Source organism: Balaenoptera acutorostrata, chromosome 20, assembly GCF_949987535.1.
Source record: "Balaenoptera acutorostrata chromosome 20, mBalAcu1.1, whole genome shotgun sequence".
NCBI classification, from domain to species: Eukaryota; Metazoa; Chordata; class Mammalia; order Artiodactyla; family Balaenopteridae; genus Balaenoptera; species Balaenoptera acutorostrata.
Genome location: NC_080083.1, coordinates 14,629,245 through 15,133,217, shown reverse-complemented (window position 1 = coordinate 15,133,217; position 503,973 = coordinate 14,629,245). Strand labels below are relative to the sequence as shown.

General features: G+C 47.4%; 6 protein-coding genes, 1 long non-coding RNA gene and 1 other non-coding gene across 14 annotated transcripts; 5 read left to right on the top strand and 3 right to left on the bottom strand.

The window, feature by feature from the left end:
* Window positions 1-7,501: 7,501 nt before the first annotated feature.
* GOSR1 (golgi SNAP receptor complex member 1) lies at window positions 7,502-57,344 on the top strand. 3 transcript variants are annotated; one of them, XM_007183834.2, is made up of 9 exons: window positions 7,502-7,647; window positions 9,987-10,101; window positions 16,033-16,120; window positions 16,489-16,596; window positions 20,510-20,601; window positions 23,898-23,972; window positions 45,014-45,043; window positions 52,417-52,499; window positions 55,360-57,344. In XM_007183834.2, the coding sequence occupies exons 1-9, from the start codon at window positions 7,617-7,619 to the stop codon at window positions 55,482-55,484; spliced, it is 747 nt and encodes a 248-aa protein (XP_007183896.1). In that variant the 5' UTR covers window positions 7,502-7,616; the 3' UTR covers window positions 55,485-57,344. The 3 variants fall into 3 exon arrangements, with proteins under 3 accessions (XP_007183896.1, XP_007183894.1, XP_007183895.1); XM_007183832.2 differs by having other exon boundaries at window positions 9,987-10,107; XM_007183833.2 differs by lacking the exon at window positions 55,360-57,344 and adding an exon at window positions 54,496-55,341 and having other exon boundaries at window positions 9,987-10,107.
* A 27,857-nt stretch (window positions 57,345-85,201) lies between these two features.
* On the bottom strand, window positions 85,202-96,340 carry TRARG1 (trafficking regulator of GLUT4 (SLC2A4) 1). The gene is made up of 3 exons (XM_028166964.1): window positions 95,954-96,340; window positions 86,700-86,832; window positions 85,202-85,302 (listed from the first exon to the last, which is right to left on the bottom strand). The coding sequence occupies exons 1-3, from the start codon at window positions 96,338-96,340 to the stop codon at window positions 85,202-85,204; spliced, it is 621 nt and encodes a 206-aa protein (XP_028022765.1).
* A 2,341-nt stretch (window positions 96,341-98,681) lies between these two features.
* Window positions 98,682-101,877, top strand: LOC130705818 (uncharacterized). 2 transcript variants are annotated; one of them, XR_009006210.1, is made up of 3 exons: window positions 98,682-98,804; window positions 99,513-99,704; window positions 101,415-101,877. It is a non-coding gene; the product is annotated as an uncharacterized LOC130705818 (long non-coding RNA). The 2 variants fall into 2 exon arrangements; XR_009006209.1 differs by having other exon boundaries at window positions 99,513-99,708.
* A 2,179-nt stretch (window positions 101,878-104,056) lies between these two features.
* BHLHA9 (basic helix-loop-helix family member a9) lies at window positions 104,057-104,740 on the bottom strand. Its single transcript, XM_057535281.1, has one exon. It carries the CDS (start codon window positions 104,738-104,740, stop codon window positions 104,057-104,059), a length of 684 nt encoding a protein of 227 aa, XP_057391264.1.
* Window positions 104,741-122,541: 17,801 nt separating this feature from the next.
* Window positions 122,542-122,646, top strand: LOC114238145 (U6 spliceosomal RNA). The gene has a single exon (XR_003623561.1). It is a non-coding gene; the product is annotated as a U6 spliceosomal RNA (small nuclear RNA).
* Window positions 122,647-157,166: 34,520 nt separating this feature from the next.
* On the top strand, window positions 157,167-337,832 carry ABR (ABR activator of RhoGEF and GTPase). Of its 4 annotated transcripts, none has more exons than XM_057535701.1 (23): window positions 157,167-158,368; window positions 241,898-242,082; window positions 264,617-264,715; window positions 271,326-271,511; window positions 277,016-277,123; window positions 279,963-280,023; window positions 284,840-284,892; window positions 285,478-285,618; window positions 287,278-287,399; window positions 289,700-289,865; window positions 293,067-293,189; window positions 293,549-293,624; window positions 294,112-294,216; window positions 295,138-295,212; window positions 297,734-297,831; window positions 298,236-298,367; window positions 328,503-328,562; window positions 328,822-328,931; window positions 329,622-329,761; window positions 330,842-330,976; window positions 332,042-332,147; window positions 334,353-334,500; window positions 335,133-337,832. In XM_057535701.1, exons 1-23 carry the CDS (start codon window positions 157,333-157,335, stop codon window positions 335,220-335,222), a joined length of 3,555 nt encoding a protein of 1,184 aa, XP_057391684.1. In that variant the 5' UTR covers window positions 157,167-157,332; the 3' UTR covers window positions 335,223-337,832. The 4 variants fall into 4 exon arrangements, with proteins under 4 accessions (XP_057391684.1, XP_057391685.1, XP_007183891.1 ...); XM_057535702.1 differs by lacking the exon at window positions 157,167-158,368 and adding an exon at window positions 201,769-202,066; XM_007183829.3 differs by lacking the exons at window positions 157,167-158,368; window positions 241,898-242,082 and adding an exon at window positions 255,191-255,791.
* A 1,902-nt stretch (window positions 337,833-339,734) lies between these two features.
* TIMM22 (translocase of inner mitochondrial membrane 22) lies at window positions 339,735-345,454 on the bottom strand. The gene is made up of 4 exons (XM_007183827.3): window positions 345,067-345,454; window positions 342,463-342,659; window positions 341,762-341,834; window positions 339,735-340,344 (listed from the first exon to the last, which is right to left on the bottom strand). The coding sequence occupies exons 1-4, from the start codon at window positions 345,302-345,304 to the stop codon at window positions 340,268-340,270; spliced, it is 585 nt and encodes a 194-aa protein (XP_007183889.1). The 5' UTR covers window positions 345,305-345,454; the 3' UTR covers window positions 339,735-340,267.
* Window positions 345,455-357,174: 11,720 nt separating this feature from the next.
* Window positions 357,175-498,859, top strand: NXN (nucleoredoxin). The gene is made up of 8 exons (XM_057535627.1): window positions 357,175-357,675; window positions 475,731-475,848; window positions 477,517-477,650; window positions 478,181-478,281; window positions 479,876-479,982; window positions 492,156-492,335; window positions 494,133-494,257; window positions 497,222-498,859. The coding sequence occupies exons 1-8, from the start codon at window positions 357,304-357,306 to the stop codon at window positions 497,402-497,404; spliced, it is 1,320 nt and encodes a 439-aa protein (XP_057391610.1). The 5' UTR covers window positions 357,175-357,303; the 3' UTR covers window positions 497,405-498,859.
* The last annotated feature ends 5,114 nt before the right edge of the window (window positions 498,860-503,973 follow it).

Here is a 503,973-nt window from a genome sequence, read left to right as displayed (position 1 = left end):
TTTCAAGGTTGTTTGTTTAAAATTTGGTTCTTTTTACAGATGAGCTGAGTTAGAGTAATGTGTCCTGGCACTTTTAGGCACAGTGGCAATGAATTTAATATCCCCTTTTCATTTAGCAATAACTTGTTGATACTGCTGCTCTAATAGGAATTGGGAAAACAAAGTTATATAAAAAACATGGGCTCTGCTGACAAGGAATTCATACTCCAGACCAGAAAAATAGAAATGGAAATAAGCTGTACTTCTATAGTGATTGGTTCCTCTGAAAAGAAAGTCTGCTGTAGAGGAAGTACAGCATAGAGATCTGAGCATGGACTTTGGAGTTGAACCAATCTCAGACTGACTCTTGGCTCTTCTCTTGCTTCCTATGTGACTTAGTTTTGTATAAGCTTCTTAACATTCTCTGAGTCTTAGTTTCTCTACTGGTTAAGGAATAATACCTGAAAGGATTATAGCGGGAATTAAGCAAAATAATGTTAGCAAAGGGCCCAACATAATATTTGACTCAGAATTGAATTACCATGGTAACCAGCATCATTTGCTGTTTTCTGATCCCTGTGAAAGAAAGTTATTTTATCAAATATATGAACAAAGATCTGTTTACAGGTGGCCTTTTAAATTTAGAAGAAATCCCTAGACATGAATACTAAAAATAAAAGTTTCCATTATGTGGTTTCATAAATTGTCTATAGCACGGCAGTAAAGTTTTAAATTGTGCCAAATGCTTCATATTTGTTTTTAAATAAAATTAGATTATATTTATGCTTATTCAGTGAAAACAGCCTTACTTAACTGCTGCGAGAAATATGAACCATAATGATGGCTCTTTTTCCCCCAACGTTTGAAATATTTTCCTGAATTTTTGTCTGGAGTTTTCTCATAACTCAATCAAGAAACTTTTGGTTTGTGTTATAAATAGTAACCTACCGATTATGTTCGGTTTTTCAGATTTCTAGAAGCTGATGGTTCTCAGCAAAGTAAACATGAATGCTCAATGCTAATGCACTACTCAGTTATGAATAAATGCTATCATGTAGGTCTTCATCTCTTACTCTCACTTGCAGTTAGAATGCCAACTGATGCCATGCTGTTTACAAACCTCAGATAAATACACCATTACTCCCAATCCAAAAGCAATGAAATCAGCCTATAAAGCCAAATTTTAACTTTAGTATCACAATTTCCACCTACATTAATCAGTAGAATGTTAAAAGCAAGCATGTTATTTGGCATTGTGCCTGGAATCCTATTCCCTATTACTGTGTAAACAAATGTGAACGAGGCAAGCAAGAATTAGAGTAGAAAGTCGTTCAAGTTTAGAGGCCAGCTTGGAAAAAGCTTGAAAGCAGAAGGGTGAGAAGCTTGATTAGATTGAAAAATGTGATAATTGTAAGTAGGAGTATATAGAGATGGATGCCTCAAGTTCAGCTAAGACAGTTTATTGATTCAATTAGAAGCCGTATGAAGAGATTTTGATACAGTCAGAGCTGTAGGTGGAAAATAAAAGTAGTAGGAGGAGAAATTTAAGATACAACATGTAGAAAGAGATTATGGATTAAATAGAAATTGTTTTAACATGGATTATATTCTGTGATGGTCACTGAGGTTGAGCCAAAGTGAAAGAATCACAGGGAAGGTCTAGATTGCTAGATCTGAACCACTACTAATTTCGAGTATTTGCAGTTATGGCAATATTTATAAGTATTATCATCACTTATTTTTATATGATTCCTATTAGAGTTTTTCAAGATCAACCGACTTCTGATTTGGTGTTTGAAAGATGGCAGGTGCCCAGAAAAATTGATCCTAAAGATAGTTAGGGAATGGGATAGATGGGGAATGGGCATATTATGGTAATAGCTGAATTGGATGACTGCTAGATTTTAAAAATAATTTAGAAGATTTAGATTTCCAGAAAAGTTGGGAAGATAATATAGAATTGGCTGCTGGACTTTTATTTGGAGGATGTGGGTGTTGGGAGGGCAGAAGAGAAAGGATTGTACAGTTTGCGATTCAGCAGGACTTGAATGGAACACATTTGAAAAGGAGTGGGCATAGGAGGGAACACGATGTCTAGAACCTAGTCAGGTATGTAGAGCCTGGGTAGTCCAGGTGTCAAGCCACATGGGACTACTTCTAGTTCAATTCAGATCTTCTCTAGTGGAAGGTATCTCCATCCTAGATTTGGAGATCTCACTATTTTTCAAGAGCGATGACCAAACATGGACAAAGGTAACTAAGCATGTAGAGAAATCAGACACCACCAGTAAAAAAAAGCAGAAAAAGTTCACCAGCTTCAGATGATGACATTATCAAACACTGTAAAGCAAATAAACTTACTGTTTTCAAAGAAATAAAAGATAAACCTGAGACTATCACAGGTAAAATAATAGAACTTCTAGAAATGAAAGTACAGAAACTAAAATGGATAGTTGCAATGGCAGTTTGGACACAGAGAAGCAGAAACTAGAAGGCAGATCTATAGATTGTCTCCTCTGCAGCCGAGATAAAATGGTAGAAAATAGGAAGGAGAGGGGTAAAAATATGACTAATGCATGTTTGATAATTTGTTCTAGAGGGAAAGAGGAGAAAGAATGAAGCATAGGAAACTAAGAGACAACGACAGAGAATTTTCCAAAATTGATAAATGGTATCTGTAGATGAAACTCCATCCAAGACAGACAAAGTAAACATCCACACTTAGACACATTGGTGAGACTGCTGAGCATCAAAGACAAAGAGAAAAAAATGTAAAGCAGTCAGAAGGAAAAGAAATTAACTTCAAAGAATTAGCAATTAGACTGAGATTAGAATCACTCCCCACAAAGGAAACCAGTACAGTGAAATTAAACTTTGGAAGTGCCAGGGAAGACATTAACTTCCAACATAGAATTCTCTATTGAACACATCTTTCAAGAATGAAGGTGAGGGCCTTCCCTAGCAGCCCAGTGGTTAGGGCTCCAGGCTTCCACTGCCGGGGGCATGGGTTCGATCCCTGGTCGGGGAATTAAGATCCCACGTGCTGCATGGTGCGGCCAAAAAATTAAAAAAAAAAAAAAGAATGAAGGTAAACGTCCAGGTAGCTAAAAACATTGGTGGCAACCTAAGCTCCCCATCTCCCAATATTTCATTGTAAAATAAGGCAATAAAACAAGAAGGAAAAAGTAAATCTATACAAAAATCTCAGTGTAACTTGAAGCCAGACAATTTCGAAACTTCAAACTAACAATAAAATGAGAAAAATCACCAAATCTCTGCATATACTTTCACATGCCTGCCCCAATCCCACCTCAGAGCAAGGCTTTGTGGAGAGAAGGCAGAGGGAGATGAACTTCAAGAGAGAAGGATGCCAGCAAATGGGCCTAAAGTTAGTGTAAAACTACTGCCAAAAAGACTAAGTGCACCATAAGTCTGAATGCTCTAAAAAATATGTGCAAGCAGATCAGAGCACAAACCGTAGAGAAGGGGCTTCAAAGTGAGCACAGTTTAAAGGGGCTGGTGTAATCTAAGCGGGCAGTCTCCGAAATACAGAAAAAAAGTGAAAAACGAGATGTACCTTTTGACAATTAGGTGATGAGAGAGGAAAGAAAAAGGAAAATTTACAGTCCTGCAAGATAAATGAAAATTGCAAAATTGGAACACTTATGACCCCTCCCTATCACCAAAACAAACCAACAAAAACCCCACTAAAGCATGTGAACTTTACTATATGGACAGAAGAGATCTCAGCCATGAAGCATGGAAATATCAGTAACAGATATGAATATTGATAAGGAAGAAACAAATTTGTCATTATTTGTAGATATGATTGTGCATGTGAAAAATACAAAATAATCTACAGGTAAGTTAGAAATAATAACATAACTTAGCTTTACTTCCAGTTATGGGTGGATGAAAACAGAAAGACCTTCCCATCAAGAATAATTAGAAAAGCTTGGATTTTAAAACAACAACCAAAAAACCTGTTGAAGGATTGGAGAGTTACTAAAGTAACAAGGACTTAGGGGTTAAGATCCTAGCAAAGGGAATTCAGGGATGAAAATAATGAAGTTTTCACCTTACGTTATTGGTTGATTCATAAGTGGTGACTAAGAGTTTAGAGATGCCTAGTAGCAGAGAGGCCAGGCAAGAGGCAGAGAACCATGCAGAAGCTTTAGGCAGTACCACTGTGTGGCAGGAAATATGAATTCAGCACCTATCAAGGCAGTGGGCACCGGTCATCTTTAAGTTAGGACACTTGAATGACTACACATTAGAAGTAAGGGCTAGTCAGAAACAGACCAATTTTTACGTAGAATCCCACTTGGTATTAGTCCCATCCCATACTGGAGTAAGCTGATCTGCCCCTACTTGAACTGCCTGCAAGAAGCAGCAAACTGTGTCTGGAGCAAGATACCATCTAGAGCCTCAAATGATTACTACAAATTTTAATCTATAACATATAGCATCCAGTTAAAAGTTACTTTTATTGTCACAGCTCAAATGATGAAAGATCAAGAAAAAAATAGAAACAGTCCCACGGGAGTTACAGATTTTTCAGTTATCAATCAGAAACTTTAAAACAATGGCAAGGAATAAATTCAAGAAAGTATAAGGCAAGATGAAGAATTTTAGCAGATAACTGAAATCTATTAAAAATTAAACGGAGGCTTTCACTTCTCGACAAAATGGACTAGATGTATTTCTCATCTATTTCTCCCACTAAGCACAGCAAAAAACGTCATGCATTATATATAAAACAAAGAAGACTCAGAAAGGTGGAGAGAAGAAGGCAGACCAGCTAGGAACCTCCAAGGAACCTCCAAGGGACCTCCAGCATCCAAGGAACGACACTGTGGTGAGTTCCCTGGTTTTCTTTATGCCTCATATATCCCATAATAGATGTTGCCTCATATAACCCATAATGGATGCTGGAGAAGCTGGCAACCCAGAAATGCCAAAGGGTGCAGACAAAAAAGCCCAAAGAAAAGACTTCTCTAGCCAAAGGACCAGGAAAGGGGCAACCTACCAGGACAGAATAGTTTTACATAACAATTGTACTACTCCAGCCAATTGCTACAGAAAAAAACCAAGGCCCATCTCTACCCTCTGCCAGCAAAGGCTGAATGGGGAGCCTAGACTCCACTTTCACCTGTTTGTAATGAAGCACTCTTCCCCATTGCCTGGGTGGTATCAAAAAGGGCCACATGGGGAACCAGGACTTTCACTATCACTCAGTGCTAATGAGGACCCCTTCCGTGGTGTCAGTGGGGGGCATACGAGAAGCAGTAACAAGTCGCCCTCCTCACCTGGGGTCAAGGAAGAGCCTGAATTTTCACTCCCACCTGGTAGTAACAAGGCAGTTCCCCACCTTTCCCACCAGCACAGTGTCAGAGGAGTTCTGCTTAAACAGAGGTTCTAAATAAGATCCAGAGTCTTATAATACCTAAAATATCCAGGATACAATTTTTAAAATCACTCAGCATACCAAGACCCCAGAAATTTTCAACTTGAATGAAAAAAGACAAAAGATGCCAACATCAAAATGACACAGACATTGAAATTATCTGACAAGGATATAATAAAAATATTTCAATGAGCAATTACAAATAATCTTAGAACAAATGATAAAGAGTCTCAGCAAAGAAATACAAAGTATCAGCAAATAAATTTAAGATATAATGAGGAACCAAATGGAAATTTTAGATCTGAAAAATACAATAATTAAAAAAAAAAAAAAACCCTCAGTGAATGGGCTCAACAGCAAAATGGAGGGGACAGAGGAAAGACATCCTGTCAGTGAACTTGAAGACAGAATAGTAGAAATTACCCAATCTGAAAAACAGAAAATAGACTGAAAAAAAATGAGTAGTGCCTCGGGGATATGCAGGACTATAATAAAATATTTAGCATTCACATCATCGGAGTCCCAGAAGAAGAAGAAGAAGAGGATGGGGCAGAAAAAGTATTAGAAGAACTTATGGCTGAAAATTTCCCAAATGTGTCAAAAGACATAAACCTAAGGTTCAAAAAGTTGAACACATCTCAAACAGGATAAAACCAAAGAAATCTACACTAAGACACAGCATAATCAATCTTCCGAAAATTAAAGAAAATGAAAAAGTCTTTAAAGCAGAGAGAGAGAAATACCTTAGCTATAGTGGAAAAACGATTCAAATAACAGCCAATTTCTCATCAGAAATTGTGGAAGCAGGAAGGAATTGGCACATTTTTCAAGTGCTGAAAAAAAGAAATTGTCAACTCCAGATTCCTAATATGGCAACAATATTTTTCAGGAACGAAGGGGAAATTCAAGACATCTCAGATGAAGAAACACAAATAGAATTTGTCTCCAGCTGCCCTACTCTTTTAACAAATGGCTAAAGGAAGTTCTTGAAACAGAAAGAAAATGATAAACGAAGGAATCTTGGAACATCAGGAAGGAAGAAAAATGGGAAGAGTAAAAAATGGGTAAACACAGGTTTTCCTTCTCCTTTTAAACTCTGTAAGTTATGTTTGACAGTTGAAGCAAAGATTATAACACATCAGATAATGATGTGGTTCTCAATGAATGTAGAGGAAATATTAAAGACAATTATATATGGTAGTGAGTAAAGGGACAGGTGTGATTTTTTTTTTTTTGGCTGCGTTGGGTCTTCGTTGCTGTGCGTGGGCTTTCTGTAGTTGCGGTGAGCAGGGGCTACTCTTCGTTGCGCTGCGCAGGCTTCTCACTGCGGTGGCTTCTCTTGCTGTGGAGCACGGGCTCTAGAGCGCAGGCTCAGTAGCTGTGGTGCACGGGCTTAGTTGCTCCGCGGCACATGGGACCTTCCCAGGCCAGGGATTGAACCTGTTTCCCCTGCATTGGCAGGCTGATTCTTAACCACTGCGCCACCAGGGAAGCCCCAGGTGTGATTTTAAAACCTTTACAAGAGGTAAGATTCTGCATTTCACAAGAACTGGTAAAATGTGGACACGAGCAAACTGTGATAATTTATGTATCTATAAAGAGTGAGTTTTGACAGCTGATTTTAACAGGTTGAGGGGTCAGGATGAGACACATGGAAGCAGTTAGCACACACGTTTTAGATTTGGCGGCTGGGAAGGAAAGAGGGCTGGGATTCTACCGTAGACAGAGGAAAAGGCGGCCAGTGGAGAAAAGCACATATATCAGAGATGTGGGATAACTGAGCACAGGCGGAGGTAGCATGAAGGGGTTGGTCTTGGGAAGAAAAGAGCCTCTGGCTTGGAGAAGAGAAAGAGGCTGGCTGAAGATACACATTTGAGAGAAGGTGAAGGAAACAGGTAGTTGCGTCTAAGGTTAACTTTCTTCTCAGCCTGGGAGGTCCCTGTTGGAGAGGGGATAAGCCCAGCTGAGGGCGATGATGTAGGTTTAGGGCGCGGAGAGCGGATACCAACACCAGAAAGGGAGATGTTCAGGGAGTGTCAGGTGCTAAACCTGAAGTTGTCAGTCTCGCTGCTCAAAAGGTGTAAAATGATGAATTGACCGCCAGGTGGCGGTGTCTGTGGAAGCTCACGTATCCCATCGACCCTGGCGCCAAGCGGAAGAAGGCATGGAAATGACTCTCTGGCTCGCATCGCCTCTACTCTCCTATCCCGACTGACGTTGGACAACAAAGATGGCGGCAGGAACCAGCAATTACTGGGAAGGTAAGGGGAGACTTCCGTGTGCGTCTCGCCGAGGGGCAGAAGGGCTGAGCGAGGACGGGTCTTGGCGGAGGCAGCAGGGGGAAGAGCCTGGCTTCCGGAGCGGCCAAGTTGACGGGCAGGGCTGGTGTAGTGCGAGCCGCCGGGCCTGGGGGCTGTAGAGACCGTGCGGTCTGGGGAGGGGACTGACCTGAGCGGCAGCGGGACCTGGGGCAGGGGTTGGGCAGAGAGGGCTGAGCCGGGACCAAGAGGAAGAGGGTTTGAGTCGCCGGAGGAGAGCTGGGTTGAGGTGGTAGCGGAACTCAGACGAAGGGGGTTGGGTGTGAACTCTGGGAGGAAGCGAGTGTTGAGCGAGAATATGCCGAGTCCAGGAGACTGGAGGTGTCATAGCCTTAGAGTTGAGGTCGCTGTTGGGGAATTGAGTAGGAAAAGAGAAAGGAGAAACTTGTCAGTCCGGTCCATCGAGGGAAGTTGTGTGAGCGGAGTGTCTCCCTCCTTTTGGGTCCCCTTGGCACCTTCAGGCTGGGACTTCGAGGATTGGGTGTGGAGTCGCGTTTGAAGGCAGAGGAAATAACTTTACCCTCTGCTCTGGAAATCGGTTTTGTTAAAACGAGAAAGTTGAGAGAACCAGTGTGAATTGTAATTATTGCATTTGCTTTTTACCTCGTCTACCAAAAAACCATGTTGTAACTTGACAAGCAAGTTTATTTAATTCCTGAAAATATGGTTTGATAAAATGGGCTCATGTAAAACTCATTCCTGGACCATGATGATAAGCAGAGATCAGAGAAGGCTGACCTTTTTCTTTCAGTTGTCTCTTTGCTTTACTGCAAAATAGAAACTACTCTCCGAATCCCTTTTCCCTTTTAACCTGTTTCCTCTTGCTACCCACCAAAGCCTCTGGAACCCACCACAAATAGCAGTATTGTCACTATCAGCCACTTGGTATAAAATACTTAATTCTAAGGTCATCCATACTTGCTTGTCATACTTTCAAAATGCTTTTACTTGATGTTTTCTACTATAGAAGACAGTTACTAATTACAGAGAAGCATGCTTATAGTTTAAAACATGTATTAAAACGGTTATTTGAAATGTGTGTGCTTGCTAGAAAATATTTTTAAATTATGTAGAAGTGGCTATTGGTATCTTGAACATTAGTCATTAGGCTATACTTTTTTGAAGCGTCATGCTAGAATAATTATAGCAACTTATTATTGACAGCCTACTCTGTGCCAGGTGCCTTAAACACATGATTAGTAATGCATAGGAAAACCCTGAAGGTAGGGGTTTAAAAAACGAAAAGCAGAGATTCATAGGTTAAGTAGATTGTGAATAAATCAGAGCCAGTTCTCAGAACTTCAGAACTTTAGGCTGAGCTGAGATTCTAACTGAGGTTTGGTCTCTGGGAAAATGTGCTCCCCTGTATTACCTGCATGCTGCTTCCTACTTCTGGTTGCTGATAAGTATATTGAAATAATGTTTCATATTCTTATTCCTGAAAGATGAGATCTTTATACTATGCCTTCTGTATTTCAGCCCTTTTATTTTGACCTCTACTTCACCATGAATGAGAGTATTCACATCTAGATACGGGTTTCCTCTCACTCAACCACCTTAGATGCCAAACCATTATACCAATTTCTCTGCATGCTTGTTTGCTTCTGTTCTTTAAAAACTTACACTCTTATTTCTGTTTTACTTATATTTGATCTTGTCGGTAGCACATCGTTTACTGTCAAACTCATCCTCTCCAAATATCTTTCAGTAAGCTTATTGAAAGACAGTTTTTTAAATCTATGTCAGTGATTTTTTTCTTTACAGTCAAGCACTTACTCACTGTACTGTTAAGAATTTCATAAACTTAATAAAGCTTTGGAACATAAAGAGATAGGAAAATCCTTGTCAAAAACAATGATGGTTTCTTTCTTATAAAGTTAGCTGGTAAATTTATATAATGCTTGTCATAAACCATACTCAGTTCCTTTGTGATTTGTATTCTCTTCTGTTTTCCCCTGAATTAAAATTAAAAATTTTAATTATTGCTATAGAAATAATTTCAGGGATGTTAGAACAGCATTTGTTGTCTAGCTGTCTTTGGGATAAAGCTGAAAATTTGCATTTCCCACTGTTTCTCCCCTTTTTGCCTCATCTGAAGTTTAAATAAGTGACAATTTGCTTTCCTGGGTGTTTGGTTTGCTTCTTTTAATACTTTTCTTTAAGGGAGACTCTAGATATATGATCATTTGCATAGTTTGTTTTCTTCAGAAAAGTTTTGTGATTTTTATATCTACTGATGGATTTTTTGTGTCTAATTATTTGCTTTTGTAATTTTGTTAAAGATCTCAGGAAACAGGCTCGACAGCTGGAAAATGAACTTGACCTGAAACTAGTTTCCTTCAGTAAACTATGTACAAGTTACAGTCACAGCAGTGCCCGAGATGGAAGACGCGACAGGTATAGGTACTACCAGATTCTCTCTATTATGCCTTAAACTATATCATGTTTTTAAAGCATTAAAAAAATAAAGTAAAATATATAACTGTAACTTGGTCTGTTGGTGAATTTTTGGTATTTTATTTTTTGTTTTTGCCTTTTTTTTTTAGTTATTTATAAAAGTTCTTCTTAATTCTTGAGGTGAACATTTATTTGGGATCCTTAGGCAAGGACTGTGTTGTTATCAGGAGGAAAATGCTAAGGCTTAAGAGTGAGTTTGCATCAGAAATAAGCCGGTATAAGGAAATGTTGCTTTGCCCACATTGTATTTCTTATATTTTCTGATTGCTAAATGGATCTGAGAGACTACTCAAATGCAAAGTATACCTACTGCTATTCTGGTGTTTTAGAGTTAATCTAATGCAGTGTGTATCCTCACTGTTAATGGTCGAAGCTCTTTTAAATTTTGGTTCTTTTTTGAGAAACTGGTATACTACTATTTTGAACATATTTAAATGTATTCTTATCTTTGAAACTCACTTTAGGCCATCCACTTTGTTTCAAAAAATATTAGGAAATATTTAAGACACTTAGGAAAATATAAAGAATAATATAATGGATCCCCATGTGCCTATCTCCCACTTTAAGAAATAATCATTACCAATTCAGTTGAAGCCCCTGATGGCATCCCATTTTCTCCCTCCGGGTAATCTCCATATATTTTTACTACGTATATATTTGTGTTCCTGAACAATTCAAAATAGTTATTTTGCAACTTGCTTTTTTGTGTAACATTATTTTTGAGATTAAGCTATGGATACATTTAACTCTAGTATATTCATTTGCTGCATATAGTATTACATTGTATGCTTGTATCAGTTTATTCTGTAGATGAATGTTGTTTCTAATTTTTGCTTATTTTAATAATTTTAAACACAAGAGTGTTCATCATGCCTCAGGTACTGTTTTTAAGAGCTTTATATAAAGGCTGCTGGGAACATTTTTACTTATTTTACATACGTTCTTGAGGATTGGTGGTGGCTGGGATATTTTTTCAGCTAGTAATAATAAAAGCAATAAAAACTGAGCTTTGATTTGAAACCAGATCTTTCTGTATCCTGAGCCCATGCTCCAAACCTTTCTATGTACCTTCCAACAAAAGACTTATTTCAGTACTATAGCCAGTGTTGCTTCTTTTTACAAGGTCACATGATTAAAGAATTAAAGATAGCAGGGCCAACATACTGACTTTAGGAGCTAAAAGTAAGCTATTGGCGTGTCACATAGCTTTGATTGCAATGCATTGCTTTCGGCTTGCCTTTATTTAGCAGGTAAAGAGAATGAGGAATGTTCTTTTCTATGAGTAAACTTATTTTATCACTAGAAAGCATTTTTCCTGAATTTAAGTCTCCCATTTGACTATGCCAGTGAGTATACAATTTTAAAACTCCAAACTGTTAAGAGATACGATTACATGATGCTTTTCCTGTGTTCTCTGTGTATCATGATCTTAATTCAGACATACCTTGTTTTATTGCACTTTGCTCTGTGTGCTTCACAGATACTGCATTTTTTTTTTTTTACAAATTCCAAGGTTTCAGCCCTGTGTTTAGAAGTCTGTTGGTGACATCTTTCCAACAGCATTTGCTCACTTCGTGTATCTGTGTCACATTTGGTAATTCTCGCAACATTTCAGACTTTTTCATTATTCGGATATATTTCTTATGGTAATCTGTGATCAGTGATCTTTGATGTTACTTTGTAATTGTTTTGGGGCACCACAAACTACACCCGTATAAGATGGCAAAGTTAATTGATAAACGTGTGTGTTCTGATTCCTCCGTGGACAGGTCCTTCCCCCATCTCTTTCCCTCTCCTCAGGCCTCCCTATTCCCTGAGACACAACAATATTGAAATTAGACCAATTAATAACTACAGTGACCTCTAAGTGTTCAAGTGAAAGGAAGAGTTGCATGTCTCTCACTTTAAATCAAAAGCTGGAAATGATTAAGCTTGGTAAGAAAGGCATATTGAAAGTCGAGATAAGTTGAAAGCTAGGCCTGTTGTGCTAAACAACCGAGTTCTGAATGCAAAGGAAAAGTTCTTGAAAGAAATTAAAAAGTGCTACTCCAGTGAACACACGAATGATAAGAGAGTGAAAAGCCTTATTGCGGGTATGGAGAAAGTTTGAGTGGTCTGAATAAAAGGTCAAACCAGCCACAACATTCCCTTAAGCCAGGGCCTAATCCAGAGCAAGGCCCTAACTCTTCAATTCTGTGAAGGCTGAGAGAGGTGAGGAAGGTGCAGAAGAAAAGTTTGAAACTAGTTGAGGTTGATGCAAGAGATTCACGGAAGGAGGCCACCTCCATAACAAAAAAGAGCAAGGTGAAGCAGCAAGTGCTGATACAGAAGCTGTAGCAAGTAATCCAGGAGATCCAGCTAAGGTAATTAATGAAGGTGGCTACACCAAATAGCACATTTTCAGTGTAGACAGAACAGCCTTCTATTGGAAGAAGATGCCGTGTAGGACTTTCATAGTTAGAAGTTGATGCCTCAAAGCTTCAAAGGACAGGCTGACTCTCTTGTTAGGGGCTAATGCAGCTGGTGACTTTAAGTTGAAGCCAGTGCTCATTTACCATTCCAGAAATCCTATGGCCCTTAAGAATTACGCTAAATCTACTCTGCCTGTGCTCTATAAATGGAAAAACAAAGCCTGGATGTCAGCACATCTGTTTACAACATGGTTTACTGAATATTTTCAGCCCATTGATGAGACCTACTCTCAGGAAAAAAGATTCCTTTCAAAGTATGACTGCAGATTGACAGTGCACCTAAGAGCTCTGATGGAGATGTACAATGAGATTAATGTTATTTTCATGCCTGCTAACACAATGCCCATTCTGTAGCCCATGGATCAAGGAGTAATTTCAACTTCCAAGTCTTATTATTTAAGAAATACATTTCATAACTAGTGGGAAGCAGCCGCACAGCACAGGGAGATCAGCTCGGTGCTTTGTGACCACCTAGAGGGGTGGGATGGGGAGGGTGGGAGGGAGGGAGATGCAAGAGGGAAGAGAAATGGGAACATATTGTATATGTATAACTGATTCACTTTGTTATAAAGCAGAAGCTAACACACTATTGTAAGGCAATTATACTTCAATAAAGATGTTTAAAAAAAAAAAAAGAAATACATTTCTATGGCTTCCGTAGATAGTGATTCTTCTGATGGATCTGGGCAAAATCAGTTGAAAACCTTCTGGAAAGGATTCACCATTCTAGATGCCATTAAGAACATTCATGATTCATGGGACGAGGTCAAAATAACAACATTAACAGGAATTTGGAAGAAGTTGATTCCAAACCTCATGGGTGACTTTGAGAGGTTCAAGACTTAAGTGGAGGAAATAACTACAGATGTGGTGGAAATAGCAAGAGAACTAGAATTAGAAGTGAAGCCTGAAGATGTGACTGAATTGCTGCAGTCTCATGATAAAACTTGCACAGATGAGGAGTTGTTTCCTGTAGATATATAAATTTCTTAAAAGTGAATGGTTTCTTGAGATGGAATCTACTTCCAGTGAAGATGCTATGAAGATTGTTGAAATGACAACAAAGGATTTAGAATATTACATTAACTTAGTTGATAAAGCAGCAGCAGGGTTTGAGAGGATTGACTCCAATTTTGAAAGAAGTTCTACTGTGGGTAAAATGCTATCAAACAGCATTGCCTGCCGCAGAGAAATCGTTCACGAAAGGAAGAGTCCATCAATTCAGCAACTTCAGTGTTATCTTGTTTTTTAAAATTGCCCCAGCTGCCCCAACCTTTAGGACCCTGATCAGTCAGCAGCCATCAACATCAGGGCAGGACCCTCCACCAGCAAAAAGATTACTCACTGAAGGCTCAGATGATGGTTAGCATTTTTTAGCTATAAAGTATTTTTAAATTAAGATATGTACATTGGTTTTTTAGAATAATACTATTGCAGACTTAATAGATTACAGTAAATTGTAAACATAACTTTTATATGCACTGGGAAACCAAAAAATTAGTGTGACTCACTTTATCGAGATACTTGCTTTATTGTGGTGGTCTGGAACTAAACCCACAATATCTCTAAGGTATGCCTGTACTTTTATGACTCCTTTAAAGGGGAAACTATTCAAAAACATTCCCTCAGAAATTCTACAACAAATTGGAAATGAGTTTGTGGAATTACTTCAGCCTCACTGTCCCTTTTAATGAGAAACCTAGAGCCATGAGGACCAAGATCCAATGTGCATTCTAAAGTGTTTTGTTTGTTGCCCAGGTTGAAAGCACATCATAATGAATAAACTCAGTGATGACCAGAAGTTTCTTTCAGGAGTAATTTTTTTACTTTTTGTATTTTGAGAACTTTATGGTCTATGAATCACCATGTACTTATAAAATGAATTAAATTTAACTGAATCTTAGTATTGTGGAGAGTATGTGTTTGACCTTTTCCCTGGACTCATACCTCCCTGAGAATGGTGAATGTAGAGATTGCCTCCTCGTTCATTCAACAAGTATCTAAAGAGCATCTACCGTGTGCCAAGCACTATTCTCAGTGATAGGCATATATCTGTGAGCAAGACATAGGCAGTTTTCCTCCTGATGGAGCTTATGTTATTGGCCCATTGTTCTTTTTCATATTTCTCGTAGGGGAGGATCTGTATTAGTAGTATATAGAGCATTTCACATGGGCATGTTCTAAGAGATAAGCACAGAACCTTGGGTTGGCTCTGACACATGATCAAGAATGAGTTATTTTAAGGCAAATAAATTAAAATTTTTAAAGAAATAAAAATTTGGACCTAGTTAAACATCCTAAAATAAAAATCCTCCTTATTGGCTATTTCACTGCTTGTTACTATTGCTGTAGATGTGTATGTGGAAAAGGGAAAGAGCCAAGGTAAATTTACCATTAAACTGGTTATTTAATCTTTTCATTTACTGCACCCAAGCAACTCTCACAGGGCAAGAAAAAGTGTTCAGTAAGGTTGGAGAGCATAGTCATTTCCTGGTATTTATCTGTGTTCGGTATAACTAAGATCAGTATTGAGCTGCAGCTGCTCATATGATAGTATATACCACTTGGGACCTAATGAAGGTTAATGGTTTTTCAGAAGAGACAAATGAAACTTTCAAGACATGTGGTTTTAGAATTTGAATTTGTCAAACATAGTTTCACTTGTAAAAAGTTAGGATTGACTATTCAGATTTCAGAAGACAGTTAAATACATTTTTGCAAAGCAATACAGAAACAATTACGTAATATAAGTGGAAATGTAAAGGATTGGTATTAAAACTTCCCTGCTGGACGTGGCTAACTGTATTAGACTTAAAGCCAGTTCCTGATTATTTGATAACTATTTATCCAATCTGTGGATTGTTTAAATCTCAATTTTATTTCTTCTTGGAAAGAGTCATAGAAGGAAGAGAGAACTTAAATTAAGGTCTCAGGAACCATAATTGAGGTAAAAATTTTAAAGGTTATTCCTCACAGAGCTAACATAATCTGCAATACATTTTATGGCTCCTCTTAGATGCTGTACTACATAGGTCTGCAGTTTTATTTCACATAATTTGTTCCTTTAGATTCAGCATTTAATTGGACACTGCCATAGCTTAAGTTACTTTCATTTGGGAAACAGTAAACAAGAATTTAGAATTTCTTTGCATTATTAAGATGGGATGTATTAAAGCTTGGGACAGTCTTATATTCAATTATATTTTATACTGAATTTAATATTTAGGATATGTGATCTTTATAGAAAAACTTCTATAAAAATTATAACTTCTTATGAAACAAAAAGAATGTCTCAGGGGTTCCACTTGGCTTCTTTAAGAATAATTACCTTATTATTTTAAGTATATTTTAAAGGATTAGGTTTAAGTAATAGATACTCTTTATTTGAACTTCTCTTTAGCTCTGACACAACACCCCTTTTAAATGGATCAAGCCAAGACAGAATGTTTGAAACTATGGCGATTGAGATTGAACAGCTTTTGGCAAGGGTAAGTACCTTCTGTTAAATGGCTGTTTTGCTAATAACTGTGTACCTGTTAGATATGGTACTAGATTATATTAATGCAGACATATTTATTGAAATCACCCTTTCATTCAAGATGTGTGCCTCCCCAGGCCACTTGAATTTTGATGACAGCCATTCCCAGGTCCTATGGATGTTATTTTAGCCTTTATGGATTATTTTGGGGAAATACTGAATCCTTGCCTGCTGTCTTCTTGTTTTTGTTTTTGTTTTTTGCTGTTAGCCAGAAAGGAATATAGGCATATAATTTACTTTTATCTCTTTACAGTGCTTTCTAAAATATTTTTATTGGTTTTCTTTTTCTTTCTTTCTTTTTTTTATTTTCTGTTTTAGCTTACAGGAGTAAATGATAAAATGGCAGAATATACCAACAGTGCCGGTGTCCCCTCCTTGAATGCGGCATTGATGCATACATTGCAGCGACATAGAGACATATTGCAGGTAGTACATTGGGCTTGAGATTTTTATGTTATTACAGGAAGTTTTAGGGGTTTTTTTACTCTATGAATGAATGTGTTCACGTGTATGTAGGGGAACAAAGGGAAAAATCTTCGAAGAGGATAAATGCCGTGCTATAGAAGTTTGTCCTGTTTTACTTTTTTTTTTTCCTTGATATCATAAAATTCTGAAAATGGTTAGCAGCTCTTGCTTTTGCCTGGTAAAATTGAATAATATTCATCAGTAGGTAAGTATACTTCTACTGTGGGAGATCTTGCTAGCTAGCTGAAACAGTGAAATAGCCAGTGGTCATGCATAAGCAGTCATATGGTGGTTTAGAGTATACTTTCATCAGGCTTTGAAGATAACATGGAAGAGAAGTAATTTGCTATATTTAGTGTATTGTTTGAGAAAAATATTAAAAGTATACCAATAAAATGAAAAAACTTTTAAAGATTTACACGGGAGGTGTTAAAAATATAGTGGTACAAATAGGAAGGCAAATTTTTTTTTTTTTTTTTTTTTGGCTGCGTTGGGTCTTCGTTGCTGCGCGTGGGCTTTCTCTAGTTGCGGCGAACAGGGGCTACTCTTCGTTGCAGTGTGCAGGCTTCTCATTGCAGTGGCTTCTCTTGTTGCGGAGCATGGGCTCTAGGCACACGGGCTTCAGTAGTTGTGGCACGTAGGCTCAGTAGTTGTGGCTCACGGGCTCTAGAGTGCAGCCTCAGTAGCTGTGGCACACGGGCTTAGTTGCTCCGCGGCATGTGGGATTTTCCTGGACCAGGGCTCGAACCTGTGTCCCCTGCATTGGCAGGTGGATTCTTTTTTTTTTTTTTTTTTTTTTTTTTTAAAGCTTTTTTTTTTTTAATTTTTTAATTTTATTTATATTTATTTTTGGCTGTGTTGGGTCTTCGTTTCTGTGCGAGGGCTTTCTCTAGTTGTGGCAAGCGGGGGCCACTCTTCATCGCGGTGCGCGGGCCCTCTCACTGTCGTGGCCTCTCTTGTTGCGGAGCGGCAGGTGGATTCTTAACCACTGCGCCACCAGGGAAGTCCCCAAATTTTTTAATATTGAAAGAATTCAACCATTTCTAATTTTTAAAACTTGTTAAAAATAGGACTAGAAGGATACTTTATTTACCTAATGCAAAAATGTGTACATCAGATTAAAATCTGTCATAATGCTTAATAATAAAGCACTAAAAGCTTTCCCACTGAAAAAAAAAACAAGACAAGGAGGAACTTCCCTGGTGGCTCAGTGGTTAAGGATCCGTGTGCCAATGCAGGGGACATGGGTTCAGTCCCTGGTCCAGGAAGATCCTGCATGCTGTGGAGCAACTAAGCCCGTGTGCCACAACTACTGAGCCTGCATGCCACAACTACTGAAGCCCGTGCACCTAGAGCCCGTGCTCTGCAACAAGAGAAGCCACCTCAATGAGAAGCCTGCACACTGCAACAAAGAGTAGCCCCCGCTCGCGGCATCTGGAGGAAGCCCATGCGCAGCAACAAAGACCCAACACAACCAAAAGTAGATAAATAAATTTATTTTTAAAAAAAAAGCAAGACAAGGATACCCACAGTCCCCACAGATGTTTAACATTGTTTAGAAGTTCTTGGTTGTTCAATTACGCAGTAAAAAGAACAAGATATAAATACTGAAAAGGGAGATAAAATCTGTATTCTGTGGTAATGATAAGATTATATAGCTAATACAAACCAAGAAAACTAAAAAGAAAATTGGAAACATTTAGTAAGTTGATGACTTATAAACATAATATATAAAAGCAAGTAGTTTTCCTACACACAAACAATAATCTGTTAGAAAGTACAATGGAAGAAACTATAAAAAATTTTATGTATAATTTAATAAGAATGTATAGGATTTATATGTATAAAACTCTACTGAGGAACATAAAAGAAGATTTACTCTGCTTTTGGATGGGAAGATTTCTCTCTAAATCAGCCTATATATTGGATGTTATCCCAGTGGAAATAACAGGGGTTTTTGTTTGTTTCATTTTTTTAAAAACAGCAAAATGACACCAAAGTTTATTTGGAATTATAGTCATATAAGAATAACCAAGAAAAAAACCCATGTGAAAATGAAGATAAGTAGTAAAGGATGCCTAATTCTGCCACCTGTTAAAACCTGTTAAGAAGCTAGAATAATTAAAGCAGTTTGATTCTGGATAAAAAGTAGACCAATAGAGTAGAGTTCATATATAGACTCAAATGTGCATGAAAATTTACTTTCTGATAAAGGTGCTATTTTGAATCAATGGAGAAAAGAGGGATTATAAAATAAGTAGAGCTGTAACAATTCGCTAATTATTTGAGGGGAAAAAACCCTCAATTTCTATCTCATTCCTCCTATCCAGAGTAAATTCCAAATGGATCAAAGATTTATATGTAGAAAAAGAAACAATAAAATTTCAGAATAAAGCGTGGGTGAAATTGTACATTTTGGGGTAGTAAAGGACTTTCCTAAGCAAGACCTGATACCAGAAACTATAATAAATGACTAATTTGCTTAATATACAGAGATCATAGAAATGAGAAAAAAGCAACCCAGTAGAAAAATGGGCAAAGGATATGAACTTGTTTACAGAAAATGAGTGGCCAAAATCATAAAAAGATGGTCAGCCACATTCCCAAATGAAAATATACAAATCAAAATGAGATATGGAAAAAAAAATGAGATATGATTTTTCACCTGTCAGGTTAGCAAATATTGAAGCATTTGTAACCCATTGTTGGCAAGGGTGTAGAAAAATGGGCACTCATCCATTTGCTGGGCATGTAAGTTGGTGTAGTCTTTCTAGAAGGCATTTTAACACTATCAAAATTTTCATGTAAGATTCTTTGACCCAGTTATTCTGCTAGGCATTTACCCTTTAAATACATTTAGTTCAATAAAATATATACACAAGAATGTTTATTGAAGCATTTTTTTAACAGCAAAAAAAAAAGGCAACTAAAATGTTTATCAGTAGAGAATTTATTAAAGTACTATAGTCAATTTAAAAATTAAATATTAAATATTAAAAAGAATGTAGATTTCAGTTTGCTGATATGGAAGGATTACTTGATACTTTATGAACTACAAAAAACAAGGTTGCAGCAGAATATAGTATGATTTCTTTAGCATAAATGAAAGAAATAATAAACTTGTATATACAAAAACATATTTCCTGAAAGAAACTGAAAGAAAGTAATCATAATATTAAGAACTGTGGAGCAAGATGGTTTTTACTTCTGTTCTTTTTGGTGCTCTTTCAGTTCATGGTACCCCATGTTCATGTATTATTTTTGTTTTTAAAGGGCTCTCTGGGAGGTGGCATTATGTTTTTTATCTTTTTTATATACTGATCTGAATTTTTTTTTTCTGAATTTTTAAAAGTAGTGAATACTCCTTAAGAACTTAAAAATATGGTAGAAAAAGAAAGGAAAATATTTTAAAATTATTTTATTCTTTACAACTCTCTTACTTCTGTTCTTCCTTTGATTAGTTTAGGAATTAAATTTCTGCAGGAGTTCCAAAAAGGTGAAATTTGAAAATAAGCCCCATTGGGTGCACTGATGGTAGAAGGAGCCTCTTAAGTTTTATCCTAGGCTATTTGAAGTCATGTTATCTGAAAATTATTTTTTCCTTGCAATTGTGCCCCATAAGACAAGGTACTAGGGGATACAAAGGATAGTGATTTAGTGGCACTATTACCCTAGCTCCAAATTGGTTTCATTTGAAAGAAGTTGGTCACTCTTCAGGAAAGTGATTATAATGTTATTTTTACCTCTTGGCAATTTGATTTCTTAAATAGCAGTTTTCTGGGCAGAAATTTGTAATGTAACAATATATAACTGGCTCAATAAGATGAAAATTTATAATTAGCTAGTGTTGATTCTAGATGTTGATTGATTGCAGGATTATACACATGAATTCCATAAAACCAAAGCAAACTTTGTGGCAATACGGGAAAGGGAGAATCTCATGGGATCAGTACGAAAGGATATTGAGTAAGTTACCTTTTATATTTTTTTGTAGGATGTTTATTCAGAATCAGATTTAGAGTATATCCATGATTAACACCAAATTGAGTAGCAGAAACCATGGTTTAGATTTCAAGGTTTCTGATTCCCATTTCACTGTTCTTTAAACATTGCTGCTCCAGTATAGTCCTAATCTACTTTGCTGGTCTTATCTCTGGTTTCCCCTAGTTTTATCATTGGCTCCTGCCAACCTTGACTTTCCTGTCTTAATTCAAAGTCCAGTTTAGATGGTGTCTTCGTGAGTTTTTCTCTGATCTCCTACCACCCACCTTAAGCATTATAACATTACCAATAACTGAAGCTGTCCGTGTTTCCCTTCCTGATTACCGTCTATCCCCCTACCCTCTCCCTTGCCCCAACAATTACATATCAATACTTAGGTAGCTATCAAAGTAGCCTTTACTTCCCTGGAATCTGAAATCTGTTTTTTCCAGATTTTATACAGACTCATAACTTTAGTCAAATTATTTAAAGACTCCCAACATTTTTATGCTGCTCTTAACCCATAATTTTAAAAATGTATTCTTTTCTTCCATTCCTTTACCTCACCTTTAGTAATATATTCTAGCATTTTATACACATTTTCAAAATGTTTTTCGCAGCTGTACATGACTGACAGGGTTAAATCCATTGAGCATCTAATTAAAGCTGCAGACTTTCCACTTTTGGACCATCTGTTGATGCCTATCATTGTCTCACTTGTGATAAGCTTATGGTACAAGGTTTCATAAGTATGATACTTATGTTTCATGAACTATGATATGTACTACCATATCATGAACTGATATATATCATGTGTACTCTGGTAAACATTTTCTTAGAGTTCCTTTATTTTGTTGTAACAGTAAGACAGTTTTGCAGGAGAGATCATTTAATATTCATCCCATGCAAAATTTTTGTCCAAAACTCTAAACCAGGATTATCCAGTCACCAGTTGTGTTTCTACCTCCAGAAATTATCTTGGAAAATTAATTTTTATTGTTTGTCTCTGTTTTATCTATGTTTCTTATATTTAGTCATAGGTACTTTGTACAACATATAGGAGTGAAAAAAATGAAACATTTTTGCCATATTAGGAATTTTGGAATATTTTTAGTTCTCTGGCACATATAAGTCTTGTGTCTAATTTCTGTATAGTCTATTTACATAGGTATTTTAAAGAATGCGTTGAGAATCAGTGTAGCGGAGAGCCTTTAATGTGTAGGCTTTTAACTACCACGCAATTTGTGGGAATTGCTAGACTACGTTCCAATGTAATAACTTGTTTTCTAAAAGATGATCATAAAAGAAACATGTTCATCCATTTACTAAACTATTTCCTGATTACCAACCATGAGTAAGATAATATGTCAGTCACAGTAGAAGGCAGAAATAAAAAGATCAACATGGCCCTCTAGATGCTAGAGGGGAGTAAGGCACGTACTCAAATTAATACAATACATGGCAGAACATGATTAGTGAAATGAGATATAGTAGTAATAACTGACATTTAAGAATTTTTTCTACAATTATACACTGCTATTTCATATATTCTCTCTTTTTTGGCTTCATATAATCTTTTGGTATAGATATAAATTATTAGTCCCATTTTATAAAACTAGGTATTAAGAGTTATCTAAGGTTAACTGGCTAGTCATCAGTCTTTCAAGTCCAGTGTGTTCTTGGTTATATCATGCTGCTTTTCCTGGTGTTTTCTTCCCCACTGCACTTTGCACATCAGCCCTACTCTCAGCCAGTGGTTCACTTTTAGCAGCATGACCCTCTTTTGTCTTCCTGCAGTGTATGTGCAGTTACTTAAATTTTTTATTTTGTTCTTGATACTTTGTAAGTAAAAACTGAAACATGTAAGTGTTGATAGTAATGATACAAAGCGTTTTCTAGTAAATTGTAATGAACTTAAGACCAGGATAGAAATCCTTAAGTATGCCACAACTGGCAGATCTTTAGCTTCCTTTTTGTGTTCCTTAGGCTTCAGTTGATGGACTGCGTGTATCGTTGTGAAGGGAAACATTCCATTTCAATACCTTCCCCACCCCATGTGCTGTGTAGTAATCAATCCAAAGTATTATTCGCGGACTTACCCGGTGGCGCAGTGGTTAAGAATCTGCCTGCCGATTCAGGGGACACGGGTTCGAGCCCTGGTCCGGGAAGATCCCACATGCAGCGGAGCAACCAAGCCCGAGAGCCACAACTACTGAGCCTGCATGCCATAACTACTGAAGCCCATGCATCTAGAGCCCGAGCACTGCAACAAAGAGTAGCCCCCGCTCACTGCAGTTAGAGAAAGCCCGTGCGCAGCAACGAAGACCCAATGCGGCCCAAAATCAAGAAAACAAAAAACAAAAAAAAACCCAACAAAGTATTATTCCCACTTGGGGAAAATAAAGATGTAGGAGATAATAGACAAAGAAAGGAAAAGTAATGGCTTTAAAGGCCTCTGCTTTCCTCATCTTTTACAGTATCCTCCCAAACCTTACTCTTCAAGATGGACAATGCAAAGTTTTCTGAAGACACTCTGTTCTTCCACACCTCATGATGCTGCACACGCTCTGCTTCCTTCCTGGAATAATCTTCCACTTTTTATAACTAAATTATCACTCATTCTACAGGGTACCCTTTAAGGATTTTCTCTCTTTAAGAATGTTTCTGTATTTCTCACAGTCTCTCTAATCTACCTCCTGCCCTATAGAAATGATTACTCTCTTCTTTTGTATGTAACTATTATAATAGTTCCTATTACACTGAATTACAATTATATAATTTATGTACCTCTCTAAACTGTCTATGACCAACTTGTGGCTAGGTAGCATGTTTTACTATTGTAATGTCTGGTACCTCACAAATGTTGAATAAATATTTGCTGAGTTAATGAATAAACGAATGAATGTATATTCTCTTTTCATGTACTTTAGTGAGTTGGAATTTTTGGCAAATGATACAAAATAAACACTTTTAGAAGAGTTATTAATAAATGTATATAAAATCAAAAAAAGGAAAAAGTAAGATTTTTGTTTAAGAATGTTGGATTATTTTGGTGAAAAATAATAAACTTAGGCCTAAGTTAGAGAGCCATTCATATTTATCCATTTATGATAGATGCTATTTTTAGAAGGAAATGAAAAGGATTATACATTTTAATTGTTTATTCAAAACTATGGAGAGGCTCAATTTGTCCACTTTGGATATTACTTGAGTCAATCATTTAATCCTTTTTTATAACATGTACCAAAAATGTTCTTAAGTTTTCTTTATTTTTGTTCTAGGTCATATAAAAGTGGGTCTGGAGTAAACAACAGAAGAACTGAACTATTTTTGAAAGAACATGACCACCTTCGAAAGTAGGTATTATTGAAAAAATGCATACTATATATAGTACCTACTTATTTATTTACATGTATAGCAAACATTTTATGGTGTTAATTATAGTAAGTGCTTTATCAATGCTAATTCATTTAATTCTTCTAATGATCCTATTGGGTAGAAATAGAATTGCACCTGTTCTAACCATAATTAGGAACGATATGATGCTATCAGATATACAAAATATGCATTCATTACTTATTTGTTACCCGTAATATGTCTTTTATTGCCTTAATGTTTGTTTTCTTTAGCAAGTCTATTGCTCTAATACTTTGTCCACTACTGTAGATTACTAGTAATAATAATAGTAATAATATTGATACTGACTTACGTTTGAATGGCCTGATACCACTTATATATGTCAAGAAGCTTTACAAAGGGTAATTGGCCATACATCAAATTCGAAGAAAATATCTTATCTTCCAAGAACTCAGAAGAAAATACCTAAAATCTTGGATGAACGAGATATATATATATATATATGTATATACACACACACACACACACACACATATATATATATATATATATATATATATATACACACACACATATATATAAAAACAAGCCACCATACTCTATCCCTGCTGTATCTATTTTTCTTCTGAAATACACTGGTTTCTTTAATTATTTTCTTTGTATTTTGTTATAGAACTTAAGGATCAGAAAATTACTTCTCTCTCTGAGCTCAGCCTCTAAGCACTTGAGCAGCTAATATCCATGATAGTTAAATGATATGAATTATGTTGATATTTGCTGCTGAATGTCGTAAATTAGTCATGTCCATATGAGCTTAAAGTACTGTTCAATTTGTTTTTCTTTAAAGATTACCACTTTAAATATGAGCTGTTGAAATCAGAACATGGAAAGATCAAGACCTTTTTAGTAGAAGTCTGAGTGCTTCTAGTGTCAGAAAGTTATTTCTTAATATGTTAAATATTATTGATTGGCACAAGGGGGCAGCCTTTCCTAGAGTATGTTTAGTTTATAGTTATTTATAGCTTTGGTAGTTCTTTTTGTATTTGATAGAGACCACCATAAAAAGAATTTTGCGTTATATCCAAAACTATATTAATATATTCCTGGGGTACAGAGTAATTTAAGGAATAAGATACTCAAGTAGCATAAAAATAAATATTAGCTTGCATTAACATTTTTATATTTATCAACCCCAAAAGAAGTTAAACAGAAATGCAATAGTTTAATTACTTTAAGGATGATTTGATGCTGAAAAGAGTATACCAGAGTTATTATATAAATTGATATTCTTTATTTCATTATTTCAGAACACATTATTATAAATTTTATATGAAAAATTTTAGTTTTGCATTCATTTTAGTAATTCAAAGAAAACCCTTCGGAAGTTTAATATTGTCCATTTTACAGGAAAATAAATATAATAGTTCAGGGGCACACAGCTTAAATAATTTGTTTAGGGTTATAAGAACAATAAGAAGATTGGCAATCAAAAGGGTTTTTTTTTTTGTTTTTTGTTTTCTTTAAAGAACTCAACTTCAATTTACTTTTTTTGTTTTTTTTTTAAATTTTATTTATTTATTTATTTATTTATTTTTGGCTGTGTTGGGTCTTCGTTTCTGTGCGAGGGCTTTCTCTAGTTGTGGCAAGCGGGGGCCACTCTTCATCGCGGTGCACGGGCCTCTCACTGTCGCGGCCTCTCTCATTGCGGAGCACAGGCTCCAGACGCGCAGGCTCAGTAGTTGTGGCTCACGGGCCTAGTTGCTCTGCGGCATGTGGGATCTTCCCAGACCAGGGCTCGAACCCGTGTCGCCTGCATTGGCAGGCAGATTCTCAACCACTGCGCCACCAGGGAAGCCAATCAAAAGGTTTTTACCATTTTGTTTCTCAGGTGATTTTATGTATGATATACTTTACATATATTCCTTTCAGCATTCTTGTGAGAAGTTAGTATGTGCTCACTCCATACAGAGAGAAACTGAGGCAGGATGAAGTTGAGTGGAACGTAAGCTGATAAATGAGGGGAATTGTTAACACTAAAGCTTAATCTCAATAACAAGAGTTTATAGTCATTGCTCTCGGTATTAAAACAGAGCTTCCAAATATGTTTTAGAAAAATCAATATTTTGTGTAAATTACAAATACTTGTTAAGTAACAAAATAATAAAAAATTATGGACTAACATATATACAAAGTAATAATGATATGAAAAAGTTTCTCTCTTTTTTTCAGTGTTGTCTCATTTGCTAAGTGCTTTGAGGAAGAATTTTTTTAGAATAACTTTTTAACATAAGAGCTATATGTACTTTTTATAGTACTCATTTTAGAAAGTATGAATAATAATTCAGCAACACAGAAAAGACAAGTTGAAACACTTATCAGTATAGATGCTATACCATTTTTTACTCATAAGTAGATTTTGAGCCTTTTCCCATGTTATTTGACAATTTTTTTTGTTTGTTTTTGAATAGTTCTTTTAACTTTTAATAGTGTACATATCCTATAATACAGATAAACCATAATTCATGTAACCTAATGAGTGTTGGCCTTTTGGATTATTTCTAGTTTTTATTATTGTACATACTGAAGTCTTTGCATGTATCCATAATTATTTCCTTATGATAAATTCCTAGAATTGGCATTGCAGGACTAAAAAATGTATTCATTTTTAAAGCTTTTGATATAGTATTGTCAAAATTCCCTCTAAAGTTTTGCTACTTTAGAGTCCCATTAGTAGCATATTCTACCAGTGCTCTCAGGAACAGTTACTTGATTTTTTTCTAACTCATGCCATGAAGATAGGCAAAAATTCTCAGGCAATAGATTTTTTTTTTAAATAAGAAATATATTTTCATTAGAGAAAACATAGGTTAAACAGCCAAGCAGAAGAAGCATAGGTGGTCCAGTGGTTAAGATGTGAGCTCTCACTGCCATGGGCCCAGGTTTGATCCCTGGTCCGGGAACTAAGATCCCACAAGCCCATGGAGTGGCCAAAAAAATTTAAAAAAAAAAAGAAGAAGAAGAAGTAATAGTTAAGTTAACCTAAAAGTGAAATGGACAGCAAGAGATTATGTATTGCAGCAAGACCATTTGTAATGAAGAGGCCAGATTTGCTGTTAGGGTACTTTTTAGTTTGATCTTTCATGAATAAAGGTGGTTTTTTTAAAACTACTCAGTAACTCAGCTCATTTGATTTTGTGCAGTAGGGTCATACTTTTCATGGCAAAAAGCATATTTACATTTTTATTTGGTTCTTCATAAAATATTTTTTCATGTTAATGTAAATTTCTACAACTTGCTTCAAAAGTCCATATTTTTGCCTTGAAAAAGAGTAAAGCAATTTTTATAAATGAATGGTAAACTTTATTAAAAAAAACTGACTTTGTAATGAATTGTTTTTAAAGCTCTTCTTAATATTCTTTTTGTCTAAAAATAAATGTTGTTGGCTTGTAGCAGTTTATCTTACAGAAGATAGTAATTTCTCTTCCTATTTGGTGGATAAGCTAGCTTTCATTGTTTTTTGTTTTTTGTTTTTTAAGATTTAATTTTATTTATTTTTGGCTGTGTTGGGTCTTCGTTGCTGCGCGTGGGCTTTCTCTAGTTGGCAGCGAGTGGGGGCTACTCTTCATTGCGGTGTGCCGGCTTCTCATTGCAGTGGCTTCTTTTGTTGGAGAGCACGGGCTCTATGTGCTCAGGCTTCAGTAGTTGTGGTGTGCGGGCTCAGTAGTTGTGGCTCGTGGGCTCTAGAGCGCAGGCTTAGTAGTTGTGGCGCACGGGTTTAGTTGCTCCGCGGCATGTGGGATCTTCCCCGACCAGGGATTGAACCCTTGTCCCCTGCATTGGCAGGCGGATTCTTATCCACTGCACCACCAGGGAAGTCCCTAGCTTTTTTTTTAACTTGTCTTTCCCTGATTCTCAGTATGTCAGAAGAGAATGCTGGCTTTGAATGAGTGTCAAGCTTGTAGCTGTTTGTTTTTTGCTGGACTGTGGATGCATTCCTGTGAGCTCTTTGGTTGCTGTTTAGATTAATTTCCTTTATATGTTTGTTCTCTTTCATTGCTCCTTTTTGAAAGGAGTATCTGAGTTAGTTTTGTATTTCAAAGTTCTTTTTTTTTCCCCTCTAAAGAACTTTTGCCTGTATGATCTTTTCTCTCCATATTTATTTTTAAAGGGTGTGGGGCTGATTGTATTATTGCTGTTTTTACAGCTTTTTCTTTAGAAGAGTTTTGTCATTTTGAATAAAACATGTCTTCCACATTTACCTTAATGAAGTTGACAAATTTCAGAGTAGTGGTGAGAAACTTGGATTAGGAGATAAGTGTACACAAATAGAAAGAGCCTAGCCTCTTGCTGGACTTCTTTACTGCCAGCGATCATCACCTCCACGTGAAAATTAGCCACCTTTTACCAAGGCTGCTGCTTCCATCTTCTCATCTGTGATTGTACCACTTCAAAAATCTTCAACTCTAACATTTCACTCTGACCAACACATTTTATTCTTCCAAGCCTATCTGCAGCATCACTAGCTTCTCTTTTATATTTTTCTTCTTACCTTTAACCTCTCCTACCCTCGCTAGCTTGGATCTCATAGTTGATCAACTGAAATATTCCCAACATTTGGCCTTTTCTGTGCTCCTCTCTTTTCCTGTACCCTAGCAAAATGCCAACCCGAGCCACAGTCTACTGTTCTACTCCTCTATCTAAGGGTTAAAGAGAAAGCACCCAATATACAGATTAACTTTGTTTTAGATTCATTATTTCCAACCTCGTCTGAGTATTCAGCATTGCCCAGTACCTTTTGCTTGCTTGACTCAGTTTAGTTGTCTCTCTCATTCTTTTCAAGAAATTTACCAGGACTTCCCTGGCGGTCCAGTGGTTAGGACTCTGCACTTCCAATGCAGGGGGCGCGGGTTCAATCCCTGGTCGGAGAACTAAGATCCCACATGCCACAGCACGGCCAAAAAAAAAAAAAAGAACTTTACCAAAATGTCTCATTCCCCTTCTTGACTTTCTGGTCCCTCCACCTAAAAGAGAGGTCCTTAACTCCTACTTCATTGAAATTTTAAGGTTCTTTCTCCTTAGTACAAACTCACATACAGGAATACCCTTCTTTTCCTGTAGTTTTTAGAGGACGAGTTTTTTTACTGGGAAGGCTGAATACATCCATCTGGTTTTTATCTCTGTCCTTACCTGCTACCTCAGCTATTTTACTCTTCAGTCATCTTCTATACTGGCTCTCTCTAGTTTATAAATACACTTGCTGTCTCTGTGTCAGTACTTATTTCCTCCTTAGCCTATTGACTTCTTCCCTCACAGTCTCCTGAGCATGTTGTCACTGGGGACATCAATGAGCTCCTGAAGGCCAAATCTAATATTGTTTGACTGCTCTGCCTCACTTGATACTCTTAATCTCTTCCCTCCTTGGAAACCTAGGCCACTGTAACACTGAAATTTACTGGTTCTCCACTTGCCTTTCTTACTACTCTGTTCCTTCCTGGCTGCCTTCTGATGTAGCCTCAGAATCCTTTACATAGTGTTCTCCAGGCAGAAATTAATTAGAGCTAATCCACCAGGTGAAACTTATTTGTCATCTCCCCTCTCACGTTAGCACAGTTATTTGTCCTTGACATGCATCATAACAATCCCTCCTCCCCAGAAATGGCAGCTATAAAGAAGACCTAGCAAAGAGAAATTGAAATTTTCATTCAGAAATTTCTAGGAAAAGCAACTGGTGAGATTTTTATACTGCCAAGAATAATAAAATTAATGAGAGAGTTGAAGAAAGAGGAGCAAATTCTGAAATTATATAGACCCAGCTAAGAAGGTAAGCTGAGGAATTTCATCCATACTTAGAGGCTCTGTTTGTTTTCATGGAAGTACTCTGACTTGTGGGAATGGCGTGATTACAACTGGAATTGCAAACTGGTTATATTAAGCACATCACCTTAAAAATTCTTGACATTTTAAACAGACCTTTGGTAGTATTTCAAAGTAGTCAAAATATTTAAAATATTACATAATATGTCAGTTCCTAAACTATCATTTTATTTGGTTGGATCACATCATAAGAACATATAAATAGACATTTTAGTTTTTCCTCTTACTAACTTGCCACTTTTATCTTGACTAAGATGCCTTAATGGATTTATTCCTTAAATTGGTATAATAGATAGGGAATGGGTTTTGAAGCCAAACAGATGAGAGTTTAAATCCTGGTGTGAACTGTATATTTGGGGGCTAGGGCCTTAAACCCTCTGACTCTCTACTGTCTTAAATGGGGAAAATTGAATTCTTACTTTGCACAGTGTTAAAACACTTAAAATTAGAGATAAGGTGTAAAGTTTTTACCTAGTACAGTGCCTGACATGTAGTAGACCAGTTCTCAAATTACATTGAGCCTTTCTTGCCCATAGCAGCATTAGAACAGAAAAGTAGACTAGTAACTAGAATTGTGTACCTAGAGCTAGGTGACAGAGATTCCAGCCCCCTGGGGCCCTTCAATGCCAAAATGGTATGTAGGAATAAATAACTATCAGCTAACCCTGATTATCTATTAAAGCTCAGAGTGTGTTTTTAAATCATTCTCTTCATTTATTGCTCATTGGATTTTCATTAGTATAATAAGTGGTTTATTTATTCCTAAGCTTCATTTTTAGATGGGAGTTTTCAAATTCCAGTTGCATTTCATCTGTTTCTTTGCATTTATCTGAATGCACATATAATTTTTTTGAATCAGTTTTTGTTGTTATTGTTGTTTATTGAGGTAACATTGGTCTATAACATTATATAATGAAGTTTTGTGTGTACAACATTATATTTCTACTTCTGTATATGCTACAGCTTACTTACCACCAAAAATTTAGTTCACATTTGCCACCACACAGTTGATCCCCTTTACGCATTTTACCTTCCCCTTCCCTTCCCCTATGGTAACCTCTACTCTGTTCTCTGTATCTATGTGTTTGGTTTTGTTTGGTTTGTTCATTTATTTTGGTTTTTTGTTGTTGTTTGCGTTTTTTATATTCTACATATGAGTGAAATCATATGGTATTTGTCTTTCTCCATCTGACTTATTTCACTTAGCATAATACCCTCAAAGTCCACCCATGTTGTCACAAATGGCAATATTTCATCTTTTTTATGGCTGAATAGTATTATTCCATTGTACATATATATACCACATCTTCTTTATCCATTGAGATATTACCTCATACCTATTAGAATCGCTATTATAAAAAAGGCAAGAAATAACAAGTGTTGGTAAGGGTATGTAGAAGAGGGAGCCCTCATACACTGTTGGTGGGAATGTAAATTGGTACAGCCACTATGGAAAACAGAATGGAAATTCCTCAAAAAATTAAGAGTAGAACTACTATATGATCCTGCAATTCCATTTCTGGGTATTTATCCAAAGAATATGAAAACACTAATTCAGAAAGATAGATGCACCCCTCTGTTTATTGCAGCATTATTTACAATAGCTCACATATGGAAACAACCTAAGTGCCCATCAATAGATGAATGGTTAAAGAAGATGTGGTATATATATATATTCAATTTTCATTATTTTACCAAGCATTTGTTGAGCATCTGCAATGTGGAAAGCATCGTACTGGGTGTTGGAGATAGAGAAGAGATAAAGCCTAGTGACGTTCTGCCCTGTTTTTAATGAGCTCCACTAGGATGGGAGTGGGGGGGGGCAGAAGAGAAATGTTAACAGGTAATTACAGTGCATCGTAATTAAGTTTAATGTATGGAGACGTTTGTGCATACCACTATAGTATCACATTAAAGGGAATGATTAACTCTAAAGCTTCTGAAAGGGCTTTATAGAAATAAAGCATTTGATTTGAGTCTTGAAGGATGAGTAGGTATTCACTAAAGTAGACACAAGAAAAGGTTTTGGGAAAAGATGAAACTTGAACCTTATGATCATATCTTTTTTAAAAAAAAATCTGTATCATTCCTGATAAATGATCAATGTGGATATATTAGAAATATCATTCATTTATTGCCTGTCTACAAACCCTCTCCCAGATTACAGGCCTTACTCATGCCCCTGAAAGGGCAGCCTCATAGGGAGCAAGAGAAAACAGTGGAGGGATGAACTGAGAGGTCGTAGTGTTTCTAAGATTCATCTATATGTTTTTTATATAAGTAGTCAGTTCCTTTCTATAACTGAGTACTTTCCATTTTATGATGCTATACCACAATTTGTTTATCCATTAACCCATTGATGGATATTTGGGTTGTTTTCAATTTGGGGCTGTTACAAATAAAGCTGCTATGAATATGAATATTAAAGCTCCTAATATTCTTTCTTATAGAATTCCAATTAATAAATGTACAAGGACTGATAGAAATAGAAAATCAGTAGGTAAACAGCACAGTAATAATTGGGAAAGAAAGATTCACTAAATGGATGCTAAAATTTAGTGGGAATTTTGAGGAGAAACAGGGTACCTGCATACTCTCAAAACATCTTCCCCAATGTTAATTAATTACAATGGGAAATATAGTAATTTTACAGTGGAGAAACCTGGCAGACACCACCTTAACTAAGCAATCTAGGTTAACATCAGTAATAAGACATATTGACATGATATACAGCCTGATATGATGCTTCAAGGGCCTGACATCACTGTATGGTATTCTTGCTAAAACTGCATAAGGTCATGACCATAACACTTTAAAATACTAGTCAGTTATTTTTGTAGAATGTCCCTCAACTTGGGTTTGTCTGATATTTCTCATGACAAATTAAGGTTAGGCCATTTTGTCACAGACTGAAGGAGACTTAGGAGACATGACAACTAAATGTAATATAGGATCTTGAATTGCATCATAAAAAGGGACGTTATGCTGACACATATATATGGAATCTAAAAAGAAAAAAAAAGAAAGAAAAAGGTCAGAAGAACCTAGGGGTGAGACGGGAATAAAGATGCAGACCTACTAGAGAATGGACTTGAGGATACGGGGAGGGGGAAGGGTAAGCTGGGATAAAGTGAGAGAGTGGCATGGACATATATACACTACCAAACGTAAAATAGATAGCTAGTGGGAAGCAGCCGCATAGCACAGGGAGATGAGCTCGGTGCTTTGTGACCACCTAGAGGGGTGGGATAGGGAGGGAGACACAAGAGGGAAGAGATATGGGGATATATGTATATGTATAGCTGATTCACTTTGTTATAAAGCAGAAACTAACACACCATTGTAAAGCAATTATACTCCAATAAAGATGTTTAAAAAAAAAGGACGTTAGTAGAAAAATTGGTGAATAAAGTCTGTAGTTTAGTTAATATTATTGTACTAATGTTAAATTCACTGATTTTGATAATTGTACTAGGGTTATGTAAGACATTAACATAGGAAAGCAGAGTGAAGGGTATACGAGAATCCTCTGTACTATTTTTTGCAATTTTTCTGTAAGTCTAAAATTATTTCAAACTAAAAAGCTAAAAAACCCAACCAACAGAAAAACAACTATAAGCAAAATAGGAAGGAAAAGGTTCTTCCTCAACGTGATTAAAGGCATGTACAAAAACTGTTAATATCAAACTTAAGGATGAATGCTTTCTCTCTAAAATATAAAACAAGGCAAGAATGTTTGCACTAACCACATTTTACAGCATTGTATTGGAGGTCGTAGCAAGTGCAATAAGGGAGGAAAGGGATAAAAGGAATACAGATTGGAAAGGAAGAAATAAAACTATTTTTGTCAGATAACAAGATTACATAAATAGAAAATCCCAAAAGATTTATCTAGAAGCTATTAAATTAGTAAGTAAATTTAGCAAGGTCACAGGATGAAAGGTTATATATAATTATAAATTCTATTGCTATACTAGCAAAAACAATTAGAAAATTAAAATTTTAAAATTCCATTTATAACACATCCCCAAATAGGAAATATTTTAAAGTAAACTGAATATAATTTGTGCAAGACCTTTATGCTGAAAACCATAAAATGCTGAGAGAAATTAAAGGAGACCTAAATAAATGGAAAACATACCATGTTTCTGGATTGGAAGATTTGCTACTGTTAAGAGGCAATTCTCCCCAAATTGTTCTATAGATTCAATGTAATCTTATTTAAATTCCCAGCATATTTTTTTTTTACAATCTGACTGTAAAATTTATATGGAAATGCAAAGGACCTGGAAGAGCCCAAAAATTCGGGAAATACAAACAAAGTTAGAGTACTTGCACTATCTCAATTCAAGACTTACTGTAAAGCTAGGGCTTCCCTGGTGGTGCAGTGGTTGAGAATCTGCCTGCCAATGCAGGGGACACGGGTTCGAGCCCTGGTCTGGGAAGATCCCACATGCCACGGAGCAACTGGGCCCGTGAGCCACAATTACTGAGCCTGCGCGTCTGGAGCCTGTGCTCCGCATGCAACAAGAGAGGCCGCGATAGTGAGAGGCCCGTGCACTGCGATGAAGAGTGGTCCCCGCTTGCCACAACTAGAGAAAGCCCTCGCACAGAAACGAAGACCCAACACAGCCATAAACAAATAAATAATTAAATGATTAAATAATTAAAAAAAAAAAAAGACTTACTATAAAGCTATAATAATCAAAACAGTAAGCTACTGGCATAAGATGGACCTATATAGGTTAATGGAACAGAACAGGGTTCAGAAATAAACCAACTAACATATGGTCAATTAATTCCCAACAAAAGGTGCCAACATAATTCAGTGGGGGAAAGGAGAATATTTCCAACAAATGGTGCTGAAACAATAAGTAAGTCCCCTACATACGAACCTTCAAGTTGTGAACTTTCAAAGACGCGAACCTGCGTTCGCATGTCCAATCACGTAAGTTAGTTCACGTGTCTCATGTACATTGTCACGTGCGTGCATCTTCTACAAGTGGTGTGCTTTTGTGTACTTTATGGTACTGTTTATTACCAGTGTAGACTCATAGTCTTATTTTATACTCTGGGTTATAATCCAGCACTATCATTATTTTGTTCTTCAAACTGTTTCACCTTTGGCCATTGGGAGCTCCTGCAGATTAGCTTCTGTCATTTGACATGCCCCATCCTTTTTTTGAGCACTTCCTGTACTATCTGGCACGACAGTGTTTGTGGCTCATCTTGTATTTTCCCTGCCTTGGCTCTAGAACGAACCACTTCTCCAAACAGCCTTGGTTCCTCTTATTGGAGAGTGGTTCAGAAACTAAGATCTGGGTGCTAGATACGCTTATTGCTATTGAAGTGTCATTCCTTCTAGGCTCTCTTTTTTTTTTAAATTAATTTATTTATTTATGGCTGCGTTGGGTCTTGTTGCTGTGCACGGGCTTTCTCTAGTTGCGGCGAGCGGGGGCTACTCTTCATTGAGGTGCGCAGGCTTCTCATTACAGTGACTTCTCTTGTTGCGGAGCACGGGCTCTAGGCACGCAGGCGTCCGTAGTTGTGGCTCGCGAGCTCTAGAGCGCAGGCTCAGTAGTTGCGGCACGTGGGCTTAGTTGTTCCGTGGCATGTGGGATCTTCCCGGACCCGGACTCAAACCCGTGTCCCCTGCATTGGCAGGCGGATTCTTAACCACTGCGCCACCAGGGAAGTCCCTAGGCTCTCTCTTGCTAAAAGTTTTGTTTTGTTTTTTTAATTATTTATTTATTTATTTATTTTTATTTATGGCTGTGTTGGGTCTTCGTTTCTGTGCGAGGGGTTTCTCTAGTTGCGGCAAGTGGGGGCCACTCTTCATTGCAGTGCGCGGGCCTCTCACTATCGCGGCCTCTCTTGTTGCGGAGCGCAGGCTCAGTAATTGTGGCTCACGGGCCTAGTTGCTCCGAGGCATGTGGGATCTTCCCAGACCAGGGCTCGAACCCATGTCCCCTGCATTAGCAGGCAGATTCTCAACCACTGCACCACCAGGGAAGCCCTTGCTAAAAGTTTTTATCTTGAATGGGGTTGAATTTTTTCATATCTTTTAATCTGTTGAACTGATCAGATTTTTTTCCTTTTTTGTAGTATAGTGAATTACATTGATTATTTTCAAACATTAAACCAATCTTGATTCCTAGAATAACCCCCCTTTATTATGATATATTTATTATCCCTTTTATGTATTGCTGGATTTATTTTAAGGATCTTTACATTATGCTTGTGAAGAATATCTTTAGTTTTCTTTTCTTTGAAGTGTTTTTACCTGGTTTTAGTGGAAGGGTAAGACTGGCACCATTAAAATGAGTTCTTTCTGTTTGCTGAAAGAGTTTGTGCAGGCTTGGTGTTGTTTCTTCCTTAAATATTTGATAGAATTTACTATTGAATCCATCTTAGCCTAGAGTTTTCTTTGTGGCAAGATATTTAAATTACAAATTCAGTTTCTTTTGTAGATGTAAGACTATGGCTCTGTTTCATTTATTCCTGGGCCAGAGAGTGATAGGTGATTGTGATTGGCCTGGCCTGTCACACATCCATCCTTGTGGCCAATGGACTGGAAAGTTTGTTATCAGAAGAAAGAGAATGTGGCATATACAGGGCTCCAGGGAAGTTATCAGCCAACTTAGTCACTTCAGTTTGGGTTTACTACACTCTCTTCTGTACTCTAAGCCATAGACGTAGAAATAGTGTAGTTAAGCAAAATCCTTTTTTCTAGTGATAGTTATTGAAGTGAACTTTTACTTTAATATTTCATTCCTCCCTCCATCCTCTACCAATGAATTACGAACTATTTATGGGTCTATAAGGCCCTACATGACCAACATACTACCTGTTTTATCTCTTTCCATCCCTTCATCTGTATCACTCTCTCCCTCTACTTATTAGGTACCAGCCTGACTGGTTTTTATTCATTTCCTTTCCCAGAGATATCAAGGCTTTTCCTTTCTTGCTTCTTTGTTCTTATGTTTTGTTTTATCTGCCTAAAATACTCTTCTCTTAGCTTTTCATATACCTTATTCCTTGACATCTTTATGGTCTAAGCTCACTTGTCACCTCTTCAAAGAGGCCCTTTCTAACTATCTTGTCTGAAATAGACTCTCCCTTATTATTATTTAACAAAGTACTTTTTTTGTTTCCTTCACAGCATTTATGAGAATCTGTAATAATTTGTTATTTTTGTTTATTTTTTTAATTATCTGACTCTTCTTAGGCTTCATGAGGGTAGGGCCTAGTTCGTCTAGTTCTTGGCAGTGTGTTGGGTCCCCAGTTCCTATTATATCATAAACACTTAATATTTACTTGTTTGAATAAATGGATGTAAGTAGAAGATGTATTAATTTTGGTTTCATATACATATGTGTATATACATGTGTGCCCCAATGTAGAAAATCTGTTTCATTCATATACTTATTCCTCAAATATTTATTGAATACATACTATGTACAAGGTATTGGTTCCAGTGCTATGTATATATGAAATCTGATTTTGAGAACTGAAGGGGATATTATTGATGTGATTTTTTTTGCTTTGCAAGATGAATTCTCCATGAAATACCTTTTAAAAATCAAATTTTTATGTGGTATATAATAAAAGTCTGGCAAGCATCTCTCTTATTTACAGATGAGGAAACTAGATTCAGAGAGGACAAGATCTCATAACTATTTAATAGTATAGCTCTTACTAAACCCACATTTCCTAACCTATTTCCATATTTGTCCCACATCACACTGCCTTCTCTGTGATTTACTTCTTTAAATCTTTATTTTTTCTTGTATTAGGGAGCCAGCATGGTGTAATGCTAATGAGAATTGAAAGACCAGTGACTTTTCACTTCTCTGAAAAGCAAGTGACTTGGCCTTTCTTTGTTTTTTCCATCTTTAAAATGGGATAGTAGCGGTTCCCTTATGTTAGATGATTTTGAGGAAGAATGACTTAAGATTTAAGGCATTTTACAAAATTAAAAGCACTCTAAAAATCTAAAGAATTTGTGTCATATAACTTTTCAAATATGGGACTGTTGTACAAAGCAAATTACACTTAAACAGGATCAGTTACATTATTTAGTTGGGAATTTGTTTTGTTTTCAATCCATTAACTGTTTAGCAGATATGATTGAGTTATCTGAGATGGCACACATATTTGTATTATAATTGTGCACTTCAGTATAAATACGTCCATGAATGAGTAAAGAATATTCTCAGGTGGAGACCTACGTTTTATCTGCTGACAACTTTTCTTATGTCTTAGGCTATGTTTAGACTTGATTTTTTTGAATTTTTAAATTCACCAGCCTTGTCATTTGGGTGCTCCAATATTGTGGTTGCAGAAATATTTTAGGTAGGCATTTTTAAAACATGAAAAATCGTTTCACTTTTTGTTTCATGATTTTAGTTAAATTTCCCTGAGGTCACATGGCTAGTAAAAGCTGAGATTTAAACCTGCGTCCTCTGTTTGTGTTGTTTCTGCTATACTGCACTGCCTCTCCAAGATGATTTTTACGGTATCTACTTCACAGAGTTGCTGAGCTAATGCATGTAAAAAGGCTTTGTAAACTGTGAGGCATTTCTGTATAAGGCAGAACGTAATGGGGGTTATAAGAGTAAGAAAAGAAAATACTGAAGGAGGAAACCTTTTGTATGCACTGTCAGTTTACCTTTCTTAAATAAAATTTGAAATACTTTTGATGCCAGAATAGTCTTGATGAAATGCATTTCTAATGTATTAACAGACCATGACCATATTTGAAAAATATGAGATATATGATCACCGTAATTTAGTGACCTTTTGATGGAGTGGTTTTCTCCCAAAAGTTTTTGGTATACATAGTTTATGTATATTATTTAATAAATACCATACAAGTCAATTAAATAATGGTCAGATTATAACATCTGTGAATGGAACAATATAGTAGACTCTTGGCATTCAAGATTAACGTTAGCTTTCTTAACTATTTATGAACCCTAAAGTTCACGATATATGATTTTGTTGAAATACAGACTTCAATGTTATGGAGCTGGTGTTGAGGAAGTCACTTAATGAGTACATCTGACCTTTCTGGGCAACATTTACACTTCAGCCTAACTTCCAACTTCACATTTGCTGCTTATTTTTATTTACTTGGTAGCTACTATGAAATGATTTATATACACACATATACTTTGTTTCTTTGTGAAACATTACTCCAAGGAGAAAACACAATTATAAAGGTAAAGGTAAAGTGATCCTAAGAAAGCAGTGCTCTTACATAAGTTTTTGGAAGAAACTATATGTAGTAGTAGTAGTAGCCATAAACTTGGGAATCTGCAAAGATCTTTGAGATATATCCCTTATATGAGGAGTCATTTGTGTAATGGAGTGTTGAGTTTTTAGCCTGTGAGAACCGGTAGCATTTATTTCATTATGTATCTGTCATTCCACTCATGGGGTATTTTAAAATTACATATCAAAGCTCCATTGTTTCAGGTGGTACAGTTGTCTGCCATATTGAAATAGATGACAAAGCAAATTAACATTACTCTGAGCAGCATTTTTTAAATTTTTATATTCATGTGGTAAATGTCTAGTTTAACAAAGCAGAATGTTCTTGTTAGGAGCTTTTATACAGAACTCTTTTTCACTTGGAGCTATAGTGAAATCAAATTCACCTTCAGTTGGTCTGTGGCTTTGTTAAACAGTAAAACTTGAGCTGGAGGTGCTCTGCAATAGTGAGGAATTTTCTCTGCCCAGATGTGTTTGTATAATATAACATTTATATCCTCCTTGTCCTCTGTGGAAATTTATAAGGATTATTTCAGTGTTAACTCTGATTGATATTTTATTGATCCAACAAGTGTCTCATTTACTTACTTATTCATTCATTTATCAAGCATTTAATGAATGTCTTCTGTGTGCTAGATACTGTACTAGACTCTAGGGAATTTAAGATAAATTAGACTCAGTCTCTACCCTTTGGGAACTCATTCTAGTTAGAGAAATAATAAACATATAATTAGGATATCCTGTGAAATATTATATTTTTAAAAGTATCTCATATACTTTAAAAAATATTATTTTTCTTTAAAGATTTTTTTTGATGTGGACTATTTTTAAAGTCTTTATTGAATTTGTTAAAATACTGCTTCTGTCTTATGTTTTGGTTTTTTGGCCACGAGGCCTGTGGGATCTTAGCTCCCTGACCAGGGATCAAACCCACACCCCCTGCATTGGAAGGTGAAGTCTTAACCACTGGACCGCCAGGGAAGTCCCCAGAATATTATATTTTTTAAAATATATGAGATAACATATGTGAAAAACTTCGTAAGCTTTACAAATTTAAAATATTTTTCCTCCAGTGCATAGTATGATGTCTGATATATCTTAAATGCTTGTTATAATCTTGAAGGAATTGATGAAGAGCAAGGAGCTATGAAAACACATTATAGTATAAAGAAGTATTAGTTCTGCCCGATGTATAGATAGAATGGGAAAGGCTTCCCAAAGGATATGACTTCTGAACTGGACTTTGAAATGAAAGCAATTTATGTTGAAAATCAGGAAAGGGGATGCAGAAAAAGAGAGACTATGAGGCATGAAAGTGCCTTGATCTACATCAGCCATGTATCTGTAGGCTTATACAGTTTACACAATACTTTTGTTTACACTATCGCTTTTGAGCCTTATGACAACTCCATGAGCTGAGTTCATATATTCAAGTGCTTGAGCCTTGACTAATAAAACTCAGGTTGTAGGGTGTAAGAGAAAGCAACTAGCCATTTTATTCTTTATAGTTTCATGAATGTCATGATTGCTGATACTATTGAATTTCTGTGATTATGTTTATGAGAGAATTGTTTTCTGAGTTATAAGTATGTGAGAGAGAAAAACATATACATACAATGAAAAGTATATTTCCATTTTTATTTACATAAGCAGATTAGTTTATATTGATATACAAGTTAATTTTTTAGAGGTTTCAGAAACAAATTAGAAAATGCTTCCTTAATATTTCATATTCTTTATAATTCAGGTAGGTTTTTAGGATTTCAATCCTTATATACCATTTATCTGAAGAACAACAAATGGAAACTGTGATTCCTCACATTTTCTCTTAGGCTTTTTGTTTCTGCTGTAGTTAAACAAGTTTGTTGACATTAAAAAAAATATTTTTTTTGCACAAAAATGTTTATTAAAATACTTTCAGGGGGAAAAAGAGAAACAAAAACTGTCTCCCCATTTAAACTTGACTTCCTATTGTATATTGTTTGTAATCAAGACAGTGTGGTATTGGTGAAAGAACAGACAGATAGATCAGTGAAACAGAATAGAGAGCCCAGAAATAGACACACAAATATAGTCAAATGATCTTTGACAGAAGAGCAAAGGCAAGTCTGTGGAGGAAGGATAGTCTTTTGAACAAGTGGTGTTAGAACAACTGGGCATCCACATGCAAAAAAATGAATATAGACACTGACCTTATATCTTTCCCCAAAATAACTCAAAACAGATCATAGACCTAAATATAAAATACAAAACTTATAGAAGTTTTATAACATAGGAGAAAATCTAGGTAACATTGGGCTTGGCAGTTAGTTTTTAGATACAATGCCAAAAACACCATCCATGAAAGAAAAAGTTGATAAGATCGACTTCATTAAAATGAAAAACCTCTGCTCTTCCAAAGACACTATCAAGAGAATGAAAAGACAGCTACAGACTGGAAAAAAATATTTGCAAAACACATATCTGAGAAAGGACTATTATCCAAAATATACAAAGAACTCTTAAAACTCAACAGTTAAAAAGTGGGCAGAAGGTCTGACAGACACTTCATCTGAGAAGGTATGCAGCTGGCAAAGAACCATATTAAAAGTGCTCAACATCATATGTCATTAGGGAATTGCAAATTAAAACAACTGGATACCACCATGTACCTATTAGAATGGCTAAAATCCAAAACATTGACACCACCAAATGCTAGCAAGGATGTGGAGCAACAGGAATTCTCATTGCTGGTGGGAATATAAAGTGATACAGCCACTTTGGAAGCCAGTTTGGCAGTTTTTCTTAAAAAGCTAAATAGTCTTACCACATGATCTAGCAGTCACAGTCCTAGGTATTTACCTAAACGAATTGAAAATATGTCTAAATAAAAACCTGCACATGAATGTTTATAGCAGCTTTACTCATAATTGGCAGAAGTTGGAAGCAACCAAGATGTCCTTCAATAAGTGAATGGATAAGCAACCTATAGGTACATCCATTCAATGGAATATTATTCAGTGATACAAGAAACAAGCTATCAAGCCCCCAAAAGATATGGAGGAACCTTAAATGTATAAAAGAAGCCAGTCTGGAAAGACTTCATACTGTATAATTCCAACTACATGACATTCAGGAAAGGTCAGAACTGTAGACAGTAGAAAGATCAGCTGTTGTCAGGGGTTCAGGGGGGAAGAGGAGGAAGAATGAATAAGTGGAGAATAGGGGATATTTAGGGCTGTGAAACTATTTTGTATGATACTGTAATGGTGGATATATGACATTATGCATTTGTAAAACCCATAGACCTGTACAGCTGCAAAGAGTAAACCCTAATATAAACTATGAACTTTAGTTAATAATGTATCAATATTGGTTCATCAGTTGTAACCCATGTACCACACTAAAGATGTTAATAATAGGTGGGGGAAAATGGGTATATGCGCTCCCTGTACTTCTTGCTGAATATTTCTGCAAACCTAAAACTGTTCTAAAAAGTCTACTGATGTTTTTAAAATAGAAAATGTGACTTTCTGATTTCACTGTTAATAATTTAGCTTTTATCTTTCTCTTTTTTCTCTCCCTGACTGAACTGGGCAGAGTCTGTCAGGTGCTTAACTTTTTTGTCTCTAGGTAACTTCATGGGATTATAAAACAAAATTTGTCTGCTAAATAAACCATGAAAAAAGCAAGTAGAGATACTCCTTGGTCTACCCAGACAAGAAACAAATATGCCACAATATCAGTGTTAATGGAAGAGTGGTTACAAATGATTTCTACATTCATCTTTGTTTTTCGGTATTTTCCAAATGTTATCTGTAAAATAACACTTTGTTAGCGCTTAAACAGCTTTTTGTATCCTACTGCAGCTTAACTGTATTGTTAACATGTCTTAGAAGATATTATATAGAAATAAGTAAGACACAGGTCTCTCTGGTTAACTGTAAGTGAAAGACTGCATCACCACAGTGCTTGATGTAAATTATCTCATTGGTTGGTGACAACCTCATCAGATTTTTTTGCAGTTTGCAAAGGGATCAGTTTTAAAATTTTATTTGTTATGCACTTGCTTGTTTATTTTCTTACTTGCTTACTTGTTTATTATTTACTTATTCACCTACTCTTTTAAAAGAATATTCTAATTAGTTGTTACCTAAGTGGTTTTCCCAAGTTCTTAGATTTTGTTGGTTAAAACTACTTTAAAATATGTGCTTGAAATTTGTGTCATTTGCTGTTTGTGTATTTAGGGAAATGAGTTATTTTTTAAACAGAGAATTATTATCTAAATGTGGCTTTAGTGATTCCTTGGTACAATAATTGGTGATGAAATTTAGCTCATTGTTTTCAGCTAGTTTAAATTGGTCTGGAAAGAAACAGAAACTTGTTGCTTAATATAGACTCTAGATGACTCTTTGGAATGCCTCTGGGCTGTTATGAAGTGCTTGTTTAAGAAGGATGATTCCACTTGATTATATATTATATACCGCAAAGGAAAGTAATTTTAAATTCAGTTTTTACTGGATTGTGCTGTCTTTATGGAGCCACCTTGTTGCTGGATTGTATCCACACTATCCGGATGCTTTTAATGAATGGAGTTTATTCAGCTAATAGGTGATACAGTCAGCATTCAGAAAGCCACATAGTCTGGCTCTTAATCCCTCCACCGTCTTTGTAATTTTTGAAATTCTTAATCATAGCATTTACATAAGATATTTATGACATTTTTAAAGTTCATCTTTGTTCCCTGATTCATGCAGTAACTTAGATTTCCTGGTCCACTACTTTATAATAAAACCTCAATTTATTAATTTATAGAATGAACTTAGAAATCCTTTTGGAAAGAGGTAGTTGGAAAAAATATGCAAGTATTTGAGTCCCTACTGTGTTCCATGCACTGTACCAAATGGATACAGATGTCTGGGAGTTTGTTTTCCTACTTTCTGCTATAAAGCTGCCCCTTTACCAAATTTAGCTACCTGTAAATTCCTCCCTAAAATGGATTTTTGGTGGGTTTCCTTTTTTCCAGTGTGTGATGCATAAAGGCAAATATTTTACAGATCAAAGGTGCATTGGTGTCTTTATTCAGGTTCCTTTTTTTTTTTTTTAAACAAGTGAGGGGTCATTTATTTATTTTTGGCCGCATTGGGTCATTGTTGCTGTGCACGGGCTTTCTCTAGTTGCAGCAAGCGGGGGCTACTCTTCTTTGCGGTGCGCAGGCTTCTCATTGTGGTGGCTTCTCTTGTTGCGGAGCACGGGCTCTAGGTGCGCGGGCTTCAGTAGTTGTGGCACACGGGCTCAGTAGTTGTGGCGCACGGGCTTAGTTGCTCCGCGGCATGTGAGATCTTCCTGGACCAGGGATCGAACCCATGTCCCCTGCATTGACAGGCGGATTCTTAACCACTGCGCCACAGGGAAGTCCCTATTCAGATTCTTGAATTCTAAAGTGTGGCAAGCTGAGATTTGATTTTGTTTTTCAAAAAAGGAAGAAACTTTAAGATATAAATAATTACTACTTATAGGCATTAGAACTATATTTGCCTATCCTGTCTCAACAAGTTGGTTGTAATTCTTAAGTTTTGAATAGACAATGGTGACAACTTGGAGCTATCTAAACTAAAGAAGAAGTTCTATTTATTTGTGCTGTCATTAAAACTGTTCTGACTTTAATAATCAAGTATCTCTGTGGAAGAAATAGATTTAAGCCAACAAATAAAAGTAAGGTGAAAACTGTATATGTGGATTAATTAATTTCAGAGTCCAGAATTTTCTCCAGACGCTTTCAGAAGTCTGGGTGCTCTTTTTACATAAATGGTTGGAAAAGTAATCTATCTGTAAAATGTAGAAAAATTAAGTGCAAGTTTTAAATGTGCGTTTAATAATTCCAGAATTCGAATTTTCTTTTTATTTGCAGCTCAGATCGTCTAATAGAAGAGACAATAAGGTAGGAAAAATGTTTTGTTTTTGTTTGTTTGCATATAAATGAACAGATAAAGTTAATTCTATAACTAGAGTTAAAGTCAGTTCATCCTCCTTAAAGATGAGAATTTCATTACATGGTAATGTATTTTTACTGTGACTTTCCTTTGTAAGATACATTTGAAGCCTAAAACATTTGTTTCCAGAATTAGTAGAATTGAGCTGTTTTACCTAGGTTAATTTTTCTGATTAATTCATACTCAGTATTTTCAGCCTCTGTCTTTTTATTCTTACTTTTTAATGAAAACAGTCTTGAACATGTGATTTGTTAAATGTCTTATGTATACCATTTTTGTAGACTTGGTTTCTGTTACAGCAGTTATAGAAAATCTGTAGTAATTAGTATTATCTGTAATAACATTAGTTTCTTGCTTAAGGTATGGGAAATATGTTGGTTTGAACTGCTTAATTCTCTAGGATTGGTGAATTTTTAAGTACCTATTTTAAGACAGTAAAAAAGTAAGTTAACTAGGAACGGTCTCCGTTCTTTAAAATTCAGCAATGTCTACAGCACTGTTTTTCAGGAAAGGTAGAACGAAGTACATGGGAAAAACAACAAACATTTGTATTTTTACCATAGGCTTTGGTATTGTGTTCAAGTGTTTTACATGCTGTATGTTATTTAATCTCAATAACTCATGAGATAGGCACTGATCACTAGATACTATCTCCAAAACAAAAAAGAAGTTAAGGTAAGTAATTTGCCCATGGTCACATGACTAACAAATAGTATTGAGGATTCAAATCCTCAAATCTGAGTCTCTAACTGTAGAATAAGAGCTCTATGTAAACCACTACTATATTTACTACCTTATAGAAAGAGGACAAGCTTTGGAGTGTTATTTGGTTTGAAACCTGGCTGTGCTACTTAATTAGATCTCTGTCTTGGATAAGTTTCTTGGAATCTTCATTTTCTTATGTGTTTAAAAACATGGGATTTATGATAATACCTACTCTAGAAGATTGTTTTGAAAATTAAAGATAATATGAGTAAAATGCCTAATACAATGCCTGGCTGATACTAGGTAATTTGAAAATGGCAGCTGTATTATTTATACTTTTTTTTTTAACTTTTTATTTTGATTTCATTTCGGATTTCAGAAAAGTTCCAATGGTACAAAGAATTTCCTTATACCTTTTACCTAGATTCCCAAAATGTTATCATTTTGCCACATTTGCTTTTTTGCAATTTTTTTTCTGAACTACTTGAAAATAAGTTGCAGACATGTTGCCTCTTTACCTCTAAATATTTCAGTGTTCATATCCTAAATATTTATGTTGAAATGGACTCATGGATTCTCATTTTATTAAATGGATCCTATCATTATTTAATAATCTTAATAAATTATCTTTTATAATAATACGCAGTTATCACATCTTGGAATTTTGTTTGAATTGCATGCACTGGGTCTTCCATCTGACCAACGTTTTCACAAAATTGCCTAATTATCAACTGAAATATCTCCCTTGTGACTCCTTTCCTTTCATCAGCACATAAAGTTGGGTCACATTTTGCAAAGGATTCTTTACTTAAGGTTTCCTTATAACCCTTTTTCTTTTTTTTCTTCCTTTTATTTCTTCCTTTATACCTTATCTTCTAGCACCAGGCTGCCTTAAGCTTTTCGATTCCAAGCTGGCCTTTTTAAGGGCAGGTGATATGAGTATAAAAATTTGGAGTACCTCATAGGATAGGAACATTTGAGAACTATCAAGTCACTGATATAATTATTTTGCTAGTTAAAAAGCAAAAAACCATGTGATTAAAAGACCTTTTATTTCACTATTTCACTTTGTTTCAAAATATGATAGGTGTCACAAGTGAAATTTTATTGTGTATAAAACTAGTTATGATTACTTATGGATAATATAAAATTTGTGTCAAATAATTATTTTTACCTATTCTACATGTAAAATTTTACCTTTTCCTTTTAGAGCTGTATTTTTAGAATATGTACACAACTGAATATAAGCTGACACCAGTTTATTGAAAAGAACGAATATTTTTAATATTTGTAAATGTATTCTTAAGCTTTAAATGTATAACTAGTATTGGCTGTTGTTGAAAAAATAAGTGTCTGAGTTTAGTTCACAGAACAGGTGAGAATGTTGAAGTTCCAGTAAACACATCAATAATTTATCATTTTAAAATCATTATACATTATTTGGAGCTTATGTTTTGCCTCTGCATATTTGACCCTTGAAATAACAACAGCCTAGATTCACTCAGCTTGACTCCAGATGATGGAATAAGATGGGAAAGTAAGTCTCGATATACTTTGTGTGGTACTGGAAATCATGCATATTCAACAAGATAATAACATAATGTATGATGATAATATCCATTCTCCAAGGAACACAAAGTGCTTTGCAGAAATTATTTTTTAATTTTCCCTATCTACTTCTGAGTCACAGTGCATAGGAGATGGTGATAGTCCCAGTTTAAGAAAACAGAGGCATATATGATTCAGAGATTGGCCTCAGATATCTCAGCCCAGGTTTGAATTGTAACTTTTTACAAGGCCATAATACCTATTTAAAAATACCTGGTAAAGTAAATCTATTATAAAACAACCACATTTTAAATGTATCATATTCTATCATAGATATACACTTAGCCTGAAAAATTATGTATAAGAACTAATGGTGCAAAGGATGTTGTTAGTTTGACTCTTATTCTTGTGATCTTTTTACTTTGTGGATCTAAAATTCAATGTGTTATAAAGTTGACATTGCCCACCTCTTTCTGCTCTAATCTTGACTGGTTTTGCTCTAGACCTGGTGCATTCACTGTACTGGTCCTGGGCTGTCCTTTCACCATTATCCTAAAATGACTTCCTTTACTGGATCACTTATTTCTAAAAAAAAAAAGTCTTCGACTTTCTTAGTTTATTCCCTCATTACGTTGGACCATGTTCTTTAGTAGCTTCCTCAGAAAGAATAGGAGGTAAAATTTTTGGACTTCACACGTCGAAAAAAGTCTTTATTCTACCTGTATTCTTGATTCATTGTTTAGCTAAGATATAGAATTCTAGGTTGAAAATAATTTTGAAATTTTTGAAAGCATTGTTTCCAGTGCTGCTTTTTAAGTCCAATGCCAATTAAAATTTCTGGTCCTTTGTATTTGATAAGCATTTTTTTTCCTCTGGAAGCTTTTAAGATCATCCCTTTTCCCTTATGTTTTTGTTTGTTTTTAATCTCACCATATGAGCTTGATATGCATCTTTTTTAGTCCATTGAACTAGGCATTTGGTGGGCTCTTACAGTCTGGAAACTTATCTTCAGATCTGAGAAATTTTCTTATGTTTATCGTTGTCTTCCCTCCTTCTTCTTGATCCTTTTTTTTTTTTTAATATACACTTTATATTTGTCAAATATACCTAAATAAAACGGGAAAAAAAAGAATTCACCTAAAACACAGCCACTAGATTGGTTAATAATTATGTATTCCATATTTTTCTCTATGTCTCTCTTCATAGCTGTTTAAAAATAATAAAAAATATGAACATATTCATAGATACAGGCAGACACATGTGTAGTTGGGCATTTAGAAAAAGTGGAATGATATTAACCATAGCAGGTTAGTATGTGCAGTCACCTAACTTGTCCATGACTTCAATCAGTAAGTTGTGAGAGGGCCATATGGGTAAGTGTTAATCCCTGTAAAGGGAAGGGTGGTTGCTTGTAGAACACTGGTTATGGACACTGGAAATGGGGTTCCTATTCTTGACCAAGGATAACCTTGGGCCGTGGAAGTCCATAATGGTCTAGGGAGCTGCCCTACTGTAACCAACTCCCGAATGGTAGAACCACAACATGCATTTTTCCTAGTTCCTTTTTATTTTTGTAAGGCCGCGCCATGCGGCATGTGGGATCTTAGCTCCCTAACAAGGGACCGAACCTGCGCCTCCTGCAGTGGCAGTGTGGAGTCTTAACCACTGGCCCGCCAGGGAAGTGTCCCCCCTTTTTTTTTAACATATTTTTTTATTGAAGTATAGTTGCTATACAATACTATATAAGATATGCATGTACAATATAGTGATTCACAATTTTTAAAGGTTTTACTCCATTTATTAGTTATTATAAGATATTGGCTATATTCCCTGTGTTGGGCAATATATCCTTGTAGCTTATTTTATACCTAATAGTTTGTACCTCTTACTTCCCTGCCTTTTCTTGATCCTTTCTACCTTTTCTCTGTCTTGCTTTTTTTTTTTTTCCTACTTTCTGGAAAGTTTACTCAATTTTTCCTTCTAACGCTTCTGTTACGTTTTTATTTCCATTCTCCTTTTTGTAATTTACACGAGCTCTCTAAAGGGATAGAGCCACACACACACACGTTTATGTTTGTATGTTTCATGGATGTGATATTTTATCTCTCGGAGGGCATTAAATATAATTTGATTTTAGAGTTTCATGAGCCTCCTTTATTGCCTCTGTTTCCTCAGAATCACTCTTCTGTTTGCTGGTTGATTTGTTTGGATCTCTGCCTTTTATGTTAGAGGCTCTCCTCAAATGTCTGGTGAACCTTGGCTCTTTGTTCATATTTAAGGGTGAGGCTCCAAATCTAGTGATTGGATGCTCATTCTGTGTGCGTGGGTGGTAGGATTTGTTGAGTGGGAGCCTTCACCGTGGGTGATCGGGAAGGGGCCTGACTGTTTTATTGGGGGCTTTAAAATCTCAGTATCTGTAGGTCTCTTCTTGGTTGGATTTTCTGCTGAACTGAGGTCAGTCACCTGCCTGCATGGTTTGGAGCAGGTAATTTAGGGGTCTGACAACCCCTTTTACAAATTTCCACAAATTTTCATTCCGTCTTCCGATATACCTGATCCCTTCAATTCTTTAGATTTTCTAGGATCTGGGAAAACCTTTATAAATCATTACTTGACTCATAGTGATACTGAGGTGAATAACAGTAGGGGATTTGGTGCTAGTAATGTTATTAACATTTCTTAATCACTCAGGTGGAGTTCCTCTAATTTTCTTTTTGATTTTCTTTATTAGATGTTTATGTATTATAAAAGTACAGTGTTCTTACTATGACAATTTAAATAATTCTAAAATGTATACAGAAAAAGTTTGTCTCCTGGTGGTGCCCCTCCATTCCTACCCCCTGAAGTAACTTGTATTAACTGACAGTTATGTATCTAATACCTTTCTCACTGTCATACAAACATACACAAAGATGTTTTGAGTGTTCCTTAAAATAAAAAAGGACTAATACTATACACATTCTGTGGCTCACTTAAATCATTCAGTATATCATAAACATCCCTCCAGGTTAATGGAAATAATTCTGACTCATTCTTTTAATAAGCAAATATTATTTTCATAGTACAGGTATACCATAATCTACTAAACCATTCCAATGTTGTTACCAGGTTTTGGGGGGAGGGGGTAGTGGTGGGGAGTATTTTTTCATTTCTTTCACTATTCCAAACAATGCTTATCCTTGTATATATCTCCCTACACACTTTTGTTTCTTCTTTGCCTTCTCAGATCTTGAAATTCCAGTTTTGATTCATTTGTCATTTGCTCCAAGTACTCCCTCTAGCATTTTCCTCCAGTAGCATACCTGGTCTTGGCCTGTCCAAAAATGTGTTCAGTTAGCCCTCTGGTAGGTCAGGCTATTAGAGACCCTAAAGCAGGTACATACAGGTGGCAGTAGATGGCCCGGCAGTTTTCCCTCTTAGGGGCTCATTGTCACACCAGCTTGTAGATGTCAGCTGTCTGCTTATAGGTCTCTCTGGCTGTGTGTAGCAGTCCTTTCGCAGCTGTAGGGACTGAGAGCAGTTCAGTTCATCACTGCAGCCCCTGCACATGCAGACCCTTACCTTCCACTGCCTGGGCTTCTCAGAATGCAGTGAAACCTAGGTCTTTGCCCCACGCTTGAAGAAAAATATAGTCTTCCCTGCCATTTGGTTCTTCCCTTGCTTGAGAGAGTGTAGCCCTCCCTGGCTTTCTTCCCTCGAGATCTCAAGAGAACTTGGGACCTCGGATGGACCCTCCCCGGCATGTCTGCCTTTGTCTTGTATTCTTCCATAGAGGAAATTGGGCCAGAGAGACGGTCAAGAATTTGTGCTCTACCATCTTCCCAGGATATCTTCATTTCTGTTGCTTTTCGGTTTTCTTAATGTTTCACGTATTTTCAGAATTACTGAAGAACTTCCTGTTTCCTACTGCTTTTTATAATGTCAGTATCTAAAACGCTCCCCTGTGTGTTACATATCAAAATGTATACTGACCCTGCCCTCTAGGATACTAATGTCCAAGAAGATAAGACTATTGAAAGTTAATAATCCTGGCAGTGATAGCAAAAAGATATTAACTGAGATTTCTTTAAAAAGCACATCAAAGTAGTTACATGAAAGAAACTGTACTCTACAAAGTGAAAAAGTGACTTCCCTTCTTTGTCATTTGCTTAATGAATCTGTGACCTTTGTCACCTGGCTTGGAAACCAGCTTAATGTTGCATGTGTGTCCTAAAATCTACTTGGTTGGTTCTCAAATAGAGTTTTGGAACATAATTTTTTTAAATAAATTTATTTATTTTATTTATTTATTTTTTGGCTGAGTTGGGTCTTCGTTGCTGCGCGTGGGCTTTCTCTAGTTGCGGTGAGCGGGGGCTACTCTTTGTTGCGGTGCGTGGGCTTCTCATTGCGGTGGCTTCTCTTGTTGCGGATCACGGGCTCTAGGCGTGCGGGCTTCCGTAGTTGCGGCACGCAAGCTCAGTAGTTGTGGCTCGCGGGCTTAGTTGCTCTGCGGCATGTGGGATCTTCCCGGACCAGGGATCGAACCTGTGTCCTCTGCATTGGCAGGCAGATTCTCAACCACTGCACCACCAGGGAAGCCCTGGAACATAATCTTTCCATAAGTTAAGGGCTGGTTATATATAAATATTTTGTGATATATTGCACCTTTGGTTCTATTTTTATAATTGTAATTCCCTACTTCCCTCTCAAGGGTTTTTCCTGATTAAGGATATTTTAGTACCTGGACCCTTTTAAAACCATTTTAAGAAGCTTTTGTAATGTGTGATTTGCCAGTTGTCTTATTTCATATGTTACTTTGAAGAAAAAAAAACAACCCACAGGAAACAGTCCACTGCCTTGTCCAAAAAAATATCAGAAGATAGCATTGGGGATGAAGTGGTCATTCAGAAAAAGGACAATGGGAAGATGACTTGGGAGGTGATTTTTTTTTTTTTCCATGTTCCTGCCCAGTGCTTTTCAAAGGTGATGTGCTCACCTTAGTTTTCTGTTCACTTTTAAGGGTATGATGGATGCATGCAGGATCATCTGAAACATCAGTTTAATGAGCTTCTCTCTTCCTCCCTTGCAGCATTGCTATGGCAACAAAAGAAAATATGACTTCACAGAGAGGAATGTTGAAGTCAATTCAGAGCAAAATGAACACTTTGGCTAGTATCCTTTTTGAAAGCTTGAAATCTGGGGTTTTTTTTGGGGAAAAGAATCTGTGTATGTGCTTCACCACTCTCCCCCTCTTCTGGACAGGTTGCCATCATCAGTAACAGGAGAGGCCATCAGTAATTCTGTATTATGATATGCCCTGCATTCCTGAAAGATCATACTGTTTAATGCCATATCTGAAAGATTGCACACCAGAGGGTTAATACTAGTAGATCTAGAAAAAAATTATGTGAATTTTCAAATTCACAGAATTATTTTATATTTTAAAAGCTCTTGAATCCATGTTAGAACTCCACAGTGTACACAATTTTTACCTAAACGTCATAAATTATGTGCTTTTTCTTCTTTCTTTTTTCAGTTTGGAGAATAAGTCAGTGGCACATGCTTAGAAAGGGAGGGAAGTAGACAGCCATACATGTAAATAAGTTGTCACTGCTGATGGCGTAGTTTCATTTTGCACAAGCTAAACTCTAGGATAGATTTGCTGCTTGTTTATTGTGACCTCTGCCTTTTTAATTCTTCAGTTTCCCAATTTAAAGTAGTATTACTGATACTTCTGAGAAACCCAGCAGGGAAACTGATATGCCTGCTAAGCTAAAACATTTTGTTTACTCTGAGAAGTCAAGCCTTTTAGAGAAAAAAGTTTCCTCCCCCAATTACTAAGGGGGAAAGGACCTTTAACTTTCAAAAGTTGAGTATCTTCTGGTCCTAGATAATTTAAGGTCACTTTTAGTTTGATACCTTATTTGCCTAAGGAAAGGAATATCCTGAAGCCTGTTGGTATTTTCCAGTTTTTGGTGAATTTTGTTCTTGCTTTGTCACCCTAAGTATAAAACCACACCTCCGAAATCATTTATATTTTATATAGGGCTCTACAGTTAACAGAGTACTGTTATATACATTATCTCATTTTATCAGTACCATAAATTAGAATCATTCACAAAATTATGTTTAAAAAAATCAAATAAAATGGGTGTGAGTTAGTCAGGACTCCATAGAGAGATAGTAATAGAAACCTAATTCATACTGACTTAAGGAGGAAAAGGAGGGAATTAATTTGTTCATATATCTGTAAAATTCAGGGGTAGAATTTGGCTTAAGGTATGGCTGGATGCAGGGGCTCAGATTTTATTGTCAAGAATCTGCCTTTCCTCTCTGTTCCCCTACTCCGTCTCTTATTTCTGTTTTCTTGTGTGTTGGCCTCATTCTCAGGCAGATTTCTCCTCGTGCTGATAGAGAGGGCTACAAGAGTCACCTCCTACCAGTTCAAAAATTCTCATGGAAAAAGGGCGTATTTTCTGACAGCTCTGGCACATGTCCCAAGAGGACTGTGGTTGCCCTAGCTTGAGTTACCTCAAGCTATTCCTAACCCAGCCATTTGCCCAAGGGGAGGGAATATTCTCTCTGGCCAGTCGTGAGTGTGTACGTTCACCTGATGGCAGAGGACAAGGTCAGCCCCACCCTGTTACATGAACTGAATTAGATTATTATAGAAGGAAGGCGGTGGTTCCCCTAAAGGTAATAAACTAGATAGAAATATGTCCACTATAGACAGGGTTTCCTAATGTCAAAAGTTTTCTTACTTTCCCTCACGGGATTGTTGACCCTTCTTTTGCCAAGCAAGAAAAGATGAAGCATTTGCTTTAAATGAGATTTGTACCTTACACTGTATAAGTTTTTGCACATTACTTCATGCTTTCTGTTCTGCATTTTAAAAATTGTTTCTGCAAATTGTCCCCTTTTTTTCATTAATTAGTTTGAAAAACACATTAATGCCTACAGTGTGTAAAGTTCTCTTCAGTAGGCACAGGAAAATTCAAGATTAGAATACTGCATACAGTATGTAGAGTATATAAATACACAATACAGTCCCTGCTGAGAGTCATTTATTTACAGGAAAATGCAGTGAGGATTCACCGGGAGTAGGGATCATTCCAGCTCTCTAATAACCTAGGTGATTTTGTTGTTGCTTTTCTTGACCTTGATACAGTACCTCTATTAACAAAGAGGATGCACCTGCAGGTGTGTAGTCAGCAACCAGTGCTAGAAATGCAAAACAATGTAGGATGCAGAAGCATGTGCTTTGATTACAACATACCAACAAGTAAGATATGAAGATACTTTACAATACTAAGTAAAATACAGTTGTGACTGCTATAAAACTCCTAAAATTGAAAATTTCCTATATTTCCTTTTTTATGTTCCCCAAATAGGACAGCCAGAGCAGTTTAACCCACTTTCTTACGGTATCCTGCCTACTGCTGCAAAGTAAATTTAAAATTTTAAATAATTAACCAGTGCTTGACCATAGAGACACTTAGAGTTTGTTCCCACCAGTTACCTGAATCCAAGGGGGCTTACACCGTGGGGAGATCACATACTCCTCAAAACCTTTCCGGCAAAACTTCCCAGTCTCCTGAGAAAAGGGGTTTAAGAAAGAGAGAGAAAGAGAAGAAAAAAAAGGAAAGACAGGAACCTCAGGATAGTGGTGGTGGTAGCTGGCTGCACCTGTACCTCCGTGCCCTGCAGGGTTCCTCTCTCCCGACCACACGGGCTCCCACCCTGATGGTAATCCCTCAGTACATGGTAGCGGTCATCATTGTTTCTTCTCTCGCTGTTAATTTTTTTCTTTTCATGGTTCTTGTGTACTGCAGTGTACTGGGAGACTTGAATTTGCCCTTGAGCAGTAGGGCATTTGTGTTTGCTGCAGCTCCCTCAGTGTGACTTTCTTCCCCTCTATTTCTTCTCATCATTTATCTTTTCTGGACTCCACTGATCTCTGTTTTTGTGATTCCTGTGAGTTTTCACTAAAGAGGCTTCTTCCAAATATGACCTTAATAAAGATTTCCCAAAGATCGTTTTCCTGCTGTGAACAGCCTTATCCAGAGGGTCAACCTTAGGAAGCGGCGAGACTCACTCATCCTGGGTGGTGTTATTGGTGTCTGTACCATCCTATTGCTGCTGTATGCTTTCCATTGATGAGACATCTCCAGGGACTCTTGACAACCACCACTTTCACACCCTGATCCGGAATAAGAAAAAGTAGGAAGGAGAAGTTGACTGGCCTGATAATTAGCCTGACCGGCAGGATTAATTCAAGACTGATAGTGATGGACTCTGTGACATAGTCAGGTTGAGCTGAAGTCACAGGTTTTCTGTGCTATCTTTTCTAACACACATTTCCTTCTGTTTTTAGTTTAAAAAATATAATAAATGTTTTCAGTTGCTTTTGTCTCCTGAAGAGGTAAGTAAACCCATCAGAAACACAGTTTCCGTGCCTCGGTGAAAGTGTTGAAGGCTGATGACAAGCCCAGTCTTACAGCTGGATTCTTCAGAAAACCAGGTTTCTCTATATCCAAAGACTGCTTTCCTTTCAGCCACCAGATGGGGGTTGTGAATAAAAATAGTTTTTGTCCTTTTATTTTACACTCATGATGAGAAATCACAAGTCATTTCTTGATAATCTGTGCTATAAATTTCTACTCTTTGTCCCCATCTCTTTTGGTATTCAAGAAAAATTACATTTTTCAAAGAATCTTTGAGATGCTCACAGACCACCTTCAACACAGTTGAGGTTGTCTGAAATAGAAGACAAGTACTGCAAAAAAGCTTTTTTCTTTATTTTATTTTTTAATCGTGCACACACTGGGGTTAACTGTATTCCTGGAAAAACATCAAGAATGACAGGCTTTTTTTTTGCTCAGTCACTATTTTTTGTTTTTTGTTAATCTCTTCCATTGGGTTAATATTTACTACTGTAAGAAAACGAAATCTCAGTTCTACCATGACAAAAAGCCAATGTCTGTCATTGCAACTGTTCTTCATCATGTCAGGATTAATACCGGCAACTGAGTGAGGGGAATGCTTGGTTTTCAGTGAGATCTCTTTAACAGGCCACATGTAAAAAGACACTGAGTGAGGGGTCATCATCAGATAATTCCATTTGTAAGCGTTCCACATTTATGAGCAAAAGTTTAAGAACCACTGTCTGATGTACCAGGAATTCTGTGTTCTGTGAAAACCTATTCATTCCAAATCTCTTAAGCTTTTTCAAACATCCAGAGAATGGCTTTATTATTGAAGGTGCATACAACAGAATCTCTCTGTATCTGCGCCTGTCTTCTGTTACCACCCTGGACAGTGACAAAATTTTAAACCACCCACCAGAATTCTTTTCAAGTTTAACCATTTCTCAGTTTCTGTAAATCTATTACTTCTCTAACTGAACTACTACAAATAGGCCGAAGACTTCCAACAGCTGTATTCCTCACCAAGAAAGAAGGCTACTCTTCACCTTTGGAATTTACTATGGTATTTATAGTATTGGCTTAAGACCGTGCTGTGGGGAATAAAAGGATATTAGCATGTAGTTCTTAACTACGTCACAGAGTGTTGATGGTGATATTCAGATGAATTTGATTACAGGCTGATGGGTAGACTAACCTCTGGTCTGGTGCAGAAACCGAGAGGTTTTTCATTCTGGTGTCAAAGTTTTATTATGTTCTGGGTATGAAGAGTGTTTGATACATTTTTTTTAACTATGGGGTTTATTTTTCTAAATATGGGTTGATTGATCAATCAGTTGATTGGGGATGCCCTTAAAAGAAAGTTTAAGTTTTCCCAGTGTGGACCTTAAAAGATCAGAGAAATAAGTTCATTTATTAAATTCTCTGTTGGGAGAACAAAACTTCTCTCCCCTGACACTTTATTATCTTTGATTTTTCAAAGGGTCTTGATCGGTGGTTGTGCCTCAGCTAGAATTTATGGGACTTTGGTTGCTGTATAGTCAGCATTTAGAAAATCTGAAGTATCATAAATAAAGTTATTTATTTAATTATACTACCAGTCTTTTTTACTGGTCTGACTGTTTGGTGTGTTCATTAACGGGTGATGGTGTGAGACTAAAACTAGGACCCAAGCTAATCTAGCTTTTGCTGCAGCTGAGCAAACAAACACTTTTGATGGCTGGTAAGCCTTTCCATTAGGGTTGCGCTTAAATGAAGTAATAGAATTATGTTGATTATTTTCTTTATGAAAATAAAGAAACTAGTTCTTCTGAGGAAGTTGAAAAAGCATGGTGTAGATGTTGGTGTCAGGTAGGTCTGACTAACCTCCCAGTGCTGTAGCCCATAGTGAGGTAACCCAGGGCCAAACGTAGAGCGCTAGGGCTGTGCTCCTCCATCCTTTATGGTTCCTTCTTTTGCAGGAGGCCCTAGAGCAAGGATAGAAATGTGCCATTTACAAGTAGAGGCTTATTTTGGATCCCGTGATAGCTGATTTGAACTCTTTCACTTTCATGCCATTTAGCCTTTTTTTTTAAGCATCTTGGTTTTCTTAACTTTTTTGCTGTCCTTACAAACCAGTTACTAGGCTCAGGGGCCAACAGTAAATTGCTTATTAGAGCCAGTCAGAGCCGGGTCCAAGGAATTTTCTATTCCTTGTCCCAAATGTTACCTCTTAGAGGAAGTTATTCTCTCTCAGCCATTGTCTTATATGATGGATCTTTCCTTTTGGGATCTTTTTTTTTTTTTTTTTTTTTTTTTGGGATCTTTTTAATAACCACTCAAAACTTTCCATTTCACTTTAAAAGTATGAAAAACCATGGCAACAAAAAGGGCAGAAAATTCCAAAAGGTATACTTCTGAGAGTTTGTTTTACTGTGCGCTGATAACTTTAGTTTGAAATGCTTAATGAATCTATTACTCAAGTTCAAGCCCAGATATTCAAGTGCTTCAGTTGATATCTCCTGGCTATTTCTATATTCTTCTTACTGTTATTATTAACGATGCTGAAGGAGTCCCTGTAATTTGCAACATTGCTCACCCATATTTTTCTAATGTTAGAAAAATATGGGCTTTTCTTCTCCATTATTCCTTTCTCCTGCTTACCAAAATTCACTTTTATAGAGAATGCCTTTTTCCATACTGCCCAGTACTCAGATCAGACATGGGAGTACAATCCTGAGAGTGGAGATGAGTAATGAGAGGAGTCATCATGAGGGCACTTTTTGCATCTGGAACCAATTAATATTGATTTTAGTTCTTTCCTGTTGGACGCTGAATACATCTGAATAGAAAAATGTACTTATGGAACTTTCTGATGCAATGACTTTTGGCCTCTATGGAATTGAGGCACCTTGGACTTGCATTCCCACCATTAATTTTCTATTTCATTGTTAATGATCTCAACCTGAGAAAAAGGACTTTAAAGAACTGGACTAGCCTTTTTAGTTTTCTAATACCTCATGTTTGATCACTAGCCAGATATGATTTCTTGGAAATTGACTGCATTTTCTAACTTGCAATATTAAGCTATTGAGGATAAATGGCCATGTCTAGTGTTACACTGAATTTTGTGGCAAATGTAAAGAGTAAATGGATTCTACTGGGAATTAAAATGATTGTGTTCTATTCTCCTTTTGGGGTAGGGGTTGTTTAGCCTGGTCTCCAAAAAGATATAGAGCTTTTCATCATGATCTTTATAAACTAATCTTGTTATTCCTTTATAAATCTGCATACCCGTAAGTTTTATAAGGCAAAAGAAAATGAGGAACAAGTCACTCTTGAGGATGTTTATTGGATAAGAAGCTGAGACAGCTGAGCCATGTCCTAAGGGATCTTTCTCATTTTCTTTGTGCCTAGTACAGAGTATCAAAAGTATTGCTTTAGTATCAAAGTATTTGCATCTATTCCTATCCTATTAGCTCTTAGGGAGGGAAATCAATTCCAATCACACTTTACCATGATGGAAGATGTTTCCTCATGAAAAATGCCAATACAGGTTTTAAAAAATCTATTCCAAATGCACTTTCTAATTTTTTGCTTTTAAAATGGCTTCTTGGAACCAGGTTTATTGTATTTGTACTTAATTTTTTGTTCTCATCTAAATGTGCATTTTCTGACTGTATAGAAGCTTTGTTATGTAATTTAATAATAAATTAGAAATATGAATGGTGTGTCTGTTGTTTGTATTGGAATAGTGCCATCAAGGCAGTTTGGGGTAGTATTATGAAATCTTTGGTATTAATAAGTATTTCTCATGGTGTCCTAAAACCCAGGGTGAAACAGTACAGGCACAGAAAAGCTATCACCTATCATTCAAAAACATCATAGGAATATTCCACTAATAATTTAGCCCAAGAAGTGAAGGAGAATCTCTTATCAAAATGAAACTTCAGAAAGTATGATGGAAATGTAAAATTGTAGAATTTAGCAATAAAAACAAGTGCTTGCCCTCCCTAAATAATGACATTTAATTGTATAGATCTGAGGACCCCCACCCCCCAAAAGAGTTTGAAAATCCCTCACTTCCCATTACCTCTCCAAATGTTCTCATTCATGTATTCTGCATCCTTTTAAAAAAATAACAGCATAGGGACTTGCCCTGGTTGTCAAGTAGGTAAGACTCTGCGCTCCCAATGCAGGGGTCCCGGGTTTGATCCCTGGTCGGGGAACTAGATCCCACATGCATGCCACAACTAAGAGTCCGCATGCCGCAATTAAACGTGCTGCAACAAAGATTCCATGTGCCGCAACTAAGACCCGGTGCGACCAAAATAATTAATAATAAATATTTTTTAAAATAACAGTGTAATTGAGATATAATTCAATTCACAAAATTCACCCTTTAAAAGTGTACCAATGGATTTTAGTATGTTAGTTGTGCAACCAGCACCACTGTCTAACTTTAGAACATTTTCGTCATCCCAAAAGGAAACCCTGTCCCCATTGATTCCCCACTGCCCGTTCATCCTTTTTATCTGACCACGCTGTTCTTCCTTTGTGGGCCACCCCCAGCTTTTCCCTCCCATCCACTCACATGGCCCCTAAAGCCACCTCTTCCTTGGGATCTTGACCTTTTTATTTATTTATTTATTTATTTATTTATTTATTTTTGGCTGTGCTGGGTCTTCGGTTCGTGCGAGGGCTTTCTCTAGTTGCGGCAAGTGGGGGCCACTCTTCATCGCGGTGCGGGGACCGCTCTTCATCGCGGTGCGCGGGCCTTTCACTATCGCGGCCCCTCCCGTTGCGGGGCACAGGCTCCAGACGCGCAAGCTCAGCAGCTGTGGCTCACGGGCCCAGCTGCTCCGTGGCATGTGGGATCTTCCCAGACCAGGGCTCGAACCCGTGTCTCCTGCATTAGCAGGCAGATTCTCAACCACTGCGCCACCAGGGAAGCCCTTGACCTTTTTACAGATCAACAAACTAGTGCAGAGGACTAATTTGCTCAAAATCAGAGTGAACAGTTAAATGAGGATTTGAATCTTGAGGGCTCTTTGGTGCCAAACCTTATCCTAGTTCCACAAAATATATTTTAACTCATGCTGCATGATTAGGAAAGAAGCTATAGGAGAACCACCAATTTTGCCTGATTTTAGAGGCAATACATTTAGAATATTTAAAGCCCTGTGGCTTGATTATTTTCAAGGAATGCTAGCTACCAGCCAAGTGCTTAATAAAGAGTTCTCATTTGTAAATCACTATTTCTTTAAGAGAAATAATGCATTGACGTAGGAAATTTTTTTTTTAAATGGGTTTAATTTGGACGAAACTTCCTGCCCATTTCTTCTAGTTTAGAACCTTGGAGGTCTTCCTAGAGATGGCTGAGGCCAAGCCTGACGAAGCATCTCAGCACAGATCCTCAGTCAGTGCCACCCAGACCATGTCGTGGTACATTTCCCTTCAGGTGGCATGGCTTTGACGGGCTGCCAGCTCCTACCTAACCTGGCCTTTCCTTAGGATCCGAGGCTCTGCCCCAACGTGCCTTGTCTGCTACCAGAGACGCCTAGAATTAAAAAAAAAAAAAAAAAAAAACCAAAAACAAAGGCGGCCAGGGAATCTCACTGAAGGTGTTTGCTATCAGGACATTTTCTCTTGTTTCTATAAAGCCAGAGCCATGAGAAAAACAAGTGTATTTCTCCTTCCGAAGATAGAGATTTGCTGGCTGAGTTGGACCAAAGAGGAATGCACTTCAGCCTGATGCCTTCCGCTCCACTCAACTAAGATTTCTCACCTTGGCAGAGCTGATCAGCTTGCAAAGCTCTTTATTTCTAACTCTCCGAAGACACTTAAAAGCTAAGAAGACAGGGAGCTGAAAGTCTGTTGTAACTTTTTGCTTAGAGGAATCCCAGAGATCATTGACAATGTTCTCCTCACCGGTGTAAAATTGGCTTCTAATTTGTTATCCCGATCTGTGGTATTCATTTTCTCTCCTTTGAGATATAAAGCTCTTAGGAAACAGTCACTTTGTCTTAATTAGTACATTTCTTTTAGATACTCTCAAACATTCAATTAGTCTTTTACTGATGAAATTGCTTACAGCTTGAGAGAGAGCAGGCAAATATGGTTGGTAGCTACTTTTAACTCAGTGCCGAAAAAGTATGGTTTAACCATAATTATTTCCCCCAAAGTGACAAGTTATCCCTAAACGAATGTGGCACTTGCTTTTTTTTACAGTTCTCCCTCTCATTAAGAATAACATGCTGAGAATATGGCATTTGGGGGGTTTTCGCCCTGGAATCAGTTCTCAATTAGTTCTCCCTGTGGCAAACTGCACACAGCAGCTGCCCTCTGGGCTGGGTGCACTGTCTCCCATCTAACCCCTCTACCCGCTCTGCACTTAGCTGCCTAGTTTATCTTCCTAAACAACTTCTGATCTCTCATCACTCTGTTCAAGAATATTTGGCACGGCCTTCCCTGGTGGTCCAGTGGTAAAGAATCCACCTTCCAATGCAGGGGACGCAGGTTCGATCCCTGGTTGGGAACTAAGATCCCACATGCAGTGGGGCAACTAAGCCCACACGCCACAACTAGTGAGCCTGCGCACTCTGGAGCCCGTGCGCCCTGGAGCCCGTGCACCACAACCAGAGAGAAGCCCGCGCGCCGCAACGAACAGGCATACACTGCAACAAAAAGATCCTGCATGCCGCCACAAAGATCCCTCATGCTGCAACTACAACGCAACGCAGCCTAATTAATTAATTAATTAAAAGAAAAAAGAGGGGTTTCCCTGGTGGCGCAGTGGTTGAGAATCTGCCTGCTAATGCAGGGGACACGGGTTCGAGCCCTGGTCTGGGAAGATCCCACATGCCACGGAGCAGCTGGGCCCGTGAGCCACAACTACTGAGCCTGCGCGTCTGGAGCCTGTGCCCCGCAACGGGAGGGGCCGCGATAGTGAGAGGCCCGCGCACCGCGATGAAGAGCGGTCCCTGCACCGCGATGAAGAGTGGCCCCCACTTGCCGTAACTAGAGAAAGCCCTCGCACGAACTGAAGACCCAACACAGCCAAAAATAAAGAAATAAATAAATAAAGTAGCTATAAAAAAAAATTTTTTTTTAAAAAAAAAGAAAAAAGAATATTCGGCAGCTTCCTTCTATCTCTGCCAGTGTGTTAAAGCACATTCACACGTGGAATGTACACCCAGCACTTCGCTTCGTACGTACATACCTGCGTGCATACATACATCACACATAAAAAATCCTGTTCACTTAGTGAGGCAGTATTCTCCTTTCACAGATACAGAAACAAGCCCAAGAGATCAGAGTACTCCTGATAGCCATCTGCTGCCCTTTTCCTAACCAGAGTTTCCTCATCTCTCGTGAATGAGCAGAGCCGCCTGGTGCAATGGAAAGAACGAGGCTTGGAGTTTCTGGCTGTATCCTGGCACTGGATCTGATCCTTTTAGGCCAAGGGCAAGTCACTAAACCACTCTTAAGTTCAGTTTTCTTATCTGCAAAATGGACTCTAGTAACTTTATGCAGTTGTAGATATCAAGGATAACAATGGGACAAAATTCCTCAGAATGGAGGCAGAGAGTTTTCCATGAGGCTGCAAGTCCCTGGAGAGCCAGGGCAGTGGTCTCTTCATCTTAATATCATGTTTATGAACCTTATGCAGAAACTGTCACAGGACTAAGTTCAATTAAATCTGACTCAGAGCCCGCGTCCTACTGGGCTTAGCAAAAAAATAATAATAATCCTGCTCATAATTGAATCTCCTTCCCTTTGCCTCTCGGGCTGTGCAAAGCTCCCAAGAGTCTTTCACAGTCCGGAACATTTGGGGCAGGTACTCTAATCCGCACCGGACCCCACTGATACGCTTGCCACCTGAGTGCATGTAGTCGTCCTTGAAGCCACCAGCTGCTCTGCTTCTGTGTCACCCTTGGACACAGGGATCTTTGCCAAGGAGCTCCTGGGCCAGGGGGTTCAGCCTCCCTGGCACGTAGTAGGCATTAAGTGGTTGTTGAATAAATGGAGGAAGGAATTTTTAAAACGCCACAAAGTTTTAATGCTAATTTGCTTGTGTTTGACCAGTTCCCGGAGAGGGTGCTGCTCTGTGTTGTGTCGTGTCCTGCTCTCCGTACAGCCGGGAGGGGTGCCTCTCACAGCACCGTGTGGTTTGCCCACTCCTTCGAATGGTGGAGTATGGGGTCAGAGTTCTTCCAGTGGTCTCAACTTGGAGAGATTGACACACAAAGAAAAAACATTTTTTTCTGTATATATAAATACTTATATATATTTGGGAGATGTATATATAAAGATGTTCATGGCAGCATTGACTGTAAAAGAAAGATGGTAAGTAACCTAAATGTCCATCAGAAGAAGGATGGCTAAATAAATTGTGTAAATCTATACCCTGGAATACTATTCAGCTGTTAAAAAGAAAGGTAACTTGCTATATACTGATATGGAATGATATCCAGGATATGTTAAGGAAATGATAATGCCGCTCCCCCAGGGGGCATTTAGCAATGTCTGGAGACATCTTTGGTTGTCTTAACTGGGCTGGGGTGGAGTGGGGCAGATGCTGCCGGTAGTGGGTAGAGGCCAGAGGTGCTGCTAAAAAAATTTACAGTGCAAAGGACAGCAAAGAATTATCAGGCCCCAAAATGTCAGTGGTGCCAAGGTTGAGAAACCCTGGCTCAAACTGAATTTGTATTAAAGTTGACAGTATCCCCCCAGGCATGAAGATTACTCAAATGGGTTCCGGAACCACCGATTCCTCCTTACTTGACTAACGTGAGCTGCTTCCGGGACAAAGGTGGCACACGTGATCTTCCCTGTCCCCCTAGCCTTTCCTTCCTGCCTCATCTCATCACTTCTTCACCCCCCCCCAACACACACATTTGCACCATCCCAAGTGACTTGATGTCCCAAGGCCTTTGTAAAGTTCCTCTTTTGGAATGAGCTCCTTTCCAAGCCTGCCTGTGCAATGCTTCCTCCTTGTTTCTAAACCCTGTTTATGGGAAGTAACTGCTTAATGGGTATGGTGTTTCCTTTTGGGGTGACAAAATGGGAACTACATAGAGGTGATGTTTGCACAATGATGTGAATGTTCTAAATGCCACTGAACTGTACACTTCAAAATGATTAATTTTATGTTGTGTGAATTTCACCTCGATTTTCCACTTAAATGGTCTTTCCTCTGGGAAGACTTTCTGACCTTCCCCTCCTCTGTGCCTCCTGTTTTCCTCTGTGATCCCACAATCCCTATGGATCAACATAGTAGGTGCTCAGTAATTATTGAGAAAGAGAAGGAGAGAAAGAAAGATAAATGGAAGGATCTGGTTGCCCTGCATCAAAGTACAGTGGCTGTAACACTGGAAATGAATGTCGTCAGATGCTATGGCTTCCCCACTAACTGCCGCCTCACTGCTTTACAGCAGCCCAGCCCTTCAGGTTCCTTTCCCTGGGTTCAATCAGATAAATTAGGCACCTTGGCACGGGGTACCTGATTTCCCACAACTGTTGCAAGACAATCCTGTTGCCAAAGAAAGCTTGGGACCAAAGAGTGATGGCAAATCAGGACTGCGCTATCAGCTCATAGGAGGGTAATTGCCAAGGAAATCCCACTTTGTGGATCTCAGAAAGCTGCGTGGCACTTTCCTTAATCCGTGTGAGGACCATCCCTTCCATTTCAGAACAAGGCAGGACTTGAGCCTGTGAGAGAAGTGGGGCCATTTCATACTGTCTTTCAAAATCGTACATTAAACCTTTGACTAATAAGCAAGTCCACTTCTAAGAATTTATCCTACAGGTGCAAAAGGGTGTATATATAAAGATGTTCATGGCAGCATTGACTGTAAAAGAAACATAGTAAGTAACCTAAATGTCCATCAGAAGAAGGATGGCTAAATAAATTCTGTAAATCTATACCATGGAATACTATTCAGCTGTTAAAAAGAAAAGGTAACTTGCTATGTACTGACATGGAATGATCTCCAGGATATGTTAAGTGGGGAAATGATATGCGTGTGTCACAGACACATACATATGGGTTTTCTTAAAACAGCTTTATTGGGTATAACTGGCATATAATAAGCTCCATATGTTTAAACAATTTGATCACCCTAATCAAGACAATGACCGTATCCATCATCCCCAATAGTTTCCTGTGCCCCTTTGTAAATCCCTTCCTCCAACCCCTTCCCTGGGTGGTTCCCCAAGCAACCACTGCTCTGCTTTCTGTCACTATCAATTAGTTTGCACTTTCTAAAGTTTTATGTAAGTGGCATCATACAATATGTACTCTTTTGGTATGGGTCTGGCGTCTTTCACTTAGCATAATTATTTTGAGATTTATCCATGTTGGTGAGTGTACCAATAGATCATTCTTTTTTTAAGTAACTGTCAAATGGTTTTCCAAAGTGTACCATTTTACAATTCAGTCTGAGAGCTCCAGTTCATCCACGTCCTCACCAACACTTGGTACAAGGCCTTTATGTTTTAGCCGTTCTCATAGGTGTGTAGGGATGTCTCATTGTGGTTTTAACTTGCATTTCCCTAATAACTAATGATGTTGAGCATCTTTCAGGTGTTTATCTGTCACCTGTGTATCTTTTTCGGTGAAATGTCTGTTCAAATTTTTCCCTATTTTTATGGGTTGTTTATTTTATGTGCAGAATTTGAGGGAAGATAGTCAAGAAGATGGTATGAGCAGTTGCCTCTGGGAAATAGAATGAGCAGACTGGAGGGCACAGATGAGAAGGACTCAATGTCTCACCCTCCATATACCACATTTTTTGTTTAAATTATATTTTATTTATTTATTTGTTTGTTTGTTTGGCTGTGTTGGGTCTTCGTTGCTGTGCACAGGCTTTCTCTAGTTGTGGCGAGCAGGGGCTACTCTTCATTGCAGTGCATGGGCTTCTCATTGCAGTGGCTTCTCCTGTTGCAGAGCACGGGCTCTAGGCGTGTGGGCTTCAGTAGTTGTGGCTCAGGCTCAGTAGTTGTGGCTCGCGGGCTCTAGAGCGCAGGCTCAGTAGTTGTGGCGCACGGGCTTAGTTGCTCCGCGGCCTGTGGGATCTTCCTGGACCAGGGATCGAATCTGTGTCCACTGCATTGGCACGTGGATTCTTAACTACTGCGCCACCAGAGAAGTCCCTAAATTATATTTTAAAAAGAGAAGTAGGTTGCTCTGAAAAAGGGCAGTATTGAAAGCATGTTTTTTAATGGATGGATGGAGACTGTTCTATTCAGCCAAGAGCACTTCAGAAACTCCGCACTGGTAGGAAACTAGAGCTCTGAACTATTAATGAGACATTGAGCATTTTACAGTGTTTCGTATTTAATCATTTATGGTGGTGATGTCTGGGCTACGGCTCCTCTAAGACCCCATCTAGCCGACTTGGTATTTATATTTAAGTGAATACTGTTCCAGCTTTTTAATTTCCTCCCTCTTCCCTGCAGAAGGTGACCTATGGAAAGAGAAGCCAAGAGTGGCTTTCCCAGCCTGTCTGTGGTAAATGATTTGGTAAAATTTTCCTTTTCACGGCCTGCTTTCTGCTTCCAGCCCTGCTTCCACCTTGGGACATGACTTAGGCTTGTAGGTGTTGTTTCGCAGACCCTCCTGGGTAAGTAAGTGCCTCATCCAAGTTCACGTCCTTTTAAGAAAGCAGTAGTGAATTGACAAGAAACGCTTTGTTTTCTGAGACCTCTTTGTGACTATTCTGGTCCTGCCCTTTGATCCAACCCACTAATTAGTTCATAAAAATTTCACATAAATTAAATTCTATCTCCTAGTCGGGGCTGCATTCTATCAGATTAACATTTGACTCCAAGGAAATGTGGACATCTGCCTTAAAGAAGTTCTTTATTCCAGGGAAGGATCTATATTGTTGTCATTATTTGAATGTCATTGATTATGCTGTGAAACTCTGTTTCAGCCTAAAACTCTGTGCATCCCTCTGTTGAAAATGGCAAAATTTTATAGATCAATTCACTGGCTCAGCATCTAAGCTTTTTTATTACTTTTTTTCTGACAAAATTGATGTGTGTTTATTATAGAAATAAGGATCAAATAGAAAAATAGAAATAAAAACTACCTATTTCCCCAACATTCTGTGATAATGGCTGTTAACCCTTGGAATGTTTTTCATTTTTTAAATATCTAAACACTTAAACATGCATATATTTTTATTTTTATTTTATTTTTTTTTTTTTTTACAGATTTATTTATAAGGTTTATTTATTTATTTATTTATTTATTTATTTATTTTGGCTGTGTTGGGTCTTCGTTTCTGTGCAAGGGCTTTCTCTAGTTGTGGCAAGCAGGGGCCACTCTTCATCGCAGTGCGCGGGCCTCTCACTATCGCGGCCTCTCTTGTTGCGGAGCACAGGCTCCAGACGTGCAGGCTCAGTAGTTGTGGCTCACGGGCCTAGTTGCTCCGTGGCATGTGGGATCTTCCCAGACCAGGGCTCGAACCCGTGTCCTCTGCATTAGCAGGCAGATTCTCAACCACTGCGCCACCAGGGAAGCCCGCATATATTTTTAAATTGGGATCCTCTGGTACATATTATCTTGTGAACAGGTTTTTTTCATGTAATACAGCATACACAGCCTCCCGTGTCATTAAATTTTCATATGCAGCGTTCTTTGCAATGGCTGCACTGAATTTCATTATGCAGATGCCCAACTTCTGATTGTTTAATTGTATGGCTATAACACTATTTTTTAACTATAAAGTGGTTTCCCGTTTTTATCCCATTATAAATAACTGAGCAACACTTGGTTTTTCTTTTTAAAAATCTTAAAAGCAGGATACATTCTGCCAACTCCCAGACTACTGTTATGTCTGCAGCCTCATCGTTTCTTTCTGGGTGTGTGTGTGTACGTATTTGTTTGCTTTTTTTTTTTTAGTTGGACCCAGTTGAGCTCTCCAGTTTGCCATGAAGAAAGGTCTAGGCTATTTGTTGTCGATATAAGAAGAAGGGAGCCCAAGGAGGACGGTGCCAGAGTGGAGAGAGTAGCACTCACCCACTTAGAGCAGGACCAGGAATGGTTTTATGGAAGCAGGGTTGGTGAGGGAGGGGTACTAAATGACCTCCCCTGAAAGGTTCCTTTTTTTTTTTTAGATTTTTTTTTTTTGATGTGGACCGTTTTTAAAGTCTTTATTGAATTTGTTACAATATTGCTTCTGTTTTATGTTTTGTTCTTTTGGCCTCGAGGCATGTGGGATCTTACCTCCCCAACCAGGGATGGAACCTGCACCCTCTGCATTGGAAGGCAAAGTCTTAACCGCTGGACAGCCAGGGAAATCCCTGAAAGGTTCCTTTTAAAACCCTGTCTCATGGTCCATGCTTTGGAACACTCCACCTCCTATTTGTTGATTCATTACTATGATCATTCTCAATCCTTGCTGCATATTAGAATCACCTGGGAAAGAGCGGTTTAAATATATATATATATTCCAGTTCTACCCCCAAGAAGTTTCAATCCAATTGCACTGGGTGGAGCCCAGACATGGGAATTTTTTATAAGCTCTCTAGGTGATTTCAGCTTGCAGCCAGAGCTGAGAACCTCTGCTTTATGGCTTCTTGTCTTCCAGTGGGGCTGGAATCACTGGCCTGGGTGCTGAATCTCTTCAGGTCACAGGCTGCTCTTGAGGAGTCCCTGCTTCCCATTGGGCTCTGCCAAAGTCATAGCAGCTGTTTGAAAAATGCTGATGCATGGAGGAAATGGTCTCCCAGCTCACTCCAAGTGATTAGGCTGGAAGATCAGCATTTCGCTGCAGCTGCATCCACCTCCCCAGACAGCCAATTAGCCACAGACTCAGCAGACACTGCCTAAACAAGCTCTTTCGGGGCTGAACTTTTTCTTTTTTTTTTTTTTTTTTATAAATTTATTTATTTATTTATTTATTTTTAGCTGTGTTGGGTCTTCGTTTCTGTGCGAGGGCTTTCTCCAGTTGCGGCAAGCGGGGGCCACTCTTCATCGCGGTGCGCGGGCCTCTCACTATCGCGGCCTCTCTTGTTGGGAGCACAGGCTCCAGACGCGCAGGCTCAGTAGTTGTGGCTCACGGGCCTAGTCGCTCCGTGGCATGTGGGATCTTCCCAGACCAGGGCTCGAACCCGTGTCCCCTGCATTGGCAGGCAGATTCTCAACCACTGCGCCACCAGGGAAGCCCCGGGGCTGAACTTTTAATGCCCAAAAGCACATTATGTAGCTAAACAATACTATATTCATATCAGGCAGAAGCATCTTGCTTTGAGTCACAGTACTTGTTTCCTGGAGAAAGAGGGCCTCGCCTTAGACCTGGAACTTGATGGTACCCAGATGGATGGAGAAGAGGGAGGAGCGTGCCTGGGATTCTGGGGATGCAGCCAGCTATGGAGGAGGGAGCATTAATCCAGAGTCAGAGGATACGGGTTTGAATCTCATCTCTACTTTTGCCTAGCCGCATGACCCTGCAGTTAATCCAGCTAATGATCAATTCCTTCTCTATAAAATGGAGATAAAGATGGCTGCCATAATCATGTCAAAATTATGCTCTAAGTATGTTGTCAGGATTATGTGAGGAAATGCTCACAAGTATATCAACAAAGGCAGGGGTTCAGAGCTGACCTGACAGAAGAGAGATTTTTGTGCATGCACTAATGGTCAGAAACCAGGCCTCTTATGCCTCCCGAGTCCCCTCTTTTGCTGATACAGGGAAGGAGAGAACATTCAAGGTGGGGCTGGGAGCCATCTTCAATCTCTGATAAGGACAGCGAAGGGGAAGAAGAAATGTGAGCTGTGTTCTCTGTGGCGCCAGAGGACAGGCAGGTGGAGCCCAGCAACCAGTAGTTTAACAAGCCCTCCAGGTGATTCTGATGCACACAAATGTCTACCACTGCTCTAGAGTATTCCATTGTATGAATATCTACATTCTATTTAGCTGTTCTATTGTAGGTGGATAATTTTTATTTTAAGTTTGGAACTATCACAAATTGTGCTGCTGTGAACATTCTTGAACGTGGGTTTGGGGACACATATGTGCACTTTTCTGTTGTTTCTATATCCCTAGGAGTAGTATTGTTGGATTCTAGGTTGTGCATACACTCAGTTTTACCATACACCGTCAAACAGTGTTCCAAGGTGAATGTGCCAGTTTCCATTCCCAGCAGCAACGTATGAATATTCCAGTTCCTCCACATTCTCACCTTGGTGTTGCCAGTCTGAACTTGCATTCCCTGATGCCTGATGAGGTTGAACATTTTTATATGCTCAGTCACTATTGAGGAGATACCCTTTGTATAGTGTCCGTCAAGTTTCTGCACATGTATTCATTGAATCTTTTTCCAATTAAATTTGCCATTATTGGATAAATATATTGCAAACCTACCCTCCCATTCTGTGGCTTGTCTTTTCACTTTTTTTTTTTTATAAATTTATTTTATTTATTTATTTTTGGCTGCGTTGGGTCTTCATTGCTGCGCACGGGCTTTTCTCTAGTTGCAACGAGTGGGGGCTACTCTTTGTTGTGGTGTGCGGGCTTCTCATTGCGGTGGCTTCTCTTGTTGCGGAGCACGAGCTCTAGGCGCATGGGCTTCAGTACTTGCAGCACACGGTCTCAGCAGTTGCAGCAGGGAGGCCCTAGAGTGCATGGGCTTCAGTAATTGTGGCGTGCCAGCTCAGTAATTGTGGCGCACGGGCTTAGTTGCTCCGTGGCACGTGGGATCTTCCCGGAGCAGGGATCAAACCCATGTCCCCTGCATTGGCAGGCGGATTCTTAACCACTGCGCCACCAGGGAAGTCCCCCCTGATTTATTTTTAATTAGCAAGTGCAATTGATGTATTTCATTTGAAGTGATGAATATATACAGTTGGTATATATTCAACTGTAAGTATATATGAATATATAACAGTTGAACTATTACCATCTCCTGCCTGAACCACAATTTTTTCACAATTATCTAAAATATATTTTACAAACATAGAGCTTTATATTTCAGATGGATAAAGGCAAACTCATACATTAAACCAATCTGACAGCAAGAGAATCTATCTTCCTGTGTTGAACAAGACCAGGGTCACCCAATTTAAATTCCTGTGAGAACTTTGTCTCGGTTAATTAATCAGCTAACCAAACCTCTTTGTCGAATTCAATCTTGTGAAACACATTTTCTTATCAGCAGAGACTAAGGTTTTTGATATAACAGTGTCCAGATGAAAAGGACATCTGGGTCCCTGAGATGGGCTTCAGAGCTTCTTTTTAATTAAAAGCCTCTTTTATATGTAAACCATATTTCTGATTTGATTTTTTTTCTAAAAGATGAAGCTTTTATTATTGTATCTGGAGTTCCAAGTCTAACTCCACTGCTGACCAGCTCTGAAGCCTTGAGCAAGTTCAGTTCTCAGATTTCTGTACAAACAACCCCAAAGAGTTATGAGATTTAGTCCCCACACGGGGCAGACATGGGACTCTGACATCAACATCATTAGACCACCTTCTCTGTGCCTTTCCCTGTCCTGCCTGGGCCTAAGCCTGGGCCCAGAGCCACCAGCCCTCCCTCCCCAATGCCACCCCGACTGGCATGAAGAACATGAAGAGATCAAAATAGCATGAACTGGGTCATCACAACTAACTGAAAGCATACATATCACTCTGAATTCATTCATTCATCTAACATGCAATAAAGCACCTACTATGTGCCCGGCCCTTTCCTGGGCATTAACTGTGTACAAGGCAGACTTAAGACAGACTCTTTCTTGGGCTTCTGTATAACTCAACTTGAATACACTGTGTACACACAACCAAGCAAGCGAAAACCCAACAGCAGACACTTTAAAAAAAGGGGGGGGGGGGCTTCCCTGGTGGTGCAGTGGTTGAGAATCCACCTGCCAATGCAGGGGACAGGGGTTTGAGCCCTGGTCCGGGAAGATCCCGCATGCCGCGGAGCAACTAAGCCCATGCGCCACAACTACTGAGCCTGAGCTCTAGAGCCCGCGAGCCACAACTACTGAGCACGCATGCCGCACCTAGAGCCCATGCTCCGCAACAAGAGAAGCCACCGCAATGAGAACCCCGCGCCCCGCAACAAAGAGTAGCTCCTGCTTGCCGCAACTAGAGAAAGCCCGCGCGCAGCAATGAAGACCCAACACAGCCAAAAATAAAAATAAATAAAATTAATTTATTTAAAAAAAAAAAAAGACATTGGGTATTCCTTGGTGGTCCAGTGGTTAGGACTCGGTGCTTTCACTGCCAAGGGCCTGGGTTCAATCCCTGGTCGGGGAGCTAAGATCCCGCAAGCTGGATGGCGTGGCCAAAAAAAAAGGATAAAATTAAGGTTGTGGTGGGAGAGAAATAGTAAACAAGCAAACAAGTCAATAAAATGAATTCAGGTGATGGTGAAGTGAGATGCTAAAAATAAGGCTGCTTAGTGTGAAAGAGAGGAGCTGACGGACGCAATCAGGAGACATTTTTGTTTTGTTTGTTACACTTTTTGCATTTTCCAAGTTTGCCACAATGAAGTTGTATTAATTTTGTAATCAGAATGAAATTAAGGAAGGAAAAAACCACTCCACACTCTAGGGGAAGTCACCCAGGAGGGAGAGTGTACACACCGGACAGTGGAAAAGTGGGGGGAGGTGGCTGGTGAGAGATTTTCCCTCTGTGTCCCCCACTTTCCACCCTGTCGTCATTATGTTGCGTTTGCAATGCGACCCGCTGCACAGGGAGCAGGAGCGGGTCTCCTCGGTGCCTGTTTACCTCCTGCCTGTTCAACCAGTGCAAGAGTAGCTCCCACGGGCCGTGATCAAAACATGAGTTCGTCGTGCTTGGTTCCTCTGGGAGGGCAGCCTGGCCTGCCTGGAACTGTGGGTCCCCCTCTCTGGGGAATGTCCTGAGGCTCTAGAGTGTCTCTCCCGGCCAAGAGCCAGAGGACGCCTGACCTGGGACCTCCCTCAGCTTCCCAACAGATGGATGGGTTTGGGGAGGCCTGTGAGGTCTGGTTTGAGGGGTAAAAGAGAAAAATCACACAGGCCCATTTTTCCATCCAGGTTTAATCCCACTACAGTAGACTTCCCAGCATCCGAGTTGTCCCTTATATGGACAGAGTGCTACAACTACAGCCCCTCAGAAAGGTGAGCAAAGAGAAAGGAGCTCCGACTTCAGGAGCGGAAGGGGGTACCAGGGGCATCTGTCTCCAGCTGGGGTCATGGGAGGGCAGGGTTCCAGCCAGGAGGCCTGGGGCTGGGGCTGAGAGGAAACTCCAGACAAAAGCCAGACAGAAGCATCCAGTTCTAGGGCAAGGACCAAGGGCAAGTACTGACTCCAAAGCAAAGGTCAGAAGTGAGCCCTGGGGGGGTCCTGGAGGCCACGCTGACGGATGATGGACAGAGCTTTTCTGGAGACCCATCTGGCCAGTCGGTCAGTCCAAGGAGGGGAAGAGCTTCTGGGGGCTTCCAGCCCCTCTGACAGCACCCACTCCATCCTGCCCCCGTGGCGCCCGTTTTGTAGTGCTGAGACTGGCACATGTAAGGAGGTGGGCTTGAGGGAATAGAAGGGGCCTGTTAATTAAAAGTGCTGCAAAGTCCAGCTACAATGCTAAGAGCACTTAGATGAGCCCTTTTATTATAAAGCGACTCGCTGTATATTAAAAACAAATTCCTTTTTAAAAGCCTGGAAGAAATATACTCAGATATTCACATTGATTGCTTCAGCTAATGGATTATGGGGAAGATTTTTTAAATTAAATTATAAATTGTCCAAGTAATACAGATATAAACGCTTGCTGTAAGATTCCATGGATACGAGGTATATGGAATAAAAACTTGATCACTGCCCCAGTGCCGCCCCCCACCCCGTGTGTGACAGCTGATATCCGTGTGGTGTCTATTACTTGTATAGTTTTTATGTTTAAAAAAAAGTTTAAAGAATGCATATTGCATGGGCCGGGGAGCACAGAAAGTTCTCCTGGAGGAGGGTTGTTGACCACATCTGAGGGGCCTGAGAGTCAGGCGAGCATTGCAGCAGCAGACAGAGGCCTCTGGGACACTGGTGCTTGCACCACTGCCCTCCTGCCCACTGCATTCCTGGGACAGTCCCAAGGAGACCAAGTCTCCTCTTACCCAGAAACCTCTTCCCCTGACAGGCAACTGTGCACAAGGAGATCTTTGTTAAAACTTCCTTGAGGATCCTAGAATTCAAACCCGTTAAGAAATGTGTACAGGAAAATTCTCCATCCAGTGAGAAGGCAGGAATGTGGGCTAATCTACTCCCAGCCACCCACTTTCCCAGCTCCTGACCTCTGCCTCCCACTTGGCCCCAGCAGGCAAATTCACGTGGAGAAGGAGGCTTCTGGCTGGTAGCCTGGCGCTGCCAGGAGCCATGAAGAAAGTAAAAGCAGTTTAGAGACCCATCCATCATTCCCGGGGGGGTGGGTCCCCCAACAGTCAGATCTGGTCAGCCTCAGGGCTCCAGGGTCCCAGCCACCAGACCCTGGGAGCTTCCTTGTGTAGTCCCACCTGCCAGCATCTTCCCTCTTCCTGACCCTGTGGTTGCCATGGCGACGAGTCAGCCCCCAGGCATTGCTCTTCTCCCTGGTTCCTGAGAGCAACAGAACCCAGTGAGGCCCGAGTAGCTGCTCCTGGAGCACCTTCAGAATTTCCTCCCCTAGTGCTTAAGCCCTGTTTAAATTATAGGCAGGGGAAAAAAATGGAGAGAGAAAATCTGAATACCTACATGCCCCGCAATGGGAGAAAAGATAGGTAAATACATGAGTGATGGTTTATACCTATTATACAGCCACTAAAAAAGATGTTTACAAAGAGTCTTTAATAACATAGGGAAATGCTTGGCTTAGCAAATCTACAGTAGGTTTGCAAGAAAATGCACCTCAAAGAAAGGGCTTGGTGGTGCATTAAATTTAGGAAATACCATGTCCCCACCCTCTCTCACAGATTCATGTTGCACGTCGATGTGTTAAAGGCTCTGAGGAGTGTCACAGTCAAGCGACTGTATTTAGCTTTATTTAACTCAGTGTTTTCCGGATCTATTTGACGACAGAGCCCTTTTCTGTGGAGACCCCTTCTCGACCACAGGGCCGAGGCATGTTGCCTTCAGCCTCCCTGTCTCCCTGTTGTGTGGTCACTGTGTCTCCAGCATCTGGCGCGCTTCCCACACCTCCCTGGAGGCCCCCAGAGCTCCTGGACATGGGGACTGCATTTCCTGTCTCCTCTCCCTGCCCCTGATTCCCACCCTTGGCCTGGCACTTGGGATTTTGCAGTAAGAGCTTTTGGATTGGACTGAATTACAGTCCATGTTTGCTTCCAGTTTAGATACTGGAAGATGATCTGACTTTTCGTTCATTCTTCTTTAAATGGTGTTTATCGTGGGAAATGAACAATCAGTCAGCCCCAGCACTGTCATTAATCTACCTACAATAAGGGATTAATCACCGATGGGCCAGGAGCCAGGTGCACTAACTGGCCTTCCTAATATTGCCATGTGATAAGCCCAGCACTTTCCCACCTGGACCTTGGCCCATGCCAGCCATTGGCCTGGCTCTGCCTCAATACCCTCCCCACTTCCACACCTGGGCAACTCCTTCGGGACTCGGTGTAAATGTCATTTCATTAGGGAGCGCTTCCCCGATTCCATCATGTGTTAGTTCCCTCCATCACGTACTTTCATAGACACTTTCTACCACCCATCACAGATTGTGATTATGTATTCATTTGTTTAATCTCTCCAGACACTAGGCTATAAAATCCTTGAGGGTAGGCACCCAGTTGGTTTTGTTCAGCATAGTATATCCAACACTCAGCACAGTGTGTGGCACATAGTAGGCCAACAAATATTTGTTCAGCAAATGAACTATAACTTGATATTACTTTACTTAAATTACTTAGCCAATGCCTTGATATTTCACGTCTTAAATTAGCTCACCTTATTTTCCCATCTGTAAAATGGGTAGAAAAAAGGAAGGAAATTGAATTAGGTACAGATAAACCCTGAAATCTTAGGTGGCATAACACGTATAAGTCCAGTCTGTAGCTTGGGATTGGGGAGGGGTCTCTGCTCCACGTAGTCATCCAGGGACCCAGGGTGACAGCATCTCTGCTGTCTTCAATGAGCGGCTTCCAAGGCTGTCCTGGGAGTTGATATCAGCTGGCAGATGGGAGAGCTGGAGGATTCTGGGGGAGGTTTTTAAGGGCCAGGCCTGGAAATGAAACACATCACATCCTTTCACATTCACTTGGCCAAAACCTAGTCCCATGGCCACATCTAACAGCAAGGGAAGCTGGGAAATGTAGCTAGGTGCCCAAGATTCAAAGGAAAATGGGTTTAGTGAAAAGCTAGCCTGTTCTTGCCACAGAAACTAATATATTGAGTGGGTTTAGAGCAGGGTTAGCAAACTACAACCGATGGGCCAATTCCCGAGCTCCCCATGTTTTTGTAAACAAAGGTTTATTGGAGCACAGCCATACTCCTTTGTGTATTGTCTATGGCTCCTTTGTGCTGCAACAGCAGAGTTAAGGAGTTGCAACAGAGACCACGTGGCCTGCAAAGAGCTGACATGACCAACATGGAAACCAGCATTATTATTATCATGCTTACTGTTTGCGGTTCGTTTTTAGTAGCAGTTGCTGAAGAGTATGAAATTGCTTTTTTCTTGCTTTGAAAGAGTATTTGCCATCTACTGTCAAACTTGACACTTTTCCTTATAGCCCAGGGTGGAGAAATCATAAATAGAACATTTGGAGAAATCCTTCTGAATCAGAGATAGGCAAACTTTTTCTGTAAGAGGCCAGATAGTAAATATTTTCGGCACATTGAAGGTTGACTCAGCAGCCATCTGCAGGGACTGAGGGTGACATAATGGGGATGCCTCTAGGCGACACCAAGGACCAGATGGTTGCCACCTGTGTCCTGGACACCCCGGCCTGCTGTCATCCCCAGGGAAAGGGGAAGGAACTCTGAAATGACTGGGCTTATGTCTTCTGCCACTAGGCAGAATGGAGACAAAAGAGAGATTAAACTGAATTATAAAGAAAAAAAGCAAACATTTCTTGCACACCTGAGTTTGGCCTGAGACTGTACACTGACATCACCCTTACTAAATACGTGTTAAGTGGAACTGTCAAACAGAACTCGGCGCGAAAGCCCCAGCATCAGGGGACGGGCCGACTCCAACACGTGCAGTCCCCCCTGCCTCTCCCTGGGGGATTTGAAGCCCCCGACACTGTGGTTTGGAAAAGTTCAGTCAGAGGGAAAATCACTGGAGGGATTCTGAGTCATTCTTTCGATACCGCCCACTACCACCACCCCCTGCCCCGCACGGCCAGCCCCGCTCCCGGGCACCCACGTCCGGGGGTCCCACACCCCTGTGCGCTGAGCGCCCCCCACCCCAAGCATGCTCATCCATCATCCAGCGCTCACCTCCTTCCCAGCTGGGGCCTCAGCCTTCCACCAAGACCTCGGCAGCAAAGAATCCACCTTTTATGACAGGTGGCCTCAACAGCAATAATGACTCGTGTTTACTAAGCAGGTGCTGCGGGTCGGGATGGTGTTAGGCCTTCTCACACAGGACTCATCCTCCTAATCAGAGGGGCTAAAGGGCTCAGGCCGTGTGCCTCGAGTCCCTGGTGACCAGAGCATGGTGGGGATGGACGCTCTGCTCCCAGAGCTGTGGGCAGCTGGGTTCGTTGCCACCCCAAACCTTCGAGGTCTTTCTAAGCTTGCCCTGTTGGCAGGAGGAGAAACTGGAGAATCAGCAGGGGCCTTCCTAGAAGCGCATTAAGCAGAGCGGAGTAAACCCAGAGCTCGAGGAGGGGAGGAGCCCAGACGCCTAACGTTTGCGATCATCAGGCTTCCTGCTCCGATGAATTATTCACGTCCATGGCCAGGCAGCAGATCAATAATGCAGGAGGCAGAAACCCTGGCAGGGCCCAGCTTCTAGCTGACCAGCTCTGTCCCCCGGCTCCAGGGAGGGACCCGCGGCAGCCCTGTCTCAGTGGGGTGGTGTGGGCAGGCCAGTGGGGGAAGGCAGCTGTGCCCGGGCCTCGGAAACCCAGCTGTCCTCAGGGCTCCAGGCTGCGAGTGGGCTACAGACACAGCCAGGAAGGGGAGGCCTTTTACAATTTCCATACCTCCTCTGCCTGCAGTGGGCCCCGTTGGGCCATCAGTACAGGGGAACCATGTGTACCTGGGCCAACCCTGGGAAGAGGAATTTCTGCCAGAGGACAGGGGTGCCAGAGGCATCACAGCTTCTCAAGGTCCCTTCGTCACGCTTCCTCCAGGGCCTAGAGGCTGGGGGATGGAGACCCAAGAGAACCAGGGTGTTAATTTTGACTGCGAGTAGAACTTTCCATCCAAGCAGCTTTAAAACACCTGCTTGCCTCCGCCAGCCCCATGCAGGTTCTAGCCGGCGCATGGGGTGGGGTGAGGGGTGACAGGCTGGGAGAGGGGAGAAGGTCCTGGCTTCCTAGGGATTTGTGCTTTGGGGGCACACTCACCACCCACACACATGACCACACCCACACAGGCCAGCTTCTGCGCGCTGCAGCCTCACAGGCAAATGTAACGGGGCAAAGGGCTGGTGTGCCCACAGCACAGAAAGCCAGACTCTGACAGCGGGAGTTTGCAGCAAAGTAAAGGTTTATTACAGAGCACCCAGCAAGGGAGTGGGAGACAGGCCTCAGATCCACTCCAACTTGGTCTTTGAGTTAGCAGTTTGTTTGTTTCTTTTAAAGGGAATAACAAACTGGCTGGGATTAATCATTGTCTTGTGACATCTCTTAATCATAGTTTCAGGAGTCAGGATGTCTCTGGTTTACGATTCCCAGGAGAGGTGGTCTGTGGCTCGGGGGTCTGTTAGCTCATCTTGCCCTAGAGAAATGACCTGAATTAGCAGGTTAATGACGAGATCTATAACAGCAATTCTAGTATATTGGTGTTGATATCCGCAACAGCAGTCTGAGTCATCTGATTCTGGTTGATTAATGTTCAGTTCGCTCAGGGTTGAGGTCAGAGGGAACAAGAAAGGGAAGAAAGTTTTGGAGAGAGAGAGCAATCATAAACTCGTTAAGGGAACTCCGTTAAAGGGGGACTCAGTTTCACAAACACTCTGGGAAACAGGGTGAAGAATTTTTCTGCTATGAGAGCCCCCCAACTTATTTGGGGTTTCTCTTAATGACCTTCTCTTTGCTTCTCAGTATTGCCTAGATTTTCTCCATTTGTTTCAATAGACCCTTGTTGTAAGAAAGAAAGGAGAATGGGACTTCCCCGGCCGTCCAGTAGTTAGGACTCCGTGCTCTCACTGCCGAGGGCCCGGGTCCAATCCCTGGTCGGGGAACTAAGATCCCACAAGCCGCGCGGAGTGGCCGAAAAAGAAAGGAAAACAATTACTATTTTTAGAGGGGAGATAAAAGACCCGCCCCCGCAGAAGGTACGGCCTAAGGGGAGACTGCCGCAAGTTGGCCCACTTGACTCGGCTTCAGGCGTCTGGCCCAGAGCGTCCCCAACTTCAGTGCGCAAGAACCACTGGGGATCTTGTGAAAGGGCAGAGATTCTGGGTCGGGGTGTGGCCTGAGCTTCTGCATTTCTGACCGCTCCTGGCGACGCCGATTAATGCTGAGTAGTAAGTCTCGAGGGCCCAGCCCCATAGCTCCCAACTTCAAATGACCATTGGGATCACCTGGAAATCTTTAAAAACTCTGGAAGCTTAGGCCACACCCCAGACCACTTAAACCTGATTCACTAGGAGTGGCAGTCAGGCGCCAGCGTGGCCCAAGCTCCCAGGTGATTCCAATGTGCCTCCAGGAAGGATTGACAAGCCGCTCTTGACCCGCACAGCTCACTCCTTTACCTGGAGAGTGAGGCCCAGACAGAGGCCAGGGCTGCTCAAGTTGGCACAGCCAAGGAGTGAAGGTTTGAGGCCTGGGCCAGAGACCTCTCCTGGGCACGCGGGGTGGTCTCCTGTCCTGGGTCAGGGAGAGGCAGGTAGGGCTGGCGATGGAGGGGAGCAGAGTCTCAAGGGCCAGCCTGGGGTGCCCAGCACCTCCCAGATTCTGGGGTGCTCTCCTGGCTGTGCCTTGGGAAATGGTAATTGGCATTCCCCACGTGTATCCAGCCCTCACGTTCACCAGGACGCGCCACTGGGTCTCCTCCAGCCCTGTGGGTGTGCAGAGAGGCTCACCACACCATTCACAGGTGGGGAGTCCAGGTAGAGAGAGGGCGCAGCCATCTGTGATTTGAGGCTTTCTGCATTGTGGAAGCTGCAGCTTCTCCCTTGCTGAATCTCAGACACATGTCCCCCTACGCCCCGTTTTAAAGTTTCTAAAACTGGGTTGTGTCTGAAAAATGATGCCAAAAAAACTTCCAGATCACCAAGCCAGGCAGTAAAGTGGTGTGATTGTTACTGGCAGTGCCCATGTGTCGAGAAGGCGTCCGGATACCTGAGTGTTATTAAATTGGTAGCATCTCACTGGTGGCATTTCATGTTAATTGGGACTCCCCAGGTGGTGCTCAAAATACCTTTGAAAAGGTCACAGGCAGCACCGAAACAAAGAGCCGCAGAGAAATGTGACCATCACATGCCGGGCAGTGCAGGGAAGGGGCGTCAAAATGGCCAACTCCCTTGGAATAGCTCACAGACTTTTTAAGGTGAGGGAGGAGACTCCTGTCACCAAAGCTTCTGGGACTGTCCTGCTTCACGGGTTCCTGACTCTGTGACCTTGGGCAAGTCACTGGGCCTCTCTCAGCTTCGTTTTCTTCTTAGGAAAATAGGATGACACACCTCATGGGGGTGATGTGAGGATTAAATGAGATAATTTGCGCAAAACGTGGAGCCCAGCACATGGCACGTGAGAAGCACTCCCCTGACCCCTAGTCTGGCTGGAAGGAATTTCCCCAAGGAGATGCAGCTAAGAAGTGGCTGGCCCGAACGCCCACCCCCTGGTCTACTCTGCTGGGCTGCCTCTTGAGTCCTGGGACTCTCCCTGTTTTCCTGCCCCACCCCAGTCCTATGCCCTTCCCCCAGCCTCTTGCCCTTGGTGTGGGCAGCTCATTGTGGCCACATGACAATTCCTTCCCTTCCTTCTGGCTGCCCAGCCCAGTGGCTCTGCCCACACCCCCCTCCTAAAGCCCTTGCCACCTTCCACCGTCAAGCAATCAAGCCATCCCTGCCTGCTTCATCCTACAGCCTTGGAAATAGATTCCCTCCTCCCACCCTTCCCCTGCCCCACATACACACAACTAACTCTCACCTTCCTTACATAGGGCTTTGCTCTCCAGGCAGCAAAGCACGGCGGCAAGAAGCCAACTTTGGGGCCAGACCTAGGGATATGGTCAGTTCACCAACATTTCTTCAGTACCTTCTGCATGCCAAGCACGGTGTGACCCAGGCCCAATGTCTGAACCTCTCTGAGCCTCGGTTTACTAATCTGAACCCCGGGATAACACTAGCGGCCCCCTCGGATGGCCGTGTGGATTTACCAAGGTTTGTAAGATGCCCAGCACAGCCTCCTGCCCTCCTCTTCAATGCCTGAGGTCTTTGTTCAGAGGCAGAAGGAACGACCAAGGGAAGACCAGCATCGCTAAGCAGAGAAACTGAGGCTGGGTGAGAACAAATGGCTCGCCCAGAGGAATGCTTCATGGTGCCCATGGAGCCCCTGGATGGCCAGGCTCCCCAGTGCCCCCCAAGTTGTTTGGAACCCTTTGAACCCAGCGGCACAAACAGACCCTCGGTGGGCGTGGACAGTCAGCTTTATTTCTTTCCATGCCGAGAAATACAGAGGAGAGAACTGGTGAGTGGGGGCCGGTGGTGGTCAGGGGGTGGTGCTTGCTGTTCCCTAGGGGGCCCGGGGAGGGGCTGGGTCAGTGCCCCAAGCCAGGGGACCACTGTGTTCATGCAGCCAACACTGGACCCACGAAGGCACTGGGATGGCAGGGCCACTGTCCCTTCATGTTCAACGAGGCCTGGGGGTGTCAGGAGGCCTGTGGGTGGGAGGCAGCAGGGACCCTCCCTCCCAGCCTTACCTTTGAAGGGTTCCCCATCCTCTGGCCCTGGGCTCCTCTCTGCTGGAAGGGCCAGTCTCTTGAGGCCTCTGAGCTACATCCTTAGTATGACTAGAAAACTCTCAAGTCGTTCTCGCCTGCATGGAAGGCTGCTCCTGCCGTGCCTGCTTTTGCGGCGGCCTGCTGCGGCTTCTCTCTTTCTCCGCTCTCCTGGGTTTGGAGTAGGAGCCAGTGTGTGCGTCTGTGGGAGTGAGTGCGTGGCAGGGCCTGTTTTTGTGGGTGTGACTGTAGATGGGGGGGCAGGTCTGGGTGTGCGTGCCGGTCCCAGGGCACACAGAGGCCGCAGTCCCACCTCTGCCATCATTTTCCCACAAGACCACGCCTAAACAGTCTGGTTCACTGCTCTCTTCTCCCTGGGGTGCTGAAGCTGGGGACCCCTGGGGCCTGCCGGAAGACAGCTGACTCATGACCCCTCCTTCCAGGGTGGGGGCCGGTGAATGTCAGATTCATAGACCTCATCATGACTCCCCTGGCCTGACCTGACTTGAAAGTGACACAGATACTCTGGGCTTATCCCCTTCCTCCCCCCGACAAACACGGGCATTTCTATTTTGGCCTCAAAGGTCCCATAAAGCAAATCCAGCTGGTCCCTCCTTTAGGGTCGGGAGAGGTTGGAGTTTATTCCCTGGGTGGGTGACTGACACAGGAATGCCAGCCCTAGAGGGATCTGCCCACGCCCCTGGGCCCTGAACCCTCCCCTCATTCGTACAGGCCCTCCTAGAAGGCTTGGGGCTGCACCCAGGACCCAGAGCCCCTCCCGGCAGACAGCGCCTCTGTGCTGACATGCTCCCTCCTCAGGAGCCTCTGAGGAGGGCGGGAGAGACGGGCAGGGACCCTGAAAGGAGGCATGAGGGTCCTGAGCAGGCACAGAGGACACATTCTTGGCCAACTTGGGGCCCTGAGAACCTGCCCTCCCAACCTCCTGGAACCCTAGCCGCTAGGCAGGGCCTCCCAGGGCGGGAAGGCCTGGAGCATCCTTCTGCAAGAGTTTGGGGGCTGAAGCCAACAGGGGAAGTGGGAGCAAGAAAGACCAGGGAGAAATCTGAGGGGCCCTGCTTAACTCCTTCCAGGTGTCCCATTAGGTCCTGAGACAAAGGCCATGGTGTCCGGGCCCCTGATTCTGGGCATGTGGATGTGTTCCTAAGCCCGGGTCCCCAAAGATGGGACCCTTCAGCCAAGCTCTTCCCTCTATCTTGAAACTCTCTAGACCCCATGAACAACAAACCTTCATAAAAACTGTGGCCCAGGCCCCTGCAGAAGGCACAAAACACCCCTGATGACCTGGGAGCCCATGGGAATTTCCCCCAGGGGTGGTCCCTAAGCCTGCTCCAGGGAAAGCCTTTGCTGTCTGTGGTTGGCCAGGGGCACAGGGTGAGGCACAGAGCATCAGATGCAGCTGGGCTGGGAGCTGGGAGCCCAGGCCCCACCTGAGCCACTCTGCGTGGGGACCCTGAGCCCCTCTGCATGAAACTCCGAGTTTGTGCCCCAGACAGCCAGGGAGGGCCTGTCAGAATGAGAGCTCAGGCCTGGGTTCCTTTTCACCCGCTGTCCTGGAGGCAAGGTCAGGCCCCGGGAGTTCTTGGTTGGTGCCCCAGGCTACAGCCCAGGTAGGGACTAGAGGCGGACTGCATCAGCCTGGCAGATGCTCTGACACCAGGCTTCTCAGCCGAGACGGTCCTGAGGCTGAAACGTTTGGGAAGAGGTCTATGGGTCATGCTGTCCCCGTTTGTGTCTCCACCAACATTCCTCTCGGTGCCTCCACCCTGCGATGGATGTAGGATTGAAGTCTGGCTGTTGCCTCTTTCCAGAGCAGCTGCACATCCTGTGTGTCCGAGGGGTTCCAGGGCATGTGCTGAGCAGAAGCTTGGCCTCCGAGCTCAGGGTGCTGGCTGGGGTCGCAGCAGGCATGTGGCACAAGGCATGCAAAGTCTTTTTTATCCTGCTTCAAGAAAAATACAAAAGATAATAAAGGCCCGCGTCTTTTCTCCTGGTCATCAGACACGCAGGGACTGTGCTACCCCTCTCCCCGCTGTAGTCTTGTTTGTGGGGCTGGTTTCTTCTCCCTCTGGCAGTATATGCTGCTTGGCAGGTCCCAGGAAATCATGGGGATGAGAAACCAGCCAGAACCCTGGGGTTAAAATGCCGGGACGTACCCCTGAGATTAAACCACAGTATTCACTGGTTTCACAGTCAGTTTCATTTCCTTCCTTCCTTTCTTCCTCTTGCTTTCCCATTTGATGTGGGCTGGCAATGGGGTGACTTGGGGGTTTCCCTCCAAGTTTGTGCTTTTGGAGCTGGGGGGCAGGTGGGCACCTGGCAGTCACCATCCTGTCTCCCGAGGTACATGGGGCATGTGGGTGCGGAGCTTTCCAGCGGGCGGGGGCCTGCTTCTGCTAGCACAGCCCCCTAGTTAGTTCTATTTCTTCTGAACTGTAAAGAAAAGAACAGGTATGGCAGAACAGAGCTCAGAACATAGGGTCTTCCGGTCCTTTTGTTGAGGATTTGAGTTTTTGTTTCCTAGTGGAAAATGGTAACAGGGGTGAGTTGAGTTGGTTTGGGGCTCCTGGTGGAAGTGAACTCCTGCCAGGGAGAGGACCGGGGCCTCGGTGACTGGTTCGGAGGTGGGCACGTGGACCCCTGAGGCTAGAACCATCGCTGCTTGAATATTTTAGTGAAAACTAAACAGTCCCCTTTGCCAATTTGAGCTCAGTGGTTGTCACTTGCCATTGAAAGAGTCACGGCTAAGGTAACAAGCAGCAGCAGGACAAAGACTGAGACGTCAGAAGGTGACACTGAGGCTCATACCCTGGGCCAGCGGGGTCCTGCTTCTCAGGCACCTGCACACCTGTCAACTCAGAGATTATGGAACACGTTTCCGCTCAGACAGATGAAGTGGAGGACCTGCATCTTGAACCCAGGCAGACTGATTACAAACCTGAACTCTTCCCTCTCCTACGAGGCCAAGGTTCCCCATGACCCCACGGCTGAATCCCAGGCTTTCTGCCCCAAGTTGAAGACTCTATATTCCAGAACAGTGCCTCCCAAACTATAACGATTGGGCTGGGAATCTTATTAAAATGCAGATTCTGATTCAGTGGGTCTGGGTGGGGCCTGAGATTCTGTATTTCCAACCCTTTGCTGGCATCAGCAGCCACGGCTGCTGTCCGTGGAGCACACATTGAGGGGCGAGGTCTTTAGCGGAGCAGCTTATGTTGATCACCAAAGGGGCAGAGATGCTTGGAGGCTCCCAATGTGAGCGTGTGATGGTAGGGAAATGGACAACACTGACCTGCATAGCCCAGAAATTCTCAAAGCTGCCTGGGCTTTGTGAGCAGCTGAGTGGCACCTTTGAAAAGGGTCGCCCTGCTTGGATAACATCCCTGGGCCACCTTTGGGCGCTCACAAAAGTGTTGCTTCCTGACTTCCAGCACGTGCATGGTTTACTTCCAGTAGGTCCTGGCTGCCTCATCAGGGATGCTGTCTGGCTGGCCCCCAGTTTGCCAAGCGGAGTCACATGCGTCATCTCAGGTGATGCTCGCAAAAGCCTCTGTGCGGGAGGCTTCTTCCGACCACTTTCGACGTGAAAACCCCGAGACTCAACCCAGGCAGACCCTGGTGCAGGACGCAGGACCATCAGAGCTGAGACTAGAGCTCGTGGCCTCTGACTCCCGGGCACGTGCTCTTCCCACGCCCTTTGCTAGTGATCTGTCCTCCAGGCATTAGAAAGTCAGAAAGCCAAGCCCACTCAGCCAGTCCCTGCAGGGGACTGGGTTGCTGTCCTTGAGTGAGAGGAAGAGGCTGTGGCCCACACGTGCTCTCACCCTTCTCCCCACCACCTCCCCTGTCCCAGGGGGCTGGGCCACGGCCTTCCACAGTCCTCACACCGAGTAAGCTGGAGTGCGGCTGGGCCTCACCTGCAAAGTTGACAGTCACGGCCACGATGATGATGACGACCCCCATGATGATGAAGGTGACGCTGAGCATCCCGGCGAGGCGGCCCAGCCTCCGGGCCCCGTCCAGGTCTCCCTGCTGCACGCTACTTCGAGACTGCAGAGAGAAGGTGGCAGAGACCTCGGGAAGGCTGTCCTTGGCAGCCTGGGAGGGGGCCCCTTGCTGAGCCTCCGGAACACACCCGGTCCCCACTGCAGCCCACACTCCCGCAGCCCCCACAGGGGAGAGGCAGGGGGCGCCTTCAGGGGAAGTGGCCTGGACTCAAGTGGCCAGGCCTCTTGTGGAGACCCGTAACTAAGCCTGCCCCTCGCTGGCTGGGGACAGCTGGAAGCACGACCAAGCACTGCAGGGCGTTATCTCAGGACAGTGACGGGCAGGGTGGTATAGTGGGGACCGAGGGCCTGGGAGGGTGGACCAGGCCCAGGCCATGCTGAGCTGGCAGGAGAGATAAGCCAGGCCCCTGCGGACCCCAGCCCACGGCTCATTCCTGTAGCTGCACTAAGGCAGCCCCTGTGGCTTTTTCTATGGCCTGACATACCTGCCTCTTTTCCTCTGTGAGCCCCCTCTTGCCATAAAAGGAAGGAGATCACTGGTCCTCCCTCTCCCTATATCCCCCCCAGGAACCACATACTTGTTCAGCCAAGCCCGCTTCCCAGATCACACCAGAAAGGCGAGACATTTGGGGTTTGAACCAGGAAGGCTGGGGCTGGGGTGGAGCCATGTATGGCTTCACGGGGGCCCTGTCTGATATTTCACTCCTTCTCAGTGAGCTCGGCTTCTCTTGGCCCTATTTAATTGGGTGAAACCAGGTGGGTGAGGATGGGGATGGACAGAGGACATGACAGAGAGGCTCATGAGGGGCCCGGGGAGTATCAATAGGAGGTGTGTCCCAAGCTTCTCCATGGAGGCCCCCTCACCACTGCCCGGGACTGGCCTGGGACCTCCAGATTCCTCCAGCTCTAGAACTTGGACTTGTATTGATAGAACAGGCACAGGCAGGAGTCTACTAGAGGTGTGACTACTTACAAGACCTCAGGCCATTTATTTGGTTATTTTATGTTCTGATTATTGGAGGCTCCTGAGTTCATCATGGAACCATCAAGTACCTTGATGATGATGGTAACGATGATGACAAAGATTTATTGAGCCCTGACTTTGTGCCAGGCAGCTCACTGACGACTATGCCTAAATGATCTCATTCAGCCTCAGAATCATTCTATGAGGTTGGCAGTGTTGCCCACTTTTAAAGAAGCTGAAGTTCACAGAAGCGACACTTCCCCCTCTATTCTCTTCATTGGGGCACCCCCCCTCCCCTGGGTCCTGTCTTCATCTCTCAGAATTCTGATTCCCCACCTCCACCCCGTGGTTCCCTGTGCCAAGCTCCTTCCAGGCCAGGGCCAGCTGCCCGCCCCAGTGTGACCTTACTCACTTTGCCCCAAACCACAGCTTCCTACTTCCCAGATCTGCTCCTTGCCTCGCGCTCCTCCTTCCACGTGCTCAAGCCCCAATTATCGTCAACAGCCTGGAGTCCTCCCACTCAGTCCTAACTCCCCTCCCATCCCACTCTACTAATCAGTTTCCTCTCCTAGTCAATTCCATTGCAGCTCTCCTCTCCAGCTTCGCTGCACTTGCCCTAGTTCCAGGTGCCACTTCTCACTCAAGCCATGACAAGAGCCTCCTGAAGTTCCCCCTGGCTCCAAGCTCTTTTCCTCTCCATTCTACTCCCCACACCACCATTTCACCCTACAGATATTCATGCCAGGCGTGGTGTGAAGACCCTGGGACGCAGCAGTGTGCAAGAGCGCCCCAGTTCTTATGCTCATGGAGCTTACAGCCTTGGGGGGAGGCTGGCCTCCATGGTGACCACACAAATAAAAGCAAAATTGCAAGTGTGGGTAGTGTTCCAAAGGCGAGGTACCTGGTACTATGAGAGTTTATGAAAGGGGAGAGTCAGGGAACACATCCTGAAGGGAGGACATCTGGATTGAGATATGAGAGATGAGTACGAATTAAATAGATTTTTTTTCAAATGGAAGAAGAGTGTTCTGTGCAGAGAGAACAGCATGTGCAAAGGCCCAGAGGGAGTCCCTACGTGGCAAATATGTAGATGTTCAATAAATCGTTATTGACTGAAGGAAGCAGGCGGGAACTTGACAAAAGCCAGTGCAGCCGGGGCTGAGACAGTGAGGAAGAGGAGGCTGCAGAGGTGGGCAGGGCCAGGCCAGGTAGGGCTTTGCCCATACAGGAAGGAGGTCGGCCCTTATCCCAGAACAGTGAGAGCCAGTGAAGATGGAAGGCTGGGGGCAGAGGATGGTATGATTGGATGCAGGTTTCCAAAAGACGCCCCTGACCGTAGTGGGGGATCAGAGGAGAGCCAGGAGCTGAGGCAAAAGCTCAGAGAGATGATGATGGCTGAGGCAATCACTCTTGTCCAGCATCTTCCACGGCCCCCCACTGCCTGCAGAACAGAGTCCAAACTCAGGTTTGCTTTGCATTTCCTGGTTTTACCCTCTGCCATTCTCTTCCACAACCTCTGGGTCTAGCCGATCTGAACTGCTCAGGGTATGAGCACCGACTTCCACTTGCCTTTGCTCGTGCTATTTCTCCCGCCCACATTCCTGCTCCCCCATAACACCCCAAGTCCAAATCCTCTCTATCCTTCAACAGCTGGCTCCAATGCCACCTCCTCTGTGAAGCCCACTGAGATTCCTCCACCCCCACTGGAATGGTCATAATCCCTAGCATTATTTGAACATTTACCTTGTGCCCGGAACTATGCAAGCTCAAGTGTAGACCTCAGCCTCTCTCTGCTGCCCAGGGACATTGGGGCACCAATCACTCCTTGGTCTTTTCACCCTCTCCTTCTTGACTGAATCCTTTTCTCTCCTGTCTTGAAGAAATCTTCTATTTGTCTCAACCCATTGTAGGCTCCCCAGTGCCTACAGGACAAAATCCAGAGTCCATTTTGTGACAGTTGGGGCCCTTCTTGATCTGGCCTTTCTCCATTTCTCCAGTTGCTTCCCTCACCACGCCTGCCTGGTGTTCTATATTCCAGCTCCATCTCCTCATCTGTAAAATGGCCTAATAACAATCCCTGCCTCATAGGAGTGGTAGAGGATAAATTGCTCTAATGGATGGCAAGCTCAGGTCACCAAACTCAGGGCATCAACACCAAGGCAACACTGGGGGGAAGAGGAAGCAACATACAGAAAGACTTCTGGGATTTCCAGGAATTTCAGCTTCAGAAATCCTGGGGTTACCTTGAATCATTATCCAGGACTCATTCTCAGCTGTAAATATAGCATCAGGGGGAGGGGCAGAGGGTTTAAGATGAGTCCTGCCCCCGACTTTCCAGAAAAAGTCTGTGCAGTAATGATTCAGGGCCATGGAGAGAGGCACACAGGTAGTTTCTTGGGTATGAGAGGTGAGGAAGAAAGGCGAGAGGGAGAGAGAATTTTTTTCAGTTCTACTGAGCCCAATCTCGCTTATTTATCCGCAGAGCCATCAATCCATGCATCCTGGTCATGCATGTTCCTTCAAGCCTGAGGGACACCATTGAAGGAGACACAGTGGGAATGGCTGCACGGAACAGGGCAGACCTGATTGCGGCTGCTTTGTTGTGTCAGACACTTTATACACTCTATGCAATGTAAACCTCACAACTGTTCTGTAAATTTTAGTTTTCCAATCTGTAGAAAGGAGGGATAGTAACTGCCTCTAAGAAGAGAGCCCTAATTTTACATGAGAAGTTGTCCACTGCTAGCTGGCACTCATTTCTGAAGTACCCCCCCCACCATTAGTTACCAAATGAAAGATCCATCCCTTGTTTCCAGGGATGGAAGAAAACCCTTCATTTCTTTTTTTTTTTTTTTTTTTTTAATTATTTATTTATTTATTTTTGGCTGTGTTGGGTCTTCGTTTCTGTGTGAGGGCTTTCTCCAGTTGCGGCAAGTGGGGGCCACTCTTCATCGTGGTGCGCGGGCCTCTCACTATCGCGGCCTCTCGTGTTGCGGAGCACAGGCTCCAGACGCACAGGCTCAGTAGCTGTGGCTCACGGGCGCAGTTGCTCCGCGGCATGTGGGATCTTCCCAGACCAGGGCTCGAACCCGTGTTCCCTGCATTGGCAGGCGGATTCTCAACCACTGCGCCACCAGGGAAGCCCCCCTTCATTTCTTTTTATGAGTAAATTACCAGCTGCTCTCCATCCCCATTTGTGACATCATCTTCCTCTTATACCAAATGGCTCAAGTTGAAGGCACACTAATAATAACTGCAGTAGTGGTTGTAATGACTGAATTAATAGATCATTTGTGATTGCAATGGCTGTGGGAATGGTGAGTGAGAAAATGAATTCAGGTTAATAGATCGGTGAGGAAAGACGTTGAAAAAAGTTTGAGTGTGGGGAAAGGATAAGGCGGGGTTGGGGAGAGGATAGGGTGAGGAGGATGCTGATGAGAGCGGCTGGAGGCTGACACCAGCCAGGGGAGGGTGGCAACAGAGCTTCTCCGGAACTAGCTTTCTCCACCCATGAGGCTCAGGCCAAGGCCCAGCAGATCTCAGGAGAACTGACAAGATATGCCAGGGCTGATCAGTTATTAGCCCTTCCACAGAGATCAAGCATCTCCCAGCAGGTCAAGGCAAAAGGATGTGCTTCACAGCACTCTCTCTGCATAGATAAAATTGTTTCTGAAATGCCCTGACTACAGTTTAACCCCCCTGTTGCTGGAGAGAAGGGAGGGATGGTGGAGGATCCTGGGGAAGGAGTCAGGGCAGCTGCAGTGGTGGATGGGAGGGATTGGGAAGACTTAGGGGCTTGAGACCGTAGCTGTTTACCAACTTATTCAGAAGTATGTCAAGAGGCTTCCCTGGTGGTCTAGTGGTTAGGACTCCGTGCTCTCACTGCAAGGGCCAGGTTCGATCGCTGATTGGGGAACTAAGATCCCACAAACCACAAGGTATGGCCAAAAAAAGGAGAAAAAAAGATGTCAATATCTTAAGCCATATGCCTACATGCCAGCTGACCATCAGCCCTGGTCAGGGCTTAGCACTCTTGTTGAGTGAATGGATAAATCATAAATGAATGAAAATGAGCCTGCAACACATCAGTTAAATAATTAAGTTGTTGAAAATGCCTAAGTAAGGAAGCGTTGAAGCCACTCTGGATCTCTGCGTCGTTCCCACATGCTGTAGGAACAACCTACAGAGAAGGGACTGCTCAGAGGCCGCAACCAAAACCACAGACAGGGCTGCCTACCTTTCCCAAGGCTGTAATGAGGGGTGAGACTCCGTTATATCCAAATTGCTAAAAGCCAGAAATGCCTGTTCACTGGGGGTTTGCCCTGTCCTCTGACATTGCACTTTCATTTAGTATTAAGAATAATAGCAACCACTTCCATTTATTAAGCATTTACTATGTTCCAGGCTTTGGCACACACATTATTAGTTCATTTAATCCTCCCAACAGCCCTATGAGGTAGGTGGTTTTATTACACATTTTATAGATGGGGAAACTGGAGCTAAGGAAGGAGGTTGAATGATTTGGACATGGTCATGTGACTTAAAAGGGATAGAGATGGGATGCACACCCAAGTCTATCTGATGCTTCTTTTATCAACAACTGAAGGCCCACTGCCTGGGGCCCAGCATCCCTCATTGACAGGAGATCTTGCTGGATCGGGGAGCGTGGCCATTTCTCATCCTGACCCAGAGGTAAAATGGATGAAGCCAACCTTGCCCTGGCCACCCCAGGAAGCTCACAGGAAGCTGCGGTGCTGAGCAGGCCTGGGCCTGGACACCTGTGATCACAGCTCCTGAGGTAGAGCCCCTGATCCCAGCCCTGGTCCCAGCAGGCCCCTGTCAGAGCCACAGTGGGAAGGACACTGCTGGTCCATTAGTTTTCCACTGATGGAGTGAGTGGGTGGTGGAGAGGAGGCTACTGGGAGGTGGGGGAGAAAAAGAGGGAAGGAAGTAGAATTATTCCCTTCCCGCATAAATGCCTAAAAGGTTTGCCTTTCCTGGGAGGGACACACCATCCTTGTCCCAGAGGTAGATACAGGGTGGGGCCATGAAGAGAACACTGGATTCAGTATCCAGCTGATGTGCCTCTTGCCAGTTGGGTGACCATGGGCAAGGCACTGTTTTACATGCCTCAGTTGCCTCATCTGGTAAATGGGAACAATTTGCTAGACTCTGTCAGCCTCATACTAGGACATGCTCTGCAGACAGTGAGCTCTAGCCAGGCTGTCAGGGATGTGGGTCTCCTTCTCCCCTGGGGTCAAGGGCTTGATCCTTCACTTGGTAACAAGTGGGAAGACTTCAGATGAGGAGCTCTGAAGTCTGTTGCCAGGACCTGGAGACACCAGCATGGAGACTTAACTCTCTTTCCACACTCTCTGTCTCTCCTTCACCCCTGCTGCTGTTTGAGTGGCACCAAGTATTTCAGCTCTAGGTAAATAACTGACCCCTCCCTCCCCAGGGCATGGGAGTGTCCTATGAACTAGAAAAGTGAATATCACAAAAAAGCGACTCACACAAATGTTTTGGATTCCCAGTGTATATAAAAGTTACAATTATACCTTACTGTAGTCTAATAAGTGTGCAATAACACTGTATCTAAAAAAGCAATGTACATACCTTAATTTTTAAATACTTTATTGCTAAAAAATGCTAATCATCATTGCTCAGCAAGTTGTGATCTTTTTGCATTAGTAACATCAAAGATCACTGATCACAGGTCACCATGACAAATATAATAATAATGAAAACGTTTGACATATTTCGAGAATTAACAAAATGTGACCCAGAGACACAAAGTGAGCAAATGCTGTTGGAAAAAAAAAAGGCGCCGATAGACTTGCTCGATGCAGGGTTGCCACAAACCTTCAATTTGCAAAAAATGCAATAGCGGCAAAGCACAATAAAACGGAGTATGTCTGCTTATAAAATGTCCAGAAGAGGCAAAACCATGGAGACAGAAAGAAGATGAGTGATTGCTCAGGTTTGGGAGGGATGGGGAAGAAAAAAGGCACTGGGTTTCTTTTGGAGGTGAGGAAAATGTTCTAAAATTGACTGTGGTTATAGTTGCACTTGTCTGTGAATACACTAAAAATCATTGAATTGTACACTTTAGATGGGTGAACTGTATGATATGTGAATTATATTTCAAAGCTCTAAGTAAAACAACAAACAGGACTTCCCTGGTGGTCCAGTGGTTAAGACTCGTGCTTCCAGTGCAGGGGGCACAAGTTCGATCCCTGGTCAGGGAACTAGGGTCCCATATGTTGTGTGGCGCGGCCAAAAAAAAAAAAAACCCAACAAACTGGTGATGGCTTCCCATCCCCCCCAGGGAGACATGCCTAATTACTACCATCACGTAATAGCACTTACTATGTGCTGGGTGCTTTAGCACTTTGTATGGCTCATCTCATTTCACCCTCACACAACTCTATAATTTAGGTGTTACGCTGACACCCATTTTGCAGATGGGAATACTGAGGAGAAGAGATGTTTGAGTGACTTGCCCGAGGCCACAGAATATCTTGTGGTTTTGTCTAGCGTGGGTGCTTCTTGCAATGTGTTGTAAGGATCTGTTTACAAGTTTCTCCCCACTGGACAGGAGGCTCATGGGAATTGGTGATGGCATCTGGTTTAGCACTGTATTCCCTGCCCCAGGCCCGGTGACCATCAGACCTGACTCAAGAACCTGAGAAGGATGTAGAAATGCACTGGGGGTGGGTTCGGTGGTCTCACAGCCTTGGGCCCGGGTTTCCCTTGACAAAGGCAGCTCCTACCCAGCTCACACCCTGCCACCCCCAGCAGGAGATGGATTCTAGCGAACGTTTTCTCCTGGGTCCTTGTGTGGATTCCCTCCGCAAAGCCTGTCTCTCCTCCTGGGGCTTCTCCCTGTAACCAAGAGGTTAGCCCTGCCCACAGCCACTGGCTGCACCCTTGTGGCCCGGCTCTGCCCCCAGCTGCCTCCAAGCGCAGCAGGCAGCACAGGAAGTTCCTCAAAGGCCTGGCCCAGCCCTGGCTCTTCTGCCCACGCCAGGTCCCTGCCAGCGTCCCCTAAAGCCCTGGCAGGTGGTGCTGGATTTGATGGGGGTTGGGGAAGGCCCCCCTGGCTGGAGACTGGGCCTCGGTGAAGTGGATAGAGACGTATGAGGAAATAAGGGTTTTCTCAGAGGACAGCGGGGCAGCGGGAATGACCACAGCTCCTGGGGGCCCGACGATGGATGACTCAGCAAGGGAGTCACTCCAGAGGGAAGCAGACAGTGTCTCCCCTCTCAGTGTACTGTCCCCTGCTCCTAACCTCATTCTGAAAGTCATTCCCTGCCAGCCCCTCTCTGCGTCTCTCTCTCACAATCTCCTGGACCACAAAAGCACTTGCCAACATCTACCAGCATTTTCTGTGGCTCCTCTGTAAGTAGCTCTATCCAGATGACTTGGATTGGAGATGATCTAAGGTAATTTACTCAAAACCCTAGAGCACGAGTGTGTGGGAAGCAAGGACTAGCCCCCATGCCCCTCCCTGGCCAGGCCAGCCATGCCCTCTGACACACGTGTGTTCCCACCCTTGGCCCAGACCCCCCACCCTGAAGACAGATGCTGAAATCGATGCAAAGGCGAGGCCCAGACGGCCCCAGCGAGAAGTTCCCCCCAGAGGAGCAGCCCTGGGGGAGCCGGGCCCCGGGGCCCTCAGTCCATGGCAGGGAAGCCACCGCCTGCTCTTGGAAACCAGAGCTGCCAGAGGCTGACAGAACACCAGGGGGGGTGCCTGGCTCCTCTCCTGAGAATATGGGGCCCTGGGACCCCATGCCAGCTGCAAGCTCTGCTGATTCACAGCCCCACTCAGGAATGACTCGTTGGGACAATGCCCCCGACCCCTGCAAAGGCAAGACCCCCAACTTAGCTGTATTTCTGTGCGGAATTTAGCTCCAGGTGGCTCTCTGGAATCCCCTTCCCAGCAGGGATGTGTGCAAAGTCAAGCTGTGATGTCCAGGAGCAGAGAGGAAGGAGGACAGCGAACAGAAGCTCTCCAGGCCCCTGGACCCCTCTCCAAGGGGGAGTAATAGACCAGCTGAGAAGGGGAGCCTTCCCCCAAGCCCCCCGCACCCAGCTCTTTTCTCTGCCTCCCAGGCAGGGAGACTGGTGCCCGCAGGGAAGCATGGCTGCTGACCCCAGGCCCAGCCCCTGCCCTGGAACGAAGAGCAGCACTTACCATAATGGAAAAGATGAGGGGGATGAGGTTGAGGGGCCAGATGGGGCAGAAGCAGGAGGTGATGGCAAGGACGAGGTAATCTTTGGGAACTTCTCTGTCCTGGGTATAGGAGGTGGTGGCAATGGAGGATGCCCGCCTCGAGCTGGCCCGGGAGGATGCCTGGGGGAGCGAGGCCTCCCGGTGCCCCTCGGATACCACCTTGAAGGGCAGACTGTGGCAGCCCTGCTCCAGGTCCAGAGCCCCCGGGGGGGACTTGGACAGCTTCAGGGGCTTGTCATCCTGGCCCCCGACCTTGGTGAGGAGTTTCTCCATCTCCAGCAGGTCCAGGGGTGAGACGGTGCCTGGCTCCTGCGCCGGGGAAAACTGAGGCTGCCCGGGGTGGGCCATGCTGGCCTGGGCCTTGGGCTGCTCCAGCTCCAGGCCGGGACGAGGGGCTCCAGAGGGACCTCAGCGCACCATTCCTCAGCCCAGACTCAGGGCCTACAGGTCAGGGGCAGACGTGTCACCCAGGAGAGCAAGGGCCAGCTGGGGGCTGGGAGGGTCAGCTTCTCCGGGCCAGCTGAGTTCAGAGGCTCAGGCCGGCCTACTGCCCCATGGAGCTCCGGGAAGCTGGAGCCTTCAGTTCCATTCAAGTTTGAGGCCAACTTTGCTGATGCCGCTGACAGCACAGATGGGCGGGGAAGCAACAGAAAGCAGCTCCAAGAGCAGAGAGAAGACTGCTCTTCTCCCGAGTGAGGCTTTGGCTAAGTCAGGGAGGGTGTGTGTGTGTGTGTGTACATCACCCAGCCTCCCTCCCTCCCTGCCCTCCTCAGAGATGCTTTTCAATTCCCCTCTCCCCAGAGAACCACCCAGCAGCATTCTGCCTCTGCCCCAGCCCAGCCCAGCTCAGCCCAGCCCAGCCCAGCCCAGGGGGACTTGGGCCAGCCTCTGGCTTCCACTACTGACCCAGGACCTGCTCTTCTGGGCTGGGGGCTCTGGATGGGGAAGAAAGACAGAGTGGGTCAAAATGGGTGTGTCTTCAACTGTCACGGGAGACTGAGCCCTCTGCAGCGCCTCTGCTGGAGCAGGCTCCCGCTTCTCCTATCTGGAAACGCTGGCCCTTGGACCTACTGCATCCCACCTCGACCCTGACCTCCAGCGCCCAGAGGCGTCCAGGCCAGAGCCTGGCTCCTAGCTCCAGGAGGGTCTAGTACTAGTGTGGCCCCTGGATTCTGCCTGGACCCTCTGAATGGGTGTATGAGCAGCTCACCAAGGGGTGGGGCAGAGGGGCTATTAGGGAGCAGTGTTGGCCCCATCTCATGGCCATTAGAGCTTTTCTAACGTGCTTTTAAAAAGCCAGCAAAGATCTTGTTTCAGGAGCTCCTTAGCGCAGATGCTGGCTCTGAAGGGCCTCAGTTCTGGCTGCCTGTCCTCTGTCTCTTTGTTCTCTCATGTCTCCTCCCTCCGTTTCTGCCACCTTCTCTATTCTCTGCATCTCTTTCTATGTCCCCGATCTCTCTCCTTACATTGTTTTATAAGGTGACCTAGAACCACCAAGGTGTGTGTGTGTGTGTGTCTGTGTGTGGTTTGGAGGAGGGCATAGGTCATGGGGGTTGGGAGTGGGAAGTTAGAGGTGAGAAGGGGTCTCAGAGGTTGTGGAGTTCAAATCCTTTGATATCACAGATTAGAAAAGCGAGGCCCAGAGTCATCTCAAACTGTATCCCAATCAGATATCAATCCCTGGTCCAAGTCCAGGGGCTGGTTTGGAGCAAGATGAGCCATTTTAGTGGAAAGAAATATCTTTGGGTTGTGTATCAAGCTGGCTTCAGAAATGCTGCTTCCAACAAGGGCTGTGACAAGGCAAAGGAGGCAGAGTGTGACGGGCAGGGAGTGGAGAGCTGGCCACAAAGGGATGGGAGGAGGGCTCCCCCAGGCCAGGGATGGGGCAGAGGGAGTGAGCTGGGCTCTTGTGCGCAGGAACTTCCAGAAACGTGCTAATGCCATTTTATTTATTTATTTTTTAACATCTTTATTGGAGTATAATTGCTTTACAATGGTGTGTTAGTTTCTGCTGTAGAACAAAGTGAATCAGCTATACATATACATACATCCCCATATCTCCTCCCTCTTGCGTCTCCCTCCCACCCTCCCTATCCCACCCCTCTAGGTGGTCACAAAGCACCGAGCTGATCTCCCTGTGCTATGCGGCTGCTTCCCACTAGTTATCTATTTTACATTTGGTAGTGTATATATGTCCATGCCACTCTCTCACTTCGAGAGAGTGGCTAATGCCATTTAAAATAAGAGACCTCCTGCAGAGGGTGGCAGCTTGGGTGCCTGAGACCCCTAGACTCTAAGTCCGTGTCCAGCTTGGACAGAATTCCATGTTACAACCTGGGAGCTGATTCTTGGGGGGATGGACTCAGGCCCTGTGGACCTACCGCTGCCCAGCCCAATTCCATAGCCTCCAGCCAAATGTGACTACTAATCGCCTGAAATGTGGCTCATCCACACTGAGATGTGCTGTAAGTATAAAACATATACTAGATTTCAAACACTTAGTACGAGAAAAAAGAATGTAAAATATCTCGTTAATACACTGTATATAGATCGCATACTGAAATGATAATATTTTGGATATACTGGGCTACATAAAACATTATTAAAATTAATGTCACCTGTGTCTCTTCTTTTTCTAATATGGCTACTAGAAAATTTAAAACGTGGCTTGCATTATATTTCTATTGGGCAGCACTGGCCTGGAGGACAGAAGGAAGCTGACATAAAGAGATTTTTTGACTTAATAAAAACTCAAAGAGAAGAGAAAAAGCCAAGAAGTCCCCAGGGTGGCCCATGGCAGCGAGGTTACCAGGTATGCTGGGGTTCAGGGACTTGGGAGCCGGGTTTGCGCTGTCTGCTGTGAGATCCTCGGCTTGTGGTGCCATCTAGTGGCCGAGTGGTGGTGAGGGAAAGGACCAGAAGTGGGAGTGGGAACCAGGGGGAGGCGCAGAGGCGAGGACCAGAGCGCCGGGATTGGGCTCCGGGGCTGGTGAGCCCATCCCAGCCAGCTGCTCCTCCTCTGGCCCGGTCCTGCCCGCGCCTGCAGGTGCGGCCTCCCCACTCCCCTCCAGCTGAGGTCTTCAATGGAGGCCCACGGGCCACGTTCATCATGCAAAGTGGGTTTGGCCTGCACAGTGTTGGCTCAACAGTGTTTTTTAAAAATCCATTTCACATAAACATGGGGGTTTCAGACTTTTAACATGAAGATCTGGGAACCCTGGGCCCATTTTCTGCAGAGCAGCAAGCAGCTGGGCCCGCTGCAGCCTTTAGAAGGGAGGGCGCTGAGCTCCTCCTCCGACTCCGCCCTCACGCCGCCCGCGGGCCTCACGTTGCGGCCTGCGCTGTGAGCGCCTGCAGCTACACAGGTGTATTGGCCTTTCTGTTCCTCTGCGGGCTGGCCTCGCTGCTCTCTAGTGTGGATGTTGAGAACTGAAGAAAGTCACTCCCCTCTCTGTGCCCCCTCCCTGATGGGCTGTGAGGTCTTGGAGTGGGCAGGTGTGACCCCAGCTCCCTCGCCCAGGGCCTGACTTGCAGTGATGGCTGGCTGGATGACCCAGAGGAAGATGAAGACGCCAATAAAGTGCCCAGGGTGTGTCCACGCCGGCGCTAAGTCCACCTCTGCCTGTCCCACCCTTGGGACATCCCGGGTGTGAAGGATGCTGAGATGTAAACAGTGGAGTGGAAAGTGGACAGGGAAGCAAACCTCAGAAGGGTAGGTAAGTTCGAGCTTAATCCAAGGGGAAGAGGTAAAAAGCCCCCCTATATCTGTACCCATGGCCTTTTTTTTTCAGCCGTGTGGAGCTTAATTCCCCGACCAGGGATCGAACCCGTTCCCCCTGCAGTGGAAGTGTGGAGTCCTAACCACTGGACCGCCCGGGAATTCGCCCCAAGGCTCTTTTTATCCCCAGCATCGCCCTGGGTGTCAGGAAACCATATGGGGCTGATGAGGCAGGAGTAATTAAGAAAACTTCACTTCTCACTGAGGCCTGCCTGGGCCCAGCTCCACTGCTCCAGGCAGCCTTCTGGTGTCTGCACGCACATACACACATACGTGCAAAGTGTGAGCAAAACTTGATGTGGTCACGCACCCATCAGCAAGCACCCCAGTTTCACATCCAGTGAGGTGGGGTCCCTCCAAAGGAATCCTGCTGTCTGTGCTCAAAACATTTCCCTACTCCTCTTTGGAAGGTGCCCTAAGGAAACAAAACTTTCACCTTTTAAAAACAATTATCAAGAACCTAATGGAGGGACTTCCCAGGCAGTCCAGTGGTTAAGACTTCGCCTTCCCAGAAATAGAGACACAGATGTAGAGAACAAACGTATGGATGCCAAGAGGGGGAAAGTGTGTGTGGTGGTGGTGGGATGAATTGGGAGATTGGGATTGAAATATATACACTAATATGTATAAAATGGATAACTAATAAGAACCTGTTGTATAAAAAAATTAAATTACAAACAAAATAAAGATTAAAAAAAAAATATCTTGCCTTCCAACGCAGGGGGTGAGGGTTTGATCCCTGGACGGGGAGCTAAGATCCCACATGCCTGGCGGCCAAAAAACCAAAACCTAAAACAGAAGCAATATTGTAACAAATTCAATAAACACTTTAAAAATGGTTCACATCAAAAAAAATCTTTACAAAAAAAAAAAAAACCCTAATGGATACTAACCCTGTTACATCCTCCCAAATTCTCTCAAGGTCTGTTCCTGCACCTACCTGTTTGTCCACACTTATAATCAGCGGGCACAGACCAGTTTGTGATCCGCTCCCCGAACTCACCATAACTGGCATCCTGTTACAACACTAGAGAATGCTTTGCCCGTGCCTCTGTGGCTGGGCATCTGTGTTGTTTCAAAATCTTTCATCAATAGGTACAGTGCCGCTGGGACTGCCTTTTTGCAAATTTGTTTTTCCTTTTGGATTACTCCCTTGGGGTATTTTTACTGCGATTTTGCCAAATTGTTCTCTACCAAAAAAGGGAACAGACACACAGTACAAGTAGAAATCTGTAAATGTGCCCTTTTCTCCATATCCCTGACAACACTGGGTCTTACAGTTGTTATTTACTTTGCTGGCATGTCTCATTCATTATGCTGTAAAGCTGCTAAAAGTGCTATAAATTGTTATTATTTTCTGCCCTTTCAAAGTGAACCCTCTCTCTCCTTTGAACACTATTTGAGGGATCTGTTGGGATTAACCTTATAGACACATAATTTCTGTCTTGAGGTATCAGTCGTTCATGTCTTTTGGCCATAACTTTTAGCAGCTCTCTCTTATATGTGTTTTTTCTCTTTCCAGAACTTTCCTTTTTATATTCATTCAGTGCCTCTCGTATTATTTTTCTCTATATTTGGATAAACCTATGTGGTCTTGGTTGATAACTTCCATTTCTGTATCACAGATTTATCTTCTTTCCACAGCAAATCAGTTATCTTGGAGAACGGATATGGTCTTAGGAAGCAGATTAAAAAACTCAAGCAAGAGTTCCAGAAAACCTGGAAGGCACATAATTAAAGGTATTCTGGCCTAGTATCCCCTAAAGAATCAGGGAGAGGAGGGGGTACCTGTTAGGTCAATACATACACATATGCACACACACACATTCACAGATCTACACATCTCTGTAAGCATGCACAAAATGTGCACATGTTAAAAAACCTCAGAATGCCAGGCAAATACTTATCATCCTGTAAATATGCAGATGTGTGCAAACAAATAGCCCTGATGAAACAATGTGTTAATGTGTTGGAGGCTTTAGTTTATAAAACACCTTCCCATGCATTCTCTCCTCATAGCAACCCTGTGAATAGAATTTGTCTTAATAGCTTCCATGCAGTGAGTGCTTTGTGGGCCAGGCACTATGCTAAGTGCCTTAAATGCATTCTCTCCTTTAGTCTGCACAACAGTCTATGATGTAAGTACTTATTTCAGCCCATTGTACGGATGGAAGTACCTAGGCTCAAAGCCCTTAGGCGATTTGCCAAGGTCCTTCAGCTGGTAAGTGAGGTGACAAATCCTCGCATCCTCGGGCTGACCTCACAGTCTGCGGCGCACTCCCGCTTCTACCTGCAGGGGGCGCCCTCGCCCTTCCAGGGCTGAGAGTGCGACCGGGGAAGAACGTCATTTCTTTCCATCCTGGAACTTTGGAAAGCAGGACTTGATGGTCATTTTATTATGTTTCCACAGAATAAAACCCTGAGGCTGAAACAAGGTGGAAGCATTGTCCAGGCTGGTCTGTCATAAAATTATAATATGCAAACAGTACTAAATTGTGGAACACCTTCTAATTGCCAGAAACTGTACCTTAGAACGAATGTTAATGCTCACAGCCACCCTGAGGTGAAATCACCTGTGTCAGAGGTGAGGCACTGGAGGCTTAGAGAGGTTAAGTGGTCACACATGTAGTAAGTGGCAGAACAGAGATTGGATCCCAGGCCAGTCTGGCTCTTTCCTTTCCGCTCTTAGACTGTGACACTGCCTCTCCCTTATAGGGCAGGCTCAGCGGGCAGGCCTGGGGCCGAGTCCCACATTTTGCTCCTAGCTAGGCCCCAAGACCCCTCTGCCCCAGAGTCAAAGCCTTCCCGTGATCTGTGACACGTCTACCTGCCCTGTGAAATTTGGAGCCCCGAGGCCTGTGGACCAGATGCCAAGTGTGCCAGCCAGTGTCTCACTTGCAGAAAGCAAAGACACCTGTAATCAGGACGGTGAGCCTCATCTCAGCTGTTCTGGGGACCCTTCACTCCTCCCTGGGTGACTATAGGCATCTCTCCAGCTTCTGTGGGGTCCCCCATTCTGAGCTGTATAACTCCCCCCACCCCAAGCTGGCAAGAGCCCAGCTCTCCAAGGAGACCAGAAAGCCCTCAGGCCTCCCCTGGCACACCTGGGTCCTCACCCCAGCAGGCAGCACCTGCAACATCAGCCGGGCCAGCCCAAGTGAGACCGGACACGAGCTCAGAGTGCTCGTCTTAGCTGCAGAGCAGCTCTCTCCAGACTTCTCTGGGGGGCTGGCTGTCCCTCCCACTTCCTCAGCAGCCTTGGCCCGAGGCCCACTTTCCTGGATTCCAAGTCTGCCCTTCATCACAGAGGCCCTGGCTGCACTGGCCCACTCTTCCCTGGGAGCTCCATCCGCCCATAGCTTGGGGTACAGGCAGGACTTACCCCCAGTCCTTGGCCCTGGTCTCAGCTTCCGTCCCTGAGACTGGCCCAGACTCCGCTCTCATTGCCACCATCTCTGTGGCTCACTGCAGACAGCAGCTCTGCGGGGGGGCCAGAGAGGAGGCTGACCACATCCTTAGCCTCCCGGTCCCGCTTGCTGTCTCCAGATAATGTCTTCTCCCACAGAGCCCCTCACAGTGCTCCGTCACACCTGGGGTCTCACCAGGAACCAACGTCTCCAAGTACCTACCTGTGGGTCTCACCAGGAACCAACGTCTCCAAGTACCTACCTGTGGGCCTCACTCAGGCTAGGGCCCAACATTCCAGGGTGAGCCTCCAGGCCTCAAGCCCCTCAGGCCTTCTTGCCACCCTGGGCTCCTGGCCCCAATAGAGTCCTGGTAGCAGACAGAGACGATAGCTTCTCCTTTTTATTTAGCTGCTCCTGATGGCCTCTCCCAGATCACAGACTTGGGGCATCAGCACAGGCAGGGGGAGGGGACCCCACACTGTGCCCTCAGACCACACCAGCTGCCACCCACGCTCCCACATACCATCACCCCCCCCGGTCCAAAAGTCCCCATTCTCCTAAAAAACAGCAGGACTTAGAGGCACAGGGATGCAAAAGTCACTTTCCAAGAAGAGTTCATCAAGTCCAAAGGTAAGAACCCCGCAGGATCCTGCTCCTTTCGGAGCTGCCAACCCTGGCTGGGATTGGGGGTGATTAAGGGGTGCAGCCCCAGGCTCCAGAGTTCCTTCCCACTGGCAAAGCGCCTCCTTTCCCCCTCTGGCCTCAGCCCGTTCAGTTTTGCCCAGGATGATTTTATAATCTTCCCTTCTGTAGTCATCGGGTCATTGGCTCCGCCCAGGTCGGCCCTCCTCCAGGGCCGCCGGTGCTCTCGGTGCCGGGTCAGGAGTGCTGGTAGCCCAGCCCGGGGCTCGCTCGTAGGTGGCCCCGCGGCCAAGCAGAGGGAGCCCCGAGACTTCGGCGCCAGCTTCCCGCGGAGGCCTGGGCCACGCCCCGCGCCTCGGCCGCCGCCCTGGCCTGTCCCAGGGGCGTGTGCAGGAAGCACGAGGCGCAGCGCTGCGCGAAGGGCGCGAAGGGCCCGGCGGGCGGCGGCGCAGGCTGCGGCGGGCTGGAGCCCGCGTCCCCCGCGTCCCCAGCGCCCGCGGCCTGGCCGTAGCACTCCAGGTGCCCGCAGGGCCAGCGGGGCGCGGGGCTGGCGCGCAGCACGAGGGAGAGCGCCGTGATGCGGTGGATGGCCCTCCGCAGCGTGGCGATCTTGGAGAGCCTCTTGCCGCCCAGGTCGTGCCGCAGCGCGCGGCGCAGCGCGTTGAAGGCCTCGTTGTAGTCCAGGATGCGCTTGCGCTCCCGCACGTTGGCCGCCATGCGCCGCGCTTTCGACCGCACCGGCCGGCTGCGCTTTCTGCTGCCCACCGCTTCCTCTGCCTCGCCCAGGCCGCGGGGACTGCCGTTCTCTCTCAGCACCCCAAAATCCCTCCCGGCCTCCAGGCAAGAGCTCCCCAAGTCCTGGGCAGAGCCTTCGTCCCCCTTCAGGCCCCTGAGGCCTGGTCCCGGCGCGCCTCGGTGCATGGCCTTCTCCCGGGCCTTGCCGCCCCGGCTCCGGCTCCGGCTCCGGCTCACAAGCCTGACAGTCCACCTTCGGAGCGGTGACTCCTGCAGTCTGGACGCTCCCGGGACAGGCCCTCTCTAGCTGGGCTTTATGGCACCACGTGGCTCTCCGCCCTCCCCATCCATCCATCTCCCTCCTCCTGCTTTATTACCTGCCTCCAGGTAGGTTGGTGAGGGAGGAACCCAGAGGAAGGAAGCAAGGAAGGGAGGACGCATGCAGATTCTTGTAGGAAGGGACCAGATGGGCCGCCGGGCCACGCCCAGGGCAGTACTCCAGCCGCGGGGAGAGCTTGCCCTCCTTCACTCCAGGGCCTCTCTGGGGTGGCTGGGTTCCACATTCTTACTCCCGACCCCAAAAAGGGTGCCACATTTGGCCTCCGGTCAGGACTGCTGATAGGTGCACAGAAGGGCCCCAGTTGTCGTTGAGTGTGTTTAAAGAACCTTGAAAGTTTTGTCAAGTCCTGTGGGCGACCACAGGGCTATCACAGAGGAAAGCATGACTGTTCCAGCGGGACCCATAAGGGAGGGGCAGATCAGATACAGCAGGGCCCTGCAGATAAGATGGACCTGGAACTTCTGGCTTTCTCAGCTACCAGAGTGAGGCTGGCTGGGATTCTGGTTTTGGATTTTGCTTGGGCCTTAACTCATCTCCTACCTCTCTTTAGCTCCCTCTTCTGCAGGCAGAGCTGGGCTGAGTGCTGACTCAGAGGGTGACGGCGATTGTCTGGTGGCCCCCTGCCTCCCCTTGTGGTACCCATCAGGGCATCTTTTGGAGTCCAGGGTCCTTGAGCAGCTCAAGACACACAGCACTGCCATGTTATGAACTCAGTGAACCCACTCACCACCCCCACCCCAGGGATTTTTAATTTTACACAGGGTATCAGAAAAAGAATAATGCTTAGTCCTAGAGAAAGACTCCCCCCGCAATGGAATTTCAGGCATCCACAAGTAAGTTGTATGGTGCACCAAGGTCAATATCATTCCCAGCCACAATCCAAATGCCTCCAAAATGCCAAGACTGTGTTAACAGCTGGGATGGATATGGAGTTCACATCCATCTCGCCAAAGAGCAGACTAACAACCCCATTATTTCAAACTATGAATTGCTCTATGGAGAAAAAGAATAGGGCTGTTCTTTTGTTTTATTTTCTGCCTTGCCTACTAGACTGTAAACACCCTAAGGACATTGTATTTCTAGGGCTCTATTCCCCAAATCTGCAATGTCTGTGAAATTTAAAAGTGAATGAAAGCAGCTACAACTGGATGTTTTCACCTCTCAAGCTGTTTCCCACTGTCCCTACAACACACAGACACACAGTCACACAAAAATGCAGGCCTCAAGCAGGATCCTACCCTGAGCCTGAGCCACACAGATGTCTGAGCTCTCATGGGTGCATCCACAATGTTACTCTCAGTGGGTCTCAGAGTGGGAAGCAGGGAATCAGGTCAAAGCCCAGACACTATGGTTCCTGAGTGTCACGTTCCACAGCCACCTCTGCTCCCACACCCATCCCTTGTTCCTTAGCCCCTCAAGGCCACCCTAGAGAGAGATGAATCGCTTTCCTGCTCGTCGGCCTTGCCCAGCCCCTCAGAAAAGCCTGGCCCTGGGCTCAAAGTCAGGCAGACCAGGAGGCAGCAGGTGGACCTTCCAGTCCCAGAAAAACCAGGGAGAGGTGGTTTGGTGGGTGGGAGCCCTTTCCCTCTCCAAGCACTCCCAGCCGATGGCCTCTTCCAAAACTTCCCCCGTCAAGGGCACAGTTGGACATATATATGAATGCTTCCAGAGAATTCCACCAGACAGGGGATCAGGAGACCTGATTCTGGTTCTGCCACGAACTTGCTATGGGACCCTGTGCCAGTCATGCCCTCCTCTCTGCACCCCAGTTTTCTTTCCTTTGCAAGGAAGACATCCCCTCTACAAAGGAGGGTAGGCAAGACCAGCTATATAATTTGCAGAGCCCAGTGCAAAATGAAAATGGGGGCCCTTTGTTCAAAATTATTAAGAATTTGAAGATGGTGACAGCAGAGCATGAAACCAAGCTTGGGGCTCGCTAAGCCTGGAGTCTGTGCCGCTGCACAGCTCCCGTACCCGTGAAGCTGGCCCTGAGTGTAGGATAGAGTAGTGTAGTGGTCATGAGCATAAGCTTTGGGTCTAAACTCATCTGACATTTGCCACTTTCATAAAGACCTTGGGAAAAGCTCTGAATTTCAGTTCTCTACCTGCAAAATGGGAGTGATACCAGCCTCAGAGGACTCAATGAAAGAAACCTGGTAAAGATTGGGCCTTTAGAAATACTGGATCTGGTTATCGCAAGATAACCTGGACCTGAATGTGCCCATTAACAGATTTCCCTCCCCTGTGGTGTTCCCGGGAGCCCATGACCCACAATCAGGAGGAAATAGATGTGCAAGCCCAGAGCACCTCCCATCTTCATGGAAGGATGGAGATGACCTCTCCAAGGAAGCCCGCCCTTCCCACTGACCCCCAGGGCAGCCTCACAGAGGGGAGAATCTGCCTAGGGCAGTGCAGGAGCTGCCCCTTTCGGGTGATAAACAAGCTTAAACTGCTTCCCGGGCCTTTCCTTCCTTCAGTGAAAACTAACAGTCCACCACAGGCAGGATGCTGCTTAGTAAAAACTAGTAATAATAACAATAGTCATCTTAATAATATTGGTACTGACTTCTATTGACTATTATAGACGAGGCATGGTACTAAGTAATCTAAGTGCTTTTTAACATACATTATCTTAGCCTCACAGCAATCCTATAGGGAAGGCTCTATTATTATAATACCCATTTTACAGACTGGAAACTTGAGACTGAGAGAGTTAACTAATCTGCCCCAAGTCAGAGGGCTGAGCTGTCGCTGAGCCAGGATTTCAAATCAGGTAGCGTGGCTCCTATTTGAAGACCAAGCTCCTAACCCCTCTGTGCTGGGCCTGCATTCTGGGCTCAGTGAGCACTTCTCCACCCCCAATGCCGACAGCCTCCACCGACCACCTGTAGGTAATAGAGGCCTTGCATCTGCCCTTTGAAACAACAGTCACTGAGATAGTCAAATAGTTTCAACCACGTGTGAAAATAAAGAGCTTGGCTGCTGTAGAGAAGACTGGGAAGGGATTGGGGGTGGGGGAAGGAGGGTCCTCCAAATGAAGACAGACAAGCAGGAAAAAAATAGAGAATCTGGGCTGGAAGCTAGGAGCAGTCCGAAGCAGCCCAACTGCCTGCGTCCTGGGACTGAGATTTGCTACCTGGGATTTCCTTGGCTAATTCTAACTCTGTCCCCAGCTGAACTGACGGCTGTTGGACCCCAGGGGGAGCACCAGAGAGCAGAAGTGACAGGCCAGTGCCCACTTGCCAACCTGATCCTCCACTGCAGGTAAGCCAGGGCCCTGTAAGCCAGGAGTAGCCTGAGGGGACTCGGGATCAGCCTGCAGCAACCTGCATGCACGTGTTGGAAAGGCCTTAGGCCTCTGCCTGCTGGAGTTCTGGATTGAGTTCAGTGGCCTGCAGTGGGTCACCAGCCTCGGCTGCTTGCCAACATTTCCTCTGTGAAGCCAGCCCTGAACCCTCCCCTTCTGTGCTTTACCCCACCTTAGCATGTAGCAGATCATATTGTACTTCTTTTCCCATGTATTTATATGTCTTTTTTTAAAAATTGAAGTGTAGTTGATTTACAATGTTGTGTTAGTTTCAGGTGTACAGCACAGTGATTCAGATATATATATATGTATGTACATGTATGAATATATATATATAAGAATATATATATATTCTTTTCAGATTCTTTTCTCTTATAGGTTATTACAAAATATTGAGAATGATTCCCTGTGCTATACAGTAGGTCCTTGTTGGTTATCTGCATATCGTAGTCAATACTTTTATGTTCATGCTGGATCCACATCCAGGTCGCTTCTATATTCCCAGTACCTAGCACAGTGCCTGGTACGTAGGAGATGCAAGGAAATATTTGCTGAATATTGAATAAATGGTGCCATCCCTGATATTAAGATATTCACGAGGACTTCCCTGGTGGCGCAGTGGTTAAGAATCTGCCTGCCAGTGCAGGGGACACGGGTTCGAGCCCTGGTCCGGGAAGATCTCACATGCCACGGAGCAACTAAGCCCGTGAGCCACAACTACTGAGCCTGCACTCTAGAGCCCGCGAGCCACAACTACTGAGCCCATGCGCCACAGCTACTGAAGCCCACCCTCCTAGAGTCTGTGCTCTGCAACGAGAAGCCACCACAATGAGAAGCCCGTGCACCGCAATGAAGAGTAGCCCCTGTTTGCCACTACTAGAGAAAGCCCACGTGCAGCAACGAAGACCCAACGCAGCCAAAAAAAAAAGAAAAAAAGATATTCACGAAACTGGAAACTCCACACTGGTCTGATCAAATAAGCTCTATATTCAAATCTGGTAAACAGTTATTGAACATGTACTAAATACCAGGCCCAGTGCTATAGGCTGTCGCGTGTGTTGACAGCCATGAACACGTATATTAAGTATATAGAAGCTCCATGGGACTTCCCTGGCAGTCCAGTGGTTAGGACTCCGCGCTTCCATTGCAGGGGGCATGGGTTCAATCCCTGGTCGGGGAACTAAGATCCCGCATGCCATGCGGCGTGGCCAAAAAAAAAAAAAGTATATAGCTCCATATTAAAATAGAAGGAAGTACACCTTGCAGCCAAAAAGAAATGCCATAGAATTCCCCACCCCCCCAGTCACCTGGGGGGAATTTGATAATTGCCAAAGCTGTATTCTCCAGTGTGGTTGTAGTGGCAGCCGCAGTACATTATAACTTCTCAGACCCCACCCCAGATCTACTGAATTCAAACTTCTGAGTTAAGAGCAAAGTGGTTCAAATGCTCAGAAATATATATATATTTGTTCTTCCAGAATCTAGCCCAATCTAAATTTTACCTTGCTTAAGAATGACTGTTCAGGATTGTACACATAATGACTTATTTAAGGTTAATTTAAGTCTTATTCAAAGATAATTCTGAGTACACACAATTTTCTTCTTGCACATTAACTTGAGAACATCCCCACCTATACTTGGATGGAGGAAAAAAAACTCACGGCAATAGACAACTCTGGGGCTCAAACGTAACAATATAGTCGTAGAATATCAGCAAGGAAAACAAATGAGATTGAACCACAGATTTCTCTGCTGGCCCCCTACCATGAACTCTCAAATCGATATGAAAAGGAGGTCAGTGAAAGTAAAGAAAATGTCCCAAGGGCACAAGTTTTCCGATGCTGGGAGCGGGCCTGCCCTCCCATCCCTTCCCTAAAACAATTCTGGCTTTTCCTTCCCTTGTGTCCTACTTCTCCAGGCCGGCTCCTCCGCCCTTCCCCGCACACGTCAGGAAATGACCCTCGGCTCCAAGTTAATAATTCTGAGGCCACACTCTCCTGACAAATGGCCGGGGCTCCCAGATAGAAGCGCCCCCGCCCCACTTGGCCCCCTTCCCACGAATCCCTGGAATCCGAGGGGACCCGTGTGATCCCCGGCTGCGACCCCCGGGGCGTGCAGCTCGCGGGGGCCTCGAGCGGGGTTGGGCCGACTTCAAAGGCCGGCGGCGGGGCAGGCATTTCCGCGGCATCTGCCCCGGCGGCCCGTCCCTCCCGCCGCGCGGCTGGAATCCGCCCCCGCGGGGAGCGCCGCTTCTCCCAGCCGGGCCGCCAGGAGGCGGGCGCAGGGAGGAGGGGCCGCGCTCGTGATTTAGGGCCGAGCGATTCCGCTGACGGCCGTGAAGGTGCCTATTACCTCTCGGCGGGGCCTGGATTTCAGAAATTCCTGCTCTTCCCCGGGAAGTTCCGGCGTCGCTCCCCCGAGGGAAGACAGAACTCCCACCTTGGAGAGAAAGCCGGGATCCAGGGACGGGCTTTCCGGAGAAACCGAGTCCAGGGGGTCCTGAGAACCCCGTCATCTCCGGAGAGCTGGCCTCCAGAAAGGCCCGCAGCCTCTCTTCTCTCCCAGACCGGGATCCTCAGCGTTCAACTTAGAGAGAAACTTGGCGTGGGGGAAATTTGGAATCTGGCAGATCTGGGCTCAGTTTCAGGCTCTGTGCCTTCGTTCAACGAAAATGTGATGACCGCTTCCTGTTCTAATTACTGGTGCAGAGTAGTGAATAAAACAGGCAAAAAGCTGGCCTCACGGAAGTCACATTCAAGGGCAGAGAGCAAATAATAAGGAAAATAAGTAATTTATGTAGTAAATAAGTACTATTAGAAGTATATTAGAAAGTGATAAATGGTACAGAAAAGATAAAATCAGAAAAGATAGAAAGTGGAGAATGTGGGGGTGGGAGGGGTCAGGGAAAGCCCACCTGAGAAGGTGACATCTGAGTAAGGACTTGAATGAGACAAGGTATTTTTGTGGCTATCTTGAGGAAGAGCTTTCAGGCAGCAGGAACAGCATGTGCAAAGGCCCTGAGGCAGGAGCGTGTCTAACAGTTCCAGGGGCAACAAGGTGGCCAGTGGGGCTGGGGCAGAGCAAGAGGTGAGCTCCAGCTGGTGACATGGTTGCACAGTCTTCTTCAATATCTTGCACTTTTACTTGGCAAGAGATGGGAAGCCATTAAATATTTATTCCATCCCCTCACTTCATGAGTCTTAAATACAAAAGAAAACCCATTAGCTTTCTCTTTCTCTGACTGTTGGATGAGTATTCCATAAGCCATCATAGTATGATGAGGAAAATACAGTAAATTGGCCAAACCATGATATGAGAGAGCAGGAGATGATGGGAGATGAAGCTGGGGGGTTACTAGGCATCATGCCCAAAAGCTTGGATTTCATCCTGTAGATAACTCGGTACCACAAAAGGATATTAAGTTGAGGAATGACACAGTCATGTTTGGATGGTAGCTAGAGCTCCTTCGAACAGTGTGGAGAAGGGATCTAAGGCAGACTCCAGTTAAGATACGGTAAAGATCCAGGTGAGAGAGGAGGGGCCTGAGTTATGCAGGTGGTTGTGAGAGGTGGGCTGGAGTCCACACCTGTTTGGAAAGTAGAATTGGCACATGGGGGTGGCCAGCTGGAGGTAGCAGATGATGTAAAGCAAAGTGTTACCATCTCCATATCCTCCTTCAAGAATCTGAGGCCTGAGATTTCTGGGCAGCCCCTAGTGATGGGCTCTCTGATATGTAGAGTCCAACTATGGATGTGGGAGGAGGCTCAGGAAGGACAGAGAGTTGATGGCATTCTGGTCACTTCTTCCCAGGGGCTGGGAGACCTGGGGCACGTGGGGCTTGCAGTGAATGTTTTTTTGTTGTCGTTGTTTGCTCTGCAGCATTTTAATAGTCTGTCTGTCTAGGGCAGGGATGCCTCCATGGTAGTGCTCTGGGTGGGAAAGACTCCTGGCAGCTAGGACAGACAGGAGTCTAGGTACTTGACTCCTTGACTTGAATATGGAGCAGGTGTCCCAGAGAAACAGGCTCCTGGGGAGAAATTGCCTGTACTGGGCCAGTAGCCTCCAGTGTCCGGTGGGGGCATCCTCAGGAGGTTACTGGCTGGGCTGTGGTTCCAGCCAGCCAGTTTCCTCTAATTCTAATGAGTTTCCCAAACTTAATCCCATTACATTTTCTACTGATCCTGTGAGCTATCTCAGAGCTGCCCAGCAACTTCCTCTTCCTCTTAAGTGAACCAAGTTGGGTTTTGTTGTTTATGACCAAAATCCTGACAATCTAGAGCAGAGAGTAAGTAACTGCCCTGTTGCTCCTCTCTTACTCCCGAATCAATCCCTGTACCTACCATTTACCAGCTTTGAGACCTGTAGCAGGTAACTTAACCTCTCTGAGCCTCAGTTTCCTCAGCTATAAAATGGATTGGCAACTGCCTCATAGCTGGAAGGCCCTTGGTGCAATGCCTGGCACATAGTTGGCACTTCATAATATTTAGTTATTGTGTTATTTTTATCTTGTTTCTGGCAGACTTACTCAGCATCCCAGGGGTACTTTCTTCCAAGCTTATGTAATATCCCTTTCCCCTGCCCCTACTCCCAGCCCACAAAGTAACATCGCTCAGTCAAGCATCTCCTGACTGCTTGTTCCTTCTTGGTCTAAAGCTAGAATATTTCTTGGACCTTCACCTACACTCACCTCTGCTGTGCCTGTAACAGTGAACAACAGAGTGGATGTTTGGGCTCTGGAATAAGACCATCATTTATTAACTGTATAGCCTTGGGTAAAATGCTTAATTAACCTCTCTGAGCCTCAGTCTCCTTATCTGTAAAGTGGGGATATGCAATAATACTGCTTCATCAGATTAGTTGCAAGGATTAAATAAAACAGATGCTATGCTCTCATAAGAAGTCCTGGCTCTTCTGAGGTGCTCTAACTTTCTCATCCTCCTGCGGCTCTGCTCCCTTCCCCAGGCAGCCTGGCACTGCAGCTGTAAATCATCCAGAAGCCAAGAGCACCCTCCTCCCTCCCACCCCAGTACCAAACTCCTCATCACCTCCACCCACTAATGACCTGGTGATTGGCTTCTCATTAAAGCAATGACAAAGAGGCCTCTGTGCTTTTAGCTGGGGTCTAATCATCCATAGATCTGCCCCAGGGTCAGTCAGGGGTGAAGGAGGAATTCTGGTTCCTGGGGCCTGGCTTGGCGTTGATGGAGGGCTCTGTCTTCCTGTCTCCTGGGAGAGGCAACCACTGCCCTGAACTGGAATTCTCGGGACAGGGTCCTGCTACTGTGGGGAGGAGAAACAGGGCTCCTACTCAGTGCCCAGGAGACTGAGAACCATGTGTGGTCTGCCTTTCTGAGATGCAATTTTCTCATCTGTCAAGTGGGAATAATAAATGATAATACCTACCTGGTGGGGTTGGTGTGAAAATAGACATAAATAAATCAAATGTAAATTTCTAAAACTTTGTCGGTGTCAACAAATGGTAGCCATTACCATTGTTGTTGTGATTGCTTTCATTATTATTGGATTTTTATTTTTATTTTTATTGGAACCCAAGTGCCAATTTTTCCACCTCCATTTGGTGAATAGTTTATTCTGTCTCCAATGATTCGTAATGCCACATCTCTATAATGCCACCTCCAGCCATCTCTGTTTAATGCCTGTCTGATCGGGCAATCCCTTGGCCTCATTGTTCATTTTCATAATTTTCTTGAGTGTTCTTGGCTCTTTACACTTCCATGGGAATTTTAGAACCCCTTTGTTTAATTTAATCATCCATACGATTATTCTTCTGTGATTCTTTCATATCTCTTCTATGTATATTTCTTTCTCAAGGTGGCTTCCCTCATGGTGGCAAAATGGCTACAGGAGTTCTAGGAATCACATACATACTCCATAATGCACAAAAGGGGAAGAGACTTACCCAGGTAGGCCGCTTCTCAAATCCTGACCCATAGAAACTGTGAAGTAATAAATGCTCATTGTTGTTTTGTTTTTTGTTTTGTTTTTTTTTCCATATATTTTAAAAATCCTCATCCTGCTTTACTGCTCTATGGCATTTAACATCTTTTTTTTTTTTTAAAGTGGGATGAATATCAGGAGTCCCACTTTTTTTTTTTAATTAATTAATTCATTTATGGCTGTGTTGGGTCTTCGTTTCTGTGCGAGGGCTTTCTCTAGTTGTGGCAAGCGGAGGCCACTCTTCATCGCGGTGCACGGGCCTCTCACTATCGCGGCCTCTCTTGTTGCGGAGCACAGGCTCCAGACGCGCAGGCTCAGTAATTGTGGCTCACGGGCCCAGCTGCTCCGTGGCATGTGGGATCTTCCCAGACCAGGGCTCGAACCCGTGTCCCCTGCATTAGCAGGCAGATTCTCAACCACTGCGCCACCAGGGAAGCCCCCTCATTGTTGTTTTAAGCCAATATATTTTGAGGTGATTTGTTGCATAGCAATAGATAATGAATACAGCAGTTATACCATTTCCCAGCCTTTCCTGCAGTTGACTGAGTTCTCCTCTTAATATGAGCGGAAGTGATGTCTGCCACTCCCAGGCCTGTCCATGATAACTTCCCATATGCAGCCTCCACACTCCTTCCCCTTCCTCCTGGCTCAAAGACCTAGGGCAACCATGGGAGCCACAAGCTAAAGATGATAGAGCCAAAAGGTAGAAGGAGCTGGGCCCTTCATCACCTGGAGGAGAGCTGCCCAGGAAAACTGCCTGACCGGGAACACCCACAGTGAATGATTACACAAGTGAGAAATAAACTTTTATGTTAAAGCCTTTGAGATTTGGGGATTTATCTCCTACAGCATTTAATATCATCTTTTTTTTTAAGGTTTTTTTTTTTTTTGATGTGGACCATTTTTAAAGTCTTATTGAATTTGTTACAACATTGCTTCTGTTTTATGTTTTGGTTTTTTGGCCAAGAGGCATGTGGGATCTTAGCTCCCCGACCAGGGATCGAACCCGCACCCCCTGCACTGGAAGGCGAAGTCTTAACCACTGGACCACCAGGGAAGTCCCTAATATCATCTTTTTTAAACTTTTTGGTTTTGGCTGCATAGGGTCTTTGTTGCTGTGCGCAGTCTTTCTCTAGTTGTGGTGAGAGGAGGCTACTCTTCATTGCGGTGCGCGGGCTTCTCATTGCGGTGGCTTCTCTTGTAGCGGAGCACGGACTCTAGGCGCACAGGCTTCAGTAGGTGTGGCTCGCGGGCTCTAGAGCACAGGCTCAGTAGTTGTGGCGCATGGGCTTAGGTGCTCTATGGCATGTGGGATCTTCCCGGACTAGGGATCCAACCCATGTCCCCTGCATTGGCAGGTGGATTCTTAACCACTGCACCACCAGGGAAGTCCCCCTAATATCATCTTAATTAATACACTTTTCATATAGCATTTTACAGATCTTTTTTTAATACAATCAATGTTCATTTAAATGTGCTCATATATTTACTAATTTCTTTGCTCTTCATTACTTCCTGCATCTCAGACATTCCATGTGGAATCTTTTTTTTTTCCCTGCCTGAATTATGTCCTTCAGAATTTCCTCCAGTGAAAGCCCACTGGTGATGACTTGCCTTTATTTCTCCTATACAAGTCTTGTCGGTTCTGCTTTTTAAAGTCACTTTGAAACTATGATGTTGTCTTCTTACTTCCATTGCTATGGATGAGATGTCAGCTTCAGAGTTACTGTTGCTCCTTTGACGGTAATTTTTTTTCCAGATTGGTTTTGAAATCTTTTCATTGTTTTTGGTTCCTGATATTTCACTATGACACATTTAAGTATGTGGGTTTAAAAAATATATATCTTCTAGGATTTGTTGGGCTTCTTGAATTTGTGGTTTGATACTTCTTCTCAGATTGGTAAATTTCCTCACACTTTGTCTTTTCAAATATTGCTTCTGTTGCACGTTCTTTTTTCTTTTCTCATGGTTCTTCAGTCACATAGGATAGACTTTCTCACCGTCTCCTTCACATCTATTCTCACTTTTGCTTTAGTCTACAGATACTTTTTAAAGGCATTTCCATAAGCTTCAGTTTAATTTGATCCTCCTAACTCCTTGTGACGTAGGTAGGGCAGAGTGCCTCTTTTGCCAAAAGAATTATTTTGTCAGCAAGGCAAAGGTGTTTGCCCAAGATCACACAGCTGGTGGCAGGGCAGGAAGACAGTGAGGCAAGTGGTAGCAAAGAGGCAGGATAATCTAGTCAAAAAAGTTTAAGCTCCGGGGACAGATAGCCAGGGATATGAGTCCTGGACCCACTACTCAGTAGCCTAGTAACCTTGGACAAGTCACTTAATCGCTTCTTGCTTGGATTTCTCCATCTGCAAAATGGGAACCATAATGACTAACTGGCAAGGCTGTTTGGGGAAGTTCATTAGATAATATATGCAAGATTCCTGGCACCGAATAGGCACTCAATAAATATTTGATCAGTGAACTAATAAAGTGTTTAGCCAGCTTGGCGCGCAGGCTCAATCAATGTTAGCTATTGCTATTATGCTTAAATTTTATTTATATGTAAATGTATTAGTTTAGTACCGTTGTCATTTCAACAAGGCCCTCAGAATTAGGGATCCTCTCTGGTCTCCTGTCCTCCCACTCCTCCCACCCCTGTCACCCCCGCCCCTCCAGGCTCCCCTAGACTTGCCCAGCCACAGGATGCAGCCCGCCCCGCCATAAATCAGGCCCTGCAGACCCTGGGTCTGTAATTAACAAGCCGAAGTGGGCGTGTCTGGGTGACCCCGCCCACCCCGTCCCAGGGGCTTCCTGCTCCCGAAGTCCTCCCCAGAAGGGGGAGGGAGGGCGCAGGAAGGTGGGTGGGGGTCTCTCACACCCCACTAATTTATCGCCCTCTGTGTGAAGGAGATTTACGAGCTACGACCGGGAGCAAGTACTGTGAGGAAGGGGTGGAGGGGAAGGCGAGGAGGGGACCCAGGGGCTAGGCGAGGAGGCAGGTGGTCACCCGCCTAAATCCTGCGCTTAAATCCTGCAGGGTGGCCGTGCATGTCCTGCCACAATTCCGGTTCATGGTCCCCAAGTCCCGGCGCCTCCCTCACCAGGGTCTCCCAGGGCCAGGCTCTGAGCTGGGGGTTCCACGTGCTTACTGATTCTTGACGATATCCTGCAGGTTCTGGTATCTGTCGCCCTGTTTTTCAGATGAGAAAACGAAATCTCAGAGACTTCGTTTGCCCTGACTTCAAAGCTTCAGTTCTGTCTATTGTTCCATCCTCAATTACTTCTTGGGGGTCGATATGAAAATTTTCCTCCAATTTAGCTGTATCATTCCCCCATAAAGGAAAGAGCCACCTGCTTGGGGTGGGTCCGGGAAGTGGGGAGAGGGAGCAGACATTCTCCAGGCACTGCAGAGGCCTAGCTTAGCTTCAGGACAGCCCTTTGCCGTGACCATTTTTATGCCCAGTTCACAGAAATGGAAAGAGTTTGCAGCTTTGCCAAATTTATTGACACAGGATGCTTTTCTCACAGAGCATCTCCCAGGGCAAGCTTTCCAACACACACACCTGTTGAAAAATTGTTAATTGGTTGATTGTTAACTGAAACCAAGTAGGACTAGGGCTACTCTCAATAGGAAGGATCTTCAGATAACCTCCTTTACCTCTCTGAGACTCCATTTATTCCTCTGTAGACGGGGTAATAATAGCCACTGCCTCAGAGGTGATTTGTGAGGATTAAAGGAGACACGCTTGGCACATCACACGACACACAGTAGGTCCTCAATAATGGCGGTCGTGTACTCTGCTTTGCCGGCACTTCCTGGAGGGAGGAGGCAAGTAAAAGACATTAGCTCTGAGACACATAACTAAATTCCTGCTGTTCAAAGGTGTTCCTTTGGGCTAGTTCAAAGAGTTTGTCGTCCTTCAAATATGGCTGGCTCAAAAAAGAACGTTTTACTCTTGGAATCAGAGAGAAAATTGGGAGATCTAGGACCGGGTGTGGAAAAGTTGGGCGGTGTCTTGGCGCCCTCTGCTGGTCAAGTAGTGGAACTCCAAGGAGACGGTCCAGCTAGGCCTCTAGGCCTGCGGCCCAAGGCTCTGCCTTTTGGGGCAACACAAATCTGTGACGTGAGAGGAAATTGCTCTTTTCTGCCCCTGGTCAGCTTCCTCTTGCACTTCTCTCAGGGGCTCTCCAAACTTTTGCCGCTTGCAACCCACAGTTTTTCCACATGCCCTCTCTCAGCAGATAGCCCACCCTCACCTCTTGTGTCGGAAAAACTGAGGCCATCAGGTGGGAACCCTCAACTTCCTGCTGAAGGCCTACAAAAATATCTGTCTGCACCCACCTGCGCCTCCTTTCCTCCTGCCGTCTGAAGCTAATTCCCCTCCTGGGGAATAGATAAAATAGATAACTGATGAGCACTTACTGTATAGCTCAGGGAACTTTACTCAGTGCTCTGTGGTGACCTAAATGGGAAGGAAATCCAAAAAGAGAGGGGCTATATGTATACGTATAGTTGACTCACTTTGCTGTACAGTGGAAACTAACACAACGTTGCAACTATACCCCAATAAAAATTAATTAAAAAGTAAAAAATAAAATAATTCCCCTGCTGAGCTGGGAAGCCCCTCCCCTCCCATCTCTTACAAAACCTACACTTTGTCCCTCGCTCTCCAGTATTTTTTAAAAACTTTTTGAAATAGACTATCTTTTAAAAATAATTCTAGATTTACAGAAAAATTGAGAGGATAGTACAGAGAATTCCCATATGCTCTGCACCCAGTTTTCTTTATTATTAACCTCTTACCTGGTACATTTGTTACAATTAATGAACCCATATTGATACATTATTATTATTAACTAAAGTCCGTAGTTTATTCATATTTCCTTAATTTCCTAATGTTCCTTATCTGTTCCAGGATCCCATCCTGGATACCACATCACACTTATTTGGTGGAATTTCAAATTATTTGGAATTTTTCTGCACTGGAGATTTGTCTCTTCTCTCCTATTCATTCATTCATTTCATTGTGGGCTCATCAATATTTATCTTGTATAATTTAATATAACTTTGGTTTAATACTACTTTATTTTGTTGCTTAAATTTTTCTCTGTCAAATATTTTTAACTTCTTCCTTCTTTGGTGTCAGACACATAGTGATATTATCAAGGCTTGTTCCATGATATTTATCACAGCACTATTTCAAATAGCATATATTGGAAATAACCTAAATGTCTATCAGTTGGGTTAGAATGATTAAATGAGTTTTGGGTATAACCATTTTATGAAATACTAGGTAGCTCCCCCCAACTCCCTGTCACTTTCTTTCAGTGAAATAGATCTTTGTATACACCTGCATGGAAAAATATAGTGATTAAGGCCACAGGCTCTGGAGACAGGCTGAGTTCAAATTTTGGTACTGTGGCCTTGGGCAAGTTACTTAACCTCTCTGAGCATCAGTTTTTTTAATCCATAAAATGGTGATTACAAAAAAAAAATGGTGATTACAAGAGAATCTATTTCATGGGATTGTTGTGAGAATTAAATAATACATGGAAAGTGCCCAGAACTATGCCTGGCACATGGTAAGCTTCAATAAATGTTAATTATTATTGGTATTATTATGGAAAGATCTCCAAGACATTGTGTTGAGTAAAAGGGGCAAGTTGAAGAAAAATACTTAAAGCATATTACCATATGGTATACGTATGCATTACATAATACATAATAATAGGTAACACCATGTGCATACAAAATGTGACACTGGATCAAGTCTATTCCATATGAGGGGAAAAATCTCCCTCTGGCCGGCATCTCCTGCCATGTATGCTCCTAGAGGGAATAGTTTCTATTTATATCTCTTTATCCCAGCAACTGGGAGAACTGTGGGACAGTAATAGTAATAAAAATAGCTAACATTTATTACCCTTGGCTCTTGCCATGAGCCAGACCCTGTGCTAAGCTCATTTTATGGATTCTTTTATTTATTTCTCCCAAAAAGCCTATGCAGTAGTTGCTACTATTACCTCCATTTTACAGATGGGGAAAGTGAGGCTTAGAGAGGTTTAGAGCTAGCTAGCAAGCAGTGGAGCCAGGATTCAAACGCAGGCAGTTAGACCTTCCATAATCCTTCACCTAGATTCCCCAATTTTTAGCATTTTGTCCCATTTGCATTATTATTCATTTGCTCTTTATATATGTATATATTTATGTTTTTTCCTCCTGAACAATTCTAAAGTTACAGACATCCTATCCTGCTCTTTTTACCCCTAAAGACTTCCATGTGTATTTCCTACGAACAAAGACATTGTCTTACATAACCTGAGTACGATTGTCAAAATAATCAATACTATTATCTAATCCACAGTCCGTATTCAAATTTGTCAATTGCCTCATTAATGTCCTTTTGAGCTCTATATTTTTTCCCCCTGGTCCATGCATTGCCTTTAGTTGTCATGTCTTTTTAGCCTCCTTTAACTGGGGGCAGCCTTTCCCTGTCAGAGGCCTCACTCTCAATCCCCATGTCACAGGGGTGAAGCTTAGCAGAGCAGGAATGTCACCTTTGTTTATTCGGGAAGTGCTACAGAAATTTTCAAAGCAATGACTATCTCACTTATGCAAATAAAATTGAGTCCCAGGTCTACAAGAATCAGACTGATGGGTCTTTTCCTAAGAACAGAAAAACTCCCCCATGTGCATGAAGTTGAGGCAAGCAGATATTATCAAAGGTATGCAAACTGCCTGAGAATTAGGGGTCTAGTGGTTGAGGGAAAGGCAAAGAGAAGTCTTGACAGGCTGCTGAAACCTGGCAAGCATTGGGGGCACCTGTGAGAGGTGGGGAGTCAAGCCTTTCCTCATCCTCTCCAAGGCTATGTGGTCTCTGACTCTCTTGCCTGAAGCTGTTCCAACGTGAAGGGGCCAAAGAGCCTTCGAGAGAGGCATGAACAGCATCCACAAAGGAATTGCTGCTCCAAACCACCACCTCCACCCACAGAGGAGCTGGTGGGGGTTTCTGGTTGTTTTCCTGACACCCTTTCCCTCTTCTCCCACCAAAATGATCTTCATTTTCTGTTAGAGGTTCACTGCTCTTTCATTCTCAGCACACTGGGTGGGATCCCGTCAGGAAGTGTCACCCTCTTGGCTGTAGTACAGGGTTCAGGTGTGGGCAGTTGCCAGCCAAAGCCAATAAGAAGCCCAGAGACGTTTGCTGGAGCTTCCAAGAATCTCAAGCCTCCATCGTCCTGTGTGAAAATTGCCTGAGTAGACTCACCTGCTGGATAGGCAAGAGCCTGTCTCCAGCTCTGGGGGATGGTTATTTCCATCTGGCAACCGTGGCGGAGAGCAGGCCTGAGAATGGAGCTAGCACCAAAGAAGGAGAGCCAGGAAGGTTGGTAAGAGAAAACCCAGGTTCCTGGTCACATTATTTGAAGACTAGATCAAGCCAGACTTAAAAATCTACCCGCACTGTTCAGTTACGTGAGCCAAAATAGTCTCTTTATTATTTAAGTAGTGCCTTTAGATGGAATTGTTGTTTGTAATGTAAAGAGTCCTAATGAATACAGATGGTCAGATTCCATTGATTCTATTTAATGGGTATTTCTTGATCATCAGGCTTTTCATGAGGGGCTGGGGAAATGCAAAGATAAACAAGAGGGGGTCCTGTCCTTAAAGAGCCCCTTTTCAGTCTGGAGAAGAGGAAGAGGGAAGAGAAGGACCCCTTGAACTTGAACCCTGCCTCTGAAATGCAAATATCCCTCTGAGGAGTTCACACAGCTCCTATAATCAATTAATAGACTCACCCTAAGCAGCCCAGCTGTGAAAGCCCATCTCTGGACATTGCTGGAGACGCTGCTGGAGAGAATTAACATCTGATAGTTTTGCTCTAAGGATTTGGGATTGAGTAAGTCAATGTGTCCATCAAGGAAATAGCAGCCGATGAAAACCCAAATCCCACATCATTCAATGTGGTTAGCAAGGCTTTACTTTTGATTGTAAAGAACGAGGCTCCAATTTTGCACCTAAAAGCTGCCCAATTTGACCTTGTTAAACAGCAAAGTGAAGAGCATCCTTCCACAACTGATAAAATAAAGGCAGTTAGGTTACAAGACAAACTGTCATTACAGATGAACCCAGCTTGGTCTTTTTTTATTTTTTTGGCTGTGCCATGGGCCATGTGGGATCTTAGTTCCCCGACCAGGGATCGAATGTGCGTCCCCTGCATTGGAAGCGCAGTCTTAACCACTGGACCACCAGGGAAGTCCTCAGGCTTGATGTTTTTAAAAAATCAAAGTTTTCAAGAAAAATTCCAGCTCTGCAAGCCCAGATATTTCTGTATCCTAGAAACATCCTAAAGAATGAAGAGATACGACACAAAACGAATGCTATCAAATGTTCCCTTCAGCAGCACATATGCTAAAATTGGAAAAATACAGAGGAGATGAACAGGGCCCCTGTGCAAGCATGAGACCCAAATTCCTGAAGCATCTCATATTTTTCAGGTGCACTCATCTAAAAGGAGCAGGATAGGGTGTCTGTAACTTTCTAATTGTTCAGGAGGAAAAAAACATAAATATATACATATAAAAAGAGCAAATGAATAATAATGCAAATGGGACACACAAAACAGTGACTATGTGAGGAGATGTATGTTAATTAACTTGACTGTAGTCATTTCACTATGTATATCAAATCACCATGTTGGACCCCTTAAATATATACAATTTTTATTTATTGAAAAAAATTTATAAAGAAAGAAAGAAAAGAGTCATCACCATAAAAACAAACAACCAACCAACCAAACATAATGCTATCAAGATAACCTTCCTCTCACTGGAAGACACAAAATAGTGTAAAGTAGTTGCTGGAATCCCTAAGCATTACAAAGTTTTGCTCCTGTTTCTGGTGAATTCACAGCAGTGAAAAATGAATATTTTGCTGCTTTTTTTTTTTTTTTTTTAATTTTCTTTCTTTAAGGCAGCCTGTTATCTGGGATCAAATAAGAGCCTGAGTAGGAAAATAGCCCAGACCCAGGGAGGTGCCTTGTAGTCAGGCACGCCAGAGAAACAGAACCAATAGGAGATGGTGATATTGTGATTTATAATAAGTATATAGTTGGTGTTCATCCCCATTCCTGGCACAAAGCTCCTAAAACCCTCGGAATTTCCTAAGTGATGAGAGTTATAAACATGTCTACTGTTGTATTACTGAGGTGACTATTAGACTGTATCTTAGGATGGGGGCTGGTTGCCAGGAGAACCGACCATGTGATTAGAGTATTGGAACTTTCAGTCCCCAGTTCCTCTGGGGAGGGGAGAGGGGCTGGAAGTTGAATGCATTGCCAATGGCCAGTGATTTAATCAATCATAACTCTGTAATGAAGCCTCCATCAAACGCCAAATGGTTGGGTTCAGAGAGCCTCCAGGATGGAGAACACATGGAGGTTTGGAGAGAGTGGTACACCATGCCCTTTGCCCATACCTTGCCCCATGCATCTCTTCTTCCTGGCTGTTCCTGAGTTCTAGGTAATAAGCCAATACTATAGTAAGTAAAATGTTTCAGAGTTCTGTGAACAGCTCTAGCAAATTAATTGAACCTTAGGAGGGTCATTGGAACCTCCAATCTATAGTCAGTCAGTCAGAAGCACAGGTGACAACCTAGACTTTAGATCGGCATCTGAAGGGGCGGGGCGGGGGGGGTGCAGCCTTATAGGACTGAGCCCTTAACCTGTGGGAGCTGATGCTACCTCCAAGTAGATAGTATCAGAATTCAGCTAGTGTCAGAGAATTTTTTGGTGTGTGGGAAAAGGCCACATGTCAAAACTGGGTGCAGAATTGGAGCTTCTGGTGCAGAAAACTGTGTTGGGTATGGAGGAAGCTGGGTCAGGTTGACTGGAGACAAAAGGACCAGCAAAGAGACTACTGCACCAGTCCAGGCAAAAGATAATGGATAATGGAGGCCTGAATTAGAGGTGGAGTAGTAGGGTGGATGGGGAAGAGGGAGTAGATTTTTAAATAGACAAGCCTTGGTGCTTGATTGGATGTAAGGAGTGGAAAAAAGTGGAAAGTCTAGAATGACTCCAAGGTTTCTGGCTCAAGCAACTTAAGTTGTAAAGGAATTGCCTGAAACTGGCAACTTTGGAGGAGGAAAGAGTCTTGAGAAGAAAATGAGGAGCTCAGTTTTGGAAACATTGACGTTGGGGCGATTGTGGGACATCCAAGTGGAGATATTCACAACAGGCAGAGGGTTAAAGAAGCACGAAGCCCGAGGGAGAGGTGAGTGTGGAGATATAGACTGGAGAGTCATCAGCACATGCTGGTGGCCGTTAACACCAGGTGAGTGGATGAAATTGCCCAGGGGAAACGTGTAGAGTGAGAACAGCGGTGAGTCATTAAGAACGTTAAAGTAGTGGGTGGTAAAGAGGACCCTCAAAGGAAGCTGAAGATGGAGGTCAGAGAGGTGGAAAGGAAACCACGAGAGAAGATTCATGGAAACCAGTGAGTAGGACATTTCAAGAAGGTAGCCACGGTCGTGAGCTAGAGGCTCTGGAGAAGTCAAGTAAGATGATTAACCGTCGGGTACCGGCTGGATTTTGAGGTTGTTTCAAGATACAAGGAAGGGACTTCATTTACCTTAGGACAGTGGTTCTCAAACCTAAGCGTGCATCAGAATCACCCAGAGGGCTTGTTTAGAACATGCCTGGCCTCCAGAATTTCTGATTCAGTAGGTCTGGGGCAGGGCCTGAAAATGTGCATTTCTAACAAGTTCCCAGGTTGTCCTGATGCTGCCGTCTCAGGACCACACTGTGAGAACTTCTGCCTTCGGCGTTACCATCCTCAGGGAAGTGAGGTAGCAGGGATGCCTTCATGGCAGCCGTACAGTGACCCAGGGACACAGGGAGAACAAGGACACTGGCTCGTTGGAATTCCAGTCATCAAGGAGGTTCCGGTCTAACAGAGGGTTGAGAAGACAGGCCCCCTCTGCACAGAGTGAGGCCAGTTTCCCTCCCGGCAGCCATATCTGAGAGGGCATCACCCTTACGGAGGGCAATTTGGCAACAGCTATCAACATAGCACTTGTATATTCCCTTTGACCCAGCAATCCTACTTTTGTGTAAAATAAGAATATACATGTTTATATATAAATATATGTACATACTTGCATTTGCATAAAGAAATTCTTTTTTTTTTTGCATGAAAAAATTCTTGAAGGATAAATGAGAAATAATAGTGGTTTCAGAGAGCCGGGTGGGGTAGGACTGGAAGGATGGAGAACAGAGGTGGAAGATGAACATTTTACTGAATACTCTTTTATGCTTTTTTTAAAAAACATTTGGACCATGTGACTCTATTATCTTTTTAAAATAGACTTTATTTTTTAGAGCAGTTTTAGATGCACAGCAACACTGAGCAGAAGATACAGAGATTTCCCGTATGCCTCCTGCCCCAACACATGCACAGCCTCCCCATTATCCACATCCCCCGTCACAGTGGTGCATTTGTTACAGTCGATGAACCAACACTGACACATCATTACCACCCAAAGTCCACAGTTTACAATAGGGTTCATCCTTGGCTTTGTATATCCTATGGGTTTGGATAAATGTGTAATGACATGTATCCATCATTATAGTATCATACAGAGTAGCTTCACTGCCCTAAAACCCTCTGTGCTCTGCCTATTCATCCCTCCTTCCCCCTACCCCCTTCCCCTGGCGGTCCAGTGGCTAAGACTCTGTGCTCCCAGTGCAGGGGGCCCGGGGTTCGATCCCTGGTCAGGGAACTAGGTCCCACATGCCACAGCTAAAGATCCCGCATACCGTAACTAAGACCCGGCACAGCCAAATAAATAAATAAATATATATTTTTTTAAATGAGGGAACAAGGGATTAAAAACTCTATTATTATTGGTTTAGGGTTGTTGGGAGGATTAATGGAATCAATCCACATACAGGATTTCTCAAAGTGCTGGGTGAATTGTAAGCACTCAATATGTGGTAGCCTTGAGGATGACAATGTTGATGGTGGTGATGACGATTATGACTGTTATCAGGTCTCTTTGAGGCTGAAGAACAGGTACAGGTAGAATGATGGGGAGAGGGAGATAAAGGACAGATTGTACTCAAGAGAAGGGCCATTAGGGTTTAAGGTTTCAAAACAGGAGTAGCTTCTGGGGATGTAACAGCCCAAGCCAAGGTCCTAAAAGTGGCAGTGTGACATGCATACACCTGGCAGCTCCTTCCTCCCTGCACCTACAGATGGACTGAGTGTCCAAGATCCGTATTCTCCTAGGGTCTCACCCAGTGCCCACTCCTCCTGCCTCGGATCCATGGGGAGTGCTCTGCCACTACCTGATGCCTTTTCATAGGTACCCAGTTCTCTCCCCTCCTAGGACTTCAGAAAGGGGCCAGTGTTTGAGGTCCTCCTGCCTCAGAGAATGAGTGCCCCTGCAGAGCCACTGGATGGCACGTACTGGCAACTGGAGCGAGCTTGGGCTGCGGGGGAGGTTCCAGAACAGGAGACTATTTATAGCCTGGCACAGATGCCCAGATTCCCAGCTAAGGGAGGGGGCGTGGTAGATGGGAAGCAGTCGTGCTTCCATCGTTTATTGTTTTATTAACCACTTAGGATACTGTATGCAGTGAGCATCACCTGGTTTCAGCTCTAGTTTTCCTGTTTGTGATTCCTTTCTGCTTGTTACCTCAAGAACAACATTCTTCCCCAGGGGCCAAAGAGGGGCCAGGGAGAAAATGAAATTGACCAAGTGACAATGAATGAGGGCAGAGAAGGGATAAATATTCATCCTGCTCCATCAGCAGTGGGAGTGGGTCCAAAAAAACACTTAGCCTCACAAATTGCTCCCTTATCCTCCCCGTAGTGAGTTTGCTCCAAATGGTTTGGAAAACTATTGCCGCTAATCAAAGGCGTCAGGCCCTTTGCTGGAAGGGGGCCAGCACGGGCCCAGCAGGAGTCTGAATTGTGCCTGGATTCATTATCTAGTCCAATGTTTTAGTGGTAGGTTTTTGTTTGATTTCAAAGTGAGATGGTTAGGTCATTATTTGTTAAATTATAGCTTTTAATTAGCAGCTCGATTAAAATGAAAAGCCTAAGAGAGGCTCACATGCCTCTAAGTTTTTGTTTGGAATTTATAATTGTTGCTATTTGGAAGAGATTAGTTGGGGGCGTTAAAGTTTGTTTGTTTGTTTGTTTTAGAGAAAATCCTCAAATTATATGCTGTTGGGGAGGGAGTGATGGGGGATGCCAGTAAGCTAGATACAAAGACCTTACAAGAATGCTATCTGTATTATTACCCATGCCCAGTGTTCTTATATTTGCAGAAAAAGAGGGGGGACAGCTGTTTTATAATAATTCATACATTTTTCCCCAGGTTGAGCCCAAGATGGGAATTGAGGCATTAAGTGGTAGTGAATTTGCCAGAAGAGTGGTTAGCCAAGGCCCTGGTTACAGATGGAGTTTTGTTCACCGCTAACCCATTCCTGATTCCCCCAGAAGGTTGGGAAGATGGAGGGCCCTTGATCAGCCTTGGTAGATTTCTTCCCCTTGGCAATTTGGTTTCTGCATTTGGGAGGAACGAGGAACATTCCTTATTCCTTGCTCCAACTTTGCGCCCACCCTCCCACCTGGTTTAGCCCTTGTTCCACTAGTTGCAGAACAATCTTAGATCCAGCAGGGGGCGCGCCACTGCCTGATTTAGAGCTCAGGCCTCCCTCCCTTGCGAAACCACACCCCCACCATCTGCACAGAAAGTGTGCTTTTCTTCCCGTCTCTGTGTTGGTTTTCCTTCTCTGGTAACAGCAAGGATGTAGATTACAATCTCTGCACGTTGGGCCTCAGGCTGGGAGCGGCTGTCAAGGCAAGCGCCTCGGTTTTCTTCATCTTTTCACACCCAAAGAGAGCATCGCCGCCCACCGCATGGGGGATAAGGCAGAGAGAGCCCCCCCCCCCCGGAGTCTGAGCCATTTCCCTCAAGACTCCTTTGCTCTGTGCTCTGCAGGTCCCACCGACAGCAGGTGGGAAGCGTCTCTAGAGCACGGGGTGAGCCCACATCCATCACCCCTCATCCGATCTCCTGTGGTGCTTGGGCATCTTGTACCATTGGGCCACAAATCCCATTAGAGCAAAGATCAGGGTTGTCCTCTGATCTATTACCGACACAGGGCTAACACGAATACATGATACATAATGAATGAATGAATGAATTCATATAAACCTTTCTTTTAATTATTTCATTCTTTCAGGTACTGAGCAAGCGCTCTGTGCCAGACACTGAGGAATCAGAGATTAAAATATAATCCCAGTCTTCAAGGAGATTATAGCCTGGAGACAGAGACAGACAGGAATCTGGGCAGCTAGAATTTCTAGCTTCCCCTAGTTAGTGGTTAACTAACTTCATTTAGCCAGCAAAATCACACCAGTCACATAGTAAGGGTACATACTGGCTGGACACAACAACATCCTTCTGAAATTCAACCACCTCTTACCTTGGCAGTGAACTTGACTCCCACCCTCTTTCCCAGGGTTGTGGGGCAGGGGAGGTTCCAGTTCAGATGCCCTTAGTCTCCTATTACTCTGAAGCTCCAAATTACGCTCTACATCCCATATCTCCTATGGAACCCCAGGCCACCTTGCCGAGGTCACTTTTGACCCAAAGCCCTTTCGCTGTGCGTCAGGGTCTCTGTGAGTGATTTTTCCCTCAGGAGGGGAGATGTGAAAATAGCCCATTAATAAATAACACTTTGTCCTAAAGGACTTTTGGGCTTATGCTGTTATTGAGGTTTTGTTTGTTTTGATTTTGCTTTAGAGTATAGATTTGATGTTCCACCTCCCCATCTTGCTTTCATCTTTATTCTTAATGATCACATTTATTGCACTTATAGGAGTAATCAGAGAGGTAAAACCCTCTGCCTGTGGGGGAGAACAGCACAGATAAGAAGCCCAGAAATAGGAAGTGTTTTCTGATGAGAAAATGTCAAATTTTATAGATTAGCTTTGGGTATTGGAGGGAGGGTTATCATTATGGCCTGAAGCAACTATACGTATCTCTAGAGCTCTGATGGCCAAGAAAGGTGGAATAAATGTTTGAGAAGTGTTTTAATATTTTGATCTCTGAAAAAGGCTAGAGCATGAAATAAGTAAACGAAAAGACTTTAACGCTTTTTGACTCTTGGAGCAAAAAAAAAAAAAAAACCCACAAAAATTTAATCTTTATAATTTCATGGTATTGAAATTTTACTAGAATTAAATTGTTTTAAATCACACAATTGCTCCAGCTCCAGCTGTGTGCACTGGTGTGAATCAAATACTGTCTGTCATTTAGATTACACTTCTCCCCTCCATAGCCCCCCAGCAAGGGTCCCAATGACTACAATTAAAACCACTGCACTACATGGTTTCGCAAGGGAATTCTAACAAACCTTTAAAGAGAAGATAATCCCAGGGCTGTTTAAACATGCTATAGAAAAAGAAGGAAGTTTTCCAAAATCTTTTAGAAATATGAGCACAAGACTGATACCAATCCAGTGAAGACTTCATTAAATATAAAAACATAGGTGCAGGTCATTAATTACTATTAATGCAAAAAGTTCAATTACAATATTAATAAAAAGAATATAGCATATTAAAATTAATATATCATATGGAGTTTGTTCCAGGAGTTCAAGGGTGGTTCAACATATGGACCTCTACTACCAAAACCCAGAACTTCCTCTTCTGGTATTAGTGGACTAGGTAATTTAGAAGAATACTTTCCACAAAGAAAAATCTTTAAGTTAGACAAAGTATAACAAAAATATTTTAATAAGAGTTAATAAGATAGGGATCAATTACCGAATGAGGTCTGGGAGAGGTTGGGAAAGCGGGTTGGTGAGCAGAGCACTTGGGGTCACTTTTTCCAGAAAATGTGCTGAGAGTCTAAGATGTACTTTGTGCAGTCCCATAGGGATGGGGGACAAAAGATGGAATCCACCTAGGGTAGAGACTATGGTTCCATCCCATAGTATTTAATTCAGATAGAATCTAGAAGCAGTGGGGGAATAGATTGATTTCTCAATATGTAGTATTGGAACAACTAGGTAGCCACTTGAAAAACAAAGTTGGATTCAGACTTCACACTGCATATGAGGATAAATTCCAATTGAATCAAAGTTTGAAATGGAAGAAAAATGAAATCATGAAAATAATAGAAGAAAATATGAGAGGATTCTCTTATAACTCCAAAGGGAGCAAGGCCTTTCTCATTATATCACAAAATCCAAAAGCCACTAAAAAGAAATTGATAAATTTGGCTACATAAAAAAATTTTTCAACGCAAAATATAAACAAAGTCAAATGATAAACTGGGAAAAATATGTTCAACTCAAATCACAGGCAAAGAGTTAATTTCCATAATATTTAAAGAGGAAAAGATTACTAGCCCAAGAGAAAAGTGGGTAAAAGATATAAACAGATGGTCCACAAAAAAGAAAAGAGAAATGGCTCTTATTATAAAAAGATGCTCAACCCTAGTCATATGAGAAATGCAAATTAAAACCACATTGAGATATCATTTTTCACCCATTATACTGGTAAAAATCCGAAAATTTGATATCAGACTGCATGGGTCAGAAAACAAGCATTCTCACACATTACCAGTAAGAAGGTAAATTGACACCCCCTATCAAGGGCAATTTGTCAGTATTTATCAAAATTACAAATGTTTGTACCCTCTGATCTAGCAGTCCCAGAATTTTTTCCTGCAGATATCCTTACATATGTGCAAAATGATATTCATAATTATGTAATGGCAAAAGAATGGAAACAGCTAAATGTTCAACAATAAAGGATTGGTTAAATAAATTATGGTCCCTCCATATGTTGGAATATTATACAGCTGTAAAAAGAGAGTAAGGAAACTCCATGGGGCTTCCCTGGTGGCGAAGTGGTTGAGAGTCTGCCTGCCAATGCAGGGGACACGGGTTCGAGCCCTGGTCTGGGAAGATCCCACATGCCGCGGAGCGACTGGGCCCGTGTGCCACAACTACTGAGCCTGCGCGTCTGGAGCCTGTGCTCCACAGCGAGAGAGGCCACGATAGTGAGAGGCCCGTGCACCGCGATGAAGAATGGCCCCCGCTTGCCGCAACTAGAGAAAGCTGTTGCACAGAAACGAAGACCCAACACAGCCAAAAATATAAATTAATTAATTAATTAATTAATTAAAAAAAAAAAGAGGGTAAGGAAACTCCTTATGTATTTTATGGAAAGTTCAGCAAGATACATTCTAACAAAAAAAGGCAAAGTCCGGAGCAGACTCTTTTTTTACCATTTGGGTAAAAAAAGAAAGAGAGAAAAATAACGTATACCCATAGTAGTTGGTATACACATAATTTTTCTAGAAGGATAAACAAAAAACTAAAATCAAGAGTCACCTACTGAGGGACATGGGCACTGAGTGGATGGGAAAAGGGTAGGAGGGAGACTTTTTACTCCCTGTGTTTTGTTTTATTTGATGTTTGAACAATGTGGATGCCTTATTTATTTACACCTCTGAGGTGTAACCTTCAGTGTCATGGCCAACCTCCTAACCCACTATTAAAGTAGCAGATGGACTCTATTTCCCAGCAACCAGAAGAGATTGCCCTGAGATGAACTCTCTTCTGGCCAAAGGCACTAATTTCTAATCACCAGCTGGGCTTGGAATGCAGCTGACGTGGTTTATGAGATAGAATGGAGCTAACAGGCCCCTACGTCGATTTTACCTCTAACTTTGACTTAAGAAACAATTTTTTAATCATGGTAAAATATACATAATATAGAATTAACCATTTTTTTTTTTTTAAGGATTTTCTTATTTATTTATTTATTTATTTATTTATTTTTGGCTGTGTTGGGTCTTCGGTTCGTGCGAGGGCTTTCTCCAGTTGCGGCAAGCGGGGGCCACTCTTCATCGCGGTGCGGGGACCGCTCTTCATCGCGGTGCGCGGGCCTTTCTCTATCGCGGCCCCTCCCGTCGCGGGGCACAGGCTCCAGACGCGCAGGCTCAGCAATTGTGGCTCACGGGCCCAGCTGCTCCGTGGCATGTGGGATCTTCCCAGACCAGGGCTCGAACCCGTGTCCCCTGCATTAGCAGGCAGATTCTCAACCACTGCGCCACCAGGGAAGCCCCTAGAATTAACCATTTTAACCATTTTTTATTGAAGACTAGTTGATTTACAATGTGTTAATTACTGCTGTACAGCAAAGTGATTCAGTTATACATATATATACATTCTTTTTTTAAATATTCTTTTCCATTATGGTTTATCATAGGATATTGAATATAATTCTCTGTGCTATACAGTAGGACCTTGTTGTTTATCCATTCTATATATAAAAGCTTACATCTGCTAACCCCAGCCTCCCACACCAGCCCTCCCTTAACCCTTCCCCCTTGGCAACCACCAGACTGTTCTCTATGTCTGTGAGTCTGTTCCTGTTTCATAGATAGGTTCATTTGTGTCATATTTTCTTTTATTAAAATTTTTTTTTAATTTATTTATTGTTGGCTGCATTGGGTCTCCATTGCTGCACATGGGCTTTCTCTAGTTGTGGCGAGTGGGGGCTACTCTTCGTTGTGGTGCACGGGCTCCTCTTGTTGCAGAGCACAGGCTCTAGGCGTGTGGGCTTCAGTAGTTGTGGCACACGGGCACAGTAGTTGTGGCACACGGGCTTAATTGCTCCATGGCATGTGGGATCTTCCCAGACCAGGGATTGAACCCATGTCCCCTGTATTGGCAGGCAGATTCTTAACCACTGCACCACCAGGGATGTCCCCTGTGTCATATTTTAGATTCCACATATAAGTGATATCATATGGTATTTGTCTTTCTCTTTCTGACTTACTTCACTTAGTATAATAATCTCTAGTTGCAACCATGTTGCTGCAAATGGCATTATTTCATTCTTTTTTATGGCTGAGTAGTATTCCATTTTATGTAGGTACCACACCTTCTTTATCCATTCATCTGTTAATGGACATTTAGGTTGTTTCCACGTCTTGGCTATTGTGAATAGTGCTGCTATGAACATAGGGGTGCATGTATCTTTTTGAATTATAGTTTTGTCTGCATTTTAACCATTTTTAAGTGTACAATTCAGTGGCATTAAATACATTCACAATGTTGTGCAGCCATCTCCACCATCCATCTCCAGAAAATTTTCATCATCCCAGATAGAAAGTCTGTACCCATTAAACAACAATTCCCCATCCGTCCTTCTCCCCAGCCCTTGGTAACTGCTGTTCTACTTTTTGTCTCTATGAATTTGCCTACTCTAGATACCTCATATAAGTGGACTCATACAATATTTGTCCTTTTGTGCCTGGCTTATTTCATTTAGCATAATATATTTTTTATAAATTTAGTTAGTCATTTATTTTAATTTTTGGCTGCATTGGGTCTTCGCTGCTGCACGTGGGTTTTCTCTAGTTGCGGAGAGTGGGGGCTACTCTTTGTTGCGGTACACGGGCTTCTCATTGTGGTGGCTTGTCTTGTTGCAGAGCATGGGCTGTAGGTGTGTGGGCTTCAGTAGTTGTGGTTCGCGGGCTTCAGTAGTTGTGGCTCGCGGGCTCTAGAGCGCAGGCTCAGTAGTTGTGGTGCATGGGCTTAGTTGCTCCACGGCACATGGGATCTTCCCGGACCAGGGCTTGAACCCGTGTCCCCTGAATTGGCAGGTGGATTCTTAACAACTGCGCCACCAGGGAAGCCCCATTCAGCATAATATTTTGAAGGTTCATCCATGTTGTAGCATGCACCAGAATTTCATTCTTTTTTTATGACTAATATTCCATTGTATAGATATATCACATTTTAGTTCTTCATTCATCAGTTGATGGATATTTGGTTTCTTTCCACTTTGCGGCTATTGTGGATAATGCTGCTATGAACGTTGGTGTCCAAGTATCTGTTTGAGTCCTTGCTTTCAGTTCTTTGGGGAACATATACCTGGGAGTGAAATTGCCCTTATTTTGGCTTTTAACCAAATGAGCTAACCAGAGCAACACTCCTCAAAGATTGTGAAGACTCTTGACTGCAAGGAAAATCAGGAAGAAAGTTAAAATACAAACAATTAAACAACGTAAAACAGCCAAGCACCGTCTACACATAAATGCATCACAACCAAAATGAACGCGAGGCAACTGAATGCCACGGGCTTTGATGTCGTCGACTTTTTCCCCACAAATGATCCACAGCTGTGTTGGTATCTCAGGTTTGTCTTCATCCCAGGGCTGGAAGGATTTCAAAGGATGCCTGGCACTCCCCCTATAGGAAGCACAGATGGGTCTGCAGCTTCTACCTACTCACAGGTAAATTGGAACCTGAGCTGTGCCTCATGGGATTTTTGGCACTCAGCAAAGCCGCGCAAAGCCGCCCCGTGGTGGCACTAATGTATCGTTTGCTGATGAGAACTCTGAAAAAGGCTGCTGGCAAGCTTAATAATTTGCTGATGGCGTTCTGACCTCCTCTGAGAGGGCTTCTGGGCAGGGGCATCCTAAATGGCATTAAACCTGAGCCAAGGTATCACCAAATTTGTGAAATAAGCACGCTGCCCTTCTCACTTCTCTGGCATCAGTTTTTACTCATCCTGAACAGTGGGTGAGTGGCTATTGGCAAGGCTGTTTCCTCTGTGTAAAACTTCTCAAAACCCTCCTACAGTGGGTCACTTCTGAAGTCCCACAGTTGGCCACAGAGAAGCGCCTGTTAGGTACGTAGCCGCCCCACATTCACCCTGTATGCAGTTCACACTGTGGCTTGCTGCCAGGCAGATGGCAGAAGAGGCTCACCCTTAACTCCAAGAAGATAAGGGAGGGATCATGTATGCAAAAGCAGCTTCCTCTGCCTTGAGGAGGTGAAAGAATGACACAATGAACTCTTGGAATCGGGAGAGCTCTTTTTTGAGGACCCTTAGTTCAACACAGAGCAGATATTTTTGTTTGCCAACCCCTCTTCTGTCCACACCACCCTAATTTCTCATAGGGGAATTAACCCTTCCCTGGTTCGCAGCCATGTGGTACTTTTTGTTTTTTTGGTTTTTTATAGCCGTGCCACATGGCTTGTGGGAGATCCCTGAGCAGGAATCAAACCCATGCCCCCTGCAGTGGAAGCACGGAGTCCTAATCACTGGACCACCAGGGAATTCCCTCAGCCACGTGGTTTAGATATAACTAACCCCGCCCCACAGTTCCAGGGATGGATCCTGATTAGCTTAAGACAGAGTGTCCCAGCCCTTGGATGCAGTGATTAGTTTAAAATGAGTAGTTAACCCAAGCCAGTAAGATGCAAGGAAATGTTTGCTGGTGTTTCTGGGAAGGAGAAGCCCCCTTTTGGGGCAGAAGTATGCAAATAAGGAAGGATGTAGCCTCAGGAGTGCCTGGCAGCCATTTTGCCACCATGAGGGAGAGCATGCCTGAGATTAAAACTGAGGACGTTGAGAAACCAACAGAGAGAAATTGGGCACACTGTTTGAACCTATATCAAGCCCCACCTGAAGTTAACCCCGTCTCTGAACCGTTCAGTTATGTGAGCCAATAAATGACCTTTATTTTTTTTAAGCCAATTTGAATTGGAGTTTCTATTATTTGCAGCATAAAGTTGTCCAGCTAATTCAAGCCTTCATAATCAATGCTACAAGAAATATAGATCTTCCAGTGAGAGAAAATTGTTAGCTGTTTCCGTGATGTGTTACTGGAAGTTCAGCAGAGGATAAGGGCAGGAGGATGGAAAGCATGTGAAGAGGAAGTTTGGTGTCTGGCCCAAGGAAGTGAGAGTCCCTACTGAAGACTACTTATTCAGGAGGGGAGTTGCTATGCCCCAGGTGACGGCATGAGAACCATTCTTGTATAAATTGAAGAAAGAAGACAAGTTTGTCTTGGTCTGATCTCCCCCTACTATTCTCATTTCCTCTATAAAATGAGGATGTTGGATTTGGTGAGCTCCAGCATTCTTAAAGAGCACAGGCTTCTGAACCTCACATACCTGAGATTGGATCCTAACATCAGCTGAGCAACCTCAGTCAAGTTACTTAACCTCTCTGAGCCTCAGTTTCCTCAGCTACAAAACATGGATATTGATTATACCTTCCACACAGTGATTTTTGTGACGACCAAATGAAATACCACGTATGAAGGTGCTAGCACAGTGCCTGGCATGTGGTAAATATCCTATAAATATCAGCTCTCCCTCTCCCATCCCACTGCCATCTCTGTAAGTATAGAACAAAGGGTGGGCAACCTCTTGCTGATGGGGCCAAGTCTGGCTCCTGCTTTTGTAAATAAAGCTTTATTGGAACACAACTGTGCTCATTCATTTACACATTGTCTATGGCTGCTTTCTAGCTCTAAGCAGAGCGTTGAGTAGCCAGGACAGAGCCTGTATGGCCCACAACACCTAAAATATTTACTGTCTGGCTCTTTACAGAATAAGCTTCCTGATGTAGAACATAAGGCCTGATCTAGTTTAAGGAACCTGAGTCATTTTGCCAGCAAGGAGGGGAAATATTGGGAAGGTATAAAGAAACTTCTTGATGCCTCTTGAATCTTTCATGCTGACTCTGGCAGCCAGTCTCAAAGGAGAAGAACCCACGGCAGGAAAAAATCCCAGGGAAATAGTCAAACATGGTTCAGGATTCAAACCTTCCCCAGCACTTGAGGAAAGGGGCTGAAAGGAAGGTTGTTTCTCTAGATATCACACACACACACACACACACACACACACACACACACACACACACGCACGCACACAGCTACAAGGACGTGACCAGACTTTTTTTTTTTAAGTACTTACACAAAAATAGTAAATGTTGCAATAGGTCTTGGATGCTGTTCTGGTGAGAAGAAACAACTTCCTTTGGGGCAGTATTTTCTGTGGGTGTGGCATCTGGAAGAGATTATCTATGTCAGGGTCACGAACATTGGTTGATCACGGGATGCTTGGGTGGCCCCAGCACTGACTGTTTGGAGCTGAGCTTAATGCCCCGAACAGGTTACCTGACCCACCGTCCAGAGCAATGTATGGTTTCCTCTGTACCTGTAACTGTATGAGAAAATGGCCCGCCCCACAGATCTATCTGTTGCTCTTCTAGGTGGTAAGACCCACGTAATTCACCATGACTTTCCCTGCAGATTGAGTGCAATTTACACCCCTCTGAGCTGCACAGCCATCTCCATAGAAGATACCATCACTGGTAACTCAGCTTCTTCCTTAAACAGATAACATGAGGCACACATGCCACTGAACAATGTGTTGTGTTTTTTTCCCTTTTTAAATTGAAATATAGCTGACATACAACATTATGTTAGTTTCAGGTGGTGGTGTTTTTCTTAGCAAGACACACCTTTCTGGGTGAGGCCAGGGGCGCCCTGGCCCCGCTTGAGTAACAAAATACCTCAAGGCACTTTTTTTTCTTTGTTTTGGGTGGTTTTTGTTTGTTTGTTTGCTTTTAGCCTTTGCTCTGTGAGAGAAGCCCACCTCTGTGTATCCCTGTGTACTGGGGGCTGGAGACCATTCCCCGACCCCATCACCCCCACCTCCTGGAGAAGTAGTTCTGATTAACTTGCTCTGTCTTTCTTCCTCCCTCTCTCTCTTAGAAACACATAAACTGTGTGCTTACCTCATGGCAAGTCTCACCCTCTTGTGATGATCACACAGCCTGCATTGCCCTGACCCCAGCCCCTCCAGGATCTGGACGGGGCTGCTTTAATGCTTCAGCTGCCCTTTGGCGCTTCCTGTGCTCAGGAGCAGGTTAGCTGCTTAGGTGTTAGTTCTGCCAGTGACACCAGAGAGAGGCTTGCTGGTGTGGACTGCAGCCACCCAGCACCAGTCCTGAGCCAGGAACTCTGAAGGGAGAAAATGTTTCTAAACTAGGAACTCTCAGTGCATGGAGATGGAAGGGGTTCCAAACCTTGCCTTCAAACCTGGAAGGGACTTCAAATCATTTCCTCCAACTTCCCCATTTTATGGATGGGGAACCTGAGGGCTTGAGGGGTGATGTGGTTTCCCCAAGACACCCAGCTGGCTCTTGGCAGCACTGCAAATCAAGTCCCAGGTCCTCTTTTCCACATCAAATGGTAAAGCACATTATTGCTGTTGTGCAGCTGCATCCAGCACCAAGTGAAGGCAGGCATTTGGTCTGGCTTTTCTCAGAACGTGGTCTTTCTCATGAAAGATAGGTGGGCACGGGGCAATGACTGACGTCTCTCCTCCCGTTTTCATCACAAAATGTCAAAGCCTGTAGGGTAGTGATTCCCGGAGTGTGGTGCTCATACCACAGGTGGGTTGTACATGAGATGATTTCAGGTGGTACCCACTTAATAAATGTTAAGAGTAATGTATTTATGTTAATGTGCACTAGGGAAGTATATAAGTGGACACCAAATCTATTCATGTTTATTATGCTTGTGTATGACTACTTAGGAGGGGGGCGGTGCTCATTAACTAAAAATATATTCAGTCAGTAATAGCATGGGTGATTTGTTAATTGGGAAAAGACATACTAAGCAGATGACTGAAGTTCAGGAAATGCGGTGTGGAGAATACCAACAATTTGGGGGAAGAGACTTAAACCACTGACTTGCCAGTGATGAAGAAACACCCCCTCAGCCTCATTAATCACCAGAGAAATGCAGAATGAAAGTAGAATGAGATACAATTTTTCACCTTTCAGTTTGGTCAGGATTATATAGTTTGTTCTCACTTCAGCGGCACATACACTAGATTTAGAATGACACAGAGAGCATTGGCAGGGTCCCTGGGCACAGATGACATGCAAAGTGATGACCGATCGCGTGAGGCTGTTATGTGAGTAATCGAATTAGTATTATTGAGAACAAGGGCTCTTTTCTGAGGAGGAAGAAGGAGAAAGTGAGATCTTTGAGAGTAAGTGAAAATTCTGTCATTCTGAATATTAATGGCAAAATTCACTATACACTCATGACATGGTTTAAATATATATATTTCTTAGCTTTTTCCCCTGGAAAGACCTATAAACAATGACCAATCCAATAGCAATAAACGCCTCTAATACCTTGACTGAGGTCTCCAAATGCCATTTCCCACTAAAAAGAACCAGAGCTCTTTGGAGAAACAGCTGATTTTATGTCTAGGACAGGAAATATACAAGATAAGCCTGAAATATCTTGTCAAACAAGAAAGCAACAAAACTATCAAAGACTACTAGAGTGATGTCAAAAGGCCTCAGAAGTTACCTTGAAGAAGCTCCCGCTGGCCAAAGATGGGACAATTTGAATGTCAAGAAGGATAATAACTATAATAGAACAAAATGCATAAATACAGTTAAATCCCTGAATTTATCATTACACTAAAAACAAGTCAAAACAAAAGAAAACCTCACTGGTTACTTTTCAAGGATACTAGTGAATCAACTCATTTTTAAAAATTGGAAATAAAGGTAAAGAGTCAAGTAATCATCCTGTGTTTCATATATGAACTATACCTCTGGGTAAACAAATAGTTGATGAGGGGAAGTTTCCTTTTTGTTTTTTGGGGTGTTTTGCTCTTTTTAAAAACTTTATTTATTTATTTAATTTTGGCTGCGTTGGGTCTTTGTTGCTGCACACGGGCTTTTCTAGTTGTGGCAAGCGGGGGTTACTCTTAGTTGCAGAGCACGGGCTCTAGGCACACAGGCTTCAGTAGTTGTGGCATGCGGGCTTCAGTAGTTGTGGCTCACGGGCTCTAGAGTGCAGGCTCAGTAGTTGTGGCGCACGGGCTTAGTTGCTCTGTGGCATGTAGGATCTTCCCAGACCAGAGCTCGAACCCCTGTCCCCTGCATTGGCAGGCAGATTCTTAACAACTGCGCCACCAGGGAAGCCCGGAAGTTTCTCTTTATAGGCATTTTCCTGCTGCTACATGGAGAAGGAATGATGGCATAACACCATTTGCACTCATCATGAATGGCTGCTAACATCACAAGAAAAGACATGACGACGTGATTGCCATCTGAGGGAAGAACACAACTCCACCTGCAAAGCAGTCCTACCCTCTCCCCCATATTAAATCTGATCAAGCCTCTAGATCTAACTACCAATTCACAGGAGGGACATATTAAAGGATTCCATGAGCAAAATACAGACTGTGGGAAACTCTACAGGATAAACTGTCTAATGTCTTTAACAAATAAGTTAAAAGGACAGATGAAGGCAGGGGTTGAGGGGACATGGAAGGAGAACCTATAAGTTAAAAGAGACTTATAGACTGTAATCTATGGGATGTTTTGAATCCTGATTCAAACAAACTACCAATAAAATTATGAGACAATAGGGAAATTGAAGACTGATATTTGATGATATTAAGGGACTATTTTTTTATTTTATTGAAGTATAGTTGATTTACAATGTTATGTTAATTTCTGCTGTATAGCAAAGTGATTCAGTTATACATGTATATACATTTTTTTGCATATTCTTTTCCATTCTGGTTTATCACAGGATATTGAATATATTCCCTGTGCTATACAGTAGGACCTTGTTGTTTATCCATCCTATATATAATAGTCTGAATCTGCCAATCCCAAACTCCCCGTCCATCCCTTCCCCACCCCCTCTCCCCCTGGCAACTACAAGTCTGTGCTCTATGTCTGTGAGTCTGGTTCTGTTTCACAGATAGGTTCATTTGTGTCATATTTTAGATTCCACATATAAGTGATATCATATGGTATTTGTCTTTCTCTTCCTGACTTACTTCACTTAGTATGATAATCTCTAGGTCCATCCATGTTGCTGCAGTTGGCATTATTTCATTCGTTTTTATGGCTAAGTAGTATTGCATTGTATGTATGTACCACATCTTCTTTATCCATTCATCTGTTGATGGGCATTTAGGTTGTTAAGGAACTATTGTTAATTGATTGAGTTGTCATCAGGGGATTGTGGTTATGTTTTTTAAAAATTCCTGTATTAGAAATACATACTGAATTATTTACAGATGAAATGTTTTGTGTCTGGGATTTCCTTCAAAATACTCCAGTGACAGTAGGGAAGACGGTGGAGTTTAGATGAAACAAGATTGGCCATGAGTTCAAGCTGGGTGATGGGCACATGAGAAATCTTTATAATCATCCCCTTTCTTTCACACAATATGTGAAATTTTCCACAACAACATTTTTTAAAAGTTGAAGGGGCTTCCCTGGTGGCACAGTGGTTAAGAATCCACCTGCCAGTGCAGGGGACACGGGTTCAAGCCCTGGTCCGGGAAGATGCCACATGCTGTGGAGCAACTAAGCCTGTGCGCCACCACTACCGAGCCTGCGCTCTAGAGCCCGCGAGCCACAACTACTGAGCCCATGAGCCACAACTACTGAAGGCCGCATGCCTAGAGCCCGTGCTCCGCAACAAGAGAAGCCACTGCAATGAGAAGCGCGCGCACCGCAACGAAGAGTAGCCCCGCTCACCGCAACTAGAGAAAGCCCGCGCGCAGCAACAAGGACCCAATGCAGCCAAAAATAAATAAATAAATAAATATATATATATACACACATATATATTTACTAAATAAATAATAAAAAATAAAAGTTGAAACATCCAGGGACTTCCCCAGCGGTCCAGTGGTAAAGACTCTGCGCTTCCACTGCAGGAGGTGCGGGTTCCATCCCTGGTCCAGGAACCAAGATCCCACATGACCCGCAATGCGGCCAAAAAAAAAAGGAAAAAAAGTTGAAACATCCACTTTTGATAAGGGTCTGGAGAAATGGTCTCTTTCATTCACTACTGTTGTGAGTACAAATTGGTACAGGATTTTTAAGGGCAATTTAATAGTGTCTATCCAAATGTCAAGGGTACATATACTCTGACCCAGGAATTCCACTTCTGGGAATCTAACCTAAAGGAATACTCAACAAGGATGTTTCCTGCAACTTTGTTAGTGTTTGCGAGAAAACTGCAAATACTGACAACATCTATCAATAGTGGATATTTCAATAAACCACTGTTAGCAATAGCAGGAGTAGGCGAACGCCTGCAATGTCTGTCAATAGCAGATGTTTAAATAAATTATGGTACATCTATACAGTGGACTGCCATGAAGCTATTACAAATAATGAGGAAGATCCACACCTGTGGTAAAATAAAAAATAAGCCTTTAGTCTTTGTCCCTAGTTCCTGGCTCAGAGCTCCTAAACCCTTGGAATTTACTGTCTGTTGTAAGTTAATGAGATGACTCATGATAGGGGGCTAGATATCTTCAGGATGGGGACTGGTGGCCAGACAAACCAACCACAAGATTAGAAGCTTAGAACTGCCTCCCCCTCTAGGGAGGAGAGGGGACCTGGAAGTTGAGTTCAATCACCAATGGCCAATAATTTAAACAATCATGCCTACATAATGAAACTTCCATAAAAACCCCTAAACAACACAATTCAGAGGGCTTCTGAGTTGGCGAACACATCCGTATCCTGGGAGGGTGGTGAACCCCAACCCGTGCTACACTGAGGACCTTCCAGACCTCTCCATGTGTACCTCTTCACCTGGCTCTTCATTTGTAGCCTTTATAATAAGCTGTAGTAGTACATATAATGTTTTCTTGAGTTCTGTGGGTTGTTCTAGCAAATTATCAAACCTGAGGGTGGGGTATGGGAATCCTCAAATTTGTAGTTCACTGGGCAGAAGTGTGGGTAGCCTGGGCCCCCATTTGTGGCTGGCATCTGAAGTAGGGGCAGTCTTGTGGGACTGAGCCCTTAACCTGTGGGATCTGACTTACTTCAGGAAGTTGGTGTCAGGATTGAATTAAATTGTTAGTGTCAGAGAATTGTAGAATTGATTGGTGTCAGAAAGAAAAAATCACACAACATGTATTGTCGTAGAAGGATCTCCAAGACCTATTTGAGATTAATTTTTTTAATAGCAATTTTTGGTTCATTGGGAAGAGTGCAAATTCTCTTATTGTAAAACAAAACATTTACAAAGCCACAGTAATAAAAACTGTGGTGCTGGCATAAAGACAGACACATAGTCCAATGGAACAGAATAGAGGGCCCAGAAATAAACCTTCATATTATGGTCAAATGATCTTTGACAAGAGTTCTAAGACCACGCAATGGGGGAAAGAACAGTCTTTTCAACAAATGGTGCTGGGAAAACTGGATATCCATATGCAAAAAAAATGAAGTTGGACTCTTACCTTATACCATATGCAAAAATTAACTCAAAAAAAAAACCCACAAAAAAACAAAAACAAAAACCAGACCTAAATGTAAGACATAAAACTACAAAACTCCTAGAAGTAAACATAAAGGGAAATCTTCATGACACTGGACTTGGCAATGATTTCTTGGGTATGACACCAAAAGCAACAAAAGCAAAAATAGACAGATGGGACTACATCAAACTTAAAAACTTTTGTGCATCAAAAGAAATAGTCAACAGAGTGAAAAGGTAACATGGAATGGGAGAAAATAATTGCAAGTCGTATATCTGATAAGAACCTAATATCCAGAATATACGAAGAACTCCTACAACTCAACAACAACAACAAAAATAACCCAATGAAAAAAATGGACAAAGGACCAGAAGAGACATTTCTCCAGAGTAGATATACAAATGGTCAACAAGCATATGAAAAGATTCTCAACATCACTAATCATTAGAGAAATGCAAATCAAAATGTCATTGAGGTATTACCTCACACCCATTAGGATGACCACTATAAAAACAAAACAAAACAAATAACAGTTGTTGGTGAGGATGTGGCAAAACTGAAACATTTCTGCACTGTTGGTGGGAATGTAACATGGTGCAGCCACTATGTAAAGCAGTATAGAGGTTCCTCAGAAAACTAAAAATAGAAGTATTATATGATCCAGCAATTCCACTCCTGGTTATATATTGAAAAGAATTGAAAGCAGGATCTCAAAGAGTATTTGCACGCCCATATTCGTTGAAGCATTGTTCACAATAACCAAGAGGTAAAAGCAGCCCAAATGTCCATTGACAGATGAATGAATAAAGAAAATGTATATACATGCAATGGAATATTATTCAGCCTTAAAAACTAGGAAATCCTGTCACATGCTACAACATGAATAAACCTTGAAGACATTATGCTGAATGAAATAAGTCGATCACAAAAGGGCGAATACTGTATGGTTCCACTTATATGAGATACCTAGAGTAGTCAAAATTATGGGAACAGAAAATAGAATGGTGGTTGCAGGGAGTAGGGGAAGCGCAAGTGGAGAGTTGTTGTTCTGTGGATATAGAGTTTCAATTTTGCAAGATGAAAAGTTCTAGAGATCCGTTACACAGCAATGTGAATATAGTTAACTTTATTGAACTGTACACTTAAAAATGGTAAAGAAGGTAATTTTATATTATATGTTTTTATTACAATTTTTAAATATAATAAAATAAGAAAAATTTAACCAAAGAAGTGCAAGACCTGTACATTAAAAACTATAAAACATCATTGAAAGAAATTAAGACCTAAATAAATGGAAGGATATCCCATGGTCATGGATTGGAAGACTTAATATTGGTAGGATGGTAATACTCCCCAAATTGATCTACAGATTCAGTGCAATCCCGGTCAAAATCTCCTCTGATTTTCTTTTGCAGAAATTGACAAGCTGATCCTAAAATTCATACGAATATGCAAAAGGCCCAGAATAGACAAAACAATCTTGAAAAAGAAGAAAAAATTTGGAGGACTCACACTTTGTGATTACAAAACTTACTACAAAGTTACAGTAATCAAAACAGTGTGATAATAACACAAAGATAAATGGTATAGATAAATGAAATAGAATTGTGAGTCCAGAAATAAACCCTATGTTTATGGTCAATTGATTTTCTATTTCTCTTAAAGTATAGTTGACTTATAATATTATATTAGTTTCAGGTGTACAACATAGTGATTCAATATTTTTATAGATTATACTCCATATAAAGTTGTTATAAAATATTGGTTATGTTCCCTGTGCTGTACATTACATCCGTGTAACTTCTTTATTTTATACCTACTAGTTTGTACCTCTTTATCCCCTTAACCTATCTTGCCCCTCCTCTCACCCCTCTCCTTACTGGTAACCACTAGTTTGTTTTCTGTATCTTTGAGTCTGTTTTTGTTTTGTTATATTCTTTTATTTGTTTTATATTTTAGATTCCACATATAAGTGAAATCACACAGTAATTGCCTTTTTCTGTCTGACTTATTTCACTAAGCATAATACCCTCCACATCCATCCATGTTGTCGCAGATGGAAATTTTTCATTTTTTATGGCTGAGTAATATCCCATTGTATATATATACCATATCTTTTTTATCCACCCATCTGCTGGTGGACACATAGGTTGCTTCCATATCTTGGCTATTGTAAATAATGCTGCTATGAATATTGGGGTGCATGTATCTTTTCGAATTAGAGTTTTCGTTTTCTTTGGATATATATCCAGGAGTGGAATTACAGGATCATATGGTAGTTCTATTTTGATTTTCAATTTTTGAAGATTTTCAACAAGGGTGCCAATATCATTCAATGGGGAAAGAATATTCTCTTCAGCAAATGGTGCTGGAAGAGCTGGATACCCACCTACAAAAAAAGTGAAGTTGGGGCTGTATAAAAAATAATAATAATAAAATAAAATAAAATTCAAAAAAACAGAAACAAAAAGGAAAAAAAAAGTGAAGTTGGGGAGCTTCCGGGTTGGTGAACACATGGAAGTTTGGGGAGAGTGGTGTGCTCAGAGAGGGCATGGAAGCTCCTTGCCTTTTTCCCATACCTTGTGTGATGAGAAAACAGCTATTTTGAGTTGCTGCCTAAGCATTTTACAGTATGACAACCTTGCACACACCCAGAGTCTGAACATTTAGATAAAGACCTGAGCTTAGGATTCCCACCTCAAGTTCCCACTTTGCTTCTCCTAAGGCATCTTTTAAAAAAATATCACGTAGTGTTGAGCCTGTGAGAAGTTAGTGACCTCCGCCCCAATCACCTTATAAGTAATAGATGCCTGCTACTGTGCTCTCTGTCTCCTACTTGCTCCTGAACTGGGATGAAGGATTGCCTTCCCCCAGCTCATTGTGCCCCACCCCACCCTCTTCTGGGATCTGTAAGTAATAAATCTTGTGACTACTTCCTTTGTGTAGATGCACTGAAAGTGCACTTTCAATCAAAATGACCCCATGGGTTTCATTTCTCCAAAGTGGAAGCTCGAATGTTGAGGGAGCTACCTGCTGACCCCATGTTGGTGGCTTGGGCCCCCTCATTCAGCAGGTTATAATCTGCATATTCTTAATTCAGTATACCAGCTCCAGCTTCTCAACACACTTACCCTATGCGTCTCTTCCATCTGGCTGTTCTAGTTATAAAGCTGGGGGAAGAGAAAAAAATATAACTGCAGACACTGGCTGGGCAGAAATTTCCTTCAAAAGTGAATGTCATATAACTGATCTATGGAATGAAAAAGAATCAGATTTTTTTTGTTAGTGTATAGAAACACAACCGACCCCAGTTAGCCAAAGCAATCTTGAGAAAGAAGAACAAAACTGGAGGCTTTACACGTCCTGATTTCGAACTATATTAAAAAGCTATAGTAATCAAAACAGTATGGTGCTGGCATAAAAAGAGACACATAGACTAATGAAACAGAATTGAAAGCCCAGAAATAAACCCTTGCATCTACGGTCAACTAATATTTGACAAGGGAGCCAAGAATGCTCAATGGGGAAAGGAAGTCTCTTCAATAAAAGTTTTTGGGAAAACTGGATCATCACATGCAGAAGACTGAAATTGGACCCCTATCTTACACCACTCACAAAAATTAAATGGATTAAATGGATTTAAAACTTAAACATAAGACCTGAAACTATAAAACTGTTTCCTAGGAGAAAACATAGGGATAAGGCTCCTAGACATTGGTCTTGGTAACAGTTTTTTGGATATGACACCAAAGCACAAGCATCAAAAGCAAATATAAATAAGTAGGACTACATCAAACTAAAAATCAGCTGCACAGAAAAAAAAAATCAACAAAATGAATGGAGAGAAAATATTTGCAAGCCACATACCTGATAAGGGGTTAATATCCAAAAAAGATAAGGAACTCTTACAACTCAATAGGAAAAAAACCCCAAATAATCCAATTAAAGAATGTGCAAAGGACCTGAATAGACATTTTTCCAAAGAAGATATTCAGATGGCCAATAGGTACATGAAAAGGTGCTCAACATCACTAAGCATCAGAGAAATGCAAATCAAAACCACAATAAGATACTACCTCACACCTCTTAGACTGTCTATTATCAAAAAGACAAGATAACAAGTGTTGTAAGATGTAGAGAAAAGGGAACCCTTGTGCACTATTTAAGAATGTAAATTTGTGTAACCACTATGGAGAACAGTATGGATGCTCCTCAAAATTAAAAATAGAATTACCATATGATCTAGCAGTCCCACTTTTGGCTATATAACCAAAAGAAATGAAATCACTGTATTGAAGAGCTATCTGCACTCCCATTTTCATTGTTGCATTATTCACAATAGCCAAGATATGGACACAACATTATGTCCATCTTTGGATGAAAGGATAAAGAAGATATAATATACATATATATAATTATATATATTATAATATTCCATTATTAATAATAATAGAATAATAATTCTGTTATTATTATATATATAATAATATTCCATTGTGCATATATACACAATGGGAAAAAGGACATCCTGCCATGGATAGATCTTCAGGGTATTATGCTAAGTGAAATAAGTCAGCCAGAGAAAGACAAATACTATATGATCTCATTTATATGTGGATTCTAAAAAAGCTGAACTCATAGAAACAGAGTAGAATGGTGGTTGCCAGGGGCTGGGGAGTGAGAGAAATGGGTAGATGTTGCTCAAAGGGTACAAATTTCTAATTATAAGATGAATAAGTTCTGGGGATCTAATGTACAGCATGGTGACTATAGTTAGCAACACTGTATTATATATTTGAAAGTTGCTAAGAGGGTAGTAGATCTTAAATGTTCTCACTATGGGGAAAGAAATGGCAATTATGTGAGGGGATGGAGGTGTTAGCTAACCCTATTGTGGTAATCATTTCACAATATGTATGTGTATCAAATCATCATGTTGAATACCTTAAACTCAAATGTCAATTACATATCAATAAAGCTGGGGAGAAAAAAAGAATAAAGTTGGACCCCTATCTCAAGCCATCTATTGAAATGAATCAAAGACCTAAATAGAAGAGCTAAAACTACAAAATTCTTAGAAGAAAACATCAGGGTGAATCTTCATTATTTTGGGTTAGGCAATGGTTTCTTAGATATGACACCAAAAGCACAACCAACTGATGAAAAAATAGATAAACTGCACTCCATCAAAATTTTAAATTTCTGTGCATCAAAGAACACTATAAAGAAAGTGAAAAGACAATCTACAGGATGTGAGAAAATATTTGCAAGTTATATATCTGATAAGAGTCTAGTATCCAGAATATACTAAAAAAAAAAACCTCTTACAACTCAACAATAAAAAGACAACCCTGGGCTTCCCTGGTGGCGCAGTGGTTAAGAATCCGCCCGCCAATGCAGGGGACACGGGTTCAAGCCCTGGTCCGGGAAGATCCCACATGCCGCGGAGCAACTAAGCCCGTGCGCCACAACTACTGAGCCTGCACTCTAGAGCCCGCGAGCCACAACTGTTAAGCCCGTGTGCTACAACTACTGAAGCCCGTGCACCTAGAGCCCGTGCTCCACAACAAGAGAAGCCACCACAACGAGAAGCCTGCGCACCGCAACAAAGAGTAGCTCCCTCTCCCCGCAACTAGAGAAAGCCCGCGCACAGCAAGACCCAATGCAGCCAAAAAATAAATAAATAATTAATTAATTAAAAAAAAAAAAAGACAACCCCAACTGAAAAATGGGTAAAGGATTTGAATAGATATTTCTCCAAAGAAGATATACAAATGACCAATAGCATATGAAAAGACATTCAATATCATTAATCATTAGGGAAATATAAATAAACCAAAGCCACAATGAAATATCACTTCATATCCACTAGGATGGCTATGATTTAAAAAAAACAGAAAATAATAAGTATTGATGAACACGTGGAAACTTTTGGAACCCTCATACATTGCTGGCTGGAATTAAAATGGGGCAGCCACTTCGGGAAACTGTTTGGCAGTTCCTCAATAAGTTAAACATAAAGTTACCATATGATTCACTCCTAGGTATAGACCAGAGAGAAATGAAAACATATGTCTACACTAAAACTTGTACATGAATATTCATAACAGCATTATTTATAATAGGCCAAAAGTGTAAACAACCCAATAGCCATCAATTGATGAATGGATGAACAAAATGTAGTGTATTTATACAATGGAATACTATTCAGTTATACAAAGGAATGAAGTACTGAAACATGCTACAACATGGATGAACCTAGAAAACATTATGTTTAGTGAAAGAGGTCAGATGCAAAAATTTCTTTTGGGGTGATGAAAGTATTCTGAAAATAAATAATAGTGATGGTTATAGAAGTGAGAAAATATACAGAAAAACACTGAATTGTACACTTCAAAATGACAAGACTTATGGCATGTGAACTGTATCTCAATAAAACAAAACAAAAATGTAAAAACCCATAATGAATCTATAATAAAGTTACTAAAACTAATGAATAAATTTAGTGAGGTCTCAGGATATAAGATCAATGTACAAAAACCAACTGTAATTTTATATACCAGCAATCAACAATTAGAAAATGAAATAAAAAACAACTCCATTTAAAATAGCATCAAGAAAAATAAAATACTTAGAAACTGAGCAAAAGATGTGCAAACCTACACACTGAAACTTGAACTATTGCTAAGGGAAATAAAAGAAGATATTAATGAATGGGGAGATACACTGTGTTCATAGTTTGGAAGACTTAATATGGTTAAGATGGCAGTTCTCTCCAAATTTATCTACACATTCAATGAAATCCCAACCAAAACCCAAACAGAATTTTCTGAAAATTTGACAAGCTGATTTTAAAATGTATATCAAAAGGCAAAGGACCTAGAAATAGCCAAAACAATTTTTTAAAAAGAAGGACTGTGGGGGCTTCCCTGGTGGCGCAGTGGTTGAGAATCTGCCTGCTAATGCAGGGGACACGGGTTCGAGCCCTGGTCTGGGAGGATCCCACATGCTGCGGAGCAACTGGGCCTGTGAGCCACAATTGCTGAGCCTGCGCGTCTGGAGCCTGTGCTCCACAACAAGACAGGCCGCGATGGTGAGAGGCCCGTTCACTGCGATGAAGAGTGGCCCCCACTTGCCGCAACTAGAGAAAGCCCTCGCACAGAAACGAAGACCCAACACAGCCATAAGTAAATAAAATAAATAATAAAAAAAAAAAAAAGAAAAAAAGAACCTGGCATCTCAGGGGCAGTGAGCTTCTGTCTTAAAAAAAAAAAAAAAAAAAAAAAGAAGGACTGTGGGAGGACTTACACTGTCTGATTTAAAACCTACTATAAAACTACAGTAATCAAGACAGTAAGGTATTGCCATGAAGATAGATATATACATCAATGGAACAGAACAGGGTCTAAAAATAGATCCATACTTATATGGTCAACCGATTTTTTTTTTTTTTACAAAGCTGCCAAAGTAATTTGATAGGGAAAAGAGTCTTTTTACTAAATGGTGCTGCAACAACTGGATATCCACATGGAAAAAAAATAGTCTCTACCCTTATCCTATGTCATACCCTACAATTAAAAGTGGCTTAGAAACTGAAGCATAAGATCTAAAACTATTAAACTTCTAGAGGAAAACTCCAAAGATTGGAGAAATCTTTGTGACATTGGGTTAGGTAAAGATTTCTTAAACAGGACACAAAAAGTGCAAACTATTAAAAAATGGATAAAATGTACTTCATCAAAATTAAAATGTTCACTGTTCAAAGGTTACAGATATGAAAATGAAAAGGCAAGCCACAGGCTAGGAGAAAATTATTTGCAAAACATATATGACAAAAGGTCTGAATAAAGAATATACGAACTATTACCACCCAATTATAAGAAGACAAACATCCAATAAAAAATTAACAAAAGATTTGTATAGATTCTTCACAAAGAAGATATACAGATGGCCATAAAGCACATGAAAAGATGCTATACATCACCAGTCATCAGGGAAATACAAATTAAAACCATGATGAGATACCGTTACACACTGTCTAAAATGGCTAAAATGAAAAGACTGACATCACTAAGTGTTGACAAGGATGTAGAGCAATGCAACTCTCAGACATTGCGGATGGTAATGGAAAATGGTACTGGTACGGCCACTTTGGAAAACATTACATAGCAGTAGCTTTTTTTTTTTTTTGCTGAGCTGCATGCGGGATCTTAGTTCCCCAAACTGGTGCTGCCTGCATTGGAAGGGCAGAGTCTTAACCACTGGACTACCAGGGAAGTCCCTAGCAGGATGTTATAAAGTTAAACATATATTGTCATCGACCCAATAATCCCATTCCTATGTATTAGTATTTTTTAACAGAAATGAAAACTATGTCCACAAAAAGACAGCCAAATGGCCAGCAACTGGAGAATGGATAAACAAATAGGGGTATATTCATAGTATGGAATACTTACTGCTCAACAGTGAAAAGGAGGTAATTTATACCAACTCTCTCAATCTCATCAAACCATAATTTATTTATCTGCAAGGTGGTTATAATACTTCTGTCACAGCACTACGATGGGGGTTGAACGTGACAAAGTACATTAAAATGCCTAAGTCACTTGACCCTGGGGGGAGAGGGAGGGAAGGAATGAAATATAAATACACATAACAGATGAAACTCAAAAATAGGACACTGAACTTCAGCACTCAAACACCAAATATACATTCATTCATACAAAAATCTAGAAAAGGCAAAACTATAGTGACAGAAATTATAGAAACCAATTATTGCTTGGTACTGGGAGTCAGGAAAAGGGGTTGACTGCAAAAAAGCAGGAGGGAACTCTTGAGTGTGATGGAGCTATTCTGTATGTTGTTTATTGTGGAGATTACACACATGATGGTTTGCAATTACCAAAATTTATCAAACTGCATACTTAAAACAAATGAATCTATTGTATTATACCTCAATAAAGGTTAAAAAAAAGAAAAGAAAATACCGATGTGAGGTCCCATTCCTGAGATTCTGGATGAATTGGCATTGAAGCAAGTCCAAGGCTGAATAGTCTTAATTGCTCCCCCAGGTTATTCTAATTTGTACTCAGGAGAACTCCTGCATTAGAGGAAGCAAGCCTGGTAGAGAGGGTCCCCAAAAAGAGGGGCCTTTTTTCTGTGTTCACACCTTTAGCACTCAAAGATGCAGGCCTCACCCTAGCCCAGTTCTTCCCAGGTTACCCTTCTCCTTCTGGCTGCACTCTGCTTCCATTCTCCTTCCTAGTCCAAACTCCCAGCCCTCTAATACGAACCTCAGATAACTCTGGAAAAAGCAAGGGAGAAGCAGTTCACACTGAAGTGTGAATGACTGATAGTCACATTTTATATTTCCATAGAGGCTGCTTGTTAATCTAAAGGAATTTTGTAAAAAGCAGAGTTCCTGACAGCATGAGCTCAGAGGTGTCTTCCCACTTTTCCTTTGGGTAAGGGTGGTCCTGATTTAAGATAGCGTGAGGTTATGGTGTAAAGAGTCCACTCACTCATTCATCATTCATTTATTCCCTTAGCAGACGTCTACTAGGCACTGACTCTGGCACCGTGTCAGGGGCTGTGGCAGTTAGAGGAATAAGAGGTACCAGCTGGCTGGAGCCAGGATCTCCTCAAGGAGCCATGGAACTAATTACAATGTGGTGTGACTAAGTTAAATCCCTCTGCAGACAAGCATGCCTAACTGGACCTGGGGAAGGGAAGGCTTCAGAGAGAATGTCACAGGTGAGCTGGGCTTGGACAGGTGAAAAGGGATCTCATCCTTTCACATGGGAGGAAGCAACATGGCAAAGGAAGACAAGAGAGATGGGGGAGTAACTGGGGGAATGGTGAAGCGCCTTGTGTGGCTATCAGAGAGGGTGTGGGGAGGCTGGAGGGTGTCTTAGTGGGGGGACCAGAGGGGCAAAGCAGGAACTGACACAAGGACCCGGTACAAGTATTTTAGTCAGGAGATTATCCCAGGAAGCAGGAGTGAGGGAGAGGGAGACAGACAAGAAGGGAAAGCCAATAGAGAGCTCATTATGGATTGATTACCACTGTGAACAATGGGGACTCATTCCTCTTGGAGACCACTGAGCAACCATGCAGAATATGCCTCAGGCCCTCCAAAGACAGGAGCCTGCGGCATTTATTAACCAACTCCCATTTCCACTGGCCATGGGATGCCCCAGAATAACTTCCGCCCATAGAAGCTTTCATCTGGAATGCTTGAGAAAAACCCTAGGACAGAAAAGTGGAGAGTAGTAGGGTTGGGTGTTTGAGGTGAGACCCCAGCAGCCCTTGGGAACTGTCCACTGCAGCTGCCGCAGGAATCCAAGATGGGCCAAAGGGAGGTGGCACAGAACAGAAAAGGCATCTTCTCTGGGGGTGACTCAGATTGGGGGCCTGAATGGGTGCAGCAAGCAGAAGAAATTCAAGAAATGGGGTTGGACAAGTAGGCTGGGGTCAGAGGATCCATTGTGAGGAGTCTGATAATGCCAGGTTACAAAGTTTAAACTTTATTTGCCAGGCTCTGGAGCTTAATAGGTGCTCAACAAATATTTATTGAATGAATAAATGCTAATGACCAGATGCACCTGGGCCAAGCCCTTGCAAAGCTACTGAGCTTTAGACTCCAGAAAATTAGCTGTGTGACCTCTAACCTCTTTGATCTTCCATTTCTCTCTCTCTCACTATCTTGACAATAATACCTTCTTTACAGGGTTGTTCAAAATTAGATGAGATCAAAGATGCATGGCCACTAGAAGTGTGGACTCAATAAATGTCAGCCACTCTACCCCTGCCCCCATGATGACCCAAAGCCAAGTAATAAAGCTGAACTATCCACCAGCTAGAGACAATGAAGGTTGCTCCTGGGATCTGTTTACAGATGATGAATGCTGGCATTTCTGGCTATATTGGTCCTCGTGGAAAAAATTAGTGGTATTGCTAACAGCTTCCTTGGACCAAAAGGGAATCATACTGCTGCTTTAATTAAAGGACAGAATTGAAACTATCCTCCCAGGGAAATTACAAATTCAGAAATTGATGCTTATAGTAACTTACAGGGTTTTTTCCTTTGTGCATTTAAATATACATATGGAAACATCTTCCAATCAATACGCTGTTGACTGGGGTTATCCATGTCTGCTGTGCTGCATTTCTCCCCCATTCTGAAATCTTAACAGAGGCCAAGATCCTTGTGGACTCCGCTTGATGGAATACCCTGCACTGGCTGGCTGTAGGTATTGGGAGTACCTCAGTCCCTCCCAGTAGACAAAGATGGTGGTGGCCTCTCGGGAGGTAGAGACAGTCTCGTCAAAATACGAAGCAAAGGTGGAAGAGAAAGCAGCTTAAGGGACTAGGTGAAGGACTGAGAAATCACACAAGCTGGGGAATACACAACAAATGTTTTTTAAAACATATCCATTTCTCCATAGCAATCGGGCCCAAAGACAAACACAGAGATGAGTCATACCAGTGGGACACCAAATTTAAAAAGAAAAGCAGGAAGGCAGGCAGGCAGGAAGGAAGGAAGGAAGGAAGGAAAGGAAGAAAAAGAAAAGAGAAAGAAAAAGGAAGAAGGGATATTGGGAAAGTGAGTAAACACAGACTTTGTCAAGGAAGAAAATTCCAGAGTTGAGAAGTTCTGTGGGAAGCACATCTACTCCCAGCCCAGAGTGATTCACAACTGGAGCAGCCAAGCAGGAACTGCAAGGTGAGGATTCGGTCATCTGCCTGTTCATTCATTCATTCATTTCATTCAACAATTATCAGCTATCTGTCGGTCACACTCTGCAAGAAGCAGCAAGAATACAAAACTGGAAAAGACACAATCCCTGACCTTGAGAGCAGCTATGAGAAAGGGAAACAAAAGATGTCACTAATAATTGCCATAAAGTGGAACAAGGGCAAAGATAAAGACATGTACAAGATGGAGTGTGACACAAAGAGGAGGGAGAGGGGCCAGAAAAGTTTTCTCATAGGTGGAGCTGGGTCTTAAAGGAGGGTTGGAGTCCCCCAGGCAGCAGGGAGTTGGTAAGGCTAAAGCCTAGGAGAAAGGCAGAGAGGTGGGCAGGGACCAAATTTGGGAGGACCTCCTTTGTCAGTGGAGTCTGGACTCCATCCTGGAGGTTTGCGTCATGAGCCACTGGAGGGTTTCGTTTGTTTGAAGATTTTGTTTTGTTTTGTTTTTTGATGTGGACCATCTTTAACGTCTCCATTGAACTTGACACAATACTGCTTCTGCTCTATGTTTTTGGTGGTTTTTTTTTTTTTTTTGGCCGCGAGGCATGTGGGATCCCAGCCCCCCCACCAGGGATCGAACCCTCACCCCCTGCATCGGAAGGCGAAGCCCCAAACACTGGACCGCCAGGGAAGTCCCTGCCACCGGAGGGTTTTGAACAGAAGCATGACACGATCTCATTTGTGATTAAGAAATACTTTCTGGTATCTTTCCAATATCCAGCCTTGAGGGATAGGCTGAAAGGGATTGGAAGGTGGGAGAGGGATGGCCTGTTCACATGGTTCAGGTGAGCGGCTAGTGGCAGGGATCTGGAGAGAGAGGTCGCTGAGTTTAGCTCCAGTCCCCAAAGGGCACTGTGGCCAGGAAGAATTTCCAGCTGCCAAGTCACTTAGTCTCTTACAGGATCAATTTCCTCATCCTTAAAACGAAGAAAATGTGAATCACCGACAAGGTCCTCCCTTGCGGAGAGCACGAGACGGTTTATCAGGCCCTCTCTCTGCAGACAGTGGGACCTCACCGAAGACCCTAGAAAAGTGGTGCAGCCAGGTGTGAAGAGGAGGCGAGGCGGGAGCCCTCCATCCGCCCCACCCAGAGTGTCAGGCCAGGCGCCGGTATTCAGCTTTTTTTTCCTCCCCAGGGGAACTGTTGAGGCCACAAAGAGGAAGCGGAGTGGAGGGTCCTTTTAGACGCCCAGGTGTCTAAGGCCCCTGCCAGTCATGGTTTGATTCCGTCACACCAAGTCACATGGGAGGATCCTCAGCTTTGAAGTCACAGGGGCCTCTAAGCAGAGCCACTTGGAGCTGTCACCCTTGACTATTTCTCACCCGAAAAGCTCTAGTGAGCAGTGGAGAGAAAGCTTTAAAGGCTCTCAAAAATAAAAATAAAAACCCACCAAAACAGGTTTATCCCCAGCTTTGGATTAAGCAGCTCCGTGATTCTGGACAAGTTAGTTCAAGGCGCTCAATAAATCCCAGCTGAGGACAACTCCGCCGGTCAGCGCTGCAGCACCTGCCCTCGCCGCCGCGCCACATCGCCTTTCCCCCCACCTTTTCCTTCTCGGCTCCTGGCGCCGCCCGGACCCTAGACAGGCGAGGCTGCGGAGGGCCGGGCGACCGGAGGTTGGCTGCGGCCCAGGGCGACCCTGCGCGCTCCCTCCCCGCCGCTCCCACCTCCCCGGCCGCGCGGCCCCGCGCTCGGCTGCAGGGAGCCGGCGCGAACTGTGCCGGCGGCGGCGGGAGCGGCGCAGCCCGACAGGCCAGGAAGGTGCGAGCCGGGCCTAAGGCGGCCAGCTTCGAGTATCGCCGGCGCCTCCGGAGTGGGCAGCACCGCAGGCCCGCCCCGCCAGGCCCTCTCGCAGCCTCTCGGCCGCCGGCGCAACCCAGAGCTCGCCCGCGAGGCTCCGCCCCCGCCGCAGCTCTCCAGACACCGGAGCCCGCGGGGCGCAGAGCAAGGCGCGGGGACTGCAGATCGCGGGCTCCGCGCGTCCCGCCCGGGGCGGGCCCTGGGCGCCCGCCTCCGCCGCCGCCGCCGCCGCCGGTGGCCGCTGACGTCAGGGAGGCGAAACCCAGAAGAAGAAGAAGAAGAAGAAAAAAGGCACGAGGGCGGAAGGGGAAAAACTTTATTATTTTTTTCTTATTCTCTTCTGGGGCTGAAGTGAAGGGCAGGCCACTGCGCCAGCGGGGAGAGAGCCGAGCGCGACACCAGCCCGCTGCGCGCGGAGGAGCTGGGCCCCGGAGGCCCGAAGGGGCTCCCGGCATGTGGGACCCACAGGACTTTGAGCGCCACTGGCAGGCCGAGTTCCCTGGGGAGGAGGCGCCCATCATGCAGCTGGCCTCGGTGCTGGACATGGAGCGCGAGCTGGAGCGCAGCAAACTCAACCTGAAGTGGCTGCAACAGGTGCTGGCTGAGGAAAAGTTCAAAGTCGTCTACCTGCAGGCGGCCCTGGAGAAGCGGGACCTCGGCTGCGGGCGCCTGGAGGGCGGAGACGGGGACAGCAGGGGGGCCTCGGCTGAGGAGCCGGCCGGGCCGGAGAGGGAGCCGGCACCGCGCGAGGAGGAGGGCGCAGCGGGCGGCGGCGGAGAGCCCCCGGGCCCCTCGCTCCCCTCCACGGAGGTGGCCGCGAAGGCCGAGAGTCCCCCCTACCTGTGCCGGGACCTTCCCACCTGGCCCAGGGTGGCGGGGGCTGGGGGCGCGGTTCGCAGCTTGACCGCCGCCATCCACCAGCAGCTACTGCAGCCTCGCCTCCTCTTCAGGCCCGGGGAGGACTGCGCGCCCCCCGGCCACGATGGCACAGTTCCCAGCGCCCCGGGAGAGGAGCGGTCCGCCCGGACCCGCGCGGGGCGGGGCTCGGAGGAGGACGAGCTGGACGCCTCGGGCGCGGACGATGGGGGCGACAGCAGTGACCACGACTTCGAGATGGTGGATTTGAACGAGAAATTCACCCTCAGCCAGTTGCTCGTGACCCCTTGCCGGCCCGGGACCTGCGATGAGGCGGAAAAGCCAGCGCGGGCGTACAGTTCCCATCGCTGGATGCACCTGATCCTCGGGAGCCGGCGGCATCTGCGCGGGAGCCGCGACTTGGAGCAGCTAGAGGCAGAGGCCAAGGACGGGCGGGGCTCGCCCCCGGCGGCAGAGGAGCTCCCCCAGCGTAGGGCTCGCGAGCCCCTCCCACCGTGGCGGCGCAAGAGGTTCCTGGGGCTGCCCGAGCGGAACTCGCCCAGCCACAGCTCGCCCGAGAGGGGCAGTGACTGCAGCCACAACAGCTCCGACCACGAGGATGGCTCCTTTGCAGGTAGGCGCACCCCTCTCTAGATCCCCGCCTCTTGTATCCTGGGCCTCGCCTGCTGGCCGCTTCCCCACCCCTCCCTGGCACACCTCGTTGGTCCTGCTTAACCTCAGGCGCCTGGGCAGAAGGGAGATAAAATTTACCTGTTTACCTTGAAGGCACTTGTGGAACTTAAAAAAAAAAAAAAAAAAAGAGGGTGCCAAGTGATTTCGGCTTGGGCGAGTTTAAGAAAATAAGCATTATGGCGATGGGAGGGGATGAGGGGATGATGCATGCGCTCGACCAGACCAAGGGAGGAATCTTTCACTTCAAGCCTCAGCCTTTCTACTGTATTGCAACATCCCCGCCCTCCCCGCCCCCCACCCAACTCATCCTCTGCAAGTCGGTGAGATTCCCTTGCACCACCCACACTGATAGTATCCTTCTCTGCACAAACTCCAGTGGTTCCCATTTCCTCCAGATTCCTTGATGTGGAAGTCTAAATCTTCCACTTAATGTTCTGAACTTATCGCTCATCTTCTCCAGCCTGTACCTTGTGTTCTGGCCAAAATGAAAGAACCTCTCACTGTGGGAAAGGTACATAATAATCCTCACCACCTCCTTCCTTTGCTGACTGTCCCCTTCCTAGGAGGCACCACCTCATCTGTCAGCTTCCTAGGCGCCTAGGAGCCTGAGTGGGAAGGGGAGGGCTTGGAATCATAGAGTTGTTGAGCTGGCCTAGTGCCCAGAGATCATGTCTAGAGCAGTGCCTTCATTTGATAAAGGAGGAAACTGAAGCACAGAAGGATTAAGTACTTGTTGGAGTGAGCTGGGACCTCCACTCGGGCCTCCTGTCATTTTCTTGCTTCTCCTCACATCTGCCCTCTCTTCTGAGGACAGGAACCTGGTCTTAGCCATGTTGTGGTGGAATCCCCTTTCGGTGGTCAGCACAGTGCCTTGCATACAGTAAGTGCTCAATAAATATTTATTGAATAAGTGGATGATTACATTGAATTTTTCTTTTAATTTAATTTATTTATTTTGGGCTGTGTTGGGTCTTCGTTGCTGCGCGCAGGCTTTCTTTTTAGTTGCGGCGAGCAGGGGCTACTCTTCGTTGTGGTGTGCCGGCTTCTCATTGCAGTGGCTTCTCTTGTTGCGGAGCACAGGCTCTAGATGCGCAGGCTTCAGTAGTTGTGGCGCATGGGCTTAGTTGCTCCGCGGCATGTGGGATCTTCCCGGACCAGGACTCGAACCCGTGTCCCCTGCATTGGCAAGCAGATTCTTAACCACTGTGCCACCGGGGAAGCCCGATTGCATTGAATTGAATGTGTCTTCCAGCCACCCAGCTCCCCATAGGTCGGGAGTGGGAAAAGGGCTAAGGAGGCAAGGGCAGATAATGATGTGGGCTGTCCTGTGACTGATCCTTTGCTGCCCCAGGGACTGTCACGGTCTCCTCAGCCATAGGGAAAGCATAAATTGTCATCTGATTGGGTCAAGCTGTGACCAGGAACTTAAGATGCCTTCCTGCTCAGTGAAGGAGGAAAAAAAAGAAATCACTGATGCTGGGATTCTTCCAAAATCTCCATTATTAGATCTTATCTAGGTGAGCTTGCATTTGAATGAAAAAAACTGTCCACTTTGCTAAAAGCGCATTTGGAATGGCCATCAAGTCATCTGTTGTGATCAATTACACTTATTCATTAGCAGAGAATGGCTGCTTTTCCCATAGGTAATGCTTTTGCTGCCCATGCTAGTAACATTTTTATGTGCCCCTTTAACTTAAGAGTCTGAAAATTTCACTCTAGTGCCAAGTTCCAAATGCCCTCAATGGAGGCTACCCAAGTGGCCCAGAGCTCCTTTATTATTTTTTAAATTAATTAATTAATTAATTTATTTATTTTTGGTCACGTTGGGTCTTTGTTGCTGTACGTGGGCTTTCTCTAGTTGCGGCGAGCGGGGGCTACTCTTCCTTGCAGCGTGTGGGCTTCTCACTGCAGTGGCTTCTCTTGTTGCGGAGAACGGCTCTAGGTGTGCGGGCTTCAGTAGTTGTGGCTCGCGGGCTCTAGAGCTCAGGCTCAGTAGTTGTGGCACAGGGGCTTAGTTGCTCCGCAGCATGTGGGATCTTCCTGGACCAGGGCTCGAACCTGTGTCCCCTGCATTGGCAGGCGGATTCTTAACCACTGTGCCACCAGGGAAGTCCCCCAGAGCTGCTTTAGAGCTGGCCCCAATCCCATCTCCCCCCCCAGACCCACTTCAATCACCCTGCCAGGTGTGCTTGATGCACTGGATTTTCCCCGGGGAGTGATTTTTATTTCTGTGCTCTGTCTCCTCTATTCTTAAGGGCACTCTAGCACATAGAGCACCTTGATTCAGATTAGGAACTAGCATTCCCTCTGGCCTAACAGTTTACAAGAGGTGCTCCCTCTGGGTGGACCAGTGATAAAAAGATTTTCCTTCCTCTGACTGAAGACTCCAGCCGGGGCATATGTCTGGCGCTTGTGGCATTGGCTCAGTGCCTGGGCTGTTTTTTAGGCCCCATACAGGACCCCCTCTGCAGGGCAGGCTTGTGTAGGGAACCCCTGGAAAGCTGCATGTGGGAGCCCTGCCTCCTGTCTCCCAAACGTCCCCAGTGAGGAAGCGAATGGGGTGGACATGTGTATGCATACATGCATGCAGCGTATCCATGCATGCCTATACATGTATACACATGTGCACATAGTCACATACAAGTGTGCACGTGTGCACAATCTAGGAGGAAGAGCCTCCAGACATATAGGAGGCGCTGGAGTGGAGAGATTAAGGGCCAGGGTTTTCCCGCTGTGGGTGACAGCCCACTGAAATCAGCGTGGTGGGGAGTGAAAGCATCATGAGGCCGTCTCTGGCCACCCTTGGCCTTCCCTGCTTTACTTTTCTCCGTAGCACTCACCAAATTACCACCTCAGATGCTACGATTTTGCACGTGGATCTTATTCACTCTGTCTCTCTGGTAAAATGCAAGCTCCAAGAGGGCAAGGATTTTTATCTCTTTCATCCACTGACATAGCCCCAAAGCTTAGAACAGTGTCTAACACATAATAGGTGTTCCATAAATATTTGTTGAATGATATATTTTTTTAATGGAATAGAATAGAAAACATCAGAGTGCACTGCACATGGTAATGGTGAGTAGTATTCTGTTTTAAAGCTTTGTTTCAGTTCTATATAACTGTGTGAGTGTATACTGGGTCCTGATGTAGAATGTATTTCATGCCGTGGGTTGGGCCAAAATGTTTGAAAATGCTGATAAAGACCGTGGACTCTGAAGCTAGACTGCTTGTGTGACCTTGGGAGAAGTTATTTGAATTTTCTGTGTTTCAGTTTTCTCATCTGCAAAATGGGACTAATAAATACAGATTACATCGTACCATTGATATGAAGAGTAAATGGGATATTATTTCTAAAGGGCTTTGAACAGGCCCTGGCACATAGTATGCACCCATAGTATTAACTAACTACAACTGTGGGTCATTTTCTTTGAGTTAATGCTTCAAAGCTTCCCACTCCCAGATCATTCTGGATCACAGATGGTTCGGTTTTCTTTTCTTTGCTTTTTTTACTGGGGTATAGTTGTTTTACAATGTTGTGTTAGTTTCTACTGTACAGCGAAGTGAAGTAGAGTTCCCTGTGCTACACAGCAGGTTCTCATTAGTTATCTATTTTATACATATTAGTGTATGTATGTTAATCCCAATCTCCCAATTCATCCCACCCCCCTTTTCCCCCCTTGGTGTCCATATGTTTGTTCTCTATGTCTGTGTCTCTATTTCTGCCTTGCAAACAAGTTCATCTGTACCATTTTTCTAGATTCCACATATATGAGTTAATATATGATATTTGTTTTTCTCTTTCTGACTTACTTCCCTCTGTATGACAGTCTAGGTCCATCCACGTCTCTACAAATGACCCCATTTCGTTCCCTTTTATGGCTAAGATTCCATTGTATATATGTACCACAACAGATGGTTTGGTTTTCTATGATGCATGTGTTTTTTCTAGCAAGGCTCTGACTCTTTCTAGAACCTTCCAGGAGCAGGGCAGGACCCAGGGCAGAGTGGTAATCTTGGCTCATGAGGCCCTCTTGCTGGATTGGCCCTCAAATTGTTTCTCCCTCTCCACCAACAATCAGGCCCATTATCTCTACTCAGAGAACCTCACCTGATGGGGTTTTATTGCACAATTCAGGCTTTGCCTTCCTCTCAGGGTTTCAAGGAGAGCATGTGAGGCCTCACATAAAAAGGCCCAAAGGCAGAGGTTCTCCCCTCCTTGGAAAAGGCCCGATTTCTCTTAGCTAAGGGGCAGATCCCCATACCAGGACACACTTGGGTTTGTTCTACACGTAGTAGGCAAATCAGGGTTTAAGTCAGTTAGAATGCCAGTTCCTTTAGTATCTTCCCTTCAGCACCTTGCAGTCTTGGTCGGTACCAAGAAAGACTAGGCCACGTTGGCATGGATGCGGGTGGTAATGTGAATGGGGTGGGGTGGGGGTCGCAGAGCTAGAATCAGCCGTGTTGGGTCATGTGTGCTTTGAAGACAGACTTGTGCGTGTGCCCAGGCTCTGCCCCGCAGCAGGTGTGAGGCCATGGACAAGCCACTGGCCTTTCTGCACCTCAGTCTCTATTAACAGAAATAACAAGAATAGCTAATCTTCCTGGGGGCTTACTTTCTGCCCACTCCTGTTCTAAGCATTTTACACGTATTAACTCATTTATACCACACAACAGCTTCATAAGACAGGCACTATTATTATTTCCATTTTACATATGATAAGCATGAGGCTCAGAGAGCTTAAATAACCCTGCCCAAGGTTACCCAGCTTGTAAGTGGCACTTGGGATTTGAATCTAGGCAGTCTGACTCCCAAGTCCGTGCTTTTAAACAGCAAACTATACTGCCTCAAACAATAGCACCTACTTCCCAGGGTAGTTATGAAAATCACCTAAATAAAATACTTAAAGAGTTTACTTTTTACACACAGTGACCATTAAGTGCATATGTGTGTATGTGTAATGTGTATGCATTGTTATTATTTTCTTTATCACTAAAGTCCCCAGCAGACCCCAGTTCATCTGCTGCTGAGGTCAACCATGAGGGCTGCCACCTGCCCATGGGGCTCCTGCGTGGACTTGGCCTCACAGATGAGCAGACCACCTGCTGGATTTTAGATCTCCCCTCCTCAGCTGGGAGCTCTTGGGCAGACACAACTGCACACCCACATGTGGAGGTCTTGGTATTTTTGCTTTCATGTTGGCATGCTTCTGTGCCAACCCTGCCAAAGAGGTTGGGTAACATGTCCTTCTAGGAGTTTACATATCCCTCCTGTAGCCTGTGGCATCCCCTATGCCACACGTGGACCAAAGTGCACTCGTCCAGCAAAAGCCCAAGTCAGGCATCCTTTTGACTGGCAGCAGCTATTCATCTGGTATTCTGATGTAGTTCAGATGACAAAGTAAATATCATCAATATTTTAAATTTGTAGCATTTTCTCCTTGCATTAAACTTTGCTTAGTGGAGGATGAACAGTCATTTTTGCCAGCCCTTGGAAATCCTTCATTCATTCACTTGTCCATTCCACTCGACAAGGATTTATGCAGGTCTTACTTTGTGCCGGGTCTGTGTTAAGGGTCAAGATGGCAAAAGTTGGTGACCTGCCCTCAAGGTTCTCACTGGCTTTTTTGCTTCCGGGGTGGAAACCAAAGGTTTTTAGATAAACAACTTTCCAGCAGGTAACTTGTTAAATCCTGAAATGAGTGACTGAGTAAGGACTGCCATTTAGAACCTCAGTGACATGCAAGAGCCAGAAGAAGAAAGGATCTTAGATTTGGTCTAAGGATCTTCCTGGCCCTCTCCAGACAGATGAGGACCCTGGAGCCCTAAAAGTAACCTCAGGGTCACACACTCATGACCCTCAAGGCAGGGTCTAGGAGCCAGATCTAGGCCCTTTCCATTGCATCCTATGGCCTTTTCTTTCTTGGAATTTTAAGCAGAGAAAACTTAAGATGTGAGTCCTGTCAAACAGCAGTCCCCAACCTTTTTGGCACCAGGGACTGTTTTTGTGGAAGACAATTTTTCCGAGGACCAGGGCGGGGGGGATGGTTTTGGGATGATTCAAGCGCATTACATTTATCATGCACTTTATTTCTATTATTATTACATCAGCTCTACCTCAGATTATCAGGCATTAGATCCCGGGGGTTGGGGACCCCTGCTGTCAAAATCATAGTAACAGGAGCAGCAGACTGTCTCATTTAGCCTCATTTAGTGGGTGGAAGTTATTTGTTCCACTCTATAGGTGAATATGCCGAGGCTGGGAGAGGTGAGGACATTTACCCAGCATCAAACAGCTCGTGGTGGAGTCAGCATTGGAACTTGGGTCAGGCTTACAAAGCTGACACTCTTTAACTTCCAGCATGTAAGGCTGTCCTGGACCAGCTGTAGAATTCCAGATTTCTCTACTACTTGGGAGGCCCTGGCATCTGATTCTCCCAGGCTGCCAATGGAGACTTTTTAATCTTCATGGGAAATGCATTTCCTACTAGGCACTTATGTTACCTAGTTCATTTGGAACCTGATGGGTTTTTTTCCCCTTCCCATTAGTGACTAATGAGATTTTTGCTCCAGGAAGAATTCCTTGTGTTCATTGGATGTGTCTGAATATCTTAAGTCAAAGTATTGAATTTTCAGCCTTAGCTGTGAGGGAGTAATTTTTTCCCCATTCCCTGTTGTGGAGAGATATTAAAAAACTATTTGAGACACGTGAGCTGGTGGTTGGCTACGATTCATCTGTAGCCAGAGCTGACATGGCCTCACTGTTTGCTTGGTTCTTTAATGCGTGCTATGCCCCACTCCTCCCCCCCCACCCACCATCTTAGCAACATCTACACCTCATGAACATCATTCGGCCAGGGGGTGTGGGTGGGTATGTTAACAATGTCTTCCTGCTCTACAAGAGGTAAATGTAACCAAGCCTGAAAACTTTTCTATTCCTCTCATCTGTTTTTCTTCTGGTGAAGAGACTATTCACAAAGCAATTGGCTCTGTGTTTGACTCTGAATCTTTTGTGTGTGTGTGTGTTTTTTTAATAGATTTTATTTATTTATTTATTTTTGGCTGTGTTGGGTCTTTGTTGCTGTGTGCGGGCTTTCTCTAGTTGCAGCGAGTGGGGGCTGCTCTTTGTTGCAGTGCGAGGGCTTCTCATTGCGGTGGCTTGTTGCGGAGCACAGGATCTAGGCGTGCGGGCTTCAGTAGTTGTGGCACATGGGCTTCAGTAGTTGTGGCACACGGGCTTCAGTAGTTGTGGCATACGGGCTTCAGTAGTTGTGGCTCGCGGGCTCTAGAGCGCAGGCTCAGTAGTTGTGGCGCACGGGCTTAGTTGCTCTGTGGCACGTGGGATCTTCCCGGACCCGGGCTCCAACCCGTGTCCCCTGCATTGGCAGGCGGATTCTCAACCACTGCACCACCAGGGAAGCCCTCTGTGTGTTTTAAAGTCAGGATCTTCATACCTTTTCTTTTTTTTCTTTTTTTTTTGGCTGCGTTGGGTCTTCATTGCTGTGTGCAGGCTTCCTCTAGTTGCGGCAAGCCGGGGCTACTCTTCGTTGCAGCGCGGGCTTCTCGTTGCGGTGGCTGCTCTTGCTGCAGAGCACTGGCTCTAGCCGCGCGGGCTTCAGTAGTTGCAGCACGTGGGCTCAGTATTTGTGGCTCGTGGGCTCTAGAGCACAGGTTCAGTAGTTGTGATGCATGGGCTTAGTTGCTTTGCCGCATGTGGGATCTTCCTGGACCAGGGATCAAACCCATGTCCCTTGCATTGGCAGGAGGATTCTTACCCACTGCACCACCAGGGAGGTCCCCCATACCTTTTCTTAGCTTTGAAAGAATGGTACAAACACTTTCTGCATCTGAAAAACGGGCTGGATGTTCCCCAGCTTGCAGGGTTGTGAGGCTTACCTTGGACAAGTTACTGACTCTCTCTAAGCCCCAGTTCCTTGTCTGCCAAATAGGGATGATAATGATAGGACTGTGTCATAGATTTGTCATGAAGCTTCAGTGAGATAATGTGTATAGGGTGCATAGCACACAGCAGAGCACGTAAGTGTTTAATAAATCTTAGATGGTATTACTGTTACTGTCTTCAGTCCAGGAACTTCCAGCTGGCTGAACCAGGCCACAGCTCATACTCACATTTCTTCATGGAATAAAGTCCCCAAGCCTCTTCATCTGCCTCTTTGTTTCCTTTCTTACCCGCCTCCAGCTCCAGAGATGTTTGGCTCCTTCAGAGGGAAACAAGCTTTCTCAGCCCTCTGTGGTCCCTGGTCCTTCCCCTGTCTCCCCTGCAAAACCATCATCTGTCTTCTCCTTATTTCCTACTCTCTACCCACTTGGCTTCGGCCAGTGCTCCTTCTTGCCAGTGTCTTTTCCAGTGCTCTTTCTGGCATTTGAGATGCCCTCCCCGCTTCACTTCGCCAATTGCAAAGCCAACCCTTCCTTTAAGGCCTGGCTTTTCTGTGGAACCTTGTATTGGTTAAGATATGGGTTTGCTGCATTCGACAAAACCCAAAAAAGCAAGATAGATGTTTACTTATCTCTCATGTAAAAGAATACTAGAGATAAGCAGTCCAGGGAGAGAATGGTGACTCTATGATCATCAGGAATTTAGGCTTCTTTTTTTTTTTTTTTTAACATCTTTATTAGAGTATAATTGCTTTACAATGGTGTGTTAGTTTCTGCTTTATAACAAAGTGAATCAGTTATACATATACATATGTCCCCATATCTCTTCCCTCTTGCATCTCCCTCCCTCCCACCCTCCCTATCCCACCCCTCTAGGTGGTCACAAAGCACCAAGCTGATCTCCCTGTGCTATGCGGCTGCTTCCCACTAGCTATCTATTTCACGTTTGGTAGTGTATATATGTCCATGCCACTCTCTCACTTTGTCCCAGCTTACCCTTCCCCCTCCCTGTATCCTCAAGTCCATTCTCTAGTAGGTCTGCATCTTTATTCCCATCTTGCCCCTAGGTTCTTCTGACCATTTTTTTTTCTTTTTTTAGATTCCATATATATGTGTTAGCATACGGTACTTGTTTTTCTCTTTCTGACTTACTTCACTCTGTATGACAGTCTCTAGGTCCATCCACCTCACTACAAATAACTCAGTTTCGTTCCTTTTTATGGCTGAGTAATATTCCATTGTATATATGTGCCACATCTTCTTTATCCATTCATCTGTTGATGGACACTTAGGTTGCTTCCATGTCCTGGGTATTGTAAATAGAGCTGCAATGAACATTTTGGTACATGACTCTTTTTGAATTATGGTTTTCTCAGGGTATATGCCCAGTCGTGGGATTGCTGGGTCGTATGGTAGTTCAATTTTCAGTTTTTTAAGGAACCTCCATACTGTTCTCCATAGTGGCTGTATCAATTTACATTCCCACCAACAGTGCAAGAGGGTTCCCTTTTCTCCACACCCTCTCCAGCATTTATTGTTCGTAGATTTTTTGATGATGGCCATTCTGACCAGTGTGAGATGATACCTCATTGTAGTTTTGATTTGCATTTCTCTAATGATTAATGATGTTGAGCATTCTTTCATGTGTTTGTTGGCAATCTGTATATCTTCTTTGGAGAAATGTCTATTTAGGTCTTCTGCCCATTTTTGGACTGGGTTGTTTGTTTTTTTTGATATTGAGCTGCATGAGTTGCTTGTATGTTTTGGAGATTAATCCTTTGTCAGTTGCTTCGTTTGCAAATATTTTCTCCCATTCTGAGGGTTGTCTTTTCGTCTTGTTTATGGTTTCCTTTGCTGTGCAAAAGCTTTGAAGTTTCATTAAGTCCCATTTGTTTATTTTTGTTTTTATTTCCATTTCTCTAGGAGGTGGGTCAAAAAGGATCCTGCTGTGATTTGTGTCATAGTGTTCTGCCTATGTTTTCCTCTAAGAGTTTGATAGTGTCTGGCCTTACATTTAGATCTTTAATCCATTTTGAGTTTATTTTTGTGTATGGTGTTAGGGAGTGTTCTAATTTCATTCTTTTACATGTAGCTGTCCAGTTTTCCCAGCACCACTTATTGAAGAGGCTGTCTTTTCTCCACTGTATATTCTTGCCTCCTTTATCAAAGATAAGGTGACCATATGTGCATGGGTTTATCTCTGGGCTTTCTATCCTGTTCCATTGATCTATATTTCTATTTTTGTGCCAGTACCATACTGTCTTGATTACTGTAGCTTTGTAGTATAGTCTGAAGTCAGGGAGCCTGATTCCTCCAGCTCCGTTTTTCTTTCTCAAGATTGCTTTGGCTATTTGGGGTCTTTTGTGTTTCCATACAAATTGTGAAATTTTTTGTTCTAGTTCTGTGAAAAATGCCAGTGGTAGTTTGATAGGGATTGCATTGAATCTGTAGATTGCTTTGGGTAGTAGAGTCATTTTCACAATGTTGATTCTTCCAATCTAAGAACATGGTATGTCTCTCCATTTATTTGTATCATCTTTAATTTCTTTCATCAGTGTCTTATAATTTTCTGCATACAGGTTTTTTGTCTCCTTAGGTAGGTTTATTCCTAGATATTTTATTCTTTTTGTTGCAATGGTAAATGGGAGTGTTTTCTTAATTTCACTTTCAGATTTTTCATCATTAGTGTATAGGAATGCAAGAGATTTCTGTGCATTAATTTTGTATCCTGCTACTTTACCAAATTCATTGATTAGCTCTAGTAGTTTTCTGGTAGCATCTTTAGGATTCTCTATGTATAGTATCATGTCATCTGCAAACAGTGACAGCTTTACTTCTTCTTTTCCAATTTGGATTCCTTTTATTTCTTTTTCTTCTCTGATTGCTGTGGCTAAAACTTTAGGCTTCTTTTTGCTTTTCTGTCTCAAGGTTGCCTCATGGTCCAAAATAGCTGCTGGAAATCCAGCCATCACATTCATGTTTCAGACAAGAATTAGAAGAAAGGGAGAAAGGACATAAGAGTGAGTAGCAGCTGTTGGTCTGCCTTTTAAGGCACTTTCCTAGAAGTCTCTCATGACAATTTCTGTTTAGATCTTACTAGCCATCTCTAGCTACAAGGGAGGCTGGGAAATGTAGTATTTTATCTGGGCATATGGCCACCTCAAATAAAATAGAGGCTCTGTTACAAGGAAAAATGGAAGAATTGATATTGAGTAGGCAACTAGCAGCCTCTGGCACAAGGCTTTTCCAAGTACTCCAACCCATCTTGTGGTTCTTAGAGTGAGCCCTACATGTACACAATTGTTTTATTATTGCGCCATCTATTAATTCATTGACCCAATGAACAAATAACAACTGAACCACTGCTCTGTGCAAGGCACGATGCCTTTTATATGTTCACTGTTAAGTGTTGCTCTCAAACTAAGAGGTTAGCTGGCTCCTTGAAAGCAGGGATCAGGGCTTATGCTTCATTTTCTCCCTCACAACAGTATCTTTCACAAGGCTGGGCACACAGCAGGTACTTGAAAAGTATCTGGTTGATTTTCTAATAGTCACAAAAGAGAAGCTCAGTGAAGACTTAAATTCCCTAATGTGGTACTGTGCCCAACAATTCTGGTTGTGTAAGGTTTGTTTTGGGTTCAGTCTGGTTTTGAGGAACCATAGCAAGGAGAGTGGGGCCTGGGTCATCTCTAAACATCAGGACTGTGTTGTGGCCACACGGACTTGTCCAGGTGTTGGGGTGGATTTGGCTATTTTGGAAACTGGATTCTGTTTGGATACTAAACTAGAATGATAAGCAGAAATGTCTGCGCCCGCCTGACTTTCCTTAACACCGCTCTGTCTGTGTAGCTGTTTTCACACTGCATGAATCGCTCCTGTTATTTCTGCACTGCATAGCTGCAGAGTAAATCTTCAGTCTTTCTGCAGTGAGCATCAGCTTGTTTGTGTTCCTGTCTTCCCATTTGATCCCTGCTCTTGTCTGCCTGAGATAAGACTGTCTGAAGGGAGGTTGTCTAGAGCTTATGTCACATCTTACGGCTGAGAAAATGATTGTTTTAAAATTTTTATTGGCACTTAGGAAGAAAGGAACTAGAAGATATTTTGCTTCTACTACCTGCAAGGCACTGTGCTACATGCTTAACCTACATGATCACATTTAATATTCAGAACAGTCTACTGTTCTGTTCTTACTGTAAAGAAAGTAATACTATTCTCATTTTGCAGATGAGGAAACTGAGGCTCTGACCTGTTAACCAACAAGCCCAAGTTTGCTTAGGGCTAAGTGGTGGAATTATTTTTTCTCCCATTAAAATAATTAATTAATTTTATTGAGAGATAATTCACATACCATAAAATTCACCTGTTTAAAATGGATAGGCATGGTTTTTACTATATTCACGAAGTTGTGCAGTCATTGTCACTCTCCAATTCCAGACCATTTTCATCAGGTCAAATAGGACTGTTTTGAGCCTAGGCTTCTCCTACAACTGTGCTACTTCCTTTTCTAATTTGCCACATGCAGTGATTTAAAATAACTAGACTGGATTTGGAGGAACATCAGGGCTTGTTTGGGTGAGATATATACATAAAAGGAGCATCGCCTCTTAAGTCGCTTTCTTCCCATTACTGCAACAGTCCTGGTGCCCCTTGACTTGCTGCAGAATGGGGCTGGCTTTAATTTCTCTGGGCCCCATCCTACCCCATTTGTGTTTCCTGAACTTGGGGCAGGGGGCAGAATATCTCAAACTTGAGGTTCCACGAGCACCCCTCATTCCTGCCCTGGGGTTGTGATTGACATGGTGAGAGGCACCCTTATTCTGACCTGTATCTTATTTGTCTCTGTAGCCCCAGAATGTCGTAGTGCCTGACATACGGGAGATGCTCAATAAATGTTGATGAATACCCAGAGGTTTATTCCATTACCTCTAATCTAAATCATTGCTATAACTTATTGTTCTGCCCTTAGCTTTTCTCCTCCAGCCCCAGTTATCTTCCACATTAAAGACAAAGCGATTGCTCTAGCCCCTAAATCTAATGAGATTAGACTGCAGTGATCATACTGGCTGTCTGTCCCTTTAAAAGACTTTCCCCCAAGTCCTACCTAGCAACTGCTACTTCCATGCTATTGGCCAACAGCGGGTCATATGGCCCTTAGCTGCAAAGCGGGCTGGGGAATCAGGAATTTTCACTCTTCAGCCTCTATAGTAAAGAGTGTTATGGGAGAAGGGGACTGTGAATGGCTTTTGGAAAACCAGCCCAGTGTTGGCTCCACAGTCCTCCCCTGAACTTGCACATTCATTTGAGCAATTGATTTAAAATGGTTTGCCTCTCTGTTTTCCCCACTGGATTCCAAGCCCCTAAATTGTGTGTTAGAGGATGACCATTTTTTAAAATTCTAGTATCCCTGCCCCTAACACCATGCTGGCATACTGTGTTTATTGAACAATAAAAGAAAGATTGTACATTTTCAAGTAAGAATTTTGTGGGATTGGGAATACCTGGGCAGACTATCGGGGTCTTTAAGCTTTTAAAACGTTTTTCATTTTCTCTTCCCCTTCCTCTTCTTCTTCTTTACCTTTATCTTCATCTCTTCTTCTCCCTTCTCCTCTTTTTTTTTGGACCAGTAGGACCAATCGATAAGACGTATTCCAGAGCTGTGATTCTCAAGGGATGTGGTGGCTTTTTCTTCCTGAAGCTATTTTCAAACATTACATGCCCCAAGGAGATTTTGATGTCTGCCCTTCTGGCTTACTACCACATCCACCTGCCCACCAGTTGAGAACTTGCCATTTTGTGCCCCTCTTCCCGAGAGGAGTGTGCTGTTTCCTGAAGGTGGTCAATGCACAGAAAGGCCGATATTCAAACCTGCCCAACTAGGCCCTCCCCAGCTAATGAAGAACCGTGCTAGTCATTAGGACCATAAACTAAACATTTTGGTTCCCCTTTGCTCTCCAGGAACGTGGTAGGTAGGATTATATTCCTGGTTCCCTTGAAGTTGAGTAGGACTATTTGCCTAGTTCTAACCAATGAATTTGAATGGAAGTGATTGTGCAACTTCCAGACCAGAGCATTTCATGCTGGTATGAGACCCTTCAGAGCACTTTTTTCCCTTTGCTATTGCAATGTATACTGTTCCAAACGGTGGCAATTTTGTCAGCCTGGGTCCTAGAGGGAGGGCAATACAGAGCAGAGCTCCTATTCAACCTTCAGTGGACATGTCCTAGAGTGAGAAATAAACCATTGTTATTTGAAGCCACTGAAATGTTTGGTGCTGTTAGTTACTGCAGCATTACCTCATTTATCTTGACTGACACAAACACCTGACTTATTTTCATACAGAAGAATGGCTCTCTGAGCCTCAAAAATCAAAGTAATTTCCTGAAAACCTCTAAGTTCCCTTCTCACTAAGGCCGAGTGGTAACCATAGCTGTTTGTATGTGTATATGAGAGGGTATGTCTCAAAAATGTGAAAAACAATGTTAGAAATGGCTAAGCAGTTTCACCATTGTTTCATTCAGTGATTTGCTGGAGGGATTTATAAGACTCAATAGCAGGTTGTACTCATGGCTAAGTTTTTTTTTTTACAGAGGATACAGAGCAAAAGCAAGAAAAAAATATATGTATCAACAGACTCCAGAGAGGTCCAGCACAGGCTTTTGATGTCCTTCCTTGTCTTAGGCCATATTGGAATGCTCTCTCTCTAACAGCAAACATGAAGACATATATGGAATATCTTCGCCTAAGGAAGTCTGTTTGAGTCTCAAGGTTTGAGACTTTTTTTTACCATAAAGAATAGATTATATCTATGCAACTTTGTTTATTTGATTGACAGAATAAAACACACTTTAGGATAATATTTTATCCTAGTATTTATGCAAATAAACAACCTAACCTTACACATAAAGGAACTAGGAAAAGAAGAACAAACAAAACGCAAAGTTAGTAGAAGGAAAGAAATAATAAAGATCAGAACAGCAATAAATGAAATCGAGAATTTAAAAAAATAGGAAAGATCAATGAAACTAAGAGCTGATTCTTTGAAGAGATAAACAAAATTAATAAACCTTTAGCCAGACTCATCAAAGAAAAAAGAGAGAGGACCCAAATAAATAAAATCAGAAATGAAGAAAGAGAAGTTACAACCAGCACCACAGGAATACAAAGGGTCATAAGAGATGACTGTGAACAATTATGTGCCAATAAAATGGAAAACCTAGAAGAAATGGATGAATTCCTAGAAATGTACAATCTCCCATGACTGAATCAGGAAGAAATACAAAATATGAACAGACCATTACCTGTAAAGAAATTGAATCAGTAAAAACAACAACAACAACTCGCAACAAACAAAAGTCCAGAACCAGAGGATTTCACAGCTGAATTCTACCAAACATTTAAAGAATTGACATCTATCCTTATCAGACTATTCAAAAAATTGAAGAGGAAGTAACACTTCTGAACGCATTCTACAAGGCCAGCATCACCCTGATACTAAAACCAGACAAAGATACCACAAGAAAAAGAAAATTACAGGCTAGTATCACTGATGAACATAGATATAAAAATCCTCAACAAAATATTAACAAACTGAATTCAACAGTATATTAAAAGAATCATACACCATGATCAAGTGGGATTTATCCCAGGGATACAAGGATGGTTTAATCCCTGCAAATCAGTCAATATGATGCACCACATTAACAAATTAAAAAATAAAAATTATATGATCATCTCAGTAGATGCAGAAAAAGCTTTTGACAAAATTCAACATCCATTTATGATGGTAATATTTTAACTTCATTTGTGATGTTGGAATGCCTAAATGTCTGATTGCCCAGATCTCTGAGAAATGTGATTTCCTCAGGGATTTTGCACATTTGGAATGAGCAGGACACTCAGAAAAGTTGCAGGAGTACAATGCAATTTTCCAAGGTCTTTGTCTGTTGATTAGATCGGGGGTGGGGGGCTTCCTCACAACCTACTCACCACTTACACTGTTATTTCAAACCATAAAGAACAGACTTGTAAACAAAAGTTTGAAACTATCAATCTGTGATTTGGGGATACCTGACTATAATGATATGGTTTTGCCATGCCGAGTGTTTAGTACAAGTATATATTACACACGTACTTTAATCAGTATAGTCCCATAAGACCAAGTATTATTATTCTTATTCTATAGTAATAATAAGTCTAGAAACATTGAGTCACTTAGCTAATAAACAACAGGGCTAGGAATAGAGCCCAGCTCTTTCTGGGGCCAAAGTTACTCTACTCCATCTCACCACTAACTCTTAATTTTTCCAGGCTACAGCTCCTCATCTCTAAAATAAGGTGATTGGACTAGATGATTTTCCAGGCCTACTTTTATGAACACCAGTAAATTGGATGAGCTGGGACTCTGTACCAAGTAATGGTTAAGAGCTTGGCTTTGAATCAGAGGAACCTGGTTTGGATCCAGGCTGTAGGCTGCTTGTTATTTTGTGCCCTTAACCAAGTTACTTCACTTTTCTATAAACCTATTTCCTTTTCTGTACAACGGAGATGATTATATCTCACCTGATGTTGTAAAGACTAAATGAAATAATGTACAGAAAATATGTAGCACAGGGCCTGGCATACAATAAGCTCTGTATAAATGCAAACAGCCGCTGGTATGGTGCTCAAGAGCATACTGTCTAGGACCACATTGCTTGGGTTTGAATCCCAGCTCTGCCACTTAACTGCTATGTGACTTTAAGCTAGCTTAAATTTTTTGTGCCTCAGTTTCCTTATCTTAGACTGAGTGATAATAATATGATATCAATACCTAATTAAGTTTGTGTGAAGATTAAATAACTTGATATATAAAGCACTTAGCACCTGACACTTAGTAAGCAGAGCATGTTGACTAATTTTATTATTATCACAAACATTACTGTTGTTGGCCATTTGCATTGCTGAAATAGACAATAAGGGTGAAAAACAGTATGTTGCTCATCTTGTTGCCTGGTCATATCCTTAATTGAAACCCGAGGCTTCTGGAAATCCTGCAGTTTGAATAATCCAAGAGCTGCAGCAGTGGAGCATCCAATTACGGATGCCTCACAGCTGGAACCCTGGGGAGGAAGGTGAGGTCTCACCATTGTCTAGCTGAGGTTGTGGTCCTTTTAGGAAGAAAGCCCTGCTTTGTATGCAGCTGCCTTGCCTTCGGTTTGGCTGCATAATTGCGCCTTTTTGTTTTATTTTAAAGCATCTTGAGGAATTCAGAGCCCTCTCCCGCTGACAGCAGAGAAAGCCACTGAGTGTCACATCTCTAATGAGCCTTGTGGACACTCTGATGGCCCCACTGAGGCAGCCAGGCAGGGAGTGTGCAACACAGGTCTGTGCCTACATGCACAGGCTCGCTTTGAGCACAGGCCACCACGCTGGACTTCATTATGGGGCTCCCTGTGCACCCCCAGGATCCCCCATGCCTGTCCTCATTGTCTCAGAAGGGCATGGCATTCTTCCTGAATGCCGGGCTTGTTGGTAACCTTTGTGGGCTGGCAGTAAGAAAACAAATTAATTATTCATATCAGTGGGCCTGAAGGAACTGTTGTTTGCGGAGTTGAGTCTTCTTCTGGCTACCAGACCCAGAATTCCCCAGGGCCTCTGGACAAGCAGAAGGTAGTGTGATCCTTGGAGACAGCTGCTCTGAAAGCAGGGATGGCAAGTGGCTGGCCCCGGGCTGCATGCAGTCTGCTGATGTGCTTTGTTTGGGCTTCAGGGGGTTAAAACAAAATTGAAACAATTTAAAATTGGGAGATTTTTACATAAAATCTGGATTTCTGAGTTTTCTTGAAAGATGGGAAGGTCTACAATACATGTGGAAGTTACAGGTAGCGCTGAGTAGCTGACCCCTTGAGATTGGACATGATTTCGCTGATTGCTTCAGCTTCATCTGGCCCCTTTATTCACTCACATTGCGAGAGGTGTGTGTATATTGTAGTGAACAGAGCTGCCTGGCCTTGCATCCTGCCTCTGCCACTTACTAGTTATGTGACCTTAGGCAAATTACTTAACCTCTGTGGGCCTCAGTTTCCGCATCTGCTAAATGGGGATTACAACCGTTTACCTCACAAATCTGTGAGAACTAAATGAGTTAGAATAAGTGCTTGGAATAGTGTGCCTGTCACATAATAAGTACTGCTTAGGTGTTAATATGTACTAGTATTACACTATGTACCTGCCTAGTGTTTTAGGCATTTGAGACGATAATCCTTATGTTACACAGTTTCCCATAGAAGGAAAAAAAAAATGTATTTATTTCCTAGTGTGTGTCTTAACTCACTAATAAGTGTTTACTCCCTCCTCCAGCTCCTAATCTCAGCACCTTGGAATGTAACAGAGTAGTGCTACCCACCGTAACAAAGTGTCAGTGGCTTAACAGGCTAAGTGTAGTATATGCACATGTTCCTGATGGGCAGGTTTGCTTCCCATGGTTGCTCAGAATCCAGGCTCCTGCACTCTTGTGGATCTGCCCTCCTCTAGATCTCTGTGGTTCTCAGTTATCAGGGGGCACTGGAGAACCAGAGAGTGAAGACACACTTGCTTCTTAACTCTCTTAGCCCAGAACTGATATCCATTTCTTCTGCTCATATTCCATTGGCAACGACAAGGCACATGTCCCCTCTTAGAGGCGGGGGTCCCGGCAAGTGTAGCCTCTGACTGGGCAGCTGGTTCCCAGCAACGGCCCTACTCTGGGGAGGGGGCTGGGGCAGGAATATTTGGTGAACCCTCAACTGTCTTTGCCACCACGGTCGGTCATATTAAATAAGCGCCGAATCAGCATCTCCCTGGACCTATTTTCTTGTTCCTTTTCGCCTATGAAATGTCTCCAAGGGTGACTGCCTTGTTTATGTTTGGTTTTTGGGGGGAAGAAGGAGAGAAACAACCATTTTATTTTTTCATTTCATGCTTCAAAGTCATATATACCATAAAAGCATTGATTTAGGATATCAGAATTAGACTTGAGCAATAGTATTTCGTCTGGGTTACTTACTTGGAGGAAAATACAACTTAGCCATGGTGCTTACATATACATTGAAATAGCTGGCAAATTAATGGAAAAATGACATTTACAATCAGAATTTTTATGTTCAAATCTTAAATCTCTCCGTCTTTCTTCCTTTATATTGGGTTAATTGTAGACATTTAGCATTTGGCCTTGTTAAGGTAGGTAATTTAAAAATTAAGGGAGTTACTCATGGGGAAATAGGAAGAGAGAGAGAGAGAGAGAACAATAAAATATACTAGATAAATTCTAAATATTGATGAAAGCCAAAATAAATTTTTAGGTTGGAGGAGCTCTCTAATAGCTAATCTTTACGATTAAGACCAAAAAAAAAAAAAGGAAAAGGGGCCTCATAGAGCATTTCATATCTCCTCAAAATAAAAAGTCTTGCCCTGCCTTTTTTTAACCAGTTTGTTTCTTTGGAACCAAAGAGCCTGTCATCTTTGAAGACATGCGATCACTGTGGGGTTAAGACAGTGTCTCTGCTGCAGTTCACACACCATCTCTGAGAAGCCAGCACAGAAGAACTTCTTCTGAGTTAGAAATGACCTTCAACCTCTGTGGCCTTAATTCAGATGAAATAATATCTGCTTAGTCACCTAAAACAGGGTCATCCTCCTGATTTTAGATGCCCCTGAATTTGCTATTTGGGTCCCAAACTGACTGACACCTCTCCCCGTACCCTGAATCACAGTCTTTGGGTGAATCAATTGCCAGCACCATGTGGAAGGAAAATCCAGAATCTTCAGTTTCACGTCTGACCACTTCCCAGCCTGACCCGACTCCCACCCCAAGCACATTACAAAATAAAGAGGTTTTAGAAACTGAAAAGTGGAAATAGCCAGGTTTCTCCCTTGGTCTCAGGCTGCAGCTTGTTTGGTGCCACGTCTTGAAGAAAGATCTCTGTTAGAAAAAAACCTCTGTGGATCTGTCTCATGGTCAGATGGGTTGATTCTCTGTGATTCCATTCCAGAATTTGCTAGGGAATTTCAGAGTCCTTTCACTGTTTGATGAAAAGGTGAAAAATCTCTGGAGTCCAAACTGTGGTCCCAAATATGGCTCCTCCCCCAGAACTTGTCTTTGCGTCTCAATTTAACACTTGTATCATTCTGCCCCTTATTATGGTCATTTCAGGGATTCCCCCATCTCACAAGGCTTGCTGAAGGTAGGAACTGGCTTATGGTGGTAAACAGTGCAGGCAGGCTGTGGCATCAGATTTACTAGTTGTGAGGATTTTTAAAAGTTATTTCGCCTCTCTGTACCTAGTGAGCACTCAATAAGTAATAACTCATTATTATTTACCCTCTATTTTCCTAGCATCTGCCACAGTATCTTTTGTGTCTTGCCTACTTGACAAATGTTTGCTGATTAACCTGAAAGAATAATTGAGGAACTTACTAAACTATCATTCTTCTACTTCTGGAATAATCGAGATGAAGTACTGACTGCAAGTCAGAATTCTCTTTAGGGACACTGTAAAAAGACAGATTCCTGTTACCACAGCCCACTGAAGTGGAATCCCAGTGGATCTGGGCAAAACCTGGAATCTATATTTTAACAGGTCCAAGGGGATTCTCAGCAGCCAGCCCAGCTCCCCAGAGTTCGGCAGGCTTTGCTAAGTGCTTGATATGAGGTGGTGGTCGGTGTCTGGTGTTTTTGTTGTTGTTTTTTGATGTGCACTTTTATAGTTTGTTTCATTGAAAAAGAAATTGTATTACAATTACCACCAAATGTGGAAAACAGAGTTAGGCTACGTACATTATGTCTCTGGTTTTTTTTTTCAAAAAATGTTATTGTGTTAAAATACACATAATATAAAATTTACCATTTTTAACCATTCTAAGTGTACAGCTCAATGGTATTAAATACACTCATAATATTTTGTAACCATCACCACTTCCATCTCCATAATTCTTTTCATCTTGTAAAACTGAAACTCTATACCCATTATACCCCACCCTTCACTTCCCACTGGCTCTGGCAGCCACTATTCTACTTTCTGTCTCTAGAAATTTGTCTGCTCAGTGAGTACCTCATGTAAGTGGAATCATACAGTATTTGTCTTTTTGTGACTGGCTTATTTCACTTAGCATAATGTCCTCAGGGTTCATCCATGCTGTAGCAGATGTCAGGATTTCCTTCCTTTTTATGGCTGAATAATATTCCATTGTATGTATATGCCACATTTTGCTTATCCATTCATCTATCGATGGACACTTGGGTTGCTTCCATGTTTTAGCTATTGTGAATAATGCTGCTATGAAATTGGTGTACAAATATCTTTTTGAGACCCTGCTTTCAATTCTTTTGTGTGTATACCCGGAAGTAGAATTGCTGGTATATGTCTGGTGAGGCCCTTTCTGTCCATACAGCCTAAAGGTTGACATTAAAAAGGAAGCCAAAAAAAAAAAAAAAAAAAATCTCCAGTTTACTTAAGAACTTTAGATGCTTCTAAGCAAAACGTGGAAGGAAAAGCCCTTTTGTGTTTGTGTGATTAGATAAGGAGTTGCCAGACAGTCGATTAAATAATCCATTTGTGTTAGGAGCCAGCAAGCAGTTAGAGGGAGGAAGCATCCCAAGGTGACCTTTGGCCTGGAGAGCAAACACAGCAGCAGAAAGCTGAGTGACACTTGGATGGTGGTACAGAGAAATCCATTGAGATCTGCTATTTAAAAACACCTGGCCAGTTGTGATTTGAATTATGTAGGTGACCCTCTTGCTGCCCCTAAATAGTGATCATGGTGTTTGAAGGTGTCAGGTTCCGGGTGTGAATGCCCACCCACATTCATTCTCCCTGCTGAGCTCTGGGGAAGGAGGTCACTGGGGTAGGGTCACTTCTTTCCAACCAGGTGACAAGCGACAGCCCCAAAGTCCCAATAGGCAGGCTGAGTTTCTGCCTCTCCGAATTCCATTACTTTCTGCCTCTCTCAAAGAGATCAGCCTTCACTGATTTATCAATAGATTTAGGTGGCATGAAATACGTGTGTGTGTGTGTATGTGTGTTTTTTTTGACAGCAGAGATCAATGTGATATTAAGATGACAGTTTTGCTGCAATTTGTAAATTTGCTGAGTTTATAAATAGGCAAACCTGGTGGACTTTGATAAATGGAACTTTTTCTGGTAGTTTTTAAAAGTCACTGTGAGAGCATGGAGTACTTATAACCTCCAAACCCACCAATAAAAAGGCCAACAAAATACCTTTAATCTCAATGTTTATGGGGTATCTAAATCACCAAGTATTAGAGGGTTAAAAGAGAAGGATTTGGACAATAAAACATCACCTACTTCAAAGCAGGTTCCCGAGAGTAAAGCATTGCATGTCTGATTTTATGGCCCCAAGAGACCAATTCTGGGCTACCATAAACTCCTTCTATCTGTGAAAAAGGGATGCAGGCACCATTAAAGCAACCTTTATTGACACCTGAATTGTGCCAAGCAGTGAGCCAGGGGAAAGGGTTCAAATCTCTGCTTCAAGAGCCTTCAGTCTCACTGTGGGACTAGGCTGGTAAGCAGGTTTTCACCACCTAAGTGTACAGACAATAGAGACCCATGCTAAGGGCTCGCCATCTTCAACTGTCTCATAAGACCCAAGGTAGGTCTTTATAAACTGTTGGCAGCCACTGCTGTTCAAATACCAACCACATCTTTGCTGGATGACCAGTAGTTATGAAAGTGATAGCACCGGCTCCACCATCTTGAGGGCATATCATTTGGCACTTTTCCTTATTTCTTCAGCTCCAGTGCCCACGTGCCTTCCAGCAGAAAGTCCAGCAGTTCCTGAAGCTCTCCGTCACAAGAGCCAAAGAAGGAGCAGTGCTTGGTGCCACTACACCCAAGTCTCCTTAACAGGAGGGACCTCTCATTTCACAGGCCAACAGATGTCCCTGGTACACAGAGGCAGTGGGAATGCACTGACTGAGACCTAGCACAGGCTGCTGCTATTCTTGGAGAGAAGACAATGTCCATTCCTCAGTGCTGAGCTCAGCTGGGGACACCTGCTCCTTATACCCACATCCTTCTGGTCACAGGCAGAGCTGCTTCCCATGTGTCAATCTGCCCAGGAAGGCCAGGCAGGACAAGTTCTAGAATCCACCACTATATCCTTTCCATCGCTGGGGACCCATCTGGGGGGGGGTCAGACTACTTTTCAAACCCTCAGAACACAGGGGGGCCTCTTAAACCCTCTTTCATGTCAGTGGCTCCAAAGTGGTTGATCTTCTAAGAGAAGCTGTCCAAGGAATTATAAGGTCTGTGATTCCAAGACTACTTTTTTCCCAGCACTCCTCTTGGTAGAGAAAAGGCAACAGGGACAAATCTAATCCTCAGCAGGGTATCCCAATTTCTGCTATTCCAAACAATGCCACCGTGAAAAACCATGTATGGTACACAACCCATGTGTGCACCTGCGTGAATATTTCTCTAGAGAATATCTAGACATGGAATTGCAAAGCTGAAAAATATGTGCATTTAAAATATTAATAGATATTGTCAAATCGTCCTCCAAAAATGTTGTTCCAGTTTATACTCTCGCCATACTTTTTGAGAGAACCAGTTTAGTCCCTCACCAATATTTGTTATTATATTTCACTCGTGCCAATCTAATGGACAAAAAAATGGCAACTCAATGTACATATGACCCCGATTACTAATAAGGTACAGTATCTTTTCTTATATTCTTTGGCTATTCGTATTTCCTCTTCTTTGTGCTATTCTTTGCCCACTTTTTAGGTTTAATGTGAATACATTTAACACTTCACCTTGAATAGTATGCTAATTCTAGATTTCCCTAAGTTAAGGAAATTTGTTGTAATTTTTATCTCTAGTTTCCAGGGGTATTTTTTTTCTGTTCTTTTTAAGCAGAAATAGGTGTTAACTTTTAACAATGTTTTTATCAAATATGTTAAGATATGAGAAATATGTTTTTTCTTCCTTAATCTATGAATGTGGTGAGTTACACAAATAGATTTCTAATGTTGAACTAGGCTTATATTCCTGGGATTAACCCTATTTGGTCTGATATACAGGGATTGGGGCGGCTCAGTTGTACACTACACAACTCATTCACATGGCATCAAGTTGTGCAGTACACAACCTGCACAACCATGCATAGTGGTTAGTTAGGTAGCTCCCAGCTGTTTCTATGTCCTGAAACAGTTTTTATAACATGGGCATTTTCTGTTGGTAAAGGTTTGGAAGCTCTTGCAGGATTTTCCTCTCAAACCGTTATCTGTATATTTTCCTGGAAAACTGATCATCTCAAACTTTTGATCAAGTTCATGCTGTGAATTCATGCTTTTAAGTTTATCCCTCTGCTCTAAAAAAAGGCATGATAAATAAAACATTTTTTTAACATTTAAAAGGTATAGGTGGGCTAAAAAATAAGATATATATCTCCATGAACCAGAAATGGAATAAAAGCCAAGTGTGAAAAAGAGAGCTAGAGCCAGAGCCTGTTGGGCTCCTCCTGCTTCCTCTCCACTTGTCTCCCAGATAGCTGTCCCTGGAAGCTTTCCTGCTCCAGGATCTGCTTCTTCCCTGTGCCCTACCCCACCCCACGTGTTGGCAGCAATCCTGTCCTAGGCATGCTGTGACCTGTGGCTTCCTCTTTCAATCTAATACCCACATCCCCTCCTTTCAGGGATTACTTAGAATTCCTCATCCTTGCGAGTACCCTGTGTTATTTTCCTGGGCTGTTATAGGTTTGGGGTTACTATGTGACATATCATGTCTAGAGATTTGGGTTAAGAGGGAGAGGCATATGAGAAATTTATCATAATGGTGTAAAACAAACAAAAGAACTACATGCATTCAGTTTTCCACCTTGAACCAGAAGTTCCAAAGGAAAATTAAGTTAGAACTAAGATCTCAGTTTTAAAAATTAACATCTGAGTATCTACCATGAAGCAGTCCCTGCATGAAACATAAATGTATTTTCAATATAAAAGATGCAAACAGTACTGAAGTCTTTGGAGTAGAACATGAAAGCTCTTGTCATTTCTTCCCCACCATTTTCAATCCTCTCTCCAGAAGGAACCTGCAGTTAACAGTTTGTTGTAGGTTTTATATCCTTCTAGTCCTTTTTTTGGCACATGTACAAGTATTTTTCTAATCTTTGCATTGCTTCATTTATTCTCACAACAACCATAAGAGGTTAGTATTAACCCCATTTTATGGATAAGAAAACAGGCCTAAGAAGATTGGGTAATGTGCCAAGCAGCACACAGCTAGTTAGCTTGAACCCATGTTTCTCATTTTGAAAAGAGCCAGTGCCTCTTTTTCAGGAGATGGAGGCACTACTCTTGGGTGGGAAAAAAAAAAGAATGAGTCTTGTTCAGTGGTGTATTTCTAACAAACCCAAACCAGTCTGAGGGAGTCCCAAGGGACACTGGGGTCTCTCAGCTCAGCTATACTCTCCTCTAGCAGCTGTCCTTTGGGAGACCTGAGTGGGCAAGCCCTTGATTTACAATTTGAATTTCAGGCGACCCTCATCTGGATTTCAGATCTTCCGTTTTCCTAGGGCGTGTTGAAAAGACATCCTTGAAGTGCCTCCAGGAAAAGTTTTCGGGTGCTGGGGACCCTAACTAACAGTTCTTCCCCCAAGTGCCCTGGGGGAAATCCGGGAGACCCTGGCAGTGGCTTCACCTGGGAAGAGCTGGAGGAGAAGCCAAGAGGAAGTGGGCCGGCCCGGCGCCTTGGGCAGGTGGGCCTGTGCTTTCTCCCTCATTCCGGCTCTGCTCCAGGGACTTCCACAGTGGACCCAGCACCCAGGCCAGAAAATGAAAGCTGTTTGATCTATTTATTTTTAAAGACAGAATAAAGGTTGGAGGTGGTTTCACATCCCGCGTCAGGCAGCACCTCCCTGAACGTCTGCCGCTTCCTGCTGGTGTTTGGCCGAGGCATGTCAGCTCCCACATAAATGCCACACCCACGTATTAGGGAGAGCCTGGGCCTCCCTTCACCACCACCCCCAACTGCCGAGTGTGTAGAGAGGCCCCCAGAGCGTTGTGGCATCTGCCTTCCTGCGAGAGTCACAGAAAGCAGGCCCAAGACTCGGAATTCACCTGCATTGCAATAACTGCGTAAATCTCACAAACCCAGGCTGCCTCGCCTACCCGGCTCCATGAGCTGCAGGCCACCACGGGGTTTCTGATTTGATGTCGGATTAATCATGCGTGCAGACTGTGGCAGCGCCGGTGGCCCTCGAGGTTTAGCTGCGGGTGCTGGATTTCACATTTAAATGCCGCAGCCCCCGTCACGTGACTGCGAGCCTGCGGTCCCACCCCGTGGGAGCTGGCGGGGAGCTGGCCAGGAGCCCTGCTGCGAAGCCCCATCCGATCTGATGCTCACGTGAGCTAATGGAGAAGCTAGCAGGGGGCGGGGAGAGTTGAATTTACCATTGCTGCAGGCGTCTGGGGGCTCCTCGTTTAAATGAGAGGGCCGTTTGTCTTCAAGCCAACTGTTTCCAGCCGCAGTGTTTCTAAACAAGCCCTAAACCTAGGCAGGCTTTCATCAAGCGTCTGCGGATTAGGAATAGATGATTATGAATCATCTTCCCTTCCCTAACAGGATCATCAAATTTCATGCAACATTTACCAAGGGCTAATATGTGGAAGCATGAGAAGGCGATATTACACTCTGGTGGGCACACCATGGGGGAGGGGGGTATGATACCTTAAGAAGAGAGTTGGGAAGCTGTGCCTCTTGTCCACAGGGGAAATACCCTTAAATGCCCTTAAATGTGTGCCCTTAAAGGTGTGTGTGTGTGTTTTCCTAGCACATCTGTGTTTGGAGACTGTTTGCTGAAGAGCATATGAAAAGGCAGGAAGGATACCCTTTCAATTTGCAATTTAGAATGAGCCATCACACTGAAGTTCAAGATGAGTAATAGACATAGACGAGAGATTTTCTCTTTAGTGTGAGCTGTGGGGCTCTAGCATAGCTGAATCTGTTATTTTAAGAGGTCCTTCTGGATCACATGTCCCTATAATAATACTCAGACATGCCCTAAAATTTATAATTTATTTGTGTAGAATTGTGTGTAGTGGGGAGGGGGTACACTAATTTCTGATTATAAGAAAATATTTTTGGTCCAGGATTTTGATTGAGTGTTTACTTTGGGTAAACCAAGGTTTCTAATTTTAACATAAAATTACTCATATATCTTTTTTTTTTCTTTGAACACATTTAAACACTTCAGACCTCAGTTTCCCTTTTACTCAAAGAGGGTACTCTACATAGGTGCCCTGGAGAAAATTCTGTTTGTCAGGAGAGCTTATATACTGTACTCGACTTTTCAGCTTCCATTGTCCTTGAAATCTTTCAAGGACAGTGATCTTTAGCAATGTAGAAGCTCCTGCCTCTCTCAAGTATGACAGCCCTGACTGGAAGGCTAGGAGATTATGTTTTTCTAGATGGGATCTTCTTTTTCTTATTCCAGCTGCTACTGAATAGCAAAGTATGGAGGGGGCACACTTAAGAAGAATAGTGTTGCTTTGTCTCTTAAAAATGCTAAAAAATTAACTCTGCAGTGACAATGAGACATCTACAGGAAACAAAGTGTGTGGTTTGGCTTTGGTGGGCTCAGTATAAGTCACAGTATCTCTTCTTTAGGTTTGCGGTAATCTTTTCAGCCAGGCTGTTTCACTTTTTGCCTTGTTTGGCCCTCAGGAGAGAGGTGTGAAACGTGTGTGTGTGTGTCTGTGTGTGTGTGCATGCAAAGTTCAACCAACATAATGATAATAGCTAACTTTGCTTGGGTGGATATAATGGGGCAGGCACTGCCCTGAGGGGTCTAACATCTGTTAATCTCATTTGATACTTTCAACCATGAAGTTGAGGCAGCTACCATAACTATCATATTACCATGAAAGAAACTGAGGCTCAGAGGTTGAATTGCTTAAGGACACCAGATCTTGAACCCAGGTCCGTTCTATCTCCAGAACCCACATCCTGACCTACACCATTAAGCTCTGCATCCGGAACAGCAGCAGCCCAAAGGCTGGCCTCTTGAAGCTGTTGCTGATGTGAGCTGCTTTGGGTGATGCAGCTGCTTGCAGGGGACCGAAGCTCCTGGTAGCAGTGCCCAAGGGAATTAGCAGGTGTCCCTACCCCCAGGCACCTGGAATGGGGGGATGGGCTAACCCAGGCCGGGAGCATCAGAGAAGAGCTGCTAGTGTGTTGGCAGTTCTGCATTTGTAAAAGTAAGTATCAGTCTCCACCTTGGCCAGGAAACAGGAACTTTGTGACAAGATCGGCACAACCAATGTCTGGCCCAAGCCGTGGCATTCTCCTCCAGGCTGTCAATTCTGCCTTATCAGCAGCCATGCCCAGCAGATAGGATGTCCTCCTGGGCAGTGTGCCCTCAGCCCCGTTGTCTGGGTGTGAGGGTGAATTCACCCGGACATTGCCTCGTTTCACCTGCTATGGGGGCTGGCATTGCTGCCTTAGAGGGAGTTTCACTGGCTTTTTCTTGGCATTGTGGGGGCTTCTAAAATCTGAAATGCTTACGAAGCCTGCGGTCACTTGGGAGGGTTTGTTGGAAGCAGAAGACCATCTCTCCCCACTCCCTCTCCCAGGGCTTCCCGATCTGTGTGCCTAGAACAGGCTGAAGGTGAGGGGAAATACTGACATCTCAGCTTCAGGGCAAGTCATGGGGCAGCGGAATGGCCCCCCTCACCTCTGACAGCTGGCAGCTTTGTCTGCTTATGGCAGCATGCTGTGCAAACATTGGCATCTCCTGCACACGCCGCCATGTGAAAAAGTTTGGCCAGCACTTCTCTGTCCTGCCTTCCTGAGATGGGAATGGCAAACCCAGCCCTCCACTCATTCCGTCCCTGTCAGGGGTTAGGGTTTAGGCAATGAACTCCCGCCTAACTTTGTCTTTACCATTCTCCCTGCTCCTCCCTCCCCTCCTCCTCCTCAGTTTCCTTTGCAGAAGGGCTGACATCACTAGGACAGCCCCTCTGAGGCAGGTGGGTAGCCCTGGCCAACCCCAGGACTCCCTTCTCATCTCCAAGCTGACACCCAGTCCCGAGGAAGTAAGAGGCCTGGGGCCCCATCAGGAGCAGCTCTCGGCTTCCTACCAAGGACTCTGCAGATGAGACTTTATCTCTGGTGTCCCTGGTGGTGCTGACAAGCGGGTGATGTTCCTCCCTCCCCCAAGGAACCAGAGACATCTTACTTGTACTGTGAACAATCTTGGATGGCGAACTAGAGTTTCCACACAGGGGCTCATCTTTGTGTCTGGGGCCAAGGAGACCCTGAGCAGAGTGAGGTCATAGCTTGTCTAGGTAGCACTTGCCCTGCTAGACGTAACAGGACAGGGGCAGAGAACGAAGGCTGGACCAGCCGAGGATCAGTAGCCTAGAAACTCCCGAGCACACTCCGGAGAGCCCTGGTGCACATACCAGAAAGGGCTGAAAAATGCTAGTGGGGTGGTGCATTAGCAGATCACATTTTACTCTTTTACTGTCTAAATTTTATTTTAATTGTGGCTTTATTAGTTTCACAACAGGAAAAACAAATTGCATAAACTTATAGTTAAAAAAACCCAACAGCATATATGCCTCACACCTTCTTTGAGGCCTCTGATGACCTGTGAACTGCATACAAATGAGCAAATGACAGGGTGCTAATTGCAGTGTGGCTTCTGAGCCGACAGCTTAGGTGTTCTTCACAGCAGGACCTCAGCCCGGTTCCTGTTTCCCCATTCTTCCCTGCCACCTGCAGAGCGAGAGAGAACTTGTTTTCCAAAACGAGGTGTCTGTGACCCTGACCACTCCCGACAGAAGCTTCCACACCTTCACCAGCCGCGTGGGAGAGAGTGTCTTGTCCTTGGAGCCAAGCACCTTTGCCAGCAGGATCAGGCAGGCCAGGTGGAAAGTCAGCTGCCGTTAGTGGCTCGGGCCATGTTCTCCTGGACAAGGCAGAACCTCTTCGTTTTTGGTCCTAAAGCCACGTTAGAAATCATCAGAAGTACTGTCCACGTGTCCTGCTGTTGGGGTTCATGGTCTTGTAGGAAGTCAGAGCTCCTTGTGGCTGGGCCTGGAAAGAAACGTGGCCTGCCTGCGTGTGCAGTTCCATGTGTGGCCTCGGGAACAAGAAGCCCCGCCAGAGCTCCTCTGTGTCTGCTTCCTCGTCTGTGGTTCGCTGTGATGGGAGGCACATAGAGTCTCTTTTTACAAAAGCGGCCCGCTTACCTCCAGAAAAAAACCAGCCCAGCCTCCCTGAGGGCCCCCAGAGAACTAACCTCCTGTGTGGAGGCCCTAGCCAGCCAGGAAGCCAGCCCAAAGGCTCCTGTCTCAGCAGCTTTGCTCCAACACTGCATTTGCCCCAAGAGCCAGGGATCTGAGGGGCAGAGCGGGCCCGGAGCCAGGGCCAGCTGGTGCTAAGAGGAGGCACCATGTCCTTCCTGGCCTGTCCGGAGTGGTTGCTACTGCCTTCTGCTTTGGGCTGCCTGACACAGAGCCCATGTTCAGGGGCCTCCTGCAAAAGAGACTGCTCTCTGGGGAAACTGGAAACCAAGTCAAGATCTCATTTGGGGCTGCACTGTCTCCCCCGGGTGGTCCCGGGCTCTCTGGGACGCTGGCTGCTCGGAGTGGAGAGCCACTACCCAAGGCTCTGGGGTCCAGAAAGGGGACTCTTCCCAGCACCCTCTCCCCCCCACCAGTGACCTATGGCTACCCCCATGTAACGAGCATGTGGCTTCCTGGAGGAAAGAAACTTGAGTAATCACAAGAAATAGGAACCTGGAAAATAACTCAGCGGGGCATGTAAGGGATTGGGCAATGAGTTGTCTAGAAGACTTTGGGCCGTGAGAGGGGGGTTAGTGTGAGGAACCATGTTTCATCCGAGTCTTGGCTAAGATCTAAGGAAGTCTCCAGAGCTTGAGACTTTGGAGGGGTCAGGGGACAGAGGGACTGGGTCTTCCTGTTTGCCACCTGTCAGACTGGACATTGGACATGGGGCCCACCCTGGAAGGGATGTTCAGAGGCAGATGTTTGAAATCATTCAGAGGAAGCTGAGGCCGCTGCAGCTCCCACTTCCCAGCCCTCACCCTCTCCACGCAGAGCTTGAGATCAGGCCCTGTTTCCCGGTGGCTCTGGAATAGGAAGGATTCTCTCTAAGCGCTCCTTAATAATTCTCAGCTGAGCCTGGGCCAGGCAGGGCTGTGGGCTGCCTTTGTGGGAGAGATGCCTCAGAGATTAGCCAACCCCTGCAGCACTGAAAAGTGCTTCCGCCCAGGTGGCACTGCAGGGACCAGGGTCGGGGACTGAAATTCCTCAGAGCCTTTGCCTTTTGAGATTCTGTGGGAAGGTTTCTAAGAAGCACAGTGTCCTTCTTTAGGAAAGTGAATCTCTTGTCCCTCACCATGAGGTGTTACCTTCCCCCAAGGCCTCTAGCTCTGTTCAGAGAACAAAGAATTTTCGAGAAAGTTCTGAGTGTACTGGTCTTCTTTTTTAGGGCCCGGGCAGTGGAGGCATGAAAATTTGGATAAGGCAGGATGTAGAGCTGATACCCCAATTTTCTCCTGCATTCCCCTGACAGGTTCGCTAAGGGATGATTTTCCTTAAAATGCTCCTTACAATACTTGGCTGAACCTGAGCCAGGCAAGGCTGGGGGCTGCTTTTGTGAGAGACATACCCTAGAGACTAGGTAACTCCTATTGCATTGCAAAACACCTTCACCACCAGGGACACTCCAGCTACAGGCTTCATGCCCAAGCAGTAGTTGAAAGATCCCAGAGCTTGTCAGACTTCAGCTGAGGAGAAAGAGGATGGAAATGTACCTTTGTGTCTTCTTTGGGTCTTTTTTTGGTTTTGGCCGCACCAGCGGCTTGCGGGATCTTATTTCCCCAGCCAGGGGTTGAACCCGTGCCCCCTGCAGTGGAAGCGTGGAGTCCTAACCACTGGACAGCCAGGGAATTCCCTCTGTGTCCTTTTTTGTCTGGAGAATAGCTTTAAGAGCTCCGCTGATAAATTCATGTTAGTGTCAGGTGCCAAAGCTGCCTGGAATGCCCGGGAACTTGGCTCCCTTGCCAGTGAAGAATCTTGTGATGTCAAAGGCTAGGATGACTTATGCAGCGTCATGACTGGTGGACAGGCACAGTCCATGGTGGGTACCTTGATCAGCTCAGGCTGCTATAACAAAATACCATAGACTGAGTGGCTTAAACAACAGGTATTACTTTCTCACAGTTCTGGAGGCTGGGAAGTCCAAGATCAAGGTGCCAGCATGATCGAGTTCTTGGTGAGGGCTCTCTTCCTGGCTTGTGGTCATTGCCTTCTTGCTGTGTGTCCACACGGCAGAGAGAGAGCTCTGCTCTCTTCTTCTTATAAGGACGCCAGTCCCATCATGGAGACCCTACCCTCATGACCTCATCGAAACCTAATTACTCTCAAAGACCTCACCTTCAAACACCTTCACATTGAGGATTAGGGCTTCAACCTATGAATGGAGGCAGGGGGGGACACAAACATTCAGTCCATAAAAGCTGTTGAGGACCTAACTCACCACTGTAAAGCAATTATACTCCAATAAAGATGTTAAAAAAAAAGTCAACTGGAAAAAAAAAAAAAAAGCTGTTGAGAGCTTGGGCTCTGGACCCAGTCAGATCTGACTGTGAAGTTGGCTCTACCACTTACTAGAGGTGTGACTTTGAGTCTCTTCTATAAAGTAGGGATAATGATTGTGTCTTCCACATAGAAGTGTCATGTATTAAAGGTTAGAGTTACATAAAAACAAAAAGTAGAATGGTGGTGAGCAGGGGCTGGAGGACGGCAGAAATGGGGAGATGTTGGTCAAAGGGTACGAACTTTCAGTTATAAGATGAATGAGTTCTGGGGTTCTAATGTACAACACGGTGACTCTAGTTAGCGATACCGTATCGAATACTTGAAATGTTCTCAGAGAGTAGATCTTAGATGTTCTCACCACACACATACACACAAAGTAACTATGTGAGATAATAAATGAGTTAACTAACCTTATTGTGGTAATCATTTCACAGTACATTCTTATATCAAGTCATCACACTGTATGCCCTAAACTTATAAAATGTTATTTGTCAATTATATCTCAATAAAGCTGGGGAAAAAAAGTGAGTGAAAGTCATGTGCTTAGCACAGTGCCCAGACCATGAATATTGGTGAAACCAGGGACACATTGATGGAAGGGCTTTCAGGAATTAGCGCCTCTGCCCCACAAACTCACAGGGAGGGGAGGTGGTCCTGAACCTTTGTGGGCGTTTCTGAGGGAGGAGGTGTCCCAGAAAGGCTTCTTTATAAAGACAGGCCTAAGAAAAGCTGCAGATTCTGTTGTGTCCCTGATTCATGCTGAGGTTGCACATCAGATTAGCAAGTCGATATTCTCCCCCAGTTCCCAAAAGAACCTTCTCCCCAGTCATCCATTCTGGTCCCCCTCCTCATCCACTTTTTGCCTCTGTGTAATTGCTTATGCTTCCCCCCCACCCCCCGCCAGAATGCCTGCCTCCCCACCCCACCATTTTTGCCAGTGAAATCTGAGATGTCCTTCCAGGCCCTGGTTCAAGTGGCACTTCCTCCAAGAAGCGTTTAGTCATCAACTCAGTTCCAAGTGGTGACCCTCCCCACTCCCTCCATAACGTACTGTCTAGACCACTCTCTGGACACAGCAGGGGCTGCCTTGCCTCTTGATGACTTCTGGGCATGTCTCAAATCCACTGTCATAAGCATCCTGAGCAAAGGAACACAGTCTTATTTATATAGGGTTCAGGGAATATTCGATGAGGTAATGAGTAACTTTTCTAGCCCTCATAGCCCATGGAACTTCCTGAAATCTTGGGCAACTGAGGCGTAGGAAAGAAGAAAGTTTTCCTCTCCCTTATCAGCTGTTTCCTGGTCATCTCTCAAGGAATGATAGACTGAGCAACCTTCACCCATGCGTGTCATGGTGAGGAAACAGAGGCCCAGAGATGGAAAGAGAGTTCCTCAAGGTCACACAGCAGGTTAGGGGGCAGAGCCAGGACCTGGATTCAGGGTGTGCTCAGTTTAGTGTGCTTCTGTTGGGGAGAGGAAGTAGAGTGTTGAAGGGCAAAAATTTGGATTCTGGGGTAGTTGGGGGTTACTGTGATAATTCAGTGATTTAATACATGCAGTCCTCAGATCAGCCCTGGCACGGTAAGCACCATATGTTTGTTGCTGTCACCTTTATTACTCTTCCTCTGCCCTTTGTTGTCAACCACTACCTCCTCCCGGCAGGTCCCTTCATTTCAGGGAAGAGAAGTACACAAAGGGTATTAACTACGCCAGAACTTCTTTACTAAGCAGTAGGTGAGAAGTTGGCAGGTAGCTTAGAGGACTAACCATCTGGGTTACTGACCCCAGTGGCCTAGGGTGATTTCCTGTACCATCAAGACCCAAGGCCCAACAAATCAGACCTGGACGAATAATTGGGCATTGTATTTGTTTCTGTTTTGGTGAAGGGAAAAATGAAAAGAAACCTGCTTCCCTTTTCGCAGGTGCCCAGCAGACCGGGTGAGTCTGATGTAGTGCCCTCCAGGGCTCTCAGGTCTGCCCAGTGATCACCATAGCTCAGTGCAAGCAGCAGCCACAGAGGGTCTGCCCAAGCCCTGTCTGTCTGTCTGTCCATCCGTCAGGCAGTCTGTAGAACCTCTCAAGCTGGGTCCTCAGGAGGACAGGGTGCCCAGAATCAGTTTCCATCCTCCTTCTCCCATCACTGAGCTGAAAGCAAGATTTCCCATCTGTCTGGTTGAAGGGGCATCAAAGTTATCACTGGAAGCTGGTGAGTGACAGCTTCAGCCTTACAGCCCCCTGGGACAGGGGAGTTCAGCGTAGCTGCAGGCCACTGGCATCTTCTTTCTTGGACTCCCAGTGTCCACACCCTACCAGGAGGAGAGACAGGACAGGAACGTACCCAGAGACTGGTTTTTCCCAGAGAAGAGCTACAGTTTGCCTCCCTCCTCTAAAAGCAAAATTAGTTGCAAATTTGGGACAGACCTAGGAGAAGGACTCTGAAAACTGAGAGCAAAGTTCCCTTAGTGGGCTGAACCATTTCTCAGTTTCTATTCCATTTCCTTGTTGGAGTCTGATTGGGTGAAAAAGAGTGCAGCATCAAATGCTGGCTGCTTAGCAAGGGAGCCCTGGACACTGGGGAGTTTTTAGTTGGGATTTCGTGTGAGCAGTTAGAGAATTAATTGGAACAGCAATTCTTCTACTCTAGATATGACTCTAGGATCCTATTGTTTTTCTGCGTCTTTCGGAGAGTGAGACCATTCTCGACATGACATTCCAACTGGCTTTGACCGTTGTCTTTTTTTTTTTTTTTTTTTCTGCACTGCTCAGCTTGTGGGATGTTAGTTCCCCAGCCAGGGATTGAACCCCGGCCCTCAGCAGTGAGAGCACAGAGTCCTAATCACTGGACCGCCAGGGAATTCCCCCCGACAGTTCTTTCCAGTTGGAGCTGGGTCGGCTGAAGCTTCTGTACTCCCGCATTCTAAGGTCTTTTTGACCAGGAGCATATTTGGTCATTCATTCATTCATTTACTTATTCATTCATTGAAACCACTATTTCAAGGTGCCAGGGGTACAGTGGTGAACAAGTGAGATGAGCTTCATACCTTCTCGGAGCTCTCAGTCTAGCAGAAAAGACAGGCATTAGGTGATTTACTAGAGCACTGAGTAATCTGAAATGCAGGCCTCCCCGGTCTGGTGGTTAGGGACAGCTTCCTAGCAGAAGTGATATTTAAGATTAGAGGGAAGATAGGAGATATCTGGGCAGAGTTGGATAGAGCATTTTAGCCAGAGATGTCGTCCTGTTCAAAAGTTCTGAAAAAGCAAGAGAGAACCAGGAGAAGAATGTGACAGATGAAGCTGAGAGGAGGTGAGGGGCCAGGCCACAGGGCCTTGTGTGCCACTAAAAGGATGTGGTCTTTATTCTGACAGCAATGGGAAGTGTTCTCTAGTTGCTGTTTGATGCTGGAAAACTTCTTCCTCCAATTGATCATTCTAGCTATGATGTCAGCCTCATGAGCCTGCAACTTCTCGGACCAACAGGCCCAGCTCAGATGTGACCACTGTGTGGCTTCCACTGACCACTGCAGACGGTGTTTCATTTTTTTCCACTCTCCCTTCATTAGAACATATGTCACATGTGTTGGTTTCTCATGTCAGCCACTGGCACCAGTGTTCATGAACCTGAGCTGACCAGCCCAGACCAGGACGCGGTGAGCTTGGCGAAGGAGAAATTAGGACTCACCGGGTTTCACGATCAGTACCTGAAAGTGCCTTATGTAAAAGACGGGTGTCACGGGACAGTTTGGAGACAGAGAGCAAAGCTAGGTTGAGTCATCCATGTGGGAAGGAAGGCAGGGTGGTCCCTTGGGGGAAGGAGGGGCCAGTCTTCTGTGATTTCTTCTCAGAGTCCATCTGCTGCTTCCCAGCGGTCTGAGTTAGGCTGCCAGCCTCTCTGCCTTTCCCATCTAAGGGTCATAACGACCCAACGCACACTGGGTGCAAGTGTGTGCCTGGCTTTGGGCGAGGGGCAGCCAGGGGCACTGGCATTCCTTGTGAAGGGGGCCTTGGCCAGATCACTCCCTCTCTCCACCTCTAAGGTTATAAAGGTAAAATTTAGGGAGGACGCCAAAGGCAGAATGATGGGGAATAGAAGAACGGTGGTGTGTGTGTGTGTGTGTGTGTGTGTGTGTGTGTGTGTGTATGAGCTTGCTAAGAAACAAGCCTCTGTTTCTCCTAACCAAGTAGTGTTCTTAACACTGTTGGCATTTGGGGACAGACATTCTTTGGGATAGTTCTGCATACTGCAGGACATTTTAACATCTCTGGCTTTAAAATGCTCCTACACATTTTCAAATATACTTCCTGGTGGGGCAATACAAACTAGCCCTCCCCTAATTGAGAACTACTGTTCCCAGTGTTTATGGGAACAGGATACATACAGGCCTTATGTCCTGCAGATGACCAGCAGGGAGACTGGATAAGTCCCCCAGTTTCAGAATATCTTAGGGAAGCTTTGGTCCAGTGGGATGGTTATTCTTCCCAGGCCACTCATGGGGGCTCCTGCTGTCTCCTGACCCCAAAGGGAGTTCCTCCTGACTTCTATAGCCTCATTGCTCACAGTGGTAACCCAAAAGCCCAGAGCAAAATCCGGTGGATGAAGCTGAGATTTTGGTGCGGCTATTTCCAGGCCTCTTGGCTGGACTGTGTCCAGGGTGGCAGGACTGTGTGTGATGGCTGAGGTGCTGCTCTGTTGGACCACCAGATGGCGCTCGGGAGTCCCTGTTGTCTGCCGCAGGACCACTGGTGGCTGGAGTGACTGCAGAGGGAACTCCTCTTAAAGAGGCCTTGTCCTTAAAGAGACAGGGCCACACACCATGAACTTAAACGGTAACCCCAGAGCGAGACTGCACTGATGACAAGCACCACTGGCTAGGCTCTGATGCTCCTTTGTCCTCACCTTCTTGAATGTTGAGTCACCACCTCTTGGAGCCGGTCTCCTTGACAGCCAGCCCTCAGCCCCTGCAGCCACTCCTGGGCCTGACAGGGACAGGGCCAGCCTGGCGGGTGGCGTCAGATCTCGTGGCAGAGCAGCGCAGGGCTGGGAGGCACCTGCAGAACTCTGGCTGAGAGAGCAAGAAGCACAGCCAGATTCAGGGGAATGGTGACCACGGGAGGGCAGAGGGCCAGCCTGTGAGCTGTGGCCCCAGACAGACATGCCTCTACTTCACTTGGAGCTGATAAGGTTGGAGCCATTGAACTTTGTCTCTGGGTTTTGGGAACTTGTAGAATCCTTCCGTCTCTTCTGCTTGCCTCTTTCCAAATGCTGACAGGGATGCTGTGGTAAGTAAATCAGGAAGGGGGCTCCAGGCCCTACTGTTGAGCCCTCTGATCTGCTCTCGGAAACCTCGCATGTTGACCCCTGGGTGGAACGATCCGAGCCATGTCAGGTGAGGGCCACTTTAGCTGGGGCTTGGCCCGAGACCCTCCTGAAATTGCAGCTTGCTTAGTATACTCCAAGGCAGCTACTCTTCCGGGGATGCTGGACTCACTGTGGCCCTAGCCATGGGAGTGGGGCTTCAACACAGCCCCCGAGAAGTGTGTGGGTGTCTGTGGTGAGGAGCTTCACAGCTACAGGGACCTGGATGTCACCGTGCTTCTCCCGACCATGGTGCCGAGGGAGGCAACAAGGAGGTGAATGTAATCCTTTGGTTTATATCTTGCCATGACTCTTACATCTCTCCCGTGACTCAAGCTGACACAAAACTTTGGAAGAGAAATGAATAGCGAGGAGGGCTTCCAGTAAGCCTGTGCTGCCTGTAGATCTCGCTGTCTGCTGGAAAAGTGAGGAGCCTCAGAAGAGACGGGGAGGAAGAGGGCAAAGGACAGACTGTTAGGCCAGAACTTCCCACTTAGAGGCGACCCAGGAGAGGCCTGGGGAATTTTCTTCTTTCCAGGCCCAAGGGGTGAGGGTGAATCTTAGAAGAGTAAATGCTGATTTACTGTACAGAGGTTAAAGGAAATGAAGCAAGGAGACAGAAACAGGCCAATCCGGGGTCTGCCAGGGCAGATAGGAAGCCTGGAGGTCATCTCCCTGCTCCACCTGGGTGCCCACCTAGAGATGTGAAAACTGAGGCTGGAAAGTGGGGTTTGGCGGGGACTGGAGTTCAGGAAATTGTCATCGGATTGATTGCAGCTAGCTTGTCTCCAGGGTCATCTGCCCTGTTGTAGTAGATGTGGTTTTCTTTGGGAACCAGTTCTCTTTCTGCTTAATCATTGGTGGCTCTGGGGAGTTCTGGAATTACATTCCTCCTGTAGCTCCAATTTCATCCTCCCTGAGTTTAACTTCATTCTGTTTATTCATTTATTCACTCATTGCAGCCCGGTACAGAGATTACACATGTGGACTCTGGATTCAGAATCTCGGTTCATTTCCAAGTATCACCACCTGCTAGCTGGCCAATAGCATAGCCTTCCTGCTTCTGCAGGAAGGAATGGAGAGAATAGTAGTGCCTATCTCATTGGCTTATTATGAGGACTAAGAAAGGTAGTCTATGTGAAGCAGTGCCTGGCACTTAAGAAGCACTCAAAGTTAGCTGTCATTAGTTTTATTTATTCAACATGTATTATTGAATGCCAGTCTACTGGGCTTTTGGCAGAAAGCTGATCTGGGGGTGCAGTGTAGTAACGGCTGCCTTGGAGGTCTACCTGAGCTTCATTCATCCACTGGGCTGAGTGCAGTGAAAAAAGATGCAGTCCCAGCTTTTATTTATTTATTTATTTATTTTTAAATAAATTTATTTATTTTATTTATTTATTTTTGGCTGTTTGGGGTCTTCGCTGCTGCGCGCGGGCTTTTCTCTGGTTGCGGCGAGCGGGGGCTACTCTTCGTTGCGGAGCGCGGGCTCTAGGCGCGTGGGCTTCAGCAATTGTGGCTCGCGGGCTCTAGAGCGCAGGCTCAGTAGCTGTGGCACATGGGCTTAGTTGCTCCGCGGCATGTGGGCTCTTCCCGGACCAGGGCTCGAACCCGTGTCCCCTGCGTTGGCAGGCAGATTTGCAACCACTGCGCTACCAGGGAAGCCCTAGTCCCAGCTTTTAAAGAGCTGATCTGCCAGGAAGGGTACCAAAGGGTTTTTGACTATCACAGTCTGATTTTGTTTTTGGTTTTGTTTTGTTTTGTTTTGGCTGCACCATACGGCATGCAGGATCTTAGTTCCCTGACCAGGGATCGAACCCATGCCCCCTGCAGTGGAAGCAAGGAGTCCTAACCACTGGACCACCAGGGAAGTCCCTTGTTTTTGTTAATTTGAATGCGGAGCCCACCACCACCCCACCCCTGACCACCTGTACCTCCAGCTTGCTCACACTGGTGCTCCCTGCGGGCCTCAGAGTGGGAAGAGGTGAATGGACATCCTCTTCATCAACAGTGACCCCTGAAGGGACTCCCAGGGGACTTCCTATTGTGCACAGTGGAGCTGAGTTGCTAACAGCAAGGAGGGAAGAAAAATGGAAATACCCAGTTTTGTTTCTAAGCATGGTCACCCTTTTCCCATTGGAGAGGGAGTGAGTAGCACAGCCCTGGGGATTAAGGGCAAGGCCGCTGACCTTCAGGATGGGATATATCTTCTTCCCACTCGGCCCCTCATCATCAGCCCAGTGATCCCAGCAACCTACACTTAAATCCCCCTTAAATCTGGTGGTGAGGCAGGAGCAGGCCCGTTGCTATGGGAAGCAGGGAGCCAGGACAGACTGAATGCACAGGCCAGAGGGGAAGGAGAAGCATGTTCACCCAAAGGACTAGACAGCAAATGGTTAGTGCAGGCTTGGAGGACAAGGTGTGATGGGTGCTGATTCAGTGACTTGGGGTGCATGGGCAGGTCCACACTTAGCTGAATCAGGGTGGCCTGTCCACGGAACGTCCCCCTGCTGCTCTGACAGATGGGGGTTGCTGGCAGAGCACTTCACCTTTGGCACAAGGCGAATGAGAATGACTCTTGTAACTCCCTCCTTCCTAGGATGTGGTATTGGGTCTCCCCCCACCTCCTCTCCATCCTCAGTGCCAGGAATCTGGAGGCTTCTGTCCTGGTCTCATATCACCCTGGTGCTTCCACACACTTGTCTCTGTAGCCAAGGTTAGATGTTAATGTCTAACATGTGTGATGTTAATGTCTTTTGGAAGCCATCCCATATAGGCATCAAGGGATCTTGAAGTAACTGCCCTTTCCTGGGACACATGTGTGAGACAGTTGTATGGAGATGGAAGAGGATTGGGAGAGTTTTCTAGAAGGTGGTCTCTAACCCACGGACCTGCGAAGATTTCCAGGGACCTTTGCCATCCTGCTTTCAACTCTGACAGTGGAGGCAGCATGCATGGCATTTTAACTGCACGAGTAGACTGCCAGGGTTCAAGTCTCAGCCCTCCACTTACTGTCTGGACAGGTTACTTAGCTGACCAGTGCCCCAGTTTGCTCATCTGGAAAAGGGAATGAGCTGAGATAACAGTGAGTTTGTCATGTAAACAAAGCACTAAGATCCAAGCCAGGTCCACTGCAGGCATTCTCTGTTAAGTATTAGAAGTGTTCCTCCTTATTTGCCTCCAAGATCCCTCTCCCCTCTCCCCTATATTGTGTTCTGGATTGGGAGGTCCAGGACAGGCTTGGACAGAAGGTAGAGAAAAGCAAACTATGGCAATGTTAAGGAGAGCAACTGTAACATTTTAGCCTGAAAATAGCTTGTTCCAGCCTTTGTAGATAAAAATGTAAAATGTATGCAAATGTATGTGACTCACGCAGAAACATACATCCATGGCCTCCTCGCAGTCAGTGCCCAGATGTGGCCATCAGGCAGTGTGCAGAGAGGGCCCAGGCTGCCTTGGTGGGGATGGGGGTTCTTGGGGAGGGGGCAGTGCTGCTGCTTCCCTGGGCTGGGTTCCTGCTTGCACATTTCTTCTGGGTTCTGTGCCTTCCGTGTGGCAAGAAGAAAGGCCCTGGGCCCCTCTCTGCTCCTCCATCTCACCGTCCTCCCTCTGGTTCCTCCAGGAGCCCATTTGCTTCCTCTCCCATCCTGGCTCTATTTCTGGAGCATCTCATTGGAGATGCACGCCCCCCTCTCTGCCAAGCTCCAGGTGCCTGCTTGCTTGGTCCTCCCAGTCTTGTGTGCAAGTCAGAGACAGTGGGAGGGTGACAGCTGAGCAGGGAGACCCACAAGATCCAGAGCCTGAGCCAGGAGGCCTGGGGTGGGGGAGAGCCAAGTGGATGCAGTGAGGGGACAGTGTCACCTCTAGGTTGAAAAACACCCACGCAGCCACCTGTGGAGGCTTTTCACTCCCCAGAGCATCTTCCCCTGCAACTCCCAGGGGCTCACCCGACCTGCTGTGAGCCTAGTGGCCACCACTTCCCCTTGGGCAGTTTTGGAGGCCGCGACCTAAGCAGCTGCAGGGGCTGGGTGCAGGCTTCCTTTCAGCATCATGGGTGAGGGTCTGCTTCTCCTCTTAAGAACAAGATCTGAAACTAATATAATATTGCATGTCAACTATACTTCGATTAAATTTTTTTTTTTTTAAGAACTAGATCTGTGGTTGTTTGAGATGATGAGCCCCCCCCCCCACCAAATGCTCTGGAGGTGCTGACAACACTGCCCCCTATAGAGGCCAGGGTGAGCTTCACCTTGTAGCCCTGTCCATTGACCTGGGTCCCATGATGTCTTTGCCCTTAAAGCTGCTTGGAGATGAGGGGTGGGAGGGTCTGCTCCATTATCAGAAACCTCACTATCTGAGGTAAAAGCAGGGTAAATGGTCCAGAGCAGGGTTCCCTTGTGGGCCCGCTGCCTCCCTTCCCTTGGGTTCAGGAAAGGAGCTTTAGCCCCACTGCCCTGGACCACCCTAGCCTGACCCTCCCTCCCTCCCTCCTCTCCAGTCCCTTCTCCAGGGTCCTTTGTTCCAAGGAGGCCTGTAGGACCAAATCTGCAGCCAAGTTGCCTTGGGTCATTTAGAACCTGCACCCAGGGCACAGGTGTAAAACTCCCCCACTCCAACCTCTTCACAGCTTTTGGGGGGGGCGGGTCTTAGAAGGAATTTTGTTTCTAAAGGTCTGTTCTCAAAGGCCCCAGCCTTCCCTCAGCCTTCCCTCAGCTTGTGATTAGGCATACATGGTGTCCCTCCTTACATGGGCTGCGGCTGGGATCCCCAGAGAAGGCTCCTGGAGGGAACCCAGCGGAGACCCTGGGGTCTCTCCTGTAACCCAGTTTCTCCTCCACAGCCCCTCGACGAGCCCCGGCCTCCCGCCTTTCTCCAGCCGCCGCCCCCTGGTGTGTAGGGCCGGAACCGCCCGGCCTTTAGGTCAAGGGTGTTTAAATAGATGAGGCACTGTTAAGGTTTGGAAGGAAAGAGTCCTAGGGCAGCCAAGGCTTCCCGCGGGCGGGCAGGACGTTAACCCCGTCAGCGCCGCTCCCCAGGCTTGCCTAGGGGAGGGGCCTGGGAGCCTCACTGGCCCCTGAAACTGCGCTTAGAGATCCTGGGGTGGCAGGTGATGTCACCCCTGCGGGCTCGTAGGTCTCCCCGCGGCACCTAGTCAGCGGGTTGCCAGAATTTGGCCGAGCCCAGCGAGGGGAGGAAGAGGATCCTGGGCCTGCGCCGCAGCCCGGAGACCCCCCGCGGACCACTCCTCCGTCACCGGCTGGAGCGCCTCTCGCGTGGGGACCCCGGCTGCTCCCCACACCCCTACCCGGGTCTGGAGGCGTGCTGCGGGGAGGGGGCGCGGGAGCCTCGCGCCGATTGGTCGCGGCCCCCGCCCCCCCGCCCCTGGGCGCCGTGCAGCCCCGGAGAAGTTGCTAGTTGGCGGGCGGGCTGCGGGGCCGCCGCTCTGGGAACCGCAGCGGGGCTCGCGGCGGTCGCAGGGGCCGGAAGGGCTCCCGGGGGCGCTCGCCGGCCCTCGCCCGCCCTCCCCTCCTCCCGGGCAGCTCCGGCTCGGTCCTCCCTGCTACCTGTTTCCCCGCCTCCCCCGGCTTCCACCCAGCGCTCGGCAACTTCGGCCTCTGGAGCTGGCCGCCCGCCCGCCGCCCGCGCCCTCCCTCCTTTGTTGTGCGATGAGGGTCGGGTTTCCGATCTGACGGAGCCGCCGCCGCCGCGCGGAGCCGCGGGCATGGAGCCGCTCAGCCACCGGGGCCTGCCGCGCCTCTCCTGGATCGACACCCTCTACAGCAGTACGTGTGCGCTCGGGCAGGGGAGGCCAGGCGGGAAGGGGCCCCGGCGCCCCGCGCTGCGCCTGGACGGCCCCGGGGCCCGCGATGCCGGGCTTCTCTGGGGAGCCCCGCGCGGACTGGGGGCTGTGGGCACGGCCGCCCAGGTGCCCGGCGGGCCGGCAGGCGGGCGAGCGGCGTACGGTCCCGCGATCGGCCGCGGATGGGGTCCCCAGAGTGGACTTCAAGCCGCAGGGGGTGCGCAGTGGACCGACGGGGCCAGGAGAGCTGTGTCACCCCTCTCCCACCTGTTGTGTAACCGAGCAGTCCCCAACCCTGGGGAAGAGGGGAGGGCCCTTGTAGGGTGCTGCCTCCGCTCCTCGACTGGCTGCTCCTTCTGTCCACGTTGAAGCAGAAAGGCCATTTTGGTCTTGGCGCCTGAGTTTGCCACCTCAGGGACATCCTGAGACCAGTGTGTTTCGGGGTGGGGGGTAGGGTCGTGTGGTAAGGGAGACTGTAGGTGCACATCTCCGTGGGGGCCATTTGGATGAAGGACCTGAAAACCCCCAGCTCAGCAGTACTTCCTGCCAGGCTCATCATTACCCGCACTCTCCCCCTCCCTCCCCCTCTCCCCTCCTTCCACTCCCCCAAAAAAGAAAAAAAAACTAACCTCGGCGGCGTCTCCACCCCCTCGCTCCCAAATCTGCCGCGATCACGTGATTGCACTGCCGCTGGGGATGTGTTAACAGCGCTCGTACCTTCTGGGGGCTTGCGCCCAGCGTTGAGCGCCCCGACCCCGACCCCGACCCCGACCCCGACCCCGACTCCGACTCCGACTCCGACTCCGACTTGCTTAGGTGGCTAAAGCACTGCATTTCTCCCACCCCTCCCTTGAGACACCTTCCCCTAGCTTTCAGTGGTACAGGAAGAGGGTCCTGATAGCCCCTGAAGAAGACAGTAAGTGGATTTCACCCTCCCTGATCGGTTCAGTGGGACCCTCCCACTCTCTCTTGCTAGGTCTCCTAGCCCAGAGTCCTGAGGCAGGGGCAGGGGTTGGGGGAGATAGGTGGAGCCAGGTTCTGGTTCTGGACACTGGATGCCATGGGACAAGGACATTTTTAAGGGTTAACCTGGCTCGAATTCCTTGGTAACAGTCTTATGGTGGGCGGAGTGGACAAGGTGATGCCTTGAACCCCAAAGGCTTGCCCTGGAGGCTCCTCAGTACTCAGTACCCAACCTCTGACCTCTGTATCCCCTTGGGTCCCCATCATTCCCCATACCTTTTTCTTCTCCCTCTTCTGCTTCCATCCTTTTTCCTTTCCTTTCCTCCTTCCCCCCATCCCCATCCCCATCCTTTTCCCTTTCCTTTCCTCCCCCCAGGAGCTCTCCTTGTGATGGTCCATTCTGCTTTGGTTTTTCAACATCAAAGGGACAAAGCTGGATCCCCTGGGTGTCGGTCCCGAGCCGAGCCTAGCCACTCCACCTGCTCCTTCCCCTGCAGAGGCCAGCATCGTTGGGTGAAGGTCAGGGCCCACGGTCGCTGTGTGGTGTGTGTGCACGTGTGTTTGCCTGAATGGGGCACACATCTGTTCAGAGCCCTGCTGCAGATCAGCTCCTGACCCAAAGGAAGGATTAGTGACCTTCTCTTAGCTGTGCTCTTGCAAATAACAGTCACAACAATGCCTCATATTCACATGCAGCTTATGTTCCTGAATATTTCTGACTCTTTGCAAAACCCAGTACTGCTTTCCCTATTTCCCAGAGCATAGAATCCTATGGAAACCTGTCTCTGGCTTTCTCTTCATTGCCTTAAAGTAGACTCCCCCACCTGATCATCTGATCATTTCCAAGTTTTCCTACCACCCCCCAACCCACCCCAACACCTAACCCCACACACATACACAACCTGGAGCAAAGGAGCAAAATTGCCTGAGGGTGCTTTGAAAATTTCCGACTGGAGGAAGGTGGGAGGGGAAAAGGGAATTAGACCGAGGCCTTCTTTGGGGGTGCCTGTTTATCAGCCCTGACTCAGGCAGGCTGGCAACTGAGCTGTCTACCCTTCTGCTGCTGCCCTGGCCTCTGGGCTCTTGGGGCAGCCTGGATGGAGGGGAGGGGGGACACCAACTTGGCAGCAATGTGAGGAGGAGTCCTTGCCTCCTTCTTCCAAACAGCTGATTGGAGAGCCGTAGAATGAGGCTTCCTGGGGAGGTGCTGTGCAGTCATGTTTGGGCTGTTAGCCATGAATTTTCCTCTTGACAAGAGCCTAAATTAAAACAAATACCCGAGCTGTCATTTGCCTGGCAGCATGGTTCTGTGGCTCCCAGAGGAAGTTCCTCTGCCTCTCAGGAAGCTTTCTGCTTACAGGCTCACAGGGTGGCAAGTCCCCACAGAAGCCACATCCATCAGGAATTGTAAAGGGGATGTACCCAGGGCACAGGGTAGCCAGTGTACTTCTTAGGGATGCGAATGACCCAGTGATTGAGGCTCCTTCTAAGCACTGCTCCTGGTGGCAGTGATAGTGGCATCTCCTGAGGACCTACCCTATGCCAGCACTGAGCTAGGCACTCCATCCAGTCTCTCCTTACCTCACAACTCTGCAAGATAGGTAGTCTTATCTCCCTTTTACAGGAAGAGAGGCTGAATAGGCTAAAACCATTACCCAAGGTCACGTGACTGGTAAGTGACAAAGCTGGGATTTAGATCATACCCTAGGAAGACCCTGAGTGTCACCTAGATATGTCTGAACTTATTCAAGGTCTTGGGATGTCATGGAATGGGGGACATCTGTCTCTTTGGTCCTCTGTCAGAGTTCTCCCCAGAATGGTCCAGCAGGGTAAGTGGTCTGAATGACTGAGCCTAACTTGACTCTGTGTCTCTTGGAGGAACTGGGGGCTGGTCCTGGAGCCAGGGCAGGGGTGGTTGAGGCTCTGTCTAATTTCACTGAGGCTGGTGATTCTCTACACCTAAGATGCCAGGCTAACAAACAGCCCCTCCCCTCACACACATCTTACCTTTGGAGTTGTCGGCTCAGTCTTTCTGGCTTTAGCATATGTGCACACTTCCACTGCAGGCTGATATGGTCACTTGATAAGGGGTGAACCTCAGACCCCCTCTTTCCCCTATAGTAGAAGTCCTGAAGGTCTGTAGTGATGGTGATCTGTCTGACTCAAGGAGATGGGTTGGCTCCCAGCTGCCTGTGTGATCTGGGACTGATTGGAGCACGGTCTTTGCCCCTGGTAAACTAGTGTGATGGATGAGGGTTCCAGCCACCCCACCTCCTGTCTCTGGACCATTCATTTTCCTACATTAACGTGATAGTGTCAGCTTTGCCCCTCAGTGCCTTGCCTAGATTCTTTCCCTGGAGCTGGTGTGTTTCTCTCTGCACATGTTTTCTGCCTGTGTTCTTCATTTTATCTTCTCTCTGTCTTTCTCTCACCACTGTTTCCACTAAACACCACTTTCTCTTGGTTTTCTTCTATACCACGGGATCAGATTGGATCATACTAAGTTCTATGGAATAACAAAAACGGGAGGTGCTCTGAAACTTTCTCTGTTCCTCTGAGTAGAGACGAAATCTTTCAGGATCTGTGTAAAAGAGAACTGAGGGCTACATTTAAGGTCTCTTCCTTTGCCATTCCGGCCTCTTTTTTGTCCCAGGCAATTTAGCTCTGGCCTCAAACAGGCCGACTATGGAGCCAAGCAAAACCTCTAGTTATTTGGACCTCATAGAAGGCAGAACATGATCATCTGTAGTTATTAGAACCTGCCTTTGGATCTCACTTCTGTTACCCCAAGCGACATTTCCAAGGGAAATCTCTGGTGATATTTTTATGCCCCTTACAGACTCAGTGCCCTGTCCAATAGCCAGGAAAGCATCTGGGGCTGTGGGGATAAAAACTCATCTCCAGATGATCATGAACCTGCCTCAGTTTCCCACCTTATTCCTATATTAGCTGCACCAAGGACCAGGCCACTGGCCTGACAGTCGGTGTGGACCTGCAAATGGATGCTTTCTTGTCCTATGACTAAGCCTCAGTCATGTATTCCTGCTTGTCAACACCAGCCCATATTTGACGTGGCTGCTGGAGTCCCAGAGGTGGGCCTGGCAGAAGAATTAAGTCTCCTAGTCAGAGAAATGTGATTTTTTGTTGCTGTTGTGATTGCTGCTGTTATTGTTCTTTGGAAAAAGGAAGGAATGACAGGAACATTTGTGAAGAATTAGCTAGGTGGGTAGAAGAAGGGGGGAGAGCTGGTAGGATGGAAGACTTGGGCTGTTCTCTGGGTCCAGGGGCGATTCTGGTACCTTCCTTACTCACACTTCTCTGTAAAGTGAGGCTGTGATGTCTCACGTGGGTGCCACGGGGATTAATTGGTTAATGTTTCTCAAGTGCTTTGAAGATGAGGAGTGCTATTGAACTGATCAGCTGTCCAGCTCTTCACGGCCTTTGTCACTGAACAGGGATCCACGAAAGGCTTGCAGAGGAGTTTGGAAGGGGCTGGGAAGTGTGTGAAGGGACAGGCAGGGTCAGAGTGTTGGACCAGGTTCTCAGCTGGTGCCTAGCCCAGTGCCTTGTGCCATAATAAGCCCGCAGTAATTTCCGGTTGTGTGAGTGAGTATGAGAGGGAAAAGGAAAACTTCTGGGTTCTTGGCTCCTTTAACTCCTTACTCCACCAGCAAACCCCAGAAACCCATTAGCTCGTCCATTCATAAGTTTCTGGCTGTGTGGATTTGGTAATTGTAGACCCCCCAAGGGAGTCCCACGCATTGCTAGGGCTTGTGATTATGTGATTGGAAGCCTTCCCCACCAATGTTGGTGCTGCAGCTCTTTGGCTCAGCTTGAGCCCTTTGGGGCAAACCAGGAGGAAGGCAGCTTCAGGACAACTGCGTGTCATCTCCACGACGTCTGCCTTAGCCGGGCCCCTGGCTCTGGTAGGCTGAGGGGTATCCATGGGGCTTGGAGTTCCCACCACCTTCTACCTACAGGGTCTTGGCACTTTCCACTGAGTACCAGGGGGAGAGGCCTGCAGGCTTACCTGTCTCCAGGGCTGGATAGGAGAGGCTGATTGTTTTGACTTGTGGCCTTGGTCTGCCCTAGCTTGCATTCCTTTGGGCAAGATGTGGTCTGATGGAGCCATGGATGGCCCTGATTGGCAGTGGGAGCGTTCTGCTTGTCTCTGAAGCTTGGGGAGAACCTGATCCTGTAAATGGGGAAGAAGAAGGAAATCAGGGCAACAGGCAAACTAGAGGATGCACCCCCATAAGAGGGTTGGGGATAGACACCCAAGCCTACTACTCCCTGCCCAAGGCATTTGGCAAAGAGCCCTTTGAGGTGGGGCCGGCTGCAACCGTGACCCACTGCAGATGGGACAGCCAGCTCTCTTCCCCCAGGTTCAGACCTCATTTGGGCCTCTCACTCGGTTTTCTGCCCCTGTGCTTTATTTCTGTCTTCTCTTCCTGCCCTTCCTTCCCTACCACACTGCGTGACGAAAGACGAATATGGGTTTACTGGCCATATGGAAACTGACAGGGTCAGTGTGGTCTTCGGGAGACGGGGCGGGCTCTGTGGTGACCTAATCGATCAGGTGCCCTTCCCCTCTTTCCTCCACCTTCACCTCTGCGGCTTCCGTGTCCCTCTAGACCACAGGTAGACGTAGCAGATGTGGTCAGGCATTTTGTCAAAGGTGAGCAACGTCTCCAGAAGGGGTTGGGCAGCTGGGAGGACTCAGGTGGACCAATGTCGATGGAGCTGAGTCCGTGTCACTCCAGGCAGCATAGCTCTTGGCCTTCCCGGGGTGTCAGTGGAGCTGGTACTGCCTAGAAAAGCCCCAAATTGGCTAGGGATCTGTGGGTTTACTCAGGGCTGTTGGGGAAGGATGTGGCCATAATTACCTTCATGGGATTGAAGGGCTGATCCTATTAGTGTGTTGGGCTAACCCCTTCCTCCTGGGCATTGCCTCCTGGCCAGCAGCAAGGGTTTAATGGATCAAGATTATGGAGACTGAAGATGTTGTACAATTAAGCCTAGTTATTTCCCCAGCTGGGGGATAGCTACCACCCACAACAGCAATTGATTGCCTCACTTGCAGTCACTGTTCAGGTGGAAGTTACCCTGGGCCTAAGCAGCATAGAGTCCATCTTTTTGAGTGAATTTCTCCCTTGAAGGTACAGCTTTGTGAGAAAGATCCCTTTCTGAGAGGTTTGGGGTCTGGGTGGCTGTGTGCTCTTTGTGACGGCACCCCTGGAGTTGTGCAATGGGGACCTTTAAGGGAAATGTGTCTGAGCTCTGCAAAGGTACATAGAAACCTCATCCTTGGGGCTCTCACAACCACTGGGCCCAAGGAAAAGAAAGCCCGTTAGTCCGACCAAGTTCATAGAAATTAGATTTTTCCATTTGGTCTAGGAAGAATGGCAGAAAACATAAAGTTTAACCAGTCGTACTATGTGCCAGATGCTGTGGTAGGTACTTCCTTACATTATCCTAACAGCCCACCAAGGTACCTTTCATCATCCCCCTGGTCTGTGGATGAGGAATCTGAAGCCCTGAGAGGTTAACTTATTGCCGAAGGTCTCCCAGTTTGAAGCTCATCAGATCTCAGATGGCTCCAACTCTGTATATAGCCCACTCAGCTGCCAGCAGCAATAATGATCTTAGCCAAGGCCGATGAGGACCTACTATGTGTCAGCACGGTCCTGGGCACTGCCCATGTGTTATCGCTAATCTTCAACAGCCCCTACCTTATGAGGTAGGAAGGAATTATCTCTGTTTTATAGGGAGGAAACTGGGACTCAGGGAAGTTAAGTAATTAATTCAAGGTCATCGCGCTAGAGTACAAGCCAGGAATTGAGCACAGGGTTGGCCTGACTCGAAACCACGCTTCCTCCCAGACTCCCTTGCCTTTCATGGCAGCTGGTATTTCGTGGAGATTGATTGATCTGTTCATCTCTCTAGCTAGAATGACAACTGTGGAGACTGTCTTGGCTGCCCCCGTGGTATTCGGGCAGCTCTCAGCCTCTGGGTTCCCTGTAAGTGCCCACCAGCTGGACTGCCTTTTCCTAAGGATGATTCCCAAGGAGCTCTCCCATGGGTACTTGGAACCCATATCCCAGAGTTACCTCGTCCCTGGATTATTGGCAAGAGGCAATGTTTGTTAACCCCAAAATAAATAAAGAGGAAGGAGAGAAAATAGACTCTGGGGGTAGGGATGGGGTACAGCAAAGGCCCAGTTTCCAGAGCAGAGCAGGGCAAGGGACAAGTAAGTGGGAACTAGAGGAAGAGAGGACTTGGCAGAGCCCAGGCACGCTGGCTCTGATCTCAGGCCTTTTAAAATTCACCCCCATAGTTTCCAAAGGACAATAAAGAGCGCTCTCGGCCATAAATCAGGCCACTGCGCACCAATGTCCTTTGCTGAGGCCCAGGGCCAGTTGGGCCACAGATCCAGCTTCTGCATTTGAACTCACCCACACAAAGCATGCTAACGATGGGGCAGCTCCAGTGCAGACCCAGAGTGCCCTGCCGAGAGTTCAGGCCTCTGGAGGAAGCCTGTGCCTGGAGCCTTCCACCTTAGCAGACCCCTCTTCAGCTGGAGCCAGAAAGGCTAAAACAAGATAGGAGGGCTTGTTGTACAAAGGGTTTGCCTGTGGAGAGTTTTGGGGGTATGATAAAGGGGGTGAAAGACTGCCTTGAGCTGACAAGCGAAGCAGGAAGGTAAAAGTGGGGACATGGGGGAGGGGAAGGGGTCCCACAACTCCATTCTCGTCCTTTCCCTTTGCTGCTCAAGATGTCACTGGCAGCTTACTTCCTTCTCTGAGTCTGTGGGCATTTTTAGGAATTCCTGCTTGGTAGGGTGTAGGGACCCATGAACCTTCCCCTTGGCTCACTCGGCTGTTTGTAGGGGGGCTAATGTGAAATTTCAGCTGGCGCTGGGGCCTTACGTGCTCCTGACCCCTTCCTCCCCCCACCTTGAACTTGCTGCCCCAGCCTTCTTCCTCCTGCTGCCCTGGCGTGCTCCTGCCCTCCCTGTGGGTCCAGGATGCAGCCGGCCCGAGGCTCAGCCTTGACAAGTCCATCCTTCAAGCGCCACCCTGTGATGAACTCTATCCCCTCCCCCACCCAGAGCTTTCTCCTGTTCTTCCTGCCCTTCCCCCAGCCTCCTTCCCCCTCTCCATCACTGCTCTTCAAGGGAAGAGACATCTTTCAGAGAAGACCAATGAAACAGGGCTGCCCAAGCCTGGGAGGGTTCAGAGGGCCAGGAGAGCAGATCCTGGTGATGGGGAGCCTGTCCCTCCAAAAATGACATGTCTTCATGCTAGTGCATCTCCACACTTCTTTCTGTGCAGGTGCCTGAGTCTTTCCTCACCTCAGCGGGGCTGGGAAGCATCCATTTAATAACTTGTGGCAGGGGCTACTGTTGTCAGTTCTGTCGTGAGAGAGGAGCCAGAGAGCTGTGGTGGGACCTCGACACATGCTCATGGATGGTCTGGCCAAAGGAGGCAACTCCTCCCCATTGGAAATAAGTTAGCAGAGGCCAGGGGCACCTACCAAAGGGAGAGTGGACTACATGAGTGGCTTGCTAACTCTTTGGACCACAGCCCATACAGAATACAGACATTTTACATTGTAAGCCAGGACACACACAAACTGAAACAAAAGTTTATGGGATAGTACTTACTGTTTTATCACATTTGCAATGTTCTCATAATTTTATGCTCTTCTAGCCTATTCCATTCCATTCCACTCCACTCCATTAAAAACAAACCCAAGAAGTGCTGGTCATGACCTACTACATTGATTTCATGACCTGCAATATGAAAAAAGTGGATGAGCTGATCTCAGAGGGCTCTTATGAACTATAAGGGATAATAATTTACCAAACTGCCGTGATTTATATACGTGTTGTGATTTTTGCCAGATTCACACACTTCTGTTATTATGGACCTAACTGTTTTTCTTCAGTTTGACTCATTGTTTTAAATATCGTTTACTTAGAAAGGAAACGAATGGAAGATCTGTATCTCTTGCAATAAATAAAAAGTTTCCTTACAAATAAATGCACTAAACACTCAACAGTGTTATTAATTCTAGTTATACACTGTTGCCCTTGGAAAGCTCTAGGTCTGAGCCTCCTATGTCTCTGTTTAAGGGAAGGAAACAGAGAATCAATGTTAAAGACATCTAGTACCAAACAGTAGTGGGAAAGATTGAAAGGAATCAAGAAGGGAGTAATTTTCTCAACATGTGCTCTCGTGTGCTTTAATGCAGCATGGCAAGCAAGCAGGAGCTAATCAAAGGGCCCTGCGGCATCAGCATCCTCTACTTCTATCCACCCGGAGCCCTGGGCCCCGTATTTCCTGAGGTGGGAGAGGAGAGGGAAGAAGATGGTTTTTTCCTAGGACCAAATATACTAGAGCAGAGTCTCAAACTCTACTGTGCATTTTAATGGCCTGGGGATCTTGTTAAGATGCAGATTCTCATTCAGTAGGGCTGGACTGAGGCCTGAGGTTCTGTATTCTAGCAAGCTCCCAGGTGATGCCAGTGCTACTGTTGACGGTCTAGGGACCACGATCTGGGTAGCAGGGCTCCAGGGTCCTTTATAACCTCTCCTAGGGGACTGACTGTGGACCCTGAACCAAGTCAGACCCTTCTGTTTCCCAATAAAAATAAAAATAACAAAGCAATTGATGGGACACCTAGTGGGTACCACACCTGAGCTAGTGTTCTCACGTTCACAATCTCATTTAATTCTCACAGTAAAGCTGTGAAAGGTTGTTAACTTCATCTTAAGGATGAGAAGAGGGAGCGGCCTCTTGTGATTGTGATTGGTCTCTGCTGGGGACTTCACCACGGGAGGCACCCACTATGGGAAACATACCAGGTTTCCTCTGCCCACCCCCTTCCTGAGTGGCAGAAGCCCAGGCATCTGGACTTTATGAGTTCCTCTGTCTAGACAAAACCTGTCCTGCTCCACCCCCACCCCCACCCCCACCCCCGCCAAGGGCCAACGTCGGTGTTAATGGAGCAGAAAGCCTTAGTTGTTAATTTTCTAGTGCATCATTGAGAGGGTTAATGAGAGACCAGCTGGTGTGCCACCCAGCCATGTGGAAGGACCATTTCCCCTGGCATTTGGTCTGCAGACATTTTGCAGACCCTGTGGCAGCTCCTGACCTGGATGGGTCAGTGGGCATCGTGTGCCGTCTTTGGGTGCAGAAACTTTAGACACCTGAAGCAGGATCTTGTTCTGTCTCCTGCACCCTGGAAAGGAAGGATGGGATGCAAATTGGATGAAGAGCTATTTCTTGCCTGGGGACCCGCGGTGGCTGCCACCACAGCCAGGCCCTTGCTGCGGACACCTGAGCATCCTCAGGTCCCCTCCCTGACCTGAGACACCACTCCCCCTCCAGTTGCCTGTGACTACACGAAACCTACTTCCACCCGCCTCTCCTTTGCCCAGAAACCTTCAGTGAGGCATTTTCTTTCCACATCCAATCCAAACTGCCTTCAAGATCCCCCATGCTGGGGGACACCTTGCACTACCCATCCATTAAGATCTGCCAGCATCCCAGCACATGCCCCCTGCTCTAGCCAGTGAGACCCTCACCATTCCACAGCCAACCTCTGTGCTCAAGCCTCAGCTCAAGCTACCACCACCTCCAGGAAGCCCCTGTGCGTGATTATAGCACTGGCCTTGGTGAGCACCCCAGTTCAGAACCCAGCACTGCTTGCTGGGCCACAACATTGAGTTCTTTCTTATTTATCGTTTTGTAGTGTTTACCTACGTAGGCTTTGTACCCGTTGTCATTTCCTCTCTGCCAGACTCTAAACTCCTTAGAGGCACAAAGAAGAATAACAAAGGCTGCCATTTATAGGGTGCCAGACACTGTCCTTAAGCACTTGACAAACAATGTCCCGTTTAATCTTCAACCCCCCCTGCAGAGGTCTCAACTATTTTTATCCACTTCTGTGGATGAGGAGACTTTTTTTTTTTTTATGATCCTAGAGAGGGTAAACAGTTTTCCTAAGGTCACACAGCCTAGGAAAAGCTGAGCTGGGCTCTAAACCCAGGTCTGTGTGATGCCGGAGCTTGTGCTCCTCACCAAAGGTGCTCAAGTGCCAGGGCCCTCGGCATGAGAACCTGGGGTTGGGCCCAGCATCTGTGTGTTTGCAAAGCTCTTCTGAACACCCAGTTCAATTTGGGGACTGACTCTTAACTGCTGCGTGCATCTATCTCCCTTTGCCCCGAGCACGTGGGAGCTTGGAAATGCTTTGTGGTTGGTGAGGGGGTATGAAGAGAAGGATGTTCTCGGGGGCTGCGTTCTAGCACAAGGGCCACCTAAGAGGATCACGGAGCAGGGAGGACACAAGGAGGCAGTAGAGCTGAGCATGAGGAGGGCAGAAGGGCAGTCAGAAAAGGCTATTGGAGAGGTCCAACCAGTGACCCTCTCTCCACCGCAGCCGTAACTCAGGGCCTCACCTAGACATACGAATCAGCTGGGGCATCTTGTGAGGATGCAGATTCTGGTCCAGCAGGTCTGGGGCAGGGCCTCCTGTTTGGCGTTTCTAACAAGCCCCCAGGTGATGCCCATTCAGTAGGAAGGCCCTGGGGTCCTCAAGCCCTCCTGGAGGATCTGATTCCTTCCCTCACTAGTCTAGCACCTTCCCGCCTCCCTCCTTCCTAGAGGATCAAATCTAAACTCCTAGCACAGCACAGGAGCCTTTTCAGACACCATCTCCAGCCTCACCTCCTGGCTCTCTTAACCACACTCCCCACCCTGCCGCCGCACGGAATCCTTCACTGTTCCCCAGACACGCCATCCCCAGCCAGAGTTTGGTGCTTTTTGCACAAGCCATTACTTTGCCTGAAGGAATGTGCTTTGGCCTTTCTTGGCCAGGGGAGGAGGAAGCTGCATGTCACCTTCCTGGGAAGTTACAGACTGGGGAATGGGCTCTAGACTCCTGGGTCTGGAGAGAAGCCCTGCAGAGGTTCCTGGACCCCCTTTCCTGTCCTTGCTCCCAGCAAAGGCCAGCCATGGTCCCTGGCCCTGCAGAGGCGTGGAATCAGGCGACTTGATTGTCCCGCTTCGAACATTCGTTGTTTCTTGTCACCTTCAAGTAAAAATAGAGCTGAGAATGACTCAAGTGAAGCCCCAGCTTGGAGTCTGGAGAGCAGAGTGGAGCATGTGGGGCATTCTGTGGAGCCCGGGAGGCCGGACCATCTGCGTGAGCTCTGGGGAGGGGGCCCTGTGACCTGGGCCGGGGCTACCAGCATGCTGTGGTCATACCCTGGGCTCTGAGAATCCAGCCCATAGCTGCTTTCACTTTAAACTTTTCTCTCCTAGCTGTGGAAATGTTTCAGGACTTCCGGAGAAGTTTCCTTTGGTGCTTCCTGAGTTTTCTCCTGTGATTTTTTGCCTCCAGATTTCAGCCCCAGGCAGGGGCAGCTCCCGGAAGAGCTGCGGGTGCCGCCCTGGCTGACTGCAGCCCTCACGGGACCTCCTCCCCGTCGCCTCCCAACCTCCCTCCCCTGCAGGAAGGCTCCCCGTGCACTGGTTTTGGGGAGCAGTAGCCGCCCCCCCTCTCTGGGGAAAAAAAAAATCTCTTCCTGCATTCAGGCTCCCGCCTGGGGGCTGAGGAGCACATCCTGGCTGCGGGCAGGTGATCGAGGGCAGGTGATCGAGGGCTGTGTCTCTGGCTATAGGCCTGTCCCCCTTCTGAGAACAGAGCAGCTGGAGGGAAGCGGCCTGCTGCCGAGGGGGAACCAGAGCCTTTGAATACTCGCTGGGACAAAACTACCTCGGGCAATTTACTTCACCTCTTTGAGCTTCATTTTCCTCACCTGTAAAATGGGAAGAAGCTTACCAACCCCACCAATAGGGTTGCCAAATTTTTTAGCAAGTAAAAATACAGGATGCCCGGTTAAATTTGAGGTTTAGTTTAACAATGAACACTTGTTTAAGCATAAGTATATCCTATGCAATATTTGGGACATACTTATACCAAAAACTTGTTATTCGTCCAGAGTTCAAATTGTACTGGGCGTCTTGCATTTTATATGGTGTCCCTATTGCTAGATTAAATGATATGTATTGTATGTAACACTTAGCAAGGGCCCCATCTAAATGTTCCTTGCTCGTTTCATTACTTTCTTCTCTCCTCTGTGCCACCCTCTGACCCCTAGAGGCCAAGCTGATGAGATATTTCTGTGGAGCAGTCACAGAAATATTGAAATTTTTTTTTTTTTTTAAGAATTACAACATTGAAAATTTTTTTTAATTAATTAATTAATTATTTATTTATTCCTGGCTGCGTTGGGTCCCCGTCTCCGCACGAGGGCCTTCTCCAGTTGCGGCGAGCGGGGGCCACTCCTCATCATGGTGCGCGGGCCTGTCACTATCGCGGCCTCTCTTGTTGCAGAGCATGGGCTCCAGACGCGCAGGCTCAGCAGTTGTGGCTCACGGGCCCAGTTGCTCCGCGGCATGTGGGATCTTCCCAGACCAGGGCTCGAACCCGTGTCCCCTGCATTGGCAGGCAGACTCTCAACCACTGCGCCACCAGGGAAGCCCTTGAGATTGTTTTTATAAAATTGACACCAAAAAATGAGTGATTAATGGGAAAGTGCCAATAATAATAGCTGTCACTTACCTAGCACTGGCTATGTGTCCCACGCTGTTCCAAGCACTTTCTGTATATTAATCCCCTTACTCTTCACAATAATCCTATGAAGAAGATGCTTATCTCCACTTTACAGTTGAGAACGCAGAGGCACAGGTTAGTAAATAAGTTGCTCAAGGACACATAGCTAGTAAGTGATGAGCTGGATATGAACCCAAGCAATCTGGCCCCTGTGTTCTTGGTGTTAAATAGGACATATTGCTGCATTTGCCTACCAACTGCCACAGTTAAAGATGTAAAGTTTCTTTAAGGTCAGGGACATGGAAACCTACAGGGATGGTTTCACAAAGCAGGTGATAACACAGCACGCTCCCAGAGGGAGGTGTGACTTCCCGGGTTCCCCCCGAGATCCTTGCATGGAGAGAGGGTTCAGCCAGGCATGAGGAGCTCACGCTGCGGTTTATCTCTTCCTGCCCACCACCCCTGAATGTCACGGAGGTACTGGCCATGTGCCAGCCCGTCACCAGGTGAAAGAGCCTCCAGCTCATCCCTGAGGTGCTGCAAACCCTAATCCAGGTCCTTTTCAATCTTATTAATTCACAAATAACTGTGCCACAATGTGATGTCCTCTTCTTCTTGAGATTCTTCATGGTTCTCCAGGATAGAATGTGTTTCCTTTTATAAAATGAATGCATGTAGTTATTGAGGACTAGAAAAATACCTAAAAGTAGAAGGAAGGCAATCCATGTGCCACTGACCCACCCCCTGAGGTGAGTCTTCTTCCTTGCTCTTCTCTGTGGCCCGGGGTCTGGTCACGCAGCCCGACTGTGAGCTCTCGGCAGAGGCCAGGCTACAGGCCAGAGCACGATAGAAAACTCAAGTGGCCCCATGTCCCAGCACCAGCCCTGGATGCCTGTGCCAAAGGGGATGAGTTGGAAACAGGGTCTGGAAACCAGTAGGTGCCATCTCGCCTTCTCTAGGGTCCTGGCTGGCTCTTTGAGACAAGGTGAGGATCAGGTGCCCGCAGCTCCCTTCTCTCAAGGGCATCACGTGCCCGCCTGTCCTCACCCCCACCCACCCCGTGAGTAGCAGTGCAGAAGTGCCCGTTGTTGGAAGGGGCTGCCCCGTCCTGTCCCAGCTTATGACCAGAGATCAGTTTCCTGAACGCTTTGTAGGTGGCACTAGAGGCTCTCCTGGCCCGAAGCCCAGATTCCAAGTCTTGCCACCTCTTTTCCCACCACAGGCCTCCCCCAGGCCCAGCTTCTCAGTGTTGTGGTCTTTCCCCATATTCTGAAGGTTAACTCCAGTTAATTCAAAGAGAAATCTGAGACCAAGAGCTTGGCCTGTTGCTTCTGCTCCTACCTCCTTCCGTGTCTCTGCCATCTTCCTTTTCTCCCTGTCCCTTCCCCACATGTCCCCAAGGGACTATTCAGTAGATGCTTGTTGGCAGGTTCAGAGAGGCCCTGGTTCATTCATCAGGAGACCAGAGTCCCCAGCTTAACTGCCGCATCTGTCAGGGTCCAGCGGGAAACAGATGACACACCCAGCTTGGGGGGTTTGGGGAGAGCTTATAACAAGACTACGACCAAAATGTGGGCAGGGTGAGGGGAGGGTCTGGTTTCCCATACCTGGAGACTTAGAGGCCATGTGGGCGGCTTCCTGCTAGGAGCTGCAACACAGTCTGGGTGGCCCACAGGGAGGAGCTGCGGGGAGAAATATTCCAGCTTCTCTCGCATTCCTCCCTTCCTGTGATCTCCTGCTGGGGCAGAAAACAGCGTGGAGAGGCAGGGAGAATGGACCTGGAGGGGCGCACTCCAGGTAAAATCATTCTCTCTGCATCTTTCCCCATTTGCAAAGGGAGGGTTAGAAATCCCTGCCCCGTGTATGTCCTGGGGTTGTAAAAATCAGCTAAGATGATGAATGGTGACAGTGTGTGTTCATCATTTAATACCAGAGTAAGGGATAATGGTTACTATTGATAAACACTCACTAGGTACCCCCGACAGAATGAGTCTTACACGTTCTCACTTCTGCTGGGGAGCCTCTCATCTCCAAAGGACATATGGGTAAAGGAACAAGAAATTGCAGAATTGCAAAAGCCTGGATTTGAATCCCAGAGCCCCTGCTTAATGTTCATATGGCATCAAGCAAGTCATTTAGTGAGCCTCCCTGCGGTGAAATGTACCTCATTGGAGTTCAGAGGAGAATGGATGCCGTCATTACTTTTAGCAGCCGCGTAGGGGGTGCTCGGAGGACCTAACAGCATGCCTCATCCCTCAGCTGAGTCCAGGCCCTGCAGTGGTGCCCAGGCTCTGGGCTGTGGATCCCTGGGTCTCTCTTCTCAGTATCATTGACCCCAGGCCCAAGGACATGGAAGCAGCTCCTAATGTTAACAGTAATAACCACCACTGACTTTTATTGAGTGCTTACTGTATACAGGCCCTGATCAGTTCATTCTCTTGGGCTCACTAGAGTCCCCATGGCTAGAATAGCATTTTAATATAATTGATTTCCTTTATAATCCTGTGTATTTAATGCATTTCAAAACATTCTTAGCAAAAGGGACCATTGGCTTCACCAGACTACCATGGATAGATCAAGGCATGAAAGAGTGAAGGGTCCCTGCTCACTTCCAGAGGACTGCGAGTTCCAGGTTCCCTGTACTCTTAACAGAATTCAGCCTTTTCTGGGTACCTCTGGGCCATGGCTGTGATGGTGGCCTTCACTGAACTGGGAGGTAGGAGACTGGGGATCTTCCCCTAGCTCAGCTACTCCCTGGTGACCTTAGGCAGGTCCTCTGTGCCCTCCACTGCAAAATGTAATGGCTGGACTACCCCTACCTGGTTTTTATTTCTATTTTATATAGGAAATGTATCATATATACGAAAGAGCATATAAAATGTCTGGGTTTGGTTTCATAAAGACTTATAAGACAAACATCCATTTGCCCTCCATTAAACTTCAAGAGACCATTGCCGGTCCTGAGAAACTGCTGTGTGCCTCACTGTATTTATTTGCTAATACAAAGCACCGAAGAGTAGGGGGGCTTAAACCGCAGGGGTTGATTGTCTCACAGTTCTGGAGACCAGAAGTCTGAAATCAAGGTGTCAGCAGGGTTGGTTCCTCTGAGGCTCTGAGGGCCATGCCTCTCTCCTGGCTTCTGGTGGATTGCTAGCAAGCTTTCGTGCTCCTTGGTTGATCTGTAGATGCATCACCCGATCTCTGCCTTGATTAGCTCTATAAAGACCATGTTTCCAAAAAAGTCACATTCTGAGGTACTGGGGGTTAAGACTCCAACAAATTTTGGTGGGGGGACACAATTCAACCCATCAACCTCACTGCCCCGCCCCCACCATCCTGAATTTTGTGTTAATCATTCCCTCCTTTTCTTTAGAGGTTTACTACATAAGTTATGTGTCCCTAAATAATATAAATGTAGTTTTGCCCGCCATTTATATAAATAGACTAATAGTAGAAGTATTTTTCTGTGACTTGCCTTTTTCTGCTTAAAATTATGTTTTTTGGGATTTGTCTTTGTTTTTGCCTATAGTTCTAGATTATTCATTGTCAAAGCTGCATAGAATTCTATTATAGGAATAAACTACAGCTTATTTAGTGGTAACAATGGTACTCCTACATTTTTGGACAAAATCCTTAGTAGGGAAATCATTTTATACTGCAACACAGCTCACACACCTTATGTGTGTGTGTGTGTGTATCTGAATTAGCTTCATAAAACTATCCTCCCTTAGTATGTGAGTTGCTCCTTTTCAGTCCATTTCAAAGGTGACCTGCCAAACTGATTGCATGATCCACTAACAGGTCAACCTGCAGTGGCTGCACGCTCCCCGTCATGTGTCCGGCGTGGTGGCCCTGTGGTTCCGTGCCCAGCAGGCAGGCGCACGGCATGGCCTTGCTGCTCCCCCCTGGGCTGTCTGCCTGCACACCCCTTGGCACCAGACCACGGTGCCTGCTGGGTCTTGTCCTTCCATCTGTCTTGGCTGTTGTCTTCTCCCTGCTCCTGCTGGGCATGTTCTAGCTCTGGCCTTGCCCTTGTAATTGCTGCATCTCATGGGCCGTGACCTGAGGGACCAGACCCTGCGGCATGTTAGAAATGTGTGCGCTGTAGCGTTACTGATTTAGTCAGGTAGCAAGAGAGAGGGTAGTGTCTGGAATCAGACTGTCTGGATTCCAAGCTTAGCCACTCGGTAGCTGTGTGTTGGGCTCAGTTGGGGTGCTACTGAGCTCACCTGTGCCTCAGGGCTGAAATCTATCTAATTCTTTGTTAGTATCTCTGGGCACAGTGGCTATACTAGGAAGAGGTCAAAACACCCAGTTAAAAGGAAGCGGGAGGTGGATAGAAGAGCTGGTTCTGGGACTTCCCTGGCGGTCCAGTGGTTAAGCCTCTGTGCTTCCACTGCAGGGGTGCAGGGGCGAGGAAGTAAGATCCTGGATGCCCGGCGGCATGGCCAAAAAAAAAGAAGAGCTGGTTCTGCACTCAGGCTGCCTGCGTCCAGATCTCAGCTCCATTATTAACTAGCCAGGTAGCCATGAGCGAGTTATTTGACCTTCCTGTGCCTCCTCTTACTCATCTACAAAATGGGGGCAATAATAGAACTCACCACTTGCTTGTTAATAGGATTGAATGAGATAATGCTCATAAAGCTTTCAGTACAGCATCTGGCTTCGCCTTCTACCTGGTTTCCAACCTGATACTCAAGAGACAGCTGGGTTTTTCAGGGTTTTTTGTTTTGTTTTGTTTTGTTTTGTTTTTTTGCTGCGCCATGCGACATGTGGGATCTTAGTTCCCTGACCAGGGATCGAACCCATGCCGCCTGCAGTGGAAGCGTGGAATCTCAACCTCTGGACTGTCAGGGAAGTCCCTTTTCTTTCTTTCTTTTTTTTCTTTTTTTAACATGAAAAGAGGTTTATTTTCTCGCTGTGACCCCATGTGGAGGGAGCAGCCGCCTGGCCCCAGGTTCCGTCTCAGCAAAGGCTCATTTTTTGGCACTGCTCCACTCACAAGCCCACTGCAGCCAGAGGCCTGCCCACCCCCCGGCCCCCCACAAAGTGTGTGCTCCTTAGAATACTCACCTCCCCTCTGGTGTGGGCTGGTGGGGTGGGTGTGGAATATTCGCCTTCCCTTTGGTGTGGGCTGTGGGTTGGGTGTCTTCATTCGGGTCCCCAAAGGGCTCCCATTGTTTTCAATGAGGATCACGTTGGAGTCCAGCCTGGGGGTCATCTGGGCATAGGCATGTAATGCCCCGCAATGAACACTTTTCCTTCTGTCCCTTGATAGCCAGCAGATGCCCCCCTACCCATCACCCCGCATTCTTGTTATAGACATGGATGCAATGAGGTGGAGGATGGTGTGGGGTGTTCCCAGTGCACTGCTGTCTACCACATGCACCCGAGTCATCGTTTCTCCCCAGCCCTCCACAGCTGGTCAGCCAGACCACCTGCCTTCCCTTGCAACCGCCTCCCAGCCACCTTAGGGTGTCCCCAAACCAAAATCAGATCAGGTCCCCCTCCTGCTGTAAACCCTTCCGTGGCCCCCCATTGCCCTGTGGGAGGGAGGGGTCCCGCTGCCCAGCATAGCCTCTGGGCCTGTGTGGCGGGCCGCTGGCTCCTCCAGCCGCATCACTCTCCCCACCCCTCACCTTGCACTTAAACCTTCTACTTTAGTACTGCCGGCCCTCCCCCACCCGAGTGTTTCCCAAACTCTGTGTGGATTCTTCCCTCTGTGCCTCTGCAAGCCTTCTTCCCTATTTGCTTGCCTGATGAAGACCTTCAAACCCAGTTCATGTCACCTCCCTCGAGCAGCCGTCTCTCACTCCCAATAGAATGAATCACTTCTAATAATACTCAATATCATGTAACTGTTGAGAACATGGACCCTGGAGAAAACGACCCTGGGTGTGAATCTCAGCCCCACCATTAACTAGCTGTGTGATCTTGAGCTAGTTACCTAACCTCTCTGTGCCTAAATTTTCTCATCCATAAATTGGGGGCTCTCAGAGTACCTACTTCACTGTGGGGATTGAGTGCGTTACTACATGTACCAGGCACGTGGTAAATGTGTACTATCTCTCCACTGGGTGTAAGTCTCCTGAGGGCTGAGGCTGAATCTGCTTTGCCTCCAAGTTGTGTCCCTATTGCCTGACACAGTGCCTGGCACATAGTAGGTGCACATCAGATATCTGTCAATCGAATGAAGGGAAGCCGTGTTTACCTTCCTTGGAGAAAAGTCCATTCAGATCCTTTGTCTATTTTTTGGTTAAGTTGTGTTATGTGTCTTTTTATTGTTGAGTTGTAAGATTTCTTTATATAGTCTAGCTACAAGTCCCTTATCAGATATATGATATGCAGATTTCCCCTATTCTGTGGGTTGTCTTTTCACTTTGTTTTTTTTTTTAATAACTTTATTTATTTATTTTATTTATTTTTGGCTGCGTTGGGTCTTCGTTGCTGCGTGCAGGCTTCCTCTAGTTGCGGCGAGCGGGGGCTCCTCTTCGTTGTGGTGTGCGGGCTTCTCATTGTGGTGGCTTCTCTTGTTGCGGAGCACAGGCTCCAGGCGCGTGGGCTTCAGTAGTTGTGGCACGCGGGCTCAGTAGTGGTGGCTCGGGGCTCTAGAGCGCAGGCTCAGTAGTTGTGGCGCACAGGCTTAGTTGCTCCACGGCATGTGGGATCTTCCCGGACCAGGGCTCGAACCCGTGTCCCCTGCGTTGGCAGGCGGATTCTTAATCACTGTGCCACCGGGGAAGCCCCTCTTTTCACTTTCTTGATGGTGTCCTTTGAAGCACAAAAGTTTTAAATTTTGATGACGTCTAGTTTATCTATGTTTTCTTTTGTTGTTTGTGCTTTCGATGTCATATCTCAGAATCCTTAGCCAAATCCAAGGTCATGAGCTTTACCCCTGTTTTCCTCTAAGAGTTTTACAGATCTTCGATCCATCTTGAGTTAATTTTTGCATGTGGTGTGAAGTAAGGGCCCAGCTTCATTCTTTTGTGGTGGATATCCAGTTGTCTCAGCACTATTTGTTGAAAAAACTATTGCATGGTCTTGGCGCCCTTGTCAAAAATCAGTCGACCATACATAGACGTGTTTACTTCTGGACTCTCAAGTCTACTGCATTGATCTATATATCTGGAGAGCCACCTCCATCTCTAACAGTTTACCGTCTCTGCCCATCTGCTCTCGGCAGTCCTGGAAACTCCCACAAGAAGCGTTAATGGGACATCCCACAGCCAAGCGCCATCTCCCGAGTGGCCCCCCTGGAGTTAATCACTTTCCGCATTTGTCAGGGTGACCACTGGGAGGACCCAGCGTGACCCGCCCTTGAGAGCATGTGGGGGAGGATGCCACGGAGACGTGCTTTCTCTCCCCTCACCTGCACGCCTGCACATCTCCTCCCAGGGCAGGGTGCAAGGTCCCAGAGCAGGGCCTGTTTGTGCTGAGGCCCAGCTCCTAACTGGGTGGAAGCCCTTGATGCGGGCCAGGTAGGAGGGAGCAAAGGGCGGGAAGTGGCCGCTGGGATGGAAGGGAGTGGGGTCTGCAGGAGGGGAGCGTTCCTGGCACTAGAGGCATCTTCACCAGGACAGCGGCGTTGGGAGGGAGAGCCTGCATCAATGGGTAGGCGCTAGGAGGCTAGAGAGGGCCACTAGCATCGCCAGGCTCTCATCCTAAGGTGGCTTCTGTCCCTGTTTCCTTTGTGTGTGTGTGTGTGTGTGTGTGTGTGTGTGTGTGTGTGTGTGGCTTGACCCCCCCTCCTTTCTGAGGGCTTGTTCCTTCTGGTTGGGGGACTTGTGTGCTTTAAGAGGTCAAGTGGCTCTTGGCTGGTATGTCCTTGGTGCAGGACTGTTGTCTCACATTGACTCTAGCCAGTGAATAAGACTCCCCAGGGCAGCCAGAGACCCTTGCGGAGCGGGATGGAGAGCTGGGAGGATGGCGCTCTGTGATACCACGGGGACATTCTAGCTTGCAGGGAGTTCCGGATTTATGGGTGCTTTAGTACAGCTCGGGCAGAGAACACAATTGAGCAGAGAATTGTAAAGCTGCACTATACAACTTGTTGAATTCTACAGGGCAGGGCTGCCTGTGAGCTGAGAGAAGCGGGGGTGCTTAGCTGGTGGGGTGCTGGCTCAGAAGGAGGAAGGGGCCACGTTATAGTAGAGAGGCCCATGGTACAGTGTGTCCCCTGCCCCTCCAGACCTCCTAAGGCTTTGGAGACGAATCTTCCTCAAGTGGTAGCCACTGCAGTGACATTATATTTGTTAGGGACCCAGGAGGGGAATCCACTTCTTCCTTCCTTAGATCCCTAGAAGCAGAACTGAGGGAGAGCAGAGATTTCTGTAGAGTGTGTGCCCATCTCCTCCCTCTTCAGTTGTTCTCCCCACTCGCCCGCCCCTGAGTGGGAGCAGAGCCGTGTGAGCTGGGTTGGAGTTGCTCGCTGTCTTAGAATTGCATCAGCCCCGCCTGGCAGGCTGGAGCGGGAGCCTGTTGCTATGGTGACCACTAGGCTTCAAACCAGTGAGAAGGATGAGTTAGTTAGTCTCAGGGTGTGGTTTTCTTGTCTTGTGATGATGTCTTGTGATAGGCACACAGGGTCTGTATTCCCAGCCCTTCCATGGGGAGATGTGTCATCTGCTCAGGTGGGCATGATAGACAGCTGCTCCAGAAACTGTGTGGGCATTGACCAGGTTGGTTATGTGTGACAGAGGACACAGTTGGCTCCCTTCTGCCTCATTCTGGCGGCAGTGGGTGATTTGACCAAGTAAACCAGATTCTGGGGGAAGGGAGGGGACCAGGATGCAACCTGTCACCCAGAACGGAGGGCTGCTCTGAATCCCAGCCAATGAAACCTGCCCAGGCTGCGTCATGATTTTTTTTCGAAACCACCTGACAGAGCTCATCATCTTGCTAAAGGTAACGGCTGCTTGGCCAAGCCAGCACCGTACTTATTAGTTCAGATCCCTCCTCTCACATTTTGCCTGCAGTGGGAAAGGAGGTAAAAAGGTCTACATTCCAGCCACATTGAGCACCTTCTGTGTGCTGGGCACTGCACTAGACACTGCCTCATCGTTTTATCATCTCCTTACCTCTGCACTCGGGAGCAGGTGATGCTGTCCCGGTTCTGCAGGGGAGAAAGCCCTGGGACCCAGAGAGTTTAAGTGACTTGCCCAAAGACTTAAACCGAAATCTTTGGGCTTTATGACTGGTGTTCTTTTGGATTCCAGATGCCCTTAGAAACAGGAATTCTTAGGATGTCCAGTAACGAGACACACTGTACATCTTCTAGTGGAAAAATCTTGGCAGTGTCTCTCCCCAGAGAAACAGTTTCTATGTGGCGAATGGTTGACTGGAGCTATTTCTGATTTCTGAACGGGAAGAATGAGAGATGTGGGCGTTGCCTGCAGACAGAGGAAAACCTGGGAAGCGGTTGGTGAGGTCAGGGCAGGGTGTTGACAAAGCCCAGACTTGGTACAGAAACAGCCTGGGGTTTCTGCCTGAGGCCCTCTATGGGTGTGGATCAATTGTCAGATGAGTTCTCAACAAAGAGGGGTCTGGTGAACTGGTCCAGGGTAAGATGTAGAACCAGAAGAGCACTAGGGCCCCAGCGAGAGCCTGGCAGTCATAAGATCTGACTTGCTGAGCTCATGAGACATAGTAACGGCAGCTAATTCTCAGATGGTGCCGTCACTCTTCGAAGTGCACTTTAGATATAATTACTCATTTCATTTTCACAGAATCCCTGGGAGTTTGGTTGCTATTATTCCATTTTGAAGATGAAACAGAGGCACAGAGAGGTTGAGTGACTTGCTCAAGGTAACACAACTGGTAAGAGGTAGAGCTGGGGATTCAAGCCCAGGCAGTCTGACTCCAGAGCATGAGCTCTTGACCAAAATGTTCTACTGTCTCTGCTCGTACCTTCTGGAAAGATGATAGCGAGTTAGCTTGTGTGGCCCACCCTGAGGAGGAGTATATACACCCTAATATACTGGCAGTGGGAAGGAAGGCTCGTGGCTGCACTTGTGAGCTTCTGTGTATGGATGGCTGTGCCCTGTGCATTTGTGGGGGCCCAGGGAGACCTGTGCCTGTGTGTGATGCTCCTCCCTTCTTCCCTCTCTCCCTCTCTTCGTGTTTCCCAGGAGGCTGGGTGCTCTGCCCTCTCTGGTGTAGAGCTGTGGAGGATATTGCTGCAGACCTTGTGCCTGGATTGCTTGCCTAACTGTGTTGAAGGGCCCTGGGCTCCCAGGAAAGAACTCAGATCTAGCGCTGAGAGTGGACAGGGGCCCCAGGAGGAGCAGGCAGGGAAAGTGGGAGCACAGTTGCCGTGTGTGGGGGGGGCATTCTCTTGTGCCTCTTTTGGTGCTTGGGTCACCTGTCTGCTACCCACACAACATGCAGTTGCTTCCAGACAAACTGGGCTTCCTATCTTCCCCAGGGCCAGGATTGTAGGGGGAAATAATTAAGATAATAATAAAAATAAGGAAATCAACAATAACAGCAACTAACCTTATTTACTACATGGCAGAGGCACTGTTCTTAGTGCCTCTACTTGAACTAACTCATTTAACTGTCACAAAAGCTCTATGAAATAGTTTTATTATTAGTAGCTTCATTTTATAAAGGAGGACACTAAGGCACAGAGAGGTTAAGCAAGTTGCCCGAGGTCACACAGCTAAAACTGGGATTTGAATTCTGGTAGCCAGGCTGCAGAGCATATGAAAGCACAGTACATGACTATGTCCTTTCATGCCTCCTAGGGGAAGCCTCCAGACCTTGTAACCCTTTTCTGCCCCCAGTTTAGAATCTTGTTTTTATTTTCCTGAGAGACTGGGTTGTGCTCACTTGCCTGCCCACAGGTCCTGTGTATGAGATATGGCCTCTGACATCAGCCAGTTTTTATGGGAATTGTGCCCCTTCTCTCCTCTCATGCTCAGGTGCTCAGGCATGGAAGGGACGTTTCCAGGAGCTCTCCTGGGAGCAGAGGTAATTAACTTTGGCCATTGCTGCTCTGGCCTCATCCCGCCAGTCTGCCTGCACACAGATGGTTCCAGTGTAAACACCTGGGGCAGGGCAGGTCCTGCCAGCCCTGGAGGCCCTGCTGCCTGTCTCTCTCCTGTCCTCTCTGACATGTGGTCTACAGCCGCCCTTGTTATGAGAGCCGAGTTGAAACATCTCTTTTTCCTTTCCACCACTTGTGACCCCCAACCCCCCCATCTCCTGTCAGTCCCTGGGCCATGTCTGGTCCTGAGCTTGATGCTTGGAGGAGGCTGCCTTCCTGTGGGAGGTAAGGCTGGCATCTCTTGCTGCCAGGTGGGAGGATGGAGCTGTGTGGATCTGAGTAGAGGAATTGGGAGGTGACAGAAGGATAGGGGCAGAGCCAGGGAAAAGGGGTGACCTGGGGGAAGTTTCATATCCAGCCATGACCCCTGGGGTTCTGCATGCTCCCCAAGACATTGCCATTGCCATTGGAAGGTTGAACTTGTAGTGGGTGCCCAGGTGCTGCCTGATGGGGGAAGGAGTATTGGAATTGAAGCTGACAGATGCCTGGCAGCCCCTTCCTAGGGCAGAGCCAGGCTTGTCTTGTGCCAGGAAGTTGGCAGCAAAACAGAAATGAGCTATGGAGGTGGAACCTGGCTTTGTTACTCAGAAGGTGACTCGAAAGCTGTCTTTGGAAACTGATGGGCTCCAGGCCTGGTTTAGTCCCTGTGCCCCCTGCTAATTCCCATGAAAGAGTTTCTCTGGTATTGCTCCTTCCCTATGTGCTTTTTTTGAAGTTATATTTTATTCTATTTTTAAAGTTGCGGTAGAATACATATAACATAAAATTTACCATCGTAATCATTTTCAAGTATGCAGTTCAGTGGCATTGAGTGCATTCACATTTTTGGGCAACCATCACCACCATCTACCACCAGAACTCTTTTCATCTTGAAAAACTGAAACTCTGCACCCATTAAACACTAACTCCCCCTTCTCTCCCCACCCCCAGCCCCTGGCAGCCATCATTCTACTTCCTGTCTCTGTGAATTTGACTACTCTAAGAACGTCGTATAAGTGGAGTCATACAGTCTTTTTGTAACTGCTTATTTCACTTAGTGTAATGTCCTCAAGGTTCATCCACATTGTAGCACATGCTAGAATTTCCTTTGTTTTTAGACTGAATATTATTCCATAGTATGTATATGCCACATTTTGTTTATCCATTCATCTATCAATGGACACTGGGGTTGCTTCCACCTTTTGGCTGTTGTGCATAATGCTGCAATGAACATGGGTGTTCCCTGTCTACTTTTGGGCTTACTTCACACATCAGCAATAGGCCATCCTTGGGGCTTGGTCAGGGATGGGCCCACTGACTTGGCCCCAGGAGAGTGGGTGGCTCACCAAGTTGACGGGGAAGGCTCAGTCCTCTGTTGTCTGCTTCTACCAAACACTAAGATGTCAGTGCCCCTGGCACCAACCTACTTGCTTGAGAACATTCCGGATTTCCTTCCCCTCTGCCTTCAGAAGAGGGTGCTGGATTCCTGGTTCTCTCATGGACAGGAGGAGGGCAGCGGTGGTTCACCACGAGCCTGGCATGGGTGGCTTAGGAGAAAGTGACTGTCAGGTGTTGGGAAGGGCACGTGGAGCCTCTCTGAGAGTGGGGTGGCCAGGTGACCCCACATGGAGGAGCTGGAGGGCAGGCTGGTAATGCCGGGGAAGCAGCTTAGCCCTGAAATCCCCATGACTGAGCACAAGCAAGGTTTGCTACTTGCTTACCTGGTCCATGGCAAGTAAGGTGGGGCCTCTGCTCCACGTGGTCACTCAGGGACCCAACCTAATGGAGGCTGCACCATCTGGAACCCAAGGCCTTCAAGGTCACTGCCGCAGGGGAAGAAGGAGAGGGAGAATTGTGCATGAGGGCTGACCAGAGCAGTGGGAGTCAGGGGCGTCAGGGCCTTAAGGAGGTGAGTGTGTCTGTGTATGTGTGTGTGTATGTGTGCATATGTGTGTGCTCCTCTGTGTGTGTGTGTGTGTGCGCGCGTGTGTGTGGGCAAAGAGAAGAAACGAGCTGGCAGGGGGAACCCCATTGCCCTTCCCCAGCTTAGCCCTCACCTGGCTTTACACCACACAGAGGAAAGGTGACTTTGGTGTTTAAGGAAGAGGCCATTGACTTGGGGAGTTCCTCTCATCTCCCCTCAGTGGGTGACAAAGCTGGAGCAGGCGAAACCACTGGCACTCTGGAGCTGAGGGGAAGGGAGAAGGACGTGAGTTTTGAGGCACCCTCTTATGGCCCTAGACAATCGTAGAAATTTTTTAAGGTCTAGGGAGACTCTGAGTGGATCGCCAGCAGCTTGAGCTGAATGCCAGCGAGCCTGGCCTCCTGGCAGCAACAACAGAGGTGCAGGGTGTTTCTGTGGGTGTATGGGTGAGGGTGTATAAGCATGTGCAGGTTGGGAATGTCTTGGCTGATTCTGCAGGTGAGGGTGGGGAGCCTGGAGCCACCAGGCTCTGGGATTGAAGGGAGCCCCTGATGTAACAGGGGGGGGTCATAGATTCTGATCCTGGCTGCCACAAACGTGCAAGGCCCTTTGAGAGTCTTACTGGCCTCTCTGGACCTTGTATTACATGTTTGTTCTCTGAACTGTCCCTGCCTTTTCTCAGCCCTAGATTGAGAGTCATTTAATTTTTCACAAATACCCAAAGGACTCATGAAACCATATATGGGAGAGGGGCTCTGAGGCCAGTGATAAATGGGATTGGATCCAAAGGTCATTGTCATAATGGTCCTTTGATTCCTCCTCCTCCATCGCCTCCTGGCTGCTCCCCCTTCTCCCCCTTGGGGGCCCAGCTGCATTTCCCACCAGCAAGCGGGGAGAGGGGAGGAAGAACAGAGCCTTAAGTCAAATCAGTCCAGGATCATTACTTGTTATCAATTCATGACAGTTTGGAGGGGAAGCAGGAGGCAAGTTAAAGCTGTTAACTCTATCAAAGGTTAGAACTCCTATAGGATTTGTCAGTGACCTCCTGGCCCCAGACCCTAAGTAATTGAATTGGCTATTATGGGAAGAGATTAGAGGATTTTTAAGGGATTGTATCAGCCAGTCGGCAGTTATCCAGCATCCTGTGTGAATACTGTGTGTGAATACTGTGCTGAGTGCCACGAATAATATGAAGTAAATACAAGTGGGCCATCCTGGGACTTCCCTTGTGGCGCAGTGGATAGGACTTTGTGCTCCCAATGCAGGGGGCCCGGGTTCGATCCCTGGTCAGGGAACTAGATCCCACGTGCATGCCACAACTAAGGAGCCCTCCTGCCACAACTAAGACCTGGTGCAACCAAAAAAAAAAAAAAAAGAAGAGGGCCATCCTTGCCTTCCAGACTCCTGCCACCTAGTGGGGAAGCCAGAATATACCAAAGGCCAAATGAATATGCACTTGACTTTCTTTGTAGAGGACTTTTATTTTATTTTATTTTTTATGTTTTTGGTCTGATTGATTGACCACTATACTGTTTGTGAAATACTCTTCTTGTCTGGCATCTCTCATTGGTCTTCAAAGCAGCCCCGTGGACTGGGCATGGCAGCTGCACCATCCCATTTTCCAGTGAGGAAGGAGAGGCTGTGTAGAGCTGGGACCAGAACCCAGTTCTGTCTGACTTCTGGCCCGGGCTGCCAATCATTGGCTAGCAGAGGTGGGAGTGCTGAGTCCTGCTTAGGGTCTGTTCCTGTCACTGTGTCTGGTACATAATAATTTAGGAGATGTTTGTTGAATGACTGTTGCTCATTTACACATGAAGTAAGTTTTCCTCCATTATGGTAAGGTCATCTGGTCATTCTGCACCATTATTCCCATATGTTTGGTGGACATATAACTGCATTTCCTACAGATCAATTAGGAATTTTAGGCCCCTCTGCCGGGTGGGGAATTATGTCAAAGTACAACAAGCAATAGACTTGATCCAAAGAGCAGGCTTTAAGTTGTGGCTCAGTTGTTTATTAGCCAGGTGGCTGTGGATGAGACCCAGAACCTCTCTGAGCCTCAGTTTTCCCCTGTGTAAAATGGGGGAGTAATATCTACTCTGACAACCTCCCCGGGTTTTGAGAATGAAATGAGATCCTGGCTGTGGCCTTGATTTGTACACTGTAAAACACGGTGCAGATAATAGCGTTTCTCGTCCATCTTTCTTAGCCTGGACACGGTGAAGCCGCTCTCCCTTCTCTGCCCAGGGCCGGTTGGCAGGCTCCTCCTCCCTCGCCTGCCTCGTCTGCCCCAGCTACTGATGCCCAAAACCTACGACTCCTTTGTTTCAGGCTTTGGAGTCCTGGCTTTTCCTGGCGTCCACGGCCTCTGCCTCCTTCCCCCGGGAACCTGGAAGTGGAGGATCGGTTCGCGTCTCCATGGCAACCAGAGAGTCCGAGCCGCACCCCCGCGGGGGGCCTGAGTCTGTTCCAAGCCGCGGGGGCGGAGCCAGAACTGAGCGTTCCAGCTACGCGGTAGCGCCTCCGGGAACCAGCTACCGGGTCCCTTCTGCCGGGTCTTTTAGTTGCTTTTTTGCGGGGCTAGTGCCCCTGCCCCAGGCCTGCCGGAAGAGCTGGGGGTGAGGGGTAAGCCATCCTGCGGTCCAGGCGACTGCTGCAGGCCGAGTCTGAGGGCTGTTGTGTGAATGGGACAGGGGCTGCCCTCCCTGCCTGCCCACGGTAAAGCCCTGTCTGTGCGCCTCCTTCACCTCTTCACCAGCAAACCTCGCAGTCCTTCAAGGCTTAAGTCAAATCCTGCCTCTTACAAGTAACCTTTCCTGTGCTTCTCATACAGCCTGGCTGATGGCTTCCTGGGGCTCTTTCAGAGTTTAGTTTCATTTGACTTTAGGGGCTGTGACCTCAGGGTCCTTGTCTGAAACTGGTGGTTCTCGGCCTTACAATACATTAGAATCACCTGGGGAGCTTTTAACAGCCCTGCTGCCCCGGCTAACCCACACCAACTCCATATGGATCTCTGGGTTGGGAGCCAGACACCAGTCTCCCCAGGGGATTCCAGTGTGCAGGGAAGGTTGGAACTGGTGTCTTGAAGTTCAAATTTTTATTTATTTGTTTGTTTGTTCGTTTTTGTTTTGGCTGCACCGTGGGGGCTTGTGGGATCTTAGTTCCCAGACCAGAGATTGAACCTGGGCCCACAGCAGTGAAAGCGCCGAGTCCTAACCACTGGACTGCCAGGGAATTCCCAACTTCAAATTTTAAACACTCCCATGGCCTGTGATGCCTTGCTTGATGCTAAGCCTACTGAACGTAGGCTGACCGATGAACAGTTGGGTCCACTGGTGAAGGAAAGCCTGCTAGAGCCTAGCCCAGTTGTATGTTTCCAAAGCTCTGGTTTGTTTCTTTTGTTGGTGGTGTTTTGTTTTTCAAGGACTAGGAGATCTCTGAGGGCACTTACTGCTCAGGAAGAGGACTGGGGTGGTAATGATAATAGCTACTTGTTTATTTAGCACCTGCCCTGGACCAGGTGCCTTGCATTGCATTTAGTTTTTGATGGGGACCCCACAAAAACCTCATGAGGTATAGGCATTGTGTATTATCCCCATCTTACAGATGAGGAAACTGAGGCTCTGGAAGGTTAAATAGCTTGCCCAAGGTCCCATGGCTCTTAAGTGATAATACTGGGATTGGAACCTGAGTCTAACTCAAAGCCTGTGCCCTTGACCACTGCCCTGTCCTGGCTCCCAGCTCCCTCTTCCATCAGTTGTAGAGCAGGAGGTGCTGAGAAGGAGGCGGCTTGTCCCATGGGAAAGATGCTGGTCCCAGGATGCCTCACCTTGGTGCCATGCCACCGCTGAGGGGCTCCCAATGGGATCTCCGGGGTCAGCTGGGGTCACGGGGCCCTGAAAGTGTCCAGCCCTTTCTCCTCTTCCTTCAGCAACCTCTACTGAGGACTGTTCTGCCCAGATGCTGTCCAAGTTCTTTAACCCCCAGGATGTTTAATGTCTCACAACCAGCCTGTGACACGGGCATTGTTATTCTGTTTCAAAGATGAGAAACTTGAAGCTTGGGGCGGCCAGAGCCAACCAGCTGACAATCCGCAGAGCAGTCCTCCCGGTTCTGTGGCTCCAAGGCTCTGGACTCTGAGTCTGCCTTGGGGATCTTGGCTTCCCCCAGGTTGCTGGGGGAGAAGAGGCCAAGTTCTGTAGCCCTGTGTGCCTCTAGCTGTGTGAAGGAGATGAGGGTCACTGTGCTGCTTATCAGCCTCAGAACGGACCCACCTGTTGAGAACAGCCAGTGTCCTGGCCCGCTGGGAATGTGTGGGGGAGTTAGAGGATCTGGGGGGAAATGGGCAGCTCTGTGCACCTCCCAGGGGAGGGGCCGACATCGGGAAACCACATGTGCACGGTTTCACAGCAGGGTCAGTGCAGGCCTCAATCCAGTGCCCGGCATCCAGTGCCCGGCATCCAGGGGAGTTCTGAGCAGGGGACAGAATCATTTGCTGGGAGCTAGTGACAGGAGTGGCAAGTTGGAAGGACTCTACCCATGCAGGAGGGACCTCAGCTTCAGCGACACCAGTCTGTTCATCAGTGCCCTGAAAAGAAGGGCGTGGTCCTGCCCTGGGTCTTTGCAGCTCTGTCCCCCTCAGTGGGAATGGCCTCTTCCTGCCCCTCTTCTCTCACTTCTGTCAAGGCACACTCAGACCCTTCGCCAAACGGCCCTCTTCCTCCTCCAGACTTTGACACAGGTTGTTTCCTCCACTCATGGGCCCTGAGAGCAACCTGCCCAGGTGGATTTTTCTCTTTGTACAGGTCCTACACATTATAATGGTTGAAACACAGGTCCCGGAGTCAGACTAGCTGGCTAGTCTGTTAAGTGCACTTAACAGCCTTTAAACCTTGGGCAAGTGACTTAACCCCCTATACCTTCACTTCCTCAACTGTAAATGAGAATCACAATGGTGGTACTTAAACTTGGTTTTTAAATTTTTAAAAAACTTTGAGTGCACCAGTGTTAAGCATACAGCTTAATGAACTCTTACGTACGTCTGCTCATGTACCCACCCAGATCAAGATGTAGAACGTTTCCAGTAACCCAGAAAGTTCCCTCATGCCCCTTCCCAGTCAATACCCACTGCCTCCTGCAGCCCACCCCCAGGTAGCCACTACTGTGAACTTCCATCGCTGTTAGTTTTGCCTGTTCTTGAACTTCATAGAAATGGAATCCTACCGTATGTGCTCCTTTGTGTCTGGTTTCTTTTGCTCAACACATTGTAAGATTCATCCATCATAGGGTTGCTCTGATGGTGAAATGAGGTAGTGTACAGCCCACAGCCCGGCCCAGTCACAGATGACAGTGAGCATGCTAGGACCACACTGTTGAGGTCCTGGAGGGGAGGACGGAGTCTGTGCCCTGTGGCTCTGTCACCACCTGACACAGCGTGTGGCATACAGAGACTTTTGATGCTCTCTGAGGAAGTTTGATGCTGCTTTGGTGGGAAGGATGGTCAGGCCTGAGCTTCCCTCCGCTGTTCTCCTAAGGTTCCCTCCACCCGCACTCCCTCAGTTCTAGGGCAGAAAATGGGTTTATCACCTAATATCAGCCTTTGTACCTCCCCTGCTGGGGGTGGGGGCAGGACCGTTCCACACCTGGAACTTATCTTTATCCTGTACCCACAGGTTCTTAGAGTGTCCAAGAGGAGGTTGGAAAGAACCCTCAAACTTCCCTCAGCATCTGTTTTTGGGGGTTGGGATACCAGGATGGATTCTTGGCTGTGTCCATCAGTCGTTGGCGATGGACAGTCTCAGGGGAGGGTTGTAAACAGCTTGACACCTGTGTGCCTCCAGTCACCCGGGCGCCCCTTCCCCCCACCCCTGCCCTTGCGCCTCCCAGAGCCGAAGGTGGTAGAAACGAGAGCTGGTCATTTGGGTTTGAACTTACCCCCACTGGCCAACTCTCCACATTGCCCCGCAAGAGCATGTTTGAGGTCTCCATGGTCTGTCACTGGTTGGTTCATATCCTTTCATCTGGCACAGACTCCATCACAGGCTTAGAATAGGTAACCCTACATTCACATGTGGTCCCAATCTGGGCGATTCCTAGGCGATCTGGAGGTCACAGGATTCTGCCTGCATTGTAACTCGACAGAGGAACATACGCATCCATTGGGAGAAATTATCTAAAGTTAGAGATGGTCGGCAACGATGTGGCTGGCAAGATCCCACTGCAGGAAATGGTCCAGAACAACCGTCTTCCCTGGGTCCTACCTAACTCTTAGCTCAGCTCACAAGGCCCTTGGTGTGCTGGTCTGTGCCCACTTCTCCAGTGCAATCTGCCCCTCACCCCCCTGCTCACTCAGTGTTCCAGCCAGGCTGGGCTATTTATAGTCCCCTAAGGCACTTTGTGCCTTTGCCAAGCCTCTTCTCATTGCCTGGAACTCTGCTCCTGTCCCGCATCTGCCTGGCAAGCACCCACACATCTCTCAAGATTCGATTAATTATATTAATGATAGCAGCTAAGATTTATTGGGTGCTTACTATGTGCTAAGTGCCCTTGCATGCATTATCCAGCTTAATCCTCACGGTAGCCCTGTGCACTCCATCCCTTTGTCATCCTCTTTCACGGCCACTGGTTTAACCAATATCCATTTGTAAGTGGCTGCCTTGTACCAGCCACTCCTCTGAGCACAGAGGAGTGGGATGTGATTCAGCCTGGATTGGAACCTAAACTGTGTGACCCCAGGGTCCTTGCTCTTAGCCACAGTGATAAACCACCTTCCTTGGAGTATCACCCGAGCCCATCCAGCCATCCTCTCACCCACACTGTTTCCTGCTCCCTCCTCTTTGCCTTGCCTGTGAGGTACTTCTGTCATAGCATCTAGGATGTTTTCATGCTTATTGGACTGCCTTCCTCTACTGGGCTGTAAGGATTTCAGTTAGGAATGTGTTCATTTTAAGTGGCAGAAAATCCAACATATAGGGGCTTATAGTTCCCATTTAGCAAGAAATGAGGTAGGCTGTTTCTAGCGTGGCTCAGTAGCTCAGGGGCGTCCGGGAAATGTCTGCGTTCTTTCTTGATCATTTCCTCATGGCAGCAGCATGGCCACTGTAGCTCTGGTTATCACATCTGAGTTCAAGGTATAAAGTCCCTTTTTAATTATCAGAGCAAAGGCCTTGCCAGAGGTCTACACTTACATCTCATTGACCAAAAACTATGTCAAATGGCCACTCCTAGTTGTAAGAGAGGCAGAGGAAGTGGGTATTTTGCCAGAGACTGGGTTCATTGCCACCTCATATAAAACCAGCATAAGGTAAGCAGGGAAGGAGAGAAGATAGATATTGAGTAGGAGACAAGCAATATCTGCTAGTAACCTAGAGAGCAGAGATCATGTATTAATTGCTCCCCAATTCTCAGAATCTGAATGCTTTATAATTATTTTGTATTGTTGCCTTGCAGGCAACATACAGACATATGCACATACAGACATTTTTTTCAAACATAATATACTGTACATACCATTATTAATTTCTTTTTCACTTAATAAGATGATGTAAATCATCCAGATAATTTTTAATGACTACATAGTAGTCCATCTTGGAGAAGTACCATAATTTACCCAAGTCCCTATAATAAATCATTCAGCTTGTTTTTAATATTTCACAATCATAAACAGCCCTGTGATGAATAACCTTGTAACTTTATTTTTATGTACATTTATAATTAATTTCTTAGGACACAGTCTTAGAGTATGCTGGGTTAAAAGCTGTACCAACTGTTAAAGCTTTTGATACCAAGTTGACTCCAGAAAAGTTGTGCCAGTTCTACATACCCTCCAAGAGATTCTGAGAGTGCCTGTTCTCTTACAAGCTTGGGTATTTTCTGTGCTGATTTGATAGGAAAATTGCAAAAGATAGAGGTTTGCATTTTCTTTGATTACAGGTGAGGTTAACATTTAACATATATATGTTATATATATATTATATGTGTATATATATATATATATACACACACACATTGGGCAATTCTCTTTTTAATTTTCTATTCATTTCTCTAACTCATTTAGAAAGTTGAGGTATTCGTCTTTTTCTCATTGGATTGCAAAAGTGCTTTATATATTCAGGAGGCAAGGAGGTTCATAGGAGAAGGGTGGAACTGAGCTGGATTTGAAAGCTAAATAGGACTTCGCTGGGTGGTCAAAGGGTGAGGAGAGTGTTCTAGGTATAGGAACAGCATGTGCAAAGGTCCAGAGGTGGGAAACTGTGTGTTTGGGGACTGTGTTGATTTCATAGGGCTGCCATTAAAAAAAATCATCACAGGGAGGCTCAAGAGGGAGGGGATATGGGGATGTATGTATACATATAGCTGATTCACTTTGTTGTACAGCAGAAACTAACACAACATTGTAAAGCAATTATATACTCCAATAAAGATACTTTTAAAAATCAAAGTAAAAATAAAAAATCATCACAGGGACTTCTCTGGTGGTCCGGTGGTTAAGACTGCGTGCTTCCACTGCAGAGGGCATGGGTTCGATCCCTGGTCAGGGAACTAAGATCCCAGAAGCTGTGTGGCCAAAAAAACCCCCAAAATTTATTTTCTCACAGTCTGGAGGCCAGAGTCCAAAATCAAGGTGCCGGCAGGGCCATGCTCCCTGCCAAGGCACTAGGGGGAGAATCCTTGCATTGCCTCTTGCAACTTCTGGTGGTTCCAGGCATTCCTTGGCTTTTGGCCAGATAACTCGGATCTCTGCCTCCATCTTCACATGGCCTTCTTCTGTGTGTCTGTGTCTTCTCCCCTTCTGTTTCCTATAAAGACATGTCATCAGATTTGGGTCCCACTCAATTAAAGTAGGATCATCTCATCTAGAGATCCTCAACTTAATTACATCTACAAGGACCTTTTTCCTAAGTAAGGCCACATTTATGGCTACCAAGGTTAGGATTTGGACATATATATTTGGGAGCTACTATTCAGACCCTTTCAGGGACCTACCTAGAAGATGTCTGATGTTACAGGGCAGCAGAATACGACTCTGTAAAGGAAGAGTCAGGTGCTGACTATGAAAGGCCTTGAGCCAGGGAGTTTGAAGTGAATGGGGAACTGTTGAATTTTGAACAGTGGGGAAACGCGATCAGATTTGCAGTCTGGCAGTCACGGGGAGAGAGTGTTGGAATTGTCCTTGTAAGAGTTGGTGAGGGTGGGAAGGTGGATGAGGAGTGGGGATATTTCAGGGTGTAGGAGATGAGCAGGAAGAGGGAGGAATCTGGCATGACTCCTAGGTTTCCAACTTGAGTGATCTGGCAGATTAACTTCAGGAAAAGCTTGGGTTTGAAGTTCCTGGGGGTGGAGTTGTCCAGGAAACAATCAAAGAGATGGGTCTGCAGCCCAGACCTCTCCCTGGAATATAAATAAAATTTGGGAGAGGGAGTAAAGTAGAGGTGACAGAAACCCGGAGAACACCAATTTTTCCCCGTCATTTTATTATGAAAAATTTCAAACATACCGAAAAGTTTAAAGAATTGTATAGTGAACAGCCATGTACCCACCATCTGGAGTCTGTAATTATCATTTTTCTCCACTTGCTTTATCACACATCTGGCCACCCCTCTGAATATCATCAACCCATCTTGTTTTTTATGTACGTCAGAGTAAGTTGCAGACATCAGTACATTTCACTTCGACACTTAAACGTGCATGTCATTAACTAGAGTTAAATATTTAGTGAAATGCACAAATCTTTGATGCAGTGTACTATTTGATGAAGTCAATGAACACATCCGCCTGTGTACCCCAAATCCCTGTCAAGATACAGAACATTTCCATCACCCTAGAAAATTCCTTGTGCTCCTTACAGTCAACTCCTGTCCCTACCTGACCCCCAGAAGCAACCACAATTTTCATTTTTTTTCCAAGAGTAAATTAAATTTGTCTGTTCTAGAACTTCATATAAATGGAGCCATACAGGATGTGTTCTTTTGTGTCTGGCTTCTTTCACTTAGCATAATGCCTGTAAGAGTCATTTCTGTGTGTCTCAGTATTTTGTCCCTTTTATTGCTGAGCAGTATTCTATTGTAAGGATGTATAGGGAATACCAATTTTTAAGGGGTGGGCAGGGAAAGAGGATTCCACCAAGGAGACTAGAAGGAACAGTGAAGACCGTAGGAAAAGCACCCAGATAGAATGTCAAGGAAAACCATCTGGATCAGTTATAATTAGGTTTGACTGCATATAACATAAAAACTAAATAACAGTGACTTAAATAACATAGGCATTTTTCTTCTCTCGTGTAAAAGAAGTCTAGAGGTAGACATTCCTGGGGTGGTATGTTGGCTCACTGTGCCATCACGGGCCCAGGCTCCTAGCTTTGTGCTCAGCTATATTCAGCACTGGCTTCTATCCTCAAGGTCCCCTCATGGCTCAGTATGGCTGCTGGAGCTCCAGCTCTCCTATCTGCTTTCCAAACTGGCAACAGAAGGAGGAAGCATGGAGAGAGGGAAAAAATACCTTCCAGCGAAAACAATCTCAGCAACTTTCTTCAAAGTTCCACACATATCCACTCAACATCTCATTGGCCAGAACTTCATCACATGACCCACACCACTAGGAAAAGTAGCCTTTTAGCTAGCCACGGAGCACACTGCCACTCCAAAGATAGTGAGATTTCTGTTACTAGGAGGGGAAATGGATATTGTCTGTCAGCAGCCTCCTCTGCCTTTTCTCTTTTAACACCTGGTGGCCAAGCCATGGTCCACTCAGCCTTCCTGTCTGTGGACCTACACAGACTGAAGGCTGTGCTTGGCAGATTTCCACCCTCCTGAGTCCCCAGGGCTCCTTCTTTCTCAAAGGGTTGGTTTCTCTGTCTTTTCTGTATCCCTTTTCCTGGTAGGATTCTCCGGGGTCTCTGGCTGGTTTCCTGGGCTGTCAGGGTCTCCAGGAGGTTGGAATGAAAGGGACAGTATCCAGGAACATTTGCAGAGAGCTCTGAGGGCACTCTCCTCCACGCCCGGGCGCCCCGCTGTTGTGGCTAGCACCCCTCTCTCCCCTCCTTGGTCAGCCTCCCCTGACGAGGGCTGTAGATGGACATTTCCCTAGAAGATTAGTGAGATTCAGAGGGGGAAAGATGGCATTTGGAGACAGACTTGGATTCAGATCCTTTCTGTGCAAATCTCTCTGAGACTCAGTGACTCTGTCTGTGAACTGGGGATCGTGAGAGCAGCCTCCCCGATGTGGCTAGGTTGAGATGTGGGTCCAGGGGCACCACTCTGATAAGGATGAATTGGGCTCACGTGGCGGAAGGCTGGCAGAGACCTTCCCACCCTGCTGGGACCCAGGCAGCTGCAGACTGTGCGGTAGAGTCAAGCCTCACCGCTTTCCCTGTGGTCCCTTCTACCCTTGCCCTTAGGAAATATCTTGAGAGTGAAGGCTCTGGTCCTGCGACCCCTGGGAATTGGTCAGTGTACAGGAGAATCAGCGGGGCCTGCTGGAATCTGAACGGATGGCCAGGCCAGTGTTCACCACAGCTCACACCCCCCGCTTGACTCCAGGCACTAACAGGGCAGCCTGGAGCCTCCTGGAGGAGAGACCGCAGGTTACCGTGGTGTTTCATTCCCTCCTTGTGCTTCTCCAAAGGGAGTAGGTCTCACCAAACAGCCGGGCTCCCTCACAGTGCCAGACTTGGGCAGCCCGGATGCTGTGGTCCTCTTCCTCCCTCCCGCCCCCTGGAAATAGCAGAGTCGGCTCACCCCCACCTGCTCCTGAGACAGAAGCCCTGTGTCCTCCCGGCAGTGGGTCCTGTTTCCCCCGTGCCTGGCACACACACATCCCAGTGTCTGGATTGCTAGGTCCTGTGGTTCTTCACGTGCACGCCTGTCCTGGGGAAAAAAATAATAGCTCACGTCCCTGACAGCTTAATGGGCCGTCAGCACAGGACTGGAGAGGAAGTCGGCAGGAACAGGTGCAGCGAGGCTGGGGGGCGCTCTCGGCTGCCAAAGGGGCAGATTGGACTGAGTGTGGCCGTGGCCGGGCGCCCTGGTGACCCGTTGACACCATTCTCAGGCTGCCGGCTGCCCCGGGGGCTGGTGTGTTGTGACAGAGGAGGAGGAGCCAGGGCCCCGCTGAGAACTTGGCTCAAGCCTCAGACCTGAGAGGGACAGTGCATTCCTCTGCCCATTCACTCACTCCACACACGTTCCCAAGATCCTGACCCACGTGGGCCGTGGCTGCTGGGCACACAGCGATGGCTGTCACCCAGTTCCGCGCCAGGCGCTCAGGGACGAATGGGCAGGATCGCTGGGGGCACTAGAGGGCCACACACTGTAGTTCTGAGCTGGGAGGCCAGGGGGGACACTGCGGAGGAAGTGATATCTGAGCAGATGATGGGACAGACCCAGCCAGGGGTGGAGGTGGGGGAGGGTCCCTCACACAGCTGTAGGAGAGACCCCCACTGGTGGGGTGTGATGGGGGCCTTTCTGAGATGCTGCCTTGCGCCCGCATGGACCCGGCCTGCTGTCCAGGGAGGGGGTGTCTGGGCGGGGGCTCTGGCCCCTGAGTGGTGCTGGCAGCGCCGATGGGGTTAACAGCAGCTTGACTTCCCTGTGGCTGTTTCTTCCCTCCTTTTCCCAAGGAATCCTACATTGAAATTACAGAAATAAGTGCCGGCTTTTGAGAAGTCTGCTGTGCAACCGCGTCCCTGCCAGGCCCGGGCTGCCTTCTGGCCCATGCTCTGCCAGCCTTGGGCTCTGACCTGTGTGGAGCCTTGTTCGAGGGGTGAGGGCTGCCTAGGGTGCCGTTCCTCAGCCCCCACCCCGAACCCTGCTCTGCCCCCCCATCCAGGGATGGGGCTCAGTGTACAAATGGTACCCAAAGAGGAGGAGCTCAGGAAGTGACATCGCTCGGGCCCGCCCGCACCTCCTTATTCCCTATAAAAAGCAAAATGGTGACTCAGAGAGGAGAGTTGGAAGCGTCCTGCCTCCTGCTCCCACTGTTAATTTTTAGACTCGGAATTAGGCAGGAGGCAAAGGAAACAGCAGCTCGAAATACGCGACTGACATGCTATTAAGCGGGTGGCAACTGCGGAGCCGCTCCCCCTCGACTCCCAGCGGCCCCTGAACCGCAGCTCCTGGTGCCTGCTGGCGCTCCGGGACGCGCAGCCCTGCCCGGGCTGGGCGTGGATGGTGCGGCCCGGGACATGGCAGCCGGGGACCGCCGCTGGCGCCCACTGCGCTACCAATCCCTGGCAGCCCTCGTGGAGGACTCTCAGTGGCCTTTCTTGTTCCTTGTCTCAGACTTCAGCTACGGGGCAGACGACTACGACGGAGAGGGGAATGAAGAGCAGAAGGGGCCCCCGGAGGGCTCGGAGACCATGCCGTACATCGATGAGTCGCCCACCATGTCGCCCCAGCTCAGTGCCCGGAACCAGGGCGGCGGGGACAGCATCTCCCCCACCCCACCAGAGGGGCTGGCACCTGGGGTAGGTACACCTGCTTTTCCTTCCGGGTTTGGGAAGAGGGGGCTTTTGGGGAGGGGGGTAGGCAGGCATGGGTGTCGTGGGCCAGGCTCTGCTTGGGGCGCTACTGGGGTGCAGGACTCGGGAAATCTGGGCTTGCTCTTGGTGCCCTCATCATCTCATTCCGGTCCTGGGCCTCTCAGAGTAGCCCCCGCCCCCCCCACCCCCCGCTGCTCTCTCTGCCACTGCTGCACCTACCCCTGCCTCTTCTACCAGCCATCTGCTCCCCCTGCCTCCTGGACACCTCACTTCCTCTTTCAGCTTTCTCTCTCAGCTCTCCTCTAGCAGGATGGGGCCTTGCGGAGGGAACAGGCTCTCCTCTCTGGGCCCGGGCTGGGCAGTGGCTGCATTTGTGAGTTGTGGGCTATAAATGCACAGGTGTCGGCTCAGCAAACCAAGGCTGGCCTCGGTGCTGGCAGTGGGGGGAGTGAGCAGCTTCTGTAGCATTCCCTGCGGACCAAGGGCCCCGTCCAGCCCTCCTCTGTTGACTCTGGAAGGGAATGAGCCGTAATGGTGTCCACCTCTCCTCTTGTCCACCGATGAGAGCTCTGCTCCAAAGAGAAGCATTTTACAAGCAATACTGAGGATGTGCTCTGAGACAGGCGGAGGGGTAGAGATGCGAGGAGGTTTGCAATCCTTGTAATTAATGCTGTTCCTGGGCCCAGAGACCAGCTCTGTCCATGCTCAGTTTGTGCGAGTGTGTCTGAGACACAAGAGCAAGTGAGACAGAGGGATTCCTGGGGGCTATGTTTCAGAAATTGGGAAGAATCAAAGAATCAAATTTCTTCTTTGGCGGGGGGCGGGGGGGGGCTTGTATTGCTTGGTCCTGCTTGGTAGGGGGCTTGTCCAGGTGTGTTTTGTAGGGGGATCCCCTTTCTTCCCTCTAATACCCTCGAGGAGCAGTCACTGAGTTGCTGCGAGATACTTGTTTCCCTCCTGCAGGGCCCAGCACACCCCCACTCCAGCCAGGGGGCTGCCTGGACCCTACCATTTCTTGCGAACCCCCTGCTTCCTTCCCTCCCAGCCTCCTTGTCCACCCTCCACCCCTGCGTTGAGCTCTCACCCCCTCTTCACACAGCGGGGTGGCTGTTATAGCCTTTGGCAACAAGGGCCTTGGCAACCGGCTTCCCACTTGGGAGAAGCCACATTGTTGCCGTGGCAACAGAGGCCTAGGCAGAGCTTATCAGCTGCCAGGCAGTGCAAGTTTGGGAAGGGATGGTGGGGGCAGGTGGGAGGGGGAAGTGATGGGCAAGGGCGTTGATCAGGTTCAGGCCCCCCACAGCTGACATTCTGGGGTATTGTCCTGTCGTCCTAAGGAAGGGTGGCAGGTGAGAGACAGCCATCTTGGACCTGCGGGGCAGGATTCTTGCTACTGATGGAGGAGAGGGTGCTCTGGGACCTGAACTGACTCTAACCAGGGGAAGCAAAGTGACAGGTCTTGCTTCCCGTCTCTGCCTCTAGGTCTCTGACCACAACAGGGCTTAGAGACATCCCCCTCCCATCCCGGAGACTCAGCTATTACCCCTGTGAGCTGCTGCAGAAAGATTCACCAGGAATCCTGGCTGAGAGTTGAGAACGTGTGGCCAGATTAGAGCCACTTGCTGAAGAGAAAAGCCATTTATTTCCCTTTCTCCTCTCTGCCTTCCTCCTTGCTTCCTGTCCTGTCTCCTTCCCTTGTCACATGACCACCTTGCTGGAGTGCTTGTCCATCGACTTTCAGATTCCCTGGTGAAAGGTACTCAGGTGCTTTCTCTAGTGAAACGGGTCACAGGCATAACAGGGAGATGCCCCCACCTGGAGCTCTGAGGCTTCAGGGCAGGGACTTCCTTTACTGCGATGCTGCCCATTTTGCTTGGCGACTCACAAGGGAAGAGCTTGGTTTGAGGACTTTGAAATCCAAGAGATGCTACAGTGACAACTGGCCAAAGTGCTTGGGAACCCCAGGATTAATTTTTGCACCATTGGCTAGAAATTATACAAGGTAGGGGTGGGGAGCATTAATCCAGCTTGGGGATCCTAGCAAAGATTCCAGCCCAGTGTACCCCCTGCCTGCCTTTCCCTCCTGAGTTGCATTTCTGCCCTCTCTGCTGTGTCACTGGCCCCATCTAGTGGACTCAGCAAGTATTGCTGTGTACATTGGGGTGCTGGAGAGAGTTGACACACCTCTTCCTGAGTACTTGGGGGCTGTTTCAGTTTAAAAAAAAAAAAAAAAAAGGAAAGAAAAAGAAAGCCAAGGTTTCTGCTACTTGGCTCTGCTCATTTGACCAGGCAGGTCCCCTCCCTGCCAGGCTTCCTGTTGGGGCGTTGGGAACCAAGGGGACTTTTGGACCAAATCAGATGATTGTTCTAGATATTCAGATATCTGGCCTCTGGCAGCCGGACATTCCACACCCAAATGTGCATGCAACTTGTTCCTGGAAGCCCAAGGTTTGGTCTTTATATTAGGGTTCTCCAGAGAAACAGAACCATTAGGATACAGAGAGAGAAGGATTGATTTATTATAAGGAATTGGTTCACTAGATTATGGAGGCTGAGAGGTCCCAAGATCTGCAGTCAGCAAGCTGGAGACCCGGGAGAACTGATGGTATAGTTAGTTCCAGTCTGAGTCCAAAGGCTGGAGAATCAGGAGAGTTGATGGTGTAAGCTCTAGTCTGTATTGAGTCCAAAGGCAGGAGAAGACCTATGTCCCAGCTCAAAGACAGGCAGAGAGAGTGAATTCTCCCTTATTTCGCCTTTTTGTTCTATCCAGACCTTCAACTGATTAGATGAGGCCCACCCACACTAGGAAAGCAACCTGCTTTACTCAGTCAACTGATTCAAGTGTTAATCTCATCCAGAAACACCCTCACAGACACACCCAGAATAATGGATGGCCAAACGTCTAGGTATCTGTGGCCTTGTCAGGTTGATGCATAAAACTAGCCCTCACGGTCTTACTCTCCCAGCAGCTCAGAGAATGGAAGGGACATGAGCTTTGCATAGATGAACATGTGCTGCTCTCTAGCTGTGGGACTCTGGATCAGTGTCATAACCCCTCTGAGCCTCAGTTTCCTCATCTCTAAATAGGACTAACGACCTGAAGGGTTGCTGAGAGGACAGACTGAGATAGCACAGGTGAGGCCTGCAGCGCTGGGCCTGGCTCACTGTGAGTCCTCAGTCCGTGGCGCCCAGGGCCCACGAGACTCTCCTCACCAGCCTTTAGAGGGGTGGGGAGCCCAGAGCACTGCGAGGACCCGGTCTAATGAATATTTGCTGGACGACAACTGAATCTGCTTTTGCAACCTCCTTTCTGGGGTCAGATCTGTCCTCCCAGGTGTGGTAGCCCAGATGAAACCGGGTCTCCGGTGTTGCAGGACAAATGCTCTTCACTCCCCAGAACGCCCTGCAGCCTCACTCTGCTCTCGCCTTAGATGTGCCCCAGTGTGCAGCCCAGCGAGGTATCAGGGTGAAAGCTGAAGCCCCGCCCTGCTGACCCTCACCCTCCCCAAGCCCAGGCTGAGTACAGCTCCCTCCGGTGGCTCAGTTCAGCAGAGAGGGCCTGCTTTCACCCTGGGAAGGGCGGGCGGGACTCTCCATCTCACTGACAAGCGGGGCACACGTTCCCCTGCCAGGACCGTGGTCATTCAGAAAAGCGTGTGCCCCACAAGCCATGGACTTGTCTGACTCCCCTCTTGGGAGGCGCCGTGAAAAGGGGCCACAAGGCAGAGAGAAGATCTGGTTGTTGTCTCAGTGCCACCACTTTCTAGCTGTGTGACCTGAGGGATTTCACTCATCTGAGCTCCAGTTTGCTCATCTGTGAAGTGAAGAAACTGAGAATTTCCTCCCTCCTGACCTCACACAGCTGTCGGGAGGCTTCTGTGAGATGGTGCCAGGCAGGTGCTTTATAAATTGTAAAGTCTGTACATGGTAGTACTGCACTAACTGCTGAATTGAGGAGTTTAGTCTCCAGACGGCAGGGTAATTTAAAGATAGGTGGGGGGAGCTGAGATGATCACCACTGTCAACCTTCTCATCTTCCCCCCTTCCCCCGCACAACCCCCCCTTCCTCACAGCTACTTAGACTCGCCCTGAGCCTTTTACATGGGGAGCCAGAGATATACTTAAACTTGGTCTTTCTTTTATTCTTTTCTTTTTTTTTTTTTTGGCCGCGCCTGCATGTGGGATCTTGACCAGGGATTGAACCCGTGCCTCCTGCATTGGAAGAGCGGAGTCTTAACCACTGGACTGCCAGGAAATCCCTACACTTGGGTCTTTCTGACGCTGGAGTCTGTGTGGTGCTCCCAGGTCCCCTCAGACACCACCTCCCTTGTGAAGGTTTTCCAGCCCATGGCTGAGCCCTCCGCTGTCTGGGGACCGTGCACAGTTACTCGTGGGCCACGTCTGCCCTGCGAGATCCGGAGCCCTGATCCCCAATCATCTCTGGGACCCCCATCAGCAGCTCCCGGGCACCTAGGGATATTCACCCGGTGTTTATGGAATTGAATCCAGTAGCACTGGATTGGCCAGGGAGCAGGGAGGGAGGGCAGATACAGTCTCAGGGGATGAAGCTAGGACGAATTGCTGCCCCCTCTTCCCTTCCTGGTCCCTTCTGAAGCCTTGGGGTTTGGGATCTGAGGTTGCAGGACAAGGAAGTCGCTTCTAGGTGAGAGGAGAAGCCACGTGGCGAGCCGGGAACATCTGAGGTGGTGTCCCAGTCTGCTCTCTTTGGACGGCATTCGAGGCCTGGGTTGGGTGGGTTGGCGGCTGCCCTTTATCTTTACGCCTCTCAGGAGTTTCCAGCTGCAGGTAAAACCAGAGACATCTCTCCTCAGGTTGCCGACCTCCTGCCTCAGCAGCCTTGCTCCCCACGGCCCCCTTTCTGGATCTTTGGTGCCCACTCCAAAGAGGAGGAGCTTGCCTGGCTCCCCCTACGTGCCAGGTACCGTGCCAGGTGCCCACGGGCTCGTCGCCACCTATCCCTGCATCCACTGCGAGAGCCCCCCATTTTGTAGATGAAGAAGCTATGGCTCAGGGGGTTCCTTGGCTTGTGTGAGTTGAGGGGCATGTAAATAGGAAGTAGGGAGACGGTGCCCTGGTTGTGGTCCTCAGCCCCTCCGTGGCTGGTGCTCCCTGGCCTCTCTGGCCCATCGCCCCCCCCTTTCACACATGGCTGGGATCTGGGCTTCCCTGGCTGGCCACACCCAGCCGACCTGGGGCATCCCTGTAATGCTCACAGCCTGTCTGGGATCGCCCTCTCCCCGCTACTGTGCTGTGCGTTTCACATCGGCCAGTAAGGCGACTTCCAGAGCAACATGTATTCGGTGAAGGTTTGCTCATCTCCTGCAGGTCCCAGGGACGGTGGATAGGAGAGGGAGCCAGACCCATTCTCTGTCCTTGAGGCTCGGGAGTCTCTGGGGGTGGGGCAGGGAGGCCAACCGACCCGCCTAATCACACCAAGAGGTGTGAAATTGCCCCTGAGAACGCCTTCAGTTTGAGACGTTTGGCCACACAGGTGAGCCGCCAGGGGGCAGAGGCTGGATGGCCCCCTGGGCTCTGGGTTCTGCCAGGGTGCAGAAGGGCAGGGAGTATCCCAGCAGCAGGCTGGCTCTTACCCAGACTCTCTTTTCCATCCTCCTCACCTAGTTCCTCCACTAGTGGGTGCTAGCACTTTCTTTCCACGATGATACTCTGATGATGCTCTTGTGGACCTTCCTCCCACAGGGTTATGGGCTGGTTGCTTCTATCTGGAAAGCCACACAGACCCCCCCCCCCCAACCCTCCTGCCTGTGTGGCAGAAAGAAGAGAAAGAAGAGAAACGCTTCCATAGCACTTACTAAATGCCGGGCACTGTTGTAGCACTTTATAAATACTAACTCATTTAGTCCTCACCACACCTTGGGAAGTAGGCACCGTTACTGCCCCATTTTACAGATGTGAAAACTAAGGTGCAAAGAGGTGACATAACCCACCTGAGGTCCCACAGCTGGTCAGTGATGGGTGCTCACCACCGCTGTTCTCTGCCACCTCTCCAGAACAGGAACCTTAGTGCCCTCGCCTTACGTCTTTCTGGCTCTGTGACTTTGGATAACCTGTAGAGTCTTGGTCCCCTCAGCTGTAAATAAGGATAAATACATCCTATCTGGAAGGGCTGCTGGGAGGACCGAGTGACACAGTGACTGTGAAAACGCACAGTCTGCACCACAAGGAGGACCAGCTCCCGAGGTGATAGTTGACTTTGAATCTCTCCTGGGATGTGAACCCGGTTCTCTATGGGCCCCCAGCTCTGGCTGCCCTCGGGCCTTCCCATCCCCACTCTAGTCCTGGCAGAGGTGGCTCAGCTCCCACTGGCATTCCTGCTGGGCAGAGGTGCCTTTGGACGGTGTCACCGTGGATGACCAGTTTCCTTAGGTACCATCCACCCAACCTGAACCCCTTGATTTGTCTTCTTGGGAGACCCTTTGCCTTGCCCTTTAAGCCTCCTGGAGTCATTTCTACTCACTAAGTATTTTCTGAGCACCCACTTTATTTATTTATTTTTTAGGCTGCGCCACATGGCTCGCAGGATCTCAGTTTCCCAACCAGGGATTGAACCCGGGCCACGGCAGTGAAAGCCCAGAGTCCTAACCACTGGACTACCAGGGAACTCCCTGAGCACCCACTTTTTACAAGAACTTGTTCTGGGTGCTGTGGGGAATTAGCATGAACAGGGGTTGCCCCTCACTCCCCCTACACACACACACACACACACACACACACACACACACACACACACACACACAGTCCCTCAATTTCAAGGCTTGAGAGATGTATTAATACAACATCCCAAGGAGGGAGCCATGTAACCTCAGGTGGGGGAATCAAGGAGGAGAGCATGTAGGAGGCAGCCTCAGAGAGTAGGTACTGTTCTGCCTGGGCACTGGTGAGGAAGGACATTCTAGATAAAGGGAGCTGTGTAAGTTCTGGAATGTGGGAAAACCTCTGGAGGTGTGAGAAAAGGAGAATGGTCGAGTGTGGCCGGGCTTTGGGTTCATTGGAAGATGTGGGAGGTGAGGCTGGGAGTGGGCTAGGGCTCCCCACTCCTGCACTCCCCCCACACCACCACCCCTGCCAAAGAAGAGGAGAATAGCTGGTGCCTGCCAAGGGCTCAACGTGTGCCAGGCCCTGCCCCATGTGTACTAGTCCTCCCTGCAAGCCTAGAGTTGGTGCTAGAATTATCCCCATTTTACAGATGAGGAAACTGAGGCCCAGAGAGTTTGAACGACTTGCCCAGGGTCACACAGCTGGCAAGAGGCAGAACGAGGATTCAAATCCAACATCGAGGAGAGTTTTTTTATTTGTTTGTTTTTGTTTTACTATATAAACTGTGTCATGTAGTGGCTTATATCCAACATTTGCTTCATGTAATTGACCTCTATATATGATTTGGAGTAACTTCTGCTATAGCAGAAAAAGGGAAGGCAGAGGGAGGAGGACGGCTATCAAGAAGATGATGAGTCTGATTCCATCTGCAGCTGTGGCTGACTCCACCTGCCCCCAACACTGGCCCCTGGGATCAGTTCTCATTGGCCCAGGGTCTGCTGAGCTCCAGAAAGTCTGGAGGTGGGACTTGAGCTCCTGCCAAGGAAGTTGGAAGAGCCAGGGATAGGCAGAGAGGAGGCAGAGGGGGCTCCAAGCCAGTTCAAGGCCTGGAGGTGAGAATGCACCTGGCCCTTTCATGGGACAGCAAACAGCAGAAGTTGTTGTCAACAGTTTGATCAGTTGAGTCATCAGCAAGGGCCCCACTGCCCTTGTTAGGGCTGACTTGGTGGCTTCCTGCTGGGTACAGAGTGAGCAGTGTTTTAGAAAGAGTAATCTGATGTCAGCAGGAGGGATGCACTGAGACACGGTCTGGCCACTCCCTGTAAAATTCTTCAGTGCCTGGCCACTCCCTGTAAAATTCTTCAGTGCCTGCCCGTAGCAATGCTGTCAAGGCCGTGCCTGACCTGACCACTTGACCTCTGCCTACCTCTGCAGCCTCATTACAACCCCCCAGCTAGAATGGGAGCTCTGCCATGGAGCTTTGTCAGTTTTGTACCAAAATGTTTGCTCATTGCAAACTGTAGTGCCTAGAACTGCGCCTGGCACATAAGAGATGCCTAATAAGTATTGGTTGAATGGATGAAGCCTTGCCACCCAGACTGAACTCATTTCATTATTCCTCATGCTGTCCTGTCTGCCCCTGAGTCGCCCTGGCATGGCTAATCCGTGGTCATTTTCAGGTAGGAGTTTTAATGTCACCTCCTCTGGAGAACCTTCTGTGACTCCCCCCCTCTGCTGCATCAGATGTGTCTTCTGTCTTGTGCCCCCAGAGCTCACTCTACTTGCCCAATTATAGCACTTACCACACTTCTTTTTTAAATTTCTTTATTAAAAAAGAAAATAATTTTTATTTTTCCTGATTACATCACTGAAAATTCTAACTTTACAGGAACATATAATATGGAAAGTGAAAGTCTCCTTAAGTCTCATCCTACAGAGAGAATGTCTGTTAAGAGACATCTTCTTTTTCCATGTGAGATATTACACACATATATATATATATATACACATATATGTAAAAAATACATTTTTCTCTGTGTATATATTATATATATACACTTTTTTTAAAAATGGGATCATACTATTAATACTGTTATGCAATTTGCTCTGGTTATTTAATAAGTCTTGAACATCTTGCATATCAGTAATTAAAGACCTACCTCATTCTCCTTCATGACTGTATGCAGTGTTTCTTTTAACGGTTGTACCATAATTCACTTAGCCAGTCCCCTTCTGTTAGACATTTGGGCTGTTTCCAGTCTTTCACTGGTATAACCATCATTGCAGTGAACATCTTTGTACAAAGATCTTTGAGTCCTTGTAGAAATGTTTTTGCAGAAAAATTCCTTAAAGTGGAGGTGCTGACTCAGAGGGTGAGAACATATTAAGTCACAATAGATATTTCCACGTTATTCTTTCTGGAAGAGTTGTACCTTAGCCCCAGAGTTCTGAGATCGTGCCCTTCTCCTGGCCCTGCCTTGGCTCGCAGTGGTCAGTCTGTCCCTGAGACCATCAGCCCCCACGGAGGTAGACAAAGCGTCCCACTTGTGGCTGTATTCTGGATGCTAGCACAGCGCCTGGTGCATGGTGGGCAATGAATAGATACTTGTTGATTGAATGGGTAAGGGAATGAGGGGATGGAGAATGAGTGTGAGAGAAGGCTGTTGGGTTTGGGGAGAGTAAACTGTTGGTGGCTTGGAAAGCGTGGATTTGGCGGGTGTCTGAAATCTCAGTCCGTGCCCCTTGTTCATGGGGGAGTGGTTCCCGCCCACTTCTCCAAGTTCATCACCTGCCCCTTTTCTGTCCTCCAGCTGTGCTTCCTGGGGTTCCTTACAAAACATTTTCCTCCCTTTGCCTGGAAACCCTTCCCCTTTTTAAGATGCTGCTCAGAGGCCACGCTTCTGTGGAACTTTACCTCTCAGGCAGGGTTAGTGCTTTTGTCCCGTGTTCCCGCTGTGTTGACCAGTGAGAACACTGCCTCATTTGTTGATATGTCCTTCACCCCCTGTGGGTTAACAGCATGCTAACGGCAAGGCCTGTGTCTCGCAGATCTGTGTATTTGTGATGCCAGGCCTTCTCTGCGTATGAATGAACAGATGGATGGACAGGCGAGATCGGAAGTCAGAGTGGAATATTACTGTGGTTAACGTAGGTGTGAGATTCTACAAACCTTGGCTGGGGTGGTGGCTTTGGAAAAGGAAGAGAAGGAAGAACCAAGGGGACTCGGTAAAAGGGATGTGGGGCCTGAGGGAAGGAAGAGTCACAAGATGGCGGCCCCGCCAACAGAAGTGGAGAAACCAGAAGGGGAAGCTGGTTTAGGGAGGGGGAAGGGTCCTTTGGTCTGGAGATGTGGAGCTGAGGGGCTGCTGATGGGACTTCCAAGTGAGGAGAACCAGTTGACAGCACAGATGTCACACTCCAGCAGAGCAAGATGTTGGAGCTGCAGATGGTGATGGGCTGCCATTGGCCTAGCAGTGAGAAGGGATGAGTTCTCCAAGGATAGAGAGGAGAGGGCTGCAGCCTGGTCCGAATGGGTGAAAAAGAAGGGCCAGCCTGAACCAGAGCGATCACAGGCAGCATCAGCATGGCCACAGAAGCTGAGGGATTTAAGAGCGTCCAGGTTGCAGCGGCTGAGGAGGAGAGAAGGAGGCCTCTGACTTTGGAATAAGGCAGTTTGGAGGCCTTTGGAGCAGCTGCTTCTCTGGAGAGGAAGATCAGGAGCCAGGCGAAAGCAGGCAGAGTTATAGGGGACGCAGGGAGGAAGCGCGTGTCCAGGGCATTGGTAGGGGAAAGGCAGGGAACACCATTGGGACTTGTGAGTCACTTCCCTCCAGGGGCAGAACTGAGGGCCTCTGAGGGGAGTCTGTGTGCCCAGTGGAGATGGAAGGGCATTCAGATTACTCACTGGAATTTCCAGCCAACCCGGGTGGGGTGGGGTGGAGTGGAGATGCCTTGGATGTTCAGGGAGCAGCTTCTGAGAGGTTTCAGGGTTTGGAAGAAGTGGGTGTCGATCCTGCCATGCTAGGTAGGGGCATGGGGAATGGAGACAGGGCTACTCTCGGAGACTCCTGAGGGCCCCTCATGTTCCTTTGGGCGGGGGGAGGGACACCGTGTGGGGGGGCCCTGGGACTGTCAGGCCCTTCTCCCATTACACCTGCTTGTCCGAGCAGAGGGGGCAGCCCATGCCGTGCACTCGGAGCCTGCAGGATGGGAGACAGACTGGCACAGAGCCCCGGGCTGGCACACTTGTGCCCTGGGGAATGCCAGGCCTGGTTGTTCCCAAGCGCTGGGAACAGCCTCACCCGCCCAAACCAAATGAGGAATTGTGGCTGAGAAGGCCCTTCAGATCTACCCTGGCTATTTATAACCCAGCCAGGGCGGGGACAGGGAAGAACCAGGGACTGAGGGAGAGGGTGGGTGTGGGGGGGGGGGTTGTGCCTCTGGGGAACCCCATCAGCCCTGAGGCCCCAGAGAACCTACCCCAAATCCCTTGGTCTGCATTTCAGCTATGGTGACAGGGAGAACCCTTTTACTGGTGAGGACAGGTTTTCTGCTCTAATAGAATGGCAGGAGCCCCACCTAGAGCTCAGAACTTCCGCAGACGTTTTTGGGGAGTTGGGATAAGGAACCGTGTCCATTCCTCTCCTTTTCCCTCCTCGCTCTTCCTCAACCCTCCACCCAGCTTGGAGGCTCAGCCAAGGGCCCTGTTCTCAGCTGAGATGCCCAGTGGGAAGGAGAGGTGATGAGCCCAGGTGGGCCTAGGGTGGCACACTGTTAACCCCCCCCCCTTTGGAATGCATTTCCAAACGAGCTCCAAAGAGTTGGACTCTTCCCCCTGTGGCCATACAGTTGCCACCTGGCAGGGGACATGCCATGTGCACAAGGAGGCCAGTGGTAGACACACGAGGCATTAACGGACAACTCAGACACTGTATCGTTAAGAACCACACTGGCTGGTCTGGCAACTGTGTACTGGGAGAGACACTTGTGAGCTAGAAGCATTAGGATTTTGAGGAAATCCCTGACTAGAGACATGGTTTGGGGGCTGGTGGGAGACTGGGGGGATTGGCGTGAGTGGGGCTGGAGCTTCAGGGCTCATTACTCAGAATCCGGAGTTTTCACTTGATCTGTCTGGCTGGTGGCACCTATTATACAGGTTTGCAAAGATAAGTAGTGGGCTGGTCATGTGTGAAGCTGAGTTTGATTCCAAGATGCCAGGTCCAGTGATGAAATGGGACAGAGGTGATATTCAAGGAACAACACCCCCCACACACACACACCCCCCTCCCAACCTTCCCTCAAAGAAACACAACCAACTGCAAGAAGGCAGCAACCTTGTCTGTGGGCCTGATTCAGTGCACAGATGTGTTTCATTGAGACTGCATCAGGTTTTGTTTTTAAAATATAATTTATCTGCCATCATTTTTAAATTGAGAGCTATCACCTAAAAATCCGGATTCCAGCTTCTCTTGAACAATCCAAGATGGGGCAACCTTGAGCCTGCACTGCCCCTGGCAGCCAGCAGCTGGAGCTGAGTGACAGTTTCTTCGGTTCACCTGGTCCCTCCCTACCTGGCTCATTTCACTAACTAATCTTACCTGCACCCTCTTGGGTGCTGGAGTTGGCAACCTTTGCCCTAGGTGTTGTGAAAGAGCTTTTCCCAGCTGCTGCTCTTAAACTCCACCCCCTTGAGTAGGTGGATTACATCTCTGGATGGGGCCAGGGGACCAGAGTGTGCACTTCACCCTCTGGATGGATTTAGCTTCTGTAACCATGGAAGAAGCCAGGGGAAGCAGGCTTGGGGTGGGCAGGGCTGGCGTAGTCCTGGTCCTGGGTTAAGTGTACCCTCCCCTGTGGGGCTGGTTCTACTGGGCCCAGGCCCCTGTTGAGGGAAAAGAGCTCCGAGGAGGTGTGGTGTCGCTAATCAGCAGCATCTGTGAGTAGGAGGTGTGGCACCTCCGGCTGCTCAAGGTGGCCCCGCTGCAGCCCCTGGCTGGCACTTGTGCTTCTTTCGTGGCGAGGCAGGTCAGGCCTCCTTTGCACAAAGCCTTGTTCCGTCAGCCACGATGGCGATGCAAAGAAACTATGGTTTCTCACCAGGGCTTGGCCTCCCTTCCTCAAAGGTGTCAGAGCCTGAGGCGGAAGTGAGAAGGGGCTTGTCGGCATCCCAAGGTGACACCGAGGTTGGCCCGGCGGCCCGCGAGGCTGTGCGGGCAGCTGCTCGTCCGCTCCGCCCCCGCCTGCCCGCGGGGCCGGTGAGGGGCTGTAAATAAAGCCTGTCTCTGGGAAGCGGACCTCCCCCTGCGCCCGGCCTGGCTGCGGCCCCGTCGCCCCTCCTCCGCGCTCCCGAAGCCTCCGCCAGCCGGCTGGCCCGGCGACCGCAGAGAGGGAACGGCTCCACCTCACCCGTCGAGTCGTGCATTTCCTGTGTCTTGAGAGCGAACGCGAACCTCCGCGTCCAGGAGGGCGGGATCTGTGGGGCCGGTGGCGGCGGCGGCGGCGGCGGCGGCGGCGGCGGCGGCGGCGGCGGCGGCGGCGGCGGCGCCCGGCCGGGCTGGGAGCGGCGGCAGGGAGCGGGGCCCCGCCTGCCTGGAGAGCCGGCGCGCACGGCAGGAAGGGCCGCGGCGGCCGGCAGGGGCGCGCGGGCTCCGGTGACAGCCCTGGAATCGCGGCGGCGGCAGCGGCGGCGGAGCTCCCCACGAGAGGCGGCCGGGGCCGCACGGACGCCCCGCTTCCCCTTTCTCCGGGAGGACCCGGAGCCGGCGGGCGGGAGAAGGCTCATAATGGAGCCTTTCATCGGCAGCCGGTGGCCGGGCGCCAGGACGGACTCCGGGGAGGCCCGCGTGCTGGTTTAGGCCTGCCCTGCACGCTCTTCCCGTCCCCGCCTGCCGGCCTCGCTCCCGGGCGCCGGCGGCCACGGCTGCCGCTGCCGCTGCTGCTGGGACCCTGCTTCCTGTTTGCCCTCCGCGGCTCCCGCTGCCATGGAAGAGGAAGAGGAGGCGATAGGCTTTTTGGACAAGGTCCTGGAGGATGAAGATGTGTTTCTCCTGGAGGAGTGCGAGCTGGGAACCCCGACCAGCCCCGGCTCAGGGTCCCCATTCTTGGTGGCTGTGAAGGTGGGAATGTGACACGCCCTGGATGCTTGGCGGGGGAGGGGGCAGGGCTCGCAGCTCTGACTGCCGAAGCCTGTGCGGCAGAAATGGCTGATTTGTGCACAGACCTTGTGGCCGAGTGGAAGCACCTCAGCCTGAGAGGGGCTGGCGCCTGCCTGCCAGGGGATGAGAGGGGCTGTGCTCTGGGCACAGCTGTTCCTGGGGGAGAGGCGCAGTGCCCGCCGCCTCCCCCTGGACCAGTTGTCCTCAGGGGGAGTGGCTGCTGGCTTTCCCCAGGCCAGTTGTGCAGAGGGCTTTCTCTGGCAGTGACATGAGTCCCCTGGTGGGCACGCCAGTGGTGTGAGCCTGCTGCCCCAGAGGAGCTGGCCGACGTGAAACTAGGAGGCCGTAATTCCTTGCTTCCATGGCAGCAGTGGGATAAGTGCACTTGTGAAGTTCAGGCCAAGGGAGCCACTCTCTTCCAAGCAAGTGGAATCTGGTGAATCTGGGCTAGGGCACGAGAGCATTTGGAGAGATGGAGAGCCAGAGGTCCCTGAACTTCCTTGAAGGGAAAGAATTGGATCAGCTGAAGAGGGGCGGTAACGGCTGGCTTGGAGGCAGGAGCCAGGTGGCTAGGCACTTTACCCAAGGTGGGCATAGGCAGGAAGCGTCTGCCGGACCCCAGCCCACCGACTCTGGGGCTGTGGGCATTCTCGGCAGCAATGCCTCTGTTTAATCAGAGAAGTTGCCTCGAAGGTAGAGCAGGAGGGGAGCGGTTGCCTCAATCCCCTTCTCTTCACACCCCCCCCCCGCCCCAGGGGCCGGGATCCCACTTGAAAGCACACCAGTGCTGCCTAAGGCGTGCACAGCACACCATCCTTCCTTTCTTTCACCTCTAACCTCAGTGTTTTGCTCACCTCCTCTCTGTTCTGTGGCTCGAAGGGAGGGCCAGTGAGAACGTATGGCAGGGAGTTCACAGACTGCAAGCCAGGCTGCCTAACAGAGAGCGCCCGTCTTGTGGGGTCCGAGCCTGTCTGCCCTGGCAGCACTGCACCCCAGAGGGCATGGTGCACGGAGCATTGTTCTGGGCGGGAGGCTGTCGCTGAGCCTCTCTGGGCATCTTTGTCCCTCCTGTAAGATGGGGATCACTGCCCTGCTCCACCCGTGCTACAGTGTGGGTCAGAGGAGGAGCTAATGGAGGTAAAAATAGACTGCAGACCCACGGGTAGATGGCTGATGTGTGGAAGGGGTGGAGCGGTCGCTGTAGGCCCGGGTGTGGGGCAGAGAGGAGCCGTAACGGGAGGCTGGCAGTGGCTGGCGCCCCACCCCTGGTTGTCTCATCTGGTGCTAGCTCGGCACACTGGGGTAAGTCACATCTCTCATTGGGCCCCCAAGGCCTTACCCTTAGGGTCTGCCCAGCCATCCCAGGAACAGGATGGGGAAAAGTCTGGTTATGAACCAAGAGCACCTGCTGGGAGCTTAGTAGTGTGTGGGATGGGACCTCCGTGGGTTCCTAATGGCCCTTCTCTGAGACACCCTCCCCAGCACAGATGGGGTTCCACTCATATGCTGCCTTATGGGTCCTGCCTTACTCTGGACCTCTAGTCTGGCTTATACCGGGCTAGCCCCTATTTCATTCTGTTTGGAACTCTAGATGTCTGCCTCTCTCCTCCAGGGCAGGGCCCTCTTGCTTTCATTGTGAGCGCTGCACGGTGCATGGTGTGTGGCTGGTGTCCAGTGGATTGGTGGAGTGAGTGAGGCTCCACGGGGCTCACACAGGGCGTACCATGTCCCTGGCCTTATTCCATCTCAGAGGTGTTCTACAGAGGAAGCACACGGATACCAAAGGGGCTTGGGTGCACATCACACCTAAAAATGCTGTTCCTCCCAGAGCCCTGTGAGCGCCAAGATGGAGTCTTCCCCTCTACCTCGCCGCCTCAGTGTTCCCGGACCTGTCTCCAGCACTGGGGGGAGGGGCCCTTTCCTGAGTGTTGGGGGATTCCAAGCCCCCTGTCCCAGCCTGAACACGTCTAGGATGCCCTTCTCCTCTACTAGGCTTGGCCATCTATAGAGAGAGAAGACAAACAGAAAGCTCATTGATTCATTCAACAAATACTGTCAGGTTGTGTTCTATGCAAAGCAGGCTGCCTGGGGGAGGAGACAGGTGAACAAGGCTTCGTCCTTTCTCAAAAAGAGTTCACAGTTCAGGGTAAGGGGGCAAGTGCCCAGATAATAGGAATATAATGAGAAAGTAGGCAGGGCCATGAGAAGGGTTCTGATAAAAGGGTACTAAATTCAGAGGAGGAGGGACCACTTCTCGTTGAGTCAGGGCTGGACTGGGCGTGTGTGTGCGCACGTGTGTGTGCATGTGCACGTGTACATGTGTGAGGTCAGGGCTCATTTCTGGAGGGTGTGCTCCTGTCCTGGGCTGTGGACTGGGCACACTCCTGCATGGTACACTCTTCTTGGCGGCTGGTAGAAGTCCAAGGCAGTTCTCTCTTTGCTATTACTTTACTTCAAGAGTACTTACCTTAAACAGTAGTCGTGTTCCTGAGCACATGTCCAGATGCCAGTCCTATAAATCAATCCTGTTTTCAGTGTAATTTCCGAGATGCTTCATCTTCCTGGGGGACAGATGTGAAGATGGCAGTGGTTTTCTCCAGAGCTGGAGCTGGAGCTTGCTATGTGTTTCAACCCACAGTCCCCTTTGAGGAGTTAATGGTCTATAAACTAATAATAATGTGAATACTGATAGCAGCATCACCTCCCCTCTGTAAAGTATTGTGTACATCCCCCAAATCTTTTTTTTTTTATATGTCTTTCTTTTTTTATTTTATTTATTTATTTATTTTTATTTATGGCTGTGTTGGGTCTTCGTTTCTGTGTGAGGGCTTTTCTCTAGTTGCGGCAATTGGGGGCCACTCTTCATCGCGGTGCGTGGGCCTCTCACTATCGTGGCTTGTCTTGTTGCGGAGCACAGGCTCCAGATGCGCAGGCTCAGTAATTGTGGCTCACAGGGCTAGTTGCTCCGCGGCATGTGGGATCTTCCCGGACCAGGGCTCGAACCCGTGTCCCCTGCATTGGGAGGCAGATTCTCAACCACTGCGCCACCAGGGAAGCCCACCCCAAATCTTCCATATGATTCTATTTAAAGGTACCTAGGGCTGATAGGGGCCTTGCTATATAAAGGCTGCTATTTAAAGGAACTCATTTGTCAGGAATTTTAAAATCCTTTTGTAATGCAGATTAACCCTTCAGGTTAATTCTGTGCCAATTTTTAATGGATTATCTGAACCACCTGTGTTTCTTTTTCACTTGTCCAGGTCTCTGCTCCCTCCATGTGCAGTGATGGCCATGCCTGTGTCCCCCACTTAGGTTTTTTCCCGAAGTGTGGGCCACATATGAGATGATTTGAGAGATGATTTTAGGTGGCACCTGGATATATATTTTGCACTTTAATAGTTAGGCGTAAATTTTAATGTAACTTAGAAAAAAATAGGGACTTCACTGGTGGTCCAGTGGTTAAGACTCCGCGCTTCCACTGCAGGGGCACGGGTTCCATCCCTGGTCAGGGAGCTAAGATCCCACATGCCGCGTGACGCAGCCAAAAATAAAAAATAAAAAAATGACTTGCACGTCTTTCCTGTGATTTCAAATATAATGCTTGGGATAAGGCTGTGCTTTTAAGAAGCCAGTTGTTGTAAAGAACAGTATTAAGTAAATAATAGTGCCGGTGGTATGTATGACAGAACTGCAAAGGTGTGGGATGTGAATAGCTGAACTTTGAAAACACTGCTGGACCCCATGGGACCTGCCTGCAGCTTCAGACAGCAGGGAGCCCAGAATATGGAGATCTACCCTTTAGGAGGGTCCCCCAGCAGTACCCGCCCCACCCCCCACTCTATTCTGCTGAGGAATTAGCTGAAAGAGACCTCCCTGGTGCCTAGGGCTGGGGAGAGGAGAGAATGGCTGGGTTCCCTGCATCGACTCAACTCAGGGAGGGGCCAGCTGTCCTGAGGCTGAGGCTGATACTTGGCGTGGACATAGTGCCTAGACCCAGTGGCATCCGCTCTGACCAGCCCCCCACCCCCACCCCCGGGGTGCTCCTTGCAAACTGGTGTGGCCCGTGGACTGAATTCTACTGTCTACGGAGCTGCTTGGCCTAAGGCTCTGAATTGCAAGTGGCCCTGCCTGTTCAGCCCACATTGTTGTCTTGGAGGAGATCAAGGCTCCTGGAGAGAGGCTTGACTTGGCCTGGAACCAAACCTTTGGAGACTTTATTTAGCCTCGACGGTAGAAGACCAGGCCAGGCCAGAGCCAGCTAAGCCTTACTTGCAGATACTGTCCCTACCAGAGTGACTTGGCCTCTTGGATTTGAGGCCTCAGGCTGACACTTTCAGCCCAGCAGATTATGTAAAATGCTGGGCATGAACAAGCCCCCCGTGGCTGCTGTATTTCGTAAGCTCCAGTTGGGGAGGAAGTGGGGACAGTGTCACTCAGATGGCAGCTTCCTTGTGCTGCAGGACTGGCAAGCAGCGTGGCATGGGCTCTGGGGGCCCTGAACTCCGGAAAACTCCCCTCCCTGGGGATTCTGGGTGTGTGGGCACCTCTGGAAGGCTCTTTGGGGGCAGAGACTGTCTCCTTCACTTGTCTTCCCAGTGCTGGGCACATGGTGGGGAATGAGTGAATGGATGTTGAGCCCTGGTGTTTTATGGGATAAGAATAGCTCCAGGAGGATTGAAGAAACAATTGTGAATTTCCAGGTAATTCCAAGCCAGGAACAGGTGGGGTCTGAGGAAAGTGAAGATGGACGAGGTTTTGGGCGGTAACTGACAACAGGCCACCTGGTGGTAAAATGCACAGAATTTAATTTCACATCCTTTCCCATCACCTCCACCCCCATGCCGGCCAAAATGTCAGGGTGAATGTGGCCCAGAGTGGGGACTCTTGGGGGTGACTACTTACTGCCTTTTGGGGGGTTCTCTCAAGATTGGACTCTGAGGTTGGAGTCTCATGAGGAGTGGGTCCTGCTGCAATGGGCTGTCACGGGGCCTGACACAAGGGTCTGTGCTCATGCCAGGGTGGGTGAAGGCTTGGTGGGGCTGTGAGTCACCCCGTCTTCACCCTGGTCCTGGTCCAGCCAGCTCTACAGTTAAGCTCACGTTGTGCCCCCAAGTGACTTCCCTGAGAGGGTGTTTGCCAGGCCCTCAGGCAAATCCCCAGTTGGCAGGGAACGGGAAGGGAATGGGGCACAGGAGGGGAGCGCTGGCCCCCAACGTGGAGGGCGAGTTCCCATTTGTCAGGCTGGGGAAGCAGCAGGTCTGACCTCGACCTCCACTTCCACCTCCAGGGCTGCGAGCCGTGCTCCGAGCTCCGGTCTCATTCCTTGGAGGGGGTGCTGCCTGCCTGCGACGCCCACAGCTCTGGGCAGCTGGCAGTTTCCACTCTCTGTACCTCAGAGGGATAATGATAACACCTTCTAGACTGTGGGATTCCAGTGAGTTAATCCACGGAAAGTGCTTAGAACAGTGCCTGGTACTTGTGAAGCCATCAATAACTAACCATTGTCTTTCCCTAAAGCTTGGCATCCATACTGGTCTCCTAATGCTGCCGAAAACCAATTACCACACATTTAGTGGCTTAAAACAACACAGATTTATTCTCTTACAAGTCTCAAGGGTCAGCAGGGCTGCATTCCTTCTGGAAGCTCTAGGGAAGAGAACCTGTTTCCTTGCCTTTTCCAGCTTCTAGAGGCCCCCTGCATTCCTTGGCTCATGGCCCCATCCTTTGCCTTCAAAGCCAGCAGTGTAGCATCTTTCAGTCTTGCACTCAATATCTCCCCATCCCCTTCCGCCTCTCCCTCTCCTTCTGTGGGCTCCATCCCTCCATAGCCTTTTCTCTTGCCTCCCTCTCACAAGGACCCTTGTGATTACATAGGGTCCACCTGATAATTCCCAGGATAATCTCCCCACATAAAAATCCTTAACTTAATCACATTTGCAAAGTCTCTTTTGCCGCATTAGGTGACATAGTCACAGGTTTTGTGGATTAGGAGGTGGACATCTTTGGCAAGACCTTGTTCTTCTATCACAGGATTGGATTACATTTCAGAGACGCTGGGAGAGGCAGCCTCCGGCACAAATTGCTAACTGGTTTGCTGATGGAAGGTCAAGGGTTAAGTCCTTCACCTGGGGAAAGGGCAGGACAGCCTGTGAGAACATGCTGGGGTGGCCATGCAGCAGGGGGAAAGCAGCTCTCCTTCAGACTTAGGAGATTTCTGGTAGCTTCAGACACTCTCCCAGCTTATGCTAAGGGTGTGCATTTGATGCCCAGAGGGGGATCTGTTTGAGATTCCAGTTAAGCATCTGAAGCTTGAGAAAGGAACAAGAGAGTGAGGAAATCATCAGAGCAGTGGACGAGACCAGAATTTGGTGTTCGAGGACCTGCAGGGGAATCCCAGCTCTGCCACTTTCTGGCTGTGTGATTCTGGGCTAGTCCCCTTGCTCTTTTAAGTCTTATTTGTTTGTTTCCATTCGTATAATGGAAAAATATAGTACTTCCCTCAGGGAGGTATTTGAGAGAGGGATGAAGCTAAATGAGAGAGTGGAAAGGACTTACAAGGCTTAATAAATGGCAGGTGCCCACATGTTAGGGACATCACGTGGTGCTGAGCTTTAGGGGTGTCCAGAGGAGCATGACGCAGGTGCTTCAAAGACCCTACAGAATCACCGGGCAGGTAACAAGATAGGGCACGTGTCAGGTGCTGCGGCGGTGCCACAGATTCTGACACAAGAGCTGACACTGCAGGCCAGAGGCTTCAGCTGTGTCTTCAGGAGAGAAGAGCCCATGTGGGAGAAGGCATTTTAGGCAGCAGGGACGGCGAGAACCAAAGTTCAGAGGCTGGAACATTCCTGGCATGTTGGGAAGGCAGAGATCTGACGGCTGTTGGGGAGATTGGACAAGTTGGGAGAGGCACTAGGAGCCACTGCAGGTGTTTAAGGAAAGAATATGCTGAACCCCCATCACACTTTATAGTCATATATTTATATTTACTCGGCTTTTGTTTTTTTGTTTGTTTTTTAACATCTTTATTGGAGTATAATTGCTTTACAATGGTGTGTTAGTTTCTGCTGTATAACAAAGTGAATCAGCTATACATATACATGTATCCCCATATCTCCTCCCTCTTGCGTCTCCCTCCCACCCTCCCTATCCCACCCCTCTAGGTGGTCACAAAGCACCGAGCTGATCTCCCTGTGCTATGCGGCTTCAGCTTTTGTTTTTTTTTTTTTTTTTTTTTTTAATTTTATTTATTTATTTATTTATTTATGGCTGTGTTGGGTCTTCGTTTCTGTGTGAGGGCTTTCTCTAGTTGCGGCAAGTGGGGGCCACTCTTCATCGCGGTGCGCGGGCCTCTCACTATCGTGGCCTCTCCCGTTGCGGAGCACAGGCTCCAGACGCGCAGGCTCAGTAGTTGTGGCTCACGGGCTTAGTCGCTCCACGGCATGTGGGATCTTCCCAGACCAGGGCTCGAACCCGTGTCCCCTGCATTGGCAGGCAGATTCTCAACCACTGCGCCACCAGGGAAGCCCCAGCTTTTGTTTTTTAACGTCTTTCTTTCCCACTAGATTATAAGCCACATGGGCATAGGAGCTACTGAATGCTTGTTTCCCATTGTATCTACAGGGTCTGGTGGGCATTTGTTGAATGAATAAATCAATGAGTGAAGAACCTACCTGAGTCCCCCAGTAATCACATTTTGCAGTATTAAGTCTTTGACAAGCCTCAGGTGTAGGGTGGCGTTCTGGGAAGGTTGATCTGGCGCTGGTGAGTGGAGCGGAGGCAGGAGAGAGCGGCACTTGGAATCCGGTGGGGAGTGGGATGCTGTGGGTCTCTGCCACAGCAGAGGAGAGGGTGGAGCAGAGGGGAGAATCCTTGCAAGAGACGAACAAGGACGCTTTGAAGAGCTTGGGGACTCAGTGTGGCAGCGGAGGGGGAGAGAGGAGGAAGAGGAGGCCAGGAATGACTTGGGGATCTTAGGTGACAAGAAGAATTATACGTCTTTTCACTCAGGAAAAGTTTTCAAGCACTTCCTCTGTGCCAGGCACTGTGCTAGTTGGTGGCCACTCAAGGCTAAATGGGGTATGATCTCCACCATAGAGGAGAAGGCATTCTGGAAGGAGGAGGAGGCCTGTTGGCGTCTGTGCCTTACGTAGTCAGGCAGTCAGGAAATGCTGGCGGGGGTCGGGGGGTACAAGGGGTAAAGTTGATGGCCCACAGCCAGCACCCTCCATTGTGGGATTGAACCCCCGGGGACAGGAAGATATAGTCAGAGGTGTAGCTGGAAGGCCACTCGGCCGGGGTCCCATGCCCACTTCCGTCCCATCCTCTCTATCACTACTCCTCTCTGTTTATACATCACTTCCGCTGGGCACTTCCTCTGGCCCCTGCTGTGGCCTCCATGTGACCATGCCCTGCCTCAGTCATGACTCTGATTCCCCTTCTTAACTGTCTGTATCCCACCCCCCCCATTAAACTGCTCCCACACATGGGGTCAGGTTCTTTTTTATCTTGCTCACTATTATAAGGTTGAATAGGTGGATGGCTACAAATAAGGAAATGTGGGGAAAAAAAAGGATGGGAGAGAATTAAAGCAAGACATTAGCAGTAGGAGTAAGGGTGATTGCTTTTCCTTTTATATTTCTGTATTTTACAAATTTTCTATAATAAGTCTTTGGCTTTTATCCCCTGCAAAAGTGTTAAAGAAGAGAAAAAAGGCAAGAAAACAGGCTGCTCAGGATTTTGGTCTCCTTTCTCATGAGCTGTTGGCTTTTGATCTGCTTTTACAGGTGGAAGCAGGGAAAGGCCTGGAGATGAGGAAGCTGGTTCTCTCGGGGTTCCTGGCCAGCGAAGAGATCTATATTAACCAGCTGGAAGCTCTGTTGCTGGTGAGTGTATACTCTGGGGCCTTTGTGCTCTAAAACTGCTTTTGGAGTTGGAGAGGGAGGGGGACCTGGACCAGTCCTTCCCAGGGGTGGGGTCTGTGGTACTACTCTGCCTATGGCTTGGCAGCCAAGGTCATTGAAAAGGCCTCTCAGCTCCGATTCTCCATTATCTGCCCTGGGAAAGGTAGAAGAAGAAGCACCACCTGGTTGGGGGTGGCAGACACTCCATCATCCCTGACTATAGTGCAGGCATTACTAATGGATCACAGTTTTCTGTCCAGGTGGGGTCTTAGCCTCCGACTCCAGCTGGTACTCTAGGCAATCTCAACCAGTCAATCACGTTGAGACCTCTTTGTCATCCCTAGTCCCGTTCCTTCCTTCTCCCTGGAATAGTTAACCATTCGCACCATCCTGAGGCCCTCTGGCAGGAAATGTGAGTTGAAGGGCTGTCTGTATCGTTCTGAGAAGCTCTGAGGCATTAGACAGGCTGCCGCCCTCTGTGAATGTGCCTTAGTTTCCTCTCCAAGATGGAGGCGTTGTTGTGAGAATGGGACTGAGAGGGGAATAATACAATGTTTTCAAAAGGTAAAAGTAACCACACAGATATAAGATGTTTTTGCCTCTGAAGAAAGTGCATATTAGATGCGTCCGGATACTTACTATGCAGAGTGATTGTGGCATGTAAAGTTCTCTTCCCTGGGTGTTGCGCAGTCTGAGACATCAGCTGATGTCAGAAAAAGGAGGGATAAGAAAGGTAGATGTAAATCAGTAGAAAGTCATTCTTACAAGAATTGTAAGATACGCATTTATGTACTTGCTGCGATATGAGGTATTGTCACCCGGTGTCCCAGGGGACTTGGCATTTATTACCCCAGGAGTAACTATTGAGATGTGTAGCTGCTTTGTAACACACTGGGATGAGTTGGTGGTCGATCTCACTGGGAGTTTGTTGGTCTGCACAGTCATTTTTTCAAGGGAGGAACAGTTTGGCAGGTCCATAAGGACTCCGGTCTGGGGCCAGAACTAGGGCAAGACTTGACGCTGCCATTAATAGTAGACTTATTGCCCTGTCTTTCAAACTGTGCAACTTAACCATTAGTGGGTAGTGTAATCAGTGTAGTGGGGTGAACCAGCATTTTAAAACAAATGAGAAAGAAAATGTCGGCATGCATCCCATGTAGTAAGAATAAGTACTATTTCATGCAACTTTTGGCTTGTGTGGATATGTGTATGTATGTACTGGGCCACATGCTTTCTTACATGCGTTGTCGGTTTTCAAAACCACTGGTGGGACTTCCCTGGCGGTCCAGCGGCCAAGACTTCACACTTCCAATGCAAGGGACAAGGGTTCAATCCCTGGTTGGGGAACTATGATCCCACATGCTGTGCGGCGCGGCCAATAAATAAATACATAAATAATAATTTTTTAAAAAAAACGGCTTTGGGCAAGCCATGGGTAACCTTCTTGAGCCTCAATTTCCTCATCTGAAGATGAAAACAATGCCATTACCTTCTCTCTCTCCTTCATGGGGTTGAGAAAATCAGGTGATCCTTTTGGGGACCTAGTACAATGCCAGGTACTTAGACACTGAAATATTATCCGAAGGAAGGAGGACAGACAGATGAAATACACCTTATAAACTATGAATTGCTGTGCCCAAACAAAGGGGCATAGTTGTCATTACTTAAAGGATGCATATTTGAAAGAAGTTCAAAGGAACCAGACTGCCTGGCTTTGAATCCCTGCTCGACTGCTTACCAGCTGTAGACCTTCAGCAGATTAATGAACCTTTGTGCCTCATTTTGTCCACCAGCAAACTGGGTATACTAATATTAGTACTCTCTTCATGGGGTTGTTGTGAGGGTTAAGTGAGTTTGTAGGGGAAGGTCTTAGAGCCTGAGTGTGAGCAGATTCTATTATTTTCTCCTGTTCTGGGAAAAAGCGCAGGTTAGAGCCTGTTTGTTTCTATCAACCCACCAGTTCCCTGAAAGAAGGGGAGGTACATGTTCCCATCAGAAGCGTGCCCCTCTTAGATTCTAGCTCGGTTCTCATCTGTCACTGGGCCTAATTTGACTTCCATTTGTCTGGGTAAAGATAACAGATTTAGGGGCCAAGACACTCCCTCCCTGCCTGCCTTTCTAACAGCTCATGCTCTCAAGGCAAAAACTGTGAGGCTGAGGCTCCCAGTCCTGGGGTGTGACCCAGGGTAGGTCCCTCCTCTTCCCCCGAGCTTGTTCATCCTGGCTTGGTCCTTTCTGGAGCAGAGGCAAGAGCTAGGGAGGGACGAGCCAGGAGGCCTGGTCTGCACCTGGAGGCCCCCCCGGAAGAGAGGGCAGGACCCTCCACGGCCACGGTCTCAGATGATAAGCCTCAGAGATGAGGAATCAAGCCTTCCTCTCTCGCCAGGAGCTGGGGGCCCTTCCCAGCTACCCAGGAGCTAAGCCCTTTGCTCTTTGGGGTGATCTGACAAAGGCGTTCAGAGAAGAAAACCTGTCTTCCCCAGCTCCCTCTGCCTCCCATGCCCAGCTCTCCTTCTTGCCACCCTACCACCATTCCCGCAGCTCTTCTCCTGAGTGTTTGTTCTCAGTTTCACACTTCCTGATACGCAAACAGCTGGGCGTGTGTAGCCTGGACTGTGGACACACAGACGCAGACAGGGAGGCCACACAGGAGCCTCTGTTCCCACCGCCTGGGTTGCTGGCTGGGTAAGGTGTGGTAACCTTCCAGAAACCTCCAGGTTCCTGATGGGCTCAGATGACAAGGGAAGAGGCTCTGGGAGCTGGGGCTGAGGTGGGGAGTGGAGGAAGGGGGGCAGACCAAGTGCACGTAATTCTGCAAGTCTCCCCAGGCTGCAAGTGAGCTGGGTGCTGCCTCTGGCCTGCCTTTGCCTTCAGCACCTTCCAGCCCTGGGTCCCACCTGGCCCTCCTCTCTTAGACTCTCCTTCTGGAGTTTGCTTTGTTCCTCACCTGTAAGATAGGTTCAGGACGCTCCCCTGACCCCTCCACCCCCGCCCCCAGCCTGTGGTGATAGTTAACAAAGGTGCGTGTGGCAGCCTCCGGGCCTCTTGGGATAGGAGGTAGAGGAAGTGGGCCGATTTCTTTCCCTGGTTTCGAAAGGCAAAAGGCAACTTGCTGGGGGACAGAAGAGACAAATGACAGTGTGAAGTCCTGAAAGGAGTTCGAACCTGCCTGGCCCGCCTTCCTGAGGGACACTTCACGGGACGCCAGAGCCAGAGTTAACTCTAATAAAATGGGGAACTGGCGCCCCGTCCTCTGCTGCAGGATTCTGGGAAGAGGGAGGGGTAGCTGGTGTGCTCTCAGGAGAGCGGGGCTGCCTGTGCCGTTCTGCTGCCCTCCCCGCCCGAGGCCTGTTTTCAGGGCTTCACCAGATAAAAATAACTGCCTCCAAGGGTCTCAGGCCAGCTAGGGGCACGCACCCAGCACTTTCCCTTTCCCCAAAGGCCCCCAACCTTGTCCTGAGAACCAACGGCCTGATGCCCCAAGCGCAGTCCCTGTCTGTGTGACCTGCCCCTGGTGAGCACTGGCGCTTCCCCTTTTGCAGACAGAGTGGGACTTTAGGAGGAAGCAGAGCAGTTGTGTCTTGTCCCTGCATAGGCCTGAGTGCTTCCCCAGCAGCTTCTGAGCAATCCTGACCCCCCTCCCTTTCTTCCCCAGGACTGTTCTCTCCTATTTCCTTTATTCCCCCCGGGTGGGGATTGCACCCCGGCTGGGACAGGGACTCCGTGGTGACTTGGACCCTCCCCTGGACCTGGGTAGATAGAGGTAAAAAGGATAAACTCTGACTGATCCCAAGGGCCAGCTCTGTATCCTTCACGGAACATCGGGAGGCGTGAGCTCAATGTCGCTGCCCACGTGGGGTGGGGAGAACATTCTTCCTTTCTCCTGGCCCCGGTTCCCTCTGTGTCCCTGCCTGGCATGCCTCCCCAGGCCCCAACCCTCCACTTACTCTGATATTCCCTCTGAGGCCCTTTCCCATCACCTCCTCTGTGAAGCCCTCTCCGAGCTGTGCCAGTTGGTTGGTACTTACAGTCCAAGTCGAGTAATAAGTGTTTCTTGCTTTGTCCACGAAAATGTTTCATTTGTGTTGGTCCAGTTTACCCAAATAGATTATAACGTTGTCCAGAGCAAGGAGCATGAGTCATAAAAATAATCTCCTAAAGGGAAAATTGGACCCCGTCACTCCCCTGTTTCAATCCCTCCAGGGAAAGCCAGGTCATTACATGGGCTTAAAAGCCGCATTCCTTCCCCCTGTGTGATCTGGCCTCTGCTCACCCCTCCAGCCCTCCTTTAGGGCCCTGCTCGCCAACCCCCTTGCTACCGGCTCACTGGCTTGCTTCCAGCTCCTCTCTCTCCCCAAGCTGTTCCCACCTTGGGACCAGGCATTGAGGAACTCTGCCTGAAATACTGTCCCCTTTGCCCCCATGCTTCCATTTCAGGTCAATGTCTCCTTCTTGTCCTTCAGCAGGACATCCCCTTCTTATTTCCTTCATTGCACTTATGTGTGATTTTGTGTTTGATTGTTTCCTTGTGTTTTGTTTGTCTCCCCTACTAGATGGGAAGCTCCATGGGAGCAGTGATTAGTGAATCACTGAATACCCCCCACACCCCCTGGTCTGGCCTTACATGGGCACTTGGTCCATTATTTGTGGAGTAAATAGTAATAGTAGCAGCTAACATTTATTGATTGCCCTCTGTGTGCCAGGCACATACTCAATATTTTAGATAAATTATGGCTTTTGATCTTCCCATCAGTGTTCTTGAGAAGGTAATATTATCCCGGTTTCACAAATAAGGCTGCTGAGGCCCAGAGATGCTAAGTGACTTGCCCACAGCTATTAAGCGGCAGAATTGGGACTCTGGCCCACACTGCCTGGCCTGCACCAGGTCGAACCCCAGCCTGCTTTCCTAGCAAAGGGCTGGACATTAAGGCCTCATTGGTTCCAGCACTGAGAGGGTCAGAAGAGGACTTCTGCTTTTTCCTGCCTTCATCATCACGTCTGGATTTTTTAGAGCTGGGAGGACAGGGGAGCCAGAAGTCAGAGCATTGTCTGGGTTTTTAAGTAGATGGGACTTCCCCTTGTGGACAGACAGATGGGAGGAGAGAGTGAAGCCTGGCTGGACGTCCGGCTGCTGTGGCTGGCTTGAGCTGGGGGTCTTCTCTCAGGGTGAGCCAGCGATAACTTCGGCCTCCCTCAGTGGACGTTTCCCTGCAGCCCAGCATTGAGTCACCCATTCTCTGCTACAATGCTTCTCTTGTCGACAGCTCGCTACCTAATCCCGTGAGATAGTGGGGGGCGGCTCTAGTGAGCCCATACCTGCGCCTGCAACTTCTCCTTTCTGCCCGCTGGGTCTCCAGAATGACCCAGACTAAGTCAAAGGCCTCTTTCCACACAGCGCTTTATCTTCACAGTAGACGAAGGACACTAGCCATGTCTGACTCAGGCTTCTCTCTCTCAAGTAAACGTACCCCTCCCCCGCCACCTCCCCACCCCCGTGCCTTCTCTATGGGGCAGGTTCCCAGACCCTCTCCCCTGAAGGGCCTTTGGTGTGCAGTCTGGGCATCTTTGGGGGCTTTAGGGCTGAAGGAAGGTCAACCATGGAGGAGCTCTTTATCCTTCAGTATTATTTATTGTTTGTTTCAATGGTGAGTTTTAATAGCTTTTTTTCCTGATTATAAAATTAATATTTACTCACTGAAGGTGATTTAGAAAATACAGAAATCACACTGAAGAAAATGTATCCAAGCCTCATTTTCCCTTAATGTTGGGCTTTAAGGTGATGACTTCAGCTCCCAGCAGGTGTTGGGGATGGTCCTGAGCTTCTGTCTGTCACCTCACCCTCTCCACCAGCAGGCCTTGGAGCATCTTGGTGTAGACAAGCAGAGATGACAGATAGGGATGTTGCATGTCATCTTGCATGTCAACCTCGGCATTGAGAAAGAGTCTGAGGCTACGACAGGGCTCAGTGAGAAAGATCATTGTGATTGCTCAGCAATGTCTGCCATGGGCACAGGAGGTAGCACGGTGGCATGCATGCCACCTGCTCACTCTCTCTATACTAAGTGATGGGAACTTAAGATATCAGTGCAGCTGAGATTGGTTTGGGTCCCTTAGAAACTCTACTCCCCAAGTCCTAGAATCATGTTCTGTTTCTTGGAAGGAAATAGCTAAGGGGTTGAGTTCCCAGTCAACCCTCCTTCCCACTGAAGCATGACAAGGGAGTTTATGACTCAGAGCATGAGGCCATTGTGGAAGAAAGCTATGGACCCTGTTAAACCATCAAGCAAACCCAGTACAGGCTGAGAACCAGAGGTCCCTCAGGGGACACGGGGTGGGAGAAATGTGTCCTGGCACCACCCGTAGGACCTGGCAGGACTGCTGGACCAGGCTCCCTCTTCTTACAGTAATGGGTGGCTTGTTGGGGCCTGTGACAGCAGCTGCTCCATTCAAACCACGCTTCAGGTGCCCTGGCCTCAGTGGCCTTATCTGGGCAGAACTCAAGGAGCAGGAGGGCCTAATCTGGGCCCTGGGCCTGCTGGCCCTCTGGTTTATTTGCCTCTCACCTCTGCTCTTCCTTCCTCCTCTCTCCCAGCCCATGAAACCCCTGAAGGCCACTGCCACCACCTCCCAGCCCGTGCTCACCATCCAACAGATCGAGACCATCTTCTACAAGATCCAGGACATTTACGAGATCCACAAGGAGTTCTATGACAACCTCTGCCCCAAGGTGCAGCAGTGGGACAGCCAGGTCACCATGGGCCACCTCTTCCAGAAGCTGGTGAGTCTCCTGTTGATGGAGGGCCCTTACCCGGGGCCTCAGTGGAGTTGCCGGTGTTGAGACAGTACTGGTCAGCCCCAGACCTCCTGGCCTTCTTGAAGGCCTGGGTCATTTCTGAGTCCTGGAGGAAAGCCTGGGCTTCTGCCTTATGGGGAACCTGGGCCTGGTGCCCCGACTCCCGGCCTCCCCCAGTGAAGCCCTAGACTGCTTCTAGGGCTGCCAGAGACAGGCCACGTGGGTGGGTGCCCTTGGCAGGGCACTGTTTCTCTCATCCGGGGGCTCCAGGGCTGGACCGAAGGCTCCCCTGCTGGGCTGCAGGACCCTGTACCTCAGCCGGCAGAGGGGCAAGTGCCAGGTGGACGGGCAGGGACTGCTCACCTGAGACTTCAGACGCTCGCCTCACTTTCGTGCTGCCTCTGAAGTGAAGAGTTGCGTGGGAGACCATGTCAGCTAACGATCCTCTCCTGAGGACCCTGGAGCAGAAAGCACTAAGAGCCCAGCCCACCCACATGGCAGGGCAGGGAGAAGGAGAGAGGAGGTGGAAGTAGCGTGCGGCCTTGGTCGGGAAAGACCCACAGAGACACCCTCTCCTCCAGCGCAGTGTCCGTCTCTGGCCGTGTCCCCTGAGGACCCCCAGGCAGACCCACAGGGCCCCACCCGGCTCTCCGCCATGTAACTTCTGCCAGCCCAGCAGGCAGGATGGAGCTCAGGAGTCTGTGGCCCTATCCTCTGGGTATGAGTGGTGGGGGGCAGGGAGCAGTGCTTCTCCTTTTCCTCCCCTGCAGTGGTGGGACCTGTTGAATGGACAGGGCTCTGCTCTTCTTACATGGAGAAGACTCTTGCTTGGATGCCCTTAGGCCACAAGCTCAGCATGCTCAAAACTGAACTCACTGGCTCTGAAGTTCTCTGCTCTTTTCCCTGCCTCTGTTTCAGTGGGTGCGGCCATGTCCCAACCCCCATCCATCCATGACTCCCGGGGGCTCATCCTTGGCACCTCCCCTCCCCCACCCCCTTCCACCTCCCTGCATCCCAGGGAGTCCACTTCTTTAAAGCGCACAGCCACCTGCTTCTCTCCAGCCCTCTGGCGCCCTCACCTGGACCACTGCTGTGGCTTCTGCCCCAGACCTGCCTCCCAGGCAGCCTCTGGCCTCTACCTAAAAGCAGAAGAGCGTTTTCGAAACTCCTGACCGGACCTCACGTCCCCCCTGCTCAGGGATTTGGATAAAGGCCAGGCTCCGAGGAGTGGCTTATGAGACCCTCTGCTGCTGGCCTCAGGCCACCCCTGGCCTCTGGCTGCTGCCGCCCCACCCTCTGCGCCCCCGACGCTGAACCTTCTGGTCTCAGTTCACACTGCAAGCACGCTTGACCTCTCTGTACTTGCGCTCTAGCCTGAAATGTCCTTCTCTGTCTTGTCTGGCTTCTCTGGTCAGTTTCTAATTTAGAAACGACCTCCGTGGAGAAGCCTTCCACAGCCTCTCAAATGCAGCCCCCTCCGTGAACACTAAACTGCCTGACTCCCCAGAACCATAAGCTCCAGGAGGACAGACTGTATTTTCTTCAATTTGGACCCCCAGAACCAGCCCAGTGGTCAATACATGAATGAATGAGTGAGTGAGTGAATGAGTGCACCGTGTCCTTGACCCCTGGGACCAGGGAGAAGTTGGAAAGGTATTGAGGAGACATCACAGGACCTGAGGTCTGTGTCCTGAGGGACAGCAGTGTTACAGAGATGAGCACAGCTTCTAGAGCCAGGTCGCAGCTGGGTTTGAATCCGGGTTCTGCCACAGGTTAAGCTTGTGACGCTGGGCAACTTACCCAACTTCTCCTGACTCAGCTTCCTCATCTGTGAAAACGAGGATAATAATAGTATTTACTTTATTGGATTGTTGTGAGGACTGAGTTAATACCTGAAAAGTTCTTGGAACAGGACTTGGAAAATAGTAAATTAGTAAATACTCAGTAGTTAGCCATTATCATGACTGTCATTACTATTATTACTGCTATTATTATTATTATTAGGAAGAAGCACCCCTGAAAGGCATTGTTGCCAGGGAACTCCACACTTCTGGTTCTGGCAGCCCCAGAGTGCTGGCCCCGGTTCAGGGAGGCTGAACACACAGCCATCACTGCCCGCCTGGTCCAGGAGCCTGAGCTGATTGGCTTGGTGGGCAGCCTCTCCTCAGCCCTCAGGAGGGCAGAAGAGAGCAAACCCCGGGGCGGGGTGCGGGGGGATGCGGGGGGGCGGGTAGGAGTGAGTAGCCTGGAGCATAGTGGAAAGGCTGTCCCAGTTTATCTTTGTCACTTGGACCCTGCTGTCACCAGGCTTCCCCATTCTGGTCTGAGCTTCACTGGCCTGGCCATGAATTTGCTACCCCCCTCTTCCCTCCCCCTGCATCATGAACTGATGTCTGAAGCCCCTGGGGCTACAGGCTTGGGAGGAGGCCCGGCAGGCCAGGCATCTGGAGACAGTTGATTTTCAGCTGGTCTCCGGGTATTTGATTATCCATTACTGAGAGAAGGGAATTAGCATCTCTGTTATTTGTTTTATGGGATCACCCCAGTGCCAAGCTGCTGTTTCCAAGCAACCTCCACTTCCCAGGTAATGGCCCTGGCAGGCCAGGCCTTGGACCCTGCAGACTAGGGTGCTCCATGGAGATGGCAGTGCCTGGGATGGCCGGTGACCCCTGCACACGGACCTTCTGCCCAGGTGGCTCCTGCTTCTGGCTCACCTCCGGCTACTCCCTTCTGCAGTGGGATAGGAGGGTAGCGTTCCACCCTGAGCACCCAGCCTTTATCCTTCTGTGGGAAGGGGGACAAGGAATGTGCATACTTTAGAAGAATAGCAATGATACTTCGGTTTAGGAAGTGACTGGCTAGCACATCCCCTGTAGCTCGGGACACCAGTGGGCCAGGACTCCCTCTGGAAGAGGAAATGAACTCCATCCCTTCCCGCCCCTCCCCATCTGGGATTTTCCTTTCTGAAAAGTCTGGCCCATCTGGGGCTGAGACCTGCACGGCTCTGGCCCTGGCTTCTTCACAAGCATCCCAGTTCTCACTTTCCCCTCTGGCTTTCCTGCGCCCCACCTGCCAGCTTCCTCGAGTTCTGTCTCTGCCCTGGGTGGCTCCAGATCCCCCACTGACCTCTTTGGATCCTTGAGGAACACAGGGATTCTGCAGAAAGCAAGAGTCGATCCGGGGCAGGGCTCAGGGGCAGCCCACTTCCCCCCTCGTACCTTGGTGGGTAGAAGCCTTGCAGCAGCTGAACGTCCTTGCTACTTCATTGAAAAAAAATTTTAACCAGAAAATCTAGAGAATAATGTAGCAAACAATGGTGCAGTCACCTCCCAGAATTAACAGATGTTAAGCTCTGAAGATATATGGAAAGACTTTTCAATCAAGAAAATAAAGCATTACAGATGAGGATGAAGTCTCTCTCTCTCTCCCTTTCCTCTTGCCCTTCCTCTCAACCTAGAAGCAGCTACTGGCATGAATTTGGTATGTAGCCTTTTAGGCTGCAGTTCGTGTGTTTGCTACGCATATATATCTTTTTATGGCATTGCACGTACTTTTAAAGTGTATATAAGTGTGTCTATATGTATCATGTGTTTTGCAATTCAATCAGCATTCATTTTGAAACTTGTCAGTGTTGCTACACAAAGATCTAGTTCATCCATTTTAACTGCACTGTGTGTATGGGTTCCTCTATTTGTGAGCATTTGTTTCCAGTCTTTTCATAAAAGAAAGAGTGAGGCGGGTAAATACCCTTGTTCACATTTTCTTGTGCACACACATATGCAAGTTTCTCTAGAGCAGTACTTTCCAGTAGAAATATAGTGCGAGGGGCTTCCCTGGTGGCGCAGTGGTTGAGAATCTGCCTGCTAATGCAGGAGACACGGGTTCGAGCCCTGGTCTGGGAGGATCCCACATGCCGCGGAGCGGCTGGGCCCGTGAGCCACGGCTGCTGAGCCTGCGCTTCTGGAGCCTGTGCCCCGCGACGGGAGGGGCCGCGATAGTGAAAGGCCCGCGCACCGCGATGAAGAGCGGTCCCCGCACCGCGATGAAGAGTGGCCCCCACTTGCCGCAACTGGAGAAAGCCCTCGCATGAACCAAAGACCCAGCGCAGCCAAAAATAAATAAATAAATAAATAAATAAATAAATAAATAAATAAAAAAAAAAAAAAAAAAAAAAAGAAATATAGTGCGAGCCACGTATATAACTTAAATTTTTCTAGTAGTCACACTGAGTAAAAATAAACAGGTAAAATTAATGTTAAGAATATATTTTATTTAACCCAGTAGAGTCAAAATATTATCATTTCAACATGTAATCAAGATTAAGAAATTAATGAGATAATTTACATTCTCTTTCTCATACTAAGCCTTTGAAACCCAGTGTGTATTTTACACTCAGCACATCTCAGTTTGGACTAGTCACATTTTAGACGCTCAATATCCATGTGTAGCAAGTGGCTCCCATACGGGACAGCATAGCCCTGGGGTCTGTTTGTAGAAGAGGATTTGCTAAGTAGTAGGCTAAGCTGTGCATATTTTCAACTTTGTTAGTTATTGACAAATTACTCTCCAAATAATTATACTAATTTACACCCCGGCAAGCAGTCTGTAAAAGTTCCTATTTTCCTACATTCTTTCCAACCCTTAATATCATTAGACTTTTCAATTTTGACCAGGTTGATGGGTATGAAGTAGTGTCTCATTGTGGTTTAATTAGAATTTCCACCCTTTGTTCTGGTAAGAGGAAATGTACATGCAGAGCACAGAGAAGGCTTTCCATAAGTATTTGCGGAATTGAATTAACGAGCCTTGGTTTCCCCTTTTGCAGAAAGGGCTGATGGCATCTGTTCTGCCTCCCCAAGGAGGCGACGAGGCTCTGTGTGGTCCGCAGCTGTGGAAAGCTTTGTGTTAGGTTCAAAGTGACATGCAAATGTGTAGAGAGGAAGGACTTCTGGCTCCTTGAAGGCTGAGGAGGTGGGGAAAGGGACCTCGAGGGAGGCCGAGGGAAGTGGGGACTGCGCCTTTAAATGCAGTTCCCCACACTGAGCATGGGGAGTGGGGCACTGAGCAGGCCACACGTGCCCACCCCTCTCCCTGTCTCCCCCTGCTTCAGCTAATTCCAGGCTGTGAAAGACTCGTGAGGCATTAAGGGGCTTCAAACCCTGCGAGACTTTGATGATGCTAAATAAAGCCAAATGCTGCAATGAACTGAATTTTAGCATGCCAACAAAGGCCGTGCCCTGCTCCCCCCAACCCCCAATACCCCCTTGTTAACCTTATTGGCTGAGCCAGTTTCCATGGAAACTACCAAGTTCAGAGGGATACTGTAGTATGTTCATCCTGCCTTTTCCTTCTGCTCCCAGCTAGCCATTTGGACTGAGTTAGAGGTTCTGAGTGCTAAGGGAGCTCCAGGTGCTCTGGTTATGCTTTCATCCATTCATTAATCCTCTCTCCCCGTCCCTCTCCTGCCCTTCTCTCTCTTCTCCCTGCAGGCCAGCCAGCTTGGCGTGTACAAAGCATTTGTGGATAACTATAAAGTCGCTCTGGAGACAGCTGAGAAGTGCAGCCAGTCCAACAACCAATTCCAGAAGATCTCTGAGGTGGGCAGCTCCCTGCACAGCCACCCCTATGACTCGGGGTTTGGGGGGCTGCTCAGAGCCTTCTAGCCTTAGGGCCTCTCCTCCCCTGATTGCCAGTGAGGAAAATGGTTCCCCTGATGAGTAACACTTAGCCTGATTTGCTTTCTTGCACTTGACATTTTCCCTCTTAACATAAGAATATCGCTTTATGTATGATTTTGTTATTCTGTTTTAGGTTATTCTGTATTAGAACAGGGGAAGCAAAGAAGAAAATTAAAAAGGCAGCATTCTCCCACACTGTGGTGACCTTAAGCAAGTCACTTCCCTTCTCTTGGGCTTATTTCCTCTGCTGTAGAATGAGGTGTCTGGATTGATCCAGCTCATCCCAAGCTTGCTTGACAACAAGAACCACCAGGGTCACTGTTTAAAATGCAGATCTTCAGGCACCTTCCCTGGAGCTTCAATCCAGAAGGTTTGGGGTGGAGCCCAGGAGTCTGTATTTTTAACAAACTTCCCCAGGTGATTTTTATAATCAGGAAGATTTGAGGGAGTCTGGACTAGGTGATCTTTTAAGATCCTTGCAGTCCCATAGAGAGCGGACAAAGGCCACGTGGAGAAGAAGCCCTAGATCTTCTGGCTGGGAATATGCCTGTCCCTGCGGCTGCAGCCCAGCCTTCCCACCACCCTCCTCCGCAGGGCAAAGATGCGGCATTGTCTGCCGCCGACACTTCTATCCAGGAAGTGGCAGGGAAGGGCTCTAGGATTCCTCAGGAGCACAGCCCAGCTCACCCCTTGAGCCAAAAAGATCTCAGGGATACCCCCCCCACCCCCCACCCCCACCCCCACCAGGCCACTGGCTTTACAATCACAACACCCAGCTCCAAGCTTGGGGAAGGAGAACCTCTGGTTCCAAGGAAAGGGAGCTCCTTCTGCAGTTTTGGAAGTCCTGCCTTATAGGCCCCTCTGAATCCTTTGCTTTCTCTCTCAGCTCTGATGCTGGAAAAGTTGGTGAGGTGCAGGATAGTTTTCGAGAAACTACTTGGGTTATAAGGGTCATACTCAAGTTTGGAATCAGCCGGGAGGCAGTGCGAGAGTGGGGCAGATGGAGATGAAAATGCCAGCTTGATTACTAGTCAAAGCCGGATTGGAAAAACGTGGACATGGATCTGTAGCCACACTGGATTTGCTAACACTTCCCCTCCATGTTCAAACACATCTACTGGGGGCAGAGAGAGGAGGGCTGAGCTCTGTTTCTTCTCCCAAACCTAGGGGTCAGGTGAGTCACCCTCTGCCTGGGAGGACGGAGTGGAGTGAGGGCTGGGAAGGTCCCTCTAAGTGGAGCAATGAGGCTGGAGAAAGGGTTTTCCTCTCATGGCTCCCCGCCCTCCCTGGGAACAAACTGGGTTTCCCATCTGTGTTCAGAATGACCCTGCCAAGGCGGCCCGGGTGCCCGGGTCATGTGTGGTCCAGAGAGTGGTTGGTGGGGGGGTCTCCTCTTAGCCTGGGCTGACTGCCTGTTCCCTATGGTGGGCAGAAACCCCTGCGCTCTTCCCCAAGCCCCTCTTATAGCCAGCTGGCCCCAAGGGCAGAGCGAGGCCTGTGGCCTGCTGCCAGTGGCTTCTCACCCTGACTCATGCGCAGACGCCATCACTTCCCACTGGTGCTGCCACTTAATTACTGCAATTAGGCCCTCCTCCTCTGCAGCAGAGCGATTTCATACCTCTAGGCTGCACTGGAAGGGGACATGGAGAAAAATTCCCTAAATCTGGGAATCCAGACACAGCCTTGAGAAGCTGAGCAACCTCCCTTTTCCCCAGCCCCACACCCCAGGCTCAGTCCCTGGGGGTTTTCTCTGTCTAGAAAACAGCTTGAGGCAGGAGTAGGAAGTGTGGAGCTCCCCACTGCCTGGGCATTTCCCCCCAGGCAGAGCAGGCAACATCACCTGGTACCTGTCCTTGGCCTCACCTCGTCCCCGCCTTCCTGCTGACACGTCCCCTGGGAACCCACCCCCCCCACCCCCCCATCAACCATGCACTCAGTCTTCCAAGTGGGGATTGCATTACAGCTCCAATTACAGGCCACACTGGTCCAGTGGCAAGGGCTGGAGCTGGAACCTCTGACTCTAAAGGCAGATGAAAGAGGTTAGGATCAGATAAGCCACCCCTGGGGTCTGTTTCCGGCACTCACTCCCTGTCACTTTGCATGGGATCCAGGAGGGATGTTGCCTCTTCCTTCCTTGAGTTTCCTCTCTGACGCCCAGCCCAGGCATGGTGGGTGGGGAGTGCGGGTGGGGCCGGTGGCTGGGTGAGTCCCCTTCAATATGGGTAAGATACAGCTCGGACTGCCCTGCACCTCCCTGCTTCCCCCTGTGCAGGTGTGTGGGACCCTTCGCTCCTTATCTCAAGGGCTGCTCATGCCCAAGGACCAGCTGGTGCGCTGGTGCTTGTGCACTGAAACCCTGTTGGCCCTGGGCTGATGTGTACAGACCTCTGAGTAGTGGCCGCTGCTGCGGGGTGGAGGAGGGGGTGGTCCTCCTCCGGAAGGCCCTCTGAGCTGCTGGGGAGGGGCTTCAGGGCACCAGTCTGAGGAGCACCAGGATTGCAGTCCTCTCTGGTCCCTGGAAGCCCTCCTCCTTGCCTGTATCAGCTGCTGGACCCCCGAGGCTCCAGGAGGTGATGGGTGTGGCCCAGGGGCTCAGTAAGCAGAGAGGCAGAGGGAGGCCTGCACCTGTTAGTCTTTGTCTCTCTTCTCCTATTTGCACCCCTGGGTTTCAGAGCCCTGCTTCCTGCCATGCTCACGATGGGGGATGGGGAGGCTCGGGGGACAGGCCAGGTAGTGATTCCTCTCCTCTGTTTGGCAGGAACTGAAAGTGAAAGGTCCCAAGGACTCCAAGGACAGCCACACGTCAGTCACTATGGAAGGTACTTTGGGGAATGGCTTGGATAACAGTCACCTTCCTTTGTCTGGCTTTGTGGACTACGGTGCCCTGCTTGTGTGTGTGCGTGCGCGTGCGTGTGTGTGTGTGTGTGTGTGTGTGTGTGTGAGCGTGTGCATGCGAGGAATCCAGCCTCTGTCCCCAGGCAGCTGGCCAGCTACAAACGTGCTCCTCCCTAGGATGCCAGCAGGCGGCTCACTCCCCTCCTCCTCCTCCCCCCTCCACGCACGCAGCCCTCCGCTCCCCTCCCCCTTGCTAGAGGAGCACTCAGAAGCGGCTGCTTGATTCTCGAGGCTGTGCAGCAGCAGCCGGGAAGGTGGCTGAGTGGCCGGGCGGCTGATGGGAGCTGGGGAGCCGGGAGCGATGGCCGCAAGCTCCTGCCGCGGGGACGGAGGCTGCCATGGAAATTCTCCTCATCATTCGCTTCTGCTGTAACTGCACCTATGGTAACACAGGCCCCCTCTCCCGAGAGGTGGTGTGTCTTCCCACCTCTGGGGGCTGGCTGGAGTGGGCTGAAATGTGGCCATCAAGGTTTGGGGGGCAGCAGGGCAGGGAGGGGGGGACAAGTGGCTGGACCTATGTTAACCCCGTGCCAGCCAGCTTCCAGCCTGGAGTTGAAGTCTGGGGGCCACTCGGGGCAGGGTGGCTTGGAGATGGGAGGACCAGGCTAGAAGGGTCCAGGTACCCCCGAGGATCTGTGGGGAGTTAGTGGCTCAGCTTGAGAGGCTGGGGGCAACTTCCTGGAGAGGCTGTTAAGGAGAGAAAGTGACGAGGCTGGGCCTGCAGGGGTGGCCACCCTGGGGCTGGAGAGGGGTCAGCAGGGGCCAATCGGAGAGTGACAGATGGTCTGGATGGCAGTGCCTTGGAGTGGGAGGGTGCCAGCCCCGGCTGGAGGGAGAAGTTGGGAGTCTCTTTGTTTCGTGAGAGGCCAGGGTATTGTGTGCTTGGAGTGCCTTCGCTCTCTCCTCTCTGAATGGCAGGGGAGAACGTGGATGTGGTCGGGAGCAGGAAGGAATTGGGTTGCTCCTAGGGGGTTCGTTTCTAGCCACTGGAGACCCTTGAGCTGAGGTCTTGGCCGTGAATGCTGGTGGGAGAGGGGGGCGTGGCCGGCTGCTGGTTCGTGAAGGTCACACACCCACCATACAATAGGGGGGACGGACAGAGCATCATCTTTGCAGCTCCCTCAGGGAGGGGGTCCTGGGGCAGGTGTGTGCAGTCAGCCAAGGCTCTTGCTCAGAGGAGGCTGGCACAGATCTAGGCAAGGAAGTGTCCAGAAGCTAGTGGGCCCCGCCTTGCGAGGCCAGAGGTACCTGAGGGATAAGCCAGGCTGCCTTTGGCAGGGGTATAAGGGTCAAATGTTGCCCCAGGCCAGCTGCTCTGGGCTCCTGTGGCAGGCAGCTGGTTTCAGGACCTTCTCTCCCACCAGGCGTTTTGTCTCTGCACCCCTCTCAGCCACTTTGCTCTCATATCTCCGTGGTAACCCGGAGCTCCTTGTCAAAGGCTGAACAGAGGGGGGTGGCAGCATGCTGGAGGAGCAATGCTGAGGTTTCTCGGGCTCTTCCCGGAGGCCACTGTGCGCGACCAGCTGTCCCCTCACCTTCTCGGGCTGTCCTGCATTGAAGACTGCTCATGATGGAGATAGCCCCTGAGGTCGCCCCCCTCCAGCTGTCCCAGCAGGACAGCTGTAGTCACAGGCAGAAGCTGATCTGGGTCCCCGCCCCTCAGCTCAGATTCTGACAGGCTTGAAACTGGCCTGGCCCTAGATCTGAGGGGAAAATGCCCTTTTTGGTCTGGTCTAGGAGTTGGTCAAGTCTCCAGTCAGTATCCCTAAAGAGGAAACGGTCAGCCCTTTGCTTCCTCTTTCTTCCCCCAAAAGAAGCTTAGTTTTAGTGAAACAGGCCTGGGACCTGGAGTTCAGGGTTTCTTTGGTCCCTGCAACAAAGTCAGCTTTAAAGTGAGCGGTCAAGAGTGAAGGAGCCCTTGCTGACCACGCTGTTTGAATCTTCTCAGCCCCTCCAAGGGGTGCTGGTCGTGGGGTATCAGGGAGGCTGTGCGACTTGGGGCTCACTCTGCAGTTGTCTGCCTTAGCGGTTGTGTGCCGAGCACCCAGTCTGCAGGGCTCCAGGCCACACACAGTGGAGGTGCAAGGAAGGTCGCGTGTGACCCAGGCCCCTAAGAAGGGGGCTCACCTTGGCAACAAGAGAGCCCCGCTCATCCACTCCTTCCCGGTGAATCTTTCCCAGAATCCTCCCGAGGGCCACCGAGCTTTTGCAGGTGCTGCCTCCCCCTACGGAAGGGGACATCTCAAAGATAGGAGCACGTGTAGACCATGGGTAGATTCAAAACCCAGCTGTCCCTTACGGCTTTGTGATTGTGAGCAAGTTACATAATTTCTCTGTGCTTTCGAGAAGTTTCTGCATCTGTAAAATGGGGCTAGTGATAATTGCTTCCCTTTTTAATTAAAGGAAATAACGCATGTAAAACAGTGCCATTGGACACAGAGTAAGTACTCAGCAAATTAGAGAGAGGCCAGCTTGCACATGTCATGGTTTGACTTTTAGGCGCTGTGAGTGTTGCTTGTGAAAATCCTGGTTGGGGAAGGCTTTCTGGAGGAGGGGGAGAGACAGGCATTGCAACTTGGTGAATGGTGTCTGTCCCAGAAACAGGAACCCCATGGTGAGGAGGGGTGAGAGTGGGTGAAGCAGAGGCAGGAAGCAGGCCAGCCTGCTGGAGCCGTGGAGCAGGTGAGGGGGGAAAGGTGGGCTCTTCACCCTGCATTCTCAGGGGAAGCAGGTGCGCAGGTGCCGTGGAGAGCACGAACATCAGGGCTGCGCTGGCTCCTTCCATATCTGACGGTGGCCCCAGGGCCCTCTCGCTGCACTTGCCTCTCCCCACCCTTCCTCCCACCTGCCCCTCCACCACCTGGGGCTGATGCATTAGGACTCATTCCATGGCCACAATCAAGTGGACTCTTGAGGTGACTATAGGCATATTAATAACCCGTCTGAAACCCGATCCACCATTTGTGCAGACCTCTGAGCTTAGTCAGAAACCTCTTCCTCCTGGGACCTGACAGAGGGGCAGAGGGAGCTGACACTGTAGTATCAGCTTTCCCTGGGCGGGAGCTCGAGGGCCCACCCTGGCAGGTGTCTGCTGAGCTTGCACTTTCTCTGGGTCTCTGGGGTTCTCAGGGAGTGATTTTTTTTCCCCCTGCAGATGGGCTGAGCCACAGGTGGGTACCCTAGACAGCCTCAGAACTGGCCCCCTCCTGGGCTGGTAACTGGGCTGTACCCTCACTGTCCCGAGATACCCCAAGCCTGGTCCTGTCCATTCTAGCTCCCGTAGCCCATGGGGAGGGGCTTTAGACATTGCTAAATTAAGAAAGGGCTGCAAATAAATCATGGGAGATGTGTTTGCATAAGGCGGTGGTTTTCAACCATTATGACATATCAGAATCAGCACAGGAGATTTTTTAAAATGGTGATGCCTGGGTTCTGCCCATCAGAGCCTGCTGTTTAGTTGATGGGAGAGGGGGAAACAGGCATCTGAATCTTTTAGGAGTTCCCTAGTGATTCTAATGGGCAGCCAGGCAAAGCCAGCAGATGAGGCTCAGGGCACACCACTGAGACTGCATCTTCTCCGTAGCCAGCAGATTATTCCCCGAAGTGTCCATTGAGCAATGCACAGGGTATTTATATCTAGGGCTTTGGGGAACTCTCTGGTTTGGGGGCTGGCTGGGACATGAATGTCAGCTCTGGGACCTGTCACAGCCTGGTCCCATGGGACACCCACTCTAGGGTCCTCCTCCCCAGCCCAGCATCCTGCCTCTTACTGCTCCCACGGCAGGAGGACAAAGGTCATGACCCCATGGACAGAGGTGTCCAGGTGCGGGGCCGGAGCTGAACCACCCAGGCTGGGAGGGGCAGGGCACAGCTGCTTGCAGGAGCTTTGTCTGGAAGTGTCAGTGGGCCAGCTGCCGCCTCCGCCTGTCCCTGCTGAATCCCAGCAATCCTCATTTGGTGTCCTGGTCACCAAGGGGTGTGGCCAGTGGGGGCCCTGGTGAGCTTGCATTTTTCCCAGCCTCTTCAGGGGCTCTCATACTTGAAGCCCCACCTGAATTCCTTTAGGAAATCTTTGCCCCCCAGCTGCCACTAGCTTGAGAGCAGAGCCTTTCTGTGGAGGCTGGGCATGCCTCCTTGGCCCTCAGCCAGGAGGGGGTTGAGGGCATGGAGAGGGGTCTTCCTCATGGAGATGAGGTCAACCGTGTGGGTCAGAACGAAGCATGCTGTTCCCAGCTGGCGGTGCCAGGCCTTGGACCAGAGGGATATGAGAATGATGGGGCACGGGGACACCGCCCCCCCCCCGGAAAAACAGTGTCTCCTTCCTGCATTCTGGGGTCCCGGGTGTGACCCCCAGAGTCCTGGAGCTCTGGGGGGTAAGGCTGTGTGATTCATCGTGGAGGGTACAGAGGAGTATCTGTGTCTGCTTTGAGCCTGGTCAGGCCAGGACGGGCCTGGGGGACGCACAGCCCTCGAAGAAATCACGTCTGGTGGGAGATGAGATGAGGAGGCAGGTGGGAGGGGCCCTGGGCCACCAGAGCTGTGTGTCCTCCTTTTGGTGTGGTCTGGCCTGCCTGGGGTGAAAATGGAGGTGTGGGTTACCATGGAACCCACTTTGGCCTCCTGTAAGCGGGTGTCCATGCAAGGGAGGGAGGCGGGTCGGGGCATAAGGTTGCCCCCTAAGGTCTCAAGCTGCTCCCTGTATTTCATCTGACCTGTCTCCTTTGCCCCTGCCCCCAACAGCTCTGCTCTACAAGCCCATTGACCGAGTAACCAGGAGCACCCTTGTCCTACATGTGAGTGTGTACCCCCTGAATGGCCTGAGAGGGCTTAGGAGTTGGATGGGAGACTGAACTCAGGGTGGGCGGGCACTGGAGTCGCTGAGAACAGCCCATCTGGGGAGTTGGGCAGAGGGTCGCTGGGCCCTGACTGCACCTGCCTGGCCTGTGGTGACCATGCTGATGTGTCCAGGGCCTAAAAATAGCTTGGCTACTAAGCTTGATTTTTGGCCAAATGCTCCCTAGGAGGCAGGCACTTCCTGCCTCCCGATCCCTTGAGTGATGGTCTCCAGTGTCCTTGGAGCAGCTGTGGGGTGAGTAGGGGGGTGTCTCTCCCAGCTGCTTGGTGACATGAGACTCCACCTGGCCTGTGCTGCCCAGGGGAAGAGTAATGGCCGCAGCAGGAATAAAGGGGCACCACTGCCCTCACCCCTGCTGCTCTGACCCTAATTTTTATTTCAGATTTTGCAGGCATGACCAGGTTAGAGTGTGGGTCCCTAGTGTCTCCCTTGGAATTCTTTTAGCGAGGATAGAGTTCTCCCCACTGTCTTCTCACTAAGCCCCAGAACAGCTCCCCTCAACTCACCACCCCATCCTTCCCAGGACCTGCTGAAGCACACACCTGTGGACCACCCAGACTACCCGCTGCTACAGGATGCCCTCCGCATCTCCCAGAATTTCCTGTCCAGCATCAATGAGGACATTGACCCCCGCCGGACTGCAGTCACAACCCCCAAGGGGGAGGTGAGCTCAGGACCCAGCATAGCCTGGCACCCAGATTGCCCGTCCCTGCTCTCCTGCCCGCTCGGGCACCACTGCCCGATGCTCTGTGCCTCTCCAACCCTGATCTCTCATTCCCAGCCAAGGAGAGGCCTTCAGGTCCTGGACTGACAGCTTAAAGTCCAGCGTCTCATTAATCTTTGTAATAGTCCACAGGAGCAGAAGAGGAAACGGGGCCTCGGAGAGTCTCTCCAGGTCTCCTGCATGAGGTCTCTTGGCTATAAGTGTCGGAACTGGATTCTTTAGCTGGGGTTATCTGTCTGCAAGCCTCATGCGCTGACCCCCAGACCAGGGCTCTGGCTATCTCGTTCTTGAATGCAGACACCCCCCCTCTGGGCAGTATGATGTCCTCAGAGTCCCCTGGAAGATAATGGCTCAGGCTGAGGGAGCTTGTGGAGTCAGGGAGAGATGACTGAGGCTGCCAGGTGGCTGGACTGTCCCAGGTGGGCGCCTAGGTGTGGCTAGCAGCTCCAGTTCCCTGGGGGCCCTTTTTGGTGGAAGGGTGGGGACACCTCAGTGAGGGGAAGCAATGTGAACAATCAAAGGGACAGTTACCTGCATGGGTCAGCAGCCTGGCCCGCATACGGGGTTTCCTGTCCAAGAGAGGTAATTAAGTGGCGTTTAGGAGTGAAGGCTGGCTGGGTTTATGCTCCTTTTGTGACATTTACGAGCCTCCAGTGTCTCCTGGGGAGGGAAGTAATGAGGGACACATTCTGGAGAGTGACTAATAGGGTACAGAGAGCTGTCCCTGGTGCAGCTCCCAGCCCTGGTTTGCAAACCCTGGAATGTCACCAGTTTGTTGGACTCTGCGGATGTCTGAAAGAGCTCCAGAGGCCCTAGAACATGACCAGTTTCAGATCATTTGAATTGTATACTTTCTACTTGCTCACCTACATATTGCAACGTATATAGGTCACACGGCACATAATACGGGGAAGGCTGGGACAGATAGTGACAGCCCCACAGCAGCCTGCTGGCTCTGAGGGTGGCAGGGAGGAGGCTCTGGAAGTTATGCATGGAGCAAAATGCTCTGGACCAGCCAGAGCCCAGGTTAGAGATGGCTGCAGGTTCCCCAGGACACTGTGATGGCCCCACAGAGGGAAGTCCAGGGTCAGAGACAGTGTAAATGGGCCTGAGTGGTTCTGCAGGTCGAGGTTTAGCTGAAACTAGATCAACATCTTAGGCAGGGTTAGGGGGGTTTTATGGTGGGGGTGGGAGGGAGTGTTCATGACCCAGGGTGGGTCCATCCAGGTGTGAGCTGTTGAGAGCTGCAGGGAAGTGGAAAGCTACCACTTGTTGATCACATCTTACATGCCAGGCACTGTGCTAACTGTTCTACATACACCATGACTCCTACCTTGTGGGGCAAATATCATTGTCCCCATTTTACAGTTGCTAAGACTGAGGCTTAGAGAAATCAGGGAAATTGCCCTCAAGATCACAGCCAGGAAGTGGCAGAGTCTGGATTTAAGCCCACGTCCCTGACCCCAAAGCCAGTGCTCTCTTAACCACCAGACACTACGGTCCCTCCCTGGAGCCCCACCCTCACCCCCACAGCTGGATGGGTGCAGGCTGGGCCCTGGGCTGACTCCCAGGCGGGGTTGGGTGTACCATCTCCCTCAGACGCGGCAGCTGGTGAAGGACGGCTTCCTGGTGGAAGTGTCGGAGGGCTCCCGGAAGCTGCGGCATGTCTTCCTCTTCACAGACGTCCTACTGTGCGCCAAGCTAAAGAAGACATCGGCGGGGTGAGTGTGCAGATGGGGGGCGGGAGAGCGACTAGACCCTGCCCACTGTGGAGCCCCTCGGCAACCTGGGGCAGTCTGCATTTTTTCCCCTTTTTAAAAACATATTAATTAATTTTATTTTACTTCATAGCCTTTTTCTAAAAATAAATCATGGTTTTACTTGTAAAGATAATGCAACCAGATTACAGAAAAAAAAAAAAAAAAAAAACCCATCACCCACCTGAACATAAGCATCAGTCTCCTGCTGCTGTATTTCCTTCCAGTTTTTTAAATGTTCTTATGTTTTTTCGTATACTTGTAATCAGAGTGAATACCCAATTTGGGGCTCTGCTTTTTCCATTTCACGTCATAAGCATTTTCCCTGTTGCTGCCTAATCTTCATAATCATCATTTTACTTTCCTGCGTGATGTTACAAGTAGATATGCCATAATTTACTTAAGCATTCTCCTTTTATTAGACATCTCTAAATTTTTGCTAACTGCAATTCAGTGAATATTCATTAAATCTGCTGCTATCATTTATTGAGTAGTTATGCCATGCCAGGTGCCACGACAAATGCTTTGAATATATTATTTCTAATCTGCCCAGTGACTCCACAAAGTAGGTATTATTATCCCCATCTCACAGATGAGAGAAAAGGCTTAGAATAAAGTTAAATAAGTTGCCCAAGGTCACACAACTGAAGTGGAGGAGATGGGATCTGAACCTTAATGTGACTTGAAAGCTTCTTTCCAGCTCCATCACTATACCCAGTGATATGGGTGTCTCTGTGTCATGAGCAGACAAGCTTGTTCAGTATTCACTCCCACATTCTTCCACGTGTATTTCCTTATCATCTACGGTATGCCAGGGGAGACAAGCCATACGCTCAGTGTTGCAGGGAGGTGCAAACCAAAGTCCTGGGCGAAGTGAGAGAAGGAGAGGTTATTATGAGTTTCAATAGAGGGGATGACTCCCCGGAACTAGATGACATTTGAGATGTTTCTAAAGTGGAGGTGACAGTCATAAGTATACGTACCTCTGCCTTAAGTTCTTTGCCCAAGGCAGACATAACTAGTGGACCATGGCACCATTTCTCATTAGACTTGGATGTGGCTTCTTTTTTATTTTATTTTATTTTATTTTATTTATTTATTTATTTATTTTTTAATTATTAGCACCTTTAATTATTATTTATTTATCCATTTACTTTTTGGCTGTGTTGGGTCTTCGTTTCTGTGCGAGGGCTTCCTCTAGTTGCGGCAAGCGGGGGCCACTCTTCATCGCGGTGCGCGGGCCTCTCACTATCGCGGCCACTCTTGTTGCGGAGCACGGGCTCCAGACGCGCAGGCTCAGTAGTTGTGGCTCACGGGCCTAGTTGCTCCGCGGCATGTGGGATCTTCCCTGACCAGGGATCGAACCCATGTCCCCTGCATTAGCAGGCAGATTCTCAACAACTGCACCACCAGGGAAGCCCTATTTTTTTTTTAAGGTACATTCTCAGAGATTACTTCTCTTTTACTACTTTTTTAAAAAAATAAATTTATTTATTTTTGGCTGCGTTGGGTCTTCATTGCTGTGTGCGGGCTTTCTCTAGTTGCGGCGAGTGGGGGCTACTCTTTGTTGTGGTGCGTGGGCTTCTCATTGCGGTGGCTTCTCTTGTTGCGGAGCACGGGCTCTAGGCACACGGGCTTCAGTAGTTGTGACTCGCGGGCTCTAGAGCTCAGGCTCAGTAGTTGTGGCGCACAGGCTTAGTTGCTTCACGGCATGTGGGATCTTCCCAGACCAGGGCTCGAACCCATGTCCCCTGCATTGGCAGGCGGATTCTTAACCTCTGCACCACCAGGGAAGTCCCTTGGATGTGGCTTTATAATCCTCAACTCAGTATCCCATGTGACCTCTGTTGATAAAAGTTGGCATTCAAAATAGCATCTGTATTCTATCTCTAGCCTAGAAGATAATGAATATAAGCTAAGTATAGATAGGCTAGAAGGGAAGGAAGAGTGTGGGATGGGGAACAGGAAAGCATGAGACCACTCTTGCTCATACCCTAGAGGTTTGGGCTGTTTAGGAACATCAGTTGTTCTGGGCCAGAAGAATGGCAGGCCCAAGGTCCAGAGCCCTTACTGCTGCCTGACCCTAGAACCCAACTGTCATTATTCCACAGGTGTTTCCTGATTAGGCTCCTCAAGGAGGGGAATCGTTCTTGCCTGTGATGAGTTCTTAGTAAATCCCTTTCAAGTGGTGTTTGGTTCCAGCAGTTCAGGCCTGAAGATCCAAATTCCTCTCTGGCTCACATCTCCCTCTGACTTGTTTGCAGGAAGCACCAGCAATATGACTGCAAATGGTACATCCCCCTGGCTGACCTAGTGTTTCCATCCCCTGAGGAGTCTGAGGCCAGTCCCCAGGTGCACCCCTTCCCAGACCACGAGCTGGAGGACATGAAAATGAAGATCTCTGCCCTTAAGAGTGAAATCCAGAAGGAGGTAAGCAGAGCCTGGCATCAGCTGGGGCAGGGAAGTTGGCCATTTTTATTGGGGCCCTTTGAACTGGGTGTGCCAGGGAGGTGGAGGGAGGGGAAGTGGTAAGGTTTGGGAGTCTGACAAGGGAGGCAGGATGTAAGAGTGGGAGGCCTTTCTTTATAGTCTTCAAGATACATTTATGTGCCCAGGGAAAGACTCTAACCATGGCAGATTAGCACTGAGCATATGGAGGGCGGGCCAAGGAGTCAGTGCTCAGAATTCAGTGGGGTTAATTATGGGACGTTTCCTGGGGAACAGTGTATGCCAAACACTGCAGAATAGGAAAGCAAGAGAAGAAAAAGTCCTTCTTAAGGAAAAGCAAGATGTATGCAAGAGAAAGGACCTGGGAGGCCCCTCAGAAATGGATAGATCAAGTCGGCAAATAAATAACAGAGGGGGCCTTGAATATCACGTGATCTAAAAATGCACAGAAGCTTGTGTCCTGACAGAGAACTGAGATTCTGTCAAACACACATGGAACATTCACAGACATTTATCATGTATTAGGCTGCATAGGAAATCTCAAATTGAAAAGAAAAAATGATAGTGTACTGGTCATGTTCACAAACTACAGTGCAGTAAAATTAGAAATTAACAACTAGAATATAGTTAAATATATGCCTGGGAAGATAAACTTTCAAGATAAAGAGGAAATCAAAATGGAAACTGCAAACTGTTTAGACCTGCATGAAAATGAGAGCACTCCATATCAAAACCCATGAGATGTAGCCAAAGTGCTCTTTAGAGGACAATGGATAGCCTTAAATTCATGTATTTGAAAACAGTGGCTAGAGGAAAGCACCTTCCAGGCAGAGCCTTCCACGTGAATGGAAGGAAGAGCGTGGAGGGGCTTGGTTGGTTGGCCTGGTCTCTCCTCTTCACCCATCCAGGCTCGGCCTTAGGCTTAACCTCACCTGATGACCCTTCCCTGATGTCTCCCCGCTACAGTCTGGGTTGGGTGCCCGGCTTCCTGGTTCCAGACGTTCATCTCTTTGCTTGGCTTCGTTGGTACTGAATTAAAATTGCACGCTCTGCTTTCTCTTTTCCCCACTAGAATTTCAGCTCTAGTGAGGGGACTATTTTCTTCAGTCCTATGCCCTAGTACTTAGCACGTAATAAATAGGTGCTTTGGGAACAATTGTTGAGAAATACATGACCAAATGGCCTCTAAGGATTCTTTAAACCCAGATATCTCTCTTTGAACAGGGGAGAGGAAGACCATAGTAATAACCCCAGGGATGTTTGGTTCAGGGGAATGTCCTAGGGCTGAGGGTCAGACTGCGGGTACATCTGCCTGGAGGGAGCCCCCTGACAAGCACAGGTGTCCTCCTCCTGAACAGCCAGGCTCACCCTGCCTCGGTGGAGCCTGTTTCCCCATCAGGCTCTGTCCAGCATCCCCACTTCAGGGGCATCCTGCATGCATGTTTCTCACCCGGTCCTGGGAGCAGCAGGCTTTGTGCCCTCCGTCCTTCCCCAGGTGTGCAGACATGGCCTTCTGCTTAGTTGAATCTGTGCTTACACACCTCTACCAGCTGCTGGCTGCAGGGGTGTGCCAGATGCCTCACAGACCTCCTTATCCAGTGGAGGATGAAGACATTCCTGTGTGTGACCACAGCATGTGACACAACATGATAAGAGTCACTGGAGAGGCACAGTGTTGTTCTCTGAGTCACAAAAGAAGCAGCAATTTATTCTTTAATAATATTTTTTAAACACAATTGTTTTCTAATCACCAATGTAACACTGGCTTATTATAACAAGAAATGCTCACAATATCAAAGTGTATAGAGTAGAACTGATCATCACCCCCCCCATTATCAACAGTTTGAGGTGTATTCTTCTAGACTCTTCTATGCTTATACGTGTGTGTGTATATATGTATTTTCTAATGAGATTAGACTACACGTGCTGTTTTGCAATTTAATCTATCAGATCCTTTTTAACAGCTGCATCCTCTTGTGTTGCTCGACTACATGACAACGTATTTGAGTCTTTAGCCTGTTTCTCGTTCTTTAATCTGCACTCATATTTCCCTCCGGTAGACTCCCTACAAGTGGGATGTCTGGGGCAGAGGGTTTGTGCATTTCATTACCAGATTTCCTTCTGAAAAGTTTGCATCCGATCATGTTCTCCCCAGCATTGTGTCACAGTCACTGTTCCCCCACACTGTCACAGCACCAGCTGTGAGCAATTGTCACAATTTTGCCAGTCTAGTGGGTAAAAAAAAATGCTGCAGAGATGCATTCTAACTGTGGAGCTTGAGAACGGCATTGGAACAGAGACATGAAACATGATAGCAGTTAATAAAAGGAAAGGGATCCTTTATAAAATATAAACTTGAAAAACTGGAGGAGAAGGGAACACTGACTGAGAGGGGGAACAGCTTGTTAGAGAATAGGGATAATAATAGTGTGATGCTGGGGTGGAGGGTGCAGGGGGCGTGTGGCGGGACATCGGCTGGGCGTGGAAGCTGGAACCCAGCCAGGGGAGGCCCCGTGTGCCAGGCCAGAGGTGGGGTCTTTATGCTGAAAGGTGTCTGCAGTTTTTAAGCAGGGTGTCTCAGTGGTACCCGGGACTTAATTTATGGAGATGACTGAGTGACAACTCAGAGATGCTGATGCCACTGGAAGATTTTTATTACTTATATTTATTTTATTACTTATAGTTTCCAAGAGAAGGGGGCGTGCCACGTGGGAAAGCACCAGGTTCGGTCAAGAGGCAGAAGGAGCGTGGGGAGTGCATGGCCCAGAGCCTGGATTGTGTTTTCCACAGGAAACAACTTAGGACCGGCTAGTTTGAATAAGACAGCAGGCTCTGGGCTAGAGTAGTGGTGTCTAGTTGCCCTGGGTTATCTAGGGCAGAGGAAATATTGGATTGTGTGTGAGTTAGTTAAAGGAGATGGTTGGAGGTGTGGATTCAAGATTGATTGGTCTGCACATGAAAGATGCACTCACAGAGGAGTCATTTACTAGCTTAGGATTTAGCATGTCCTGGGAGGAGCAGTTTTCTCTGTGGCTGGCCCCCCAAGACATCAAATCATCACAAAATATAGAAAAGGGGAAAAAAAAATGATGACTACACAGGGGAATGTTGTACATAGAGCTACTGGGTGAGGAGTGGAGTCTGAGTGTGAAGAGAACCGTCTGTGCCCTCTGTCCCCTGCAGAAAGCCAACAAAGGACAGAGCCGGGCCATCGAGCGCCTGAAAAAGAAGATGTTTGAGAATGAGTTCTTGCTGCTGCTCAATTCCCCCACAATCCCATTTCGGATCCACAATAGGAATGGAAAGGTCAGAAGGGCGGGGATGGAACAGAGACAATTCCCTTCCTCGGTCCAGGGCTGCCCACTCTCTATAGCTACTGGCCCTGACCCGTGGGAATCAGGCCCCCAGTTCCCAAGGAGGCTGCCGTGGCTCCAGCCCTGGGCTCCCTCTCCCTGCTGGTGGGGAGCCAGTGCCCTCTGCTGGCCATCACTGGCACTGCCACTCCTGTCACCAGGCTTCCTAGGAGGAAGGCCTTCCTCCCAGCTGCCCTTCTCCAAGCCTAGAGGTACCTGGGTACAAAGGAGCTTCACTGTGGGCTCCAGGATCCAGAAATGTCCTTGGCCTGACTCTGGTCATCCTACTGAATTCTCTTCTCCTTTCTACAGAGCTACCTGTTCCTACTGTCCTCAGACTATGAGAGGTCAGAGTGGAGAGAAGCAATTCAGAAACTACAGAAGAAAGGTAAAGCCCTGCCCCAACTACACTACCCTGATGGTGTTCATGGCAACAATGGGCCTTTTGCATTTCCAAGCACGTTCATGTCCAAAGTCTCCTCTTTAGCCCTCACAGTCACTCTGTAAAGTGCCAGGGCAGGTGGCACTTAATTGACGTTACTGATCAATTGAGACCCAAAGAATTTAGGTGATTTGCTTAAGGCATACGGTGAATTAGCAGTAGGACTGACCCAAAGCCCAGGGTTGTCCAGCTCTCTGTCTCTTGCTCTTGTTGTCTCGTACACGCATTCATGAACCTCTCTAGTTAGACCCTCCAATTCTTACCCCTCCGGCAGCACCCATGACTATTCCCAGCTGAATGTCTACTCTCCCTCCCTGCCAGTGACCCACTCTGCCCCTAGAGCTCAGCTTTTTTCCTGTAGTAGCCCCCAAGGAAGAGCAGTAGGTCCTAGTGGACCTGTGGTGACATTCCCCTCTCTCGTCTCCTCCTACAGATCTCCAGGCCTTTGTCCTGAGCTCAGTGGAGCTCCAGGTGCTCACGGGATCCTGTTTCAAACTTAGGACTGTACACAACATTCCTGTCACCAGCAATAAAGACGGTAAGATCTGGAACCCGAGGTTACTCAAATCAGCAGGTCCAAGCCCCCAGGGCATTGCTGGGGCCTTGCACAAAGACCTAACCAGACACTCAGCTACAAATGGCTGATCTCTGCTCCGCTGGGCTGGGAAGACTCAGTTGCCAAGTACACAGAGAGTTTGAATAGGGGCTGTTCTCTGCTGAGTCTCCAGACAGCCCCAGCTACTCCCTGGCCTCCTCTGGCTGGAGAGAAGATCTGGCGCCCTGGTGCACCGGGATTGTGTTGTTAATATGTTCCTGAGGTCGTCAGTTCATGGAAGCCAGTTCATGGGGCAGGGTGGTGGTGGAGGGGAAGGGTAAGTGGATGAGAGTAGTGTACGAGAAATACGGCTGAAAGTTGGCAGGGATCAGATCTTAGAAGGCCTTGAATGCCAAGCAAGGGAGTATATTGTTCAAGCTGAGGAGCCTGTGGGAGGTTCTGGAGCAGGGGAGGGGTTTGAAGGCAAGTTCTCCTCCACAGTGGGGGTCATCTGCCCCGTATGTCCCAAAGAGGAGGCGGAGCTGTACCTTCTCTTTTCTTGGCACAGAGTAACTTAATATCGGTTAATTTCAAATTTGGAAGGCTAAGCTGAGTCGGGCAGCCAGGGGATAGGCAGGATTCATGGGGGAGGGAAAGTGCCCGGTGGGAAATGGGACGAAGTCCCTGGCCCAGGAGGAAGGTGTGGACTGGCCACCCAGGCTGAGTGGAGGGAGAAAGGAGCATCGGCTCACATTCCAGGAAGCAGTGGACTGTGGAAGCTTCTTCATCTGGCCACCAGGTGGTGCTGTCGGACCAAGGCACAGACTGTCTCACGCCCTTTCTGCATCCAGCCAGCCTGGGGTGAGGAGGGGAAGAAGCAGGCCTCTCATCACCCCCTTCCCTGGGGGCTTTTCTCTCTTGCAGACGACGAGTCTCCAGGACTCTATGGCTTCCTCCATGTCATCGTCCACTCTGCCAAGGGGTTTAAACAGTCAGCCAGTAAGTACCCCTGACCACCAGCCCCAGGAAGAGGCTGGGTGGGTCATTGTTCATCCTTTCACAGAAAGTCCCTGTGGACCCATTGCATAGGGCCTCCCACTGCTCACCTGCTCTGCTCTTGTCTGCCCAGGCTGGGGCCCTGCCAGCTCCTTTGAGATGTGGAGCATTCCCCCAAAGGCCAGGAACCAGCTCCTCTTGGCAGGGGATCATCCCTGCCCTTTGTCTCCAAGGTCTGCTCTTCCGCAAGCCCTTCCCCACCCCCAGGTATCAGAAATACGGGGCTCCAATCCCACGTCTGCCGATTACAAGCTGTGTGACCTTGGGCAAGTCTCTTAACCTCTCTGAGCCTCAGCTTTTTTCTCCATAAAAGGCAATCATGCTTGTTAATACGGACCTAAGAGCAGGCTTAAATATGACCTGTATGTGTAGTGCCAGCACACTGCCACACGCACTTCTTTTTCCTTCTAAATCACCATCTACTACATCAGTGCAGTTCTTAGGATTTCACAAAATACAGTTCCATTTTTATCTAATTTTTCTCCCTGTAGGAATTTGTGAGTCAGTTAGACAGCTAATAGTTTCTCCCCATTTGCCAGATGAGAAAACTGAGTCACAGAGAGATAAAAGGACTTAACATCACGTAGGATCAGAAACCCAGGGCTCCTGACTCCTCTCACTCCCTCTTTTCCCCTCTGGCGGGTGAGATCTGCCCTTTGCCTCTCTCCCTGCAGTGCACCACGGAGACGTTATGCCATTGGCTCGCAAACAGTCATTTAATAAACATTCACTGTGAAGCCTGAATTCCTGCAGTAAATCTGCCTCCCCTCTCTGTGTTCCCATCACCCCAGGGCAGCACCTGTCATACTGTTTTGTCACTTAAAATTTGCCTCTCCTGCTATGAGTTCTTAGAGAGCAGAAACCACATCTCCTTAATCCTTGGATGAACAGGAGCTCAGAAATGCTGAACAAAGTAGTTTATTTCCAGACACCTACCGTGTGCCTCGGTCCCTTACTAGATGCTGGAGAAATGCAAACGTGGCCAGCGAGTGGATAGTGCTTGACACGTTCAAAGCCTTTTCAGGTGCGTTATCTGCTCTGATTCTCCTGGCATCCCTCTGAGGTCACTGATGCCATTCCCACTTGGCACACAAAGAGGCTGAGGCCCAGCAGGCTCCAGGGACTTTCCCAGGGTGGCCCAGTAGGGCACACAGGTGGTGGCATCAAATCCATGTCTTCTGACACTGAAGCCCACGTTTTTGCCTCTAGAGCAGCCCTTCTCTCAGTATGGCAGGACCACCACACTCATCACTCCAGGCTGTGCTGGTGGTACATGCGACAGCTTCCAGGACCCTCCCCAGACCCACAGAATCCCCTGGCGAGGGGGTGGCCCAGGAATATTCCTGGTCAGTCAGCTCCTTGGGGCTGTGACACACACCCAAGTCTGCAGCCCACTGAGCTGGACCAGGGCCCTCCCATCTCCTGGTGCCCAGATGTTGCATGCTTACTGTCTCTCTGTGTCCTTTTGGCTGGGATGGGCCTCAGGGAGCAGGCCCATTGGGGTGGGGCATCCCACTCCCCCAGAGCAGGGGTTTTACCTCTCAAACTGGGTCAGGGTGCTCAGACATGGGGTGAGGTGCTGCTACAGGGTCTCCCCTCACCTCCAGACAGTCCTCACCTTCTCCTTCCACCGGCCCCCTGACCCACTCAGACATTCATTCTGACTCGGGGAGTTAAGCCTTGTGAATCTTCAGCCATGGTTTCTTGTCATAGTAAACTCGTTGCGTTAGGCCTAGGGTGCAAGCACCGTCATCATTCCTGACTTACAGGTGAGAGCAGTAAGGCACAGAGGGTAGGTGGTTTGTGCAGAGCTGGGATTTGACACGGACAGTCTGACTGCAAAGCCCTTCCTTTTATCCCAGGAACTATCCCCTGGCCCCTGACAAAGGGTTCACTCATAGCAGAATCAGTTAAGGGGCACTTCATGCCCCTCCATCTCTCAGCCACCCAGACGCGTCCCTGCTCCGATGGAGGCCAGGGTGCGTTAGACCTTCTGCATTATTCGCCTGTTCACCTGCGCCCACATCCTGTTGTGCTCGGATACCCGGTTACATCTAGTCTCTGTCACACCCAGTTAGAGACAACTCAGGGATGGCTGTCCCCTGCTCTCCCCTCTGTAGGAAAGCCCTTCTGATGGAGGACGGCCCAGCGGGGCAGCTCCTGGGGCCTGGGAGGGGCACTTATGTCCATCCTCTGACCTCTGCCCCTGGCCTCATGATTCACACTGCAGAGGATTGGCTGTAGTACCCCAAAGCCACCCTCCGACACACACCATTACCCTGGGAAACAACCTTGGCACCACCCATGGAGGGGAAGGCTGCCAGGGCCTGAGCCCGGGAGGGAGTGTGCGGATTTGCAGACCGCCCATGGGGATGCTGGGGGGACCGATGAGTGATCCCCCTTTCCCTCCCGGGTACCTGAGCCTCGGGCCTCACTCGGTGTGTCTCTGCCTGTCCCCCCGCAGACCTGTACTGTACCCTGGAGGTGGATTCCTTTGGCTACTTTGTCAGCAAAGCCAAAACCAGGGTGTTCCGGGACACAACAGAGCCCAAGTGGGACGAGGTGAGTGGAGGGGCTGGTGTCCCCGTGGGGACCCCTGGGCTTGTCCCCCACCGTGCCCATCCCACTCCTGGTGCTCATGTTCTATTGGCTGGTCCGGGACAGCCAAGCCTGCTGTTGGGCCAGCTCTGTCCCTCTGACCCCTCTGCCCTCCCCTCCCTGCTCATCTGGCTCTGATCTCAGGTTTGTATCTAGACACGGTGTTACAGCTCAAGCCCTAACCTCCACTTCCTCAGTGATTTGGAGGCCTCTGGAGCTCCAGAGAATGAGGACGCTGCTCCAGGCCTCACGACGTGGTCCTCACAGGCCCGCCTCACCCCCTCTCACCCTTGCAAAGGTGGGGTGAGAAGCCACTGGGAAGCCAGGTCAGCCTTGGAGGTTCAGGACCCTGTCCCATCTTTCCCCAGGAGTTCGAGATTGAGCTGGAGGGGTCTCAGTCCCTGAGGATCCTGTGCTACGAGAAGTGCTATGACAAGACCAAGGTCAACAAGGACAACAACGAGATCGTGGACAAGATCATGGGCAAAGGGCAGATCCAGGTGAGAGGCAGGCACAGCCAGGGCACCAAGGCAAGGCTCGGGGAGCTGTCAGGAGGTGGTGCCAGTGGGGCAGGCGTCCTTCTCCTCCACCTTCTTGGTCAGGGTGATTGGCCTTTTGTGACTTGGGTTCAAAGCTGTTCTGAGAAACGTTTCCCGAGGTGGTTATTCTCCCCTGCTGGAGGTGGTGTCTTATTCCAGCCCCAGAAGCCCATGTGTGCCTGGTTCCTTGGGCTTCCACATCTGGTGCCAGTGGATCATCCACACTCCTGCAGGACGGGCTACAAGGATGACAGCTACCTTTGTTTTCACATCCCATCTTTAGCCTGCTAGTGGCTTTTTCCAGGAACACTGTGTTAAGAAGGATTCTGAGGCTGTATCCATGAGAGCTGTGTTGGATTAGCCCTGTGTGCCATGGGAGGAGTGAGACCCCAAGCATTTGCCACGGGACTGGAAGGGCTTAGGATCCAACTGAGTTGCTGGGGGCTGGTCTCTGACCTGTTGCTAGGGTTGCTGGGCTTTACTCACCTGTGCCAGGAGTTCATTGGCTTAGGGTGGGTCCTGTGGTACGAGCAGGGGCAGATCCTGAGTCAGGGTAAGAGTATATATGCCTCCGCTACGTTTTTCGGTGCCTTACAAATGTACAGAGGGAAAAAGGCTTTGTTTGCAGCCTGTGTCTTTGGAAATTCTGCCAGTTTTGAAGATGGCTGCTATTCACTTACCTGTCGAGGGGATGCAGGCTTGGAGGGGTGACCTTCAGTGTGGAGCTATCCACATTCCATCTGGCACCTTGAATGGCCTCGTGCTTTTGACACAAGTAGCCTGCTTTGGGTGTGGATTCTCTGACCGTGCAATCAAAGGAAATGGTAACTGACACCCTGCCGTTGAGCCGTGGGCCTTGGGTACTCTAGGTTTCTTTTTTTTTTAATTAATTAATTATTTTTTTAAGTCGTCTTTATTGGAGTATAATTGCTTCACAATGGTGTGTTAGTTTCTGCTTTATAACAAAGTGAATCAGCTATACACATACATATAGGCTTCTTAACAGTTGCCCCAGGTGTGATCTGGGTGCGGGGAGTAGAATGAGGCTTTTTCGCAGGAAGCATTTGTTCTCTGATGCACTGTTGAGGCTGCAGAGTTTGGTACCTGACTCTTGGCTGGATGTCCTTGGTGGCAGTGTCCCCTTGGGGACTTGCCCCGCCCCCGTCGCAGGCTCCTGTGTGTGAACAAGGGAGGTGGCACCATTCATTGGGGGCCCAGCCATCTGCCTCATGTCACCCCACGTTCCTGAGCACATCCCTTCTTTTTTTTTTTTTTTTTTTTTTTTTTTTCCGTTACTTTTATAGCTACTTTATTTATTTCTTTTATTTTTGGCTGTGTTGGGTCTTCAGTTCGTGCGAGGGCTTTCTCTAGTTACAGCAAGTGGGGGCCACTCTTCATCGCGGTACGGGGACCGCTCTTCATCGCGGTGCGCGGGCCTTTCACTATCGCGGCCCCTCCCGTCGCGGGGCACAGGCTCCAGACGCGCAGGCTCAGTAGTTGTGGCTCACGGGCCCAGCTGCTCCGTGGCATGTGGGATCTTCCCAGACCAGGGCTCGAACCCGTGTCCCCTGCATTAGCAGGCAGATTCTCAACCACTGCGCCACCAGGGAAGCCCAGCACATCCCTTCTTAATGCTGGGGACCTGCACCTCGCTCTTCAGCACCGTCGCCAGGGAGATAGTGCTGCCAGGCAACCACGAGCCGGTCCTTCATTATTTAGGAAATGGGAGCTGATGAGAGTGAGCTCTAGATTCAGTCCCGGGAAGCTGCTTCTTGCAGGGATGAGAACCGGGAGGCCCATCCCCACATCCCTGGGCTGGCCCGTCCAGCCTCGGGAGATACCCAGCCAAGAAGCATGACCGGTGGCCACGCCCCCGGGTCATTTGGTGGCTGCAGAATGGAAGAGTTTAAAAGCGTGTCCTGGGCAGCCAGCTCAGTAAGCACTGTGGGCGCCAAACCCCCAGACCCCGGATTCCAGGGCTCGAAGGCATTGTCCCCACCTGGACTTGCAGCCCTGTTGCTTCCCTCCTTCGCACTGCTGTCAGCTGCACGGGCCCCAGGGGAAACACACCATAAATCATTACATCTTGGAGACAGGAGCAGATGGAGGCGGTGGGGGAAGGGGAGGAAGCCAGGTTATGTTTGGCAAAGCAGAAAGCACAGTCTGGTAAGGAAAATGTTTCTGTGTTTAAGCTTCGAGGAATGTTAAATGCCTGGGAGTTGATATTAAAAGAAACACAAACCTTCCTGCTGCCAGCTGACCTGGGCCTGTGAGCCTCCAGTTCAGAGACAGCATCCTCTGGAGGGCTGTGACGTTTCCCAGCCCTCAACTCCCCAAAGCCCAGGCCTTGCCCTCAGATGTGGAGCTGTCTTGCCCTCCTTCCTGTGGATCAGAGGGCGGGCTGTCCCCACCAGGGGCGTGCCGTGCCTTGTAAAGTCCTCTCAGCCTGGGGCTACCCTCGGAGCCACCCAGGATGACCGGGCTGGGTTGGAGAGACTGCACTGGACCCCACAGAGCCACAGAACCGTCTGTTCCCACAGCCCACTCCCACCTCCCCTCCCACCTCGTGTCCAAGGAAGGGAATTGGCACCAGCCTCTGGCACTCGGTTCTGCTCCCCTTCAGCAGGCGCCGAGGATGGAGCTAAAGGTGGCCTCACAGCAGGGGCCAAGTCCTCGGGGATGTTCAGGTGGCCTGAAAGAAAGGCAGGGGCAGAAGGCCCACTCCTGTCGCTCCCACTTCTTCCTAAGCCTGTCCTCCCTCAGCTCATCTAGAGAACAGCGAGGGATCCCGCCTCCTAAGCGCCAGGCATTTGCTCCAAAATGAGTCTCCGTCTCTGGGTTGGCCTCATGTGGCAATGGGGGCAGGGACCCTGGAGCGGCAGGCTGGGGGTGAGGAAGGGGCAGCATTTAGTGACAGACAAATGGCAGCGCTAATCACCGACATGTGTGTCCAGCACTTGTGCTCTTGGAGGCCCGTTCCCAAATGTTCTCATGTGATCCTTGCAACAGCTCTGTGGGAAAAGGATGGTCGTATCCACCCCATTTTATAGATGAGGACACTGAGGCCCTGGTGCCTCTGCTGACGGTGTGCAGGGAAGGCGCTGCTCTCTCCTCTGTGCCGTGTCTCCACGGCCCAGGCCTTCACCAGGGAATCCCTCAGCCTGGGTGAAGGGCAGTGCACGGCTAGTGGCCTGGAGAGGGAGCTGGGGCGATTTCCCAGCTCTGCATCCCTCTTCATCCTTTGTCTGGAGTCCTCTTACCTCCCGGCAGGGGACGTTTCTGCCTGGTGAACCTGGAAGGAAGCAGAATGAGTGTGCGTGGAGAAGAGTCAGGGGAGGGGGACTTCCTCTGCTTCTGCAGTGTGCCCGTTACGGACTGGCTGCTCTGAGGTGCAGGGGCCTGGCCTCAAGGAATCTACTGCCAGACTGGAAAGGCAAGAGTATCGATATATGCCACGCCACTAGGGAACAAGGCAAGATGCCAGTAACGATGCTGGAGATGGTGGTGGTGCTGCGGCTGATGATGGTGGGGGTGGGGTGGGGGGTGGTCACATCAGAGAGCTTTCCGTGAGCCCGCGCTGGGCTAACGCTCACAGCTGTTCCCCCGGGAATCTTCACAGTACCCTACGGGGTAGGAAAGTTATCACAGTTTTTTTTTTTTTAATTTTTATTTTATTTATTTATGGCTGTGTTGGGTCTTCGTTTCTGTGCGAGGGCTTTCTCTAGTTTCTCTAGTTGCGGCGAGCGGGGGCCTCTCTTCATCGCGGTGCGCGGGCCTCTCACCATCGCGGCCTCTCTTGTTGCGGAGCACAGGCTCCAGACGCGCAGGCTCAGTAATTGTGGCTCACGGGCCTAGTCGCTCCGCGGCATGTGGGATCCTCCCAGACCAGGGCTCGAACCCGTGTCCCCTGCATTGGCAGGCAGATTCTCAACCACTGCACCACCAGGGAAGCCCGTTATCACAGTTTTAAAGATGAGAAAGCTGAGGCACGAAAGGGTTAAGGAACGTGCCCAAGGCCAGGCAGCCAGCGGGTAGGAGAGCCGGAAGTCTTCAGAGCCCCTGCCTTGCCCTCTCCAGGGCAAGCCTCCCACTGTTCCCTGCATAATAAGATGGAAACTTGTGCTGCAGGAATTCAAACAAGGAGGGATCATTGTGGGCTAGAATTAGGGAGGCTTCCAGGAGGAGGTGGAGTGAGGGATTTGAGAGCACTGGGTTTTTTAAATTCCAAAAGCAGTGTTTATATTAGAAAGAGAATTGCAATAATAATAATGAGACTTGAAACATAATCACTAACCATCCCTACTCCCACTCCTCTGAAACAGCCATCTTATTTTGTGCCTTTTCCCTTCCTCAGGTATACAGATTTTTATATGGTTTTAATGATGGTGCGTATTTTGTCTTATTTTTCTATTTTCAAGTAACATTACCATAAACCCCCTTTTTTCTAGGTCTGAATGTAGTCTTTACAATTACCTTTTTTGTTACATTGTCAAAAGTACTTTATAAAAATCATTTACATAATGGCCAGCGCATTAATTGCCGTTTTAAGGCTCTGTTATTCTAGCAAGGTGGGCAGGCTCTGGTTCAGCAGAAAGCAGTGGGGTGGGCATTCTGGGGGAAGGGCCCACATGGCCCAGAGCAGGGAGGGAGGCAGGAATGCACAGGGAGTGTCCCAGGAAATTAAGGATCCCGCCTGCCGTGAGCTGGAGGGGTTGTGAGCAGTGCAAGTAAGAGGGAGGTTGAAGGAATGAATGAAAGAAGAGGGATCGGTAGGGTTATAGCCAGAAGGAATCCTGGAGGGCATTTCATCCAATCCTGTTTTGAGGGGAGAAGGAAACTGAGACCAGAAAGGGTGAGTGACGTAGCCACAGTCACACAGCTCATTAGTGGTTGAGCAAAGGCTACAGATTCGGGATCTTGATCCCAGTTTGGTGGTGCTTGGTCAGCTGCTGGGCAAATGAGTGAACGGGGCAGGGGGAGACCTGGATGTCAGCCTGTGACTCTTAGGGGTCAGCCCTTTGTCACTGCAAATTTACTAGAAGATCCCACCAGCTTGGTGCATTTCTGAGCCCTCCCTTCCCTCCCCAGACCTCCAGCTTCTCCATCCAGGCCACCCCCCACTGTCTGCTTCCTCCTTGCTGCCCCGCCCCTGCCCAGCCCAGGAACCCCTCAGCCAAGAGGCCCCCCCCTTCCTCTGCCTTGGCTCCCTGGCCCTAGGAGACTCCTGTATGTTTATCCCAGTCTATTTCCAACCATGCTGCTCCGGGCTCCAGATGTGCTGTCCCCAACTGGGACCTACTCGCTGGCTGATTAGCATATTCCCAGGATCCAGCCCTTGTTGACTGGTTGGGCCAGAGGGGAGAGTTCTCCCTGAGGACTTCACAGCTCAGTTCCTGCCACTGACTTCAGACTAGAGAGGGGTCTGAGACCTAGGATCCCCTTCTTGCCCCTGCTCACCCCCCTTCCCAGCTCAGCCACAAGCCTGGGGACGGGGCCCCAACCTTCGGCCCTGTTCCCCCTGGTGGGAGGCAGCTACGCTTTCCTATGAGCCTGCTGGCGGGGGGGGGGGGGTCCCCTGGGGCATAGGAGAGCTCAAGACCCTGGGGTGAGCTGGGGCAGGGTTCCAGGCCAAGAAGGAAGCTCTAGCTGTCCTAATGCCTGGAGTGGTAACTCCCCCTCACTCCCTCCACGCCATCCCCCCATTGCAACATTTAGGCCCGTTGGGAGCCTCGCCCTCTGTCCTCTTCCCATCTGGAGCCTGGAGCCTGTGTCTGAAGGGGAAAGGAGGGTGATTTCTTTGACATTCTTGACCTGGCCATTTGGAAGCTTGTGAGAGGTCAGAGCTATTAGAAATGACACTCAGAAGTAGGTCATGAAGGCCAGTCCCCTGCCTTCAGGACTTGGGTGTGTTCTCAGAGCCCAGATTGGTACATCTGACAATATCTAGACCTTCTTATTTTTTTGTTCAACTGTGGTAAAGTATATATACCATGAAATTTACCATTTTCATAATTTTTAGGTTTACAATTCAGAGGCATTAATTAAGTACATTAACATTGTTGTGCAACCGTCACCACCATCCATCTCCAGAACTTTTCATCTTCCCAAACGGAACCTCCATACCCATTAAACAGTAACTTTCCATTCCTCCTTCCCCAGCCCCTGGCAACCAGCATTCTACTTTCTATGAATTTGACGATTTCTGGGTGCCTCGTGTAAGTGGAATCCTGCAATACTTATCCTTTTGTGATTAGCTTACTTCACTTAGCACAATGTGTTTAAGGTTCATCTATGTTGTATGGCAGCGTGTGTCAGAATTTCCTTCCTTTTTAAGGCTGCATAGCATTATATGTATAGATCACATTTTGTTTATCCATTCATCCATCAATGGACATTTGGGTTGTTTCCGCCTTAGACTTTCTTACTTTTAAGTGAGGAGAAGAGCATGGTCTCTGAGGATGGAGATTTCTTAGCCTCCTTCCCTCCAGACCCAGGGTTACCACGCCCCCTCCCCCACCCCTGGTTGCTCATCTCTCTCCAGCTGTAACAGAGATCAGGCCCCCAAATCCCCAGGACACAACTGGTCACCATTAGCCTCTTTTTAAGATTTTATTTTATTTAGTTATTTATTTTATTTAGTTATTTTTGGCTGAGTTGGGTCTTCGTTGCTGCGCACGGGCTTTCTCTAGTTGTGGCGAGCGGGGGATACTCTTCGTTGCGGTGCGCGGGCTTCTCTTCGCAGTGGCTTCTCTTGTTGCAGAGCACGGGCTCTACACACGCGGGCTTCAGTAGCTGTGGCTCATGGGCTCCAGAGCACAGGCTCAGTAGTTGTAGCACACAGGCTTAGTTGTTCCACGGCATGTGGGATCTTCCCAGACCAGGGCTCGAACCTGTGTCCCCTGCAATGGCAGGTGGATTCTTAACCACTGCGCCACCAGGGAAGCCCTAGCCTTTTTTCTTTTAATCAATATTTTTTTATTGAAGTATAGTTGATTTACAATGTTGTGTTAATTTCTGCTATACAGCAAATTGATTCAGTTATACATATATACACATTCTTTTTTTAATATTCTTTTCCATTGTGGTTTATCATAGGATATTGAGTATAGTTCTCTGTGCTATACAGTAGGACCTTGTTGTTTATCCATTCTACATATAAAAGCTTACATCTGTCACCATTAGCCTCTTCTAGTTGAAGAAAACAGCTGACCCCCGCTGGCTTTCTCTCGCCCGGGTTAGGCATCCCTGTCTCCTTGGCCCTCCTTTCCTAACTTGTTTGTCCTCCCCTCAGTCAGTGGTTTAGATAGATTGAGTGTGGAGTGCAGTTACCCTGACAGTGTACGAAGAACACTGGGCTGAGGGTGGGAAAATGCATCCAGGTCCCTTGATCTTTGGAGGCCTCAGTTTCTTCATCTATTAAATGGAGGCAATTATCCCCACTCTGCCTCTATCACAGGCTTGTTGTGAGGCTCAAAGGATGGAATGTCCCTGAAAGAGCTGGTCAGTGCATATCCACGCTTTCACTAGTTTATTCCCGCATTTCTGTTTGTTGAACTCCCTCTAAGTGGCAGGCACTGTGTGGTGGATGCAAAGAATGAACAGGACCTCCCCATGTAGTGAAACAGAACAGAGGAGAATTGCGATCGTTCAGTCAGTGTTGAAGGGGCTTTGAGGCTAGACAGATCTGGGCTTCAGTCTAGCTTTCTCCATTCATTAGTTGGGTGAACAGGTTACTTTACCTTTCTGAGCCTCAGTTTCCTCATCTGTAAAATGGGCTGTAAAGAGAACAGAAGGGGAAAGTCCGTGAGGCCCTTGGCACAGGACCTGGCACAAGGCCTGTCCTTGTCTAGTGATGACAGCCCTTTGCCCAAGCTGGCAGGTCCAGGTCCACTGTCCTCCGCCTTCCTGCAGGGATTCTGGGTGTAGCTTGTCAAGCAAACCCCCTTCCCAAAGGCTATCACCTGCAAGTGGCCCCTGTGTTTGGGCCTTAGGTTGGCTGAGGCTACATCTGTTTTCTTATGCTGTTGGAGTCAGACCAGCTTTGATGAACCGACCTTGGAGTGGGCAGGAGGTCAAGGTTGGGGCCTCACCACCTGCCAGCCTGAGGTTTCCTGCTGTGCCCCCACCCACCCCCGGGCTGAGCAGCTCTGGGCTCGTCCCCCTCAGAGCCGTGTTCAGCTCGGTGTGGTGCGGTCTGGCCCAGAGCGAGTGATGAGCTGGGAACAAGGGGTCATTGTCAGCGGGAACTACTTCTGGTTTCAATTACTCTGCAGGGCATGAGGGAATTCGGAGTGAGCGCAGGTCAGGAGGCTGCTAGGGCAGGAGTCGAGGGCTTCCCCACCCCATGTCCCTCCCTCTGGCCCCCGAGGTGTCTATTGTCCCCATTTGACTCTGCCCAAGGGTCAAGCATCCCAGCTTTACTGCCCTGGAGCTGGGCTCTGGGGCGTTGGTCTGGTTGACCCAGAACCCCTTCCACTCTGGTTCCTCACAGCTGGTACCAGGAGTGCCTGGGTCCCTCCCTGGGTGGAATGACAGGGGACATTACCGGGTGTCCTTAACACCTTCTCCCATGCATCCTTCAGGCCACACCGACCACAGCCAGGCCCTGTCCCCTGAGAGTGGCCAGTTTTGACTCTGATGCGGGGGAAGGGCAGCTGTGAGAAAACCTTGCCTGCAGGCAGGCAGCTAGGCAGCTCCCCGCCCTGGGACTCCGCAGTGGCCATGCAGGGTGTGGCTTTCCAGCCTCTCCCCTGGAAGATGGACCCCTCCCCTGCCTTCAGCCTGGGCTGGGTGTGCACGTCCAGGGGAAGCGTCTGCCTCGAGAGTCCGTGTTTTATATCCATGCTGCCTGCTGCTCTCAGCAGGTCCATGGGAGGCTCTTCCCTTCGCTGCCATCGTCACCACTGTGCCAGCCCAGAGGCACACGGGGAGGGACGGGGGCACCGGGACTGTTCCTCTCCCTGCCTCTGACACCACCTCCTCCCAGGGCCCAGGTGACTAGAGCTCTTTCAGACCTGTTCTCTGTCCAGTGCCTCACCTGCTGTCCCTCTTCAAGGCAGGTCTGGACGGCTCGGTTGTACTTGGAGAGCAGAGTGGGCAGTGGGATGCGGGAGAGCCAGGGGCAGGATCCTGCGAGAGGGCCCGCCTTGCTGTGCAAAGGCCTTCCCAAACTTGTAGGACAACCTCTCTCTTCCGGCCCCCACTCAGCCGCCTCTGTCTCCCGGGTGTTCCTGATCTGGGGAGCCTGGGCTCTGCCCAGGGGGTTCTGGAGACAGGAAGCATTGGGCAGGAAACAGACAGAGGCGTGGGTCTCCTCTGCCTCCTGCCCTGCGTGGGAATGCCCCCTTAGCAGGCAGGCGTGGTGCCCACTCCCCCGGCTCACCTGGAAGAGGTGAGAGGCAGCAGAGAAGCTGATCTGGAGAGGACCTTGGGAACTGATTCCTTCAGGCCCTGAGAACAATCCCGCCTCTCCACAGACCAAAAGGGGGTGCTCTCCCAGCTCTGGGCCCGGGGGCTCCTAGACTCAGAAGCAGAAGACCCAGGTTTGATCGCAGCTCCACCATCTAATAGCGAGGCGACCTCTCCGAGTGCTCCCTCTCAGACCTGTGCAAGGATCAGATGAGTCCTTGGAGGCAGCAGTACCTGGCTTACTGCACGCTCCCAGAAACCGCTCACCTCCCTGCCGGCGGAGGCTGCCACTTCAGCCTCCTGGGATGGTCCTGCCTTTGATTTTATTCAAAACCTTTGAGAAAAGGACTTAGTAGGGGAATTGCCAGGGACTCCCTGAGTGAGGGCTGAGGCTGTACGTGAATGCTGATCGGGGGCGCCTTATGTGGCTCTCCCTCACTGTGGGCGCTGCGCAGCCCAGCCTGGCCGTGGCACGAGCCGTGGGGGCAGTGGTGGCTCTTGGGGAGGGCCCGACCCCCAGGTGCCACCCACTCCCCATGGGCTGGCACAGGGAAAGCGAGGCATAGCCTGCTCACACCCTTGGAGGCAAGAGCTGAGCTGCACTGGCTTCAGGCCGGAGGTGACCCAGAAAACACCACCAGACTGACTCCATGAGATAAGTGTTATCCTATTGTAAGGCCACCGAAGGGAGCCCACACCAGCAAAGCAGAGGCCCAGAGTTTTCCCAAAGCAGAGAGAAAAGTAGAGACAAAACATGAGCTTCAGATCCAGGACTCTGACCCAAAAGTTTCCTTAAAAAGCCCCTAATCTCCCGACTTCCACATCTACCCACCCTAGAGGGGAGCGAGGGCCAATGGCCGTGGTAGAGGAATAGCAGTTCTCATGGGAACTGTCTTCCTTTAAGCCTCTGTCCTTAAGGGAGGACCAGAGGCTTCAGAGTCTGCGGGGCTTGGGGATTACTGGGGCGACCCGAGGTGCCCCCAAGGCAGGGAGTGGTGGACAAAGGCAGTGTGAGTGGGTAGGGTCCTAGAACCCCACTTCAGCCAGGGGCCTCTGCTCCCTGCTTCTGCCGTTAGCTGATTGGGGGCAGGGAGACTTTGGCATAAGGTTTCATTTAGAAAGAAAGCGGGGCATATCCTCTGCTTAAAAAAAATTCACTGCTGACCACTTGTCTGGTCCAAGATCCTGTTTGACAGGTGTGGAAGCTAAGCCCAGAGAGGGGGAGCGGCTGCCACAGTGACGAGGCAGGACTCACACCCCGGTTCCGTGGCTCCCAGGAGCTTTCTCCTGTTCATTTGGAGCTCAGAGTTGGGTGGAAAACAGTTGCTTAATATTAGCAAAAGAGAAAAAAAGCATGGAGGCTCAGCGGACCCTGACCTACTCTCAGACCCCCCTGCCTGAGGCTGTTGTGTTTTCAGTCTGCGGCCTGGGAGGACCCCTGGAGTGCTCTGGCCCCTGGCTGTGCTGGGAGACCCCGGCCATACTGCCTCCGTCCTGGGAGCAGGCAAGCGGCCAAGGGGGTCTGGGTGTCAGTCTGGCTGTGAGTTACATCCATGAGTTGTGTGGGAAGGAATGGATGGATGTGTGGTGGGTGTGCTCTACCCACTCTGTCCCTGGTGGGTTTTGTTTTAGGTATACAAGATGTTCCCAAAGGCTCAAGTGGATTTTCCACCCTTTTTCCGTGACCAAATATGCTGTGAGAATTACTAGGAGTTGCCAGGGCCCATTAGGACATTAGGACAGTCCTGAAGCAGGCAAGCTCTGTGGCTGTCTCAGCCACTCCTAGAGCCACCAAGCACCCTCGAGACGCCAGCCTGGGGTGGCCAGGCAGAGTGGAGGGTGAGGCTGTGTGCAGAACAGCCCGTGCTTTGCACTGTCCTGTGACTCGGCCAGGCCTTGGGAGACGGGAGGGTCATGGTACACCTTGAGGTTGGGCTGCGGAGTAACTACCTTTGAATCCTGGCTGCCCCCGTCCCAACATCCTGGAAGCCGCTCCCCATCGCCCTCTCAGGCGGCCATCTAAAGCTACCAGTAACCACTAATCTACAGAGTTGAGGCTCCAGACCTTAGAGACCTGCAACCCCACGCACAGCTGTTAGCAGGCAGGGCCCAGACCCCGGAGTCCTGGCCTGGATGCCTGAAAGAGTCCCCAGTTGCTGACACTTACCTCCTTGGACGGTGGGTCAGTGGTGGGGTGGCTAGGGCTCGGTCTGGAGTTTCACAGCTCCAAGTGAGCTGTGACCTGTTCAGGGTCCTTCCCACCTGGCATGTGGTGGGTATCTATTCAGTGATGAATGAATGGGTAAATGAATGAAAAAGTAGCTTCTAGGCTCAGCTCTGCCATTGGCGACTCAGTGACTCTGAGCAAAGTGTTCCTGTCCCCAGGCCTAATGCAGGCCTGGAACATAGCAGATGCTCAAAAAGTGTGGATGGAAAAACATAAACAGGTCTCACTTTCTCATTCTCTGAAGATCTCTGCCCTTCTGATCCACAGTTTGGGTTAGGGTCGGTACAGAACAAGGTGAGAACACACGTTAGGAACGCAGGGACCCCAGGGCCATTCATCTTAAAGGGACTCTCCCGCCCCCGTTTCTCACAGTTTCCCTGCAATGTGCCACCCTCCCTGCCAACTCATACCCCCTCTGCGTGGGCCCCGGGCTCCCGTGCACTGCCCGCCCTGCTGGTTCTCTCTCGGGCTGGACTCCGGTGCCTGTCTCTGGGCAGGAACCACCATGGGCTTCCTTTCTGCAGCCCTCCCAGCCTCACACACCAGCTGCTCTCCACCCACACCCTGCCTCCCAGCTCTGCTCCTGCGGGGCCTGTCCAGCTGCTCCCCTGGGGCTGAAGGGAGCGCACCTGGCTGACCCCGGGCACACCCCTGCCGGTCCTCGTCCTCAGCGCCATCCCAGGCTCCTCTCCAGCTCTAGCTCCTGCACCCAGCCTCTCTGGGTGGCCCTTTGGGGCTCTCCCCTCCCCCTCACTCCCAGGCTGTCCTCGCTGGGGTGCCTGTGGCCTTGGTCTAACTGGCTGCTCAGAAACCCCCTTTCCTGCCTTCAAGTCACTTGGCTGGAGGATAGGGACAGGGAATCGGGGTTCCAGTCTGGGCTGAAGGGAAGATGAAAGTCGTTCCAGTGGGGAAAAGGAGGTCACTCCGGAGAAGTAGCAGCAGCGTCCCAAGGTTCTGAGAAAGAAACTTCCTCCTCGTGTTCACAGGCTGGAGGATTTGCCTGGAAGCCGTCCCCATCCCCAGCTGTCACCAAGGCAGCACTGGTGGCAGTCCCTGCCTCTCCTGCCCACACAGCTCAGGCTGCATATATTCCCTGTTGACCTTTTTTTTCTTCAGTGATGCCTCTGCTGATCACTTTAGCCTGATTCTGCCTCAATCATAGCTGTGCTGGGTGGCCGGTCCCAGCCACCCCAGGTATATACCCCTCCCTCGGTGTAACCCAGGGTCCTGCCCCGCACCTCCCTGGGGATGGCCCCTCTCATTCCTTTGGCAGAGAGCCTGGGGAGGGGGTGAGGGAGGATGGGACAGTCTACTAGGAATGTTTTTAATTCCAAAGGCAGCGACATCTGTTCATGTGGGCCTTCCCACCCAGGCTCTGTTTATCCAGACAGGGGGCCCTTGCTCATCCTCAGAGGCCGGTTCTGCCAGGACGGACAGTGGGGAAAGGGGTGCCGTCACTTCCAGGGTGGCCGGGACAGCCTGAGCCTAGCCCACCCAGTGAAGCTGAGGAAGGGTCTGTGGTGGGCTGGAGGGACCAGAACTCAGACGGCTGCTTTTGAGGAACTCGCTAGGAACATTTGTCTTGCCCAACCCCCCTGGCTGCAGCCTGCTCCTAGACCATTGCTTCCAGGAAGCAGTGAGCCAGGCTTGGGGAAGAGAAGGCAAGTCTGTGCTGTCCCTAGAGAGAACCCCCAGCCCACAGGGAGGAAGGAAAGATGAGCATCTCAAGGGAAGAGCCTCCCAACAGCTATCCATCTGCTAAGGCGCTTATGTCACCATGGAGACCAGTTGGCCATCTTTCATCCAATCAGAGCTTGCTTTACCCAGACAATTGTTGAGCCTGGGGTTCCTAAGACAGACAAGTATAAAGCTTTGGGAAGAGGATCTGCACTGTCCCCCTTCTCCCACACACCTGGCGGGGGACGCACCTTACTCAACATCCCCCAAACTGCATCCTGTGGCATGTGACCCAGATAGAGGTCAGAGAACCTTAGAAAGCCAGTGAGGGGCCAGTTTTGAAGTTAACAGTTGGCAGTGCCCAGCACGGACCATGTGTCTGCAGCAGGTGAACGTGGTCAGCAATTATAATGGCACCTTACCGGCCAGTTACACAACCAGCACTTGCCCATTAGCTGAGGGATGCAGAGCAAAGCCAGGGAGGGTGACCTTTTTCTCTTCTGGCCCACGTCAACCCCTCCTCCAGGAAGCCTTCCCTGATTCTCTCTGACTAGAATTTTCCTTTCCTTTCTCTCAGCTTTCGTGGCACTTGATCTGTGCTGTTCTTGCAGCATAAGACTGGGTTTCTTGAGGGCAAAAACGATGCTTTGTCCATCTGGGTGTGACGTGTGGTAGGTGCACGATTGGTAAATGCCAAATGCATGAATGCCTTTCTGCCTCCTGTTAAGAGGTGTTTAAGCCTTTGTCTCCTCTCCTCTCTTGGGTTGTCATCTTTGTCAAGCACAGCCTTTTGATTCATCTTTGTGATTCCCCAGCCCCTGTCCAGGGTTGGGCACATAGCCAGGCCCTCAGTCAGTACCTCTTGAATGAAATCACTGGGATGAAGAGGTGAAGACCACAGGAATGGGTGAAGCCTTGGAGGAGGTGGGTTTTGTGCAGCTGGTGGGGGCAGCTGCTGGCCCCTCATGGGGCTGGAGGGAGATTCTCTTCAGAGGTGGCCCCCAGGTGCCCTGGGAGAGCAGGTCAGGGGTGGGTCAAGAAGGGTGGCTCTGGCCCCAGCTGGGCAGGGGACACAGGCATGTCCCTGCCTTGGTGGGTCTCTTCCCCTCCCACTCAAGGCTTACTGGGAAAACGGTTGTGGCTCTGTCCCGCTGAGCTGCACTGGCTTTGGGCAACTTTAGCTCAGGTAGGAGGAAGCTCTGTGCGGCCTTGGCAGCCCAGCCCTGTCTGCACTGTGCAGAAGCAGGTGTGGAGCATGGAGCCCTAGAAGAGATGGGGCTGGCCCAGCCACCCTGCAGGGACCACCAGAGTCCAGCAGAGTTCCAGGACTCCACGTCCACCTCCAGGCAGAAGGCAGCACAGGACCAGACCCTGCCACACTGGGATATCACAGTGGTGAGGGCCTAGCCAGACCTCTGTTCGTGGCCTGGCCCAGGCTGGTCTGGGCAAGTGGCTTAGCTTCTCTGTACCCTTAGTTTCCTCAAATGGAAAAATGGGGATGTGAGGACATACTTCCTAAGGTTGGGGGAGCAGTGAGTGAGGTTCTCCACGTGGAGGGTTAGCGTGGTGCCCGTTGCATAGTAAGCTCAGTGAAGGGCGTCTCTTGTCGTGATCAAGTCTTGGCTCCCTCTGTGGGGAAGCCACCCCTTTCTGCAAAAGCACCGCAGGCTCTGATGATAAACCCCAAGACGTGTGTGCTGGTTGACATTCAGCAGGTGCATTCCAGATGCCAGGGGCTGCTTCTGGGCCCCGACCCACCTGCCCTGGTGGCCTGACCCAGCTCTTTTCCCCGAATCCAGAGAACCAGCCACACTTCGGTGGTTGTGAGCGCCAGGGCCTTTGGAGGAGACCTGTCACTAGCCAGCTGCAGTTCCGTGACCTCAGGCGAGAGCTTCATCTCCCTGAGCCCCAGTCCTCACAACTCTAAACAATACCACCAACGGCACAGAAGTCGTGAGGCTTCAACGCCAGCAGATATTTGAACGCCCTTTGCGTGGGACCCGGCTCACGGTTGGCGCTGCGAAAATACTGGTTTCCTTCCTCCCCCGTGCCAAGCTCTACAGGGTGTGACGCCTGGACGCCTCTGGGTTGTGTGGACCCTAATCATCTGGGGTTCAGGCCTTTCTCTGTTCTCCAAACACCAGACACTGACTTGTTACCTTGTGAAATGAACATTCATCAACTTGAGAGTCAAGAACAAGTTCTTAGTTCTCTATCCCAAGGCACCCAGCACAGAGTGGCTTATTGCCGTTTTGTCAGTGGACGTCCTCTGCCCCCAGCAGCACAGCCCTTTTTTTGGCTTTTCTGGTGAAGGGCACCAGCGATGGTTAGAAGTGGCCCATGAGAGGAGCACCTCTTGCTGGGCATCTGTAACCCGTGTCGTCCTTGGATTTTTTTGCTCATGTCCCCAGAGAAGGTCCATAGTAGCTGATTCCCTCTGGGGCTGCTAAAGCCCAGGAGGTTGCCCAGCTAGGGATCTTCTTTATTCTTTACACAGAAGTCCACGCGGGTCGGGCCCTGTCACTGAGTTGGCATTGAGGGAGGCATCTGGGGCAGGAGTAGAACCCCAGGGCAGTACTGGTCCTCTGCCCGGGACAAGGACAGCTGTTGATGGCTCCTGGCCCTGAGCGCTGGCCTCTGCAGACCCCCTCTGGCTTCCCCCAGCCTCCCGCAGACACCCCAGCCACAAGGCGCCGCCTGGTGGGGAAGGGGTTAACCAGGGCTCTAGAGGGGAAGAGACGGGCTGGTTGAGCTGCTCGTCAAACTTACTTTAGTAGGGGTTGGAGGGAGGGCCGAAGGGTGGGTGAGGAGGAGGCCCAGCCTGCCAAGAGTTAAAACCGGGAGGTTGGGTGTTTTGGAGGGGGCAGCCTCCCGCGCCTCTTTTGAGTCACTTCCTCCGCTGGGGGGGGCTGGGGGCGGGGGCTCCCCGGCAGCCTCGGGCGCTGCGCCGCGCGCTCTGGGCTGGCCTCCCGCTAGCCTGGCCGGGACCAGCGAGCCGGTGCTGCTCCAGCAGTGTCTCCGGGGAGGGAGGACGCAGAGGGAGGAGAAAGCGGAGCCCCGCACCGTGCGCTTCCCTGCCCGGCTCGAGTAACAGTCCCGGCGGCTCGGCTGAGGCTGCGCCCGCTCCCAGCCTCCCTCCAGCGGCTCCGGAGCCCCGGCGGCCCGCGCCTCCCCGCCTCCCTGCCTCCCCGTCCCCGGAGCTGAGCTGGCCCCGCAGGCAGGCTCGCCGTCGGGCCGGGCTTTGCCGCTGCCGCCGGCATGACCGACGTCCTGCCTCAGCCCGACTGCAGCTTGAAGGCGGTGTGCGAGCCCCTGGAGCGCTGCTGCCTGGACCCGCTGGAGGAGCCGGGGAGCAAGCGGCCCCCCAACACCGGCGCGCGGCTCTGGGGCCGCGTGCGCAGCAAGCTCCTCCGCCAAAAGGTGCCCGAGGGGCTCGAGCGGGTCGGCGGGGGTGGACGAGAGGGACTGAGGCGGGCGGGGGGCCTGCTGGGGTTCTGGGCAGCCCCTTTTCGGAGCTCACTGCGCCTCCTACCTGACGGAGGGACCCTGGGACAGAGGCTGGGGTAAGCTGTGGGTTGGCTGTAAGTGGCCTTAACGTGATGATTAACGCTCTTGCTACCCCAGCCTCCGAGCCCTGCTCTCTCTGCCTCTGTCCCTGTCTCAGGAAGAGGGGGGCTGTCTCCTGTGCGAGAGGACTGCCTGGCTCCTTTCTGCGCCTCTGCGGGTGGAAATATGAACAGATGGGGCGAGGGGCTCCTGGGTCTCAGTTTCCCCTACAGCGCCCAGCGCAGACCCGCCCCCCTGCGTCCGGTGGCCGCCCATTCTGCTGAGGGGCACCGGCGGAAGCACCTCAGTACCACCGCCGTGTGAGGTTTCTTTGGGGTTGTGGGGAGCTGGCGGTGCTGCCGAGTCTGGGGGCTATAGGCTGCCTCTTCAGGGGCCACCCAGAGGCCTGCTGGCCTAGTGCCAGTCAGGCACCAGGCAACTCAGTCAGTGTGCCAGGGGTTTCCTGACCCAGCAGGCAGCTCAGACCAAGCTGAGCCAGGGCAGACTGCCCATCGTGCCTGCCGCCCCAGACCTGGGCGGGGATGAAAATCTGAGATAGAAGCTGACTGTCCTGCAGCTGGGCAGGCTGCCGCAGGGCTGGCCTTGGGCCCTGGCATTGGGCGTCTGAGGAAGAGCCAGACCATCGCCTAGCACACAGTAAGCGCTTGATAACTGTAGACCAAATTAACCACCTAAGCAAATGTCGCAGGGTGCCTGTCCCAGCTGGCCAGGGCCATGCCTGTCCTTCCAGGTAGTGATAACAGAGGCTCGGCTAGTCTGTGTTGCTGGTGGGGATTTACAAGCCCTCCTGTGGGGGTCCGAGGGGGGTCCCTCTGCGCAGGTCCTCACTGCCAGCCAGCATAGAGGCTCCTGGCACCTGCAAGAGGATGTGATCTTGGGCCCGTTGGCTCCTTATCTACTTTCATCCTCTTCCAACGGGGCATACGTGACCTCCCAGAGGGAACATCAGTCCTGGAAAGTGCTGGGCAGGGCAGCAACTTGAGCTGTCCTGCATTGGCCCTTGTGTCACCTTCAGCCTCTCTAGGGACGAGGCTAGCAGAGCCCTGCTGGCCTCAGCTGCTACCAGAGCCCTTCTGTGCTGAGGCAGCTGTCTGTGCCCGGCAGCCCGGAGCCGTCCCCTGCCTGTACCCTCTTCCCAGCCCCTGCTGAGGCCAGCAGACACCAGCCCAAAGCTCATTGTCCATTTCCAGACCTAGAGGTTGGTAAGAAAGTGACCCAGCAGGTTCCTGGCCCAGTCCCAGCCAAACAGAGTCCTTCCGGTTTACCTGCCCCTTTGCCAGGGTTGGGGGTGGCAGGTAGGGGGCAGTTTTTAAACCTTGAAACTCCAGACTTTCAGTTCTTTCCCTGGGCATTAGTGACTACCAAAACCAAGAAGCCGCTTCAGGAATCCTTTAGCCAGCTTCACCTCTGGTGGTATCTGACAGTTCTGTGTCTGATGGTGCCCTCTGGGCAAGGGTGGCAGGCCAGCCAGGCTCTGGGCTGCTGAGCTGATTGGCATCAATGCAACTGCAGGGTGGCTCTGGCGCTGGGATGCTCTGTGCGGCAGGTGATTCAGTCCCCTAGCTCCTGCTGTGTGACAAAGTATGTTGGCGTCGCAGACACAAGGGCCTGTACCGTGGGTGACAGAGGGACATTCATTCACCCTGCTGTGCCTGCCTTGCTGTGCCCGGGGTTGGTGGGTGAGCAGGCAGGCTTGTGGAGCCAGACCCGCTGCCCACCTCCCTTCTTTTCCCAGCTGCATTAACCTATTTTTTTTTCAGTGCAGCAGGCTCACTGCCAGACGAGGGGGCTGGGATCGGGCAGCAGCTTAGGTGGGTGGGGGAAGGGTGCCAGGTACTGCCCAGCCCGACAGGAGGGGTCACCTCATTAACTCCTCATTTAACTTTGCCACAAGGATGCGATGCTGTGGATGCCTGAGACACCTGTGGCCCTCCTGCTGCCACTTAACTAAAGATTCATGAAGCCTGGAGGGGGGTGTGTGTGAGTCATCTGGGGACCCCGTGCTGGGGCTGAAGAATCTGTTTGAATGGAGAAAGCCCGGTGTTAGCCTGTGGAGCCTCTGGCCCCAGGAGTCTGTGCTTGCTGGAAGAGGGGCGGTAGGGACCACTCGCAGACTGTCCTTTGGGTCCTCAGTGTGGGGCTCTGTTTGCCGTTGTGCTTGTCCCCGAGGAGAGTCCTGCGGCTGAAGCCTCACTCCAGACTCTGACTTGGCAGTTGGCTTGTTGTGCAAGCACTGAGCAGAGGAGACACGTGGCATTGGAGTTTGTGGGTTCTGCCAGTGCTCTCAGCGTTTAGCTTCACATTTCTACTTTCCTTTTCCTTTTTTTTTTTTTTTTTTTTTTTTGCTTTAAATCACCCTCAAGGAGACCAGGCTCAGTGCCTGGTCTTCCTCCCATCCTGCCTGTTTCTAGATCCTTAGGTTGCACTTGGGAGGGAGAAGGACTGAACGAGGAATCCCATCCCTATCCCACAAAGTGTCCAAAGGTTTTAATGGGGTCACTTGTGGGAGCCAGAGAGGCTAGGAGTGCCCCAGGGAAGCAGCGGCCAGGCCAGAAGTTTTTGTCTCGGGCAGCGGGGGTGGGGAGGGGCAGGAATCCATGCCCCTACTGTTGCCCTGCAGCCAAGATGAAGACGTCCAGACCCAGACCAGGCCAGATACTGGCTGGAGGTGGGGACTCAGGCTGAACTGGCAGGGTCCAGGGGAGTGGGGGAGAGTTGAGGATGGTTCCTGATGACCTTGCCTCTGCTTCGAGGGGTTGCCACATGGGTCTGGGAATTCCCCACCACCAAAGAGCTTCTCTCAGGAAGCCAGAGGCCAGCAAGGTGAATTGAGATGTTTCCTGCTGAGCTCCAGGACGAGTCCACCTGCTCTGAGATGGGGTTTGCTCCCCTCTACTTCTGGGGAAGGTCAGAGGTACAACCCGAAGAAAGACAGGATGGGGAGCCCTCTTTGGGCCACTAGTCTGGGAACCTAGGGTTCAGGAGGGTCCCTTTCTTTGTCATCTTGATTGCAACTGCAGGACAGCTCCAGACCCCTCCCAGAGTCTGTAATATAACCTGACAGTTTCCTAACAGGTAGCATCAGGTATGCAAACCATGTGCATGTCCCCAGGGCTCAGTCAGCCATTCACTGGCTGTTCCAGGCATTGAGGGTAGAAGGGTGCTGGGGTATAGAGAGATGTCTTGGGCTCATTTACTTTTACTCCATCATCTGGCTCTGGGCATCAAGAAAGATCTTGAAACCTTATTAGACACCAATAGACACCTCTCCTGCCCCGGCTGCCCACCTCTCTGCCCTACCCCCTTTCTCCCACCCTGCCCCCCTCCACCTTATTTGCCGGAGGGAAGGGACCTGCATCCTGTCTTCACCATTCACATGCCCATTCACACCCCTATAGCGATCCCTCAGCTGTCGGAAGCGGACAGTAGTGCCTCTCCGTGGGGCTGGAGACCCCTGCGGCCAGCCCATTTCCTCCCTGGCCTCTGTGTGGGCCAGGGTTGTGACCAGGCCGGCTGGCTGGGGGCTTGGAAGGGGGAGTAGTGAGACCTCCCTGCGTCCCTGCAGCCAGCATACATACTCCCTAGAGGGAGAGGATCTTACTCCTGGAGCCACACGGGTGGCCTCCTGACCCCCCTGCTCCCACTTCTCCACTCAGCTGGCTCCCAAGAGGCCTGTTTGATTCCACAGAGCAGGAGGCCTCCACTCTGAGAATCAGATGCCAGTTATGGAGCTCCACCCAGACCCAGAGCCACGCACATGCACAAACTGTATGCTGTTTCAGAGAGGGTCACGGATCCCCAGGTAGGAACCCGTGCTCTGAGTGCACTGGGCAAGCTGCTGTTTCTTGGCGCCGGGGGAGGTTAGAAGGGGCACCGGCCCTCTCCAGCATCTCTGTGGTCCACAGGTGGCTTGGCCAGGCAACCATGCTGGGCTTGGTGGCCCAGCTTTTGGATGGCCTTGGACCGGGGAGAGCTGGGCCTGCCAGTGCGGCCCAAGCCCAGTGGCGCAGGACTGTCCAGAGGCCGTGAAGGCCCAGGAGGGCAGACATTTTGGAAAGAGCCCAGAAACTTCTGCAGGTGCCGGTGTGGGGGAGTTACCAGGCACTGGTCAGGGCGCCCAAGTCTGGAAAGGCCCAGCTCTCTGCTGAGTGGCCTTGCTGGATGCCCAGATTGTCAGGAGCTGGTCCGCAAGTGCTATTTTGGCTTCCTTTTCCCCATCAAATCGTGCTGAGAGTTGGAAGGGTGTTCGTGTTCTGACAGCTCCCTTGCACCCAAAGGAACACACATCCCCGTGCCTGGAACTTGCCTGCCCAATCCCCGGGAGAAAGCCAGAGTCAGTCCTGGATCCCAGTGAGCCTTAGACTAAGGCCCCATTGTCCTTGGTCCCCCCAGGTGGGCCTAGAGAGGTGGGAAGTGACCGTGGGAGCTGCTGGTGGGAGTCTGCTGCAGAGAGGCTGGGAGGGCCCTGTAGCCCCACGGTGATTTCACCAATTCTGCTTTGGTTGAGAGTGGAACTCATGCCTGAGCCAGAAGCTGGAACCATCTCTCTCCTGGACAGTGACCCCAGCCAGGGTGGGTGCCTCAGATGGGCACAGCCAGAGCAGCGACAGCCACAGATCCCCTTCCCATCAGACACCTGAATGCCCCCTCTGTGCTCTGCCCTCCTCCTTGGAGCGGCCCCCCTCCTCTCAGGCTGGTGTAGCCTAGGAGGCCAGAGAAGGAAGGGCACCGGGCTGGTAGGAGTCAAGAGGCCTCGTTTTTCTAATCCTGAGTCTACGGTCTTAACTTGCTGTGTGACCTTGGGCAGATCGCTTCACCTCTCTGGTTCTCTGGCATCAGCATAATGAAGGAGCTGAACAGGATGATCTCCTAGATCCAGTTCATATGATGATTTTGGCCACTTCTCAAGATTCCTACGCCTAAGCCTTAAACTCTCAACATGCTGGGAAAGTCTGGGTGGAAGAGGTCACAGGGCTGCCCCTGGGCCACGGCCAGCCATTCACTGAGCACGGGAGGAGAGAGGCGAGCAGGAATGTGGGGCTTCTCGACCCCTGTCCTGAGCAAAGGGCATTGCTTTCTCCAGCCTGCATCGTCCAGTTTGTTCATTTGGTCTCTGAATACTGATGGGGCATCTTCATGTGCTGAGCGCTCCAGAGGCAGCCCAGGCAGAGGCCTTGCTCTCAGGGAACTTGCTGTCCATAGGAGAGTCAGGCAATAAATGAGATCATTTTATGCTGCACAAGTACCGCGAGGAAGATAAAATTGGGTAGCAGATTAGATAATAAAGCAGAGGGGAGAGGCCTTGCTTGAAGAGATAATTTTGAACTAAGATTTAAATGACAAAAAGGATTCTTGAAAGATCTGGGGACAATGCCTTCCAGGCAGAGGTGAAAACCCTGCAGCCTGGGGGGACCATGGTGTGTTCAGAGGCAGACGGAGGCTGTGTGGAGCATCGGAAGTGACCTTGGCCAGAGGGGGCAGCAGCCTTGCAGGCCTTGACAGGGAGGTGGGCTTCTAATCTGAGTGCAGTGGGAAGCCACTGGCGAGTTTAAGCCCAGTTTTAGTGATGCTGACATGTTTTGATGGGGTGCTGAGTACCAGGCATCATTCTTAGCTCATGATGTGAGTTAGGTGATAACCCACGAGGTGCTGTTAGGCTTGGAGAGTGACACGATGAGGTCCCACTGAGTGGCTTAGTGCAGGAAGTGCTTTTAGCCATCATGCCCCCCTGCCAAGGAGGAGGCCCAGGGCCCACTCGGGTTTGCGGCTGTTTCTTGGTTGTCTGGGTGGTCATGGGGCCCCACTGGGGTCAAGGCTGCGTGCCCTGGACGGGAAGCTTCCGGGGGTGTAGAACCCAGTCTCGCAAGCTGTGCACAGAAATGGGCCTGCACGTGGGGCCTGGGAAGAGTCCACCACGAGGCCCCTCAGAGCGGGTACAGGCGGTGGGCTTGCCGAGCCTCATTCTCACCAGCAGGCTCTGTGCCCAGACAGCGTTCCTGGCCTGGGCAGGGAGGATGAAGTCAGCTTCAGAGAAGGACTTTCATAATTCTCACCAAACCACTCTAAGTCTGGAGGGAGGCCGCTGAGCCCATGGCAGTCCTAAAGGCCCTTGGCCTTTCTTTCTGTGGCAGCAGCATGAGACTTCCCGGTCATACCTCGGGGAGCCTCTCGCTTGGGACTTTGACCTCTAAGGTGGCCCCTTCCCTTTGGGGACAGGGCTGCTGGGGGCTGCCCCTGTGTTGCTTTAGCCCTGACCAGTTCCTTTGCCAAGAGTGACCCTGTGCGTGTCAGCTCGTGGCCCTGAGCTGGGCGGGACAGCTTCCTGGCTGTTGGTTTGAAGCCTGGTTCTGGGGTGAAGTCTCCAGGCAGGGCAGGCCGTGGAGGGCAGGCCAGCTCTGAGGAAGACGGGGCTCCGGGGCTCGGGGCAAGACGGACCCTCTCTGAGTTCTGTCTGCAGCTGTGCCGGCCTGAGGGCTAAACGCGCGGCGGCACAGAGCAGGCTGAGCCCTGGAATGCAGGGCGCTGGGGGGGCAGGTCACAGTGGGTTCCACAGGGCTAACCTGGCTTCAATAAACGCCTCATTCAGAGCCGCTAAACCCTTCCCATATGTGGGCCTCAGGGAACTTCACAGTTCTGGGGGGCAGGGGAGGCAAGCTGAGGCGAAGTGGCCTCATCCCGGTGCCCGGCAGGACAGTCTGCACAGGCCTTTCATGTGGCTGTCCTGGAGAGGGCGCCTGACCCTGCAGGGCCAGGGCTGGAGGGACAGAGCTTGCTTGGCCTTATGGCGGGGGGGGGGGGGGCCCGGCCTCTGGGGAAATGGGGTCAGTTTACTGAGGCTGACCGTGGTCTCCCCTAAACCAGCTGCTGAGCTAGAAGCCAGGATACAGGCCCCAGCGCCCCCTCCCACTCCGCCCTGCCTCTCTTGAGTTTCTCTCAAGCGGCCACGTTGACGGAACCCTCCAGTACCCTTCCTGGGGGGGTGGGGAGGCAGGCTCTTGGCAGTGCCCTGTTTGTTCCCCCTGTTGCCAGCCCTACCATGCCTCTCACGCCTGTGGTCTGCCCCAATGACAGGCTGGCTTTGGTGTCCCAAGGGGACCAGCCCAGAGCATGTGCACGCACTTGGGGGAGGGCAGGAGAAGGCCAGCCGGGGCCGCCACCGTGGCCACTGACCTGGGAGCCACAGGAAACCTACCCCCGTCAGACAAAACACCCAGCTCAGGGCCTGGTCTCCACGGCCCAGCGCTCAGCCTCCGGCCGGGTCCCCAAAACACAGCCACACCTCTGCCTTCTATTCGGTGTCCTGTTCGCCTGTGAGGGTGACAACTTCAGCTATACTATTGTTCACTGCACTTAGTTTTTTTTTTTGTTTTTTTTTTTTTTAAGAAATTCACGTTCTTTTATTTATTTATTTATGACTGTGTTGAGTCTTCGTTTCTGTGCGAGGGCTTTCTCTAGTTGCGGCAAGTGGGGACCACTCCTCATCGCAGTGCGCGGGCCTCTCACCATCGCGGCCTCTCTTGTTGCGGAGCACAGGCTCCAGACGCGCAGGCTCAGTAATTGTGGCTCACGGGCCCAGTTGCTCCGTGGCATGTGGGATCTTCCCAGACCAGGGCTCGAACCCGTGTCCCCTGCATTGGCAGGCAGATTCTCAACCACTGCGCCACCAGGGAAGCCCTGCACTTAGTTTTTATCAGCCCCCAAAACAACTCTGGGCTTCAAGTGAAGTCCATGCCACCGACCCAGGACGGGCCCAGGATGCCAGGCCCCAGGCCCAGAGGGCAGAGGGTAGAGCAGTGCTCAACGAAAGAAAGAGTGGGGCCAGGCCCAAGAGGGACAGGAGATCAGGGGTCGTGCACAAGGAGGTGGGCTTCCTCAGGGCCTGTGCTGTGGAAATACAGTGTGAGGTTTTGAGGGAAGAGGCTCAGCACCAAGGGGCCACAGGGTGGGAAAGTGGGGTCTTGGGAGCCCTTGGGAGCCCAGGTGAATACTGTTTTCACGGGTCCCTGTCACCCACAAGCCCCGTGTTACCTCCCAAAGTAACTCTGCCGCTGCTCTGTGTTCTGTGCTGGGACTGTAGCTGCCAGTTGTGACAGGTTATCCCGCACTGACCCCTCCTTGTGGATTGAGGAGCCCACGTGAGGGCCCGCAGGAAGGGGCAGCAGCAGAAACCATCAGGAGACCGTCGGGCGGGCGAGCTGCGTGGTGGAGGGAGTGTGGGATGGTGGGAGGACCGTGCCCACCGTCCGAAGGACTCTGTCACCTACTAGGGGGAGCAGGAAGGGGGCCCCCAAACTCACAGGTGCCTCCGAAATCCCAAGCACTAGGAAGTGGCCGTGAACAGGTTTGGAGCCAGAGAGAAGGAGAACATTAGGGTCTCTTGCCCCAGGCTGGGGAGAAACAGGTGGGAGGAAGGGCTTAGACCCCTCAGAGGGGACCCCTGAGGACATTCCTGAAACGAAGGCCGCACCCACCACCTGGGGGGTGTTTGGGCGCACATCCTCCGCTGGGCTCAGGGCCTCAGAGCCTCTCAGCCCCCTGCAAGGCTGGGGAGCCCATTTCCTGTCCTAGACGTGAGGCTGCTGAGGCCCAGGAAGGTGAGGCAGCCTCCCAGCCACCTGCCAGATTCTCTCTCAGACTCTGTGGGCTCCTTGCCTGGGATGCAAGATTCCCAGCAGGGGCCCAGAATGCTGTTGCAGGGGACCTGGGGGGTTCTCTCGGGGACATCAGTCCCAGAGGGCAGCGGCTTCTCCACAGGAGAGGTCTGAATGTGCAGCCATGACCTGACCAGGTCTAAATGCAAAGGCAAAAAGGACATAATCGAGCCGCTCCCAGAGGCTGTGTTCAGCCACTCGTTTATAACTTTCTCCAGGATGTTCTATGGCCTGCTTCTGTCTCCTGCCTGTGCTCCTTGGGGCGAGCCCCACTGCGTTTTTGTTACCTGTGTGGTGAAGGAGGGGCCCCTCTTGGGGGGTTTCCCCAGCCTGGCCCTTCGCAGCCCCATCTGTGTCACTACCTCAGGTCATCTGGTGTCCCCCTGGTACCTGGTCCCCAGGCAGGGGGGCACAGCACCTATCGGCTGGGACTGGAGGGTGAGAGGTCAGGTGTTCCTGTCCACTGACATCCAGGGAGCTGGTTCCTCCACCCCCAGCGCTAATCTAATCAGGAAATAGCAAAGTCCACATTTCCCAGGGGTTATAAATAACCACAGCAATTCAGACAGCATTATTTCTCTGGAAAATGTGCCATGTCCCTCTCTACTCTGCACCCTCCCTTCTCTGTATTTAAATGACGTCCTGAAATAGACTTGGTTTCTGGAGGCTGCTGGCCTCCTGGGAGACAGGGCTTCATTGTCGGGGCACCGAGGAGCTGGGCAGGCCTCCCCACGCGGGTAGCAGGGCCCGCACCTGCAGAGGGGGTTTGGAATAGGGCGGTGGCAGGACTCACAGTAAAACACGACAGTGCCACCTTACCCAGACCTGGCCTCAGACAGGCTGAAACAACAGCAAACTGTGCAGGGGACGGGGTCCTAGTGTGGCAGGGAGGCAGAGGGGAACTGAAGGTTCCTGAGGCCTGGAGTTACCTGGGAAGGCTTTCTGGAAGAAGCAGGGCTGGGATTAGGCCTTAGCATCAGGGTTTGCTAAGGCCCTGTCTCAGATGCTCCCAGGGAAACGTAGGGTTGCTCCTTGGCAGCTGGAATAGAAGTGATGGGGAGGGAAGGAATGAAAGAATTGTACTGGAGTCGGCCTGCCAGCACCCAGGTCAGCCTGTGGTGCCAGACCGTGGAGGGCCGATGTCTCCTTTCTACATAAATCATCATCACAGCAGCTGCCTTGCCAAGAGGCAAGGACGCCAGGCTAGGTGCTGTACACCTAGCTGGGCTGGGCAGGATCTTGCAGGTTTAGCTGAGGCGAGTCAGGAATACTTGATTTTGTACCCCAGCTCTCACTTCCTAGGCGTGTAGCACTGGGCAAACTCCTCGTTCTCTTTAAGCCTTGGGGTCTCATCTGTAGAAGGGGAGCAGCTAGAAAGGCTTAAACCTCATGGGCTTGTTATGATGATTGATTGAGATGCTGTATGTAAGGGGTTTGTCATAGAGCCAGACTTACAGGAAATGCCCACAACACGTCAGTCGCTGTTACTATTTTCCATGGCAACGCTCTGAGGCAGGTATGGACACCCCTGTAGGGAAATTGAGGTTCCAGGAGGTTAAGTGACTTACCCACATTCACACAGTTGAGTGGAAGAGTGAACATTTGGACCCAGGTCGGTCTGACTCTCATTCCCTGCACTTTCCCCACTTGGGCTATGTCCACATAGCACTCAAGGGACCCAGGGAGGGACCACTGGCTCAGTCCACAGCAGCTGCCAGGAGGTGCCAGGTCATGGGAGGCTAGGCCAGGGGAGGGGCACTAGGGTCCAGGAACACAGAATTGGCCTGAGGCTTATGCTGATGCCTGGAGAGACCTGCATTAGAAGCAGGTAGTCATTCCAGAATGTGTGTCCCAAGGGTAGTATCTGCCCCAGGGGACGAAGAGCAGTGGAGATGTCTCTACGCCAGGTGGCCACTGCTCGAGGTCAGGGCTGGGGACAGACCAAGGCCCTGTGTCCAAGACCCAGGATTCGGGAGGGGGTGCGCCACAGGCCCGGTGAGGGTTGGGACAGAAAGTTTAGGGGAGGAAGGTGTCAGGGGCCCAGTAGGACTTGGCCCCGAGCCTTGTAGAACAGAGAGCCGGGGCAGCAGCCAGTCTGTGGGTCCCACACGCTTCCCTAGCATGCCTGAGATGGTGTTCAGTCCTCTCCACGCCACCCTCCCTCTGTCCTGTTCTCCAGGCTGGGCCTGGGCCCAGATGCAGGGCCCAGACCCTGTCGGAGGCTTGGGTGCCCCCCGTCCCCAGCGGGTGTGTGGCTGATAGAAGGTGCGGGGGTCCTACCTCGAGCTGTAAGAAGCCCCGGGGCCCAGCCACCCTGGACTGACTCGGATCCAGCTTTCCTTTGTGGCGAGGGGCCTGTTAGAGCAGCAGTGTTCAGACCATGGCGCACATGCCCTGGGGGTGCAGAGACGGTCCAGGGGTACGAGGGCAGGAGAGTTTGAAAGCAGTCAGCTTGCAGGTCCTCAGTTCCCAACAGTGCTATTGCCAAACAGCGACCCGCCAGAGAAGGGCCTTGCACCACCACCTCGCTCTGCAGGGGAGCCCGAGGCTTCCTGGGGACTCGGCTCAGGGCTCCCAGGCCTCCTGGGTGGCAACAGAGGGGCCACTTGAGGTGCTGATGTAGGAGTTGAGAAAGTAAAAGACCCTAAAAGCTGGGTTTCCGACCCTTTCACAAGTCACTTCGTTTCCAGTTCTTTCTTTCCACAAAAGTGTTGGAAATGGTCAGTTGAGATCATTTAAAATAAATATTGATAATAGGTATCTATGCAATTCAAGGCAAATACCGAGGAAAGAGGTTAAAGAATTGCAAACATTGCAATAATAAAACTATTTTCAGCCCCATCTACTTTATGTGAACAAGATGTTTCATCCTTTACATCTTTAAAGACCAAACCAAGGGACTTCCCTGGTGGTCCAGTGGTTAAGACTCCACACTTCCTCTGCAGGGGGCATGGGTTCTATCCCTGGTCGGGGAAATAAAATCCCACAAGCCGCACTGTGCGGCCAGGGAAAAAGAAAAAAAAAAAACCAAGCTCTTTAAGCAATGCTAAATGCTAATTAAATCATGTCACTCCCTGGGTAAAAATCTCGGTGGACTCTCATTAGAATAAAACCTTAATTAAAAAAATAAAATAAAAATTAAAAAAAACAGTATTGATGCTAAAACCCCATTTCACCCTAGCAAATATTCGTGTACATATATGAACGAAAACAGAAAAAATGCTCTACCCATCTCATTAAGCGATGTAATTCCACCAAAATGGTACTTTGCTGCTGAGTATTTATTAAAATTTGTAATGTGTTGGTTAAATTTTTAATTATGTATTGCTAATCATTGTAATAACCAATTCAGAATATGTTTCAAACATTTGGAGCCTAGTGGTCTCAGGAAATCTTTCATTTCCATTTATACAGATATTTTTGTTGAAGCAAAATATAGGGTGAGGAATAAAAGACTTTAAAAAAGAAAAATGCAAACTAGGGCATATTTCTTTGGGAGAAATAGACTAGAAACACAAAATCAAGGAGAAAAAGGAACGTTGCAGGGTTTCTACAAGGGAAAGAAGAACTTGTTTATGTGTTTTTTAAATGGATGATGGTGGATATCAAATCACTATGGAATTTGGATTCCACTGAATACATTTAAAAGAATGATGTAACAGTTTTATTTTAAGATGTAAATATTTACATTATTCTGGAAATTATATTCTTTGCAGCTATTTAAACTTGCTCTGGAAATATTCAGATGTTGACTTAAAAATGTGCCAGGGTGTGCATTGTTTTTCCAAATTACTTTATGGATGCACAAGGAAAAACAGTTTGAAGGCCACTGAGCCAGAGAAACGGCGTCCCGTTTGGTCACCTGTGAGGGATGTCTCTGTGCTTCCCCTGCCATCTCCACCTCCCTGGGGCTCCTGCCCAGTTTGGGGGCCTCCTCTACAGAGTGTTTGCTTTCTGGGAGACCAACCATTTACCCGTTATCTTACTGAGTCTTCACGACAGTCCAGCAAGGCAGGTTCTTTCCTGGCTGCAGTGAACAGATGAAACAAATGAGGTTTAGCAAGGTGAAAACTTTCCAAGGTCACACAGTCGGCAGTGGCAGAGCTGTGATTCAGACCCAGGGCTCTTCAACCTCTATGAGGCACCGCCTCCCGTTCACCACCTCCAGGCACACGGGCTACATCCCCTGCGGTCAACTCCAGTTCAGGAAGTTGAGCAAGTTGCTGACGGTTTGTGAGCCTCGGTTTCTGCATCTGTGAAATGGGGTGATAATACCCATCTCACAGGGTGGGGTAAGGAGTGAATGAGAGGTGATGGGTGAATGTGCCTAAGAGCGCACCCCACCTCCTTCCCAGAGTGGGGGCAGTCTTGCACTAGCCAGGGCAGGAGGGGCCTGGGGGCTGGAACCCCCTGAAGGACTGATGTCAAGATAAGCATCAGCCCCCAGTTCCATCTTCCTGACCTTTTAGCCAACTTCTGAGCTGTGGCTGAGCAGCAGGGAGAGCTCTGGCTTGGTCTCAGCTGTCATCTCTCTCTCTCACGTCCTCTTTCTTTCTTTCTCTGCAGCTGGATCCACAAACTGTAGAAACGAAGAACTGGCACACAGATGTGATTGAGATGAATGGGGTGAGCCCAGAGAGATAGGAAGTGTCTGCACAGTGGGTGGGCAGCCTGGCCTCTGCTGGTGCCCTGCGGGGGCTGTCGGAACCCCGGCCTCCTTAGCCCAGCCCCTCCCCCCTCTCCTCTGCCTGCACCCCTCCCGCTCCCACCCTGTAGGTGTTTCAGGGAGCCCTGGGTGGGAGAGGTAGCCCTTGTTTGCAGTCCTGGGGGGCACTCCTCGGGCACTCACGCCCTGGGGGATTGTGCCTGCCTTGCCCCCAACCAGATCAAAGTGGAATTCTCCATGAAATTCACCAGCCGAGACATGAGCCTGAAGAGGACCCCGTCCAAAAAGCAGACCGGCGTCTTCGGTGTGAAGATCAGCGTGGTGACCAAGTAGGTGTTGCGCCCGGGGTCCCTGCCAGCCCTGCCCTTCAGGCGCCCCGCCCTCGTCTGGCCCCTCAACAGTCACTTTCCAGTTCAACAGTCACAATGACCAGTTTGGAGGGCAAAAGTGGCCTGCAGAGGTGTGTTCTCTGCCTCACACGATGCTTTAGAAATAAATGAGCCAGCACTTAAGCACTGGGAGACTGCACATGAAGATCCCAGATCGTCAGCTTCTTGTAATAGGTGGGAAGATGTGACAACTGTAGGCCCGAGTCTTGGTGTGACGGTGGCAGGCTGGAATCCAGGAGTGGCTGCTCCTTGGGAGAGGGCACCCTTCAGCCCCCCGCCCTCCCCTGTCTCCAGGACCTGGCCCACCCCCCTCTGTAGGTGACCTGCTGAGTGCCCCCACAGCATTTGAATCTGAGCCCTCTGTTCTGAGGAACACTCTTCCTTTAGTCTTTGGGTTGATCTCCTAAAACTTCCTCCCTCCCACCTTTGTCCCCTGCTTTCCCTCAGCGTGCAGGCAGGCTGTTGGGGTGGGGTGGCGTGGCCTCTTTCTCAGCCCTCTCCTTGCCCCCCACCTCCTGATCCCAGAAGCCAGAGCTCTCCAAGGCCAAGGTTTGAAGAGAAGGGGTACATACCGCTCTCACTGGGGGGCCTCCCTCCATCCTCCCTCCCCTCACATCCCCTCCCCACCAGGCGGGAGCGCTCCAAGGTGCCCTACATCGTCCGGCAGTGTGTGGAGGAGGTGGAGAAGCGGGGCATCGAGGAGGTTGGCATCTACCGGATATCAGGGGTGGCCACAGACATCCAGGCACTGAAGGCCGTCTTTGATGCCAGTGAGTCGGGGAGGCCCAGCTGGGCAGCAGCGGGGAGGGGGCGCTCCGGCAGGCTCGTGGGGCTGGGAGGAGAGCGCAGCGGAAGCGGGAGGCTTCTCCACGGAGAGGCCTGGACGAGCCAATGGCAGAGGAGCCTCGGTCTGTGAACTACAGCCCAGCATGGCATGGGGTGACCCTCTGCCCTCCAGTCTCTTGTCCATTGCTACAGATTAGGAAACTGAGCCTCAGAGAGGCCAAGTCACTTGCCCAGGATTACTCAGTATATAGGCTTTGAGCCTGATTTAAACTCACATCTTTCAGGTTCCAGAGTCTGTGTTCCTGGCTTTCTTGCTGGCTCCCTGGTGCCCAGTGGGCTGCAGGGAAACTAAAGGGCTTTGAGCCTGGGTTGGCTGGCACGGGCACCCCCGCCTTCTCCCGGGCCCCCAGTGCCCTCTGGGAGGGGCACTGCTGCCTCTCGCTTTGACTGTAGGCTCCTCGGTGGTGGCGCCTGACCTTTCTGGTTCTTTCCCCTATCTCGCCATTCAGGCTGCAGCAACAGCACACCCAGTAGTCAGGACACCTGACCTGGCCGGGCAGTGCTGATTCCGTGGGAGCTGAGAGGGGGCCCGGTGGGTGTGGGCAGCTGCCCGGCAGACGTGTTCGGGGAGCCTGGGGTGGGGAGCTGGGGACGCGCTGGCACACGGCTCCTCTGTGCCACCTGGAAGCTGAGGCTTTGTCGGAACGTGATTTTAGGTATAAAAAATGTGCAGCGCCTTCCAGAGAGGGGCTTAGCAGTGGGGAGATTCCAGTTGGAAGGAGGGCATGTGACGCGTGGTGTGAGTGTGTCTCCAGGACTCTGGGTGATGATTGATGCTCCCCTCCCCCCACGGAGCTGAGTCACAGGCCACCTGTGCGCACTACCTACATCCTGCCATTCCTGGGGAGACCAGGCCGGAGACGGGGGTGGGGGGGGGGTGTCCCGGGCAAGCTGTCTCAGGATGGATATAGGGACGGAACAGGGCTACTTGCCCAGCTGAGGGCTGCGTGGGGGACGGAGGTGGCTCAGCCGGCACAGCCCCTGACCTCCCGTCTCCCCTACAGATAACAAGGACATCCTGCTGATGCTGAGTGACATGGACATCAACGCCATCGCTGGCACCCTCAAGCTATACTTCCGGGAGCTGCCCGAGCCCCTCCTCACAGACCGACTTTACCCAGCCTTCATGGAGGGCATCGGTGAGCCTCCAGTGGGGGCCTGAGGGCTGGGCTGAGCCAGGCCTCCCTGACCAGTAAAGAGTGAGAGAGGAGATCTGTGGCTTCCCTTGCTTGTTGATCTGCCCAGTGCATGGGGCCGTGTGGCTGAGTGGCCTGGAGGGCAAGGTGTGGCCTGCTGGGGCCTCATCTGGAGGCTGGACCCTCTCTCCCCTGCCCTTTTCCCGTCTCATCCCTCTGGGCTGCCCTCTGTGCTTCCTCTTTGGACACTGACCTCCTTGCCTAGAAACCCAGGCATCCAGGGAGATCTGCCCTGAGGTGGGTGGTCAGGGGCTGGTGCCCTGGGGCCAAGAAGAAGTGAGCTGGCGTACACTTGACATGGCCTGTACCGAGCCTTCCAAAAGGAGCACTGTCTCATCTCCGACCTATGCCCAGGGTGGGGAGGAAGCTGGGAGCCCTGGCTGGCAAGGCTCCGGCCTCTACCCACCGGGGCCAAATCCTGGCCTGGGCGCATCCCTCCTGCCTTGTCTTCTCCTGGGTTGGATCACAGGAATGAGGAGCCCATGGAAGGCAGCTCACTGCTGGGCTCCGGCAGCGGAGGTGCTTGAAAAAGAACATTCAGGGAATTCCCTGGTGGTGCAGTGGTTAGGACTCCGTGCTCTCACTGCAGAGGGCCTGGTTTCAATCCCTGCTCAGGGAACTAAGATTCCACAAGCCGTGTGGTGCGGCCAAAAAAAGAGAGAGAGAACGTTCATGCCATGACATCACTGTCTTAAACTCAGCCTTACAGTCCAGGTGTGGGGAATGGCTCCAGCCCCAAAGGCCTCTGCAGGGAGGGCAAGAACAGTGTCTGCTGCCCACCAGCCTGCCTCCTGGCTGAGTTACAGGTTGTGGTGGGGCCTCCTGTAGGAACCTCCAGTAGCCCACCGTTGGGGAAATACCAGGCCCTTCCCTGCAGGGTCTGCTCCCCTGACCCCCTGCTGCGCCTGGGCTTTCCCGCAGCGTCCCGCAGCCTCCTGACCACAGGGCACTGGCTAAGGCCTCCCCGCCCCGAGCCAAGCCCCGCCCCAGCGCCTTCTCTCCCCACAGCCCTGTCAGACCCTGCTGCCAAGGAAAACTGCATGATGCACCTGCTCCGCTCCCTGCCAGACCCCAACCTCATCACCTTCCTCTTCCTGCTGGAACACTTGAAAAGGTAATGGGGAGGGGCCCATCCAGGGGAGGGGGCAGGGAGCCAGGGCAGGCTTCAGCTGGGGGGAGGACACATCCGCTGGGGAACCCACATCCTCCGTGCCTCCAAGTGGGTGCTGGTGTCTGCTGGTGTCTGCTGGGACACCATAGCAGGGTGAGAGTTTGCTCTTCAAATTCTTGTGTTCACATTCTTCTCTTTTGAGAAATACTTGGGTCCTAATGGCAACCTCAAATACTGGCCACAGAATGCTTAGAAAGGCAGGGCTAGAGCCAAGGACTGTAGGTGGATTTTACAGTCAGTAGGTCATTCGGTCCACTTAGCATTTTTTAAACGGAGTAGGAGAGACAGCCTCAGGGTGCGCTGCGAGCAGCAAGTGTGCCTATTGTTCTGTTCAGTTACGCACGTTGCATGTGCTGGACGATCGGGTCAAACGTGTGTGTGCATGTGTGTGTGTGTGTGTGTGCGTTTGTGGGTCACAGTCAAAAAAATCTGAAGCCCGCTGGTCTTGACCCACAGCTCATCGAACAGATAGGGAATCTGAGTCCCCAGCCCAGCAGGGACTTGCCTGGGGTTAGCAGCAGCTCTGCCCTTAGAAGCCACATCTCCCAGATCCTAAACTACAGCCCTTCTGACCTTCTCCTCTGCCCCCTCCACAGTCAGGTCAAACCAACAGCTGCTCAAGTTACGCCTGCAGCAAAGTTCATACTGGAAGCTAGCCCTGACAGTGACCTTGTCACTAACTTTTTTTTTTTTTTTTTTTTTGTCACTCACCTTTGAGTCCAGGACCGGTCCCAGGTGTGAGTGGGGAGGAAAAGTCCCCAGGCGTCCCTTAAGTCCATTTGCCACCCGGGACCAGGGAGCTCCTGGTGAGGGGCCGTGAGCCCTCAGGCCCAGGCTCCCAGTGGCGGCTCGGCCGCCAGGCCAGGCCAGGCTCTGGAGGGCCAGAGACCTGGGAACGCCTGGGCTGCTGTCTTGTTTTTCCCATTATGAGACATTTTCCCTCTGGTTTGGCCAGGACCGAAGTCCCAACCAATTCCCAAATAGTTTGGCGAGCACTGCGGGGAGGATACACAGAGGAGGGATGGGAAGGAAAATTCATTAGGCTTTCCACCCTGGGAACCGGGCACACTCTGTTCCCACATCTGGGCCCTGGCTGGGGGGGGTGTGTGGTGAGGGGCTGGGCCAGCTGCACAGCTGCCTCCTGGCACGGCAGTGTTTTTCTGCCTGTTTCCCAAGCAGTCAGCAGGCACATCCATGGCTCCGGCCTGGAGGGTGGAGTGGCGGTGTAGTGGGAGTGGGGCGAGGGGCGCTGTTCGGGGTGGCTGGGTCTCAGCCCCAGAAACACTGCTTGGGACCGGGGGAGGCACAGGGCCTCTCTGATGAGTTGGGTGGTACTGAGCCTGCTGGACACCAGCCACAGATGGCAGCCCCTGCTGTCACTCGGGAAATATCTACAGAGCATCTGGCTGATTATGCAAGAGAAGCAGAGGAAGATCCAAAGGGGAGGCAGCTCTGGAGCCCCATGAGGCAGACCCTTCTGGAAGAGCTTGAGGAGAACAGCCCCTGGGCTCCATCTGGGATGAGGGTTGTTCCTGCCACAGCGCAGCAGGCAGAGCCTCAGGCCTTTGCCCCCTGCCCAGCCCCGCCTGCTCGGACTCTTCCTCAGGGTCCCACTCCACGGCTGGGCTGATTGTGGGGAACGCACAGGGTGGGGAAGACCATGGGCTCTGGAGGCAAACTGCCTGGGTTCAGATCCCAGCTCTGCCACTTGCTAGCTGTGTAACTTCGGGCAAGTCACTTAACCTCTCTGTACTCTGGTTTCTTCATCTGTACAGTGGAGATGATAATATTACCTACCCAAAGGTTTGTGATGAGCATGAATTATTATAGGGAAAGTTCTTGAACCAGTGATAGTATCTCTAAGGCAAGGGAGTTGGAGTGGGTCCTTCTGGCTCTGACAGTTTACCATCAGTTCAAGGGGTGGCCCAGGAGCTGGGAATCTGTTATTGGAACGTACTGGAACATAGCTCGGAACTTGGTCCCTTGGCTGAGTCCCCTCCCTACCAAGCGGTCTCTACCCTCAGGAGAGGGAGGCTAGTGACCACCTGTGGGAATCCTTCCAGGAGTGGTAACAGCCAAGGGTCTGGAGCCCCACACGGCTGCCAGAAATGACTTTTCTCCCCTCCCCTCCCCTCCCCTCCCCGCCAGGGTTGCTGAGAAGGAGCCCGTCAATAAGATGTCCCTTCACAACCTGGCTACTGTGTTTGGCCCCACGTTACTGAGACCCTCAGAAGTGGAAAGCAAAGCACACCTCACGTCGGCTGCCGACATCTGGTCCCACGATGTCATGGCACAGGTACCTACGCGCTGCCCAGGCCTGTGGCTGCTGGAGGGGAGAGACAAGCCTCCCTGAGGGGTGGAGAGAGAACAGCTAGGACTCCTAACCCCCTCCCCTCCTGACAGCGGGGATGATGGTCTGTAGGATGTCACCAGGGAGGCAGGGCTCTGGACAGTCCTGCTGAAAAGTAGGAACCTAGACCAGGGGCCCAGAGGTTGTCTGTCTCAAGTGCTGGCTGCAATCCTGGGAGTGCCTGGGCCTCAGAAAGCAAGCCTACGGGTATCAGAAAAATCTGGGGCCTTGTCCCCACGCATGGAAGCTCTAGCATCGCTTCCAGGGTCAGGAAGCTTCCCTGGGAGCCCTACAAGACCCAGGGCAGGGTCTGGTCTGAAGCAGGGCTGCCAAGCCAAAGCCAAGCTCTGGAGCAGGTTGGAAGTTTGTGACTGAGGTTGGGGAAGTGGCCCCAGGCTCCCCACCCTCTGCCCTGCGGCGCCCTCTACTGCTGCAAATGGGCAGCCGCACCTGGGCTTCCGAGGAAGGGGAAGCGGGGAGCCACGGGGGCCCAGCCTGGAGACCACGTCTTCTCAGCGGGTCGGAGGAGGGCCTCCAGGGCGAGGACCCCAGCCTCAGTCTCCCCTGTCTTCCCGCAGGTCCAGGTCCTCCTCTACTACCTGCAGCACCCCCCCATTTCCTTCGCAGAACTGAAGCGGAACACACTGTACTTCTCCACCGATGTGTAGCCCGAGGTGGGAGCGTCTGGGGGGGGTGGCCCGAGCCAGCCTCTCCAGCCGGGGACCCAACCCAGACTTGAAGGACTACAATAGAGAACTCCCAAACCCAGCGCTCCAGACTCCAAGGGACACAGATTTCCAAGAACTGGAAGACGTGCATCTTTTGTGCCACCTTGTACAAAGCCAGCTGACCCGGCCCCAGCCTTGCTGCGCACCCCGGGCTCTGCCCTCTGTTCCTCTAGTTGTGTCTAATGCTCCGTGCTGTTCGGGAATTGTTTTACGTCTACTTGTCATGCAGGAAAGGTAGTGACCGACCCGGTGTGGGCACACAGACAGCCTGCTTTGTTCTTTCATTTCCTCCAACACTTTCTTTCCTCCTGAGTCCAGTCCAAGGGCTTTTATTTTGCGCTCTGTGACTGCTGCCAGCTTCTCCTCTCTTGGCCCTGCTCCCAGATCGCAGTCTCCTGGCAGCCTCCCCTCGGTCTTCCTCCGCCCTCTCCTCCCTCCCAGCCTGCCTGCATGCATGTGCAGCCTTGGTTTTTGATCCAGCGCCTCGAAAGCTCTGAGGAGGCCCTGGGCGGCGGTGGCAGTGGTGGCCCGTGCCATGCCGCCGCCTGCCGCCCCCGGCCTCTCCTTGCCCTCTGCCTGCGGAAGCGCACCTGCTTGCCTTGCCGCCTGTGCAAATGTTGGACAAGGAGACGGACTCACACTAATCCTCAGCTTAGCACAGGCTGGAGAGCGGATTTCTGGGATTTTTCCACCTGAGAATCTCCATTTCTGGGTTTATCTGTTCTGTCTCCAGTACCAGTGAGGCATCTTTGACTGTTTCTTCTGCTTTTCAGTTCCTTTTCCGTTGGTGTTCTATTTCCTTTGAGTATAAAGACTCACAAGTGACCTGCTATCAAGGTAGCCAGAGGGTCAGGAAAAGAACTGGGGGAGGTGGGAGGGTCAGGCCGCCGAGGAAAAAGGACAGGTGGGACGTTGAGAGGAGCGCCAGGGAGCGCTGGGTGTCCTGGGCTGGGGGGAAAGAGGCTCTCGGCAGCAAGCAGTTGTGGTGGCTTTTCTCGTGGAGCTGGGCTTCTGGGAGGGCAGCTACTATGGCTGAAGCAGGTGTCCAGAAACAGGCAGGTTCTGTCCAGGAGGGCTAGACCTTCCCGGTGCCTTCCGTACCTCGTGGCACCTTTGCCTTAGGGTTTACACTTTCTCCACAGCCAAGCACTGCCAGGGGCAGCCCCCACGGCCACGTGTGCTCCAGGCCCTGGGAAAGGCAGGCACGGTCCAGCTAGCCAGCCGTCATGGTGCTGCCTTCCACCCCCGGCTTCTAGATGCAGCCTTGCGGGTGAACTCGGGGAAACTCCAGGAGCTGGGGAAGAATGAGGAGACACAGGTACCTGCCTCTCTTGGGACTGGGTTTTGCAGGGGACCCTCGTGTGGACGCTCTGCTCCAGAGTAGGGGATCAGCAGGTTCCGATCCCAACGCCGAGGCCCGCTGCTCAGCACTGGAAAGGAGTGAGAAGTACCCGCAAAGTGCAATTTCTTCCCACCTGAGCAGCGGCCGCCGGCCTCTGGCAGTTAGCCTGGGAGGGCAGGCACTCCCGGGCTGCAGAGATTGGAGCTGCAGTACACAGCTCCCTGGCTCTCCTATGTGGCGGAGACTAGATTCTAGGCCCTCAGGATTGGAGAGAAGAGCTCCCCTAGCTTGAGCTCAGGGCTGTTTTAAAGAAGGGTTTAGGGCCCTAAAGCCGTAGCACTTGCTCAGTGAGAGGAAGGGCCCTTTCTCATCTTGTTTACACCTGTTGCCCAATCATGGGCAGAACGGTACACATTCTGTGCACATCGGAGGAAAGAGATGCCTAAGAGGAGGGAAATACTGACCCCCTAGCTGCCTGCTAGCAGCTTAGCAAGGAGCCCCGCTCCCTGAGACGGGGGAGAGAAAGAAGGCCGCTTGAGTCTAAAGATCCCCAGTGTCTGATCATCCCTGGAGTCTGCTCGGCACTCAGGAGCTGGTATGTGGCATGGAAGGCTCTTGCTTCCACAGCCATTGACTGGAATGAACTGGGGGCCCAGCTAGAGCTATTTACAGCCCCAAATGGGTGCCTCCCACCTCCCCAAAACAAGGGAGGTTTGCTTCTCAGCATCAGGTAGCTACCGCAGCCCCCCAACCTCAGTTAGGCAATGAGAATGGGAGGAAGGCCGGAAGGGCTGAGAAATGCAAAAGGCTCAGAATATTTATAAATTCCACCCCCAAGAATGGGGAGGGTCGGGTACCAGACCTGGACTGAGCTGCACCAAGGAAATAGCCCATGGGTTCTCCTACGAGACAGGGACTGTGCAGCCCAGAAGCCCCAGCCACTGTGCCCAGCAGGGCAGGCTGTGCCAACAGAGGCCCATCAGACAGGCTACAGGAATCCTGCATGCCTGTCCTTGCTGGCAACGGCTGTGGGCTGCCGGTGTTTGCTGATACAGGTAGGATGGGACACTTCATTAATATTTGACTTTAATAAGTTGGTAAGGATATATTTTTCTTTGGTCTATGTTCTGTTTCAACTTACGTAGATTATAAATTGATGTAAACCACGTGAGAGGAAAATGTTAATAAAAAAAAATGCAAAGCCCCAACATTTGCACACAACTCAGCCCTGTGGTGTGGACGTTTGTGTTCTCAGGAGTCCAGGGAAGACCACCAATCTAAATATTTAACTCTTCCAGCTGCATCCAGATGTGCTTCCAAGAATCTATTTACCTAGTGAACTCCCCCTTGAGCTTCCCTTCGGCCTGTGGGGACTGTGGCAGTTTTGGGGGGAGGTGAGCCCACGCCCTCTCCTTGCTCTTTCACAAACGCCTCCAGCTCAGTCACCAGCCAGTTCTTTTCATGAAATACAACTGCCCCACCAGGGACGTGGCCATCAGTATGCCTCAGAGAGATGGCAGGAAGTTGTCCATTCAAGTGGAGGCTTATTTTATGTAAACTTTTCTCTACATTTTCCTTGGAAGTAGGTCTTTGGGGCAGCCTTTTGTCCTAATCTGCTTGTTGGAGAGGCTGGATCCCCTAGAGGGCCCATCCTCCCTGTAAGAGAGCTAGTGGGGTTAATGTAGGCTCCCACCAGCCTAAGCCATTGGACACTGTGTTTATTCTGGAGATCAGGAACAGATGTCTCTGAAAATTGGTGTTTGGTTTATGAGCTCATACTGCCTCCTTAGCCATCTAAAACAGGAAACTATTCATCTCCTCTCTTGATTGAATAGTCAACGTGGACAATGCTTGGCTTATTGAACTGATGGCTACTGACAGCCCGGGGCTCATCTTTTTCAAGGCAGTCGTGAGGGCAGAGTTTCCTATACTCAGTCAATGTATTTGACCCCACGCACTAGACTGGATGGTAGAAGATGCTGGGCTTCTAGCACTGTAACAGGTGCCAGGGTAGGAGTATCTACTCTTGCTCTAAGTGCTTATAGGTGACTTATTTGCGGACGGTAGAGGAAACACTCCTACATTTGTTCTCTGACCTGTGAGGATACTCCAGCCAGCCTAGCAGCAGTGAAGCCTCGTGACTGAGACTGGGACAGGCATTCTATAGACTTCCCCATAGAAGGACATGAGCCTTGTGTACTAGCTCACTCATTCCAAAGGCAACAGCAGACGTGGCCAGAGGAAGGTGTTACCAGCTGGGTTTGACATTATCTCACACACACACTCAGGATGTCTGGATGGTTCAGCTGAGTCTGAATTATGGTTAAGGGTGGGTGAGCTGGAAGACAGCAGACCAGGGGGCAGAGAGCCAAAAAAAGGCAAAAAGGCAAAGGTAGAACAAAGGAGACGTTACCACTGGCTTAAGGTGGCTGGAATTACGTGGCCCCCACCAAGCTACCTGCCTGTCCTGAGTTCATCTTCACCCCACCACCAAGGCACCCGAGTAAAGCAGCACGTGTGGCAGATCCCAAGTGTAAGAGGCTGTTTCTTTGCATATGGCACAGAATTAGGCTGAGCTGCTACTGTCAGAAAAAGGCTACCAGGTCAAGTCAAAAACACGGGTATGTTTAAGGGAGAAAAAAACCACTGACGCCAGAGAAACAAACACAGTGGTGGTGGACAGCTCCTCAGGGCGGTCTGATCGTAGCCAGTGGCCGCTGTGACTTAGTCACCAGGATGACCAGAGCAGGACCCTCCACACACTGTGTCCTCGAGCCGGGCCTGGTCTGGTGGTCAGAGCAGAACACCAATGTGTGGTTTAGACCGCAGGCATTCCCACTGGCCCGCCCACAGGAGGGCTGTTTTAGAAGAGGCCAGCAGGGGTTATGCGTGGAATTTCAACGCATCCTAGGACACGGCTAGGCTGGGCTTTAGGGGAAGGCCCTGGCCAATGCAACAATCTCAGTGAGGATAACACTACTCTGCAGACCCTGGGAACCTAACATTCCCAAACTTCTCAGGAGTTTGCTCACGCTTTCCCTATGTATGTTCAATCTTTGGGCACCTGGAACCATTTTTGGCAATTGTGGAATTTGAAAATAAAAATAAGCCAACCTTTTAAACTGTAATATCAATACATATATATATGTTTTTTAACAAGGATAGCAGAACACTAAACAAAATGACATAATTGGTCGGATGGCATAAATTCACTTTGCCCTGCCCCAGTGTGTGAGATGGATGACGGCACGGAGGTCCAAGGTGGAACAGCTTCCCGGGTATATGTCAAGTCCCTTCCGTTCCCACGGCACCAAACAACCAGGGGGCCAACTGTGGTCAGGACTGAACCTCTGCGAAACTCAATTCCTACAGGTCAACACGCTGACTCCTGATCTGCCCGAAAGAGAGAGGCTGGCGTGGCACAGCCCCCCACAGCCTGGCTGGAGTCCAGGAGCAGAGAGCGTGGCTGCTCGGAGGTGGCAGATTGCAGCCAGGTGGTTCCCTCACAACACCAACTACGTGAGGGAAAACAAGTGTCTTCAGTCTCTGAAGCAAGTGCCCCGGAATGGTAGGGCAGAAACTGCCCTACACAGAACAGCTCTGATCCTGGGCTGGCATCGTCCTTCCCCGGAGGCAATTGCTCTCATCGTAGGTAATAATCGATCGCAGCAGAGAAAGCAGCAAAACCTCCACAACCAATGACCCCAGCCTTTAAGCCAGCTGTAAAGCAAACACAAATGACATTACCTGTGGTGACAGATGCTGGGTCAGGCTGCACTCAGGAAAAGTTTGGGTACCCGCAGGTGCAAAGAAACTGGCGTACGTGTTCTGAATCATTCAACCTAGCAGACAGCTGGAAGACTTCAGTGAAGCTGTGCACACGATCTGATCCAGTGTGCTTTTATCTAACTGTACATTCGTTTAACTTTTCTCATTCTAAAGAATTACTATTTCCAGCCTCATGAAAATAGCCCCTCACAGGCAGGAAACTGGTTAAGAGAACCAGCCCTTAGCATCAAGTGAAAGCATATGGCCTGTTACCCTGATTTGTTTATGGAATAAATTCCTGGGAAGGTGATCAAAGCAATCCTAGAGGGAGCTGAGCCTCTCAAAGGCCCTGACAAAGCCGAGACATGGGAAGACCAAAGGGGAAGTTACTCCATAAATCACAAATGGCTGTTTGAGGAGGAAAATCAGGTTTTAATGATAGCAAATCATCCTGCCTCTCAGAAAATGAGAAAAAAGGCTGTTTGCTTTGGGTAAGTCCGGGCACAGCAGATGGAGAGCAGCCCAGCAATGTACACTGTTAAGGACGCTAAGTCACTGACGCCCTGCACCACACTCTTGACGGACACACCAACAGGGAGAAGTGGCAGGGAACCGGTTTTTCTCTTTGTTGTTTATAGATGATAATCCAACATTTCTAGAATACCTATATTTGGCTTTCAAGGGGTAGAAATCTAAGAACCCTAAGGTGCAAAAAGACATTACCGTGATAACTTATACACAAAATTAAAATGACAGTTGTATAGTATGAAGAAAGATGTCTAACTGTTTGCAATGCATGGAACTGAAATTTCAGCAGAGCCTGCTATTTGGACAAATGGGGCCCAGCTATGCTTCTGTACTTTCCTGCATAGCAACACACACCTGCATATTATGAGGAAGTTCTTCCTGTGTGTTCAAGATGGGGGCAGTTCTTTTTTCTAAGATAGATCTAGATCTCTCTGTGGTTCTCACCTGGGGGTGACTTTGTTCCCCAGGGGACATTTGGCAATGTCTGGAGACACTTTTACTTGTCACCACTAAAGCATGCTACTAGCATCTAGGGCGTAGAGGCCAGGGATGCTGCTACACGTCCTACCATGCACAGGACAGCGCCCCCCTCCCCCTAGCAAACATTTATCTGGTCCAAAATGTCAACAATGCCAAGGATCAGAAACCCTGATCTAGATACTAGAAGTTTCCAAAACTGAGTTAACACAGAAGCAAACGTGATTTACTTGTCAGAAGGGAAGAATATCAAGTGTCCACATATGCCTTGGGCTGTCCTTGGAATGCTCATATGTTTAGAAATGTCAACTTCAGCATGTTGTCCAAGGCCACAAAGAAAACCATCTGAGAATTGTTTACTAACCTCTAAAACCAATGGCTCCTCCAGTGATGCAGCCACTAATGACACTGTTCTTCCAATCTGATTTTCCCCGGTACTGTGGGTGGAGAAGAGCAGTTCAGAGCCAAAGAAACAAGCCAGACAAGATGATTAAGGAAAAAAAAAGACGGGGTTTCTGGCTGGCTAATTTAGTCCCTCCCCAAAGGAAACATATCTTTTTCTCTTTCAAAAGTATAGTTCCTAAAAAATTTGAATGTGTTCATAAATGCTTCCTGCAGGTGGTACCAGAGCGCTGAAACCAAGTGTAACATTTGACAAGTAATCAACATCTCTTCTCAGTTCCCCAGTAAGTATTCTGTTTAAAATCATTAACTGGGAATTCCCTGGCAGTCCAGTGGTGAGGACTCCGTGCTTCCACTGCAGGGAGCCCAGGTTCAATCCCTGGTTGGGGAACCAAGATCCTGCAAGCAGCACGGTGCAGCCAAAAAATAAATAAATAAAATAAAATCATTAACCAACTTCTAGCCTACAAAAACAAGTAAAAAATAATGCAAGCCCAAATCATAAACGCACAAAAAGTTTACATTAGGGACTATTTAATGGAAATTTAATCTAGCAAGTATTGGACATTTCTGCCCTGCTTTCTAGCAGCATTAAGAGTATTTCTCTTGAGAAGTTCTAAGATGGAAACAGGCAAGGCTTTGTCAGAAGGCAGGGACACTTACAGATTCTACCAAACACTCAGTGCAAGAAAACATGGCGCCCACGATGGCAAAATTTTTGGCGTAGGACATTCCTCTCTGCCCCATGTCTTTAAGAACTTCTTTTGCTGTAGGCGTGCGGTAAGGATCCTTAGGGTCAAAGCCCACATTGGTATCAATGCCGGCAGTGAACACCCCAAATGCACCTCCCAAGACAAATCCTAAAAACAAACACAGAGATGAAGATTTCTTTGTATGTTTTCTGGATTACTGTAATGGGGTCATACTCAAATAGCACCTTTTGGATGGCCACCAGCGAAGAGGACGCCCCCTGTTGCCTGGAAAACTCTACTTGTCTGGTTTCCACATTACAAAATCCAGGATCTATCCCGTTGGCAGCTTCTTCTCTGACTCTTCTTGGATTTCTTCCCCCTTTCATTTTCTAACATTCCTCAAAATTCAGTCTTTAACCCTCTTTCTCTCTCTACATTCTCACATGTAAACCAGTCACCCTCAAGTTCAGGTATCAACTTTGCAAATCACTCCCTTGACGACGGTGACATCCATAATAGTCATTCGGTAAATACCATGTGGCAATTACTCTGACGCCTTATAGTCACAGCCTCATTTATTCTTCACAATAGTCCTGTGAGATAGATATTATTATCCTCTCCTTTCTGTAGCTGAAGAAACTGAGGCTCAGAGAGGTTAACTAATTTCCCTAAGGTCACAAAGCTACCAAATGGCAAACCCCACACTGCTGTCCACAGCTGACCTTCCTGAGCCTGCTGGACATTTCCACATGGACGTCCTCTTGCCACCTCAAGGTCGGTATACATTGAATGAAATCATGGGTGCCTCCCCTCCAGACTTTCCTGCTTATGGCTCCTTCTTTCCAGTCACTCCTGCTCCAAACTTCAGGGGCATTTCTGACTGTTTCTTTGCTTCCCCCTGTAACCCTATGTCCACAATTATCATCCTAGTCTAAGGCCTTTATCACTTCGCCCCTGGAGCACTACCAAGACTCATTCATCATTTCAACAGATATGTATTTATTAGGGTCAGGCACATGATGAACAAAGACCCAGTCCCTGTCTCATGGAGCTTCAGTCTAGCAAATTCCCTATATGGTCTCCCTATCTACAGACTTTCCTTTCCTTCATCACACTCCACCTTGAGTCATCATGCTCATTACCACTTGTTACCCTCTAAAAAACCATCAATGGGGACTTCCCTGGTGGTCCAGTGGGTAAGACTCCACGCACCCAATGAAGGGGGCTGGGTTCGATTTCTGGTCGGGGAACTAGATCCCACATGCATGCTGCAACTAAGAGTTCGCATGCCGCAACTAAAGATCCCGCATGCCGCAACTAAGACCCAGCGCAGCCAAAATAAATACATACATACATAAACATTAAAAAAATAATTTAGGGCTTCCCTGGTGGCGCAGTGGTTGAGAATCTGCCTGCCAATGCAGGGGACACGGGTTCGAGCCCTTGTCTGGGAAGATCCCACATGCCGCGGAGCAACTAGGCCCGTGAGCCACAATTGCTCAGCCTGCGCGTCTGGAGCCTGTGCTCCGCAACAAGAGAGGCCGCGATAGTGAGAGGCCCGCGCACCGCGATGAAGAGTGGCCCCCACTCGCCACAACTAGAGAAAGCCCTCGCACAGAAACGAAGACCCAACACAGCCATAAATAAATAATAAAATTTTAAAACATTTAAAAAAATAATTTAAAAACCATCAATGACTGCCCTAATACCTGCAGGCAAAAAGCCCAAATCCCCCACCCCACCCCCAACTTGAAATGCTGTTTCTCCTCCTCTTTGTCTAACCCCATTCTCTCAATCCTCCAAGACACGCTCTAGTCTCACCTCCTCTTTTGGCCTTCCCCCAACCAAAAAAGATGTTTTTTTCTTTCTGCTCTACTTTACATGTGCACTCTCACTACATTCCTTTCTTAATTGCCTTTCATTCTCAATGAGACTTCAAATCACCTGCAAATGGCCACCCTCTTTACTCTGCATACAGGAGGGACACCTACATTCTCAAATCCTCAAAACGTTAAAAAAAAAAAAAAAAAAAAAAAAAGCCAAGTCCAGACTTCTTTCCCCCTCTTTCCCTGCTGCCTAGTCACACTGGCCTCACTGGCTTTTCTGTTTTTCCAACCTCAAGCCACTTCCGGCCAGACCTTTGCAGGTGCTGTGCCCTATGTCTGCGGAGCTCTCCTCCAGGCTCCTTCTCAACAATTTTCTATGTATATTAAAATGTTAGCTTCATGAGAACAAGGATCTTGTTCTCACCCTGTCTTTCCACCGCCTGACACGTGATAGTTGCAAAGTAACAAATTGTTGAAAAATGATTATTTAAAAGCGAATGAATGAATGAAGTCAACCATCTTATAACCCCCAGGTCCCGACCCAGGATCGATTCTCTGATCCAATTTCCAGAGGCGAAAGCCAACCTCGGGGTCTAGGGAGGCGCTGCTCGAGCTCACTGAACCAGGCGGGGGTGGGTCAAGGTCGAAGCCCATGGACTCCTTGCCTCCCAGGCGCGTGGTCTTCTTGGCAGGGGACCCCTATGCCGCCCAAGCCCTAAGCCTCCCAAAGGCCCCCCTCCTCGCCTCACCTCCCAAGCAGGCCAGCGCCGCCTTGAAGGCGCAGCTTTCCATCGCCCTCTCGACCACCTTCTGCTCCTCACTCTTGGCCGGACTCGGGATCCCGCCCAGGCTCCCAGGCTCCAGGAGCCGGGGCTGACGCTTGTCACCCACCAGGTACTGCAGAAGAATGCTGTACTGCAGCGGGGCTTCGGCGGAGGCCGCCGCCCCAGGAGCGGAGCCCCCGGCACTGTGGGCCGTCTCCGCCATGACTGTGGCTGCCCAAGAAACCTGGCGTCCTTCTTCCCACAGCAGAGTCCACAAGCTTCCCGTGGGGCCTTGCGCGCCCAGCCACCGTGCCGCAACGGCAGATTCGCCACACCGAGCGAGTCCGAGGAAGCAGCGGAAGCCAAGTCCGTTCGTGCACACCCGGCGGAAGAGCTATCATGTTCTCCCAAAACCTCCTGTGAACACTGAATCAGCCTTGTGCAGCAGTCCCAACGACACTGACAAAGATTCAGAGTCACCAGAAAGCACCCTCTTCGGGGCTGCAGCGCGGTGCGTATCAGGATTTGTAGTTTAACACGTACACCCCAGACATTTCCCAGGAAGCTTTGCGCGGGCACTAGCGTCTCAGCCTTCTCTCGAGCTCCTGACGCGCGGGAAGGAAGGGAGGCTGCAGCGCGCCGGGACGCCAGCAGGGGGTGCGCGCGCCCCGCCACTGCCCTTCCAGCCTAATAATTCCTAGCGTGTGTTGTGAGATGCCAATAGAGGAAGGTGCTTTGTAAATCAACGTGAAAGCGTGGTATAAATGTATGGAATAAATGTTTTATTCGATAATTAAACCGTTGAGGGGAGAGAGGAGGAGCCAAAAAATGAGTGAAGCTATTTAAGGAAAAAAAAAAAAGGAATTCACTGGCGGTCCAGTGGTTAGGACTCCACACTTTCACTGCTGAGGGCCCCTGTTCGATTCCTGGTTGAGAAACTAAGCCTCCGCAAGCCTCGCAGCGTGGCCAAAAAACAAACAAACAAACAAAAATAGTGATGCTAACCAAGCTTAATATGAGACAATGATAGGCAGTGGAGGTGGCTATGGCTAGACGGAGAGCAAGGGAAGCTGAGGCCGCTACTCACGCCAGCCAGCTGTTGTCAATGGAATTAATGATGTGGGACTAGCATTGCCATGAGAAGCCGAATTTATATTATGCTGAATCAATTGAAGTGCTTACTAGCTTGCAAACTGAGGACCTGAAGGTTAACTGTGAGACAGCACCGTGTATGAACCCAGAAAATCTTTGGCAGTAGTTTCTGTGGTATAAAATAGATCCCCAACTGTTGTATTGATCCAGACTGGCAGTGTGTCTGGGTATATCAGCTAAGAGAAACATAAATGGAAACAGAAGGTAGTGAGGTAGCCAGTCAACAGAGACAGAGATACCTCCTTGGCAGCCAGAGTTCTCTGTGCCGCAGAGCAGAGCCTGTGGTTCACTCTGCTTCTTCTCCCACCAGACCACTGAAACAGCTTGTCCTAAGGTCCCTGGTGACTCCCCAGCTGTTGAGTCTAATTCAGTGCTACAGCCTCTCCAGTTTCTCCGTCTTCGGTGCAGGCACCGCTGCCTGACCTTTTCCTGTTGGTCCTCTCGGGCTTCATCCTTTATTTTCTCATGCAGCTCACTCTGCCTGAGCAACTCATCCGCACTCGTAGCTTCTACTACCACCTCTAATGCAGGAATGACTCCCAAATCTTCATCTCCAGCTTCGACCCTTCTCATCAACATAAGAACCAAACATTTCCTGTAGGCACCTCCAGCTCAACACACCCTGCCAAGCACCCATTCCTTCCAGATGAGTGAGGGGTCCAGGGCTCTGATTCATGCTGAGGTCTTAAGAGCCGAAGCTGGATCTGAGAGAAGTTGGGACAGGGCCCTAGGCAAGTCCCAGGCAAGGTGGCCTTGGAAAGCAAGGAGCGATCTAAACAATTAATCCCTGGGACTAGTTAGAGAGCAATAATTAATCCCTAAATGAAGGGTCTGCCTCAGATTTCAGGTATGAGCTAAGTCGGCATGTGGCGAGATCCACTGTAACCATGGTGAGTGAGGGAGGGAGCCTTTTATGGAACATAATGGCCCGAATCACAGATGGAGACACAGATACACTGATCTGGTATCTCTCTTCCCCCACCCATCTCCTTCCATAGGTGGAATGCGTTTCACCTGATGGAAAACTTGAACCTCTTCAAGCATATTCCGAAAGTGAGAAGTGGTTTCCCATGTCTGTTTCCCTGGCCTGAATCTTTGCCAGCACCCTAGGGAATTTATCTGGCCACAGCTTCACTGAAAGTCCAGCTGCTCTCATGTTACAGGTTGTCTGTTCTGGCCGCAAGGATACAGAGGTGGGGCGATATCTCAGTGGGTCAGAAAGAATAGGAGACACTTCAGGATGAATGAGATTCACAGGCAGGGTCATAGGAAGTCAGAACACTCTGGGTTGATGACCCATCACTTGAAGGACTCCGGGTCAGGGCACAGATGGGGAGGTGCTGAACTGGAGGAGAGCCTGATCGTCTCTCGCCCCAGGTGTCCGGGAGAGGCTGGCTGGCCTCTAGTTCTCTCAGCATGTCAGGAGCGCAGAAGTAAAAGAAATAGCAGGAGTGGGATGGAAGGAGGAGGTCCGAGTTGAGAAGTGCAGTGTGTCCTCTGTGGATTTGCGTTGGCTGTGAATTTGGTAACAGTGAGTAGTCTGAATAGTCCCGTCGCTGGCAGGAGGTCTGGCCACATAGGTACTCTGAGTAGCCAACTGAGTCACGTGCGTGGTGGGTACTGGACAAGTGACTTTGTAGTTAAAGCTTTTTTTAAAAAATTTATTTATTTAATTTATTTTTGGCCGTGTTGGGTCTTTGTTGCTGTGCGCGGGCTTTCTCTAGTTGTGGTGAGCGGGGGCTACTCTGTTACGGTGAGCAGGCTTCTCATTGCAGTGGCTTCTCTTGTTGCAGAGCACGGGCTCTAGGCACACGGGCTTCAGTAGTTGTGGCACACGGGCTCAGTAGTTGTGGCACGCAGGCTTCAGTAGCTGTTGCATGCGGGCTCAGTAGTTGTGGCACGCGGGCTCTAGAGCGCAGGCTTAGTAGTTGTGGCGCACGGGCTTAGTTGCTCCGCGGCATGTGGGATCTTCCCGGACCAGGGCTTGAACCCGTGTCCCCTGCATTGACAGGTGGATTCTTAACTATTGTGCCACCAGGAAAGCCCGTGACTTTGTATTTAAAGGGCCTTGATCTATGTCCTCCAAAACCAGAGGACAGCTAGGAGCTAAGGATGGAAATAGCGCAGCTGAGAAACTCATGAAGAAGATATTAATAAGAAGTGGCTGGAGCTGGGCTGGAGCAGGAGCTGAAGTACCCCAAGAAAGTGACAGCATCCACCAGCATCACCAGGATGGCTTCATCTTCATGTGAGGAGTGTAGGTCAGAGAAGAAATCCAAGGATGTTTAGGAATCAAGACTTGGCACAATCCTTGCACCACCAGTCACATGGGGTCACATAAGGCAGGAGGTGAGTTTTAACATAGGGCCACCTGAAGCCTTGCACACCTGTTTGGCTAGAGTTTCTAATTAGGAAGGAATGATGGATAAGATACCGCACCTGGTCAGAGGCTGCCCCTACCTGGGCGTACTGCCATACTGCTTTACTCTCCAGGCACAAAACCATCAGTGATCCCTCTTCCCACTCACCATCCTCCCCAAACCCAGAGCTTTCCGTGTCCTGATATTACTTTCAGAGCAGAATGAGAAAGCCTGGAGTCCTCTGGGTTGAGAAGGAACTTTTCTAGGAGGGGCACAGCAGGAGTATGGCTTTGCTGGGGCCTTGACCCAGGCAGGGCAGGTAGAGTTCTGTATTTTCGGTTATAAATAACTTTTTCAGCTAGCCACAGCTGAGTCACCGGTCACTCACAAGCTCTGTTGATCTGCAAGAAACACCGGCAGGTAGGCCTCTGAGCAGACAGCAGCATAAGAGCCAGGCATCGAATGCATTGCTTGGGCATTGGTGTGGCATAAGGACAAGAAGAGTTTGTAGGACTGAGAGTGGGACCAGGGCTCAGGATGCTGAGGCCAACCTGGGTTTTAGGGGGAAGCTTCCATCCCTCCATCCCTCCATCCCTCCATCCCTCCCCGAGAGAAGAGACTTTGGCCCCAGGTGGGCTCTCTGAGGAATCAGGAGGCAGCACTGGTGTGAGGGTTGGCAGGAAATGCTCTGGGCCGTGAACTGGGAACATAAAGACAGAAGCCTCCAGCCCCAGCAGGAGACCTCAGAAAGCAAAGTTCAGCCTGAACCCATCAGGGGAGCAGTTAGCAAAAAAAAAAAAAAAAAAAAAAGAATCAGATTTCCAAATCAGGCTCCCCAAGGTCGGGGAAGCAGATCTGAGAGGCAGAAGAGAGGGTTTATCTAAGGCGGTGTGGCTTTTATTTTGTGTACCCACAGGTGGACGCTGTTACGGGGCTACAGGGTTCGGGTGGACCTAAATTAGAACTTATTTTCCTCCTCAAACCTGCTCGTCCTGAGTTTCCCACCCAGGTGAGCAGTGCTTCCAAGCGCTCCATCAGTCTGAGGCTCCCTGCTTCCTGCATCCCCTACAGACCTTCTAAATATTTTTCAAATCCATCCTTCCTTTTTAGACTCATTGCTCTGGTTTGGGCTCTAGTCAATTTTCACTTAATAGACTCTTTTTTTAAAAAATAAATTTATTTTACTTATTTATTTTTGACTACATTGGGTCTTCGTTGCTGCGTGCAGGCTTTCTCTTGTTGCGGCAAGGGGGGGCTGCTCTTCATTGCGGTGTGCAGGCTTCTCATTGCGGTGGCTTCTCTTGTTGCAGAGCACGGACTCTAGGCGCGTGGGCTTCAGTAGTTGTGGCATGTGGGCTCAGTAGTTGTGGCTCGCGGGCTCAGTAGTTGTAGCTCGCGGGCTTTAGAGCACAGGCTCAGTAGTTGTGGTACACAGGCTTAGTTGCTCCACGGCATGTGGGAATCTTCCCGGACCAGGGATTGAACCCGTGTCCCCTGCATTGGCAGGCAGATTCTAAACCACTGCACCACCGGGGGAGCCCTCGCTTAACAGACTCTTAATTGGTCTGCATGCCTCCTCTCTTGCTCTTCTTCAAACCATCCACAGAATGGTCTTTCAGCACTGAAGCGTGATCATGTGCCCTGCTCAGAATTCTTCTCTGTGCCAGAATAAAGCCTAAACTTGGTGTGTTGCTTCTACAACTTGTGCCCAGGAAGACACATATGCTTCCGCCCAAGTTTAGCGCTTCCTCGAATATTTCCATTCCTGGTTGTCTGCTTTTTTTTTTTTTTTAATTTGCTATTTTAACCATTTAAAAATTTTTTTCTCTTGAAAAAATTTTTGGCCATGCCGTGCCACGCCATGCAGCATGCGGGATCTTATTTCCCCAACCAGCGATCGAACCCATGCCCCCTTCAGTGGAAACACGGAGTCTTAACCATTGGACCACCAGCGAAGTCTCTCAGTTCTCTGCTTTTGATAATCTCTTTTGGATCTGAAAGTGGTGGCTCGGAATCATTCGCAATAATGTGTGGTCTTTAGTGTTTGGGAGGTGAGTTTGGACTTTTGGACTCAGTGTCATTTCTTTGATTTGTGCCTTGTCCTCAGTCAGGTGTAAATTGTTACAAAATACTTATTATTATTATTTCTTAATTATTTTTGCCTTTGACCTATGGTAGCCATGGTGACAACAGAGGTATCCTGTACTGTTTCCAGTGACAGATCCTTAGACTCTGATTCTGATGGGTGGTCTTAATGTTCTGGAGCAGGTTTCTTCCACAGCATAATTGTTTGGAGGTTTTATTTACTCACCCAGACCCAACAATCCAGATTTGCTTACTATCTCTTCTGCTGTTGCTTTGACTTTGCTTATGAAAAGCTATATTGCTATATTGGAGATTTGGCCTATAGTCTGGCAGTCTGGTGGATGTTTAGGACCTATTTCAGACTCAGGTAATGAATCATACACTCTGGCTATATCTGCAGTAGGGTCACATTGATGACAAGTTGTGATCCTGAGATTTGCTCTGAAAAGTATTGGAGGCAAATAGGAATATGCATAATGTTTTTCTAGCACCTCACACTTCTGACTCAGAAAAGAGTTAAGAGGCTTCAAAAACTAGAGACCGGAGTCCTGCTTTGCTGAGGGATAAAATGAAATATAGAAAGAACTATGATGGTGAATTCCCAAGGTTACATATCAAATTGGTGCCAGAAAGAGAAGCAGCACACTTCTGCTGTAACCAGTGAGGACAATGCCCCTCTTTCCCTTCCCTCATCTTGATCTTTGTCAAATCTCACTCCATATTTTGTTTCACTTACCTCTCTATCAAGCAATTTCCCTTATCAGTGGATCTGCCACCAAAGCCCAGCTTTTAAAAAAGGAAACGATAAAACAGATGCAAAAACTGTACTAGGGCATTAATCTACAGGTAAAATCTTTTTACAGGGAACTCCCAATTAACTGGAATACATTTTTTGTTTGAATCAATTTTGATTCACATTTTGTTGACTCAATTATTTCTTGAACTAAGTGGACTTGGAAAACTTTTATAATCAAAGTGTTCATTTTGTGCTAACAGCTTTGTTTTAATGGCATTTGAATTTGTGTGTGTGAGACATTCTGTCTCTTTTATTCTGAGATGTCCTGATTTACTTTAAATATTTCTTTCTCCATTTATAGCATCTTATCCTTGAATAAGTTCTTATTTGAAAATGCAAAAAGTACTTTCTTTTTGGACTAGATAATACCTTCCATATTTTTCTCACATTTATTCCCAGTTCTTCAATTCCCTTCCCTAAGCAACCTGTTACTATTTCTTTTTCTTTTTCCTTTTTTTTGGCCGCACTGCACGGCATGTGGGATCTTAGTTCCCTGACCAGGGATCAAACCCCCGCCCCCGGCATTGGAAGCATAGAGTCTTAACCACCGGTGGACCGGCAGGGAAGTCCCCTGTTACTATTTCTTAAATGTCTTTCCAGATATATTTCCTCCATACATAAGCATTATATTTGTGTATACATACATATGTGTTTTTCTCCACTTAAAAATTTACAAGTGGTAGCTTAGTCTTTCCTACCTATTCTGCACCTTACTTTCTCTTGTGCTACATCTTAGAGATATTTCATATCAGTGCAAGAGATGGTTAATTTTATGTGTCAACTTGACTAGGCCACAGTGTGCCCAGGTATTTGGAGGCAGTATATTCCTCATTTGGGTGTGTTACTCTGGCCTGTTTACTGAGTGACCACAAAAGTTGCTGGTTTTGAGTGGGTCCCCGAACATGGGAAGACTCTGCAGAAGGTCCAGGCTGCTGTACAAGCTGCCCTGTCCCTTGGGCCATATGACCCATCAGATCCGATGGTGCTTGAGGTAGGTCACTGGCAGATAGGGATGCTATTTGGAGACTTTGGCAGCCCCTATAGGTGAGGCCTGCCATTCTCTGTGGATAACTACTCTCCTTTGGAGAAACAGTATGTGGCCTGCTACTGGATCTTCATAGAGGCTGAACACTTGGGCCACCATGCATCACTTACCATGCTCCCTGAGCCGTCCATCGTGAACTGGGTGTTATCTGCCCCACCAAGCCATAAGGTTGGGTGTGCACAGGGACACTTCATCATCAGATGGATGTGGAATATATGCGATTGGGCCCAAGCAGGCCCTGAAGGCACAAGTAAGTTACATGCTCGTGGAATTCACTGGTTACCATGTTCCTCACCATTCTGAAGCAGCTGGTTTGGTGGAACGGTAGAATGGCCTTTTGAACATTTAGTTTACAGCACTAGTTAGGTGTCAGCACTTTGCAGGGCCGGGGCAAGGTTCTCCAGAAGACTGTGTATGCTCTGAATTAGCATCCAGTATAAGGTGCTGTTTCTCCCATAGCCAGGAGTCATGGGGCCAGGAATCGAGAGGTGGAAATGGGAGGGGCACCGATCACTATTACCCCTAGTGACCCACTAGCAAAATTTTTGCTTCTTGTTCCCACAACGTCATGCTCTGCTGGCCTACAGGTCTTAGTTCCAAAGGGAGGAGTGCTTCCACCAGGAGAAACAACAGTGATTCCATTGCACAGGATGTTAAGACTGCCACCTGGCCACTTTGGGCATCTCATGCCTCTGAGTTAACAGGCAAAGAAGGGAGTTACTCTGTTGGGTGGAATGATTGATCCTGACCACCAAGGGGAAATTGGACCACTAGTCAACAGTGAAGGTAAGGAAGAGCGTACCTGCAATATGGGAGACCCCTTACGGCATCTCTTAATTATCATACCCTGTGATTAAGGTCAAAGGAAAACTACAATAACCTAGTCCTGGCAGGACTACTAATGGCCTAGACCCTTCAGGAATGAGGGTTTGAGTCACTCCACCAGGTAAAGAACCACGACCAGCTAAGGTGCTTGCTGAAGTCAAAAGGAATACAAAAAAGGTAGTAGAAGAAGGTGGTTATAAATACCAGCTATGATCACATGATCAGTTATAGAAATGAGGGCTATATTGTCATGAGTATTTCTTCCTTGTTATGAATATATGTGTGTGTGTTTGTATTTGGCAAACATCTTTGTTCCTTTTATCTCTTATTTCCTTATAATGTAACATAAAATATATTGACTGTATATTGTAGTATTTAAGTATTGTTAATTTTACATCATCGTACTTAAGTTACGGGATATCCAGGTGAGTAAACATCCTCAACGACTTTACCGTCTCTTATGGGGATGGAGTCAGTGCATTTTTGCTTGTATACAGGATACTTGTATCATTTTAGGCAGGATTATGATCTTGTTATTGTTTTTATTTGGAGAGTAAGTATGGTTTAAGGAGATGCATATGGGTGCCAAGTTGACAAGGGGTAGACGTGTGATGTTTAATTTTATGTGTCAAATTGACTGGGGCACGGAGTACCCAGATATTTTAAAAAATATTTATTTATTTATTTGGTTGTGCCAGCTCTTAGTTGCGGCAGGCAGGCTCCTTAGTTGTGGCATGCAGGCTTCTTAGTTGCAGCTCACCTGGCTCCTTAGTTGTGGCATGCAAACTCTTAGTTGCGGCATGTGAACTCTTAGTTGTGGCATGCAGGCGGGATCTAGTTCCCTGACCAGGGATCGAACCCAGGCCCCCTGCATTGGGAACACGGAGTCTTAACCACTGTGCCACCAGGGAAGTCCCAAGTACCCAGATATTTGGTTAAACATTATTCTGGGTGTGTCTGTGAGGGTGTTTCTGGATGAGATTAACATGTAAAACAGTAGACTGAGTAAAGCAGATTGCCTTCCCCATGTGGGTGGGCCTCATCCAATCAGCTGAAGGCCTGGATAGAATAAAAAGTAATGGAGAATTCACTCTCTCTGCCTGTCTTAGAGCTGGGACATAGGTCTTCTCCTGCCTTTGGACTCAATACAGACTAGAACTTACACCATCAGCTCCCCTGATTTTCCGGTCTTTGGACTCAGACTGGAACTAACTATACCATCAGTTCTTCTGAGTCTCCAGCTTGCTGACTGCAGACCTTGGGACTTCTCAGCCTCCGTAATCATGTGAACCAATTCCTTATAGCAAATCTCTCTCTGTATTGGTTCTCTTTCTCTGGAGAGCACAGACTGATACAGTGTACATAGAAATCTCCTTAATTCTTTTCAATGACTAGATTGTATCCCAAATGATGAATGTCATCCTTTAATCCTCCTCATTGAGACATAGTTAGGCTCTTTCCAGTTTTCCAGTCTTTTTCTGATTTCACCAGTGTATCAATAACTATCTGTACATGTACATCTCTGTGCACTTATGCTACTATAACTGAAGACCAAGGAATGTGATTTATGAATCTGAAAGGTGACAAATATGTATTTGTTCTGTGCATGTTTTGTATGACATCATGTGCCTTAGAATGCAGTTTCCCCAAAGGAAAACTGTAATGTGTATGTGCTACAAATGTCAGGTACGTTGTGGCTCCTTAACACATATTTTAAAACAACAATAATTTGCAGAACAGCAGGTCAATTCATGTAACATAACTAGCTAAATACCAGTTGGGACATTTTCTTTAAGTGGGTCTCTTGAACCGTGTATGCAGAGAGAGTGCTTTCCATAAGCCAAAGGATGTTAGCTATTCTTTACAGGAAGCCCAGTGAGTCTCCTCAGGCTTCTTCTCATAACAAACACCCACTAGAACTATGATTTTGGAATCATTTCCATTGCAAATCCCCTCTTTCCACACCCCTTTAAAAGGCAGCTGCAGTATTTGGCATCTAACCAAGGCCTGCTGCACCAACAATTCTCTAAATTTTATTTATATTTCATGTGCGGTATGTTCAAACTCTCACTTTCCCAGGTGCCAGATGCTGGTTTGGACACACTCCAGTAGAAAGTGTTTTCCTGTCAAATAATAAAAGGAAAATGCTGAACATACCACCTCTTTATACAGACTTGTGTATAGTATACCAAAGTTAAGTACTCTAATAATGACTTCACTATTTCCCCAATTTGCAATCCCCCCTAATTCCCTCCTCACCTCCCTCCACACCAAATACTTTGTCCCTCGTCTTCCATAGGATGCTTATGGTTCTCTTCCATATCTTCAGTGTTCACTTGAAAACGTCAGGGTGTAGGAATCTATCTGTCTCACATGCTTTGGATGGGGCCTGATGTAACCCACCCACGGGTGTTTCAAATATGATTTGGATGAGAAAATAAAACACTTTAACCCACTTTCAGTATTTAAAAAGATATCTAACAACTTAATGTCTGCTATGTTAATAGCTTTTACATGTTTTCACTAAAAAGTGATGCTTTCCATGTGTTGGATAATAATACTGTCCCTGCAGTCACACAGAATTTTGGCATGACACTAAAAATGAGCTTGGAATTCGCCTTTATCATAGGTTTCTTGCCTGCCTAAAGGCAATCCTCAGTCCAAAGATCCTACTTGTGAAATGAGCAGCAGTGTTAGGTGGATACTAAGAAAGTGGATATCATTTCAAGAGATTGCCAGTCCGCTCGTGGCGTCCACCTCCACCTCCACCTCTTTCACCGCTTTATGTGGTAACATTTCACTGAACTGAAAACTAGTACAATTCCATGTTCTATCCCAGAAAATTGGGAACCTTAAGCGTGAAGATTTATGTGTGTGCCAAAAGCTTGCAGTTATATTCTGAGGTTTAAATGAACTTTTGTAAAGCAGGCTATGATTTGTGTGTGTGTGTTTGCGTGTGTGGAAAGCCGCTATAAAATATAAACATTCTGCTTGGCTGCCAGTATCTCGTTTTCTTTTTCACCCTTTCCACTAGATGGCGGTAGATGCCCAAGAAATAACTTGCAAAGGGCTGGTGGAGGGCTGTGAGAGGGGCGTCCCATCCTTTCACTGGGCTGTTGGTAGCTGAGCTGACACACTGTTGTTCCTCTGTTGCGGGTGGACATGGTGTACATTTTATTTTTTCGACTGTGTGTGTGTCGGGGTGGGGAGGCCGGAAGACTTGCCACAGATCACCTGTTTAATCCAGGTTCTCTCTAAGCATAGGGTAGCGTCTTGCCAGCTGGGGAAAAAAAAAATCCCTAGAATTTTTCTCAGCTATCAACAGATTTAATAGAAGCCACGGAACCGGTTCAGGAAAGCAGCCAGCTTCGATTTAGAGATGCCGTGGCATCTGGTCCCTATATTTGTGGAGATGGAAGAGAGCCAGTCGCTGGTGAGGAATGGCCGCGGCGACCTGGGGACTGAAATCCCACAGTGAGACCTGCGATCAACCCACAAGTACTTATGGTGGATTCCCTCCCATGTGCCTAGCTAGATCAGAAGCTACACAAGAAATAAAAGAGGTGGCGTCCTCCAGTCCTCTTATAGTAGAGAACACAAAACATACAGAGAAGTAAGTGCCGAGCAAGACCTAGCCTGATGAAGGTAACATTGTGTGAAGATGGAAAGTCCTCCGCCAGGGTTGTCTCCCGAGCACTTTGGCCACGCGGCGGGAGCCCGCGCCCCCTACGCCCTCTGCAGCAGCCAGTGCCTAGGCGGCTAGCACTGTTACAAAGGGGGCGTGGCGTGGGCGGGCCCCACGGGCGGGGCTTTCTTTTCCCCAGTGCCCGCCGCCGCCGCCGCCGCCGCCGCCGCTGTCGCCGCCGCCGCCGCCTCTGCCCGCCGCGCGGACCGAGGGAGCGCGGTCGCCGCCGCCTGCCTGCCCGGGTGCCCCCGTGCCCGGGCAGCGGTGGGCCAGGATGTCGGGTTTCCTGGAGGAGCTGCTGGGCGAGAAGCTGGTGACGGGCGGCGGCGAGGAGGTGGACGTGCACTCGCTGGCTGCCCGCGGCATCTCGCTGCTCGGGCTCTACTTCGGCTGTAGCCTGAGCGCCCCCTGCGCGCAGCTCAGCGCCAGCCTGGCCGCCTTCTACGGCCGCCTGCGGGGGGACGCGGCGGCCGGGCCAGGGGCTGGGGCCGGCCCGGGGCCGGGGGCCGGGGCGGCGGCGGAACCCGAGCCGCGGCGCCGCCTGGAGATCGTCTTCGTGTCCTCGGACCAGGACCAGCGGCAGTGGCAGGACTTCGTGCGGGACATGCCGTGGTTGGCGCTGCCCTACAAGGAGAAGCACAGGAAGGTGAGCGGCGCCGGCCTCGTCGGCGTCCCCGGCCTGGGTGCGCAGCCCGCGAGTTCCCGGGAGCCGGGTCCTCGCTGCGCCCCCCCCACCCCCCGGCGCCCCTTCCGACCCCTCCTCCGTCGTGTACGAGCTTCCCCTCCTGCCCCTCAGCGTCCCCTGCCTCTGCCCGCCTCCCCGTCCCGGGACCTCGCCGGCTAGCGGCTCCCGCGGCAACTACTCGGTGCCGGTGCCAGGCCGCGCCCGCTGGGGAAGTTTGAAACCCCCGGGACCCCGACTCGCGTCCTGGGGAGTCGAGAGCCCGGTTCCCCCATGGTGGGAAGCCTCGCGTAGGGGGTGGCTGCGCTCGGGGGTCGCGACTCGGTGACCCCCACCCCCAGGCAGAGGCGCGGGGAGGGGCCGCTTCCTTCCCTCAGCGCTAGACTCCCCGCGGATACCTGTGGTGGTGGGGGAGGGCGCTAGCCCCCTACCCATAATGCCTGAACAAGGAAGTTTCCTCTCTTTCCGAGAGAAATCGGCTTGTCTGGGGCTTCCTCCGGCTGTGGCCGGGGACCCGGAGGCCGAGGCCAGGCCGCCAGCCGCCCTTGTTGGGGGGGGGGGGGGGGGTCGGCCGCTGACCGTGGCTTCGGGCGAGAAGGGAGCTCGCTCGTCTGCCTTCGCCTTCCCTCCGCCCCCCACCCCTACCCTGGGCTGAACTAGTGGCCCCCGGGGAGCTTTTCATTGTCTGGCTGTCCAGCCATCCTCCCTATATGCCTCTCGGGCACCGGACCAGACCCGTCCGTGCAGCTCTTAGTTGCTTGGTTGGTGGGCCAGTGTTGCCTTGACATCGAATTAAATGCTGAACCGATCCCATAGGTGCAGATTGACCGGAAGAACGAGGATTGGGGGAAATTTATACCTCGCTGTCAACTTCTCATCTCCCGCCGCCCCCCGCCCCCACCCCACCCCGTTTGCTGCTGAAATTAGCTTGGATTTTTGAGTGTGTCTGTTGGATGAAGATGTCTGTTTTAATAAAACGAATTCAGGAAATTTTGCCATGAATCGAAACAGAAAAAGTTTTGGAGCGCTTTTGCTTAATTAGTATGCCTGATGCAACGTGTGAATCCAGCCCCTTCCTTTCCGGAGGAAACTCTCATTTTATGGAGTGGACAGGAGAAGGGCTCTTCTGGGGGCGTTTAGGGCTGCCATGTGCTGCTTTAATGCGTACAGAATCTTGTTGAGAAGCATGATTTAAACTTAGTGAGAGTAAAAGGCTTAGACTGTGACCCTGTATGTCTCGAGTAAATCATCCATGGAAGCAGTGTAAGGTACAGACTTGGTATTTAAAGTATGAAATACAGTTTAACAAATACAGTTTGTAAATTTAACATTGGAGAAACATGGGCTCACTAACCACACAGAGGCAAAACTTGGCGTTTTAACCACTTTTTAGGTGATCTTGCCCATATTTGATTTATATGGTGCCTGAATATGAATAGCCAGTCCTTTTTCGCTTTAAAACATGGGAATCCTTTGTTTTCCTTGGTGGTGGTTTTTATGATCCTTTTGGGGAGGAGTAATGTCTAGAAAGTGAATTATCAAGAAGTATTTTCATTGTTATGTCCATTTTCTGTTGTAGACCAAAGCCCATGTAAAATAATGTCCTTATTGGACAGTACAAATGAATTCTATCTTTTGCAAATACACAGTGATGGTAAAATGTTACAGACCTAAGGCGTATTGTTGTGTTTTCCTCCACAACAAGTGGGGGAAATAAATTTGCTGGATAGTAAAAATATGGGGCAAATTGAGATGTTTTGTAAATGCTTAAAGCTTTTTTTCCAAAAAGGAGAATATCTGATATGACATAGGCCGTGCCTAGTTCACTGCGCTCTGGCCAGTCCTTTTGCATGAAGAAAAAGTGGTCTGTGTCTCCAGCCTGGACTTGCTAATTCCCCCAGAATGAGAGTCTGGATGACACAGGGCAGAACCTCATTTGAAAATACAGTTCAGATTGCTGGCCCGTGCCCAAACCATGGTGCGTTACCATCTTAAAAATTTATTTTTGCTCAGAGCTTTTCTGACTCATTCTACAGTTCACTTTGTTGTCTAAAACAAGTCCAGGGCTTCCCTGGTGGCGCAGTGGTTAAGAATCCGCCTGCCAATGCAGGGAACACGGGTTCGAGCCCTGGTGGGGGAAGATCCCACATGCCGAGGAGCCCGTGCGCCACAACTCCTGAGCCTGCGCTCTAGAGCCCTGGAGCCACAACTACTGAAGCCCGCGCGCCTAGGGTCCGTGCTCCGCAACAAGAAAAGCCACCGCAGTGAGAAGCCCGCGTACCTCAAAGAAGAGTAGCCCCCGCTCGCCACAACTAGAGAAAGCCCACGTGCAGCAAGGAAGACCCAACGCAGCCAAAAATAAATAAATAAAATAAACACGTTTATTAAAAAAATAAAACAAGTCCAGTTTTCGAGGAGGTAGTTTCTGCTCCTTGAAGTTCATGAATAGGCAACTCAAGATTTGATCCTAGAAATATTCTTATTTGTGGTGATATACCAGGTAAAAGAACTTCAGCTATGTTTCATATGGAAAATATACTCTTGGAAATTACAACAGCTATGTACTCACTTTGGAAGAAATTATTTTCCCCCTTGAAACCAAAGAGATGTAAAACAAATTCCTTTTCTGTAACTTTGAGTTTTTGTTTCTCTTATTTGAAATTGGGGTGCTTAGAAATCTGTGATCTTGGGATGCCAATTCTGTGATAACAGCAGTGAAAAACCCAGGGCACCCGCGGTTCAGGGTGCTCACTGGCTAGACAGCTTAGCTTCTTGTTGATGGATTCTGTCCATGTTGTTTCACCAACTATAAAAATAGCATTAAAGGAGAGAATTTTGTTTTTACACTGAAGGGAAACCAAAGTTCCAGATTACTAATTTTTTTAAGTTCTCATTAACATTTGTTCTTAAATCCATTGGTATACTTCCCACTGGGATAACAAAGGATATGGTTCTAATTAGTTATTGGCTGGCATTTCTCTAAAGAAAATTGAAAAATTATGGTAGGGAAAGAAAATGCAGTGTGGTATTTCTCTTTTTCTTCTTTTATTAATTTCCCCTTTATATAGTAAGAAAGTCTCAGGATGGCCAAGAGTTTAAAACTGCGTTTTGCATGGCTCCTCTCACCTTGCTTGGAACTGTGAGAGAACACCAAATAACAGGATTCCAGCATCTTTTTAAAAAAAATTCTTTGTGGAAGGTTGTCCTGTTTCTACTTGCTTTAGTGGTTGGTACAAAAGTAATTGAAGCTTCACTTTTTGGCTTCTAAGCACACATAACGAGCTGTATAGAAATTGTAATTAGATGATAACAGAACTCTGAGTGCTTTTATAAGAGCCGTGTTTTCAGGAAACATATAATCTTGAAGTTAAGGCAGTTAGATTTGTTTCAATAAGTAGGTTTGTTTTTTGTTTTGTTGATAGGCATTTTTCAGATTTCTGGAGAGAAAATGTGATGAATAGTTGGAAAGTGGTGAAGATTCGGACTTTTGGGATTTGATCTATCCCTTTAGACTAATATGGGTTACTTAGTTGTCAAAACTGGAGAGTTGATCTTTGGGATCTGCTTCAGCATCACAGAGGAAAGCACTGGTTTTGGTATTAGAGACACAGGGCTCAGCTTTGCCTGGGCTGGATGCCTGATGGAAAACATTTGGTCAGTGTTCGTGCCCTGACATCAAAGGATGCAGTACCACTGGTCTTTTTTTTTTATATATATATATAAATGTATTTATTTATTTTTCGCTGCGTTGGGTCTTCGTTGCTGCGCGTGGGCTTTCTCTAGTTGCGGTGAGCGGAGGCTACTCTTCGTTGTGGTGCGAGGGCTTCTCATTGCAGTGGCTTCTCTTGTTGCAGAGCCCGGGTTCTAGGCGTGAGGGCTTCAGTAGTTGTGGCTCGCGGGCTCTAGAGCACAGGCTCAGTAGCTGTGGCGCACGGGCTTAGTTGCTCTGCGGCATGTGGGATCTTCCCGGACCAAGGATCAAACCCATGTCTCCTGCACTGGCAGTTGGATTCTTAACCACTGTGCCACCAGGGAAGTTCAGTATTGCTGGTGTTGATCTGGACAGGTTTGGTGGGCTCTGGCGTGGTCCCAGAACTTCCTGCCCCACAGAAAGGGGACGAGAAAGTCAGAGCAGGAGAGCGGCAGAGTTAGGGCCTTTGGTCTAGCATCTCTGGTCCACCTGCTCCGGCCAGGGGAAGTGGTATCTTCCTGTACCCCTCCAGGGTTGTTTGCTCTGGGTGATTCTGGTTCAGACTAAATCAGAGGCTTGGCCTAGAATTCACCTGAATCACTTTGGCTCTTTGGATGGGGTGAGATTTGGTACCAACCCCAACAGTCTTACAGCTCTATCTCTCCCAGTGCTTTCTCCCTCAATCCAAATACCCTAGCCACTAAGAGAATGATTTCTACAACACTGACAAATGACTTTCGAGGTGGTAAAAGATGGCAAAAAGGCACCGCTTTGAATATTGGCGTTTTCTGCCTTCCACATAAGGAGCCTGGACCAGCCAGGACAGGCTCCCTCTGTTGACTGTGTTTCCAGGACTTGGATCCATCTAATAAAAGACAACAGTCTGATTAAAGTAATAAGAGCAATTTTCCTTGAGAGGCTTTTTCCTTATTCCATTATTTGTAATGTATTTTTTAATCTCATTTTTCTTCTCTGCATAATGAAGCTGTCTAGTGTAATGGCTGAAAATACAGACTCTTGTCCTTTAGATCCTGGCTCTGCCATTTATTAGCTGTGTGACCTTGTGCAAGTTATCCTATCTCTCTGTGTCTTGGGTTCCTCACCTATAAAATAGAGATGACAACAGCATCTGCCTTACAGCATTGTTGTAAAGACTACACAAGATAATATACACGTGCCTGGCATATAGTACGTGCTCAATAAGTGCTAGCAATTATTATTTGTTACTAAATGACCATGAACTTCAGTAATTCGTTTTATAGTGTGAGCCTTTGGAATATATCACATTACAGAATTCCAAAACTGTTATGAGGCATATTTTTAACTTTTCAAACAAATGACTTTTATAAGCATACAAGGGGATATGAGCAAGGAGTTGAAAGAATTGCCCTAGAAGAGCTTACAATGGAGGAGAAAGATCTAGAAAAATGAAACAAAAGCAAATGAATATAACAAACATCGTTCCTTAAAATACTGATAGCACTGATATTTATTGAGCTTCGTACTTATATCTGCCAGTGAAACTTGAGACAGCAAATCAGGGAAGCCAGGCATGATACAGGAGAACAGCTTTCAGATGATGGGGCACTCTTCTTGAGAGAGATTAATTACGTGCTTGGGTGATCGTTTTTGTGGTTTGCCAAAGCCATTAGGCGTGTCCTCTGCTGATCCTAGCTGCTCAAATCTGGGCGGCTTGGGGGCTGCAGGATCGCTGCTCTTTCGCGTGGGAAATGGACGGTGCCCGCTCTGGTCTCTGGAGCTGTAGAAGCCTCACCCCCGTAACACAGAGCCACCTCCCTTCCCAGCTCTGGAATGTTGTAGGATAGGTTTGTTCAGACCTGTCGCCATTTGCGGATTTAATACTTGTCTTCTAGTTAGCGGCTCAGGCCTGATGGACCAGCTGTCCACAGCTTTTGTTGATCCATTTGTCTCCTGATACGGGTTGGGATATGAACCCGAGCACAGAGGAAAGCAGTGGGTTTTGAGGTTAGGGTCATTGATTTCATTTACCCGTTTCCTCCGCCCCTACCCCCTTTTTATCACTGTTCCTTGTGGTTTGAGGCCTTGTTTTAATATCTGCGCAAATTGGAGAAAGAAGGCTTTGTGTTGTATACAGCTGGGGTGGGGGATGAACAAGTCCCTCAGTTGGGGGGATGGCCGGGGGCGGGGGTTCTTCTTTATTTACTGTTAGGACCTGGGACCCCAGGGTTCCAGCTTGCCCCATTCTGAACTAGTCTGGGCTCCTTACTGCACGATTTTGTTTCAGGGGGAGAGTGTAAGCTTGGCATAGGATGTGTTCTTTTTTCATGTTCTGAATCCCCAGTGGTGCTCAGTGTTAACCACCGGGGTGTTTAGGTTTCTGTATTTCATTAATTTATCATTATACTTATTCAAAGGCACTCAAAGAAAAGAGCTATGAATTCAGAATCTTTTTGCTGATCCTGACTTTTACGAAGCTCTTGCACACTGTTGCTTTACATCTTGCCATTATTTAAAAAGTGACTAAGAGTTCTTGAGTCTCAGGAGTCATCCTTGATTCTCTCCCACCCCTCACATCTAAAAGGCACTGAGGGATTTCCCTGGTGGCACAGTGGTTAAGAATCCGCCTGCCAATGTAGGGGACACAGGTTCGAGCCCTGGTCTGAGAAGATCCCACATGCCGCGGAGCAACTAAGCCCGTGCTCCACAACTACTGAGCCTGCGCTCTGGAGCCCGTGAGCCACAACTCCTGAAGCCCACACACCTAGAGCCCATGCTCAGCAACAAGAGAAGCCACTGCAATGAGAAGCCGGTGCACTGCAACAAAGAGTAGCCCCCGCTCGCCCCAACTAGAGAAAGCCCGTGCGCAGCAATGAAGACCCAATGCAGCCAAAAATAAAATAAAATAAATAAATTTTAAAAAATAAAAAAATAAAAGGCACTGAGCCCTGTTGATCTCCTTAACAGTTCTCAACTCTGACCCTTTCTCTCCATTCCTACCATCCCTGCTTGAGTTCATATTTCATCTGGACCACAGCAGCCTCCTCCATGGGCTCTTTGCTTCCAGTGCTGACCCCTGATTCTCAAGACTAGAGCTTCTCAAACTGTCTATAATCAAGGATCTGTTTCCTTTTGTTGTGTTAATTTCCAATCAGTCACACACCCACACGTGGCCCTGTTATACAGGACTACTGTACAGCTTGAACCACATACAACTTCCCACTGGGTTGACAACACACAGACTGGTCTCTGTCCTGTTCCACAAGATGAGACCATTGGTCACAAGCTTGGATGTTGCTGGAATGTTGAGCTGCTGTAAACAATTCTGGTGCTCACTCTCCATTTCTGTACCTGCCCTGTCATGGACCAGTAACAAAGAACTGATGGATTACTACTGGGCTACAGACCCACCTTGAGCAGTACTGCTCTGGACTGTTTCTGGAATGGAATGACAAGTTCAAAAACACAACTTTGATCTTGTCATTCTCCTGCTTAAGAATTTTTCAGTACTTCTTCATAGCCTCTGGGGTCAAGTCCAAACTCTAAAGCGTGGTCCCCGACTGTTCTCCTGCCTCTTCTCCCACCTGGGCAGTGTCCTCTTTCCTCCTACCTGGCTGAGTTTGGATCTTTCTAAAATCAGTCCTGGTTTCCCTGCTCTAAGAAGCTTTCCTGTCTCTTTCCTCTCTAGGTGGGATGCTTTTGTGAACATCCATAGATGGAGTACATAGATGTCTTAGCACTTCGCCTTTTGTGATTTTTTTTTTTTTTTTGGTCTTTTTCATTTGACTCTTAAGCTCCTTGAAGACAGAAACCAGCCAAAGGGAGGGGAAGATGATCAGTGTTTTGGTGCTGACAGTCAGATAATATGGTCACAGAAAGCACGTCGTGTGAGTTGGAATGTGCACTTTCACTGGTACTTAGCTCGATTTTAACATTTAATATTAGAGTTGGACCCTAATTGAATTGTATAATTGTATATACCCACAGTATGTGGCTGTTTTTGTTTCTTTTTTTTTTTAATCAGTCATCAATTTTATACACATCAGTGTATACATGTCAATCCCAATCGCCCAATTCTGTTTTTGTTTCTTAATAAGTGCTTTCAAGAGTACTTCCATGAGCAAGTGAATGTTTAACTCCGTTGCCCTGTAATTCTGTGCTCAAAAATAGAAAAAGACTCACCTCTCCATTTTTGAAACGTCAAAAATCTTAGTCAGTTAAAAGCTGCAGGCCTATCATTCCATGCTTTTATATTTCCTAAATAGTTTGTGTTTCTCTAGCATCTTTCTTCCAAGGAACTCAAACTGCATGCATATTATGTCTTCCAGCAACTAGTCATCAGTAGCTATTAAGCATTTTAGTTTTTCAAAGTATGTTTGAGTTGGAGAATTGATTCACAGGGAACCAATTATTAGATCAGGGTCTCAGTGTTGGAAGAAAGGGCTCAGCTGAACTCTCTTAAATTCAACTCAGTCCTTTCTGTTCAAGAAATTGGATCTTAAAAAATGTGCACATCAAACATTCTCCAGGGAAGAGGAGGGAGCCGAAACTTCTCTTTTCAACAAATCGCTTTCTGAGTGGATTCACTCTAGATAGACTCTGAAATAAGATAGAGATAGTTTAACCACTTAAAACATTTGCTGTTGCTGGGAAGACAGGAGAGCCAGAACCTCTTTTCTGTTGCTGCCTTTCCGTGGTGGTGGTTTCTAAGGGCCTTTTAATCATTTGGCTTTTTTTAGATCAGCCAGTGAAGTGTCCCCAACTCCCCTTCATCCTATGCAAAGCCTTGGGGCTGCTTTCGTGCTTTTATTCAGAGACAAAATTGAACTTCAGGTATCCTGCCGAGATCCTAGGACTAAATCAGTCCTCCCTTTTATGAGGTTTTCAGAAACTGCTGTTCTAACTTCCAGTGAAATCTCAAACATGTGCTTTCTGCTTTATGACAAGTAAGAAGTATAGTAATTGAAAGTTGCTTGAGTGCTGTTATTCTGTAGTGAAACCCTGTAATGGAAACTTTTGTTCTGTGGCATCTGTGATTAAATGCAAACATAAATTTTCTGCTGCTTGCTGGTCATATAACTCTTGGACCAGATATACAATGGATTTTTGTATGAACTACACCTCAGAAAACCCTTTTTAAAAAACAATTTAAGCTTAAAGTTCAGCATTCCTTTCTAGTACATCTATCACCCACTCCCCTTCAGATTATTTTGAGACCCCAGTTACAGGTAAATTCAAGTAATATTTCTACAGTTAATAATGCTTTTATCTTGGATCATTGTTGAGTAGTCATAAAATAGGGTGTGGTAAGTTTTGCTGTTCTAGGGATAGAATTTCCCTCTTTGTTTTCCTAGGAGAATTTTATCCAGATGAATCGGTTTTTTACAGTTTTTTATTTGTCTTTTTTGGTCAATATCCCTGGGATGAAAATCTGAATGGATTGAGTGTGCTTAAAATCAGAAGGTGCTGCCTTTTTTCCCCCTTGTACGTGATCAGGTCAAGACAGTTTTCTTTTGATCGTGGTGGTTCACAGCACAGCTGCCTCATCTGTTACTCATTTTTTAGGGTTTGATGTGAAATATAAAGATTGGGCAGAACAACGTGCAATAGGCAAAATCACAGTGTTGCCCTCTGAGCTCTGAATGGCAGTGGATGTGGGTCTGAGAGCAGCCTTTTTTCACCTTTGGGCACATGCTTGACTGCAACTTAGAAAAGTGTTTAAACCCACAGACCTTCAAAAATACCCCATTATAAGCGGATGTTTAAAATCTGTTGCACAGTGCATAAGAGTATGGACTCTGGATCAAGTTTCCTGGATTTGAATCCTGTCTCTGTCACTCTCTAGCAATGTGACTGTGACACAAATTACCTAACTTGTGTGTCTCTTAAGTTTCTGGTCAGTAAAATGGAGATAATAGTATCTACTTTATAGGGTTGTATTGTTAAGGATTAAATGAGTTAATATTTGAAAATTGTTTAGAACAGTGCCTGGTACATAGTGTCACTGGAATGTGTACCCAGGTGCTTGGTTATGCCATTCCATTTTTTTTTAAAGATTTAATTTTTATTTATTTTTGGCTGCGTTGGGTCTTCATCGCTACGCTCGGGCTTTCTCTAGTTGCGGCGAGTGGGGGCTACTCTTCGTTGCAGTGCGCGGGCTTCTCATTGAGGTGGCTTCTCTTGTTTCGGAGCACGGGCTCTAGGCACATGGGCTTCAGTAGTTGTGGTGCACGGGCTTAGTTGCTACGCGGCATGTGGGATCTTCCTGGCCCAGAGATCAAACCTGTGTCCCCTGCATTGGCAGGCGGATTCTTATCCACTGCGCCACTAGGGAAGTCCCTCCATTTAAAAAAAAAAATGATTAATTTAATTTAATTTATTTGGCTGCACCGGGTTTTAGTTGCGGCACGTGGGGTCTTCGTTGCCGTGTGCGGGATCTTTAGTTGCGGCATGCAGGATCTAGTTCCCTGACCAGGGATGGAACACGGGGTCTCCCCTGCATTGTCAGCCTGGAGTCTTAACTGCTGGACCACCAGGGAAGTCCCCATTCCATTTTTTTAAATGGTTATTCAGATTATAGGAGAGAAGAATTCTCAGCTTTTTTCTTTCTTTGTATCCCCTTTACCTTCAACACCTGGCTCTTTCCTTCTAATGGCCTATCATGTAATCTGGTGTCTCTTCAGTTTCTTACTAGGACTATAATCATTCTTTGTCAGTTGTTGACGTGATGACATATCCATGTCTTTGAATGTGGGTATGATTCTAGACTATCTCTTTGACTAATTGAATGCTCACTTTTACTAAGTGGCTTCTATTTTCACTTTTGAGCTGGGAAAGGAGAGGGGAGAGATACTGGTCTGTGCCTATTCCTCCCGCCATTTTTTTTTTTTTTTACCTTTTTATTATGGAAAACTTCAAACACCATACAGGTGGGGAAAATAGTATAGGGAATCCCCATGCACCCAGCGCCCAGATACAACAATCAACTCAGGGACACCCACTGCCCCCACCCCTCACTGGATTACTTTGAAGTCACTCCCAGACATCATATCACTTCCTTCTTAAACATTTCACTAAGTAACTCTTTAAAAAAAAATAACCACAACATCATATCATACCTTAAAAATCTAATAATTCCTTCATATCGGCATATATCCAGCCAGTATTTCAATTGTATAATTGTCTCATGATTTTTTTGTTGTTGCAGTTGGTTTGTTTGAATCCAAATAAGCTCTCCACTTTGCATTTGGTACCTATATCTCAAATCTTTCCCCCCTCTCCTGACCATTTATTTGTTGTTCCCTTTCATTTAAATTGTCTTTGTCTCTGGGTCTGTCTACTTGCCATGTTCCCAACCTTTTCTTAGCTGTATTTCCCTCTTTATCTAGGTCTGTGGAATATTGAGTCCTAGGTTCAAAAGGGTCCTAGCCTCCTGTATCTGAGAAGTCCAGGTGGAGGGGGTCACCTAGGGGGCACAGGTGGCTCTCAGGCTGACAGTCACATCACATGGTGTTGATTCACAGACCTTTTGGTCAACAAAACTCCAAAGTCTTTTTCACCAACCTTACTACCTGAACAAATGAGAACAGAGTCCCAAGTATTGTGTCTGTCACCTTTAAGAATCAGTTTTTTGGGGCTTCCCTGGTGGCGCAGTGGTTGAGAATCTGCCTGCTAATGCAGGGGACACGGGTTCGAGCCCTGGTCTGGGAAGATCCCACATGCCACGGAGCAGCTGGGCCCGTGAGCCACAATTGCTGAGCCTGCGCGTCTGGAGCCTGTGCCCCGCGACGGGAGGGGCCGCGATAGAGAAAGGCCCGCGCACCGCGATGAAGAGCGGTCCCCGCACCGCGATGAAGAGTGGCCCCCGCTTGCCGCAACTGGAGAAAGCCCTTGCACGAACCGAAGACCCAACACAGCCAAAAATAAATAAATAAATAAATAAATAAATAAATAAATAAATAAAATCAAGTAAAACTTTAAAAAAAAAAAAAAAAAAGAATCAGTTTTTTGAGATTTGATGAGTTTTTGCAGTCTGTTGAAATATTTTTTATGCCTGTGTGGTCATCCACTATGATCATAGCCCCTTCTGACCTTGAACTATGTGATCCCTTCCAGACCTTGTCTATGTCTGGCGATGGAGTCCCAGGGCACATGACTAGGGGCTTCCTCTGGGCTAATAATGGTCTGTTGGTTAGTTGTTCAACCAACTTCAAATCCAGCCAGTTCTAAATCTGCCTAATTGTATCATTATTCTGGCCCACATTTCTCCATCTGGTTAACATGTTTATCCTAGGAGACCTTAATAGGTAGCTTGCTATAACTTAGATATTTGCTCTTTCCCTTTCGGGGGAAGATAGTCTGCAATGCTTTGTGTTTGGTGAGCCCATGCTTGCTTCTAAATTGATCACTTCTTTTCCGAAGTGTTTAGTAACTGTGATAACCTGCAAGGTTTTACTTAAGGGCCAATGTCAACTTCACCAACCTGTAGTTTGCAGAATCTACCTCTTTCTGCCCTTTTGAAAATGGATATTCCATATGTCGGTTGCAGTTAGCTGATATAATGTGCACATTTTCTCCCCCTCTGATGTAATTCATACCTTATAGGAAGAGTTGCTAGGTCAGCTGGGTATCCGTGGAGCGATGGTACATTTGTTTCCTGCGGCAGATCCTGTAGGAATAGCTGTGGCCAGACACCTCCAGCAGCTGGTGTGTAGTTGAGAGCGCTTGATTTGTCCAGGAGGCCCAGATCCTGTGCTTTCTGAAGGCTGCCTGGCAATAGTGGCTGCCCTGTCCCCATCCCAACACCCTCCACCCCCCACCGTCTCATTAGGGCACTAATAGAGCCTGAGGGAGTCTTTTCTGTAATGCTCCTTCTCCCCATCAGGCGCAGGCAGGATGAGACTGGGCTGGCTAATTAATTAAGTGTGGCATTTTGTTTCAAAATGAGCAAGAGACAGTAACTAGCGACAAAGCAACCCAGCGTACTTGTGCAGATAGATTTTTCTTAATATTTGGCTTTTTAGGATGAATTAACCCCTTTATTTTGAACAATTTACCTTGTTTTAAAATGCATTTGCTTTCTTGCCCACGTGTATTTGCCCATTTACGATTACACATGAATCTGTAATGTGCTTTACAACTTGGCACCTAAGAATTCTGACATTTCAAATGTTAGGCACGAAGATGAATTGGAATTAAATGCCTAAAACACTTTCCTGGTGGAAATCACTTGCCTAAATTTGCAGAAGGTCTCTGGCCTCAGCCCTTGGATGCATTGTTTTAAGCTTTTACAAATGTTCTTAAGAGTAAAATACTACTTAATACCACTTGAACGTGTTCTCTTTCATTTGGATTTGTGGAAAGTATTAATTTGCAGGGGCTGTGGTGTGGAACACTCTAGTTTTTAAACACTTTTTGAAGCACTGCTTTCCTGTGAAGGCTCAAGTAATGACATTTTCCCTGAGATCATCTGAGTCTGTTCTTCAGTTGACAGGGCCACAGAGGCAGTAGTTACAGGGTAAATCCAGATCCTTGGAACAAGACATGGTGCTCCTTCACGAGGAGAGTGGGATTTGTTTGTCTGTGTGCATACACAGCACAGATTATGGCTTTACTGCTATTTACATTAAAAAGCCATTTGTATTCCTTCATTCAGCATATACTTAAGCACTGTTTTTCCACTTACTAACTTTTCCCATTTCCAAGAGAAAGCCAGCATTTCACTGGTTAGTTGTAAAAATGATTCTCTTTCCAAAGATAACCACTGTTAATAGTGTCTTGTATATTCTTCCAAAAAAAAAAAAGTATATACTGTATATATAAATGTAGATGCTTAAGTATTGTTTTACACAAACAAATTTTAGTATTTGAAACTAATTTCTATTTTCTGAAAAGATAGTGCCTTCACATGTTAGAAGAAATTTCAAACAAAACGAAAGGCATGCAGGGAAAAGTAAGTGTCACTTCCATTGTCGGCCATAGTTTGCCTTTCCCGAAGCAGCCACCATTATCAGTTTCTTGTGTGTCTCTTCAGAGGTATTTTGGGAAAACAGTATGGAGGTTACTCAAGAAGCTAAAAATGGAACTACCTTATGACCCAGCAGTTCTCTCCTGGGTATATATCTGCAAAAAACAAAAACACTAATTCAAAAAGATACATGCACCCCAGGGTTCATAGCAGCATTGTTCATAATAGCCAAGATATGGAAGCATCCTAAGTTTCCATCAACAGATAAATGGATAAAGAAGGTGTGATACACATACACACACACACACACACACACACACACACACACACACACACACACACACACACACACACACACACACACACACCCCCCCAACAAAATACTACTCAGCCATAAGAAGAACGAAATTTTGCCATTTGCAGCAACATGGATAGACTTGGAGCGCATTCTGCTAAGTGAAATAAGTCAGACAGAGAAAGACAAATACTGTATGATATTTATACATACATTTAGAGTCCACATTTATATGTGGAATCTAAAAGAATACAACAAACTAGTAAATATAACAAAAGAAGCAGACTCACAGATACAGAGAACAAACTAGTGGTTACCAGTGGAGAAAGGGGAGGGGGGAGGGGCAATTTAGGGGTAGGGGATTAAGAGGTACAAACTATTAGGTATAAAATAAGCTACAAGGGTATATTGCACAACATGGGGAATATAGCCAATATTTTATAATAACTATAAATGGAGTATAACCTTTAAAAATTGTGAATCACTGTTATATACCTATAACTTATATAATATTATACAGCAACTATACTTCAATAAAAGAAAAAAAAGGTATTTTGTATGTGTATAAGCATGTATGTGTGTGTGTGGCCCTGACACACAGACATACTTTGTTTTGTTTTTTTTTTAACCAAGCCTTTTGCATATCTTGCTCATTGGCTCCCTGACAGGTGCTAGTTTTTCTGTCTCAGGTGGGCAAAGACTAGAAATGTAGTTTCATAGCCCTATGATAGATAACTTGGTATCATGTCTCCCTTGGTAATGAGCCCAACAAAGATGGAGACAAGAAACAGGATCCCCCCAAACTACTGCTGTCCCCAGAAGGAAAGTGACTTAGCCTGACACGCTCAGAGTATGGTGGGCTAAGGAGACCTTGAAAGCATTTTCTCTGTCCTCTGAGAGGGGCCTCCTCTAGGACTAACATAAAGCAATGAGAAGACAGCGTCTGTGAAATTCCCACTTCTGTGCCCTGCCGTTTGAATAAATTAAGAGGTTCGTTCTCTGAGGCTGTCAGTCTCCCCTTCTAAGAGTATTCAGATTTATATGGGGACAAAAGGCTTCCCCAGGCCAGCCATTTGTATTATGCTGTGCCTTTTGTAGTAACTAGTATTAGGCAACTTGTATTTAGTGTAAGTTTTTGTTTACTAAAACACGCTGCACTTTTAGAAAATCCATCACTTCCAGAATCCAAAGTTATGAAATAGAAAAAGTAAGGGGCTGTGACTACTATTTTCATTATGGAAGGATCTCCATTTTATTAGGCCGGATTGTTTTAGATTGTGAGCTCCTAAGAGGTATTTGAAATGTGATTTCTGCCACTTAGAAAAACTCTCCTACAGCATCATAGGAATGCATCTGTTGCTTTGAGAAAAACATACAAATATTACACCAAAAGTCTGTGATTACCCAGATCACACACACACTTTCCCTTTCCCCTGAATATTCCTTATTCTTTTCTGTATGAGGCAGCTGAGAATACTTATTACTCATCCGGTGGTAGATTCATGTAGGCAAGTTGCTTATGGAAAATCAAAGGGTTGCTATGGGAATTAAATAGATTTATTAAATAGATAATAGAAATTATGAAAAGCAAACTTTACAAAGATCTGGTAAACCTTTAAAGGGGGCTTGATTTAAGAATGGAAAGGGAACTGGTGTCAATTTAGAATATCTTCTGAACGGTTCGTCATAAATGCAGACTAAATGTGTCAACAAAACCAATGATCTTGCCTCATCTTACTTACCTTCATGAAGGTATTCTTTAAAGCTGTGTATGATAGCAAGACTTTGGAAATGTCCTAAATGTTCATCACAGGGTGATTAAGTAAATTACAGTGCTCAGAATCTTGTTGAACATGATTTAATGCCTTTGCTGGCACACAGAGCTATACTTCAGATATTGTATTCAAAAAAGCAAGATCCCAAATTACACAGATCCCATGACTGCAACACTGTTTAAACAGTTATGTAAGAAGAAAGATTGAAATAAATACCCCAAGTTGCTTATTGTTATGTTGGGATGGTGGCGCCTATGGGCGGTGGGTCACTGATTTCCAAGTGATGTAATCACTTCTGTAATGAAAACTTAAGTATATGTGAAGAAAATAGTGGGACTCTTGCCTGAAAGAGTGTGCATCCAGTTTTTGAATGCTTCGTTTTAGTGCAGGGCTCTTCTTCCCCTCCTTTGGATCTAGTCAGCAGTTAGAGGCATCTTCAGAAGGATGAGTAACTTGCTCATTGTTTCTTGTCTAGCAAAGAAACGTGGGGTGGGGGGGGGAAGAATCAGCTTGCAGCCACCTACTTCAAGAAAGCTTTCTGGAAAGAATAACTTGAAAGTGACCTTTTCAAATGAGGGGGAGGATAGTCCAGTGGATTAAGAAGGAAAGATATTCTGGATATAAATAACCATGTGGGAATGAAGGGGGAAAGCTGAGAAGGAGAAAGTTCATTTGATCCAGCTCGGAAGTGAGTATGGGATGGAGAGAGATGATGCATGTTGGAAAACTGATGAGTGACAGAGACTTCTCGTGCTCAGTGGGGAACAGTTTAACCTTTTCTAAGGAAAACAAAAGTTCCATCGGCAGATGGTCAGGAAAATACACCGTAGGTGATGCTGAGTTGGAGTTGCAATTTTGTGTGTGAAGACTCTGGGAAGCCGCCTGCAGTGGCCTGTTTGCAAGGTGATGGTGGCCTCTCTCAGGGGCTTGGGCTTGGGATGAGAAAGAGGGTCTGGATTCCAGACGGGCCATATAGTAAGAAACAGATGCTTTTTGTACCAAAGAGGCCAACGTTGAACTAAAGAACCTCATCCTGGGCCAGGTTGCAGAAATGCATTTTGTATACGCTTCCTTAGATCATAAAGAAGAAACTCTGGGTTAAGGGCTTCTGTTTGTTAAATAACGGGAAGGAAAGTCCTCTGGTGATTTTCCACTCCTGTACAGTGTTGAGACGGGGAGCGATGACAGGGACTAAGACGTTCCCAAACTGGATTTCTCTCTTCATATGTGCTTATATTACAAAAATCAAGTTTGCACTTTTCATTGCTTTGTATTGGCACTGCACAGTCTCGGTCAGTCACATGTTTTTTTTTAAATTTTAATTTTAATTTTTTTTTTTTTTTGGCCACACCACGTGGCTTGTAGGATCTTAGTTCCCCGACTAGGGATTGAACCCGGGCCCACAGTAGAGAATGCGCTGAGTTTTAACCACTGAACCACCAGGGAATTAATTCCTCGTCACGTTTTTTGAGTATCTCATTTGCCTCAGGCAGTGTCAGGATGCTGAGAAATTAATGACAAAGTTCCTGCTCTCAAAGGCATTTATAATTTAGCTGGGGAGATACCACATAATATATGAGACATACCTATATGTATATGAATGATATATATGATATATACAAATTTAGAGACTATAGAATGATGTCTGGTGTGTTGGTTCTAATAGGGCTGGGGTTGCCAGCAGGAGCTCTGCGAACTGAAAGTCCCACGACCTGATCAGACAGCAGCCAGAGAGGCTGACCCCTCTTGTGGATGACCTGGTTCAGATTCATCTCTCCTTACTCTCTACCTTTGAGGCCTCGGGCAAGTTACTTTACTCTTTCCGTGCCTCAGTTTCCCCATCTGTAAAATGGGAATGATAGTAGTACCTACTTGTAGGGTTGCCCTGGAGGTTTGAGGTAACTCGTAATATATTGGGTAGGCCAAAAAGTGCCTTCAGTTTTTTAAGTAAAAATAAGAGACACATTTTTCATTTTCACCAAGAACTTTCTTGAACAATGTATTCACCCTTTTGTTCCACTGCCTTGTGCCATTTTTCACACAACTTCATAATTCCATCTTCCCAAAACTTTTTATCTTTTTGAGCAAAGAACTGTTCCAGGTGCCTTTTTAAAAAATTATTTATTTATTTATTTTTGGCTGCGTTGGGTCTTCTTTGCTGCGCGCAGGCTCTCTCTAGTTGCGGTGAGTGAGGGCCACTCTTCATTGCGGTGCGCAGGCTTCTTATTTGCGGTGGCTTCTCTTGTTGCGGAGCACGGGCTCTAGGTGCACAGGCTTCAGTAGTTGTGGCACATGGGCTCAGTAGTTGTGGCTCGCAGGCTCTAGAGCGTGGGCTCAGTAGTTATGGTGCACGGGCTTAGTTGCTCCGCGGCATGTGGAATCTTCCCAGACCAGGGCTCGAACCCGTGTCCCCTGCATTGGCAGGCGGATTCTTAACCACTGCACCACCAGGGAAGTTTTGTTTTTTTTTGTTTTTTTTTTTTTTGGCTGTGTTGGGTCTTCGTTTCTGTGCGAGGGCTTTCTCTAGTTGTGGCGAGCGGGGGCCACTCTTCATTGCGGTGCACGGGCCTCTCACTATCGCGGCTTCTTTTGTTGCGGAGCACAGGCTCCAGACGCGCAGGCTCAGTAATTGTGGCTCACGGGCCCAGTTGCTCCGCGGCATGTGGGATCTTCCCAGACCAGGGCTCGAACCCACGTCCCCTGCATTGGCAGGCGGATTCTCAACCACTGCGCCACCAGGGAAGCCCGATAACTTTTTTTTTAAAATGCACACTGATATAACAGCTGTCACATACAATCTAACAAAATTGTTTCGAATGAAGTTAAAGACAACTAAGTGCTACTAGAGCCATCTTACGGAAAAAACCGAATGAACCTTTTGGCCCACGCAGTAAAAAGCCTTCAGCCTAGCGCGAGGCACACCATCATCAGTCAGGAGGGGGTGACTGTTCTGTTCTGCCAGACCAGAACGTTTCTGAGGGCAGTTTCTTGTGCTCTTCATCACTGTGTCGTTCATACTTAGTACATTTGATAGATCTGATTAATACATATTTGGCACAAACATTTATTGAAAGAAAGAATGAATGAATGAATGGTTGGCAGAATTCCAGTAGAAAGAGGAATGAAATTCCAAGCATAAAGGTGAGTCTCAAAGTTAAACAAAGGCGTACATTCTTTCGTATATTTGTACTGCAATCACAATGAAACAAAAGCTCTTGTTACATAACATTGGCCAATGTGGTCGTTGAACGTTAAACAGGAAATGATGTTGGGGATTGGGTAGCAACCCCCTTCCTTTACAGATGAGGAAACTGAGGCCCAGAAAGGAGGCAGCCACGTGGCTGACCAGCCTCTTAGGCTCCAGCCTCTAGGGTCCTCATTGCTGGGTCAGTGGTGTTCCTTGGCATTCTTCCTGGTGGCCCTCAAAAAAAAGGCCAACCCGTGCCTGTAAGCCCTTGCCAAACTTTGCTCAGAGAACAGAGAGATAAGCATCCTGAAAAGAGGGAAATGCCACAGTCCTATTTTTCCTGAGTAATTTTGTGTATCTTGGCCTCTAGGACACGGGATGATTTTCCGGGTCCCAAGAGCTTGTTCCTGAGAGCAGAGCTGTTTTCCTGTGGGAGGGCTGGGGTCAGGCCCGGGGTGTCGGCCAGACCTCCTCTGTGGAAAGCCTCAAGTGGCTGAAAAAACAAGCATGTTACCCCACTGAACAACAGCACTTAACGAGGGGATTACCAGGGCTGAAATGTGAAATGTAAAGAAAGGATTTAAAAAGAGCCAGGTGCTTCAAGTCCTGTGTCTGGGCTGATGAGGCTCAAAAGTGTTAAAGAGAAATTCCATTCGGATGACTTGGCTGCCACAGTATTTGTTCCTGCTGGGCCAGTAGGGAAGGGAGGGGAAGCAGTTCCCTGGGGCCTGTCCAGGCAGTTAGGGCCCTTCCCGTGTTGAGGGATAGCCGGGATCTGAACCCTTGGCACCCGGCCTGGGGCCCGGGTCACGGGAATTCACCTGTGCTCCCAGGAGGTCATTCCAACCTGAGCAGGAAGATGGAAGCCACAGTGGAGACAAGCACAGCCCTGGACACATACTTGGCTTCGGCCTTGAGTGCTTGGAAAGGAGGCTGCTGGGTCAGACCAGCTATTTGACTATTTTCCTAGAGGGAGAATTGAGATGTTCAGAAAATTAGGAGTGGGAATTGTTTCTCAAGTCAGTTCTTTTTTTTTTTTTTAATAATTAATTAATTAATTAATTAATTTTGGTTGCATTGGGTCTTTGTTGCTGTGCGCGGGCTTTCTCTAGTTGTGGCGAGCAGGGGCTACTCTTCGTTGCGGTGCGTGGGCTACTCTATGCGGTGGCTTCTCTTGTTGCGGAGCGTGGGCTCTAGGCGTGCGGGCTTCAGTAGTTGCAGCACGCGGGCTCTAGAGCGCAGGCTCAGTAGTTGTGGCACATGGACTTAGTTGCTCCGCGGCATGTGGGATCTTCCCTGACCAGGGCTTGAACCCGTGTCCCCTGCATTGGCAGGTGGGTTCTTAACCACTGTGCCACCAGGGAAGCCCAAGTCAGTTCTTATTGATGCTGCTTCATCTTGGTGTGCTTTAAAATACTGTTGGAGGGACTTCCCTGACAGTCCAGTGGTTAAGACTCTGCGCTTCCAATGAAGGGGGTGTGGGTTCCATCTCTGGTTGGAGAACTAAGATCCTGCATGCTGCGTGGCATGGCCAAAAGGAAAAAAAAATGTTAAAATACTGTTGGAAACCCAGGACAGGTCCCCTTGAAGCTGTGGTTTGCAGTGTGCTATGTACAGGGAGGAGATGAGGCATTGGGGCTGTGGTGAACCTGTGCATGTGGTCATGCCCTCCACGGTGACTGTGTGCAGAGCTGGTTTTATGTGTGTCTCTGTTTGAAGACATCTTATTCAGTATATGTTGTTGGTTCAGTAATGCTGAACTTACTGCCCTATGGCTCGTGTCTGAATGAAGCTTATCTAACACACAGTTTCTCCTTAAGACATCATAGCCTCCCTGTGCTTGGGAGGACTAGACAGCACTTTAGCACGATGCTTGGGGGCCATTTCAAACAGTGAAATTGCCAAAAGAAGCACAAAAATGCAAAAAATGTAGCACTAAACAGACTGCGAAAAGGACACTTGTTTATCGTATGAGTTGAATCAAGAAGCAGAGCATGGCCTTCCTTGACCTCAGCTGGGAACACACGTGGTGGGTGACTCTGAGTTTTCACCACCCTTTGCACGTCTGAGAATGACCACGAAGGTATCACCAGACTGATTTGGGGGTTACAAAGAGATTTTAGCAAATGGGCAAATTCACAGATATGGAATTCATGAATCACGAGGATTGAATGTACCCATTTTTCCCAAATGTTATGCTAAATGTGCAGAATGGCTTCTATTTAATACTGCTTGGCTTTAGGGTTCTCTCCTCCAGCAAGTTACTTTATCCCCCCCACCTTTTAAATTTTGTGTTATTTTAAAAAATTAGAAAATACAAATTTGCAAAAGGAAAAATACTTAAGATCATCTAAATTCCACCAACCAGAGATCGCCATTGTTTACATTTTAGTGCATGTCTTTCCAGCATTTTTTTCTTTGCAACTATATACCCATCATCTGTACTCTCGCTTATTTAACATCTTATGGAAAAACCCAAGCGAATTTTTTGGCCAACCCAATATATATATATTTATGCGTGTGTGTATATATATATATATATATACACACACATAAATGTGTGTGTTTAAAACAAAGTTAGTATCAAACCGTGCTTATTGTTATATAATCTGCATTTTACAGTTCCTCGTTGCTAGAGTCTAAAATGAGAGGCAGGGACTTCCCTGGTGGTGAAGTGGTTAAGACTATGTGCTCCCAATGCAGGGGGCCCGGGTTCGATCCCTGGTCAGGGAACTAGATCCCACATGCATGCTGCAACTAAGGAGCCGTTGAGCTGCAACTGAGGAGCCCGTCTGCCACAACTAAGACACGGTGCAACCAAATAAATAAATAAATATTTTTAAAAAGTTCTAAAATGAGAGGCAGAGTGGAGGGTGAGGGACAAAGCTAGATGGGTAAGTGGGGCAGAAAATGAAGGGACATCAGGGTGTGGACTGTGTTCTGACGGGGACCACTGATGGGTTCTAAGCAGGGACATTTCATAATCAGATTAGATATATAACCATGGTAGCTGTGTAGACAGTAGACTTGAGGGACAGAAATTAGAGCCATGCTGTCCGGAATGGTAGCTACTAGCCATGTGTGGCTGTTAGCACTTTGAATGTGGGTGGGCTAGTTGAGATGGGCTGTGTTAAATATACACTGGATATAAAAAATGTGGTACCAGAAAAGAAGAATGTAAAATATCTCAATAATTTTTATGCCAATGACATGTTGAAATGATCATCTTTTGGATATATTGGGTTAAATAAATTATACAATTAAAACTAATTTCAGGGACTTCCCTGGTGGCGCAGTCGTTAAGAATCCGCCTTCCAATGCAGGGGACACAGGTTCGAGCCCTGGTCCGGGAAAATCCCACATGCTGCGGAGCAACTGAGCCCGTGCACCACAACTACTGAGCTTGCTCTCTAGAGCCCGTGAGCCACAACTACTGAGGCTGCATGCCACAAATACTGAAGCCCGTGCGCCTAGAGCCCATGCTCTGCAACAAGAGGAGCCACTGCAATGAGAAGCCCATGCACCACAATGAAGAGTAGCCCCCACTCGCCGCAACTAGGGAAAGCCCACGTGCAGTAATGAAGACCCAACGCAGCCAAAAATAAAATTAATTAATTAATTAGTTAAAAAAGAAAAACAAACTAATTTCACTTGGTTCTTTTTTTCTTTTTTTTTGCCACGCCACGCAGCTTACGGGATCTTAGTTCCCCAACCAGGGCGTGAACCCAGGCCCTCGGCAGTGAAAGCGCTGAGTCCTAACCACTGGACTGCAAGGGAATTCCCTAATTTCACTTGTTTTTTTTTTCTACTTTTTAACGTGGCTACTAAAATTTTTAAAATTGTGTTTATTTGTATTGGACAGCACTGGACTGGAGGGGGAAAGATGATGAGGGCCTAGCCCTGGGGTCATGGTGACGGAGATGGGAAGGAGGGAGTGGGTTTGAGAAGCATTAGGAAATATAATCGATGGTTGTGTCTTGCCTTTGGAGGATGCTATGGACTGAGTATTTATGTCCCTCCCAATTTCGTGTGTTGAAGCCCTAACCCCCAAAGTGATGGTATTTGGAGGTGGGGCCTTTGAGAGGTAATTAGGTTTAGATGGGGTCATGAGGATGGAGCCCCCATCATGGAATTAGTGCCCTGATAAGAGGAGGGGTTCAGAGCTCGCTCCCTAACCCCCCAATGTGAGGACACAGCAAGAAGGCAGCTGTCTGCAAACCAGAAAGAGAGCCCTCATCAGACACTGAATCTGCCAGCCCCTTGATTTTGGACTTCTAGCCTCCCAAACTGTGAGAAATGAATGTCTGTTATCTGAGCTGCCCAGTCTCTGGGTTTTGTTACAGCAGCCTGAGCTAAGACAGGGGGTGAGACAGGAAGGAGTTAATGTCACCAGCTGAGGTAGGGAAAGTGGAGGCTGGGCGAGTAAAAGTAGTAGAGATGTTCAACTGTCTGACTGCTTGATTCCAGCTCTGTGGAGAGGTAGGTCTCTGCCTGGGAAAGATTTGTGAGTCAGCAACAAATAGAGAGCTGTGAGAAGAATTGAGAGTCCCAGAGAGTGTGTGGGGAGAGAAGGAGGTGGCCTGAGAGGAGGTGCTGGGGAGACACAGCTGAGACCTGGGGACAGGACAACAAAGGAACACATAGAGGGACACAAATTGGAGGGGTGGTCACAGAGGCCAAAGGAAGGTGTATCAGAGAGAGCATGAGCAACGGTGGGAACATGAAATGTTAGAAAAGTTTGAAAAGTACCGCTTGGATTTATCAATTTAGGAAGGGTACCGTAAGTCTTCATTAAGCCATTTCTATTCTTTATTATTGTTAGTGACAATACTTCACATTTGACAGCATTTACTTTGTGCCAGGCACAGCACACAGCACTGCAGGCTTCATACCACAGCCCCGTGGGGCACCTAAGTTATTATCTCCATTGTACAGATGGAGATACTGAGGCACAGAGGCATATATGGTCAACGGTGCCTGCAGGGCTCCAGCCTTGATCTGACTCTTCCCCCACAATGTCACCTAAACTGTTTTGCAACTCCCAGACTTGCCCTGCCCAAGAAGTGGGTAACCGTGCCTTCTGCCTCAGTCATGAGTCTCTTAGACCACACATAAGTTTTCCCCTTCCTTTGGTGCTGGCCTTGTGGGGACGATGGCCGTGGTCTGCGAGTGGGGGAGAATTCTGCATTCCAGTGTGCTGAGGTCAGCGCATGTGGGCTCCCAGTGGCACTGATTTCCAGGGCTCGGGCTTTGCTCCCGGGACAGCCTGGGCCCTTCTGTCCACGCTCTCTGAGCGGATGATCCTCCACTTAACGGGTGCCCCGTTGCTTTCCTGCTTCCCATCATTTCTGCGCTATGCCTGTTCCACTAAAGAATCCACTGAGGAATCCACGGGACCCCAGGCCCCGGGCAGAGTCCATCCCTCTGGGCCAGGATTTGCTTCACGGTGAGGAATGCTGCCCCCACCCCCAGCCCTGCCCAGACTCATGCCTGAGGTTTTACTGCTTTCGTTCACTTCCATACATGGAAGCGGGGTTGCCAGCCTCTGCTGGGAGCACGCCCGTAGCAGGAGGTTTGCTTCTTCACAGCTGACAGACAGCCCCCTGGCTCACATGTAAAAAATGTATTTATTGAAAAAGACCCTGGATTTAACCACACGTGTCTGCCAAAAGAGAACTTGGGCATCTCCACAGAGAGAATAAGCAGTAGAGATTGCAGTCTAGTTCCTGAGTGCTGTGGTTACAACACTTATCTCCAACCCTGTGATGGTTAGAACATTCTAAGGATGAGAGTGATAAGCTTTTAAATCTTCAAATAGGTAAAGAAGCTTTTGGAGGAGGGGAGAAGAGATCCATTTTATAAACATAGATATGTGTGTATTTGTTAACATGTGAGCGTACATACACGTTTCTCACCGATGTGAGGAAAAGGAAAGAAAATCTGAGGGGACCAAACCAAAACGGAGTAGTGCTCTGATGAAACCAAGTGGCAAAAACAACCCAAACCTGAGCTGTCGATCCTAACAGGTGCAGACCTTGACATGGCCAAGCAGCCAACTGATATCTATCAATTTTAAAGAACTTTGGTTCTCTTAAAGGAAATGCTTTTTATATGCACGATGCTAGGGTCCTGGATGGTTTGCTTTTGTTTCGTAAATGATCGAAGATTGGACCATGTCCAATCTTAAGTCTAAAGTTAGGCTTCTAGAAAGTAATAGTTGACAACAGTGGATCCTAAAGTAGTTTGGGGAAATAATGAATGTGCATTTCTTACGGAGCTGTCTTTACTGGTTTGTCGTGTTATTTGCTGGTCCTCTGGTGGCCAAATTTACCATATCATCTGGTTCTTTGCCCTGCTACCATTTTGGGTACAGTTCTTTGGGTATATTTTGCTGGATTTCCTTTGTAGTCTGCCTCCCCTTTCTGAGATTTGTTGTAGTGGAATCTGAATTATTTGAAAGCTGTAATTCAAGATTGTAAAATTCTGGAAGCACGTGACAGACTCTGCTTTTGTTTTGGGGGACTAGACGAGGGCGTGAAAAGACTGATCCTGGGCAGACGGTTTGCTCACCCCACCCTCCGGCCAAACACTAGATGCTGTTCCGGCCTTAGATAAGATCTTAAGAATAAAAAAAACCTTCCAGTTCTTTCTTATGATTTATTTTGAGCTTAAAATAGCAAACCTTAAGCTTCTTGATCTCTGTCCTCACTCCCTTCCCCCACCGGATCCCTTTCTTTAATTGTATAAAAAGATTTTGAAATTCTTGCTTGATTCTCTCCTGCCTTGAGGGGAAGGGGTGAATCGGCACCCGCGTTATTGCTACAGTCCGTGATGTTTATCTGAATTCCTTCTCTTGCTCTTTTTCGAGTTGAAAGATTCCCTGCTGTGACTGATGGATGTGTATTCAGAGGGCATTGAATTTGTAAGGTGGATGGGACTGCCTTCTGAGTTAAAGGGCTTCTTTAGCAACGTTTTTTCCCCCCTTCTGTTTAAAAAAATGATTTCTCAAGCATCAGGCTGTCATCAACCCACTAATTGTTTTGCCTCCAGGCAGGACTAGTACTTGGGGCAAATTACTTCTGGCTGTAGAGTTGTTTGGCCTCATCATTACCCTCCCAGAAGCTGCTGAGCAAATGGCTGTTATCACAGGATGTCGGACCTACAAACAGCCGAAGGATGGATAATGTCTGCCTGCACCAGCCCCAGCTGCTTCCCCTAGGCTGCAGCTCAGGATGAGTCCCGAGGCTCCCGGGGGGTAGAGGGACCTCACTTTGCTGCTCTTTCCAGAAGGGAGGTGGGGCTATAGCAAAGGAGGCCAGTGGAGGGAAGAGGAGGCTCCGTCTCTGCTCTTCCTGTTCTCATGTGTGGATTCCACATTATTGTAGGGAATACAGGTCTCCATCTCAAAGTGCAGCAGGGAGAGACAAGGAATGGTGTTGGGATCGCAGTTCTGTTAGGTTTCCCTCAAGTGCTTGTTCCAAGTGAAACATCAGGTGGTGATTTTCAACCCTGGCTGATAATTCAGAGTCACCTGGGGAGCTTTTAAAAATACAGATTTCCGGGAATTCCCCGGCAGGCCAGTGGTTAAGACTCCACGCTTTCATTGCTGAGGGCGAGGGTTTGATCCCTGGTTGGGGAACTAAGATCCCACAAACCGCATGGTGCGGCCAAAAAAAATACAGATTCCCAGGGCTTGTTCACTGTTATGTCCCCCAGCATGGAGCACATGCCTGGTACGTAGGATGTGCACTATGTAAAATGAGTTAAATGCATGGGAAACCCACTCTGTCTGCCCATGATGTCTAGGAAAGTGAGTAGGTACCGTCTCTCAGCCCGTCATCCACACACAGAGTCAAGAGTCAGCTGGAAGATGTGTCCTTCCTTCCTGTATCAAGTCCCTAGCAGTCATGCAGCTCTGGTCCGTCTCAGATAACGTCCTGATGATCATTAGGGTTAATGTGCTTTTAGGTTAGTACTCTACTCAGGTATCTAGTGCTTCATGATCTGGGATGAGACACGTAAAGAGGGAATAAACAGTCATCACAAGAATAAAAATTACAGCTTTCATTTACATATTGGGTGTGCCGACTTTGCCAGGCCCCATCTAAATGCTTTGTATTATTTTTTTTTTAAGAGAAGGCTGTTTTTTTAAATTTTTATTTATTTTTATTTTAATTTTTTTGGCCACACTGTGCCACATGTGAGATCTTAGTTCCCCGACCAGGGATCGAACCCTCGCCCCCTGCCTTGGAAGTGCGGAGTCTTAACCACTGGACTGCCAGAGAAGTCCTTAAATGCTTTGTATTATTTATTTAATCCTCACATAACCCTTTGAGTGAGGCACTATTGGACTGAGTAGTTTTCATAATGGTGGAGCCAGTATCTGAACTCTGCCTCTACCACCTGTCCCTGGAGATGTGCTGAACTGCCTAATAACAGGCCCAGGCTGTCACTTAAGGAGGTGTCTTCCAGGTGTCAAGCATGGAGTTGGAAAGGACTTCCCATGTGCTGCCTTATTTAACTTTCACAAGAACTCTATGAGGTAGGTATCATTACTCCCATTGTATAGATGAGGAAACTGAGGCCCAGAGAGATAAGAGATGTGCCCACCGAGCTAGTAAGTGGCAGAATCACCTGGTCAGTTGGCTTTCCCTCCAAAGCCTATTCTTTTTCTCTGTGCCCTACCATGTCTTATGGGGAACATGGTGTACAGCACATTTGGGAAGCAAATATGGCCTCTGTCTTTTGACAGGAATTTCTCAGCCAAGGTGTTGCTGGAGGTAAGGCAGGCTAAGGTCTTGAGCACCCCAAACACAGAGAATTGGAAGAGATAATTCAGGAGAGTGATTGCAAACCTTCATTTCTCAGAAATGGCCTTCTGAGGTTTTTAAGCATGTAGAATCCATCAGCCTCTTGTCTTTTTTTTAGTTAACCCAGCTCCCTCAACACACACACACACACACACACACACACACACACACACACACACACTCCCTCTCTCTCTCTCTCTCTCTCCTACCCCAGGGAAGAATGTCTGTGGCAGCAAAGAAAGAGGCCTTTGAGTAGCCAACAGGGTGAGAACAGCCAAGGTCCCAGGACCCCAGGGACATTTCCAGCCTGTGGTTTGCTGACCTAACCCAAAGGACCTCCTGATTGGTTGGTCATTTCTGAAAGATTAGCATTTCTGTGCAAGGGCAGAATTGACAACATTCTAGAGAGAGAAGGTAAAAAATAATCCAAGAGATAAGCAGATAGCACATGGGAGAGGGCTGCCCCAGACACCCTGAAAGTGGGAAGTGGTGTTGGGTCACTTGCATGCCCCATGGCCCCCGTGATCTGCTTTTACGTACTTTCACTGGACCCCTCTATTCATTATCTTGGGAGAAACATCCAAACCCTTAGTAGCCACTGACTTTTCAGTATCTAACTTCAAACTCTGTGATCTTAGTAGCCACTGACTTTTCAGGGTCTAACTTCTAACTCTATAATCTGGGAAATGCTCATCTATTCCCCGAGGTTCCTTGAAGACCCGCTTGGCATTCTAGGACATGCCATTGGGCAGCAAGCTCAGATACTAACTGCCACCTGATTGCATGAAGCACGTGGGGAATTTCCACATAGACTTTCTGTGCGCAGGAAACATATAGGAATAATTTTCTTTTCTACAAAGAAATATGCTTCTTGCCTGTTTTTCTGGAAACATAGATCCTTTTTAGTGTATCTTCTATTTTCTAACCTTTGATAGAGACTTAGGAGGGAAAAGTAATCTCCTTTTGTCTCAGTTCCATCCCGCGTAAACTGGTAAGCATGAGTCAGGAGGTGATAGGGAGAGTGGCAAGCCTGGGGCAAATGGGGGAGAGCATCCTCATCTCAAAGGAGCAGCCTTGCTGGAACGCAGACCTGGATGGTCACATCTCGCAAAATGTTTACAAACTGTGGACTCTTCTGATTTCTAAGTATTATTAACTAATTAAAATTTAAAACGTTGTGTGTGTGTCAAACAACACATCTAAGGGCTCGGTTTGGCCCTTGGTGGCCTCTTGGTGATTTTGGCTTTAGGGGCTACCACTGGGGCAGCAACTCCCAACGCTGTGCTCTGTCTGTACGTGGTGATCTGTGGGGCATCTGTGGGGCACCTGCGGGGAGTTTTGCACAGGGAGGGCCCCAGGAGCACTCAGGAGTGTGGATGCGTGGTTTCCAGGGAGTTTATAGCCTTCTTACAGTGAAAAAGTCCTACTTGGGTCAGAGAAGCAGTAAACAAGAGAAGACGGCGTTCAGCTGTGTGGAACAGTATAGGAGTCAGAAGGAAAGCCCGGGACCCCTTGGACTGGTCAGAGAAGCTCCCCCAAGAAGGGCAGGACTTGCCTTGGCCTGAAAGGGCAGGGAGAAGGAATATTTAGGGAGATTTCCCAGTGTGGCTCAAAAGTGGTCTTAACACATACTCTCTACATAGCACTTGACTTTTAAAAAAATTTTATTGAAGCACAGTTGATTTACAATGTTGTGTTAATTTCCTCTGTACAGCAGAGTGATTCAGTTATACACACACACATATATATACTCTTTTCCATTATGGTTTATCGCAGGATATTGAGTATAGTTCCCTGTGCTGTACAGTAGGACCTTGTCGTTCATCCATTCTCTACATAATAGTTTGCGTCTCCTAGTCCCAAACTTCCAATCCATCCCTCTCCGTCAACACCCCGACCTTCGCAACCACAAGTCTGTTCTCTATGTCTGTGCGTCTGTTTCTGTTTTGTAGGTATGTTCATTTGTGTCGTATTTTAGATTCCACATACAAGTGATATCATATGGTATTTGTTTTTCTCTTTCTAACTTACTTCACTTAGTATGATAATCTCTAGGTCCATCCATGTTGCCGCAAATGGCATTATTTCATTCTTTTTAATGGCTGAGTAATAAATGTATTATATATATAATATTATATATATAATATCTCCTTTACCCATTCATCTGTCGATGAACATTTAGGTTGCTTGCATGTCTTGGCTATTGTGAATAGCACTGGACTGTTTTCAAAGCGCTTTCCCCGGTATGTATTCCTGACAACAGTAGTGGGAGTTGGCGGAACTCACATTTATAGAGGCTGAGGAAAAATGTGCCAGGGACCGAGCACCATGCCAGCACTTTGCCTGCTCTTTTCCATGTTATCCACCAAACAACTCTGTGAGGTAGGTGCTGTGACTCCCCTTTCTTCAAGTGAGGAAGTTGAGGCTCAGAGAAGTAAAGTGAATTACCCAAGCCATGCAAATTAGCAAATGACAGAGGTGGGGGATCGAAGCTCAGACCTGTCCCCCAAACCCAGCCTCCTTCTGTCACATAAGTGTTCTGGACCACACAGCTGGAAAAGTCAGACTGGGGACTCGAACCCAGGGCCAGAGAGGGCCTGGGATGGAAGTGCTTGTTGGGAATAGAGGTGAAGAAGTCTGCACTGGGGGTGGGGCTGGAGAAGCAGCAAGTTTACACTGACTATACAATGACTTAAGCAGCTATTAAAGGGTTTTGAGCAGAGGCATGAGATGATGGTGGTGTGTGAGCAGAATTATTACGGTACAGTTTTGTTGGAGGAACTAGAGGGGAAACGCTGGCCTGGGAGGCCAACGAGAGGGCGCAGGCCAGGGTGGTGACAGAGAGCGTGGCTTGTCACAGGGACAGGCCCGAAGCCTGGAGAAAACCGTTTTCAGCTACTTTTGGCAATTCCACGAGTACTTTAGAGAGAAATGCTCTCTGTTACAAAATAGTATGTTGTTGATTACCAAGGCAACCATTCCTAGAGCTTTCTGGTGAGCTCTGGGGGCATCTGCCTCCATTTTAGAAAAATCCATTTCTATTTTGCACCCAATTTTCTCTTCTTACTGTGTTTCACAGTTGGTAGGAGGTTTGTTATCATAGGTTTTTAAAGTTTCCCCTGTGTGGCCCTCGCCTGGAAGAAAACACTGACCCCGTTGGCCACAATTTAAAACGTTTTGACCTCTGCCCAAGCATTTCTGGATTTTTCTATTTGTTTAGTTTCTAAGAGGGAGGAATACAAACTCGCTGGGAAGCCCAAAACAAAGGGTGATGTTTTCGAGGTGGGAACGAGGGAGAGGGTTTCCTTCTCTCTCTACATCTCTCACCACCTTCACCCCAACAACTGGCAGACTTGCAGAGCAACTTTTTAGATAAAAGAAGAAAGCACTGGTCTCTTTTAGCTACTTGAAACAAATAAATACACAAAGATCCACCAAACTTGGCCCTTTGCCATCTGTTTAACTGGAAAAGCCCTCCCACGGCTCACAGCGTAACTGCTGGCTGAAGCGAAGTGAACAGGTTAGAGAAGGCACCTCAACTCACAGGAGCACAAAGCGTGGCCTTTGCAGCTGACGGGAAAATCACTCCTTTATTTATTTATTTATTTATTTACTTATTTACTTACTTACTTACTTATGCTTGAACCTGGGCACTTGGCAGTGAAAGCACCGAGTCCTAACCACTGGACCACCAGGGAATTCCTAGAAAAATCACTTCTTTAGGAGGCAGTCCTTTTGTAGGGAGGGTCGGTATAAACATTAAACTTCAAAGTCAGAAGTATATTTGATCTCCTTGGAGTTTGGGTCTAATATGGGCAAGATTGGAACAAGAGTCACCTAGATTCCAAGCAAGTTATGTAGCAGGTAATTTTTTTTTAACATTTTATTTCATTATATCTTTTATTTATTATTTATTTATTTAATTTTGGCTGCGTTGGGTCTTTATTTGCGGTGCGTGGGCTTCTCATTGCGGTGGCTTCTCTTGTTGCCGAGCACGGGCTCTACCCACGCGGGCTTCAGTAGTTGTGGCTCGCGGGCTCTAGAGCACAGGCTCAGTAGTTGTAGCTCACGGGCTTAGTTGCTCCGCGGCATGTGGGATCTTCCCGGACCAGGGCTCGAACCCGTGTCCCCTGCATTGGCAGGTGGATTCTTAACCACTGCGTCGCCAGGGAAGTCCAGCAGGTAATTTTTTTAGTGGAAGAGTTGTTGAGCTAAATGACTTTTTAAAAAAAGGTTCTATTTCCTATTGTGGTAGAATGTACATAACAATTTACCATTTTAGATATTTTTAAGTGTGTCGTGCAGTGGCATTAGGTACTTTCACATTGCTGTGCAACCATCACCACCGTCCATCTCCAGAACTTTCTCATCTTCCCCAACTGAAACTCTGTACCTTAAACTCTGTACCTGTTAATAACTCCTCATGCCCTCTCCTTCCAGCCCCTAAGAATCACCATTCTACTTCCTGTCTCTGAATTTGACTACTTTCTGTTTCTTAGCCTCTTCTAAGCGGAGCTGTGCGGTATTTGTCCTTTTGTGTCTGGCTAATTTCACTTAGCATTATCAGTCACGTTCATCCATCTTGTAGCCTGTGTCAGGATTTCCTTTGTTTTTAAGTCTGACTAATATTCGGTTGTCTTTTTGAATATACCACATTTCGCTTATCCATTCATCTGTCAGGAGTCATTGAACTAAATTTTAAGGTCTTTTCCAGTGTTCTGATTTTATGAATCTCTGATTTTCCTTTTGTAACCTCATTTTTTTTTTTCTGTTCATAAAACAGAACTGGCAATTATGGAGACTTTGGGAGAGGATTAATTTCAAATTTGTTAGTAATGTTCTTTTTTTTTTTAAATAATTTAAATTTATTTATTTATTTATTTTTATTTTTGGCTGTGTTGGGTCTTCGTTTCTGTGCAAGGGCTTTCTCTAGTTGCGGCAAGCGGGGGCCACTCTTCATCGCGGTGCGCGGGCCTCTCACTATCGCGGCCTCTCTTGTTGCGGAGCACAGGCTCCAGACGCGCAGGCTCAGTAGTTGTGGCTCACGGGCCTATTTGCTCCATGGCATGTGGGATCTTCCCAGACCAGGGCTCAAACCTGTGTCCCCTGCATTGGCAGGCAGATTCTCAACCACTGCGCCACCAGGGAAGCCCCCAGTAATGTTCTTTCAAAGAAAGATTTGTGGGGACTTCCATGGCAGCGCAGTGGATAACACTCTGCGCTCCCAGTGCCGGGGGCCCGGGTTCGATCCCTGGTCAGGGAACTAGATCCCACATGCATACCTCACCTAAGAGTTCACATGCCACAACTAAGGAGCCCGCGTGCCGCAACTAAGGAGCCCTGGAGCTGCAACTAAGGAGCCCGCCTGCCATAGCGAAGACCCGGCACAACCAAATAAATAAATTAATTAATTAAATAATATTTAAAAAAATAAAGAAAAATGTATGATTTAATGACAAGGTGTTACTTATGTTCAACAACTGAAGGCTGGGAGAAGTGACGTGGTCAAAGTGTATAAGTTGTAGAGAGTAGACCCACCTGGGGGTGAGAGCGTGGGACCTGGCCAGGGAATCCCTGCCTTTCCATTGTGATCTCAGAACCCTTCGGTCAGTAGATCTCCTTGGAGCTTCTATTTCCCTGTCTGTGACTTTTCTCTGGAGGTCTGTGCACTGGAACAATTAATATGGAGTGTTGCTCACAGGGTAACCTCGTGCAGGACAAGTACCTCCGCTGAGAGATTTAAAATTCACAAACATTTGAGTTGAGAGAGAATTATGACGCCTGGGAAGGAGCTAACCCTAATATTTACCTTTAGCAATTGACAGCTTATTTAAAAACAGTGAAGTATGTTGGCACAGGGAGGGGAGGATGGAGTCTAGTGCCTGCCTACCCCATAGTAAATTCAAGGAGGCAAACACATGGAGTGAATTTATGGCTGTGCAGTGGAATCCTGTTTTTAAGTGTTCTGGAAAGCTCACTGGGTTTTTGTTGTAAAATAAGGCAGGTGGTGAGGTGCCAATCCTGAGTACTCGTGGGGAGACTTGTCCAGGTGATAGCTTCATGAGGGGAGCTGCCTTTGACCTCAGAGGAATTGATTTTTGGTAGCCGTATTGTTGCATTTTAAAGTTGCTCAAGGCTTTTTTTCCTTCTTTTACCAAAACATCTACTGGGATTTTTTTCTCTTTGAGAAGTAATACAGGATCATTGTAGAAAATTGGAAAATACAGAAAAGTGTGTAGAGGGAAAAATCACCTATAGGCCTCCTACCGGAAGTAACTGATGTTCCTGTGTCACAGGTTAGCCTTATCTTTTTCTATGTGTGCATATTTCCTTGTAAGAATAAGTTCTTTTTTTTTTTAACTTATTTGTTGATTGATTTATTTTTGGTCATGTTGGGTCTTCATTGCTACGCGCGGGCGAGCAGGGGCTACTCTTCGTTGCGGTGCGTGGGCTTCTCATTGCGGTGGCTTCTCTTGTCGCCAAGCACGGGCTCTAGGCACATGGGCTTCAGTAGTTGTGGCACATGGGCTCAGTAGTTGTGGCTTGTGGGCTTAGTTGCTCCGCAGCATGTGGGATCTTACCAGACCAGGGATCGAACCCGTGTCCCTTGCATTGGCAGGCAGATTCTTAACCACTGCACCACCAGGGAAGTCCAGAGTAAATTCTTCTAAAAGGGGATCTCTGACAGCTACATGATATTCCACTATATAAATGAACCATTTATAATTTATAAATAACAGTTTATAATTTAACATTTAACAATTTCCAGTTATGGCAAACTTAGGCCAGTTCCAAATTTTGCTGTAATCATCAGTGCTGTTATAAACTTGTTTTTTTTTTTTTCTTTTTTTTTTAAATATTTATTTGGCTGTGTTGGGTCTTAGTTGCGGCCTGCAGGCTCTTAGTTGTGGCATGCGGGATCTAGTTCCCTGACCAGGGATCGAACTAGGCCCCTTGCATTGGGAGCGCAGAGTCTTAACCGCTGGACCACCAGGGAAGTCCCTAAACTTGCTTTTATATACATCTTTGTGCATGTCTTTGGTCATTTGCATAGGATAAATTCCTAAGAAGAATTACTGGGTCAAAGATTTTGTTATATTTTAGTGATTATTTCCATTTCATTTGTTCTAGCCTCAATTTCGTCTTTTTTTTATTAATTTAATTTCTTTTCCTGTTTTCTTTCCCTGCTTTTTTTAAATTCTTCTTCTCAATTCTGTAGGATTGGTTCTGTTGGGTTTTTAAAGTTGTCTTTAAATGGAAATTTTAAAAATGCAATTGCATTTTTGGTTTCCTTACAGTATTTTCTCATTTTATTCAGCTTTTAAAAAAAAAAAACATTTTGGCCTGAAAACAAGCATACATTTTCCACATTTTTCTTCTGTTTCCACTGGTCTACTCTCTGTATCTTCAATGCAACATTTTACATATTGCTGTTGTGTTACAGAATATTTCTGGAAGCTTCACAGTTTGTATTGTTTGTTTGCCTGTCCTGGAATGAAGAAAGTTTTGTCGGGTACTGTATTTCCCCACAGACAGGGCATGTCATTTCAACTTGGCTCCCCGCTGACTGCCTTGTTGCCGACAGAACCACTTTTCGGATTTTGAGTTTGTTAGTATAAATTTATCTCGCTATTTCGGCTCTCCAGTCTCCCAATGGGTGCGGTAAAGATGTGACACTCATGGGCAGTGCTAGTAGGGAACCTCTCCTTTCTCTTTCTTCTGTGTTTGTTGGAGCTGCTGAGATGGGGTCAACTTTATGCTCGGGGCTTTTTTCTTTTTTCTTCCCGATAGCTGTAAGTTCTGACTGTGGCCAGCCCACCGGTTTGTCACATCCGGGTAAACTCTTGCTGCCCTGATGTAGATACCACACCTCTGCCCTTGGACCCCTATCTCGTGCTTTTCAGACACTGCTTTCTAGAGCCTTGAAACAGTCCAAGTGACTGTTTCAAGAGCTGTATTCTAGCTCTCAGGCCACTCTGATACTCCAGTGCTGGCCCCTGTATTCAGTTGGGTTTCACGAGGGTCTCTTTCACTTAATCTCTATATCCTGCTGCTGATGCTTAGAAGGGCAATTGCAAGTCTAGCCTTGGTTGCCTTTTCAAATCTGGTCCCAGCTACACTGTTTCTATCTAGCAGTGATTCCTTTTCCTCCCTCCCTCCCTCCCTTCCTGTCCTTATACCAAGCATAAATCTTCCAGGTTATTATTTAGGGAAGTGAGACTAACCCCTCAGCCGGCGTGGATCCCTCTGTTTTTTTCCGCTGGGTACAGCATTTTCCTTCCCTTGCTGGCCTGCTGCTGAGTGCCGCTCTGGGCTATATGACTTCAAAGCCATCCCCCCAGAGGTAGCTGTCCTTAAACTAAAACTCAAACGAAAGACATTTCTGAGCTCTTTAAAAAATAATAATAATAATAAAACGCCCTGTGAATTTTCTGCTTTTCATGTGGTTCCTAGCCTCCCTCTGACAGCATGACCTGTTCTGGGCTGCCAGCTCTAATTCCTTTGATGTCTGTCTCCAGGATACCTCCCTGGAATCTGCGCAGAGAAGAGTGAAATTGTCTAGTCCGAGTGTGTTGAGCGGGGAGGTAGGGAGAAGCCCCAGCAAGTTCGTGTATGTGTTCGGAAGGAAATGAGGTTTAACTGTCAATAATCCTGGAAGAACGTATGTTCTTCTCGATTATGGAGAATATTCAGTTTTTCTTTCCTTTTCACCACCCCAGCCCCAAGTTTTCCCTTCAACCACTACTTCAGTATTCATGGTGCTGTGATCATCCATCGCCTGGTGGTTTTCTTGAGGTATTTGTTGTTTCCCGAATTCTCTAAAGCAGTCTCTCTCTCCTCTGGCCAAGGCCTGGGATCTTCTTTTTAGACATGCCTCTCCCTTTTTTTTTTTTTTTTTCTTAAAAAAAAAAAGCACAACCAGAAATTATTTCTTATTACAGAGAATTTGAAATTATTCAGAATTAGAATAATCTCATGAACCCCATACACCCATCATCCAGCGGCAGCAATAATCAATTCATAGCTAATCTTGTTTCATCTCTACCCTTTCTCACCCTATTATTTTGAGGAAAAATCTCAGACATTGTATCATTTCAGCCATAAATATTGAAATGTGACCGCTAGAAGGTAAGGGTTTGAAAAATAACCAATACTATGACTGTACCGTCCAAATTAATAATTCCTAAATAACATCAAATATCTAATCAGGGTTCAAATATTTCATATATCAAAATATCACATATTGATATATGTCAGCTTTTAAAATTACATGTATATCTTGATTCAGTCTCAAGTTTTCTTTCACTTAAGTGTTTACCCAGCCAAAGCCTAAGGTGCTCCAGTTAAACTCCCTCCCACCCCAAGCTAGCAAGGGAAATTCAGTGAAAGGCACTTCATCTGGGATGTGTGGCCAGGCACTTACCCAGAAGGGGGGCGGCCCCATGCTTCAGACCTTCCTAGCCAGACAGGCCCTGTGGCTGGAGCCCTGGGCTCTTTCTCCCCTTTGGTCTTGGAGCCCCTGGAGGGTATAGACCGTTTCCTCATAAACTTTGAGTCTCTGGGGTCACTTCAGATTTTTAAAGATATGTTGTACCAAACTATAGCATTTAAAAATGTTATTCCTTTTTTGTTATTTAACAGACTTGCATAGCACTCACTGTACCTAACACTATTCTAAGCGCTTATGCATATTAGCTCTCTAATTCTCATAATAACTCTAAAGATTAGCTTATATGGACCAGAGGGAAAGGGTGATTATCTGTTTCTTTTATGTCAGTAGGTGATACACATGTCCTGCATTTTCTGGGACACTCCCAGTTTTATATCATTTTAACTTTTTCAGAAAAAGGTGAGTTTATATGTGTAAGTGTGAACTGTAAAGCCGTTATAAAGTATCCCATACGTACCTGCAAGTTAGGAAGAAACTCTATTATCATAAGGCCACATATTCTGAAAATTGGTTCAGCTGACAGCTCTGACACCTGAGCGACATGCCTACGCCTCTTAAGTCGGGTGTCAGCACCATCCTTCTTTCCTCACTGGTTGCACGTGAGGCCAGGATTTGGCATCCCAGAAAGGAGGCAAGCCGGCATACCTTGCTGTTCTCTCCCTGCTTCTCTCCAGCTTAGCGCTTTGCATCCAGGTCTGTTCTTTTCCGCAGCAGCGTCCAGTCTTCAGGTCACCTTGGGGGCCTGGAAGGCACAGAAGGAAAGACTCGTTGGCCGAGCGTGTTCATTCACAGAGAGGGCTTTCCTGGGGCGACCGCTGGCCGTGGCCTCGCACGGCGCACAGCAGCCGGCAGCGCGTGAGGGCTGCACGTGCCCCACCGCCGCTCTGAGCACGCACCGCTGCCGTGCTTAAAGGGCATCTCTCCCACTCTAATGGGAGGAAAAAGGTAAAACAGAACCAGAAGGCTTTGTCACGAGAACATTTTTGGTCTAATGAGAGAAGAGTGCTTTAGCCATGCCCTCTGTGTTGAAGCCTGATTATGTGAGTGGGTCCATCTTTGGGAGGACAACTGATGTAAGGGCGAGGGGGTCTGAGGACAGCGTAACCTCATGGCAGCAGGGATGCAGGTTTTATTGGGGGATGTTTGAAGGATGCTAAGCAGACCCTCATGTGGTTGGCGTGGTAGGAAAGGTGTGTTCTCTGAAGGACCACAACCGTCAACACCCACATTAATAGCCTTCTCTCCCAGGGCTCTATCTGTCAGAGTCAGCGCCTTCTGTTATTCCTGGTCATGTTCTGCACAGCCCAGGCAGGGCCTTATACACAGTAGGTGCTCAGTATATACACATTGAATGTACGTGCACATAGCTCATTGATCAGATTGCTTGCTTACTGCAGCCCTCCATGGACCGCAAAGCTGGTGTCTGGTTCCTTTCACACGACCTTACCAGATCTTCTCCAAACATTATCACCTAGGTTCCTCCTTATTCTGCCTTGACCAGAAGGTTCAAGGGCTTTCTGAGCTTTCCCCCAGCCACACCCTGACCCTGATCGAGTTCATAGCTCTCAGTTCCCAAGAATTGCCCTTTCCCAAATCTCATTGCCTGCTCGGCTACCCACAAAATCGCCTCTGGTTTCTCCCTGTCTTGCTGGCACCCTCATCCAGTGGTAGCCCCCTACTTCTCAATGTTGTTAAGCCGAGGGGGTTTTTGGCTGTCAGATAGACCACATAATATAGGAGAGGTGGTGACTTCTTGCCAGAGATGAAACTTAGCAACTGGGGTGGAGACCTGCGGTTCCTTTAAAGAGCACAGCAAAATGATGCAATCGTGAGTGGCAGCAAATGAATACTCTGCCCAGCTAGGAAGTCAGCTTGGAAACGGGTTAGGACAATGTTCTTCCTTGGGTTGGAATTTGGCCAGACTTGGGATTTTATTGAACATCAGTTATCAATGCAAGAACTTTTTCAGAAGTGATCTTCTGGTTTTCTTCTTATTGTACTGCCTGAGTTTCCTGTAGTCAGCATTTATTACTTTTATAATCATAAAGTTAAAAATAAAATGCCACTTAGATGGAAGCGAGAACATCACGTCATTTGTTAAGTCACATAACATGGCACGTAACCACGTCTTCCCCCATCTCTTTATTTTTCAATTAATACAGGGTTAGGTCTGTTTGTGCTCAAGGCTCGAGGACCTTGGCTGCTTGCACTGGAATCCGTGAATTTAGTCCAAATTGATAGTGTTCTGGTATTCCTGAAGACTATTTATTTACCTTATAAGAAGCAGCTTAAATGAAGGCATATTTCTCAAACTGACCACGTATTGTTCAGGATAAACAGCTTTATAGTAAGTGCATAATAGGGATATGGATTTACTGTAGGGGTCTTGAATATTTTTTACAGGCATTGTTTTAAGTCAGGGGGAGGCAGAGATGAAAGGACATTTCAAGATAAGCCCTGTGAGTAATTTTGTGTTGCAGTGAGGGGTTGAGATGGAGGGGATTCGCTTTGGCATTCATGCCCAGTCCTGCTGCAGACAGTATTCCGGCACAGAAAGCTGACTGGGACTCATCGGTAGGACAGGGGACCCCGTTTTGGCTCGGATTTGGGAATTAAGCATGTGGCGAGTCTAATATTAGAAAATCCGTTCTTACCCTTCCCCCATCCCTATCCTTCAAGCTCTTCTGTCCCTCTTTGTGTGCACCACGTCTCCACACCTCCTTTCTCTCGTGCTCTCTCTGTGAGCAGTCGTTTAATTTATTTTTTGGCTGCTTATCTTTTTGTTAATCAGATTTTCCCCCTTCAACCAAGCTCTTCAACCAAAGGCTTGCCTTGGTCTTGTGATGTACACTCGCCAGTTAGAATGGTTCTGTTTTGTTGTTTTGTTTTTTTGGGCCATGCCGTGCAGCTTGCGGGGTCTTAGTTCCCTGACCAGGGATTGAACCCGGGCCCCTCAGCAGTGAGAGCGCAGAGTCCTAACCACTGCACCACCAGGGAATTCCCCGTTCTGTGTTTTAGATGCAGATGTTGGCTTCCATCAGTAGTAACCTCAATCTGGAGGACAAAATCGTAACAGGAAAACCGAATACCTTTTACATGATTGTGACTATATTGTGTCTTGGGCCCAGGAGCACCTGGAATGAGATACTAAGTTATCTTGCCTTTTGGAACTTTTGAGGATTTGGAAATGAGTGAATTTTAAGTCCTCCTGGGAGAGTCAAGTTGCAAATATTGAAGTTGGTGGGAAGGGGCTATTACAAATGGTCATGAAGATTGAGACAGAGCAGTTTAAAGAGGGGGCTTGGCTGCTTCATCTCTAATTTCCTTTGTGATCTTGGACAATTAAAATCAATGGAAAGAATATTTTTACTGAGCACTGACACAGCATTTCTGTGTCTTAGTTTCCTCATCTTTGAAAGAGGGAGTTAGTTGGACTGAATAATTGTAAGTCCTCTCCAGTTCTAAAATTGTATGTGAATATCAAGTGGTTATGTGGATTCAGATGCAGTTGAGGGATGTGTAGACTTTCTAAGAAAAACCAATGTACTGGTTGACTCGAAATAAATAATCCATAAAAAGAATCTTAGAACAAGTATAGTTAAAGTGTTGGATACTACTACTACTGATAATAGCCACATTTAACGATCACTTACTATGTGCAAGACATTGGTTTAATTTTTACATGTATTTATTTATTTAATCTACCTAACAACCATATGAGGGAAGTGCTATTATTAGACCCATTTTATCGATGCAGGAACTGAGGTGCAGGGAGTTAGGTAACTTTCATAAGCTCACAAACTGGTGGGAATTCCCTGGTGGTCCAGTGGTTAGGACTAGGCGCTTTCACTGCAGAGGGCCTGGGTTCAATCCCTCTTTGGGCAACTAAGATCCCACAAGCCGCGTGGCCTGGCCAAAAATTAAAAAAAAAAAAGATCACAAATTGGTAAGTGATGCAGCTGGGATTCAAATCTAAACAGGCTCAGACAGGCTGACTCCAAACCCAAGCTCTTCACCATTATACCCTGCTGCCACTGTAATTCATTCATTATGACTGTGTCCATAAGACCCCGGAGTGATTTACCAGCCCTCAGGTAACTTCCAGGAGCTTTGGGGCCTCTTCCATGGTAGTGGGAGGACGTGGCAGGAGGTTGTTCTTAATTCCTTGTCTTATGGATGGATGGCAGGCAGGGAGAGACAAGAGACCACTCAGTGTGGTACCCAGAAGAGACCTAAGAAAGTAGACCATAGACCCATATCTTCTGTTGTACCTTCCCAAGCTTCAGTTCATCCCTTATGCTGAGGCACTAATCTTTCTCAAATGCCACTTTCACTCAGTGACTCACTTGAGCAGTAGTTCCCAATTGCCTACTGGGCCCATCCCTTAGTGCCAGGCGCTGCTCCTCCCCTGCCCAAGTTCAGTTTTAATCTTCACTAAGCACCAGAGCATCCCCCGCAGGCAAGCCTGTCTCCTCACAGACCCCACACCCCTGCTCGTTACCATTCCCCTCTCTTTGTGCTGATTGTTCCTCCTGCCTGGAATGTCTTCCATTCTGCACTCTGCCTGTCCAAACCCAATTATGCCCTCCACAAAGCCTTCTCCAACTCTCGGATATTCCCTTCTTGGAACCTTGGTGTTATTTTCTCGTCAGCAATTGGGCACTTACTTATGTTGATTTGTAATTTTCGTTTTGCTTTCCAAACTGTACTAGAAGCACTTTGAAGGAAGGGAACAGGACTGAAAATGTAGATCGCTCTGTTTATGTTCAGGTGGGACTCCAACCAGTTCTAAATTGGTTTCTGGAACTTTCAATTTCCCTTATTAAGGATAGGTAGGCCCACAAATCAGCCCATCAACCCCCAGACCTAAGTTCTAGCAAGGCTGTTTTTAGGGGAAAGGAAAATGAGTCCCATTTCATGTAGCCGGTAATAAACTCATGAAGTTCATTACCCTAAGAAGGAAAACATGTGGAAAATTATAAATCATTAATGACAGTCACCTGTTTCTACTAAGCGACGCTAGGGTAACTGTCATTCTTTGGGGCTTCTTTGATGATAGAATTCTTGGGTATACTGAACCGGCTATATGATAAATTGCATCTTGCCTGCCAACATTGATTAGTTGTAGCTTTGTGAACTGAGTGTTAAGAAGGATTCTGAGGCTTTGTCTGATTGCTGTGTCTGTCAAGGGCTCTGCAGAGTCATGAAATGCTCTCTACCTTCCCAGAACTCTGACTCCCTCCAAATAGAAGCAGAAGAAAGGAGCTGGCGAAGCATATACCCTGGAGCCCATCATCAGAGTGTATATAGGATGCAAGATCTTGCTTCCCCCTCCCTCTTTGGTCTATTTTAAGTCAGAAATAGCCAGAGGATATCCGAGAGCTCTGTTCAGAACGTCAGGAGTCAGAAGTGAAGTGCCTCTTGCTTCCTTATAATAGCAGGTGACTTATGCAAAGCCAGCCACAGAGCACTCCCAACCCACTCAGCTGCTCAGCCAGGGGGTCACCCAGCCCACGTATTGCCCAGTGATGGTGTGGCAAATGGGGACCTCCCAGAAGCCTCTTCCTAGATGGGTCCTTGCTGCCGGCTCCCGCCAGAACTCACAGAGGGCAGAGGTCACCTCTTTGTGGCCCTGGCCCTGGGGAAACTAACTCTAGAGATCCTTTAAAATGCATATTTTCTTAGAAGGGGCTCAGGCCTTGACCTGAGGTGGCCTGATTGGATAGTTAACACTTCAGCTGAGGAACTGTTGGCACCAAAAACTGCCATAGAGTTTTGTTTTGCTCAAGGCCTATGATTTTCAAGCCGGAGCCTGCATCAGAATCACCTGGAAGGCTCGTTAAACTACAAATTGCTGGGCTCGATCCCAGAGTTTCTGACTAGTTAGGTCTAGGGTAGGGCCCCCCAATTTGCATTGCTTCATAGTTCTCAGGTGATACTGCTGATGCTGCTGGCCCAGGGATCACACTTTAAGAACCGCTACTCAAGGTAAAACTCTGCAACACTGGTAGCTAGATAGAGAGGCGGACTTTTTTTTTAAAATTTATTAATTATTTAGTTTTGGCTGCGTCTGGTCTTAGTTGCGGCACGCGGGCTCTTCGTTGTGGTACGTGGACTTCTCTCTAGTTGTGGCACACGGGCTCCAGAGCGCACAGGCTCATTAGTTGGGGCGTGCGGGCTCAGTAGCCCCACGGCATATGGGATCTTAGTTCTCCGACCAGGGATTGAACTGGCGTCCACCTGCATTGGAAGGCAGATTCTTAACCACTGGACCACCAAAGAAGTCCCGAGGCAGACTTTTTAGGTGATCTTTGCCTTACCTTTTTTTTCCTGGGTTTCTAAATAGGTAAAAATATTTTTAAAATTAGATACTATATGCTTATGGTCCAAAATAAATCAAACAGTATACATAGGCTTATAATAAAAAGAGATCTTTCTCAGTTTCTTCCCAAGAGTTACCACTTTTTTTTAAATTAATAGCTACTTTATTTATTTATTTATTTATTTATTTTTTAAGCTGTGTTGGGTCTTTGTTTCGTGCGAGGGCTTTCTCTAGTTGCAGCAAGCGGGGGCCACTCTTCATCGCGGTGCGCGGGGCTCTCCCTATCGCGGCCCCTCCCGTTGCGGGGCACAGGCTCCAGACGCGCAGGCTCAGCAGTTGTGGCTCACGGGCCCAGTTGCTCCGTGGCATGTGGGATCTTCTCAGACCAGGGCTCGAACCCGTGTCCCCTGCATTGGCAGGCAGATTCTCAACCACTGCGCCACCAGGGAAGCCCCAAGAGTTACCACTTTTAAGTGTTGTGGCTTTTTTCTTCTTTTTAAATTCTGGTAATTATATCCATACCTCTAAATTAACTTTCTATGATTTGAGAATGTTGGTATCTTCCTACTCTTAGTTCCCCGAGCAGGAATTGAACCCAGGCCGTCGGCAGTGAAAGCGGTGAGTCCTGACCACTGGGCCGGCAGGGAATTCCCTTGAATTTCCCTTTTTATCTTGGAGAGTCCCCCTTTCCTGGGACTTTGCAGTCCTCCTCCAATTTGGACAGGTTATTCTCTGAGTCTGCTGTACAGCTGTCATTATGGAACTTTACTTAGTTGGATTTCCAGTTGGATTTTATTTTAACTCCAGTCACTGATTGGGTCCAAGCTTCTTCTTTTTTTCTTTGTAGCCCAGATACCAATTACGAGTGTTACCAAGGAGATCTTAAAGAGCAAAATGCATTTTTGAGAGCAGAGCTTTAAAATTTAGTATGTGAGTTCAACACAGGTTAAGTGTAAATGAGAATCAGCTGTCTTTGGATTAAACACTACAGTTTTTTAAAAAGAAGATTAAAAACGGAAGTAAAGCGAGGATTCCACATACTGGCCCCTTTCAGAGCAGCCCAGCAGTTTTGCAATCTGGACTTAAATCTCCTCTGGCTGGGTCAGCCTGGAATCGGGGCTGTCTCCAAGGGTTGAGGGGTACATGGTATGGTGGGAGATAGTAGATTAAGATTTGACTCCAGCCCTCAGCTGAAATCTTGCCTTTGGCCCCTGTTAGCTAGTTGATCTCCCTCATAATATAGACAATAAGCTCAGACTTCCTGGAATATTGGGGAGGGTTAAGTAAACCACAGGATAGGAAAGCACACCAGAAAACTATGTTCTGTATGCACAGGTTTTCACCATGAAGTTGTGATCAGATGTTGGATGTTGGTGCAGGAGCGAAACCCTGCAAAGGCTGAAAGTGGGAGAAGGTTGAATTAGAGTTTAATGCACAATCAAATTGGATACATTTAATAATATGAACCAGTGTTTACTGCAGGAGTCACCAAGTCAAATGCCAGTAGGGGCCTGGCAGGTGAAATGGGATGAATTGGGCCATGTTAGGTACCCAGAATGGATGGGGCACAGCTCATCCAAGGGCTCAGATGGCAACACCTTCAGCTGATGTTGCCCTGCAGGAATGAGGTCTTCTGTTTTTCCAAGCTTAAAGTCTGGATTTTTACGTGAAACCAGCTAAGTTTTACATGCTATTAGTTTAAATTTTTTCTTAACATTGGGCAAGCTAAACAAAGCACATATGCAGTTCATCAATTTAAGGCCTCTGCTTTACTGCCTGGGGATTAAATGTAAACTGCAGGCATAAAAAGTATTCGGAATACTGCATTTAGACAGCTGATTATAGTGTTTGTCTTCTGCTGGTTTCGTGATATCTGTATGAGTTTACAATATTCCCCGATACCTTTTTTCAAAGGAATTAAGAATAATGTAGAGGGCTTCCCTGGTGGCGCAGTGGTTAAGAATCTGCCTGCCAACGCAGGGGACATGGGTTCGAGCCCTGGTCCGGGAAGATCCCACATGCCGCGGAGCAACTAAGCCCGTGCACCACAACTACTGAGCCTGTGCGCCTAGAGCCCGTGCTCTGCAGCAAGAGAAGCCACGCAATGAGAAGCCCGCACACGGCAACAAAGAGTAGCCCCCGCTCACTGCAACTAGAGAAAGCCCCTGCACAGCAACGAAGACCCAACACAGCCAAAAATAAAATAAATACAATTTAAAAAAAAAAAAGGATAACGTAGAGCTGGACATGGTCAGAAGGGAGTCGTTTAGAACCCAGTGAGAAACTTCCCTCTAGGTTAATATTCATCTAATAATCTGCACTTTGAGGGCGTCTTGGTTTGGCCACTTACCAGTTCACCTCATCCAGCCTTCAGGTGTCTATCTTGTCCACAGGATTCCACGGAGAAAATCTCATCGAATGCTTTCCTTATGAAGTCAGATATGCCAGGCATACCCACCTTTTCCCATATTGCCATTTTTACTTTTGAAGTAAAATAGGAAGTTAGATGTCACTTTTTAAAGTGGTGTTGAGCCATTAAGATCCCCACTTCTGCACTCTGTACCTTTGGATAGCACTTTATTTGCAGGACACCTTCATCTGCACCCTCATTAGTTCCTTACAACAATCCTGTGAAATAGATAATGCGTCCAGATTTTTGGCCACGGTCTGCTTCAAGCTTCCAGGCTGTGGTTTTCCTTTATCTCTGATTATCCTCTCCTCTCTTTTTTAATTACCACCATCTCAGCTTCTCAGAGGAGTTGCCTTTGTTAACACAAGCCTCTCCAGCTTGTGAGATTCTAGGTAGAAGGAACATTAAGTGCAGACTTGAGTAATTGAAGGACAGCTGATGAGGAGGTGGGCAGGGTTATCTCTAGGTGATATTTTGAAATTAGCTTCACCCCTCTAACTTTCAGCCTGTCTCCAAAAAGGACCTCCCTCTGTTCTCTGCCCCCAGGAGCCCAGTGCCCTCTGACTGGTATGCAAAGCTTCCCACATAAGTAGCCCTGCCCCTGCGCTTCCGCCAGATCAGCTCAAACTCTCCGGTTACCTCTTGTTACTTTTACGTCCTGTTCCTGTACCCCTTCTAGCTCTCCATCATATCACCCATTCATCTTCGGCGGGACGGTGGAGGCGGGGTGAGGTTATTATAAACAGTTTTCCTGGCTGCACTGGGTGGGAAGACGGATAAATGTATTTAACAGCAGATGCTTTTGTTACCTAGAACCATGTTCTACAAATCCTGAGAAATGTGGGATGCTGCTGTTAATAAAGAGAGGAAGGTGGGGTGGGGTGACCACACAGACAGTACTATTCAGTATAGATTTAGAATTTGCAGATCTAACACTGCCCTGATTTTTCGAGAGCTTTAAGCGATCCCAAAGGTTCCTGACAGGTAGTAATTTGTAATTTTGCTGAGATACAGATTTGAAATGCAACTCAGTTGTAACTCTTAACTAATTAAAACTTTGCGAAAAATGGCTCTTTTGAAAAGAATATCAGCTGCTCATATGGATGACGTTAGGAAAGAGAAAGCAAAGATGTCCAAAGAAGGGATAGGTCTTAGCCAGGAAAAAAAAAGGAGTTTAGGATAAATGAAAAACTAGAATGATAAATTTTGCTGTACTGGGACTAGGTCCACCACCTACTGTACTTCATAGAGAAATAAGGAACATTTTCCCAGGGGCTTGAGCCAAGACAACATTTTTTCTGGTGAGATCGTTTTGGTGAAGGTTGAAAAGGGGGTTAACTTGCAGTGGGAGGTGAGACATTTGGAAAGAAAAAAAAAAAAAAAAGCAAGGAAAAGCCAGAAGCTTCTACAACCTTTTCTGCATTTATGGGTTTGGGGATTTATGAAGCTGTCTGGATGTTGTCTGGAATGTCAGGGCTCTGTTGGACCCCTCTCCTTGGATGTGTTCCGGCAGGTGCTACAAGGCCAGCTGTCAAGGGTATTGTGAAGGAAATTCCTGCATTTGGTTCCTGGGAGGCTTGATTCTTTGACGTTTAAGTTTCTGTCTCTTTTCTTCTCCATCTTTCTGTGTGTGTGTGTGTGTGTGTGTGTGTGTGTGTGTGTGTGTGTGTGTGTGTGTGTGTGTGTGTGTGTGTGTGTGTGTGTGTGTGTGTGTGTGTGTGTGTGTGTGTGTGTGTGTGTGTGTGTGTGTGCTGAAACAGGTTTATGGTTGGTTAGTCCGTGCACCTGAATACGCTGGCTGCTCCCAGGGACCTGGGGCAAACTTCAAAGCCTGCCAGTTCCTTTGCCTTCCCAACTCCGCTTTAGAATCTCCTCCTACTACCACACCCCTCACCTCCCATCCTCTGATTGTCCCAAATTGCCACCTAGACCTGTCTCCCAGCTCTATAAAACTCTAGCTCCTACCTTATGGGCTGTGTTTTCTAGTGATGGGAGTTTAGCAGATGATGGTAATTGACATTTAAAGGGTGAATGAGGCTTGGTCTCTAAATGTTTGAATTTTAAAATTAAATGATGCTTTATGGTTGCTGGGGGATGGTTGCTGGGGGAGCCGGGGGTGGGGGGCGGTCTGGGTATGGTGAGGATGGGTGTGCTGGTGTTTAATGGGCACAGAGTTTCAGTTTGGGAAGGTGAAAAAGTTCTGGAGATGGATGGTGGTGACAGTTGCAGAGCAATGTGAATGTACTTAATGCCACAGAATTGTACACGGTAAAATGGTGAATTTGATGGTATGTATACCTTACCAGGATAAAAAAAAAGAATTTAAAAAATCAAATGAGGCTTTCACAAAGACTATTATGTAAGTAATAGGAGATCTTTAAGAAAATTTGGAAAATACAGAGAAGCACAAGAAAACAGGAACCATAAATCTCTCTATGGCTAACATTTTTGCCTTTTACTGGATTTGTATACCTTTCCAACCTTTTTTTCTGTGTAAATATAATTTTTATACAAAAGTGAAACTAAACTGTACATATTGCTTTGTAGTTCTCACTTACTATGTCATGAATATGCTATGTCATCAAATATTCATCAACATATCATTAGTTTGAACAGTTGCTTGATATTCCATCATTCCTGATCCCCAGATAAGGCCCCCTTCCCTGTATCATATTGTTGCAGGAAGGGGGACCCCTTCCAGGGCCTGAGAGTGGGCTCTTGTCTAACACTCGGAAATGAATTGTCTGAGGAGACACACATGCTGACAAAGCAAAAACCTTGTTGGGAAGGGGCACCTGGGCGGAGAGCAGTAGGGTAAGGGAACCCAGGAGAACTGCTCTGCCATGTGGCTCGCAGTCTCAGGTTTTATGGTGATGGGATTAGTTTCCAGGTTGTCTCTGGCCGCTCATCTTGCTTGGCCCACATCTGGTCTGACTCAGCATCCTTCCTGGTGGCGCGCGCATCTCTCAGCCAAGTTGGATTCCAGTGAGGAGGATTCTGGGAGGTTGGTAGGGCATATTATAGGCTGGCGTCTCCTCCCTCCTTTTGGCCCCTCCAGGATTCTCCTCCTGAATTTAGTCTTCGGTGGCAGCACCGTGTTCCTTATTGGGACCTCTTGTTGCAAGATAACTCGTGCAAGTGCCCGGCCAAGGTGGGCGATTTCGGTCAACGGTTCCCTAACAGTGTGCACTCTCACTGTAACCTAGGTATTTACTTTGTATCACTTTTCAGAGTTTATAATATATATGTTTTGGAGATTATTTGATGTCTGTCTCCTTACAAGAGTATAAACTCTTATTCAACTGACCATTTTATCCCCAGTGCCTGGCTTGTAGTAGGTCTGCAAACTAAAAGTGAATACATTGTTGGACTTTTCATTTTCTGATTTTTGCTCATGGATTATACATAAAAGTATAATTCCTTCACTTACAGATAAAACTTTGAACAAATCCATAATTATTTCCTTATGAAAAATTCCTATAATTTGAATAGGTTAAGTGTTTCTAATATAGTAATATATGCTGTGTGGAGTTTCAGAAAACATAGAATAGGAAAAAAATAAAGCTCACCACAGTCCTTTTTCTGGGCTCTGGAATTGTTTAAGTAGCATGATCATTGTCTGTTCCTAAGAGGTTTGGAATTGCCTGTGAACCTGTCTGAGCCCAGTGCCTTTTTGGCCAGGTGGTAATTTGACAAGAGTGTGTAGATATTCTGTGATTATTACTATATTCAAGTTTCTTACTTCTTTAGTGAGTTTTGGTCTTTTATGTTTTCCTCCCAGAGTATTTCATCCAAATGAGCTTTCTTTTTTTTGGTGTGATGAGTTGGGAGATTGGAACTGACATATATACACTAATATGTATAAAATGGATAACTAATAAGAACCTGCTGTATAAAAAAATAAAAAAAATAAAAATTCAAAAAAAAATTTCAAAAACTAATAGCTCTATGTCCAGAATATAGATGTAAGTTCTCATTTAAAAAAAAATTTGAATTTTTGAATTTTATTTATTTTTTTATATAGCAGGTTCTTATTAGTTATCCATTTTATACATATCAATGTATATATGTCGGTCCCAAACTCCCCAAATGAGCTTTTAATTGGTGGAATTCTGAGGAGATATTTTGTTTGTTTGTTTGTTTTAAAATATTTATTTATTTATTTTAGCGTGCCTGTCTTAGTTGCGGCATGCGGGCTCTTCACTGCCGCATGTTTAGTTGCGGTATGCGGGCTTCTTAATTACAGCATATGTGTGGGATCTAGTTCCCTGACCAGGGATCGAACCCGGGCCCCCTGCACTGGGAGCACGGAGTCTTACCCACCGGACCACCAGGGAAGTCCCCTGAGGAGATATTTTTGTAAGCAAAGTTCTCACCTTTACCAATCTGGGCAGAAATAACTAGCATTGCAGTCATCAGGTAAAACAAAGGCCTCCAGTGATGAAGAAACCCCATTTCTGGGAGAGGGGCAGCAAAGGGCAGAGATGTATTAAGCATATTCTATACAGGAACCTGAGAATCTCTTGGAAGGAGTTGCCAGGCAGTGTTTCAAAATTTTCTGTTGTGTGCAGGAATGGCCAGGAGCCTTGTCTCCTTAATGACCCTGGCCTGATTGAGGGTCTTTAAGGCTGAATAGCTGTAACCATTCACCAGGTAAAGTCAGTTTGTCCTTCAGGAACATTATTGAGCTGCTGGCCAGCCTCACTCACTCACCTGGAAATGATGATAATTAGTGCTTACCTAGTTCTTGTGAGGATTAAATGAGATGGTGCCTGTAAAAGGGTTAGTGCTTACTAATGTCTCCTTCTCAGACACTGCAAAAGCACCTCTGGGGATATAATCTGGCTGAATAAGACTAGGACTCTGCCCTTGAGGGGCCCATTGTGTGTAGGGAAGACTGGCTGATGGAGAAAGGAGCAGCTGTCTGCCTGAGGAGGAAACCTCAGTGCTGATGAGACGTTTGCAACTAACTGCAGGTTAAAGAGAAGTGATAGCAGGTGGCTGTAGGAGGGGCATTCCAGACAGCAGAAGTGCCTGAGTGGTGGGCGAAGGGCTCAGCGTGGTGTGTTCCATGGCGGCAAAGGGTACGCCATTTGTGGCAGCTATAGTGATGCCAGATGGGAGCAGGAAAGGCAGGTCAGGGCTGGATTGTGAAGGCCAAAGAGCTTGTGCTTGTTCCTAATAGCAATTGGGAGCCATTGAGAGTTTTCAAGCAGAGGAATGGTATGACCACAGTTATGGCTTAGAAAGATTGACCACAAGAGAGAGACTCAAGGCTGGGTCTCTCTCTCGGACCCAGGTGGTCTCTTGGACCACCTTAATAGGTGGTCGTGGTTTGTAAGGTGAGAAACAGAGAAGAGCTGAGCTGGTGGGATAGTTGTGGTAAGGAAGGTAAAACAGGAGAAATCTGGAGAAATTTGGGAACAGAGTGGATATCAGGGTTTTTGTTTGTTTCTTTGGCCACGCCACGCAGCTTGTGGGATTTTTCGTTCCCCGACCAGGGATAGAACCCGGGCCCTTGGCAGTGAGAACATGGAGTCCTAACCAGCAGACTGCCAGGGAAGTCCCGGATATCATAGTTGCAGAGAGGAGTAGGGAGGAGGTGAGCATAGCTCAGGCCGTGGGAAGTCACACACAGCGCCTTGTAAGAACTGAGACTTCTTCCATCTCTCTTGCTCTTAGCCCCCAACTTAACCCCCTCCCCATCCCTTGAGCTAACTAGGTCTTATGTTAAGCTCTTGCTTTGGGAATGTACCCCTTTGATTTTATTTGTTGCCCTATCCCATTTCTGACTAATGATTCTTACACTTGGAATCTACATCCATGAATACAGGGTTAACCCGTTTCTCTTTACCAACATGGTCGCAGAGATGTATTAAGCATATTCTATACAGGAACCTGAGAATCTCTTGGAATCTCTTGGTCACATGGTACCCGTTAAAGTGGGTTTATGAGAATTAAGTCCTTTGCCCAGCACACTACCAAAGGTTTGAAGCAAGAGCTGGGTTGATAATGATGTCATCAGCCTATATAAGAAATACAGAGGAGGGCTTCCCTGGTGGCCAGCGGTTAAGAATCCGCCTGCCAATGCAGGGGACACGGATTCGAGCCCTGGTCTGGGAAGATCCCACATGCCACGGAGCAACTAAGCCCGTGCGCCACAACTACTGAGCCTGCACTCTAGAGCCCGTGAGCCTCAACTACTGAAGCCCGCACGCCTAGAGCCCGTGCTCCGCAACAAGAGAAGCCACCATAGTGAGAAGCCTGTGCACCGCAATGAAGAGTAGCCCTCGCTTGCAACTAGAGAAAGCCCGCGCACAGCAACGAAGGCCCAACGCAGCCAAAAATAAATAAATAAATTTATTAAAAAAAAAAAAATACAGAGGAAGAAGCAGGTTTGGGGAAAGCAGTTTAGACCTGTTGAGTTTGAGACTCACTTGGGATAACCAGATGGAGACAGCAGGCAGGTAGAACCCAGAAGGGAGGCCGGGTGAGGAATGAATGAGCGATCATTGGCACTCCAGGCATGGTCCAGCTTGTGCGAGCAGATGAGCTCATCTTTGGGGCGGGCGGGGGCGGGGAGGCGAGGGTAGGAGAAAGCCAAGAGTGGAACCAACAGCCCTGGCATTTAGGGGCAGGCAGAGGGGCTGGTGTAGGAGACCAAGAAAGACAAACCGTCAAAACAGCCACGAGAGGCAAGTGAAGAGTTTCAAGGAAGAGTTGGAGAGCAGTGGTTTCAGATGGCAGAGTGGACTGAAAACTTGACAGTGCATCTGCCATTAGAAGTCATCAGTGACCTCCCTGAGAGCTGATCCTGTAGAGTTCCCAGGGCACCTACAAGGAGCCAGGGAGTGAGCCGGGGTGAGAAAGAGGCAGCGGTGAGTCAAGAAGCTTGGTGCTGAGCAAGAGAAAGAGAGCGGTTGCTTGAGGATAAACAGCTAGTTTTTTGGGTGACAAAGACCTGACTCTATTGGTAGGTTGAGGAGAAGGAGAGGGAGCAGTAAAGGAAATTACTACCGTGTATGTGGCAGTCACTGTTCTCAGTGCTTTACACGTGTGTCCTGCTCGGTCTTCACTACAGATCTATGATAGGTGCTCTTCTCTGTATCTTACAGATGGGAAAACTGAGTCACAAAGAGGTGAGGTAACTTTTAAAGGTCACATAGCATTAGAGCGGCAGGTTTGGGATAACAAAACAAGAGCACAGGTGGAAGAGCTGGCTGTGGGAAGTGGGGTACCATCGTCTGAGACTGGGGGAAGGAGCTGAGGAGAGGCTGGAAGAGTCTTTACTGGATGCCCTCTGCTTTCATGGAGAAGACGAGACAAGATTGTTGAGAGCAGAAGACCTGGTAAACTTCTGAACAACTGATGTGGGCCCCAGAAAAGGAGCTAGAGGAGAGTCACTGAAAGCATTTCTGCGATGTAGAATCCTCCTGATACCGTGGAAGAGGAGGAACTGGAGGATGGATTAGCAATGTGGTGTAAACCAAGAGCTAGTCGAGAATGTAGTAGATGCTGCCAGTGAGAATGTGATTGATGAGACTGACCCCGGGGCATAGGCTAGTCAATCTGGGTAAGGGTGGAGAGCCTGGGAGAGCACTGCAGTTCCGGAGGGAGCTGGTGAGGGCCGGTCACTTGGGGGCAGAGGTGTGGGGAGCTGGACCCTGGGGCTGAGAATGTTGGAAGGATGGGGTAAGAGACTGTGCCAAGCCCGGGCAGGCCTGGTGTGCACCAAGGCCAAGGGATCTGTGCAGGCGCACCGCTGGGTTGTGAAGTCAAACCCAGTGGGGCCTAGGTGTCCTCAGCTACCCCTGACTGAGAGGGCAGCCGCCTGGGCATGTTGGCTCATTAGGCTGAATCTGAACACTCAGAAGATGTCGTCAGATTCCCCAAGGCCAAAGAGGTAGCTCACTGGGAGAGATGAAAGAATGGGAAGCAGGATTTCTAAGTTTGCAATTTTGGATTTGGGAGTATTTGGGTGTTAAAAATTCAGGATGTTGCTATCCTAAAGTGAATGGAGGTGAATGTCCTTAGCATGGAGGACGTGATGGAACTGGGTGGGCAGTCTAGATGGGTGATGGAGAAACATAGGATGCCCATGGGAGTTGAAGCCTGGAGGTTAGTGAATATCAGTTTGTAGGGTGAGCAGAGGGGGGTATAGACAGATGAGCTTGCACGCCACTATAGTCTGCTAAGATTGAAGGGCAGGTATGTCCCGGTGTTTCCTCTGAAGACCACTTTGCGTCTAGTTGGATTTTCTGAATTCTTTTCCAACATTATTTTCCCAGTTGTTGCTTGCCTCCAGAGCTATGCACTCACTACCTGATAAATGTTGATTGGTGCTGTTCTCTCTCCCATCGGAGGACTAAATGAGATGAATGCAGGGGGTTCAGTGGGTGAGGCCTGGGGGATATAGATTCCATAACCCACAGTAAGAGTAGGTGTGTGGAAAGGGATTTGACTCAGTCTTCACAAAACTGGCAGCAGTAATTTAACTTCCAGTCATGCTGAGATTGTAGAGGTTTCTCACTGTTGTTACAACAATAGTCACATTTGACAGCATCATGGAATTAAGGAGTTATCACACTACATTGACAGAACCCTGTAACGAAGCCTGTTTCGTTGGAATAATTACCCCAGAAACATTTTTAATAAGAGGCTGTGCAAACTCGATTTAATTTATTTTGTTATCTGAGTCCTTAAATTCACCAAGGGTTCAACCAGACCCTTTTAAAGGCAAGAGGCTAAGACCGTAAGGCTGTTAGAACTGAAGTGAATTATTGACTCAGTAGCCAAATGAAGATGGGCATTATGAGCTCCCTGAGTCGAGTTCACAGAGGAAATAAAATGCTGTGATGAAACTCACTGATGCATCTTGGGCTCCTCCAGTTTCCTTTTCGATCCTCCTTCCTTTCCTCTCCAATATGAACGTTACAAAGGAAACTAACCTTAATCAAGACCAGATCCCTTTGGGCCCAGGGTTCTGTGGCTCTGTTTCTGGCACAAAGGACAGGCCTTGTACAGCCTCATTTGTCATTGTGTGCTTGATTACAGAAGGAAAAAAAGGCTCTGTTGTCTTGGGAGAGGTGATATTGAATTTTCTGGGTTGTTTTTGTTTTGGGTACTTCTAGTCAGATAATGTTATAGGTTATTTTCTGACTTAGACGCATGAGTTTACTTTTTAAATGAAACTGTTATTTGATTTAGTCCATACACTTAATGAGTTTCTGTTTTGTGCCCTGTCCTGGGCCACGTGCCTTCCGTAATGTAGGAGCTCAGTAAACGTTTTATTATCCATTAGGGGTTCTTGTCCACAAAACTGACTGCAAAACACTTTATTTTTCTTCACTAACATACTCTCCGCTTTGTTTGGGATGCTCTTCCCACCCTTTTCCACTCTGCTCGTCCTCTAAGACTCCGTTTAGCCATCACCTCCTCTGCAAAGCTTTGCTGGAAAGAGTTAGCAGCGCCTTCCCATTGCTCCCATGATGTACTTTGTACCTGCCTCCTGTCAAGCTGGGAGCCAGGGTTTACCTCCAGGAGATTGAACCAGGTAGGAATGTCGGGGTGGGTAGTCGGAATTGGGCTGAGATGGTGAAGTGGGTCTGAGCCATGTCCTTGAGGGAGTCCTGACCGCCAAGCCAAGGCGCCCAGAGGTGCTGGTGCTAAGTTCAGGGAGTAGGCGAGAAGTTAAAAAATGGGGCATGAAGACAAGGGTCAGGAAGGAGGTGGCAGCATGACCAGAGAGTGGGAGCAGGTTGAGAAAGAACAAGGAGGATCTGGGACAGTTGCCACGAACGACAAGGTGGCACCTGTGGCTTGGCTTTCGTTTCATGAGTAAGAGAGTCACAGACCCAGAACACTTCATTCTTCTGTTCACGTAAGAATAAGCCATCTCACCGGAGGCCAAGTCTATTTGATTTGTATCTCCAGTATGTGTAACGGAACAGGACACAGTGTCAAATAAATTTGAGTAATGAATGAAGATGAAGACCTCCAGAAAATATCTGCCTTCCTTGGAAAATTTCTAAGGAGGGGATCTAATGTACAGCCTGGTGACTATAGTTAATAATAGTGAGCTGCATGCTTGCGATTTAGTAAGAGAGTAGATATTAAGTATTCTCACCATACATGCATAAAAAATGGTAACTGTGTGGGGTGATGGATGTGTTAATTAGCTTGATTGTGGTAATCAGTTCACAATATATATGTATATAAAATCGTTACATTGTATACCTTAAATATACACAGCTTTAATTTGTCAGTTATACCTCAGTGAAGTTGGAGAAAGAAAAGGAGAGTGAAACACCAAAAAAAAAAAAAAAAGGAAGAAAGGACATTTCTAAGGAAGAGGTTAAGATGGTGATTAACCTAGAGGCCTGTTGGCTGCTGTAACTTACAAATGAACTGAGTGGAATATATTAAGGCTCCAGGTACTTTGCAATAGTTTCACCTCTCCAAGATCACTGCCCCATCTTTTCTTCTTTTCCTTCCCTCATTTGCTTGTAACATTCACTTCTGGACCATAGGGATCCCTGGAATCCATGAACACTTAAGAACCTTGATTCCTCAGATATTTACAGTAGCTAATCTAGTGGGATGTATTTTCACATTCTACCAGGAGGGACCATCATTTAACCATGTTCTGAAATCTTAATTTTAAAGATTTGGAATATATTTATATTGATTTTCACTCTCTCCTTATTTAGGTCAGTAAATTTGGAATATATTAATTTTACTTAAAACAAGAGATTTGACCTTTAAGCATTTTTAAAGCCCCCTTCTAGGGAAAATTAAAAATAATTTTATTTACAGCAGAAAGAAATAGAAAAGAATAAAAGGGATCCTGAGCCACAGGAACCTGAAAGCACGTCACTCCTTGTGGTTTTTCCTGTTTGATACTGTGCTTTCTGGAAGATGCAGTTTTCTTCTTCCATCTCTGTTGTCAACGTGCCAGGATTTCTAGCAAAGTGGGCCCAGTGTTTTGCTGGAGGTTACTTTTCCTTGGAAGCAATTCAAATAAAATCATCATCGTTTCTCCCTTTTCATTTGACATTTGACTAAAACAATGCTTTGGCAGCTAGACAGGAGCTCTTAAGAGCTTCAGTATTTTTCTCCCAATCTTTGCCTTTCAAGAAGTACCTTTTCAAAATGTGGTTTAAAACTGAGCATAGAAACAAAAGCATAGGACCGATTGCTTGGAGACCAAAACTCCAGGGAGGGGAAGAGACCTAGGGGGGAAACCCTGAAAGTTCCCGTTTTGCCCCCTGTATATGGTTGCCCATTTTAGTATTGTGTGTCCTAGTCTCTGAGAACTGTCACCCTTGCTTTGTTGGGTCTGCCACCTGCCAAGTTTCCAGCACCACCGTATCCTTGTTGGTCAGGTACTTTCTTTGTTCCTGTACCGAAGCTGGTGAGCATTATACTATGTACTAATTAATTCTCACTTTTATTCCTTTCTTAGAAACAATTCCTAGAGGTCATCAGAATTTTACTTTTTTATACTCTGAAGGTTCTGATCATAATCCCACTTATTTATTCTCAACTATAAAATCCCATTTTTCCAATACAAGTTCCTTTCTGCCACCTCACTCCCCTTTAGTATTTTTACTCATCCTGTTTTCTTTCTTTCCTCTATCTCTACTCTTGATGCCATGAACTTATCATCAATAATCATTGATTATTTTTGAACTGTCCCACTTGTATGGACATTAAGGTGGTACCATCATGTTCAAATACCAAGAACAAATAGATTGAAGTTAAAAATCTTCCCTGAATTTGGGAGGGACACACCATTCTTATTAGGGTTAATATCCTTGCCGTAACATAAGTGACTTTAAGCCAGTGTAGGTGAAGAGAGAAATCATTTTTAGTATTTTTTTCTACTTCATTTTCCTCTGTTCTTTTACTGGAAAGAAGAAGAAGAAGAAAGTGCCAGGAGAGAAATAGCTATCTGAGCACGTCTGTCATCTGTTCATTGCCTGGGGACTTCGTGGGTAGTTGAAGAACCTGACTCATTATCATTTTTTTCCTTTGGTCTTGTGTTGGGCCATAGTCTCTCTGGGAAATTGACCAAATCTCCTTTCTTTGCTTATCGACCTGGGTGTTGTGTGGAAGAGTCTCTGCTGTGGCAGGGCAAGGGCCAAAATCTTCATCTGTAACCACTTCTGTTCTGAAATGGCTAAGCCAAGGCATCTTTTACTGGAGGCAAAGAGGGTCGCTGGCCTCTGGGAAGCTGACAAGCATATGGACTTTGCAAACAAAAGGAGAAAATGTGCCTTTCCAGGGATCTGCAGATCCCCTTTCCGTGAATTACGTCATTGGGTGCTGGCAGTGGTTTAGTTAACAGCTATTTGCTCCTCCAAATTCTCACAAATTCAGGGGAAGGATTTTTGGTGACAATTTTTCTGTCTGACTTCTCGTCTCTTGGAAGGAAGTTAACATATACTTGTGTTCAGAAAATTAAGCTAGATTTTGTTGGTGAGTATAAAAGAGATGAATCTCATGTAAAACTTCTGTTTGATTCAAAATACCAGAAACGAGATCAAATGACAAACCATAGATTGGGAAAGAGTATTTCCAACACAAACAACTGAGAAAAGGGCCATTTTTTCCCTTAATGCATAATGAGCTCCTAAAATCAATTTGAGTTAAGAGTTTAAACAGAGAAAGAAATATAAACATGTTTGTAAATATGAAAAGGTGCCTGGTTCCACTCATAATGCAAGAAGTGCAACTGATAGAATGCGGTACGTCACTATTAGATTGGCAAAAAGACCATTTGATGACAGGGTGTTGGAAAGTTGTGGAGAAGCAGGCACACGTGTAAACTGATGCAGTTTCTTTGGCACTGTCACTCAAAACATATGTAACCTTTGACCTCCCGATTCAATTTCTAGGAATTTATCCAGTAGAATTTACAAATATAAACAAAGATGTCTTCATTGTAGCAATATTAGCTAAAATGTGAAACAGTGTAAGTGCCTGTGAATAAAAGACTGGTTAAGTAAATCATGATGTATCTCTACAATGGAATACTGTTCAGCCATTGAAAAGATTTGTAGGGACTTCCCTGGTGGTGCAGTGGTTAAGAATCCGCCTGCCAATGCAGGGGACACAGGTTCGATCCCTGGTCCGGGAAGATCCCACATGCCGTGGAACAACTAAGCCCATGTGCCGCAACTACTGAGCCTGCGCTCTAGAGCCCACAAGCCACAACTGCTGAGCCCGTGTGCCGCAACTACTGAAGCCCATGTGCCTAGAGCCCATGGTCCGCAACAAGAGAAGTTACTGCAGTGAGAAGCCTGCGCACCGCAATGAAGAGTAGCCCCCGCTCGCCATAACTAGAGAAAGCCCACGTGCAGCAACGAAGACCCAATGCAGCCAAAAATAAATATATAAATAAATAAATTTATTTAAAAAAAGAAAAGATTTGTACTTGGTGTCACATGGAGTGTGCTTATATTTCGTTTCTGTGCCCAATATCAGTTTACTGTCTCTTGGCTCCAAATTCACTCTTCTTGCCCAATCTATGAAAATGGTTCTGATCCTTTTAAATAATTTTTCTTTGCCAGCTGAGAGGTAGTATATTGATAACTGGCCCAGCTTTTTAAAAACAAGGGGTGGGGAAAAGATATTTATGCTTATATAAATATGCATATGCGTGAACATGTTCTGGAAGCTGCATGAGGGGGTTACCTCTCAGGGTGAGAGTGGAATCTGGGGGGAGAGAGAGACTCACTGGAAGTTTTTTTTTTTTTTTTTTTTTTAACCATGTTCATGTTTTGTTTTTGTAGAGAAAATGACAAAACTTTGGTTAGACATTAAAGGAAAAGAAACTTGCATTAATGGAGAAACAGACTAGCTGGAAATACGAAATATTGTAAAGATGTCATTTAATCAGAATAAATTTATAGGTTAAATGCAGTCACAGTAAAGAAAAAAAATCCCAAGGTGGAGGCAGGGCATGGTTTTTATTGTTAAGAAGCTTAGAGTATAGTTTGGGAGACAGAAACATAATGTTCACAAAAAAATGCCTTGAACAGTTACAATGCAATATATCAAGCGCAAAGCAATAAAATTGAATACATATGTATTGTGGGAACTTGGAGTCCTTTGAGAGAATAGACAGAATGGAGTTAATCAGCAGAGGATACTTAAAAAAAAAAAAAAGCTAACAAATGATAAGCTATAACAAGAAGGAATCTTTCTTAAAGTCCATATTCTCTCAGAAAATGGAAACTGCTCTCCCAAAGGCTTTTCAATGTAGGGAGGGAGTTCTTTCTACAGTATATTTTGTGTTGAGAAGACCTATGTGAGAAAGTCTATGAACTGTGCCCACATTTCGCGTTCTACTGCTGAGTAAAGTGGCCCAAATGCCTCTACATTTTCACTTTTGAGTTGCAAATGACTGAAAATTAAGTAATCAAGTACAGACGGGATTGGGTCGACCATACAAGGAGTACAATTGCTTGAAGAATCTGGAAACAATACTGACCACATTTGTTGGCATTAATTCATCGAAGCAATAATGCTATATAGAGAAAATATGGGTTTTTTTTTAAGTCATCAGTTCTGAGTATTTGTTGCAACTGAACTCTAACTTGGAACTGATGATAAATTCTTTAAAAAAAACCCCGACACTATTATGCATTGGGAGCTTTAAAAAATTCCCACAGCATTTGGAAAACATTTTATTATCTCTCTATGCCAGTTATAAGGATTAGAATTTAAGCCACAGATTGATATAGAAGATGTGACATGTTGCTCCAACTGAGAACTGGATAGAACTTTTAGTAGAAAAATGATTGCTTTTGTAGGTCTTCATGAAATCTTCACTGTGAATAGGTGAAATGACTTTTAAGATTTTTCTCCTGGCAAATAAATTGCCTTTATGTTGAGAGTATTTCATGATGATTCTATAATGTCCATAGGGGATAGAAATAGATATTAAAGGAGATCTTACCTGCTAACATTTCTTAAGGTATGTTATCCATTGTATGCCATTTCCCATTAGTCTAGTTTATAAGCATCACTCACAGTAGTTCTTTAACTTTTGTTTCCTTTGGAACACAAGTTTATATACCTCCATTTTTCATTCCTTGAGAAACTCCCCAGAAATAAAGAAATGCTGTCTTTTGTGAATCGTCAGAGGTCATCATGGTTTTGGTGGCTATATTGTTTTTCTTATTAGTGCAGGTCTTGTCAAAATGTTATATTGAGGCTTTATTCTAAAGACACACCAGTAGCTCCCTCTATTTGGTGTCACTGAAAAATAAACGCAAAATCTAATCTGTTCCTTGCCGAAGAATAGAAAATTGTAGAATTTCAAGGAGGGCAGTTGAGTGATGTTTGGGTTTATGAGCATTTGTCATTTCAAATTTTGCCATGTCTCATGAGATTAAGACTGAGAAACAAAATCAAAGAATTTTTAAAGTCATTTAATTAATCTGTAACTTAAAAGAAGATATTGAGTTGTGTTATTCTCTTGCTAATAGGATAGATTACTGGCAAGGGGTGTATTCATTAAAAGCGCTAGTTTTGGTTTCCAGTTTTTTAAAACATGAGGATCTCTTTTTAACATCAAAAGGTTTCGTGGATTCCCTCATATAATAGAAGTTATACTTTGACTTTTTGGTCTGCAGACAATTTTTGGTGCTCATGTGGTTGGAAGACCTTTGAAATGACTCTGAGACCCTGTTCTAGGGGCCCTTGGCCCACGTTTGGGAACCAGTGCCATGCACTGTTCAGATTTAACCATGACGGCTTCAGTCTGAAGAAGTAGAACATGGTTTTTGAAACAGCCCAATTGAGTCTAGAGGAGAAAAGTCAGAGGTCAGAACTGAAATGTTTCTTTCTTTGTTGTTCCTACTCTGAGCAAGCTCTGTGGAACACGAGGTTAAGACAGTAAAAGTTATTATGATTATATTTTGTTCCAGGATGTTTACACCTTTTATATCAGGATGTTTACACCTTTTATATCAATACCTATAGGTGCAAAAGCAGGAATGCCTTTGATTAGGGGCCGCAGGTGTCTATAGGGAGGGAGGCCTGGGGGTAGCCTGGGAGGTAGAACAGAAATCACAGGTAGGTGGGTGAAGCTACTGCAGTTATATCAGTGGGTGCTGAGTTTGGCGCTTCTGAGGGTCAGCTTTGATGTGCAGTTAGTTCTACAAGTGTGAAAACAACAAAACAGAGATTCAGCTGGTTTCAGGAGAGAACCTACTTTCTTTTTTTTCTGCCACCCAGTATATTCTGTAACCATTTATGAAAGTGGAAGTGTCTGAAGACGTGATCATGTCAACTTGAGGATACTCCAGATCTGATATCTGAAGAAAGGTCCAGTCCATGGTCAGATCCCTCTCTCCCGCAGGACACTGTCTTGTTAAAGTCTCTGAGCAGTAGAAGAACCTGCTGAACTTCGTGTGGTCCAGGATTTCCCAAAACTCATCTGGCCATGGAACTCCTGCTTGTCCACCCACCCAACCCCAAATGTGAAATGCCTGGAAACATCGTGCAGAGCACACTTTGGGAAAGGCTGATCTTAGTTATAATCTGGAGCTTACAAACCTCAGAAGCTCTAAGTATGGCTGAGCTGTACAGTGAGGATGCTGTCACTCGTGGTCTTCACGTCTGTCTCCTGAGTTAGGGGTCTGTGTCTGCAGGGAAGGGTGCTAATGCCAGGTACCTCAGATGGCCTTTGGGAACAAGGATTTGTTCTCTGCCTTCAGTGAATTCTCAAAGACAAAAGCTTTCTCTGGTTTCTCTTTGTATAAGTCGCTCTTCATAAAATAATTACGTACTACTCACTTATTCATTTCATCTCTCCTCAGGGCTTGCGTTACTGTCTCCATTATCATCATAGATTGGGGTGGGGAGGGGCGTCTAGAAGGTCTTTTGTTCAACCATCAAGAAATATTTAGACAGCAGCTCTCTTCTCAGTCTTAAAATATTGATTGTTTCTAACCACTCAAATTCACACATAATTTGGGAAAACTCTTAAAAGAGTCAGAAGGCTGGAGGAAAAGGAACAAGGTGGGGCAGGTGGGTGGATGGGGTGGGGGTGAGTGTTCTCCATCTTTGCTCACTAGTTCAGAGTGTGTCTTTTGAATTGGCTAATTCTCTTGGAGGCAAGGCTAGTTGGTTCCCTCTAGAATTTGCCAACCAGGGATGCCTTCCTGTTTTTAAAGCAGGGTCTTCATTTTAACAAAATATCTATTCAACAAAATAGTTTAAATATCACTTGGAAATTCTGATGGGATTTTTCTTGTAAAGTAGGTTTATAGCTTCTGATAGGGTAACAGAAATATGCATTTCTTACTGTTCTGAAGCCTCTGGGAAGGAGGGACAGCTGTGGGCAAAACGTTTCTAGTCTGAAGAGAAGAATGCTATTGATTTGCAAGGATAAGCTGTTCTCTTACAGGACCTGTAAGAATGATCATTAGCATTTGCATAGCACAGTACACAGCACTTTCATACGCATAGAGCATATGATTCTTATAACAGCCCTTGTAAGGGAAATCATATTGACATTTTTTTTCATCTCCATTTACAGTTGATGAAGCTGGAGCTCAAGAAGGTTGAAATTACTTGTCCAGAGCCATTTAGTAGTAAATGGGCAAGCATGAACTTAACACTTTTTCTTTTTAAAAAACCTTTAAAGAACATAGTATGTATTCATTACTTACAGGCCAGTCATTCAGAAATATACAATTTAGAAGTAAGCTGGAACTCTGGACCTTTTAAAAGTTGCACCATACCAATTCCTAGAGCAGAGTAATCCATATGGTAGCCGCCCACCCCCCATGGCTCTTAAGCACCTGAAACATGACTTGTCTGAATTGCAGTGTGCTGTAAGTGTTTAAAATGCATACTGGATTTCAATGACTAAGTATGAAAAAAAGAATGTAAAATACCCTATCAATACTTGTTTGCATTGATTATATGTTGAAATGATACTGTTTTGGATATACTGAGTTATCATATATTACAATTAATTTCACCTTTTTTTTTTTTTTACTTTTTAAAGGTGACTATCAGGAAATTTAAAATGATATAAGTGGCTCACATTATATTTCTATGGGACAGCAATGGCTAAAACCATTTTCCATGGTTTTCCATAGCATTATTTGTGTCTTATGCAAATAATATGCCTTTATATTTTACTCTTCTGGCATATAACCCTTCTCTCCATTATTTGGGGAGAGGTTGATCTAAATTTCCCTTTCTGTTTTGAAGACTGCTTTAAGAAGCCTGTAAATTATTTTATAATTTTAATATAATTTCTGTGGTTTTAATGACACCATCTTCCAGGAGAGGCTTGATTCATTGGCACCGTCCTCGTTTGGGAGCTGTCTGTTAGATCCATGGTACTGTTAGTGTGAGTTTGTGTGTGAGGACACATGTGTGTGTATGTATGTGCTTGTGTGTGACCAGGAGAGAGGGGGAGAGGAGGATGGGAAACAGATTCTCCAGGGCCTCTACCAAATTCTGCAGGTCCCCACCCTTAAAGAGTCTGATTCTTCACAGGTGGGGAGTAAAGATTTGGATTCCCCCCCCAGCTCCCCCTCTCCTTAAAGAAATCCCACCCGGCGGATGAGTCCCCATTGCCAATGGGAATGCACTGAGCCACAGCAGGGAAAAAGACTGAAAATCAACACATTAGAGAGGAACACTTTATAGCCCTCAGCTCGTGGTAGAAAGGACCGTTGGGAAAGGTTTTCTTTTATGAGCATTTTCTGATTGGTTTCATCCCTTCCTCTGGTCCCTGGTGGTAATGGGATATTAGGAAAGTGGAGCCAGTTGTTCGTAGGATGGGGGGCCAAAGTTGGGGGGCTCACAGGTGTCTTTCTCCACTGACCATCCCTGTTTGCAGCCTGCATGGCCAGGCCTTCCCCGGGCTCTGTGGGGCTTCCAGGATAACTGTTAAATCAGCAGATATTGTTAGGCATGCACAGACAGAGTTTGGTCTAACTCAGTCTAATTATTAAAATTCTTGGCAGGAATTCTACATGAATCACCTCCAAAAAAATTTACATTAAAATTAATGCTACAAGTCTGGCTCCAGCCCACAAAACTGAGAAAACTACTCCGAGTTCTAAGTCCACAAGTGTGGCCTTAACTCCTCCTTGTCCACAGGCCTAGTGACTTTTTTCCCCACCAACAAAGGCATGTGAATTTTCTTAAGAACCCGGAAGGGTGGGGGAGGGCTCTGAGGGGATCACTCCAGAAGAGAGTTATTCTGATCTTCGAATTAAGGCAGGTGTTCAGTCCTCAGGCTGTGGAGTTAGACAACCTGGGTTCACATCCGGCCAAGCCACTTATGGGTAGTGTGGTTTCGGGCCGGCTCCTTAGCCTCTCTGAGCCTTAGTGTTCCATCTGGAAAATGGGGATGTTAACACCTAGAGATTTGTCTGGACACTAAGTGAGCTAATGCACATAAAGCTCATGGCAGAATGGAAGAGGTAAGCACCTGATAGCTGTTAGCTCTTTTGTTGCTGCTGTGTTCCTCATCATTCGTTGCGGTGAGCTGTTCTGGGGGGCAGCGTTAAAGTGCTAAGTGGTGGGACTTCCCTGGCGGTCCAGCGGTTAAAACTCTGTGCTTCCACTGTAGGGGGCGTGGGTTCGATCCCTGGTCGGGGAACTAAGATCCTGCAAGCCGTGCAGCGCGGCCCCGCCCCCACCAAAAAAAAATTAAAATGCTAAGTGGAGACGGGCGCCACTGTAGGCTATGCTCTCCTTTCTTCACTTCTTTGTAAACAGGTTTTGGGGGAAAGAAAACAAGTCCTGGAAAGCCTGTGGCATTGCCACCCAATGACTGTTGACTTTAAATAGCCTTCTCTGCTCACCCTTTTGGGGGGGCAGGGCAGGGTAAGAGTCCAGTGAGGCAGCATGTTTTTGTGTGTCTTTTGTCGGCACTGTTCTCCCCTTTATCAATCTGTGCCAGTCTCTATGGAGGAATGCTCAAGACCTTCACCATGATTTTCAGGGTTCAGAAAGACTTTCTCATACCCTCTGCCTGAAGGTCGTGGATATCAGATGTTGATCCTCGAAATTAAAAAAAAATTTTTTTTTCTATTCCCTTTATAGTTTCTAAGCATGATAGAGCTAATGTTGACTTATGTCTGGGATGGATTATAGATATTTGTTCTTTGAATGTATGGGAGCAGTGAATAATAGGTAACATTGGTGAGAGGTAGGTGGATAGCAATAATACTCGCCCTTGGTTTCAGGTTCATTCTTGACTCAGCAGCTGGAGCAAACACTGCAGGGGTATTTTTGGGAGATGACCATGGAGGGCTGACTGGTATTGCTGTCAGACGGATGGAACCATGTGTAAACAGCAAGTCGAGGGAAATTTGCATGGTGAGCATTTATAGGACAAAATCCAGTTGATGTCAGATTTAGCTAACATTTATTGGGTGCCTACAATTTGCCGGGCATTGTTCTGGTTTTAACTGCTGAAGTGTCATTTGATCCTGTGACCATGATCTGAAGTAGGGACCAGAAAGGAAACTGAGGTCAGGGCATTTGAAGTATTTGAGTCACACTGAGTCAGGGCAGAGCTGCGAGGTGAAACCAGGTCTCTTGTTTCCCAGGCCAAGGTTCTTACCTGGTGTAAACTGCAGGAGAGGTCAGTGTCCACTTCTGTGCCAGGTACTGTTATCCCCCTTGACTTAGATATCATACCCCCTCCCTCCAAACCCCTGAATTTGGAGAGGCTAAAGTAGATGCAGAGTAGAATACGGACCTGTCTTCCTAAAGTCCATGCTCGTCCCTCAGAGCCATCCTGCCTCTCAGAAGATGCTTCCAACCCAACAGATTGGGTCATTTTTAACATCTGTGCAGAACGATCCCAGCTTTTATATAATACAAACCTTTCTTTCCTTGAAAAGAAAAAAGGCAAACATTTTTGGCCCTCTTCTTTGTAGGCGTTAGTTTTGGAGTGATTTTTGGCCCTGCTAGTAAAGTGCTGAAGTAGAGGCTCAGTCCCAGTGGTAAGAATCTGAAAAATTAATGTCATTCATTTTTCTTCTCCTTGAACTGGCAGCTCCCTTTTGCCTGTAAATAAACTCACCACCTCCCCGTTCCCACCCAGGGAGGATCCCCAATGCTAGCCACGGTTTGCCAACAGCCTTCTGTCAGGAAAGAGATTTTCTCCTGACATTTTTACGTAATCTGTGCCTGTCTGTTTCTACGAGATGCAGTGATATGTGGTGGGGAAGAAAGCTTGGTTTTTGAGGCAGATGCCTCGTCCAGTTTACTGGCTGTGTGACCTTGGGCAAGTTGCTGCTTCTGTTTCCCCATCTATTAAATGCTTGTCTCGCCTCTTAAGCTTTTTAGCTATATCTTTAGTAAAATTTTAGTGTTCAAAACTATAGCTTGAGGAAAATCATTTAATTGAACAAAAACCCTGTGATTTTCTCTCTGTAAAATTTATGGATTGGGCAGTTCCTCCCTTCAAGAAGTTTACTGTCCCGCAGGAGAGAACCCCTCCCAGATCCCTATAACAGAGAGCAGAAAATGACATATGCCTGGAGAGAAAGGAGGAAAAGGCTAGGTTTTTTTGTTTTTTTGTTTTTTTTTTTAAGGCTCACTGCTAATTCCTGTAGATAAAATAATGAATAATGCGGTCTTTGTCCTTAAGGAGCTAAGTCTCCCTTGGGGGGAGACACCGCTGTATATTTTTTGTAGCTCTTATTAATATCTGCCATTTTCTTGTTCTTGTTTATTACCTGTCCTCCATCACTAGAATATAAGCCCATGAGAGCAGGAACCCAGTGTCTTATTTGTGGTCCTGTTTCCTATACCCAGCACTTCAGTATTGGTTGAATTAATGAATGGATGGATGAATTGTTAAATGAAGTAAGGAGACAATTATCCTGTAACATAGGTGCTATCAGAAAAGCATGTACAGGGCGGGGAGGGCACACAGGGGAGGAACCCCAGCCCTGCTCCTTTTTTTGGGGGGGGGCGGGCGTTAGAGTAGTTTTCCAGAGGAGGTGATGTCCAGACTGGTTCCTGACCACAAAACGGAACCAAAAGTATTCCAGGCAGTGGTAAGTTTTACCCCCAAAGAGCGCAAAGTAAGCGATTAGGACAGTGGTTCTCAACGGGGCAGGGGCGGCGGGAGGGGGGTGGGGGGGAGAGTATTGCCCTCAGGGAAATTTGGCCTGACTCGGGGGAGCATCCTGCAGTGCACTGGATGGCCCCCACCACAGAGAAACTATCTGGCCCCCTAGAGCCCAGGTTGAGAAACCCTGAGTTAGAGGAAGAATGGCCCAGGGAGGAGGGGCAGGTGCTGAGGTGGGAACAAAGATGAACAGCGGGAGGAAAGAAAGGGGCAGCCGTGGACGGGTAGTTATTTGAGAATTGAATTTTGTTCGGCAGCTTAATACATGGAGAACTTGTAGATGCACAATGTCCAGTCATCCTTAAATAATCCTGAAGCAAGGATTCATTTACCACCGAGTTGCAGAGCACCCTGTATTGAAGAAGTCTTTGCTGATTACCCTGGGACAGGGCATTATGAAGCTAATAGCTTATGCGTCCTGTAGTTTCTTTATTTCCTTTCAATAATAGCGGAACATGCAGGATGTCAATAAGGCAGCTCAGCATTTTCCTTCTCTTATTAAATTGAAGTGATTGCCTTTCTGCATCTGACTGATGGGAGAAAAATGCATCCGACCCTGGAAGGTGCTTGCAAACAGGAATGGAGTTTCTTTTTTCTCTCTGGACCACATGACCCATCTTGTTAATTGATCATCCCCTAAGCAGTGTTGAGCAGCCCATGGTGGCTTTGTTTCCACTTTCCTAGGAAAAAGCCAGGCGTCTATGCTGCAGCCTTGATGCTCACCCAACTACTGCCTTTCCCGACCAGGGCAAGTGAGGGTGGGAACGGCCCTTACCTCCAGCCCCCCTCCCCAAAGACAGAGCATTCAAGTTCTCCAGTGAGCCTGGCTTGGGCTTGCCCGGGACCTGCCAGGAGCTGAAGGTTGTTTTCTTTCTCCCACAGGAAATAATTTTCCTGGGCACGGCAGCCCTGGGTTGCCAATCCCTTGGTTTCACGAAAGCTCACGTGTGTGTGACAGTGGCACTATTGTTGGGCATGCTGGAGTTTCCATTCCAGATCCTGTGTTTATCTGCTGCAGGGATTTTTCTCTAAGAGGCATAATTTAAACAGTAAGGCATAAGAAGGGACCGATTTGAAAAAAGAGAGAATAGTCTCTGATATCTGGCAACTGAGAAGTGGGTGAGTTGTAATCGAGTGGCCACGTGCAAGTGGTTGAGCCTGGGTCAGTTTCAGTGGCTGAGGCTGCTTGGTCCTTTAGGAGTTTTGAACTAGATGAGAAAGTCCTGTTACCAGGAACAGCTCTCCCTATAAAAACAAATGTCAGTTCCAGAGAAACTCCCCTGGGCCATGGTGGATGACATGAGATGTGGGGGGACTGGGTTTAATAAATGTTTATTTTTTGTTTTTTTTTAAATTTATTTTTATTTTATTTATTTATTTATTTTTGGCTGCGTTGTGTCATCGTTGCTGCGCACGGGCTTTCTCTAGTTGCGGTGAGCAAGGGCTACTCTTCATTGTGGTGTGCAGGCTTCTCATTACGATGGCTTCTCTTGTTGCGGAGCATGGGCTCTAGGCAGGCGGGTTTCAGTAGTTGCGGCATGCGGGCTCAGTAGTTGTGGCTCGCAGGCTCTAGAGCGCAGGCTCAGTACTTGTGGCACACGGGCTTAGTTGCTCCGTGGCATGTGGGATCCTCCCGGACCAGGGCTCGAACCCGTGTCTCCTGCATTGACAGGCAGATTCTTAACCGCTGTGCCACCAGGGAAGTCTCATTAATAAATGTTTAGATTCAGTTAAAAATGAAGTTGAAGTAAAAATAAAGAGAAGAGGTGAAACCATCTAGTGAGCATGGCCACCGTGCCAGGCACTGTGTTCAGTAGTAGAGACACACTTAATCCTCCCCCCAACCCTGGAAGGTGTAGGAACAATTCGTGAGGCCCATTTTACCAAAAGATTTAACCTTGGAAGATATCGACCATGTAGAGAAAAATGAATGATGTTGGGAAAGATGAGGTCTCGTTGAGCTGGGAAGTATTATTGTATCGGCTTTCGAGTGGTATTTAATTCCATTTTGTCCCCACACCGAGCTTTGTCACGGCAGCGCACCCCAGAGCCCTTCTCCTGGTTTGTGTGTTATCTTCTTTCACTCTTCCACTTCTTTGGGGAGCCTCTTTTCTTCCTTTTTCTTTCCTTTTTAAAAAATATTTATTTATTTAATTTATTTGGTTGTGCTGGGCCTTAGTTGTGGCAGGCGGGCTCCTTAGTTGAGGCTTGTGGGCTCCTTAGTTGTGGCATGCGAACTTTTAGTTGTGGCATGCATGTGGGATCTAGTTCCCTGACCAGGGATCGAACCCAGGCCCCCTGCATTGGGAGCGCAGAGTCCTAACCACTGCACCACCAGGGAAGTCCCTTCTTCCTTTTTCTTTTAAAGAAGATGAACTATAAAGGGAAGGAGTGAAAGGAAAGTAGGAGAGAAAAGGGAAATCAGGTCAGAGGTGAAAAGGGAGAGCCGGTCCTCATTAATTATCTATTTTTATATAGTAGTGTGTATATGTCAATCCCAATTTCCCAGGTTATAAAATAGACAACTAATAAGGACCTACTGCATATCACAGGGAACTCTACTCAATATTCTGTAATGGCCTATACGGGAAAAGAATCTAAAAAAGAGTGTATATATGTATATGTATAACTGATTCACTTTGCTGTACACCTGAAACTAACACAACATTGTAAATCAACTATACCCCAATAAAAATTTAAAAAAAAATAATAAGAGCTGGGACTCCTGGGAAAGCTCTGGAGTGACTAGAGGAATGGGTTGCAGGAGGACCTGTGTTTGCCCACATTTCAGGTGTGGTGTCGCTCTCTATCAGGTGGATTTAAACTTCACATTGTCAGTCCCAGTTATGCACCCTGCCAGGAAGGAGCATGTTAGCACAGGTCATACAAAGCAGGGGAGAGTGGGTGTGTTCCCCTCTCTCCATCATCTCTGCCAGAGCCAAGAAAGCCGCCACCAGGAGGACCCTGGGTCAGGGAGGGTCAGATATTTCGTTTGGCCTCCCGGAAGCCTAATGCTTTCATTCCTTGTCTCAGGCTACTGGGCTGTAGAGAGAATTCTTGACAAAGTGAACACCAAGGAAGGAGGACGTTCTTACCAAAGACTGAATACAGTGGTCGAGGTACTGTCTTTGAGGCCAGGATGGAGGATTGAGGCCCTCCGTCCAGCCTCTGCCTGGATTTTCCTAAGAGATTTCCTCGCTTTCTCCCCTAATAAGATTATCCTCTAGAGGAGTCTCCACAGTCCAGGTACACTCAGAAAACTCACCTTTTCCACCCTCCCTCTGGAAGTGTGACCTGATACAACTGGGCGGATGCACTCAATAAAGCAGTGAGAGGCACTCGGCCTGCCCTCTGCAGCAGAGTTCTCAACCGGACATTTTTGCCCTTTAGGGACATATGGCAATGTCTGGAGACTTTTTAAAAAAGTAAACTTTATTTATTTAGAGCAGTTTTAGGTTTATAGAAAAATTGAGCAGAAGTACAGAGAGTTCCCATATACACTTTCTTTTACCCCAGTGTCTCCTATTACTAACATCTTGCATTGAGGTGGTATATTTGTTACAACTGATGAGCTGATACTGATAACTTATTATTATTATTTTTAATAAGTTTATTTATTTCTTGTTTTTATTTTTGGCTTCGTTGGGTCTTTGTTGCTGTGCATGGACTTTGTCTAGTTGCGGCGAGCGGGGGCTACTCTTTGTTGCGGTGGGCGGACTTCTCATTGCAGTGGCTTCTCTTGTTGTGGAGCACGGGCTCTAGGCGCACGGGCTTCAGTAGTTGTGGCACCTGGGCTCAGCAGTTGTGGCTCGCGGGCTCTAGAGCACAGGCTCAGTAGTTGTGGCACATGGGCCTAGTTGCTCCGCGGCATGTGGGCTCTTCCCAGGCCAGGGCTTGAACCCGTGTCCCCTGCATTGGCAGGCACATTCTTAACCACTGCGCCACCAGGGAAGCCCCTGATACCTTATTAACTAAGGTCCATGGCTTACTAAAGTTCACTCTTTGTGTTGTACATTCTGTAGGTTTTGACCGATGCATGATGACATGTATCCACCATCACGGTGTCACACAGAGTAGTTTCACTGTTCTAAAGTCTCCTGTGCCTTCTGGAGACATGTTTGATTGTCACAACCAGGCAGGTGTTGCTGGCATCCAATGGGTAGAGGCCAGGGATGCTGCCAGATATTCTGCAGTGCGGAAGCCAGTGCCCTAATGAAAAGTCAGTAGTGCCAAGATTGTGAAACCCCGCTGTACACTCTCACGCAGGTGTGGTTGTGTGCATGGTGTGGGGGGGGGGGGTTGGTCGTGAGGCTCCAGGGCTGCAGAGGAACCTGGCATTTGGATGGTGGGAGGCCTGGCTGTGCATTGGCAGCAAAGAGGCACCCGGGAAGATTTGTAAAGTCCTGAGGAGAAACTGAACTGTAACTTGCAGGCAGCATTTCATCCGTAATCCCTACACATATTGCTTTAACGCTCACCCTCTTAAATTCAAACCCTGAGGTCTGAGTCTGATTAAAATGCCCAAAATTATAATTATTGGGTTGTGCATGGTGGGGTTAGCTTAGGTTACTCTCAAATTAAATGCAGTCGGATCCATCCAGAACTAAAATCCCAAGTCTCAGGTTCAGATCCCCTGTATTTAAGCAACGTCAGTGTTTTCTCGCTGCCTCGGTTTCCTTTTCTAAGGAAAACAGTTGTCTTCCTTGTCTCGACTTCATGAGTTACTCTACGCCGTGCGCTACCGTTAGCTTTTGTAATGCCAACGTTGTGTTATGGGCAGCAGGGAATACTGTTGAAGACCTAATTAATTAGAAACTGCCCACGAAGTAGCATTTTTATACTGGAAAGGGCTTACGTGGATGCTGAGGTTTGCGGGCAAGGGTGGTAAGCTGTAAGATGACTGCTTTTCAAGACGAGATTTATAAGGGAAAAATGCAAGCTTTGCAAAAGTCAGCAATTCTTGCAAATGGAGGGCTTGTGCTCAAGAATTGGGTGGTGTGGCTTGCATTGGTCCCGCAGACCTCTCATTGCTCCATAAGTCTTGTCAAGTGGGAGCGAGGACTTTATTCCCCTGTTAGGGCTGGGAGGAGAATCCAAAAACCAAACTTACTCCCTTAGAGAATGTAAATATGGATAAAGAGAAATAGTCCTTTTCATACATTACCTCCTCCACCCTCATCTTCCTGAAGTCATAAAACCCCAAACGTAACCAGAAAAATGATCTTTTGAAAAAAAAATCCTCCTTTGTGGGTGCATCTTTGGGCTGGAGAGGGAAAAACTTTGCAGAACAAAAAGGTTCAACTGAGGCATGTAAAACAAGTTTTATTAAAACGTTAATTATCTCCCACCTGCTGGTACCTTGTGAAGTTCAGAGGACAAGGGCTAACTGAGAACAGCATTTGATGTGCATGAGAGTTGCTGGGCTCTTTCCTCTTCTTAAAAGGGATTTGTTCTTAATCAAGTTTATTTCATAATAAGTAGGTACAGACACTGAGTTCGTGTTTGCATTTTTGATGTGGTTTAATTAAGATCCTTTGCACGTGAGGTGTCGACTTCGGTTGTTTCAAATGTAATGTCTTGGCAAGTTTGGACCTTGGGTTTGGGGCATTTTTCTTTAGACTAATGATAAGGGCTCATGAACTGGCCGTGCTTGTGCACCCTCTTTGTGGGGAGGGGGTGAGAGTACATTTTGTGTGGCAAGTCCGGGGGAGCAAGGGCAGAACATTCCCGTGCTTTGTCCCTCACTCTGAAGTACAAGAAGTATCCCTGGCTCCACCCTTAGTTTGCATCCTGCAGCCTGGAAGAATTAACCTGTCTGCATTTCTCATTTATCCCTACCTTCCCACAGTCTGCTCTTTGACTTGAATTGCAGAATCACTCCAGGTATCAGGGCTCAGAGCTTTTCAGTGTGTTGCAAGAACAGTATCTTCACCACCTATTAAGCATTTAACATATGCAGGGACTGGGCTTAATGCTCTGCCTTATTACTGGATTCTCCAAGAAGCCAAGGGTCATACAGCTGATGGGTGGTGGGGCTGAGATTTGAACCTGTTTCCTGACCAGAACCAAGCCTTTAGCCAGAAGGTTGTCATGCTTTCTCTTTGTGCTCTAACCGGGCTGCAGAGCAGGAGCGAAGCTTCATCTGCCGCTCCCCATTGCTCGCATTACCGCCTGAACCACTTCTCTCCCCCCCACCCCACCCCCACCCCGTCCGTGGAAAAATTGCCTTCCACAAAACCCGTCCCCGGTGCCAAAAAAGGTTGTGGACCGCTGCTCTAAGACTTAGAAAAGCTCCCCACTTTCTGGTTCTTGGTTTGTTTGTTTGTTTTTTTTTAATTAATTAATTTTTGGCTGCACTGGGTGTTCGTTGCTGCACGCGGGCTTTCTCTAGTTGCGGCGCGCGGGGGCTACTGTTCACTGCAGTGTGCGGGCTCCTCATTGCAGTGTCTTCTCGTTGCAGAGCATGGGCTCTAGGCGCTCGGGCTTCAGTAGTTGTGGCGTGCGGGCTCAGTAGTTGTGGCTTGTGGGCTCTAGAGCGCAGGCTCAGTAGTTGTGGTGTATGGGCTTAGTTGCTATGCGGCATGTGGGATCTTCCCGGACCCGGGCTCAAACCCGTGTCCCCTGCATTGGCAGGCGGATTCTTAACCACTGCGCCACCAGGGGAGCCCCCTCTTGTTTTTTTGAGTCTGGAATTTTGAGTGGATCAGTCAAAGTTTGTGTGTGTTCCAATGTATCAGAAAGTCCTCTGATATCCCATCTGTAGTTTTTCATTGTGATTGATAATAGCAATTGTCTGAAGACCTTGGAGCACTCTATTTTTTTTTTCTCTGCTGAACTTTCTCCAGCCTTGTTCTAAGATGTGAATTCTCTCTCCCTCACTCTCTTTCTTTTGCATTACAAGCTCCTTAAGCCTAGTCTTCTGTCCTTTTCTACACCTACGATGATACCTGCACCACATCCCTTAGGTGTGGTATAAACCCAAGTTGAAGGGAAAGGAACACTTACCGAGCACATGCTATGTCCTAGGTGCTTTCTGAATGTGGATTATCTGCCCCAGTTGTCTCAGCAACCTGTGTGATAGCTGTAGACATCTCTGTCTTATGAACAAGGGAACTGAAGCTTGGAGGGGTTCAGTATACTAGCTCTGGACCTCATGGCCAGTGGGGTATAACAGAACAAGGGTTCAGACTCAGGCCTCTGTGACATCAGCCTAAGTTCTTTCTACTTGACTGTACTTCTTCCCACTGAATATGAATTGGGTTTAGTGGCATTTTGCTTTTCCTTAGGAAAAAGGAGGTAGAGAAGGCTTATAGAAACCCATGGAAAACCTTCTTATTTTCACCCTCGCCGGAAGCCAGAAGCCATCTCAGTAATGGAGGTTCACCTACATCAAGTAGATAGAAACACTGGGTCACGTAGCTGCCACGAGCCTGCATTTCTGTTTTATTATATAATTGGCTAGCACACACTTTCTTTGTATTTGTTTACCTATGGCTGGTTCTGACAAAGTAGATTCTTTTCTTGGCCTCGTCACTCAGAAGTAAGCTGTGGGATGTTAGTGGAAGGAGTAAAGGACTGAAAATGCCTGGGAGTTGGAAAATCTCCAAATACGTGGTGCAGCAGAAGGTATCCTTGTTGACTTGGTGACAAGAGCTTCCTGCATCACACCCACGAATCACACGCTGCCCTGTTGCTGCAGAACTTGCACACATCCTCTCTTTCTCCTGTTGATCCTTTACTGCTGTGGTCTCTTCCCTGGGAGGGTCCTGGCCAGTCCACTAACCAGTATTTATTGAGCTCCTACTAGATAAAAGTTTGTTTGTTGTACCCAGACTGTCAAGCAAAAATGTTAGAATAAATACTAGAATGAGATCAAGGCATTCTTCCTTTTGATTTAGGTCAGGATTCAAAGCACCCAGAGGAGTAAGAGCTGTTATTTCTACACTTTCTTTCTGTCATATCTTTCAAGATCACTGGAAAGGATTTTGATCCACTTTCTAGAACTGAAACTTTCAGGGTCCAGCAATTTCTCTTCAGAGCCTTAAAAGTCATTGTGTCATTGGGACTTTATTTCCTGTCCTCGCACCCCTTTCTCCTGCTGATCCCCACCCCCGCTGCCTCCCTGGCCCTGGAATCCCTGGCTGTTTCCTTACCACAGTGATTTCTGGTAGCCTAGCAACATTGATCTCATGTAGCAAAGTCACCTGGGTACTGCTGGCCCTCCCAAGGAAAAATCATGTGAAGGTATCAGGTATCCAGCAGAATATATATCTCCTTGGACTAGATACTCCTTTGGCTTGGAAAGGAATATCTTTGGTCCAGCGTGGATGTGAGGGGACCTTCTGCTTGCTTTATTTATTGATTTTTTAAAGCCAAAGCAATGTTAGCAGAGCCAAGAATAATGCTGGAAAGATTCTGTACAAGAACATAGCCTTGCGTAGTTTCCTGGCAGCAGTCCAGTCTGCCTTACGCTTGGGACCCGAAAGCTTTGGTTGAGAAATCCTGCACGGCGACCAGAATGTGAAGGATCTGAACGCGGAGCCTCTAGCTTCTGAGGGACCCCACCTCATGGCAGCCTCTTTCCGTCTTTTGTGTGGTTCCCAGCCAGGGTTTGGAGCTGTGTTTGGAGCTTTTGTTTAGGATTTCCTAAGGGGCATGAAAAGCATGTATCGTAGTCCCCAGGTGGGCATAGAGCCTGTCTTCAGAATGGAGCAGCTGCAAAAAGAAAAGGAAAAAGCCATTTAATTCCAGAGACCATTCATGGCTGAGAAATGGAAGACTGTGGACTCCTTAACCCTTCTTAGTGTGCACCTCCTGCTCAGACCTGCGCATCTTGTCAATACAGTCACCATCCAAGCCTCACCTGATCTGTATGGGACCCGTCATTGTGACAAGACCCTTTCCTTGGGGTTCTCCCGTATACCAGCGCATCTCACGCAGACTGCTTCATCTTAGCTGTCTCTCTCACCCCTAGCTGAGATGGCACTTGCCAGGCTCCTCTTTCATACATACCTCAGTCTTTCTTCCTTGTCCTCAGCTATACATCTGAGGGGAAAACCCCACAAGTTAATAATAATAATAAATAACGGGTTTTAATACTTCATTTTCATTGTGTACGGGACAGTGGGCAGCCCTGGCAAGCAGTGTATGGCTGTTAGCAGGCTGAGGTCGGCCAGCTCTCGACTGGGATCTTTAATTCACTGGGTGACTTTATTGGGGTGGATTAATCAGATGTGAGAGTATGGAAACCATGTTTTTGATCTCTGGTTCCCTAGGTTCTAGATTTGGTGTTTGGGGATACAGCTGCTTGAGAACTATTTGTTCACATTCTAGAAACATGTTTTAGCAGGACCTCCAGAGGTGATGAGAAACAGAGGTGATGAGACATCAGCTCAGGCTAGTTTATTGATTCACAAGGGGCCATCCATCCCTTTTCTGGTATCTGAACATCTATACCCCACCCAGGACCATGCATTTCCCCGTTATCTAGGGGACCAGAAACCAAATTAGGAACCAGAGGGATTTTTAGGCAGGTGGATGGAGAGGTGGAGGGACATTTCCCCCCACCTGTCCCCAGCTCCTGTGACCACTGAATTTCTGTCCCCCAGGCAGTGCCAGGCATACTTCCAGAACTTGCTTTTGTGAACCCTGATTTTCTCCGCTCTTTTGCTGACCATGCCCCTACACCACCACCCACGGTGCCCCGAGTCTTTCTTTAGATGTACTCATCCCACTCAGCAGGCCGAGGTCCTGTGGCCTTGCTGACCCCATTTCCGTACCTTGACCTCTGGGGTTCAGTCACCCCCGAACTCTTTTTTTTTTTTTTTTTAAAGAAGTGATGATAATGAGCATTCTTCCCATGTTCCTGCACTCAGAGGGAATGGGGTTTTTTTTAATGTTTCATCTTTAAGAATGATGTTTGCTGTAGTTTTTCTTATAGATGTCTTTTTTTTAAAAAATAAATTTATTTATTTTTGGCTGTGTTGGGTCTTCGTTTCTGTGCGAGGGCTTTCTCTAGTTGTGGCAAGTGGGGGCCACTCTTCATCGTGGTGCACGGGCCTCTCACTGTCGTGGCCTCTCTTGTTGCGGAGCACAGGCTCCAGACGCGCAGGCTCAGTAGTTGTGGCTCAAGGGCCCAGTTGCTCCGCGGCATGTGGGATCTTCCCAGACCAGGGCTCGAACCTGTGTCCCCTGCATTAGCAGGCGGATTCTCAACCACTGCACCACCAGGGAAGCCCCACTCCCGAACTCTTTACTAAGTGAGCTTTATTCCATGCTTGTCTGTACGGGAATTTCTGGTTCTCCCAGGGCGGTGCCTGCTTTTGGGAGAGAATTCCGGAGGGTCTCCTCATAGGTGATCTCTCTGCAGAGGAGGTTTTAGTGTCTTAGCCCAGGTTGTTTTCAGCCGGCTTTTTTCTTTCTTTAGCCTGAGGTCGGGAAGGTGCTGTAGGAGGAGTTTGGAGCTGTGGATGTAATGGAAATTCAAGGCCCATGCTGGTTGAACTCCAAAAACAAAGACGACTTTTACAACAGCCAGGGAGCAGCTTCTGCCCAGGGAGCTCAGGGAAAAAAGGGGAGAAAAAGAGAGAGAAGGAGAGGCCTCAGCTGTGAACAAGGTGTTTCCAAGTCTGAGAAACTTAAGATTCAGTAACAGAGGGTCAGGCTCCTTTATCCAAATCAGCTCTCTTCTCACTCCCAGTCTTTACCTTCCTGTCCTCATTGGCCCAGTTCCTGCACATGTTGGTATGAAGGACGAAGCAATGGGAAGGAAAGGTTAGCAAATAGTCCTTTTTTTTTTTTTTCATTTAAAAACGGGAATTTTATATTCTGTGAATTGATCTCCAAGACACAATGGAGGAGGAAGAGGCTGGATCGATTTCTTAGAGATCTTTCTCTCACCCATCCGCCCTTCCTCGGGAGAGATGGGGCCACCCACCCGCCAGCTTCCTCCTGGTGCTCCAGGGCCTGGCTCGGGGGACCGCGTTGGCTTGCGTCTCAGGGTTACTCATGGCGAAGCAGAATCCAGCTCACTTTCCCCACATGCTCTGGGTTCTGCAGGCTCCACGCTCCGTGGGGTCACAGTTCCATCAGCCCAGCTCTCCGCTTCCTATCACCTCTTGGGAGGGTGCGAACTGATGGCCTCCTCACATCCTCTGTGGCCAGCAGAGTCAGCCTCGCCTTAAACAAACAGCTTCCCACAAGTGTCTTCTAGATCCTCAAAGCCTTGAAGCTTCTCCTCCCAGAATGACCGTCTCCAGCACATCCCCTGTCCCTTAAGGCATTACTCATGCAAAACATTCTCTGCTTAGTTCTGCGGTCTTTACCTACTAGGCTTTTGGCTTTAAAGATTTTTGCTATTTTAATCCAGAGCCACTAGAGACTATAAACATATTGTGATCATATCCCTAGTTCTCTGGAAATTCTATACCTTAAGCCCAAGCCCAGTTGGTCACTGTAACTCGCAGCTATAGGGTGGGTCTGAGCAGGTAGGAAATGTGATGCGTGGGGTGAGCGTGGAGTTAGGGACCTGCTGTTCAGCCGTTTGGCAGCTGCCTGGGGGTGCAGAACAGACCCCACTCCTGCCTCTCTCCTGTCGCTGCTCTTTGAGTGGCCTCAGCAAGGTCACAGAGTCACAGTGAGTTTTGGTTTCCCATTCTACAAAAAGTGGATATACATCCATATAACAGTGACTCAAAAAAACATTGTCTCAAGGCAGCCATTGAGAAACCTTGAGAAACCATTTCTCAAGGTTTCCCATTTTTGTCTTCCCGGGAAGCAGAGTGGTGAGTGGGAACAAGGTAGGTTTTTGGCCTTAGAACTGCTTTTTGTTCTAGGCTTTACCATTCCGTGGCTCTGATCCCTTAAACAAAGTTACTTAACCTCTCTGAACCTCAATTTTCTTGTACATAAACATGGGGATGATGGTGATGCCCACCTTTCCAGCTGTGGCAGGGGTTAAATTACGTGAGAGACCAGGACAATGCAAGGTATACAGTAGGTACTTTGTACAAGGTGGTTGTAAGGAGCTTGGTTGTTAGAGCCCTAGAGACACCAGACGGTTGGGTGTGGCGAGTGACTTATGCCTAAAAACTCGTTCGGGTACAGTTGGGTTTTGCCACAGCAAGCCAGGTAGCAGCCTTGGCGTCTTGCCTAGATGTCCTCTATGTTCACTTTGCTTGTTGAAGTAAAATGACATGCAAACCGTTTCAGGCCTTCACTGTGTGACCTTCATTTATTCAGCAGAGTTAAGCTAGTACCTATATTTTCCTAGTGCTTGAAAAGGTACTAGTTGAACAGAATAACCCCTATTTACAGTTGAGTCCATTTAGACAAAAGAAAACCAATCATCACTGTGCAGAGTGATAATTGCTATTAAATGAGCTAACATATGTAATGTGCTCACACCCGGTGCCTGGCCCCGTCATGTAAGCCGTTTTGTAAGCATAGAAGCCACGCGCCAGTGTAAGAGGACATCTGAGGCAGAGGGCCGAGGAGGGGTGCTTAGGAGAGAGGCTTGTGTGAATAGGTGTTGCTTGATCTAAGTCTTAAGGAAGAACAGGGACTCACCAGGTGGACAGGTGTGAAGATAGGGGAGGGAGGGGAGCTTTAAGGGGGAGGAGGGCGCTCCAGGCAGCTGTAACATCTAAAGCAAAGAGTTGTTTGATGCACGAAGGGTACTGACTGCCTTTGCTTATCTTGCTGAGGAGTTTGGTCCTTATCCTCAGGGTGACCAGGAACAACAAAAGGATGTTAGGTAGAGGATTTTGTTTTGGGATGAGGACAGATTGGAAAGCCAGCCTGGAAATGGTCAGGAGGCAGTTGGGATGGAGGGCAGGCAGTGGGTGGGGGCGGTTAGATTCAGAAGCGGACGTGACTGAGTAGAAGTGAAGAAGAGGGATGAGTATGGCTGGACTCCCAGTCTTCTGGCTTGGGGAACTGGGTGGAGGGTAGTTGGTGTCATTCACCGAGACAGGGAATAATCACAGAGAAAGACAGGGAGGGGAGGTGTTTGCTCATGGGAAAGCGAACACGCCCAGCTGGCAGGCCCCACATGTTTACTCTGGAATTCTCAATTACTTACCCCTCGATGGAGGAACAAATGTTTGGTTTTTCTTTTGCTTTTTGGCATATGTTTTTTTGCTTTGTTTTGTTTTGGTGTAATTTAATACAATAAAATGCACAGATCTTAAGTATTTGGTTCAATGTGTTTGGACAGCTGTTATGTAAATATCATTCAAAACAAGATAGAGAACATTTCTGTCTCTCTAGAAAGTTCTCTTATGCTCCTTTCCAGTCAACTGGTCCTCCCCACCCGCCATCACTTTTGGTCTTTTGTCACTATAATTTGGTTTTTCCTTTTCTAGAATGTCATAAATGGAATCATACATATGCATTTAATGTTCATAAGGACAGTCCATGTTGTTGCAAGTATCAATAGTGTGTTCTTTGTTATTGCTGAGAAGTATTCCATTGAATGAACACTCATGTCACAGTTTCTCCCTTCTTCTGTGGATGGAGGTGTGAGTTGTTTCCAGTTTGGGGTGGGGGAGGGCTGCTATAAACATTCTTGTATAATTCTCTTTATGGATATATTTTTCATTTTCTCTGGGTGAATACCTATGAGTAGTATTGTAAGGTTATAGAGTAAATGTATATTTACGTTTATAACAATTCTCCAAAGTGGTTGTACCATCTTTACTCCCACCAGCAGTGTGTGAGGGTTCCCTTTGTTCCCACTCCTCACCAGCCTTTGGTGTCGCCAGTCTTTTTTTTTTTTTTTTTTCCGCCAGTCTTTACTTATGCTATTCTTGTGTGTGTGAAGTGGGTTTAATTTGCATTTCCCTGATGGCTAATGATGTGGACCACCTTTCCATATGCTTATTTTGGCCATCCACCTATTTCTTTTTTGAAGTGTCTGTTCAAATCTGTTGCCCGTTTTTTATTGGGCTGTTCATCTTTTTATTGTTGATTTGTAAGAGTTCTTTATGTAGTCCGGGTAGGAATCCTTTGTCAAATACACATTTGCATAAGTTTTTGGTTTTAATATCACTTGGTTCTACCCATCTGGAGGCACTAAGCGTTAGAGGCATTTTCAGATTCTTGTCAGGAAGTTATAAGATGTAACAGGCTTTAGTTATTATAATCACTTATTTCTGTTGTCGAAATAACAACAGAATGGAGGTTTTGCTTTCTGTTCTTGCTTTATCAGTGGCTCTGGCGCCATAAAAAAAGTTACTTAGCCTCTCTTAACCTCAGTTTTCTTATATATAAACATGGGGTTGATGATGATGCCCACCTTTCCGGACTATTTTGGGGATTAAATACGACTATGTGTGTGAGAGGCTCTGCTGCTGACTCTTGTTCTAGGCAGGGACTGGAGCTGAGCGGTGCCCACGTAGGCACATGACCCCCTCTGTATGTTAAGAAATATGTTTATTTGTGGTGCCAGGGAGAGTTCTTCCCAGTTATTGAACAACCAGTATTAGAATCTTTCCAAGATAGTATTCCCTTGCCTTCTTTTTTTAAAAATGATGTTAAATTCCAAACTTCACGTTTCACAGTGGAGAGGATACTATAAGGAACCCTCATCACCCAGCCTCAGCTGTTCACAGCCAGTACTGTTTGTTCCATATTCACCTGCACTAACACTCCTCCCCAGCTTATTTTAAAGCAAATCCCAGATGTCCTATCATTTCCATCATGAATGTTTTGCTATTTCTAAAAGATAAGGACTCCTTCAAAACATACACACACACACAACCAAAATATCATTATCACACCTTAAAAATTAATAATTCCATAGTAATACTTTTTTTTATGGTTTGTTTGAATGACCTTTGTCTGAATTTTGCTCATCACTGACAGAAGACAAGCTAGCTCCCTTTTATCCTTACTGGCTGTTTTTCTTTTATTTTTTTTTCAAAAAAAATTTTTTAAATTGAAGTATAGTTGATTTACAATATTGTGCTAATTTCTGCTATACAGCAAAGTGACTCAGTTGTACATATATATACATTGCTTTTTTGGTATTCTTTTCCATTATGGTTTATCCCAGGAGATTGGATATAGTTCCCTGTGCTATGGTAGGACCTTGTTGTTTATCCATCCTATATGTAATAGTTTGTATCTGCTTACCCCAGACTCCCACTCCATACCTCTCCCTCCCCCCACTCGCCCTTGGCAACCACAAGTCTGTTCTCTACGTCTGTGAGTCTGTTTCTGTTTTGTAGATAGGTTCATTTGTGCTTACTGGCTCTTCTTGAACTTGTGTAGAGGCTCTTTGGGGTCATATGTTCTGTAGTTCAGCTGTCTGATTCCCCTTCACTTTTTTTTTTTCTTAAAACCTTTATGTCCAGTATAACATACATACAGAAAAGTGCAAAAGACATAAATGAGTGAGTTAATGCATTATTACGAAGTGAACTCCCATATGACTGCATCTAAATCAAGAAATAGACCTTTGTCAAGACTCTCAAAGCCTCCCATGTGCCCCTCTCCTGGCACAAGCCCTTCCTCGCTTTCAAAGGGAGCTATCCCCGTGAATGGCAGTCATTTCCTTGCCTCCGTCCAGAATTCTCAACCTAAATGTGCTTTCCTAAACACTGTGGTTTAGTTTTGCCTGTTTGGGAGCTTTATATAAATAGAATTAGGTATTAATCTTAAAATGAAGTCACATTTGTCAGACTTTTCATTAAGGATGGGTGCTTTTGTGTCATAAGAAATCTTTCAGCACCCTGAGGCTTTCATCCTAAGTGTTTTCTTTCACCTTCTGTTATTTTGGACAAGCTTCATTGTTCTGCCTTTCACATTTAGGACTCTTTTTCACTTTTCAGACCTATTTTCAATCTCACTTTTCCCAGGAAGACATTCCACAACCATTCAGACTCCAGCTGATGTTCTGTCCTTTGTTCTGTACCTCACTCCAATACCTAACACTTTCTGATTGTTTAGAGTGTGAGCAGAGGTGGGGCTCATGCCACCTGGCATAGAGGGAGCAGAAAGGGAGGGAGAAATTTCCACGTGTTTGAGCCAGTGGACCCCGGTCTGATCAGCCTCGTTGGAGAAGGGCCACATTTCAGATAGCCTTATCGTAGTTTCAGACCAAATGCCCTAGTTAGTTTCCAGTTGGAAGTATCTGTCTTTCACAGTCAACTTACTTTTTTGGCCAAAAGGATGCTCTGCTTCTTAATATGTGTAAGGAATTTGACCAACAGACCCCAGCTCTGCCTCCTTGGGGGAGCAGGGGGAGCACGTTTCCCTCTTTTCCCTGCTTCTTCTTGCCATTAGTAGAGGTCTTTGTGTGTGCAGCTCACAGCCGCTTGGAAGATTCTGTGGCTCTTCTATGGCCTCCCTATTTTGAGTCTGATTGTTTGGTTTTAATCAGAAAAATAAATACTTATTTTGAATTTTCTCCCTGACCTATCTGAGCTAAGTTCAAATGATCTTTTTTAACTCTACCACATGTGAATTACAGGAAATGATCTCCTATTGGGGAAATGGGTCATTTCCAAGATTTTTCTCTCCAGGAAAAGTGCAATTTATTAGTTTACTGAGAAAGGCTCCAACAGGCAATAAAGAAGCAGTTATTAAGATATTTTTCTCCTTTTATGTGCCCCTAATCACAATCTTATCATAAACCTCAGCCCTGGTAGTTAATCCAAAGTTATTTAATTAAATTCTTTAATTTTACATATGAGGAAATAAACATCCCCCGCCCCCCTGCAAAAAAAAAAGAGAGAATGATTCGCTCAGGGCTGTGTGTTGTCTTCAGAGACCAGGATTAGGAATTATGCCCTGAATGATAAGACCATTCCCCCGATAATGATTTTTTAAAAATCACTGTGATCTCATTGTTTAAAAAATTTCTTAGTGCTTCCCTGGTGGCGCAATGGTTAAGAATCCGCCTGCCAATGTAGGGGACACGGGTTCAAGTCCTGGTCGGGGAAGATCCCACATGCTGCGGAGCAGCTAAGCCCGTGTGCCACAACTACTGAGCCTACACTCTGGAGCCCACGAGCCACAACTACTGAAGCACGTGCGTAGAGCCCATGCTCCGCAACAAGAGAAGCGACCGCAGTGAGAAGCCCGCACACCACAACGAAGAGTAGCTCCCGCTCACCACAACTAGAGAAAGCTCACGCGCAGCAACAAAGACCCAACACAGCCAAAAATAAATACATAAAATAAATTAAAAAAAATTTTTTTTCTTGAATGAAACCTCATCCTTGAGTTTGGTGCGTCAGAAGATTTGCTTGGAATAAAAGTGGAATTTCCATTCTTAACCAAACAAAATATAGCCCAGAGATTCTATTTGAAAGATGAATTCGTCTTAATGTCATTTTGTTCGTCATTTTCTTCTTGGACCAAAACAGTGCTTCCCCACAGTGGGCATTGTGGTTGAATTCCATACCTGTGAGAGAAGCTTCTAGAGCCCTTTGGCTTGAAAGGCACATACCTAGCCAAGTTCTTTCTTCTGAATCATCCTTTTTGCTGACCCCCCCTCACTGGAGGCCAAAAAGAGGCAGTTGCAAGAGGCTCTTCCCCTCTAGCTCTTCTGCATGTAAGATGTAGCCTCCCAGGATGGGGAAAGGCGACATCTCCCACTCATCACTCAGCCAGTGGTGTCCTTACCTGGTTGCTGGAGAGGCCTCCGGTTCCCTGGTCCAAAACCAAGCTCATTCCCCAGCCTCCACCAGTTTTTCCTCCACTTTGTTCTCTCCTTCTCTCTCTACCCACCCATTCTTTTTTTTTTTTTTTTTTTTAAAGGATTTCTTATTTATTTATTTATTTATTTATTTATTTATTTATTTTTGGCTGTGTTGGGTCTTCGGTTCGTGCGAGGGCTTTCTCCAGTTGCGGCAAGCGGGGGCCACTCTTCATCGCGGTGCGGGGACCGCTCTTCATCGCGGTGCGCGGGCCCCTCTCCATCGCGGCCCCTCCCGTCGCGGGGCACAGGCTCCAGACGCGCAGGCTCAGCAATTGTGGCTCACGGGCCCAGCCGCTCCGTGGCATGTGGGATCTTCCCAGACCAGGGCTCGAACCCGTGTCCCCTGCATCAGCAGGCAGACTCTCAACCACTGCGCCACCAGGGAAGCCCTACCCACCCATTCTTTCATTCATTCATTCAACAAACAGTTGAGCTTTTAACTGGTTCTACCTGCTTTTTAAGGCTCTAGTTAACTCTGATAACAAGGTTATACTGACCATTTACGCAAGCTACAAACCTTGGCATTTCTCAACTCCCCCCATTCTCTGAATTTAATTAGATCCCAGTGCCATTGTTTTAGTAATCCCTTAACTAGTGCACTGACCTCCAGTCTCACCCCCTCGACACGACTTCCAGGGTGACCTTTCTACAACATCAGTTGTTCATGTCACTGCCCTACATACAAACCTTCATTGTTGATGGATTAAGTCCAGAACTTGGCATGGACTCCAATGCCTCCTACCACCGAGCCCCACCTTGCTTCCTTGCCCTCTCACCTTGGCACTACCCTCTACCACACTGATCTGCACCAGAGATCCTCAAACCAGCACCTACTGTTACACCTTTGCACCTTTGTGCATGCTGATTCCTCCACCAGGGATGCCCTTCCCTTCTTCTCTGTCTGGTGAAGTTGTGCTCAAAGTAAGCCGTATACATTGTCCCTTCAGCTGTCACTGACTCTAAGAAAACTTCCCTCCACTGTGTTTATCACTTGGCTCTACAGATCTCTGTTATGGCATCCGTCACCCATATTCTAGTTAGTTGTTGTCTATCTCCCCCTTCAGACTATGTCCCCAGAGTGCAGTCCAGGTTTTCTAGGTCTGGCCTCATTTCCAATAGTTTGTTTCACTGATGACGTCAATTAGAGTCACACTTGTCAGCCCCTATGACTCAGTCTCCCACTGCTCCCCACCCTCCTTACTAGTCTCCAAAAGTTTGTATTCCACAATCCTAAAAACTTGGCAGTTGCCCCAAAACGTGCTAGGCTTTACCCTGCCTCTCGCTCTGTCTTGGATGCTTTACCCCATCCTTCTCACAACCTGCCTAATAAAATCCAGTTCATTCTTCAAAAAGCAGCTCAGATGTCTCTTCTTCTTTCCCCTTCACTTGCTCTAACTTGTAACAAGATTAAATAATAAAAATAGCTAATACTTACATGGCAGTAACTCTGAGCCCCAGACACTGTTCTAAATAAGCACATGGTTCTTGACACAAAGTGCTCAACCAATGATAACTAATGTTATTTCACTTTTTAACAATACATTGCATTATGTTAATTGCATTGTTAATGTGTTTCTTCAGAATTATGCTTTCCTCTTGTCATTTTTGTCATTTGTCCCAGCTAATTTATTTATTTATTCATCTAGAGCAGATTCTGTTTCTCATGCAGGACTGTCTGTGCAGTGATGACGGGTTGCCTTTGTCTGTGAAAAAGGGCTTGTGCTTGAGAGGAGAGAACTTATGCAGAAGAATATGATTCTGTGTTAGGAGTGAGTGTTGGAGAATTAAAAGAAACTGAGAAGTGTTCATTCTCATGAGACCCCCGTTGTCTCCCCCCACCCCTGCCCTTTCATTGTCTTATGTAATGAATGACCGCCTCCTGTTTTTCCCCAAGGAAATGGTTTAAGTGCAGGTTTAAACATTTTTCCTTAATCAACTGTGGGAGGATTTGCTTTTTCTTTGATGGAGGGAGGCAATTTCCTACAAACTCATTTGGACATTATCATCATCATTATTAATGTGAACAAAGCTTGTAGAACTTCACTTCCCCCAAACTGTCGAGCACAAGGGCTCAGGAGGTCTCAGATACGCAGAAGCTGGAAGAAGTTTCCAATAAGAGTATGATGTTGTCCGGTGTATAATTTTGAAGGTGACAGACTCTCTCTGTGGTCTGCAAAGGTCTTTGATTTGGGCTTTGTGTTACTCTGGGTTCTCCGGAGAAACAGAACCAATAGGATCTATCTCTTTATATTTAATGTATTTAAAATATTTAGTATAAATAAAAATATATATATGTTTCTAAATGAAGAGATTTATTATGAGGAATTGGCTCATAGAGTTCTGGAGGCTGAGAGGTCCCAAGATCTGCACCTGGCTAGCTGGAGACAGAGGAGAGCCAGTGATGTAAGTTCTAGTCTGAGTCCAAGTGCAAAAGCAGGACAAGACCTATATCCCAGCTGGAAGACAGACAGAGAGTGAACTCTCCCTTATGCAGCCTTTTGTTCAATTCAGGCCTTCAGTGGGTTGGATGAGGCCCACCCACATTGGGGAGGGCAATCTGCTTACTCAGTCTACTGATACAAATGTTAATCTCATCCAGAAACACAGACACCCCCAGAATAATGTTTCACCAAATATCTGGGTACCCTGTAGCCTGGTCAAGTTGATACAGAAAATTTACCATCATAGGTGCATTGCTCACACACGCTGGCTCACCTCTCTGTCTGTCTTTCTGTCTTTTAATGATGTGGTTCTGTGTCCTGGCCTTGAGTGTTTGGCAGCTTAGCTGAAAGATCAGGACGATACTGGAACTCTCCCTGCCGTCCCAGGCTCTTCCATTTACAGCTGGTATTATTTCAGGCCTTCTTTGTTCTGTATTAGAACCACAGCCCCTCAACTTTTTTTTTACTGTTTGGCTGCAGCACACATGGTGTATGAAATTCCATGCATAACATAGTTCCATGGGCATGTCCGAATTTTGACAATTCCTCCCCCATACTCCCACCCTCAGGTTTCCCAAGAAATAAAGCAAATAGCGCCACAGATGCCTTGTGACATGTTGTTCACAAAAGCATTTTACAAGCTTGGGAGTAACTCTTAAGAATTCATCAGTAATGTAGCATGGCTAGATCGGGCATGGCTAAAACATGTAATTCCCAGTTAGCCTGGGTACTTGAAGTTTTTCCGCTAGAGGAAGCTTATCAAAAACATGCATGGGACTTCCCTGGTGGTCCAGTGGTTAAGGCTTCGCGCTTCCAATGCAGGGGGCGCGGGTTCGATCCCTGGTCCGGGAACTAAGATCCCACATGCCACACGGTGTGGCCAAAACAAAACAAAACAAAACTTAAAAAAAAAAATGCATGTGCTATGATTTACATTTGAAAAAGATATGATTTAGAAACTTGCCTTGGACTGGTAGCAGTAGTAGATTTTGTTGTTTATCTCATCACTGAGGCGATGATACCACACTAGTCTTCAGCACTGTTGCTGAGGGAAGGGCCCTGAGAGGTGTATATTCTTTTGATTAATGCTGGTTGCAAACCTGGCTCCAGAATCAGAGCCGTGAAGATCACTGTGCTTAAAATCAAAGCCTGTATCAAAGCTCCGAAAGTGCGGGTGATTCCAAACTATTTGCTCAGAAGGAAAGACTATGGGGCTAGGATTCCCCATTCAACCTGGCCCTTCCTACTCCATGATGTTCCTTTAGGCCTCCTATCTCTTACCAGGTTATAAAAATGAGACTGTTAAGGCTTGCCCGTGAGTCTTCCAAATTACACAATAAATTCAAGGTGCTTTCCCTATTGCTAACACATGGCAGAGCCAGACACTTGCTGAGTTAACTTTCCCTTCCTTTCTCTAATCTGTTACCTGTATACCCGTGTTGGACAATTGGAGTTAGGAAGTGATTCAGGAGCAGATGGAAACCAGAAGAATTCCAGCAGAGGCTTAGAGCTGGGCTTCTCAACCCTGGCACTATTGACGTTTTGAGCCAGATAATTTTGTGTGTGTGTGTGTCCTGTGCATTGCAGAATATTTAACAGTATCCCTGCCTTCTGCCCACTACGTGCTAGTAGCAACCTCTCTCCCCAGTTGTGACAACCAAAATGAAATCACCCTCGGTTGAGAACGACTGGCTTAAAGCAAGCACTCTGCCTGGCACCGTCCCCCTCTTCCTGGACAGCTGGCCTTCCCCGAGGCATCCTGCACGCCACCTTTGACACTGGGGCAATGCTTCACCGAGGTCACTAGTTCCCAGAGACACTTGGAGGAAGAATCGGCAGAACTTAGCACTTAATTTTGTCTACAGAATACAAAAGAGTAGAGGAAATAAAAAACATCAAGATTTTACCTATTTCACACTTTCTCTTTCCTTTTCACTTATTTCGCCAGGTAATTTACAGACCCAAGTATTTGAAATGAGAAGTCTTTTCCTAGTGGGTAGCGCTCTAGAGCTGTGTTTCAATTGAAACTTACGTACAACAATTCTTCTTACAGGCTCTTTCTAACTTATTAAGTTTAAATGCTGCAGAAATATTACTCAGAGTATAGAATACGTGTAAGTGAACAGGGATAGGAACTTTTGCCAAAATGCTTTGAGAAGATGATCCCGTTTGCAGCTCAGGGCCATTTCTGGCGCTTTAGAAACCTTCCTCCACTTTGTAACCTGCGTAGATCTGAAACCCTTGTTGGATCATAATAGAGACGTGACAGGCTGCCCCCTGGAACCTAAAGTCGCCTGCCCAGAGCTCCCTGATCAGAGAGGCTGAGCAGGTGCCTGGTGAGTCAGAAGCTGGGACGCTCCCGAGTCAGTGTCAGGAGCTGCAGGACCGCTGTCTGTTCTGGATGCCTCCTCAAGGCACTCTGGCCTTTGATGTAGCCCAGTGTGTGTTATGACTGCTTGCACTTTAAAGAGGAACAGATTGGAGATGGGAAATTAACAAATAATGAAACGGAAAAAGAGATGCGAGAAACGGGACTGCTTGGTGGACAGGGTTCACCCAAGTCTTGAGGTTCATCTGTGAGAAGGGCCAGAGCTGATAAAGGCCCCCGCGTGCGGGTGGTGTGCCTTCTGGAGGGGTTGCTCACTTCTGGAAGGGTTGGACAGCCTTGCAAAGACCGACCAACCCCATGAAGAGCCGAATGGCCTGGCTTCTGTGTGCTCTGCACCTTTCACTCGTGCAGTGATTTCTGAGATGAAAGGAAGTATCTGTCCTCTTCGTCCTTCCTGGATATTCCTCTCTGCTCATTTACTCCTTCCACAAACACGTGCTGGACGGTGAACCCGGCACAGGGCCTGTGTGGCACTGGGGCTACCACGGCGTCTGCTCCTACGGGAGTCTCGGTGTCAGTGGGGGCAGGAGAGAATTGTGGTACGCGTGATGCGGTGGCACGGAGTACAGGGGTGAGAGCAAGGGTGCGCTCAGTCCTCCTCGCTCTGCTGGCCGGACGAGAGTTTGAGAGAGATGAGGTCAGGGAGATTTCAGAGATTCTTATCAAGTCTGATGAACGAATAGCAGTCAGATAAACGGGACAGGGAAGGGCGATTCAGATAGAGGGAATGGCATATGCAGAGGACAGAGGGTGGGGTGAGTTCAGGGAAGTCCGAGGTACAGTTGCAAATATTGACGTATAAGGTCCAGGTAGGTGGCTGGAAAGAGCGATGGGAGCAAAAGTCTTAACATGGCAAAGAATGGAGACTTCATCTTGAAGGCGTCAGAAGGGTTTTAAATAGAAAATGGTTTCAAACAGGTGTTTTAGTAAGGTGACACAGGCTGCAGGTGGCCGCAGGGTAGGAGATGGAGGTAAGGGTTCTCAAAATGGAGGCAGAGACTTGGGGCTGCTGCAGAGGCCCAGCCAGGAGACGGTACACAGCAAGCCCCACAGTCTGGCCCAGGACAAAATGCACGTCGCCCGCGGTGCCCCTCAAAATAGCTCAGGCTCCTGGAACTCTGAGGGTCTTTCAGGACTAGGCAGAATCCTCATCCAGAATGTTCACCTAACATTTTGACATATTCTGTGTATCCTTTGCAAGTTAATTGACTGCTAATACATCTGTTTAAACTTGAATCCCCCACATTAAGCTATTTTTCCCTCTCTCCTTTTTCTAAAGATTTATTTATTTTATTTATTTTTGGCTGCATCGGGCTTAGTTGCTGGCACGCGAGATCTTCGTTGAGGCATGCAGGATCTTTTGCTGCGGTGCGCGGGCTTCTCTCTAGTTGTGGCGCACAGGCTCCAGGGCGCGTGAGCTCAGTAGTTGTGGCGCATGGGCTTAGCTGCCCTGCGGCACGTGGGATCTTAGTCCCCCGACCAGAGATCGAACCTGCGTCCCCTGCATTGGAAGGCAGATTCTTTACCACTGGACCAGCTATTTTTCTCTTAATCACGAATTTGGGTTTATCAAGAGGACCAAACTGCTGTTCTCCCAGGCTTTGAGAAAACGCCATTAGTGTCTTTTAGCCACATAGTTTTTACTGAATTTTTCTTTCAACAAAGGGAGGGTATATTTCTGAAGCTGTGCATGCCCTACCCTGAACACAGTGTAAGGGACTGGAAAGAACTCCCTGGAGAAGCCAGGGAACTTGCTGACCAAGCTGGCATCATTTTTCTTTCCTGTAAAATGTTTCCACCCAAGTGTTCTGACCCCAGCCTGAGGCTGGCACCAGCTGAGCGTTTGCAGCAAAGAAGTATTTGAATGTTGGCCTTACCCTGACCCATGTTCAAATCATTTGTCTCACCAAGAGTATGTATTTTGAGATAGTAAACTAGATTAGCTCATATCCAGCAGTTTAATTGCTGATTCAGTTAAAAAGTCTTTACTTGATGGGTCCTGGCCTGAGATGGAGTAACCTCTGAGGCTGCCAGGACTTTTCTAAAAGAAGAGGCCTTCTCCCTTTTTCTTTCTTTTCTTTTTTTTTTTTAAATTAATTAATTAATTAATTTTTGGCTGCGTTGGGTCTTCGTTGCTGTGCGCGGGCTTTCTCTAGTTGCGGCGAGCGGGGGCTACTCTTCATTGCAGCGCGCAGGCTTCTCGTTGCGGTGGCTTCTCTTGTTGTGGAGCATGGGCTCTAGGCGCGTGGGCTTCAGTAGTTGTGGCACGCAGGCTTAGTAGTTGTGGTGCACGGGGTTAGTTGCTCCGCGGCATGTGGGATCTTCCCGGACCAGGGCTCGAACCCATGTCCCCTGCATTGGCAGGCAGATTCTCAACCACTGCGCCACCAGGGAAGTCCTACCCCTCATTCTTTTATAAAGAAGAGACCTTTGTGCCCCCCCCCTTTTAGTATCACTTTAGACGCATGGATTTTTCAAAAATGCTGTAGTTCATTAACTGCATAATTGTTTTTAGTACTCTAATTATGCTAAACTTGGTAAATGAGATCCTTTCCAAGATGGCTCTTGGGTCCTTTTAACATGCCTCCAACGTTCTATGAGTGTCTGCTTGCTTTTCTGACACAGCAGAGTGCTCAAGCTCAGATTGTCCTTTCCTTGGCCCAGTCTTGGAATCAAGACTTCTGTTTCTCTAAGAAACCCTGTTTCCATTTAGTGCAGAAATGGTATTTAGAAACCAAACTCTGGGCATAAATTGTGCTTATTGCTAGGGTTGTCATTGCTTCCAGATACTTTCAGTGGAAAGAACTAAGAAATTTAATTTTTTTTTTTCATCTTGAGCTCATAGTGATATGTTCAATTTAGAACCAGTATCACAGGGTATTACCTTACTGTCCCCATTGCATATTTACGTCCCTCATGTCACACAGTGAGATCCTTGTTTACAGATTGACAACACTGATATCATGGCCAACAATAAACCTATTAAGTAAAGTTCAGGATTTCTTTTTCTTTTTTTTTGCCCGCACCGCATGGCATGTGGGTTAGTTCCCCGACCAGGGATCGAACCTGCGCCCCCTGCATTGGAATCATGGAGTCTTAACCACTGGACTGCCAGGGAAGTCCCTCTTTTTCTTTTTAAGTTTAGCACCATTTATTAAGTGAATTCAGCTGCTGATGTAGATCTTTTCAGTTCTTTTTGTCCTTTGGCTACACCCAAATAAGGGTGAACAGGCAGAAAACTGTATCCAAAAGTCACTTGCATGACTTCACTTTTTTGTGCAGATAATATAATTATCATAACAGTTAGGCTCATATATTTCTGTTCATATTCAACTTTAGGATTTGCTTTTTCCCTCATACATTTTTAAAATTTTATTGTTTTAGTACGTAAAATATTTTATGGTGCAAAAGCCAAAACTGTATAAAACAATATAGTAAGAAAAGTCTCACTTCTACCTCCAGAAATAACCATTTTCATTAGTTTCTGTCTTCCTTATTGTGAAAGCAACCAACACCTGTCTGTATTAGGACCTGTTCTTTATACACACACACAGGAATGGTCTGAGGTGCTGGTTCTCAGGGCCAGCCATAACCAGAGAAAACAAGTTAGAAACAGTGAAGTGTGGCATTCCCTATCTTACCTCGCTCTGTTAATTTGCTTAGTTTTGTCTATTGCTTGGTAATCTGTGCAAAAGGCAAAGCTCTCCCGTGGGAGGATAATTAACGGGTGACTGGGAGGCCCTGAGGTGCAGGCCTTTCAAGTAGAATGAAGATGTCTCAGTTTGGTTTTGATGGTCCGTTTAATCGCCTTTGACAGGGATGGAACTGACTCTATCCCCGGAGCAGATCTGGGATCCGTGAAACAGATTCTGACTAAGCAGTTAAGTTGCTTCTCTGGCGGGCCTTTTAGTGCAGCTGCTGTTTTTTCACTTGAGTAATTTGGGCTTCCCTTTCCTTTTCATATAATATTATCTAGTTTTAATCCCCTCCTGCATAATAGTTGCTGGGAACAAATTTTTTCTTTAGAATAAACATTTGGGGAAGTTAACTTTTCACATTTGTTGTTGTTGTTCCTTACTTGACATTAAGGAGCTTTTATAAGCAATTAAAACTAGGAGAAAACCCAAACCAAAAATTCCCCTAAACTCCAAATGACCTCAGTAGGAATCTCTTCCAGTATATCTGGTCTTAGCTCCTCAGTAAGTTTAGGGAGTGATTCTTTGTCCCACTTCCAAATGACAACTGTGAACTATGGGTAAACGTGGATAAGCACTTCTAATAGATTCTGTTAAACATGGTTTTGGAGGCAGACTTAGAAGAGTTAATCTGAAAACTAGAGCTGGACAGGAAACTGGATCTGAAAGCATTTCCTGGAACGATTCGGTCCTTCTCTCAAATGGTGAATGTTCTTGGTAAAGAAACTCTCTGAGATGGTGGAGGTGGGATGGCCTTTGAACCAGATCCTTCCAATATTAAATCGTTTTGTCAGTTCTCCCTTGGATGATGAAGCCCATTTTGATCATGTCAGGGTGCTCAGAGTACAGTAAATAAACTCTGGAAAGTGACCACTGCCTGTTCTTGGCTAGAATGGGATAGAAAGGGGAGTATGAGGTTTTCACTGATATTTTCCAAATCTCAGTCATTCCAGTACCACCGTTGTGGTTTTGTCATGTCAGGATACCAGCTGTATTACCATTTGCTTCATATTTTTCTTGAAATATACTCACTTTAAAATTTTAGATTTATATCATTATTAAAAAGGGAGATGAGCTGGAGCTGGAAAAATGTTAATCACTTATTGACATCAAACTAAGACTTTCCCCTAAAGTAATTGCCAGTACTGAAAGAAAATTGAAAAAAGGAATAACATTTTGATTCAGTATTATTTATTGGGGAATACTTGTGTCACCTAAGAAAAGATCTCCATTAGGTATAGGTAAGGAATTTCACTTAGAGAAACATTGCCCAATGCCATATTTTGACTGCTCTGGTTGTATTTGGGAAGGTGGCAACCATTGATACAGATAGCTTCTATGCTCAACCTTTAAAAATGTCCTTTAAAACTAAGCGTCTCCCAGTAGTTTGGCATATGTCTTAAAAAAACAAACAAACAAAAAACCCTTATTTCAGATCAAGGCACTGAGGTTTCCTCTAGAAACAGAATACATGCATACATATTCTAATCCATGTTCCAAAAAAGTTGACTTATAAGGAAGCATAAACTGTGGCAGGATAAAATAAAGGTGAAGCAAAATAAGATAAACATGGAAATAAGGTAGAAATAAAATAGGAAAAATAAGGAAGGAGAGGACAGAATAGAATTAGCAGTAAGAGTAAAAATTCGTATCATGGTGACCTGTACACCTGCCACAAAGAAACATAAAATTTTGCATGAACTTCCTAATGGCCAGTGAGGAAAGGGAAATTGTGTCTATTCCACAATCCCCAATATCTGTAAGATAAAAATAAAACCAACTGCTTAAGAAAAACATGAGCATTTCTTCCAGGAACCTCATAGAGAAGAATTTGTGTGGTCTGTTGCCTTCAACAATATCTTATTATAAATGTATAGTTTTCATAAGATAACTGTTGATAGATAGACTCTGATGGCCAAAGAGATGAAGAAGATAGTGTCTTCTACCAAAGAGAAGTTTAGTAAAACTGCTTCTGAGAGCAGTCAGTATGACGTTCAGCTCCCTGCCACTCTGCTGTGAAGTAGACACATACTTTAGGTCATCTGCAAGTGTATTCTGCAAGCATTCTTCCCTGAATGTGGAGAGAATGAACTCAGGAAAATGGCGATGAGTTTAATATTGTACTTCCCGGACAAGCCTGGACCATGGGTGAGCTGGGGTTAGGTTGGTGCTCTCTTGAGAAAGCCAAGGAGCCCAGTAAGAACAGGCTGGAAGGCCATCCCACACTGGGCTTCACCGAGGGAAGATGACTGGTGAGGGTGGGGTAGGGAAAGAACTCCTCTTGGAAACTCATGTGAATCTGCTCTAGGACCCAGATTGACGGGGGAGTGATTGAGTTCCCACGTTCCACCCAATATGGTGTTCTGAGACTGAACAAAGTTTAAAATGTGTAAAACCATTCAATCACCTTGGCCAAGAAGGAAAACTCTCCACAGATGCCTCACAGGCGACCTAGCTTTGATCCTGGTTCCTGGTGAAGTCTTGGTGATGGTACCCAAAGGAAGCTGCTTGTCACGTGGGACTGTGACTTAATTTACAAATCAACTAAAAGCTGGCAAGTGTCTTCCGAAAATAACAACTTTAGCTTTTGAATAGTTCTGACAACAGTGAATTAGCAAAGTCATTTGTCCATTGGAGATGAGAAACTGGCATTATAGATGGTAAAAGAAGGCTTCTGTGGTTTTTGTTCTGGAGGTGGCATGTACCCGGCTCATCCAAAAGTACTATCACTTATTAGATCATTAAGAACAAGTTGCAGGGAATTCTCTGATGGTCCAGTGGTTACGACTCTGAGCTTTCACTGCCTGAAGTGTGGGTTCCGTCCCTGGTCAGGGAACTAAGATCCCGCAAGCTGTGGTGTGGCCAAAAAAGAACAAGTTGCAAAGAAGAGAAAGAAGCCGGAATGAATGGAAACCTGTCCTAATCTGTTGAAACTGCTCCCCCAGGAAACATTTCTGATAGTGACTCTTGAACTATTACAGTACAGGTTCTAAATGAGCCTCCATAGCCCAGAGTTGAGTTCATGCCCTTGGCCTATGACCTTTTTCCTGTCTGAAGAAGCAGAGACCCCTCAAAGCCACAGATAAGCTGATGTTTCTGGTAGATTTCTCCACAGAATGGTAAAAGGTATAACAGGGGTGTGAGCTAGCCTGCCCCTCGTATAAAATATCGGCCTGAGGAACCGTGACTTATTCAGTACTCTCGGTACTCTCTGTTGTCTTGTTTGCCAGGGGTGAGTTAGTCTCACTTTACTGTGGATGATATGGCTGGGCCTTCTAGACTAATTAGCTCAGGTTTACCTTGGTCCAGGTGAACTTGGCCATCCAGATGGCAGGGCAAGCTCAGCCATGGAAATTGGAGTTTCTAGTGAAAGACAAGTGCTTAGCACTGCCAGTGGAGCCATACTTTAAGACCTGGTAGGATCCCAGCCTAGAGCATGCTCCACAACGACTTAATATTCTTCTCTTACTGGAGCACATCCAGTTAGAATCCCAGAGGTAAAGACCACAGTGAGAAAGCTTTCCTGAGGGGTTTAGTGTTTGTTTTGTGCTTACAAATGCCTTGACTTTAAAATGTCTGCCTCCTATTATTTAGGGTTTTAGGCCTTTTCTTTCTTCAGCCATCATGGAAAAGAATTTTGGCAGATGCAAGGCTAGACTGGACCCCCTTATCTCCATCTCCCCTCGGGGACTGCTGTCGAGTTGCCTGTCTCATATGACAGGAATCGTTTTCTGCTGGTTTTGATTGAGTTCTCTGGCACAGTGGATAGGATTTGTTGTAGCACATACATTCCCCTTGCCAAGGTACACAGCGTCTTTAGGCTTAGAGGCTTGTTTTATGATTTCTCCCCCCTAAACTTAATTTATTCTATATATCCCATGGCAGGACTAAACACTTGTGGGTATTTGGCTGCCAGAACTGGAGGTGGATCCGATGGGGCCGTGTCTATACTTGTTGAAGAATGAGAGGGTTGCTTCCTTCTGGGGCATATTTTCAGAGAGAGTTGTGCTAATTCAAACAAAACTTTTCAACAAACTTATTCATGAATAGAACTTATGGGATAAATTGATTCTAGGGGAGCAGTCAGTTTTTTGTTAGCCTTAGGGAAGGTATTTTGGATTGCATAGAAAGTGATGCCCTTCCTCTGCCTGTAACCTTGGGCATAGCTGTCCTGTTAGGACATGGTGGGACCCAGGAGATGCAAGGGCTGAGAAGAGCAGGGGCCACTGTGAAGGCTTTCAGCCGCCCCTATTACTATATGTCAGTGTATGAAAATTTTTTAACTTTTAAAAGTCTACTCGGGCGAGCAGATGGAATCATTTAAAAGATCTCAGCAACAGGGTCCCCCCTTCCCAGGACCTGCTATGACTTTCAAGGATCTGAAAAACCTTAGTGAGAAGAGTGAGGTAGGGTGGGAAATGAGAATTGGAAACAGGGATTCCAGATTCGTTCATTTAATCAACAAATATTTTTAGCGTGTGCCTACTCTGTGCCAGGCACCGTGCTGGACCCTGGGGGCTCCATGGTCCGCCCTGCCCACACGGAGCTCTGCAGGCCAGCGGGGAAGACAGACATGACTCGACAAGCCACGCAAAATAGATAATGAAAATCGGGGCTATGAAGGAAGTGCACCAGGGCTTGGACGTATCATGGGGAACCTGGTCTAGACTTGTTGGGGGGCAAGAGGGGGCACTGGGCTCCCCTGAGGAAGTGATGTTTGATCCAAGATCCCCAGGATGAATAAGAAATAACCGGGGAAGTTGGAGGGCAGTACAGGCAGAGGGACTCAAACTTCAGTGGGCATAAGTGTTACCTGGGAGCGTCCTCAAAAGTTACTTGTTTGCATCTCATCCCCAGAGAGTCAGACTCAGTGGTTTAGAGGTGGGGCCCCCAAACCTATATCACCCCAGGGGATTCTGATGCAGGTCATCTGGGGAAATACCGTATTAAACATTGGGAGACGCTCTTTCCCTCCAATGTGCAATGTTTGCTGAACTCCAGGCCTCCTTTATAAGGGTGGATGCACTTAGGTTTGGCATGAGTGTAACCCCAAGTGTTCAGGGGAACCTTGCCAGCCTCCTGGTCAGGCTGAGTTTTATGAGGTTCCTTGACGGAGACGTCACTGGCCATGGCCGAGGCGGGTTCTCCCTGCTGGGGCCTGTGGGGAGAAGTCATCGTGGTGCTCCCAGATGGCAGGAAAGCTCAGACCGAGCCAGCAGGGTTTCCTCCTGACGAAGAGCTTTCTGGAGACTCTGGGGCCTCGGCTGGCAAGCAGGGGTAAGCCGAGCCCACCGGATTCTCATCCCCCTTCTCGCTGCTACCTCTGCTGGCAGTGGACCTGAGGAATTTGAGGTGGCAGGGCTGTTACTGGGATCAGAGCCGTTGGTTAAACTATATCATATTTTTTCAATCCTCTATTTCAAGTCTCTGGTTATATCAGGAGGAAGTCTTGATGTGCACCCCTTCTTTAGAAAGCTCTGGAACACTTGCTCGTCTCCTTTTCAACAGAGAAAGCAGACCTCAGAGCCTTTTGCAGGCAACAGGGGCTAGATCCAATTTAATAATCGTTTGGGCTTTGTTCTTTTTATTTTGACGCTTACCCTCTTTTTACGGTAAGCGGTACTGGTTTTCTGTTTACAGCAGCAATATCAAATTTCCTTTCAAAATAAAAAAAAATTTTTTTTTCTTACATAAAAGGCTTATTTAAAGCAAAATAAGTAAATAAGAGAGTTAGGGATACAAACTGTAAATGATACATGTGAACAACTGAGTTTGGGAAGTATGGGCCTGGAAGGAGCCATCTGGATTTTCCATCTCGTTTAATCCTCATAGCAACCCTGTGAGGCAAGAACAGTCAGAGAAGTGAGCTAACCCGGCCGGCCTGGCCGACTTCCCTCTGCTCTCTCAGCCTGCCCTTCGTGGTGACTGGGGGACACGGGGAACTACGCACTCACTCTTCTGTGACTCTCAGCTCCCGTGCTTGCGCTGTCCCCTGCTCTCTGGGCCTTTCCCTGCTGTCTGTAGCCAGAGCTGCTCTCAGAGGAGCTCGGCCTCACCCTTTGTCCTGGCCTCCTTCGCTTCAGCCCGGGCAGCACTGGGTCTCATTGTTGCGAGCAAAGAACAGAGCTCGAGGGCACGGGAACCCGGTCTCTTGACTGAATTTGCCTGCTCTTGGACGCAGATGATTCTCTGGGTGGTCTGGAGCCCGGTCTGAAACTTGTTGACATTTAACAGTTCGGTTCTGCTAAAGGTTGACAGAATTATTGTGCTCTTGAAAGTGGTCCGCATGTCCCAGAAAGTCCGCACTCCTGGGGGATCAATTTGTGTGTGGTTTCTATTCAGAAGGCCTCAGCAGTTTACGTTTCCTAAGCAAGTGATTAGTGGCATATTCAAGGTCTGATTCACTGGGACATTTACGTCCTGGAGGAGAAAGTCAGTCCAGTCACAACCTCAGAAACTTTACACACTCTGTCCATTTTGGTTCTGCGGCACCAGTGGCTTCTGGAATTGGCCCACAAGAAGGTACTTGGCCTGGGAGTGTCCACAGAGGGCCGCCCCTCGCTGAGCTGGATTTGGAGAATGAAAGTTGGCAAAGACTTGCTGTGTCTGCTCCTGAATGTCACACATGTTGTTATACCTTGGGAATGTAGAAGATGTGAGGTTTTTTAAAAGTAGCCACTCATCTTATCTGTAGAGGAAACCCTCAGGCTTTCTTCCCTCCTGACTCATCTCAGGGCAGTGTCTCCTGGAGCCAAAGAGAATTAAGAACCTTCCTGGCGGGAGAGCCACCCTCTCCTTGGGAACTAAAAAAATATAAATAAATAAATAAATATTTTCAATTAAAAACATACTTCATTGTATGTAACTTGTTGCTTTTCCCAAAGGAAAAATAAATATATATATACGTCAATTAAAAATAATAAAATAAAATTTTTAAAAATAAAAATAAAGAGATCTGCAAAGATATTAAAAAAAAAAAACCAAAAAAAGGCCTCTTCTCTGCAAATCTGTGACAGTTTGACCATCATGGCCACCTTCCCTTAGACCCACAAGTCAGAGAGGCAGGCCAGTTTTTCTCCCATCTGCATGTAGTATTTTAGGCTCATGTGTAAGGAGTACTGTATTTTAAGTTGGTGGCTGGCAGAGAGCAGAGGCCCTGGTACTGATTTGCTCTGTCATCGTAGGCAAGTCATCTTGCTCCCATCTCTGCATCCCTAGCACAGGGAGGAGTTTCCTCCCCAGGGCCTCAGGATCCTGTGGGGGCAACAGAAGAAGTTTAGATGAGAAAGAGACTGGAAAGGGTTAAGAGCATAATGTAATTTTGCTTTTCTTTCGCCGGGTTTTGGAGCCGTGAGGACTCCGTGGTACACAGGGGCCCCCTGAGCACGCATATCCCCACATCTGTCTTAGTTAGGAGTTGTTTACAAAGAACAGAAATTTGCTCAAGCTGGCATCAGTAGATTGGGGCAGGCTCTCAGAATACAGTTGTTAATCACACGGGCATCCAGATTCAGGAAATAGGGTTCAGCTGGGATGCGGTGGGACCAGAATGAGATTTCAGAAACGGGTGTCTCTCCCTGCTGTGCAGTTTCTCTCATTTGCTTCTCGGTCCCTGACTGTCTAGTGTCTGTCTTCCTCGCTGTCCCATCTGTTTGTTTGGGAAGATAGGGGGCTGTAGGACTGTGTCATTTCCTTCTTGTCCCTGGTCCAGCAAGGCTACTCCCGTCTCCATTTTACATGAGATTTCGTCCCCACCTCCACCGTTGCCTAATCAGTACTTCACCTTTTTCACATCCCTGCCACACTTGGAAAATGATCGTTGTGTGTCTTCTGGGATAAAGGGACAGGGCAGGTTGTCACCAGAGGCCTAGGACTTGGGGGGGGTGGTGGAGACCCAGCTGCCCCAAGGGCTGAGAGACCCTCCTTAAACCTCTTTATAGATCTCTGGTTGGGGGGCTCTGCCCTTACTGAACTGAACTTTGTGTTCAATTTCTAAGTTCCCAGGAGAGAGTAGAATTGGTCTCAGATCAAGTGTCCACGCTTGCTGCAGTCACCTGTGGCCTGAGGCCGGCACCCGGGGAACAGACATGTCCCCAGGGTCCTCACGATGGGGGCGATGGGGGTGTGGGGGGGGCAGGGAGTGGCATCCCAGGTCGAGCATCCAAATAGCGAGCAGGCTCAGGTGCTTAGCAAGCAGGCTCCTCTCCGCCCGTGAAGGTGGGGACCTTTGTCCTCAATCTCTATGGTCCCACAACATCTGGCACAAATACTTGGTAGGTTTTGGACGCTCAATTAATGTCTATTGTTGAATGAGCGCCTAGGCCCGTGCGGGGTGGAGGCCTAATGTTCTGCCGAGCGTGACACTTGACATCTCCGGAAACTCAGCCACCTCCCCACCCCCCCTGTGTCACATCGTGTGACGCTGCTTCGCCCGCATTTCTCCAGGACATCTCGCAACCTACCGGGGCCTTCATGCCGTTTTCCTCTTTCTTGTTACCCTCTGAAGTCTCAAACCGAGAGCCTTTAACCAGCGGGGCAGGCCGCCTGTGTTTTTTCTCAGAATGAGGCATTTGGAACCAATTGTGTGGTGGCCCCTTGGAGTTAGCTGTTTAGAAGTTAAACAACACACACTAATACTGCATTGTAAAAATGTCTTTCCGGCCAATGTCTTGGACTTTTGTGTTTCTGTGGAAACACCCATCTAAATTTCCTGCTTGATTTTTTTTCTTAATGGTCAGACATTAACTTGGCAAATACTACTGTTTTTTAAAATGCTGCTGATGTTAAAGCAAGCCGCAGCAGTACCTTTCGGGGGTAAGAAATCTACATTCAGTCATTGGAAATAAATTGGTAGTGGTTGACATCCTGCTGAGAGTGACAGAGACCCTTGGCTTAATTAATAATGTCATCTCAGTTCCGTCACTCGCCCTGTTTTATAACAGCTTTATTTAGCAGAGAGAGAGATGTGAACGGATGTTTCTTTGTAAGAATGGGGGGATGTAATACTTTGTTCTGTATTGACTCCCATATTTATTTCTATATTGGGTATGTAGCTCTTTCTTACTTATTCTACATGAATCACTTGGATGCATAAATTCAAGGACATATGTTTGCAGCTCTCACACATCTGTCTTGAATTTCATCTTTTCCACCCCGTCTTCTACTTTCCAAACAATTTACCTCCCTCTTTCTCTCTCCCTGCTGTTATTTATTTCATTGTGCCGTGAAACCCTTTCAAGAGCTGGCGGAGGGGAACAATGCAGGCCACACAATCCATTTCTATATAAAGGCATCTTGGAGCATGGCGAGCATAGCTTCTTCGTATAGGACACGATTCCTTTTGCTGGGGACACAGCTGGTCCAGAGCACATAGCAGCGTGGCTGACCCTGGTTTCAGAGCTCTGGAGGAGCCCGGCTTGCTGGGTTCCCAGTGAGGTAATGTTGTTCCCATCATGGACCAATCCAGTCCAATTTACGGCTGACCTTCGTGTGCCCGGCTCCGTGCAGAAAGGGCCCTTATGACTATCCTCTTTGATCTTTTTTTCCAGACTGAGAATTTCTCACATCATTGTAAATGTTTCCTTTCCTCCCCTTGTCATTTGGCTGGGGCTCCGTGGGGACTTCCTGAAGCAGGAAAGTGGTAACAAGGGGTTTAACTGGGCACTCAGAAAGTTCTGCCAAGAAACAGATCTTTCTGTGCAGCCAGGGCAAAAACAAAAAAAAACAAAAACCCTGATGAAATAACAATCAAGTAGGAAATTGAAAGAAGTTCTCTGCTGATGGCTTTACGGCGGAGCAGGTATGGATGGTGCTGAAATGATAAACATCGCTGAAATTCTCACAAACCATACTTCCGGCCCCTATTTTCATTTGGAGAGAGGACATGGAAACGCTCACCCCTCTGACTTGTAATTTACAGCATTTGGGTTAGGAGGTGTTACGCAATCGCATTCCTAATCTCCTGGAAGCTGCGGAAAGTTTTGAGCCTATTTGCCTGATTTGTTTTTTGGATAAGAACTTATTTAGTAGCTGTTTAGGAACCATGATGAATGTGTGAGAACGAAATACCAGCTTGCTTATTTTTCATGCCGCATCTGTAGAGTCAAATGTGAGAAGCTAGTAAACATACTTTCTTGGCCTGAACGTCACCATCGTCGTCGTCGTCGTCATCATCATCGTCATCATGATGTATTGAATACCTACCAGGTGCGCAGCGCTGAAGATGCAAAAGCAGCGTAAGATTTAGTCTCCTGGAGGGACTCGTCAAATGGAGGAGGCACAAGATGGTTTTGAGCCCTGGAAGGATGAACACAGTAGGATTCTAGAAGGGTGGAATTCTCTTTTGCTATTGACTTGCTGGATCACGTCACATCCTTAAATTCCCTTGTTCCCATAGTTTGTGAAATCTCCCTCTCTTTCTCATTGGATCTTTTCACTGTGGTACCTGGCCCTAGGGGTTCTATCGTGTGCAGTAAGTCCATGCTGGACGTGTCATTCAAGTGCTGAGTCTGAGAGTTAGTGGAAAATCAGAGGTTGGAGCTCCAAGGTCATGGAGAACTGAGGAGACTGGGGGAGCTCTGTTGTCCTCCCTCAGGAACGTGCACGAACACCGTCTCCTGGGGGAAGGTCTGTTTTCAGATGAAGAAGTTTTCTTAGTATGGATTTTAATTGTATTTATTTGGCCACACCATGCGCGGTTTGCAGTATCTTAGTTCCCCAACCAGGGATCGAACCCATACCCCTTGCAGTGGAAGCGCAGAGTCCTAACCACTGGACCGCCAGGGAAGTCCCTGGGTTTTTATTTTTAAAAATTTAAATGAAAACAAAACCTTGCTGGCATTTTTTTTTTTTTTTTTTTTTTTTTGCCAAAGTCCCTTTATCAACTATAGCCAGTTTCCACATTTGACGGCCTTACATTTTGTATTGAACTGTGAGGGATGAATTGGTTGGGGCCGGGGGCGGGGGCGGGGGTGGGGGAGTGGGTATGAATTGATGGCATCTACCATTTTCTGGCTCGGGAGGGGGGAACGTGGGAGATACCACTACTTTGACAAGCAGCTTCCTCCAGCAGAATCCCCAACTCTGCAAGGAACGGCAGTCTTCCTTCCCCACAGTCCTTATTCCTTGGGTTCCTGTCTTCCCTTTTTGTTTTGTTTTAACCTTATGGGCCCTATAAAAACCTGGTGTGCAGACCCTCAGAATTTATTGCTCTTTGGTATGAACTTAAACATTCTGGGTTGAACTTGTATGGTGACACGTCTCTCAGAGGAGGTGGCAGACCCAAGATCCCAGTGTTCCAGGAAAAACACTCTGCTCTGGGTGAATGTGGGCAAACTTTCCCGATAATATCAGCAGAGGGATCCATGATGGCACAAGCCACAGAAACCCTATCCCCCCCCCAGAAGTGAGTGCCTGGGGAGCTGCGACGTGGTCTCTCCAGTTCCAGAGTGGTTCTGGCTCCTGGTCCTCTCCCCTCTGAAAACTCCCAACCTCTTCTTTAGTTCTTCTTTCTTGATGGCATATGTTATTACCAGCCACCCCCTTACTGTTCCAAACCACTCTGCCCAGTCGAGGCTTTTTATACCAGATGGGGCTTTAGGAAATCCCTCTGTCAGCTTGTGAAAACTGCAGACAGGGAAACAGAGCAGCCTCTCCTCCGTCTTTGGTGACAGCCAGAAAGAACTTGGCAGCCATATGTCCCTTTGTGATCCCAGCAACTGCTCACCTCCTGGCCTGTTGACTCATTAGGACAGGAAGTTGTGTGGCATAGTCAATGAACCTCTTTAATTGGAGTTGCAAATGGGACCAGGTTCCAAACGTTCGGAGAACAGGACTCCCCAAGCCCGAGGTGAGTGAGAGGGATTAAGAAGGAATTTTGCATTTTAGCACTTTTGAAAGGGTAAGGAGAAAACATTTACGTTTTTTGTCTTTATATTTGTGGGCATCATTTCTTATCCCATTAATTTTTTCTTGTTGTTGATTGAAGCCAGTCCGAAGGTGCAGTTTTCTGAAAGGAGCTTTAGTAGCAAAGTTGCCTGGTGAGTGACTCCCAGGAAGGAAGGAGGGAAAGCGGACGGAGGCTGTGGCCTCCGTGTCTTAGAACGTGTCGGCTCCTTCTGGACTGCTGGTTGCAGACGGGATGCAGCTTCATTCATAGGAACCCACTGTGGCTTCGTCACCAGAGTCACAAAGCTGCAGCCCACTGCCAGTACTGGCAGCCAGGCCCAGGCCTCCTAGCCACACACCACTTTTTAAATGTTGAAGCTTCTCATGTCCACTAGCATGGACACCATCAGTCCCTTTTGTCTCAGGTGGTCGTAGTTAGAATTAGTGGCCATTTCTTAGTTGTTCTGCCGCACCCCTGTTAGGAGGAAGGAGCATCATGGACTGGATGCTGGTCTGGAAAGTATCTGCATTTCCACGAAGAAGTGGAGCTTTTGCCCCTCCCAGAGCCGCTGCTGGGGAAGCAGATCCTCCTCTGCTCTCCCTTCCTTCATCAGAGCCCATCTGCTTACCTTCTGGCAGGAGGCCTCTTGTAATCTATTCTGTATTTATTTGTGTGGGTTATTCTGGGTCCCAGCCCTGGCAGGGGCCAGTGGCCCTGTGATGTCCTGATCACCATTTTTCAAACACTGCTTAGTAAGTGCCCTTGCAGTTTGATTATGTGCAGGGCCCATTGCCCTAAATGGGCTTTCATCAGAAAGATTTCATCATATTCTCTACCACTAGACTCTGGAAGGACACACATTAGAAGCGTTCCCATGTGAGTGTTTACTAAGCACGTCATATGTTTTATTTATCCTCATGGTAACCCTAGGAAGTATTGGGCTGGCCAAAAAGTTCATTCGGCTTTTTCTGTAACATCTTACGGAAAAACCCGAACTTCTTGGCCAACCCAGTAGGTACCATGGGACCATTTTGCCATTGAAGAAAGTGAGGCTCGGGGGCTGCTGTGTAATTTGCCTGAGGGGCAGAGCCAGGATTCCAGGCCATCTGCCCCCAGAGCCTGTGCCCTCAGCTGCTACGTGTGCTTCCCTCCCACGTTCATGCAGTGAGGATTTGGAGGCCCCCAGAACACAGCAGTCTGCTTGGAGGAAGGATGAAGGGGCAGTGGTGATTCTGTATTGGACCTAATAGAAGCATAGTATGCGCCCCTCATGCTGGGAAGCGGCAGGGCTTTGACAGCACTTTGGAGCCACAAGTTAAGACAGAAGCAGAGCTTGCTGTCAGCCAGTGAGGTGTGTGGTGGAAGGCTGGCTGCTGACAAGGACAGACGTCTCTTGGATAAAGAGATAAAAGGAAGAAGCAGCGTATCAGATCCTTCACCTCATACTAGCGGCGGAGTGGTTCCTGTTGTGAAAGAATATCTTGCAGAGCAAAGTGAGGCTCTTAAGAACTTAACAAGTCCCCACAGCACCAGGCTGGGAGTACCCAGCACTTACTCTGCAGGGTTGTCTCCTGGCCTGGTTCCTATGTCTGCAGTGTCCCAAATTGCACAAGGCCTAAGAAGTCATTTCCCACACCCCCGCCTCCGCCAGAATGTAACCTACAGCTGACATGGATGCTTGATGGGGGTTAGAGGGGTCAGCACATTTTTCCACTTAGGGTCAAGGAGAAATGGCAGTGTCCTCTTTAGGCCTCATCATCATTTCTGACATTTATCGAACACTTACTGTGTACCAGGCAGTGTTCTAAGCCTTATACGTATATTAATCCAGTTAATTCTAACAACAACAATATGGAGCAGGTATTGTTATTATCCTCACTTAACTCGTGAGGAAATAGAGGCTCAGAGAGGTGAAGTAACTTGCCCCAGGTCACCCAGCAGGGATGTAGCAGAGTTGGGATTTGAACCCAGGCAGTCTGTTCCAGAACCATGTTCTTAACCATTTTACCTACACCATACTGCCTTCTGATAGAAGTACTGACTAAAGATTGGAGTGACCAACAAGGACCAAACTCAGCCCTGAGCTGTTGCTTCTTGGGGCTGCCCCTGCATGGAATCACAGTGGTTTTATGGAGGATGTTTGAAACAGTAAGCGTGTTTGATTGCACACACAGAGCCATTCCTGGCACGTTCATTCAACTAAGATGGAGCCAGGCTTCCTTCTGGCCCTTTTTGCTCACTTTTCCTGGCAGTTACCGCGTGTTATGCCTGCGCAGAAGTAGTTACAGCTCCACTTTTGTGCGTGTGGTAAAATAGATATAGCATTGACCATTTTTACCATTTTCCACTTCTAAACCGTAAGGCTCCTGAAGGCAGGCCTGGTGTCTCACACCCTTCATGTCCCCTGTGGCACTTTGATTATTGTTGTAAGTGAACCACACCGGGTGAATCTCTGCTGGATTGCGCAGCCCCGCTAGGTCAGCTGTAAATCAGTTAGAAAACTTACTATTCTGAGATTTGGGGAAATGAAGAGTAAATTTATAACATCCCTCCTACCTAGTCTTGTCTTTTTCTTTTACTGCAGCCTGGAGTAGCAGAGATGGACCCAGAAGGAGAGCGTGTGGTGTATTTCACGCCTGGTGCCTTTGTCTGCAGGAAGGGGCGAGGACATGTTATTTTGTAAACCTCACGCTCTACGACCCTTAGGGCACAGGTTCTCTTTCTAAACCAGCTGTAGTGAAGGGGAAATTGATTGTTAATCTAGTTGCAGAGCTGCGTCCACTGGGAGGGCTTTGATTTCTCATAAACTGGTGCAGGTTCCGATCAGCCTGGCGCAGTCCCCCCGCACCTCTTCCTTGATCTCACTGGTCCATTGTCTGTGTTGCCTCCAGACAGAGGAGAGCTGGGGAAGGGAAGGGATCAGAGACACTGTTAGATAAAGGGATAAGAGCTTTAATTCCACCAGCACTTGTGTTGGGTAATTTATTCTGCAGTTTAAAGAGCTTTCTGGGTCCCCAAGTCTCCCAAGGAACAAGGAAGAGTCTTGGTCATCAAGAAGCCCTTTAAACGGCTGAACTTGATTGTGTAGCTGGGCATCTAGTCTGGCTGACCCGTCGACAGTGTTTCCTGTCTCCCTTCCTTCCTTCCATTGTCATTCCTCCATTTGCTCGCCATCATTTACTGAACACATAACATGTGCCAAAAGCACTGTACTTGGCCAACCGTTGTACCAGGCTGGGAAATTGGAGTCTCAGGCCAAATCACACACTGGGAATCCTGCCTCAGAAGCAAGGCTTGGTCTTAACTCTGGGGATATGAGGACAAGGTCCTGCTGGAGCATTTAGAATGGTTCTGGGATAACAACAACAACAGCAACAACAACAATAATAGTAACAGCTAACACTTACCTAGTACCAAACCTGGGTCAGGCCCTATTCTAAGCACATTATATGACACATCTAATCTTTACAACAGCCCAGTGAGGTGTAGGTACTGTTATCTCCATTCTGCAAGTGAGAAAACTAAGAGGGGAGTTAGGTAGCTTGCCTGAGGTCACCAACTAACAAGTGGCGGGAGCAGAGTTAGACCTGGGCTCCAGAGCCTGTGCTGAGTAACCTCTAGTGTATGTATATACTGCCTTGACATTGGACAGTGGGGCGGGGGGGATTTCCCTCTCACACTGCATATATAATGGGGCTTTGGTCATGTTTGGTTAGAAAGGGTAGGGATACTTTTGAAGATCTGTTTTCACATGCTGCTTCCAGAAAGGATGGTGTTGACCGTGGTCAGCCTTCGGTGGAAGGGCTGGGGTAAGGTCTGCCTGAGAAGGTTCCAGCTGACCTTGCCAAGGAGCTGGCTGATTAATCCTACATCTATGTTAGCTTTGGCTTGATCCCACAGATTTTCAGCAGCTGTTGAGAAATTAAAAACTTAGACCCCCCCAGTCAAGTGCAAGACCCAGTCCTCAGAATGAGAAGCAGATTCTGGGTCACCCTCAGGAGCTGGGGCTTCTCAGAAATTGCCAGGTTGCATTTCCCTGTGGCATGTGTGGGCGCTGACTAATCCCACCAGGGTTTCCGATTAGCTCAGCTTTAGAGTCTGCGTTTTTACAGTTTACCAGTCCCCAATCCCATCCCTTTTGATATTTGCCTCATTGTTCGGTGGGTCACTGTAAAAGCATTTCTGGTCGGCACTCCTGGGATGACAGCTCCTACCGCAGCCTTGGGATCGCTAACCAGAACCTGCCACCGGGCTGAGGAATGGGAACTTTTAAGTAACCCGATAGCCCAGTTTGTCATCCTTTTTGCTCTTGGCCAAGTCTAGCTGATATCGTCTCCTCTTTCTTTTAGTCTATTTCATCTTTGCTGCCTTGCTTCTGTATTCTAGGCTTTGGGCGTTTGCTGGGACACATTCTCTTGGAGTTGCCTAGCCTCTGGGTAGCTATGAAAGGAGGTGGGATGTGGCATCAAAATGAACTCTGGGTGGACGTTGTGCCAGGACAGTCACGGGAGCGAGAGCAGGCATTGGGTGTAAAAGTCACTGGGTCTCTCCCACCTGCAGCAGTGCTGGTCAGCGTGGCCCTTCTAATGAACCTCTTCAGTAGCCGTTAGCCTTTTCTGTTCTGGTGACCTGGAAGGAGCTCCTGCCCTCAGTCCACCTCCCAGTTTCAGGTGCTGGGATGGGAACCGCCTGGCAAGGCTCCTCTCCCTCCTACGCTCCTGGGTAGCCGACTGTACGGTATTTCACACTTCCAAGCCAGAATCAGACGTGAGGTCAGAATTCTCTTAAAAAGAGAGAAAAGCAAAATCCAGGGTCAGTTTAAGAAAAAAAATCCAGATGCCCCTTTAAAATCTGGAAATCCAAAATGGGAGGTGGGAGGAAGAAAGGGGGGGGGCAAGGCAAACGGACCACATTAAACTGGGCCCCAAATATGTACGTGTTTTGCAGAAGGTGCTTATGGCAAGAAGACCACTTGCTGCAGAAGGAAATCCCTGTTTTCTGAGGAGTTTTATATGCAGCCTATGCAGTTGATTGATTAACTTTAAAATAGAGTTGACAGGAAAACATTTTTCGAAAAGGATGCTGACAAGACAAGGGGGAAATAAGCATAAATTTGATTCAGATATTAATAATGTGTCTCATGTGTGTAATGCTTTAGTTTTCAGAGTGTCTCCACACACGTTACGTCGTTTAAGTTCCGTATTCATCCTGCGGTGTGGGTATGACCGTGCTAGGCCAGCAGGCGTAACCTGCCCAAGGTCTGGTACCGTGTCACCTACTGACATCTACTGAGATGTCAGGGCCAGGATGGAAACCCAGGCCCTCCGAAGCCCATTTGCTTCCTCCACCACCGTTATTTCCTCCCAAGAAGAACTTTGAGATAATGTAGAAGCACTTATGCTCCTGACTCTGGTTAAATGCTCTAATATCATACCAGGAAAGACTATGAGCTCATTTCCTAGGGATCCTTAAAAAATAAGCAACATTAGTAGTGCTCTGTCCCAGGTGGTTCTGATCTTCACCATCCTGAAGGCAAAGGAATGAATTGGAGACCACCGGCGGTACCCAGCTCTGAATAAGTTTGGGAAGATGGCAGCTGCATATAGTGAGATTTTAACCTCCCACTCTTCACCATTGCGTCATCTTCGAGTTTAGGTAAATGCTGATTTTTATTAGAGGAAATTTTCATGACAAGAGTGAAGATGGGGCAATATCATAGTTCTCCCAGTTGAATCAAGGTTAAGCCATGTACTAAAGTGAACTCTTAAAAGAAGGAGGTCTTTTTCTGGGGTCCATAGACCTCTTGGAATCAGACAGGTTCAATAACCTGGCTTCAAAGAAATCACGAACTCTATGAAATTACGCACAGACTTTTTTGTGCATGTGTATTTTCCTCTGGGGAAAAGATCTATGTGTAGCTTTTATCATCAAAAGTGTCTGTGACCCCAGAATGGTTATGAAACCAATGTTTTAAGAGGCCTTTTTGAAAACCTTTAGTGGACTTGAGATGTCAGCCACACTTAAAGGCACAGAGGTGAATCTTGGTGATCATTTCTTTAAGCTCATTTCCAGTTGGCATGAAAGAATCATTAAAGCAGACCTGTGTGACTTTTCTAACATAAATTGACCTGGTTGGAATGATCATTCTTATGCCTTCTGCACAGTTTCAGAGCAGAGTAATCGGGATGCTAAAACCTGAGACAGATAGTCCCAAGCAAATCTATAAATCACTGATGAATGATATAAGTTCCTAAATAAATCACTATCATATAAAATTAGGCCATGATATGTTAGTCTACAAAAGGATCAACTTTTCAGCATCAGCTGTGAGTCTAGAAACATAATTTTTTCCCACTAACCCAGTGGGCCTTTACTTGGAAACAAGGTCTAACAACAAGGGACAAAACACAGCCATGACCTCCTGTCTTCCTTGAGATCCAGTGGGAAAGAAAGGGGAGGCTCTCTAGGGAGGGAGGAAGATAAGGGTCATAGGGGTTACAGTTTCTTCCCTCTCTAAGGAGGATATTGGGAGAAAAGAAATATCTGTGATGATCTGAGGTAGGACAAGGGGAGGGTGTTATAGTCCTTCTGCCTACATGAGGGACCCAGAAAAAATTGAATTCTTCCTTATCTGTTATGGGGGAGGGGACAGCACCTCTATTTTTAGAGTCTTAAAAGGTACTACACTAAGCAGGCCTCATCCTCAGGTCCTCCTTTTATGACATCAGCTGGGGGATGGTCCTGACTCACACTGAGTGGCCCAGCATTTAGGGGCTATGTTGCCCAGGTACCATAAGCCACCATTCCTCGAAAAATATCTAGCCAAGAGCCAATCGCATGCTTATGTTTCAAGTATAATATGGGTGCCTACATTCAAACTGCTCTATTACAATCACATTACATCTGCCATCTTTATATTTAAAGCTCACAGGCTACAGTTTCCTTTAGGAAAAAGACTAGCTACCAAAAAGCTTGTTGTTACAAGATGCCATTGGCTTGTGGGAGTCCCAAGTCCCTGGGGAGATATGATTATAGTGATCCCTTAACAATACATGTGACCAGGGAAGATTTCTTCTATGAAGGCAAGGATGGTTTAACCGTAGAGTGGTTACTAATGAAATACACCACAACAAGTCAAAAGAATAACCTTAAAGTAACCATCCATTCCTGATAAAACTTTTTTTTTTTTAATAGAGCCATTGTTTTATTTATTTATTTACCCATGGCTGCGCCGGGTCTTCGCTCCTGCGCGTGGGCCCTCTCCAGTCGCGGTGAGTGGGGGCCACTCTCAGCCGCGGTGCACGGGCCCCTCACGGCGGTGGCCTCTCTTGTTGCGGAGCACGGACTCCAGGCGCGCGGGCCTCAGTAGCTGTGGCACGCGGGCTCAGTAGTTGTGGCTCGTGGGCTCCAGAGCGCAGGGTCAGCACACGTGACACACGGACCCAGTTGCTCTGTGGCATACAGGATCCTCCCGGACCAGGGCTCGAACCCAGGACCCCCACATTGGCAGGTGGACTCCCAACCACCGCACCACCAGGGAAGCCCTTTTCCTGATAAAACTTTTGTTCAAAGAGTTAAGGAAGGCTATTTTTTAAAAATTGTGGTAAAATAGACATAACAAAATTTACCATTTTAACTATTTTTAAGTGTACATTGCAGTGGTATTAAATATATTCATGCATGTTGTTGTGCAACCATCACCACCATCTATCCCCATAACTCTTTTCATCTTTGTAAAACTGAAACTCTACATCCATTGAATAGTAACTCTTTCTCCCATCCCCCCTACCCCCGACAACTACCATTACAATCTCTGTCTTTATGATTTTGACTACTCTAAGTACCTCATTTAAGTGGAATCATACAGTATTTGTCTTTCAGTGACCGACTTATTTCACTTAGCATATGTCCACAATGTTCATCCTTATTGTAGCATACCCTTCCTTTTTCAGGCTGGATAATATTCAAGACTGTTTTGTTTAACATGTTAAAGGATATCTGTCTCAACGCAATGGCTAATATTACATATGATAGTAAAATATTACAGATATATCCATTACAGTCAGGTAGAAGATAAGGATGCTCGCTACTTAATATTGTTCTGGAAATTCCAGCCAGAATAGTTCTACAAGAAAAGGAAATAAGTAATATAAATATTGAAAAAAGAAGATGAAGTTGTTTTTATTTGCAAATGGCATGAGTTTTTATTCAGACTAAAAAACTACTTTGAAATGTGTATAGTTGACCCTTGAACAACATGGGTTTTAACTGTGTGGGTCACTTATACACAGTTTTGGTGTTTTTTTTCCATAGTAAATACTATAGTACTGCACTATCTGTGGATGGTTGAATCTGCAGATGTGGAACCGAGAATATGGCGGGCCACCTTGAGCATTCCAAGATTTTGGTATCTGCGGCAGGTCTTGGAACCAGTCCCCTGTGGATACCGAGGAATGCCTGTATATTTAAAAATTAGCGGTTTTTACAATTGCATCTTTCCATTTGTGACCTGGATCCCACCTTTTTGCCTATTCAAGGACTTTGCTTCTACACTTTTCCTTTTCATCAGTTTTCTTCTTTCTCTTCTGTATTATTCCCAGTTGCATAGATTACAGTATCTCCCATCTTTAAAATATCCTCCCTCTGACCTCATCATGTATTTTTCCAGCTACAATCCCATTTCTTTGCTTCCTTTGCAGCAAAACTCTTAAAGAGAGTTGCCTATAGCCACTACCTCAGCCCCTTATTTGCCATCTTCTCCTCTTTTTATAACCTTTCTTCTTCCTGTTATTCTCCTCTTGATGTTTCACGTGTTGTCGGCACGACTCGGACTTGTCTGGGTCCCAGGCCCATTGTAGGCGTGTGTGCCGGACAGAGCTGTGCCCCGTCCTTCCCTCTTCATTCCAGTGTGTCTGTCAGCTTCACCCCTGCACTGACTCCTCCCTGACCCCATCAAGGTCATATGTGACCATTGGTGCCACATCCACTGGTCAGTTCTCTGACCTCATCTTATTCAACGTCTCAGGGCATTTGACACAGTGGCCTACACTCTCCTCTCCAAAACACTATGCTCACCTGCCTATTGGGACACTGGAGTCTCCCTGTTTTCCTGTGTCACTCATCACTCCTCAGCCTGCTGTGGGTGGTACCTGGCTCTCCCCTAGGGTCCCTTTTCCTCTGTAGCCGTGTCTTCTCCTTGGATGACCTCACCTGGTCATCCAAGGCTCTAGGATCCTCGCAGATAACCAAAATCCGCGTATGCTCAAGTCCCTTATATAAAATCGCACGGTATTTGCATATAACCTATACACATCCTCCTGTACACTTCAGATCTTCTCTAGATTGCTTACAATACCTAATACAGTGTACATATAACGTAAATAGTTATACCTACAATGTAAACGCTATGTAAATAGTTGCCTGCGCTTGGCAAATTCAAGCTTTGCTTTTTAGAACTTTCTTGATATTTTTTTCCCCCCGAATATTTTTGATCTGCGCTTGGTTGAATCCGCAGATGCAGGACCTGTGGATATGGAGGTCTGACTGTATGCTTAGAAGCAAAATTCCGTTATTTTTGCATGTCTACAGGGCCTTGAAGATCTGGTCCACGACTGCCCTTCTGACCTCATCGTGGCTCCCCTCCCTGACTGTCTGGCTGCGTCCACTATCGCCTTCCCCATTCAGCCTCCCCCCATGTGCATGGGACTTGTTTCATGTCATTATTGGGGTCTGTGCTCAAATGCCATTTCTTCAAAGATGCCTTCCAGAGCACTCACTAAAACGTGTACCACTCCCCCCAGCGTGCCTTCGCTCTTACCCTGCTCTGGCTTATTTTTATTGCTTACAAGGGCCTGAAATTATTTTTCTCTATATATTCTTGCTTATATTGTCTGTCTCTCCCACTAGAATAGAAGCTCTGCAAAGGCAGCCACGCCATCTGCCTTGTTCTTTCTTGTCCCTTGGGCTGGCACATAGTAGGTGCTCAGTTAATATCTGTTGAATGAATTGCAGCACTTACCACTTGTAAGAAAAGTATCTTGGGAAAAACAGTGTATTTATAACAGTGAGATAGATGTGTATCTCCTAAACATCAGTAAGTAAAAGAAAGATAAGCAACAAAAATGAGCATCATTTTTTCCTATCAAATTGGGAAAACTAATGGTAGTGATAATGTTGGTGAGAGTACCAGGAAACGGGTGCTCTCATTTGCCATTGGTGGACTAAAATTGTCTAAGCTTTCATAAGTGATGAGTCATGGGTTATTTTTATCTCAGTTTTGTGGTTTGCTATGTTTCCCATTTTTCCCAATAGTTACTTTCCCCCCCAGTAGTTACTTTTTAAATCAGAAAAATCTGATAATCCCCCCAACCCCCCAACTTTTTTTTTTTTTTTTTTTTAACCTGGCTGGATCCTGGTACCAGCAAACTTGTAAAGCTAATCCCACTGGTAGGATGGTCTTGTTTTGTTGTTGAACCTCTTAAGAATGTTTAATCTGAATCCTGTATCGGGTTTCTCGGGAAAAGTGCAAAATCGGTCACTGGAAACTTTATGGGCAGAGTCACCCTTTATCTGAGGTCCTGGCTGGTTTGGGGAGCCCAATGGAAACGTGAGGCTGGGAAAAACATGAAGCACTAAGGGGGGCCACCCAGTTAGAGGTGGGGGTCCCACAACCCTTCCTGCCAAGACCCAGGTCTCCATAGGCAGGGTAGGCCTCACATTTCTTGGCAGATACCCTGCCCAACTCCCTGGCTGCTTGGGACTGAGTTAAAAACAATGATCCCAGCCACCCATGCCTTTTCCTCTGCTTTATGCAGCTGGATTTCTGATGCCTGTTTCCCTCGACACCTCCATACCCTATTGTGCCAGTGCCCACAGGGCCAGCCCCTCCTGTCTGGGCCCCAGGCCCCCGGAAGGGAGGCTCACAGCTGAATCACCAGTGGGCCATCCTGCAATCTCCCCTCGTTTCTTTCTTTTCTGGAGGTGCATTGGTAGTTCAACATTTCATTTCATGACGTCACTTTCTGGCCTTGGCAGTTCAGTTCCAGAGCTCTCAGCGGCCCACCTGAGCAGCACCACCCAGACGGCCGGGAGCTTACAAAGGAGCCAGCACACACTCGGCTCCTAGCCCTGGGCCGTCGCCTTCACGCTTTCTCAGCCTCGGCTCTCAGACCCTGGCCCTCTGACAGCTGGCGCAGCTGACTGCAGGAACCTGCCAAGGACTGGGGATTGTTTTAAGTGGCACAGGGAAATGCGGGTTGGGGCTGGCTGAGGATCGTGCTTCCCAAGTGTTTGCAGGCCGAGTGGCACACACTTAGAGCAACTACCGATACTTCGGCGCATGGACCTGGTGAAGTGGGGAGAGGGGCCGATTTTAACTCTTGGTCATCTGTTGAATGCCCTTGTCCTTTCTCCCTTGGGGCCAAGGGGACACGACCGAACACCTGCCTGCTGATAGGGTGGAGAGGCACCAATAAAAAGCCTCCCTTCCTGCCTTAACTACCTGGTGGAGGTCTGACTGTATTTGAAAGATGCCTAATCCATCTTCATGTTCGTGCTTCTTAGAGACAGTGCCCACGGGGGAGGTAGGAGGGAAAAGCTCACCCAGGGCGAGTGTGGTTCTCCGTCGGCCTCTGCTGCGACTTGAGCCTGGGTGTGGCTCTGACTTGGGGTCCGCTCCACTGTCTCAGGCCGCAGGGACAAGTGGGATTGTAGCTTCTCTTGTCCCTTTTGCCCAGCCAGCCCTGCTTTCAATCAGTAATTCATTTAATCTGTACTTTCGTGTTTTCCAGCCTGTCTACCCCTGAGGCCCAGGAGGCTCCGAAGAACTCTGCAATTAATCTGGTTTGGATTTAACCACCTTCTTTTACTTTTCTTCTTATAGCTTAAACTTTGGAACAAATATCGAATTTCCAACATTCCATCACTAATATTCTTAGACGCCACCACGGGGAAGGTCGTGTGCAGGAATGGGCTGCTGGTGATCCGCGATGACCCAGAGGGTAAGACCTTGCTTTGTCCACCCGTACTCCCTGCTCTACCCCCCTGCCCTGCCCTCCTCCCTGTTGGTAGAAAGTGTATAAAGGAAATATATGAGTGTGGGTTTATTTGGCTAGAGAATATTGTCTTGATGAAATTACAGTATTCTCCAGGTCATGGTTAAGATTTTTACGGAGATCAGAATGTCCCTCGTGGGGGCTTTTAATTCATGGGCCAGCGGAGATGGAATCTGAAAAAGGAAGTTTAGCTTTGAGGGCTGAGGAGGCCATTGAGAAGCGGCTTGAGCCCAGATTCCGACTCCTAGTGCTGTTTCAACGGCAGCTGTCACCTTCACAATCAGAGGCAGGCTGTGTGGTTTCGGGTTTTTTTTCTCATTAAAATTTTACCGTAGCAAAGTCGCAATCCCTGCATTGCTCTGCTGGCCTGGCGGTGAGGGCCCCTCAGTTCTTGGTGCTGCTCAAGTCCTAAGCCTTGGTCTTGCTGACTGGCCGGGTGGCTGGCTGTGCCTAGGTGGCTCTCATCACCCTGCTCAGAGGCTGTCCAGGGCCTGTTTCTCTCCTTCCCTCAACCCCCGCCCCCCAACCCAGTGCACTGGAGTCATAAAAGTCATAAAAGTCATAAAAATGTTATAAGATCTTCTGTCCCTCACTTACTGAGCCAACTGGAGGATTCAACCCTGGTCACAAATTTTCCCAGTAAAAATTTCACCTGCTTCAAAGAATTGTCCTCAGTAAAAACCAGGGCAGGTAGCACCAAGTCTTTACCTTCTGAAATGTAAACACACACACACACACACACACACAACACACACACACAACACACACATACACTCCACTCTGAAGCTTGTTATAAACCCAGCTTCCCCGCCTCCACCCCCAGAGATTTTTGGATCCATTTGTTTCAGGGTGGGCTTGGCCACCTGCTTTTTCAGCCAGGCTGTGCTTCTCCCTCCCATCCTCCACCCACCCCAGGCGATTTTGAGGCAGTGGTCCCTGGACCACCCTGTGAGAAAACACTGTTCTGTTGAGTGGGGGAGCATATCATTTGCTCTTCCTGCCTGGGGCTTACGTGTCACCAGAATGTCGACCATCTGGGTTGAGTGGTTTTACGCTTTCCTTTCAGTAGACTGAAATTCTCATCTCACTTGGTTCCCTGGGCCCCAACCCAGACCAGCTGAATCAGAATCTCTGGGGGTGGGGAATTTTATAATTCCCCAGCTGATTCTAAAATGCAGAGTTGAGAGCCACTGAGAGTCCAGGGTTGGAATTGAAGAAACTCACGGTTAATACCCGAGGCAGTGATTTCCCAACTGTCCCATCATCACAGTTACTTGGGGAGTCGTTTTGCTTTGTTTTGGACATGCATCTTCAGCCTTGCCCCTGAATCCTGAGACTGGGGGTGGGGGGTGACCTGGGCTTCTGTACTTTTCAAAAGCCCCCCAGGAGATGGGTGCTGTGGTCATCCAGGTTCAGGAACCATTGCCTTGAAGGTAGGTAGGGCTCTGCGTGGATGAGTCCTGCTTTTATGCCTGCTTTAGCTGCGGATCCTATGGATATGTTAAAAAATACTGTTTGGTGATAAAGTTGTCATGCTCTGCAGCCCTGAGGCCTTTTGGGTCAGAGGCCACGAGGAAGAGTCTTAACATTCTCGCTGTCTGTTGCCTGTTTCAGGTTTGGAATTCCCTTGGGGGCCTAAACCCTTCAGGGAAGTCATTGCAGGGCCCTTGCTTAGAAATAATGGGCAGTCCCTGGAGAGCAGCAGCCTGGAGGGGTCTCACGTGGGAGTCTATTTCTCTGCACACTGGGTGAGTGTTTGGTCCCTCTTTAGTCCAGACAGAAGGGAGCAGTGATGTCACCACCAGGACCAGCTGGGGTTGGCTTCTGGAGGTGTGACTGCTCAGGTGTCATTTCCCGACATTCTTGCCTTCTCCTGTGCCCGATGCATTGCTGGCATGCTGCACGTGCTTACTATGATGAATGATATTAGCAGCAAAAAAATGACTTCTATGGACGGGCCTAAAAGGGTAGTCCTTCCCCCTAAAAAATAAATAAATAAATAGAGGAGTCCTCCTGACCCATTCTGATGCGTCTCCTCATGGTCCCCGCGGGAGTTCGTTTTAACTGCTGCCTGCTGGCACCCAGGTGGATGGGGCAGGGCCTGTGTTGGATACGCGCCATCAAGAGAGGCACATTGGTTTCTGCCTCTTCCATAAACTGGAAACGTGATCCGAATCCTGCCTGGGTGTTGCTGACCTGGCCTCTACGGGCAGGTGGCTGGGAATTGGGAAGGAGAAGGCACGGCGTGAGGCTGCAGGATCCCACTCGTGTCTTCCAGTGTCCACCCTGCCGAAGCCTCACCCGGGTCCTGGTGGAATCCTACCGGAAGATCAAGGAGGCAGGCCAGAAATTCGAGATCATCTTTGTTAGTGCAGACAGGTAACACGTGCTGGGGAGAGTGGCGGTGCATCTCCCCTTTTCTCTAGGTGGATGTCTCTTGCCATACACATCTCGCCTCTTTAGCTTAGAGCTTGGGGGATAGGGATCAGGGAAGACATATCTGGGATGATTGTCGGAGGGACAGTAATTGTCTGAAGGGGAGCCAAGAAAAACCCGTCCTTGCTGTCAATATTAAGGGACATCCCAATTCTGGCCTGGGGCGTTTGAGATTAGGATGCATTTTTTTCTGATTAGTTCAGCTTTGTGGATGGTGGTGAAAGGATGTGGAGGAGGGAGGATGGAAAGAAAAGAGCCAGAGACTAATGGAATGTGACACCTATCCTAGCGGGCTCTGCAGTCATTTCTCTTAGTTCTGGCCACGTGCTTTTTCTAGGGGCTCTCCTCAAAACAAGAACAGACATTCTTCCTGGAGTATGTCAGGGCCTTTTAGCCTCAGTCTCCTCTGTTTCTTGCCCTCTTGCCGGCTTTACTCATCAGTGACCTTCCTTCATCTCAAAACTCCAGCCCCAGTTCCCGAGCCACCAGGTGTTCTGTTCACAGAAGGGTCTCTGAATGGCAACACATGGAGGGCCTTGTGTCCACTGTTGTACCCTTGATGTCTGCATGATGCCGTGCTCAGTTTATTGGCCCGTTGGCCCCGCCCCACTACACCGCCACCCCCCCTTCTCCCCGCCCCGGCATGTGAGTGGGGCAAGCCTGAAGGCATGCCACAGGGAGGAGTCACTTTTTTAAAGCTTTAAAAAACATCAACTTGGGAATTCCCTGGCGATCCAGTGGTTAGGACTCCGCACTTTCACTACTGAGGGTGTGGGTTTGATCCCTGGTCGGGGAACCAAGATCCTGCAAGCCCCGTGGCGCAGCCAAAATAAATAAATAAATAATAAAAACATCAACTTTATTGAAGTACAATTTACATACAGTGAAATTCATACATTCTAGGTGTACAGTTAAATGAATTTTCACTAATGTATGTACCTGTGTCACCATCACAGTGAAGGTGTAGAACGTTCCCATCAATTAAAAGAATCCCTCTTGCCTCTTCTCAGTTAATCCTCACCCCCAAATCCCAGCCCCACGGATCCCCGCATCTGCTTTCTATCACTTGATTAGATTTATCACTCCTAGAGTTTCTTAGACATGGAGTCGTAGGTATATGCTTGGTTAAGTGTCCTGTACGCATCACTGTTATGTGCACAGATTACAAACATTGCGGGGAATGTGGTGTCCGAACATCTAGACTCCTCATAAAAGTAGGACCTGTCAGTGTTGAGAAAGGAGAAGCTAAGCGAGAGTTGAATGTGTAGGATGCAGAGCAGCGGGATGTGGAAATGGCCTGGCATTTCAGTTTGGCGTCCACCTGCGGTGTGGAGCTTTGCTGGGGGTGTGCACTGGAACGGGTAGGGCAGTGTCCTCCTTCCGCCTGGTGTCCGAGGAGCACGATGATTAGAAGCCCTGGCATCTGTAGGGCCCTGGGCACGACTTGGTGGAAGGTGGGGAGGACCCAGTGGTGGTGCCTTGGGGGGTAATAGGGCTCTGTCTCCGTGTGTGTGTGTGTGTGTGTGTGTCTCTGTAGGTCAGAGGACTCATTCAAACAGTACTTCAGTGAGATGCCGTGGCTCGCTGTCCCCTACACCGACGAGGCCCGGCGGTCGCGCCTCAACCGGCTGTATGGAATCCAAGGTAGGCGTGCCCGACTCGTGGGCTCCTTGGAAACCTGCTCATCTGGGCTCACCACCTCTTTGGCTTTCCTTCTAGAGGGAAAAGAACATCTTTATTTCCATGAATGTTCACATTCTTTAGCATCTTAAAAATATGCAGTGGATTTTAAGGTATGTAGATTATCCCTCATTAAAGCCATCTTTTTTTTTTTTTTTTTAAGTGCTTGTCCCGGTGAGACAGCTACTTCTCACCACCTGGCCTAGTGGGTTCTAATGTGGCTGGGCTATGGAGAACACCTGCCCAATGACTTGGCCAAAACCCTATCCCGAGGTTCTTTCTGTCAAACGGACCTGAGGGTGACCTTTGGTTCTGTTACTCAGGTTCTTTGAGCCTCGGTTTCCTCATCTGTAAAATGTGGATGATAAATCTGCCACAAAGAGTCGCTGGGAGCGTTAATAGGATAATGCAAATCCCATACTTCTCACGTTCCTGAAGTGTCATAGTGAAGGCTGAGGGGATATTATTGCCTTTTAGGCAAGAAAATTGATTTCCTGAGACTGTTGAAGACTTGGACTTGAAGTACTAATCATGGTGTTTTTCAGAAATAATGATGACTAGTGAGACAATCTGTGTTTTTATTCTTTATTATGTGAATACCTCCTTCCCAGCCTTCACCCAACCAGGTTTTTTCTTGGTGGCCTAGTAAGAGTTAAATTCATTCTCTTTGTATCAGCGGTACCAGATCCTGGTCAACCCTAGACAGATAACAGCTAATATTTGAGTTCTCAGTGTCTTGGTTTATAGGAATTGGAAAAAAAAAAGACAAATCAAGATCTACCCACCAACTCCACAGCTTGTGGGGGAACTCATCAGGTTCTTTAACCTTTTTTCTTCACCATGTAAAGTAAGCATTTGGCTTTGTCAGGAGCTAGTTTCAAAAAATTAATATTTCATTTAAAATTGGTGATTCTCAGTTTCAAATGTGCATAAGAATTCCCTGGGGATCTTGCGAAACTGCAGATTCGGATTCAGTGGTTCTGGGGTGTGGCTGAGATCCTGCATTTCCAGCAAGCCCCCAGGCGATGCCAGTGCTGCTGGCCAGGGGCCACACTTCGGGCACTGAGTCTAGGTCTAGTAATCCTTTGAGAATCTTGGAGCCTTATGCCTCCTACTAATAAAAGAGATGAAAGCAGTTTTCTTTCCAAACAGAAGTGCAGAGACATGACATGGCTTACTGGTCCAGAAGGACGGGTACCAAGTTGGTTAATTTAAAGGAGATGGCCCAGGAGTATTTCCTTCCAGCATTCTGCATGCAGAGAGCCTTAAAACATGCGTGCCTTGGGGTAGGAGCTGTATTGCTTGAGAAAATTGATGATCCTAGGCCAGTCGTACTAAACAGAGGGTTGAATTGCCACTTGGTGGGGATAAGTAAAACTTCATATCTCTCAATTCACTTATTCATTCATTCAACAAGTATTTGCTGAAGGTTTACCCCCCTACTGCTGACGGACCTTGAGCAAGTTACTTAACCTAACTTTTTTCAGTAAAATTGGGCAGTTTCACTGTTGGATACAGAGTAGGCACTTAATATTTAACTGACTGACTTAGGGGAAAAAAGGGAAATATTTGATTTTACAACCTAAAAAAGATAAACTTTTGGATGTCAAAAAGCTTACTAACAGAAAGGCAACTAACGATATTAATAACACATGTGGCAAAGAATCTATATCCTTCATAGAAAAAGAGCTCTTTCCAGATACCAGTCCAAAAAGAGAGATAGACAAACAATTTAGTTGAAAATATGTATAAGATATGAGGTGGGCAATTTACCTGATGCATATTGTCAGAATGGATAAGGAAAATATTCAGAATAATTTTCATTCATGATTTACAGATGAAAACACTGAACTTGTGTCTATCACATTTGCAAAGAAGTCTACTTTCCAAAAAAAGATAATCCCCAGTATAGGAAAGAGAGCAGGCTGCTAGTAGGAATCTAAATCAGGACAACGTTTCAAGGAGAGAAATTGGCAATGTACACCAGAGGCCTTAAAAATCTATAAAACCTTTAATTTCAGAATCCCACTTGTAGGAATTTATGTTCAGGAAATTACCCTCTAGCACCCAGCAAAAACTGAACTTCTTTTGCAGTTGGAGATGCATTTTTGTTTTTTCTTTCATCTTTCGTATACTTTGGATTTCATCACAGACCACAGTTCTTTCCTTGCTTTAGCCCCTAGAAAACTCAGAGCTGAATTTGTAACCACCTTTAGCAGTTTTACAAAGCTGACCATTTCTCTGTGTGCCCTTGACCCTAGCTTTGTTTTCTCTTCCTTCCTTATTTTCCTTTCAGTGGGATGTTTTCATCAATTTTTTATTGGATTATATCATGCACTTTTTAAGCAGCCTCAAATCCTTCTTGGAAAAAAGCTGGAGTAGATTTAAATGCATAGGATTCTATTTCTTGAGCTCCAACTAACCACCAATACTGTACACTGAGCTTGGTGGGGAATAAGAAACCAGAAGGGTGTCCCAGTGCTGCCCTTGAGTGGACAAGATGGGATTTACATTGGGAAATAACTACAGTAGGATGATATCTTTTGAAGAACTAAAAAGTGTTGGTCAAATAGGTGTCACTTTGTACAAGAGCTCAGAAGACTGAACTTGTCCCAGAGAGCAGAGCGGGTGCTGGGCTTCACTTGGCCACTCTGCTCAGTCGGGCAGCCTCTCTATATGGAGGCATCTTCTTTCCAAACACACGTCCTCAGTGAAGCACAGCCTTTTCCTCTCTGAGGAAGGGAGTTGCCCTTTCTTGGAGGTGGAGGCCAGTGAGGTGCAGGTCATATTCTGGTGGTCGATGCTAAGGCCCTGAGGTCACCTGAAAGTAATAATTACCAAAGGACAGTCTATATCATGCATAGCCAGTTTGAGGGTGGGGGTTTCTACCCTCCCTGTGCTCTGTGAGATGCTTCTTGGGGCCCTTGTTGGCGGGGTAAGCACAGAATAGCAATCTCCTAAGGAGAAATCACAAGCCCTGCAAGATTCCACACAAGTTTTGGACACACAGCTGAGGCTAGAAGGTACCCTTCTGTCAGACATTGGCAGGGCACGAAAAAATTAAATGGATCGTGGGACTTCCCTGGCGGTCCAGTGGTTAAGACTCCACGCTTCCACTTTAGGGGGTGTGGGTTCGATCCCTGGTCGGGGAACTTAAGATCCCGCATGCTGCATGGTGTGGCCAAAAAAAAAAAAAAAAAGGAAAAAAAATTAAACTGATTGTTTTCTGTCTGCCTTCAGAGAGCAGAGAAGGGAACTCTCCTTTGGATTCTCCAGCTACCAACATGTAAATAGTACAGCAGTAGGAGCCCTGGTTGCTAGGTGTGGCCCAGACAGCCAGGATGCGGGGGACCACAAATGAGCAGGAAGAGAATGGAGAGTTTTCAGAGATGCATTCATTTGGCTCAGTCTCTTAAGGCCTGGCAGTGTGAGGATGAGTACATATGTGGTTCCCAGACTTCAAGGAGCCCTCAGCTGAGAGTCAGAGAGCTGATCTGAGAGGCCCTGTGCCCAGGCAAGCAGCGGGCGGACAGGCACACAAAAGAACCCAGCTCTGGCCAGCAAGTGTCCTCTGCAGCCCAGCCCTGCACCTGGCCTGTCCCGCTGCTCCTTGTCTGCTGGCTCCACGGTGTACACTCCCTGTCATCTGTACTAGTCCCTCCTCAGCTTGGACCAGCCTGCTTTCCCAGCTCTCTGCCTCCTGCTTCCTCACTCTTGGCTTCTCTCCCTGGCACAGTGTTTTCTGCCAACTGCTCACTTGATCACTGACCTCTTTGGCTAAGCCTTAGGGGTCATTCCTGCAAGCAGCCTGTCAGACATTGCCGGCTGACCCTGATCTGTCTGTCCGCCTCTGGCCCAGAGATGCACTAAAGCACAGTGAAACGAGAGTGTGGAAGAGCCACACAGGATCCTTTTCAAGGCAGCATTTCATGAAGGGCACACAATGGAATAGTCTGAGTTCACGTGAGACTCTGGCTTGGAGCTCTTGAGCCCAGAAGGCTTCCTGGAGGAGGTGACTCTAGAGCAGGGCCTTACAGAATGGATGGGATTTAGGTAGAGGGTTTGAGACATTCCAGGGCAAAGGCCAGAGTAGGATGCCCATGGTGTACTATAGGGCATACTGGGTAATAAGGCTGGTGATGCCACATCACAGAAGGCCTTGAGCACCAGGCTGTGGTCCTTGAACTTGGCGCTTTGGACTTTGGAGCTTTTTGAAAAATTTGATTAAGGGGAGATCAGTGCAGTAGTGACATTTAAGCTAGACTGGAAGAGAAATCCCAGAGGCATGTTATCCTCTGATATTTCTGATGGACTCACTGAGCTCCCACTGTAGCCAGACCTCAGGCTGTGGCTCACGACAGGCCTGCCTGTGGAGGGAGAGAGGCTGCTCCCTTGGGCTCTAGGGCAGGTGGCCCAGGCGGCCTCTGCCTCCTTGCAGCCTCACAGGGTACTTCAGCTTCATGGCATTTTTTGGGGTCCCCTGCGCATTAGTTGTTAGTAAGTTCTTTGGCAGCATTTTCCATTGATCTTACCAGTCAGCATCCCACTGCGTTTGACTACCAAAATATAAGGTAGAGGAAATCCACAGCCTGTTCTAGGGGTCGGGGTTGCTGAGAAGATGCCTCTGCAGCCTCGCACAGGCTGGACCGGGAGCAGGGTGCTGGGGGTGTGGAGCTGGGGGCCTGAGGTCCTGGGGCCATCACTTTCCTCCCTGTCGGCATCTCCCGCGGCCCAGACTCCTCCCCTGGGTGAGTGTCTCTCTCCTCAGCAGGCCTGCTTTCGTGGCGGTATGGCCGGCTCTCCTGAATTCCCTCAGTCTCCCTCCTCTCCACCATGAAGCATCTTTTACATCATCAGGTCCGTAACTCACAGTGTCTGTGTGTCTCCCCATCCCCTTTCTTCTTTCTTGCTCAAATAGAGCTCCCGTGTCCTCTCCAGGTGCACCGCCCTCCCGGCACCTCCACATGTTCACCAACCTGGAAGCTCTCTGAACCCCATCATTTTGGGGCCTTTATGGAGGTTTCACTAATGTAGGCATGAGTGGTTAAATCACTGGCCATTGGTGATGAACTCAACCTCCAGCCCTTCTCCCTTCCCCAGCTCTTGAGGTCAAGAGTGTGGAGCTCAGTGTTCCAACCTTCTAACCACGTCTCTCTGGCGACCCAGACCCGTCATCTCGTGAGCATCCAAAAAGACACTCACTCTTACCACTTACATTCCAACAGTCTTGGAAGCTCTCGTGTCAGGATCTGGGACTAAGACCAAATATTATAACAAAAGATGTTCCTATCACCCCAATCATTCAGGAAATTATAGGGGTTTTAGGAGCTCTGTGCCAGGAGCTGGGGATGAAGGCCAAATATATACGCCTCATTATGTTACAGTATCACGATGTGCACGTACATACACTCCATACATATGCAGAGTCAGTGGAGGGTTCCACCGACTGTCTGGTCTTCTCCAAATCCCACAGGGCTGTATCTGGGGGAGCTCATGCTCCCTGCTTGACTCTGTGTCCTGGTCTCTCACCCCACTTTCTGTCTCCTCCTGAACGTTTTGATGAGGGTGCTTTCACAGAGCAGTATGAGGTACCTTCCCCTGCCCGCACCCAAGCTGAGCCACCTCCACCTGGCCTGTCTTTGTGCCTTATAGCGCGCAAATGACTTGATCAGACCATATGAGGCCCATGAGGGCAGAGCTCCTCTGTGTCACCTGGACAGGCTTGGGTGAAAATGGGCAATGCAGAAGAACCCAGAATCCTCTGAGCATCTTGGGAGCTGGGCTCAGAGCGCCCCCGGATTCTGAGTATCTCCCAGCATCCCGAGGAGCCCTTGCATAAGATGCTGCCACTTCGTTCAGGTGTCCATCCAGGTGGTGGTGGGAGAGTCTGGGTCTTGAGGCTGTGCCCTCCAGTCACCCCTTTCAGAGATGGCAGGACGTGCTGCAGGCCTTGAGGAGGCGTCTGCTCCCAGGCTGTTTGCTGGTCCCTCGGGTGCTCTGGCCTGAGCCTGGGCCGTGTTAGCTGGCAGTCTTCATGGGGCCGCTGGAGTTCACCAAAGCCTGGCATGTGGCCTCCATCCACTTTCTTTGCCTTGGGGAGTAGCTGGGTTGGCCTCCCTCCTCTCAGTGCTTTGTGCAGACTGGGGAATTTGTAGCCCTATAAGCTGCTGACAAATGCCTTTCTAAGGAAAGGGTTTAGACGCACTTGGCAAAAGGCAGATCCCATTAGCAATTCTCTAATGCTGGCTGTTGGAGAATACCATGTTCTGCGCAGGGAGGCTCAGAGCCCCTTCTCTCCTGGGTTAGAGGCCCTCGCTGGCTTTGTTCCTCTCCCCCCCACCCCCGCCCCCGCCTTTGGGGCCAGCAAACAGGGCCTGGGGTGGACGGAGGCCCTGCCACCAGGAGAGCAGCAGGGAAGACCAGGAGGCAGTTGTGTGAGGCCCGTCGCTCTCCCGGGATCTATTTATCTTCTGTTTCTCTGTTGCCCTCTTATTCCTCATCCTTATCCTCTGGCTTTTTCTTCTCCTCTTCCCTTTTCCCTGCCTTTCTTATCCATTTCCCGCCCTTCTCCTCTCTCTTTCCCTTCCTTTGCCCTCTTCCCTGCCCCTTTCACAAAATGGACTTGAGGCAGAGTCTCTTTATTTTCTATAGAAACGAAACATTCAGCCATTGTGTTTTTCAGTGAGTAGAGGGCAAGGGGCCGACGCTGGTGTTTTTTGTAGGCAAATCTCAGTATTTAAAGGGCTGGCGCAGGCTCTGTGGAGTTGGCCCCCTGGGCCTGGGGAGGGCGGCTGGGGGCTGTCTTGGGGCCTACAGAGCAGCCTCAGTGCTCTTCTCCGCTCATCTTGTTTCATTCTGAAAACATAAAAAAAGGAAAAACAGGAAAGGACAAAGAATAATGTAACAAACACCCATGTGGCCACCACCTAGAACTGACATCTTTGCCTGAGGTATTTATCAACGAATGGGAGCATTAAACACAGACCAAGTGGGGCTCCCTTTACTCCTCCGAGGAGCATTGCCCCTTCTTTCTCCCCAGTGGGGGAGAGCGGTGACACTATCATCCAGTCATTGTGAATATTCCTCATCTGTTTTCAGATGTTCACTGCGTCTCTGAATCCATGAGTAATGTATAGTCGTGCTGGGTGTGTTTTTAGAAGTGTACTTAAGTGCTGACATGCTGTAATATCATAATGCAGCTTGCTTTTCTCACTAAACATTATGTTTTTGAGACTTATCCCTGTTGATATTTACATCTGGTTTATTTCAGTGCCGTGAAGTGCTTTGTTGTACCACAGCCTGTTTATCAGTTCCACTGTCAGTGGATACTTGGTCATTTCTGGCTTTTCTGTATTGCAAGAACGCTGCCATTTTAAATGTCTTCTTTGGGACTTCCTGGCGGTCCAGTGGTTAAGACTCTGAGCCTCCACTGCAGGGGGCTCGGGTTCAATCCCTGGTCCGGGAACTAAGATCCCGCATGCCACGTGGCACGGTCAAAAAAAAAAAGTCTTCTTTGTGCCTCCTGATGCGGGCCTTCTGGCCGAGTTCACGTGGGCCCAGACTCATCCCTTTGACTTACTTTGGGTTTCTCTGAGCTTCACCACTCAAACCAGCTGCCTTCTTCCTTTCCTTAACTCTCCCAGCAGGGGAAGGTTTGGGGGAGTAGGAGGGGGAGGAAAAGAGGGATGTGCTGAACGGAACTGGGGTTGACGTTGCCAAGGCATGGTCTGTATTTGTCATCCCACCCCTGCTGCCCTATGGTTCCTGTTTGATTTTTATTTAATGTTAGTGCATTCATCATAATACCATTTAACAAAACTTAAATATGTATCTATTTCACCCACATTCCTGCCTTCCTAGCACAACTGTTTTCACTTTTCTGAGTCCTTTTGGTCTCTGTCTTCAAGCATATTTCTACATAGTTGTAATTGTACACATAGCACTGTGTATTCTGCATTTTCAACTCATCCATGTATTACAAACGTTTCCATACTGCTACAGTGTTCATGATGACCATTTATTTCCGTGATCACGTAACCACTTGCCCTGCCACGTGCCCTAACCCACTCTTCCGGTCGTGGGGTCTGCTTTTCCTCCCCTTTCTCTTCCCCACTGCCAGCAATCTTTGCGATCACACTGCCATCTAGAAGCAGAGAAACAAAGTTGGGTTACGGCCCTGACCAGGTCCTCTCCCACCCCCAGGTGCTGCCCCAGACCCACCACCTCCTTTGAAACTCCCTCTTTCCTTGGTGATAGGAAAGCAACCAAACGCAACTGTGGGACAGTCTCCGTGCACATGGCTTCTTTTTTTTTTTTTTTCGGCCGCGTTGGGTCTTCGTTGCTGTGTGCGGGCTTTCTCTCGTTGCGGCGAGCAGGGGCTACTCTGTGCATGGGCTTCTCATTGTGGTGGCTTCTCTAGTTGCGGAGCACGGGCTCTAGGCGTGCGGGCTTCAGTAGTTGTGGCGCATGGGCTCAGTAGTTGTGGCTCGCGGGCTCTAGAGCGCAGGCTCAGTAGTTGTGGTGCATGCGCTTAGTTGCTCCGCGGCATGTGGGATCTTCCCGGACCAGGGCTCGAACCCGTGTCCCCTTCATTGGCAGGTGGATACTTAACCACTGCACCACCAGGGAAGTCCCGCACATGGCTTTGAGATGGTTTTAAATACTCACAAATCGGCTCCTCCCAGGAGGAAACAGTATGGAGCCGGCTTCTTAGGCCTTGTTCCTTCTTCTCTAGGTTTTCGGGGAGATGCTGAAGGGGATTCTGAGGCACTGCTGTGGTCCACCCAAGCTCCCCTGGGCGGGGGCCTGGGGCTGAAGCCCTCTCTAGGAGCATAGAGTGTGTGTTCTACTCGCAGAGGTTAAGCTTGGGGTGGTGCGAGCGAGAGAAAACCAACCGCACACGTGGCAGCATTATACCGTCCCTGGAACCCTCCCTGTGGTGCTGACGTCGCCTCGGTGATCTGTTTCTTTAGCGAACTCCCTCCAGCCAGCGTGGAGGTTTCTGTGTATCTCACGAGAGCAAGGCACCAATCTTCTGTCCCTTCTCGCAAGCCAAATGATCAACTTAGGGATGATTAAAAAAAATAATGATGAACTTATTTATAATAAGAGCTAATATTTACAGAGTACTTACTGTGTGCCAGATGGTCTGCTCGAAAGCATCTTCTACTTGTCATTTTACTTCCAGCTCCCAAGTAAGACAGGAAACTATCACTACCCCCATTTGACGGTGTGGAATTGAGGCTCTGAGCAGTTAAGTGACTTTCCTGGATCTTCCTTAGAATTCTTACTGTACTCTTCCTCCAACCATTCCAGCCATCCCAGCTGGGAAACGACATGTTCAAGAGAAGCAGAGACCAACTGCTCCCTTTTCATTCCCTTCAGTGAAGCCCCTTGCTGGGGTGGCAGTTATTTTGTACAAAGGCATTGATTAGAAATTTTCCATTCCCTTTAAGTTTCCCATAAGAGGCTCTGCCCTATTTTCGCCTTAGAAGTCTCTGCTTCGGGGAACCTGCTTCAAGGGAGGTGGGGAGCAGGAAAGGCCTGATGGGGCGGGGGACGGGGGAGAAAGGGGAGAGGTGATCATATCTCAGCCTCCTTCCCCAAAGCCTCAGAGAAGAGGGAGGTGGGTGGTGCAGAAAGTGTGGATGCAGGGCCTGCCCTGCCCAGCTCCTCCTTGGGGATGAGAGTCCCCAGCCCGGGGCTGTGAGAGCCCCCACCACTGGCCTGACTGGTAGAAAGAGCGGCAGCTTTTCCAGCAGGCAGACCAGGCTTCCTGTCCCACCGTGGCCACTTACTGGCCAGACGACCTTAGGTAGGCAACTTGAGCATCTGCAGAAGGAGGATAATCATACTTCCAGGAGTGAGTGAGGTCCCACGCCCCATGCGGAGCACAGAGCAGATGCCCAGAGAGCAAGCTTCCTTCTCTCACCCGCTGGTTCATCTCTGGAGGAACATACACACTTAGGGCTCCGAGGCCGAGCTAACCCAAGATCCGGTGATGGGAAGGCGGCCTGGCCCGATGCTTGTTGATTCTCTTTCTCTGTCCGTGTGCCGGAAATGGGCTTCTCTTGGTTGAAGTCTGTGGTCATTGTACCGAGTCGCTTTCTGTTTACACTCCACAGTCACATGCACCTCATCATCTTGGGCTCGAAGCACCAAATACAAGGGGGACTTAGTTTTCGCGTAGCCGTCGGGGAGGAGTGGGGAGACCTGGGGGTCCAGGGGAGCTGTTCCTCTCTTGACTTGGCGAGGACTCCACAGCAGCCAGCTGGGGGCTTGTGTCCCTGCCCTGCTGTCCTGGTCCCCACCAGCAATGACTGGAGAGTGGCTGCAGCCATGGTAACAAAGAAGCCCCTTAGAGTAGTCACTTGGAGAAACCGAGGCACCAAACCAGGAAGTGAGCTTCTTTGCCTTTGGATTTTACTTCTCCTGCCTTCTCTGTCCGTCCTCTGTGCCTGCTTGCCCTCCACAGACCAACTCAGCATCCCACGTCTGGGCTACAAACAGGCCTGCCGCAGTGTCTAATCATAGCAGTGGGCAGGCCCCGGTTTAACCCAACACTTGAAATTGCCCAATTTCAGAAACTGATTAAAGAACTTTGCCAAGGCATTTTTGAGATGAGGCATGGCGCTGGGGAGGCATTTGTCTGCAGCTGGTCAGCCTGTCGTGTCATGGGCCCCAGCCCCAGGCTCCCTCCAGGCTTCTGACTCAAGCCCAGCCCGATCCTGGTTGGGGACACACCTGATGTGAGCCCCAGGCCTCTGGGGGATGACATGCCGTTGTAAGGATGAGGCTGGAAATGCCCCGAGTCTCTTGTACTCTGACACACAACTCAGGAGGCCCGGACAGCTCTGGGCGCATCCTGAAAGCCCCTGAGTGTGCCGGCTATGGCCACGTGCGTTTGTATGTGATGTGTGTTGTGGGAAAGGCAGTCCCCAGAATCTGTTTCTCTCTGGACCTGTTCCCTGACATGCCAAGCCACTCCTTCTAATAGGTGTGGACATAATAGACTCGTTTTTCCTTTTGCAGACAGGCTCACCGCTGCATGCCCGCTGCCCCAGCCACCATGCAGGTCATAACACCAGGGCTGTATTTCTGGTACCTCAGCATCGCCCCCCACGGCGAAGTAAAATGTCAGCGGAGCAAATTACCGACTGAATGCTGTGGAATCTATAAATATTAAATTGCTCTGGCTTTCCCTGGCCCATATAAAATTAAAGCTCCAGTCAGCTCCAGAGGGGAGGCAGCTGGTTAGTGCAAGGGGGGAGGGGACCAACTGCCAGTGGAGAGACAAGTGTCCCCAGAGGGCAGGGCCGAGTCTGCCTCTGTGGGCTGTGGGTGGTGGCTGGAGGAGAAGCAGCGGGGAATGGGGTACAAAGAACAGGGAGGTGGAAAACTCACACGCGACTGTAACCCGGGAGGGATCTCCTGTGATTTTCCACTGGAGGCTTTATGGTCAGAGGCGGGCTGTGGTTCGCGGGGCGCTTTGTGTTGCGTTTCTTGCCCCAGCCCAGGACTCTAACGTGAGAGCGACGGCACTGCCGTCAGCACATTCCCTCCAGGGACTGCCCCCCTCAGGGCAAATGCTGGGACCTCCCCCAGCAGCAGGGCTGGAGGTGGCAGCCAGCTGTCCTCCTCCTGTCCTCCTGCCCCTGGCAGCCCCTGTCCCAGGCTCCTCCCCGCAACAGGCCCCCTGTGCTCGCACAGGTGGGGCCCTCCCGCCCTTGACCTGTGCTGGGCTGCACTGCAGGGGAGCGGGTGTTCACACCACCTCATGAGGTCTAGACTCCCTGCAGGTTTGGGAGCAGCTCCTGCTTCTTGGGGATCTCTCTGGGACTTCTCCTCTGCTTCTATGTGCCAAGCCCCCGTGCTGAGTTCTGAAACGCACAGCCTTGTTGATCTTTACGTGGCGGTGGGATAAGGTGGGAGCTGCAGTGCATTCACCAGGAGGCGGGGGGCGGGGGAGTGACTTGCTTAGGCTCCCGTGGAGAAGTTACCTGCCAACCCAGGGGGGCTCCCTGGCTCTTCAGAGGCTGAGCCCAGCTTCCATCCCAGGGCTCTCCGGCTGAATTGTGTCCTAGGGGGCCGTCCCGTGGACTGTGGGTCTGTGGCCAATCTCGCGCCCTCTCTTGCAGGCATCCCCACGCTCATTGTGCTGGACCCACAGGGGGAGGTGATCACGCGGCAGGGGCGGGTGGAGGTGCTGAACGACGAGGACTGCAGGGGCTTCCCGTGGCACCCCAAGCCCGTGCTGGAGCTCTCCGACTCCAACGCCGTGCAGCTCAACGAGGGCCCCTGCCTTGTCCTTTTTGTAGGTATGAAGCTCAGCTGGAGCCCCAGGGTGGGACGGGATGGGCAGAGCTCACTGGGTGGGGGTCGGGGAAGTCTGTCCCTGCACCTTCCTTCTGTCGCCAGCAACGCAGAGCCTGGGCCTTTGTCTCCGCGGCTGCCGTGCTCCTGACCCCAGTGATTTATTCGTGGTTCTCCCCTGTGGGCGGTGGTGTTCTGGGCGCTGCTGCTGTGCTTTCCTTCCTAGCTGCTCCCGGCTGCCAGCTGGGAAGAAGAGGTCAGCCCAAGAGGAAGCCCTTGGCCCCGTGATGAACAGACCCATTGTTGGGGGCCGGGCTGCAGCACAGCAGCTGTGGGGGGCTGGGCCCCTTAGGCCAAGGCTCATCCCAGCTGCTGCCGCCGCTCACCTGTGCTCTGCAGAGCTGCCCCAGGGTGGCTGGAGCAGGGCCCGGCCTCGGGCGGCATCTCCAGGGCTGAGAGCCCCTCAGTCTCCCCACCTCTCCCACTCTGGCTTTCAGTGGGTGACAGCAGGAGGACACAGAACACCCACTCCAGGCTCCCTGCAGGCCCATGGGGTGACCCTGGTTCCTTCCGCAAACGGAGCAACTGCTGGCCAAGGGCCACCTTGCCCTTGGGACTTGTTGCTTGGTTCCAACTTAAAGTAAATCTGAATACCGGAATCATGGCTGAGCTGCTGCCATATGCACCACAGTGAGGGGGCTGGAGAATGCAGGCAGCATCCGACCCCCATTCTCTGGAAGTCTGGTTTGGGGGCCCCCAGGTGGGGAGCCAACATGTGGACTTGAGGGAATCCTGAAGCAAACTGACTTGCAGGCTGGCCCTGTGCTTGGAGGACAGAGGAGGCCCTGGAAGGGGATGGCCTTGGGGGACCATTCACCTTGGGGCTTTCCTAGGCAGGCTCACACGCCCACATCCTGGGGCCTGGGAAGCAATTCTGAACTGAGAGACCGTAGGGAACCTCACTGGCCATTTGCAGATGTGGAAATAGGGTCCCAGGGAGGCAAAGCGAGTTCCCAGCATCATGGAGCTAATTAAATGTGGATGTAGAGTGTGTGGTGCCGAGCCTGCGCACTGGGCCTCCCGGGCGATGTGGCACTTCTGGGTGAAGGTCCTGTGCGGGCACCTGTTTCCACCCACCCCCGGTCTGCGCTCGCTCTCGGTTTCAGCGTTCAGCAGGAGTGAGCTGCTCCCATGCTGCTGTTTCACTGGAGGCAAGAGATGCCCAGAGGGGGCTCTGGGAGCCCGGTTGGGGGTTCTCCCCTGCAGTCAGCCTGTCCCTTCCCAGCCAAGTCCCGCTGCCAGCTGTGAAGTTGCCAGTGCCCTGGTGCCTCCCAACCACCACCAAAGCTGCTGATCAGACCACAGTCCTGACCCACCACCACCAGTTCTGCCATTTGCATTAGGAAGTCAGAGATCCGCGGTCACGGCATCTCATTGTGTGATTGTCAGAAAAACTGCCGGGACCTCAGGTCCTGGCGTAGGGGAGGCTCAGCTTCCAAGGTGGGTTTGTGAAGAGCTCAGTGAACAGAATTGCATCTGCCTGGGCATTAGCGCTACTTGGTGAAGTGAGTTCTTCCTGGGGGCATGGTTCAGGACAGCCTGTGTGTGAGAGCAGCGAGCAAGCTGGCCTATGCCTGGGGACGCACGCTTCTGCACCCAGGAGGTGAGGCTGGTGTCCCAGGAGAGGCTTCTCTTCCATTCAGGGGCTGCTCAGATGGGCAAGTCAGGCCCTGGACCCAGGCACCACTCCATCTTGACTGACAAGCCAGTGCGTCTTTGTGTCTTTCTCTCCCCTGTCACAGATTCTGAGGATGACGGGGAGTCCGAGGCGGCCAAGCAGCTGATCCAGCCCATAGCTGAGAAGATCATCGCCAAGTACAAAGCCAAAGAGGAGGAGGCGCCGCTTCTGTTCTTTGTGGCGGGAGAGGTGAGTGCTGCTCTGGCCTGGCCCCCGGGGCTGGCTCAGCTGGCCGGCTTTTAGAACACCAGTGATACAGCCCTTGGGGATGTCTGAAGGGGGTCTGGGGTGACCGTGCTTCCAGAAGCCTCCACAAACAAATGTAGCATAAAAAGATGTCAAGGAAAACCAGTTCTGGCCCCTGCCGCCTCCTTCTTGCCATCTCTCACACAGCAGCCTCAGGGCCGCAGGAGGCCCTCCCACGACAGACATCCCCCCCCCGCCCCCCGCCCCTTGCACCCAGGCTACGCCCACCCCGGCTGCTGGGGAGCCACAAAGATCGCGATCAACACTTACTCCCTCTGGGCTGGGTCCAGACCAAACTCTTGGTGCTTTACAGAGTGTCTTCTCGGTTAGTCCCCTCCCCCAGCCCGCAACGGGGCCTTTTCCCATCACGGGATGCCGGTGGGGATCCGACCACCACTCCGACCTGCAATTACCCCTCCAGCCCAGGGAGGGTGCTGACGTTCCTGGCATCCCTGTCTCTCCCACCCCAGGCCTGTCCCTGGAGGGCCTTCAGCTGGGCTGGACCAAGCATAAGGCTCTCCACCACCGGGGGTGGGGGAGGGGGAGGGACGAAGGGTGGGCCTTAAGCTGGGCCGCCTCCCGCGAGGTCTGGGAGCCTGGGTCCCGCACACGTGGAATCTGCGAGATGGCCGCAGCCACGCCCCCTCGGTCCCCACCCCGGAGCCACCCTCCGCGCATGCGCCGCTGCTGCCCCCTACCCGGGCACCGGCCTAAGCCAGTTATTGACAGATACACGTTTTGAAGCCCCCCTGCCCTCCTTGCTCCCATCTGTACCTCCAGTTGGTCAGAGCCCCCTGCTCATGTCTCGCTGTGTTTGGATCCCAGGGGATGGTGCCGCGGCGTGACACCCTGAACCAGCCATTCATCACCTCAATAGCCGCCCCTGCTCTGTGGGCCCCTGGAAGGCAGCTGAAGTCACCCTGCCCAGCCGTGGGGTGGAGGGAACAAAGCAGGTTCACAGGGCCCTGCCTTGGGGGTCCCCAGCCCGCTCCACACAAAGCACAAATGGAAGCCGCTCTGAATGTATTAAACTCTAACCTCTTTCGAACGGCTCAGAGAGAAAAGATGGGCGCAGAGGAGAAAGGGCTGAGCCGGGGCGGGGGCAGGGCTGGAGGGCTCCGGTGGCCGCGTTACAAACGTGGCTGAAAAGGAGCAGTGGCAGGTTTCCTATAGGCCAGGCCCCGAGTGAGGCGCCTCACCTGCACCGCCCACGTGCTCCTCACCTCGTGGGTAGGGAACATCATCGCTACCGTCTCACAGACGAGGAGAGTGAGGCTGAGAGAGGCTGAGACCGCTCCGAGTCCGGCCCGGGCGGGCTGTGCGTGCTGGCTGGCTCTCACGCTCGCGGAGCCCCACGTGAGCCATTACTGAATCCGTTTCACAGGTTTTAGGAGACCTGGGCTCCGAGAAGTTTCTTGCCAAAGGCCTGCATTAAGTGGGTGGCAGAGAGAGGAGTGAACGTGAGATGAGGAGTGACTCCAGAAGCAGTGCTCTCGCTCCCTCTGTCCGTTCCGTGTGGGTCTGGCAGACGGGCCGCCCAGCCTGGACCAGGAGGTTGGGCAGAGGCCCAGGGGCATCCGCTGCTCCAGCTCTCCCACCCACCGCCAGGCCTTCCCCTGCTCTGCACCTCGGCTCCTGGCCTTGGCAGCTCTCTTGGTCCAGTTGTCTGACCTCAGAAGCAAGGCAGCCAGGAAGGCGCACAGGGCGCTGGAACGTCAGGCACCAACTGGGGGCCTCTGAGCCCTGGACTTAGGCCCTTCACATTCCCCCAGGGCTGAGCGGGCCTCGGCTTTGTCTTGATCCTGTCCTCTCCCGCAGGCAGAAGTTGCCCCTTCTGAAGCCTTAACAGACGTAAAAATTCATCTCCCCGTGTTTGCTCCCAGGAAAGTGGATGTATGGTATTTGTCCAGGTGTCTCCCCTCTGTTTATCGTGAAGATTGTTTATTAACCCAAATGGAGGCCCTGAGTTGGGTGAACGCTGCCAGAGATGCTGAATCACCCGGCATTGCTGGGAAGTGCGTGCTCTTTATAGGGTGGGGGGAAAAAAGACAATCACTAATCATCTTTCCTAAAGAACTGCCCTTTCAGAAAGAAATGTTTTTTGTCTCAGAAACCGGTGAGCCTCCTCACCAGCATTTAAGGCCAGGAATACCCCGAGCCCTTTTTCGGCAGGGTGACTCAGGTCTTTTCATTCAGTGGAGAATTTTGCACATTTTATGGTAAGACAACCTGGGGATGGGTATAGAGAGTCCATTTCCTGTATCAGCAGCGTGAAAGGTAATCTCAGATGGTTGCTCCCTTACAAATCTTTCTCCTTGTCTTTGGATTTCTCTTTGCCTTTATACTTAATAAAGCTACATCTGATACTAGGGAAATTCCTCAGGGCAGTCACTGGGAACGTATGATAAATACAGCGACCCGTGTAAACTTCAGTAGCACTTCAGGGGCCCCGGCTTCTGAACTGGCGGTGTAACTCCTACCGCCGCTGCAGCTGTGGGGCTGGGGGTAGTGGGCTGTTTTTTTAAAAACATTCTGAAGTTGAAGTCCAGATTGGCCTGGGCCCACAGTGGGGCTGCAGAGAATTGAGAGTTGGTTGCAAAAGTAAGTAATCAAAGGACATCCCATTTTCACAAGTTAAAGTTGCTTTCGTGCTAATAAAAAAAGATGACTTGCCTGGGGTTTGGGGTGATGCACAGAGAGAATTTTGTGAACCGGGCTCCCCGTCCCCCTGGCAGGGCAGGGTCCCCTGCTCCCCGTTCTGAGAGCCCATCTTTCCTGGAGGCCGGCCGCTCTCCAGGATGATGGGGTGGTTCCATTCCTAGGCCGTCTGGGGAGTCCGGGCCCAGGGGACTCTCTACCCTCTTTCTTGAAAACTTACTGGTTTTCTTTCCCTCTGGTGACTTCCAGGATGACATGACCGACTCCCTGCGAGATTACACCAACCTGCCCGAGGCTGCCCCTTTGCTCACCATTCTGGACATGTCAGCCCGGGCCAAGTACGTGATGGACGTGGAGGAGATCACCCCTGCCATTGTGGAGGCCTTTGTGAATGACTTCCTAGCAGAAAAGCTCAAACCAGAGCCCATCTAGTCGGGCTCCAGCTTCCCGGGATGTTATTTAAAACTCATTCTTCTCCTCCCCCTCCCCCGCCCTTCCCTCCACCCTTGGACTTTTCCAGGGTGTCCCGAATCACACAACCCAAGTGTCCAACCTCTCTGTGGTGCCTTGTTTTCTGCATTAACTCCTCAGCTAGCACCCTAGGGTGCACATCCTCTCCAGCAGCAGAAGAACCTCCGTGTTTGGAGACTCTGCTTGGGATTCGCGGGGCTGGCATAACCCGGCCCGAACTGGGACTGCAGCGTTCTCTTGGTCCCTAGCTCTTGGTGAGGTATTTGCCAGGGTGTTCTTCTGTCAAGTGGGCACCAAGGGACAGAGCATCGGTGCTCTGGCTCTGCCTTAGGTGCCAGCACGTACGTGCAGAGCCCGAGGGTTCAGAGGCACACGCGCGGCGGGTGGAGCAGGGAGAGGGCGGTGGCCGCGGAGGCCTCCGTGCAGAGCTGCTGGCGAGGACGTCCTTTCCTAAGTGACTTGGTCTGTCTTGGTCTGAGGGAAAAACACCAGCTTGTCAGCCGGTTCTTGGGCAGGGGCTCTCCAGCCCTCAAAGGAAGTTTGTGTTCTTTTCTGGTGAGGAAGAGAGTAGCTACGGTAATGATTCATGTAATAATTGCTTACTTTGATGGAGCGCCTCCCATGTGATAAGGAGCTGCTCATTCCTTCCTTCTAGCTCTTTCTTCCTTGATCTTGACCTTCTCCCAGTTTCTACCTTCTCAGATGAACAGCCCCTACAATCTTGGAATGTTGTTACTAAGTTCTCCCCCTTGGACATCTTCCCAAGAAGATGCGGTGGCCCTGTGTTCCCGGAGGGGCACCGCTTACCAGCGCAGACCTGACTCAGCCCGGCTCTGGGCCTGGGGCCGCTGGAGCTCTGCTGAGGTGCCCTTGCCCACCCTTGGTTACCCCTGCGTTCCCTTTTCTTCTCAAAGCAGAACTTAAAAGAGACAAAAAAATTACCAGAAGCCTAGCTTTTTCCTAAGAACCTGCAGAAAGGGCTGTGCCCTGAGGTGGGAGTGCAGACCAAAGACAGGTCAGCTAAGAGTAGGCCCTGGGTCCGCTCTGCTGGGCCCAGCTCAGCTCCTTGTTTGGGCTGAACTGACCACAGAAAGGAAGCTAACAGCTGTGCTCTTAGGATTTGGGATGGAAGGCTTTGCGTAGGGCCTCACAGGGTTTCAGCCTATCTCAGTCAGGAGTCAGGGCCTTTAAAATAATCTCAGGCCTCACCCCAGGCTCCACTCACAGCCAATCAAGACCATTTATTTGGAAAACCCAGCCCCCTCCAATTAGCTGTTGACACCGTCGCTCCTTGCTGAGTGGGATTGTTGATTTGTAGTTCAGAGGTACAAATTTAGTTGGTAATTAGACCATTACTGTTACCAGCCTGAAATGCAGTCACCTAGTAAGAAATAAAACAGGCATCTCTGGACGTTATCAACCACTTGGCCATTCCTGTCCTTCATAACAAAAATCTTTTGGCTTGTGCTGTGCTCCATGGGGTGGGCAGTGTGGGGGGGGTACACACAAGATCCTCTTGACTTTCACCGGATATTTGGCAGCTATGTTTCAGAATTTTTGAGAACCAAGCCCTAACGTGGTCATCCGTCGAATCCTCTGGAAGCCGGGATGTTCGTTTGGATTAGAGCGCCAGAGGCAGATCCCCCGCTGGAGCTCTGGCCGCCACCTCTCCGGGTTTGACTTGCTATTGCAGGGGGTGGAGTCTCAGATTACAGACATCCTTGTGGACACGTATTCATTCCCCCCTTCACGGGAACACGTGCTCAGAAGCCTGAGAAGGCCAGTTGGAGAAACACAAGGAGTTGAGCATGGGTCCTCTTGTGAAGAATGGGGCAGTAGTTGGAGACTCTCAAACCTAGCTCTGTCCTAGGGCTAGGGGCTGCTCCGGGAGCCCTGCCAGTGTCTCCCTGGGGGGCGGGGGGTGTGGGGATGAGGTGAGGTCATCCTCACTTGGAGGATGGTCGGGATTTCTGTCTGTTGCCCTGTACCATGATGGCCTTGGAGCAAAGGTGGTCTCTCTTAGCAACTACTTAACCTTCTGGGGCAAAAGAAACAAAGTCCAGTTGAGGAGTCCTCCTCACAAGTCACTGCAGCAGAAAAATTAGGTCATTTGTGATCCTTCTACGGTCCATGCAGGGCCGACTAAACTACTTGCCACTAATGTCAACTGGACCCTTGACACCAGAATTCCCCTTCTGGAGGGGGGTGTGGAGGTTAAGATCAATGGGGAGGTTTACCAAAAAGGTGCTTTTGGTTTATACGGTGGCGACTTTGGGGGAAAAATGCTGGGGGAGGATCACCTCACCAGTGAAAAATCCCAGTCTCTATAGTGCGAGAGATCTTAAAGGTTATTGATGCAGACGAAGTGGGTGGCATCTTAATTCCCACTAAGCAGCTCCAAAATATCTTAAAATTCTTGTCGCTAATCGGAAGCAGGTTAAAACACCAGCTGTGACGTACTCAAGGTCTTCCGCCGGCAGCAAGGGAAACCATGCCCTGCAGGTTGAGGCAGGATGGTGGCTGTAAAAATGCCACCTTGGGGTTCCAGATCTGTGTTCACTACAATGACTTCCAGATCCGATTCTACCCATTTTCACAACAGAGATGAGATTTTTTTTTACCTGTCCCCAACAATAAAGATCTGCTTAAGAAAAAAAGTATGTGTGTGGGGTTGGCATGTACAGCGGGCAGCTGTAAAGGCCAGAGGGCGACTGAGAATCAGCTTCTTTTCCAGGAGTGAGGGGGCTGCCTGCTACCCCCGCCCCAAGTGTGTCCTCGCTGTCAATGACTCTCGCTCATCCAAGCGCAGGGAGCCTGTTCTGCTTTTCTGGCATCAGCGAAGCTTCAAGTGGTAATTTTCAGCCAGACTGTTTTTTCCTGTTGCCTAATTAAAGCCACTAAAAAGCTGTTCTCTCCTCCTGCGGCCTTGTTCCAGGGCAGCAAACGGAATTCTGCAGTGATAGACATAGTAGAATGTGGTCCAGGAACGGAGCAGCTGGACCCAATGAGGTCATCGGAGAACTACACACGCGTGTGCGTGTACACGTGGAGAGGCCTGCGGGCTTGGAGTGGCAGCCCTGGGAGGGGCCCAAGCAAGTAGCTGGTCCAGCCCCTCTAGTCGCGCAAGCATTCTGTTCACTGTTACCTCCCCCTCGGGCAGGCCCCTGCTTGCCCGCTGGGAGCAGGAGCTGAACACGGTGGCGGTGAGCAGTGTGGATCGTGGGAAGTCCGGCAGTGCCCCTGCAGCTTCTCTCCGGGTGCTGCGGCGTGAACCGAGGACAGCCCGGAGCTCAGGATCTTCCATTTACCCTGAAGCAGCTGTGTTCAGTGAGCTCTCAAACCTAAGTCCCTCTTTGCTGACACCAACAGGGACAAGAGCGCCCACTGCTTTCCTCCAAGCAGGCTGCTCAAGGGAAAATGCTTTGGGGACAAACAGCTGTTGTATATTCGCTTCATTATTGATTGTTCATTATTAGCAAGTGGTGCATGTGTGAAAGGTAAATATTTTCCAGGAAACAAAAAGCTCGGATGTAGGAAAATCTTATATTGGGTCTACTCTATGGCCGGGATTTCTCCTTCTACGAGGGTAGATCTGACATCAGGACATTCTAGGTATTCCTAAGTGTGAAAGCACGAAGAGAAGTAACTCTGCTGCATTTTTCAGCCTAAGTATGTCTCACCCTCTTGGCCTTCTGGAATACTTCCCGAGTCAGGAAATGTGTGACTAGATTTGGGTAGGACTTGTTCTGAGGGGCTGTAGGGTTTCCATGCAACAATGTGCCACCTCATGAAAGCCTCTGTCCCCAGGCCTGTAGGCCAGTGTGCAGCCCCAGGAAGGCAGCCAGTCTCAGGTCTGACTCCTGGGCGCTCTTGCCTCACACAAGTAAGTCACCCACATGGGCTAGAAGTGGGATATGGGAGGAGGCACGATTAGGACCCAGTCCCCCAAAACAGATCTCCTTTGATACCAGAGGATATGAAGTCCCCAGCCAGTCAAGCCACTCTGCCGGCCTGGGGTCACAGAGGTTCCAGGGCGACTGGGAGGCCAGACCCTGCTGCAGCCACGTCTCTCCCCAACCTTAGTTTTCTTCTTGCATTTTGAGGAAGGATCAGCTTTGGTGATGGTCTTCTCCAACTATGAGGCCTTAGTTGAAAAACTTGCTCCTCCCTACAAAACATGTGAAGAACAGAGCTGCTACCATGCGTGATGTATGCAGATTTTCAGTACCTGGCCTTTGAGCAGCGGCCTGGCTTCCTGAGGCTATGAGCACCTGCAGCTGCTCCAAGGTAACGCGGGACCCTGGTTCAGGGACTGTCAGTCACCCACAGCAGCACGTCTGGCTTCTAGCTTCTTTCTTTTGCGTGTTCACTGATGCGGAGGACGTGAGATCTTGGAGTTTAAAGGTGTCTGCACGAGTGTGTCCTTTAAAACACCTTTTTCAGGTGGGCCAGTCAGTTCTGCTCCCACAGCGGGTGGAGGCGGCTTGGCCAAGAGGGGCCCACAGCACAGCCGGTGGTTTTCAGCACCAGTCGGGGAACCCTGGGCGAGGCGCTGGTCCTGGAGTCTTCGTGTGGTGGCACAACACAAGTGGAGCAGTTCAGCTTTTGGTGACATCGGGTGTTGCTAATAACCCTGGGGCAGGTGGTAGAAGGCCCCAGTGGAAACCAGTCCCCCGAGGTCTGCTTATCCTCTGGGCCTTAAAGACTGAGATTCTAACATGAGCTAGTAGCCATGGCTGGGGGAGGGAAGAGGACTTTTCTGCCTCCCCTGCCCTGAAACTAAGCGGGGCGAGGCAGTGGGTTCTCCGTGTGAGTTCCAGGCACCTGGGGACATCAGCATTAGTCCAGAGCTGCTTTCCCAGAGGCTCCATTCAAGGGGAAAAGATGTGCTAGTTTTTTGAGGCAGCTACTTCCCATTTCTGTCCATTTCCTCCCTAGTTTTTGGTCCAATGTTCTATACTTCAGATTCTGCCGAGAATGAATGACAACGTGGGTGGGTCTTCAACTTTAGCACCTCTGAGCACAAACTGCTTGCAAAAGGCCCACTGTGGTGGAGGGAGACTTTTGACTCCATCCTCTTTCACAAGTTACATCCAGGAAAAATCCCCACCCTTCCCTTCAGGGTTGGGAGTGGTTGAGGCGTGACTGCCCCCTTGTGGCAGAAATCACCATTACAGCCACATGCAACACAAAAGCAAGGGGCAGCTTGGCCAACCTTCTGAAGGCTTCTCTTTCAGCCAAGCAATGTGTTTTACTTGTCATATACTGCTCAGTTTTCATTCCTGTCTCCTGGGGAAATGGTGACATAAATATTGGCCTCAAAACAGAGAATAATTCCAGATGGCTAATTTCCATCACTAGGCAAACAACTTCACCATTTGCTTCCCCTGTAATCATTTTAAAGAAAAATTTGCCCTTCCCTCTGCTAAGTTATACCCACAAATATACAAAAAGAACTCACAAGGCATGGTATACAAGTCATTGACTATAAAGTGAATGGGATGTAAATGTCTTTTCCTTTTTACACCCAGGATGATAGAATGACTTGCTAGGTGTGCCCTTCTGTGGTGCTTTGTTTTTCTGAACAAAGACAAGGTATAGGGTTTGTTGTTCTTTCAGTGGTTTTTACTTTACAATAAAAGTCAGCAGGAACAATAACCCAGGGACAAAAATTGCAGGAGACTGGTTTCATGCTGAAAAGGCATGAGCCTCTTTTTATTTTTTTATTTTTTTTAATCTTTATTGGAGTATAATTGCTTTACAATGGTGTGTTTGTTAGTTTCTGCGAGCCTCGTGTTTCTTTAGCACTTTTCCAAGGTGTTGGGAGACTGTCAATAGAGTGGTATCGTTCTCCGGTGTCCACCGCCCCCAATTTCGCCTGCTGGTGTGACGGACATTATAGCTGTGAAGCTGGCAGAGGGCCCCAGCCTTTGTGGGCTCAACACAGCATAAAGGCTGTGGGCTTTTCTACTTCTTAAAAGCTGATGGGGGATGGAGAGTCTCAAGAACATTCTGGGGGCCACTGTCACCCAACATTTGTGCAGGGCCCTGGGCAGCCCCAGACCAGAGTGGGACACCAGAGCAACTTCCGGCCAGTCACCCTGAGAGAGCACAGCCAACCAAAGAGATTGTTCCTTTAAAAACCCCTCCCCTCAAACATAACAAAGCAATCCCACTGGGGCACCACTTGGGGCACGGTCATGCGTGACCTTTTGGTCTTACCAGGGAGCTGGGCGAGCCAAGGGGGGAGGGAGGGGTCCACGGTTCGTCTTGGGCATGCTGCAACTCATTGGACCTCCCTGTGATGAGCAGCTGAAGGGCTCCCAAGGAACCCCAACCATGACAGGGGCCACTGTATGGAAGGGACGTGGTGACACTACACTGCTAGTGTCTTTGTCCTCAACTCCAACCATATTCGCTGTGGTTGTAAAAGCACTGCTTGAACTAGGTCCCATACTCCAGTTCCCGCCATCCCACCTCACACACACAGTGACTTACACACACAGCAATGACCACCTGCCTTTGCCCTC

Coding starts and splice junctions, on each gene's coding strand:
- GOSR1 (XM_007183832.2), top strand. CDS start 7,617: ATGGCGGCAGGAACCAGCAATTACTGGGAAG. Junction 20,602..23,897: donor TCAGTACGAAAGGATATTGA/GTAAGTTACCTT, acceptor TTTTTGTTCTAG/GTCATATAAAAGTGGGTCTG. Junction 45,044..52,416: donor CTAATAGAAGAGACAATAAG/GTAGGAAAAATG, acceptor CCTCCCTTGCAG/CATTGCTATGGCAACAAAAG.
- TRARG1 (XM_028166964.1), bottom strand. CDS start 96,340: ATGGCCCACCCCGGGCAGCCTCAGTTTTCCCCGGCGCAGGAGCCAGGC. Junction 86,833..95,953: donor CCCTCATCTTTTCCATTATG/GTAAGTGCTGCT, acceptor TTCTCTCTGCAG/TCTCGAAGTAGCGTGCAGCA. Junction 85,303..86,699: donor CGTGACTGTCAACTTTGCAG/GTGAGGCCCAGC, acceptor ATTTTCCACTAG/GAAACAAAAACTCAAATCCT.
- BHLHA9 (XM_057535281.1), bottom strand. CDS start 104,740: ATGCACCGAGGCGCGCCGGGACCAGGCCTCAGGGGCCTGAAGGGGGAC.
- ABR (XM_057535701.1), top strand. CDS start 157,333: ATGTGGGACCCACAGGACTTTGAGCGCCACTGGCAGGCCGAGTTCCCT. Junction 289,866..293,066: donor AGAGTGAAATCCAGAAGGAG/GTAAGCAGAGCC, acceptor TGTCCCCTGCAG/AAAGCCAACAAAGGACAGAG. Junction 329,762..330,841: donor GAAGGCCGTCTTTGATGCCA/GTGAGTCGGGGA, acceptor TCTCCCCTACAG/ATAACAAGGACATCCTGCTG.
- TIMM22 (XM_007183827.3), bottom strand. CDS start 345,304: ATGGCGGAGACGGCCCACAGTGCCGGGGGCTCCGCTCCTGGGGCGGCG. Junction 341,835..342,462: donor CTGAGTGTTTGGTAGAATCT/GTAAGTGTCCCT, acceptor CTCCACCCACAG/TACCGGGGAAAATCAGATTG. Junction 340,345..341,761: donor AGGAGCCATTGGTTTTAGAG/GTTAGTAAACAA, acceptor TTTGCTTTACAG/CTGGCTTAAAGGCTGGGGTC.
- NXN (XM_057535627.1), top strand. CDS start 357,304: ATGTCGGGTTTCCTGGAGGAGCTGCTGGGCGAGAAGCTGGTGACGGGC. Junction 475,849..477,516: donor GATCCGCGATGACCCAGAGG/GTAAGACCTTGC, acceptor TGCCTGTTTCAG/GTTTGGAATTCCCTTGGGGG. Junction 479,983..492,155: donor CCGGCTGTATGGAATCCAAG/GTAGGCGTGCCC, acceptor CCTCTCTTGCAG/GCATCCCCACGCTCATTGTG.